We start from the raw sequence: 576,716 nt of genomic DNA, 5'->3' as shown, positions 1-576,716 counted from the left end.
TCCCGGCTGCTCCACTTCCGATCCAGCCTCTGCTATGGCCTGGGAAAGCAGTGGAAGATGGCCCAAGTCCTTGGCCCCCTGCGCCCTCGTGGCAGACCCGGAGGAAGCTCCTGGCTCCTGGCTTCGGATCGGTGCAGTTCTGGCCATTGCTGCCAATTGGGGAGTGAACCATTGGGTGGAAGACCTTTCTCTTCTCTCTGTCTTTCCTCTCTCTATGTAACTCTGACTTTTGAATACATAAATAAATATTTTTTAAAAAAAAGTATAAGACACACACAGGCTCCTGGCAAGTCCAGACAAGTTTGTTGAAAGGACGTTGTTCCCTGAAGGGCAGCCTGAGACTGGAGTCTCATGAAATTACAAAACCAATAGAAATGTTTGAAAATATACTCAGGCTCCTTACTGCTGTGTTGGATGCAGCTGTTTATCACCCCAAATGTGCTGGATTTCAAAGAATCTGAGCCCCACAAGACCAACAGAGGTCTGCTGCCTTATCTCTCAGGGCTCCCCTGTGCATGGAGACGTCTAGATTCCAGACAGACCGGGTGAAAGATGGGAAGAGTGGGCAGGGAAGCATGCTGGCGCCCTGGGGGTGGCTCAGGGAGTCCTCTTGGCCTGAGCAGCCACATGATTCGCCTCCTTTCCTAGGCAGGGACACAGCCTTTTTCTTGTGAAAACTAGCCACGCAGAGAGTCTGACTCAGGAAGTACCTGCCTTGCCTTGAAGAGAAAATGAAATATTCGTGGTCACGGGATGCCCACGGTGAAACGAGGTCTACTTCCAGGCCCCTCTCCCTACTTGGCACACCCCTCCCTTTGGAAAGGTGGTTGCAAATTGTGGGGTGGCGGGAGTCAGCAGGTGTAAGAGGGGGCTGTGCTTCCTGTGTTTCAGTGCTGACTTGGGGCCTTGGGAGTCACGTACTAGGCTAGAACGTTTTAGAAGAGCACCTTCCAAACAGCAAACGCGCACCACTGCCCCCGTCACTGACCTGCTCCTGCAAGGTGGGTCTCCTCGGTTGGTATACAGCAGGGATCCAGGGACTGGCCCATGAGTGTCGGGAGCAGAGCAGTGGTGCCTGCAGGAGTGGGGCTGGGGCAGGAAGAGGGGTGAGGCCCAGGCCAAACCTACGAGATCGGCTTCTTGTTTCCTAGATAGATGACAGCTGTGACATTTGGGGTGGGACAAAGCCTACTCAGTCCTTGATAAGCCTTCTGTCCTCCTCTTCTTGGGTTCACAGCCAAACCCTGTTTCCCAGCCTCCCTGGCACACAGATGTCATCATGTGACCGCCTTCCAGCCAGTGAGACAGGTGCAGAAGTCTCCATGGAGGCTCCTATGCTTGGCCCCTCTCTCTTCTTGTTGATTATCAAGGTCAGTGTTCACTTTCCTGCTGATGCTTATCTGGCAGTACAAGGCTACCCTACCCCACCTCACCTCCTTGTCAAATTGAAGAAGTTGATGGGCAGAGAGGGGAAAGGGGCATCTGGAGGTCACACAGAGGAGAAAGCAGCCAGAGCCCAGTCCCCAGCTCATGCTCTGCTGCCTGACAGCTGGCCTGTGGAGGACTCTTGGCTCTTAGAAACCTCTGACTGTCATAATAATAGCTGCAACTGCAAGGACTGGGGCAGGAGTTAGGACTCTAACTTAGGTCAAACTGCCCAAATCACCCTGAACAACACTTACCTGAACTCCTAAAGCTCTAATACACACACAAGTTACCGTAATAACAGGTGTAGACATTCAACCAGCAGATATTACAGAGAATCTACTGGTGCCAGACAGTTCTCTGGATGCCGGAGAATCCAAGTGAACAAGCTGACGCACACACCTGCTGCTCGGAGGGAACAGAGAGAGGAAGATGATGGACACCAGAGAGTAAGAGATGCTAAAGATAAACAGAGACCAGGGGTTTGCAGGTGACATGGGCTGCTGTGTTATATGGAGGGTTGGGGAGAACAATGTGAAGATGTGACACAGAAGAAATGAAGGGTTATATCACCCTGCTGTGGCAGGACAGCATGACATCTGGTGGGTACTCATTGGTCATCTTTGATGCTGCACATTTGGATTTGTCCTCCACGTTTTCAACCAAGGCATTATCTTAAACAGAAAGAGATTTGGATTAAATCTCGATTGTTCTCCTGTTGGCTTCAGCTTGCTCATGATTTCATGGGTCCACCTTAGGGTAGAATTTTTTGTTTTTCCCCTCCAACCATCGCTATCTGTAAACCCTCTGAGAGCACAAAACTTGAGTGTGTAGGGTTGACAGGCAGGCAGGCAGGCAGGCAGGCACTGGCTCTACCATGTGCTCTTTTTTTTTTTTTAAGATTTATTTGTTTATTTGAGTAACACAGAAGGAGAGGCAGAGTGAGAGACAGAAAGAGTGAGCGAGAGAGGGAGGGAGGGAGGTCTTTTATCTGCTGGTTCACTCCCCAATTGGCTGCAATGGCTGGAGCTGCGCCGATCTGAAGTCAGGAGCTTCTTCCGGTCTCCATGAGAGCGCAGAGGCACAAGGACTTGGGCCATCGTCCCCTGCTTTCCCAGGCCATAGCAGAGAGCTGCATTGGAAGTGGAGCAGCTGGGACTCAAACCCACGCCCATGTGGGATGCTGGCACCCCAGGTGGTGGCTTTACCCACATGCCACAGCTCTGGCCCCTACCATGTGCTCTTGAGTTCCCCCAGACCCTCTCTGGGCAGACCTGAAAGGTGAGCCCCAGGCTGAAGGAAGAGCCAGGGCCAGCCCTCTGGGAAGAGGGGTGCTCGTGCTCCGGGAGATTTTGTGTAAAGGGGTGGTGTTGGTGCTTCCTCCTAGGGCTGCTCTGAGGTTATGACAAGCAGCTGCACCTCCCACTGCACTTGGAGCCACCCCGCCTGTGCCTAGCCACGTTTGGAGGGCACGAAGCCTTGCCGCCCTGCACAAGCCCTTGGGTGGGAGAGTCGTGAGGGGTCCCTGGTCCCAGGGGCTGTGTCACCTCCCAGGCAAGCCCCCCCCACTCTGCTTTAATACCACTGTCACTGGCTTTGCCCATGCTTTTAAAACATACAAGGGGGCTTCAAAACATTCATAGAAGATGGAATTAAAAGACAAATTTATTTTGTTAAAAAATTTTTGAAATACATGCATAGAGGGATTTTCAAAAAGCCCATGGAATTACATATTACAGTAAACTATGCCTGGGTTTCAAAATCTTCTTGCACTAAAATAAACTTATCTTTCAGTGCCATCTTCAGAAGTGGGTAGGCAGATAGTGAGAGACCAGGAGCTAAGGACTGTCAACACCCAAGCCATGTGCACCCTCAAATCCCATCGCCTTCTGGGCTGATTCAACATGGCTGAAGACTCAGCACACTCACTCCCGTCATGCAGCTAAGCCCCACTTTCTGTCAGCTACCAGACACCATGACAGCTTCCTAGAGACCACCACGTGTGCTAAAGCCCTACCCCAAACTCTGCCTGCTTTGAACATTCAATCAGGCCTTGCCCTGAGCGTCACCCCCTGCCTGGTTAGGGGGCCGTGGTCTCTCATGACGTTGCCCACACTCACATCTGAGTATGTACTGTCCTTTGTGGCTCAGTAAATCCTGCTTTTCTGCTTACCTCTGTCTACATCTCCCAGTTGTCTTCCTGTACACGGGAAGACAAGAACCTGGGCTAAGTCCAGCAGAGGGTCTCTCTGAGCCTGTCTGGGGCTCTTGATCCTTGCAACATAATCAACATAATCACAATATTTCCACAAATTTTTGAAGTACTCTTGGACTTAACCTGTATGCTTCATTTTCACAACAGCAAAAGGGAAAGTAAGTCAGCTTTGGACTCATCTTCCACAGACAGCCTTCCTAAGTCTTGGGAATATTCCAGTATCCTGCTTTTTTACTAAATATTTTAACAGTTGAGAAATCATCCTGCATTATCTTTTCCTCTTCCTACCCGTTTGTTTGCTCTCTTGGTTTGCCGTAAGAGGTACAGCATATGTGAAGGAATTTTCCTCTACCCGGGGTTTTGGAAATCATTCAGAATGATTCTTTGGTCTCTGCTGGCTGAGATAGGTGCTTTATTTTATGAGTCTGCTACTTAGAATCAGAAGTCATGAAAATGAACATAGTTCCAGGACAGAGATTGATCCCTGTTACAACAAAAACCTCCTTTTCATGAAGGAAGGCTATAACAGAGACACAAACACACATGTCCAGTACCCAAAATGTCCATAGGAATTGTCCCTGTTGAGGGAGAACCAAATCACCTTGGGCAGAGACTAATTAGTACTGCAGTTGGGAAACCACCGAGTCAAACCACCATGAAAAAATGTTTCAAGGTTTTGCACAATGGTGGCCACAGCTATAGCTTAAATTAGCAAGGGAATGGTGGTCACGTCACTGGCTTGTCAGGAATTGTGATGGGTGCCATCCAGTGGCAAGATGACTTTAAGAAAATGATTGGGTGCGTGGGCATTGCAGAACAGTGGGTTAAGCCCCTGCTTGAGATGCCAGTATCCCATAAGGAGGTGCCAGTTCAAGTCCCTCTGCTTCCAGGCTAGCATTCCTGCTAATGGAAGACAGCAGGTGATGGCTCAAGTGCTTGGGTTCCTGTTAACTCTGTTAGCTTGGCCCACACCTGACTGTTGCAGGCATTTGAGGGGGTGGGGTGAACCAGCAGGTGGATGAACTCTCTCTCTCTCTCTCTCTCTCTCTCTCTCTCTCTCTCTCTGCCTTTCAAATAAATAAATGGATCCTAAAGAAAAGAAAATGGTTTTGTTTTCCATCAGCTAATCTAAGGTTGAACTAGGTGTAAGTATTAGAAGGTGAAGTTCCAAGTCAGTGTGAAGAAAAGTGACTAGGGCTCTGCTTTCATATTTTAAAATTTTATTTCTTTCTTACTACAAAGAAAAGAAAAAGAAAAAAAAAAGGTTGGGAGTTCAACCCTTAGGTCCTTTAAGAGAAGCAAGGGGAGGGGTTACAAATGGTTAACGAAAATGAGTGGATGGCAGTTTGACCCAGTGCAGAGGTCAGCACGAATCTGGGGCATACGTGCTTTTGTGCAGGAAGCCCAGGTCAAAGGTGCCACTGTACACGTGCCGGAAAGCTCGCTCGCCAGTGGCCTCCCAACTCCATCTCAAGTGCCCTGAGCTGATCCTGCCTCATTTTGATTGTCTTCCTTGACACACATCAGTGCCTTTTCTTCCCTTTTGGCTTGTTTGTATCTTTCCAGTCTTTCCATTCTTAGTAGCTCAAAAGCCTTCATTGTGACTTCTGTTTCAAGACCTTAAAAGGGTCTGATGTTCTACAACATTTTTTTCTTGGATCTTCAGTCACATTTTAGAGAGATGGAATCTCCAGCTGCCCTGGTTGCTTCCAGACCCTACTGCAAGAACAGCAAGGGGGCACATTGGTCAGAAAGTAGGCAAAGGTGACCCTTTGCTTCATTTTACTACTAAGATCTCTGCCCCAGGCGGAGCGTAAGCCTTAGTACTATAACACATAGCCTATGTTGGCATATGTGTCTGCGTGGACTTGGACCCACCCTTACATGTGATGACAAGACCTTCCCTCTTACAGGTTACAGAGCTTTTCACATGAGGGCCAGTGTTGTGGTACAGCAGGTTAAATCACCACCTGCAACACTGGCATCCCATATTGAGGACTGATGTGAGTCCTGGCTGCTCCACTTCTGATCTAGGTTCCTACTAATACACCTGCTCGGGTAGTGGAAGGTGGGCCCCTGCCACCCATGTAGGAGACCTAGATGGATGTACAGGCTCCTGGTTTTGGCCTGGACCAGCCCTAGCTGTTGCAGCCAATGAGGAATGAACAAGCAAATGGGTGCACTTGCTTGCTCTCTCTCTGTCTGTCTCTCCCTCTGTGTCTCTCCTCATCCCCACCCCTCTGCCTTTCAAATAACTAGATTTTTTTTAAATGAAGCTACTTCAAAAAGTTCATGAAAGATCTATATTATGAAAATGTAGTGCACCAAAATAAACTTCTCTTTAAATTGCATTTTCCACAGACTTGAAGTGCTGTTGTGTCTTAGTTGGTATTATGATCTTTAGGGAAATGCTATACCGAGACAGCTTATCAACCTTAGCTGATGTCTGAACTCTGAGCTGAGGGGAATCCTTGCAGACTGATCGCTCATCATTGGGACTCATTTTGGAAACCCCTGTTGCAGAGCTCTGACCCTGTGAAGAACTAAGGATATGTTCGAGTCCCATTAGGTCAAGTTCTATTGTGATTGGCATTGTTGATGGAAGCCTTGCTAAGCTGCAACATTTGAGACACATCAGCTCTCCGAGCCAGAGCACTGCTGAGATCTCACTGGCAGATGAAGATGTCCACCCTAAAAGATTTGCAAAGTAGAAAGACTTTCAGGGCCATTTGTTTCCTAGGATCACTGAACTTTTGGTTTGGCAGCCACTGTAGGCCTTGGATAAACAGAAAGAATATCTTAAATTCCAATCATGTAACATGTGTGCAAATCAAACAGTCCAAAGAGACTAGAAGGGATGAAGGAGAGTCAGTATAGCAGACAGGTCAGAGGCTGAGCACATGTACCTGGGCCTGCATAGCAAAGGCTCGACCTCCAACTGCCGAGACCACGCGTTTGCTGAGGCCTTCCTCTGGCCATTGAAGCTAGCAGTGCAGAGGAGTTGGTGCAGAGCAACCTGAAACCAGTGACCGATGGGAGCTGGTGCATAAACATCCAGCTCCCCTGTGCTGTAGAAGAGCTGATCTGAGATGCCTTGTCTCAGAATTCCTCAAAGGGTATATTTCCAGCTGCCTCCTGCGGCGTCCGCTTTGATGCATCCTTGATTGCTTGTCTTCCCTTCTCTGCCTCACTTTCTCTGTGGCGAAGATTTGTCCTATTGGAGTTTCTTTCCTGGCAAGACTGCAGGTATGAAAGTTCACTTTTCTGGCTATCCTTGATTCTCCAAACCAAGATCTGACCACTCTAGGGGGTTCAGAACAGTTCCATCGTCTTCCCGACAGAGGGCAGCATTTCGTTTTCTATCACAGCGAGATGTGTTCCTGGGCTTGCAAATGACTCCAGCTCAAAATAAAGAAAAACAAATTGAAATGAGGATTTTAATCACTGTGAAAGGAATGAAAGGCTGTGTCAGCAGTTCCGTGGTAAGTGCCGTCATTCAGGGATTTATCATCTCAGCTGTAAAAATACGCCTTACGCTAGGACTTGGCATGAGCAAGCCTTCAGTCGCTTAAAATCTATATATTATTGAAGATTCTACTTTCAATCAAGTGGGAAACGTGACTCTGTAAATGCGGCACAGAACACTCCTCTGGCCACTGCAGCTGCCAAGTTCTTCCTGCCACGTTCACTGCCAACCAGCTCAACATGGAGAAGGGACAAAGACATGACAGCTGGATCTTTCCAGAGGCCGCTCTGTGCTCTGGGAATAGCTACACTGAGGAAGTAGGCCCAACTTTATTTTCCAGTGGCAAAGTGGTAGCCCTTGTGGAGTCTTGTGGGTTTGTAGGTAGCACTTCTCTGAACACCAGTTCACTTGTTCCCTCTCCCACTTCCCAGTCCCCAAGGCCACCACGTGGTGGTGGTGGGGTGTGGGGATGCATCAGCACACACAACCACACAGTCCACTTGGTTCTTGGTTCATGATGCTGAGACCACTCCAGACACCTTGGGAGGAAACAACTCAAGGAGCGCTGATGAGAAGCCTTGGTTGTATCCTGACTTTACCTTGCAACCTGATCTCCTGTGGTCTGCGGGGGATCAAGGCAGTTAGACCGCATTATCTGCTAAAAGAGAAAGCAAAACTAGGCCCTTTCTGAGCCTTTTTATCATGTCCTGTCAAAGCCAGTCCTGCTTGGTTTTAAGTAAGACCAAATTTGTGGAAGCTCTACTATGTCCTTTAGTTGAAATAGGGTAGTTGGGGTGGAGGAGGGTTCTTCATGAGAAAAGACAAAAAGCAAGAGCAGAACATCGGCGTTTTATGAGCTGGAGTGAATTGTTAGACTGGGTTTGGAGCATCTGAAAAATCCTGCCCCCAGAGCAAAGTGAAGAGGCTGGTCAGACCTGTAGAAGGAACATTTAGGGAATTGCATGTCCATAGCTGGGAAACTTTGGTGTGTTCTTGACAATCTACAGAGCCAAATGGGTATCCTGTGAGCCTGCTCGGGAGAAAGATGGAGCCCCACCTCTCACCTCTTGCTCACACTGAGCTGAGGCCGGGCAGTGACCTGCTTGACTATTCAAGGCTCACTTCCGCATACACAGAGCCCTTTGGCAAGGGCGGAAAATACGTTGGTTTAAGGAATTTAATGCCCTCTGACCAATCAGGACCTGACACCTACGCAAACTGAGCAGACACTTCAGTGTCCCTGTTCTACAGGAAGTGATCCTGCAAAAGCACTAAGTAAGCAGAGTGACAACAAGCAAGAACACCAACGACCCTGGGGACGGGCTGTTCTTATTCTCACATCTTCTACACTATTATCTAAGATGTCCAATTTTCAACAAAAAGTTAAGAGACATGGAATAAACAGGAAAGTATGACCAACATATGGGGAGAGGGGAGAAGCAATCAATAGAAACTATCCATAAATAAGGCCATACATTGAATTATTAGACTTTAAAATATGTTCAAGTCATTAAAGAAAGCCAGGTCTAAGGAATTGAAGGAAAATACTGCAAATTCCCATTGAATAGATAGTTCCAATAAAAAGACAGAAATTATTTTTAAAAAAGAGTCAAATTGAAATTTTTTAGTTGAAAAGTGTAAGAACTGAAATGAGAAATTCACTAGAGGAGTTCTGTAGCAGATTTGAGAAGAAAGAATGAGCAAACCAGAGCATCAGTCAGTTGAGATTATCCATTCTGATGAAGTGAGAGAAAAATGAAGTGACAGTATCAGAAATCCAGAGGATTCCCCCAAGTGTACCAATATTTGCATAACAGACTCAGAGGAGAGGAAAGACAGAATGGTACAGAAAAAGCATTGGAAGAAGTAGAGGCTGAAAATTCTCAAATTTGATTGAAAAATTTAATCCATACATCCAGGAACCCCAATAAAGTCCAAGTGTGATAAATTCATATGCACCAATACGTGTCCTAGTCAAATTATTGAAGATCAAAGACCCAGAAAACATCTTGGAAACAACAAAAGAAAAATTACTGTCCACAAACAAGAGCTTTTTAATAAGACAAGCAATGGAAATTCTTATCAGAAGTGGCAGACAGAAGGCATTTGGATGACATATTTAAAGTGCTGAAAGAAAAAGGCTATGAATTCAGCAACACTATCCTTCAAAAATAGAAGTAAAATTAAGATATTCTAGATTAACAAAAGCTGAGAGAATTCATCAATAACATATATGCTTATTATTTTTTTACAGGCAGAGTGGACGGTGAGAGAGAGAGAGACAGAGAGAAAGGTCTTCCTTTGCCGTTGGTTCACCCTCCAATGGCCGCTGTGCCCGGTGCACGGCACTGACCTGAAGCCAGGAGCCAGGTGCTTCACCTGGTCTCCCATGCGGGTGCAGGGCCCAAGCACTTGGGCCATCCTCCACTGCACTCCCAGGCCACAGCAGAGAGCTGGCCTGGAAGAGGGGCAACCGGGACAGAATCCGGTGCCCCGACTGGGACTAGAACCCAGTGTGCCGGCGCCACAGGCAGAGGATTAGCCTATTGAGCCGTGGCACTGGCTATGCTTATTTTTTAAAAAAATTAATTTATTTGAAAGGCCAAGTTACAATGGGTGGGGAGGGGGGAGACAGAGAGAGAGAGAGAGAGAGAGAGATCTTCCATCTGTTGGTTCACTTCCCCAAATTACCAGAGCTGGACTGATCCAAAGCCAGGAGCCAGGAGCTTCTTCAGGTTCTCCCACATGGGTACAGTGGCCCAAGGACTTGGCCTGTCTTCCACCGCTTTCCCAGGGACATTAGCAGGGAGCCGGATCTGGGATGCAGTGGCTTTACCTGTTATACCGCAGCACCAGCTCCCACATCTGCTTTATAAGCACCATCAAAGGAAGTTCCTCAGGTTTTTATAGATAGTAGATGCTGATAATCACATCAAGAAATAAAAAACACTAGTAAAATACCTTCTTACGTAAATATTATAGACAGTATAATTTTTTTTTGATAGGCAGAGTGGACAGTGAGAGAGAGAGAGAGAGAGAGAGAGAGAGAAAGGTTTTTCTTTGCTGTTGGTTCACCCTGCAATGGCCGCCGTGGCCGGCGAGCTGCGGCCGGCGCACCGCGCTGATCCGAAGGCAGGAGCCAGGGGCTTCTCCTGGTCTCCCATGGGGTGCAGGGCCCAAGCGCTTGGGCCATCTTCCACTGCACTCCCTGGCCACAGCAGAGAGCTGGCCTGGAAGAGGGGCAACCGGGACAGAATGCGGTGCCCCAACCGGGACTAGAACCCGGGGTGCCGGCGCCGCAAGGCAGAGGATTAGCCTATGGAGCCATGGTGCTGGCCAGACAGTATAATTTTTTGATAACTCTTCTGTAAAAGGCAACCACATAGAGAATATTGATGTATATCATGTATAAAGATAATTTGTGTGTATGTGTAAGCTGTATATTATGTATAAAGATGTAATTTTCATGACAACCATAGCACAAAGGAATTGTGGAAGGTATGGGACTATATATGAGCAAAGTTTCTGTATACTGTTGAAATTTAATTATTATTAATCCAAGTAGATTGCTTTAAATTAATATACTGATAGTAATCCACAAAGAAACCAGTAAGAAAATCAATTTTAAAATACAGTAAAAGGAAATACAAATTTAAAGTACAGTAAAAGAAATCAGGGAACTAAAATGATAACACCAGAAAACGTCTATTTAACAAAAAAGGACAACAATGAAAGAGGAGGAACACAGATACAGGCATATAGAAAACAAGTGATGACTGTAAGAAGTAATAAGATGACTATAATAATAATTACAGCAAATGTAAATGAATCAAACAGTGGAGTTAAAAGTTTGTTGGCATGTAACCCCACCATGAGTAAGGGACATCTGTACATGCATTCGCATCTAAGAAGAGTGAGTCCCCAGGAGGGTGGGCATATCTACACCCAGAGTAGGGTGCATGGGGACACCAAGAAAGCCTACGTGTGAGTGAGGCAGAAGGACAGGAAGGCAGAGGGCTCCCCTCTGTCACAGCGCTCTGAAACCAGACTCAATAGCATCTAAGAATCACTGTTAATTTCCCCAAAGATGAGGAGAGCTGAAGCTGCAATGGAGACGGTGCCCCCAGGGGCTGCTCCTGGCTTTGACTTGCTCACAGCAGTCTCCCTGCCCTCCAGGGGAGCTCTGAATAGGACCTTCTGCCCTTGCTGTGGTGCTGATGCCCCCGGCAGCCCTCCAAGACCCTCATGTTCTGCTCTGTGTAGATCTTTTCAGAGTGGTTTCCTTTTGCTAATACAGACACTTTAGAAACCGCCTGGTTTGGATGCTAGTTCCCCCTTTGCTAGCCAGTCATGGAATCCTCTGCACTTGCTTCCTTTCGCCCCAGCAAGACGTCAAGGAATTGTCAGCCATTGTCACTGTCCTCCCTGTATCTGCCTAGGGCTTCTAGTTGGCACTCCATGTGTTGGCTGCAAACAGCCCTCAGGGAGCAGAGGAAAGGGCCACTGGTGTGCAGGGAGAGGCTAAAGGAATGAGCGAGAGGGTCACTTCTGGAAATGAATCTCCCTTCTTGAGGCACTTACCCACCCCCTGGGTCCCCTAGCCCTCTCTTTGTTCAGCCTCTGGGAGGCATTTCTTGTTGGTTCTACCTGCCTTTCCACCATGGTGGCTACTGAAACCAGAAAGGAAGAGATCCTTAGAGTGACAGCTGCTCCGTCTGTGTGAAGGTCAGCTACTGTTAAGTTCATGCCCTACATCTTTTTGTTGTGGTTTTTAAAAAACTGAATCAAACACAAATAGACTGCTCCAAGCCTTGTGTTGCCCAAGAGTTTTCTTGTTCCTTCTCCAAATGAGTTCTCCTTTTCTCCTCCTCTGCCATCCCATCCGACTTTGCCTCATTCCTCTCTGCCAGAACCTTGCCTCAGTAACCTTTCACAGTGCTGGTTCCTGGCTGACCACCGTGCTGGGGCTGCCTTGGTTCTGGGAGAACACAATTTTCTCTCTTTCTGCCACTGAGTTGGTTTCTTTGAAATAACATTCTTGTTGCTGTTTTTCCCAACACCTCCCAGGTCACAGCACTCCCTGGGCTGCTGGCCTAGGACATTCTAGGGAAAGTCAAGGTCAGCCCTCCCTCTGGGCTAGGCAGAGAGGACTTGGGTCCTGGCACCCAGGGCCTGGCCCGGCACATGGCCATGGTGAGAAATCTTCCTGCCTCCCGGAGCAGATTTTCTGGATATTTCTGATTAATAAGCTATCAAATGGGAAAAGGAGGCTATAAATACCAGCATTTCAGTTGAGGAAGAAGTTAAATTTCTAAAATTTGACCCAGAAGAAAAACCTCACATTTTATCTCCTGTGAGTTCACCCCTGACTGAGCTCAGGAGGAGGAACACACCTCAGAGTGACTCAGTCTGGAGCTGGGGGCAGGGGCTCAGGACCTAGCACCACAATTAAAAGAAGCCCAAAGACACACAGGGATTTTCTTCCAAGTGTCTCTAAGGGCTGTAAAAATAGCAGTGGATCTTCACAGAAGCCTTCAGTGAGGCAAGGAGGAAGGGGGCTTGTTTCTGGGGAGATGGAGACCCCGATTTGGGAGCATGAGAGGACCATGGCCATGAAGCAGAATGCCTTTCACCTGATGGAATCAACACTGCTTTGATGCTGACAAACCACTTATTTGAGACAACACTGAAGAGCTGCGTGTATCAAGCACCTTTTATAGGCTGGGCCCTGGGTAAGATGTTTGACACAGCCCATCTGCGCAGTACTCATTATGTAGGTTCCATCCTTACCCCCAATTTACTGATGGGAAAACTGAGATTCAGACGGGTTTCCTAACTCAGGTTACGCAAGTGGCAAATGAAGAAACTTGGAGATTTTGTAACTCAACTCCCTCCCCACCAAAACTACCGCCTTCCCTGTGTTCTATTCCTTGGCTCAGCAACCAGTGTGTAAATATGTTTCAACAACCCCGACAACAATCCTGCCCTCTGGGCTGGTAACCCCACTTCTGACAACTTCTTTTTATGAAATAATTCCAGATGCAGAGTGAGTGTCATCCAGTTCAGCATGCTAAGGACAAGCTGGAGTTTACCTCTTTTCTTCCCAAATCCCAGTGAAATGACAGAAGAGCAGAAGCAAGAATAGGGTCATAGTGGTTGTGGACAGTCAGGAGGAGGAGGAGGGTTAAAGTCCAGAAGATTAAGGACTTTCTGGGAGAGGAAAGACAAATATAGGAACAGATTAATGGTGAAATAAAACAGAAGCTGCAGCGCTGCAGAGCCAGAGGCACAGTCATCACAGAGTGAAATCTCCCAGCAGAATTCCAGAACAGAGCAGTAAGCACTAGGAGAGAATGAGCTAAGGATGGACTGCAAGGCAGATGGCTGAGCTAGGGCCTTACCGCTGTCCACTAACCGTTGCCCTGGACACACAATCACCTGAGGCATCTTCAGCCAGAGGAGTAGGATTCTTACATGGAGTAGGGAAATGTCATTCAGCTACCAGCACTGTTTAGTCCACGCATACATCTGCAAATATCAACAGCAGCAAGAATTGCTGGTCTTTTCAGAAAAGCCAGAGCCTAAGAGAGGCACCAGGCCGGCACCGCGGCTCACTAGGCTAATCCTCCACCTTGCGACGCCGGCACACCGGGTTCTAGACCCAGTTGCCCCTCTTCCAGGACAGCTCTCTGCTGTGGCCAGGGAGTGCAGTGGAGGATGGCCCAAGTCCTTGGGTCCTGCACCCCATGGGAGACCAGGATAAGCACCTGGCTCCTGCCATCGGATCAGCGCGGTGCGCTGGCTGCAGCACACTGGCCGCGGCGGCCATTGGAGGGTGAACCAACGGCAAAGGAAGACCTTTCTCTCTCTCTCTCTCTCTCTCACTGTCCACTCTGCCTGTCAAAAAAATAAAAATAAAATAAAAAAAAAAAAAACAAAAGCAAGAGAGGCACCACACGGAGATGACACTGACTCCATGAAAGCTACAATGTCCTCCCAAAACAGAAGAAAACTTTAACAACTAAAACGAATGTCCCAGGAGAGTTGAGAGACTCTCTCATGCATTTAAAAGTCAACAGAGCCTCTATAAGAAAGATATCATCAGGGTTATTAGACATTAAAACCATAGTTGCTAAAATTTAAAAAAATAGTCAATAAATGGGCCAAATGGACAAGTGAACACTAAATTAATACACTGGAAGATGAAGCTAAGGAATTCTCTCAAATTGTATTATGAAAAAAAAGATAAATTTTTAAAAAAAATAAGTGAAAATGAAGTATAAAATGAAACATTGATAAATACTTCTCATGGGAGTTACAGAGGTGAGAACACAGAGAATGAGTAGAAAGGAGTTAAAAAGATATAGTAGAAGAAAACACCTTAGTGCTGAAGGCAGATGTTAGCAAAGTACCCACTGAGAGCTATATGAGAATGCAAAGCAAGCATCTAAAACTCAGTATTTTATTTTATTTTTAAAGGTTTATTTATTTACCTGAAAGTCAGAGTTACACAGAAAGAGGAGGAGAGGCAGAGAGAGAGGACTTCTATCCACTGGTTCACTCCCCAATTGGCTGCAATGGTTGGAGCTGCACTGATCTGAAGCCAGCAGCCAGGAGCCAGAAGTTTCTTCTGGGTTTTCCCTGTGGGTGCAGGGGCCCAAGGACTTGGGCCATCTTCTTCTGCTTTCCCAGGCCATAGCAGAGAGCTGGATCGGAAGAGGAGCAGCCAGGATTCAACCCAGCACCCATAGGGGATGCTGGCACTGCAGGCAGCGGCTTTACCCACTACGCCACAGTGCTGGTCCTAAAACTCAGTATTTTAAAAAGGCAGTAAATCTAATAGAAAAGTAATAGATTATAAAGATGGCTAACAAATAGGTGAAAAACTCAGTCTTATACATCACCAGAGAAATTGAAATTATACTTCACACTCATCAAATTAGCATGAATGAAACATACCTTAATACCCAGAGTGGACAGTGTGGTAAATCAGCAATTTCACAAATATCATTGTTACAGATTTCCAGAGGGCATTTTAGCATCAGCTGTGAATAATTTAAATATTTCACCATTAACATTCCTAGAAATGATTCTGCAGAAACATTCACCTATGTCCGCAAGGATGTATGTCCAATGTTCATTGGACCATTAATGTTAACAGTGACTATTACAAATTGTATGAGTGGGGGCCAGTGGCGCAGTGAGCTAAGCTGCCTGTGACGCTGGCATCTCTTATCTCTACTGGTTCAAGTCCAGGCTGCCCTTATTCCAATCCAGCTACCTGCCTGTGTGCCTAGGAAAGCAGTGGAAGATAGGCCAAGAACATTTCTATGTCCCTGCCAGAACATGGGAGAGCCAGGTGGAGTTCTGGGCTTCTGGCTTCATTCTGGAGTAGCCCTGGCCATTGTGGGCCATTTGAGGAGTAAACCAACAAATGGAGAATCGCTGTCTTTCCCTGTCTCTCTGTCTCTGTCTCTCTCTCTCTCTCTCTCTCTCTCTCTGTTCCTTTCAAATAAATGAATATGTCTGAAAAAAAAAAAAAGAAAAAAATCAGTGTTTGTCAACAGAAAAGTGTTTGAATAAATAAGGATGTACTTGTGTGTGTGCGTACCTGCACACGGTATAGACTTCTATGCAACCATCAAGAATAGTGAAGTACATGTTTATATTCTGACAGGAAATGATTTTTGAGATAAAATTAAAAGATCGGTGTCAAGGCGTGGGTTTATTTTTATTTTTCTTCAGTTCAGGGCTGTTTCCTTTTGTTATTTCTTTGATGATTTCCTTCTCTGGAAATCCTATTAGATGAATGTCCAAACTTCTAGAACTGTGTCCCTTAATTTCCTCCTCAGATTCTTTGCATTCTTCATCATTTCTTTTTTTTTTTTAAAAAAAGGTTTATTTTATTTATTTGAAACACAGTTACAGAGAGAGGTAGAGACAGAGGGAGAAGTCTTCCATCTGCTGGTTCATTCCCTAGATGGCCACAATGGCCAGAGCTGCACCAATATGAAGCCAGGAGCCAGGAGCTTCTTCTGGGTCTCCCACACTGGTGCAGGGGCCCAGGGACCTGGACCATTTTCTACTGTTTTCCCAGGCTGTAGCAGAGAGCTGGATCGGAAGAGGAGCAGCCAGGACTAGAACCGGCATCCATATGGGATGCCAGTGCTTCAGGCTAGGGCGTTAACCTGTTGCGCCACAGCGCCGGCCCCGCATTCTTCATCATTTCTATGTTCTTTCTTTTTTTTTTAAATTTTTATTTGACAGGGGCCCAGGCACTTGGGCCATCCTATGCTGCCCTCCCAGGCCACAGCAGAGAGCTGGACTGGAAGAGGAACAACTGGGACTAGAACCCGGCACCCATATGGGATGCCGGCGCCACAGGCGGAGGATTAGCCAAGTGAGCCACGGTGCCGGGCCCCTCTATGTTCTTTCTGATAAAAAAGAAAATCCCAATTAGATTTTTACAAGTAATAACTTGCTCTTCAGTTGTTCCATTCTCAATCTTTGAGGGTTTTGGTTTTGTTTGTTTATAATCTGGATAACTCAAACCTCTAATTCCAGCATTTCTGTCTTTATAAGGGTACTTAAAAAAAAATTCATGGGAGTTGTAATTTCAAAATAAGTTTATTTTGGTGCAAAAAAATTTTTTTTAAATTCATGCATGAAGAAAACCTTCAAAAAGTTCATGAAGGGGCTGGCGCCGAGGCTCACTTGGTTAATCCTCCACCTGCAGTGCCGGCATCCCATATGGGCGCCTGGTTCTAGTCCCAGCTGCCCTTCTTCCAGTCCAGCTCTCTGCTATGGCCCGGGAAGGCAGTGGAGGATGGTCCAAGTGCCTGGGCCCCTGCACCTGCATGGGAGACCAGGAGGAAGCACCTGGCTCCTGGCTTCGGATCGGTGTAGCTCTGGCCGTAGCGGCCATTAGGGGAGTTAACCAACGGAAGCAAGAGGTTTCTCTCTGTCTCTCTCTCACCGTCTATAACTCTACCTGTCAATAAAAAAAATTCCATGAAAAGTGAATTTTGACAACTATGCATGAATTTATACATCATTTTGCACCAAAATAAACTTATCTTTTAATTCCATTTTTCTAAGAACATTTTGAGGTGCCCTCATCCTTCCCTGTCAGCCTCTCCATCCTCTGGGGAGACAAATGGCACCGATGTCATAGTCCTTTCATTTACGCTGTTAATCCTGATTACTCAGATGTTTGACTCCCCTGCCTGCTGGGTGAGGGGCTCTCCTCCTAAGGTGCCCCTCTTAAATATTTTTCTCTCCTGCCTCCTTTCACTCTCATTTCACCAAAGAATTTAAAGCTTAGTGATCCTGAGAGTTGTCCTACCTTGTGGGAAAATGGATTCTCTGGTCACCTGTGATGGGAGTGTAAATAGTGGCATCACGTTGGAGGGCAATTTGGTAATATCTTTAAAATGTAGGGCAGGTATTGTGGTGCAGCAGGTTGATCCACCACTTCGGATGCTGGTGTCTCATATTGGGGTATCTGGTTTGAGTCCCAGCTGCTCTGTATGTCCAGTCCAGTGTCCTATTAATGCACCCTGACAAACAGAAGGTAATGATTCAAGTGCTTGGGTTCCTGCTACCCCCTGGTTCCTAGCTTTGGCCTGGTGGGGAGTGAACCAGCAGATGGAAGATCACTCTCGCTCTCTCACTCTCTTGCTCTCTCTTCGTCTTTTTGTCCCTCCGTTTTCCCAATAAATAATCTTTAAAAATATCTGATATGCATAACCTTTGATTTAACCATTCCCTTTTTTAGTTCCAAATCTACAGATATATTCCTCTGTATGCACAAAGATGTTTACTGCAAATTTGCTTGCTAATTTGAAAATTTTTCAGGTGCATCTTAAGTTATCTGTTGGGAGATGGTCAAATGCACTATGAAGTTCCTCAGCCCAGCTGAAAACAGTGGGATACTGACATGCAGTGATGTGAAAAGGACTGTAAAGTGTGTTATTAAATGAAAACAAATTACAGAAAAATAACATTCAGTAAAAAACAAATAACCACATTAAAAGCTGATTTCCATAGGTACTTACATATGTGAATAAATGCATAGAAATAGTGGGAGTTAAAGATGAGAATGATAATTGTGGTTATCTCTGGGCAGCTAGTGAGAGGAGGGAGACTTTTTTCTTCAATGTTAATAAGAATAGATTAATTTGTAGAGTTTAAAATGAAAAAGTATTCTGATGATGGATAAGTGGCAGGGAGATCTGTGCTCAAGTCTCTAGGACATGCACCAGCTCCAGGTTTTGCTTGGCAGGCAAGTCCCCAGGGTCTGCCTGCACTCCCTGTGTGTGGGCCTCAACTCCCTCAGTCCATCAGTATCTGCCAGGGAATCAGTGGGAGCAGGGAGGGCTGAGTGGGGGAGGTCCCCGCAGGGTACACAGGCACAGAGTACAGAGCTGGGATGGTGTTCGGTGGGTTGAGAACTGTTCCTCAAAGCCCTGCTCTTACCAGTGCCCTCAGGAAGAGAAGCGCTCAACTAGACTTTCAGGGAGAAGTTTATTTATTTATCAGGACGTCTAAAACTATTTCCTGAAATCCTCATCCCTCTTAAGAATGAGCTGCAGAAAAGAGGGGTCCTATGGCCAGATGAGTTGGGGGATGCTGCCTGTTAGATACTCGGACATGTATCGGGCATTAAAGGCATAGAATCCAGAGTCCAGACATCTGCTCAACTTAGCGCTTCCCAAACTTAATGGACTGTGGAACCCCCTCCAGGCCTTTCTGCAGTACAACAACGAGCATCCTTGCAAGCCACTTTGTTTCCTCTTTACATTTCTTTCCCCCTAATAATGTATTTGAATGGGGCACAGCAAGGTGATGGCAGAGGCTTGGCAAGGAGCGGTGTGGGTGGATGGCACACCTCCTGCCTTATGTGCTGCCCCTGCCCCTGGATTCCAGACCAGCGTCATGGCCTTCTGAAGGAGCTGTGTTCCTCTGGGTGTTCAGAGTCCCCACTGCTCTGAGTTGACAGAGTGTGGCAAGGATTCTGGGTGTGTGGCGTCAGCCCCACTGCCTGGGGATCCACAGAGTGGCTGTGATTCATTCAGTGAGCACTACAGCCCTGGCCTCTGGGGCAAGCGGACAGACACAGCTGAGAATGAGGCCTTGGCCTTGGAGCAGGAGATGGTCTGGGGAGGAAGAACATGACACTTGTGTCTGCAAACACCTAAAAGAGCTACAAGGGGCCACAGAGTGTTTATGGCAAGAGAAGTGAGGATGATAAACAGGGGTTCATGTAACTTGGGAGCCACTACATGGTGGGGCTTGAGAAATCAGATTGTTGGCCGGCGCCGCGGCTCACTAGGCTAATCCTCCGCCTAGCGGCGCCGGCACACCGGGTTCTAGTCCCGGTCGGGGCGCCGGATTCTGTCCCGGTTGCCCCTCTTCCAGGCCAGCTCTCTGCTGTGGCCAGGGAGTGCAGTGGAGGATGGCCCAGGTGCTTGGGCCCTGCACCCCATGGGAGACCAGGAAAAGCACCTGGCTCCTGGCTCCTGCCATCGGATCAGCGCGGTGCGCCGGCCGCAGCGCGCCGACCGCAGCGGCCATTGGAGGGTGAACCAACGGCAAAGGAAGACCTTTCTCTCTGTCTCTCTCTCTCACTGTCCACTCTGCCTGTCAAAAAAAAAAAAAATTAAAAAAAAAAAAAAAGAGAAATCAGATTGTTAGGAAACAGCTGGTTGCAGGGCCTTCTGCATGCTGGGCCCATTCCTCCCGACTGCAATAGTTCTAAGTCCTAGAAAGACGGTTCTTCTGATCTCAAGAGTGCTCTAAGTGCAAAATGCACATGGCGTTTAAAGTACCTCATTACATGCCAGCATTAACATGTCTCGTTGGAATTTCATATTGAGTAAATGTTGAAATGGCAATATTTTAGATATGTTGGGTTAAATAGAACTTAGTAAAATGAATCTCACCTGTTCCTTTTCCTTTTTTTTTAAAAAAAAAAAAACATAGCTACTGGCACATGTGAACATTACATGTAAGGTTCATCCCTTGTCTCTGAGTGGATGGTGTTGTGTTGACAGGGTGCAGAGGAGTCAGTTGGAGAGAAAACCGTCCATTGGTTTAAGAGGGCAAGTTCCTGGACAGAGGCTCACAGGAGACTTTGAGGCAAATGGGAATTTAATCACTCTGTTTAAGAAAATGGAAGAAAGGCAGTCACAGAGCTGGACGAGGACAGGCGAGAAGCACGGGACTTGGTTCTGGAGGAGAGAGGAAATGGAGACGGACGGGGAGGGAGGGAAGCCCCAAGAACACAGCAGTGGCGGGAGCCCAGGGAGACCAGATGGCCAAGAAAGGACTCCCTGAGGCAGGGCCGGCAGTGAATTTTGCCAGCACTGAGGTCTGTTGGTAAATTTGAAATGGGTTCCTATTCTGCACGGTCATTCCTCTCTGCTGTCCTCAAACCTCAAGGACAGACACTTCCCGCATGTGTGGGACCGGGGGAGCTGTGTCCTTGCCCCTGCAGAGCAGGGCCGGGTAGGACAGTGATGTGCAAAGCAATGACAAAAGAGCCAGTGACAAGGACGAGAAGCGCCAGGCGAGCATGAAGGGTAAGGGGGCAGGTGGCTGTGAGGACGAGGTGACACCTGCAATTTCTGGGAATTATCCAGAAAAACACTGTACCACTGGTGAGGATGGATAAGGTGTTCCTCTGGTGTCAGAAGGAAGGTTGTCCCAGCAGGCTGGGGACACTCGGACCCAAGGCCATGTAGCACCAGAACAGTGGGTGAGCAGGTGAGGAAGTGGCACATGAAACCCACGCTGGAGAGTGATGTCAGAAAGACCCCCAGGACCCCTTGTCAGGTGATCAAGGGAGCAACACCCCAGCGAGTGTCTCTGTGCACCCCTCCTGCATTGCCCACATGCTTTTCCATAATGTTCTCTGCCTGGGGAGGCTGATTCACAAAGGCTGCACCCACAGGCCTCCTTGTCCCGTGAGTTCTAGTAGGGATCATCCAGCGGGGGGCCCTGCAGGCGATCCAGAGAGTGAGAAGGGAATGAGGGCCGCGTGTCCCTCCTCTGGGTCCCTTCCTGCAGAACTGCAGCAGCTCACGCCTCTCCACACAGTGTTCTCTCTCGTCCACACCAGCTGTGGGGTGCCGCCTCCCCCACACCCTTGCTAACTGTTCTTTTAATAATCTCCCTACTCCCGCCACCCTCCCTGCCCAGTTATCCAGCTCCCTTTGCTTTCTTTCCAGACCCTACCTGATAACAGGGTGTACCATGGGTGAACTTTTGTGTACAGAAGGGGGGGTGTCAGGATGAAAATACATATTTGAATTTGCATAGAAAAATACTGGAAGGATCCATGAGAAACTAATGAAAGTAGCTTACCATAGCTGGGAGACTGTGCGGCCCAGCACAGAAGTGGAATAAGATTTCTCATTGCATCTAATTTTTAAAAAAGATTTTATTTATTTATTTGAGAGGTAAAATTAGAGGAAGAGACGGAGAGAAAAGTCTTCCCCAAATGGTCACAATAGCTGGAGCTGGGCCAACCCAAAGCCAGGAGTCAGGAGCTTCTTCCAGATGTCCCACGTGGGTGCAGAGGCCCAAGCATTTGGGCCATCTGCTGCTTTCACAGGCTATTAACAGGGAGCCGGATTGGAAGTGGAGCAGCTGGGACATGAACTGGCACTCATATGGGATGCCGGTACTCCACAGTGCCAGCCCCTGCATCTAATTTTTTAAGTATGTATTTATTTTCATTTTGTTTGAAAGGCAGAGAGACAGGGAGAGAGACAAAGAGACAGAGTTCTTCCACATGTTGGTTGACTCCCTAAATACTTAGAATATGTGGGGCTGGGCCAGGCTGAAATCAGGAGCCTGAAACTCCATCCTATCTCCCGCATGGGTGGCAGAGCCCCAAGCAGTTGAGCCATCACCTTCTGCCTCTCAGAGTGTGCATTAGCAGGGAGCTGAAATTGGAAATGGAGGTGAGACTTGAACCCAGGCATTCAGATACAGGATGTGGGTGTCCAAGCAGTACTTTAACCACTCCACCAAACATCCACCTCTATATCTAATTTATATCACTTTGATTTTTGAGCCATGTGAATTATTATCTACCTAGAAAGAATCTGCTGTATCCTCTAGGCCTTAATTCTTGGGAGAGTCAGTTTAATGCTGTTCAGCCCTTTTACCAAGGCAGCTTCTGGTTTTCAGCCACAAAAGCCACAGCCCCAAGGGAAGGCACTTCTCCAACTGGCTCCATAGATGGGGCCACAGCCGGTCACCCCATCTGCTTCCCTCCCTCCTCCCTCTCTCCTTGGGCCACAGCCTCAGCCGCCTGTGTCCTAGACGTGGTGCCAGGGGGCTTGTCGACTTGCCAGGAGAGACAAAACTCAGTAACACAACAAAGTCCACCATGGGAAACAAACAGAGCTGAGCCTGAAACGCATTATCTCCAGCAAGACGGTTGCTGGCCTTGGCCATGACAGGTGCTGTTTGCTTTGTGGGGTTTGCTCCTGGAAGATCCCGAGAGGCCCAGTGAGATCCATTCCCTTGGTGACTTCACATAGGAAACACCTTAGCCCTTGACCAGTGCCTGGAGAATGAGACCCTCCTCTGCCGTGTACACAGGTCAGCATTTTGCAAGTGTGTCTCTTTGGGCCTTGGTGACAGCGACACACACCCAGAGCTCAGAACCACACTGAGAGAGGCACCTCCTGCGACCATAGAACCTGAACCTCACACAATGAGAACCTTGACCTTGGCTGTTAGTCATGGGCTTTGTGGAATAATCGGAGGCCCCAGCTTGGGAACAAAGCTGGTATTTACAAAGTTTAGCCTTCATTTCCTCATTAATCCTCCTCCGAGTCACCGTTAAGAGGCAGGGAGAGGCCAAACACACAACCTTTTAGCCAGCACAGTGGAGCAGTGGCCTGCCCTGTGTCATGTGTGAGTCATGGCCAGACTGGGTCTACCCTTGACCTCTGGACCCTGGCATGGCATTATCTTAACAGCCAGGAGAAAGGGAGGAAGAGGGCACGAGCGGCACGTAGCTCGAGAGCCGCCCTGCCTTCCTGCCACTCCTGCCTGCTCTGGGAAGGTACAGACAGTGGATTCACAGATGGGCCAAGCAGTGTGACTTCAAGTCCTAGGCAAAGGTCTTCCTCTGTCAGCCTGCCCACTGCTGCCCAGGTGCCTACCATTAGTTCCCTTTAGGGCTGGGCAAAGTTCATGGCGGCATTGCCAAAAGCGATCTCCTGGTCCAGGACATTTGGGAAATGCTGGCAGAGTGACAGCCAGGGCTGGCTGAAGCCTTGTTCCCTGGCCCTGGTCGAACATCACCACGGTCCACTCATCAGGGTTAGTTCATGGCTGGCCGAATCCTGGGCAGGGACCCAGGACAGGTCAGTCTGACTTAGGTAGGAGGGAGTCACAGATTCCCGCTTGGCTTTGGAGGACAGGGCTGGTCCAGTCTCTTTCATTTGTTGCCTTCTCTCTCATGCCAGGCTCCCAGTTTCCAGGTGAAGATTTGACGTTCAGAAACGGGCATTCCCTGGGAAATGGCTGAGCTGGAATTTTGAACTCATGCCTGGCTGGAGCTTAAATGTTCCTGCTTCCCAAAACCTCACCCACAGATTTACCCACAGACCTGAACCTGGGGGCAGGCGGGGGGACTAGGGCATGATGGGACCCACTCAGAAGCAGAGAGGAAATGGCGAGGTGGAGGCACGGGAAATCCTGCCCATGTACACATTGGCTGTCTGCACATAAACTGAGCTATTTTAAGGTCAAGGCCAGGATGTAGCCCAATAGAATTGCAAAGAGAGAGAGAAAAAAATATGTTTGCTTGTGCTATTGGCTTTTAAAATACATTTGTTTTCATCATTTGGAGCTCTGGTGAACATCTGGATCCTAAATTAAACCTTTGACATAAAAAAAAAAATCGAGTCAGATAACAGCTAATATGCTGCAGGCTTTGTAGCCAGATGCCTCTTGGCCTGTGATCCAGGCCGTTCTGCTCACCTGGTCACTCCTTTTAATAATCTTGCTGGAAGGGACTGCAGACAAGAGGGTGCAGGCCTGATGAAGTGTGGTGGAGAAACTGGAGCAAAGAGGAAGGCAGGTGCAGCACATGCGGGTGATCATAAACCAGCCGTCGTGGCAAAGTCCGGGACAGCCGGCTTCAGCTGACTCCCATGCGCAGTCTGGGAGCTCTCTCTGCAAGGGGCAGTGTGTGCTGCTCCTACTTGATCTGCCTGTGCGGCTTGTGGGATGGAGACTTATTGCATACTTCCTATGGCCAGAGGGTTTCCTAAGAGATCTCCTTTAATGCCTCTTATCATGGCCTGGTGACCAAGAGGTTATCACCAAAGTTTAGAGCTAGGACACCAAGGCTCGGACAGGGTCAACAGTTGTAGCCCAGGTCACAGAGTTTGGAGACAAGGAGTCAGGGTTTGATCTCATATCAGCCTGACTGCAAACATTGTTATCTGAGTCATTCCAGCTTCCTCCCTGAAGCAGGACGGGTGGGGCAGGGGCAGGCTGGTGTTCCTTTGCTTGTGACACCTGCGTAGGTGGTTTGGTGATCAAACCACAGCCCTGAGGCCAGCCCTGGTAAGCTGCATCACACTCAGTGTCGACTCCCCTCAGGCACGTCTTTCTGGTGAGCCTAGTAGGGAGTGGCCATGGATGTGACACTGGGAAAGGGACCCGTGCATTGCACAGCTGGAGGCAGCTGAAGCCCATCAGAGGGAAATAGGTTGCTCCAAGCCACACACTGGAGGGCAAAGCAGTTTTCTCTGACAGCTCCTTTCTTGACGTGAGGACTCTGCTCCAGTAATGGGTCATAGGCAAAGCCACATATTAAGGCTGGTCCTCTCCCCAGGGGCGAGTTCAGATGATCACAGAGAAGGACCAGGAACCCAGGTCTGGGGTTCTAGCTGAGAGAGAGAGAGGACAAGAGAACGTAGGAAACACAGGGATCAGGAAAGTTAAAGGAGAAAAGACATGAGGGGGAGGAGGGAAGCTGGAGATTTGTCCCGTGGATGGACCGACCGTGGGAGCAGGTGAGAGGCAGCTATGATCTGTGGGAAATTCAGTCTAAACTCACTGCCTGATTGCTAAGCAACAGCTCGGGCCTGTTTACCCGGCACCCTTCCTGTTCCTGTTGCTGGTGCTTCCGGAGCTGGGCTGTCTTCCTGGGGAGAAGGCAGTCTTTCTTCTGGCAAAGGCACTGCCTAGCTCCAGCAGCTCTCTGGAACATAAGCAGCCACGGAGAGGCATACACATTTGACACAGGATTCCCCAAGTGTGTTCTTTGTGGTCTCTGGCAACTGGAAGGCAAGCCCACTTGGAATCCCTGAGAAGGTAGAGACAATGAAGCATGCTGGCTTCATGGGAGATGTGTCCGAGGAGGGCGATGGATGAATTCGCGGAGCCCCCAGTTGCATTTCTCTACATGGTGGCCAGGAAGGGCCTCTGACGTCATCTTTGCAATATGGAAACCAGGCAGGATCAAGGAACCAAAGGGTCACTGGCCTGGGCCTTGGGGCTCGTTTTGGGTTTAAAAGAAGGGGAGAGGATTAGCCACGAGTCTTGCCATGAATGTAGGCCTTGGTTTTTCTCACTGGCAGTATAAGTCAGTGGATGTAGAACCACTGAGTTTCCCACAACGGGGGAGGGCTAGCACTGGGATTTCAGAGGAGGTCTATTTCACTCCTAACTTTTCCACCATGTTCTGAGACGCCTTGAGGGAGAAATGAGCCCCTGGGTGTTCTGGAGGGCTGGCTGCATTCCCCAGAAACGGGGAGACCCTCCCTCAGTTTTAGCTATGAGAAACTGAAAACCCTTTCGGTAGCGTCTGTTCCCAGCCCCCAGAACAAACGTCCCTACAACCAGGAGCAAGGCCGTCAGCTCCTTTCAAGGGCTCTGCGTGTTCTGTTTTCTTTGGAGAAGCTTCATGGAAAATATTAACCAGCTATTCAGAGCTGAGATCCAAAGAGGCGCAGGAATTCCAAGAATTGTTGAGAGTGAAAATGGCTCACAAGGGCCCAGGTTCCAGGCACAGATTCGGGGACAGAGTGAACACCACGTCTGTCCTTCAGCCCACAAATAGCTCTGCTGCTCACAGGTCATCTCAGGAAAGCCTGGACAAAGGAAGCAGAGGATCTCTCTCTCTCTCTCTCTCTCTCTCTCTCACTCCCTCTCTCTCTCTCCCTCTCTCCCACCCTCCTCACACAAATTTACTAAGGTGTAATGGATAAATAAGAACTGTGTCTGTTTACAATGTACAAGATGTCTTGGTAAATGCATACATTGTGAAAGAATTAAGTTATCTGTTGCCTCATATACTGTGTGTGTGTGTGTGTGTGTGTGTGTGTGTATAGAACATTTGGGATCTGATCTCTTTGCAGCTTCCAGGTATCTAGTTTATCATTATTAACTGTACTCTCCATGCTGTATGCCAGGCCTCTGGATTTATTCCTGCTATCTAACTGGCACTTTGGGCTCCTAAGCAGTATTTTTCTTTTTTCTTTTTTTCTTTTTATTTTTTTGACAGGCAGAGTGGACAGTGAGAGAGAGAGAGACAGAGAGGAAGGTCTTCCTTTTCCGTTGGTTCACCCCACAATGACCGCTGCAGCCGGCACGCTGCGGCAGGCACACGGCGCTGATCTGAAGCCAGGGGCCAGGTGCCTCTCCTGGTCTCCCACGCAGGTGCAGGGCCCAAGCATGTGGGCCATCCTCCACTGCACTCATGGGCCACAGCAGAGAGCTGGACTGGAAGAGGAGCAACCGGGACAGAATCCGGAGCCCTGACCGGGATTAGCGGAGGATTAGCTGCAGCGCCGGCCCTAAGCAGTATTTTTCCCCACTTTCACTCTGCCTCCCAGCCTCTGGAAATGATCATTCTACTCTCTGCTGCTCTGAGTGCAGTGTTTTCAGATCCCACATGTCAGCGAGCTCATACAGTGTTAGTGTTTATGTGCCTGGTTTATTTCATTACTTAGTGCCCTGCAGGTTCATTCCTGTTGTCATCAATGGGATGATTTCCTTCTTTCTTTCCAATTTTTTTTATTTTCTTCTTTTTTAAGGCTGAATAGTATTCCAGTGTGTGTGTGTGTTTCACATTTTCTGAATCCATTCCTCTGTTAATGGACATTTACTTGGATTCTGTGTCTTGACTTTTATGAGTAATGCTGCCATAAACGTGTGAGTGCAAATATCTTTTCGACATGCTGATTTTATTTCCTTTGGATATGTTTAGTAGGATTGCTGGTTCATTTGGTAGTTTGGCTCTTAATTTTAAAAATGTTTTCATTCCCACCATTAATATATAAGGATTCTCTTTTCTCATTTTTCTACACCCTCACCAAAATTTATTATCTTTTATCCTTTTGACGATGGCTATTCTAACAATTGTGATAACTCATTGTGATTTGAATTTGCATTTCCCTCCTAATTATTGATGTTGAGCATTTTTTCACATACCTATTAGCCACTTGAAGCTATTCTTTTGAGAAATGTGTATTTGAGTCTTTACCTACCCATTTTTAAATTGAGTTATGATTTTATTTCTCTTGAGTTGTGTGAATTTCTTATGCTCTTCAGAAGTTAACCCCTAATCAGGTGTACAGTTTACAAACATCTCGCAATCCATAGGTTGCCTCTTTATTCTGTTGGTTGTTTCCTTCTCTGGGAAGAAGCTCTTTGGTCTGACATAATCCCACTTTTCTATCTTGGCTTTTCTTGCCTGTGCTTTTAGGGTCATATCCAAAAAATCATCCCCACGATACACATCAAGATGTTTTTTCCCTGTCTTCTAACAGTTTATGGCTTCTCTACTTTGGGACGGCAGGGTTGTGCTAGACATTCAGTAGCAACCTTAGTGGGAATTGTGAGTACTGATTTTTTTTTCTGGGTTCATAGTGTGTGCTGTGTTCTCTCTTGTGCTGGGCAGCTCCCAGTCAGCCACTCAGTCAGTGGAGGGCAGGTGCAAAGAGCCACCAGTGCTCTGCCGGGTGTTGCGTTGGTAAGCTGGGGTGTCAGGTAGGTGATGTGGGTTAAATGCATTTTTGACTTATGACATTTTCCACTTACGATAGGTTTCCCAAGATTTAACCCCGTGGGAAGTCAAGGAGAATCTATAGGTCACGACTCCATCTCATCTTACCACCTGTCACATCCTCCTGGTCCCAGGAGCCATGATCTCACACCTGGATTATGCTGACAGCCTCAGAATAAGTCTGCTGCTCCCACCGTTTCCTGTCGGTAGTTCATTCTCAACCCTGAGTCCGTGTGTGACTCCTCTGCTCAGATCCTCCAATGGTTTCCCCTCTCAGTTGGCCGAATCCTCCCCCTTTCTGTCTCTCCCCTGACTCCCTCCCTCCCTCTGACATGCTCTCTTTAAGCCAGACTGATCTCCATGCTGTTCCCAGGACACCCCAGGGGTTTTGCACATGCTGGGAAGCTCTGCCTGCCACTTCCAGGTGCCTCAGCCCATCCTCTCCTTCAGGCCATGGCTTTCAGGCTTTCCCAGCCTAGCCCTTGTTGATCTGCCCAACACTCAGTGCCATCCCTCTGCTGCGATGTTTCCACTGCACCTGTCCCCAGCTGCCACCCTGCTTTTCTTATTCTTTGGTTCCCTGCCTGTCTCCCCCTCCACCCCCCAGTAGACTGTCAGCTAGGCAAGGGCAAGGATTTTTGTTCATCCTCGGTGCTCCACCCTCAGTGCCTGGAAGAGTGCCTAACCCATAAAAAAGCATTCAGTAAATACCTGTTGCATGAGTGAATGGATCTGACAAGTGGGTGGCGGAGATGGTTTCAATTTCGTTTAGGAAAATTAAATGGTGTGACCTACTGGGCACAGAGATGCCAAGGGGGAAGGAATTTCAGACACAGGAAAAAACTCAGACAATGAACGCCACCTTGCTTGATGTCCTGGCTAGCATGGCCCCCTGAGTAGGCATTTCACTGAGCTTTGTGGCTGACAGTATTTTCACATGCTTCTTCTTACTCAATCCTTGAAGTAGTTTTGTGTCTTGGCTGTTATTTTCCTTCTAGGGGAGGCTTTGGAGGGGTACACACTTTGTCCAAGATCTCGCAGCCAGCGGATGCCAGAACTTCTTTCTGCCTGCACTCCTACTGCAGCACCACCTGCCACTATGGTAAATGCTTTTTCAGAAATAGCCAGAGAGTAGCAAGGAGTTCGGTCAGCACCCTTCCCGAAAAGGAGCGGCTCTCGGGACGGGTCAGTCGTTGGGGGAAAAATGTGATGGAGTGATGTAAGGTTTCATCTAGGAAAAAAGGTGCAATGATCTGTTGATTTAGTGGCATAAATGTGCCTCTGAGGGAACTACTTTTGTTTGGGAATAAGGCCTTTTTTTTATTATAAAGGTCTTCCTTCCGTTGGTTCACTCCCCAAATGGCCGCTATGGCTGGAACTACGCCGATCCGAAGCCAGGAGCCAGGTGCCTCCTCCTGGTCTCCCATGAGCATGCAGGGGCCCAAGCATCTGGGCCGTCCTCCACTGCCTTCCCGGACCACAGCAGAGAGCTGGACTGGAAGAGGAGCAGCCGGGACTAGAACCAGCGCCCATATGGGATGCCGACGCCGTAGGTAGAGGATTAACCAAGTGAGCCACAGTGCCGGCCCCGGGAAAAAGGTCTTAAAAAATGGGTGACCTTGAAGTTGAAGCAGCACTGCCATTAAACATGTGAGTGCTATTTTTTCAGTCCTAAGGGCGTTTGGAAGGAAGGGGAAGGACTGGAAGAGAGCAGGATAGAGAGCGGCTGGGAGAATCAGACACTCTCCTGCCAGATTTTGAGGTTGTGTTATTGAGACCCAAACTGTCCTCACCGCCCGCCCTAGCTCTTTTACTCCTGAAACAGTTGATACCTTCTGCTCGGCTCAGAAATGTTTCGTAGGAGAGATTTTTTTCATTAAGTTGACAAAACTTGGCTTGCAAGCATGGAGAATGGGGATCACACTGGTGGCAAACAGGAGCCCCCAGGGGACGCAGGAGACAGAAGGGTCGCAAGCAACTCCAGCCTCCTGAGGATGTGCAGAACCATGGAGAGAGCTTAGCTCTTCCAGAGGTGATGGCTGGCACTTGTGTTACCTGGGTCTGCACCAGGCCTGGGAAACTGTACAACTCCCTGGGGTACAGCCACAAGGAAGCGAATGGGGCCTTCGTTCTGTGGATCTTAATCTTTGTGTCTCTCATCAAGTTCTGCTTGACTCAGAAACCAAGAATTACTCAGGGAGAAGAACAGCAAACTTTTCTTGGGAAAAAATATGGACCTGTTTTTTTTTTTTTCTTTTATGGATATTGTTGCACCACTAGTCATAAGATGAGTATTTTTTTTTTTAGCATCAGGGAAAGATTTTCAGATATCAAAGAACTTGGAGAATGAACTATAGGTATTAAAAGTAGTGTGTGGGTTTAGCAGTCAGTCCCCTGTGACTTTGGTTAGCATAGATCAACTACTACTTTATTTTCTTGCTGTTTGTTCCCACAAACAAACAGGCCAAAGCCTGCCAGCACTGCATATAAGCTGGTATTTTCCACTGTAAACCATTTCTGCTTCCTAATGCTGGTCATGGTCAGGAGGTGACCCTTAGCTTTGACCATAATATGAGAAGGAACACAAGTCCAGCTTTTCTATGGGACATTCCCAGGAGGCAAGACCAGCGGCATCTTCCCTCTCTTTTCTCACTTTAACCTCTTCTCATCCCCCACCAAGTGCCCTGCAAGAAGGGCCTGGGTCCAGGGAAGCTCCATCTGCTTGTTCACTCCTCAGATGCCTCCAGTGGCTGGAGACCCTGCACCTCCATCCAGGTCTCCCATGAGAGTGGCAGGGAAACAACTCCTGGAGCCATCACTGCTGCCTCCGAGTGTGTGTGAGCAGGAAGCTGGACTCCAGAATGGAGCCAGGACGCGAGTCCAGGCACTCCTGTATGGAGCATGGTGTCCCAACTGCTATGCCAGACTCCCACCCCTGAATCCTCACCGTATAGCAGGGAGGCTCACACACATGCGTGCTAACTCACACACACATATTCCCATCCCAAGAGGCAGAGAGCTTGGGCATGACCTGGGCAGATAGGAGAGAAAGTGGCCGAAAGCCACTTGTCCTGCTGCAGGCCTGAAGCCCCTGGGCCTGGATACTTAGAAGCTAGAGACCCTGGGAAAACCGAGCCAGCCCCTGGCCAAGGCCTCCAGCTTGTCTTCTGCCATGGACAGTGCATCTGAGTGGCAGCCCCGCAGCAGGTGCCTCTGAAATGGGGGTGATTCCCAGCAGGAGGAGGGGCCACTCTCTGGCTGATATCCCCCAGCCTGCCCATTCTGTGATCCTACATTTCTGAGAACAAATTCATTCATCACTGAATGGCTCACCAAGTAGGTGCTGGGGCCGGGGGCGGAGCCTGAGAAGCAGAATCAGTCCTGGCTCACCAGGGGTCTGCTGTAGGGGAGGGTGTAGGGCGCCACACCGGGGCCTCTTCAGCAAGCATGGAGATGCCAGGAGGGGCCCTGCCGCTGTATGAGTGTGTCCCTGTGCCGATGCTCCATCCCTACACCCTCCCCCATACGCAACCATATATTGTCTCTTCTCTCTCGCCCTGCCCCCTTCTCTCCCCACATCGCCCTGTCCCTCCAAACCCATGGAAGGTCTTGCTGGGCAGGGCAGAGAGAAAGCTGCTGTGCCCTGCAAAGGAACAGAAGCAGAGAGATACAAGACTCGTGTAGAACATCTCCCCGGGGAGGGGAAAGGCCACGGATGATAATGGAAATGCCGCTTGCTGCCATGACAACTGCAATCATCAGCCACAGTGCCAGGGGTTCGGAGGCAGTGACATCAATTGAATGTTTATTTCTCCAACACGACTCACATCCCAAAGGAAGTGGAAGCCAAGAAGGAGAAGCCTTGGCCCCCACCTCTTACCAGCCAGACACCTTAGAGTGGGTGTCAGGGATTGGCTCTTCTGTTTCCAGCCTGCCATGAGTCGTGACATCAGTGACAGCTACGCTCGGCATCTGATTCCTTGTCTGTATCGCCCTGTTTGGCTACAGCAGTCGTGAATCCATTGGGAACTGGAGAGGTAGGTGGGGCCAGTAGCCTCTGCCTGGAGGCATAGGCAGCACCAGGTTGGCTACAGGGCTTGAGAAGACTCCATGCAAGCGCATGTCCCAGACTGCGCATGAGAAGGTGGGCCACTCGAGCCTGCCTCACAAAACAGCTATCAAAAGTAAAGCCTAAAACCAACAACAGGAAGCTAAGAATGATGAGTGGGGACAGGGTTCTGGGTGTGATTCCCATAGCTCATAGCTAAAGGTTTACCAGAAGGCCAAGCCAAGAAAAGGCACCAAGGGGCTCATTTGTTATTTCTTCTTTTAAAAAGATTTGTTTTATTTATTTGAAAGGTAGAACCACAGAGACAGAGAGAGACAGAGAGACAGAGAGAGAGAGAGAGACAGAGAGAGAGAGACAGAGAGAGATCTTCCATCTGCTGGTTCGCTTGCTAAATGGCCGCAGTGGCTGGGGCTGAGCCCACCTGATGCTAGGAGCCAGGAGCTTCACCTGAGTCTCCCACATGGGTACAGGGGCCCAAGCACTTGGGCCATCCTCTGCTACTTTCCTTGGTGCATCAGCAGGGAGCTGGATCAGAAGTGGAGCAATCTGGACTCTAGCCAGTGCCCATATGGGATGCTGGTGCTGCAGGCGGCTGCTTAACCCACTGTGCCACAGTGTCGGCCCTCCTTTGCCTTTTCTCTAGTCAGAGGTTGCTCAGTGTGGACACGGGTGTGCTAGCATGGATTTCCACAGGCTGCATGCTGAGCTATGTCAGTCAGAGTCTCAGCAGTGCCCACAACCCCCAGCAAAGCTGCCACGGCTCTGAAGCTGTCAGCTGGTGCTGGTAGATCATAAAGACCTCACCAGTTGCCCTTAAACTAAGTATCAGGGGCGTCCTCCAGACTGTCTGAGCTCCTCTCTGTTCCTGTGAGTACGGCAACCGAACTGAAGATGGAATCAGCACTCTTCTCCGTTCTAGATCTGCCCCATCCCACCTGCAGCATGAAGCGGCTTGCAAGGGGCTCTGCCGACTGCCTGACGTTCTCTACTGCAGGAGATGTGGATACACGGATGAAAATATCGCCCAGTGTGTGAGGCTGTCATTAGCAAACTCCTTTAAGAGGATCCCTCTGTGCAGGGGCGTGTTGCGAAGGGGAGGAAGGTGGTGGGACGTGGTTTTTGCCACGTTGTCCATTCTACTGAATACAATGCATGGCTGAGAGCCAGACAGGCATTTGTGAATCCCACTCTGTGGGCTAAAATGGATCTCAGTGCTTGATTTGTGTGTGGATCAAAGAAAAGCTACTGATCCCGACAGGATCTTTCCTTCCAACTTACTGGCGTTGTTCAGCAGGGAAAGGTGAAACTAAGGCTGAATTTATTCACGGACAGAAGCACCAAAGTCAAAACATCAAGGAAACAGATCAAAACATAAAAAAAAAAAAACCTAAGTTCTCCAACACTTCATATTTTCAAAAAAAAATCACAAGAAAAGGATGAATTATCCAAAAAGAATAAATCTGCTTTTATTTCCATGTAAATGCTGCAAAGTAAAAAGTCTTGGGTTCTGACTCATCTCCCAGGGCTGTCAGGAAGACTGAGAGCCCCTCATCGACTCCCTTTCTTACTTTGCCCTCGGGGTAGAAATCCACTTGCCCCACCCCTGGATGGGGGCTGGCCCTGCACTTCTCAGTGTGACAGTTGCTGTGATGTCTGCTTTTGCTTTGCAATATAAGTTTACATTCAAATATCTCACAGATTTCCCATCCCGCCGCATGAACCCAAACACAAAAAAATACTGGCTTTTAAAACAAATGCCCATGGAAAAGTTTGGCAGGTTCTTGAAGAAAAGTTACATGTATACACACGCACCTGCCATATGGTCCAGCCACTACTTTCATAGGTATTTACCCAAAGGAACAAGAAAGCATCTACCCACACATTTTTTTTTTACATGGAAGAACATAGCAGCTTTACATGGAGTGGCCTTCAACTGGAAACAGTCCAATTGTCCATCAGACACACATGTCTACAAATGGGATACACGACTGAACAAACTGTGATGCGTCCATACAAAATGATACTACCAAGCAGTGACAGAGAAGAAATTACTGAGACAAGTAACATTGTGGGTGTATCACAGTGATTACACCGAGTGAAAAAAGCCAGACCAAAAAGAGTAACGTTGGATGAGTTCCTTCATATACACCTTTGAAAAATGCAAACTCTGTTGTGACTAAAGAAGCCAGTCAGTGCTTGTCGTGGGGAGGCAGGGGCCCAGGGTCAGGAGGAAGGATTACAGAGAGGCATGAAGGAGCTTGGGGAGGGCAGTGAATGGAATCTGGTGATGATTTCAGGTGTAGGCACAGATGACAACACTCATTAACTGTATGCTGTATTTTTGTTTGTTATATCAATAATAAATCTGATTTTAAAATTAGCACAAAAAAAGCATGGGAATGGCATGATGCAGTAGTAGGGATTCAGCCGATTCATCTGCGATAAACAGTTAGATAAACAGACAATGTCTATGAAACAGTAATTTCCAACATTGTTTAACAGTCAGGAAAAGATTGGGATCTTAGAAAGGGCAAAAAAGCCGGCACCACGGCTCAATAGGCTAATCCTCCACCTAGCGGCGCCGGCACACCGGGTTCTAGTCCCGGTTGGGGTGCCAGATTCTGTCCCGGTTGCCCCTCTTCCAGGCCAGCTCTCTGCTGTGGCCTGGGAGTGCAGTGGAGGATGGCCCAAGTGCTTGGGCCCTGCACCCCATGGGAGACCAGGAGAAGCACCTGGCTCCTGCCTTCAGATCAGTGCGGTGCGCTGGCTGCAGCAGCCATTGGAGGGTGAACCAACGGTAAAGGAAGACCTTTCTCTCTGTCTCTCCCTCTTTCACTGTCCACTCTGCCTGTCAAAAACAAAAAGAAAAAGGTTAGGCCCTGTAAAGCCACCAGGTCCTTGCCTAGAGAGAAACCCAGGGCCCTCACAGAGTTGAGGAGACGCAGGACAGCATTCTGGGAGGCCACAGAAGCTCAGATGTGCAGGGCAGAGTACCTGAGACATGGGAGTTCCAGGCATAGAAAACTGCAGAGATGGTCAGGTGCAAAGTTGACCTTGAAGAAATTCCTCAAGGCAGGGATGAGATCCACCTGCAAAGAGGAGGCAGGACAATTCCTCGGGGCCTTATGTTAGCAGACATGAGGGGTGTAGTTGCTTGGGGTGTCCCAGAATAATCAGCCTCATGGTGGGGGGTTGCTCAGAGGAAAGTTTTATTTACTTGTGACAAGGAGGCAGTGGTAGGGCGTTCCCTAAAGAAACTGCCTCTCTGAGAAGCAAGGGTTAGGGGGAGCATCAGGGATGTGGAAGACGGGGAGCAGGAGTTCAAGCGACATGCATCTTCACACATTGTGTAAAGATCTGGCTCATACTGGTGTCTTAAGCTTTCCTTGTCCCTGGTGGCCTGGTCCCTTCTGAACACAATGCTATGGGATAATCTTTCCCAGAACATCCTCTGAAAAATAAACTCCAGGGAGTAAATTGTTTCATTCTCTGCCCATGTTCCTGTGCCCCCACCTCCCCGAAATCCTACACTCTTGATTACACTTAGAGGTCCAGAAAGATTTGGTATTCTTACTAGTCCAAATAGAAAGACCTTGAAAAGCTTGTCCATGGTGGCATCTTCAGAAGCCTATTACCTTAATATTAGGGATAAATTGGTCCTAGGCTCAAGAGTTTTTTTCTGAACTTACCATAGCAAAGTTTCAAAGCAAGTCCTGGAAAGAGCAAATGTTTCCAAGTAACAGTGGTTGGAGTAAAATCTAATATTCTTTCAAAGAATAAAACAAAATCCAGCACTCAACATTGTAAAGTTTCCATTATTTGGTATCTGATACAAAATTACCAGGCTTGCAAAACAGCAGGACAATATGACTCATCATCAGGAGAAAGAAACAGAAAAAGACCCAGAAATGGCAGACATGATGGAATTATCCAACAAAGATATTAAAATAGCGATTATAAATCTTTTATATCCAAGGCTGTTCACAGAAAACTTAAGCTCAATTATGAAAGAAACGGAAGACATAAAAGAGAGCCCAAGTAGACCTTGTGCAGGTGGAAAGTTCAATATCTGAGAAAACAAATAAATCAGGAACAAGAATTCCTTATTTTGTTGATAACGGAACCCAACTTTGAGGCTGTCAGGTGGCAGTTGAATCATCACTTGCCTAGAGAAGCCTCACTGGCTGGAACAAATCCAACAGATTCTTTTAAATTTTTATTTATTTATTTGAGAGGTAGAGAGACAGATAGGCATATAAGAGGTTGTCAAAAAGTGCATGGAAATTATATGTTTTGACAAAACCACACATCTATTTTAGAATCTTTTTTGTACCCAAATAAACTTATCACTTAATTCCTTTTTTCCAAAAACATTTTGAAGTACCCTTGTACATTGGTACAGAACTCTCTCTCTCTCTCTCTCCCCTCACTCTTTAATTCCTTTTGCTGTGAAAAAAAAAAAAAACACAAAATCATTGTATAAAGTAAATTTATACAGTGGATATCTTTTCTAAGTTGGGGACCAACTTGGGGGCCTGCAATCCAGACAGCAGTCTCAAGGAATAAAAAGGCCTCTCTTTTTATCTGAACTGAGGAGACCCCATGACACCCCAACTGCACCTTGTTCCCCTTCTTTTCCTTCTTTTTCTCACCAGCCATTTTTCAGTCCAGTTCCAACAATTCCACACCCACGCTGCCACTGACTTCCTTGCCTTGCTCTTCTGAATAAATTTCCCAAGTTACTAAGGTCAGGTTGGGTTTATCATAAGCACCCATAGACACTTAGCAGGTGCCGAACAAATATTATTATTACTATTTAAAGATTTATTTATTTATTTATTTGAAACAGAGTTACAGAGAGAGGTAGAGATAGCAAGAGAGGTTTTCTGTCCGCTGGTTCACTCCCCAGATGGCTGCAATGGCCGGAGCTGCGCCTATCCGAAGCCAGGAGCCAGGAGCCTCTTCCAGGTCTCCCATGTGGATGCAGGGGCCCAAGAACTTGAGCCATCTCTACTGCTATCCCAGGCCACAGCAAAGAGCTGGATTGGAAGAGAAACAGCTGAGACTTGAACCGGCTCCCATATGGGATGCCGGTGCTTCAGGCCAGGACGTTAACCCGCTGTGCCACAGCCCCGGCCCCAAATGAATATTATTTACTGCCTTTGTCTGGGCTCTCCAGCAAGCAGAACCTGAGCAAGGAAGGGGCCTTGTTCCCACGCTGGGGTTTGTTTAGACGGTGCAAGCCCAGGGCGACGGAGATGAGGGGGAAGGAAGGAAGTGAGGCAAAAGACAAAGTCTTGTGAAGCAATACATTGTGTTCCTGTGATGACCTGTTTCACCAGGAGCAGGGGTGGGACAGCCGCGGAGTTGTCCTCTTAGCGCAGGAATGGCTGCAGGAAGGAAGCGTGATCCAGGGTCAGCCAAAGGAAGAAGGAAAGTTGTGGGGGGATTTCTCTGCTCCCCCAGTCTTCTATGTCTCAGGCCAGGGTTCACCCCAAGGGGAGTGAGTCCCCATTTTGTATTATTGTCTCTGATGACTGCTCACCATGGAGAGATGGTTTACCTGAACCCTCCATTGTAGGGTCCCCCACAGCAGATGTGGCACCAGCTGTGGGAGAGAACCGAGTCGCTGAGGGAGCCTGCAAAGGTGTGCTGGTGCATCCACCATACGGTTATCCTCTTGGGCCCTTTTGCAACTTCTCGGACACAAACTTGCCAGCACCACCCTAGAAGGACTGGGTTTGTGTTGTTCTGATTGCGCCTGTGCCTCAAACGTGCAGTGCAGGTGGCAGGGAGAGAGAGGCTGCGTCATTCTGTAGGGTGACCTGGCAGGCTCCACGACAGACAGGCACACTCAAGTGCTGGCATGCAAAATGCCGGGCTCTCTCTCCCTTCGCCTGGCTGGAAGCTACATCAGACCTCTCAGCTCTGGGGGCCCCTGAGACAGTGGCATTTACCCCCAACTCTGGGAGATGCAGTTCCACAGGGTATAACTAATGCTTTGAACAGTCCCTGGACTGGTTTTGAGAAAATGAAAAATCCCCCACACCCTTGTTTACTGCTAGGAAAGGAGCTTTTCCCTCCCAAGAGTCCTTCAAACTTCTGTTTTGGAGAAACCCTGGGAAAACAGTGGTGAGCAGTTGACGGCGATCCCACGAGAACTTCAGACTGCACTGTACTAGGAGGCCCAGCCCCGCTGCCCTGTACCTGTGAGCATGGATGGCTGGACAGTCGCATGGATGAGTGTGGGACTGAGTGGATGAAGTGACTGCTCAGCTTTGGGAATACCCTGGAGACATGGCCCAGGCACCCAATGCCCTGAAACAAAGCATCCCTGTGGGCCTCTACTGTCATGAATCCATCTCTCTGATGTGCATTTTCCCTGTCCCCAGCACAGTCAAACCGCCCCCCCCCCCCAAGCCCCTACCCTTCTGGCTTGTTATCAGCGCCTTGCTGTCTCTTTGCATTAAAGTGACAAGAAGCAGCACCAAGCTGACGACAGGAGACTGGAGCTGTAATTTGCCCTGACAGCCACTGGCGTTATCCACTTACCGCCTGGGAAGCCAAAGAGGAGATTTGTCTGATTTTGATCCCGGGAAGTAAAATGATAACCCTGCTTCACTCTTGCCCTTCAAAACAAGGCCTGGTCCACAGGCCTGATCTGCATGGCGGGGCCCTGCCCTGCCCCGTGTGATGTGGGTTTGTGGTCCCTCCTTCCTTTCCTGTGGCTGGGCTTTTCTTTCAGGCCTGACATCTGGAAAACACTGGCATGGTGGCTTCAGGGTGAGGTCGCATGTCATTTTCTCAGCCAGAGACAGTGCTGTCCACAGGTGCCAAAGGACCTCAAAGGGCTCTTAGGGGAAACCAAGTGCCTCTAAGAAGCCAGACTTCAGTTAAAAAACACCTCACAGCTCTTCAGCCTCGTAACCCCTGTCTTTATACACCCCCAGCTACAGAATTTGCAAAACCCAGTGCAAAAAAAATTTTGTTGTTGAAGAAAAGTTAAAGTTGAAGCTATTAAATAGAAAGCTTGTGCCATTCTTCTGTGATCTCTCTCTGACTTGTAATGGTATTTTTTTTTTAAATTTGTCCTCTAATGCTGTCCTAAGTATAAATAGTTTAAATTATTAGCATGAATTTTGCCATTAATCTTTACATAATGCAATACTGGTTTTAAGTGCACGTGTAAAAGTATTTAGCTCAGATACAGAACCATCTAAGTGTGCAGTGTTCCTTTTGTAGGTCAAATGTTAACCATTTTTTCTCCATCTCTCCTTATGCACACTTTCCTCCAGCTCCCTCTGCCTTCGTCTTTCTGAGAATTAAGGAAGTCCTGAAAGGATCAGAAACTCTTGCTGTCCTTCTTGCCATGCCATACTTTTCAGAATAAGTGGTTGGTTGACACAGAAGTAACGTGAGTAAGAATACGATCAGGTTCCTCGGATGTGCTTAGCACAGCATTGGCTTCTTTCTGAACACGAGTTCTGGTTCAGTGGAAAGCAGGGCTCTTCTGGACTGTCAGCAGCTGCCATTCACAGAGGTAACACACGTCCCTTGTACTCACTTTGGGTCCCACTGAATTCCCTTTGCCTCGTGGGTGCCCTGGAATTCTGGGCTTAGGGGCCATCATGATTTCTTTATGCAAATGGGGCAGCTCTGTTGCTCACTTATCTCTGCTCACGGGTATGCACTCTTGTCTCATTGTCTTCACTTCCAAAACACAAGTGCCTTGATAAGATAATTGATTAATAAGATGGAAGCCACGAAGTATTGAACTGAGTATATGACGCTCTGGGCTTCTGCACCAGCCTCACGTCCGTGAGGTTGCTGGACCTGACAAGGTAACAGGACGAGAGAGCTGACACGGTGCCAGGCTAGGTGCTGGTTCGAGTGCTTCTTGTGTGTTGTTCACTGCATCTTCCTAACCACCCAACACAGCAGGCGAGTTAGTACTGCACCTTCCAGATTTAAAACTTGAGACACCAGGATGTTAAGTGACTTGCCCAGGGTTGCCCAGCAGAGCGGAGAAGCTGGCCCCAGAATTCATGGCCTAACCACCATGCTAAGCTGCCTCTCAGGGTAAATCAAAGTCAGGCTTGTAGGAAAGTCACACGGTTCTCTCCTCCTTGTGCCTGCACTCCACAGCTGGGGTGCCTCTCACTTCCAGTGGGAATCTATAACTTTACTTCCTTAGAATGTTAACTGCTGGAGTCCGGATCCAGCCGCTTAGAGACATGTGTGAGGCAACAAGGAGGGAAGGCTTGCTCACAGGGAGCTGTTGGAGTTGGCTGGGTGCAGAACGGAGGGGTGGAAGCCGGGGTCTAAGGGAGCCCTTCCTCCCAGCTGTTGCTGGACTGAGACTGGGAGAGTTTTGTGCGGGAACCAGCCAGGGACGCCTCGCCTCGTTTTTTCTCTGTGTGGGTGTGTAATGAACAGCATCCACATGTGTGCACACACTTGAAACCCAGCGCTGCATCCAGGCCACAGCCTTAGAAACTGAGGGTCCCCTGAGCAGCCCCACAACCTGGCATTCTCTCCCGGTGTGATTCCCCAGCCTCTGGCCTGGAGTGGAAAAACCCTTCCTGTCCTGGACACTGGCCAGGCCCCTGCCGACGTCAGCAGTGCGGAAGGAAAGCCAGGATGGAGGGAAGTGATAGCTCCACGCCAGCACTTGTGCAGGCAGGACGGGAAGGGCATGCAGGCAGGGGGAGGAGGGCTGAGGAAGGGAACCGGAAGCTTGGGAAGGGTGCAGAGGAGGGACATACAAGAACTGACTCCATGCCCAGTGGCTCTCCGTGGGCTCTAAGTGGTTTATCAGCTGTCACCAAATGATCCAGTCCTACTTGGTCATCTTGAGGGCCCACAGAACCAGTCACCTGCTCCTCTGTAGCAGCTGCCCAAACCCGGGTAACTCCAGCAGAGGCCACATCTTCCCTCCCGTGAAGGTGATGGGCAGACATTCCCGGCTCACTTGCTGCCCTAACTTCTGCTCCACGGTGGATTAAAACAACAGTCTGAGAGCTGGTGTTTATAGTGTTGCTGTTGTCACTGTTGTATGTGTGCCTTCACGCGCACACACAGCTGAGACAGGAAACTTAAATGTGCCATCATTCAGGATTTAAAAATCCTAAAAGGATAACCTAGCTCCAGATCGATTCCTCCAGAATGGATGCCTGGGCTTGATGAAGGAGCATCGGTGAAAGGAGGCAAGGACTTGGGCATTGTTCTCATAGCAGCAGGTGCAGCTTCCCTGCACCGCACCCCACCCCCAGTCATTTTCCATTTCCTCAGGACAGGGAAGGCTCTCTCTGCTTGTTCCCACTCTCTTGGCTGTAAAGTGCCTTTAGGAGAACTTATCGACCAGCAACAGCAGGAGGCAGACTCCTTCTCCTCTCCCGTTTCCTTTTCTGGCTTGTGATGCTCTCTTTCTCTCAGGGCACATTGTCTGGAAACCAGCAGGCACACACAAGTATGTGATGCATAATGCAAATGTCATATGGTGTTGTTAATGTCACACTGTTGACAAAAGGTGACAAGGAAAGAGATCCCTGCCGAGGGGCTGGTTTTACGTTCCTGTGATACACAGTTGACTCCTGACAGCCCAGAGCAAACAGCAGCCACTGCACCCGTGGGACAGTCTCAAGGTTTTATGTCATCTCATGCAAGAATTCCCCAAGTGGATATTTTGGGGATCTTCATCCTCCTTTCCTTGGTTCTCTTCCCTCTGCCAGAATGGTGCTGGCCTCAGGGCTTACAGACAATAAAATTATTGTCCCCTCTCAGCATAAAGCTTGGGCTCCTGTGCTACAGGAGTAGATTTTGTAGCCCAGATAAAGGTCAAAATCTGCTATAGAGCAGTGGAAAAATAAGACATTCCTGGTTGTCACACTGGGCCACTTTGAGCTACAGAAGGGAGTCCATGGGTGTGAGCATATAGAAAACTCAATCGCTATAGTCTCTTGCTTGTCATATATATATATATATATATATATATATATAGTAAACCAGTATATATATATAGTAAACAGTAGATGGAAGATCTCCCTCCCTCCCTCTCTCTGTCATTCTGCCTTTCAAATTTGGTTCACTCCCGCAAATAGCCACAGGAGCTTCCTCTGGATCTCGCACATGTGTGCAGGGACCAAGCACTTGGGCCATCTGCTACTTTCCCAGGCACATTAACAGGGAGCTGGATTGGAAGTAGAGCAGCCAGGACTAAGCTGGAGCTCCGATATGGGATGGCAGCATCACAGTGGCAGCTTAACCCACCACACCACAAGGCCATCATCCTTGCTTGTGTTTCCATAGTCAGGCAAGAGAGATCCCAGTTTATCTGCTTACACTGGGAGAGTTCGACAGCAACAGCAAAAGGCGTTTTTCTTCCTGTGATCATAATTTCTGTTAACGTAATTTTTAAATCTCCAGCAGAAATCTCGGGTTTATGTTGGAGACAGAGGCTTTTGTCGTGGCTTGCTGAATTCCAGGTTTCAGAGCTCAAGGGTTGTGTTGCTGAGTACTGACCCTTAGCTGGCTATTCTAACTCGGGGTTAATTTTCTCCAACCACCAATCAGACAGGAAGCATCCTTCTGCTGGTTGGCCACGGAGGACCACTTCTTTCTAGCTGTTGTGCGTTGCCACGGAGACAAGGACATCTTCATGTTAAGAATAATTTGGTTTGTAATAAAAATGGTCTCTCTCTAAAGGCAAGATAACATGGAGGCCATCGGAGTCTTCCTTAGTTACTGCCCCCTCCCCACTCCCGCCCTGCTTCCTTCTTCTTGCCTAGAGGTCTTAATTTTGATGATCTATGAGGTGTCAGTCAGAAGGTCTTGTGCTCTGTCACCAGGTACTATAAAAAGGCAGATGTATGACTGTGTCATCCACAAATACCCAAGAAAGTTAAGTGTTAAACCCGTGTTAATAATAAATCGTTTCCTCTGAAGTAGGTTATGGCAATATCACCAGGGCCCCTTAAAAATGTCACAAGCCAGTAAAATCTCAGGAGCTCAGGGACACCTGGCCCCGCCTGCATTTGTAGAGTAGAAACAAGTCACTAAATCCATTCCATCTGGTCTGCTGAAACTCTCAGATGGAGAAGGAATGGCCCCTCCAAATCCCTGAACGTGATCTCAACCAGCAGGAAGACATGGGACAGGAAGACCCCAAGAAGGCAGGAACGCATCTTCAAAAGTCTCTTTTCCAGGACACGTGGTCCCTGAGCTTCATCGCCACTGACACACAACCCGACCCACCATTTTGCATCACCTGATCTCACCGAGACAAGGCAAAGAAACAACCTCCTACTGGGGACCCTGCCTCCACCTTTCAGCCACTCCCAGTCTCGACTCCCGGCTCCTGCAGAGATTTTCCAGAAGGTAGCCTTCAGATGCGGAACCCGTGACAAGGGCCACTGGCCTGTGTGCATAAGAATTTGACAAACTTACTTGACAGTAGTAACCCATGGCTCGGTTCCTCCAAAGCAGAATCTGAGAGAAGCTTCTAGGAGGTGTTCTCAGGGCAACCCAAAGTGGATTGGAGAAATGGAGCTGGGAATGGTTGTGCTATCAAGCCAAAGTCAAGTGCCCTGGAGTGCAATGCTGGCCTGGTCCCTCACGGGGCACAGGAGAGGTCACACATGAGTGACCCCATCAGGGACAAGGAAGTTGGAGACTTCATCTCTTCATTCCTCTGGCCGTTAGCTAAACACTGCAGCCGGGGAGGCTCACGGTGTAGGCAAGCAAAGTGGGTCCAGTCACCTGCTGGCCATCCTCTGACAGAGGCACACAGATGTTGGCGGGGTCAGGGCACAGGGGGAGATCAGAAATGGCCACGATTCCATGGACATGTGGACATAGGACAGACAGCACCTGCTACACATCATACCCCCAAATAAACAAAGCAGAGGACTCAGAAATGTTCTTGTGTGTTCATAACTCAGTTACTTTCTTCAGCAAACATTTCCCAAGCACTTGCTATGTTCCAATCACTGTGTTTTCCATGATGGGAATTCTTTTTCTAAGAAGACAATACTGACCTTACCCTTGAAAGGCCGGCAGTCAGCAGAGTAGCGTGGGGAACCGACACCCAAATATCCATCATGTTTGTACCCAAAACGTCCACCTGGTCGGGTGCAGATCCAGCGATTCCTAATTTCTCTCCAGGTCTTTTTGCAACAGATCAGGCTTCCTACCTCAAAAAAAGTCTCTGTACAATTATATAATGCAGGGGTTATAAGGCTATGCTGCTTCATGCTAATAAGTCCCTAGGGATGCCTGCATGAAAAGCACAACATGAGTGCGAGGTATTATTAGTAATAAAAGTGGTGTTTGGTAATGCCATAACAAATAAGCTGACACGGGAGTTCTGCCCTGCATTTAGAAGAGTGTTCCAGGCCTCCTAGGCCCTTTATCTACGAATCAAACGCTCCCAGCAGCTATAAAACATTCCTGCCCCGGTTTGTCTCCCGACCTGAACATTTTTCTGGCAACACGCTTTGGTAAAGTGCCCCGTGGATTCCAAGGAGTGTGACTGCACGGACAGCATTTTAGCGACAGCCTAGGCAGAAGGGTTACTTAAGGTCACATCCATCTGTGGCTGTGACCCACAGCCTGGGACGAGGAGGAAGGGGAAAGGGCCTGCAGTCACTGGGGACAAGCGGCGGCACAGTCCCATTTGTGGGGTGGAGCAGGCTGGGAGAAGAGAAGGGTAAGCAGTCTCCTTGTGCCTCCCTTCCTGGGACCAAAGACTCACAGACCAGAATGAGGCAGGTAAAATGTAGGACACACAGTCAAATCTGACGTTCAAATACGCAACAATTACTTACTCAGTTACAGCAATGTGGGATATTGGTGAAGCAGCCCCTGGATGGGCTGGAGCTGGTCTCTGGCAGGATATGCTCGTACTGAAACATGCGTGGCTTATCTGAAGTTCTAATGGAACAGGGCATCCTATATTTTTATTGACTCACTCTTGCAACCTCACCTCCAGTTCTCTTCCAGAAGGAACTTTTTCCATCCATTGCCTGCCCAGAAATAGGAGGCCAGATGCCTAAGGAGGACTGCAGGCTACATGAGAGTGTCAGATCTCCCCAGTGTAGCCATTAATCTGAAATCAATGAAAAAGGCACTTTAAGATCATTCCCCAGTCATACCTAGGGTGAGGAACGTGCACCCCAAACTGTTCCTTAATTCACAATTTCATTCTCTAATGCCAGGCATGAAGCTCAGCCTGCCTTGGCAGGATAGCAGGCAAGTGTGTTCCTGGGTGGGAAGAAAGAGGCAGAGAAAGAACCAAGGTCAAGGTTCTCTAGCAGGGTCAAATTCCAGAATATTCCTTTTCTTTTTTTTTTTGACAGGCAGAGTGGACAGTGAGAGAGAGAAACAGAGAGAGAAAGGTCTTCCTTTGCCGTTGGTTCACCCTCCAATGGCCGCTGCGGCCGGCGCGCTGCGGCCGGCACACCGCGCTGATCCGATGGCAGGAGCCAGGAGCCAGGTGCTTTTCCTGGTCTCCCATGGGGTGCAGGGCCCAAGCACCTGGGCCATCCTCCACTGCACTCCCTGGCCACAGCAGAGGGCTGGCCTGGAAGAGGGGCAACCGGGACAGACTCCGGCGCCCCAACCGGGACTAGAACCCGGTGTGCCGGCACCGCTAGGCGGAGGATTAGCCTAGTGAGCCGCGGCGCCGGCCTAGAATATTCCTTTTCAAATGTAGCTCCTTACATGTTTAGTCTGTCTGTGATGGGCTTGCCTGGAACTTGCAAAGAAGTTAAACAATGCTTGATTTTTTTCAAATATTTATTTATTTGAAAGAGTTAAACAGAGAGAGAAGGAGATGCAGAGAGAAAGAGGTCTTTCATCCGCTGGTTCACTCCCCAGATGGCTGCAATGGTTGGAGCTGCACTAATCTGAAGCCAGGAGCCAGGAGCTTTTTCCTGGGTCTCCCATGCAGGTGCAGGGACACAAGGAGTTGGGCCATCTTCTGCTTTCCCAGACCATAGCAGAGAGCTGTATGGGAAGTGAAGCAGCCGGGACTCGAAACGACACCCATATGGGATGCAGGCGATGGCTTTACTCACTGTGCCACAGCGCCGGCCCTCAGCGTTTGCTTTCAAAAACCAGAATGGGATGAAGGAAATCACCTAAAACTAAATGCCACGTGCAGATTTTAAAGCCAGAAGACACATCTTTTTCACCTGTTGCCTGGCACAGCAGTTCCCCAGCAATTACTGCCTTTGAGCCCTGATGCTGTCTTGGGGGCAGGTAGCACCTGTGTTCTTTGAGGGAGACAGTCAGGTTCACACGTGCATATCCAGAGTGGCAGGGGAGGCACAGAACTCCCTTCCTGGCTCTTTGAACAAAGCTGTTTGGAAGCAAACCTTGGAGTCTGGTTCTGGGTTTAAAGGCCAAGGTCTGGGATGTGTTGTGTAAAGGTTTCAGACTGCACCTTCCATGGTGTACCTGGAAGAGTCCACAAAAGCCATAAGCATTTATGGAACGTGTGTGAGGTTCCAGGTGCCAGGCACAGCTAGTGAGGCAGACAGGCTGCTGCCTTCAGGGGACTTATATTCTGGAAGGGGTGGGCAGGCGAGAAGTACACAAGTGAACAAATTAGGAGGGGCCAGCATTGTGGTGCACTGGGTTAAGTCACCACTTGCAACAAGGTTATATATACTGTATCCGATTACTGGTTCAAGTCCCAGCTGCTATGTTTCTGACCCAGCTCCCTGATAATGTGCCTGGGAAGGTGGCCTAGGGGCCAGCGTTGTGGTGCAGCATGTTAAAGCCCTGGCCTGCAACGCCGACATCAGATATGGGCATTGGTTTAACACCCGGCTGTTCTACTTTTGATCCAGCTCCCTGCTAATGCACCTGGGAAAACAGCAGTGGATGGCCCAAATCCTCGAGGCCCTGCACCCACATGGGAGAGAGACCCAGCGGAAGCTCCTGGCTCCTGGCTTCAGATTGGCTCAGCTCTGGGCCATCTGAGGAGTGAACCAGCAGACGGAAGACCTCTTTCTCTCTGTCTCTATCTTTGTAATTGTCTTTCAAATAAATAAGATAAATCTTACAACAACAACAACAAAAAAACTGTTTAAAAGGGGCGGGGCAGATGCTTGAGCCCTTGCCACCCCAGTAGGAGACGAGGATGGAATTCTGGGCCCCTGACTTCAGGCTGGCCCAGCCTGGATTGTGGTGTTATTTGGGCAGTGAACCAGCAGATGAAAGATTCTCTTTCCTTCTCTCTCTCTCTCCCCCTCCCTCCATCCCTCCCTCCATCTCCCTCTCTCCCGTCCCTCCCTCTCTCTTTCTGCTTCTCTCTTTGTCTCTGTCACTCTGCCTTTTAAATAAATAAATCTTTAAAAAACAAACCACTACGCACATGTCAGTGGTGACAGGTCCTGGCTGTGCAGGTGGGAGGCAGGGCTGCTTTAGGGAGGCTGATGGGAAACTCTTTTTAGAGGGAGGTCACCTGACCAGCCAGCCGTGCACACCACCTGGGGTCCCGGCTTTCTGGCAGAGCATCTGCAGGCTCCAAGATGGGCAAGAAGCTTGGGGTTTGAGTGTCAGCAGAGGGCCCGGTGCATCCGGAGTGGAGTGGACAAGTTTGGAGAGCATCCTTAGTGTCTGAGAACCTGGCGTCCTCAGGCCACCGTGACGAGTCTGGGTTTTATTTGTAGTGTGGTAGAAAGGAACATGTGTCTACCGCCTGGGGCTTCCCAGGAGATAAAATTCTACTTTCCCTGAGGCTTCTAGAAATCTACCAGACCTCCCGAGAAGGTATCAGACCCTGCAGGAGTGATTTTTAGGCCACCAACACCTAGTCTGCCTTCCTGCCATGAAAGAACTGCCCATCCCTAACATGGAGTTGAACAGGGCAGGGCCTGGGTGCAGCCTCCATATGTTATATACACCAAGCTCCCTGGACTGGGAAGAAGGCCCATCTGGCACCCCGTGTGGGGCCTGATTAAAATATTCAGACCAGAGGTCTCAAACTGTGGCCCAGACCATCTGCGTGGGTTCTGGGTGTGGTCTCAGGTCCCTGCACTCTGAGAAGTCCCCCATAGGATTCTGATTCTCAGGTTTGAGCACCTCTGCCTTAGAAGACAGCTGGGCAGGTGGTTGAAAAAAAGAAAATCAAACCCAGCTTTTGCCGAGATTTGGTTCTCGGTGCAAAGTCAGACCAGAGCACAGAGACCTTCCGGGCATTACGGCGTGTAATGTAACCTCTGCCAGAAACCCAGCCAACCCCAGACTCTCCTGTCTGCGCTGTGACTCCCCCATGCAATAAATCAGATCGATAAAGAATAAACTTTGCCAGTTAGGTTCGGCAGCAGTCGTAGGTGCTTGGTGTATTCTCGGTGCTCCTGGAGCTCCCATGCCTGCGTTCTCATGTTCTTGGCTGCTGAACACACGAAGATAATACAACTCTGTCTCCACCCTCAAGTAGCTTGTATCCAGGAGACCACTGTGGCTTGTGAGAGGCACCTGACAATGCAGGGTCCTCAGTACCCAGGGGAGCTTGGGTTGAGGTGGAGGAGGCACTGGGACAGAGGGAGGAGGTCCCACCTTGCCTGGAGGAACAGAAACACAGGAGGGAGCGGGGCAGGGCTTGATCCAGTCCAACCAGTCTTGCGGCTGAGCCACATCTGGCAAGGTCAAATGAGAAGTCTTGAGCTTGCCTCCCCACCCTCCTCCCCGAGAACAGAACTCTCTGCAGAGCCCAAATATGCTCACTGCCTCCGTGGGCCACTGTGCGAGTTCCAGGTGCTGAGCGCAGACCAGGGATGGCCTCCCAGCTCTTTGCCCTGCGCAGGGTTCTCAGGAACTGAGTGATTGGCAGCTTCGAAGCCCAGCACTCTCACCCCATAGACACTCCTACCCCAGAATTCTGTGCATTGGAAAGTACTCTAAAGTGAGAAAGATGGGACTGGGAACAAATCCCTGCCCACAAAGTCAAGGCTTCAGCCACTCCAGGACCTAGTGACACCACGCATACCCACAGCATGGCCATCTTTGAGAAACTCACTCATGCAAAGCCACTGATTGTGCCAGGTCCTGCCCCGCATGCCCTCTGAGCCATCCTGTGATGGATGGTTACTAATTATGTAGGAATTTTTAGCCTCGCTAGTAATCAAGCAAGGAACAGTGAGCTCCTAGTTTCCACCTGTAAGGTCAGCAACACTTTGTTTTAAAGAGGTGCCCAGTGCCAGTGAGGAGGCTCTGAGGTCGGCACCTTGACATCCTTTCCAGAAAGCAATTCAACAACACGTCTCTCAAACTGTTTAAATGTTAAAATTCATTAATCCAGCAAATTTACCTGGAAGTAAGAACACTGTTGGGGATTTAGGCAGGGATTCTCACTAGTTATCATTTGTTATGTGTATACCATGTACTATGGACTAAATATATGTAAATGATCCCCTGTGTCACAAAGATGTTCACCGAAAAAGCGTTTTATTAGTAAAAATATTAAAAATAAGCTCTATATATACAACAATAGAGAATGCTTAACTTAGTGCATAGAATATAATGGTATACGTTAAAGCCTTTAAATAATTTTAAGTCTTTAAATAATTTTAAGTGCCACAGGAAAAGCTCTTATGTACAAAGGTCCTTCAAAAAGTTGGCAGAAAGATGAAATTAAAAAATTAAAAATAAGTGTACATTGAAAAAATTGCAAAAACAATTATGGAAGAATATGCTCCACCCCAAATTTGAAATCCATGAAGAGTTGTGTTTTTTTGTTGTTGTTTTTTTTTTTACAGGCCTAGTGGACAGTGAGAGAGAGAGAGACAGAGAGAAAGGTCTTCCTTTGCCGCTGGTTCACCCTCCAATGGCCGCCACGGCCGGTGCGCAGCGCTGATCCGAAGGCAGGAGCCAGGTGCTTCTCCTGGTCTCCCATGGGGTGCAGGGCCCAAACACTTGGGCCATCCTTCACTGCACTCCCGGGCCACAGCAGAGAGCTGGCCTGGAAGAGGGGCAACCGGGACAGAATCTGGTGCCCTGACCGGGGCTAGAACCTGGTGTGCTGGCGCCGCAAGGTGGAGGATTAGCCTAGTGAGCCACGGCGCCGGCCAGAGTTGTTTTTGTTTTTTTTTTTTTTTAAATAATGTGCATTTTCTGTGGACATTTTGAAGACCCCTCATATAGGGCATGAGTATAACTTATAACAGATATGCATGCTTGAAAATAATAAGGCAGAATACATAGAATACTACTAGATAGTGTGGCCATGTTTTAAATGATGTCTGCATCTGCTTTTTTTTTTTTTAAGTGATTGATTAGCAAAGTGACAGAGAGGGAGAGACGAGAGCAAGAGATCTTTCACTGGTTCGCTCCCCAAGTATTTGGGCCATCCTCTGCTGCATTGCCAAGCATTTTAGCCCAGAGTTGGATCAAAAGTGGAAGAGCTGGGGGTTGAACCAGCACTCTAATGTGGGACGCTGGTGTGGCAAGCGATGGTTTAACCCACAATACCATCACCTAATTCCTATTTTCCTACAATTGGCAGGTGTCCCTTTTATAATGAAAAAGTTAAAAAAAAAAAAAAGCACACACATAGATGTCACACACACACACACACACACACACACACTGGATGAAAGCAACTCCTTATCTTCATTCTTCCCTCAGACAGCTGCCTCTTGGTCCAGTCCTTGTGAGTCATTCATCTCGTCTGGGCTTTTTATTTTCTGTTTGCAAAATGGGTATAATAATCCTGGCCTCTCTACCTCATATGATAGTTGTATGCCGCCAGCCACCTTCTGCTCATAAAACCCCAGGTGAATGCTAATGACTGTTATTACCGATACACTAATGCTCTCTGGGAGGAGTGAGTCACAGTGGCTGTGACATCACTAGTGAGTCTCACTTAAGGGAAGAATGCTCTCCTGAGACAGGATGTGACATGAAGAGATGGAAGGTGGAGAGGACTACCAGCTATTACTGGGTAGCAAACAGCTCAGCGCCTCAGCAGCCCACCGCTGGTGTTAGTGTCGCACTCACACGTTGCACATCAGCTGGGGTTTGGCTGATCTTGGCTGGGATCAGCAGGGTTGAGCCCAAGCTGCTGTTTGGGTACAGGCCTGTTCCATTTGTTTTTCATCGTCTCAGCACTGGCAAGCTAGCTGGGGCATGTTCTCCTTAGGGCAATGGCAGAGGCAGAGGTCCAACACACCCAGTTGGACAAGCGCATTGTAAGCCCCTTGGTGTTTCGTATCTGCTAACGTCCCATGAGCAAGCCCAGAGTCAAGGGTCAAAGCGAAATCAGTATCCTCTTTCCAAGATCGTGGGAGGATCTACAAAGTCCCACGGCAAGGGGTGTAGAGGGTGCATAAGGAGCAGAAGGAGAAGAATTGAGGCCAGAAATTCAATCAAGCGCACAGAGAACTGGGAAGGTAACGTAAGTCATGGAGCTGTCATCTGACTCTCCCGCCCACGGGAAAAGAGGGTGAAGGGAGGGACAGAAGTGTGGGCTCTGGCCTGTTGGAGGCAACTGGGAAATGCTATCTGCACATTCCTTCACTCATGCAGACAAAAAACACTTACGAGGGTTGGCTTGGAGTTTGGTGGGGCCCTGAGCTGGAACACAGTATAGGTGAGTTTGGAGCCAGGCCCTTATTCCCTTTAGCAGTTTTCCTTAAAAACTTTATTTCCAAAGCTGCCACCCATAGCCATATTTTAAATGCAATTTACTTTGCTGTTTTCCTGCCTCTTGTGTTGCTATGGTTTTAAAAGGTTGTGCGTATTTTTATACGGTGTCTCAAGCATTTCGCCTGTGTGTAAACATCTCTGTGATCTGAGTTCTCTCTGGCAGGAGGAAATGGAGATGTTCTTAGGACAACAAGGAGACACCCAACAGTGTCGACCTACAGCCTGGGAGGGTGGGTTTGGTGGGTGCTTGGGCCCACCTGGCCCAGGAGCACCTGAGGAAGATGAGGTTGGGGTCCTACAACCATGCACCTGCGGGGCTCCCTGAGGAGGTCTCTGCAGGGAAGTTTGCAGAGACAGAGGCAGGGGTCAGGGGCTGGGAGGCAGCCGGCCATGCACGTGACCTGGGCTGTGGCTCTGGCTCATCAGGGCGAAACAAAGGCATGAGGAAGAGAGGACGACACAGCGGCAAACAGAACCGGATGAGAGAAGAGTGGGCAGGGCAGTGTCTTCCAGGGCCAAGGCCCCGCCAGTGCTGCTTTTATGATTCCTTTCTGTGTTGGAGTTCCGGTCTGAGCAGGGATGAGCAAGGCTAGGCTGGAGGGCTCAGGGAGCTGACTGCAGGTCACCTGGGGTATTGTGAAGACTGGCACAGATCAAGGGCCCTTCCCCCATACCAGCTGGAGTCTGTGTCAAGATTATTCCTCTTAATTGGGACCAGATGACCTGGACCAACTACCAAACAGGAGTCTGGTTTTCTTTCAAAAAAGAAACAAATATGTAGTGTGTGTGTGTGTGTGTGTGTGTGTAGTGTGAATTCTGCCAACTCTTGGTAGCATCAATACAGATGTCTCTCTTAGCAAGAGCTCATTGTACCCATCAAAATCAATGATTGAACTTCAATCTAATCATGAGAGAAAAAAAAATCAGACACATCCCCAAATACCTGACTAGCTCCCAAAGCCATCAGGGTCATCTTGAACAAGGGAGAAAGGTCACAGCCAGGAGGACCCTCAATGTAATGTGGTGTCCTGCATGGGATCCTGGAACAGGGGACAAAATGAGTAACAACTAAGGAAACCCACATGAACTTGGGCTTCAGTTAGACATCTCACAGGAACACTGCTTCACAAACTAGCTAATGAACGATGCTAAAGGCAGACGTTTATAGAAGAATTGGGTATGGCATTTGCTGGGACCCTCAGTACTGTCTTAATTTTCTGTAAATCTTTTCTAAAAAAGACAAATCTGTTCTTCAAATCAGTGTCACGAGGGGACAGCACACAGTTGGAAGCCAGGCTGCTGGAGTCTAATCCCAGCTCCTCACAGGTTGCACAGCTTGGAAGGACAGACGTATAACCTCCTGTGCCTCAGTTTCCTCACACTGCACCCAGAAGAACCACACACACTCCCACACACCTTTAGTCCCTGGGGACTAAAATGCATCAGAAATCTCTGGCACGGTGCACATGTAGCTGATTTCATCCATCAATAAAAATAAAGGTGTGAGTTTACCTGAAATATTCTCTAAGACAGGAAAATGCAAACATCAGCTGAGTTTTTTTTTTTTCTCTCTCCGTAAACAAATAAGCAAACAGGAGCAAGCTCAGGACTTGATTTGCTCTCCACTGTCCTATAAGTCCCCTGACTCCACCCCCTGCCTCCAGCTCAGCCTCAGTTTATCTCTTCCTGCACTTCCTGCAGTTCCTCCTTAAGTTTTCCTATTCATCTCCAGAGTCAAAGGGGATGACCCAGGCAGGAAACTCCTCCCCAGAGGCCATATTGGCTCAAGTGGATCCATCGCCTCTGCAGTGTCTTACCTCCTCCTCCTTCCCTGGAGTGGCCCACCAAATCTAGGGTTCAGTAATAATTCCCTCTGCCCCCGGGCACCTCCAACCCCACCTTCAACCTCCAGACCCATGGCCCCAGACTTCACATGGTCCAGCTGCCTCTCTTGCATGTACCAATTCCTTTGCAACTTTGAGCACCCTGGAAAGGAAAGGGATGTCACCACCCAACAGGATGCTGGGGAAATGCGTGTGTCCCTTTGTGCTCAGGAAGTGGTCTCCCTAATGAATTGTCCTGGGCCTTGTCCAAGGGGGCTGAAAGCTTGACCCAGGCCAATTTCCTGTTAGCGTAGCCTCCACAGCAGCATCAGATTCACACACCCGCTGTTGGCTTCAGCTAATATTTTGCCTTCCTGGAGCACGTATTGTCCACATTCATGACACACTCCCTCACGGGGGACTGCCCAAACAAAGCAAAAGCCAAATGCCGCAACTATGTGGCAGTGACTGAGAACCCTAAGCTATAGGGTGAGGCTGAGTCTACCAACCCAATCCGTTCTTTTTTTTTTTTTTTTTTTTTTTTGACAGGCAGACTGGACAGTGAGAGAGACAGAGACAGAGAGAAAGGTCTTCCTTTTTGCCGTTGGTTCACCCTCCAATGGCCGCCGCGGCCGGCGCATCATGCTGATTCGAAGCCAGGAGCCAGGTGCAGGGCCCAAGAACTTGGGCCATCCTCCACTGCACTCCCGGGCCACAGCAGAGAGCTGGCCTGGAAGAGGGGCAACCGGGACAGAATCCGGCGCCCCGACCGGGACTAGAACCCGGTGTGCTGGCGCCGCAAGGTGGAGGATTAGCCTAGTGAGCCGCGGTGCCGGCCTCCTAATCCGTTCTTTAGTAGCACCCCCCCCCCCCCCGGTCCTTTCTTCTGGAAAAGCCTCCTGTTTTCCAAAATCCTGAATGACGAATGAAGGTCATTTCTGGGGTCTTCATTTTGCAAGTGGGAAAACTAAGTCCCTCTGGGAGACTAAGAACAGAGATCCCAGGCAGGCTCCTCATCCTCAGGAGGAGCTGCCAGCCCTCTTCCACGCTCTCTCCAGGGTGAGCACATTTGCTTTTCTTTCCTTTCCTTTTCTTCACGCCAGTATTTGGCAGTGACCTACATAGACCACATGCCTAATAATAATTTGCACTTTATTAGCACCCTACATGCAAGGCCTCAGGGGATTTGGCAAAGAGCAACATTTATGAAATCATTGTCTTGTTGCAAAGAAACCTTCACACCTCTGGGTGGCCTTTGGAGAGAAGAAAATGCAGGCAAGGACTCGAGGCACAGCTGTCACTTGCATGACTCCTCTCCGTTTTCATTGTTTTTTTTTTTTTTTCTTTTTTTTTATGGAAGTCTCCAAGACCAGGGCTGACTTGCTCAGGGTTGATGTTTAAGATTTACGACAACTAGCCCTGCTCAACTGTTGACGAATCAGAAGGGAGTTGGCCAGAGCAACCAATCAGAGCTCAATTCCCACTGCCACTGCAGTTGGTCTGGCATTGCCCCTTTTAATTGCAGGATTAAAAGGTCCAGAGAGTTCCCAGTGATCAGGGTGGTGTGACAATAGCTACACTAAGCAATATGGAAGTAATTCGGTACTTATCTGGCTGACTGTGAACTCAGATTTCATACACCATCTCAGTTTCTAGAAAGTGCTGATCCACAGTAGATGATTGGCTTTTTCCTAGGTATTCATGGTGAGTAATTACAGCAGGCCACAGAGCAGGCACATTTGGATTCAGTTGATTGAAGGACTTCATTTTACTACATTGCTCTTCTGCTCTGATTCACTGGGGTGGAGATGGAACTGGAGGTGGGTCAGGTGCATGGTTACCTGAAATAGACTAATGTAGGTAAAATGAGAGTAGGTACAAGTCTCAAATGACAGCCTGAAATGGACCAAGCTGGGAAAGCCCAAGAGGGTCCCCAAGTTCAAAGGACAAGTGTGGGGTCAGACCCAAGAGACAACAAAAGCAGGGAAGCTGCTGGTGAGACCCTAAGGCGAGAAGGTTGAGAAGATCCTAGTGCAGTGGAACGAGTGGGTCTAAAACCCTTGCATCGAGATCTCTACCATGGCTTTGCTGTGGGAAGCTTGGCTATGAGCCAGCGTGGGGTAAGGGATAGCGCTGCTCTATCCGTGCCAGCTCTTGCAGCCTCCTTGTGAAAAGATTTCTCCACGTGTTTGTAGTGCACATGGCAAGTTCTTTCCAGAAACGACCTGCCGGATGCCAAAGCTAATGCGTCAGAAGGACCTTCATCGTCGGAGGGCTGCTGCTGGCTGTGAAAATGCCTGAGGTGACTGAGTGACCTTTTCCAGCCCAGAGTCCTAATTCTGTAGGACTTTGGCTGTGCTAGGTAGCTTATAAAAGTTTGCCAATGCAGTGGTTCTAAGCAGACCGCTGACGGTACGGGAGGATTCTCCTGATGAACAGAACTCATCTCCAAACATATAAATCCTTTCTCCGCTCTGCTGGATGCCCTAGGTCCTCCCACTGACATCTGCGTGGAGAACTCATTGCCCCTTGCTAGTAACCTATTAAGAGAGTCATGAAGGATGACTGAATTTGGAATTTGTGAACCAAAATTTATGCGTGACCTGAATTTAATGCCATGTGCTACACCCTCTTCCCCCAAATTCTGTCATCCATGCCACACGTAACTACCACACTTCCTGCTGGGCTGCCACACCTGGGGTGGCTGGAATGCCCACACCCAGAAGGAAGCAAGCTTCGCTGTCACTTCCATCAGTTGCCACTGCTGTGTTATCCATGGAGTTCATTGCCTATGATCTCATCACCCTACAACGTTCAGGATTCTGTCTCCACCATAGCGGTATTCAGATCCTATGATTTTTCTAATAACTAGATCGAAAGATATGCATTGAGAGTCAATAGGAGTCAATATCCCTACTGTGAGAGCAAATGTCTTCATAACATCCCCTCCTAAAAGTCCTTCTTGTACCGTGACACTCAGGTCTTACAAAGGAGACTCATCTTTTTTAACCTTCAAAAGTGAGACAGGATAAACTAGATGGAGAACGAGGGCTTTGCTCCACATTAGTAGGTTGACTGTAAAGCAAAATGACAACGATGGAAGGTGATTGCTCTCCGTAGGCAAAGTTTTTCAAATGCCATTTTCTTTTTGTTTGTGTGCATGGTTATTAATACCTATGATTCAAAAGTCAAAATGAGATCAAAAGAAATGAGTGAGACGTTGCAGTCTCATGGCTGCTGCAGTCTGTCTGTGTCCTCCATGCCATCCCCTGGAGGTCATGGTTTCATACTTCAGCATTCCTGTACGTCCTCTAAAATTCCCTCATGCAAATTCTTCTGTTTTCCCTAAAATGGGAGCTTTTGTACTGGTGCAAAAAGCTCCTCTCTGCCCACACTAGAAGATAAAGTCAAACAAGGCAGACAAAACGAGAACTGACCCCAGAAGACTGAGATTGCATTCAGAGTCTGTGTTCCTGTGATTAGCAGCAGCACCAGAAGTTTCCCCTGCACCTGGCTCTTAGGAGAATGGTGAAATAGAGTGTTTGCTTCCTTCTCCCTGGCTCTGCTCACCTGCTTCTTCACGCTCACAAGTATCAAGTCCACAAACTTCTCTGCTTCTTCACGCTCACACGTATCAAGCCCACAAACTTCTCTGACAAAGGTCCGCTTTTCGTTCTACACCTCATCCCCATAACCTGGAAGCATACCTGTCCAGGGTCTCATCACATTAGGGCCTGTGGGTTGGAGAAAGGGATTCTAATGGACATACATTCAAGAAAGAGGTGGCTGACTTATTCAAGCCAGGGTTCCTTCCGATGAGATATAGCCCTCAAAATGGGTCTCACAGGGAAACAATATTGGAAGACATCTCCAAATGTGCAGTGTTCAACATATTTATGGAAGAGGTTAAACCAGGGGATGTGGCAGGTGCCAAGCAGAAGTTCTGCCCTCTTGGACGACCTCATAGCCTCGTGAGGCAGATTACAACACAGTAATAAGAGCTATGGGGAAACACAGAAGAAGGACCCATCACCAGAAGGCTGCATAGCGGAGACCTCATCACAGCTGAGGCCAGTGAGGTACACAGGACTCAGCCAGACAGTAAGATGGGGTCTGCAAAGACACTAGGTTGAGCAAGTCCTAGCTCGTTCCTTCTCTCCTACAACTTCCTTTCCAGTCTGGACCTTCGGGAGATAATTCTGGTAACTAAAGGAGTGACTTTCATGCAGTGCTAGTGGCAGTAGGAGCTGGAGCTTCTTGGAAGTGGTGGAGGAGTGGAATCCTTCACGTCACAATACATGGATAGGGCCAACTCTGTGCAAGGCCAGGTCGGGGTGGCATCAGGAAAGAATCAGGAAATCAAAAGACTTCTCTTCCCACAGCTTGTAAGTTGATAGTAGATACCACTCCATGCAATAGCTTTGGAAACCTCGGAAAACCCAGAAGCTACGGGAGCTTCCAGGGAAAAGGCTTGAAATGTGAATGAGTCAGAGGTGAATCCAATTCCCAACAGAAAACAGATGGCACACTCAAAACAGTGGGTGGAGGCACAACCAATAGTGCAATAGTTGGTGTCTCACCACCCTGAGGCCCACAGGAAGGGGATTAGTGGCAGTAATCAGAGCCTAGCAGGAGGAAGTGACTTATTAGACCCCTGGGTCTTGAGAGGAGCAATGATCTTCAGCAAGATTACCCAGCAGAGAGGGAGTCAGTGGGACCAGTTCCCCAGCCTCCCCCTCCTTCCAGTCCTGCCAGGCCTTCAAAGCAGCCGAACCCAGATATTCAAGAGGGCAGCCTGTGTTGAGGAGGCTCCAGGCACAGAGAAGCTTAAAGCATGGGCCTGAGGGGCTCAGGAAGCCAAATGGCAGAAGGAAACACGTGTCCCCACTGGGGCTCCTGGTGGCCCAAGACCAAACAAGCTTTCTTTTCTTCTTTATGCTTTTCTTTGTTCTTCTGATAGCCTCAGAATGAGTGCATATGACTCCTAGGGTTAAGAAAATGCTATTTTTAAACATAAAAAATGGTGGTGGGGAGGAGCAACAACAATTAAAACAGGAATGTGGCACAAGGAGGCACCCTGGGGAACTACAAAAGCCTTCATTAACTAGTGTGGGAAAAGGAGGCCCCCCCCAGAATTCCTCTTCCAGTCTGAGTAACCAGCCAATGTTTTCCCACAGGATGCAGACCACGAAGAAGGCAAATGTAACTGGTACTGTCAACCCAGTTGAAAAGAGTCCCTGGGCCCTGAAGCAAGTGGTGGCCGGGCCCCTCTCGGCTCTCTGAAGTGAGTCTCCTAGGGAAGGAGGAGGCAGGGAGCAGATGCTCAGCACCCCAGGGCCATGGGCTCTAGGCTCAGGTTAGCCACTTCATCCTGGATCTCCAGCAGGTCACTCAGACTCATGCACCTGTGAGTGTCCATGGGGGTCCATGGCCTTGTAAACTGTTAGCCACCCTACAGATATTCCTTGCAAGTGTCAGAGAGGAAGGCTCAGAGAGTCACAAAGCCTACAGAGCCGAGGAAAAACTCCCAAGATCCCCTGGGCCATGGCCCACAGCGCTGGGAAGGCCTGCAACACAGCTAAGCATTGAGTGGAAAGTGCCTGAGTTAATTTAACAAAACACACGTGGAGGGCCAGAGGCTGGTGTCATGTATTTGTCTAATTTCTAGTCACATGACCTCTCTTCTGTTTCTCTGTCTTTTCCACGCCGCCATGATGCTTTGAGTTTCCTCTGTCTAGGACCTGGCCAGGAGTTTCTTGAGGGGGCCACTCCCTCCCTTCTTAGAAGTGGACGCAGACCCCCCGGTTGAGAACGTAAGCCCCCTGGTGGAGACATAAACGGAGAACAGCATCCCTAACACCCAATTTCTCTTGCTCCTGCACTGCTTTTGGCAGTGTGATTTCAACAAGTACTTGTGCTGAGAGACTCCTGTCCCACGAAGAAGGAGCAAGATAGAGGAAGGCCCATGAGAAAAGTCTCGACAGAAGAGGGCGTGAGAAGAAGGCAAAGTGAGGACACGGGTCAGTCAGTATAAAGGCTGCACAAATCGGGTAATTTAGTATAAAGCCTGCCTACAAATGCGGCCACATTCTTTCAGAGTCATTCTCAATCCTTTTGACATTTGGCACTGTGGGGTCTGATGTACTTTCGGCAGGGCATGATGGTTTTAGGGTCAAAGGGAAACACAGTTGCCAAGGAAGACTCATCAGATTCTGCGCCCTCACCACCCCTTATACCTCTCGCCACCACCTACAGGAGAGAAGAGAAGGAGCACCTGAGACAGAGACACCTGGCCCTTCCATTGGCTTAGCGTGTTGAACTAGTCTTCTTGCCTAGTTTAAAACACCTAGGCTGGCTTGCACCTAGTGGTGTTGGCACTCCACAAAGGCTAAGTGGGGTAGGGTGAGTGATTGGGGTAGGGACCTAGAAATAGAGAAAGGCTATAAAAGTAGAGCATCTGCCCTTCCCATTGAATAGGGTCATGTCTAAGAGTATGAATTCTGGAGTCTGATTGAGAAAGTTCAAACCACAAATCTGCTCCTTGTCTGGAGAGCCCAGTTAACTTACCACTGCTGTTCCCTCCAACCCTCTAGACCCTTGGCTTCTCCAGGAGTAAAAGAGTTCACTGGCAGAACTATTACATTTATCTTAGCATGGTGCCTGGCCAGAAAGAAGGGCTCAATCATTGCTAGCTACTGTTTTCATTATTGTTCCTCTATTTGTTGAGCAACCTCAGATGAAAAGGAGACAAAACTATTTCTAAGTACCTTTGCATGAACTAGAGAAACTTGGCATACAAACATTGGCCTCTGGGCCTTAGAGAGGCAGAGAGCCCAGGACTGGGCAGAGAGCAGGCAAGGAAGAGATGGAATTTCTCTAATGCTGACTTAGGTGAGTATGTAGTAGGAGCAAACCTTGTAGATGGTCAGATGTCACAGGCTCTATGAATTTTCATTCATCTGTATCAGTCAGCTCCTGCCTTATTCATTCTACTTAATGAAGTATCCAAAAGTCAATGGCTTTATCAACTGTGAGCATGTATTCCTGTGCTCATGAGCCAGTACGTTGACTATAGCTTGGCTGATCTAGGCTGGGCTCAAGTAGTGGCTCTGTTTTGTACTGTGGATTGGCTGAGGTTAACTCTCCCCTTCAGGATGGGTTCAAATACAGTACATTTGTGTTTGTTCTGGGACTCAGGAAGAAAGGACAATGGTTATTCAGGCCACGTTTTTCTCATGCTTCATGCAAAAGACACAAAAGTCCAGGCCAGACCACACAGGAATGTGGAAGTCCTCTGCTCACCCCTGCATCCACACACGTTCGATGTCCAAAACGGGTCACATGTTCAAGTCCTACACTGGTGGGGTGGAGCAATGTACTGTGCCCACAGTGGGAGGATACTGCACAGCTAATTGGCAAAGGCATATAACCCTATTATTCATGGGGAGTAGAGAATTGAAGCTGATAATCCAATTTACCACAACCCTCCTCTTCTCAGAGGGTAGCCAAGTGTGTGGTTCATTGGCTTGCAATGCAAATAAGGAGAGTGTACTAGATTGTTACCTGGTGAGTTGTGGCTGGGTCAGAGGAGACCAGTTCATGGCTGGAGGGTACCTGCACAGGATCAAGCATCTAATCATCCCACATACATTTCTGGGCCATCTACTATGTCTGAAGTACTGTGCTAAGAAAAAGGAATACAGAAGGAACTGAAAGACATCAGACAAGACTTAGAGTCTGGGAGGACACATGAGTTAACCAAGTAACCACACAACAAAGGCACCCGAATCAGTTATAGTAGATCCATATATTGATGTAAAGCCAACACTCTGTAATCTGAAATTTGAAATTTGAATTAGAAATGGGATGTGAGGCTGGCGCCACGGCTCAATAGACTAATCCTCTGCCTGCGGCACTGGCACACCAGGTTCTAGTCCCGGTTGGGGCGCTGGATTCTGTCCCGGTTACCCCTCTTCCAGGCAGCTCTCTGCTGTGGCCCGGGAGGGCAGTGGAGGATGGCCCAAGTGCTTGGGCCCTGCACCCCATGGGAGACCAGGATAAGTACCTGGCTCCTGCCATTGGATCAGCGTGGCGGCCATTGGAGGGTGAACTAACGGCAAAGGAAGACCTTTCTCTCTGTCTCTCTCTCACTGTCCACTCTGCCTGTCAAAAAAAAAAAAAAAAAAGAAAGAAAGGGGATGTGAAATTATAGTTTTCCCCTTTAAAAGATACTTATTTGTAGTGCTAGCCACTGAAAAGCCATGGCGGGGCTAAGCTCCTTAGTGCCCAGCTTGTGGTCTCTACATACCATTTCCCTGTATCAGAGACAGAGCACCTTGAGGGAAAGGACTGATTCCAAGAGTGAGGAGCAAATGTGCAAGGTGATGCTGGGATGTCTTGGTCCAGAAGGGGACATGTGGTCCACCTCAGAGGTCAGCCGGAAGTTTCTACTCGAAGGTAGAAAATTTTTAGCAACAACAAAAATAGAACAATGGAGTAAACTGTATAAACATGATTTCCGAATTGTACTTCACAAAAGAAAATAAAGGAAGAGAGAAGATAGCAGTTCTCCAATAGAGGTTGCTGGGATTTCAACTCATTTCTTAAAAAATTAGTAAAGAGAAAAACTTTATTCTACCTTTCCTTTCTGTGTGTGTGGGTAACAAAACTATGGGTGGGGAAATCGCTTTATATAAAATTAATTGCAGAAAGAATGATAATAGCCCTTAATGAATTTAGGATACAATCGTTGTTGGATGCTGTCAGCCTTAAAGGAAAAGATGATGGGGAACCTATGGCAGATGAGTGAGGCTGACCCCACCTAAACCCAGGAATCCATCACTGTAGGTGAGATAAACAGACATACGCTTCCTGCGGTGGCTTCATGCAAAATGCACAGGCACCAACTATGAGACACTCTTGCTTTAGAAAAATTGATCTTGGCTCTAATCAAGCTTCTAGATCTCCTACCAGTTTACAGAAAAGGGACCAAAGAACAATTTAAGCAATATTATAAACAAGCAATCAGCTCCATCTAGAATGGAGAGCATTCTACAAGATAAATGACCTACTTTCTTCAACAAATTAATGGCATGGAAAAGAAGACAAAAGGAAATGAGAACTGTTTTGTTTTTGAAATAAAATTATATATACAAGGGTACTTCAAAGAGGTCATTGAAAATGGAATTAATAGACAAGTTTATTTTGGTGCAAAAAGTTTTGAAACCCATGCATGGTTTTTTCACATTGCAGATCTATGATGAATTTTTTTTGAAAAGCCATGTCTGCAAGGATTTAACAAAAAATGAAATCCCAGCATTTACAAGAAAATGGGTGGAACTGGAGAATATTATGATAAGAGAAATAAGTCAGTCTCGGAAAGACAAAGATCCCATGTTTTCTGCTATTTGTGGAAGTTTGTAGAGTATAAAAGTTTTGTGGATGTCATATCATTTGGTATATAGTTATGAATATTGCTTCATTAAATGATACCATGTAAAAGACAATATACTCTATTTCCCCATGAATTTCTCACTTTATGATATTAATATTTGTTTTCAAGAAAAACAGAAAAAATAAATGAAAAAACATTTTTGCACCAAAAGAAACTTATCTTTTGAGTGTAATGATGTTTTAAGTATTTATTTATTTGAAAGCCAGAATTACAGAGACCGGGAGAGATTGAGAGAGATCTTTGATCTGCTGGTTCACTCCCCAAATGGCTGCAATGGCCAGGGGCTGTGTCAGGCTGAAGCTGGGAGCCAGGAGCTTCATCTGGGTCTCCCACAGTTTGGGCTGTGGGGCCCTAAGTAACCTAAGCCATCTTCCACTGCTTTCCCAGCCACATTAGCAGAGAGCTGGATGAGAAATGGAGCTGTTGGGACTCGAACTAACAACCATATGGAATGCCTGCACTGCAGACAATGGCTTAACCCATTACACCAAGTGCTTGCCCTTGAAATGGTGTTTTAATAGACATATACATTGGAAAGTGTGGCCTATAGTCAAGCTAATTAACATGTTCATCAGTCCCCATGGTTACCAATGTGTGTGTCGTTACAACACTGAAGATCTACTCTGGAGCAAATTTTAAGCATAGAGTAACGTGACACTGTTATTGGCTATAGTCACTATGCTGGGCAATAGATTCTAGAACTTCTCCATCCTTCTACAAGACCATCACCTCCTTATATCATCCCCCAACTCCTCTTCCCTGGTGTTGAAAGATAAACATAGGCACCTTCAATTTTGAAGAGTTTATCTGAGCTGATTCATGAGTCAGGCAGCCCCCCAAATATTTGTTTTGTGCCCTGAAGGGGCACAAAGGGAAGACTTCTATATTGTGAAAGCGCAAGTAAGACAAAGAAAATACTGATTGATTAAGGGGGGGGGGGCACTAAACTTACTTGGATCATTCAAGAAGAAAGCCCCTAATTAGAAGTTAGTTGGCAGGGGCCAGCACTGTGGCGCAGTACGTTAAAGTCCTGGCCTGAAGCACTGGCATCCCATATGGGTGCCAGTTCTAGCCTTCTAGTTCTGGCTTCGATCCAGCTCTCTCCTATGGCCTGGGAAAGCAGTAGAAGATGGCCTAAGTCCTTGGGCCCCTACACCCAGGTGGGAGACCTGGAAGAGGCTCCTGGCTCCTGGCTTTGGATCAGCACCGTTCTGGCCGTTGTGGCCATCTGGGGGATGAACCAGTGGATACAAGACCTCTCCCTGCCTCTACCTTTCTCTGTAACTCTGTCTTTCAGATAAATAAAACAAATAGTTTTTTTTTTTTTTTTTAAAAAGGAAGTTAGTTGGTAGTTTCTGATTGATTAAGCTCAGATTTCCTCCTACCCTTTATGCTGAATTGAGTTTCAGTTTGCTTAGGTAAGAACCCACGACACTGGAGCTGTCTCATCCTAATGGCCTCCCAGCGATAACCACCATTCTACTCTGGTTGTATGAACTCAGAATCTTCAGATTCTACGTGGCATGAGTGAGGTCATGCAATGTTTTTGCATGCATCTGCCTTATTTTACTTAGGCTAATGTTCTGCAGGTGCATCCACGTTGTCATAATTGACACAATTTCCTTCTTTTGAAAGGCTCAATAGTACTCTATTGTGTATGTATTCATTGTATATCCATATTCCTTTTCCATTCATCTGTTCATAGACACTTAAATTAATTCCATATCTTGTCTATTGTAGGTAATCCTTCAGTGAACACAAGGGTTAGCCATCTTTTTGACATACTGCTTTTACTGCCCTCGGATATGTACTCAGAGTGGCGCTGTGGGATTCTATGATAGTTCTATTTTTTTTTTTTTTTTTGAGAAGCTTCTTCACTGTTTTCTGTATTTGCTATACCAATTTGCATTCCCACCATCAATGTACTGGAGTTCTATTATGGGGGCTGGCAGTGTGATATAGTGGGTTAAGCTGCCTTCTGTAACTCTGGCATCCTACATGGGTGCTGGTTCATGTCCTGGATGCACCACTTCTGATCCAGCTCCCTGCTAATGGCTTGGGAAAGCAAAGGAGGCTGCCCTGAGTGCTGGGGCCCCTGCCACATGGGAAACTCAGATTAAACACATGACTTTTTGGCTTGGCTCAGCCCTGGTCTTTGTGGTCATTTCAGGAGTGAACCAGTGGATGGAAGACACCTCTCCGTCTTTCTCTCTTTTTTTTTTTTTATAAGATTTTATTTATTTATTTAAGAAGCATAGTTACAGTGAGAGAAAGAGAGAAAGGTCTTCCTTCTGTCAGTTCACTCCCCAAATGGTCGCAACAGCCGGAGCTGCACCAATCCGAAGCTAGGAGCCAAGAGCCAGGAGCTTCTTCCCCGTCTCCTATGTGGATGCGGTGGCCCAACGATTTGGGCCATCTTCTACTGCTTTCCCAGGCCATAGCAGAGAGCTGGATTGGAAGAGGAGCAGCCAGGACTAGAACCGGCGCCCATAGGATTAACCTACTGTGCCACGGCGCCAGCCCCCACCCTCTTTCTCTCTGTGTGTGTGTGTCCTCTGTCTGTAGCTCTGACTTTCAAATAAATAATTTTTAAAACATTCAAATACAAACATTTTTTAAAAAGTATTTATTTATTTATTTGAAAGTCAGAGTTACAAAGAGAGAGGAGAGACAGAGAGAGAGAGAGATCTTCCATCCACTGGTTCACTGCCCAAATGGCTACAATGGCCAGAGCTGGGCCGATCTGAAGCCAGGAGCCAGGAACAACTTCTGGATCTTCCATGTGTGTTCAGGAACCCAAGGACTTGGGCCATCCTCTGCTGCTTTCCCAGGTGCGGGATCAGAAGCAGGGCAGCTGAGACTTGAACTGTTGCCCACTTTGGATGCTGGCACTGCAGATGGCAGCCTAACCCACTGTAGATATTTTATAAAAAGTGTGGAAAGGGGCTGGTGCTGTGGTGTAGTGGGTAAAGCCATGGCCTGCAGTGCCGGCATCCCATATGGGTGCCAGTTAGAGACCTGGCTGCTCCACTTCCAATCCAGCTCTCTGCTATGGCCTGGAAAACAGTAGAAGATGGCCCAACTCCTTGGGCTCCTGCACCCATGTAGGAGACCCAGAAGAAGCTCCTGGCTCCTGGCTTCGGATCGGCACAGCTCCAGCTGTTGCGGCCAATTGGGGAGTGAACCAGCAGATGGAAGACCTCTCTCTCTCTCTCTCTCTCTCTCTGCCTCTCCTTCTTTCTCTGTGTAACTCTGATTTTCAAGTAAATAAATAAAATCTTTAAAAAAAAAAAAGCACGGCATAGGCATATAAGCAATATTTTTTTTAAAAAAATTCTGTTTTCTTTGCATCTTGCCAATATTTGACATTTTTTGTCTTTGTGATAATAACTATCCTGAGAAATGTGCAGCGATGTCTTCTTGTGGCTTTGCTTTGTATTTCTCTGAAGACTAATGATGTTGAACACTTTTTCATATACCAGCTGATCATTTTTATATTCTTCTTGGAAAAATGTCTATTCAAGTCCCTTGCCCATTTTAAAATCAGGTTATCTGCTTTTTTTGGATATTGAGTTGTCTGAGTTCCTTATATATTTCTGATATAAACCTCATATAAGATATATGGTTTGCAAATATTTTCTCCAAATCTATAGGTTACCTTTTCGTTTTGTTGAATGTTACCTTTGCTGGGCAGAAGCTTTTTTACTTTGACATAGTCAGGAGTGGGAATTATTAAAGAACAAAAGAGACTTAAGAGATATGACAATTTGATAAAATACATGAGCCTGTTTTGGATTTAAAAAAATTTATTTATTTGAAAGAGTTACAGAGAGGCAGAGGCAGAGGCAGAGAGAGAGAGAGGGAGAGAGATCTTCCATCTGCTGATTTGTTCTCCATATGACTTTAATGGCCAGAGCTCAGCTGATCTGAAGCCAGGAGCCAGGAGCTTCTTTTGGGTCACCCACGCAGGTGCAGGGGCCCAAGCACTTTGGCCATCCTCTGCTGCTTTCCCAGGTATATTAGTAGAGAGCTGGATTGGAAGTGGAGCAGCCAGGTCTCTAACTGGCACCCATATGGGATGTTGGCACTGCAGGCAGTGAGCAGGGCAGTGGCTTTACCTACTATGCTGCAGTGCCAATCCCCTTTTTTAGATTCTAACTTTGGCAAAAATATCAACCTGAAAGAGAGATGTTTAAGAGAACTAATCCAGTGTTAGGGAATAATTGTTCATTTTGTTAAGATGGATAATGGTGTGATGGTTACATTTCTCAAAAGTCATTATCAGGCCGGCGCCGCAGTTCAATAGGCTAATCCTCTGCCTTGCGGCGCCGGCACCCCGGGTTCTAGTCCCGGTCAGGGTGCCGGATTCTGTCCCAGTTGCCCTTCTTCCAGGCCAGCTCTCTGCTGTGGCCAGGGAGTGCAGTGGAGGATGGCCCAAGTGCTTGGGCCCTGCACCCCATGGGAGACCAGGAGAAGCACCTGGCTCCTGCCATTGGATCAGCGTGGTGCGCCGGCCGCAGCGGCCATTGGAGGGTGAACCAATGGCAAAGGAAGACCTTTCTCTCTGTCTCTCTCACTGTCCACTCTGCCTGTCAAAAATAAAAAAGTCATTATCAATTACAGATGCACTAGTGGGTGAAATGAGAGGATGTCTGGAATTCACAACAGGGAGTAATATGGACGGAGCTGTTGTTGGAGGTGAGTGATGAATATCTAACTTTTAGTATACTCTTCTGTCTACATTATGTTCTTTTGAAAGTTTTCATAATGAAACATGTAAAAATAGCACAAATATGTGACAACAAATGGTGTGAAGTTCTGAACAAGCCAGCTTTGATGTGACATCAGTTTCTGTGTGACTTACCTGTGCTTGTATCCATGGCTGGGATGGACAGCTCCATGCGGGCTCTAGCCTCATTCCAAGAGTGAGCCACCTGTCTCTCGGACTTGTGGTGTGCGATGCCAACTGCAGATTGCCACCAACACACATGCTTCTGCACAGCAAAGGAAGCAATCAGCAAAATAGAATTTTTTAAACCAGGTATTTGATAAAGGATTAACATAAAAATATGTAAAGAACTCAGACGACTCAAGAGCAAAAAAAAAAATCTGATTTTAAAATGGGCAAAGGACCTGAATAGACATTTTCCCAAAAGAGGACACACAAATGGTCAGCAGGTATTTGAAAAGACATGCTGCCAAGAGAAGCTCACAAGTGTAGCGAAGGTAATGTCCCATGGAAGATAGCACAGGTGCCTTGTCTTAAAGGGACAGAGACTGAGGTTGTGTCAACTACTTGTTGACAGCTTGCAAGTATAGAACTGGGCCAGAGATTGTGTCTGCTGTGGCGATCAGCAGAGGGCTTTGTCCATGGTAGCCCCTTGCAGGGATGCTTTACATGGTTAAATAAATGCTTGAGCAAAAGAATAGAGACCACAACAGTGAACACGATTGGGAATGGAGGCATCTAAAAATAGGTCTAGTTTGTTTCACAAGACTGATTGTAGGAACCCAAAATATCATAAAAGACAAGAGCAGCTGTAAAGGAGGGCAGTCCTTCGTCCCACAGCAGCACCATCCACCTAGGTGTTAAGATGCCAATCTTACTGTCTCTTAACTGTGCCTTCAACACAGGGAACACAGTTTCCAAGCACAGAGACGTGCGTGCAAACAGGTGCGTGCACTCCATATTGTTGCAGATAAAAATAGCTCATGAGCCTGGAGAACAATCTGCTTTAATCCTAAGGAATTTGGAAAAGCATTTGTAGCCAAGAACAGAATCTCAATTTTGAAGATAATTGGCATCCCCCCCCAACCACAAATATTTAAAATATTTAAATCAACTCAATTAGCACACAGAGACAACTCTGCAGGCCCAAGTCCTTGTGACCACAAGAATCCAGGCTGTGTCCTCTTCTCTCTCTTCCCACTCTCTCCAGAGTTTTCAGGTGCTCCGATCGACTCTGCAGGGTTGTCAAGGTTAGAAATGTAAGCTCCTTGGCTTTCAGGGGAAAAGGACATCCACACTTTCTTTTTCGTGTAAAGAGCGAGGTAGGAAATATTTATTAGAAAACTGGCAAGGAGAAAGCTAGTTGAGTGAGGAGGCTTCCAACTGTGTAGGTAACCTGTTTATCCAGGACCAGATGGTTTGGATGGCTGGAAATTAGGAAGTGTTCTCTATCTAGGTCAGCTCTGAACTCAGCCTAGGTCACAGATAACGGAGGATTGTTGGGCAGGATAAGTGTTCAGGGGCTGGCGCAATTGAGAGGATGTTCTGAAACAGATGTATTTGAATTTGATTGTGATTTACCTTCTTTTTTGGGCAGCCTTTGGTCCTGAGTTCTCAGGTGTGGTTGTCGTGGAAGGAAAGATGTATTTTTTTTAAATATTTTTATTAATTTATTTAAAAGTCAGAGTTACAGAGAAAGAAGGAGAGACAGAGAGAAACAGAGAGAGAGAGAGAGAGAGAGAGAGAGAGATTCATCTTCTATCTGCTGGTTCGCTCCCCAGTTGGCTGCAACAGCCAGGGCTGGGCCAACAGCTAAGAGCTTTATCTGGGCCTCCCACATGGGTGTAGGGGTTCAAGCACTTGGAGCATCTTCTGCTGCTTTCCCAGGTTCATTAGCAGGGAGATGGCTCAGAAGTGGAGCAATCCATAAGGGAACCTGGTGTTATAAGTGGAGGCTTTAGCCGCTATGCCAGTGCTGGTCCCAGAACCATTTTTAAACATTTATTTATTTGAAAGGTAGAGTTACAGAGTGAGAGATGTAGAGGCAGAGAAATGAGTCTTCCATCCACTGGTTGAAATGATCTCAAGGGCCAGGGCTGGGCCAGACTGAAGCCAGGAGCCAGGAGCTTCATCCAGGTATCCCACATGGGTACAGGGGCATGTGGACATGGGTCATCTTCCGCTGCTTTCCCAGGAACATTAGCAGGAATCTGTGTCAGAAGTGGAGCAGGCAGGGGCTGGCAGCGTGGCATAACAGGTAAAGCCGCTGCCTGCAGTGCTGATATCTCATATGGGCGCTGGTTTGAGTCCTGGCTGCTGTGGCCTGGAAAAGCAACAGAGAATGGCCCAAGTCTTTGGGTCCCTGCCACCCGCACGGGGAACCTGGAAGAAGTTCCTGCCTCCGCACTTTGGATCAGCCCAGTGCTGGCCTTTGTGTTCATTTGTGTAGTGAACCACTGGATGGAAGATTCTCCCCCCTCTCTTTATCCTCTGCCTTTCAAATAAATAAATAAACTTTTTAAAAAAGGTGAAAGGAACATATATAAGCACCAAGAGAGAAGCAAGCCAATAAAAGGGACCTTCTTAGCGTTCTCAGTTTCAGGTATTTCCTCCTAACATGGTTGTGTCAGTGTTGGGTGGGTAAGTAAGGGATGGGTAATGATGTCTGTGGATAATGTTCCATTTTCTCTTTGGCCTTGTGGGGCTAGTGGTCAGCATCACACAACACACACACACACACTTTAGCACAAGAATGTTCTCCATGAAAGAGGGTATAGCAGGCAACCCTAGGATGAGTAAGTCCCCCCACCCAGAGTGCTCACATCAGCTCCCAGAGCAAGTGAGCCAGCAGCCCAACCGAGGCTTTGGATAAAAGGAGAGAGCACTGGGGTGATGGCTGAGTTGCCATGCAACAGCCTCCTGATTCTTCCATGGCGTGGTCAGGAGTTAAGAAGACACATGAGTATAGAGGTGACCCTGTCTAGACCAACACAGCCATCCCCAGGCCAGACTCTAATGAGCTCCTCCTGGTGCCAGAGAGGAAGGGGATTTGGGACCACACGGGGCTGATTCTGAAGAATGTGGAAGCCAACGGCACAGTTTATAGCATTCCTTTGGATAAGTGACATAAGCTCTTGGGATCTTCGTACTCTTGTTTGCGGCATGGAACTGATAACAAAAACCCAGCAGGAAGCATGAGCATTAAATAAGCCGGAGGGTCTAGAAGAATCTGCTGTCAAAATCTCGTAGTTACCTAGACTGAAAAGGAGCTCCCAGAATTCTTTCTTCCTACCTAAATTCCTAGCACCAATGATTGCTAATCACATATGCCAACTTGGGTTCTCCCCTTTTAGCTCTCTGGAATAAAGACCACATGGCCCAGCTTCTCTTGCAGCTAAGTGTGGCCATGAGGCTGTTGTGGCCACTGGGATGCACTGGGACTGTCAGATGTAGCTTTTGTCCTTGGAAGGAGTAACTTTCTCCACCCACTTCTTTGTCTCCAGGGCCAGAATACAGATTTCATGGCTGATACAGTGAGTCTTCAAAAGGTTTGTGGAAAAGGTATATTATGAAAAAACTGTGCGTGGATTTCAGAAACTTTTGCACCAAAATAAACTTCCCTTAAATTCCACTTTCCATGAACTTTCTTGAAGTACCCTTGTCCTCAGATTGTCACACTGGCTCATGAGTGAGAATGGTAGAGCCACAAGACAGAAGGAGCCTGGGTCCCTGGCACCATCACCGAGTTACTACAGAGAGAAAGATGAACTGCTGTGTAGCTGAAGCCACTGTTGTCTTGGATTTTCACCAACCTCAAATACCACCCAGCTGGAGCACAGGCCACTTTTATTTTTTGTGTCATTGTCTGGAAACAACGATTAGCAGCTTACCATCCTAACAGCCTTTCACGTTTCTATCTCCTAATAAGCCTCCTCCAGCTCATAGCCTCTTCTGTCACACTGCCTCCCTTCTCTCCTACCTGTCTTAGAGAAAGTCACCTCCCACCCTGACGAGTGCCCCGCTGGCACAGTGCTCTTCTGTGGGGCACCCTCCAGAGTAACCAACTCTGAACACCAAAGAAAGATGATTCCTCTAAGAGGGGAAGTAAATGCATACACCTCAAGGACTGGGCAGAGGGGATGGTATTTGGAATTCTTTAAGCTGCAAATCTTCAGAGAAATTGTTAATATCTGCTTATAAGCTTGTAGGAGTGACTTTTTCCCCCTTTAAGCAGAGAGTTTATTTTAGTCTCTCATTTCCTGTTCCTCTCCTTGTTTATTTTATGATGAGTGACCCCGATAGGATAAAATAAGCTTGGTTTGTACTAATTTTATTTTCTAAAGATTTTTTTTCCCGAGAGTGTTTTGTACCAAAAAATAAAAGTTGTTTTATTGGCTATGGCTTCTTTGAGATGGCTAGAAAGAACTTCATGATTTATTTCAGTGATTGCTAATGATACTCACCTGAGTGTGTGTGGTAAAATATAATAAAAATTTTGAAGGTCTTTCAGAAAGTTCCTAGGAAAATAGAATTAAAAGGTAAGTTTGTTTTGATGTAAGACATTTTGAAATCCATGCATAGCTTTCTCATGGATTTTTTCATGAACCTTTTAGAGACACTTTGTGTGGATTTCAAAAATTTCTTGTGCCCAAATAACCTTTATACCCCATTTTCCATGAACTTTTTGAAGCCCCTTTGTATGAGTACAGTGTAAATCTTACTGTCTTAACTCTTTGTAGGGGTATGGCTTGGCGACATTCACACTGATAGTATTGCACAACCATCTCCACCATCCATCTCTTGAACATTTTCATCTTTCCCAACTGAAACTCCTTACCCCCCGAACATGAACTCTCCTTTCCTCCCACCCTATAGCTCCTGGCAACCACCCGTCTACCTTCTGTCTCTGTGAATTTGCCCATTTAGGAACCTCATAGAAGTGAAATCCTCTAAGTATATTTGTTCTTTTGTGCCCGGCTTATTTCATTTAGCAAAATGTCTTCAAGGTTCATCCATGTTGCCACAGGCATCAGAGTTTCCCTCCTTGTTAAGGCTGATTTATCTAGTCATCCATCAGTGGCCACTTGGATTGCTTTTAGCTTTTGGCTATTGTGAATAAGGACACTATGAACATGGATATACACAGCTATCATAAAGGCCCTGGTTTAAATTGTTTTAGGTATATGCCTAGGAGTAGAATTGATGGATCATCTGATAGTTCTGTGTTTAATTCTTTTGTAGAACCCCTTGATACTGTTAAGGATTACTTCGGAGTTAGATTGTAGGGATGCAGTTATTCCAGCGTTGAGTAAAGCAATGTGTGCATCATGTACCAGAACTTCCTGGGAAATCTTAAATACAAATTCTTGAGTGCCTTCCTGCCTAGGATTACTGAATGACAGTACCTAGGGGAGTAGCGGGGAATCTAGAATTTTAACAAGTGTCCTGAGCCACTCATCTGTGGGGTGGCCTTTGAGGTCCTTAGCATGGAGAAGGAGGGATCCAGCTGCCAGTGTGGTGTGTACTACACACACTGAAACAGACCAGCTTTGTTTAGACACTGGGTGTGAGTGGTCACACTCTGCCATGTGTGGTAGAAGCTTTTCATAAGAAAGTGAAGGAGCAAGGAAAGCCGTTGCTAAGGCTTCATGGAGAAGCAAAATAATAGCTCCCATCCTTGCAGGTGCATGGTTGCTTGATGTCCTAACTATCCTTGTTAATCCTCCTGGTGGTCAGAGATGCTTCTCAGAGAGAACCCCTTCCTGACTAGTGCTGCCTGTCACTCACCAATATCAAATAATCCCATTTGATAGTGTGTGGGGGCCCAAGCCTTCCCCACCTATTGGAAGCTATACCCATACCAGGGTTTGCTGGATCAGTGGACTGTGTTCACTATGGCCGCGTCACTTGGTGCCAAGTGTGGCAACCTTGTGCAGGAAGAGCCAGCTGAAAGGATGACAAGTAGCTCCCCATCCCAGTCCCAGAGACTTCCCATTGAACTCAACTCCCTTCTTGTGTTACTCTCTGCATAGTTTTTGGTTTGCTGATTTATCATTACATCAAAAATATCCCCCATGCTACTGTAGATTCATAAACATGTTCCAGGGGGTATTTGGATCTACCATGGTTTGCTTAACTGTTTCCCTACCATTTAACATTTTGTATTGCCTCAAAATTGTCTCTCTTGCAAACAGTACTACAATATACATCTTCAATGGAAAGCTTTCTACCAGTCGTTTTGTTAGGATAGAATCCAGGAAATGGGATTACTAAGTCAAGATCATGAGCGTATTAAGGTCTTTGATATGGGTCCTATCTCATTTATGAAAGTATTGGTACCAAACTGTGTACCTGTTACCAAGATATGAAAATGGACACCATTATCTAAACTGTAATCCAGTGGTTCTCCCTAGGGTGTATTTGGCAGGGTCTGGAACATTTTCAGTCATCATAACTGGGGGGATGCCAGTGGCCTGTGGTGTGCAGAGTTCAGAGATGGTGCTTAGCATCCTGCAATGCATGCTGCAGTTATACTCAACAGAGAATTATCTGGATTAGAAAGTCAACCGCACCAGGGTTAAAAAAATCATCTCTAACCGTCACTTGCCTTGCAGTCCTCTGAGAGAGGAAAATAGAACATCTTAGCTGTCCAATTTTAGGGCCCAATGGTCAGCTCCTGTTTCTTCTCAGTGTCATGTGATGTCAGTGTTGAAATCTGGTCTCACACCAGCCCTATTTGCTCTTGTCCAGATGTTGTGCCCTGTTCCAGAACCTGCTCTCCCACTGTCCAGCCCAGCATACCACTGAAGTATATACCCCTTCTCTGGGGGTCCAGAGAGTACTTAGCAGTCAGTTCTCAATCCATACCACTGCCTCCCATCAGAAATGTTCTAATACAATTGCTTTTTTAGAAAAAGATTTTATTTACTTATTTGAGAGGCAGAGTTACAGACAAAGAGGGAGATAGAGAATAAAAGGTCTTCCATCTGCTGGTTCACTCCCCAAATGGCTGCAACAGCCAGAGCTGGGCTGATCCAAATCCAGGAACCTAGAGCCAGGACCTTCCTCAGGGTCTCCCACGCAGGTGCAGGGGCCCAAGCACCTGGGCCATCTTCCACTGCTTTTGCAGGCCGTAGCAGAGAGCTGGATCAGAAGAGCAGAAGAGGAGTGGCCGGGACATTAAACCAGCACTCATATGGGATGCTGGTGTTGCAGGCAGAGGCTTAGCCTACGTCACTACAGTGCCTACCTCACAATTGCCCTTTAAAAAATGGGATCCTGATGCCCTGATTTTAGGAAGTTTTCTGGGTTCCTAAGTAAATTTGTCCATATCTCCCCCAACCCCAAACCCACAGTAGCCACTGTAGTGAACTCTAAAGCTCCAAGACTGTGAGAATACAACTTAAAAATCGCAAATCTAGTCTAGTAGTGGCAGACTCACTCCTCCTAATATCTGTTCTCTTTCGCTCCTCCATAGTTTCAGAATGAAGGCACTTGGCTGGTAATGGCTTCTCAGAAAATGCATTTCCTGTCCTAGACTCTCTTGCAGCTGTCCAGTAGATTCTAAGTGGAAGTACTAAGTATCACTTCTGGTGGTGGTGCCGTCTCAGTGAAGCAACATGCCCCTTTTAACTCACAGCAGGAAAGCTGACCTGATGGCTTGAGCAGGAGCAGCCATCCTCGAGCCGGAGGTGGAAGTGCTGTTGGAGGATGGCAGAGCAACAAGCTAGCAGGAGCACGGGACGTTGGTGATCGTGAGTTACTGTTCCAGCCCCACACTGTTTACTTCCTGTGCTTGATTGAAGCCATCAGCATTTGCGTGTCTGTTTAAGCTAATCCAAAGCCGAACCCAGACACCACCCAAGCCCCTCATTTGAAAAATAAAAATGGAAACTTGAATGGACTATATCCAGCTCGGTTTGGGATGCCTCCTCTGTCAGCTGAATAAGACAGAGACTATGTAATCATTTCAGGGAAATGCTGTATTTTTGGATACCTTGTGAGACTCATAACACAGAGAAGATAAAGGACTTGAGTTTGGAGACCAGCAAAGGATTCAGAATCTGGGAGGTAAAAATCGGGGTACTGTCAGGACAGGGAAACTAAGACACCAGCTTGCAGCTTTCAGGGCTGGAGCGTCTGAATATGGGCATAGTTACAACGCTAATGACTCCCTGAGTGATGCAATGATCCATTTTTAGCAGTTGGCATGCCTGCGTGCAGCCTGTTTATAGAGCAGTGTAATTAGTGGATACTTCACGGAAGTGATTGTTGCTGGCTCAATTATTCTTTAATAGATTGGCTAGATCAAGGGGCTGCTCTAGGAGGAGAATCAGCCTTTCTTTTCTCCCCGCCGGGGTACATGAACACATAATTTATTGAGATGATCCCCTTGATTTCATTTCACTCACCTTCTTAGAATGGACGGCTCTCTGTCCCCCCTGCAATCTAGAAAGTAAAGACAAAAGATCATGGGCATCCCGTTGAGTTAGAAGAAAGCTATGTCTGCACATCACCGAGGCAACCAGTCACTCAGGGTGGTTCTGCCAAAACACCACTCAATTCTGTGAAAAATTCATCAGCCTGGTTATTTGACGTCCATGGCCTTCTGTTTGCTCCTCCCGATTGAGCCACTGAATTTCTCCTTGTCTGCTGCCTACAGTCTGCTCCAGGAGAGCCTGCTGCAGGTGAAGCTTTGATGTCCCTTGACACATGATTATTGAAATGAGGTCCCACTGCCCCGTGGAGCTGGGAGGGCTGGCTGCACCACGCCCGGTCCCCTTGGTGAGAAGAAACAAGTTGAAAGGCCATCATTAATTGCATTCTCCTTTTCCTTCTTCGCGGTGCCCACAGAAAATGGTTTTTCTTGGCTATGAGACGAAATGGAGTGAACACCTGGTCCAGATTTGCTCGGAGCCTTCTTCTCTAAGCAGCTAATTCTTGATGGAAAATATGCTCACACCATGAAGGCTCGCTCCAGAGGGAAGGAAAAGCCTCCATTTATTTTGACTCTCTGATTTCATTTCCACCTCTGGGAGGCCAAGGCAGCCCAGGCAGGTCTCTCCAGGGCTTCCTGATGGCAGCCAAGTTTGGCCTGGCTGGCAGTGTTATTACCATAGTGCATCAGAGCCTTGGCTGCAGCCTCTGCACCAGATTTCTGTGTTTCAGGCAGCTGTTTGCATGGTCAAAGAGAAACTCAGCAGTGCACCGAGATTCATCCTATGGCATGTGTGGGTGACCAGCCCTGGGCACACTAGACCTTCTGTGCCATGTTAATCTTCTCATCTGTGACAGGTTTACTCTCATTCTGCCTCCTTCTCTCTTACCTCTTATACTAGCCACTACCAACCTGACATGAGCTGCCACTCCCTGGTTCTGTTTTTTGAATACCTCCTTTCAACTAGTTGTGTGCTGGAGCCCGCTCTTACTTCCTCAAGACTGTCAGTTAGGCATATCTCTTCCCAGTGCCGTGTTCTGTAGCATCACTCTGGTAGGCTGAAATCAGGCTGAATAAGGGTTCTTGTACTATAGAAATCAGCAGATCCTTCCGATAAGGCTCTTCTCCTCCAAAGAGCTAGTGGGTAAACATGTACCACTGTGCCAATCCAATTAGGCCTGGTTTCCAATGAACAAATACTTAGCTCTATTTTCAGTTCCTAGGACAACAAAAAGGAAAGCACCAACACCAGGCACAGTTGTTAGTGTGCCCTGTGCACCACTGCAGAGTTTTCTTAGCAACAGGCTCCTCCAGATTGGTCCGCCCCTCCCCTGCACCACCCTGACTTACACCATTCCACCTGGACCCTTGCTCACCAATCCTGCATCAAAATATACCTGACCAAGGTTCCCTTCACCCCAGCCAGGCTGATAGGCTCACTATAACTGGCAGTGGCTCCATATTTTATTTCTATTAGATGAGAACATTTTTAACATAAGGCATTCAATGTACTAGCTCTAAGGAGTAAGACAAGGGAAATTTCAGTCCCATTGGCAAGGTTATCAGATAGTTAGAGAGCACAGGAATCTACTGCTGTCTCTTAAATAGATCTTACATGCTTACTTCCTTAAAGAATTATAACACGGAATGGCTGCGTCGGAATACAGTTTGGTATTTCCTCGAAATGTTAAACATAGACTTCCATATGACAGAAATCTCACTCCTCAGTGTACACTGAAAAAATTGAAAATGTGCATCTATACAAAAACTTGTATATGAATGTTCATAGCAACATTATTCATAAGAGTAAAAAAGTAGAAGCAACTCAAATATCTATACGGTGATAGATTGATGAATAAACAAAAGGTAGTCTATCCAGACAATGAAGTAGTATTTAGCCATAAAAAGGAGTAAAGTATTGCTGCATTCTGCAGAGTAAGGGAACCTTGAAAACATTACACAAAGACCATGGACTGTGTGATTCTACTTGTGTGAATCGCTTAGAGCAGAGAGAGAGTCTAGTAAAATGAGAGTGATCCGTAGAGACAAGAGGTAGACGAGAAGTTGCAGGGACAAATGGAAGAAATGGGGAGTGATTGCTCATAGGTATGGGGTTTGTTTTAAGCGTGGTGAAAATGTTTCCTGCCGGCGCCGCGGCTCACTAGGCTAATCCTCCACCTGCGGCGCCAGCACACCGGGTTCTAGTCCCGGTTGGGGCGCCGGATTCTGTCCTGGTTGCCCCTCTTCCAGGCCAGCTCTCTGCTGTGGCCAGGGAGTGCAGTGGAGGATGGCCCAAGTGCTTGGTCCCTGCACCCCATGGGAGACCAGGAGAAGCACCTGGCTCCTGCCATCGGATCAGTGTGGTGCGCCGGCCACGGCGGCCATTGGAGGGTGAACCAACGGCAAAGGAAGACCTTTCTCTCTGTCTCTCTCTCTCACTGTCCACTCTGCCTGTCAAAAAAAAAAAAAAAAAGAAAGAAAGAAAGAAAGAAAAGAAAGCCAGGATCCAGGAGCTTCTTCCAGGTCTCCTAAGCAGGTTCAGGGGCCCAAGCACTTGGGCCTCTTCCACTGCTGTCCAAGGCCGTAAGCAGAGAGCTGGATCAGAAGGGGAGCAGCTGGGACATAAACTGGCACACGTACAGGATGCTGGCACCACAGGCCCCCAGATAGTATTTTTTTAAATTATTCACTCATTTGAGAGGCAGAAAGACAGAGAAAGAGAGCTCCTAACCACTGGTTCACACCCCAGGTGTCTGCAACTGGGAGCCAGGAACACAATCCAGGTCTCCCAGAAGGTGGCAGGAAGTCAGTTACTTGGGCCATCACTGCTGTCTCCCAGGGTCTGCATTGGCAGGAAGCTGGACTTGGGAGCCAGAGCAGGGAAACAAACCCAGATATTCTGAAGTGGCATGCAGGCATCTTAGCCAGTGTGCTAACCACTATGCTAAATACCCGCCTCAGACGGTACGCTTCTATCAGTCAAATGTGAATGGCTTTACCGTCATAAAGAATAATTTAAAAATCAAGATCTGTAGGCAAACCTGGATTAGATTTTGCTTTGGGAAAAAAAAAAGTCAACTGCAAAGACATTTACTTTCTAGGTGTCTTTTTGACACATTAATTTGACTTTTTTTTTTTTTTTTTTTTTTTTTGACAGGCAGAGTGGACAGTGAGAGAGAGAGAGAGAAAGGTCTTCCTTTTGCCATTGGTTCACCCTCCAATGGCCGCTGCGGCCGGCGTGCTGCGGCCGGCGCACTGCGCTGATCGAATGGCAGGAGCCAGGTACTTATCCTGGTCTCCCATGGGGTGCAGGGCCCAAGCACTTGGGCCATCCTCCACTGCACTCCCTGGCCACAGCAGAGAGCTGGCCTGGAAGAGGGGCAACCGGGACAGAATCTGGCGCCCCGACTGGGACTAGAACCTGGTGTGCCAGCACCGCAAGGTGGAGGATTAGCCTAGTGAGCCGTGGCGCCGGCCTAATTTGACTTCAATTAATCAACTCATTGAATGCTTTTCTTAACACTCCTTAAGCAGCAATGCATATCTCGATGCAGAATTCCAAGACAAATATTGGTTTGAACAAATTTAATGTTAAAAAGACACTAGGAAATTCTGGAAAATTTAATGGGGAAATTCAAAGATAAGGAACAAGACAAGAATGCCCCCTCTCACCCCTCTTTCAACATTAAACTCGAAGTCCTAGCTAATGCAGTAAGACAAGAAAAGGAAATAAAGGGGGACAGATTGGGAAGGAAGAGATAAAATTGTCTTTGTTTGCATATGACGTGATTGTCTTATGTAGAAAATATGAAAAAAATCAACAACTGAGTCCTAAGAGGAGAGCAGCCTGTAAGCTCTGTCACCAGCCCTCCATGTGCTGCCGCATCAGAGGAATGTCCGGGGCACAGCATGACCGCGTGGAGAGCATTTGGCTTCTCTGTGACGTGAATGGTACCCCATGGTCCATATGTGCCCTCTCAGCACATGAAGAAATTGAATTGAGAGGCACTGAACCCAGCAGGGGCCCTTGGTAGGAGACAAGCTGGCAGCAGAACCAAGGAGACTGGGACAGGCACTCAGAAGGGCATGTGCTGCTGACCGAAGCAAGGATGGACCGAGTCAGCCAGGCTGTGAGTTACAGCAGTGACGGCAGCAGACGGCAGACCCACCAGGAGACCAGTGGTCCCTGTGCCTACACCAACCCCAGCTAGCTGCTTTGAAGCAGAGACTGGCCAGGAGCCAGCAGACCTCATATCTATCCAAGAACCTAGCGTCCCTCCCATGTCACAGGATCCTGGGTAACGGAGTCCTCTCCCATACACTTGGATGCCACCCCAGAGGAGCAGCAGGAGTGTAGCATTTCCCCTGTTAGATCTAGAAAGAATGTTTAAATGACTGGACCTAATGAAGCACATTGGCCCAAACTAAATATGCTCCCTTCTGCTCAGACCTCATCCACCCCCAACAGGGTGGGCTCTGGTGAGGAAGGTTAGACCCCTTTTAGAAAAATAAAGAAGTGACATTTGCTATGCTCACCTGAATGTAATGTGAGAAGATCTGATTCATGCTACAGCCTAATGTATTCCACAGAACACCCTTCTCCCAAGAGACTCACAGGGCAAAAGTCCCATGGCCAAACAAGTCTTGCATCTCTGTATGCTGGCTGCTCCTTCTAGAACTGACTGCACTGGGCACCTGGCATAGTAAAGGCTCTGAATGGTCCATTGTGAAAAGCTTGGTGAGGGGCCGGTGCCGTGGCTCACTTGGTTAATCCTCCACCTGCGGCATCAGCATCCCATATGAGCGCCAGGTTCTAGTCCTGATTGCTCCTTTTCCAGTCCAGCTCTCTGCTGTGGCCCGGGAGTGCAGTGGAGGATGGCCCAAGTGCTTGGGCCCTGCACCCCATGGGAGACCAGGAAGAAGCTCCTGGCTCCTGCTATCGGATCAGCGTAGCTCTGGCCATTTGGGGAGTGAACCAATGAAAGGGAGACTTTTCTCTCTGTCTCTCTCTCTCTCTCACTGTCTAACTCTATCTGTCAAATAAATTAAAAAAAAAAAAAAAGAAAACCTTGGTGAATCTTGGTTAGCCAAGCACCATGTGGCCTCCAAGGCCTTCCTTTGGGTATTTCCTCTTAATGTCAGAAGGAGCTCATGCTCTGTAAACATCTTGGGACCGTTCCTCACTGGAGAAGCAGACAGATTTCTGGGCTTTTCTGTGGGAAACTGCATTTTGGTTCCAAGGTCAGGGAAGGTTACTTCCGCCTACCTCTTCCCAGAAGAAATGGAGCAGCCCGCACCAGGGCTCTCCCTTCCTAGGTCACTCAGGAACATGATGGAGACACGTTCCAATGTTTCTTTGCCCCTGCTTTTTTTTTTTTTTTTTTTTTTTTTTTTTTTTTTTGAGAGCTAGAGACAGAGAAATAGAGCTCCTGTCCATTGATTTACTCCCCAGATGCCTACAAGAGCTGGTGCTGGGCCTGGCTGAAGCCATGTTTTAGGAACTCAGTGTAGTTTCCCACGAGTGGCAGCCACCCAAGTATTTGAGACATCACCATCTGTCTCCCAGAGTGCATATTAGCAGGAAGCTGGAGCCGCGACGCACACCCAGGTACTCTGACATGGGACACAGGCATCTTACCCGGCTTCTTCAACCACTAGGCCAAACCCCAACCTCCCCGTACCCTCTCCCCCACCCTGAGTCCCCTTGTGACAGACACAACTTGTGTGACGAGGACCAAGTACATCCTGGAGGTAGGATGTGACTCTAGTTCACTCCTACTTTCACTTCGTTAGCAGAAATGAGTGGCTGCAATGCACACACAATTGTGCTTTTCCTACAGCAACCATTTACTGCGGTAGAAAGAGCACTGGACCAAGAATCCTAGGAAAACTCAGGTTTAAGGATCTCCCTACCCACCAGTGGCCTACTGGCCCCAGTCCAAGTGTCAGCACCCATCAAAAGCAAATAGAAACAGGGTCCTGGAGCCCTCACCAAAATCCTACCCCAGCAGGATACGAGCTCCTCAGACTCTTGAGGATTCCTTGCAGGTCATTCCTGTGGCCTTCCTGCTGTCTCAGCCCCCTCTGCCCAGCCTCATTTTGTTCTTTTTCAGGGGACAGTGAGGCTCATGCAGGCTCCCAGTACCGGAGGGATTGCTGGTCCTTGATTCAGGATCTTGTAGAGGCCAGTGTCTCCATCTCCGATCTTCTTCCCCTCCCTCAGCTACTGATTCAGAGCTGCGTCTCTCTCTCTCTCTCTCTCTCTCTCTCTCTCTCTCTCTCTCTCTCTCTCTCCTCCCGGCTGGTAGGTTAAAGAGCACCACCAAGCTGACCGAGGAGGGCCTGTAGCCTTGGATACCCGGTGACATCTAGTTTCACTTCATTATGAGATTAATAAAAGCTGTCAGCTTTATCCACCTGGCAGGCTGCTATAAGAATCAAAAGAAAAGTCGACCCAAGTATGAGGTTTGCTGTATGAGGTTTGCTGTAAAGCCCAATACAGATGTCCCTTGTTATTATCTATTTTACATAATTTGATTTTAATGTTATGTATATCTTTGGTGACACTTCAGACAACCAGTATTGTTCTTTGTGTTCTCAAAAAAAAAGATTAATGTATTATGTTTCTACCCAAAAAAGTTTTTTTAATAAAGATTTATTTATTTATTTGAAAGTCAGAGTTACACAGAGAGAGGAGAGGCAGAGAGAGAGAGAGAGAGAGAGAGAGAGAGAGGTCTCCATCCAATGGTTCATTCTCCAGATGACCACAACGGCCAGAGCTGCGCCAATCTGAAGCCAGGAGCTTCCTCCAGGTCTCCCACGTGGGCGCAGGCACTCAAGGACTGGGGCCATCCTTTACTGCTTTCCCAGGCCACAGCAGAGAGCTGGATTGGAAGTGGAGCAGCCAGGTCTCAAATCGGTGCTCATGTGGGAAGCCGGCACTTCAGGCCAGGGCATCAACCCGCTGCGCCACAGTGCCGGCCCCAGAAAAGTTTTTTTTTTTAAAGATTTATTTATTTATTTGAAAAGCACAGTTGCAGAGGAAGAGAGAGAGAGAGAGAGAGGTCTTCTATCTACTGGTTCATTCCCCAGATGGCTGCAACGGCTGGAGCTGCACCAGTCAGGAGCCAGGAGCTTCTTCCAGCTCCCACACAGGTACATAGGCTCAAGGACTTGGGCCACTTTTCACTGCTTTTCCAGGCCATAGCAGAGAGCTGGATCAGAAAGCAGAGCAGCTGGGGCTCCAACCAGCACTCATATGGAATACCGGCACTGAAGGCGGCATCTTTACCTGCTACAACACAGTGCCGGCCCCCCAGAAAAGTTTACAGCCCTCTGCTGTGGCCCGGGAGTGCAGTGGAGGATGGCCCAAGTGCTTGGGCCCTGCACCCCATGGGAGACCAGGATGGGTACCTGGCTCCTGCCTTCGGATCAGCGCGGTGCGCCGGCCGTAGCGCGCTGGCCGCAGCGGCCGTTGGAGGGTGAACCAGCGGCAAAGGAAGACCTTTCTCTCTGTCTCTCTCTCTCTCACTGTCCACTCTGCCTGTCAAAAACAAAACAAAACAAAACAAAACAAAAAAAAACAGTGCCGGCCCCCCAGAAAAGTTTTCATGTAGGGTGGCTGGTGATCCGTGTCTTCAGCTACATCCCACGAAATGCTCTTGTAAAGGGAAGCTCAGTGGGCTGGAGGGGTTGGTCTAGGTGCTAAGATGCCCACATCCCACATCAGAATGTCTGGCTATGATTCCTGCCTCTATCCCTGACTGTGGCTCTTGACTCCAGCTTCTTGCTAATGTGGACACCAGACTGAGACAGCAGTGATGGCCCAAGTAGTTGGGTTCTTGCCATCCATGGAGGAGACCTGAATTAGGTTCTTGGCACAAATTTAAAAACACAAAAATAAATAAAAGCAGACACTTGGGTTTGCGCGGCTTTATGGTTCCTAGAACATGTTCTTGTTCTGCTCATTAGCTGCCGATCTGGTTCCTGCTCATTTGGAAACTGCTAAGAGAGTTTTCACTTGCTTTGAGTCTCTGTTGGCCTGCCTGCCTGCCTGCCTGCCTCATCCCTCCCTCCCTCCCTCCCCGACTTCCCAGGCTTTTGTGATGTTCACCTCCTTGGCACGGAGGGCTGCTGACATACCTTTTGCACACCAAGCTGTCATGCTATACTTTTAGAACACACACACACACACACACACACACAATCAAAGTTTGTTTTATAGAGTTTCCAGAAACCTCTTGAGAGTAGGTTTTCTCTAGTTGTATACAAAAGTTGAACAGAAAATTTTCCATTCTTTCTGCTTCCCCATCTACTCATGGCATATCCTCTCCAGATTCAAGGGTCAACAGAACTGTCAGCTGTCAGTGGAAACAAGGCCTTGCATCCCTCACCCAAAACCTGCCTGCAACATAGCATGGGTTCAGATATTCTGCATCAGTAGTATTCCAGTGGCACCACCAAAGCTCTCAATCTGCAGTCTTCTTGGGAGAGCTAAAGTCCCCCCCTCCCTGAGAACTGCTCTCAAAGCCCTAAAGGTGAAGGGGACTTGTTCCAGGCCAAATGCCTCATAGCTGTAGTGGGCTTGCTGCTGAATGCTTCCTCATGTGGCCACCTTGGCCCTCAGGCAGATGTCAGCCAGCAGGGAGGATTCTGGGAATGCAAGCTGAGTTAGCTCTGCTTCATATTGTCTATAAAAAGGCTTTCTGAGTTGACATCGGGGGTGCCTCAGGCCTGGAATTTGTGACAGTCCCTCATATTTGGTCACCTGCTTGTCCCTCGGTTGTCAGAAGATTAAGATTTAACATGTCAAAGCCTGCCATTTCGTCTGCCTTGACATTTCCATTTGTAAAACACTGAAAATCTTGAATCCTGCTCTCCCTCCTTCCAGCAGCTGAGACTTTGAAATCCGTATCTGTTCACATGTGTGGTGAGTGCCCACATGTAACAGTTTCTGTTTTTACATTTATTCCATCACTAAAATCTCACTACAGTGGCACGAGGACAAGGCAAGCATTACCAGTGCTAGTTCACATTTGAAGAAACCGAGGTTCAGAATTTGCGCCCCTCCCCCAGCCATCTCACTGTTGGCTTGTGATAGGGGTACATCTCAGTCCCCATACATCTCAGTCTAGGTCTCACATACTTTTCTTCTCATTCATTCAGAGAGTTTTTAACCTAGAGTCTTCGGGCTGGCTTTAGGGGATTGCCTAGAAAAATTTCTGTATCCGTGTATTTTTCTAGGAGAGTCCACAGCTGTCCTGGGGTTTTCAAAGAGATGCAAGACTAAAACATTGTGCAGAATATGCTGCCTGCTTCATTTGGCATAGAGCAGGCATTCAACATTTGTGTGCCGAATTGGATTGAGGATTACTGGGGGGCATAGAGGTGGGTCTCAGAGGGACAACACGCCTGTCCAGAAGGGCGCCCAGTGGGGAAAGCCTCCCATGCTGCCACAGCCAAGGTTGTGGTCAAGGAGCCTAGGACAGGCTAGGCCAATTTCATGATGAATCTATAGACCAGAACTCAGGACCAACCCAACTCATCTGGAGATGATATGTCTCTGATGAAGCCTATAGCAGGAACCCTGGGGAAAGAGAAAGAAGTCTCCCACCGCTCTCTTGGACTCCGAGTGGGTAGTTGCCAAAAGGATAGACCCTTTAGGACTTACCTAGAAGCCAAGAAACGAAACCTTCTCAAGGTGGTGCCTCCATCTGCTGGCCCATGGCTCATGACAAAGACAGAGGCGAGGCTGAGTTTGCCAGCCTTATACACAGAAGTTAAATGAATATGAAGCTTTGGCATAGGAGCTGAAGCAGATGCATAGATGAAGGTGCATCCTTGTCAAGATGGTTGTTATCTCAGCGGTTGGACTAGCTCTGGGTACACTCAGGGGGGCACTCGGAAGAGCTGGGTATGATCATGGCTTGGCCTCTGCACTCAGAGCCATGGAGTACAATGAGGGCATTTGTATCCTAGGGACAGAATACTGAGCAGGACACATGGTGTCAGAATGTGTAAAATCTGATTAGCTTGGGCAGTGCAAAACGAGTCTAAGAAACTCCAAGTCCGTCTGGCTCCCAGTCTGGGATGTTTTTGGTCTTTGTGTTTGACAGGATGTGTTTGGGGGAGAGACTTCCGTGCTGCTGAAGCACAGAGAAGCCTGGTGCCCGAAGAAGAATGAGTGGAAGCAAAGAGCCTGTGTGTGTCTCCCGGTCAACATCGAGGCCGGAAGTGTCCACCTGGAATGCAGTCAAGAAAAACAACTGCTTGCTCAGATGCTGAGCCGTCAGTCACGCTCCTGAAACAGAGCAGCTCCCTGGGAAAGCTTTTCTGGATAATGGATATGAAAAAATGGGTGTGTGGGAATGGATGGGGAAAAGTTGGGATCAAGTGAGCTTCCCAGCCAAATTGTGGGCATCTGTGTGTGTGTGATAGAGACAGAGGAGGGACAGGAGAGAAGCTGGATTCTGTCACTGGTGTTGTTCTATGTTTAAAATTCAGCCCACACTCCATCTAAGTCCCTTTCAGTACAGTCCTGGCACTAGACTGGGGTCTTGGCAGCTCTGCGGGTGACCCTGAGTATAATAGCATGGGAAGAAATATGTGATGTGTTTTGAGATCCTTGAATGCTTCTTAATCAAGTAATGGTGAGGAGGTTCAAACTGCAGCCCCGGCGTTATTTTCATTCACCTAGCAGAAAGTTATGGAAGCATATTTCTGATAATTAGGGTCAAGAATGGATTTGGCATCATTTAAGGTAAATGCGCTGAACACAAAGCAGATTTGGCTGGCATGATTTCTGGTCTTGAGAACAACGAGTCTGGCAATAATTAATCAGGCAAGAGGAAGCAGTAAAGAGGCCACTGTTTGGCCACTCTCTGCCCAAGCCAGGGCCAGGAAGTGTGCAACTCCAGCAACCAGCAATGAAAAGGGTCCCTCTGGTATACAGCAAGACGCTGTGGGTAATGGCTTGTGTCCGGAACATCTCAGGAAGCCTTATGAATGCTAATTTAATTGTGTGGTAGGCTAGGAAAGTAAGTAGCCCTTGTTTTACAAACACTAGGCATCCTGGGAACTAGACCTTCTTGAGGCTCACCAGGTGTCTTGGAGTGAATTGGCCTAGGGTGAACTCCTGAGAAAAATAAAAGAAATAAACCGACATTATTAGCAACACAGCTGATGAACAGAACCAGGATTTGGAGTGGAGCAGTGATGCTTAACACAGATGCTTCCAATCAGGATTTAAAAAATGTCCGGAGCCTCAAAGCTGTTGAGCTATGTGCAAGACAGGATGGCAAGGCAAGCCCCCAGTCAGCCTCATGGCGTTCTTGGATCATCAGCCTCCAGGGAGATTGGCTTTCAGTGTGAGGTTCAAGTGTGGTAGCAGCTTGCTGGTGGATGCTGTGGAGCAGGGCTGAAAGGCACACATGGAATTGGTTATGGTTGCTCTGCTTTCCCCTTCTGGCCACTCCAGTAGATGGCTTGGATATAAGACCAGCAGACTGGTCTCCAGGCATGTAGCCAGGGGAGTGTTAGTGGGCAAAGCATCACCATCTATTATATAAGACAGAGCAGATGGGTGGACGAATGAAGAGGGGACGCTTCATAGAGACATCATAGTCTAAGAAAATCCCAAATTACAGCAACTCAATAATGGAAGCTGCTTCTCTCCCATGAAGCACACTGGACATTAGTAGTCCAGGAGAGGTAAAATGGCTTTAGGATGGAGGGATCTAGATTTCTTCAATCTTATTTCTCCACTGTCCCCAAGATCTTGTCCTTATCCAAGTAATCCAAGATGACTCATCATCATTCCAGTAGGAAAGGAGAAGGGGAGGGTCCTCCTCCACTCCCAAGAGAACAACCTGGGAGTTCCACATATTACTTCCACCCATTGGTCATAAATAGTCCTGTGTTCACACCTAACTGCCAGGGAGGATGGGAAGTGCAACTTTTTTTTTTTAATTTTTCTGACAGCTATGTGTCCAGCTAAGAGTCACATTTCTATGGAAGCAGGAGAGGGGCAATCTAAAGTAGCAAAGCCATGTCAACCAAGTGTTTGGCTCTCTGTTACAAGTCTTCCACCTCAGACTGTCTATCATCTCCTTCTCCGTACAGCACCACAGACCCTCTTCCAGTCACATTTCATGACCACCGTCCGCACTCTCTTCTTCTCCTTTTTCCACATTCTCTTCTTCCCTAAGATTAGAGAAAATTTAAAGTAAGGAAAGGTTGCACCTTGCACAAACATTTGGGAAGCACTTTTTCCTGCATGCAGCTCCTTGTTATCCTGAGACTTTAAACAATCACTTCCCTCAACAATAGAGGCCTTCTGGGCGCAGGAGGTGCCTCTGATGTTGTCTGTACTCTGCAAAGCAGTAAGTGGCTAACTTCAGACATTCACTTGGGCCTGAGGGTGGTGACACAGAGACACACACTTGCAGAGGGCAGACCAGACCACCTATGACAGCAGAACTCTGCTCCACGTGAGAAGCCCAGGAAGCGGCATCGCAGGCTCTGAAGCAAATGGCCCAGGATGATCAGGATTTGGTTTAAAACTGCCAGCTTCTCTAATGTTTTTGCCTCACCTTTCCAACTTGGGACCAACCAAACGAAGCCAAATATGCTCCCCGAAACAGTCACTGAAGACATCTACCGTTCATTAATCTATCCCAACTTCTCCATACCAACACCCTCCCATCAGGGCACACCTGAAGCCTTCTCGCGTTTCTACTGTAAAATTCTCCCATTGCCCTGCCAGCCTTTGAGTCTCTGCTGAAGGTTAGTGATGAAGCGGATTCCCTCACTGTAATAAATTCTAATACTAATCTCTGCATGCTTTCACACCTGCTAAAAGCTCAGTGAGCTGCTGAATATTTAAGATCAGTGCTTTTTCCACTGATTACTGTATAGGAGGGGACTTCAAAATGTTCTTGGGGGCCGGCGCCGTGGCTCACTTGGCTAATCCTCCGCCTGTGGCGCCGGCACCCTGGGTTCTAGTCCCGGTTGGGGTGCCGGATTCTGTCCCAGTTGCTCCTCTTCCAGTCCAGCTCTCTGCTGTGGCCCGAGAAGGTAGTGGAGGATGGCCCAAGTGCTTGGGCCCTGCACCCGCATGGGAGACCAGCAGGAAGCACCTGGCTCCTGGCTTCAGATTGCCACAGTGCTGGCTATAGCGGCCATTTGGGGGGTGAACCAATGGAAAAAGGAAGGCCTTTCTTTCTGTCTCTCTCTCTCTCTCACTGTCTAACTCTGCCTGTCAAAAAAAAAAAAAAAAAAAGTTCTTGGGAAGTGGAGTTAAAAGATAAGTTGTGGCCAGTGCCGTGGCTCACTAGGCTAATCCTCCGCCTGCGGCGCCGGCACACCAGGTTCTAGTCCCTGTCAGGGCGCTGGATTCTGTCCTGGTTGCCCCTCTTCCAGTCCAGCTCTCTGCTGTGGCCTGGGAGTGCAGTGGAGAATGGCCCAAGTGCTTGGGCCCTGCACCCACATGGCAGACCAGGAGAAGCACCTGGCTCCTGGCTTCAGATCAGCGCGGTGTGCCGGCCACAGAGGCCATTGTGGGGTGAACCAATGGAAAAGGAAGACCTTTCTCTCTGTCTCTCTCTCTCTCACTGTCCACTCTGCCTGTCAAAAAAAAAAAAAAAAAAAGATAAGTTGTTGCTGGGGGGAATACAAAAACTTTCAAAATCATGCATGGTTTTTTTTCATAATATGTATTGTTACATGAACTTTTTGAAGACTACATTTGCATGGATTTCAAAATTTTGGAGGGCCAGCGTTGTGGTGCAGCAAGTTAAGCCCCTGCTGGCAATGCTGGCATCCCATATGAGAACATTATTCAAATTAAACCTAGACAACTGGAGGATAAAGAATTTCCCCAGCACCAGCAAACAAAGTGATATTTATTTTATTTTGCAGAATTTAATTCAGTGTATTTGTAGGAACAGATATAAATTTTTCCATCACTTTGGCTGAGTTTTTGATAGAAGTTTTAAGGCATACGTATTAAAAGAAGTAAAATGTAAAAAGAGAGAGATTTCGCATTGGGATTGGGTGTTGTCTGAGTCAACAGTGCCATTTGCTGCAATGGCGAAGGGCTGTTCATCCAGATTCCAGAGTTAAATTTCAAAATCAGCAATAACCTCTTCGCTTTGTACTCCAGCAGGCACAGGGGAACATGGGCAGAGCATACCAGCACAAAATATCAAGTATCAATGACTTGACACTGAGCAAAGAATGCTTAGGACCCAACAGACTAAACTCAGGGTTCCCACCAGGAACATAAACAGATGATGGATGGAGAGAAGGATACCTACCAACAGACAGCAGGTGCACGAGTCAACGGAATGGTGTTAACTGGTTGCAGCACTGGAAAAAAAAGACATTAAATATGGATACCAGGAACAAACTAATTATACACAAGTCCCGTGAGCAGCACGGGCTTCTCACCTTCCAGGCAGAACCTTCCCTGTTATGTGTTACAGGATCCGTCCCTGCTTTCTGAATTAATCCCCAGGAGCTCTGGAAGCAAGTTCTTTCTAAAAAAAAAAAAAAAAAAAAAAAACAAAAAACAAAAAAAAACTTTTATTTAATAAATATAAATTTCCAAAGTACAACTTTTGAATTATAGCAGCTTTTCCTCCCATAACCTCCCTCCCCCCTGCAGCCATCCCATCTCCCACTCCCTCTCCCACCCTGTTCTGCATCCTGATTCATTTTCAATTATCTTTATATACGGGAGCAAGTTCTAATATTTCCTGCATTTAAAGCTACCTGGAAACATCTTTATCCTGGCAGCACATGTGGTGTCCGCGTTGCTGCAACCATCACCTCTTGACTGGTGACACCTAAGCAAGCTCCTTGCCCAAGCCCCTCACCCTTCCTCGCCATCAACCACGAATTCTGCTCACGCTCACACCTTTTTCTCCCAGTCCTCCTGCCTGCCACTGCTCAGGCCTTTGAGTCGGCTCAGGGGGACTCTCGCTTTGTGCCCCAGCCTCTCTCCTTTCCTGCTGATACAGCTGCTCCCCGTTCCCCTCCAGACTAACCCACACTCCGCAGTCAGACCTTCCAAGCCCTGCCCCTCCCAGCCCTGCCCTCAGTCACTTTCCCGAAGACCCTTCAGGGCACCCTCTTGTCCAGGCTCCTGCTTTCAGACCACTACTGCCTATTTCTCCTTTATTTATTGATTGAGTTTTAAATTGTGAGCTTTAACATGAAAATCCCACTTAGGATATTGAAAGCCACCAAAGAACATGGCTGCCACTCTAGCAATATGAAGAACCAGACAATATTCAAAATCTTAAATTTTCTGGAGCCCCCAGACAGCTAAGGTCACAAGGGAACTAAGTGACATAAATTCCAGAGATGACAAAACACCTGAAGGAGATAGGAGACACAAACCCTGGTTTGCCTTTGGCACAGCATGGAAGGAAGAGGTCAGTGCAAACCACCATTAAATATAGAATTGACTTACAAAGCTTAATGAATTATTGGCGAACAAACACCTGTATAATCATCACCCAGGCCAAGAGGCAGGGTACAATTTTCCTCCCTTTAACAAGGAACTACTCAGCTGGTCTTTGTGGATACCTGGCTTTTCTTTATCCTTTGAAAGACACAGTATGAGTCCCTAATTCACAACAGTTTAGTTTGCCTTTTAAAAAACTTTATGCGGCAGGGGGAGGGGAGCAACCATTTGGTTCAGTAGTTAAAGAAGCTGCTTTGGATGCCTGAAGCCCACATTTGAGTGCCTGGATTTGAGCCCCAGTTCTTCCAATTCCAGCTTCTTTCTAATGCAGACCCTGGGAGGCAGCACTGATGGCTCAAGTAGTTAGGTGCCTGCTACACTTGTGGGGAACTGACTAAGTTCCCAGCTCCTAGCATTGGCCTGGGCCAGCACTGACTATTGCAGGCATTTGGGGAGACCAGCAGATGGGAGATTTCTCTTTCTCTCTCTTTGAAGTGAAGAAAAGCAGTAAATAAAAATTACAAAAAAAAAAGAACTTTATAAAATGAATCATACAATAGAGATAGAGTCTCTGCAGCAATAGTATGTGTGTGAAATCCTACCACGTTGCTGTAGCTGTAAATTTTTGCCCACACATCTTGGCTCCAGACTTCTCCCTCCTAAATGTCTGTCCCTCACTGTGTCAAGATTCTCAAAGAACTTTTCTGCAGTGTGTTACTGCAACAGACATTTCTCAAAATGTGAGCTGTCACGACTCTCAGGTGGGGCTCTAGATCCTGGTACGAGGACAGGCATAGTTAACTTGAACTCCCAGTTATGAACCACTCCTTGTTGCTGGCCTTTCTGTCAGCCGTTCCCCCTTGTATAGTTTACAACGTGTAATCTATGTGTAAATGTCACCCAGTCCCCACCTGCCAAAACATCACCCATCTTTAGAAGTCAATGCAAATGCCCCTTCTCCTCCAGGAAGTCCTCCGTATAACCCCCCAATAGATGCTGTCACACCTGCATGCCACTCCTCTATCACTTTGAACTTCTAGCTCTTTTTACCTATGCCATTCTGCGTGATGGTTACTTGTGCTGTGATTTGAACTTGTTATAGACTGTGTCCTCAAAACCAAACAACTAGACCGTTTTATTTATGTGGGATCCTGCAGAGAGAGAGTGTGTGTGTGTTGAGCACTCTGCCGGGCTCATGGTGAATGTTCATTGAACTCATCAGATACATGCATCTACTGCCTGCACGGAGTAAAAGCACCATGGGCTCCGTTGGGCCATATCCTGGCTGCTGTGGTTTGAATGGGTCCTCAGGAGTTCATGTGATGGAAGCGTAATCCCGAAATTCCTACTTGATTGGTATTTGGCCGTAGAGTGTTAGGTAGAGAATCAGGATCAGATGAGATCATGAGTGTGGAGCCCTCATGATGGCATCAGCGATGTTTTAAGATGAGAGAGACCCAAACCAGCATGTTTGCTCTGTCTTACCGTGTGATGTCCATTGCCGTGTTACAATACAGCAAGCAGAGTCTCGCCAGTGCCAGCCCGATGGGAGTCCCAGGCCCTTGAACTTTCAGCCTCCAGAATCATGAGTCCAATAAACTTCTAGTCTTTATAGAACACCCACTCTTGGGTATTCTGTTATAGCAACAGAAAACAGACTCACACACTGGCAGTTTGTCTTCTTATTAATGTTTCATCATCTCCATGGTCCTGCTGGTGCCGGAGTACCAGGAACTAGAAGCAAGACTGTAGCTTGTGCTGGCAAGTGCTTTGGAGACCAATTTTCCAATTCAAACTATTTCCATAGTACCTGTCTCTTAGAGAAGCGACACACAGAATGTCATCTGGCTCTTTGAATATTATTTGGATTACAGGAAACAGAAGTCTCCTTTCTGGCTCTCTCAGATTAAACAAGCTGGTATGTTATTTCATTTTGAACAGAAACAGAGCAATGATTCTATCATGTGCATGTTGAGAAATGGAACCTGGGGAGCCTAGCTCGGTGGATTTTTCATGACCCATCATAGAGAAAGAGATAGTTGAGAAACATTAGCAGACCTTTCTCTTTGGCCCAAAAGGGGACATGAGGTGGAGAGGGAAACAGAGGAGACACGGAAGCTGATCAGGAGACCAAAGCATCAGGTCCCATGGGAATTGCTGCGAGCACTGAGTCTCTTGCTGCACCCTCCAGGGGCCTTGTTGCCAGGTAGGAACACTTGGCTTGGGGTGTGAGTCCTTTTTCTCTCCTGTTATTTGCATCCTGTGGTGTCTGGAAGTTGAAAACACCTGTAAGTTGGGAGAAGGAGCAATAAGCTATCTATCCCCTTCCAAAGGACAAGCAAAGCAGAACAGTCACTGTTACTGGACTATGAGCTGTGTTATGCCAGTGCACTGACAGCGTAGCAAGGAGTAGAGGAAGGTGTCTTTTTGTGTTGTCTCTGAATTGTTTGAAGCTCATTATAGAAATTGAACTATTTGATAAATAAAGCACAGGAACAAAGTATATCATTGAGTTCTTAGCAAACACAAAGGAAACTTTCACCTTTGGACTTTCCCACCTCCTCGGTCAGGGTCACCTACCCCACCCCAGCCAAGCATCAACGGCCTCCTTCCAGCAACAGCTTCTCCCCATGTTACCTGTCTCCCCCTCACCTCCCCCTTCCCTCCTCTGTCTCTCTGCAGTCCTCTGCAAGGAAGCCTTGGCTAGCTTGCTATGCCTAGGAGATACTGCTCTTATCTTCCCTAAACTTGCCCACACCTTGTTTCATTCCATCAGTTGAGGGGCCTGCCTCGACTAGCCGTTGTGTTTGATTTATTCATGACGAAGTATTAATGCTTGGGCTATGCCTGAATTTTTTGCACATGTTTCCTCTTGAAACATGTTTTAAGAGTTAAATGCATGACCCATCATTCAGTCTAAGAATTCCATTTCTTGGACTACCTCAAAAAGTTCATAGAAAATGGAATTAAAATGTAAGTTTATTTTGGTGCCAATTTTCTTTTGAAATCTAAGCATACAAGGGATCTTCAAAAACTTCATAGAAAATGTGCATTATAAAAAAGTATTCATGGATTTCTAATTATTTTTACACCTCAATAAACTTGTTTTTTAATTCCATTTTCCTACAAATGCTTTAAAGTACCCTCATATGTTCTAAAGAAATCAAGGGTGGACATTTGATGCGGTAGTTAAGACTCTGCTTGGAACACTCACATCCTATACTGGAATGCCTAATTTTGCATCCTGGTCCTGCTTCCGGTTCCAGTTTTTCCAGCTAATGTGCACCTTTGGAGGTGGCAGTGATGGTTCACATACTTGGGTCTTTGCCACCCACATGGGAGACGGAAGACCCAGACTGAAACTGCAGCTCCTGCCTTCGGTGTGGACCAGCCCCAGCTATGGCAGGCATCTGGGGAGTGAACCAGCAGATGGAGATCAATCTCTGCCTTTGTTCCTCTCTGGCTTTGAAATACAGCCCCAGTGACCTTGCTGGAGAAGCCCTGGGCCCTCCTCCAGTGCCCAGGGCAGCCCACAAACCAGGCTGACTGATCCTTAGCCTCCAGCTGGGATCCACTCTGGTGCAGTCAACTCTGGTGCAGTTTATGTCCAGAGTCCCCCATGGGGATGGGCTGAAGCCAGGCCCAGCAACACCCCATCTTTGCTCCTTTCCCCACCCCATCCCACTTCCCATCACAGCTCGGGCTCTACTTCAAGGGAGCCTGATCTAAGACACAAGGCAAAGTTACACTCATGAAAAGGCTCATTTCTGAGTCACAGAAATTATCAGAGAAAAGGTATGTAGATATTGATAAGAGAGATGGCCTTGAGGGGCCAGACCGGGAATAGCAAACTGTTACTTTTCACCCTCAGCTATTTTTTCCCTCAATCCATTACCATGTGCTTGCATAACAGGATTCAGTTACTATAAATTTTAAAATAAAAAACAAACAGCTGCCTCCACCTCAAGATGAAGTGATAACCCTGCGTTTTAATTGTCAGCTGGATTTCATTTGTGGTCCGTCAGTCCAGAAAATGCAAACGTTGTGTCAAGTCTTGAGCGAAAGCTCTATTCCACATGGCTTTATCTCTTTCTGTAGGGAGATGAAAGGTTTCATGTCACTTTCTGTTGGAAATTTCTGAAAGTAAGCAATTCCCAAATCTGTATAGGGTGAAAAAAGGGGGTGGGGGGTGGGGCTCCAACCCTTGGTTACTAAACAAGAGGACTTCAAGATTGCTTTAGACCATGCGAAGTGGGGAGTGCCTGATGTAGTTTTGAATGAAATGATACAGGACAAGATGAGGAGTCCGAGGGGCAGAGCAGAAACTTGAAGGGCGCTCGCTGGAAAGAACCTGGTTCTGCTCTGAATGGGAGGTCAAGTTCGGTTTGGAACAAAGGCAAGGTCCTCCCTGTGCAGGGATGGGGAAGCCGAGGAAGTCGGAGGCCAGCCTTTGCCATGTGCACTGTCGACCTCACTTTTATGTGAGCAAGAGATGCCAGCTGGCGGAAGCTGGAGAAAGGGTTGGGGCCAGCAGTGACCACTTCATTCGACATCCCTACAGCAGCTGCTGCTGGCTCCTCTGTGCCAGGCACTGTGGGGGTGTTGGGGACACACTGGGGAGCATTGGGGTGACATAAAATATGTAAGTCAAGGACTTTTGATTTCAAGCACCAGAAACAGATTTTGACTAACAGCAACAAGACTGAGTTTATGGGAAGACCGACGAGCCGCAGATTGACAAGGAAGTTGCAGAAAGAGTTTAGACTCAGGAAAGAAGGCAGAGCTGGATGGAGGCGATGAAGACTGGAATTACAGGAACAGTAACAGCTGAAGAGAGCAGTCAGTGCTCGTGGGATGAAAGAGCTTCAGCCATTTCTTTCACCATTGCAATGGACAAGCGTCGCCTGCACACCTGCCCTTGGCCTCGTAGGGGTGTTCACAGCCGGGCTCAGGCTCTCTCTTTGTTTGGCCACAGGGCTCTGTTGGAATTACTGTCTCAACAGTTCCACATATTAGGGTGGACTCCACAAGGAAACTGAGGTTCTCCCAAGAGTGTGAGCAGAAAGGCTTCCTGGAAGAGGTGAGATCCAAGCAGCGATATGAGGTGTCAGTATGAACCAGCCCAGCAGGAGGCAATGAACAGGTGAGGAAGGCCCTGGAGAGCACACTGCCAATGGTCGGAGGCTGTAGAGCCTGGAGCTGTTTTGGAAATGATAAGAACCTTCCTTCCCCACTTGACATAGTACCTTATTTTTAAAGGAGTAATTTGGTGGTTGATGCAATCTCAGGAAATGATGCAACCTCAGGTAATGAAGCCTTGGAATGGGGGAATTGGCATCTCCTTGGGCTGGATACAGAGCTGGAGCTGGAAGTGCCAGGGGGAGGAGCTGCAGAGGCCAGCAGGGCCGCTCTTGAAGGATGCTCTGTGTTAAACAGCTCCAGGGAAGACTGAAAGGAGCCTTCCTGTCCTGAACAGGAAGGCTGCAGACCCAGTGGCAGCACAAGAGTCAGCAGTTGCTGCTGTAATGTGGAAGAGACAAAATGAGGCAGAGTGGACAGTGAGAGAGAGAGACAGAGAGAAAGGGCCTCCTTTGCCGTTGGTTCACCCTCCAATGGCCGCCGCGGCCAGCGCACTGTGGCCGGCGCACCACGCTGATCTGATGGCAGGAGCCAGGTACCTATCCTGGTCTCCCATGGGGTGCAGGGCCCAAGCACCTGGGCCATCCTCCACTGCACTCCTTGGCCACAGCAGAGAGCTGGCCTGGAAGAGGGGCAACCGGGACAGAATCCGGCGCCCCAACAGGGACTAGAACCCGGTGTGTGGGCACCGCAAGGTGGAGGATTAGCCTACTGAGCCGCGGTGCCGGCCAGAATGAGTCTTAAGTATCAAGGCCTAAGGTTCAGGTTCACCTCTGCTGCTTTCTTACTGGCTAGCCCTGGAGTCATCACTTCACTTCCAGAGTCTCACTGGGAACAGTGTCCCCACGTACCTGCTGGACATCAGTGGTTTGACTACTCAGTGTCAAACCCGCACACCTGCCCTTGGCCTCATTGGGGTGTTCACAGCAGGGCTCAGGCTCTTTTAACCCCACCTTGTCCAGTAAGACCCCTGGGTTTTGTTTGATGAACTGCCCTGTCTTCATTTTTCAGGAAGCGAGTTCACTCCAGGACAATAGTGATTGGTTTCCAGGCACACAGTCTAAGGCAGTCCAGTCAGAATGGATCTTGGGAATTTCTCTGCAGGCCCTGAGATTTCCACTTTTTCCCATCGAGTTCAGCCATCCAGCCTTCAACAGGGAGAGAGAGAGACATAACATGGATTTCAAGAATGGAGCCACAGAGCAGGGCTAAGAGACTGAGAGAAAACAAGTCTAATGACTCTGATGGCACTCTTTAGCTCTTGGATCAAGGCAGACCTAAAGCCAGAAAGATAGCCCTGGATTTTTTTCCCTATGCAAGTTGTTGGGACCACCCAACAGAATAACAGAAACAGACAAGCTCTCCGGAAGCCAAGCTCCCAAATCATTGCCTTGACCTCAGGGTCAGCGTTTGGTTGGTGATATCTTCCCGATGAACTTGATTCTTGGTAGCAATGACCCCTCGGTAGGCAGTGCATTCACTGGTAAAGGGGTCCTCAGACACATGCGTGCTGGCCCACTGGGACAGGAGGTGAGGACACGAGGCTGACCCAGCCTGCTGCAGCGAGAGGTGCCAGGGAGAATGCACGAGTGGGCGGTGCTTGGCCCGGTGCTGGGAAAGCCCTCAGGTGTGCGTTGTCATCTCTGTGCCAGCACCGTTCACCCTACAACTACCTCTCAAAGAGGTGTTTCTGCATGGGAGATGTGATGGAAGCTTGCGATACAGCCATAAGGACGTGGGAAAGAGTCCCATCGTGGCCACATCAGGCTACGGAGGCAGCAAGATCTCCTTGTTTGGAGTAATAATAAAGGGCCCAGATCTTGGTGTGTGTGCCGGATGCTTGTGCCAGCCTCTCCCCCAAAGGAGCACTCGTTCCGTTCCCAGGATCACTATCAACTCAGTGATCACAGCACTAAGGACAGAAGCAGCTGGTGCTGAACTGGCAGCAGAGGGTTCACAGAGTCTTGTCCATGCGTGTTGTGTGTGTGTCAGTAGCATGCAGTGTGCAGGCACTGGAGCCAGAGGACTAGGATTGAGCCCGATAGCTATGTACGCAGGGGCAAGTGGCTTAACCACCATGCCTCAGTTTCCCCTATGTGAAGTACAGAAAACAGTAGTGCTGGCTTCCTGAGCTGCTGTGAGGATTAAATGAGGAGCTCTGAGGGTTTAGGACAGGACCTGGCTTGCAGTGAGGGCTGTGGGCTGTTGGAGTGTTACCAACAAGCCTGTTTTTAGCTGACTGGTGAGGCTCTGCCTCGAACCAGGTCTTCTGATTCCCGGATCAGCGACTGACTCAGCCAGGAACGCAGAGGTGATGTTCACACACTCCAGTGTGGTTCATGTGGGCACATCCACACCCTCAGAACACAGAGGCCTGAAGTGGAATCTCTGTGGGGCGCTCCCTCTGAGTCAACAGCGCACCGGGCACAGTGTCACTCATTGTGCTCAGAGCAAGGCCGTGGAGACTTTCCCACACCCCGTGTCTGCAACTGCACCCAGCTAGGGGCACTGAGCCGGTGGATGTGCACTGCATGTTTGTCAGTGCTCAGGTGTTAGTCCCACTTTCTTTGCCCCCTAACTTCTGCCCACTTCAGAGTTCAAGGACAGTAGGCAGCAGGAGATTCCAGGGAACATCTGACTCAATTTTCATGGCAGCAAAACTTGCGTCAGCATCCACTTGGTGTGAGTGTGACGGGTCTTGGGCACGTGACTCCTAGAGGTTGGGGGTCCTTGTGAATACACTTTGGGGTTATATCACAGCCTCAGGACCTGCTGGAGAGGACCTGAGACCCATTCTCTCCGGTTGGAGGCTAATTTATGATCTTTTGGAAAACTGTCTCTCCCAAATTGGCATTACAGGGCAGGAGGACTGAGGTGAAACGTGGTCCCCCTGAAGAGTTCTCCAGTCTGCTTAGCATTAGGGCAGGCTCTAGGCCAAGCTTGGCTGTGGCAGAAGCCTCTTGGCTATGTCCTTCCATTAGCCTTCTAACCAGTCTCTTGCCTTCTGCTATGCCCATTTCTGATCCAGCCCCAGGTGGTCTCAGGGGAGTACTCTGTGAGCTACAATACAGATATGGGTATGTCAATCCCTTGCTTAAAATTCTCCTGTAGTCCCGCACAGTCTAGACCAGCACTGTTCAATTGAATTTCTGGCGATGATGGAAATGTTCTATCTTTGTAGTGTAGGAAGACGGTAGACCTTAGCCACATGAGGCTATTGAATTGAATTTTTCATTGAATTTTAAATTTAAATTTAAATTGCCACATATGGCTACTGGGTACCATATTGGACAGCTCAGGTCTTAGAGAATGAAATCGAAAGGCCAGGCATGACCTCGCTCTCATTATCTGAGTAGCCTTAAGGTTGTATTTTTTTTAAATTTTTGCCAGAATTCATTCATTCTGGGAATTCCAGCCATAACAAATGACTTACAACTCCCTAAACAGGGCGCCCACTTCACACTTCCATGCACTTGCATCTGCTGCTCTCTCTGCCTGGAATGTTCTCATATCTTGCCTAAACTCGCCCACGGGCTGCCGACTAGCCAAACAATCCTCCTTCAAGATGTAACTCCAGTTATCTCTACTATCAAGCTTCACCAACCACCCCTAGCCTACCCTTGCAGAATTAACCACTCCTTCCTTTGGGCATACGAATGCAGTCTGCTTTGAGGCTCCTCCAACCCTTTCAGCGCTGATGAGTTTCCCATCTATCCCCTGCAGGGGTAAAAGCAGACTCCTGAATAGAACTTTCTGTGTCTTCTTCTCTTTTTAGGGCCTCCAGTGCCTGGGATGGGGTTTGGATAATGACTAGAGACAGAAACACATGTCATAGGTTGGGCTGTCTTGCATTCAACATCCTCTCATATTCTACCCCCTTCACCCCTTGAGACATCTCTTTCTGTGTGGCCTTGGGAGTTAGGGAAAACCAAGAATGCAGATCCCCCTCTCACTGCCATCAGCCAGTCATTCCAAAGACTGATGAGCCTTGGAGGAGGCAGTAAGGCCAGAGCAGACAAGAGGTCACCTTGACCACAGCAGCAGCACGCAGACCATGCTGTTCATCACCCAACATGCCAGCACCGCTGATACTGGTTCTTTAGGTTATTGCCAAACATGTGAGGCACTGTTGGTCTTTCAAAAATTCTTTGAGCAAGCCAACTGTCTCCAAGTTCCCTCAGCAGCAGCCATGTAGATAAAACCTGCAGGTGGACAGGGCTCTGCAGCACGGAAGGGTGAATCCCTCTGCAAGGAGACTGCATGGTAGGGGAGGGGAGAGTGGGCAGCACGGAGCTGTCACAGGCACAAAGCTGAGATTGAAGCTGGAGCAGGGGAGCTGCTGGGAAGGACCCACCTGGACTAAAGGGAGGGGTCAGTGGCAGTGCCAGGAGGGCAGAGCACCAGCCCTGCCAGCTGCAGGGACTGGGAGAGCTGGACTGTCCTGTGGGCTGAGGGAGAGGTCATAGGTTACTGGGTGGGGGTTTGGGTAGGGGTTGGGAGGCTGAGAGCCATGGTGGGGCTCTGGGGGTTCTTTGGGGGAGTAGCATTATGGAAGGAAAGAAAGGAAGAAGGGAGGGAGGAAGGGATTCCCTCTTGACCCTCTGTGGGACCACTGTATGATACTAGTCCACACTCGTGTTCATAACAAGTGACCTCTGCAGGCCAAGCACTTGGGGCCTCTGCACCCTTGCTGAGCAGGGGACCCCTGCTGCAGCTTCCTGAACCAAACACTTGATCCTCTGTAGGGGGAACTCCCTGGACTCCTTTATGTGGACAACTCAAATTAAATTCCCCATCCTCCCGTACTACAGACTCAAGGGTTGCAGATTCCTGGTACTTTATTCCACCGCTCAAAAACATAAAATGATAAAATAAAAAAACAACTAATATAAGTATAGTATTTTTTAAAATTATTGTCATTATTTTATCATTGAGAGAGAAATTTCCCAACCAGTGGTTCACTCCCCAAACATCTGCCAAGGCCAGGGCTTACCCAGATCAAAGCTGCAAGCCAGGAACAAAATCCAGGTATTTCACATAGGGTGGCAGGAACTCTACCACTAAGGCCGTCACCTGCTGCCTCCTGGGGTCCGCACTGGCAGGAAGCTGGAGTCAGAACTGCACAGGGTTTTTTTTGTTGTTGTTGTTTGTTTTGTTTTGTTTTGACAGGCAGAGTTAGACAGTGAAAGAGAGAGACTTCCTTCCGTTGGTTCACCCCCCAGATGGCCGCCACAGCCAGCACGCTGCGCCGATCTGAAGCCAGGAGCCAGGTACTTCCTCCTGGTCTCCCATGCTGGTCTCCCATGCATGGCCCAAGCACTTGGGCCATCCTCCACTGCCTTCCTGGACCACAGCAGAGAGCTGGACTGGAACAGGAGCAACTGGGGACAGAACCGGCGCCCCAACTGGGACTAGAACCCAGGGTGCCGGCGCTGCAGATGGAGGATTAGCCTAGTGAGCCATGGCATCGGCCACAGGGTTTCAAACCCAAGCACTCTGCGAGGGAACGTGGGCGTTGTCATTGCTGCCCAGTATTTTCTCACCAGTACGTTGTGTATTATGCCTGAGAATAGACACTTAGAAAAACGGAGCACTAAGTCCATCCAGTGTACAGCCGGGATGGAATTCTAAATCAGAAACAGGACTTTAGTTGAAAAACCAGCCAAATCTGGATAGATTTTGTGATTCAGCTAATGGTATGGTATCAGTGTTAATGTCCTCATTTGACAAATGTTCCATAGTTATGTAAGTTGTAACAATGGGGAAGTCGGGCGAAGGTTATACAGGAACTCTCTGTTATCTTTGCAACTTTTGTGTAAATCTAAAAGTATTCCAAAATAAAAGTTTATGTAATAAAACAGTTTATCCAGTTTCTTCTTTAACATACCGCACAATATACATATAAGGCTGGAGAAATGGTGGTGACTTTCACAGTCTTCATTGCACTCTCTATTTTCTGTAATAACTCATATGCCTTTTCAAATTAGGAAGGAAGTGTTTTTATTAAAAATGATTAAACAAGTCGGTTTTAAAAACATTCAAATGTATATGATAAGTTGTGTTTTTAATTGAAGAGACAACGGCACCATGAAGATCAAATTGTAAAAGATGTAATTATCATAACTCATCGTCTTGTTACTGCGACAGAACCAGATTCTCAGTTTCGCATGCAACTGTTCACATGCAAATGTGATTCCACTCAACTGCAGTCGGAGTGGAGCAGGGCTGTCAAGTTTTAATGCAGGTGCCTGCTTGCATTTCCTTCAGATGCAATTAAAACAGATTGTACCATAATCTCCAAATGACAAGGGCTCAAGATGTGCTGCCAAACTAGAACAAGCAGACAGAGGTTTGCAAGAGGTAGAACCATGCGCTGCTATGAGAGAGGAGGGTATGGCCAGACAGGGGTCTTGGGAGGGTCAAGCTCCCCTTGCTGGTGTGTCCCACCCAGAGTGCATGTATTTGACACCCCAAATGAGGTTCATGTTGAACCTCAGCTGCTTCCTGGGCAGAGTAGTAGCAGCTGCCTGGGAGCTCTCTGGAGCTGCAAACGCAAAGTAGGTGTCTGTGTTCCAGAAGTCCTCCTGGACATGAGTATGGGTGTCTGTGGGAGTCTGGTTTTCAGAAGTCATCCTGGACATGAGTATGGGTGTCTGTGGGAGTCTGAGTTCCAGAAGTCATACTGGACATGAGTTTGGGAAGAAAGTGGGTGGCTCCATACCACTGTGAAGTGAAGCAGAGAATCAAACTAACCTTTCAGAATCGAATAACATGCTTGAGAGGTGAGCATGATCCAGCAATGTTTGGGTTTTTGCAATGCTCTGTCCCTTCCTTTCCCCCACCCTGTAGTCTTATCTTGACCTTAATCATCAGCCTTCTCTGGAGAACTTCTCAACAGTTGTTTCAGCAAACTCAAATTCAGTCCAGTGAAAGCTTTCCCCTTCTACCAACTTGGAAAATGTACCATTTCACACAAAGGAAAGTGATACTGGCTCTGTCAGTCTGAAGGCACTTGCCTGGTCACATCCATGTGGGATGCTTTGTCTGCTTATGCAGAACATAAGAGACCCTGGAGCCGCCCTTTAATTAGAGATTACACCCTTGTCCCAGGGAGAGGGACCAGAACAATCCCTGCAGAGAGTGGGAGGGCATGGCTTACCAGGCAGCCTTGACTCTGGATTCAGGCCTAATCCTGGATCACTGGATGCTCCTTGAACACCTGTGCCTGGGGCCATGGCCTTGCCTTCCCCCCCAGCTTCCACCCCATGTTCTTCTTTTCCTCCCCTTGTGACTGGAACTCTAAACCTCCACGGAAAGCCATGATCAGTCGATGATGGACCCCAAGCCTGACATTAAGGTACCCACAAGCTCTCCTGATGCCCACTTCTATCAGGCCAGTCCCCTGGATGTTTGTTGTGGTTTGGAAAATAATTTTGTTGTCCTCCAAAAGCCTGTGTTAAAGTCTTGGTCCTTAGAGTCTTCTGGTAACGGATTAAGGATGGAACTTAATTGAATTACGGTGACTACAAGTGGGGCTTTGGAAAGTGATTAGATTGGAGTAAGTTATTGGGGTGGGTCCCTGTGATTGAATTGTGATTCCCCCCACCCCACTTCTTGGTTTGCCATGAAATTGTCCCTCTACCATCCTCCAGCCTTACAAGATGTCTGAACCAACGAGATTCCTTGACATTTGGACTGGAAACCTCCAAAACTGTAAGATGAAATCACCCTTTTTCCTTCCTGAGTAGCCTCTCTCAGGTATTTTATTTAAAGTCACAAAAAGCTCACTATCACAGCGTCCCTCAGCATAGCTCCCTCACTTCTGCCTCACACACCTGCTCTTTCTCTTCCACAGACCTTCCCACACCCACAAGTCTCTGCTCATTTCAAAGGTGGGTCTCAAGCCAAGCTTCATAGTAGCTGTGGATCGGCAACATCAGCTGGTTAGAGATGCATGGTCCTAGGCCCACCCCTTACCTGCCGCAGCTGAAGGGCACATGTATGTCCCGACAGAGGCAGAAGAAATGAGATGTTCTTAACATGTAGATCCTGGGCCAGCAGCAGTAGAATCTCCTGGCCAAAAATGCAGGTTCCTGGGTTGTAACCAAAACATACAGGAATTAAAATATCTGGAGGTGAGATCCAGGAATCTGCGTGATTAACAGATAGCCCAAAGTAGAACTTTTTTATTTCATATGCAGATTATGAATTGCATAACTAAACATCATAATTTAATAAATTAATGGAGTATTTCATTAATAAATTTTGCTAGGTTGACTCTAAATTGTTATACATTGCTATATAAATATATGCTATTAGGTGTTATAAATGATCAGTTTTATTTTATGTGTGAAATACGTTGTAAAAAAGCAAGTCATTTCCAAGACGACTGACTTCTCATTTGGCCATGCTACTCTGTAGTTGCCTGATACCAGAGTATCTTTGATTTACACACACACACACACACACACACACACACATCCAGAGAAATCATGATGATTTTGTGTTTGGAGTTTTACATAAATGCTACTTTTTGTCTTTCTGCAATTTGCTTTTTTCACTCAACAATATGTTTTGAAAAACTTTCTGTGATAGAAAGCAGAGGGTCACCTTGGCATTTTTAACTGTAGATGTTTCATGATGGAAATAGATTGTTGAAGCCATTCGTGGACCTGTAGGTTACTTACAGTGTTTTGCTTGCTTGGGTGATGCCGTAGGGAACATGCTTCCATATGCCTCCTTGTGCCAAGCTGTGTGGGTTTCTTTAGGGTAGAGACAGTGAGAAGCTGGAAAGCAGAATTGCCAGTTATGTTGGGATGAGTGCTTTGCATGTTAACAGCTACTACTAAAAAAGCTGCAGCCCCACCACCATTTTACCTTCAAGCTTCATCCCTTTGTTTTGGAGTTGATTGCCGCCAAGTGTGGAACTGAACCTTGTGTTTGGCATCAACACCTCCTAGGACTAGCGCACGTGAGAGTTACCTTTCTAGGCATTCCTTGTGACTTCACTCATTTAGTTCTCATTTCAACAACCCTTGACTACAGATGCCAGACTGAGTCCTGGACCAAGACTGGACAGCAGTGAAATAGGGACCCAAGATTCCAAGTCAGCATCTGCTGCACTCTGCGTGCGCTTCAGAGTTCTCAGAACCAAAGGACCTCATCAGCCTGAGGCTTTGTTTTTTTCTTTTTTTCTTTATTTTATTTTTTGACAGGCAGAGTGGACAGTGAGAGAGAGAGACAGAGAGAAAGGTCTTCCCTTTTGCCGTTGGTTCACCCTCCAATGGCCGCCGTGGCCGGCGTGCTGCGGCCGGCGCAGCGCACTGATGCGATGGCAGGAGCCAGGTGCTTCTCCTGGTCTCCCATGGGGTGCAGGGCCAAAGTACTTGGGCCATCCTCCACTGCACTCCCTGGCCACAGCAGAGAGCTGGCCTGGAAGAGGGGCAACCGGGACAGAATCCGGCGCCCCGACAGGGACTAGAACCTGGTGTGCCGGCGCCGCAAGGCAGAGGATTAGCCTAGTGAGTCGCGGCGCTAGCCTGAGGCTTTCTTAAAGGCAGTTTTGAGCCTCCGTGTACGTAATAAACTCATCTCAGGAAATGACGGGCATAGATAAACCCACAGGATTTGCACTGTGCCCGTCCTATCACATGGTTAAAACGTATATCCGAAGCTTTATCCAGGGGCTAGTGAAAGGTTAGCAGAGGTGGTTGTGGCAGAGGCAGAAATTTCTGGAAAGTCATCATCAGCACTATTGAAGAGAAACACAAGCAAGCTTTCCTTTGTGTTCCGTGGGTGAGGACACGCGGAGGTACATGCATTTCAGACTCCTTTGATGTGGAACAAAAGGATAGGGACCTCGCAGACCTACCCCGAGTGGAGCTTTCTCGTGATTCTTTCGAGTTACCACAATAGAGACTGAATTTCAAAACAGTCCCAGTCCCCAGAGCATCCCAAGTGCAAATGCACTTGCCACCCTTCCTGTTAAAGAAATCTTTCCTTGACACTTTTTACAGAGAGAAAATGTGTGACTTTTCTTGATGAGCCAACAGCCAAAGGTGTCTGGGAGAGGTCTGCCATTTTTCTGGTGGCAAAACACCTCGGACTAAATTCATTAGCAGCTCTTCTGTTTGGGATTCTAAAATATTCTGTGACCTACATAAATTCCTTGTTATGTCCTCTACTGACATAAGAACACCAGTGGTCACACACTGGCACAGAGCAAGGAAGTGGCAATGAATAGCAGAAAGGAGCTTGGAGATGGTCATTTCACCATGGAAGACACCGGATCCACACCGTGCCACTTGCTTCTACTTCTCCTGTGAAATGTTCTTTAGGCCTATAATTTTGTGAACGGTGGATACCACTTTTTAGACATTGAGTCAAATTAGTTCTTCAAGTATATGTCATTTAGTCATGTGTTTCCATATCTTCCTGTTTTCTAGAAAATATTAGAGCAACACCAAGATAGAGTCTGGCTGTGTTTTATGAGTAACTAGCTGTCATAATTAGACTTACATACCCAAAGCTGTGCTGGAGACCCCTGTCTCAAGGGCATCTAGGCTTCTCAGCTTTCTTTCCCAAAAAATACGCAATGCGCAAATTTGTGCTACTCATCCGTGTCAGTGTGCATGGCATCAGTTCATGCATGCAACAAATTTCCATGGAGTTCTTACTCTGCACAAGTGCTAGAGCTACAGTGGTGAACAAAATACATGAGGTTCCTGCTGTCATAGAATTTAAATTCTGGTGGATATGAAAGCATTGTGGGGGCAAAAGGCTCTTTACCAGTCAAGAGTGGTGCACATATCTGCTATGGGGATGTTCTGTTTTCCTTCATCTCCCAAACCAAAGCTCTCCCTTGTGTGTACTCTGCATTGGCTCTTGTTCTGTGGCACCTAGCAGCAAGTGAACTATCACCTTCTTGAGGGCAAGACATAGGTTAGAGTTCATGTCCCCAGGGCTTAGGCCTAAGGGGCCTTTTCTACTGACTTCTCAGAAGGACAGGTATGATGGAGGTTGAATAGAATGATGACGATGTAATGGAACTGATATTTTCCTACCAGAACAGACAAACTAGTGCCTCTGTTGAAGCTACATGAAAAATCGTAATGATTTAAACTGTTTAGGCCTGAGTTTACAGACATTGGTGAAAACACACTTTCATGTTTGAACTTCAGTTGTGTTAGTCTAGCGATTTTCCTTCCTAATTTATAACCAAGTTTAGCAACCCTGAAAGCTAGGTTAGGACAATTGGTTGATTTACTTGGTTTTGTTACTTTTTTGGCTCTTCTATCAGTCCAAGCTCCCATTACCTTGAATAACTGAGTGTTTACTGTCTAGGAAGTATGGGACTTATAAATAGCCCACACCTATTCTCCTTTCTGTAGATTGAGATCTTCTAATTAGCATCAGGGGCAGGCAAGGGGCCCTTGTTGGGAGGGGCCTCAGACTCCTATAGGGATCTGATATTGGTCCTCCTCCGTGAGTGAGGTTCCCCAGTAATACAGAGGAGGAAGGGTCAGAAGAGGAAGGCTTGGCTTTTCAGGCAGTCCTTGTTCCTTTAAATGCGGCCCACCGCCCCAGCTGTCCACTAAAAGAGGCAGAAGGGGCTGGGGGAGGAGGACAAGCCAGGCCTCAGGCCCCAGCAGGTAGCTCCTTAGAAAGAAATCTAAGTGTGAGAGAACAATGGGTGCCTGTGGAACTCATCCTGCTTTTACCAAATCTTTCCATCACTTTTGTGTGGGGAGCAATCCGGACTAGACTGAGTTACTGGAATTAAGACTTATTCTATGCATCTGCTCTCCCACAATATGGCGCTGGGAGAGAAGTAAACAGCTTCCTCACAGCTGCCTCCAGTTCAACCAATAAACTGTAGGACTTGCTCCTGATTGGAGGAGAGCAGCGTACTCGGCGTGTGGGTAGCAGAGTTGGGATTGGCGGAGGAGGACTATAAAGGAGGAGAGAGACGGCATGCACGGGAAACATCTAAGGGGAACATCTAGCTGAAGGAACGCCTGTGCAGCCCCCAAAGAGAGCCGGCCGGCGGTGTGCTGCTCCCCTGCGGAAGTGGGGAATGTGGCCAGGGGGAACTGCCCTTCCACGGAGGTGGAAGGGATAGTAGCCAACCCGGGAAGAACCAGCAGCAAACCCGGGGAGGGCCGAGCAGACGAAAGAACAGCGCAGGGTCCTGTGTCGTTCCTCCACGAAGAGGGGGAGCGACATAATGGTGCCGTGACTCGGATATGAAGCCTAGGCAGGGCTTAGTGTCGTTCCTCCACGAAGAGGGGGAGCGACACTTTTGGGAGACTGTTACATTTCCTCCCCTTTCAACATTGTTTGTTTCTTTGTTTTTAAAGGTTTATTTATTTATTTGAAAGCCAGGGTTGGCAGAGGCAGAGAGAGAAAGGTCTTCCATCTGCTGTTTCACTTCCCATTTGGCTGCAACGGCTGGAGCTGCACCCATTGGAAGCCAGGAGCCAGGAGTTTCTTCCAGGTCTCCCACTCGGGTGCAGGGGGCCAGGAACTTGGGCCATCTTCTACTCCTTTCTCAGGCCAAAGCAGAGAGCTGGATTGGAAGTGGAGCAGCCAGAACTTGAACCGATGCCCATATGGGACACTGGCAGTCCAGGCGATGGCTTTACCATTATGCCACAGCGCCAGCCCCTCAACATTGTTCTTGACAGTTAAACCTTAAGGACAATAGTATTTCTTTAACACCTTCACCAAGTGGGATAGTCAAAATTTAGGGCCTGAATATTGGACTTTTGAGTCTTGAAAGTTACTTCTTCAGCTATTTGGTAAATTCACTGAATACAGTGTTTATCGGATAATTACATTGGATAAGGTACTGGGGTTACACTGGTGAGAGATTAGATTCTCTGCCTTGGAGTGGAGCTCATGAACTGGAAAGAAGTAAGGAGACAATGGTAATGGTGCATAGAAGATGACTTAGATGTGTTACGGGAACAGAAGCTGTGAAGATGACTGGCCAATGGCGAAGAGACATCAGTGGGTGTGGCGTCAAAGGGGCACAGGAGAAGTAAGCCACGAGGGTGGAAAATGGATGTCTGGGTTGGCTTTCCATTGCTGTGTTTTGTCACTTTAGCGAGTATCAGAAAAAAGTCTTTCCTGGTGGGCTGGGTGCAGTAGCTGAGAATGCACTCTGGCCAAGAGCTGGCCCCGAGTGACGAGCAAGGCTCAAAGCAAGTGAAGGTTGCTCGCATCATCACGCATTCCACAGTATATGCCAGCTACTTTGGGGCCAAAAGTCAAGAACAAGTAACGCAGGCCAATACCTGGCTTGGCTTGGTTTGGCTTGGCTTGGCTTGGCTTTTCTTTTCTTTTCTTTTTTGGCTCAGCAAGTCAGAAGTTGAAACAGAAATAAAGCATGGTTAGTAGTTCTGAAAGAGTGAGTGCTAAGATTTCATGTGTTATGGTTGAAAACATCAAGACGCTTGTGTTACCAAATTGCTTGTAATCTCCCCTACCTAAAGCGATTTGAGCGATGTCTTCTACGAGAAAGATCCACAGGAATCACGGCCGAGAAAGCTGCGTTTGTTGTGAGAATTAGGGCTGAGGTGGGGAGCACTGAACGCGGCATGTCTGGCGCAGGTAGAGAAACGATCTTCCCAGAAAGAGGAAGATGTCTGGGATTAGAATGAGATTAGGACCCGGAAGTTACACGTTCTGAGGAATGATTCCGATCCTGACAAGTCACTATCTTAGCTCAGAAACGTTACCCTTTGGGATTTCAAGTGCTACAGGTGTGAAAAAAAATACTGAATTGAGTGGACCAGAGCTGTGGCATAGTGGACTAAGCCTCTGCCTGTGGTGCCAGCATTTCACACGAATGCCAGTTCATGTCCTGGCTGCTCCTCTTCCAATCCAGCTCTCTGCTGATAGCCTAGGAAAGGAGTGGAAAATGGCCCCAAGTGCTTGGGCCCCTACACCCATGTAGGAGACCAGAAGAAGCTCCTGGCTCCTGGCTTTGGATTAACCCAGCTCCACTCATTGCGACCATTTGGGGAGTGAACTGGTGAATGGAAGATTTCTCTCTCTTTCTGCCTCTCTCTCTCTGTAATTCTACCTCTTAAATAAATAGAATCTTCTTTTTTAAAGTAGCAAATTAGGATCTATGTATACATTCCTCAAATATTTATTAAGTACCTACTAGGCAACCAATAATAGAAGGAAGAGAATAATAGGGCTTTTTCTTGGTCTTTGATTTGGATAGAGAGGAGGACTTGCAGTCTGGGAGAAGATGGACAAGTCATTAGAAGTGAATAGGGGCCGGCGCCGCGGCTCACTAGGCTAATCCTCTGCCTGTGGCACTGGCACACCGGGTTCTAGTCCCAGTCGAGGCGCCGGATTCTGTCCTGGTTGCCCCTCTTCCAGGCCAGCTCTCTGCTGTGGCCAGGGAGTGCAGTGGAGGATGGCCCAAGTGCTTGGGCCCTGCACCCCATGGGAGACCAGGAGAAGCACCTGGCTCCTGCCTTCGGATAGGCGCGGTGTGCCGGCCGCAGCGCGCCGGCCGCAGTGGCCATTGGAGGGTGAACCAACGGCAAAGGAGGACCTTTCTCTCTGTCTCTCTCTCTCACTGTCCACTCTGCCTGTCAAAAAAATAAAAAATAAAAAAAAGAAGAAGAAGAAGAAGAAGAAGAAGTGAATAGGAAGAGCCTAATGCCCCACAGGCGATAACCGTCTCGGAGAGTCCCACAGATGGACATGAACATGGGCCGTGTGGGGCAGAAGCACTAGTGCTTCTAAAGTAGCCCTACAACCCTGTGCTCTAACGTGCTGGGACGAGAGTCTGCTTTATATCCTAGTCTGTCATGGTAGTGTTTGTTCTAGCTTTTATGAAAATCACACTACGAAAGGAGGAAGTAGAAGGTAGGGACTTTGACAGGCTTTTAAAAGAATTCTTTCTCCTTTTGTTAGCTACTGGCCTCTAGATCACAGGAAGATAAAATGATCACCTCAAAAAGTCTTTTGAAACAAATATGTCTATCCATGGGTAAAACTGGGAGAAAAAATTATAATGAACCCCTTTACATGTCACCTTATTTTGTTTCCGTCATACTTTGCCACACACAGTTTTTTGTTTGTTTGCTGGAATATAATAAAGCAAACTACAGGCACCATTTTATTTTGCGCATAAATATTTGTGTAGATATCTCTCAGGAAATAATTTTTAAAGGCTAAAACTATAATGCCATGATTGCATAATATAGTATTTAGGACATGTTAAATTTGTCCTTATTAGCTCAAATATTTTATGGATTGTTGTTATTGTTCAAACCAAGATCCAAAAGGAATCTACTCACGGTCATTGAAAGGACCCTGAAGTCTCTTTCACTCTACAAAAACTCCTCCTCCTTCCCCCTTTTCACGCCATCCACATGAGAAAGAGGAGAAACAAGTCCCGTATCCTGTAGACTGTCTCACATTGGCCATTTCCTCCTGGTGTCGTTAACTTGTTCTTCCACTTCCTGAGAACTGGATTCTATTGCTGTTAAGGATGTTGTTTTGGCTGGAAAACCTCCCAGGAGATGCTGGGTGCCTTCTGCAGTGGCGCATCAAGAGGGACATACCTTATTGTACCACTTTGAGCGATGCACTCATTGAGCAGTGGGTTCAGATGCTGTCAATCTGACCCATGTCATCTCTGTCATAAAGCTCCCTGTCATGCTTTTGTTACCGGAGAGTGACAATAACAAACAAGACTGGCTATTTCCTCTCTTCTTTAGCTTTCTGTCTCTTGATGTGACCTCTTCCCTTGTCATATGCTCCTGCCACTGTGGGACCATTTGCCCTACACGGCCTTCATTAGAACTCAGCTGATGCTAATGCTGTGCCCCTGAACCTTCAGAACTGTTAGCTAAATTGGCCTCTTTTCTTTATAAAGTCACCCAGCCTCAGGTATTTCATTACAGTAACAGAAAATGAACTAATACCAATTCCTTACCATCTCTTTGGTTACTCTGAAACACAGTTCATACAGGAAAGTCAGGATAAACATTCAATTCTTTCCCTTCATCCATTTTCAAATAATATTAGTCCTTTGTAGCTGTTGTTTGTGGATGCTCAAATATCCCCTCTTGGCCAACAGAAACTCTTTCAAGTCGGCTTCTGTGCCATTTTGACCCGACCCCAGTGGCCTTTGATGGTTTCCCCTGTGTTTGGGAACAAGAAGTAGCCACACCTTCTTTCTGATGTGTTAGGTAGATTTGCAAAATCACCATTGTGCCCCTACTTCTTGCCTATCCATGCCAAGTAATGGTTCCTATTGGTTGTTATCAGTTAGAAATGCGTTCAGTAATAAGTAAGCATAATGAACAGTTTTCCATTGATTCATAGAATGGAAAGTCGAACAGACAGTGGTTAGCATTTGTTCAGCTTGTGAAGCCCAGAGCCAGCATCGCTGTGATTTCTCCTGGCCTCTCCATGGCTTCAGGACAGCAGCTTCTATTCCAGGCATCCTGCCCACAGTGAGGACAGGGGAGGAGACTGCCAGAGCCAACTGCAGCTGTCCCTTTGCAGGAGAAAAACAAAGCTTTCCCCAAGCTGTCTCCCAGGAACCACAGCTGAATTCCTCCTGGATCTACTGGCCAGGATCAGATCATACAGCCTTGCCCACTTACACAGGAGGATGGTTTTACTGGCCTCTGTGGTCCAGGCAGGCAAGAGAGGGACTGAGAGTGAATATGGAGCTACTGTTTCTGGGAGAGCGATCTGGAGACCTAAATCCACTTTCCTTATCCCGTTTTTAGTATCATTTGTTATTTTCATCTGCCTAACACTCCCTGATTTTGAAGCAGAGTTGGGAAATTAAAGAGGATTTTTTAAAAGATTTATTTATTTATTTATTTGAAAGAATTACAGAGAGAGAGAGAGAGAGAGAAACAGAGATCTTCAATCTGCTGGTTCACTCCCCAAATGACCACAATGGCCAGGGCTGGGCCAGGTTGAAGCCAGGAGCCAGGAACTTCATCTGGATATCCCACATGGGTACAGGGGTCTAAGCACTTGAGCCATCTTCCACTGCTCTCCCAGGTGCATTAGCAGGGAGCTGGATCAGAAGTGGGGCAGCCAGGACTCGAATGGCACCCATATAGGATGCTGGCGCTTCAGGTGATGGCTTAACCGCTATGCCACAGCACCAGCCCCGAAGTTAAAGAGCTGGAAATAAGCAGGGCTTGATTTGCAAGACTTCCTTAAGGAAGTCAGATTTAGCTGTTGTGACATCCAGGCCCTGATGGCTCAGCTCAGCTCTGTTCAGTTATCAGATGCCACCTCCATCCACAGGGTGTGTACTACCAAGCATCTGGTCTCTTCCTAGTTACTAGGGGGCAGGCCAGGCTCACCCCCATCAACATGGACTCCTCATGTGAGCTGTAGTGACATCAAACAATGGCAGAATACTTAGTGGCTGCAATTCCACCCCATTTTTTTTTTTTTTTGACAGGCAGAGTGGATAGTGAGAGAGAGAGAGACAGAGAGAAAGGTCTTCCTTTGCCGTTGGTTCACCCTCCAATGGCCGGTGTGGCCAGCACATTGCAGCTGGCGCACCACGCTGATCCGAAGGCAGGAGCCAGGTGCTTTTCCTGGTCTCCCATGGGGTGCGGGGCCCAAGGACTTGGGCCATCCTCCACTGCACTCCCTGGCCACAGCAGAGAGCTGGACTGGAAGAGGAGCAACCGGGACAGAATCTGGCGCCTCGACCGGGACTAGAACCCGGTGTGCTGGCGCCGCTAGGCGGAGGATTAGCCTATTGAGCTGGGACGCCGGCCCCCACCCAAACTTTTATGCTCTGAGGACAAGGAGCAGTGCTGACATTGAGATACACTCAACTGACGTGAGACCTGAGTGCTTTGGCACTGACTGATGAACAGCTGCTGCCTGGATCCCTCAAGTCCTGCTGTCTTGGTTACCTGAGAAACCCCACCAAGGACATCCTGCAATCCAACCACCGAGTGCTCAGGCCTGGCTAGCTGGTGCTCCAGGACTCTAGGTCAGCCAGCACTAGAGACCCCACCACTCTGTGTCCATCCATTTAGTGGTCATGTGGCTCCAGGTTAAAAACGCTTTTGAATATCTCCCCTGGGAAAGAACGTTCCTCACTGTTCTTACCGGTCATGTCTCTTGACTGGAGGGCAAATGGGTTAATGATAATTAACTCAAGGAACGAATATCATTACTGGTAGTCTTGGTTTTCTTTCTTTCTCTCTCTCTCTCTCTCTCTCTCTCTCTCTTAAGGATTCATTTATTTTACTTGAAAGGCAGAGTTACAGAGAGGGAGATGCAGAGGCAGAGAGAGAGAGATCTTCACTCTACTAGTTCATTCCCCAAATGGCCGCAGCAGCTGGAGCTGGGCCAGCCTGAAGCCAGGAGCCAGGAGCTTCTTCCAGGTCACCCATGGAAGTGCAGGGGCCCAAGGGCTTGAGCCATCTTTCACCGCTTTCCCAGCCACATTAACAGGGAGCTGGATCAGAAGTGGAGCAGCCAGGACAGGAACCAGCACCTATATGAGATGTTGGTACTGCAGGCGGCTGCTTAACCCGCTACTCCACAGCGCCAGCCCCAGTCTTGGTTTGCTTACGGCTAATTAATAAATTTCTTGTTAGAAAATTTGGATGAGGGTTGGCGTTGTGGCACAGTGGGTTAAACCCCCACCTGTGACACCTGTGTCCTATGAGTGCCAGTTCAGGTTCTGGCTGCTCCACTTCTGATTCAGCTCCCTGGGAAAGCAGTGGAAGATGGCCCAAGTGCTTATACACCTGTGCCCACGTGGGAGACCCAGGGAGAGTTCCAGGCTCCTGGCTTTGGCCTGATCCAGGCCTGGCCACTGTGGTCATTTAGGGACTAAGTCGAGTACGGACGAGTCTTTTCTCTCTGTAACACGGTCTTTCAATTAAATACATAAATCTTTAAATAAGAGAGAGAAAAAAATTTGGGCCATTTTCATGCTGTGTTTTTTCCTTTAATATTCATGCTGCAGGTGAAAGAAGCCACAAAGAGAACACACTCTGAGGGCTGGCACTGTGGCATATTGGGTTAAGCTACCACCTGCAGTGCCAGCATTCCATAAGGGCACCAGTTCGAGTCCCAGCTGCTCCACTTGTGATCCAGCTGCCTGCTAACGGTCTGGAAAAAGGAGCAGGAAATGGCTCAAGTGCTTGGGCCCTGCCACCCATGCGGGAGACCCAGAGAAAGCTCCTGACTGCTGGCTTTGACATGACCCAGCGCCAGCCAATGCAGCCATTTGGGGAGTGAACCAGTAGATGGACGAAGTGTCTCTCTGTCTCCTCTTATCTTTTTTTTTTTCAGGCAGAGTGGACAGTGAGAGAGAGAGAGAGAGAGAGAGAGGTCTTCCTTTTTGCCGTTGGTTCACCCTCCAATGGCCGCCGCGGCCGGTGCGCTGCGGCTGACGCACCCCGCCTATCCGAAGGCAGGAGCCAGGAGCCAGGTGCTTTTCCTGGTCTCCCATGGGGTGCAGGGCCCAAGGACTTGGGCCATCCTCCACTGCACTCCCTGGCCACAGCAGAGAGCTGGCCTGGAAGAGGGGCAACCGGGACAGAATCCGGCGCCCCGACCAGGACTAGAACCCGGTGTGCTGGCGCTGCTAGGTGGAGGATTAGCCTAGTGAGCTGCGGCGCCGGCTCTGTCTCCTCTTATCTTTATCTCTGTAACTCTGACTTTCAAATAAATAAAATAAACCTTAAAAAAAAAAGAGATCACACTCCATAATTCCCTTTTTGTTAAGGTAAAGAACCAGCACTAATTCTATATGAAGTCACATAGCGGTTTCCCTTGGGTGGGGCTGGGAAAGGGTTGTGGTAGAATGATAGAGAGCTTCTTGGGCACTCTCTTGGTTATTTATTTGTCTATTGATCTATTTTCATAATGTGCACACTCAGAGTACTAGTTGCTTAACCCAGTATCCATTCCCTTCTTTTCTAACAGAATTCTTCTTTACCTTGTTGGGGCTGGGGGTGACAAGTGATCAGCTGAAAACCATTTTACAGCCTCCTTTGGAGCTAGAGCTGATCAGACGATGCACCTTTTGCCAGTGAGATGTGAGGAAGAGTTCTTGATGAGACTCTTAGGAAATGTCCATCAAGTGGACTTGCTTTGTGGGTTCTGCCCTTCACCCCCCACCCCCAACACTGGAGGCTACATTGCCATCTGCTTGGCCATCTGAAATGTCTATTCACATGCGTATGTGTAAAAATCTCCCATGCGGCCTGTTCACTCCTTTCCCAAATACTGAACATGTACTAGCAAGTGGGCATGTGCTAATCAGGTATACCGAGTCAGATGTCCCATTGCCAGGCCTATAATTAAAAATGCAGGTTTGAGATGAAGGACAAAGTGAGGTGAACTGTGGGACTTAAACACTGGCTAGTAAGGAGTCTGGGGGCTACTGCTCAGCTCCAGAAAGTGTTCTCAATTCAAATCTCGACTCGCAAGATCTTCCAATTTTTTAAAAGAAGCCAGAAATCTTGCCTTTTTTTGTTTTGTTTTGTTTTTTTGACAGGCAGAGTGGACAGTGAGAGAGAGAGAGAGACAGAAAGAAAGGTCTTCCTTTGCCATTGGTTCACCCTCCAATGGCCGCTGCGGCTGGCGCGCTGCAGCCAGCGCACCGCGCTGATCCGAAGGCAGGAGCCAGGTGCCCCTCCTGGTCTCCCATGGGGTGCAGGGCCCAAGCACTTGGGCCATCCTCCACTGCACTCCCTGGCCACAGCAGAGAGCTGGCCTGGAAGAGGGGCAACCGGGACAGAATCCATCACCCCGACCGGGACTAGAACCTGGTGTGCCGGCGCCACAGGCGGAGGATTAGCCTAGTGAGCCGCAGCACCGGCCAGAAATCTTGCTTTTATTTTCTAAAATGAACTGCCAGGAGGCAAGACTTCTAGTTACAGCAGAGTGAGATCAGAGACAGTGGTATTCATTTCTTACTGCTGCATAACAAACGCCCACAAACTTAGCAGATTAAACAACACACGAATACCAACTCGCAGTGTTTGTGGCTGAAAGTCCCGGGGGTCACAGCTAGGTTCTCTGCTTAGGGTCTCCTAAGATCTAATCACAGTGTCAATCAGAACGGCCCTTATATGGAGGCTGTGAGAAAGCACCTGTTTCCAAGCTCTTTCCAGATGTTGGAAGAATTCGATTCCTTTCAGCTATAGAACCAATATCCTGTTTCCTGGTTGCGGGCTGGGGGGGCCACACAGCTTCTAGGGGCTTCAGTCTGGTCCTTCCTATGTGGCAACTCCAGCATCCAAGGTAGCACCTGCACACTGAATTCTTCTCATGCTTTGAGTCTCTGCTTTTTAAAGGGTTCTGTGATTAGGTTAGATACACTAGAGAATTTCCCTTTTGCTAGAAAAGGAGTAGCATCTCATCACACATAAAGAGGTTTTACCCTCACTCAAAGGGAAAGGGATTATACAAAGGAAAGAGTTATCAGAGATCATTCTTAGAATTCTGCCTGTTCAAGTTGTGAAAAACAATGATTTCAGAGCACTAGAAATAGACCAAATTCAAATGAACAACAACCAGAGAGACAGAGAGAGAAACATTGATCAAAAACTTTTTTTTTTTTTTTTTGGACAGGCAGAGTTAGACAGTGAGAGAGAGAAAGGTCTTCCTTCCGTTGGTTCACCCCCCAAATGGCTGCCACGGCCGGCGCTGTGCCAATCTGAAACCAGGAGCCAGGTGCTTCTTCATGGTCTCCCATGTGGGTACAGGGCCCAAGCACCTGGGCCATCCTCCACTGCCTTCCCAGGCCACAACAGAGAGCTGGACTGGAAGAGGAGCAACCGGGACAGAACCGGCGCCCTGACCGGGACTAGAACCCGGGGTGCCGGCTGCTCAGGCGGAGGATTAACCTAGTGAGCCATGGTGCCGGCCTCAAAAACTTCTAAAACTTCAGGTCACAGCAGTGGAATTATGCAGGACATTCCCTACTGTGATGATGGCTTAGTTGGAAAAGTAGTGTTTACAGGATATAACTGGCCATGAAAACCAGTAGTGTTGCTTTGAAAGTGAGCTAACGCGATTTGGAGCGGAGGGTAAAAAGTCCATGGCCCGTGGCATTGTCAGTAGAAGTAGTAACCGAAGCAGGAAGCAAAGGGAGAACTAGAAAGCTCGGCTCATCTGAAGCTGTAGTATTTGTTGAGGCATGAAATAGATGAGCCACCGCTTTCAACGTTAGATCCCATTTTGAGTGCCCATACCAAAACCATCTACTCAACTTCTGATCCAGCTCCCTGCTAACGCATCTGGGAAAAGCAGCGAATGATGACCCAAGTTCCTGGGTGCCTGCCACCCCGGCTCCTGGCTTTGCCTTGGCCCAGCCCCAGCCACTGGGAGCCATCTGGGGATGAAAGATCTCTCTTGCTATCTCTCCCTGCCTGTCACTGTGCCTTTCAAGTCAATAAATAATAAATCTTTGAAAAGAAATAGACCAGTAGAAATGTAAAGGGAAGAGCGTAGAGACAGAAGAGAGTCATAGAGGAAACTGATGAGCTTTGTATGCATTCCTGACTGGCTGGGCAGGTAGACACACATGCTGAAGGCTTGCTGGAAAGTGAAAGCTGATATGTAGACTGCAGAAGTACATTGCTTTTCAGTTCATGCACAGATCTGTCGGCAGAGAATGAAAACCTTACAGATTTGAACACAATGTCTGCCCAACCATTGGCTTTGAAAATCTACAGGTACAGGAGCAAACATGAGGAAGCCAGGCTCAAAATTAAAATTAAGGACAAAACAACCGAGCAGAGACAGCTGCTGCATATCCTGGGGAGGCAGATTCTGCAGACTCAATTCTGGCAAGTTGCTAACAAAAGCCAAGGGAAATCCTTCAAAGGGAGAAAAAACCCAGAATCCTGTGTTGCTGTATTATTTTTAAATGTCCAGTTTCCAACAAAAATGTACAAAATGTAGAAAGAAGTAGAAAAGTGTGACTCAAGATTGAGGGAAAAAGAAGTTACTAGAAAGTGACTCTGAGTGTGCTCAGATGTTGGATTCAGCAGAAAGAACTTCGAAGCAGCTGTTATAAATATGTTCAAAGAATTAAAGGAAGGGCTGGCGCTGTGGCGTAGCGGGTAAAGCTGCCGCCTGCAGTGCCGGCATCCCATATGGGTGCTGATTCGAGTCCCAACTGCTACACTTCCGATCCAGCTCTCTGCTATGGCCTGGGAAAGCAGTAGAAGATGGCCCAAGTCCTTGGGCCCCTGCACCTGCATGGGAGACCCAGAAGAAGCTCCTGGCTTCAGATCAGCCCGGCTCCAGCCATTGCGACCATCTGGGGAATGAACTAGTGGATGGAAGACACCTCTCTCTCTCTCTCTCTCTCTCTCTCTCTCTCTCTCTCTGCCTCTCCTTCTCCCTGTGTAACTCTGACTTTCAAACAAAATGAATAAATCTTTAAAAAAAAAAAAAAAAAGAATTGGGCCGGCGCCGTGGCTCACTAGGCTAATCCTCCGCCTGCAGTGCCAGCACCCCAGGTTCTAGTCCCGGTCGGGGCGCTGGATTCTGTTCCGGTTGCTCCTCTTCCAGTCCAGCTCTCTGCTGTGGCCAGGGAGTGCAGTGGAGGATGGCCCAAGTGCTTGGGCCCTGCACCCGCATGGGAGACCAGGAGAAGCACCTGGCTCCTGCCATCGGATCAGCGCGGTGCACTGGCCGTAGCGGCCGCTTGAGGGGTGAACCACTCCCCAAATGCCCTCAACAGCCCCTGGGGCTGAAGCTGGGAACCAGAAACTTAATACATACAGGTCTCCCGTGGGAGTGGCAGGGACCCAACCAGTTGAGCCATCAACATCGCCTCCTAGGGTCTGCATTAGCTGGAAGTTGAAGGCGCTGGAGCTAGGGACCAAAGCCAGATACTCTGCTATGGGACATGGGCTTCTTAGCTGGTGTCTTAGCTGCTAGGCTAAACACTCATCCTAAATGGAAACATTTTCAAAGATCAAAATAGAAATTATAGAATTAGAAATGAATTAAAATTTGCAGTTTGCAATAACCAAAATGAAAAGTGTATTCTTTGGTGTTGAGAGAAGATTTGAAATAGCAGAAGAAATAATCAGTGAATATGATAACGAATAAAAATGATCGAATTTTATAAAAAAGAAAAATAGAGTTTCAGAGACTTGTGAGTCAACATAGAGAGTACCACCATGTTCAAATGTTGAAAGACCAAACCCTCAGTCTTCAAAGCTATCACAAGCAATGGTGAAATAAAAATATTCCAAGATAAAGACAGACTGTTGCTAGCACATATGCCTTAAAGAAATATTTAAGGAAGTCTTTCTGGCTTAAAGGCAATAACATCAGATAAAAACTTGAATCTGTAGAGATAAAGAAAACAACAGAAATATTAATATGTGGGTAAATATAAACAATTATATAAATACAGATTTTTATTATTTTTTAAAAAGTGTATAAAAATTTTATTATTTACAAAATTGTCTTTATTTGCAGGTGATATGATCCTATATCTGCAAAAGCCTGATGAATCTAAAAAAAAAAAACTAGAACCGGGACTGGTGTTGTGGCCCAGTGGGTTAAGCCAACACTCATGAAGCTGGTTCATGTCTCAATTGCTCCACTTCTAATCCAGCTCTGTGCTGATGCACCTGGGAAAGCAGTGGAGATGGCCTAAGTACTTAGGATCCCTTCCACCCTCTCTCTCTCTCTCTCTGTCACTCTGCCTTTCAAACAAATAAAATAAATATTAGACACACACACACACACACACAAACTAGAACTAAGAAATGAGTTAAGCAATGTCACATGATACAAAAATCAACATGTAAAAACTCATTTGTATTTCTATATACTTACAATACACTTACAATGAGTATTCCAAAATGAAATGAAGAAAACAATGTGATTTTCAATAGCAATATAGGCCGGCGCCGCGGCTCACTAGGCTAATCCTCCGCCTAGCGGCGCCGGCACACCGGGTTCTAGTCCCAGTCGGGGCGCCGGATTCTGTCCCGGTTGCCCCTCTTCCAGGCCAGCTCTCTGCTGTGGCCAGGGAGTGCAGTGGAGGATGGCCCAGGTGCTTGGGCCCTGCACCCCATGGGAGACCAGGAAAAGCACCTGGCTCCTGGCTCCTGCCATCGGATCAGCGCGGTGCGCTGGCCGCAGCGCGCCGGCTGCGGCGGCCATTGGAGGGTGAACCAACGGCAAAGGAAGACCTTTATCTCTGTCTCTCTCTTTCACTGTCCACTCTGCCTGTCAAAAAATAAATAAATAAATAAATAAATAAAATAGCAATACAAAGATATTTAGGAAGCAATGTAAGAAAAGATGTATAAAATTTGAAAACAATAAAACATTGCTGATAGCAGTTTTGAAAGATCTAAATAAATGGGAAGATATGCCACATTCATGAATTAAAAGACCCATTGTTCACTTTGCAATTCTCCCCAAATCAGTGTATATGTGCAATACAACTTTGATAAAACTGATCCTAAAGTTTCCTTTGGAAATTAAATGTACCTAGAGTAGTTAAACTATTTTGAAAAAGAACGTGTTTGGATGACTTACTCTACTCATTTTTAAAAAATCACTGGACATTACAATACATGTGTATTTACATATATGTGTATACATATTTATGCTTTGCATGGAAGCCCATAAATATCTAGAGTTTTTGATGTGTCAATTGAAAGGAAAGTAAAACTTAGTATAAAACAATTGTGCCAAGACTATATAATAATGGTGCGTGGATATTCATATAGATCAATGGCAATGAACAGAAAGTCCAGAAAATCCTTACAACATAGTAAATTGATCTTCCTTCCTTCTTTCCTTCCTTCCTTCCCTCCCTCCTTCCTCCCTCCCTCCCTCCCTCCTTCCCCCTCCCTCCCTCCCTCCTTCTCCCGCCCTCCCTCCCTCCCTCCCTTTCTTTCTTTCTTTTCTTTCTTTCAGATACAGACAGAGGGAGAGACAGAGAGAAGGGTCTTCCATCCACTGGTTCACCCCCAAATGGCCCCAATGGCCAGAGCTGAGCCGAACAAAGGAGCCAGGAGCCTCCTCCGATGGGATGCAGGGACCCAAAGACTTGTGCCATCCTCTACTGCTTTCCCAGACTATAGCAGAGAGCAGGATCAGAAGAAGAACAGCTGGGACTAGAACCGGCACCCATATGGGATGCCAGCACTGCAGGCAATTAACCCACTGTGCTGGCCCCTAAATTGATTTTCAACATAGTGCCAAGACAATTCTGTTGGGAAAATGATTTTGGAATAAGTAGATATCCAAATACAAAAATTAAACTAAAAAATAAACAAATCATAAACTCTTATATCATGTATGAAAATGAATTAAATTGGATCCTAAATATATAAGAAATTCTTGTAACTAAGTCAGACAAACAACCCGAGTAAAAATGGGCAAAATGAACAGACATTATGTGCATTGGTTAAGATGCTGTTTGGGAAACAGGCATCCCATGTCAGTGTGTCTGGGTTCAAGTGCCACCTCCACTTTAAATTCCAGTTTCCCCTAATGCTCATGGCGCGAGGCAGAAGTGATGTCTCAAGTATTTGTGTCCCTGCCACCCAGTGGGAAACCAGATTGAGTTCCAGGCTCCCAGCTTTGACTCGGTCCAGCCCTGATTGCTACAGACATTTAGGGAGTAAACCAGCAGATGGAAGATCTCTGTCTATGTCTCTTTCTCTGTTTCCCTGTCTTTCAAAGAAATAAAAATAAATAGAAATAAGTTTTGTAAAGCCTCAATTCTGCCCCCAACTTGTTTAGAAAATAATAGAAATTGGTAAAAGGTTTGAACAGAGATTTAATCATGAATGACATGCAAAGATTATCAACATCCTTATACATTTGGAAATGCAAATTAAAATACCGAGATATCACTACACATTTAATGGAATGGTGAAAAGCTAAATGCCAAGTGTTGGCACGGATGTGGAGAAACTAAAATCCTCATACATTGCTCATGGAAATGCAGATTGGTTTAGTCACTTCAGAAACAACTTGTCAGTTCCTCAAAATGTGACAGTTAAATTATTTAATTCCTCAGCAATTTTACCCAGAAATTTACCCAAGAGAAATGAAACTGTGTCCCCACTAAGAGTTTTTGTAAATATTTATAACTGCATTATTCAAACAGTAAAAATTGGGAAATAAGTGAAATACTTATCACTTGGTGAATGGATAAAGGAAATCTAATACACCTTTTATCGATGTGATGAAATAGTATCCAGCAATAAAAAGGCCTGCCACTGGTGCCACTGATACATGCCACAGCGCGTCACATGGTAAGGGGGAGGAGCCAGACACAGAAGACGACATGTTGCAGAATTCCATTTTCGTGACATTTTTGGAGAAGGAACATCTGTAGAGGTGAAAAGCAGATCAGAGTAGCTGCACGCTCGAGGCTGTAGTGCACATGAGAGAGCTTTTGGGTGCTGATGGCAAAATTGCAGAAGTAGCTTGGCAGGTAGTTGCACAACTACACATTTAATAGAAATAGTTGAATTGTTCACGCATTATTTATGAGTAAATTTGTGGTATGAAAATCATGTGTCAGTAAAAAACGTTAAACAAAAACATTACATTTAATATATTCTTAAATATATTCTCTAGTAATTCAAACTCATAAAACAAACAGACCTTTATGGGGCAGGCATCATGGTTAGCAGGTCAGCCTGCTGCTAGGCAAGTGCTTTTGGGCACCTGCAAGCCTCTGCCACTTTGTCCGCTGTGTCTGGAAGCGCCACGTCACCTGTGACACATCTGTGTCCCATGCTGGAGTGGAGTGCCTGAGATGCAGTCCTTCCTCCGCTTCCCATCCAGCTTCCTGCTAATGCACCAGAGAGGCAGTAGGTGATGGCCCGAGTATGTGGGTTCCTGCCATCCACTCCAGGAACCCAGATGGAGTTCCTGGACCCTGGTTTGGCCTGGCCCCAGCCCTGGCCATTGTGGGCGCTTGGGGAGTGAGCCAGAGGGTGGAAGATTCTCTCTCTGCCCACTCCACCCCTTCTCTATCTCTCTCCCTCTCCTGTCACTCTGTCTTTCAAATAAATACATAAATAATTTTTTTAAACTTCAAAAAGTAAGGAATGTATATGGTAAAAAAAAAAAAAGTCTGAGTGAAAGCTCTTGGACTGGCTGTTTGTGATCTCAGTGCTACATGGCATGAAAAGAAATTTGAAGAAAATAAAATCCTTCTTCCAGGATTTTAAGAACCATAGGGAGGAAAATGAAACAAGAAGCAGTTAAAACCTGTAAGCTGTAAGTGGGATACACAGGGAGGAATGGGGTTCTGGCTGTGATGGGAGCCGGTCTGTGAGGAGCTGAGAAGTTGCATTGCAGGGCTGGCTCACTAGGCTAATCCTCCGCCTAGCGGCGCCGGCGCACCAGGTTCTATTCCCGGTCGGGGCGCCAGATTCTGTCCCGTTTGCCCCTCTTTCAGTCCAGCTCTCTGCTGTGGCCCGTGAGTGCAGTGGAGGATGGCCCAAGTGCTTGGGCCCTGCACCCGCATGGGAGACCAGGAGAAGCCCCTGGCTCTGAAGAGTTAAAATTGTATATGTACAGGTGTCAAAAGTTAAGCTTAAGCTTACAGGTTTAAACCTTCCTAGTGCAGCTGTAAAAATAAAACAGTGAAGTAGCACCTTGACAGTAGGGACTCCATTTTGGAGCACTTGAGACTGCATTCTGGGAAAGCAACCCCCCCACCGTGAGACTCTGGTCCGAAACTATGATCTCAAATAGCCGGACAATAGCAGTGCACTACATCACCCTTGGCAACACACAAAAACCCCCTAGCATGATTGCTCAAGCTTAAAAGTAGAAAGGTTGCACCTGGGTTACCTGGGCTAACAATGAAGATGTGATTTGTCTATGTCTTAAGATCATAATTGCTGATTGTAAGACTTTAGCAACCGCTTAACAACCGTGTATTCTCTTCCCCTTCCCGGTTTTGCGGTTTTTGCCTTTATAAACCCTAACCTTTGGTTATTCGGGGCTGCTCTGCTCATGATGATCAGACAGCCCCAGCATGCTGGATAATCAATAAAGCTTCCCCTTGCTGTTTGCATAAGAGATGTCTCTTGGTGACGTTTTTCGGGCGGTCAACTCTAACAGCTCCTGGCTTCGGATCAGCGCGGTGTGCCAGCCGCAGTGGCCATTGGGGGCTGAACCAACGGAAAAGGAAGATCTTTCTCTCTGTCTCTCTCTCTCTCACTGTCCACTCTTTAAAAAAAAGTATATCTGGGGTGGAGGGTGAGGGAGAGAACAAGGTCCCATCCACTGATTCATTCCCCAGATGTCTGCAATGGCTAGGAGAAGCCAGAAGACTGGAGTTCAGTCTTGTCTTCCATGTTGGGTGTAGGGACTCCAGCTACTTCAGTGGGATGCACATGTAGCAAGAAGGTGGGATCAGGAGTGTAGCAGGGCATTGAACCCAGACATTCCGATATGGGATGTGGGTATCTAAATAGGCATCTTAACTGCAGGCCAAACGCCTGCCCCAGTAGTGGCATTTCCAGTTGTTCTTTGCAACTATCAGGATTAAATACACACACACACACACACACACACACACGGCCTTAGCTGACAGCTGAGGTAGAAGAGTTGGAGATGTTAGCTGATGCCGAGGTGGTGGTGAGGGAGTGTTTATGAGGAACCCTTTAGGTCATTCCAGTGAATGAAGTCAGGATTTGGAAACACTCAAGTATCAATGCACCAAATGACTAATTACATATGTAAAAGAAAATACCATTAAATGTCACAACTCACAATTGAACTGTACATGAACACTCGGTAAGCATCTTGAATGTTTTCAAAATTATGAAAACTAGCAATATCTAGAGAACAAAAACCTGATACCCTTGCTGCTCTGGAGGTCGGGGTCTCTAGATGATAATGGCAATCCTTCCCAGAATCTATGTGGTAGTCACATCTTGACTATCACATCATTCATAGCACCTGCCCTGGCTTCCTTCCAATAAACAACTTCTTTCTTCAATTGGTGACACGATGTTATTTCTGAGAGCTGAGTCCCAGAGACCGTAAGGCAAGCCTGTATGTTACATCTTGTCATTTTGTACAGTGCTGTATATCTAATTAAAGCTTCTTACAGGTCCATAAAAAGACTTAATGTGGAAAAAAAAAAAAAAAAGCAGAGTGTGTCGGAAAAAGTGCCGGGGCAGACTGGAGAAGGGGTCCTTCATTAAAATAAACACATTTGCTTAAATTCAAAGTTAAGTCACAGTTCATTAAATTATACTTGATGATTTTTAAATATTGCCCAAGCATAATCAGATCACCTTATGTATTTATGGTGCACAATCGAAAATGGGTCACATTCTTCCCAGCCATACTCCTGCGTCCCAAGAAATAATTGCAGATGAGTAAATGATTTACCACATGGCTAGGACTGCATCCCCCTTTTCGGAAGAGAATTAGAGTTGAGCTTATTTTTAAATCAGTTTCTTATTTTCCCCCTCCCCTTTCACTTACTATTTTGCTTTTTCTGATGTCTCCGTTTCCCTTTGAGAGTTTATTCAAAACTTGAGTTGCATGGCAGCAATACAAATACTGTTTTTCAAAGGCTTGTAGATTATGGTTACTGCTCTGTGGTTCCTGTTATGTCTGGGGGCTACAGACCAGGTGGTGGTGTCTTCAACCCCTGGGATTCCCTGGGGAACCATTAGAGTGGGATTTTCCCCCTTTGGTTGGCTGCTCCTATCCTGAATAGGGATACCTCCCTCAAGCAAAAATGCATCGTCTTCCTGCTTTCCAACAACTCAGAAATGAGTCCCACAAACCCAAGGTAGGCACTGTTTTCCTGGGGGACTTTTATGGATGGTAGAATTTCCTATGGTCTTTCTGAGTCACAGTGGTGCCAGAGGTGGGACTTGGAGGAGGCTGTCCCTGGTGCCTCTCCCATCACCCCACAGTGCTATGGCATTAGGATAACTGGGAGTCCGCCTTGCAAAGAAAACCTCGTGTCCATTCTAAGAGTCACATGGATACGCGTTGGCTCCCCAATCATTGTGAGATGGATAAGATACCCTAAGAGTCTGCAGGATAGGGCTGGTGCTGTGGCACAGCAGTTTAAAACCCTGACCTGCAGCGCCAGCCTCTCACATGGACGCGGGTTTGAGTCCCAGCTGCTCCACTTCTGATCCAGCTCTCCGATAATACACCTGGAAAAGCGACTGAGGATGGCCCAAGTGCTTGGGCTCTTGCACTGATGTGGGAGACCTTGAAGAAGCTCCTAGCTTCAGATCTCCCGTTGCGGCTATTTGGAGAGTGAACCAGTGGATGGGAGACCTCTACGTCTCTGTGTAATTCTTTGAAACACATAAAATAAATCTCAAAAAAAAAAAAAAAAAAAAAAAAAGGAGTCTGAAGGAAGAGGTTTTCTGCGTTTGCAGGTCAACAGAGGGAGCCATCTGGGGTTCTGCTCTCCATGCCCTCAGTTCAAGCAAATTCACTCCTTCTTTGCTCTGTCCTTTCTTGGGGCAAGGTGGGCAGGAGGGGGGAACAGAAAGGGAAAAAGGGGGTTGGAGACAGCTTCCCGGTATCTGGTTTATTGGCCTGCTGCAGATCCAGGAGAGCTGGTCTGGCTGCACATCAAGCCTCCAAGGTGACAGCCAGGAGTTCTCCCCTAACCCTTCCCAACCCTCACTAACCCACCCCCACTCGCATCCTGGAGCATCCGGGGTCCGGCTAACACCTGGTGCGCTTTGAATCTCTGACTTCAGGGGCTTTGACGCTTCCCACGCTGTTTCCAGCGCTGGCTGGCCAGTGTCTCCCGCTTCTCTTTAATTAGCAACAGCAAATTGGGCCCAGAAAAAGACACTAGAGAGAGAGAAGTATTGTGTGTATGTGGCCTCACACGCGGATGTACCTGCTTCCCTTGCTTAAACCTGGCGGGGGACAGTGACGGTGGTGAGCTTTAAAAGGTCCAGCACCTGCGATTCCTCACCGCACCCCCTCCCGCCCCGCCCCGTCCCTAAGGCCGCCGGATCTGCAGAGACAACTATCGCTGCCCTTCCCGGCCATTGTCCCGCGGCCCCGGGGCTTCCTCCTCCACCGTCCCCCATCCTCCTCGGGCGCCTCGCCCGCTTCCTTCCGCCAGCCACAACGCACACTCGGTGGGGTCAGGACGCCGCCAGGACGCCCTCCAGCCGCCCGCAGGTGCGCCCCGCCCCGCCCCTCGCGGCCCCGCCCCCCAAAGCCCCGCCCCGGCGTCGCGTCACGGTTGACGCGCGGCCCCGCGCAGGCGCAGCTCAGGCCCACCCTCCTACCCGAGGCCGGCCGCCCGCTCGGTATTATGATTAACGCTGGGTGCGGGGTTTCGGCGGCCGGGAGGGAGTTGTCGGCGCCGCGGCCGCTGCGGACGGACGCCCGCCTGCCTGCTGAGGTAGGGGCGAGCGCAGAGCGCGGCAGGGCGCGCGGCCGTGGGTGGGGGTGCGGGCCGGCCTCCGGCGCCTCTGGAGCCTCCGCCGTTGCCCGGGCCGGGGCGCCCGCCGCGGGCGGAAAGTAAGTTGCGCGCTCCGCAGCGCGCGGCCGGCGAGGACGCGGGGCCCGAGTGCGGCGCCGCGGCCTGGCGGGCGATGGCACCCGGGCGGTGGCACCCAGGCGGGAGCCGTCACTGCGGCGGCGGCGGGGCGCGGGCGCCCGGAGGCCCTGCCCTTGCGGCCGCGGCGGGATTGCGGCACCTCGGGAGGCGCCCGCATCCCCGCGCCCCGCCCCGGAGCGGGCCGAGTGCGGCGCCCGCGGGGCCCCGCGCCCGGGCCGGGCTCCCGGGGGCTCAGGTCTCGGGAGTGGGACGTCTGTGCTGGGCTGCGTTTGTTTGCGCTTTGCGGGCGAATCCAGGGGAAATGTGACCGCAGCAGGGGGTTGTACAATGGAGCGGGGGCTGCTGTTGTCCGCGGAGAAGGGGCAGCGGGAGGAGCGGTGCCATCTCGAGGGAGAGCTGGGAAGCCTGCCTTCTTTGCCGTGGCCATCGCCTGTTGAGTTCTCTCTGCACCGGTCGGCAGAGCCCTGCCTGCCTTTTGCTTGGACTTGGGGTCCGGGGAAGTGGCATCCGTTTTATCCTGGGCTGTCCCTCCCAGGAGAGTCAGGTACGGTCCAGAGGCTTCCTGGGCAGTGGGGACCAGGTCCAGGCTTTACGGGGTGGGGGGGAATCTGGCGGTGGACTTCCCGAATCGGTAGACGGGTGGAGGATTTGGGGACCTTGGAGCCTGTCAGGGTGCTTTGCCCTCTCCCCTTTAATGAGCGCGTTCTCCAAGTCTTAGGAGCCGACCTGCTTGTGTTGGAAATTTCATCAGGGTTAAGGTGAAGCCGGCCTGCCAGTGGCCTTGGACCTGCAAGCGTCGGGCACCCTGTTGAATCTCCTCCACATTCCTCTGGGGCTGAAAAGCCGCGTTTGGGATCCACACAGCGGTTGGGTCGCCTTGTCCCACATCAGGCTCTGACTTATCAGAATGTGTATCAGTGTACTTTCCAGCCTGGCTTGTCAAGGCTTATGTAATCAACTTGTTAATTTATAATCTTGTTACATTGCTTTCCAGATTTATAAAATCATTCCCTTAAGGAAATCTGTCTTCAACGTCTGCTTAAATATTTCTCTTGGAATTGGATTCCTGAACTGGAATGTACTGTACAAGTGGTGATTAAAGCACACTAATTAGACACGTTTCTTTCTTTTTTTTTTTTTAAAGAGCACCAAATAACATTTTGATCCGACTTTCTGTGTAATTGTCCCCGTGAGGAAAACAGGTGACATTCCCATGTTACAGAGAAATTCCATGACATTCCCAAGGTCACTTATTGAGGGGTGTAGAAATCAAGTGCGTGCAGCTAACTTTTCTTGATACTCGCATCTTCATGACTTTCCAGGCAGGAAACTTTGAATGCTACCTTTCAGTTTTTAAAATCTGCATAATTAGTTTTTGTTGCCTCATATTTGTGCGCAAAATTACTGTAGCTCTACTCTTTGGTGATTCTGAGTAAAAAATTTTTTTTCTGTTATTGCAGTAAAATCCATAGTTTAAAGCATAGGAGAACTCAGACGTTGTAGTAATTTCTGTTTTCCTAGATCAGAAATGCAGATTGGGCTTTTGTGGTTCAGATTTAATCACACATCCTAAACGGAAGGCTTTTAGTGGCCTTTATTAGAATGGAAGCACATCGGTGTTGTTTGTCCTGGTCCCAGGAAGCACTAAACCGGCCTGCGGGCCTCCTAAGGATCTTGAAATCATTTGGTCTGCCCCGCCAAGGCAGCCCCAGGCAGGACTTGAGATTCGATAACTGTATAGCAGGCTCATTTTTAAGTTGATAATTTTGTATGGCTGGCAAATGGTGTTGTAAATACCCAGATGGCCCTTGGCAGAAACATGTTCCCCACCCCTGCTCTCAGCCTTCACTGTGGGCGCTTCCTCCCTATAGAAAGTGAAACTAAATAGAAAAAAGTTGCTGGGTTTTGGAGATACTGAGCAGCCACAGTTCTAAGCATGAGCATAAATAAGGCCTGCTTCTTCTTGGTGGCAGCTTGTCTGAGCCTAAGAGCTTGTTGTACTGCCCAGGGAGTAAAGGGTACAGACGAGCCTTCCACGTGGCCAGAACTTCAGGAATTAAAAACACAGATGAGGAACTCTTACAAAGTCTTAATTTAACTCTATCCCAACTGGTTCCTGGGAGTTACTGTGTACTCAAAGATTTCATCTGAGATACTTTTGTAAGAAAACTGTTGGCCAGCGCCGCGGCTCACTAGGCTAATCCTCCGCCTGCGGCGCCGGCACTCCAGGTTCTAGTCCCAGTTGCTCCTCTTCCAGTCTAGCTCTCTGTTGTGACTTGGGAAGGCAGTGGAGGATGGCCCAAGTGCTTGGGCCCTGCACCTGCTTGGGAGACCAGGAGGAAGTGCCTGGCTTCTGGCTTTGGATCGGCGCTGTGCGCCGGCCATGGCAGCCATTTGGGGGGTGAACCAACAGAAGGAAGACCTTTCTCTCTGTGTCCCTCTGTCTAACTGCCTGTCAAAAAAACAAACAAACAAAAAAAACAACAAAACAAAAACCGAAAACTGTTACTCAGGGTACAGACACTTGCCAGTGTCTGTGTATGAGCAGGTAAATTAACATGGAAAAGTTGAGTTGATTCTAGCAGCTTGGAAGATAAAGTTAGCCTTTCATGAAACCTTTGTATTTCTGTTTTTGGGCCCTAGGGTAGAGGGTAGCAGTAGACAAGTGAATACGAAGCAGGTGCCGTATTTTGGAGCTAAAAGGCTGTTGGGAAACAGCAAGGTAAACCAGAATAATTGGAGCCGATGGCTGCCGTGGTGAGGCTCAGAGAAAGCCCTGCAGAAGCCCGAGAAGGGCCGGTGGACAGTCTGACTTGGGAGTGATGAGTGAAGTGGTCTTGAAGGACAGGGAGAGAGGGAGGACAGAGGACAAGATCAAGTGTCTGGAGAAGAACCTGGACCCAGGTGGGTGGGCGGGAGCTGAGGAGGGAGACAGGATACAGCTGCAGCTGTTCTTTCTTTAAAGTATTTGAAAAGGTGGGGAGGGGTGGGGCAGGACGGAGGGAGGGTCGGTGATGGAAGAGGAAGGTGTTGGGTATTTTGTTGTGATCTGGGCAGAGCTGGTGTAAAAACCCCCTCAGGCTTAATGGCCCCTGAGCCAGCACTGGCAGTGTGTGTACCTCTTCCGGATGGTGTGGAGCGGTGTTACACTGGTGAGGGTTGTTCCCTCCTCTGCTTTGCTGCACCTGTGCTCTGGGTTGAGCCCTTCTATCCCATGGGACGCACATTTCTTGCCAGGAAGATTCCTGCTGTGCTCTCCCTGGACGTTTTTTTATTTCTCTGCTGTCACTTCCAGAGACCCCCGAGAGCCTGCCTTGGCACTCCCAGCATTCGGCCTCTACTGAGGCAGGCTCTTCCATGACAGATCAGATCTTTTCCCCTTTCTTTGCTTGGACTGGGTCCCCCCATCTTCTGGTGTGTGGCTACTCAGCAGTTATTTAAAAATCAGAGGCGTAAGGTGTCCATGGGCCGTGATCTTTGAAGTTCAGGAGTGTCTCCAGACTCAAAGCAAGATTGGGTCTGAAAGTGCATCTCAGTGCACACGCCCCCCCCCCCCCCCATCATATTTGCCTGGACTGTTTAATGTAGGTTGTGAAATCAGTGCACGAGAAACTCTGATTACCCAATGTAACTGTTCAGATCACAGCCACAGGGTCCCGAGATTCTCCGTTGTTGACATGAGGTTACCGTTCTCCAACCCAGAGGACTCAGCTCCTTGAAGGCAGAAAATGCTGCTCTGATCTGTACATCCCCAGACCGGAGTGATGCCTGATACACAGTCTGTACCCAAGAAGATCCTTACAGACGCCTAATAGTCGTTGTTGATTTTTGTCAGCCTCTTAGTAGGACCATACCTGCTTTCATGTCGCTAGGTTGGACTGAAATTGTTCAGTCATACAGTTTTAGGCCAAGAAGCGAATCTTCCACACTGTGCTAGCACATCATAGATGCTCAGGAGACGCTGGTTCCTGTGCTGTCCTGCAGTCTAAGGACACTGCCAGCTTCCGCTGTCCACCATAGTGGTTCTAGATGTCCCTCTGAGCTTCGCCAGCTGTGCATTGAGTTCTCGGATTCTCCTGAGTCGTGTCTCCATGGCTCCTCGCGGTGGCTGCCCTGGTTTGTAGGTCTTTAATCATTTACCTGGAGACATTATCAGCAGTCTGCTTACCTGTCTCCCAGCTCTGGTCTTGCCTTTGCCGTCTGGTCTGATCTCTGCTGCCAGAGTGATGTGTTAAACTGTCATCTCTGATTGCTGCTCTCCTGCCCAGTGTTCTTTTTGGGCTTCTTACACTGGCCTGCATTTGTTCATTTAATAAGATAGGTATGCTTTGAGTAGGTACTGTGCTGTGCAAGCCCTGGGATACAGCGCTAAAGTAAGCAGTTAGTGGCCTTCAGTGAACTGAACTAATCATTTAGTCTGTTGGGGCACACACTGTTTGCCACATGATCACGCAGGTAATTATGACTCTATGGTTGTGAAGAGCCGTGGTGGCCAAGGACGTGGTGCTGTGAGTGGGAGCTGGTTTGTGTGGGGAGTTGAGGAGGGAAAGTGGGGATTCTGGAGGGTGACTTTAAGCAGGGCTCTGAAGCATGGGTAAGGGCCGACCTCACTGGAGAAATACAGACTGATTATTTGCGTGGGCAACACAACCCTTTGGGTATGTGGCCCTTCCTGCCCGTCTGACCTTGTCTCCTGTGCTCTATGCATTGTATTGTCCTAGTCACACTAGACTGTCTCAGGTCTCTTTCCTGGAAAGCCTCTTCCCACTATTGCCAATTTCAGCTCTTAGCTCAAACACAGAGTAGTTTCTCTGGGATGCCTTCTATGAACTCCCCAAGGCAGATTTGGGAGAAAGAACACCTCTTTTTGCATGTCTGTTCCTGTAACAGATTGTAAACCGCTGGAGTCAGGAGCCTCCTGGTATATCCCAGTGGTGTTTAGGAGCCAGTTTGTTGGGCGGGTTAGGCTGCTGATAACAAAATAAGATTAGGAACTGTATACATGACCCCTTCAAATACTGGGCTCTCAGGGGAGGGAGGCCAGTTCTGAAAAGTTAAGGGGAAAGAATTCTTGCGTGATTTTGATCCCACTCACAGCTTGTTAACCTATATTACCCCATTTAGCTTTCACAATAACTGTCCAGAGTGGTAATTATCCTTGTTTTACAGATAAAGGCATGCCTGTTCATAGAAGTTGAGTAACTTGTGGGGCTCTACATCGTGGCACTCTTTCCACTGAACTGCCATGTTGCTTTGCATATTTGCTGGATAAAGGAATTTTGATCTTTCCTAAAGTGTACCCCCGTGCTGAAGATAAGGAGAAAAGTTGACCATGTGGTACTTGGACATGTGGAGACTCAGGGCTACTGTCCTAGCTTCTCTGATGTTCCTTCTCCCCAGTATGTACACACATACTTCTTGGGTCATTATTTTTCTTTTATTCTGTGTTACATAACTAGGGGAAATATCTGAATAATATTTTGAACTTGCTTTAATATTCAACTCTGGGTTATAAGAAACATTTATTTTTAAAGATTTATTTATTTATTTGAAAGTCAGAGTTATGCAGCGAGAGAAGGAGAGGCAGAGAGAGAGAGAGGCTTCCATCCATTGGTTCACTCCCTGGATGGCTACTATGAACCGAGCTGTGCCAATCCAAAGTCAGGAGCCAGGAGCTTCCTCGGGGTCTCCCACGCAGGTGCAGGGGCCCAGGGACTTCTGCTTTCCCAGGCCATAGCAGAGAGCTGGATGGAAAGTGGAGCAGCCAGGACTTGAACTGGCACCCATATGGGATGCCAGCGCTGCAGGCAGCGGCTTTACCTGCTAAGCCAAAGTGCTGGCCCCAAGAAACATTTTAGGTATTTAATGGAAGTTTTACAGTGTCTAAACAAAATTCTTAGTAACAAATACTCATGGATGTATTATGAAGCTAGAGTATACTATATTCATGGATCTCTTTAAAATAGTCATACTCATGTACAGCCTTTTTATTTACCAGTGGACAAAAGTACTTTTTAAGGTACAGTTCAGTTTCTGTTTTACCTCATATTGTGCAAGTTTCTCTTCATTGTTGTACAGCATTATGAATGGTGCAAAAGAACTGTGGAATGAGAATATTCAGTCTACAGTTTCACGGCTCAATTTTGTCCTTTGCTCTCCTGTCTTACAAGTATTAACTAATCCTCTTATAAAGGAAAATGCTTTTGCAGAAACAAATGGAAAGAATATAAATTGTAAAGTATATTTCAGTTTGGGAAAAATCAAAGTTTTTTAAGCAGAAAATAAAACCTACGCATATTTTACCTGAATTTCTTCCTTGGTTTTGGCTGGGAAGGAATCTTGCCACTTGAAGCTGTGTGCCAGCAATTGTGCCAAGTTATTTTCAAGGTGCTCTTCTGTGTTTAGAGGACCAGTAATTACCTCAGTCTGTCTGAATGGTTATTTGCCTGTAACTTCCTTTCTCAACTTACAAAGCAGTTTCTAAACATTTCACCAAATATTAAAATTATTTGTCATTGTTTATTAGATAAGTGTTTGGTGCCAGGAAATTTGATTGCTGGCAGGTAACTTGTGGGGCATGTCAGAACTGGAGAAGGATCCCAACACCTAGATGTGTCTCAGTGCTTCTGCTTCTCTGGGAATTAGGAAGGCACAGGTCAAAGGGAGGCATTGTGTTGCTGCAGGGGAAAAAAATGTAAGGCTCAGACCGTGAGCCTAGGACCAGCGTGGAGTGAGTTTGCAGTCTCTGGCTGTGCTTTCTCATTTGAAAAGTGGGTATGATACTTGCATTTTGTCACTGGTTGTGAGGAACTGAGTGGTTTAACAAATAAAAAGCCCAGCAGCTATATAGATTTCCAGTCATGAAATTCTGTTTCCTCTTTTTGAGATCTGCATTCAGACAAAGCTGGAATTCTAATGGGGAATTGAGATAATAAAAGATTTTTTTTTTTAATTTAAAATGCGAAGTGAAAGAAAAGTAAGCTGTAGTTTTGCTGTAAAACTAATTTCTATATATACCTATGTAGGTTAGTAGTAGGTCTTTGGGAAGGTAGTATGTGTAATGAGAGGGCGCTAATGAGTCAAAACAAAAATCAGTGTTTTGTCAAACTTTGAAATGAGTGTTGAACTTTTAAGATTCTCTAGTGAACCTTATTTTTATGTTGCTTTCATGTAACACGCAAAGAATTTTTCTTATATCAGCTCTTTGAGAAGAAGCTTTCTCTGTGTGTTCTTAACTCTTTAATGACATTTTAAACTTTAGTATAATTCAGAGATAGATAACGTGGCGAGTTATTAATGCGGCGAACTTTCCATTGGTTGTGAAAGGGCGAATGTTCGGCACAGCTGGTCAAATGGAGAGCCATCAAGAAGTCTTCAGAAATTAGCCTTCTCGATGACCTTTCTAAACCTGCTTGTCTTCTACTCAGAATCATAGCTTCACCCAGATGGGCGCTCTCCTCTCCTAAGTCTGCCAGCTGGGTGCTGTCTCTGCTGCCGCTGTTTCCCCTGCTTTGGGAATGGGGTGCGCCTCTGCTCCCCGTGGAAGTAAGCCCTGGGTCGTGGGCCGCCCCCGACCTTGATGAGCCTGTTCTTCCCGAGGCTGACTTGTGTAATCATCTTGTTATTTGTACATCCCATTTTCTAAGGTTCTAAAGGACAGGGATGGTGGTGTATCCTGAACAGTTAGGGCTCAGCTTATTTGCTAATGCAGGTGCCTTGGTGCTCCCCTTTGCAGCCTGAAGGAACTGCACCCCTGTCCCTCAGAGGAGCTCAGTCTCTCTCACAACAAGTCTTGTTTATTGCAATTATGTAAGCAAGCATTCGATAGTATATTTTCAGGGAAACTGACTTTCTGTTTCATAGACCTTCTAGTAAAAAGTAGATTGAGTAATTATTTCCAGAAAGTAAAAATAGTTAATAACCCTCACCTTTCCTGGATTAAAAAAAAACAATATTCACTGTTAAACATTTAATAGAAGAGAAACATTAAAAGAAGAAAATTCTGTAATTTTACTAACTTAACATTCTGAGTTTTTGAAATATAGAGAATCCACACACATTACATGCTTTTTAAAAAATTGGGATGATGGGGCCGATGCTGTGATGTGCAACGCCTGCGCCTGCGATGCCGGCATCCCATATGAACACTGGTTTGTGTCCAGGCTACTCCTCTTTGATCTAGATCTCTGCTAATGGTCTGGGAAAGCAGAGGAAGATGACACAAGTACTTGAGCCCCTGCACTTGTGTGGGAAACCTGGAAGAAACTCCTGGCTCCTAGCTTTGGCCTGGTTGTTGTGGCCACTTGCAGAGTGAACCAGTGGGTCGAAGACCAACCTCTCTGTCTCTCCCTCTCTGTGTCTGTAACTCTGCCTTTAAAATAAATAAATAAAATCTTAAAAAGTCCTCACAGTTAGTGTTGGGCTTATGAAAAAAAAATTGGGATCATATGCTTTGAAATTTGGAATATGATTTATTTTTTTTTACTTAACATTATGTTGTCAGAATTTCCCACACAGCTTCAAAATACAGCAGCATAGTGTTCATGTTGGATATTTTATGATATATTTAAACATTTTCATATTATATAGGCCTTTAGGTTATTTCTGAGTTTTTGGGCATAAGTAAGTGTGGGATATAAATGGCGACATCTTTATTAAGACATAAATCTAATACAGGTTGTATATTCTTTATCTGAAATACTTGGGACTAGAAATGGTTTGGATTTTTTTTTTTTTTTGAGTTTGGAATATTTGCATGTACATATGAGATATCTTGGGGAAAAAAAACCCAAGACTAAACACAGAATTCATTTATGTTTCAAATAAAGTTTATACACATAGCCTGAAGATATTTTATATAGAATATTTTTAATTTATGCATAAAGCAGAGTGTAATATTCTACTTATGCTATCATGGCACTCAAAAAGTATTGGCTTTGGAGCATTTCAGATTTTCAGATTAGGGATGCTCAACCTGTAGTAAGAGATTTAAGTCAAGGATATTAATTATTTGAGCACAGTTGATACACCTACCGCCAAATTGCTTTTCAAAAAGTTAACTTGCTGTCCCATCAGTGTCAGAATCACTAAATGCTTCTCTTTTGTTAGTTGCTTCTGCCTTGGTTTACTGATTTTTTTTTTCCTGGTCTTGTGTGAGTGTGTGTTTTTTAATCATTTTTTAAAATTGCCATTTTTATCATAATATAAGGAAAAAAAGATGAGAGCAAATTAATTGTGTTTTGATAGTGGAAATAAAAGCTTTGGAGGAGTTGAGATTTAGATTTAAGTTTTCCATAGCTTTTGTTTTCCTGGCAACAGTGAGTAATAGTGGGTTGGCTTTATTTTGGAGTGATTTCTGCACACCAGTTTTGTTTAAATCATTATTTATTGTGTGAACACTTTTTGCCAGGACCACCATACTGATTTTTAAGTCTCACCCACAGGTAGAAATGATGATTTGCCTAGCGTTTTTCATCACTTTAACAAGAGGCAAATTCTGTTTAGGAATTTGAACTTAGCGCTTGCATTGCTAGTCCAAGTTTTGTGACTTGCACTGCTAACCCCTTTCTGTCTATTAATACTCAGTAGTGCTCTATGTTGGTTAATGGTTTGCCTGACTCCTGAATATATCCAAATTCCTTGATATAACCTGGACTTCAGCTTGTTCTATTGAGATGAATTAAAGATGACTTAAGCCGCCCCTTGCAGGATTGATCTGCATTGGCAACCTGGTCATTGCCCTGAGACTGGAGCAGGCTCCTCAGCATGACCCTCCTAGTCTATTAAAATTAAAATGACTTGGAAGAAAACTCGGAACATACTTTAGCAGGCAGTTGCCTTCCCCTGGGAAAATGCTTTCCCAAAGACTTGGAGGCACAGTTTGGTCAGTGATCTACTAACAAATAATGTGCTTAACTTTTTACTTTGTAGTTCCCATCTTGGTTCCATCCAGTGACTGCACCCTGGCTACATGGTCGTCACAACTGATCCAGTGAGAAATTCTATAACTTAGGACCTGTTGGCTTATTGGTGGTTCTTCATCTTGAAGTTGTAGCGTGTATTGGTAACTCTCACGAGGAGTAGACTGTTGTTTATTTTAGATCAAGAGAACAGCAGTGGTGACTGCATGGTAGGGTTGTGTTGATTTTGCTTGACCTGGGGGATATTGGTAATCCTGGAGGATTTAGCTTCTTGTCTTCCTTTCGGCCTGTGCCCTTTTTGTTATATATTTCTTTAAATTTTAGCGGTGAGATCAGGTTGGTAATACCCACTGAGAGAGCGTTAGTTTCCTTACTTAAGTTGGTTTTTCAATAGATAATCTGTACAATTCAGTCCGATATTTCCCATGACTAAGGCTTGCAGTTTTCATTTTTTGGTATTTGTAAAAGATACTGGAGAATTTCCATGTAAGAAGCTTAAATGCAGTGTGAAAGTAGCTTTGCAAAATTAAACTCTTAATTGTAGTAGAGAGTGTCGGCATAGGTGTTTTTACAGTGTTTAACATGTTTCTGAGGTTCTTGTGTCTTGAAATATTGGTGGACTGATTTTGGGGGAAGTTTATAATATTCCAAGCAAATTGTAAAGAGGCTATAGAATTAGCCTAGATTGTGCCTGGCCCCCTTTTTTCCAGCTCTGCTTTTTTCATGCCCTATGTTGGTCCCTGGCATCCAGGCAGAGCCACCTGTGCTCACCACCCTGTTGTGTCCTTTTGTCCGGATCTCTCCTGGGGAAAGCATAAGGGTAGGAGACATTTGTACCGTGCGGCAGTGGTGATGAAGTGAACACCAAGCTGAGAAAGAGTGTTAGCAGAGTGACGGGGTGAGTTCCAAATCCACAGTAGGTTGAATAGAGGCTGGCTCTACGACTGTTGTCAGCAGCTTGCAGACCTGTGTGGGGCCACCCACACTTCCTTCCTCTTCTCCAGCCACACCCACATGCTTCAGTTGCTTCTCTCTCTTTAGCTGGGAGAACATCAGTATATTCTTGCAACACACTCCAGGGCTTGTTTCTCAAACATAAATTTCCATTTTGTAAACATCCTTGGCCAGCTGGTCTGTTTCGCGTAGGTCCAGCCTGGGTCTGTGCACAGGCGACTGGGCTGAGTAAGAAGGCTGCCTTAGGGTGGCCGGGTTTAGTGGTGTTTGCCGTGTAAAGTGTCATTTTCACCATGTGGTCATTAAAAATATGGATTTAAAAGAACTAATTTCATGGGAAATGTTCATCATATAAAGTACAGGAAAATAGTTACCAGACTTCACATTCACCAGCTTAGCTTTGTAAGGAAGCCAAAGTACAAAGAGTTTTACTCAGATCTCGTCAGCCAGCCTAGGTGAGGTAACAGGTGATTTTACTTTGTTGTGCTTTTCAGCATTTTCTAAATTTTCTAGAATGAACTTGAATTTGTCCAACTTGTTTTTTGGAGAGCAACATTTTGAAAATAGTAATAAACCTCTCTCCCTGCTGATGTCTGCACTCCCACCCTTGCCCTGTGTATGGTCCCATTTTATTAAAAATATTGTGTCTTGGGGCCGGCACTGTGGCGCAGCTGGGTAATGCCTTGGCCTGAAGCGCTGGCATCCCATGTGGGTGCCGGTTCGAGACCTGGCTGCCCCACTTCCGATCCAGCTCTCTGCTATGGCCTGGGGAAACAGTAGAAGATGACCCAAGTCCTTGGGCCCCTTCACCCTCATGGAAGACCCAGAAGAAGCTCCTGGCTTCGGATTGGCGCAGCTCCAGCCATTTTGGCCAATTGGGGAGTGAACCATTGGATGGAAGGCTTTCTCTCTCTCTGCCTCTATCTCTGTGTAACTCTGACTTTCAAATACAATAAATAAATCTTTTAAAAAAGTAAAAAAATAAAAATATTGTGTCTGGACATATATTATACATAGAAAGGAATTTGAGGGGCTGTTTTCCAAAATTGTTAGCAGACAGTTGGTTAGAGTCAGGCAGTAGATGCATTTTTAAAAATCTTCCTCTTTTTTGGCCATTTTTGCAAGTTTGTATGATTGACTTGTTTTGTTTTATTTATTTATTTATTTATTTATTTATTTATGTATTTATTTATTTTGACAGGCAGAGTGGACAGTGAGAGAGAAAGAGACAGAGAGAAAGGTCTTCCTGCAATGGCCGCTGCGGCCGGCGCATTGCACTGATCCGATGGCAGGAGCCAGGTACTTATCCTGGTCTCCCATGGGGTGCAGGGCCCAAGCACTTGGGCCATCCTCCACTGCACTCCCTGGCCACAGCAGAGAGCTGGCCTGGAAGAGGGGCAACCGGGACAGAATCCGGCGCCCCAACCAGGACTAGAACCCGGTGTGCCGGCGCCGCAAGGCGGAGGATTAGCCTAGTGAGCCGCGGCGCCGGCCATTGTATGATTGACTTGTAATTTCTTTTTCCCCTAAACAGATACTCCTTTCATAGTTTTAAAACATGTTTATTTACTATTTTGAAAGGCAGTGTAAGAGAGAAAGGGAGAGAAAGAGAAACTCTCTACTCGGTAGTTCACTCTCCAAATGCCCGCAGAAGTCAGCTTGAGCCAGGCTGAAAACGGGATCCCAGAACTGTATCTGGGTCCCAGCACTTGAGCCAGCATCACTTGCTGCCTCCCAGGATGCACTAGCAGGAAGCTGGATAGGAAGCAGAATATCCAGGACTTGAACCCGCCCTCTGATATGGGATGGGAGAGTTTAGGTGGTGCCTAACCTGTTGTACCACAATGCCCACCCCTCCTTTCATAATTGAAACACAGATGCAAAAACAAGGGACAGTGATACGTCACGTGAAAAAAGGAGGATGCAGGGTTGAAATTCATGCATTGAAAGAGCCTACTTCTGTGCAACAAGTAGGGAAGAAGCTGTATATGGTTCGTTAGTTGACTACCAGAATGTTAATAGTGCTGACTTTCAATGCTAGGATTACGGGTGTGAGGCAGAGAGATCTGTCCATTGGTTCACTCCCTGGATGGCCACGACAGCCTGGGCTGGACCAGCTGAAACCAGGAACCCAGAACTCCATCCAGGTCTCCCACATGGGTGTCAGGAGCTTAGGTACTTGGCCATCGTCTGCTGCTTTCTCAGGCGCATTAGCAGAGTGCTAGATCCGAAGTCAAGCAGCTGGGTCTCAAACCGGTACTACGTGGAATGCCGACGTAAGTGGCAGCTTAACCGGCTGCACCATGACACTGGCCAGCGGGTACCTTTTTAATTCTATTCCCCTATTTTGTGCTTTCCAAATTTTCTCTGAGAATATATTACTTTAATGGGGAAAAGAAGGTAAGGGAACATTTAGTCCTTTTTGAAATGGTACATTTGATAGAAAATTATCTTAATATTTTTAAAGCAGATACTTAGATTTTGAGATACTTGAGACTTTGCTGTACCACTAGGGACATTATTTCTTTCATCTCGCAATCTTAACGGCACTCAATTTCAATTTAATAAGTTTTAGTTTTTTTATGAAAACAAAATTTTTTTGAAAAAAAAATTAACGAAAGCAAACAAACCTTCCTTTGCTTGAAATAGTGAGCAGCTAAGAGTTTCTACTTGGGCGGTGGGTGTGCAGCCGTGGTGGTGGCAGCTACTGTTACTGAGTGCTTACTCTGTGCCAGGCCCTGTTTTAAACTCTGCCTATCTTATTAACTCATTTAATTCTTGCACAGCCTGTGAAGTTGTGTCTTATTTAATAACATCTTCCAAAGAGGAAACTGACCACGCGGAGAGGTGAGGTCATTTGCTGAGGTCCTGTGGCTAGTGCTAGGTGAGCTGGGACTCAGCTCCAGCCCCTGGCTTTCCCAAGCAGTGCTGCACCACTGCCTTGCCGCGGAGACTGTGGTTGCGGTAGGGGCTGTTGGAAAGAGAGAGGCAGGGAGGATGATGGGAGGAACTGTCCTGTCGCACTTGGAGCGCTGGAGGGTCAGGCAAGTAGACATCCTGGGGCTTGCCTGTCCCTGTCTGGACCTGAGCCGTGGCTTGGCTGGCTGCTTAGTGCTGCAGTCCTGCCTGTCGTTACCCCCACGTTCCCAGCAGTGTGTGTATCTAGGGGTCACCCTCCTTTCCTCCTCCTTGCAGCTCCTGTGTGCTCTGTGCTCCTTCTCACGTGAGTGCCTGTGAGCTTGGGGGCTTCGTGATCACTGGGACGCTGCTCGCCTTTAGTGTGTAACGGAAGTCGTCCTGGCCCCAGTGGGTGTTCGGACTTTCCATGGTTGCGGTTTCTCATTGTCGTGGAAGGGCTCGGAAGGCTATCTCAGCAGTGCTCTGCTCACATTTTGTTCTTAGTGATAGCTTCTTCACTCTCAAATGGCAAGCCCGCAGTGTGAAGGTACTTTGTGTGTTCTGTGTGCGGGCATCATCAGTGGTGCTTCCTAGAGGCGAGCGTCTTGCAGAGGCTGCCGTCTGTCGTGGTGTTAGTAGGTGTTTCATGAGCCAGTGGGGACTCTGAAGCCAGCCTGGTCTGGGTTAGAGCCAGAGACTGCCGCTTAGCAGCCGGGCCAGGCCTGGTGGGCCTCACTTGCAGCCTGCCTGTGAGGATTCAGTGAAACGTGGTGAGCCTCTCACTCAGGAGGCAGTTAGGAAATGGCACACGTACTCGTATAAGTTTTTCCTTTAGTGGAATTACCTTTCTGACCCAACTACCTGGAAGAATATCTGTACCCATTCACTCTGAAAGTCTGTTCACTAAAGGTTGCTTAAAGGAGTTGGAATTCACAGAGGGCCGGGAGACTTGGTCACTAAAGGCGGGCTTTGCCGTTTTTATACTTTGGTCTAGAACCTGGCCTTAGGGCTTATATTTTGACTTGAAGAAAAGTTAAATAGAACAAAACTGAGATCTTTCTCTATTTTCTTTTAGGAGTAAGAAGCAATTAACAAAGCACAGTGATAACAATGTTCAGTATGCAGTTTGCAGGGTATGTCTGGGGCATGTGGTGCAGATTCCCCTTTATTTCCCGTAAGCCACGTCTTGACATTCGGCATCAATGTTCAGAATGACTTTCAGCCACAAACAGCTCCTCAGAGATCAAAACACGATTTAATAATTTTGTACTAAAATTGCCCTTTGGTAGAATTAGATAGTAGGCTGTTACTTAAAAGCGAAGGTGTTTTTCTTCCCAACCTTTAGTTAATGGTAATGTCCTTTTCTTTATGTATATGAGTGGTAGTTACATGGGCTCTGAGGAAGGGATGCCTGCACCAAAAAGTCTTTGACAGTGAGAGTGATTGTCTCACTAGAAGGTACACTGTCATTGTGAAGGCACTGTTAGGTTCTTTCCATGAGCTCACCAGCGAATTAAAAGTTATTTCATTTTGCCCTTTTTCTGGTGTAGATCTGAGAAAAGAAGCATCAAGGTGTTAAGTGATTGTCTCTGGGTGTCTGAGACCCTGAAAAAAGGCTTTTAAAACATTTATTTGAAATAAAATGGTTTTAATGAAAACCTCAGATTGATTTTTCAAATTTTGTTTGTATACCACTTTCTAGGAACACAAGTAAACTAGAGTGATAGGTGTAGATGAATAAAAATTTTCTAAGTTAGGGTAGCCTGAAGGAATCTGTTTTGGAAGCTTGTGCAGTAGAAAAATAGACACCTTTAGGTAGGATTTTAGGAGTAATTACAGCCCTTAGAATTAATTGCAGTTAGAGATTTAAAGATCTTCCTGTCCCCTGGAGTTAGCCTAAGTTTTTGTTTTCAAAAATTTATGTTTTTTGGGGGGAGCTGCTATCCAAACAAAGGGAGTTCTTTCTATTTGGATTTCCCTGTTAATTAAAATCATTAAATTATTATCATTAAAATTACTAGCCTAGATGACGGGGAAAAAGCACAGTATGGAAGAAATTGGCTTTTTTCCCCTCCAACACCTTTATGGCCTACAGGTTTAATCTTGATAGGAACAGGATTAATTTAGTTTTGAAATGAGTTTGCAGAATCAGCATAGTGTAGGGTTGAGAAGCACAGCCTTGGTGTCAGACTGCCTGGGTTTGACTCCCAGGTCTTTTACATATTGGACCTGTATCATAGGCCATGGTACGGAGGCTTTCTGTGCCTCAAAGTAGGGCTTATCATTGCGGTCTCTGAGGACAGTTGTGAGGTGACATGAGGATGAGGCAAAGCATTCGGTGTGTGACTGGCGTGTGATGTTCACCAGGGAACAGCAGTGCTATTATCAATCATGGCTAACATATAAAAAGCATGTCTGTAAACTTGCTGACATTGACTTGTTGAGTCTGTAATACATCCAGTTTTTGATAGACTGCTAGTTAATGTGATTCAGGTAATTTCTGAGGTGAGAATGACTTCTTGCTTCTTTTTACTCTAAAGATATTGCTGTCATCCTAAATATAGCATTGATTGGAGTGGTCGAATGTTTTATAAACAGTGTGGGCTTCAAAACCTGAATTAGGTTTGGATCTTCAGCTTTTGCACATGATGTAAGTCACGTGTACCTGAGAACAGAATCTGTTTCCTTGGCTATGAAAATGAGACTCAGGCTGCCTTTTCAGGATTGTTGATTCGATGATGCAATCCAGTTTGGTTCGTTTTGTGCAAGTACCTGTTAAAGCTTAGTTTCTCCCTGTTCTGAAGATGAAATATAAAGGAATGCAGTGTTTATGCTTTCTGAAGAAAAAAACTACCTTGTTGTATTTAAAATTTAGTTCCTTGGTGTATTTTCACCAATAGAGGTTAAATACTGTTAGTCCTGGTCTTAGTAATGTGTAGCTGAGACTATGCACCTGCTGCCGGCAGCTCCAGGAGAGGGTTTCCTGGAGCAGGTGGATGTGCACTGCTAGGGTCGCCTTGGGGCTGCCATGGTCCTCATTGGCTTTCTTGGTCCAGTTCTATCAAATTCTAGTTGGAAAAAATGAAAGTGGCAGTTAAGCCTCTGAGATTTATATCTTAATTTGTATCATTTGATGCATTTATTTGTTTCTCTGAGTCAGGATCCACCTACATTAACCTGTGTCTGTTTGTAATTTACATTATGTAAAGGCTGAGAGTTCTGGATACCATATGAATTTTGATCTTTAAAATCAAATGTTCTTTAAGATTTAAGTGGTCCATAAGAATGCCTGCTCGCTGTGGCTCACTAGGCTAATCCTCCGCCTTGCGGCACTGGCACACCAGGTTCTAGTCCCGGTCAGGGCGCCAGATTCTGTCCCGGTTGCCCCTCTTCCAGGCCAGCTCTCTGCTGTGGCCAGGGAGTGCAGTGGAGGATGGCCCAAGTGCTTGGGCCCTGCACCCCATGGGAGACCAGGAGAAGCACCTGGCTCCTGCCATCGGATCAGCGTGGTGTGCCGGCCGCAGTGTGCCGGCCGCGGCGGCCATTGGAGGGTGAACCAACGGCAAAGGAAGACCTTTCTCTCTGTCTCTCTCTCTCACTGTCCACTCTGCCTGTCAAAAAATAAAGAAATAAATAAAAAAGAATGCCTGCTTATTTATCCTTGACATGTAAGCAGGTTGTGGTGGGTTATATAGAGTTGGAAAATGATAATAAAGTACGAAGAGTGAGTTATAGTCAGTATATATTTATTAAGCACCGGCTAGGTGCCAGGCATGTTCCTGGCACTAGTGATACCAAATGAAACAGTTGTCTCATAAACCTTTTAGATGAAAGTTGGCATTCCAAAATGTAAGGAAACAGTTTTGAAGACCTGCTTGCTAGTTGTAAACCCTGTTGTAGTTGCTGGGAGAAGAACAAAATAGAATGGTGGAGTAGAATGCTGTCAGGAACCTGCCATCCTGGAAACAGGTGGTGTGCTTAGATCTCTGAGACTACACGGTGTGCAGGTGTCACCAGGCACTTTGGAGATACAGAGAAGGTAGTTCTAGCTGGGAGGGTTAGAGAAGTCTTGCTAAAGGGTAGTTTTCTTTTCTTTTACTCCACTTGAAATATTGCAAATCTGGCGACAGCAGGTAAAAAATTATTGAGTTTTGTCCAGATGTTCACTCTTTGTGTTTTCTCTTTCTCGTCTACTGTTGCCTTTTTTTTCAAGACATTACTTGAAATTACTTTTGGAAAATACTTGTCTTTAAACATAGCTCATCAAATGCCAGTTTTTTTACTACTGACATCACCAAGGAGTTGCTTCCATAAAATTATTAATTTTTTCAGTTTGTAAAATTTAGTATGGTAGTTAAATTCTCAGTGTAAAATGTAAACTGTAAATATAGCAATTCATTCTTGCAAATTACCTTGACTCATTTTATGGCTCAGTTTATTTACCTCAAGCTTTTATTGAAATGTGAAAAGACAAAGTATGTTATAGAAGGAAAAGTTACAGAAATTGACTTTTCTTTCTTCTCTTATTTTGTAGATGTCCTTGATGAGATTGAAAATGAATTCCATATTTTCATCTGGTATTCTTATATGAGAAGATCTGTTTCAGACACCCTAAATATTTTGCCTTCTGTTGACCAGCATGGCAGGATTCAAGCGAGGATATGATGGAAAGATTGCTGGATTATATGATCTGGATAAAACCTTGGGTCGAGGTCATTTTGCAGTGGTTAAACTTGCCAGGCATGTGTTTACAGGTGAAAAGGTGGCAGTAAAAGTTATTGACAAGACAAAGCTGGACACACTAGCCACTGGCCATCTTTTCCAGGAAGTGAGATGCATGAAATTGGTGCAACATCCTAACATCGTACGCCTTTATGAAGTTATTGACACTCAGACCAAACTGTATCTTATTCTAGAACTTGGGGATGGAGGAGATATGTTTGATTACATAATGAAACACGAGGAAGGTCTTAATGAAGACTTGGCCAAGAAGTACTTTGCTCAGATAGTTCATGCTATATCTTATTGTCATAAACTCCATGTGGTTCATAGAGACTTAAAACCAGAGAATGTAGTCTTCTTTGAAAAACAAGGTCTTGTAAAGTTGACAGACTTTGGTTTCAGCAACAAATTTCAACCAGGGAAGAAGCTCACGACAAGCTGTGGATCTCTTGCATATTCTGCTCCAGAAATTCTGCTTGGGGATGAGTATGATGCACCTGCAGTAGGTAGGTAATCTTCTCTCCACTATTTGCCCACTTGAATTCTACCAGCTATTGTTTTTGTTGGTTAAATTGACTGTTGACCTAAAAAATGACTTCTAAGACAATTTTGATTATGTATATCTTAACGCGTGGAATTTCATGAATGCCCTGTATACCTAAAGCTAAGAGTTGGTTTATTTCAAACTTTAAATGGCAAATTTCTAAAGTAGATTTGTCAGCACAAAGGAAAATGAGTGATGCTGTTTAAGGTCCCCTGTCATCTGCTCCTTGTCATTTTTTTCTGAAGATCTGAGGACTTTTCATGTTTTGGGTATTTCTGGGAACCTAGAACTATCATCTCCTTCCTGTGAATATCCTTTAGCAGTCATTGGAAACCTGTATTAGAGAAGTACTATGAATATTACAGTGCAGCACAAGGATTTGGGTATTGGAATCATTTATTAACTGTGAATTTGAATAGATACTTGACTTCTCTTTGTTCCAGTTCTGCATTCCTAAAATGTAATGAAATCTGATACAGATACAGCATTCTCATATTATCTTGTTTACTTTTCACAGTGACCTGTGTGGAGGTGGTTGTCCATTTCATTGTTTAGAATGGACCTGGCATACATAGTACCTGCAACATGTTGTGTTCTGGAGTAGTTGTAGCCCTTGGTGTTCCCAGATGCCCTGCCCTGTCACTCCCAGAGCTGTGTTCCCTCTCATTTGTCAAGAGTAATCTACTTGTGGGAGAAGTGTTTACTGCTTTCCCCCTTGGGATTAGATATTTCTGGAAGATGGTGAAGGAATTTACTTTAAGGTTTTAAGGATTTATTGATCTGAAGGTACAGTCAACTTCATTTGTAAGTTTCATCTTGGAAAAATACATCCCGGTACTACATGCACATGATGTCAGACTTCATAGATAAAAGTTTTTTTATTTGCATTCTGATCATTTGAATACAAGTTAGAGAAGATTAGTGACAGAGGCTCCGTCAGCTTTGAAGAATGGTGGTGTGTGATGCTCAGTGCTCTGTGCTAAGGCACTGAGTTTAGACTGTTGTTTCTGGAAAAGAAAGGTTGCTGAATGGTTTCTTTGTACTTAGATAACTAGGCTTCACCAAAGACTTTGATTAGGATATTTGAGCCAGAGATTTTTGACTGGTGGGGTCACTCTAATCAGAAAATGAAACCAGGAATTTGCAAAAAACACTAATGTCTCCGCCTCATTAGTACAGGGAAAGGCAAGGTAAAATCACTCTAAGAGACTGTTTCATATTTTCACATTGGGAAAAACTGAAGTCAGGCAAAACGACCACAGAGCCTCAGGAGCTTATAACACCATGTAGAAGAAAATATGACCATCTGCTAAAGAAAGATGCACACTTCTTAGGACCAAGCTGTTCTTTTACTCCTGTTCAAGGGATTTTTAAAGAATGTTTTTAACAACATTGTTGAATGTACATCAATAGGGCATGTTCTATACATTGATGAAAAATGAAACATGCTTGTCAGCATGACTAGGTTTAGCAAGGACAATGTTTAAAGGGAAAAAAAGTAAATTGGGGAAGAATAACTGTACTATTATAGCATTGCTAGAAAAAAAATTAGAAATAGATGAAGGGATGCACGCACATGTAGGAAACGAGGAGAGCAAGATAGATTGCTTCGGAGGGACGGGCATGTCCGCAGGCTTTCAGCTGAACTGGTGGTGGTCTTCACTTTCTAGGTTGGGTGGTGGGGACACAAATGTTCGTTGTAATCGTTTTTTCTCCTTCTGAAGTATTGCATAATAAAACTTAAAAAATTACAATAAAGCAGAAGAAAATTGGGAGGATGTTCACCAATCTGATAAATGGTTACTTTATGTTGGAAATAAGATTGGGTGGAATTCATGGATAAACTTTTCAATTTTGATATTTATATTTATCTTGATTCATTTTGTATAATTATGTGCTTGAAATATAGAATTGCTTGTAAGAAATGGACACGTTTCTGTTGATATACAATGAGTTTATCATACAGAAATAATTAGTGATTTTTTTCCATAGTTTTTTTTTTTAAGAAAATGATGAATACTAAAATTAAAAATCTGTCATTGCATTAATTGCCAGATGCTGCTAAATAAAAAAATGTAGGTTCAGTTTTATAAGCAAATGTTAATACGGATTCTCAGCATTGGGAGTTTAGGAATTATTCTACTACTCTTCAGAGAGTCAGAGTTTGATTTTGCTTATCAACTGCTATGTTGGTTTTTTTTTTACATTTATATTTTTCTAGGATCTTTGAGGTTATTTATTTTTATTCTTTCTCAGTGTCTAGAATCAAACTCTTTTTTTTAAAGATTTATTTATTTATTTTATTGAGAGGCAGAGTCAGAGACAGAGAGAGAGAGAGAGACAGACAGAGAGAGATCTTCATCCATTGGTCACTCCTTAAATAACCACAATGGCTGGAGCTGTCCCGATCTGAAACCAGGAGCCAGGAGCTTCTTCTGAGTCTTCCATGTGGGTAGAGGGGCCCAAGCACTTGGGCCATCTTCTACTTCTATCTCAAGCTATCAGCAGGGAGCTAGATTAGAAGTGGAGCAGCTGGACTTGAACCGGCGCAGGCTTAACCTGCCACAGCACCAGTCCCCAAAATCAAAATCTTATTTCTTTACTGTCTGGATTTCTAACAAATGCATTTGCTGGCTCCCACCATCTCTGATGGTATCCTGAGGACTTCATTTATTGCTGAAGTTTATCTTTATTGTTTGATTCCTTATGTAACCCAAAATTACTTAGGAAGTTTTTTGTTAAATTCAAAATGGATAGATTTACTTATCCTTTAACTGGTTTTTAATTTCTAATTTTAATACATAGAAGTTAATAAATACATTCAATCAATTTCTGCATTGGGAAGTATTTGTAGATTTCCTTTGTAGTCTAACACATAATTTTTACTATGTTGATTATTCCCTGTGTAAATAAGATATTTTTATTCTTGCATACAGAGATTTATGCATAATCAAAATTGTTCATTGTACAGTTTATTCCCCTGTATATTTGTTTTTAACCTAATCTGTCATTTTCTTAGAGAATTATACTAGTCTGTAATTTGTGAATTTTGTAGTTCACTTAATTTTTTGCCTCATATATGTTACAAGTATTTTAACACTATGTTAGGTATATTAAATTTTATAATTTACTTTATATGATAAGCTATAGCTTTCATCAATATAAATTCTTATTGTGTTCTGTTTTGTCATTATTTAAAGTTTATCTCTCTTAAAATATAATATTTATCTTTATACCAATTATAGTGGCTATTTGTTTGTGTAACATTTATTTATTTTGAAAGAGAGAGGGAGAGGGAGATCTTCTATCTGATTTACTCCCCAGATGGCTGCAATGGCCCGTGCTAGGCCAGGCTGAAGTCAGGAGTTTTATCTAGGTCTCCCACATGGGTACAGTTGCCCAAGCACTTGGGCCATTTCTGCTGCTTTTCCCATGCCATTAGCAGGGAGCTGGATCAGAAGTGGAGCAGTGGGGACATGAACTGGCGCTCATATGGGATATCGGTGTCACGGGCAGCAGCTTTACTTGCTAAACCACAAGAGTGGTGCCAGGTTTATCTCTTTTAAACAGAATGTATTCTGGATCTATTCTGAGTCAATCTTTTTTTTTTTTTTTAAGGTTTATTTATTTATTGGAAAGGCAGATGTACAGAGAGGCAGAAGCAGAGAGCGAGAGAGGGGTCATCCATCTGTGGGTTCACTCTCCAGGTGGCCACAACAGCCAGGAGCTTCCCCCAGGTGTCCCACATGGGTACAGGGACCCAAGCGCTTGGACCATCTTCTGCTGTTGTCCTAGACCTTAGCAGAGAGCTGGATCAGAAGTAGAGCAGCTGGGACTCAAACCAGCGCCCAAATGGGATGCCGGCACTGCAGACGACGCCTTTACCTGGTCTGTGCTGTCCTCTGTGTTACCTTATTTTGGTTTTCAATTGCCTTATTATGTATTACCTTTTCCCATATTTCTTAAATTATTTAAGGGTTCTTTACCCTTCCTACCACAGTGGTTACAAGAGGTAGTTTTTTTCTCTTTGTATTGGTATCCACTCTTAATGTCCAGAGTTAATCAGTATCCATATTGTTTCTCCCACCCTACTAATAACCACAGTTTACTTTCACTTCCCTTTAATATTAAAAATGTGCTGTCCTCTTGTTTGCAGTAAATTTTTACTTCATTTTACAATGTTGTCAACCCCCCCTAACCTTCACTTGGGTTATTTTTACTTTGTTTTCTTTGTAATCTTTCAGAGAGGATTTGTGAAAAATTCCCTGGTCTGTCTAAAAGTGTCCTCATATTTGAATGACAATTTGGTAATAGAAATATGTAGTAAAATTCATTTTCCTGTCAACTTTGTGTATACATTTTTTACATATTTTTTGTCATCTTTTTCCTTCCAGCATTGCCAGTGAAAAGTCTTAGACTCTGTGTTTTGGTGGGATTCTGTTTGCTTGATGCTTTGTGGCATGTTTTTTCATTTTTTAACACTTCTGGAGGCAGCTTATGTAATGGGTTTCTTGGGGGTTCATTCTTCTTTCTCTGGTACTCGTTTTTCTAGGCTTTGGCGATGTTACTTGTTTGTTCATCTCTGTTTCTCATATTCCTAGATAGCCTGTCTGTGAACACGGTGTTTGAGAGTTGTAGTCTGTGTCCAGTGGAAATGGGAGAGGACAGGGCGTGGCCGCGTAGGAAAGCCTGGCCTCTGTTCTTGCTTTTGAACAGACCCCTGGGCTCCATCCTGTCTCTGTTCCTAGTGATTCCTCCTGCCTGGACCTGTGTCTTTCGGGCATGTTGGTGCTGTGGTAGAGCTCTGGGCCAGGAGAAGTTCCAGCTTGGTTACCCTCTGACAGTTGTCTTGATGCTGTTCCTTCCTGTTCGCATTCTGGCCTCTAGAAATACCACAGAAGCAGCTGCCCGCTAGGTTTTAGGGCTCTCGTGTCCTCTTTCCATGTGATCAACGTGGTCTACCTTTTCTGTCATGTCTAGGGATGCAGGGAGAAAGAGGGTGTCAGGATCATGGGCAGTGATGGGCTTCTGAGATAGTGTATGAAGTTGACCTGAGTTAGAAAGGAAAGAGGAAAAATGATTTGCATGAAAAACCCTGGAATTTATCCTTGCAGGCTTGGCATTTCTGTGGTAGAGACTGTAGTTCAGCAGTGTACGCGGGAGAGCTCGTTACTGCTGCTTGCTGTAGCGGTTTACCCCGCGAGGTATTGGGCAGGGGAATGAACCTGTGCTGCTGAGCTGATGCCCGCTCCATGCCTTTGCTGAAGCTGATGGGTGCCTTGCTGCTTGCCCTGTGGGTGGCCTGATCGTGTGAGGCTCTGAATCAGTTTCTGGGGAAGTAGGATTCTTTTCAAAGCAGTGTTAGGAAAGACCTTACTCTTTAAAAACTAAACTAGGGGCCGGCACTGTGGCGTAGCAGGTAAAGCCACCGCCTGCAGTGCCAGCATCCCATATGGGCACAGTTTGAGTCCTGGCTGCCTCACTTCCAATCCAGCTCTCTGCTATGGCCTTGGAAAGCAGTAGAGGATGGCCCAGGCGCTTGGGCCCCTGCACCTGCATGAGAGACCCGGAAGAAGCTCCTGGCTCTTGCTTTGGATCGACGCAGCTCCAGCTGTTGCAGCCAGTTGGGGAGTAGACCAACGGATGGAAGACTTCTCTCTCTGCCTCTCCTTCTCTCTCTGTGTTACTCTGACTTTCAAATAAAAAAAAAATAAACTGTGCTTTAAACTTTTCTTTATTATGGAAACTCTAAATTGGGGAAACTGTATATTATAGATCTAAAACTTTTAATAGTTGTAAAACTTTGATATTGTTTATGGCTTTTTTCTACTTCCTATTATAAGTTTATTTTTAAGTTAAAATGAATTAGATTTTGTATTGAGAACTTTGCCATTTCACTTGAGATTGGGCGTCTTCTCAGGATATTACAGTTCCGGACTTGAAAACCCCTGTATTAGATATTTCTTAGTTATTGGGAAAACTCTTTCAGAGATAAATGAAAGGGTCTCTGCTTAAATTTATTATTACTGATTATTTAGTAGATGTCATTGAAAGCCAAAGTACTTAAAACATGACTCCATGTTAATACAGTGAACTTAAATGAAATGTATGTAGCTTTTGGAAAAATCAGCAAAAAAAAATCTTTGCACACTCTTCTACTGTATTTCTCATATTTGTAGTTCAGCATTTAATGGAGGCTATCCAGAGCTGTTGTATGTATTCTCACATGTATTAGCATGCAGAAACCAAGGGTTCTTCATGAGTCTGTATTTGCCCAACATTCACATACTACCCTTTACCTATTTATAGTAAAGCAGGAATAGGAAGGAACAATTTCGATTTAATAAAGAGCATGTGCAAAAACTTGGTTAACCTTGATGAAAGACTGGATGCTCTCCTGAGTGCAGAACAAGGCAAGGATTTACAAGTACTGCTGTCACTTCACATGATACTCAAAGGCATACAGGTTTGGAAAGGAAGAAATACAAATGTTTTAACTTGGAGATGATGTAATTTTCTGCATAGAAAACCTAAAGGAATCTTGAGAAAAATGGCTATCACTAATACTTGAATCACAGTTACAAGATCAACACAGAAAAATCAATTGTATTTCTATAACAATAATCACAAATGTGTGAAGACCAAGATTTAAAAGGATGCTATTGAAAGTCATGGCAAAGAAGATGAAATACTTGAGTATCGATCTCAACACATCTAACAGAAACATTTACTGTGAAAATGACAAAATGCTAATGAAAGATATCAAAGAAGACCAAAATAAATGGGGAGACATACATGTTCCTGAATTGGAAGATAACAAAATGTAGATGTCATTCTGATCTATAGGTTTAATATAGTTCTATCAAAAGGCTGCAAGATTTTTGTAGACAACATTGTTCTTTTTTTTGTTTTGTTTTTCCAAAAATTCATCTAACCGTTTGAAGGCAGAGTTACAGAGAGGCAGAGAGAGAGAGGTCTTCCATCCACTGGTTCACTCCCCAGGTGGCTGCAACTGCCAAAGTTGCGCCAATCCGAAGTCAGCAGCCATGAGCTTCTTCTGGGTCTTCCATGCATGTGCAGGGCCCCAAGAACTTGGGCCATCTTCCACTGCTTTCCCAGGCCATAGCAGAGAGCTGGATCGGTAGTGGAGCAGCCAGGACTCAAACCGGTGCCCATATGGGATGCTGGCACTGCAGGCAGCGGCTTTACCCGCTATGTCACGGCATTGGCCCCAATGATGTTACTCTAAAGTTTGTATGGAAGGGCAAAGAACTTAGAATAGCTAATATAATTTTGACAAAAAAGGAGAGAAATCACTGATAAAACCACTTAAGATAGCTGTTTGTCATTGTCTTATAAAACTAAGTAGTATACTGACCATACAAGTCTCTGGTTGCACTCCTTAGTGTTTATCCCACGTAAATAAATACCTGTGTTCACATAAAACCCTGTACATGGGTGCTTATAGCAATGTTACTTATAAGGAGTATAAACTGAACAACCCAGATGTCCTTCAAAGGGTGAATGGTTAGACTGCAGTATTACCTTACTGTGGACTACTATGTAACAATAAAAATGAACAAACTACTGATAAGACAACTTGGATAGATCTGAAGGAAATTGTGCTGTATGGGGGAAAAAAAAGCCCATCTCAGATTATATGCCATGTAATTTTTTTTTCTTTTAAAGATTATTTATTTGAAAGTCAGAGTTGCACAGAGAGAGAAGGAGAGGCAGAGAGAGGTCCTCCATCCAGTGGTTCACTCCCCAATTGACCGCAATGGTTGGAGCTGTGCCGATCCGAAGTCAGGAGCCAGGAGCTGTTTCCAGGTCTCCTACAGGGGTGCAGAGGCCCAAAGACTTGTGCCAACTTATACTGCTTTCTCAGGACATAGCAGAGAGCTGGATTGGAAGTGGAGCAGCTGGGTCTCGAACCGGCGCCCATATGGGATGCCAGCGCTTCAGGCCAGGGCTTTAACCCGCTGGGCCACAGCGCCAGCCCCCAGTGCATTATATAATTTCATCTATACAGTTACCTTGACATGCCAGAATTTATAAAGATGGAGAACAGAGCGTGGTTGCCAGGGGTTAGAGATCGTGGTGGGTAGCACGGCTACAGAAGGGTAGCATGAAGGAGCCTTGTGATGATGGAACACTTCTGAATCTGGCGGCAGTTACAGGTGTACACGTGATGAAATCACAAACTCTGAACATACAGAGAAGAGCATCTGAAAATGAAAGCTGAGCAAACCCTGTGACATTACCAGTGTCAGTTTTCTGGCTTTGCTATTGTACTCTAGTTAAGGTGTTAGCATCTTAAAGTGAGTGAAGAACTTGTAGGACTTCCTTATCTAAATGTGGGGTTTTTCAGGGGGTGGGAGAGGCATGTTCATCCATGATTATTTCAAAATTTAAAATTTGAAAATACATATATATGTATTCATTGTCCGTGAGGCAGGTGGTGTCAGACTGGATGCTCCTTAGATTGTGTGTAGTGATTTTTCCTTTACTTTTAGTACTAATACCGGATATGGTCTGCGAGGAAGGCCATTGTGGTAGGGATGCACTGTTCAGATGCGTGCTAACAAATGTCCTTCCTGGACTGCATTCTGAGAAAAACAGTTTTAAAACCAGGTAGTCGGCCGGCGCTGCGGCTCACTTGGCTAATCCTCCGCCTGCAGCGCTGGCACCCCGGGTTCTAGTCCTGGTCGGGGCACTGGATTCTGTCCGGGTTGCTCCTCTTCCAGTCCAGCTCTCTGCTGTGGCCTGGGAGGGCAGTGGAGGATGGCCCAAGTGGTTGGGCCCTGCACCCGCATGGGAGACCAGGAGGAAGCACCTGGCTCCTGGCTTCCGATTGGCGCAGCGCGCTGGCCGTGGTGGCCATTTTGGGGGTGAACCAACGGAAAGAAGACCTTTCTCTCTGTCTCTGTCTCTCTCACTGTCTAACTCTGCCTGTCAAAAACAAAAACAAACGGATAGTCACCAAACATACAGTGTCCTCCCAGAGCTGACAGCATTTAGCCTGCACCGTGTTAACATAGCTGGTATTTGTATTTATTTTAGAGTATGACTCTTTTTATTTTTATTTTTTGGAGAGAGACAGAGATAGATACTTCTTCCACTGACTGGACCAGGCCAGAACTGGGAGCTGGGGACTCAATCCAGGTATCTCATTTGGGTGGCAGAACCCAATAACTTAAAAAAAATTATTTATTTGAAAGGCAGAGTTAGAAGGAGTGGGAAGAGACAAAGAGAGATCTTCTATCTGCTGGTTCATTCCCCAAATGGCTGCAATGCTGGAGCTGGGCCAGTCCAAAACCAGGAGCCCAGAACTCCATCCCGGTCTTCCATGTGGCTGGCAAGAGCTCAGGTACTTAAGCCATCATCTGTTCTAGCAAGGAGCTGGATCAGACATGGAGCAGCCAGGAGTGGAACCAGTGCTCATATGGGATGCCAGCATTGCAAGTGGCTGCTTAACCTGCTATGCCACACTGCTGGCCCCAGAACCCAGTAACTCGATCAATCACTGCTGTTCCCCAGGATTCACATTAGCAGGAAGCTGGAGTTGGGAGCTGGGGGTGGACATTGAACCCTGGTACTCCAGGTGGGACATGGGTGTCCCAGTTGATGTCTTAACTGCTAGACCAAACACCTGCCCCATAGTAGTGGTTCTTATTCTCATTCATGAAGCCTTAGGATCTCATAAAGACTATAGAAACTTCTTAGAATTGTGTCCTTAAACAGCTTGATTCTTTAGTTACTGCATATGTGTATCCAAAAATGGCTTTCTGGTTGTCCAAAATGAATTGCATTGCCTTTTGATAAGGTAGATTAGTGAAACATAAATTGGGGTATTCTTGGCTGTTTATATGCTTCTCATTTTTTAAAAAAAGATTTTATTTATTTATTTGAGAGGTAGAGTTACAGATAGTGAGAGGGAGAGACAGAAAGGTCTTTCGTCCGTTGATTCACTCTCCAAATAGCTGCAATGGTCAGAGCTGCGCCGATCTGAAGCCAGGAGCCAGGTGCTGCTTCTGGGTCTCCCAAAACATGGGTGCAGGGGCCCAAGGACTTGAGCCATCTTCTACTGCTTTCCCAGGCCACAGCAGGGAGCTAGACTGGAAGAGGAGTAGCTGGAACTAGAGCTGGAGCCCATATGGGATGCTGGTGCTGTAGGTGGAGGATTAACCTACTGCGCCACAGCACTGCCCCCCCCCCCCATATGCTACTCATAATTTATATAATATATCAGTTTAGAAATCTTGCCATTCCAGGCAAGAGTTGTAGCAGTCCTTTTTTGCCCTCTACTTTCTGTGAGAAAGTATCTCCTCAGTAGGTTCGTTAGTTTCATGTCTTCTAGAGAATTTGGAAAAAGGATGTAGCTGCCAAAAGAAATCGGATTGTCATGTTGTGTATACAGTTGTTAAAATGTTTTCTCAGGGGAAACTTTCGGAAGGGTCTTGGCAGGTAGTGCTCTAAGCTGCTGTGCCTTTGTGATGCAACTTTGAACTATTTCAGAAGGACCTAAGTGAATGAGAAACTTCTCTTTGGTTGATACACATCTGTATTTGGAGTTTATATCATGAATTGGTAACTCCTAGCTGTTTCTTCAGATTTATTTCAGAGAAGCTGTCAGTGTGCTTGCCTTCACAGCCTTTCCCGAGCCACCCCAAATCTGAATGTGCAGTTTCATTTCGCATCTCAAAATCTTGCTAGAGGCAGGTGTTGAGTGATGTTTCAGCGTTTGCAGACTTGGACCTTCTCTTGCCAGAGTCAGAATCTGGTTGACTTGTGTGTTGCTTAACTCGTGTACTACTTGCTGCTTGGATGTATGGGACCTGATGGATCCTGGGTTAGAAGACGTCAGGTTTCTGTCACATACTTGGGGAGTATCCATGTAAAGGAATGCTTTGTACCTCTTCTATGGATAGGGAAAGTTTGGTGCCTTAAAGTAGTACATCCGTAAGTCTTACTAAAAATAAATGTTCCCAGCCATCGTTGCTGGTATAATACTAAATTGTCAAGAAATAAGCAACAGATCCTTGGCAATGAAGTACACACCTTTCACATCCAAGCTGCCAAGTGAACAATTACACACACTCTGAAAGATACCTTAGACAACTGTATCATTGCCACTTGACATAGAAAACCAAAAGGAACAAAATGAAAATCTTTCCTTGAGCTTCCTGAAGTTTCTCCTGTCGGTGAGAAACAACAGGTATTTCTGAAACTTCAGTTGAAGATAAGTTCTGGCATGAACCCATCTACAAATAAAAAGCACGTTCATTTAGAATCAGTTTTTATTCATGGTGTAGAAGCTTTATAATGTCAGTGTTGCATAATTAAGGATTACAACAGCAGGTGGCAGAGATTCTGTGCATCAGGTAAAATCTTTTGAGTTTTACAGATAAACAGTTATTGAATGTAATACTTGTGATAAAGCTTCTTGAACATAAAACATGCTTGGTTGGTGTAATCAGTAGGTACCATAGTAGCTTTTTCATGTTAACTCAGCTGTTGATTTTAAAATGTTTTGAAGGGCCTGAAAAATATAGAAATCGTTTGTGGTTTTTTTTAAATTTTTTGTTACCTTGCATTTTTTGTTACCTTGTTTGTTGTTTGCACTGTGTTACTAGGCTCAGATCAAATGAAGTGTGTTGATTCTATTTTGAAAAATGTTGTTTACTCTAATAGTGGTGTGGTAAGATTTAAATTGGTGGTTCTTGGTGGTCGCCATCCATCATTTTTACCTGGAGGAGATCAAGGAAGGTTAATTAAGGGCATGGACCCTACTCTTAGAAATTGTGATTCCAAAGGTCTCATAAGTGATGTCTTTATCCGGAAGCTGTTTTGGGATTCTGATGTGTATCCAGCTTTGCCTACTGCTGATTCTAATCTAAAGAATCAGATGTTTTTATATATTGTTGGAAAAATGCATAGATCCCCAGTATTTTAATTGTAATACTTTTCAAGGAATAAGTATTTGGAAAAAAATTAATTTGTTTAGTTTCTGGAAGTGAATGATGTTTCTTTCTTTATGACGTCAGTAATTGAAGCTTATTATTTTTTTGCCTTTCCTTGAGTCCCACTGTTGGTCTGTGCTCATTTAGGAATAAGTGGAAGCCTTCTGAATGCTCCCTGGGATCTGTGTCCCCAGAACCAGTGTGCGGAACTTCCAGCCGGATGCCCCTGGGGATCCCTGCTGTGTTGACTGCCTGACCTTTTCTGTATGGGGGGCCCAAGGCCATCCTGCACCCCTGCCTTCCGCTGCAGCTTCTGGCGAGGGTGTCCCCTGGTGTCCTGCAAGGCAGAAAGAAGGTTGGCAGCTCGCCAGCTCAGTCCAGATCACTTTCGTCATTTGGGGGCCATCGTGGCGTGTTCGCAGTTCTCTGGGACTCTGTTTTTCAGAAAGGTGTTTTGTTGGTTTGTTTTGCAGTGGGTCCCTGCTGTATGTCTGAAATCCTGTGTGGAATGACAGAGGTGTGTACAGTTGGCCATTATATTCCTGCTAATATGAATACATGTCAGAAGTTAATATTCATCAGCATATCAAAGCAGAGCCCAGGCTTTGAGCCTGAGTGTGTGACAGGCTGAGTGGCATGAGCAGGTGTATGCTAGAGAGAAGATGCAGGAAAGGAGGTTTGTGGGTTCAGGTTTTCTCTGTTCCAGGCTGCCACAATTCTCAGGGATGGAAAACCCAGCTGAGAAGAGGCCTGGGGCTTTGAGTGAGGGCGAGCAGGAATTTTGATAAGAGCAGCAAGGAGAGGGGAGCTCCTTGAGTGGGTGGTGGGGAACCTGCAGGTAACCACCACACCATTCACTGTTCCTTATAAAGTTGACGTCTGACCTTGTCACTCCTTGCACCTCCTCAAACACTTCCCACCTCATAGAAGCAAACCAGAGTCGCCAAGGTGGCCACAGCAGCCCGCAGGATTGGGCTGCTCGTTTCTCCCCTCACCGCGCCTCCCTCCGCTCGTGCAGCGCTGGCTTCTTGCTCTTAGTCACAGCCCAGGCCCGGCTCTGCCTAGGGACCTCTGGCCCACTTGCACCCCCGTGAGGCCTCTGCTTCTCCAGAGCTGTGGGCCCAGCCCTGCCTGTCTCCCCTGCCCACCTCGCTGGCTCTCTGCTCTTGCCTCCGTTTGTGAATTGAAGCAGTCCTTCCTGACTTTGGATTGTTGAGATTACATGAATGAATACATGTGAAGTTCTTCACGGAACAGCAGACACATCGTCAGCCTTGCGTGCATCAGAGGTCACGCTCAGCGCTTCCCCTTCACAGAGATCCCAGAATGCCTTAGGGTTTCATGCTGCTGCGGCCGCTGTCCTAGAGGGACACTGGACCTTAGAGTGTGGCCTCGTTTCCTTCCCGCCTCTCGCTGGCTCTGTGGGAGATGGGGGGAGAGCATCCAAGGTGCTGGCCCCGGGGGAATTTCTGCAGCGTTGTCATTGTCCGTGGTGGGAAAATGGCAGGGAAGGGCCGGCCCAGGGTCTGTGCTCTGTCTTCTTCACATGTGTTCGGCTGCTTGTATTGAGGGACTAGGTTGACTTCTAAATAGGGAGATTTTCTCTCTGTTTTTTAAATGTTAGATAAAAAACAAATGTCAGTGCTTGAATATATTTGATAACTGTTAGTTTCTTGGAACTGGAGAGAAGTGTTTCAGATCACACAGAAGAGAGCTGGCTTAATACAGAAGCACATTGTATGCCGAATGTGCTCATCTTCACTTGAATAGCCTTAGCCTAGGAGACCTCTGGAGCGTCGACATACTAAATCTGCTTTTGTGTTTCTCAGCTTTTTTTCCTTGAGGCAGGAAGTGTAATCCTTTTGAGGGAGAAAGCTAGTTTTCCAAACTGATAATCAGTAGTAAGAGCCAACCTAACACTGTGAATCCAGCGTCTTGTTATTTACAGTAAATGCTGCTGGATAGAAACTCCAGATGATCAGATGAGAGTAAGTTAGTGCTATTAAAAAGTATGGGCGAATAGGTTTGTCTGGTATGACGCAGACTGCTGTGCCAAGTTACTCTCCTGTGCGTTCTCTGAGGGGATCCTGGCAGGATCCGTTACCTGCAGGTCTCCCTTTCAGGGGAAATCCTGTCCTGTTGCGTCAGGAAGTTACATGTGTGGTCGTTAGGCTGTTGTGACTCCCACAGTGGCTGCTTGAGAAACACGCACAATCACATGTGTACACAGAATGGCGCAGTTCTATCAAGGGCTGTGGCTTCTGTCCAATCCTCACACGTTCTGTTGACTTAGAGAATGGGCAGGGGCTGCCCTATGGGGCTAGTGCTTAGTAAAAGCCATGATTCCAGACATTGGCTTTCCCTGCCTTCATTTCTTATTCCCACCCTTCTATGTAATCCATTTTTGTTGTTGGAAAACATTGATTTACCTAGATTTTAAGGTTTTATTAGGGATATGTTAAAAAAAATGACATATAGTATAGCAAAAAACACCACCTAATTTTTTTTATTTTAAAATTACTTTAAGCCCTGAATTGTAGCATTTGTGGCACAGCATTTGATGAATAGGAACACAGATGGTGTAGACCCTCTTTGTAGATCCAGCTAAATCCTGGCATGTGCTGTAGCCACGCACAGAATAGTCACACTAGTGTGTTGGATGAAAATAAAGGAGGGGCTGTGGATGGCTTTTAAAAAAAGCATGATGAGATTGGGAGGACTCATTCCCTGACTGCCCTTCCTCTTTGGAATTGGATGGGATGGTGCCGGGACTGCTTCCAGATGGCTCACTCAGCTCCCTTGCTCAGTAGTAAGGTCCTTCCGTGAGTGGGCTGTGTCTGTGTTGATGTCTTAACTGGGTCCTTTGCCTGGTAAACATTTCTTGCTCTTAATGTTTGTTTAAATGAGTAAATATTACAGAGCTGAACTAAGGAAATTAAAATTTACGTTCTTCTAAAAACTTCTTTGCGAAGTCTAATTGTGTTCATCCTCTCTAGCTCTTCCTGGTCTAAAGAGACCAAAGGCTCATGTCATAACTCCTTTTCCTTGCCTCCTGTACACTCTTAGAGAAGTGCACACACATGTATATTCTGATTTAGTTTCAGAGGTGTTTACTGACCGCTGTGAAGAACTTCTTTGCTTCTTGGTTTGGGGCAAGTAAAATGTGAGCTTACCACTCTTGGACAGAAAGAATGAGTGCAAGCAATGGTGGAATAAGCATTGGAGTATAAAAGTAAAGGTGTAGAACACTGTCCTTATTTTTGTGCTTTAGGGTACTCCTCTGTAATTCATTGTTGTTGTGTTACCTGTTGGACCTCTGAATTTCATTATGTGTTTTATATTTATTTCCTGGCTGTGACTTGGGAAGGCAATTGTGGAAATTGGAGGCAAGGTTGTAGATGAGGCTGTTTCCAAAAGAGACATCAGGTCATTAGAGTGTACACTATTGTTTTCATTTTTTAAAGTCAAATAGGCTTAAGTTGTAGTCTTTGGTGTTTGATGCATTTTTGTTTATAGATCTGTTTTGTATTATCAACAGAGCTAGTGTGTATCAACTCTTACCTGACATTTGGAGGTCCCTGCTGTAGTTTGAGACTTCGCATGGGGAAGAAGCCCTCAGATGGTACACTCCATCACGTTGTTCCATGGTGTAACTCCTGGCTTTGTACTCGGTGGTACCTAGTTTCTAGAGGACTAAAACTGGCTTAACAAATTTTATTTATTTATTTTGGAGGCAGAGTTGCAGACAGAGGGGGAGACAGAGAAAGGTCTTCCATCTACTATTCACTCCTCAGATGGCTGCAATGGCTGGAGCTGGGCTGACTGGAAGCCAGAGCCAGGGGCTTCTTCCAGGTCTCCCATGCCAGTGCAGGGGCCCAAGCACTTCCACTGCTTTCCCAGGCCACCACCAGGGAGCTGGATTGGAAGTGGAGCAGCCAGGACTGTAACCAGCACCCATATGGGATGCTGGCACTGCAGGCAAGAGGTTTAACCTACTACGCCACAGTGCTGGCCCCTTAACAAGTTCTTAAGGGGCTGATGTACGTGATGAGATGTACCAGTCAACTACAAGCTTATATTCTTGCGTCAGAGTAGCTGTTTTTTCCCCAAAATTTTACCTGTTTTTGGGGGATCGGGGAAGTGGATTTTAATTTGGAAGGACAGCCGTATTATCAGGTTCTTAAAATATAATTTGATAGAAATGTCTTGGATTTACCATCTAGCTTCAGCATCAAAATGAGTTTATTAGTGTGGATGTTCTAGTAGTTAAGGTGCCGATGAGGACGCCTGCATCCCACAGTGGAAGCCTCAGTTCAGCCTCTGGCTCCAGCTCCTGTTTCCAGTTTCCTGCCAGTGCAGACTCTGGGAGGCAGCAGATGGTGGCTGAAGTAGCTGGATGCCCGCTGCCCTGGGAGACATGCATTGAGTTTCTGGCTCCTCGCTCTGGCCTCTTGCTGTTGTGGACATTTAGGAAGTGAACCAGTGGTTGGGAGATCTCTCTGTCTCTCTGTGCTTCTCAAATAAAATATATAAATGAATTTACTAATTCGTGAGGCAAGAGTAGGTTGAGAATTTGAGTGTCCTTGGACTTTCCAAACCTGAATATTAGCTGTTGTCGGGGAAATGGGGGAGCAGGTTTCCATATGATAAGGAAGCTTTTCACAGTTTTTTTTGTTACTTTATCGAAGTTAAATTATCTTCAAAATTCTTAGCTGGTGATCCTTAAAGCAGTTAATTGGTCACCTTCTTTAAAAGGTCAGTTCTTGTGTTGTCCTGAACACAGCATCAGGAAGCAAGGCATAGAGAGACTCCTGGGTATCTGAGATGGTCTGTCCTAAGTCCATGCACAAAGTTCAGAGCTGTCTTTCAGGATCTCTTCCAGACCCTTAGTTAATTTTACATAAAATTCAGAAGGTTTCCAGTGGTCTGCTGACAGGTAGCAAGGTTATTCTAAAGGCAGGCACCCTTATAGCAGGAGATGAAAGAGAATCATGAAATCCTAATGGAAAGCATTAAAACATAGTGTGTGCCTTTCTCTGCCACCTGGAGTCCAGGTTTTTAGCAGTGCTTCTCTTCTGGGCACTTCTTGAGGTAAGGTGAGACGCCTGCTTGCCGTAGACTCAACTCTAAAAGGATGGTTTTCACTGGAGGATGAGGTAAAGCCACCTGCTACAAGTCAGGTGGTGGTTACTTTCTGTGAGTTGAGATGAACTGTGGCCAGGCCCAGGGCACAGAGGGAAGTGGTGCTGTCTCTCCTTGAAATTCTCCCTTCTTTGACACCCTCCGAGGGCTCATTAGGATTGTGTCTGAGATCTTAGCACAGTTCGCACAGTGCCTGGCTCATCGTGGCACCACATGGTTATTGATATTGAAGACACCTGTCAGTGTTTGCCTTGTGGTCCTGTGGTATCGGGACTGATACCCCCGTGGGCAACTCCGTATCCTAGCCTGATTCTTCAGCTGGTCTTTCTGAATGGTGCAGAACAAAGGATAGAACTAATAATTTAAAATTCCTCTATTATCAAAAGGTATCAGAGGAAGAATTATTTAATGGATTGTTTGGAACAATTAAATATTTAGGGAAGAGGCTTAATTTCAAGTGAATTAAGAATTTATAAGTGAAGGATTAAATTAAAAACTGGCTAATCAAATGATCTTGGTCTTTCTAAGCAGGAGTTGTAAGGAAAAAGGTGATAGACTTGATTTTGGTTTATGGCTGATGCATATATATTTGAATCAAAATTGTAATATAGACAAATGGAAAAATAAATATAGGAGATGATACAGAAAAGAATATAGTGTTCTTGGGACCGGCACTGTGTGTCGTAGGGTGAGTCTCAGCCTGTGGCACCAGCATCCCATATGGGCGCTGGTTTGAGTCCCAGCTGCTCTGCTTCCAGTCTAGATTCCTGCTAGTGGCCTGGGAAAGCAGTGAAGATGGCCCAAGTGCTTGGGCCCCTGCCCCCACATAGCAGACCTGGACCAAGCTCCTGGCTTCAGATTGGCCCAGCTCCAACCATTGTGGCCATTTGGGGAGTGAACCAGTGGATGGAAGATTTCCCTCTATGTCTCCTTCTCTATGTCTGTAACTGTACCTCTCAAATAAATCTTTTAAGAAAATAAAATAAAAAATAAAAAGAATATAGTATTCTTAATATAGAAAGAATTCTTGCAAATCAGTGACACATTCTCCTGTAGGCCAAATGAAAGTTCATTTAATATTATAATATACAGTCAATCAAGAAGAAAAAGATTAAAAGTAATTAGAGTATTCAGATCTCAGTATAAGGCACAGTAATCAAAACTGTGTGGTATTGGCAAAAGGGTAGCTGGATAGATCAATGGAGTAGAATGGGAAATTCATAAATAAACCTACATACACTCATATGTGGTCAGTCGATTTTAAAAAAAACATGCTAAAGCATCTCGAGAAAGGACAGTTTATTTTTAGTGTTGTGGAAACAGTTGGACATCTATATGCAAAAAAAAAAAATGAACCTTAATTGGTTTGTCACATCGTTTAAAAAATTTAACATGTGTTGTGCATCTAAATGGAAAATGATAAATTCTAAAAGTTCTGGAAGAAACCATAGGAGGTCCTTGCTACCTTAGCTTAGGCAAAGATATATTAGTTATAATATTAAAAGCCTGATCCATAAAAGAAAAATCAGATAAATTCAGTTTTATCAAAATTAACTCTTGCTCCTTCAAAGATACTGTTAAGCAACAGACTGGGAGAAAATACTTGCAAATCATGTATCTGATTTTTGAAAAATACACAGGATAGTTGCAGGTGTTCAGCATAGCAGCTAAGACGCTGCCTGGGATCCCCACATCCTGCGTTGGAGTGCGTTGGTCCCAGTCCCTATGTTGTCCAGATCCGGCTGCACACCATGTGTGCTCTGGGAGGCAGCCGGTGGTAGCTCGTGCATCTGAGAGATCCAGATGGGATCCCAGGCTCCAGGCTTTGGTCTGGCCCCGCCTGAGCTATTCAGACATTTGAGGAGTGAAACAGCATATGGAAGGTCTCTCTCTCTCTCTCTCTCTCTCTTTCTGACTCTTGTCTCTGTGTTGCTCTGGCTTTCACATTAAAAAAAAAAAAGGCAAAATATTATAAATAATTCACCAGAGAAGGCCTGATTTCGAAATTAAGCACATGTAGATGCTCTACATTATCAAGAGTTAGAGAGATGCAAATTGAAACCATACCCATTAGAATGGCCAACATTTTTTATATTGACAGTTCCAGGAGCTATCAAGGACATGAATGGAGAAATTAATGCATTTCTAGTGGGAATGTAAAAATGTTGCTCCACCTTGGAAGAGGGTGTGGCAGTATTTTACAAAGATAAACCTATACCTACCCAACAAGACCCAGGAAACCCACTCCTAGATATTTACCCAAGACACATGAAAACTTAATGTTTGTACAAAAGCCTATATGCAAACACTTTGAGTTCCATTTGTTTGTAATTCCCCACACTGAAATGGGCTCTGGGACTCCTGGTAATGGAATAGTACTACTCAGCAGTCTAAAGCAGTGCAGAGCTGAGCGTGCCAGTGGTGTGAGGAACCTCAGATGCACCAGTGGGAGAAGCCAGACTGCGCAGAGTGCATACCAGCGGCCTTTGTTTCTGCGTTGGTCTCAGGTCTGGGCTGCAGGGAGGGTTGTCTATAGGGAGGCAAAGGAACTTGCTGGAGGGAAACAGCTGCTCCAAGTCATCATTGTGGTTGTGGTTACATGGCTGCTCTTGTCAGGAGTTGGAGAAACGTACACGAAAATTGGTGAATTTTAGTGTTACATGAATTATACCTTAAAGAAGTTGGTGAAAATAGGGTAGTGTACATTAAGACAACTCGTAATCACTTTTTCTATATGATAGGCTAATACTGTTAACTATGCTGTTGGTCAGTGCAGGGCCTTCCCATAGGCTGCCAGTAGATTCTTACTGACATTAAATAAACAGGCACTACTTTCATAATCTGAAAATAAATGTTAAGTGGTTATATTTAAGACAGCTTTCTAGCAGAAGTTATAAAATGAAGGAATAATATGGAAGTTTTAATCCTATGGGGAACTAACCATGAAGTCTGCTTACTGTTAATTCCTAGAAAAGCATAACCTTTTTTTTTTTTTCAAGTATAGGAAAATAAGTTGTGTACTTTTTTTAATAAGTATCTTTTTTTTAAAGATTTATTTATTTATTTGAAAGAGTTACACAGAGAGAAGAGAAGCAGAGAGAGAGAAAGGTTTTTCATCCGATGGTTCACTTTCCAATTGGCTGCAACGGCTGGAGCTGCGCCAATCCGAAGCCAGGAGCTTCTTCCAGGTCTCCCACATGGGTGCAGGGACCTAAGGACTTGAGCCATCTTCCGCTGCTTTCCCAGGCCATAGCAGAGAGCTGGATTGGAAGTGGAGCAGCTAGGTCTGTAACCAGCATCCGTATGGGATGCCAGAGTTGCAGGCGGCGGTTCAGCCTGCTGTGCCATGACATTGTGCCCTATGTGAACACTCCTGATTTTGTGGCTGATATTAATGTAAAAGTGAGATTTTTTTCCCCCTGATTTGTAAAAGGAGGTGCTGAGGTTCCATGGGGGATTCTTGAAAGGATCTAATTTTGGAAAAGTATGAATTTGTAAGGGGTTCTTTGGTGAGGTGTTTTGAGGCTTTGCTCTGGCTGGGTAGAAGTTTTGAGGCAGCCAGAGCATCCGTACTGACTGGGAAATGTACCTGTGGTGGGTGACGGCGTGGTGACTTTGGCTTGGGCGTCACCTTCAGCTCCACAATGCTCAGATCTGGCCTGAGGGGGGAAATGGAACTGGAGGGTGGTGTGACTGACAGCGCTGTCCTGATCCCCACTCTGGTTTTGTGAGACTAAGACCCATTCCCTGGGCACAGTAGCAGTGTTCGATAGCACCAGTCACCCTGTGCACTCTGTAACCTCCCTCATTGTTCCTTTTATCACAGCCTCTAAGATTATTATAGATTTTAGGGAAACATCAGCAAGTTTAATATTTGATTTTTTCTTCACTCTTGAAGCAGTTCTGTGTGCTAAAAGTTAAAAACATTTCTTCCTGTAACTTTTCATGTTACTCAGGGGTTGGTCTGGGAAGCCCTAAGGGAACCTCGCAGGACCTCCTGTTCCCTGGTCCCACGTTCTAAGCTGCTGTCTCAGCCCCTAGAGAAATGTGTCTGGGCTGTTCCAGTCCAAGCATCCGCCACTGTCTATGTCACACTGTGAAGTGCAGCTCATTCATTTCTTTTTTATTTATAGAGAAAGTGAATGTTCCTGTGTGATAATTCAAAGAACTCAGACATGTACTGAGCAGAAAGTAAGATTCCCTTTGCTTTTCCACCTGTGCTGCTCCCATACCACAGAGGCAGCCGCTCCTGGCAGCCACTGTGGGCTCAGTAGTGATACGTGGAGAGCGCTGTTCTGGCGCCCTCAGAAATGACCAGGGGAGTGGGTGGTCCACATCGTGTGCCAGAGAGAACTCAGACACACACAGGAGAAGCTGGGCGACGGCTGAGCCTGCAGAGCCAAGTGGCCCTTGGAAGTCCTGAACCCTGGTCTCCCAGGTGTGCTCTTTTTCAGTAGGCCACGCAGAGAGAAACCATCCTGCGGTGACGGGCTGGCCTGACTTTGCTTTCCCTCTGCGTTTGTGAGGGTCACTGTGCTCCCACAGTCAGGTCTGTAAGTGGTTTGTGGCAGAGCTCTGAGTGGAAGGGTAGCCGCTGCTTGTCTGTTGGGATTTCTGTGAGCCCGTGCAGTCTCATGGTGTGTGATTGATAACCCGTGGACTTCGTGCACTTTTTCCTGTTTACTTTGCCTTGGAACAAACAAGTTTGTACAAAGCCTTGAACAGCTGAATGAAACAAACTGCTGCTTGTCTTTGCTGAGCTCCCCTCAGTTGACCCCAGGAACTCACTGCCTGGTGGTCCTCAGGTCCCGGGGTCTGTCCCCATCAGACCTCTTCTCCCCATCTTTCTGGCTCGTGGGTTTTTTTTTTTTTTTATATGAAACCCAGTGCTTTCACATGCACTTTGTGTTGGAATTGGAGGTCTTGCGTTTCCACTTTGAAGGACACACTTCCAAAGTTTTGTCTGCTCACCTAGCACATGCACAGATACTCACAGAACACACAGGATGTGGTTAGGAGACAGTTAAATAGGAATTACATGGCTTTGTAACAGTCATCTAATTGGAAAGGTTTTCAAAAAGTTTTGAAGCAGGTTTTTTGTTTTGCTTCATTACATTTCCAATTTTATTTCATTGATATAAATAGTATATGGAATTGTAATTTTGGGGGAATGCTTTGGCAATTTTCTTGAGATTGATGATGATTTCTTGATTGATTATTGATATTTGTGTGTGAAAATACGAATTCTCTGGTTTTTGGTAAAATTTTATCCTACTATGCTTGTCATAACTTGAAAAAAAAAAGTGGAGGTGGACTTGAACCTAGGCACCCCTGTATGGTGGGATATAGCCTTCCCAAGTAGCAGCCTAACTCACTGCATGTAAACCTGCCCCTCCCCCCTTTTCAAGGAAGAAATATTCCCTATTAAGTAAAAAAGCCTTACTTCTAACTAAAGTATTGATGAAGCCAGGATAATAGAGATATTGTAAAGCATGTCTGAAAATCTTGTCCAGATTCTTCACTTTTTTCTGTTACTTTAAATAACCTGACAGTTTCCTGCTTTCAAAATGCTCTGTAGTCATATCCCTTAAAGCTAGCCACTGATCTCATTCAGAGCAAGAGAGATTCCGTGGTCACCAGAGTGCCAGCTGGTTCTCACAGTGTCAGGAGGAGCTGGGACTGGTGACCCTGGACAGTCAGGAGTCTGGGTCTCACACGAGGAGCAGGCGTCTTGGTTTTGACCGTAAAGTGGAGCTTGGGAGTAGGTCTACTGTTGCAGGAAGGCGTCACCTTTCCCCGTGGCAGCCGTGGGTCTTGTCAGTTGCTGGTGACCATGGTTGGACTGAAAAGTTGTTGCCTACATCTGGCAGGTGTGTACGTTGGTGTTACAGGTGCTGTCTGTAGTGACTGTTCACATTCTGGTTCCATTGCTGCTTTCATGACTCATGCTCTGCTGTTAAAGAAAGGAAAACATGGAGGCTTCTGTCTGAAACTTTTCTCCTGGTGTCTCTGGTTTTTTTGTTTGTTTTTTACTTTCTACTTGGCCATTCTTTTTGCTGTGTAGATAAGTTCTTTTAGAAATGTGGTGTGTTTTGGGGTTTTTTTGTTGGAAAATTTCTCGGTAGTCATGACATCCTCCTCCTTGGCAGTGCCTTCGTCTCGGATCAGTGATGAGCATGTTGTCTTGTTCCGTTTGCATCTTCCGTTAGCCTGCCCAAAGTGCACCCCCAGAAGAAGCACCATTCAGTTACGCTCTGGGACTCCCTGGGGTGTAGTAGAGGAGACCTCGGCGCTCGATTGAGGTCTGGATCCAGCGGACAGCGCCTTGGGAGAGGGACCAGGAACTCCAGGACCTACTTCGTCAGCTCACACTCTGTCCACAAAGTTGGATGAGTTGGAAGTTTTTGTTGTTTTATCAAACCAGTTACATTTAGTAAGTAATATTGTTTTTTCATTTTTATTAACCAAGGGCCTATGGCTATATCTGAAATAAAAATACATGCACAAATAAATGCTTTAGATAGTGGTATCAGTGTTAAATTTGATTATTCAAATGGATGGTTGACATTTGGTAACCTGTGTATCAACAATCCCAGTAAATATATATATTTATATATATATATATATATATATATATATATATATATATATATTTAATGGAAACATAAAGCGTCTCTACTCCACGCTCCACTCCCTATTCACAGTTTTGGGATTTTGGGATCTGAAGCTGAGGCTACACCTTGGGAGTTCATAGCAGACTTCTCTTTTTTATTGGGAAAAAAATTAAATATTCACTGAAGTGAATTCTCATTAAAACAAGCACGGTCTCCCTGCCTTCTGCGGGGAAGCATGATAGGTAGTCCTTCCTGATGGTTCCTCGGTCCTGTCACAGCAGCTGTCTCGTCCTGGCGACACGGCATCAGCACCCTTGTTCCTGCATTGCCGAGAAGCCTCCCTGCCTCTCCCTCCTGGCTGCGTTCGCCGCTTCTCCAGCTCTGCTTTGTGCCCCTTGATCTTGCCTGCCATCTGATTCCCGTTGTGAACCGGGAGCTTTGCCAGGGCGAGGGCACCTCTGGTTCCTCTGTCCACTGTGCCTCTAACAGTGCCTGCCACGGGCCATGAGGGCCGGGCAGAGGCAGCCCCATGTGTTCCTCTCTGCTGAGTGCTTAGCAGGGATTCTGCTGTAATCCTTGTAATGGCCACAGCAGTGTTTGTAGGAAGTAGATTACTGTTAGCATCCCCATTTTGAAGATCAAGGGCACATTTTTAAATAGCTTGGTTAGTCATAGAACTGTGTTTAGTGATCTGTTTTTAACCTCTCCTTTGGCCCTTGGGTTGAAAATAAAATGATTAAACACAATAAGAAGAGAGAGAGAAAGTGTTACGGAAAATAAATATGGCCATCTCCTGGTCTCTGCAGGGGATTGGTTCCCCGAGCTCTTGCTGATGCCCAAATCCGGGGATGCTCAGGTGCCATCTGTAAAGTGACCTATTTGCTTATAACCCACACGCATCTTTCCATATCCTTTAAGTCATCTCTGAGTTGCCTAGAGTACCTTACACTATATGAATGCTATGTAAATAATTGCTAGATGTTGTTACTTTGGAATAAGAGCGGGAAAAATCTCTGTTAAGGTTGAGTATAGATGTAACCATATATATATATATGTAGAGAGAGAGAGAGAGAGAGAGAGGTCTACCCTTGATTGAATCTGAGGATTCAGAACTTGTGGCTGTGGAGGGGCTGTCTGCATGTGGAATATGCAGTGGTCCCTGAACAAATGGTGATCTCACTTGCCCACTCTAACACTTTGCTGCCTTAGTTACACTGTTGCTTGTTTCTACCTTATTTAAGATGCATTTATTTGTTTGAAAGGCAGAGTTAAAAGGGTAGGGAGATTGGGGAAGGGGGGGAGGATCTTTAATTCGCTAGCTCACTGTACAAATGCTGCAAGGGCTGGGCTGGGCGTATCCATAGCCAGGAGGTTTTTCCATGTCTGCCATGTGGTTGCAGGAGCCCAAGCACTTGGACCATCTTCACTGCCTTTCCAGGTCCATTAGCAGGGAGGCGGATTGGAAGTGGAGCAATCAGGACCTGAACCAAGGCCCACACAGGAGGGAGATTCCACAGTGCTGGTCCTACTCATTTCTAGTTTAAGTGCGACACTTGATGTCCCCAAGTTTAGTAAATTGTGTCTAAGCCTCTCAGCTTTTAAGCATTTCCATATTTAGAAATTATTTGTGTCGTAACTGGAAACTAAAGAAACAATATACGTTGCTTTATGTTTTTCTTTGCTCTTCTAATCTTGGGTCACTTCATAACCAGCACTGTGTTAGAATCAGCTGAAGCAAGTGATCTTGAAGGGAATAATTTCCAAGTGATTGGACTTCTTAATACTTAACAGGAAAAGAAAGTTTTTGTTAACCAGATAAGGGATTTGGCATGACTTTCAGTTGATATTTATTTTATTGTATTTTTAAAACATCAGCTTTGCATAATTGCAGTCAGTTGTCATTTGCAGTTTAGCAGAAAGAAAAGTTAATTTAAAAAAAAACCAAACTGATTTATCCAGCTATAGTATGAGATGGTAGAGGAAATAATGTAGGTAAGCTCATTTTATAAAAGTTATTTTGTAGGATTTATATAGAAAGATACTAATTTGTTATATTTCAAATCCAGAGGATTAGTGATTAAGTAGGATTGTAGTAGAAACATTAAACATTATTGATTGATCAACAGTAAAGAACAGAAGAGTTTTTATTTTAACTGTCCAGATTTTTAATGTCTGTGTACTTGTATTGTAAGCCATTGAGAATCCCCCCTTTCTTTGGTAGGGGGAAGATAGTAAAGTTCCTTTTATAAAGAAAAAATTCTCCTCATGGTGTAATGACTATCAGTGGAAAGGTGGAATTTACTTAATTTCTAGAACATAAGTATTTGTAAAATGAGGGACACATGCAGTAAAGGGAGAATAATTGTGGTTGCCACTGCTCCACAGTGTTGGCTTGGGAGTTGGGCAGGTGACCAAAAAGGTTCAAGTTGTGCAAAGAAAGTTTAAGTTAAATACCAACTATATAAAATTGCTTTAAAAATAAGGTTCTCCTAGATTTGTGATATCACTGGCTGTTTAGATTAGATGCAGCTGGCCGCTGTTGCTCAGATGAATTTTGAGTGGTGGTGGCCCTCTGGGTTCCAGGGTCAAGGCCAGTGAGTAGAGTGCACTTGTGAACCACTCTCCTGGGCAGTAATTTCGTGCACTGAAAAAAGCATTGCTTGGGGGCTGGCGCTGTGCTGTAGCGGGTAAAGCCGCCGCCTGCAGTGTCGGCATCCCACCACATGGGCATCAGTTTGAGTCCTGGCTGCTCCACTTCCAAGCCAGCTCTCTGCTATGGCCTGGGAAAGCAGTAGGAGATGGCCCAAGTCCTTGGGCCCCCGCACCCTCATGGAAGACCCAGAAGAAGCTCCTGACTTTGGATCTGCCCAGCTCCAGCTGTTGCAGCCATTTGGGGAGTGAACCAGTGGATGGAAGTCAGTCTGTCTGTCTCTCTCTCTCTTGCTCCCTCCCTCCTTCTCTCTCTATAACTCTGCCTTTCAAATAAATTAAAAAAAAAAAAAAAAAAAAAAGGAATTCCAGCTGGACCTCTTAGGGCACTGCAGAATGAAGGGTTTGGACTGAATGATTCCTAGGTCCTTTTCCTCTTCATTGACATGAATGTTTTACTATTAGTAAATATTTCCAGCCGGGCGCGGTGGCGTGCGCCTGTAGTCCCAGCTGCTCGGGAGGTTGAGGGCTGGAGGACTGCTTGAGTCCAGAAGTTCTGGGCTGTCGTGGCTGTGCCTGTTGGGCGTCCACACTAAATTCAACATCAGTATGGTGACTTCCCGGGAGCGGGGGACCACCAGGTTGCCTAAGGAGGGGTGAACTGGCCCAGGTCGGAAACAGAGCAGGTCAAACTCCCGTGCTGATCAGTAGACATTTCCATCTGTTTCACTAATTTTTATTGATACATCCTTAGTCAAATTTGTTGTATATATAGAAAAATTAACATTGTGTGTGACTTCTGGGTTTCTGTTTTTGTTGCCCTCTTTGTTTTAACTGAAGCCAAGGAAAATATATTTCATTAACAAATTTTAACTCTTTTGGAAAATTAACTTGGAACTAATAGTTCTGGCTGTTTTGAAACATCAACTAAGTGTTAAAAGGTGTGATGACAAGCTCCCTGTGTTCTTTAGTCTAGAAACCATCATGATTTGGTTTCCTTTTTTTTTTTTTCAAGACTTCTTTTTTTTTTAAGTCCCCTAAGTCTTCTGTAGTCTTGAAACCATCGTGATTTGGTTTCTTTTTTTTTTTTTAAAGACTTACCTTTTTTTTTTTTTTTTTTTTTTTTTTAAGACTTACTGATTTTAAAGGCAGAGTTACAGAGAGGGCAGAGTTATAGAGGGGCAGAGAGAGAGAGAGGCAGAGAGAGAGAGAGAGGTCTTCCAAGCACTGGTCACTCCTCAAATGGCCACAACGGCAGGAGCTGAGCCTATCCAAAGACAGGAGCCAGGAACTTCTTCCGGTCTCCCACGCAGGTGCAGGGGCCCAAGCATGCGGGCACTGCAGGCAGCAGCTTATCCGCTGTGCCATAGTTGCCAGCTCCTGGTTTCTTTTTATGTGAGTGTTTATGTTATCATGTCTGTACTTTAGTTTCTGGAATGAATGATTTGTAATATCCTTTCGAAATCCTTTTCATCTAAAGAAAAACTTTTTGGAAAAAAGCTTTTTGAAAAAAGTTTTCCAACTGATTGATGGATTCGTGTTTTATGTAGTGACAGAGACAGGAACTTGTTTATTATTGTGCGAGTTGCTAGAGTTGGAATGGTGCTCAGACACCAACAGGTCCAACCCTACAACTGGTGCAAGGAATGCCGTATGCAGAGTACTTAGGTGTTGTTTGATGGGATACTTGTAGTGGTGGGAGACGTAACGATAGTTCCACTGAGCAGCTCCCACTGTTGTAAACTGAACGCTGCTTCCTGGTCACTTATGTAGGGTCAGCATTCCTGATCAGAAAACTTGAAATCCAAAATGCTCCAAAATCTGAAACTTTTTGAGTACCAACACGATACCACAAATGGAAGATTCTGCCTTTGATCACATATGCCATGTTACAGTCAAAACACATGTGTACTAAAAATTAAAAATATTATATAAAATTACCACCAGGCCATGTATGGGGAGAGGTATATGAAATACAGATGAGTTATGTTTAGACTTGGGTCCCATCCCCAAGGTATCTCATTTATATGTATACACACACACACACACACTCAAAAATCTGAAAATATCCAGAATTTGAAGCCCTCGTGGTCCCAGGCGTTGGGGTAGGGTCACTGGGCCTGCGCCTTAGGTCCTGTCCCCATCCTCTGCAGTGCTGTGTAACTGGTTTTTCTCCTCATCAACAGTCTTGCTTTCTCTCTGACCTCTGATTTTCTTTTCTACAAAATGACCGTGCCTTGGATGAGCTGATTACCTTGCCAAGAGAGGTAATGAACAACTGAAGGTGAAATCCCTCAGATTTCAGAGTATTAACATTGTAGCTTTATTTCTGGTCTGTGTTGTAATGGGAAAAACAGTAGCATGTGTGCTGTCTTTGGAACCTCTATAGGTGCTTTCCAGTTGATGTTCTTGACATTAACAAAGGAATTAATTTATCTCTTCATTGAATATTTACTGGTCATTCATTTTGTACTGGCAATACATTGCTTGGATCATGAATGAATATAAAAATTGAACAAGACAGCTATACCCTCCCTGTCCGGTTGGGGCTGAAGTTTTCTTTCTGGGATGTTTTTACTGAAAGATATAAATGCTTTTGACTGCTCAAAATAAAGTAATATTGTTAGGCTGCTCGTATTCTTCTTAAAGCCTTGGTTTTCTGACTAGGCCAATATTAAAAAGTATGTCTTTGATTACAGATATATGGAGTCTCGGAGTGATCCTGTTCATGCTGGTGTGTGGGCAACCGCCCTTTCAAGAGGCCAATGACAGTGAAACATTGACAATGATCATGGATTGCAAATACACAGTACCATCCCATGTGTCTAAAGAGTGTAAAGAGTAAGTAAACACTGAGCAATCCTCAGAACGCATAGGAAAGCCAGAAATCTTCAGTAATTCCATTAGCACATCCAGAGAGTCTGAGGTGATGTCAGCATCCAAGCATCTGAGTTCACTTTTTTTTTTTTTTTTTTGTATATAGCATTTCCACTGTTCATACTATCTGGGGTGGGAGGAATTAGCCCAGAATGTGATTTGAAATTGAGTATTAGAGGAGAGTGCACAGTTTCTCCAGGAGAGGCGGTTCCTGCCCTGCAAGTGAAGATAGTGCTGTGGGAGCCGCCTTTGTCTGCCTCTGCAGAAGGGAGGACCTGGAAGGACTTTAAGTTCTAGACAAGGGCTCAGGCATTGTCTTTGCTGGGTAGATCATCAGTCTGTCATTTAGGATTTACAAGCGTGTCTCAGAGTTGTATTCCCATGTTCCTCCCCGCAGTGGCTCTAGAGTTCCGTTTGCTTTATCTGATTGTGGGAAATAGCTATGAAAAGTACACTCAAGTACGCTGATGAGTGAATGGAGACATACGGTGATGGATTAAGTCTATTGGAAGCTTGGTGTTTCTTTGATAGTGTGAGTGGTAGCTTTAAATGAGCTCAGCTAAGAGTAGAACCACTGCTATCGTAACAAAGGTTGGAGTTTCTCCTCTCAGCTGCTAGGAAGGAAATCTGATAACCAGAGGAATTTTTCTCTGAATGGAGCCCCATTTTTGGTGTATGATTAATAACTTAAACTCTGCATTCACATATTGGCTTCTCCACTTACGAATGATGTGAAAGGGATAGAATCGATTTTACAGGCTTACTGTGAAAATTAAAGAAATTAATATTTGTTTAAAGCTCTTATTTCAGTCCTTAGCATAAAGGACAGAGTCTGTGATCTTGATGATGGTGGTGGTTTTTAAAGTTCTTACTGTTGTCTTCTTCCCTCAAACAGAGCACTGTCTGTGGGTGTACTTCGTGTGTATGTTATATGTTTGTAATTCAAGTGAGGTCTCCACAGCCATACCTAAAAAACTAAAGCAGATTTAACTTATTTTTATATTGACCTATATCATTCAAAAAGTTTACACATAATAAAACAAACACCTTTCTACCCGTTACCCAGCTTAGGAAACGAAACAGTTATCTTCTTAGAGGACGTCTCTTTGAGTCCCTGGCGGAGGGATTAAGTATAGGATCATTAAGTTTTGTTTTTTTCTGTGTCAGTCTTGCTAAGCTGTGTTTTCTGAGAAACCGGTTCATTTGATCTCTAATTCTTCAGATTTGTTGGCCTTAAGTATTTATATTCTCCTTCAGTCTGTTAGATCTGTGAGGACATTGCCCTTCTCCATTCCGGAACTGGTAATTTAATCAGTCTTGAATGGGTTTTTGGGAGGTTTGTTGATTTTATTAATCACTTTCAAAGAGCTAGCTTTTGCTTCTGTTACAGTTTCTTGTGTTTGTCACTGGTTTTGTTTGTAGTGCTCAGGATTCCTTCTGTCTGCTTACATGGGTTTTGTGTTGGGTACTCAGCTCCCAAGACTATCTTTTCTGTTGTAATATTTAAGGCTGTGTAGTACCATATTAGCTGTATCCCTATTAGCAGTTTTAATGTATATCCCTTTTGTTATTTTTCAGTTCTAAGTATTTTCTAGTTTCCACTGATTTATTTGATGTATGAGTTGTTTACAGGTGTTTTAAATTTCCATAGGTATGGTGTTTTTCTGTTTAGATTTTTTGTAACAACTTAATTGTAGTGTAGTCCAAGAAGATAGTCTGCCTGGTACCAGGTTGGTTTGTTTCACATTGTTGAGGCTCATGGCCAAGGGTGAGGTTTTTATAGTATTTTTATCTTGGACAGGAATGTATATTTTTCTAGTTGTTGGGGTTAGAATTCTTTACAGATCCTTAAGATAAAGTTTACTCATTTTGCTGTCCAAAATTATTCACATTCTTTTTGTTTTTTCATTTCATTTGTGTGCTATATAGTTTTCCCTTCTTAATCTTCTATTTATGTACATTTAATTATTAATTAATATTAACTGTTTTGGTTTATTTATTTATTTATTTATTGACAGGCAGAGTGGACAGTGAGAAAGAGAGACAGAGAGAAAGGTCTTCCTTTTCTATTGGTTCACCCCCCAGTGGCCGCTGCGGCCGGCACACTGCGCTGATCCGAAGCCAGGAGCCAGGTGCTTCTCCTGGTCTCGCATGCAGGTGCAGGGCCCAAGCACTTGGGCCATCCTCCACTGCACTCCCGGGTCACAGCAGAGAACTGGACTGGAAGAGGAACAACCGGGACAGAATCCGGTGCCCCGACTGGTACTAGAACCCGGGGTGCTGGTGCTGCAGGTGGAGGATTAGCCTAGTGAGCCGCGGCGCCGGCCAATTTTTTTTTTTTTTGATTTTTAATTACTTGAAAGTTTCATGTTTTTATTTAGCTTTCTGACTCTGTGCTTGTGCCTTCAACACTTTCACAACAATTTTCTGCTCCTCGATAAGGAAAGCATGCTTGATCCTGTCATGGACACATTTAGCACACATGGAACCACCATAAGCCCTGCTGACGTGTTTTTTGGTTTTAGACAATCTCATCAGGACTTTAGGTCTCACAGCACGAACCCCACGAAGTCTGCCTGGGCACACACCACATGCAGATTTTGGTGCCTTCCCAGCCTTCTTAGTATAAAGGTAAACAATTCTGTTACCAGGAGTTCGGGACAGTCTGGTTTTGTCGGAGGCTGTATTGTAGGAGAGCCTCCGGCGGTACGTCAAACGCTGGACCATTGTGGCTGCCTCTAAGCACCGTCCCGGAAGAGCCGGCCAATATTAACTATTTGTAATCACCCAGGTGTTTGACGAGCACTTTGTTCACCTTTCCAATTGGGAACACAAAATTGTATCCCTTAAAATTTCTTTTGATGAGCATCTGTTGGTGATAAACTTTCTCAGTTTGTATTCGACAATGTTTTAGGCTGTGCACACTGTTGAAAGGGCGCTTTATTGAGGGTAGACTCCCCGGTGAGCAGTATTCTCCCCAGGGCGGTGCTGGTCTCCTGTGTTCTGCCGTGTCATTGCGCAGTGTCACGCTAGCCCTACGTAGGTGTTCTGTCTTCCCTCTCGGCTGCTTTGAGGTCTTTTGTTCGTTGCACTTAGGATGTATTAGAGCTTCCTGCTTCAGAGTTCTGTTCTTTGACAAATTTGGGAAATTCTTAGCCATTTATTTTCACATGTTTTTCTCATTTCCTGCTGCGAGCTGATGAGGTGTGTGTTTGATGTTTTCACCCTGTCTTCCTTGTCTTGACTTCTCTCATATTTTCTCACGCCATAGTGTGTGTTACTTTTTCTTCAGATTCGTTAATTCTCTGTATGTCTGACTTTTGAAATTTGCCCTTTGGTTTTCCAGTTATGGTGGTTATTTTTCACTTTAGAAGCACCGTTTACGTCGTGTTGTGATAGTGTGTAGGTCTGTTGTGCCGTGATCATGTGCTGAAGCCGCTTTTCCACGTCTGAAGCACATTTATCACGGTGATACCTGTTTCTGAAGGTCCAGTGTTGGGAGGATGTGCGCGCTGATTTTGCTGTGTTTCTTAGGTCTTGTTCATAGTGTCTTTTTGCCTGCCTTACTCGTGGTAATATTATTGAGGAATCCTTTGAGGCCTGGATTTACACTGCATTCCTTCAAGAAGGATTTGTACGTTTACTTTGTCTGTCTGTCATTATATCTTATTTGCCGAAGCACATTTCCAGATGAAACTGGTTTCGCTCTGTACCACACAGGTGTTGTTCACTTGGACTGTGGATTGGTGTGAGGGCCAGCTGTAGTTCCTTGTTTTCAGATGGAATTCTCCCTCCCCATGGAGGCAGGCGCATTTTGCTGAGCAGATTTTTCCTGCTTTCACTGAGGCTGCCCGGTGGGGCAGTCCGTGGACTCTGTGAGTCACGTGGAGTTGCACGCGCACCCAGGGCATCAGCCCCGGCCAGTGTCGCTGTCTGCCTCCTCACAGCCCAGCTCTCACTCCACTTTGAGTTCTGTATTTTCTGTCAACACAGTGCCCTCTGCACATCCATTTCTCCGTCTGTTACAGGACACGACAGCTGTCTCTCGAGAGGGTCCTCCTCTTTGAAGCAGGAGCTGGTTAGTGCACCCTCTTCGGTGTCACCGATGACTGTTGCACCTGGCTCTTGCACACCCCTAGACCAGCAGTTAGTCAAGAGCACATGTTCGTATGTTGAGTTAGCGCTGGATGATGGGGAGTTGTGCTGGGGTTTGGCCTAGCAGTGCATCTGAAGGTTGTACACTAAACTGCCATTATTTCCAAATACCCCTCCACTCCCTCCCCGCCATACTAGGGAACCTAGGTAAAATAATGCACCATTACTCATCTTAGCCAGCAGTTTGCTTCAACAGTGGACTTCCTTTCCTTCCTTGGCAGCCTGATCACGCGGATGCTGCAGAGAGACCCCAAGAGAAGGGCCTCTTTAGAAGAGATTGAAAACCATCCTTGGCTTCAAGGAGTGGACCCTTCACCAGCCACAAAGTACAACATCCCCCTCGTGTCGTACAAAAACCTCTCGGAAGAGGAGCACAACAGCATCATCCAGCGCATGGTGCTCGGGGACATCGCAGACCGCGACGCCATCGTGGAGTAAGTCCGTGCTTCCCGGGGCCGGGCCTGTGTGCGGCGTGTGTGCGGCTCGGGTGCCCAGTGGCAGGAGCTAGGCCACTGAATTCCAGCATTCTTGACCCAGTGCCTGGCGCATAGCTTTTTTGTTTTTGTTTTTGATTTATTTTATTTATTTGAGTTACAGAGAGAGGTAGAGATAGAGAGAGAGACAGGTCTTCCATTCTCTGGCTTACTCCCCAGATGGCCGCAACGGCCAGAGCTGTGCTGATCCGAAGCCAGGAGCCAGGATCTTCTTCCGGGTCTCCCATGTGGGTGCAAGGTCCAAGGATTTGGGCCATTCTCCACTGCTATCCCAGGCCATAGCAGAGAGCTGGATAGGAAGAGGAGCAGCCGGGACTAGAACGGGTGCCCATATGGGATGCCAACGCTTCAGGCCTCAGCGCCGGCCCCAGTACATAGAGTTTTAAGTGGTGTCCATGAGCGCTGTGGCCTTCCTCTCTTCCTGGAGGAGTGGGTTGTATCCCAGCGCACTCCTCATCTGTGGCAGCACCCTCCTCATTTCTGTGTCTGCTGTGGTCCCCACAAGAGTGCGTAGGGAGAAGACGGCGGCACGGCAGGCTCAGTGAGCCCAGGTACACGGTTCTGTTGGTAAAGGTCTATATTGCCAGTGGCAGCAGAGTGACCACATACCCTACAGAGCCTAGAAATTTATTCTCTGCTGCCTCTGGGTCCTTGCTGCAGAAACCTGTTAATTAAATCCTTTAAAAACCAAAGCCAGTTTTTACTAATCTCTAATGAATTTAGAATAAAGGATAATACGAAGATGCAGTGACTTCCTTCTAATGACAGTGACTCATGCACAGGTTCCGACTATAAGAAGTTAACTGTTTCATTCAGCACAGCAAACAGCTTTTGAGTACAGCGGCATAATGGAAAGTGGGTATATTCTGGAAGGTCAACAGAAGTAGATCCCGTTGGTGGAGCTGCTCTGGCCTGGCTGTGGGATCTGACCCAGATCCCCGGCGTGAAGTACGTGCTGGCTGCAGGCTGAGCCCACAGCCCCTCATCTGCAGCCAGTGGGAGGCTGTGTTCTCTGGGGAGGGTGGTGGATGTGTGTGTAAAAGGGGTCTGTGGGCCGGCACCGCCATAGCTCAATAGGTTAATCCTCCGCCTGCGGCGCTGGCACACTGGGTTCTAGTCCCAATTGGGTTGCCGGATTCTGTCCCGGTTGCTCCTCTTCCAGGATAGCTCTCTGCTATGGCCCTGGAGTGCAGTGGAGGATGGCCCAAGTCCTTGGGTCCTGCACCCCATGGGAGACCAGGAGAAGCACCTGGTTCCTGGCTTCGGATCAGTGTGGTGCGCTGGCCGCAGCGGCCATTGGGGGGTAAACCAACGGAAAAAGGAAGACCTTTCTCTCTGTCTCTCTCTCTCTCACTGTCCACTCTGCCTGTCAAAAAATAAAAAAAAAAAGGAGGGGGGGTCTGTGTGTATGGAAAGGAGAGATGTACGCAGGTGAGCCCAGGTCGTCACGTTGCTTCCAGTTTCCAGGTGCTCATGAGTCGCCACAGGTGGACCCACCCCTACTGTTTCTGCCGCACTTCCTTTAGCAATGTGTAGGAAATGGTTTTCCATTTTTGAGTGGGTACAGTGCAATTTGTATCTCGCTAAATGGGCTTGATTTTCTTAGCTTAAATGCAGGTAATGGTGTCTTATAGAGCTGTTTCATGTAAACCGAATTCTAATTCCAAGGGGAGTACAGTTTGAGAGCTGCTTTCCGAGTGTAGTGGGCACTGGAGAAGCAAATGTGCGGCTGCCTCAGCTGGTGTCTCTTCCTGCTTGCCGCGCAGATGGTGACTCCTGAAAGTGAACACACGTCCTGGTCTCCGAGCATGCCCCCTGCACAAAGGGAGCAGCTTCGGGCTAGGCTGAGGGAGGCTCGCTCAGGCCTTGACCTGCCCTTGCTGATCCCCGTTAGCTGTGGCCCCACTGTGCATTTTCTAAGGTGGGATTTCTGCTGTCGATTCTTTCCTGATGACTACAGAGGCTTTCTGAGGCCAGTAGTTACGCATCCTCGGCCGTGTGGAAGCTCCTAAAGCCCTCTGCTGCTGTGTCCTGTGACACGGGGCTTGCTGGCTTTATGTCCCCACCCTCTGGCCCGTGCAGTGCCCTGGCAACACTAGGTGTTCCAAGGATGTTGTTCTTTAATTTTTCTTTAGTAAAGACTTATTTGAAAGTCTGAGTTTACAGAGAGAGAAAGAGACAGATCTTCCATCTGCTGGTTCATTCCCTAGATGGTGGCAGTGGGCCAGAGCTGGGCTGGTCTGAACCCAGGAGCTTTTTCCGGGTCTCCCACGTGGAGCACTTGGGCCATCTTCTGCTGCTTTCTCAGGAACACTAGCAAGGAGCTGGATCAGAAGTGGAGCAGCCAGGACTCGAACTTGCATCCATATGGGATGTTGCTGTATCAGGCAGCCACTTTACCCGCTATGCCACAATACCAGCCAGTACTTTTTATTTTTAAAAAATGTTTGATTGGGGCCTGTGCTGTGGCTTACTTGGTTCATCCTCCCCTGTGGTGCCGGCATCCCATGAGGGCACTGGGTTCTAGTCCCAGTTGCTCCTCTTCCAGTCCAGCTCTCTGCTGTGGCCAGGGAAGGCAGTGGAGGATGGCCCAAGTGCTTAGGCCCCTGCACCCGCATGGGAGACCAGGGGAAGCACCTGACTCCTGGCTTCAGATCGGCGCAACGCCAGCCCTAGTGGCCATTTGGGGAGTGAACCAACAGAAGGAAGACCTTTCTCTTTGTCTCTGTCTCTCACTGTTTAACTCTGTCAAATAAATTAAAAAAAAAAGTTTGATATAAAAAGAGAGCTCCCATCCACCGGTTCATTCCCAGAATGCCTACAGTGGCCAAGGTCCCCGTTTCCTGTGTGGAAACGAGCCATCACCTGCTTGCTCCCAAGGTCTGCATTAGCAGGAAGCTGGAGTTAAGAGCCAGAGCTGGGAATTGAACCCAGGTATTCCAGTATGGGACAAAGATATCTTAATTGGCCTTTTAACCATTAGGCTAAGTGCCCCCCTCCATTACTTTTTAGATGCATGAATGAATATATTGACTTTATCCAGAGAAGAGTTTAATGGTGATGTACTCGGCCACACGAGTACTCCCCTCATCCCGGCAGCGGAGGTGGGGATACAGAACCCCTCAGTTCCCTGGTCTGGTGTTCCGGGTCAGTTCGTGTACCGCAGGCCTCATCTGGGCTGTGTGCTCCTTCTGAAGCACACGGAGCAGTCAGTTCACACTCAGTCTAGGATGACGTGTGCGCCCTTGGGAGCTTTGTTCCCTTTGCCTAAGCATCCGCCCTGACATCCAGCTCAGATACTGTCAGCATCTTGGACTTTCTCACTAAAGTGAACATGTTGATGCAGTCCTGTGTTTTTTTGAATCTCCAGAGCGACCCAGATAACTGCTAGTTGGGTTGTTTTGTTTTGTTTTTCTGGGTTGTGTGTTGGCCTGCTTTTAAAGATTCCCAGGCATGGGTCTTCCGTGCCACGCTTCATGTGAAAAGCAAACCTACCCGTGTGGCTTAGGCGCGGTCTCCTCTTGTGTGCTTCAGAGCCCTGGAAACCAACAGGTACAACCACATCACAGCCACTTACTTCCTGCTTGCCGAAAGGATCCTGCGAGAAAAGCAAGAGAAAGAAATACAGACGCGGTCGGCCAGCCCTAGCAACATCAAGGCACAGTTCAGGTGAGTAAAAGTCCTCGCTGGTCTAGTGAATGTTTCTGAAAAGCTCTGCTGGCCTCGCTGGGGAGGCTGTGCTGGCTCGTTTCGGCTCAGACGGCAGGGCTGCGTCTGTGGGCCTGGCCAGAAGCGACGTCAGGCCGGTCATCTGCGCCGCACCCTTCCAGTGTGGTCCTAGGCAGCTTTCTTTAGTATTCACTGCGGGAGCAAGGCCATCTTTTCCCTGCGTCATGCGTCATGGCGTTCAGCGATGGGGCAGTCAGGTGAGCGGGGCTGATGGAGTGGCTGTGGTGCAGCTGCTTCCTCTGTGCCTCACGGGGCAGGGCGGGAGGATAGGCGACGGTGAAGTGCCTGCACGGGGGCTGTCCCCGGGAGGAACACTGCACCACCACGGTCATGGTCAGTGTGTGCAGACGGAGCCCCGTCCTGAGAGGCGGGCAGTCCTGTACCCGGCCTGCGGCCAGTAGTCTGGCAGGCTACGTAGCCTCTTTCCAGATGAAGAAATCTAGACACAAAGAGAACTAAACACAAGCACCTGCTTCCTGGGCTCACGCTTCGTCGTGACGGCTGGCCGCTGCTGGGCCCTGTGACGTGCACTTGCAGTTGTCAGCAGTGCTGCTCGTCTTCACCAGGCTGTGTGGTGGCCGTGAGGGTGAGCAGAGGGGTGCTCAGTGAGTCTGAGCTGCCTGCCTGGCTGACGGCGTGACCACGACCCTCGGCGCTCGCCAGCCTCGTCTCAGGAGTGGATTCTTGGGCTGGAGAGGAGAAGACCTGGAGCTCCCTTGCCTACATTGCTGTGAGGGGCCACCGGGCTGCCGGTGCCTGCTCGCCTCCTGCTGAGGGGCTGAGTAGCTGCTCACGTTGAGGACAGTACTGCTGCGTGTTGCCCTCCAGGGCCGTGAGCTCGCTGTTGTGGGCGGAGGACACACGACTTCTGATGCAAAACCACCTTTCATACGCGGGCGGGCAGGCTCGCTCCACCCCGAGAGGTGGGAGAAGGCTCCCGGTTGGAGAAGACGTCTGGTGTCTATTCCTGGAAGCTTTTTAAAGCTATAGATTCAGTTTGGATAACAGTTGGTGGGAAATGAGAACGCCACCGTGGGGAAGGGGCCGTTGTTCGTGTCCTGGCATCAGAGGAGCCGCTGGCCGGTGCTGTCCCCTGGGGTGGTGCGCTCAGAGCAGGCTGCAGGATTCTGGACGGGCCGCTGGAAAGTGTACTTCTGTACATTTAACTTAGTAGTTGAGTTTTCTCATTAGAGAAGCAGAGACGTGTAGATGCCGGTTATACGTTGCCTTTTCTCTCCAGTATTCTCATATTTAAATTCTTTAAGCTGTTCCCCTGTATCTTTATGAACACTGAGCTTTTACACCATCAGGTAAATGAGGCGCACTGGAGATGTCAGGTGAGTGTTGTCAGCCAGTGTCCCTTCGGAGGCTGTGACCTGAGACTCCCAGGAGCAAACCCGTGCTGCCCAGCTTCTGCTTGTGCTTCCATGGCGCTGACCTCGTGCTCAGTTTTCGCCTTGAAGAGCGCGCCCCCTCCCCTCTCTTCCGACACTGACGCAGGGGTCGTCTGGCCGTGTCTCAGGAGCCCGTCGCTCCTCTGGGCTCCTTGCTGACGTGTACAGGTCGGGCAGCGGGTGCGCAAGGCTGCTGCTTCCTGTCCTTGTGAAGTCTGTGGGGGTCGTCTCCGTGGCCCTTGCTGACACCTGCGTGTGACCGGTGGCTGTTTCTTTCTCCCATCTGTTACACAGGCAGTCGTGGCCCACCAAAATCGACGTGCCCCAGGACCTCGAGGACGACCTCACAGCCACTCCCTTGTCCCACGCGACTGTCCCTCAGTCTCCCGCCCGGGCTGCCGACAGCGTCCTCAATGGCCACAGGAGCAAAGGGGGCCTGTGTGACTCGGCTAAGAAAGACGACCTCCCCGAGCTGGCCGGCCCGACACTGTCTGCCGTGCCACCTGCCAGCCTGAAACCCACGGCCGGGGGGCGCAAGTGTCTGTTCCGAGTGGAGGAAGATGAAGAGGAAGACGAGGAGGACAAGAAGCCCATGTCCCTCTCCACGCAGGTGGTTTTGCGCCGGAAGCCGTCCGTCACCAACCGCCTGACGTCTCGGAAGAGCGCTCCTGTGCTCAACCAGATCTTTGAGGAGGGGGAGTCGGACGACGAGTTCGACATGGATGAGAACCTGCCCCCCAAGCTGAGCAGGTTGAAGATGAACATCGCGTCCCCCGGGACGGTTCACAAACGCTATCACCGGCGGAAAAGCCAGGGCCGCGGCTCCAGCTGCAGCAGTTCCGAGACCAGCGACGACGACTCCGAAAGCCGGCGGCGGCTCGATAAAGATAGCGGCTTCACCTACTCCTGGCACCGCCGCGACAGCAGCGAGGGGCCCCCGGGCAGCGAGGGTGACGGCGGGGGCCAGAGCAAGCCGAGCAACGGCAGCGGGGGCGCGGACAAGGCCAGCCCCAGCGAGAACAATGCCGGTGGGGGCAGCCCCGCCGGCGGCTCGGGCGGCAACCCTACCAACAGCTCGGGCACCACGCGCCGCTGCGCCGGCCCGGGCAACTCCATGCAGCTGGCCTCGCGCAGCGCGGGGGAGCTGGTGGAGAGCCTCAAACTCATGAGCCTGTGCCTGGGCTCGCAGCTGCACGGGAGCGCCAGGTACCTCATCGACCCGCAGCACGGCCTGTCCTTCTCCAGCGTGAAGGTGCAGGAGAAGTCCTCGTGGAAGATGTGCATCAGCTCCACGGGCCACGCGGGGCCGGCCCCGGCCGTGGGCGGCATCAAGTTTTTCTCCGACCACATGGCAGACACCACCACCGAGTTGGAACGGATAAAGAGCAAGAACCTGAAAAACAACGTGCTCCAGCTACCTCTGTGCGAAAAGACCATCTCTGTGAACATCCAGCGGAACCCTAAGGAGGGGCTGCTGTGTGCCTCCAGCCAGGCCAGCTGCTGCCACGTCATCTGAGCGCCCTGGGGCCCGGCCCCGGCTCCCTGCACCCGTCTCCACTTCCCGGCGGTACTGCTCGGAGTGGGCGTCAGGAGCATTATTTATTACCTTTCCCTCGGCCCGCCCGCCGACGCCGACGCGACAATGCATGGTCTTTGTGCATGCTGCCAGACACTGCCTTTCTTTTGCAGCCAACACGTCTGTTGTGTAATTTTTACATTCATAATTTTAATGTGGACGATCGGGATTAAATTAAAATGTATATTTGGAACGTAGTATCCATGGAGCACTTAGAAATTTGATGTTCTGCACTTAACCTAGAGAGCAAAAAAAAATGCTTTTGTTTCCTTGTGAAAAATCTAAATGCCTGTCCCGACCTTCTGTGAGACAGAAACCTGTGCTCTGAGGCGCACTCCCAAAGCAATAACGCCGTGGGGCGCGGGCCGGGCCGGGCCGGAGCAGCACAGGCCGCGAGCGCCTGCACGGAGAATGTCCCACGCCTGTTTGTCTTAAGCTACAGTGTGAACAACAGTCGCATCTCTTCAGATGGCACTGAAGAGGACTGTCTCTTTGTAAAAGGTGAGATACAAATCGAGAAGGCAGCTGCCCCTGTCATGCTACAGGACAAGCAGACAATCTGTGTGATGTGTGAAGTGAACTCTGCTCAGTGTGTGTGTGTGTGTGTGTGTGTCTGTCTGTCTGTCTGTCTGTCTAACAGGACGAAGCACTGCCGTATGTCAGTGCCTTCCTGGGCGGCAGACGACAGGGCCCGGGACGGAAGCAGAGGTGCCCGCACAGGCTGGCAACGTCACGACTCCGTGGAGTAGAATGGAACAGACGAAGCTCGGGAGGACTTGCCCTTGAGGAGTCTGGTAATTAGACCGTCTCTCGCTTTTCCATTCTAGTGCATCCTCTGGCTCAGCTAGCTGTGAAAATTGACTCCTCAGAAAACACACAGAAAAGGGTAAAATTCACACATACAGCACACACAAATGCACAAAGCCTGTTTTGTAACCCCTTTTTTTCCCCCCTAGAAGTCTTTTTCCCTTTGCCTTCCTGCCAAAACAGTAATCAAAGAACGCCTGCTTTAACCTGTTCTGTACAAAGACTACTTCTGACCAGGTCGTCAGCTCCTGTGGCATTTTACCTTGTAGGACCCGGTATCTCCGGACTGCTAGCCTTGACAGGCTGCGTGCTCCTCTTCCGTGCTGTGTGCTGGGGGTCTTCAAAGCAGTGCTTCAGGGCACAGGGACAGGACGTGGCCGGGTCCCAGCCCCTTCGCCCCACGCGCAGCTCTGGGTCACGTAATTGGCTGTGGGCAGAGCACCAAAGCCCTGCGTGAGGCGGCTCACGGCTTCTCCAGTACGTGTGCCTGTGCTGCTTTAGGATTGTTACATTTTACTCAGAACTCGCAGTTTCACGGTGTACTTACTGAATAAGTAAAACCATAGATACTTCACTATTTTCGTTTCTAGTCCTAGGCTAGACAATGTTTTAAGCTACAGCTCTAGTTCATTGTGACATTTATAATCGAATGCCATGAGAATGGATGTGTGGGTGAAGCCATAGAACATACTTGCTTGAAATTCTTGAGCAGGGATCTTAAAAAGGGCCAGAATCAGACGTGGGTCCACACGGAGGGTGAGCGTGCCACCTGTATTACACGTAAACCACGGGGAGAGGTGGACAGAGGGCCTTGGCAATAAACTCTTGGTTGCAGCTGTTTTCCAAGCAATGTAAATAGTTTTTCCTGTGATTACGGACAGCCTCGGGATGGCACCTTTTAACTAACCCGTATGTGTTTGGTTCTCAATGGTTTTTTTATACTCCAATGTATATATGGTGCTCACTTTAGGATCAGCAGTGTTGACCATTTATGCTGCATAGCTGTATCATAGCCTTATTAGTTGTGTGTGGTTGACCCTCTGGGTGTACAGATGTCAGTCTGAGTGGTGTCTTAACCATGTGTTCCCAGGTGAATGACTGTGCATGTGTTGTGTGTCATAGTGTGTGTCACGTAAAAGGGAGGGAGCGAGAAACCATGACATTCAGATAATATTGGACCAAACTGCTCACTTGCTCTAAACATTACTTGTACCCCTTGACCTGTCTTCAGGAGTTGCATATAGTTGCAGTAGTGTATAAATTAAATATTGTGGAAAAACAGTCTTGTATTTTTCTGTATGTGTGTATATATATATATGTATATATATATAAAAATTATGTACTTCTGGCAGTTCTATCTGTATTTAAAGATGTGACAATCTCGACACCGATTTTAAGAATAGCCGTGAGACTGAAATGAATTAAAGATATCCCCACTGAGTAAGAATTGATGTGTTAAGAGGGTACAGAATTAGCAACTGATTTGGTCAGTTGCTCCCAATGTTGGTTGATTTTCCTCATTGTGTAAACATCAACAGGTATGTGTCAAATGGGAAAAAATGTCCAAATAATAAAGTGGCATATTGGTGTTCAGCAATATAAGCCGCGTCCCAGGTGCTGTTTGTTCTCCGGGAGTCCCCTGTGTGTGTGACCAGCCACCGGCTGTGGGGAACACCTGAGCTGCTGCTCACTGACGGCCCCCCCTGCACTCTGTGTTTCCATTTCATCTCCTTCCCTCGCCTGGCTGCTCACTGTGCCCCCCAGGTCGTGGATCTGAGCTGCTGCAAGCTCCAGGCTTCCTTCTGCACAGGTACTCACGTGCTCTGCCCTTCGTAGGTCTGATTCCAGGCTCGCCCCCTCCACTCCACTGCCACTCTAGGGGCCGTCGCCCCTGGCGGCTTTGGGGACCTCGCTGCAGGCACCCTCTGCTTTCTCTCGTGTCATCAAACACTGCCTCTCTACTGGATCACACCTGACAGGGAACAAAAACATTTTATTTCTCTGCCTCTATCTGGCGATCCGTGTGTCTATGCCTGCCACCACCTCTGCCCTACCTTGCACGTGCCAAATCCCCTGGTTCAGTTTCCACAAAACAGCTTTCAGGAGGTGTCATTCCCGAGCCGCCCGTCACCAGGTGGGATTGAGGTTCTAGAATATTCTCAAGAGTGCCCATTAGCGCCCTGTCCTCTCGCCTCCCCTCCCCGCCAGCCTTGGACAGCCGCGGTTCCCATGGTCAGCTTTCAGGGCCAGGTCATCCCTCTTCCTTGCGCACGCCCCGCCCTGCATTGCTGTCACTGATACCTGCTCTTCAGTCCACTCATCCCCCCGTCTTCTCCCAACCCCTAAACGGAATTCTCCGAGGTTCAATTCCCCGTGCCTTCTTTGCATGCAAATGTCCCAGTGAGCTTGTTCAGGCTACTGGTCATCTGCGGGAACAACTCCAAAATACACTTAGCCCACGTCTGCCACGAGGAACCAACACAGTTTCAACGACCTGAGCGTGGCTGCCGCAAGTCCGTAACTCGGTCCTCCCGTCCAGTCCTTAGAGTGCTCCCCATCTGGGCAAAGGGCAGCACGGGAGCTTCGTTAGCCTCGTGCAGGCCGGAATCGTGGCGTCCTCCCCCCCGGCCAGGCTCTGCGTCCGTGTCCTCCCCCTCGGCCAGGCTCTGCGTCCGTGTCCTCCCCCCCGGCCAGGCTCTGCGTCCGTGTCCTCCCCCCCGGCCAGGCTCTGCGTCCGTGTCCTCCCCCCCGGCCAGGCTCTGCGTCCGTGTCCTCCCCCCCTGCCAGGCTCTGCGTCCGTGTCCTCCCCCCCGGCCAGGCTCTGCGTCCGTGTCCTCCCCCCCGGCCAGGCTCTGCGTCCGTGTCCTCCCCCCCGGGCAGGCTCTGCGTCCGTGTCCTCCCCCCCGGCCAGGCTCTGCGTCCGTGTCCTCCCCCCCGGCCAGGCTCTGCGTCCGTGTCCTCCCCCCCGGCCAGGCTCTGCGTCCGTGTCCTCCCCCTCTTTGTGCTAGCACACTTTTCACCTATGTACGAGTTTTTGCTTTAAATCGATTTCTTGAGAGATGACAGGTTGAGTGTTTGTCACGGATTAGTTCCTGCAGTCTCCATCTCTTGGTGTAGGTCCACATTTTTCTGCCAGCGGGACACTTGTCTCTGCTTGTCTGAAAGGGTACTTCCGCCTATGAAGAACACCTTCACTGGGTATGAAATTCCAGGCTGACTTCATTGTCGCGGACACTGCACGTTGTCCGGAGCTGGATTCTGTTGTATTCTTCAATGTGTTCGATTTCCCTTTGCCAGCCGGTTACTCGGGATCCCTGAGATCCCCCTGGGCTCGCTTTGCTAGGCGGGGTGTCCAGAGCGGTCTCCTGTCGCTGGCCAGCACTTGCCGGGGCCCAGGAAAGCTCCGATAATCGCTCAGCCTTCTGCCTTCCGGTGGGCCCTTCTCCAGTCCCGGGTCGCTTTCCTGCACAGAAGTGCTGATCGTTACTTACCCAGAGACCGCAGGTGTTTGGAGCTCGCTCACTGGGTAGCTCTGTTTTGGGCTACTCTGTCCTGAGAACTTTGTCCGCATTGGTCCCCCTGAACCCACCCGCTGTGGGCTTCCCCTCCGGCCCGCGAGCCGGCATTCGCAGGACTCACCCGACGTGGTTCCTGTGCGCTCTGCTGCCCGTGTCTGGAAGTTGCTGCTCCACGTGTTGTCTGCTTTTCTAACTGATGAAAGCAAATGGGCCGATCACGTTCCTCTTCCTCCATCTGAACCAGCACTTAGCTCCACTGGAGCTCCCCCGGCCATGGCTTCCCATCTCAGACCGCAAAGCCTGGTCCTGCAGCAGCGGCCCACGGGGCCCCAGTCTGCCTCCTGTCCCCATTACTCCCGTGCCCGCATCTCCTTCTCAAACCACTGCCCTGGCCACAGTGGCTGGGTCAGCCCTTCAGCAACACTTAGCCTGGGGCCCGGGGCCTACAGGACCAGGGAAAGCATCCTCTGCCTGAAGAGGCTGTGGCCCCCCTTGTGGCCCCCTGGCAGAGGGGCCAAGCCCTTCCATTAGGGCCCTGGAGGTTCGGAGGCTGCAGCTCCGTCAAGTCCCCTTGGCTTCATGCCATCGTGGAGCCTGAAGCCCCCGGCACGGAGCTGCTGACAGGGGCACCACACCAGGCCCTGTTCTTATCGGGCCCTGCGGTTCTTCAGATTGGCGAAGGACCGGTCTGGACTCTGCAGCCCTCGTCCTGCAGCCTTGGCCTTCCTTCTCGCCCAAGGTTCCGGCGGGAAGAGCAGGAGGCAGTGCGGGGCTGCAGCGTGGGGCTCAGGTGCAGGTGCTGTGAGAATGAAAGCCAGTGTTGGGGACACTTTGCTCACCTGGCCAGTGTGGAGTCCTAAGGAGGACCCCGGGCTCTGGCCTCCCCAGCTCTGCTGCAGGGCTGGGCAGCGCGAACCACTGGCTGCTGTTGCTTCCTGAATGCCGCGACAATGTTTATTCTTGGTTCTCAGCTTTTGAGCTCCTGGTGGTGACAGTGACAAAGTCCCTGCCTGCCTGCAGTCCCGGGAGACACTGGGGGTCTCCCGTGCGGGGTGTGACAGCGCCCAGCCCTGGAGGTTCCAGGGTCCGCGGCACAGAACCCGCCGTGCAGTGGCTCCGAGGAGAGAGCCGGGCTGTGAAGCGCATCTCGGTGACAACCTAAATCCCATGGTCTGAGGCAGGCGAGTTAGGGGCACGTGTGACACTGGCCCCCTTCCGCCTGAGGCAGAGTTTGAGGCGTGGCCGCTGCAGGGGCCTGGGGACAGGGCCTGTCGGGGCACACGGCCCAGAGCCCAGGTGGAGCCTGGGACCTCCCGGCCCTCAGGAGCCTCGGGCGTGCAGAGCGTGCGGCGCCCGGGCGAAGGGGCCGTTCCCCCGAGGTCTCCTGCTGGCCAGCTCTGGTCCGCTCCTGCCCTGCTGGCTGCTGCGTGAGAACCGGGCCCAGCATGCAGCTCCCCTGGCCAGGGTTCTTTCCCCATGACCTGTCCCTGCCCCCTGTCGCGGGCTCAGTGGCGGCGCCCAGGGCTTGCAGGCCCCACCCCACCGTGAGCCGCGCGGTTCCTCGTCTGGAAAGGGCAGGGCAGGGCAGGGACTCCGGCACCCACGCCCTCAGCAGCTGTCCCTGCCCGGTCTGCAGGCAGGTGTTACAGGCCAGGGCTGGGATCTCTGGGGTCCGAGTCTGTGAGTGGCGGGCAGGGGCCTCCCAGCCCTCGATGACAGCGGAGCGGGTGGGCTATGGACAACCTGCAGCCTTCAGGGTGTTGGGGAGAACCGGGTGGGCAGGGCGGGGAGTGATCTCGTAGTGACCATGGGGAGTGGAAGGCGGCACAGCCAGGGTCCCCAGAGCGACTAGCTGGTGGCCGGAAGTACAGGGAGCGGAGGGCGGGGGCAGTGCTTGAGGCTCAGGGAAGGGGCTGTGCTGGCCTTTGTGTGGGCGCAGGGTGGGCCGCCTGGGCCTGGCTGTCTTCCTCCATGTGGTTACAAAGATGACAGCCGTGCAGCTGAGACAGCCTGGTTCCACCACCTCCACCCTGTGAATCCTGCCACGAGTCCCGGGCACTGGCCACAGGTTGAGCGCCAGCCACTGGCCCCCTCGGTGCACTGGGCCGCCCTCGGGGAGTGCAGCAGCGGGGCCAGGCCATGCCCCTGCCCGCCAGCCTCCCTCGTCCCCAGCCGGGGGTCCTGGCTGGGCTCTTGCTGCAGAGGAGGGGCGGCGGGAGGCCTGGGCAATGCCCCAGTCACCAGGGCAGGGAGGCCGGGCCTGGCTGGTGCAGCCGCTGCAGGTGGGCCCCAGGCCTGCTGCTTCACAAGGGACCAGACGCACGTGACTGCCCCTCACCCCCAAAGAAAACCAGTGCCGGGTGGGGCAAGGCGACCCAGAGCTAGGGTCAAGGCCGGCACTTGCACTCCGTGCTTCCCCAGCAAGCACGGGAGCCCAGGCTGCGAGGGGGGCTGGGGGCTGGGGGCTGGGGGCTGGGGGCTGGGGGCCGGGGGCCTGGCCTGTTTGGAGGCTGCCGCTCGCCTCCACTCGCCGATGCTCTGGAACGCGAGCCTGTTCTGGAACGTGCCGGCTCGGAGCCGCTGCCGCCCGAGGAAGGCAGGGGCAACGCTGACTCCCCCAGGGCCGTCCGGGGCGCAATGGCATCCAAGAGGCGGCAGGCGGGGAGCCGCGGCTTCCAGGAGCAGGGATGAGGGGAGGGTGGCCTCCAGGCGCCCGAGGAATAGCAGGGGCCCTCACAGCTGCCCCCAGCCGGCCAGCCGGGTGCTCTGCAGCCTGGCCTCTGTGCTCTGGGTCGGGGTGGCCTCTGGGGTCTGCTAAGCCCATGAATAAGGGGCAGCCCCCCCAGAGAGCTCAGAGGGGCCCCCTCCTGTGCAGGCTCCAGTCCTCACCAGGGTGTTGCAGCAGCTGGTCCTTGGCCTGGTGCCGTGGGCTCAGTCCTCGTGTGACCCCAGCCCAGTGCCCCATGGGCTCCCTTGGCAGGCACCAGCTGCAGCTCCCGGACAGCCCGGGTTTCAGCTGCCAGCCTCAGGCTGCGCCCTGCCTCTGCGCTACCCCCCCCCAGCCCCCATCTCACGGCTCAACCTTTAACTACCAGATCCAGGGCTCCACGCGGGAAGGGAGGCAGTGATCAGAGAGGCACAGGCTTTAATGGCTCAGCCACCAGCGTTTGTGCTGGTGAGGAGTCTGTTACATCGCAGGACAGACGCGCCGAGGCCGAGCTGCAGGGGACACCTCGGTCACTCGGCGCAGGGTCGGCAGGTCCTCCGCCCCCATGGCTCCTGTGATGGGCATGGCACACAGGCACCACCTTGCCACAATCCCTGGGCTGTGGTGGGGTCGGGAGCAGCCATCGCCTTCTGTGAGGACAACGTGGAGAGCTGGTGACCCTGACCCAGCAGTGGCTTTGGACAAAGTGACGCGGCAGGAGAGGGGTGTGCAGGGTGGGGGTGTGGGGGAGGGGGGAATGACTGCCCTCTTCTACCCGCCCTGAGCCAGGACGGGGCAGAGTGCGGAGGGCGCCAGCCATGTGGCGGCCACACCTGGCCTCCACGCTGTCCTGGGGACCACCCCTGCCCTCACAGGCACCGGCTGACCCCAGGCAGAGGCCTGGGGCGGACGGGGCGGCCTGCGCTCAGCTCGGCTTCTCCTTCCCAGATTCCCGGGGTTCCTCCTTCAGGTTCTCGGCCACGAGCTTCATTTGCTGTTGAGAGAACACAGGACCGCAGGTGAGCCAGACTGATGCCTCTGCCCCTCGGGCCGGCGCTGCCCATGGCCTCCTGCACAGCCCGGGGTCTCATGTCGGGGGACAGCCCGGTGGGGGGTGGGGCGCAGCAGACATTTCCTTTTTATAAGACTTATTTATTTGAAGGAGCGTGACAGCGAGTGAGTGACAGAGGCAGATCTCGTAGAGCTGAGTCAGGCCTAGCACTCCATCCCCCTCGGGCCATCTTCCACTGCCTTCCCAGGCGCATTAGCAGGAAGCTGGATCAGGAGTGGAGCACCAGGGCTCGAACCAGTTCAGTGGTGGCTGAACCTGTAGCGCCACAACGCTGGCGCACACAGCAGAGACCGAAGACACTGACATGACACGTGGCTGGCACCTCCGCTGCCCTGGACCTCCAGGAAGAGGGGAGTGGGAGACAGGCCTGGGAGAGGACAGGGTACGGGCTTGGGGCCGGGCCCTGACTCTGCCCAAGTGGAATGACCTTGGCAGTGAGACCTGGCCAAATTTCTGCTTCCGCTGTACAGGGAGAGCAGCCTAACCCGGCCTGGTCAGTCAGGCCAGGTCCACCCTCACCGCTCCCTCCGGGGCTCCCACCAGCCCTGCTGGAGTTCGGTGGTCCCCACGTGGGGCCAGCCTGGTGGCCTCTGCGGTGTCGTGACGGGCCCACGTGCAGAACTCTCAGGAGCAGGCCGAGAGGCCAGGGCTGCAGGGGACCTGGAGCTCAGCTTGGGCTCCCGGGCCTGCCGGTGTCCACACTGCGTTGCTGGGAGACACCTGCAGCTGCGGCCCAAATACAAGCCAAGCAGAGCGGAGCAACGAGCTGCCAGCCCGGCGCGAGGTTAGAGTTCAAGGGGTGCAGGCCAGGGAGGGGGAGGGGCGCCCGCAGCTCTCCTGCATGAGCCTAGGCCTCGTCTGCAAGGCCGAGAGGGAAGCACAGGCTTTCTTGGTGCGGGTCTGGCCTTCAGACGCTGTCTCTTGGGTAAACCAACTGCTTTCCACTGCCCGTGGGTCTCTCTCCTCTCTGGAAGGGACCATGCATCCTGCAAGAGGAGCAGCCTGTGCATGCCCAGCAGAGCGGCTGCGACACGAACCTGCCCTCCTGGTGCAGAGGGGCAGAGCCAGCAGCTGTCCCTCCCTGGGGCCTCCACTGCCCACCCCCTAAACCCCCGCAACGGACAGAATTAACCTCAGCGTCACAGAATCTCTGATGGGGAGGAACCTCGAGGCTCACTCAGTCCTATGGCCACTTACGGGTCCTGGGACCTGGTCAAACAGACCCCCGCCCTCCGTGAGAGGCTGACTCCCTGGCCTGCAGGCACGCCCACGACCTTCAGTTTGGCCACTGACCATCCGCCCTTTCAGACAAGCAAGCTGGGAGCCCACGGGTCCCTCCCAGGCTGCCTCCTGTGGCTCACCTCATGGTCTCTCCTCCTTGGCAGCCCTGGCTGAGGGGTGAGTGGGGTGGGAGCCAGCAACGTGACTCCCTCTTTAAAAACCTGGCTACTTTGGGGCTCCTTAATTAAAACCTTCCTAAGAATAGGAGCAGGTTGACAACACAGCTTTTCCAACTACAGAAAGCTGTCAAGAGGAGGAGAGCAGAGTCTCCCCCAGCTCCCGGTCCACTGCGACAGCCACGCTCCCAGTTGTTCTCCACACAGCGCAGACTGAGGTCGTGCGTCATCGGCAGTGAGTGCAGCAGGCGCGTGACCAGCAGGTGTGTGGCCACACCTGGGGAAGGCCGCGTGTCCAATCCCTCTTCCCCGAGGATGACAAAAAACTTTCCTTCTTTAAAGACTGATTGATTTATTTTATTTGAAAGGCAGAGTGACAAGGAGACAGGGAAAGGGGGAGAGAGAGAATGAGAGATCTTCCACCTACTGGTTCACTCCCTAAATGGCCACAGCAGTCGAAGTCTGGGCCAGGCTGCAGCCAAGAGCCAGGAGCCCAGTCCAGGTCTCCCACATGCGTGACAGGGACCCAGGTACTGCGGCCATCATCAGCTGCCTTCCCAGCATTATTGGGAAGCTGGACTGGAAGTGGAGCAACCAGAACTTGAACTCGCACTGCAATATGGGATGCAAGTATCAGTGAGCAGTGGCCTAGCCTGCTGCACCACAACGTGGGTCCCAAGCTTTTCTTTCTTTTTTTTTTTTTCTTTTTTTTGACAGGCAGAGTTAAAGAGAGGGAGGGAGGGAGGGGAGCGGAGGAGAGGGGAGGAGAGGGCAGGGGAGGGGAGGGGAGGGGAGGGAAGGAGAGGGAGGTCTTCCTTCTGTTGGTTCACCCCCCAAATGGCTGCCACGGCCAGCGTGCAGCACTGATCTGAAGCCAGGAGCCAGGTGCTTCTCCTGGTCTCCCATGCGGGTGCAGGGCCCAAGCACTTGGGCCATCCTCCACTGCACTCCTGGGCCACAGCAGAGAGCTGAACTGGAAGAGGAGCAACCGGGACAGAATCCGGCGCCCCGACCAGGACTAGAACACGGGGTGCTGGCGCCGCAGGCAGAGGATTAACCTAGTGAGCCGCAGCGCCGGCCCCAAGCTTTTCTTTTTAAATGATTTTTACTTATTTATTATCCTTTTATTTGAAAGGGGGAGGCAGGGAGGGAGGGGAGGTTGGGGGAGAGAGACACAGAGAGAGAGAGAGAGAGAAATCTTTATCTTTCATCTGCTGGTCTACACCCCAAATGCCCACAACAGCTGGAGCTGGGTCAGGCTGAAGCCAAGAGCCTAGAACTCAATCCATTCTCCTTAGTGGGTGCAGGGACCCAAGTACCTGGGCCATCACCAGCTGCCTCCCAGGGTCTTCGTTAAACAGAGAGCTCGAATCAGAAGCACAACCAAGACTTGAAACCAGGCACTAAAATATGGCCCGTGGGCATCCCCAGCGCCGTCGTAACCACTCTGTCAAACCCCTGCCTCCAGAAAAGCCGTTTTCTGAGACTTGCAATGTTTTTCCCAAGACCTAGGTTGGCCATGCTGGGCTCCACAGCCTGTCCCAGGCTGAGCCCCGAATCAACCGTAGGATCCTTCCACTCACAACACTCAGAAAATCACTGACTGGTTACAGCCACTGTCCAGCCTGGCATCTACTCGCCTTTCTCCATTACCCCTGCCTCCCCCAAACCACCGCCCTCAGAAGCCATCAGTGGCAGCTCTTGGCTGCAGGAGGGGAAGAGCCCTGCGCTCCTCACTTCTCTCGTTCCGTGCTGGCCTCACAGGCCCCCGGACCCCAGGTGCCGAGCAAGGGGCCAGGCGTCCCGGAGCAGCAGCTGGTCCAGGAGCGGGGTCTCCGCCCAGGAAGGTCCAGCCACAGCAGCTCCCAGCCTCGGCGATGCAGCGATGCAGGCCCCAGAGCACTGCGCTCACTGCTCCCTGCGCCCCCACACCCTGTGCTGATTTCATTGGCCTGGGTGTGGCCTGGGCACTGAGACTTCTGTGAGCTCCTCAGGGGACCTGCACACAGAGCAGCTGAGGCCAGAACCACACCTGAGAGGAAGTGGCTGCGGCAGGCCTCCCGGGAGTGTGGCCGGGTGGGCAGCGAAGCACAAAGCACCCGCAGTACATGCCCCTCGGCCACCCCGAGACCCCGGGAAGGGCTGCTCCACGCAGGGCTGTGGGGACCTGGCACGGCTAAGCGGACTGTCCAGCCAGGCTCGGGGCAGACTGTTCTTGTCCCACAGCAGAGGTGGCTTCATTGGAATATCTGACAACATAGGAAAGCGTAGTAAGACTTGCTGGCAACCAGCGTGCCGGGTTCCCCAGCCCAGGCAGCCCCGCGCCCCAGCGTCCCGTCCCAGACAGGGCACCACCTCCAGCCACAGCTCAGTCTCCACGAGGCCCGCTCCTCCTGCTGAGCACACGCACCCCTCCGACCAACAGTGAGGCCACTCCTGGGCAAGGGCGTTTCACCCCGAGGACTACAACCCGCTGCTGCAGGGGTTCCCCCCTCCCCGCTCAGGACTGAAGTTCAAGCCCCCAATTTCCCCTGGACCCGTCCCCGGCGGCCCCCACTCCAGCAGGGGGTCACCCCAAGGCAGACTCCCTCCACCTCTGCTTCTCACTAGCTCTGCTGAGCTTTGCCCGCAAGCTCCTCTGCCCATGGATCCCTTGCCCGTCTCCTCCCCAGAGCCACCTGTCACTGGCACACCCTTGTTTCGATGCCTGCCCGCCGCTTACACCCCCTGGCTTCTCATTCTGGGTTCACTTCCTTCTGTTTTCATTGCTCCATCCCACTGACTATGGGGTCTCTGGGGAGCAGGGCTGCGGAACCTGTGTGTGTTGGGGGGGGACCAGCACAGCTTCCGGCCTGCAGGAGCCGGCAGACGGGCAGCTCAGCCAGGACTCCCGGCACAGTGAAGTCCAACGGGGGCGGGCCCCTTCTCATGGGAGCCTGAATGGCACGTACTCGGTCTCTGGACCCCAGGTTTGTCAGCCATGGGTACGGGTGACAGGACTGGACGTCGGAAGTGCCAGGACTTCAGTCCCTGCCCGTCACCTGCCCGGGGGGACGCTGCGAATCTGGGGCTCAGTCCCTGCGATCCAGACTCAGCGGGAGCAGGGATCTAGGCCCACAGAGCCGCCGTGGGGCTGCGCTCAGGGCAGAGTGGCCCACAGTCACAGCTCAGGCAGGAGCGAGGTGGCCAGATGCTCAGCCTGGTCCCAGCTGGAAACAGACTCCTCCGGGAACGCCAAGTTCTGCTTCGAGAAGCACCCTGCCCAGCGGTGGTGAGGACCGGACTTCCGGGCCCCGCGTCACTGCGAGGGAGCCGGCCCGCGGGAGGGCACAAAAAAGCTCTGTTTGGGGGACGTGTCTGTTTCTCAGTCTTCTGAGCTCTGCCTTCTCTGCGCACCGGGGTTCAGAGATCCGCTACAGCAGACGTCCCGGGTGCGTCACGAGACCTCACTGCAACTCTGGCTTCAAATCCCTTCCCGAGGCTCGCTCTCAGCCGCCGCTCGGGCCGCCCTTGTTCTCACGGCCCTGGAACAGGAACCGGTTGGGTCTGGTCTGCCGCAGCCTGGCCCGATGCTACTGGCCATGACGTTCTGGGGGTGGGGGGGGGAGGTAAAAGGAGTTAGATGATACTGCAAACCAACAAGCCAGCACCACAGCAGGGACCCACGTCTGCTGTGGGTCTGCGAGACAGGAAGAGGGGCGACAAGAACCCCCAGACCCCAGCAGCAGGCGATGGCATTCTCTCCAAGTGAGGGGTACCCGAAATTTGATCTTGTCCGCTTAACCAAAACACACATGAAACCAGCGAGCCATCCATCAACGGGCCCTTCCCCGGGAACCCAGGGCTCTCTCTGGGGTGGCTGCCCCACCTCCAGATGGTTCCTGCAGGCTGCGAGGCTTAGGACCAGGGGTGGACCCCAGCCCCAGGCTGGGCAGGAGCCCACTGTGCTCCCAGCTTCATGCCAATAGCGGCTCCTTAGCACACCATGGCCTGCGTCTCTATTTGTACATAAAACCCCCTTTTACCTGGCTGCTCTGTGGATGGGGCATTTACTGTCTGCTACATTTTCCGCCGTGCACTGCTGGAATGTACAGTGGCCAGTACCTCCACCACAACCAGGCTGGCCACTGCTCTCAGCACTGGACCCGCACGAATCCCCCACTCCTCACAACCTCCCCAGGAGAGACAGACTGACGGCATCATTTCACAGGGAGACGGAGGTGCAGGGAGGTGGGGAAACTGCCCCGGGTCACAGGGCGCACAGGAGGGTTGCCCGCAGGCCGGCTGCCCCGCAGCCAGGGCTCCTGACCTGCCATGGCCCTGCCCTGCCCTGCGCTACTCTGTCGCCGCCCAGCTGTCCACTGGGGCCACCCGCGCCTCAGCTTCAGACTCAGCTGCGCACGCATCCAACGGGAGAGTTGGGGGCGTCTTCTTGGATCCTGGGAGAGGCTTACGTCTTGTCCTGTCACACACACCTGGCTGGGATGTTCTGCTAAATCCCTGAGCCAAGGCAGCGTCAGCAACCCTCAGCCGTAAGCAAGCATCTGAGCAAAGCATTATAAGGGGCTGAAAACACTGGACAGGGAGTTTAAGAATCAGTTTTTTTTTTTTTTTAAATCCAGAAGACTTTGCCGCAACAAGCACAAGCCACTGCGAATGGTAGTGGGAAGTTAGCTGGCGACACGGCAAACACGTGAGCCGCAGACTCCTGCTGAGGGCTGGTGACGGAGAGCTGGCGGGATGGCACCTCACGAGGAACAGGAGACCGGAGACCTACACAGGCTGCAGAGACGAGGTGGGGTGGCGGAGGCCTGCTTCAGGCAGCGAGGATGCTGGTAGTCGCTGTTCAAGAGGCTGCAGAACCGGGTGCTCGAGCTTTGCAGACACCTGAGTGAGGAGCATCATGGGCTCCGGCGTGCGCTGGGGACGTCCACGAAAGCCATGCTGCGCAGAGGCCCAAGGCCTGGCCTGGGCACAGTACTTCCCCCCATCTGCTCAGGGGCCCCGCAGTGCAGGCTGGGGTCTGAACACAATCGGGATCAGGACAGTAGCGGTGCAGTGGGAAATAAAAGGCAGCCAAGTCCCCACCCAAGATCCAAGCAAGCTGTGCCTCACCATAAGGAGATAGAACAATCCCAATCAGAGTGCAGAGAGCGACTCCTGGCTGGCCTGTGGCCATGGGACCTGTGACAGCTGGGACGGAGGGGACACGGCCAGGGCCACGGAGGCATGAGAGTGACACCCTCACATGGGAGCAGAGAAAAGACGGCTGCAGGTGACGCCACTTCTGTGTGAAAGAGATGAAGAGGTTCATATTTTGGCCATAATAACGTAAAAATAGTGTGGTGGGGCCAGCGCTAAGGCCTAGCAGACTAAGCCTCCACCTGTGAGGCGGGCATCCGTTCAAGGGCCAGCTGCTCCACTTCTGACCCAGCTCCCTGCTAACCTGGGAAAGCAGAAGATGGGCCAAGTGCTCAGACCCTGCATGCACTCGGGAGACCCGGATGACATTCCTGTCCTGCCTCTGGCCTGGTCCAGCCCTAGCCATTGCAGCCTCTTTTGGTGAGTGAACCAGCAAATGGAAGAACTTGTTCTACTTCTCCCTCTCTAACTCTGCCTTTCAAATTAACAAAGTAAATCTTAAAAAAAATTAAGGCAGTGACTAGTTTGCCCCACATTAGCAGTGAAAGGACCAGGTTCCAGTGACTTTCTGTGGCACCCACCACAGACGTGCCTGGATTCTCCAGGTGTGATGTCATTTTGCAAACTGAAATGCAGAAGGGATACTTGCTGTCTGGCCGCACTACGGCCCTGGGCCGAGCCAGGCCTGCCGTCGAGGTGATGTTCCCAGGACAGGAGCCTCAGTGCTCAGCCCCTGCAGGTGGCCAGTGGTACCGGGCTGGAGGGACGCTGCGTGGACCAGTACAGCATCGTGTACTAGGGAAGCAGCTCCTGCCCCTCGCACAGGTGGCCAGCTGTCCCTCGTCCCGGGCCACTAGGCAGGCTGTGCTGGCCCTCTGGACAGAACTCCCTCCCTCTCTGGGAGCCCTGGGAGCTGAAGAGGAGGCTGCAGAGCCCAGTGAGGCCCCAGCGCAGCCCCGTGGTGGTGGTGGTGGTGGTGGGGGGGTCACGAGTGTCCCTTGGGAGTCAAGACCAAGGCTGGGATGACCACCTGCTCCAGCCTCATCTTTGACACATGCGTGTTCCAAGATGGCAGATGGGGACAGCCCGGGGCTCAGGGTTCAGCCCGCAGGGCAGGCCGGGATAGGCCTGGGGATGACAAGGAAACCCCGCACATCCCTCCAGCTCAAGCCACACTGGATGATGGAGCCGAAGTTCCAGCAATGTGGTCAGGGCAAGGGGTGACACGAGGGCTTCCAAGGCCCAGGGAACAGAAAGACACAACTGCCAAACCACAGAACTGCAGAGGTCTCCAAATGCAGCCGAGAGGGGTGACGGCGTCGTGACGCCGGGGGTGGGGTGGGGTGGTGGTGCCTGACGTGGTATCTGGCCTCCCATGGCCCACTTCACTTCTCTTAGGTCTGAAGGGGACTCTCCTGGGAAGACGCTGCCAGGGCCGCCGGGACAGGGAAGGCGGGAGGAGCGAGACGCACCGTCTCAGGGGACCTTACTCCGCCCCCTCTCAGCTCCAAGGGTGATGGGGACACTGCACTGTGACACACACGGCACACAGCAAAGGCCCCAGGTCACCACAGAGAGGCTGGCTGCCCCCTTCGGAAACACCACGGCCGACAGTGCAGCGGGTGCAGAGCCCTCCAGAGCGCAGGCCCAGGGGCACGGGCACGGGCACAGCCAGCGCCTTCTGTGTGCTCGCTCAATGCCCTCCGGCATTTCAGAGTCAGGATGATGGCGAGGACAAACGGACAGCAGTAACGCGGCTTGCCAAGCTCTGCATCACCCTCACTTCTCCAGAGAACACCTCCTACCTTCTCCCTCCAGGGCCAGGCCCTGCCCCCTGGCCAGGCGAAAGTGGCCGCCTGGGTGCTAATGGCTGCCAGTCACCCAAATGGCTGGTGCTGGGCGCCCCTTTTGAAGAGCCTGGGCAAAGCCAGGGCCAGAAATGGTCATACCTGGTTCTGCTCGATTTTTCTCCCTAGAAACACCCAGTGCTGGGCATGGCCTTGGCCTTGGCTCACCTCCGAACCCTCCTGTCCCTTCCGAGCAGCCCATTCTCACTCAACCCCAGGGACGTGCCCCAGTAGGCGAGACGGATCACTGCTTCTCCCCTGTACCTTTCCAGTACCTGTGTCCCCTTCTGGAGTGAGTGCCAGCCTTGGTGACAAACACTGGTGGCTCCATATGGGCTGATAAAAATGTCAGTGATCACTCACAGGGTCCTGAGTGCACACGGCTACCAGCTTGGGTTTCCTGGAATCCAGAACTGACGGGACACAGTGCTGTCCCACTGGGTGGCAACAGGCCACGGAAACCCACCTGTAGCACATGAGCCACCGAGGGCCTCTCCGTCCATGCTCGTTCCTGTAGGCCACAGCTATGGATGGCCACAGTCAGTGACAAGCAAGGTGGACTTCCAAGCACGTGCCTGGCTTTTACTGATTAAAAACAATACCCAGGCGACAAAGTCCTCCCTCAAGGAGTTTCGACCTCACCTTGGCGACGCCTTCTCCCCCAGGCCCCAGCTTGCTGTGGACAAGGCAGGAGCACCCCTCTCCTGCTGCTGCCCTGACTCAGGGGCCCCAAGGGGTCCCTGCTGCCTGGGAGAGCCGGCGTTTCAAGGATCCACCTGCTCCTCTGAGCCGGGAGAGCAGGAGCCCCGCGCTTCTGGCTGATGCTCAGCTTTCTTCCCGAGAGCCATCTCAGATAAACTACTGTACAAGGAAAGCAGGAGCGGGGGAGGGGGGGGAGGGGAGGAGTACGCACGGAGGGTAGAAAGGAAGCAAGCAAGGACGTACAAGAGAAGGCAGGAAGCAAGGAAGGGAAGCAGACGCCTTGCCAAGCTGGGGCGTCTCCTGGGCTCCAGCCAGGGTGCCCGGCACCTGCTCTAACAAGCAAACGTATGTGAAGACTCTTCCAGGTTCTGATCAAGTGTAGTGACAGCTAAGTTACTATCCCACGTGTAATACTTTCAGCACAGGTTTCCACTCTGTCCACATCTTAAAAAAAAAAAAAAAAAAAAAAAGCTCTGATTCTTCTCAAATGCATGCAGGTACTCTTGGTTCTTACGGTGAAGCCAGTTGTACCGAATTTGAGTGTGTTGCTTTGGAAAAAAATATACACTGTGAATTGAGAAAGAGAATAAAAGCCAGGACTAAAATGGCAGGGCTGTGTCTACACAGCACGGTCAGAAGCAGCCAGGGTTTGGACAGGGTTCGAGGGCCCCCAAGGTGTCATGTGTTAAAGTTTAATCCCCTTTGTGGGGGTGTGAGAGTACGGAAAATTAATCCAACTGCAGTATTTACAGGAGGGGCTGCTGGCGGTGACCAGGATTAAGTAAGGCCAGTGGGATGCAGCCTCCATGACTGATCCCGGGGGATTTACTTTCTAAGATGAGACGAGAAGACAACGGACACACATGCTGCCTGTCACCAGATGATGCCCCGCGCCTTGCAGCTCTGCTAGCAAGACCATCATCCAACGTAGGCCCTCGGCCCTGAGCCTCTAGAAGAGGTCAAACCTCTTTGCAGAGCAGCAAGCCCTGGGTATCTCGTTCTAGTAACAACAACAACAAAAACAGGGGCCGGCGCTGCGGCGGCGCAGTTAAGGCAACTGCCTGCAGTGCCACCATCCCATATGGGTGCCGGTTCTAGTCCCAGCTGCTCCACTTCTGATCCAGCTCCCTGCTGTGGCCTGGGAAAGCAATAGAGGATGACCCAAGTCCTTAGGCCCCTGCACCCATGTGGGAGACCAGGAAGAAGCTCCTGGCTCCTGGCTCCTGGCTCTGGATTGGCTCAGCTCCAGCCGATGAGGTCATTTGGGAGGTGAAGCAATGGATAGAGGACTGCTCTCTCTCTCTCTGTCTCTCCCTCTCCCTGCATCTGCATCTCTGTAACCCTGCCTTTCAAATAAATAAATAAATTTTTTTTAAAGAAAAAAAAAAAACTGGACCAAGACAGAAGCATACGCTAAACAGGAAGAGAAGTGGTGAAATGCACTCCACGGGGCTTCTGGAGTTCTAGGGAGAGAAGCCAGGCCCAGACCCGGCTTTCGGTGCCACTCCACCTGTTCCTGCTCACTTCCCCTCGGGCCACAGACGTGCTGTGCCGTGTGGCTTCCGTCTCTGTCCCCATCACACACAGACTTTCCAGAAACGGGCGAGAAAGATGGGGTCTCGCAAACGTGATCAGCACTCTCCCTAGTGCGACCTCTGGAGCAGAGCGCGCAGTCACCGCTGAGGTTACGCTGCCGGCCACTGCAATCCTGCCCACGCGCTGAGACCTGCAGACAACACGTCACTACCCGAAGTCACAACACCTGGGCGTCAGAACGCTACCTGCTCGCTTTGCTTTTTAGAGACCTGAGCTGATCCACATAGTAGCTGCTGTGTTAAGTACGGCTTTAGCTCTTCAGTCCGTCCTCTAACGCTACTGCTGCTTTCTCGTGTGGAGCCACGACAGCACAGAGACACGCTGTTTGCCAGTGGGATCCCCAGAAGCAGTCACCCTGAATGACCTGCTGGCCGGTGTGTCAGGACACGGGAGGAATGTTTGAGGAGCACGTGGCCGGGTTTGGGTGGCGTGATTCTGCGTCACCTAGCAGAGCTCGGAGCTGATTCGGTGTTACCTATGTACCTCCAGGAGGGGGAAGCCAACCGGTACTTCCGTAAGTCATTTTGGACAAGTCAATCAACCAACTCTGCCCCAAATTAATAAGCATGCAACTGTCCCGGGCTTTGGGTATCTGTCCTACTGCCCTTTGATGCACCCCAGTAAAAGTTCTTCCCCACAGGGGCTGGAAGCCATTGTGAGTGAGAGCTGAACATCCATCATGAGTGATCAGCCGGGCTCGGGGGTCAGCTCTACCACACCCACATTCACGGAGGCAGCGCCGTCAGGTGTGGGACGTCCTCAGGGTCCTCAGAGGTGCAGTGCTGTCAGTCAGTCCCCGCATGTGCACAGCCCAGTGGCCAGATGGCCTGGGCTTGGAGGAGGTGACCGCTGGCCACTGAGGAGAACACACACGAGACGGAAATGGAACAAAACGGAACAGCGGCGGGGTGCGGCAGGTGTGGGGAGGCCTCCATGCAACACGAGGACAGCCACCTCCCAAAAAAACCCTCGGTAGGGACAAGTGCTCACCCGGCACTGACACGCTGGGGAAAGGAATTCTGCCAGCCAGTCCTCTGCAGAAGGCTTCTCCATCAGGCAGCAGAGCCCCGGGCCCCCAGCACTGGGCTGCGATGCCGCCTCCTGGGGTCCCCAGGCTGACACATGGTGTGGAACCTGAGCACCCTCTGGGGTCTCCTCTCCCAGTCCTTCCCCAGGGCAGGGCCCTGTGCAGGGCACTCAGGGGCAACCACAGCCCCCACTCCCAGCCTGGGGCACTGAAGTAGCAGCAGGGCTCTCATTTTGGGTGGGTGGGTGGGGTCTCCCTTTTCTGAGTCTCATGGCTTCGCAGAAACCCATCAAGGCAGAGGGGCCTGTGCAGCAGGTTAGTCACAGCCCTGGCCTGGGCCGATCTGAAGTCAGCATCCCATATGGCTGCTCCACTTCCAATCCAGCCCCCTGCTAATGCACCCGGGAAGGCAGCAGAACATGAGGCAAGTCGTCTTGGGCCTGGTCCAACCCAGTCATGGTGGCCATTTGGGGAGTGATCCAGTGGATGGAAGATCTCTGTCTCTAACTTCCAAATAAATAAATAAATCGTTTTGAAAAATAAAAGGCACAATGCAAGGGTGACATCTCCCATGACCCTCCTCAGCCTGCGGGCCTCACATTGTGCTCCCACTGGGCTGTGCCCTCTACACACAGGCCTGGTGAAGGGGCTGACGTGGGCCTTGTCCACGGGTCTTGCTGTCTCGGAGACCTGGCGGAGCCCTGGACTGAGCGGAAAGGAGTTGAGGGAGGAGGACGCAGGCACAGCTCCACTGAAGCTGCTGCCTCTACCTTTTAACTCTCACACATACACACGCTGCCGGGAGGGCTCCTTTCCCCCCTCAGCTGCCCCGTGGGGCTCCTGGCTGCGATAAAGACCCCAGGCCCTCAGAGAGGCCAGCTGCGCGGCCGGAGAAGAGCCCGGCACTGTATCGGGGGATAACCTCTGCTACCCAGAGAAGTTCAGCTGGCAATGGCTGGCGCTCCGTGCAGACACAGCTGGGAGAGCGGAATGAGGCAGAGAGGTCTTCAAAGAGCTCATGGCAGATGCACACAACCTTTGCATTCCACTTCCCCCGGAAGCTTGAATGCCCCACCCGCGTGCTCACGTGGTGCTGAGTGGCATTCAGAATGCACCAGAGGTGCTTTCATAAAACCAGTCTCCCAGGCCCCACCCGCAAGCCCCCCTTAGTACAAGTCTAGGAATTTTTTCTCAACATTTTAGCTTTGATGCAAGCATGGTGCGTAGGAGTCGCGGATACCAAGTCAGGTTTACCAGCGGCTCCCATGTCTCCCCAACGGCTTCATCCTTCTCCACAAATCACATTTTCAGGACCATCTGAGAGCAAGCTGCAGGCATCACGTTCTTTAGCCTCAGACATGAAAGTACTTCACAAACTTCAGGGTAGGGACCGGCGCTGCAGTGTAGCGGGTCAAGCTGCCATCGGCAGTGCTGGCATCCCACAGGGGCACTGGTTTGAGTCCTGGCTGCTCCACTTCTGATCCAGCTCTCTGCTATGGCCTGAAAAAGCAGGCCCAAAAAGAAGATGGCCCAAGTCCTTGGGCCCCTGCACCCACGTGGGAGACCCAGAGGAAGCTCCTGGCTTTGGATCAGCACAGCTCCAGCCATTGAGGCCATCTGGGGAATGAATCAGCAGATGGAAGACCTCTCTCTCTCTCTCTCTCTCTGCCTCTGCCTCTGCCTTTCTTTAACTCTGCCTTTCAAATAAATAAGCACATCTTTAAAAACAAACAAAACAACCAAAGAACAACTTCAGGGTAAATGCATCTGTTGAAAACTGTGTGCATCTCAAAACAATTTTTTGCACCAAAATAAACATCTTCTAATTCCATTTTCCATAAGCTTTTCAAAGTACGCCAATGTCTGTCTCCTAAAAGCAAGGCCTTTCTCTCCTGTAACTGTGGGACAGACTCCCTTAAATGATTCTGAAGGGTGAAGAGACATCAGTGTCCCATTTACCAAACTTCCCAAATGTGATCAAGTTGATAAAACTTTAAAGTACCAGAAACAGATGGGAGAATACAAAAGCAGCAATTCATTTGCTTTTTCTGGGGGAAAAAAAAAAACATCAAAAGATGAATGCATGAATTCCTTTTTGTTCATGAAACAAAAATTCTTTCAATGAACTGGAATAGCACACAGCCGCAGAAAGGAGGGCCCGGCTCAGCTGGGTTCTGGCCTGTGGGGCGGGTGGCCCCGGCCTCCCGACCCCGCGGCACGGGCTGCATCCGGTGCCTCCCGCTAACCCACAGCATGCAGCAGGAGGCATGGGCTGTCACTTCTGAGATCAGGTGCTGAGGCTCCCCTGCTGGCTCTGACGGGAGCGCTGTTGTGAGCCACCCTATGGGGAGGCCCCGCCACCTCGAGCCCACAGCAGACTGAGTGGGGCCTGGAAGTGGCCGTGAGAGACCCTAAGTCACAGGCACCCAGCGAAGCCACGTGCAGATCTACAGGAACAGTGAGACAGCAAATGTCCACTGCTTCACACTGCTGGGGCTGGGGGTCATTTGTTACTCAGCAAGGGCTACAGTGGGGACTGGCGCTGTGGCACAGCGGGCTAAGTCCCTGCCTGTGGCACCAGCATCCCATATAGGCACCGGTTCTAGTCCTGGCTGCTCCTTTTCTGATCCAGCTCTCTGCTATAGCTCGGGAAAGCAGTGGAATATGGTCCAAGTGCTTGGGCTCCTGCACCCGCATGGGAGACCTGGAAGAAGCTCCTGGCTCCTGGCTCCGGATCAGCTCAGCTCTGGCCGTTGTGGCCATCTGGGGACTAAACCAGCAGATGGAAGACCTCTCTCTCTAACTCTGCCTCTCAAATAAACAAATATATAAATCTAAAAAAAAAGAGCTATGATTGGAGTCACAAGGACTAACCATCAGGAAAAACAGGCCTGGCTGCAGGCAGCTTTCGGCCACTGCGGTAACAAGGGGCCAAGGGGTCTTTGCGAGACAGGCAGGAGGTGGGTCCTTCTCGCCCCTTTTCCTGACTAATCTCTCTCTCCACAGAATCCAGCCCATTCACTTTAGAAAAAAAAAATACTCTCAAAACAAAGCAGTACACGTGCATGGCTTAAAAACCAAGCAGTACCAAACTGCCGCGGAAGAAAACGACTCGGCCCACTCTGCCCTCTACCTCTCCACGCTGGAGTGACTTCCGTAACCACTGGGTCACCGCTTTGCGGTTCTTTTTTTTTTTGGGGGGGGGGGAAGCAATGGGTCACCTCTAGAACATCCCCCCTCCTGCTTTCAACATGAAGACTGGTGCACCCTGCTGTGTACCTTGTAAAACCACCTGATAAATTGTGGAGATGGCCCTGGGTTCTAGAACGGGTTTTCAGCTGGGTGGCTGTAAGAATTCTACTGCATGAGCAGGGTCATCCATTTCGCCAGTCCCCTGAACCTGGCCATCTAGGCTGTTTGTAACCTGGGCCATTTGTGTGTGTGTGTGCACACACACACACAGACTCCTTAAATACATGTGAGTGTATCTGGAATAAACTCCCACAGTCCTCCATGGCTTTGAAACATGCCCACTCCTCTCCAGGAACAAAGCCTCCTCCACGCCCCTTGCTTTCCTGTCCCCGTCCCGTGGACATGCCTGTTTCTCTCCTCTCTTTCCCAAACGTTGTTCATAGAGTCGTCCATTCTGTTTTCTGACCCCTCGCTCTGCAAGCCACTCCCACCTGGCTCCTGACCCAGCCGATGCCTTGAAGCAGGTCCCTCTGAGGTCGCCCACCCTCGGCTGCCATGTTGGGATGTTTCCTGGCCCTGGTCTAACGATGTCACAGAGGCTCCTTCTTGACCACTCTGCCACGGGGCCCCCGCCCCACGACCACTCTCTGCCTGCTGGCACTGGCACCACTCACCATGGAGGTGATGGCAGTCCCCTTGTCATGGAGGCATCCTGGGATCCATGCCTGGCAAAGCACTGGCATTTCGTTACAACCACAGAAAGTGTGCCTGGGACCACTGCCCACAAGGGGCGCTGGGTGTGGGGAGCGGTTCCGAGGCGGCACGTACCTCTCACTCAGAGGGGCCAAGTCGCATCATTCTCGGCTCTGCTGACTTTTCCGGGTAGCAGTACCACAGCACCCCGACCGCTCCTGGGTTCTTCCACGCCCAGGGAGGTCCCTGCCACACCTGGGGAGGTCAAAGGTCACCTCAGGGCCTGGCACCAGGCAGAGTCTGGAACTCATGAGAACGTGTGTCGAGCATGAGCAGCGGGGACCCTGGGACACAGTCATGTCAGAAACACCACTCTCCACGTGCCCAGTCCACCACAGTGCAGCTGGGACATCCCCTGGCTAACCCTTTAAGTGAAGAGACATCCACTAAACCCCTGCCACTCATACCAAGCAGCCAGCAGCGTCCGAGCCCCCCCCCGGCCGCCGCCCCCAGTGCAGAGGCGAGGAGGCCCGAGGGCCTGGGGCAGCCGTGCAGGCCACCTGGGGCTGCGTATGGGGAGGAAGGCCCCCAGCCAAGGGGAAATGGAGGGGTTTTCTGAGCAGTGATGGGGGCGGGGCAGAGAACTTTGGACAAGGAGAGGGGCTGGGGTCTGCCCCTTTGTTCTGGACAGCGCCCTGTGACTGCAGCCCGAGTTACGTAAGCCACCCAGGCAGCCTCGCTTCTGGCCCATTTGAACTTGCAGCCAAGGGGCCAGGCCTGCTCTTCTCACATGAACTTGGCTTCCTCGCTCTTTTGCCTGTACTTTTGTGACTGATTTTTTTTTTTTTTTAATAAAATGCAAGCCCTTCCTCCGACGCAGACTTCATTTGCACTTTCCGTTTCTGACCTTCATAGTGTAGCCTGCCCAGATCTTGCTGAACCGCTCCATCCTGGGCACCCTGCTGCCTCTGTCTCACTTCCACGCGTTTCCTGCCGCCCAGCATGGCTGGCAGCTTCTTCTATCAGAAAATGGAAGAGAAGATGTGCAAACCATGCAACTGATACAGGATCACTAACCAGAATTTATAACAGGCTAAAGGAACTCCACAACAAAACAAACAGTCCAGTTCAGAAATGGGCAAAGGACTTGAACAGGCAGTTTTCCCAAGAGGAAATCCAAATGGCCAACAGACACCTGAAAAAATGCTCAGGATCACTAGCTGTCTGGGAAATGCAAATCAAAGCCACAATGAGGTTTCACGTCACCCCTGTTAGAATGACTTTCATACAGAAATCAACAAACCACAAATGCTGGCGAGGATGTAGGGAGAAAGGTTCCCTAATCCACTGTTGCTGGGAATTGGTATAGCCACTGTGGAAGATAATATGGAGATACCTCAGAAATTTGAATACAGACCTACCATAATACCCAGCCATCTACCTCCTGGAAATTTACCCAAGGGAAATGAAATCAGTATTTGAAAGAGTTATCTGCACCCACATGTTTATTGCAGCTCAATTCACAAGCACTAAGATATGGAGTCAACTCAGATGTGCAGCAACTGAAGACTGGATAAAAAATTATGGTATATGTACACCACGGAATACTACACAGTGGTTAAAAAACAAAACAAAACAAAACAAACCTGTCTTTTGTAACAAAATGGATGCAATTAGAAACCATTCTATTTATTGAAATAGCCAGTTCCTGAAAGACAAATACCCTATGTTTTCCCTGAGCTGTGGTAACTAATAGAGCGTCTAGAATGTAATGTATATGAGTGAAATTGACATTCTGAAGTCCGATGAGTGTTTGCAGCCTTGTCTCTACTGTTGAGGAAGTGGTGTTTTCTTCATACTATTTGTTGAACTCTTTACTAAGTGTAGGGTTAACCTTATGAGCATAAAGTAAACTGAAACTAAATCTTTGTAAAAATTAAGAGCGGGAATGGGAGAGGGAGGAGGAAGAAGGATGGGAGCATGCGTGGGAAGCATCACTGTGTTCCTGAGTCTGTATATATGAAATACACAAAATCTGTACACCTTGAACTAAAAAAAAACACCCATCATCCACTCCCCTACCCCAAACAGCTCTGTGCAGGACTTCCTTGTCCACACTCGTTTCCACCCTTGTACCAAGAGTGCACACCGCTTAGTATGCTCCTTTTGTTTTCATTAACAACATAGCGAAAGCAGTTCTCCCCTCATGTTTCTAGAGTGCATGAGCGACAGCTACCAACCTGCAGCATGAGGCTGGCATCACTGCACAGTCCAGTGCCCAAGGGCGAAGCCAAAGTGCTTCCTACCCTCCTTGCGGCGCCCACGGCGTTGGCCACGGGAGACCCTCAGCCCGTCTCCGTGGGAAGTCTCGAGTCTGATCAGTCATCACAGTATGGTGACGTCATCACACATGCTGCCTTCGTGGGCCTCTGAGAGCCCCTGCCCCACCCCACTGCTGCCCCTGCTGCCGGGGATGTCACCTCCCTCAGGCTGCCTTCCCCGAGGCCCAGAGCCCCAGCGCCCCCACAGCCCCTCAGACGCCAGCCTGAAAGCAGCAGAGCCCAGGGACAGTGCTGGCCACTGCAGGGCCAGGGACACTTCCAGGGCTGCAGCACCTGCACAGCCAGTGGCCGCAGCAGTGTCTGGGCTTGTGGTGTTGTGCGGCTGTGGCCTGAAGCGCTTGGCTCCTGGTCATTTTCCACACTTGGCGCTGCAGCCATCAGGCACGTCCAAGAGCTCCTCCGTATGCTGTCAATGAACCTCTTTTCTATGTCAAACAACAGCAACAAGGCACATTCCCTCAGTGCTAGTCCTGCACCTTCCCTCCTCACTGGGAGTCCAATTTCGCACAGGAGACCTAAAAAGTGCCAGGTGCATCCTCGGATCTCCCCGTCAGTCAGAGTGTGAACTCAGTCCTAGCCAGCAGTACTTGAGGCTGGCTGCTGGGGACCTCTGGGCAAGATTCTCCTCCCTGATACAAAGCTGCCCCTTCCTCCTTTGCTCTGAGCACACACGTGAGGATATGGTGCTGGAGCCATGGCAGCCACCTTGTGACCATGTGGAAAGCCAACATACCACACATGGCTGGATGGGAAAACAGAAAAATGCCACCAAGATCCTCAATGACATCACCGGGTGGGCTATTCCCCCAGCCCTGGGGCGGGCCCACAGATGGACTTGTTCCCCCTCAAGTTCATTTAACAGCTGTGAATCTTATGGGAACAACCCAGAGGTGTCCCAGGCTATGAAAGTCCCTAAATCTCATCATTCTTAGGCTCCCCTGTGAATTACTGGGCACCTTTTTCAGCTAACTATGTCATGCCTGCTGTTTATAACTCTACCTAGTCTGAAGCCCTCGTCTGGACAAATGTTTTTCTGGCTTAAATTATAATTTAAAGTTCTCTTCCCGACACTGGCCAGTTTCCTGAGACACAGTTTGAGATACTTCCTGTTGGCGGGTACATTCCGGTATTTTCAGCTTTGTTCAGAAACCCAAATCACGTTCCTCGACATTCCATGAGACTATTTATTTCCTTTCCTTGCTGGCAATGAAGTCTGGACCTGTACCGGGAGACGGCACTGCCGCTGCCTCCCGTGGCTGAGCTGTCCTGTGGGCCAGGGGGCAGCTGGCCTCTGGCATTCCGTCCCCTCCCCAAGCACCCCCAGGTACCCACAGACCCTGGTCTCTCCCACCGCCTGTAGATCCCGGCGAGGGCCAGGAAGCTAGCCCGATGCCTCAGCCCCTCCCCCCCGCCCCTGTGCCCTCTGCACCCCTGCCCAGCCCGGGAATGCAGCAGGCAGAGCGCATACTCCGGGGGCAGGGCAGGCTGCAAGCATGCACCGGCTACAGGAACCACTTTGTTCTTCCATACTTCACTTGCCTGGGAGGTCAGGGTCACAGGTGGGCGTGGGTGGGGCTGGCAGAAACCACGGCTCTGCCTGCCTGGTTTCCTCCGGTCCTCACAGGCTCTCGCGGCCGGCACAGGTGTTTTCTGACCTGGCTGTGACCTTTTTTCTTCCACGAAGGCTTCCCCTCTATGGGAACGACCTTCCTGCCATAAACACGCCGCCCGCAGCCTGCATTTCTCCTGTTCCCTTGCGTCAGATTCTTCCCTCACCTCCTGTCTTAGCCTCATCAGGGCATTTGTTTTCCTGGCTCCCTTCTGGGATTTTTTCCATTTTGCGCAGGGATGTGTACTCCCTCTAAACACTTAGAGCCCAGGCCTGCGCTCCTAGCAAGGAGACTGGCTGGGAATGACAGGAGAAACAAAGCCCGATGTCCTGGCACTTGGGCTTCGTTGTCACATTTTATGGAATCCTTCCCCAAGCAGCATCACGTACTTGCAGTGACAGTGACCGGAGGCCACCAGGTTTCTAGGTCTGTGGGGGCCCCTGCACCCTTTAGCTCCAGGGCTGACAACGCCTCCCATTGCACAGATGCAGCAGCTGATACACGAGAAGCTCAGGGCACGGGCCTGAGGCTCTGCTACGGCAAAGTCTGGTCTGAACCCTGCGAGGGCTGCTTCGCTCCCAATCACTGTCCCGCGCACTTCCCACAGTTTACGTCTTTTCTGGCATTCCCGGGAAGCACCTCCTCTGGACTTCTGGAGCCAGCGTGTGGATCCAGGACACCGTGAGTCTGCTGGCTCTGGCTGCCGCCCAGCTTTTGTCCCCACATGGCAGAGAAGGCACGAGGTGGGGCCGGGGCTCTCAGCGCGGAGGGGGCGCCATCAGAGTGGCAGAGGCCCCCAGGGCCGGCTTTCCTCCAGCTCGCTCATTCTGCAGAGGGCGGGGCCTTCAAAGGGCACACGTGTCCACCTGCAATGACGACTCAGCGGCGAGCTGCTCTCTTACGGAGGAGTCACAGCTGAGGAGTTTCTTACCTAACACGGGCTCGCACACATCTGATCTTCCACCCACTTTCCCTGCCGGGAAACACACTGCTTTCGGTTTTACATTTCGGTCTACGATGCATGCTGGGAAGACGTGGGGGGCCCTCTCCAGGGTCTTGCATTTGTTCCGAGACCAGCCTTTCTCTACTGTCCCCGGAGCCTTTGTCACAAGTCAGTGGCACGAGAGATCCGTGAGGGGCTCTCTCTGGACGCTCTAGCCTGCCCCTAGCGTTGTGATCATGGCGGCTTGACAACAAGCTGGGAAGTCAGGAAGCGTTCATCCTCCAATTTTTCTCTTCTCTTTCAAAGTTTTGGCTAGTCTGGGCCCTTTGCATTCCCACACGAATTTCAGGACCACACCCGTCAACTTCCACAGGATAACTGCTCGGATTTTTTTTTTTTTTTTTTTTTTTTGGTGTTATGCTGAACACGTAGAACAGTAGTTGCTAAGACTTTTGTTGAATGGCCGGATGGTCAATATTTTAGGTCTGTGGACCACACAGTCAGTGTCCCAACAGCACAGCTCAAGCCGTGGTGCAAAACACGCCCTCTGAAGACGAGTGGGCATGACGACATCTCTTTCAAATAAATAAATCTTTTTATTGTGCCATGCCAAAACCAGGAGTCAGGAGCTTCTTCTGGGTCTCCCACACGGGTGCAGGGGCCCAAAAACTTGGGCCATCTTCCATTGCTTTCTCAGGCCATAGCAGAGAGCTGGATCGGAAGTGGAGCAGCCGGGACCTGAACCGGCGCCCATATGGCATGCCGGCGCTTCAGGCCAGAGCTTTAACCCGCTGCACCACAGCGCCAGCCCCTAAATAAATCTTTTTTTTAAAAAAGAAAATTAAATGTATACTCATCATTGCCTAATTTTTGAGAAACTTATCTGATCTTGCTAGGTTTTTATCACTTTCGCCTTCTTTGGGCACAGCCCTCCGCTCCAGGCTCAATGTCTGCCCAGAAGCACAGTGTGCAATGGCGTGAAGTGTCAAAGGTCATGACAAGAGCCAAGAGTCACCGTGGTACTCTGATAAGGGATTAGCCCAGGGGAAACCACCTCCAATTCATATTTGAGACCTAACAGGACCAGCTAAGAAGGACACTGAAGGGGCTCCCATGATGCATCACACCACTTGTCGTGCAATGTATGACAGTCTCACAGCAGACAGGAGTATCGGAGGCCTCGCTCAAAGCCAATGTATCCTCAGCAGCCCTCAGGGCCTAGCTGTCCCTTTGCAGAGTTAAAAGCAGATCACAACTCTACCGCAAAGATGACACGCGCACTGAATTCTGTTCACACCAGTCCCAGTGCCTTCCTCATCTTTGGGAGCACAGGTGCCTTATACCCAGGTGCAGTGGCTCATGTGACTGTCACTTGAACCCCGGGGGAGCAGCCCCCCGGTTACCCCACAACCCCACAAGCACAAGCTGAGTCTCCTTGGAAAAGACTGCCCTGGAGCAGGAGAGGTGGGATGGGGGGGGGGCGGTGCCTGCTCCAGTTCCTTAGCTGAGTCACGAAGATGCCAAAACCAAGAGTGGAAAGACTTGCCTGAGCCTGTGTGGCTTTTCCACGCCCAGGGTCAGCTGGAATCTGGGCCTCAGGTTCACAAGCTCCTAGAACCCCTGCTAAGGTCCCAGGATCTGAGGAGAGCGCCAGCTGACTGCAGGTGTTCTAACCCCAACTAGAACGCTTCTCTCTCTCACCTGCACTTCCCTTCTCTGCTGCAGGAAGGGCCTGTCTCTAGCAATCTCTCATCAGGGGAACAGCACGGCCCCAAGCAGCAGGGCATGTTCCACCATTTTGGGGAGCACAGGTGCAAGCCTGGGACCACCAGGTCAAGGGGTAAGATGTCACTGCTTAGTGCAGGCCCACCAGGAGCAGCTATCAAGGGAACACGGCCAGTCACTCCCCGGGATCACAATGCAGCACCAGTGCCCACAACGGAGGGCATCACTGTGGTGCTGATCCATGAAACGAGTCTTTAAAAAGAAGGGGAGAGTAGTTAGGAAGGTAAGAGGAGAAGAGGCAGCTTATAGGATGAGGACATGTGCAGAGGCAAAGAACGTGGAATGTTCTAGGGTGCAGCTCCACGTAGCTGGAGGGGGCCTGGGCAGGGAGGCGAGGCTGGAACACAGCCTGTGGAGGGCAGAGGTTTCTCGCGAAGAATGGAGCACTGAGGATGGATGCTGGGCAGGCCCGCTCCAGGGTGATATTTATATCTGGGAAGCTGGACAGAGGAGACGAGGGATGGAGGCAGGGAGAGCAGCCAGAGGCTGAGAGCCCATTAACAACTCCTAACAGGCAGGCTCCCTTCAAAAAATACCAGCAAAGGCTCGGTACCATGAAAACCCACAAGCCAGACGTCCAGAACCACAGTGTGTGGGGCAGGCACTGGGGCACTGCCTAGGACACCTGCATCCCTCGGCCGAGTGCCTGGGATGGAGTCCCGCCTCTGCTTCCAATCCAGCCTCCTGCTCATGCGCTCTGGGAGGCAGCCCTTGAGGCTCAGCTACTGGAGTCTCCGCCACTCCCAAGGGAGACGCGGATGGAATTCTCAGCTCCTGGCTGTGGCCTGGCCCAGCCCTGGCTGCTGCGTGCATTTGGTGAGTGAACCAGCAGACGGGTGATCTCTTTTTCCCTCTGTCTGCCTTTCAAATAAAAACAACTGGACAAATAAGCAAATTCATTAACTGGGCTTTGAAGAGGCATTCTTTAGAAAACAAAACCACCTCCACTCCAAACCCATCGCTTGTTACTATAATTAGTGGTTGTTGGTCACAGAGACATCCCAAGTGTTATAAAAGAATCTCAGTTCTTCTCAAGCAGATCCACTGAAACAGGATACTAATTAATCTTAAAAGTTTAAGTTACATTATTGTCGTCCTTAGGATGATTTCTGTACTTTTAAAATAACCAAGTGACAGTAGAGCTACAAAGGTGACCCAGCGGTGTATTTTCTAATTTTGCAAATGAGCTTGACTTTCAACTCGATGCTGTTCTTTGGAGGAACTAAAGCCGGGAATCTCAGAGTCTGGCTACTGGAGAACTGTAATTAATACTTGCAATTTCACCCAAAATGCCTCACTTCCCAATCTGCTCCTCCCATGGTTGCCCAGTTTACAACACTCACACGGTACGTAAAGACTACCTGATGAACGAATCGGAGCCACAGTGGGAACGTTCCAAGGACTCAGGGCCCCCCCCACCTCCCGAGGGTCCTGGGTGCCTGTGCTGAGCGCAGGACGGACCCCCCGCCACCAGCTTGTCCCTTTTGCTGAGGACTCCTCGTAGGAGGCCACAGCACATAGAGCCGCAGCTCTAGCTATTTCCCGACTAGTCACGCTGTCTGTCCAGCACCAATCATTTCTTGCGATCAAGCTGCCTCCTCCATGAACCACCGCAAAGTTCCTAAACTCACATCACCATCACCATCACCATCACCGCCACCACTACCCAAGCAAACAGCCCGTATTCCGGCAATGAGAATGAAAATGGAGAGTGTGAAGCCATGCCAGGGGGTGAGGGGTGCACGAGTCTCATTCTCTTGTAGCCAAGGGTACAGGTCTTCTAGAATCGTGTTTCTCCAGAAACAAAGTGCAGTCCATGCTACTGATAACAATCGCTACCCAGAACTGGAATAAACTCTACCTGCTGATTTTAAGACACAATGAAGAACAATTAGAATCGGTGATGAAATAAAATTATAGCAGAGTCTACAAAGCGTCTGCATATTACATGACCAAAGAGTAAGATAAAACCCTACCAACCCATCTGACTGATAACTTGGGGTTAACATCGTGTTAACAAAACCCTGCATTAAGAAAAGCACTACCGGGGCCGGCACTGTGACAAAGTGGGTTAATGCCCTGGCCTGAAGCACCGTCATCCCATATGGGCACCGGTTCGAGACCCGGCTGCTCCACTTCATGTCCACCTCTCTGCTATGGCCCGGGAAAGCAGTAGAAGATGCCCCAAGTGCTTGGGCCCCTGCACCCACATGGGAGACCCATCCTGGCTCCTGGCTTTGGATCGGCACAGCTCTGGCTGTTGCAGCCATCTAGAGAGTGAACCATCGGATAGCAGATCTCTCTCTCCCTCTCTCTGCCTCTCTTCTCTCTGTGTAACTCTTTCAAATAAATAAATAAATCTTAAAAAAAAAAAAAAAACACTACCAAGGCTAAGAGTAAAGAGCCAGGAAGGGGGTTGACCTTTCCCACTTTTCACATCGCACTGGAACACTGTGCCTTCTTTTCTCAGCGCTACGATTCCTGGAGAGCCGTCCTGTAAGGAGGAGGCTGACAGGAGGCAGAGGGATCTCATCTTCTACCGAAACAGGGCACCCTGCACTAGACAACCAAGCGTTTCACACTGTGTGAGGCTAACCATTCCCTGCCCCACAACGCCCGCCCCAGTTAATGTAACAGGACAGAAAGGCAAAACAAAGGGGGAAAGCACGCTGCATAAATTTCATTTTTCAACTGTATTTTACTACAAAATTGTTGTATGAAGATTCTTCATCAAGGGGTGTAGAGTTGGGGGAAGCTGCCGCCTACCATGTTGCCGTCCCGTATGGGTACCTGTCCAAGACGCAGCTGTTGTGGTACACCAGGTCAAGCTGCCACTTGCAACATCTGCATCCCATATGGAGTGCTGGTTCAAGTCCTGGCTGCTCCACTTCCAATCCAGCTCCCTGCTAATGCACCCAGGAAAGCAGCAGAGGATGGCCAAAGTGCTGGGGCCCCTGCACTCACATGGGAGATGCAGAAGAAGCTCCTGGCTCCTGACTTGCCCTGGCCAAGCCCCAGGCCATTGCAGGCATTCGGGGAGTGAACCAGGAGATGAAGATGCCTGTCTCTGCATCCCTATCACTGCCCTTCAAAAAAAAAAAAATCTTCAAAGAAGAGGAAAATCCATGTACACTTGATTGCATTTAATTGCTTGAGAAAGCACAGCCTGAGCACAACAGGGCTCTGTGGATAAGATGCTTCCAAGTGGCGAGCATGCCTTGCAGAGGTGGGCCGTGTGACATCCACCTGATGACTCCTGTCTGATGGGTGTGGTCCTGGGAGTCTGGCAAGCAGGGGCTAGCTGCCTCCTCCCTGGGTTAGCTCTGCAGAAGTGCCACAGCACGGCAGGAAGCAGCCCTCAGCAACTTGCGGCCACGTGCACGGCATTTTTCTCCCACCGCAAAGCACATCATTTCTGCAACGGTGACGCCTGCAGCCTTAGGTGGGAGCCGATTTCAAAGCGCTGATGCTGTCAGGGCTGGTGAGGGAACACTGGGCATGCGTGAACACACATGACTGAGATGCTCACCTAGAATCCACTGGTGACTGCAGGAAGGACCACAGGGACCCCCAGGCCTGCTCTGATGCCACGCTTCACTTCTCTGCTTGGCCAGGGATCTTCCCATAGTGGAAACTTGCTTCTCCTTTTATTTGGAGCCCTTCAAAAGCAGGCCACGCTGATTTCTGATGATGGTCGAATGCAAATGGGCATCACACGGAGTGAGATTTAACCTGGGGGAAGCCCAGGAGAGCATGGGGGGAGCGGAGCTCTATATTGAGACACTGTATCTTCCTTGGGTGTTTTGTGCAATGATCTTTAAATCCAGAGGAAGGAGCCTGCGGTTCCTCTCTGGGCAGGGCTGGCAGAGCCTGGCTTCATGCTGCTTCTCCGCGTGGTGACACCACCATACGGGTGTTTGCAACAGAGCAACCATGTTCCTGGGCTGCACACAAGGACCTGGTTTCAGGTCTAACAGAGGAGCACTGACCCGCACCCCAGGCCACGTGCACGTTAGGGCTCAGAGGCAAGTGCATTTCCCAGTTCCTGTCTGGCATGTAAACGAGTTTCCCCGGGGATCAGCCATGTGCCAATCAGCCATCTCCTCCTGGGGAGGCCGCGGTGTCAAGCTGCAATTCCCTCACGAGACTTGGTGCTCGTCTTTGTCCAGTTAGGCTAGAGGAAGTGCAAGCTCCCTGAGTCAGCAGCCAGGACAAGGCGAAAGCACCGCAGAGATAAAGGGTTATTTTAATGTGCGTATATACATGTGTACACAAAGTATTATTTTTTTGAGCTAAGCGAGATTTATTTAGGTCACAAATCTGCCCACCAGCCAGGAAAGGGGGCTCCAAGAGAGGAGGACCCACGCAATGCATTTTCTAGCTAAGGGGTCAGTTACAAGTCTCCCTGGACTGTCACAAACTGACACTTGGTGTCTCCAACAGGACTCCTAAAACGCGGGATGGAAAAATACCCGCGTATGCAAGAAGATGTGAATGGCACGCAAACTGGCTCCGCCCCCAGCCACAGTACTAGCTCTGGACGCCCACCCACCCACCCACCTGCCACCAAACGTACGGCACCAGGAGAGCCGAGGGAGGTGAGGGTGCAGGGTGAGAGAAAGCTTTAGAGTGGGCAGCAGGTCACAACCTGCGGTGCGAACGGGAAGGGGGCGCCTGGAGCACACTCTGGATCCCACCGCTCTGCCCACCGCGCAGTGGTCCTCCCCGGCCCACCCCTTGCCCCCTCTCCTCCCGGCCCTAGAGGGCGCACTGCGGCACTTCCCCGTCACAGCCGCAGCGCCCCAAGCGTTCTCATGCCCTGCTACTCTTTCTGGAGCAAAGAAAGAAAGAAATGACAAACAACTGTGTGCAGCCTAGCAGGCCGGTGAGAGGTCTGTGTGCTCCGGCCCGCGGAAGCGCAGGAGAGCCCGAGCACACAGCGGACAGGTTCACGGAGGCAGCCGCAGACTGGCCCCTTGCAGGCGGACCTTCGGGTTATTTTAATAATATTACCATGGTTGCCACACCCACCCCATCCTGCACCTGAGATGTCCAAAGCACGCGGCAAGGAGCGGCACTCAAGCCCCGCCCAGTAGGAGAGGACAGCTCCGCCTCCGGCAGCCCGCACCCCCACCCCCACCCCGCCTAGACCTCGTTTTCTCTCTCACTTCATCCGTGTTACTTGCTTGAATTCTTCCTGGAGTGGAGACAAGTGCCCAGGCCAAGGCTAGTCGGGGGCTCGCACCCGTCCCCGCGGACCGCCTGTTTTTTCTCTCCCTACTTACTTTCCTCGGCCTGTCTCTGGGCGAGGCCTCAGGAGATCATGGGCAGAAGCGCCCTCTCCCCGCCTGCAATCAGTTTTGAGTACTATCTCCATGTAGGCTGCATAGCTACTGCCGGCCACGCAGTGCGGCAACACCGAGAAGTGACCTGGTGCATGGTCAGGGGCGGCCTGAAACCGGCTGTAGGGCAGAACCGAGGAAGCGGGATCTGAATGCAGCCTACACTGGGAGGGCCCCGCACACCCTACCCCACCCCATCCGGAGAGAAGTCACTTTCCACATAGAGAATCCCACGTGGGAAGCAGAAACCAAGAGCTTGGAAGACCAGAAGGCTGGACCATCCGAATAGAAAAGGGATGTGCCAGCACCGGGCTAACAGGAGAGAAAGCAGGATAATCTGTTAGAATGAAACTCCACCGCCCCTCCCCCCAAGACAAACAGTCACACTAGCACAAGAGGAGATTAAAGGAAGGGGTTCGGATAACATCAAATTCAAAGTACAGCCAACTGTTTGTACCCAGCATTTTCACTTTCTTGAAAAACAGAAAGAAATGAAAATGGAGAAGAAAGAAGAAGAAAAGGAATGGTGATAGCTCGACAGAATACTAAATTCTCTATACCAGGTCCAATGCTGCCGTGCTCAGCTGGCATCATTATTCTTATTACAAACTCTGTGATCAAATTCAGTTCCATTCCACTGCTCAGTGCATTCTACCACCATAACAGATGGGCCTTTTCAAGTCTGAGCCCGAGAGGAGCTGTCCAGGGATGCAGTATCAAAATCATCTACCCCTAGGGGCGAGCACTCTGAGGCAGTGGGCTCAGCTGTTGCGTCCCACATCGGAACGCCTGGGATCGAATCCCACCTCCGCTTCTGATCCAGCTTCCTGTTTATGTGCACCCTGGGCGGCAGCAGGTGACGGATCCCTGTCGTCCACATGGGGACCCAGATGGAGTTACAGGCTCTTGACTTAAGCTTGATCCAGTCCCAGCTATTTCTGGTATTTGGGAATGAACCAGCAGATAGATGATCCACTGACTGCTTGCTTCTTCTCAATCTCTCTGTGTCTTAGATACAAAATAACTAGCCGGAGCTTTAGCATAATGGGTTAAGCATCCCATATGGGTGCCAGTTTGAATCCTGGCTGCTCCACTTCCGATACAGCTCCCTGCTAATGTGCCTGGGAAAGCAGCGGAAGATGGCCCAAATATTTTGGCCTCTGAACCCAGGTGGGAGACTTAGAAGCTCCTAACTCCTGGCTTCAGCCTGGCCCAGCCCTGGCTGTTGCAGCCATCTGGGGAGTGAATCAGTGGATGGAAGGTCTTGATCTCTCTCTCTCTCTAACTCTAACTCTGCCTTTCGAATAAACAAATAAATCTTTTTCAAAAAAATTAACTTCAAAAAAGTGTCTCCAAGGATGTAATTAGTTTATTCTCTAACAGTCAAGAAGTCCACGATATGTATACTCATTCACTCTACTCATTCTGCATGTTCTGGTGGGGATGCAGGTAGGAAAGCCACAGACCCGAGTCGCCGACCTGGGCCTGACTCCACTTGCTCACTCTGTGTGGTTGTTCCAATCATCGCGTCCACTTCCAGTGGAAGAAACGGAGGCCCGGTCCGGCTTGGTAGCTTGCCCAGAGATACTGTGTAGTGGTGAAAGCCAGCCTTCCCTGGATATGTGCACTGTACACCAACAGCCATCGAAGCACACAGAGCGCATGCCCTGCCCCTCCTGATTACCTACTCAACCAAAATGCTTCACTGAAGGCCAACGTTTCAGTGCAGACTGTAAATAAACATGACAGTTCCCACTGAGCTGTTCTGATTAGAATGGCAAACTCACACATCATTTTCACGGAGATGATCTGTGGACAGCTATCCTGGACAAAGCTAAATGAAGCCAGACCGATGTTTTTTTGGAAAAGGTTTTCCCCAACACACATCTGAAGAAGTGAGCCGATTAGTCCAAGACATCACACAAAGGCAGCCGGGATTCACTGTCTCCAATCAACGTAATGCACATCACACGGCAAGGCAGAGCTGGCTTCCCAGCAAGCGGCATGTGCTTGCGCTTGAGCCTGTGGCTGAGACCAGACATGCAAATTAAAGAGCTGCCTCGCGTGAATCCCCAGGACCGTTCACGCCGAGCTTCTGCAGACCCACTCACCCAGACCACCCCCTTTTCGACTTTTACTTTCCAAGCAGCAAATGAAAAGAGATTTTTTTTTTTTGTCCCCAATTGGTTGGGGGGGAAGAGATTAAGAAATGAAAGCCGCAGCCCTGATAGCATAGCTCCCTGGTACACGAGGGCAAGCGACTCTAAAAGGATAACCACCCAAAACAAAAACAAATAAAAAGCAAACCTGACAAACGCACAGGGCAGGGCGTGGGGATCCATCTGCTCCAAACCACATTTTCAGAACAGGAAGACATAGACAACAAACATTTTTCAAGGGGAAAAGGAGCTAAAGGCCCTGGGAACTGAATTTCCCAAGCTGGTGGCAGGCCAGGTCCCCTATCTGCTTTGGGCCCCCCCATCACGTTCTTGGGATGCCTTGTTCAAACAAGTTTATCTCTTCTATAAATGGCATCACCAAGAACTTCTGGTTAAATGTCCAGAAGCCATAACACAGTCAAAAGCCAGGATTAAATCCTATTATTTCATGGCTAACCTGGAAAAACCACAGGATCTGAATAATCTGGACCCATCCTGTTAATGGGAGACGACTGAGAAATTTCAAGAAGCAATCACTCTGGGGCGGTAAGCAGGGAGTACAGGCTAACGATGTACTGGACAGGAAAACAAGTCATTTCCAACACACGTTCCGCGTACCTAACAATCAGTGCATTAACTTATTTATGAAGCCATATAAAACACTTTTAGGCTCATCTCCAGTTTCAAGAGGAGTTTGAAGGGAAGGTAAAAATCACTGTTTTAGAACTTACTGCAATGTACCAAACATTGTGCTAGGAACTTTCACCGAGTGATTTTATTTTAAATCAAATACAGAACGCTGAGAGGCCTATCCTTATGTACTGTGTGCGAATGATTCGCTGCTGCGTGGTCAAGGGCCAAGTTCAATAAAAATGGACATTTTCAGCATGGCTACACGACGGCCCACTTTGGCTAGGACTCCCGAGATGCCTCAACAAGGCTGGTTCTCTCAGCTCTCACTCTATAGTCTGCAGTCTCAACAGGGAGGAACTAGCTCTCCAAGACCGTTCCACAAGAGCAGCGCCGTCCAAGTCCAGAGAACTATCGTGGGTGTACTGAGCTGCAGGTGCTAAGGGGCTAGAGAATCTTGTGGGGAGGGGAGCTTAGCCAAACAGCTAACTCTTTACTCAGGGCTCCTGACCCTGGGAGGAGGAGGCTAGGGAACGCAGGACTTCAGAGCCAGAGACCTGGAGGTGTGATACAGGCTTTGCAATTTACTGACACTCTAATTTTATATAAATCACTTATCCTTCCTGGGTACCGGTTTCTTTTTCTTTTTCAGCTTAGTACTGCATGAAAGCAGAGGGGAATAGTGAAGTCTGTGTCCAGTCACCTACCGTCAACAATCACCAGCTCACAGTTAAGCCTGGCTCACTTGTCACCCGGCCTCCTTGCCTGGATTGTTGGTGCCTTAGTTGTCTATTATTGCCAAAACAGAGTACTCCAAAATTTAGTGGCTTAAAAAGACAAGCATTTACTATGTCCCACTCTGTGCGTGTCAGGAATCTGGAGGCAGCTGGGAGGCTGGGGCCCAGAGCCACAGGCAGAAACGGCAGCCAGTTGAGGGCTTGCGTGAGGCTAAGGCAGGGGTGACAATCTGCGGTCCTAAGGCCTCATTGGGCACCTGGCCTGTTCGTATCAAACTTTAGTGGAACTCAGCCATTCTTCTTCATTGGCACATTGTCTATGGCTGCCTTTGCAACGCAATGGGGAGAACTGAGTGGCTGTGATGGAGACTGTGTGGCCCTAGCCTGCATACCTAAAATATTTACCATCTTGTCCTTGACAGAAAAAGCTTGCCAACTCCTGGGTCCAACATGGCTTGCTCACATGGCTGTAGGCAGTAGGCCATATTCCCAGTCGTGCAGGCCTCTCCACTGACTGCTTCCGTGTGCTCACAACCTGGCCAGCTTCCCAAGAGCAAGTGATGCAAGAGGAAGAAGGCAGAAGCCATCATGCATTCCAATAACCACAGGAAAGACAGCATCATTTCTGCAGTATTCCACTGCCTACGCACAACAATCGGGATACCAAGTGGGAGGGGAGGGGAGGATCACTGGTGGCCATCTTGAAGCTAACAACCATGGTCAGAGACCGTATTCCTTAATCAGTGAAAACAGGGATTGGGACAGGGTCATTTCTGTAGTTTCAGTTCTAACATCTGACAAGGACATGTTGCAGGGAATTCATGAGTCATTGTATTTTTGGGCTTTCATCACAGAATGCACCATGATCTCGTGGGATCCACAGGGGAATGGTTCCAAGACCTGCTGAGGTACCAGATTCTGTGGATGCTCAAGTTCCATGCATAAACAGGCAGAGCATTTGCATACAGTCTGCCCATATCCCCCTGCGTATCCTGATTTGTAGATGACGTATGATACCTAAAACAACTCAATGCTATGTAGTTACTATTACTCAATGTTGAGAATATTGAAAAGAAAAATAAAACCTGTGTATAGGTTCAGTGTGGCTGCAACTTTATTATTCTTTCAATAATTCTGATCCTTCACTGATTAAGTCTAAGGATCTGAAACCCAAAAATATAGACAGAATACTACTTAATATTTGTTGAATTCCAGTATCTGTGTTTTTAAATATTTATTTATTTATTTATTTGAGATGCAGAGTTACAGAGAGAGGGAGAAACAGAGAGAGAGATCTTCCATCCGCTGGTTCACTCCTTAGATGGCCACAAGTGCTGGAGCTGGAGTGATCTGAAGCCAGGAACCAGGAGCTTCTTCGGAGTCTCCCATGTGAGTGCAGGGGCCCAAACACTTGGGCCATCGTCCACTGCTTTCCCAGGCCATCAGCAGGGAGGTGGATTGGAAGTGGAGCAGCAGGGGCATGAACCAGCTCCCATATGGGATGGCAGCACCACAGGCAGAGGCTTAACCTGCTGTGCCACAGCGCCCGTGCTAGTACCTGTTTTCATTTTGACTTAGGTATGTGTTCTTGGTAATATTACTGTTTACATCCCCAGAACTGTTACTAGTGTGAAGTGATTACTTTCCTTTAATTAGATAGTATTTCAACGAGTTCTTAAATCCAATCATTGCTTGTTTTCTGCATTCTGTTCTTAGGAGAAATAGAGAAATGACCAAATAGGCAGTTCTTAAGGATTTCCTTCACGAGTCTATATTCCCTGGTTTATCAATCACTCTATTTTCAGCCCAATCTCTTCAGCCTTCATTCATCGCATGACACAATATTCAGTCATATGGGACACTGCTGAAAACCAATGGAAAAATACTACTGCTTATTGTATTAAATAAAAGGTTTCCAAGTTGAGCAATTGGGGCCAGTATTGTGGTGCAGAAGTAACCCAGTGCCTGCAGCACCAGCATCCTATGTGAGCACAGGTTTGAGCCCAACTGCTCCCCTTCTGTTCTAGCTCCCTGCTAAAGCATCTGGGAAAGCAGCGGAGGGCGGACCAAGTGCTTGGGCCCCTGCACCCATTCAGGAGACCTGGATGGAGCTCCTGGATTTAGCCCGGCCCAACCCTGGCCACTGCAGCCATCTGGGGAGTGAACCAGAGAATGGAAGACCTCTGTGTCTCTTTCTCTGTAACTCTGAGTTTCAAATAAGTAATTAAACACTGACCACTAAAATCAAGCATGATATCCTATATACATATGGTAAATAGCTAATAATGGTTTCCTACATTTAATCTGCAAATATGCAGCACAGAGGCTAAGTACAAGGCCAAAGGACAGGAATGTAGTAAAAGGAAAAAAGCAGAGAGACTGGGTTTTCACCTAATGATGTTCATTTAATTAATGACTCATTCAACAAACAAATTCGATGTCTGGGGGCCGATGGTTAAGCCACCACCTGCAGTGCCAGCATCCCATATGGGTGCCAGTTCTAGTCCCAGCTGCTCCTCTTCCCATCCGGCTCTCTATGGCCTGGGAAAACAGTAAAAGATGGCCCAAGTGCTTGGGCCCCTGCACCCACGTGAGAGACCTGGAAGAGGCTCCTGGCTCCTGATCAGCCCAGCTCCAGCCACTGAGGCCATCTGGGGAGTGAACCATCAGATAGAAGACCTCTCTCTCTCTCGCTGTCTATTCCTCTGTCTGTAACTCTGCCTCTGAAATAAATAAATAAATAAATAAATATAAAAAATTCTATGTCCAGCGTAATCCTGCCCAAGAGCTTCTTGTCTGATAGTCACAGATGAATTATCTTCGACCTTGCTAAAGCTAACAGCATAATCTTTTAAAAAATAATGTATTACTTTTCCTATTGTGGTAAATGCAAATAACATAACATTTGCCACCGCAGTATACAGTTCTGTTGTATTAAATAGGAGGGTGCTTCAAAAAGATCACGGAAAATGCTTATTATAAAAACCATGCAGCAGGCGCTGCGGCTCACTAGGCTAATCCTCCGCCTTGCGGCGCCGGCGCACCGGGTTCTAGTCCCGGTCGGGGTGTCGGATTCTGTCCTGGTTGCCCCTCTTCCAGGCCAGCTCTCTGCTGTGGCCAGGGAGTGCAGTGGAGGATGGCCCAAGTACTTGGGCCCTGCACCCCATGGGAGACCAGGATAAGTACCTGGCTCCTGCCATCGGATCAAGCGCGGTGCGCCGGCAGTGCGCCGGCCGCGGCGGCCATTGGAGGGTGAACCAACGGCAAAGGAAGACCTTTCTCTGTCTCTCTCTCTCATTGTCCACTCTGCCCGTCAAAAAATAAAATAAAATAAAATAAAAAAAACCATGCAGAGATTCCATTTTTTATACCAAAATACATTTGTCTTTTAAATTCTGTTTTCCATGAACTTTCTGAAGTATCTTCATGTATATATAATAAGCATTCTGAAGTCTGAAGCCTTTAGAAAAACTCATTAAGGGATTTATTTTTTCTTTACACATACAGGTTTATCTTAATTAATGACGTATATGACCAGGCTCCAAAGCCCTTGCCACCACGCTGAGAGCGGGGACCTGAGGTCTCAGTCCACGGACCGGCCCCTCCCACTCACCGTAGGACCTGTTGGTAGAGCAGCCAGTAAAATGCTGAATGTCACTCCATCTCAGAGTCTACCCAATAGTTTCCAGAAGTAAAAATAAACCTGGCTCTCATTCAGCCATGTCTCTTTCATCAGGGGGAAAAGTGATGCAACAAATCTTACATTCTGCTTGTAAGACAATCAATGAGATAAACTGCAATGTATGCAGATTGTTGACTGGGGCACACAAAAACGATGGGAGGGCTGTCAAGGGCAGCAGTCTTCCTGTGACCTCGGGATTCTTGTCCCGTGAGAACACTAAGCCCAGAGGGCAAGGCTACCCACCAGTGGTGAGCGAGGATCAGGATCGCTTCACGGCCTGCAGCGTGCACTGTCACCTGGCTTTCTGGCCCACAAGCACGGGCCGTCTCAGGATTCCACCTGGCCTGACGTGGGGTCATTTTACAGTCTCAGGGAGGTACCCTTGTTAGTGACATCACTCTCAGGCTTTTTCAGAAGAAATTAGGATCTGGGCTTCATCAAGGCCCATGCACGGCACTCACACCTAATTGCTCAGAACGCAGTCTCTTCCCTGGAGACCCCAGAAAGGCACATGACCTGTTTCCATTTTTACCAGGGACTCTACTTTAGGACTTTTCTCTTTTTTTGGCCAAGGACGTCATTTGTCATTTATTTACTATACTGGCTTCTGAACTATGCATTGAGTCAACATACTCAGTTTGATTAAACAGATTTATCCCCAGTCTCCTGGGTACCAGGCCCTGTGCTGGGTGAGGCACCGCCTGCCCCTGGGGAGCTCTCCCAGGACGGGCAGAAGCAGCACCAAGCAAAAGGGTCCAATGCACAGAAACGGGCACTGGCCTCCGTGTCCCAGTGTGGGGAAGGCTGTCCCCAGCTGGTAGGGTCAATGAGACTGGCTGCAGAGCACAGGTCCCTGGGTAGCCAGAGCTGCAAATAAGCAGGAGGGCTGGGAATCCTGCTAGGATCAAAGGCGAGAGGAAGAATGCTGCCTGAGGACAATGACACGCACAGGAGTCCACATCTGTTAGCACATCAATCGTATTTAAAGAAGGCTGTCATTTATCAATTGGGAAGAAATCTACACGAAATGCCCTGCGAACAGCCAGCAGACCCCACCGGGAAAACTGTTCTGAAGACTCCCTGGCACAGGCACAGGATGAGAACAATGCCTGCCGCATGCTCCCTCTACTGCACTGCCCATGGCTACTCTCCTCACTGCCATTACTGTGGTCTGGCTGGGTTAGGATCATGCAAACAGGTGGGCCTGCTGCAGAGGTGTGATCCTGACTCACCCATCAAGGGACCACTGTCTCCCGGGGGGCCCCACTCCAACGGCACCACCCAGTTCCAGCTGTGGGTCATGCAGTGTCTCATCTCAGCTGCACTCGGACCTTCCGAGGTGGGCCCCACTGTCGGCAGGCCCACGGGAGTGTGTGGGAGACTGTAACACAGCCAAGTCGTTACCTACCTGCACGGGGCTGAGAAAAACCACCCGACACAGGAAGAAAGGGAGAGGTCAGCTCAGACCTAAATCCTGCAAACATTACAAACTTTGGGTCACCTTTCCTCGGATGGAGACTGGCCCTGGACCTGCAGTGGGGCCCTAGCAGATGGACCATCCCTTGCCCAAGGGCTCGGGCTCTCACACTGCTCCCCACTGATTTTCTTACAAGTCAGTTCTCGGGGCCAGTGTTATGGCATAATGGGTTGAGCAACTGCCTACAGGGCCAGCATACAGCTGTGAGTCTAATTGGAGATCCTCTGCAAGTAATTTGGCCTTTCTATCCGGCACGTTTTACTGCGCAAAGTTTGACATCAATGTGTCCTGGTGAAGATATTTTCTGGTCAAGTCTATCAGGAGTTCTATGTGCTTCCTGTACTTGGATGTCCCTTTCTTTCTACAAATTAGGTAAATTTTCTGTTATTATTTCACTAAAAAGGTCTTCTAATCCTTTCTCTCTTTCCACGCCTTCAGGAACTCCTAGAACCTGTATGTTGAGTTGTTTGACAGTATCCTGTAGATTCCCAACAGTGTTTTTTAGTTTTCTAATTTCTTCTTCTTGTGTTTGGTCTGACTGTATAATTTCCTGTGCTTTGTCTTCTACATGAGATATTCTTTGTTTAGCTACACTGATTCTGTTGTGAAGGCTTTCCACTGCATTTCTTATATGTCCTACTGAATTCTTCATTTCATTTTGATTTCTCTTTAAGATTTCAAATTCATGGGAGAAATCTTCTTTCATGTCAAGTATAGATTTCATTAGTTCGTGCATTTGCTTCTGATTACTTCTAAGTAATCCTATGATCAATTTTTTTGAATTCCATTTCTGCAATCTTATTATCTTCACAATCTAGTACTGAAGTGTTGCGTTCTTTTGAGGGTGTCATGTTTTCCTTATTGTTGTTTCCTGAATTGGTGCATTTGTTATTCAGTATTTGTGGAGATACTCATTGGTTTGTTTTTTCGCTGTGGTAGCTTTTATCTTTGGATTGCGTATGTGTGGATTAGTGGAGTGTCTGCTCTCAGGGAATACCTAGAGCTGTGTGCTGTGTGTGGCCAGGGAGCTCTGGTCAGTGCTCCAGGGTGAAGGGCATGTCTGAAGTGACACACCCAGGTTTGGTGTGGTAAATCTCTCTCTCTCTCTTTTTTTAATCAGAGGGGAGGTTTGTTCTTGTCTGTTGTAGACTCAGCTGAGCTCCTCTCCTCACAGAAGACCAGTGCCTGGGGGCTAGCCCCAGTGGGAGCTCTGCCACAAGGCCCACACTAAGGATCTGTGCAGTGCCCAGTGTAAGCCCAGATTCCCCAGCCATGTCTCTCACCAGGTAACCAGGGAGCCCTGAGCACATGGAGCCTCCCACAGTGACAGCCCAATGTCCCAGCCACACCCCTGAGTCCTCTCACACAGCCTGTGTGTTTTCACAGTCTTGGCACACAAGCCTCCCACAGTCACGAGCACCCAACCCCCAGTCTGCTCTTTCCACCAGACTCAGGAGTCTCCACTCTGCTGGTTGCCTGGCGTGGACGTGAGCTGGTGTAGCTGTAATGTATGTCCAAAATGGTGCCTGCTCTCTATCAGCTTGTTACAGGATGCTATTGCAGGGTGATCGGGCAGAGAGAAATAGGCCCCTTCTTTGTTTTTCTCCTCTGGTTTGGCAGGTCCACCATCCCCCATGGGGCTCCAAGCCAGATTCCTTCTACATTCTCCCTGCAGCTTTTGTGCCAGTGGCTTGGGCTGCTGCAGATGGTCTCACCTCATTTTCTAGTGCTGGTGGGGAGGCTCTCGGCTGCTGGAGTCCTGAGTTGTGGGTGTCCACACCCTTCATGCAGATCCACTGGGTCCTCTAATTTGCACAGAGTTTCCTCTGCTGTTTTCTCCCTAACTCTTCCCTGAGACTGAACTCTTTCCACTTTTTTTTTTTAAACTGTCTTCTCCTGAACTAGAGCAGCAAGCTCCCTCCCGACTCCACCATCTTAATCCCCTCCCCCTTAATTGGCTCTTAACATGCCTGAGCGTTGAATAAATCAATTTAAGAAAGAAAGGGCATCGCTGGGTTGATATTTACTGTCTAGACTTCTTCCTAAAGGTCTCAGCCACCAAAGCCGGCTCATCTGAAAATGCCCTTTGCAGAGCAAACTTTGACTCCCCAGCTTGCCTCTCACCTTCACGTCTGATTTGCCTACGTATTCGGAAACACCACATAGTTTCCGTACAGATACCCCAACAAACTCCATTTCTGGTACATTTCCTTTCCACATTTGTCCTAGAATCTCCCCTCTCCCCCACCACCACACACGCTGCCCACCACCAGCTGAGCCCCAGGACTCCTGCATTATAACCATTGGCACTGCTGGTTCCACAGTCCACTGAATTCAGCCTTACAATTTGTAGAACTAAATAGGGAGGTGCAAAAAGCCTCAGGCAGCAGAAATCGGTCTAGAACATGTGCATTCTTGGCACTCAGCTGCCTGGCCTGGCCAGCCTGGGTTCCGACTTTGTTTGGGGAGGGCAGGGCTTGGGGAAACGGGGGCTGGAGCAGCAGGAGGAGGGGTTGGGGCCCCCACCTTGGAATCAGGAAATCAGAATGTTCAGGAGCTGGATCTAAGAACCTGCACTTCCTGATGTTTTAGATTTGAAAGGCACCATCCTATGGAAGAAATGTGTGATGACTTCAATTTCTCCATCCTACTTTGTCCATAGAATGGGAGCTGAGTTAAAAGCAGCGACAGAAATGTAAACACTACGTGGCGATTACTCCTCAGTATTACAAGCTTCTACTGAGGGCAACAACTTCTTGATGGCAAGTGTCGACCTCCGGCCACTCACCAGAAGGTGCCCCGTGACAGGCCGGGTATCAGCGGGATTTATTTCTAGATGTGTTTTTATTAAGTGCTCTGTGATCCGGGCCCACACGCCGGCCAGGGTAGTTAGCAGAAGCTCTCTGCTTCTGGATGTGGGAGGAACCCGGGACCCAAGGCCACACTGAGTTATGAAGCAGGCAAGTGTCAGGTATGAGAAAAAGGAGGAAAAATTCTGTGTCCTAAAACGGCACCAGCTCAGCAAGTGGACCCCAAATGTCACTGGTTAGTGGAAGTTTTCGCAAAGTCCTAGACTGCCCAGGACCTCCTGGGCCACCAGGGAGATGAGAATTCATGTGTGTGGCTGGGGGCAGCACAGACTGCAGCAGCCTGTATCGGTGCTGGCCGCGCAGGGACCGGGGACCGCACTGGGGGCCAGCCGCTGCGCCTTCTGCCCAGCTGTTACCTGGGACTTTTATCCTGAGCTGGAGGATTTAAAGAAACAGAAAAGACGCACAGACAGGGAGGGAGCAATGCTCCTCCTGGGTTTGCAGGGCCCTAGGGGATCCTGACGCCGGCACGCACCGTGGCTCCCGCCAAGCCCATGGCCAGACACAACCAAGCGGCACACGCAGGGCAGGGTGACATGCCTGTCCAGCAAGCCCAAGGAGATGAGTTTAAATACGTCTTACACTCACAGGCAGAGTGTGCCTGAAGACGGGGGGAGGGGTCTCCGAGCTGAGATGAACTGAGCGGCTGTGCAGCCACATCTATGACAAACACAGCAGCCCACGGCGCCCCCAGTGGCACAGCCAGCAGAACTGTAGCAAGCATTTCACATCAATGTGAAATGGGGACATGTTGATAATATCCACTGTCAATTTTAAAAACCTGTTTTTATAGACGAACATGCAGTAACTAAAAATCCTGACAGGAAAGCTTAACTGACATGTGCAGGGTATCACCTTGAGCTGGAGTTCAGATCTGCACACAGTAGCCAGGAAGTTGCTGCCCCATCTACAAAATATCCCCAGAGGGGGGCCAGTTTTGTGGTACAGCCAATTAAGTGGTCACCTGCAGTGCCATATGACTGCATCCCATATGAGCGCTGGTTCAAGTCCCGGCTGCGCCACTTCCAATCCCGCTCCCTTCTAAAGCGCCCGGGACAACAGCAGATGGCGCAAGTACTTGGGCCCCTGCCACCCATGTGGCAAACACAGCTGGACTTCAGGTTCCTGGGTTTGGCCTGACCCAGCTCTGGCTGTTGCAGTCATTTGAGGAGTGAACCAGTAGATGGAAGATCTCTATCTCCCCTCCACCCCCACTCCCTGCTCTGTTTCTCTGCCTTTCAACTATAAATAAATATTTTTTTCTAAAACAAAAATTACCAGAGATAAAGCCTGATGAACTGAAAGTCTTGCAAGGACAATAATGCACAATTATTTTTCTGCTTACTTAGGCCCTAAAAAGTTTCAGATGCCATGTGCACAGAATTTTAAATAGGCATCCAGAATTTTTCATCATAAATTAAACAGCTGCAAAAATGTATTTCCTAGCATCTGGCAAATATTGACACTTCAACTATGAAGCCTTTTTTTTTTTTTTTTTTTTTTTTGACAGGCAGTGAGAGAGAGGGAGAGAGAGGGAGAGAGGGAGGGAGGTCCCCCCCCCCCCCCGCTGCCGCCAAGTGGCCATCGGTATGCTGCACCGATCCGGAGCCAGGAGCCAGGAGCCAGGAGCCAGGAGCCAGGAGCCAGGAGCCAGGAGCCAGGTGTGAAGCCATTCTTTTAAAGATACTGAGGCATTTTAAATATCATGGTGATGCTCACGCTATCATCACCTATTTAAAACTTACATGACCACACTCTTGTTAGTAAAATTTTTGTTTTTCCCCTTTCCTGCTTTGAAATTATATTTTCTTTCTATTTCTCCCACGCATGTGTGTGTATCTGTCCCTCACATGCCTGTGAAGCACTCTCACTTTGCTGTGGTAAAATACTCATAAACTGGAGCTTCAAATCCTTTCAAAATTTCCCAGGATACAAAGGCTCCCAATTGAGTATTTAAAAGGACTGATTGGTTATTTGAAGCATTGCTGGTGCAAAAATGACTTAAAAACCCACCCCCCCACACACACACATTTTGACGAGCCATTATGAAGCAGAGTTCTGGATACACTTGAGAAATGCGTCTCTTCAGGGGACAGATTTGGTCTGGGTGGGCAGGAGACCGGGCGCCTGTGTCAGAGGCAGCTCAGCCCATGGCACCCCCCTTTTGAAGAGGTTCTCTGCCACCCTGGCAGGTTTCATCCCGGGAACGGGGCACAAGGCAGGCAGGCCTAAGACAGGAAAGAGGTGCGCCTTTCTTCTGCCAGGTGGGAGGGAGGAACGGGACAAGGAGAGGCTGCACAGACAGGAGAACCGGGGTTCAGGAAAGCGCTGGGACGAGCGGCAGCTGGACATCTGAAAACTGAGCTCGTTCACCCCTGCACAGTCTGAGGGGCCTGGCCGTACCCAGGGCTGTGATCCGCCCACCCCTCTGGTTCATCCCTCCTCTCTGCCCCTCACCCAGGGCCTCTCAGCCCCTCCCCGACACGAAAGCTGAGCCAATACTTTCGAATACTGACTGGGTGTCAAAGGAGCACCGTGTGGGTTTGTCCTGCATTGCTGGGGGTCTCTGCCCCTCCCTGAGGAAATCACACGGCTCACTTGGCCTGGCCTGACAACTTGGCCTCCACGCCTGGTCCACGGCCTCATGCTCCAAGACCCCTGAAGTGGAAACAAGCATTTCTCCAGCAACTTCACCTGCTGCTGACATTTTTTGGTCTTTTCTTTAAACACAAATGCACGGGGATATTTGCAGAAAAGGAGGCCGAAGGAGGAGGGGGCGGGCACGGAAGAGGCACCTGCAAATGCCTGGAAAGGGTCTAAGGGAATTCAAGGAGTTATCTGACGATCAATGTGATGGTGGGCTACACACACACACACACACACACACACACACACACCCAGCAGCGAGAGATCTTTCTCTAAAACGCACATTCACAGAATTTTATTATACAGATACACCGTAATTTACTTAACCACTCTCCTACTGAGAAATTTCATCATCTCAGATGTTTGCTTTTAAAATGTTTTAAAGGCTGTATTTTGGTATACTTTGCAGATACAACCGAAACAAGAGTTACTTAATGTTCCGGAATAATCTCAACTTCGATTCGACTGTACTCTAGAAAGGCTGACCTCACTTTCACCTCTCTCTAGCATATACCAAAAAAAAGTCCATTTCCCTACATGCAAAGAGGATGGGGTTCTCAGCAGGTCTCTGCTAGAAGAGGTGCAGGGCAGCATCTCACTGCGGCTGGAAGCTACCTTTCCTTCATTCTCAGCGGGACTGAACATCTCTTTTGACGAACCGTGGAAACGTTTTTTGAGTTCAAGGCTAACTCTTCGCCCCATATGAAATTTCTTCCCCAGCCTGTCCCATTTATCTCTTGACTTGTGTTCTGCCAAGTGGAAGTTTTAAATCATGCTGATCGGCATCTGACTATGGCTTCTGTCCTCACGTGGAAGGCATTTCTGGCAGGAAGGTCTACACAGGCTTTTCATACACTGCTTTTTGGTTCAAGTTTTTAACAGTTAAATCTCTCAACGATGTGAATTTGGTGATGGGGGTTTATAAAGAAGGAGGTGTAACAAAGCACAGTAATCTCCCCAAATAGCTGTTCATCACCAAATCGTGGAACAAATAATCCTTCTTTCCACTGACACAAACTGTCACTTTCATCATCTACTTAACCCCAGTGTGAACTCTGCTCTGTCCGACTCCCCGTCTGCTCCTCTAACTCTAAACGCACCGCCGTAAGGGGTGTGCTGCTCAGAGTGCATTTTCACATCTGGCAGAGACATTATCTCCAGGTTTTTTTTCTTTTCCAAAACTTTCCTTGCTATTCTCAGATGTTTATTTCTACATACTTGGCACTGAGATTGAACATTCTGATTCTAGGAGAGTTCTTAAAAAGTGTTTTTCATAGCAAAAATCCATATTGTTTTCAGAAGCTACCATCTGAAGGCTTTATATTTGGGTTTTCTCCCTGAAAACGGTTGTTTTTACTTCACTCATCTTTTCTAATTGGTTACTCCTTATGAAAGGCAATAAATGATTTTAGGTAAGCATAGTAACTTGCCTCTCTACCTGGGGTCTGACCATGGGGAAAGACCCCGACCCCCGGGCTGGCCCACATGTGGCTCACAGGGGCCCGCCAGCCTCCAGCCTCCACCACATGCCCTGCTCTGATGGAAGGCCAGCTTTTCCTTTCCTGACTCTGATTACGAGTGCTCTTCTGGGGTCGCCCCACCCACTCGGCAGTGGGGACTATTCCAGTGTGGGGCTCTTTATCTGGGACACTGCCCTCGGAGTCCTGGCTTCTGTCAGAGGGTCAGCTCAGGTAGCCTCCTCCTCCCAGATCCCCACACACCAGGATATTCCTGAGTGAAGTGGCTTGCAGGTCAGAGACTGTGTGAATCTACCAGGTCCTGGACCCAAACAGGGGCCTCTTAGGTGCCACGCCTTCCCGATCTCCTCCTGCCTGCAGTTCCCACGTCCTTGGAGATAAGCAGCTCAGGCCAACTAGCAACCTCTGCCTCTCTGTTCTCGCTCTCCTACAAGCAGACAATCACCAAGTGGTGAATTCAGCCAGACTCGTCCCCCGCCCCCTTCACTGTGTTGGTCCCTGGTAGAACATGGAAGTCACTGACGAAGTATTTCCTTTCACGGCCATGTGGGTGCGTTTACCACATGTTCTCATTTCTCCTTCTCTGCAGGGTACTTCTCGGGGTTTCTTTTATTTCCTTCTCCTCCCTTAATGCTTCTTTACAAGACAGCATTTTATAAACTGTGGGGAGCCGTGCTGGGGTGATGCTTACATATCTCTGCTTGTTCTCTGGCTGAGTGCTAGCTTGGCCGTGCTAACAGTGACTCCTGGAACTGTTTCCTGTCACTTGCTGAAATGCACCCAGCTGACAAGACAGCTGCTCTTACCTGCTGCTTGAGCGCCTCCAGCGACTCGAATTCCAGCCTGGCCAGTTTCATCTGGATATGCCGGGGCTTATCAGGTATGGCAAACGCGAGTATGAACTTCAAAGCCAGGAGGGCATGCTGAAACAAGGAAGAAGATACACTGATGTGCTGCGGCAGACCGGCTGTGCAAGGAAGCAAACTGGCACCCAACAACCCGGGTCCTTCGCAATTTTCTTTTGTTTTGCTTTGCTTTTTTTTTTATAGAAAGCTTTTCTTTAATAAATATAAATTTATTAAGTACAACTTTTGGATTCTAGTGGTTCTTCCCCCATACCCGCTCTCCCACCCCCAAACCATCCCACCTCCTACTCCCTCTTCCATCCTGTTCTTCATTAAGATTCATTTTAATTATCTTTCTATACAGAAGACCAACTCTATACTGAGTACAGATTTCAACAGTTCGTACCCACACAGACACACAAAGTATAAAGTACTGTTTGAAGACTAGTTTTACCGTTAATTCTCATAGTACAACTCATTAAGGACAGAGGTCCTACATGGGGAGCAAGTGCACAGTGACTCCTGTTGTTGATTTAACAATTGACACTCTTATTTATGATGCCAGTGATCACTCGAGGCTCTTCCCATGAGCTGCCAAGGCTATGGAAGCCTCCTCATTTCACAAACTCTGACGTTATTTAGACAAGGCCATAAGCAAATCAGGCATTTTGTAATTAGTTATCATTGGCCTGAAGAGCATCAAAGGTTAGCAGGCCAGTGAGTTACATGTAGACTACCTCACTGTGGCCTGTTCAATAACTGTTGACCCATTTGTTTTATTCTCACCCATCAACAGCAAGTGTTTTATCAAAATATGTTTTATCAAAAAATCAAGTTTATTTCCAAAGAAAACATTTTTCTACATGTGCCTTAATTCAGAGAGTGCAAAACCGCTCTGGGCTTTGGGCTTCAGGCTGACTTGGACGGAACACACATGGTCTTCAGCCTAAGGTCCCCGGAGTTCTCGATGTCCCCAGTAGTGCCTGGCTCAGTTTCTTTGGTGCTGTGATAATCAATGTGAATACTGATTGGCTGACTGACTGTGGTTGATCATGACCTTACACTGCAAACTCCATGCCCCATAGGGCAGGTTCACAGAACGCAGAGTCTATCAGTATGATCTGGGAAACACCAAACCTGGCCATTCTGTTTCCCATCTGCACCAGCTCCCTGCGCAGGCGCTCTGTTACAGAATGATGAGACTTGTAACTGAGCCAACGGCACTGACCCACAGGTATTCCTGCCCCTCCGATGTGCAGCCTCCACCTACTGAAGCTTCCCCAAATCTAGCACCTTCTTTGGGATCCAGGATTACCTTCTCCCCCCACCCCCCACACCTCAACAGTCTTAAGAGTCCAGCTGCTTCTGGGATGCTGCCATGGATGGCTAAGTATTAAAAGCTGTGAATTTTTTAAGCTAAGAAATAATTAAAAAGGTATTAAGAAAAATGGATGAAGGAGAGGGAACAGCATTTAAGAAATGTCATGCTGAATTACTGACAACGGAGATGGCTGAAAAATGCGAATCCTTTACTGTGGTATTTTCCAAAGGACGACGAGGGAGACATGACAAGTGCTATTCTCAGGAGAGAAGCATGGACCAGTGAGGCAATCGGCACCAGGCCAAGCCAGCCACCATTCCATCAGAGAACTGGAAAACCAGGGCCGGCCACGCACGGCCGGGTATTCACAAGAAACCTGGAGAGGACCGGGGACAGGCAGCCTTCACTGCAACGTCACGGCCATGGCCAAAGACGACACTGCAAGGGACTCGCTAGAGATCTGCAGCAGGACAAACAGGGAGGCGAGACAGCACAGACCAAGCGACACCCACTGGAATCCTGAGCCGGAGGAACTGAGCTGACAGGGACCCGGATATAACCAACGAGGAGAAATGAATTATTCAGAAAACGCTCAACTTCACCAGCCTTTCTTAATATTAAAATACTGAGATATAATTTTTTTATTTGACAGTAGCGTTACAGACAGTGAGAGAGAGAGAGAGAGAGAGAGGTCTTCCCTCCGTTGGTTCACTCTCCAAATGGCCGCTATGCTGATCCGAAGCCAGGAGCCAGGTGTTTCTTCCTGGTCTCCCATGTGGGTGCAGGGCTCGAGCACTTAGGCCATCCTCCACTGCTTTCCCAGGCCATAGCAGAGAACTGAACTGGAAGAGGAGCAGCAGCCGGGACTAGAACCTGGCGCCCAGGTGGATGCCGGTGCCACAGGTGGAGGATTAACCTAGTGCGCCACGGCGCTGAGATATAATTTTATACCTTCTGTGGAAATATTAGGTCACGACTGTACTCAAATTAGTGGCTGGAAATAAATTTCAGGTGTTCTTCAGAAACTGTGAGGCCTTAAGTGGCCAGACCCCCACGGTGAGCAGGTCAGCAGCCCCCTCCATTCTCCTAACAAATCTGTCCCTATGACATCTTCCCCAGTGCCCTGGTGGGAAACTGGGAAACCACCCTGCGAAGGAAGGCTCGGCATGTTGGCGGCAAGGCACCTGGGAAGCATGGCAGCTGTTCCTCGGGAGCAGGACAAGGCCACGAGGATGTGGAGGGTGTGGTTTCCACGTGGGATGTTCATGAATCTCCCCTGCGGGGCGGGGGTCTGGTGCAGCAGCTTCTGTCTCCGCCTGCGATGCCTGCTTTACGTCCTCACTCCTCTGCCTCAGATCCTGCTTCCTCCTAGTGCACATCCCAGCAGGCAGCAGGCGGTGGCTCACGCTGCTTCCCTGCCACCCAGACTGAAACCACGCCACCTGCAGTTCAGAGAATTGGGCGTTCTGATTGGAGTCTGAGTGTGAAAGAAGTGGAGGGAACTGGTCACTTGGCATCCATTCATTCTGCCGAAAGGTGGGGCCAGCCTGCTCACCTGGAGCCGCCATCCACCGCTCCCTAACCACCCCTCATGTGCCCGACTATTTCCTCTCACTGTTTCTCAAACATTTATTTATCTGAGAGGTACAGCCACAGACAGAGAGAGGGAGAGACAGAAAGGTCTTCCATCCACTGCTTCACTCCCCAAATGGCTGCAATGGACGGAGCTGGGCCGATCTGAAGCCAGGAGCCAGGAGCTTCTTCTAGGTCTCCCATGTGGGTGCAGGGGCCCAAGCACTTGGTCCATCCTCTACTGCCCTCCCAGGCCATTAGCTGAGAGCTGGATCAGAGGAGAAGCAGCCAGGACTCAAACCAGTGCCCATATGAGATGCTGGCGATGCCGGCACTGCAGGCAGCGGCTTTACTCGCTGCACCAAGCGTCGCCAGCCCCTGGCTGATTAATCAGCTGGTGTTCGCAAATTCCTTCTCCCCGTCCACACTCCCCTGCCCTCATCAGGTCTCGGCAAACAGCCGTGAATACTTGGGAGTGGGGTGGGAAGACAGCACAGCGGAGACACAAACAGCTGCAGCAGCGGACGAGCTTCCGGGAAGCGGGAGAAGCACAGACACCGCGGTCACCTCTGCGCGGCCAGGAAGGGATGAATGAGACCCGCCCCCCCCACACCCCTTCTTATTCCTGGTTTCTTTTACACAGGACCCAGAACTTACGTTGTCACAATGGATGAAGGAAATCATGTGCTCCATCCAAGAAACCTAAGTAACATTTACAACACTGTGTCTCAAAAAGATCAATTCTTAAAATAGTTTAGATTTCCCACACAACCACCCTGATCCCCGGTTGGGAACTGCTTTATGTTAACTGATCTGGGAAAAAAGATTTCATGGGCCAGCGCTGTGGCGTAGTGGGCTAAGCTTCCGCCTGCAGTGCCGGCATCCCACACGGGCACTGGTTTGTGTCCTGGCTGCTCCTCTTCAATCCAGCTCTCTGCTTATGGCCTGGGAAAGGAGCAGATTGTGGCCCAGAAGAAGCTCCTGGCTCCTGCCTTCGGATCAGATCAGCTCTGGTCAGTGCAGGCATCCAGGGAGAGAACCAGCAGATGGAAGACCTTTCTCTGTCTCTCCCTCTCTCTGTCTGTAACCCTAACTCTCAAATAAATAAATAAATAAGTAAAATTCCTTTAAAAAAGTATTTCAGCTATCTTGGCTTGTTTAGGTCTATAAAAAAACCGGAGATCAAACAGGAATTTACTCACATTTGGAGAAAGATACACCTGGAAAGAACAGGTGGGCGGAAAAGCCTGTCTATGAAAATATATCACATACGGGCCAAGTCTGTGATCCTCCACCACCGGTCTTCTGAGGTCAAACTGGCAAAATGATCTCCCGAGCAGAGTAAAGGAGAAATGCAACCGTGGGCTAGGGTGCGGAGAGGGGCAGAATCTTCACACCAATACACACAGAGGCGCCGGCGCCGCGGCTCACCCATGGCCACCGCAGGGCTGGGAGGCGCTGGGAGGCTTGTGCCAGGTGCAGAGACGGAGCAGAACCAATTTATGTTGTAAAACCAAAAAGAAACCTTCGTGATGTGATCGGCTATTGCACCTGTGCTCTGTGGCAGTGTGTCCCCAACCTTGTCTCTTCTGAAACGGAAAAATGCAAATTGAGAGTCAGCTCCTCAGAAATCTCAGAGGCTAACCTGATGCCTACAGTGGTGGTGTCTGTGGCATCGGTGCTTCCCATTCAGAGCTCAGCCACATGGGCACAAAAGAGCCTTCTTAAAAAAATGCCAACTGCCAATTTTCAAAAATTATTAATAGAGCAGAGAATTTCTAAAAATTATGAAATTATGCTCTCTAGAAAGCCACCTTCGGTGGGGCTGGCATTGTGGCACAGTGGGTAAAGCCACAGCCTGCGACCCCGGCATCTAACATGGGCCCAGTTCATGTTCCAGCTGCTCCACTTCGAAACCAGCTTCTTGCTAATAGCCTGGGAACAGCAGTGGAAGATAACCCAAGTCTTTGGGTCCCCAACACCCAGGTGGGAAACCTGAATGAAGCTCCTGGCTTCAGCCAGGCTCAGCCCTGGGGATGGAAGATCGCTTTGTCTTTCTCTCCCTCTCTTCCTCCCTAACTCTTCAAATAAATAATAAATCTTGAAAAGAAAAGAAAGCCATCCTAGGGTTTTCCTTTTAAGACGGTGGCCCGAGCAAGTACATCTATGTTCCCACCTCCCAAGGGTTCCCAGAAATGGCACTTGTATCTAATGAATGAGGTTGGAAATTAAGAGAAACTGCCACCACTTCTGAGGATTGGACTGATGAAGGGGAAAGGGGCAGATCAAGCCCCCTGAGACAAAGGCAGGTCCTCCCAAGGTCTCCCCTGAGAAGCGCCAGTGACAGATTTGATGCCATGAAAGAAACAGATAGGACCAAGGAGTCAGCAACAAAGTGAATGCATTCAAGGGCAGCCTTCAGGAAAGCTGAGGCTGTGGTGCCAATGGGCCTGGAGGTCCTACTCCTGCACTAGAGCCTGAGATCCTTCTTACAACAAGAGATCTGCTGGGAGATTTCCTGGCGCACAGCTGCTGGGCTCAACAGAGCAGCCAAGCGGGGCCCAAGGTTATGCCAGACTCACACTTAAGACTCGGAGGTAGGAGCCGGTGCTGTGGCATAGTGTCTGGACTGATTTGAGAGTCATGGGCAACCAGCACACTTTATATGCCTAGGGATTACTAAGAACAAATGAGAGCTCAGTAATTCCAACAGCTCCAGAGAACCTGCAGTACTGTGGACAGGCAGCAAAGGCAGTAAGAGATGAACCGGCAAACGTTTCTACTTGGAAAATTACACACCCAAGCCCAGAGAACACACACCCATCAGAAATGGCTTGGGAGGCTCTCTGTAGCTGAGCTGATTGTTAAAGATCTTCTGGTACAAAGCCAGTCTGAAATCAACTGGCAGAGATAGCTGCTTTTCAAATGGCCAAATCACAGTAAAATAGGGATATGAAGAAACAGGGAAACATGACCCTATCAAAAGCACACACATCTCCAGGAGCCGAGTCTACAGAAATGAATTTTTTTAAAAGATTTTTTATTTATTTATTTGACAGGTAGAGTTACAGACAGTGAGAGAGAGAGACAGAGAGAAAGGTCTTCCTTCCACTGGTTCATCCCCCAAATGGCCGCTACAGCTGGAGCTATGCCAATCCGAAGCCAGGAGCCAGGTGCCTCTTCCTGGTCTCCCATGTGGGTGCAGGTGCCCAAGCACTTGGGCCATCCTCCACTGCCTTCCTGGGCCACAGCAGAGAGCTGGACTGGAAGAGGAGCAACCCGGACTAGAACCCGGCACACATATGGGATTCCGGCGCCACAGGTGGAGGATTAGCCAAATGAGCCACGGTGCCAGCCCTGAAGATGAATTTATCACCACTTGTCCAGCCTTACAAAAGATCCTTCAGGATGTGCTATATACAGAAACACAGAGATATAGTCATCATTATAAAGAATGTGAAGGCAGAAAATCTCCCAGTAAAAGCACAAAGGAAATCCAAAGCAAACAATAGGAAATGGCAGAGCCAAGTTAGTTATCAACAGTAATCTCAAATGCAAATGGCTTAAATTCTCCAATTAGAAGATACAGACTGGCTACATGGATAAGAAATCAAGACCTATCTATTGGCTGCTTACAAGAAACACACCCCACCAACACAGATACACACAGACTGCAAGTGAAGGGATGGAAAAAGATATTCCATACTAATGGAGAGCAAAAGCCAGCAGGTACTGCCATTCTAATATCTGACAAAACAGACTTTTAACACCAGAACTGCTAAAATAGACAAAGAAGGGCACTATGTAATGATTAAGGGATCAATTCAATAGGAAGATGCAACTATAATACACACACACACAATTACAGGGCACCTGGTTATCTAAAACAAATGTTAATGGATCATAAGGGAGACATAGACTCCAATACAATAGCAACAGGGGACTTCAACACCCCACTTTCATCAATGGACAGATGAACTAGACAGAAAATCAACAAAGAAACAACAGTTATACACAGTGTTGACACTATGGACCAAATGGACCTAACTGATACCTACAGAGGCTTTTATCCCACAGCTGCAGAGTATGCATTCTTCTCATCAGTGCATGGAACTTTCTCTAGGATAGACTATATGCTAGTCCATAAAGCATGTTTTAGCAAATTCAAAAAACTGAAATCATACCATGCATCTTTTCTGACCACAATGGAATGAAGCTAGAAATTAACTCAAGCATCTCTAGAAAATATGGAGACTGAACAACGCACTCCTAAATGAACAGTGACTCATAGAAGAAATCAAGAGAAATCTATACATTTCTGGAAAGGAATGATTATGACAATAGAACATTTCAAAACTTACAGGATACACCAAAAGCAGTGTTAAGAGAGAATTTTATAGTAATCACAATAAATGAGCTATCAATGCATCTTAAGGACCTAGAAAAACAACAACAAACCAAACCTAAAATTAGTTGGAGGAAAGAAATAATTAAAATTAAATAAACAAAATTGAAACAAAAATACAAAAGATCAGTGAAATGAAGAGCTAGTGTTTTGAGAAATAAAAAAAAAATTTGATACACCATTGGCTCAACTAACAAAAAAAAAAAAAAAGAGAGAGAGAGAGAAGACCCAAATTAGTAAAACCAGGGATGAAAAGGGTGATGTAACAAAGGATGCCACAGAAATAAAAGCAAACATCAGAAATCACTACAAACAACTACATACCAGCAAATAATCGGAAAACCTAGAAGAAATGGATAGATTCCTGACACATACAATCTACCAAAATTAAGTCATGAAGGCATAGAAAATCTTACCAGACCAATAACCAAGACAGAGATTGATTCAGTAGTAAAGACCCTCCCAAGAAAGAACAGCCCAGGACTGGAAGGCTTCACTGCTGAATCCTACCAGACTTTTCAAGAACTAACTGCAACTCTTCTCAAGCTATTCAAAGCAACTGAAGGGAGGAAATCCTCCCAAACTCCTTCTATGAGGCCAGCATAACCTTAATTACAAAACCAGAAAAAGATGCAACACGGAAAGAGAACTACAGATCAATATCCCTGATAAACATAGATGTAAAAATCCTCAATTAATTACTAGCTAATAGAATTCAACAACACATCAGAAAAATCATTCACCTGGACCAAATGGGATTTATCCCTGGTACACAGGGATGGTTCAACATTCACAAATCAATAAATGTGACATATCACACTAACAAGCCAAATAACAAAAACCATATGATTATCTCAATAGATGCAGGCAAAGCATCTGATAAAATACAACATCCTTCCATGATAAAAAACCTTAAGCAAATTGGGTATAGAAGGAACATTTCTCAACACAATCAAGGCAATTCATGACCAACTCACAGCCAGCATCTTATCGAATAGGAAAAGTTGGAAGCAACTTGAAAGGATGCCCACTTTCACCCCTGCTATTCAATATAGTTGGGGCCAGTGCTGTGGTGTAGCAGGTAAAGCCACTGTCTGCAGTGCAGTCATCCCATACGGGCACCAGTTTGAGTCCCAGCTGTTCCACTTCTGATCCAGCTCTCTGTTATGGCCTGGGAAAGCAGAGGAGGACAGCCCAAGTCCTTGGGCCCCTGCACTCACATGAGAGACCCAGAAGAAGCTCCTGGTTTCAGATCAGCCCAGGGCTGGCTGTTACAGCCATTTGGGCAGTGAACCAGTGGGTGTAAGACCTCTCTTTCTCTTTGCCACTGCCTATTTTTTTTTTTTTTTTTTTGACAGGCAGAGTGGACAGTGAGAGAGAGAGACAGAGAGAAAGGTCTTCCTTTTGCCGTTGGTTCACCCTCCAATGGCTGCTGCGGCCGGCGTGCTGCAGCCGGCGTACCGCGCTTATCCGAAGGCAGGAGCCTGGTCTCCCATGGGGTGCAGGGCCCAAGCACTTGGGCCATCCTCCACTGCACTCCCGGGCCATAGCAGAGAGCTGGCCTGGAAGAGGGGCAACTGGGACAGAATCCGGTGACCCGACCGGGACTAGAACCCGGTGTGCTGGCGCCGCAAGGCGGAGGATTAGTCTACTGAGCCACGGTGCCGGCTACACTGCCTCTCTTTAACTCTTTCAAGTAGAAAAAAAAAAAAAACTTAAAAAAATATAGTTCTACAAGTTTTAGCCAGAGCCATTATGCAAGAAAAAGAAATCAAATGGATACAAATTGGAAAGGAGGAAGTCAAATTATCCCTATTTGCAGATGACATGATTCTATATTTAGGGGAACCAAAAGACTCCATTAAGAGACTACTGGAACTCATAGAAGAGTTTGGTAAAGTGGCAGTATATAAAATTAACACACAAAAAATCAATGGCCTTTGTATACAGACAATGCCGTGGCTGACAAAGAACTTGTAAGATCAGTACAATTCACAATAGCTACAAAAAACTTTAAATTCCTTGGAATAAATTTAACCAAGGAGGTGAAAGATCTCCATGATGAAAATTACAAAACATGAAAGAAACAGAAGACAACATAAAAAAATGGAAAAATCTTCCATGTTTGTGAGTTGAAAGAATTAACAGCATCAAAATGTCTATACTACCAAAAGCAATTTACAGATTCAATGTGATCCCAGTCAAAATACCAACGTTCTTCTCAGATCTAGAAAAAATGATGCTAGGATTCATATGGAAACACAAGAGATCCCAATAGCTAAAGCAATCCTATACAACAAAAACAAAGCTGCAGGCATCACAATACCAGATATCAAGACATATTACAGGGCAGTTACAATCAAAGCAGCCTGGTACTGGCACAAAAATCGACATGTAGATCAATCGAACAGAATAGAAACTCCAGAAACCAAACCACACATCTATATCCAACTAATCTTTGACAAAGGAGCTAAAATCAATCCCTGGATAAAGGACAGCTTCCTCAAAAATGGTGCTCCATTTCTGGATCTCCAGTGTTTAACTGTGAAACAAGACTCCTACCTTACACCTTATACAAAAATCAAATCAAAATGGATCAAGGATCTAAACCTATGACGTGATACCATCAAATTATTAGAAGAGAACACTGGAGAAATTCTGTAAGACATTGGCATAGGCAAAGACTTCTTGGAAAAGACCCCAGAAGCACAGGCAATCTAAGCCAAAACATACAAACTGGATTATATCAACCCGAGAAGCTTCTGTGCTGCAAAAGAAACATTCAGCAAAGTAAATAGTCAACTGACAGAATGGGAAAAAATATTTGCAAATTATGCAACTGATAAAGGATTAATATCCAGAACCTATAAAGAGCTCAAGAAACTCAACAACAACAAAACAAATAACCCAGTTCAGAAATGGGCAAAGGACTTGAACAGGCAGTTTTCAAAAGAAATGAAAAAAATGTTCAGGATCATTAGCCGGCGGGGAAATGCAAATCAAAACCTCACTGAGCTTTTACTTTACCCAGTTAGAATGGCTCTCATACAGAAATCAACAAACAATAAATGCTAGTGGGAATGCAGGGGAAAAGATAACCTAATCCCGGTGTTTGGAAGGAATGTGAACTAGTACAGCTATTGTGGAAGACAGTATGGAGATACCTGAGAAAGTTCAAAATAGCTCAATCTTATGTTCCATCAAGTCTACTCCTGGGAATTTACCTAAATGAAATGAAATCAGCACATGAAAGAGTTTTCTGTACCTCCATGTTCATCGAAGCTCAATTCACAATAACCAATACATGGAATCAAACCCAGATGTCCATCTACTGATGACTGGATAAAGAAACTGGTGTATATACAGCATGGAATACTACTCAGCTGTAAAAAAAAAAAATGAAATCCTGTCTTTCACAATAAAATGGATGCAAGTGGAAACCATTATCCTTAGGGAAATAAGCCAGTTTCCAATAGTCAAATACCATATATTTTCTCTGATCTGTAGTAACTAACTGCATACCAAAAATATAATGTATAGAAGTAAAATTGACATTTTTGAGATCTGTGATGGTTTATTGCCCCTGTCTCTACTGTTGAGGAACAGTGTTTTTTCTTCTTACCATTTGTTGAACCTTTTACTTGGTGTAGGGTTAATCTTATGAGTATAAAGTAAACTGAAAGTAGATCATTGCAAAAATTAAAAGAGGGAATAAAAGGGGAAGGAGGAGGTAGGATGGGAGTGTGGGTGGGTGGGAGGATAGGGTAGGAAGTATCACTATGTCCTTAAATCTCTATATTTGAAATACACAAAATTTATTTACCTTAAATAAAAAATTGTTTAAAAAAGAAATGAAAGTCTATTAATTATCTGTCAAAGAATTCAAGTCTAAAAGAAGCTCAATCAGCTACAAGCAAACACAAGCAACCAAATGAAATCATGAAAATAAGAACCAAACAGAAATTCTGGAACTGAATATAATAACTGAATTGAAAAAAAATCCCCTGAGGGGTTCAATAGCAAATAATAAGTAAGCTTAAGCACAGGATACTTGAAGTTATTATTTTTTAATATTTATTTATTTGAAAGGCAGAGTTTCAGAGAGAGGTCTTCCATCTACTGGTTCACTCCCCAAATGGTCACAAGGGTCAGGGTTGGGCCAGGCTGAAGCCAGGAGCTTCTTCCAGGTCTCCCAAATGGGTGGCAGGGCCCAGGTATGCAGGCCATCTTTCACTGCTTTCCCAGGCCATGAGCAGGGAGCTGGATCAGAAATGGAACAGCCAGGGCATGAACTGGTACCCATATGGGATTCAGGAGTTGCAGCTGGCAGCTTAATCTGTTATGCCATGAAATTATTGAGTTATAGGAATAAAACCAAAAAAAAGAACAAAGAAACGTGAAGTAATCTTGATGGCACAAGTGAAGAAAATATGAGAGTTTCAGAAGGAGAAGAGAGAAAAGGGGGAACAAAGTTTAACTCAATGCCTCCAACCCTGCTTCTTGCTAATGACATCTGGGGTACAGCAGATAGTGGCTCAAGAGCTTGGGTTCCTGCCACCCACGTGGGAAGCTCAGACTGAGTTTGTGGACTCCTGGCATCAGCCTGGTCAAACTGTGGCTGCTGAAGTCAATTGAGGGGTGAACCAGCAGCTGGAAGCAAACTTGCTTGCTCTCGCTCACTTGCTCTCTCCCCACCCTTCCTTACTCTATCTTTCGAATAAATAAATAAGTTTTCAGCTGAAAACTTTCCAAAAGCAAAGGAAAGGAGTGGATATGCAAATTCAAGAAGCTGAAAGGCCTCCAACTAGAATGAACCCAAAAAGCCCATACACATGATAACCAAACTGAAAAGCTGTCAAAAGTCCAAGACAAAAAGAATTCCAAACACAGCAAGTGACAAGCAGCTTGTCAGGTTTACACAGCTCTCAGAAAATTATCAGCCAATTTCTCAGCAGAAACATTATAGGCCAAAGGGAATGTGATTATGTATTCAAAGGGCTGAAAGACAAAAATTGCCAACCAGGACTACAGTAACTAGAAAAACTGCTCTTCAAAAACGCAGGAGAAATAAAGATCTTCCAGAATAAACAAAAGCCGACCTGAGTCACAAGAAATGTTAAAGAGAATTTTTCAAGTTGAAACTCAAGGACACAAGGCAGCAGCACAAACACATTAAAAAAAAAAAAAAAAACCTTCTCTGGTAAAGGAAATGATATATAGACACAGAGCCCTGTAACAATGTATAGGTGGCACACAAATCACTTTGAATTGTGGCACAGAATTTAAAAGATAAAAGCATAAATCAGTAGTAACAGAAACAAAATACGTGATTTCTGACATTCATAATACAAAGTGACAAGGGGGATAGAGAGGTTAAAGAGTTTTTGTATGCTACTGAAGTTACTGTCACTTTAAAATAGAAGTAGCTAGAGATGTTTTGTGTAATCCCCAGGGTAATTACATAGAAAATACTTATGAAGATACAAACATGAACATGAGAAAAGAATCAAGAAATAAATAATAAATCAACAAAAACACAAAGAAAGGCAGTAGGAGAGGAAAATATAGATAAAATAACAACAAGGCATATGGCAAACAACAAAATAGCTATGGTAGCCTGCCCTATCAAGAATTACTTTAAATATAAATGGATTAAACTTCCCAATCAAAAGACAGAGAATAGTTGAACAGATGAAAAGAAATGAGGCCCAATTATATGCTACAAGAGAGTCACTTCAGGTATAAAGACACTAAGAACCAAAGTGAAAGAACAGAAAAAGATATTTTATATAAATAGTAACCACAGGAGAGCAAAGGTAGTCACAGTTATATCAAACAAAACAGATTCCCAGTCAACCACTGCCACAAGAGATGGGGAAGGACATTGCCCAAGGGTAAAAGGATCACCAGGAAGATGTAACAATGATAAATACACATGCACCTGATACACCAACCCAACCCTGACAAAACTGAAGGCAGAAACAGAGTAACAATGGCCTTCAATATCCCACTTGCAGTCATGGACAGCATAACCAGACAAAAGATGAAAAAGGAAATTGAAGACATCATAAACAATGCCAAGTTGAGAACTTGACCCAAGAGACTGACACAAAACACTTCGCCCAATAACAGCAGAATAAACACTCTTCTCAAGTGTAAACCGAACGTTTCCCAGGACAGATAACAAGACTAACATGTCATAACAAATGTAGCATGACTGAAAACACATCAAGGATTCTTTCTGGGCACAGCGGAACGAAACTAGCAATCAAAAGCAAAAGGAAAACTGAAAAATTGACAAATTGTAGAAATTAACACACTCTTGGATAACCAACGGGTCAAAGAAGAAATCACATGGGAAATTGGAAAAAATCTTGAAGCAAATGAGAACAAAAACACAACACTGGGAAACTCATGGGATGCAGGGAAAGCAGTGCTATTTGGGAAGCTTAGTGGTATGCCTGTATTATGAAAGAAGAAAGATCAATTCAGTAATCTAACTTGACACCTCAAGGAACTACAAAGAAAAACTAAATCCAAGGTTAGCAGAAGAAATGATATAATAAAGTCTGGCGAAAAATAGATAATAAGAAAAACTGAAAAAAATTCTTGAAAAGATGAAAAAACCTGCCAAATGTTTAGTTAGCCTAATGAAGAAAAAGATTTACAGACTAAAATTTACAGATGACAGAACATTGCTGTCACAGATATGAAAAGGACTGTTCATACCATCAAATTGGATAACCTCAGAGAAAGTGATAAATTCCTAAGAACACACAAGCCTAACTCTGAATCATGAAGAAAAAATCATGTGAACAGGACCACACTAGAAAGGAGATTGAACTGGTAGCCAATAATTTACCAACAGGAGTCAGTGTTGTGGTGTAGCAGGTAAAGGGATGACCTGTGTCGCTGGGATCCCATACGGGTATAGGCATGTGTCCTGGCTGCTCCACTTCTGATCCAGCTCCCTGCTAATGTACCTGGGAAAGCAGTGAAAGATGACCCAAGTGCCCCTGCACCCACACAGAAGTCCTGGATGAGGCTCCTGCCTTTGGACTGGAGCAGTCCTGGATTTTGCAGACATTTGGGGAGTGAACCAGCAGATACAAGATTGATTGATTGATTCTCTCTCTAACTCCACCTTTCAAATAAAATAAATAATCATTTTTTCTTTTAAAAAAGAATTTACCCACAAAATCCCAGGACCAGATGACTCCACTAGCTAAATCTACCAAACATATAAAGAAGAATTAACACCAACACCTTTCAAAAATCTTCCAAAAAACTGGAGGACAGAACACTCCAAAGTCATTTTATGAGGTAAACATTACTGTGATATCAAAATTAGACCAAAACGCAGGAAGACTATGAACCAACATCCCTCATGAATATTGCAACATGCTCACAAAGCAAATTCAACAACACATTAAAAAGGTTACACACCATGACGCCCCAGCATGATTTACTCCTGGAAGGCAAGAATGGAATGACAAATGGTAATCAGCCACATAATATATCATATTAACAAAATGAATGACAAAAGCCACAGGATCTTTTCAACTGATGCAGAAAAAGTCTAAGAGGTCTTTAAACAGGTCTTGAAAAACAGGCATCATAAAAAAAAAATGCATTGATCTAAAAAATTTTTACATCCAAACAAACAACTTTTAATTCAATTTTCTATGAACTTTTTGAAGTACTCATGTATCTGACAAAATTCAACCCCCTTTTAGGGTAAAAACCCTCAACAAACTAGGAGGAGAAAGAAAATACCTCCACAGACTAAAGGCCACGTATGAAAAGCCAACAGCTAACATGAGACTAACTGGTAAAGAAATCAATTTTTGCCTCAAAATCAAGAATAAGGCAAGGGTACTCTTTCTTGATCCTTTTTTTTTTTTTTTCTTTTGACAGGCAGAGTGGATAGTGAGAGAGAGAAACAGAGAGAAAGGTCTTCCTTTTGCCGTTGGTTCACCCTCCAATGGCCACCACGGCTGGCGCGCTGCGGCCGGCGCACCGCGCTGATCCGATGGCAGGAGCCAGGTGCTTCTCCTGGTCTCCCATGGGGTGCAGGGCCCAAGCACTTGGGCCATCCTCCACTGCACTCCCGGGCCACAGCAGAGAGCTGGCCTGGAAGAGGGGCAACCGGGACAGAATCCGGTGCCCCGACCGGGACTAGAACCTGGTGTGCCAGCGCCGCTAGGTAGAGGATTAGCCTATTGAGCCACAGCGCTGGCCTCTTGATCCTTCTATCCAACATAGTATTAAAGTCCTAGCCAGAGAAATTAGGCAAGAAAATAAAAAGTCATCCAAATTGGAAAGGAAGTTGAGAAATTATCTCTGTTCACAGATGATGTGATCATAAACTTAGAAAATCCCAACACTGTGCACACAAAAATCTTTAGAATAAATGAATTCAGTAGAAGCTGCAAGAAACAAAGTTAATAAACAAAGAGCAATCTAAAAATGAAATCAAGATAACAACCCCATTTATAATAGTGTCAAAAAGGATAAAATGCTTTGGAATTAATTTAACCAAGGAGGTGAAAGATATGTACCCTGAAAACTACAAAATCATGTGTTACAAAAAATTAGACACAAATGGAAAGCCACCATGGACTCGCACACTGTTCACATAGCCTACACCACCCAGAGACCACTGATGCAATGTGATACCTGTCACAAAACAGCCCTTAGTCTAGAGCAGGGTCAGCACACTTGATAAACAGCCACACGGTCAACATTTTAGGCTTTGAAGCTGTACGTGTCTGTCTCTGTGTCTTTTTCTGTCTCTGTCTCTCCCCCACCTACTCAACTCTGTTCCTCCCTGCGGCATTAAGAGCAGCCAGAAGCAATATACAAGCAGGTGGTGCAGCTGTGAGCCCACACAGCTTCACCACGAGGCAGCAGGAGGATGTGGCTCCCGGGCTGGAGTTCAACATCCCCAGTGCAAAGTGTGCAGCAGGACTGAAAACCTCAGTATTTCATCACTCAGCTGACTCACATGGATACGAGACGACACCTGGGGTCCCCGCCGTCCCTTCCCTTCCTGTCGTTGCTTCAGGGCAGCCGCAGAGCCTCCCCAGGTGCCACCGTGGGGACACCAGGGCATCTGGCAGGCACACGGCAGGACGCAAGCTCCTGGGCTGTGGGCTGGTGAGGTTCCCCCAGTACTGCCTGCTGCCATAAGCTTCTAGCCAGGCCCTGTGTGTCCAGGCTCACTCCCTGTGGTGACAGTGGCAAGGGGACTGGCAGGAAACTGCTATCAACCCCGCCAGCCTGGGCCTCTGGGCAGCCTGCAGGGCCAGATCCCAAGTTCTGTCCATGCAATGCTAAGTTGGGCTTAAAGGCCAAGGGGAAGATGAAGTCTACAGATAATGGGCAGGGGAAAAAGGGCACTGGCTAACACTAGGAGAGGTGACACATGAGAGATAAGAGAAGTGATCATTGCAAAAACATAGGCTTTTTTTGACAGTCAGAGTTAGACAGTGAGAGAGAGAGAGAGAAAGGTCTTCCTTCCATTGGTTCACTCCCCAAATGGCTGCTACGGCCGGTGCACTGTGCCGATCTGAAGCCAGGAGCCAGGTGCTTCCTCCTGGTCTCCCATGTGGGTGCAGGGCCCAAGAGCTTGGGCCATCCTCCACTGCACTACGGGGCCGCAGCAGAGAGCTGGACTGGAAGAGGAGCAATCGAGACAGAACCTGGAGCCCCGACCGGGACTGGAACCCGGAGTGCCGGCGCCGCAGGCCAAGGATAGCCAAGTGAGCTGTGGCACTGGCCAAAAACATAGACAGTTTATGACCTCCTCCTCCTCTGGCTTGCCACTTAAGAGAACCATGGTTTGGAAAAGCAAATGCCAATGAGACTGGAAGGACAGAAAGAAAAATGTCAAAGATTAACAAACACATTTAGCTGTGTGCCTCGGAGGGACGAGGACGGGTCAGGGACGTGCTGACCATCACAGGGGAAGGGCACTGGGGGTGGGGGGGAGGTTGCCATCTATCTCTGGTGTCAGACAGCTGGCTCTCAAGGCTCTGTCAATCCTGCTGCCACAGAACACATGCCCGCAATTCACACCTGGAGGCCTCCTTCCCTCCCACTCAGAGCCACGTTTCAGGCAGGAAGCAGTTCCGAGGCCAGACATGACAACGGGAAAACCAAGTGAAACCTGTGGGAGGGCTGTTTTCTGACCTTGCGACCTTGCTTTGTTTTTCATCAGCAATTATTTTGATCACTTGACAAGGTAAAAGAAAAAAACCAAGTAACGCTTAGTAACCGTGTGCCCAGAAATGCTAAGGCCCGGGAGGAGACCACAGCTTTGTTTTACTGTGTACTGACTGCATCCACTTTAATTGGGCCAGTCACACTGGACACACACACATGTGGAATGGGGTGCCCAGGCCCTGGTGAGGGTGGGGCCTCTAGAACAGCTGGGGGGACACACGTTCAGCCTGGCACAGCCTGGGCCTCAAGGCTCGGGTCCTGGAGACTCCAGGTTCTGAACTGCAGGACGTGCAATTGCTGCTGCTTTTGATTTACATCCAGGCCACGGCCCAGTGAACTCTATTGGCGTCCCTGCGACCCATGTGGGAGACCCAGATGGTGTGTGGCTCCTGGTTTCAACCTGGCCTGGCTCAGCCCAGGCTGTTGCTGCCATTTGAGGAGTGAACCAGCAGATCAAAGATTTTTCTGTCTCTCCCTCCTCTCTGTCATTGATTTTCAAATAAATAAATAAATCTTTTTAAAAAAAATTAAAAGGGGGGAAGGGAAATGATGTATGGGGAAAATAGAAACTATTTTACATTTTATCCTATGTATTTCCTGAAAATTTTCAGGTGAAAACACAAAGAATTCAACTAGGGTTCCAAACAAACCATCTGAAAAAGAAGCCACCTGCAAACAACTTAGCAGACTCTTTCCAACTAACTTCCCAGGTAACAATAAAAACCCTGAAGATGACCTGTGTCTTCCAAACTGGACGATGTTTGTTTGCCTGCAGCAGAGGCAAGAGGCTTCATGCCCCTGTTTGGACTCCCAGGAGCTGTCCAAATGCTGACGCGAGGGAGGGCCTGACGCCTGGCTGAGGGAGAAACGCGGCGTGTGGGGTTCCCACGAGGGGTGACAGCAAGGCGGGACATCCTCGGCCACCTGCTTGTGCGGCGGGGGTTCACAGCAGCACAGGCGGCTTCTGCAAGGAACACTTGCCCCGCCCGCCCCGCTCCCCGGGCTCCATCAGGACACAACCTTTAGGCCTACTCCCAGCAGAACCGATCAACAATATCCCATGTTTGTGCCCTGAGGAATATTTTACATCTTTGTCAGCACAAAGCAGCACGAGAAATATGGGGTACAGGCAGCAGATGCACAAGCGCGGGGAGGCATCAAGTACAGCCAGCTCACAAAACCTAACTTCACAACCGAGAGCCAGTGTCGCAGGGAACAGAGAACCTTTTTTTATAACCACACATTTGTTAAAAGATCATGGATGAAATTTTCTGTTCTCCACTGGTACACCTTCTTAAAGAAAATATGGTAAACAGCTTCTGGCTTTTCATGGAATCAACTAGATGTGCTCACACACACTACTGTCAACAACACAGACGAATTCTGAACCACTCAGACAAGGTCATGTTTGCACCAGGGCTGCAAGACAATCATGCCTATGAAACAGTAACAACCAAGGTCAACAGCTCAGACCTCACCACACTGGAAACACCCAAAGCAGGACAGCTATCCATGGGTCGGTAAGAATAATTTCCAAGGCCTGACAACAGCAAAAAGCTTCTTTTCTGGAGAAGATGGAAAAAAATTGTAAAATGTGTCAAGAGTCAGTCCCCCAATCCATGGGGGATTGGCTGCAGCAACCCCACAGATACCCAAATCCATGGATGCTCAGGTCCTTGACATAAAATGGCGTAGCAGCTGCATATATCCTGTGTGCATCTCGGTATACTTTAACTGACTTGTAATTCCTAACACAAAGCACGTGCTATGTAAACAGTTGTATTCTTTAGGAAATAATGACACATGTGAAAAGTCTGTCCATCTTCAGCACACACACATTTTTCCTGAATACTTTCAAACCACAGTTGATTGAATCTGTGGATACAGAGGGCCCACTGTACTTTTTTTGAAACATACATTTGAAGGTAATATAGCCACATGGTCAGAGAAAAAAAGGTATATGGTAAAGAAGCCCATTGCTGTCCGAGCCCCTGTCTGCTCAATGCTGTGTCACTTGCCCATAAGTAAAACAGGAATATACCAATATTTTCTCCATTTTTACATCAAAGGACTATACATCAAAACTGCTCTGCATTTTGCTTTTTAGTCCTTACTATTGTTAGTGCTGTCTCCACATTGGTATATAGGCAGCATCAGTAATTTGTTAGTGCAACACTGCCAGTATTTAGTTAAGGATGCTACAATACATATCCTCAAACATTTATCATTTTTTGCACACCCAAGTCTGTCTATGGGATAAATTTCTGAAGGCAGAGCTGCTGGGTTGAAGGGCACAGGTGGTTGTGATTTAAATAGGTTCTTGTCAAACTGTTCCACACATGGTGTTGAGCCAACACGCAATCCCAGCCGCTGAGTCTGAGTGTGCCTGCGCCCACCTCTGCAGCCTGGGTGACCCAAGTCCATATTCCTCTCATGGATTTCTGTTCATCTGATCAGTGGCCATGGGTGTTTAGTTCAGTTTCAATTTACCTTTCTTTCCCTAAACGGTGTTGAGCACCTATCCCCACGTTTAATAGCCATCTGCATTTTGCTTTCTGATGAAAAGCATCTGGGAAGGTTCAGAGACCATCCAAGGAAGGAAAAAGCAAACAGAGGAAGCAAAGAGCACACAGATTCAGTTCTATGTTAAGTACAAAGGACTCATTTTTTAGCTTACATTTAATCTAATTTATACTGGAACTTGTTAAATATTAATGATGTCTTTTTTTTTTTTTTTTTGACAGGCAGAGTGGACAGTGAGAGAGAGAGAGACAGAGAGAAAGGTCTTCCTTTGCTGTTGGTTCACCCTCCAATGGCTGCTGCGGCCAGCGCACCGCACTGATCCGAAGGCAGGAGCCAGGTACTTATCCTGGTCTCCCATGGGGTGCAGGGCCCAATAACTTGGGCCATCCTCCACTGCACTCCCTGGCCACAGCAGAGAGCTGCCCTGGAAGAGGGGCAACCGGGACAGAATCCGGCGCCCCAACCGGGACTAGAACCCGGTGTACCGGCACTGCAAGGCGGAGGATTAGCCTAGTGAGCCGCAGCGCTGGCCCAATGATGTCCTTTTTTAATTAAGGGACTTTATTTTGCAGAGTGGAAAATCTGCACAAAAAGTAAACACGGTTCCCATATACCTCCCATTTCCTGTTTTCCCTATTATTCACATCTTGCACTAGTTGTCCATTTGTTATGACTGATGCACCCATACTGATATATTATTTAACTAGGGTTCACAGTTTATATCAGGGTTCATTCTTCTGGTTCTGACCAATGTTGAATGTTTATGCCCTGTCAAAGTTTGTACCACGAAGTCCTGACCCCAAAGAGACGGTTTTAGGAAGGATGGACAGCCCTTGGAAGTTAACAGGTTTAGCTGAGGTCCTAAGGGTGCAGCACCAATGATGCATTCATGCCTTTTCAGAAGAGAAAGAGATGCAACAGTGCCCTCCCTGCACCATGTGAGAAAACAACCAGCACACAGTTGCCTGCAACTGCACAGCTGCCAGGAAGAGGGCCCTCACCAGAAACCAGATCGACTGGCACCTTCATCTTCCAACTCCCAGCCTCTAACAGGGCTGGGCAATGTTTCTTCTGTATATTTGTAAGATCATCTGCTTAAAAATGAGCGTGCAGTAGATTTAAGGAGTTCTGAGTTCCACCTGCAGCAGCCTTGGCAGGGCCAGACCAAAAGATTTTGTGGGCCTTATTCAGCCTGCAGGCTGGCTGTTCCCCACCCCTGCTCGAACTGTGGTATTTTGTTATAGCAGCCTGAGCTAAATAAGATGCACATCATACTTGCATCTTCACAGTAGCCCATGCCATAGTTTAGGCACCCTAAAAATCCAGGGGCTCACCTCCTCATGTGGCCTTTCCTCCTTTGCTCCCCTCCCCTAACTCCTGGCTGTGACTGGTTTTCTTTTGTAGTTGGGATCATACACTAGGTAGCATTTTCAGACTGACTTCTTTAACTTGAAGCTTCTTCCATGTCTTCACTGCTTCATAGCTCATTTCTTTGAGACATTAAAGAGCACTCTACTGTCTCAATGTACCATGGAATTTTATCTAGCTGTCTGCTGGAGGCCGTCTTGGTTGCTGCCGATTAATAAAGCTGCTGTCAGTGTTCAATGTAAAGGCTTTTGTGTGGCTGTGACTTTTTTTCCACTCATCTAGGTAAATCCCAAGGATCAAAACTGATGGATCCTAGGGAAGGAGGATTTTTAGTTGTCTAAGAAACCACCAACCTGTGCTAAAAAGTGGCTTGGCCCACTCTGCATCCCCACGGGCAGTGAACGAGCTGCAGGACTGTTTGTTTATGGGTTGTTTCTTTCTTGTTGAGTGTCAAAGAGTTCTTTGTGCATTTTTGACCCAAAGTCTTTACTACATGTTTTGCAAATATTTCCCTCCAGTCTGTGGGTTTTCTTTTTATTTTCTCAACAGTATCGCTTTGCAGAGCAGAAGTTTTTGATTTTAAAGGAGTCCAACTTAGTTTTTCTCTTGCGCTTTTGGAATTGCATCTATAAAGTCATTGCCAAACCCAGGTCACCAAGGTTTATTCCTCGGTTTTCTTCTAGAAAGTTTATAGTTTTGTGATTCACACTGAGATCTCTGATCAATCCTGGGTAGTCTGTGAAAGACCTACTGGCTGTGGCGAGATTCATCTTCGGCATATGATGTCCAGTTGTGCCAGCATCCTTTGTTAGAAAGGCTACCCTTTCTCCATTGAATTCTCTTTGCTCTTAATTTGAGAACATCTAAGTCTGGCTCAGTGTTCTACACCTTTGATTTATTTCCCTATTCTTTCACCATTACCACATTGTCTTTATGACTGTAATTTTGTGCTGTCTTGAAGTTGGGTTGTGTCGGTGTCCTAACTTCACTCTTCTTCATGAATACACTGGTTCCTTCAGTTCTTTCAGAATCAGCTCTTTGATAGTCACAAAATAACTTATGAAGCTGTTTCTGGGAATGCATTTGATCCATACAACAAGTTTGGAAGAGCTGATGTCTTAAAAAGAGTCTTCCTCTTCCTGAGTATGAAGTCTCTCTCCAATTATTTAAATTTTCCTTTATCTCTTTCACTATGGCTTTATAGTTTTTGTTATCTAGCTCTTCTACTTATGCAAGCCTAAAGGCTTATATCTAAGTGTCTTTTGGTACTAATGTATATAAATGATGATGTTTTTGATGTCAATTCCAGTTTTTCCTTGCTGGTATATAGGGAAGCAGTTGACTTTTGCTCTACTAATTTTATCATTGTGTTTAGAATCAAGTAGGTCTACAAATAAAAGGAAAAGCATGGGAAATCCGATCCCTGAGGTCTGTGCAAAGTATGTATCTGGCTTAGAGAAATTGCTGGTTGTAAAAAGGAAATGTTATATTAATAATTTTGGGATTTGTGACAGATTTTTAAAAATCAAGTGATAGCTTACAATACGAGTCCTGAACAGAATATTCAAGACCACATGAACCAAAGCCACCGTAAGGATACTCTGAACTCTAGAAAACACTGATGAGAAAATTGGTGTCATCTTTACTGATGACACCACAGAGCAGTCAGTTAAAAAGTACTGCATTTGGGCCATACATTCCTAAGGCTTCTAATCCACTCACAGATGAACTCCTACACACAGATGAGCGATCTGCCGAGTCCAGACATTCTTTCCTACAGCGGAGACTTTATAGTACAACGCTGCGATCCTTAAAGTCTCACACTGAGTGCCCATCTGTAAGAAGACACCTTCCCTGCTTTCAAAGTACAGCACAGCACTCCTGTAACGTCCAGATCTCTCTGAGCCATGGCCCTGGAGCACATTCTCACAGAAGCACCTGCAGTATCAGGGATGTGTAGAGACGACTGGATATGCCGCCAGCTGCCCCATCAAAATCCAAGGCACCACTGCCCGCTGCAGGCAGGCTGCTGGCAGGCACACCTCAGCTGAGGCCATCCTGCCCATGGCTCACCCTCTCCTGTAGCACGTGTGTCCTGTAAGGGGGAGAACCACGGCCCCGCCATCCTCATGTCAGGGCTGCCCTAGAATCAGCCGAGGCCTCTTCTGGGACTCATCTGCTGCTCGGTCTGGCTGCTTCTGTGGGTCGTGATGCCCTCCAGATTTCCCCAGAAGTCCTGCACTCCAGGCTCCGGCCCAGCGTGTGCTTCCTGGGAACCTGGCCTGTGACAGTGACCACGTCGTGAGGATTCCAAAGCCGCTTCTTACAGCTTTGTCTGGGTGTGGTGGTTAGGGATGGTGGGACAGAGCAGAGGTGAAGGAGAATGCAAAAGAAATACAAAACTTTTGTACCTAAAGACCCTGCAATCTAGCAGGCGAGTCCACATACACTTACGTGAGACCATAAAGTAATGCAGACAAATTCTAAACAAGTGCACGAGAACTCGCATGTTCAAGTATCTGTGGCTCTTGGGGCAATGTCTGGGAAGCTCTATGAATATTATGGAGAACTAGAACTGACAATCAGAAAAGCTCTGTGGCTTTCTAGTGTTGCTTTTTCTGCTTTTGACTCTTGGAGGCATCTAGCCACTTGAGGACTCCTAGGATTTGGTATTAAACTATTTTGGTTATTCTACAAGTCAAAACCAGTGGGAAGCGTTCGGCCCGGCGGTGAAGATGCTGCTTGGGAGGCCTGCATCTCATAGCGAGAGTGCCAGGGGCTGAGTCCCTGCCCTAGTCCCAATTCCAGCTTCCTAGGAAGGCACACGCTGGGAGGCCACAGCTGAAGGCTCAAGTACGTGAGTCCCTGCCCACCCAAGTGGGAGATCTGGACTGAGTTCCAGACTCCCGACTCTGGCCTGCCCCAAGCCCAGCAGTTGCGGGAACTTGAGGCACGAATCAGCAGATTCTCTTTCTGTCATTTTACCTTTCAAATAATTTTTTAAAAATTTAAAAGTCCAATCCATCCTTAAATACTAAAGATACGTTACTAATAACATAGGCCATAGAGCAATTCTAAAGTAAGTTTCCCAAATACTCTCTAGACTTCAAAATACTATTTTTTAAAGTAGATTTATTGAGACATAATTCACATTCCAAAGAATCCTCCCGTTTAAGGTGTATGACTCAAAACCTGTTAGCATATTTAGAGGGCTGTGCCGCCATCACCTCAATCAGCTTTAGAACATTTGCCTTCCACTCCCTCAAGAACCTGCGCCGCTTAGCCACCACATCCCCAAACCCTCTCTAGTAGACGTAAGCAATCACTAGGCTACTCTCCGTATCTATGAATTAGTCTGTTCTGGGTATTTTGCATAAATGGAATCTAACAATACGTGGTCCTTGGCGACTTCCTTCTTTCACTTAGCATCACGTCTTCAAACTTCATCCCTGTCGTAGCATGTATTAGTACTTTGCTCCTTTTTATGACTGAGTGATATTTCATCCTAAGGATATGCCACACACTACTTATCCATCTGTCAGCTCATGGACATTTGGATCATTTCTGCGTTGGAGCTATTAGGAAGAACATTCACGGTAAGTTCCTGTGTCGACGCACGTTGTTACTTCTCTTGGGCACCAACCTCGGAGTGGGATGGGTGGATCATATGGTGGCTGTATGCAAGCGCCACGCTGTTCCCAGAGGCCTCATTCACATCCAAGCAGCAACGGACAAGGCTTCCAATTCCTCTGCACCCTCAGCAACACCCCTTACTTTCTGTCCTATAGAGGAGAGCCAACCTAAGTGAGCACCAAGTGATACTTCGCTGTGATTTTCAGTTCTCTACATCAATGGCTAATGATGTGAAACCTGTCCATGTGCTTACTGGCTATTTTAAAATCCTCTTTGGGGAAATGTCTATTTAGATCTCTTGTTCATTTTCAATTCTGAGCTGTGGTAGTTCTTTATATATTCTAGAAATGAGTCTCCAGACAGATCTATGATTTGCAAAATGCTCTCCCTTTCTAGGACTGTCTTCTCATTTCCTTCATGGTGTCTTTTGAAGTACAAAAGTGGTCATTTTGGGGCCAGTGTTATAGTACAGGGGGTTAAGTCGCCACCTGCAACACCAGCATCTAATGTGAGCACCAATTCTGACCCCAGCTGCTCCACTTCCAATCCAGCTCCCTGATAATGAGCCTTGGAAAGCAGTGGAAGATGGCCTGAAAGCTTAAGTCCCTGCACTCACATGAGAGACTCCAATGGAATTCCAGGTTCCTGCTTCAGCCTGGCCCAGCCCTGGCTGTTGCGGTCATTTGGTGAGTGAACCAGCAGGTGGAAGATCTCTCTGTCTCTGTCTTTCCCTCTAACTCCACCTTACGAATAAATAAAATCTTAAAAGTTATAATTTTGATGATGTGTAGTTAATCTACTTGTGTTTTTTGTTGCTTGTGCTTTTGATGTCCTATCTAAAAAACCATTGCCAAGTTCAAAGCCACAAAGCTTTACATCTGTGTTCCTTCTAAGCTTCCCAGTCTTAGCTCTTACAGTTGGGTCTTTGATCCATTTGAGTTAGCTCCGTACATGGTGTTGGTAAGGACCGAGGTTCCTTCTACTGCGTGTGGCATCTGGTACGCCCAGCACCATCAGTTGAGAAGACTATTTTCTTCCATTAAACTGTCCTGACACCCCTGCCTGTGTGAGGGTTTATTTCTTAACCCTCAGTTCTATTCCACTGGTCTCTAAGTCTATGCTTATGCCCATATCATACAGTGTATCCTTTGGAAAGAGAAGAATTTGGATACATCCCAAATTTAGTTATAGGACCAGAGGATGAAGGAGAAAAAGACAAGAGGAGGCCGGCGCCGCGGCTCACTAGGCTAATCCTCCGCCTAGTGGCGCCGGCACACCGGGTTCTGGTCCCGGTCGGGGTGCCGGATTCTGTCCCGGTTGCCCCTCTTCCAGGCCAGCTCTCTGCTGTGGCCAGGGAGTGCAGTGGAGGATGGCCCAGGTGCTTGGGCCCTGCACCCCATGGGAGACCAGGAAAAGCACCTGGCTCCTGGCTCCTGCCATCGGATCAGCGCGGTGCGCTGGCCGCAGCGCGCCGGCCGCGGCGGCCATTGGAGGGTGAACCAACGGCAAAAGGAAGACCTTTCTCTCTGTCTCTCTCTCTCACTGTCCACTCTGCCTGTAAAAAAAAAAAAAAAAAAAAAAGACAAGAGGAGTTTATCTGTATTAACAGCTTGTGGCTAAGGCAAAAAAAGGGAAAAAAAAAACCAGTTCCACACTGCTTCCCTTGTGGAGATTTGCCACTCAGGGGACACACTGCGTTCTGCTTCTCACACCCACCAAGCAGCAGCAGCGACACTTCTGTAGACCACCCTCCAACCCCAGGACTTCCTCCACTTCACGCTATCCTGCCTTCTTATCTACAACCAGCGCAGGCGTAGCTGCAGGCAATTTATGTCTTCCTCTTCCTAGGTTTTCATTATAAAGCAGCCTGGTTCCTTGGATCTAGTGGACAGTTCCCACTGCTGTCTAGCCCGTGCCGCTGGGGCCTTTGGGAACTTGTCCCAGGATTGGTCCTTTAATTTCTGGTTAGCACCTATAATAGCACAATAAAAACCTTTTATTTCCAAGATCTCTTAAAGTTTTGATTTAACACCTTTCTTAAGGAGATTACTCAAATGCATTCGTTCACCAAACACTCCCCAGGTACTGAGCACACACCAGGTACTGTTCTGGGTGCTGCAGCATTAGAACTGGACTGAAGCCCACAATCCAACTAAGTAAGGAACATATGTAGTATGTCAGAGTGGCATCACTTATGACACAAAGAAGGGAACAGAAAGTGCTGGGAGAAGGTGGCAGCGAGGGAGGCTGCGGGACTGTGGGCTTGAGAGAGGTGAGGACAGGTCAAACCTATGGGCACGGAAGCAGTAGGAGGTGTGGCTGATGGGAGTGTTCACCCGATGCTTCTGTTGTCTCAGTGAAGCAGAGAGCAAGGTCAACTCCAGAGTGGGGGAAGGGAAGGACACCCTGGAGGTCTGAGAAGGCACAAAGCAGTCATCTGGGAGCACAGGAAAGACGCATGCACAGCCAAGGGACACAGATGCCTATGGAGGTCAGGGACTAAGAATTAAACTGAGGCCAGCCACGGGTGAGCAGGATGACTGCAGGGGTGGGGTGGCGTCAGGAGGAAGACAGAGGTCAAGGCGGTCTGCAGCCAGGGCAGGGATGTGGGTTAGAGAGGCTGTGTGACAGGATGGTGAGCCAGGTTCCGAAGCTCAGGAACCGGGGACGATGGCTGGGGGTGAGCCAGGCTGCACACCGGAAACGGGCTGGTCAGCACGGCAAGAGGGCCGCTCCCTGGGGGCATCTTCCAGGATCCTTCTGAGCGTCATCTCCTATTTTTTTTTTAAACTTTTATTTAATGAATATAATTTCCAAAGTACAGTTTATGGATTACAATGGCTCCCCTCCCATAACTTCCCTCCCACCCCCCACTCTCTCTCCCCTTTCATTCACATCAAGACTCATTTTCAATTCTCTTTATATACAGAAGATCAGTTTAGTATATATTAAGTAAAGATTTCAACAGTTTGTACCCACACAGAAACACAAAGTGAAAAATACTAGCGTCATCTCCTTTAACTGACCTGACTGGCTGGTTATTCCTCTGCCTTTGACCGCCCTGAGGCCCCTCCCACAGCTGCACTGAGGCTTCCTGTTGGGACTTTTTCTAGGTCTCTGAATAAGCTACACTTACAACCTTTCCAAACAGAACCAGCCCACAAACACTGGCTCACATCTTTTTAATTCTTTCCCCCTTTTACAATCAGCAGATACTGAGTCTAGGTCTTAGAGAAAAGATTGAGATGACATTAAAAATGTCATGTGGCCAGTGCTGTGGCATAGTGGATAAAGCCACTGTCGGTGGTGCCGGCATCTCATATGGGAGCCAGTTCCTGTCCAGGCTGCTCCACTTCTGATCCAGCTCCCTGCTTATGCACCTGGGAAAGCAACAGAGGTTGGCCCATGTGCTTGGGCCCCTGCATCCACGTGGGAGACCTGAAAGAAGCTCCTGGCTCCTGGTTTTGGATCAGCCCAGCTCTGGTGAATGGAGCTATCTGAGGAATGAACCAGCAATAGAAGATCGATTGATCTCCCTCTGTCCCTCCCTCCCTCTGTCCCTCCCTCCCTCTGTCCCTCCCTCTCAAATGAATACATAAATCTTTATATATACATATATTATATACATATATTATAGTGGGTAAAGCTGCTACCTGTAACAGCAACATACCATATGGATGCCAGTTTGTGTCCCAGCTGCTCCACTTCCAATCCAGCTCCCTGTTAACGGGCTGAGGAAAGCCATGGAAGATGCCCCAAGTGCTTGGGCCCCTGCACCCTCATTGGAGACCTGGAAGAAGCTCCTGGCTTCAGTGTGGCCCAGCTCTGGCTGTTGCAGCCATCTGGAGAGTGAAACAGCCAAAGGAAGATTCCTGCCCCCCACCTCCCCGTGTAACTCTTCCTTTCAAAAAAATGAACAAAAATCTTTACAAGAAAATTCTTGTATCTTGTGCATGCGGTGGTACTGGCTCAAGAGTAACATGTCGCAGGTGCTAGTATTCTGGAGCAAGTTCAGAACGTGACAGGAACAAGGCATGGACGCTTATGACCCATGGAGACAAAGAAAAACAAATACTTAAGGCTGAAAAAAAATCCACCTCAGTAGCTGCTACAGGATGCAATAATTAATTTCTTTAAATAGAAAATGAGGAGCTACTTGTGCCTGCTCCTCGGGGACTCGCGTTGGCTCCATCCCTGGGAAGCCCGCACTCAGCAGGTGCGGCACAGTCACCGACACCTGCAGAAGTGCCAGGAGCAAAGGGAAAGGCCACCACAGAAACACCACCTCCAGACAGTGCGGTCTGTAATTAATGCTAATCTCAGCTGTACTTCTGAACGCCACCTTTTCTATAAAGCAGGTGCATTTTAAAGCGCCACAGTGATAACACTGACTTTTACCTTCAAGGTACAGAAAATAGTTGTGCTAGACCTAGGCATTCTCTTCCCTTGCACTCCAACACAGGGTCTCGCACACATCTGCAGGGAAGCAAATTCATGGCTGTGTTTCTGCACGTGGCACTGGCCTTAAGGGCCAGGAGCTGTGCATCACGGGGAGTGAGGATGAGTCACTCTTGCTATACCCAGAAGATGGAAATCTATGCTGCGGTCAGAGGCAATGAACCAGGTTTAAAATGGCAACATAGACAAGAAACCTAATACTGAGTGAAGAAGAAATAGAGATCTACAGCCCAAAAAACCCTGTTCACTGATGAAAACAGACACTATATAGCACAATTCAAACACATGAGTGGAAGGTAGATGGTGAAGACGTAAATTAAAAATACCGTTAAGGGTGACCAGACCTGGGGCCGGGCATCAGAGGGGGGAATTAAGGAGACACAAGCAAGGACACCTGTGCCGCGAAGCAAGGAGTAGGAGCAGCAGCACTGTGTGTCGGAGGTGACGTACGGCACAGCGGAAGTGGACAGCAGTGTTCTGGGGAATGCAGCGTGGTTAGTAGCTATGTGGTCTTCACACTGAGAGCTCACCGGCACTCGTGACTTGTGAGTCTTGCTCCAGAGCCATCTCTAATGCCCCATGACGACGCACCCAAGAGTAAATTATCATTCTATCCACTTGATGTGTTTTGGCACCGTCACTGTTTCAATTTATGGATGGTGTTTAATAAGAACTGGGGTAACAGTTGCCAAAAGCGAAATTAGCTCACCCTCAATCTAATGAAGAGTAAAAGCCTTGATTATGTTCTGAAATAAATTCAGAGGGAAAAGCAGATAAAAAGACTCCTATGGAATTGAACTTGACACTGTGACTAATAACTTAGCACAGGAAATACCCCCCCCCCCCGCAGTCTGCTAACCATACTTATCTGAATTAACCCTGGTGGGAAGAATTTACTGCAAAAATCTGCTCATGTTTCACTTTGAAATCAAACTATGCTTCCTGCAAGATCCTAGTTCATCGTGGGCTTTTTGTTCCCCACCTCTTTGTCATCCCACAAATGACATTCTAAAATAAACGTGGCTCTGAGCTGGAGAGCAGCACCGGCAGCTCCGAGCTCGGGGAGAGCTTGGCCGTGGTGAACATGGGGCCTTGGGTTTTGATAGGATCGAGCTTTCCTGCTCCTGTGGGAGCTTTTTGAGATCTGCCAACAATCACCTATGTTTCTCTGCCCCCTTCTGTCCAGTTACACCGAGCTCCTAGCTACTGAGAAGAGTGAATGAGCAAACAAGAAAAGAAGGGTCCCAGCTTGTGAGCTCAGAATGCACAGAGGACACGCTCCTCCTGTGCTAGTAGCATCTTTGTAATTTGCAAAACAAAAAATATGAGAATCCTGGAGACCTTTTACAAACGCTGACCCAGAGGGTCCTTGCCAAGGAAGAAGATCCCTATGGCACTCACTGAAGAATCTCCCTGAAGATCAGAGGCAGGCACCCGCATCAAAGCCTACTCCAGGGAGAAGCTGAACAAAGATTCCAGGATACCTGTGTTCCCTTCCCCTCAGGTATGTTCTTAGCACAAGACAGTGTAGTCTGGCCAAGGCTTCCAAGGGAGGCTGAAATGATTTGATTCGTTTGACAGAATTCTTTCATACCCCTTCTCTCTTTATTTTCTACTGCAACAAAATATTCTGCAAGTATTTCTACATATAAATACCTGTATAGGAGTCCTCTTATGAATTATGAATTACAAATTCCTAGCAACCAACAAGATACCAGGGTACCCAATCTCCCATTAGGGTTTAGCCAGTCTCACAGCTTTAGCTTGGCCCAGCACTGGCCACTGTGGCAGTTTGGGGAGTGAATTAGTAGATGGAAGATCTTTTTCTCTAACTGCCTTTCAAATAAACAAATCTTAAAAAAAAAAAAAAAAAGGACAGTTCAAGATGGTGGCATAGAGAGGGAGCTTACTGCTCTAGTCTAGGGGAGGATAGTTTAATAAAAAGTGGAGAGAGTGCAGTCTCAGGGAAAAGTTAGGGAGAAAACAGCAGAGGAAACTCCATGCAAACTGGGGGGACACTGGAGACCTATGTGGAGGGTGTGGACGTGCACAGCTCAGGACCCAAGCAGCCAAGCGCCTCAGCACCTGCTCTGTAGTGAGGTGAGACCAGAATGCAACAGCTCAAGCCACTGGCAATAAAGCTCTGGGAAGAGCCTGGTGTGGGCATGGTTTGGAGCCCTGTGGGGGACAGTGTACCTGCCAACCTAGCAGGAGGAAAAGGGGCACGTTTCTCTCTCCCCAGTCACCCAGCACCAGAATTCTATAACTGATCCAGAGAGGGTGGGTGCCATTATGGACAGACCTAACAGCTGAGCCAGGTCGTGTCCACATACCCAGCAACCAGCTGGGAAGAGACAGCTGAGTATGGCTGGGAGAACTGATGGGGCCGGAAGCTCATGACTGGGGGTGCACTGTGTGCTGTGTGGGAGGGCTCAGGGCGTGTGTGATTTCGGGCAGTCACTGTGGCAGCTTCACATGCTTGGGGTTCCCCGATTCCTTCACGTGGGTCATTGCTGCAGGATCCAAGCTCACACCAAGGACTGCACAGATCCTTTGTACTGTTCCTGTGGCAGCACAGATGAAAACTGTACCCACTGGGACTAGTGCCCAGGCACTGGTCTCCTCTAAGGAGAGGAGGTGAGCGTGAGAATACGCCAACAGAGCAGAACAAGCCTTTACTCTGCTTGGAAAAAAAAGATTTCCCACACCCAACTTGGGTGTCACCTTGGACACTCTTTTCACCCTGGAGCATGCAGCAGAGCTTGCTGACCACACCCAGCACCCACCTCTGTGTGTTCACTCAAAGAGAGGCACTCCACTAAGCCACAGAGGAATAGTTCAAAGACAAAATCTATCACGGGGCGGGGGGGGGGGGGCAAATATCACCACAAATGCCTTATAATAAACACAGCAGCATTCAAGAAACAAGAATAAGGAAGAAAACATGATGTTCCCAAAAGAACACAACACTTCAATACTAGAATGTAAAGACGAAGAGATTGACAAAATGCCAGAATGGAATGCAAAAAAATGGATCACAGGATTACTTAAGAAATAATCAGGAGCAAATTCATGAACAAAGAAATCTGTACATCACATGCATGAAAATTTTCCCCACAAAATTGAGATTTTAAAGAGAAATCAAAACAAAATATTGGGTCGGTGCTGTGGCTCAATAGGCTAATCCTCCACCTGCGGCACCAGCACACTGGGTTCTGGTCCTGGTCAGGGCGCCCGATTCTGTCCTGGTTGCCCCTCTTCCAGGCCAGCTCTCTGCTATGGCCCGGGAGTGCAGTGGAGGATGGCCCAAGTACTTAGGCCCTGCACCCGCATGGGAGACCAGGAGAAGCACCTGGCTCCTGGCTTTGGATCAGTGCGATGCACCGGCCGCAGCGCGCCGGCCACGGTGGCCATTGGAAGGTGGACCAATGGCAAAAGAAGACCTTTCTCTCTGTCTCTCTCTCACTGTCCACTCTGTCAAAAAATATATTGGAAATGAAGAATATAATAGAACAAATAAAAATATGGTGGAAAGCCTTAAGAGTAGACAATGAAACAGAAGAAAGAATATTTGAGTTAGAAGACAAATCTCTGGAAATTTTACAGTCAGACCAAAAAAAAAAAAAAAAGGAGAAATTAGAAAACTAAAAAACAGTATGGGATACTATCAAATGATCCAACACAGGGTCTTAAGAGTTCCTGAAGACATGGAAAGAGAAAATGGATTAGAAGGGCTTTTTAGTGAAATAATGACAGAAAACTTCCCTAATTTAGAGAAAGGGATGTCCAAGTACAAGAAGTACACAGAACTCCTACTAGACATGACCAGAAAAGATCTTTACCACGACACATTGTAGTCAAACTCTCCACAGTAAAATATACAGAAAAGACTCTAAAATGTGCATGAGAGAAATGCTTTATTATGTTCATAGGATCCCCAATTAGACTCACAGCTGACTTCTCATCAAAAACCATACAGGCTAGGAGAGAATGTTGAGATATATTCAAAGTCTAAAGAGACAAAAAAACTGTCAACCTAGAATACTGTACCTTGCAAAGCTCTCACTTATGAGTGAAGATGAAATAAAGACCTTCCATAATAAACAGAAAGATTTTGTCACCACCCATCTAGCCTTACAAAAGATGCTTAAGAATGTGCTGCACACAGAAACACAGAAACATGGTCATCACTACAAAAGAAGGTGAAGGCAGAAAATCTACCAGTAAAAGTACAAAGGAAATCAAAGTAAACAATAGGAATATTTATGGGATAATGGCAAGGCCAAATTGTTACTTATCAATAGTCAGCTTGAGTTTAAATGGCCTCAACTCTCCAGTTAAAAGACACAGACTGCTGAATGTATTAAAAAAAAAAAAACCTCATCTATTTGCTGCCTACAAGAAACACATCTTACTAACAAAGATACAGACTGAAAGTAAAAGGGAGGAAAAAAATATTCCATGCTAACAGAAATCAAAAAAGAGCTGATGTAGCCATCCTCATATCAGACACAATAGACTGTAACACAAAAATTCTTAAAAGAGAAAAAGAAGGACACTATGTAATGATTAAGGTATCAATTCAACAGGAAGATGTGACTCTTACAAAGGTATATGCACCTAATTATAGGGCATCTGGATATGTAAAAGAAATGTTAATGGGTCTAAAGGGAGACATAGATTCCCACACAATAGTAATGGGGGACCTCAATTCCCCACTTTCAGCAATGAACATATCAACCAGACAGAAAATCAGCAAGGAAACAACAGTTAATCAACACTATAGACCAAATGGATCTAATGGATATCTACAGGACTCTTCATCCTACAGATGCAGAATAAACATTTTTCTCACCAGTGCATGGAACTTTATCTAGGATAGACCACATGCTAAGCCATAAAACAAGTCTCAGAAAATTCAAAAAAATCAAAATCATACCAGGCATCTTCTCTGACCACAATGGAATGAAGATGGACATCAACAACTCAAGAATCTATAGAACATATGTAAATGCATGAAGACTGAACAACATGCTCCTGAATGAACAGTAGGCCACTGAAGAAATGAGAGAAATAAAATTCTAGAAATGAATGAGGATGACAATATAACATATCAACACTTATGGGATATAGTGTTAAGAGGAAAGTTGACAGTAGTTGGTGCCTACATCAAGAAATTGGAAAGGCACCAAATAAATGAGCTACTAGTGTATCTCAAGGACCTAGGAAAACAACAGCAAACCAAATCCAAAACTAGTAGGAGAAAAGAAATAATTAGAGAATAAACAAAATTGAAACAAAAAAAAAAAAAACACAAAAGATCAGCACAACAAAAAGCTGTTTTATTTTAAAAAGTAAATAAAATTGACGCACCATTGACCCAACTAACCAAAAATAAAAAGAGGGAGAAGACCCTAATCAATAAAATTAGAGATGAAAAAGGAAATGTAACAACAGACACACCACAGAAATAAAAAGAATCATCAGAAGGTACTACAAAGAGCTGTATGCTAGCAAGTCTGGAAACCTGGAAGAAATGGACAGATTCCTGACACATACAATCTACCAAAATTAAGTCATGAAGACATGGAAAACCTAAGCAGACCAATAACCAAGACGGAGGTTGAATCAGTGATAGAGACCTTCCTGGGAAGCAAAGAAAGGCCCAGGACTGGATGGCTTCACTACTGAATTCTACCAGACATTTAAAGAAGAATGAACTTCAATTCTTCTCAAACTATTCAAAACAACTGAAAGGGAGGGAATCCTCCCAAACTACATCTATGAAGCCAGCATCACCTTAATTTCTAAACATGAAAAAGATGCAACAAAGAAAGAGAACTACAGAACAATATCCCTATGAACATAGACACAGAAACCTTAAACTAAATACTAGCCAATCAAATACAATAACACATCAGAAAGCTCATTCTCCTGGATCAAGTGGGATTTATCCCAGGTATGCAGGAATGGTTCAACATTCTCAAATCAACCAATGTGATACATAACATTATCAAATTGAAGAACAAAAATCATATGATTATCTCATAGATGCAGAGAAAGGCTCTGATAAAACATAACACCCTTTCATAATGAAAACTTTGAGTAAATTGGGTATGGAAGGAACATTCCTCAACACAATCTGGCAATTTATGACAAACCCACGAGCAGCATCCTATTAAATGGGGAAAACTTGGAAGCATTCACACTAAGATCCAGAACCAGACAAGGATGCCCATTCTAAGCACTGCTATTCAATATGGTCCTGGAGGTTTTATCAGAGCCATTAGGCAAGAAAAGGAAATCAAAGGAATACAAATTGGGAAGGAGGAAGTCAAACTATCCATATCTGCAGATGACATGATTCTATATTTAGTAAATGCAAAAAGATTCCACTAAGAGAATACTGGCACTCATGGTAGAGTTGGGTAGAGTGCCAGGATATGAAATCAATGTATAAAAACATAGCCTTTGCATACACAATGTCACAGCTGAAATTCAAAATAACAATAAAAAAATCAAATACCCTGGAATAAATTTAGCCAAGAATGTCAAAGATCTCTATGATGAGAATTATAAATCATTAAAAAAAAAAAAAGAAATAGAATATACAAAAAATGGAAGGATCTTCCATGTTCATGGATTGGAAGCATCAATATCAGCAAAATGTCCATAATATTGAAGGCAATTTATAGATTCAATGTGATACCAATCAAAATACCAGGGACATTCTTCTCAGATATAGAAAAAATGATGCTAAGATCCATATGGAAACACAGGAGATCCCCAATAGCTAAAGCAATCTTAACAAAAACAAAGCTGGAGGCATCATAATACCAGACTTCAAGACATGATGTGGGGCAGCTGTGATCCAAACCACCTGGTACTGGTACAAAAACAGACGGATAGACCAATGGAACAGAACAGAAACACCAGAAATCAATCCAAGCATCTACAACCAACTTATCTTTTTTTTATTTTTTATTTAGTAAATATAAATTTTCAAAGTACAGTTAATGGATTACAATGGCTTCCCTCCCCATAATTTCCCTCCCACTCACATCCCTCCCATCTCCCGCTCCCTCTCCCATTCCATTCACATCAAGATTCATTTTCAATTATCTTTATATACAGAAGATCAATTCAGTATATATTAAGTAAAGATTTCATCAATTTGCACCCACACAGAAACACAAAGTGTAAAATACTGTTTCAGTACTAGTTATAGCATTACTTCACATTGGACAACACATTAGGACAGATCCCACATGAGAAGTAAGTACACAGTGACTCCTGTTGTTGACTTAACAATTTGACACTCTTATTTATGGCGTCAGTAATCTCCCTAGGCTCTAGTCATGAGTTGCCAAGGCTATGGAGGCCTTTTGAGTTCGCCGACTTCAATCTTATTCCAACAGGGTCATAGTCAAAGTGGAAGTTCTCTCCTCCCTTCAGAGAAAGGTACCTCCTTCTTTGATGGCCCCGTTCTTTCCACTGGGATCTCACTCACAGAGATCTTCCATTTAGGTCTTCTTTTTTTTTTTTTTTTTTTTTCCAGGGTGTCTTGGCTTTCCATGCTTAAAATACTCTCATGGTCTCTTCAGCCATATCTAAATGCCTTAAGGGCTGATTGTGAGGCCAGAGTGCTATTTAGGACATCTACCATTCTATGAGTCTACTGTGTATCCCGCTTCCCGTGATGGATAGTTCTCTCCCTTTTTGGTTCTATCAGTTAGTATTATCAGACACTAGTCTTGCTTGTGTGATCCCTTTGACTCTTAGACCAATCAGTGTGATCAATTGTGAACTGAAATTGATCACTTGGACTAGTGAGATGGCATTGGTACATGCCACCTTGATGGGATTGTACAACCAACTTATCTTTAACAAAGGAGTTAAAACCAATCCCTGGTGCAAGGAGAGTCTTTTCAACAAGTGGTGCTGGGAAAACTGGATTTCCACATGCAGAAGTATGAAGCAGGACCCCCACCTTACAACTTACACAAAAATCCATTAAAAATCGATTAAAAACCTAAATCTATGACCTGATACCATCAAATAATAGAGAACATTAGGAAAACTGTGCAAGATTCTGGTGTAGAGAGTTATTGGAAAAGATCCCAGATGCACAATCAAAGCCAAAATTAACAAATGGAATTACATCAAATTGAGATGCTTCTGCACTGCAAAGGAAACACTCAGCCAAGTGAAGAAGCAACTGACAGAATGGGAGAAATTATTTGCAAACTATACAACTGATAATGATTTAATAACCAGAATATATAAAAGATAAAGAAACTCAACAACAAAACAAACATGCCAGTTAAGAAACGAACAAAGGACTTCAACAGGAGTTTTTCAAAAGAGGAAATTCAAATAGCAAACAGACACATGAAAAGATGCTCAGGATCACTAGCTGTCAGGGAAATGCAAATCAAAACCACAATGAGACTTCACCTCACGCCTTAGGTGCCAACTGCTGTAACGGATGCATGCAGACTTCAAAGCAGGCGAGCTCAGAAGGTCAGGCTGTGGAGGTGATAAGCAAATCTCTCCTCTAAACCTCTAGGTGGTTTTCAAGCCTACCTCCAACAACTGCTTTTCGTGGTTTGTTCCCTTCCCACCCCCAACCAACTCCAATGATTCTTTCAGTTTTACACTGATTTCATTTCCCACTGATTGAACCAAATCAATAGGACCTGAAAACTAGAACTTTGACTATCCTCTTTAACAGTACTACACATCCTGTTAACAGCACTGTTTTGTTACTTGGACTGCTAGGAGTGAAAGTGGAAGCATCCAGAGCTATGACTTCTATGTTCAGAAATTATACCACTCTAAATAAGAAACTCATTACAGTCATCAAAGTCAAAGACGTCTTCTCCAGGACCCGTCCGAAGGAAGCTCATGACTTTAAGTCTGCAGGTGCTCCCTAAAGCTGCCTCTGTGCTCAGTGTTTAACTTCTAATGACTGAAGTACTTCAGAGTTCTTATGGGGGTTCACTTATGTCTCTGTGTGTATATCTATGCATGTGTGTATGCATGTGTGTATCTATATATGTGTGTATGTATGTATATGTATATATACACACAGAGAGACACACGTATACCTTATACTTTTTTCAAACAAAACACAGCTGTTATATAGACGGCTTGCAAGCATCAGTAGGGAAGGAGCTTTTGTGATGCCTGATGTCACGAGGAAACATGGACACTCTGGAGTCAATCAGTCAAAGTAATGGCCTAACAAATGCAGACACTGCTTAAGAGAAACATGAACAACTGTATTTTTGAAAGTTCATTGTAATTTATAGCAGCTTCATTCATACTTGCCCCAACTGTACGCAAGCAAGATATCTTTCAGGATGGGAATGGGTAAACAAAGTGCGGTTCACCAGTACAACGGCACGCTGTTGCTCAGCCAAGTGAAGGAAGGAGCCGTGTGGCTGTGAAGAAGAGGCACGCAGAAACCTGACAGAGATGCGGCTAAGTCAGAGGAGCAAATCTGAAACTTGATTCCAAAATGCTGGGAAAGGCCACAGTAGAGAAAGGGCAAAAAGATGGATCATGGCCAGGGATGGGGTTAGGAGGGGAGCACAGGGCCAATGGGAACTTTGAAGATGGTAAAATCTTCACAATGGTAGGATACCGTAATGGTGTATATGTGACACCATTTGTTTGTCAGAACCCACAGAGTATCCAATAAAAGCCTGAACCCTAATGTCATGTGGGTTTTAGTCAACACCTCTGTTGGGTCCTCAGCTGCACCGAGTGTACCCCGCTAGCACAAGCACAGAGCAGGGTGCCCAGGGGACTGTGAAGACTCTGCACTTCTTGTGCCATCTTTCTGTAAAAGTAAAAAATAAATAAAGTGTATTATTTTAAAATTTTCACTGTAATTTCAGATTGCGGAGTTTTTAATGGGACTTCTTTATGTGGATATATTCTGACTGTAAAAGTAATCTTTGTCCATTAAAACGTTTTCCAAGGGATGCTACAATCAGCTCTTCTCTTACATAACACTGGTGTGATGACCCAGAAATACTGAGAATACTGTTTCCCCAATTGGAAATCTATTTACAGAAACATCATGTACTCAATCCCAGGCTTAACTAACAGTAAAAGTGTATCCAATTTAAAAAGCATTTAAGAAATCAAGCACAAATAAGACAAGTTTTTGTCATATTTGAGGGAGGACAATGATTTAAAATTGTTAAATTCTATGTTTAGGAAATGGAATACTCCGTCAAAGTCTAGACTTTTTGCTCTCAATCTAGAATTACATCAGGTCCCCCAACTACAGAGACAGGATGGTTTACAGTCTTTAGGTAAAAAAAAAAAACCCTGGGTAAACGGTGTGGGAGTTAAATTCTATACTGTACCCAGTTCTCATGATGGTTTTCCTATAAATGATGCATACTTCCGTATGCTGGCAAAATCCCTGAAAGCAAAGTCTTATGATTAAATTCATGTCATAACACTGACACGTCTACAACAACTACAGACAACTGTGGGCGACCCCACTTTAAATTCATGTTCTCCAGGGGGCTTTCAGGGCGGGGCACGTGCTGTCTTTCCCTGGTCCCCGCGTGCCCCGCTCTCCTAGCCTCTCTCCCCCACTTCCTCCTCCTCAGCGCTGCCCTTGATGTAACTGCACAGAGGAACAGTAGCTTTCCCAAGAAGCCATCTGTACCCCTCCTCTCCTCTTTGCATTTGGATCGGCATCTGGTACCTATTCCCTCTGCTCGAGGTCCAACCCACCTACCTTTGCCTAGACATCAGCCAGCCCTCCAGAGACACCATTCTCCATGGACACCCTTCTCGTCCTTAAGGAAGCTGCAACATACATTAGCAGCCTCATCCAAAATGGCCTCCAGTCAGCTCCAATGCATTTTCTAACAAAATCACTCACATTTGTATCATCAATGAAATGTTCCTGCCCAGAATGTTTAAACTGGATCTAATCAAGTTTTTAGACACAACTTCCAATGTAATATGGGGGAGGCAGAGGAACTAGAAAAAAGAAATGAAAACGAAAACAAAGCAAAACACGAAAGGAAACCATCAGAGCCCACTGTGGAAACACCTACAGGAAAACAGATCTAGTCTCAAAGACATGCAGGTCACAAAGACAAGGTGCTCAACATCATTAGGCATTGGGGAAATAAAGTGTGGATACCACAGCTCACCTATCAGGAAGCTAAAATTAATAACCTGGCAGTACCAAGTGCTGACAGACAAGGCTGCAGACCAACTGAAACTCTTACACACTGCTGGTGCGAACAAAAAACCTTACAGCCATTATGGAAAACAACGCCAGCTTCTTAAATGTCAAATATTCCCTTACCATGTGACTGAACAATTCTACTCCTACAGGAAAATGTTTATAGCAGCCCCATCCAAAATCACAAGGACCATTATCAATGAAAGCATCCCTCTTTAAAGAATGGATAAACAGGTCAGCGCTGTGGCTCATTTGGCTAATCCTCCACCTGCAGCGCTGGCATGCCATATGGGTGCCGGGTTCTAGTCCTGGTTGCTCCTCTTCCAGTCCAGCTCTCTGCTGTGGCCCAGGAGGGCAGTGGAGGATGGCCCAAGTGCTTGGGCCCCTGCACCCGCGTGGGAGACCAGGAAGAAGCACCTGGCTCCTGGCTTCAGACTGGCACAGCATGGGCTGTAGCGGCCATTTAGGGGGGTGAACCAATGGAAGGAAGACCTTTCTCTCTGTCTCTCTCTCACTAACTCTGCCAAAAAAAAAAAAAAAAAAAAAAAAGAAGAAGAAGAATGGATAAACAAACTGTAGTACATCCACACAATGGTATGCTGCTCACCAACGAAAGAGAACAAACCACTGCTTAAGGCAGTGGCACGGCTAAATCTCAAGTGTATTAGCCCAATGAAAGACTCAACAGGCCACACGCTCCATGATTCCAATGCTAGCAAAGTCCAGCAAAGGCAGAACTGCAGGGAAGGAGAAAAGGTAAGTGGTGTTAAAGGGAGGAGGGCTTGACTATCAAGGGGCAGCTGAGGGCATTCCTTAAATGTGATGGTCGTCACGTGCATTTAGGTATCTGAATATCAGAAGTGTGAATTTTCCTGTATGTAAGCTAAAAAACATTTAAAAATCTGAAAAATGAAACAGAATTACTGACATGTTTGGCCATGGTGTGTGATGCGACTGTTCAAATCTGGAAAAGATCAGGAGGCTGGTACTGTGCTGCAGTGAGCTCAGCTGTTGCCCGGGACACCAGCATCCCATATAGGGAGCCCAGTTCAAGTCCTGTTGCTCCGCTTCCAGTCCGGCTCCCTGCCAATATGCCTAGGAAAACAGTGGAAGACAGCCCAAGTACCTGGACCCCTGCTTTACATGTGGGAGACCCTGACGGCATTCCAGGCTCCTGGCTCCGGCCTGACCCAGCTCCAGCTGTTGTGGCCATCTGGGGAGTGAACCAGCAGACAGAAGATATATCTCTCTGTTGCACTGCTTTTCAAATAAATTAATCAATTAACTGAAATCAGAGATCAGGAGCTGGGACGTAGCATGGTGGGCACACCCCCATCAGAGGGCCGGGTGTGATTTCCCGCTCCAGCTCCTGGCTCTAGCTCCCTCCCAGTGCAGACTCCCGGAGGAAGCAGTGAAGGCTCAACAGTAGCTGGGTCCTTGCCGCCCACGTGCGAGACCTGGATTCGGTTGCAGACTCTGGCTTCTGACTTCCGTTGTCTGCCAATGCAGACACTGGGAGGCAGCAGTGGCCGCGCAAGTGACTGAGTTCCTGCCATGAGAGACTGGATTGTGTTCCTGGCTCCTGACTCCGGCCACCATCCGGCCCCAGCTACTGCAGTCATCTGAGAAGTGAACCAGCAGATGAGAGTGTGTTCTCTCCTCCCTCTCCTCTCTCTCTCTCTGCCTCTCAAAAGAAATTCTGTAAGTCTAAAAAAAAGCAATGATTTACAGAAGATCAAAGATGCACGCCAACCAAATGCATGAACTGTGACTGGCACCTGGGGGGCGGCAAGAGAGCTGTGAAGTGACATTTTGGGGCCAATGGGGAAACGTGCGCATTGATCAGGTGGTGAAAGACACTAGAAAGCTTCATTTCCATGTTGTGAACAAGGCAATGTGATTAAATAGAATATCTTTATTCTTACAGAGCTGTGTGATGAAATCGATAGTGTAAATTGGCTTGATTTCTGCAACTTCATGAGTTCATTTTAAAAAGGTATCTTGTAGGTTTGCATGTGTAAGTAAGCAGAGAGAACAAATGTGGCAAAATGACCAACGTGTATGACAATCATTGAGTATTGGTGAAAAGTAAACAACCTTTCAATACTATTCTTTTGAAATTCTGTATGTTTGAAAATTTCAAATAAAAACTTGGGGAAAAAATCATAACAAAACCAATCTTGGTAATTCAATGTGTTGTGAAATCCTCTCTGTGAGGGCTTTGTCCCAACAATGTCTTTTTTAAAGTTCTTTTCCTATCGGACAGGATCCAGTCAAATTCACGCACAGCGGGTGGTTGGTGTGGCTCTGTGGTCTGCTTTAAGCTTGGTCTTTTCCATACCACATCCCTCTGGTCTGTTTTAGCGTAGATGCTCTGGGCTTGGCCAGCCTGCTCTCTGTGGTTCCCCCTGGATGCTGTGGCCATGCCCTTCCTCATCCTGCTACCGCTCTAGCTGCCCCACCCCCACCCTCGCCCGTCTGTGGAGCACGGAGTTCCACGGGCACAGTCAGGGCCTGACCACTGCTCACACCACTGTAGTCATTTGTGGATTTTTCTGATGTGCCGAATGTCCCAGAATGGCAGAAGGAAAAATCCCATTCATTCTTCTCTTAGTACCCAATACAATTCCTGCACAGACTGAGGAAAATTCATTGGACCCAGGGTTTCTTAACCTCAGTCCTACTGACATTTCAGACTGAAAACTTCCTCACTGTGGGAGGCTACTCTAGGCATTTATTAAATACTGTTTGGATGAATGATCCCGAGTGATTCCTTTACAAACGGCAACTACACGGGAGAGGGGAGAGGAGGCTTTATAAGGAAAATTCCATCCTCCGAAGATGGAGAGCTCTGTCGTCGGTGACAGAGCCCTGGTGATGACGCTGAGAGCAGCAGCCCAGATGACCCGGGTATCGCCACAACACAGCTGGGCTGAGAAGAGGCCAAAGCAAACACATGCAAATCCTTCCTTCCTTCCTGCCCGCTTGCGTGGTCGGTTTTGGAACAACGGCTGGAAGAGTATTTTTAGACTGTGTGTGACTCAAAGTGTGTAAAACAGAGACCTTTTGGTTTTAGTACGAAACATTTCAAGCAAAGGCAAAAGGATGGGCCCTGACTCCCTTCCACCTGGGGTATAAAGGGCTCCACGAGGCTGAATGGTAAGTGGATGTGCCACTTGCTCCAGGCGGAGCTCTCCTTTCCCACACTGGAACAATGTCAACTCCCAAGAGCACAGTGATAGATTCAGGGAGTCTATTTGACTTGTTTATCCAAAGCCTGTATGTTGTTCCTCTCATCAGGTAGGGGACATTAGGCCCAAGGGCCATGTGAGGCCTGTAAAATCATTTGGTCTGGCAATGCCAAGGCAACCAGAGATAGGTCTTGAAATTCAGTAACTGTACATACAAGGCTAATCATTAAGTTGATTAAATGATGTTATAAATATCCAAATAGCCCCTGGCAGGAAAAAGGTTCCCCACCCCTGCTAAGGCAGTAAAACACAGGCGGGCTCAAAGCAGGAGGGACAACACTTCCCCAGAAAATGAGGGCTTTTCATGTCACCAGCTAAAGGCTTCTTGGTAGACAATAAGCTAAAACAATCTGTCCTTGATTACACTTTGACTTGTAAACACTTTTAATTGGCTAAACCAAAACTTTCCTTAGGAGACATTTTCACTAACTGTGGTTCTCCATGGTAAATGTGCATGTTAAAAACAGCTCTTTGATGCTTAATTCAGAGAAATGAAGCAAGCAAGGCTGGTTAAAAAGAACACACGTATACGTAAATTCAACGTCAAATATAATCAAATATTTTTGAAAACACGATCTCAGAGTTGTTTTAATACATACATGTGTTTCTTGTATTTAAAGAAATTCGCATTTATGGTCAGGATAGATCCAAGCTTCCATATAAACACATGTCACTATCATGACATAAAGCAGATGTCTGGCACCAAAAAGTTCTTCTAAGAAATTAATGCTATCTACTCAAGAGAGTGGCTGAGGATACAGTTTTTTCTCCAATCCTATTATCACCAATTATTTTGTTGAACGTCTTTCTGCCCTTTTTTTTTTATTTGGACATGATTATTCAACATACAATCACTACAAGAGGGTAGGGGGTGCAGAAAAATTATATAAATCTTGGCTAGAGTAAACCACCACTGTAAACATTTGGATTGCATCCTTCTAGGCCATTTCCTATAAAAAGCATATGTCCAAACATTTACAAAATTTTCACATAGCTGTCATGGCTGTCTTCCCAATGATACTTCTGTACAATTTCACTTTTATAATGGCAGGCTCTTCCATAATAAGGATAGGCCAACAGCTAATCAATTACCTGATGCTGGACACATAGCTCCTTCTCAGCCTTGAACCTTACATGCCTTCTACACAGTCTTGAATCTGTCAATTTTTCCTCTTAGAGTTTCCTCCTTTGGTGTCATTCTTATAGTCAAAGCTTCCCCCATCCAAAAATTACTATCTAGAATTCTTTCTAGGATTATGTGATTATATGATTTCAGTTTTCACATTTTATATATTTAGTCAAACTGAATTTAATCACTGTCCCCAAACAGCTTGCCCCGTGTCTCCACACTATTTAATAATCAATTCTCCATTTTCCATTGACAGAAAATGTTGATCAAAAACCTACTGGATACCAACATAGCTCTACTTTCGACGGCTTGTGAACTTTGAGTTCTGCTCCATTCATCTGCCCACTCTGGGGCCAGTACCATCCTTCCTCAGCGTAGCTTTAAAACACATGACAGGAAACACCTCTATCCTCTCATGTTTGTTCTACTTGATTTACTTTAGAATCCCATATTTTGATATACTATTTACTCATTATTATCTTATAATGTTGGTAGCTGGTTTTATCTGGGTATTAGATTTGAGTGATGTTCTTTTAGCTTTCCTACTTTTCCTCTATAATTAGCATGCGCTTAAATCACATCTAATTAAAAACCAGTGAGAAACAAAACTATCCCATAAAGGAACTACTGTCTCGCAGGCTGCGTTTACTGTCGGGACCTCCCGTCCCCAGTCTCTAAACATTACTGAATCGCAGCACAGGAAGGGCCCCAGCTTCTCCCACACCTGATGTTGCTCTCAACTGTCAAGGTGTGCAGCGGTCTCCCAGCATCACTGAAGTTGGTTCCCAACTTTCTCAGGAAGCGAAGTCATGGGCTGATAGTATTTTCTCCTTACTTTTCTTTTCTTTCTGTAATTTTCACTGATTTATCCTCTAAGTTTACATCTTCCTTAGCTCTTCCACCAACTCAGGAAACCCTGAGTCAGATCACTTTGTGGAATTTTGAATGAGCACATTGTACCATTATTAAGCATTAAAATAATGAGATAATTAAAGAGTACTGAGATAATTTAATAATTAATACTTACTATTAATAAATTAAATAAATAAATAATAAAGAGCAAATTAGTTAAATAAGATAACTAAAGAGTGACTTAAAACAGAATCAATAAGCCTAGCTCTGAATTCATGGATGACCATACTAAGGATTTTGGAAGAAAAAACCATTGTAAGCCTTCTTACTAATCAATCAATAATACAGTGATCAACAATCAATATGCCAATCAATTAAGTAATTTCACCAATCTCTGATTTCCCTACTGACAGCAAATGTCTACCAAGCATCTACCAGATAGGTGCATACCTCTGGAGGCAGATGATCATGGTAGACAGATTGCCAGATCTTTCCCAAAGAGAAGTCAAGGGATCCACTTACAATATCCAATTCACAGAACAATCTACAAAGTCTCTTTGGAAAGATCTCCTATTTCCAGCATTACTGGATTTACCTTCGAAGGTTAGCTACCATAGTTGCCCAACTACTTATGTAAACAGCACCATAATTATCATATCACATGTGCCCTTCAAAGTGGGCAACTTTTCTCTTTACCATGGCTCAATTTTGTTCCTTTGGGAAAGTGAGGGACACGCATGGTTTCTAACAAGACACAGCGTACGCTGAAAAGTAGATCTTCCCTCCATCCTTACCCTGTGGCCCACATCAATTGTACATTGTTCTTCCTAGAGAAAACCCCTATTATTTACCTGTTGGCTTGCAAAAGAGAAATCCGTCCTCATCCCTCAAACTAAAACTGATCAGTACATTACATGATGTTGAAAAGATGCAGTATTGCACACTATTAAGAAAACTAGCACAGTGTCAAAAGCACTGTACTGGTTATGTTTTCCCTGTATCATATATGAATATGAAAATTATTTACAAATTATTTGCTCAATGAGCATTTATTTATTTATCTGGAAGAGACAAGACAGAGCTCTCGTCCAGTTGGGCAGGTTTTTGGAGCAGTGGTTAAGTCACTGTTGGGGATGCCCACATACTGCCTGAGAGGGCCTTCTTCAAACCCCAACAACTCTGCTTCTGACCAGGTTCCTGATAATGCACACCTTGGGAAGCAGTAGATGATGGCTAAGGTATGTGGGTCCCTAACAATCATGTGGGACACCTGAATGAGTTCCTAGCTCCTGGCTCCATCCTGGCCTACTCTCTGGTTATTGCAGGCATTTGGAGAGTGAACCAGTAGATGGAAGATTTCTCTGTTTATTCTGCAAGTAAAAAATGAAGATGAATAATTTTTTAAGTTTAATAAAAGAAAATAAAGGGAACTCAATCTGGGTATCCCACGTGGGTGTCAGGGATCTGATCAGAATCAGGAGCAAAGCCTGGATGTGAATCAAGGAGCTCGCATGTGTGACAGGGGCACCCCAAGCAGCCACACCAAACACTCCCCCACAGATACTGACTGAACAGCTTCCACTGCCCTCGTGGTAGAAACAGAAAATAAAACAAGTCACAACCTGTTCACCTCTACTCCCCACTTCGTCTTATTGAGACAGCACTTGCAAAGAGCTGACGGTTGCTCTCTAAGCGTCAAATCACTACATCTCCACATGAGCGTCATCTGTGAATCACATGGAACCATCTCAAGGCAAGTGCAACTCGAGTTATCTCCTCTGATCCCAGGCCGAGATACCATGCTTGCAGTAACCTCAGAGCAGGAGGCAATGGCCGGATGACAAACGACCCCTTATCTTCACACTGTGCGCTGTCAGAGGACCTGGGGGCAGGATCATGCGCCACAGCACACAGGAAGACAAGCCTTCCTGTTTGGACAAAGCATCGCCTTAACACGGAAGGGGCTTGTTCCTAGATACGGGCAGCAAATGGAGCAAGTATCCCTGGACAGGACTTTGTTTCCTTGGACAGAACTCTCTGACTTTCGCAGGGGGCAGTAAACCTACACGCCTAGCATGCACAGGAGGTAAGAGTGGATCATCTGGAAGCCATGGGGCCTTGGCCAGGTCTCTGGGGAAGCAGTCACTGGATTTTAAGTCCACGCGTCACAAAGAGCTTTCCAAGTGCTGGTTCCTCCTCTCATCACTTTCCATGCTTCTATCCACTGAATGCACTCAACCACACGATGAGGTAGTACCTATGTGTACTCAGTAGTCAGATGAGGAAAGTGAGGGGCAGAGAGGTTCCACACCCTGGGCAAGGTTACAGGGACACTGAGTCGGCTGCAGGAGCCACCCTGAAGCTCTGGGGATGGAAGCAGGGTTACTCAGCAAACAGTGACTTAAAATGTCCTCCTTCAAGCACCCTCTTGCATGCACTTGGGCAATACTGAAACCAGCTACTGAGCCCTAACCATGGAGCCATGTGTTTCATAAAGGGCCCAAGTCTAACCACACCCCTTTATATTACATCCCCATTTTATAGACTAGGACCCTGAGTTCTGAAAAACTAACCCGCCCCAGCTGGTGAGATCTGAGGCCAGGATCTTACTGGTCAGATTCCAGAATCTCTCCCTTCTTCATGACACCATAGTTCTCTCTCTACACGTGGATGAGGAATTCCACCATCCTCACAGTCAGAGAAATCGGGGCTCGATGCACGCTGAGGCCTGGCCAGCACAGGCTGCCTTCTTAAGGGGAGATGTTTTCGAGCACAGTCATATTTTATATAAAGGCTTAACTTTTACCCCTTGCCAGGTTCTTATTTGATACAACTTGCTCACTTTCAAATATGGACCATTCACGCCATGCATATATAGCAGGCTGCCTTAAGAATAACTTGGCTGTGGCCTACCACTTGGCAGAAGCTTGAGAAGTCAAGCAGTTAGGCCTGCTGTATTCGTGGGGTCCTCATCTGTGGAATCAACCAACCAGGGGTCGAGAACACTGGAGAGAAACTGTGTCTGTTTTGAACCTGTAGAGACGTTTTTGTTGTCACTGTTCCCTAAATTATCCATTACAGCAACTACTTACATAAGTAATCTAGAGATGATTTAAAATATCCAGGAGGATGGGTGTGGGTTACACGCAAAGGCTATGTCATTTACAGGGGCAGCATCAAAGAATCTTGGCAGAGGGTCCTGGGACTAACTCCCTGTGGTTCCTAAGACACAACTGTAGTTGGGGGTGGTGGTGGTGGAAATCTTAGGGATCACTAGACTTCCACATTCTATCTCTATTTTTAGGTTAGAGTATGGAAAAGCAAAGCCAGGTGCTTGGGGGTGGGGGGGACACAACAAATGGTTAAGTCCAGAAAATGGCACAGAGATCCAGAAACACAGAAAGAGGATGGAGGACAAATACTTCTCCAAGACATAATCAAGAAATTTCACAGACCTAAAGAACAGGTGTTGCAAGTGTGAGGCCCCTTGACTGGGACCACAGAGAGCCCACAGAGGCTGTGGGCAGCAGCCTGCGAACGCTTCCAGAGAGACAGGGCAGCCCCGGTGAAGGAGCCGGGAGCGGCCTGCAACAGCCTCTCAATGCAGTGCCAAGTGGGCACACAGGTGTGTGCAGGTACCTGGGGATCCCTGCCTGCCATTCACCTGCAAATCAAGGGCGGGGGATTCACATTGGGGGCAGGGGAGCAAAGCAGAGAAAACGCTCAAGAAACTGGGGAGAGAGTGTGGGACCCGGGCAGCAGGTCCGGAGAGCAGCACCCTGCACACACTGGAGCGGAAACTCAGATAATCACACGCACTGGCTGCTCCCCAGCGTGAGCCCGGAGACTTCCACTGTGAACGACTTCACCCGCGCAGGAACTTCTGCCAACACAGCGAGACCTCCAGAAGGACAGAGCGACTGCATCCGGCTCCGGGCGGGGCCTGTTTCTGAGTTGGACTCCTCTTTAAGCCTCTCTGCTGCCCCAGGGGCCCTCTGCTTCCTGGCCTGTGCGACCCTAAGGGCCACAGCCAGTGGCTCCCGACTTCTCCAGGGCAGTGGGCGAACCAAGCCGGACTCCTCTGCTTGACAATTTCAGACTGTGCAGGCAGGGGTTGCTTGGCTGGTGCTTCTGTACTCACCACTGCGGGGAACCCGGGCAAGGGGAGTGGGAGCCATGGGGGTGCCTGGCGGCACTGGTCACTGGAGGGCGGGGGGCGAGAGAGGGCAGTCGGTTTCCAGAAGAAACAGGTAATGGGCAAGCAATCCAATAAGTAGGACATGGATGCAAAGAGAGAGAGCGCTTATTAAATTTGGCTCGTTGGAGATTCAATTTCTGGTCCTGTTGAAAAATTATTTCATTATATCTTCTCTTAGGAACTAACAATTTTATGTGCTCTGGGATGCGGATGGGTGATGAGCATCAAAGCCACGAAGCAGGAAGTCCCTAAGATAACCACTTCCTTTGTAAACAACAACAACAACAAATCACCACCCTGTTTCTTCTCTCTGTACACTGGTTGTGGGATGTCCTCTGTGGTCCTTACCCCAGGTGAAGATCGCCTTCTAGGACGTCAGCCTTTGTTCTACCGAGTTCAGTAACTACATTTGGTAGTGTCTGGGGGATCATTCCATTTTTCCATCAGTGGTGTGTTTTGCCCCTTGCATCTGCATTGTAAAATGGTATTTCACCCCAGGACCTGACCTGAGCTTCCAGTTAGATCCTCACATGATCTCTCATGCTGCTGTGTCCTGGGGCCATCTACGACACTTGGCCAGCTTCCTAAACTTGCAAAGTACACATAAAACTAAAATCTACTGCCTCAAGCACTTGACGCTGCTACTGCCTCAAGCACTTGACGCTACTCAGGGGATTCGCAAGCCACCAGCGCCCACAGAACTGCTCACACGCATGACCTGCTTGTAGCTTCTCGCACTGTGGAGTAGGGCTCGGTGAGAGGTGAAGGCACACCTCGCAGAGGGACCGCGGCAGACAAGGGCACAGGAAGAGGCAGCAAGTTCTCAAAGCAAGATGGCAGCGGTCACAGCTTGACAGAATGAACTCCTCGACAACTCTCACTGGAGGTGCTGAGCAGGTGTGGTCTAATGAGCTGGTATGGAGAGGGCAGGCCAGAGAAAATTACTTTCATTTCCTCTCCTTTGAGCTAGAGGAGTATTTTGCTACAAAATGACCTCCTTTCCAGCTGACAAAATAAAGCACATAGCAGGTCCTTCTCTCTTCCTCATAAGACAAAGGACAAAAAGAGTAGTGACGCCCACAACAGAAGTGAATTAGTGTTTAGTTCTCTTGCTTTAACACAGATTTATTTATTTATTTGAAAGACACAGAGCGCTCCCATCCATTGGTTCATTCTCCAAATGACTACAATGGCCAGGGCTAGACTGGGGGCTAAGCAGGGAGCCAGGAACTCAAACCAGGTGTCTATGTGGAAGGCAAGACCCCAGCTACATGAACCCTCACTGCTGCCTCCTGGGGTCTGCATGAGCAGGAAGTTGGAATCAGCAGGCAGAGCTGGGAACCGAACCCAGGCACTCTGATGTGGAATGCAGCCATCTTAACCATTAGGCTAACCATCTACTCCTGTTCTAATATGAACTTTCTACTATAAGGCACCAGGATACTAAAGTGTTACAGATCTTTAAAATCTAAAATCTGCTGTTATTCTCCAATGTCATTAATGGCCTTGATCAAATAAGACTGTGATAATAAATGATCATCTAGCTAAGTGTTCATGAATAAAAATCTCCTTTTACTGAAGAGCTCTTCTGCTGTAACGAATCGTCGAGGAAGAATGCACCTGTGCAAGCTTACCACAAAAATGTGACTCTGTCCAAACTTCACATGTACATTCAATACAATTTCAACCAGAACATGGTAAATTCTATTGAAACTCAACTAGATAATTACAAAGTTTACACAGAAAAACAATTTCAAACAACCTTTTAGGGGAAAACTGGAGGAAGAAAATTTAGGGGGGAAATATGTCCTATCAGATACTAAAACCTACTATTACAATTCCAGTAAAAGATAGGGATGCTCAAAACAGACAAAAAGATCAGTGACATCGAGACTCAAAATGTTTGTGGTACTGGTGGGACGCTAGGGTACTGGAAATGATGGTTTATTGAGTGGTATGAGCATAAATGGCTATTCTTTGGAAAATATGAAGTTGGATTGCTACTTCAAAAACTGAAATTTCCAAATGAATTGACATCCAGACATAAATAAGACATCAAACAAGACAACAAAACAAAATTACAAGAAATTACAAGGATTATTTCAAGTCTTGAAGACAGGAAGTCAGAAGAAACCAGGAAAAATAAAGAAAAAAAATAAGTAAACATGGACTCTACCCGGGGGTGGGGGAGACGCACCTCTGTAATATATGCCAGGGACGAAATTAGGAGATAAACAATAGGCAGAAAGTACTTGTAATGGGACTGTCAAAGAGTTAACATATGAAGTCCTTGAACCACTGAAAAGAAAATTCAGGAAATCCAAGTAGCCGTGAAACACAACAGGAAAAGCGTTCATTGCCACCGCTGGGCAGGAAATGCAGCCCAACGCACTGCGGACACTCTGTGTCTGAGCCATGTAAGAGCAATTCTGCCCTTTGTTCATTTCGCAGGTCCTGCCTGTAGCTGCCTTTCTTCCCTCCAGCTCTCCCTCCTGTCTCTTCCCTGAACATCCCCTGTGCTCCTCCGCTCAAAATCACAGCACCCAAGGAAACCAAGTCCATGCCGAAACTCAAACCCTATTCTGAGGTCTGCTGTCTTGCCTGTTCCCTCTCTCTTCCTGGAGACGGACAGTGATTTAGCCTTTTGAGTCCAGGCCTACCCTACCCCATCTCTGGAATACTCCACACGCTCTGACCATCTTGACCTCTGGCATCCTTGGAGTCAAAGAACAACCCTGCTTCCAACAGCGGGTGCAGGACTTGTGGAAGAATTCCCCTTGGCAGATGAGAAAGGCGGGGACGTGGGCAAGCTTTCTTTATCTGGTGATTTCTGCCCAGTGCGTGGTAAGCGTATATTTCCCATGGCCACCCCCAGAGCAGGAGGATGCACCCTCTCATCTATGGGCACATACGTGAGCAAGCATGTATCAGGACACCCTCATATTCTTTACCTGCATGCAGTACATAATTCTTTTGCAATTAGAAACATCAAGCTGGAAAACATTAATAATATACAAAATGAAGAAAAGCCTGCCCTAGCCGCACAGCTCTGGATCATGTGAGGCTGCCTCCTAAGACAGAAATCCCCCAAGAAGCCCAAGTCCCTGGAGTTAGAAGGAGAGACGACCCCACCACTCCCTGGGCGCTCTCAGCCCATGCTTCATATTCTTCATTGTCTTGTTGGGGAGGGAGCTGGGGGGCTGCTCCCTGCAGCAAGGGCACAGGAAATTCACCACAAATGTGTCTTTATAATACTCTGTTTTATTAACACACACACACACACACACACACACACAGCTAACCCAGCATGAGTAGCAAAGCCTGTCTGTGCTGTGAAGTACGTGCGCAGCAGGACGAGGCCCTCAGGACTGGCCCAGCCGTCACTGGGCTGGCGGCAGGTGCAGCAGGGAGACGGGGGGAGCTGGATTCCTTCTCACTTCTTGGGAAGCCCCTGGGTGTTCGGGCCTTGGGGGCTTGTGATGCCTGTGCACAAGATGGGACACAAACAGCAGCAGGCAGAACCCTCCCCAGAATGCAGCTGATGACACCAAACTGCAGAGAGGGCAGCGTGACCTCACTGGGGAGCACTCCCACTTGGTGGTGGCACAGACCTGGCCTCTCGCATGTGCTGCGAAGCAAGAGAAACTCGGATGGGATGGCACATGATGGTTAGGTGGGAAGTAAACACCAGTGGCTGTGGGGTTCAGAAGCTCTGAGGTGTGAGGCTTGGCACAGAGGAACCAGCCACTTCCTTCCCTGTGTCCTGCAGTCAGGACTACTCAGCTCACGGCAGCCGAGACTCCCTGGTGCTACAACCCTCCCCCTTATTCTACTCCTTCATCACATGTGATCCAAAGGGGAAGAAAATTCAGGAAAATGGGATGCTTTAACATTTCCTGTCCTCAAGGCTCCAAATGACTAGATCCGTGCTGTATGTATACAATATACACACACATCCTCTCACCATCAAATGGTTCTGCAGTGCGGCAGTGTTGAGGTGGCAGTGTCTGGAGCTTGCGGTGATGGGTGCAAAACCAAGGGTCACTAATGGCTTTCACTGGAGTTCCTAGGGCTCCCTTGGAGAAGCCCCTGGACAGAGGGCTTGTCCTTGCTTTTCACATAAGACAGCTTCACGTTTCTGATACATGGCACAGGCAATGCTAGGAAAATCTGGAGTGGAGCTACACTCAGCAAGATTCTACCTAGTGAGTATACAGCAATTCTACATATGTTGGCAAAAACTTAAGAGCCTGGAAGACACAGACCCTGCTGCAAAGCGCTGACCATCTATTACAGCTGGAGAAGTCAGTTATCAACAAATACAACACATTTCCACAGCAACACATATGCAAAACAGATAAATACATGGAAGCGCATCTACAGCAACACATGTGCAAGTGCAGTTCAAATGGCATACTCCCACCTGAGGCCACTGACTGTCAACAAAAGCTCTAGACAGGGCAGCGCGGACCGGACAAGGCTGAGCTGAGCAGTGTTAGCCCCAAAGGACGCACAGCACTTCAGTAGGCAGTCTTGAACTCGACAGCTCAATCAGCAGCAGTGCAAAAACCGGGTGCCGGAGAGGAACAAAGTTAGAAACCGGAGGCAGAGCACACTCCCCACTAAGTCCGTCCTTGATCTAATCAAAGGGCCAGCCACTGACATACACTGTGCTCTGAAGGACCACTAAGAAAGATAAATGCTGCCCATTATGCCGTTGTATTCTCATGTGGAGAAGGAGCTCTCTTACACATCTTTAAACATGCCTTTTTCAGTCATCATTCTGTGTGTGTGTGTGTGTGTGTGTGTGTATCCATAGGCATAATACACTGGCTAATAGATTCCTAAGGTTTTTTGTTTTTGTTTTTGAGTTCAAACACCTCTAAAGCAAGTTTCATCTCAGAGTGGACAATGCCCAAGCTTTGCAAGGCAGTATCATTTCGTGTGGCCTCGGCTCGGCGCTGGTGGTAGGTAAGAGTGTTTCTTAAAGCAGTATTTCCTCACTGCATCCAGGATTTCTGTCCAAGCACTCGATGCCAGCTGAAATCTCAACACTTTCATGTGCTCTCCTGGTCTCATCAAAAGCAGACACTGAAAGGTTTGCAGCACCATGCAAGACTCATGCAACCGCCAGATCACGCCACAGGAACGCCCATGTGTGATCATTCAAGCTTGCCCACCTACTGACAACGGTAGCCACATCACAGCAGGCACTGGCCTCACAGCCACTGTAAAACACATTCCACTCCAGAGGTATTAAAACGCGAGGTGGACATTCAACAGAGCAGTTAACATGCCACCTGGGAGGGAGGCGCATCCCAAGTCAGAGTGCCTGCTTGGGTTACAGTCCCAGTCCCAGTCCCCATTCCACTCTGCTGATAAAGCACATCCTGCGGCAGCTGAGGCCTCAGCTGGCTGGGTCTCTGCCACCCACATGAGAGGACCCGACTGGGTTCAAGACTCCCGACTTCAGCCTGGCACAACCTTGGCTGCTGTGGGTACCTGGGAGTGAACGAGCAGATCAGTGCACTCCCTCTGCATTTTTCTGTCTCTCTGCCTTTCAGATAATTATATAATTTTTTAATCTGCCCTTATAATCAGTGGAATGTGGCAGTCTAATCTCTTAAGCTTCTGTTGTAAACCATAACTCTACAGATATTTACAGTAAAAACCACACTTGAATGTAATCAACTGAAAACAGGATTTGCCTTTTAAACACTGAATATATGCATTAGTACACACACACACACACAAACAGCCATTATAGAAACTCTCCCAGTGAATACACTCTGAATTGAGCTGCAATAATCTAGAAAGGTTTGGAAAGGACATGTAAGCTTCCAGAACTATACAACTTCTTAGAGCTCCAACTTGAATAATGTTCAGAAACACAACCAAAAGGTGAAGCTTCTTACAAAAGGTCTAGAAGAGGGCTGGGAGATTGGGGTACTGTGTGCAGCACTGACCCAACTCACATCTCTCGCTGAATACATCAGCTGTTCTCTGGAATAGGAGAAGTGAAACTGTATCAACACCAACGATGTCAAGAGATGGGATACCACGACTCCACTAAGGGAAGAGTGAGAAAACCTCGGCACACTGAAGAAGCGTGGGGGATCCGAGAAACCAGGGGGCAAAGCTCGCCAGGCAGAGGCAGGGCAGGGCAAAGGAAGAACACGCTGGACGAGGCCAATACACACCCCCCGGCGCACGGATGGTGAAGGCTGTGACCCGGACAGGAAGGACCGCTGGTTAGTCACCTTCCAACCTGCCACAGAGCCCAGCTCAGCAGTGTCCACACGTGACAGATATTCTGCTAAACAGGACACATCTGTTCAAGGACTAGGGGATAGGAAAGGCGTGGAAGATTATCTTGAGTGTTACAAAAGGGGAGGGGGAGAGCCATGGGCCCCGGCGACAGGCCGTCAAAATGTCCTGTCCCCAGCTACTTCACCCACATCACATTCCGTGACGTGGACTACAGGAGCACTGTGTGTATAAGCAATTGTCCTCATCTGGTCATCTTCCATTTTTCTTCTTAAAATAAACCTAAAGACCACTTCACACCCATTACAATGGTTACTATTTTAAAAAAGAAAATAATATATGTGGATGAGGATATGCAGAAACTGGAACCCTCACGCACCATTCATGGGAACGTAAAATGGTATGGCTGCTTTGGAAAACAGTATGGCGCTCTTTAACAATTAAAAATAGAATTACCATACAATCCAGCAACTCTACTTCTAGGTATATATTCAAAATAACTGAAAGCAGAGTCTCAAAAAGTATTTGTACAGCCATGTTCATAAAACATCATTCACAGCTAAAACACAGAAGCAACTCAAGTATCAACATATATGTAAGCAAAACATTTTAAGTACATGTGTTCTGGTTTGGATAATAATTTCGGCCTCAGATATTATGTTCATGGGACTAGAACTTAACCCAGTTATGGTGTCTGAAGAGGAGGAGGGCTTGGAAAATGATATCATCATATTAACTTCCGGAGGTGGAGCCTGGGAGTGAATCCCGGTGACTGGTGACTTCATAACCAGAGACCATACGGAGTCTCTGCCTCCTGGCTCACCACTTCTCTTGCCTATCCTCACTCTGCCACTCACTGCCTTCATCAGATGCCAGATTACTGGGACTGCCCAACTGTGAACCTCCAAAACCAAAACTTACCAGCAGAAATAAACTTCCTAGCCGGCACCGTGGCTCACTAGGCTAATCCTCCGCCTTGCAGCGCCGGCACACTGGGTTCTAGTCCCGGTCAGGGCGCCGGATTCTGTCCTGGTTGCCCCTCTTCCAGGCCAGCTCTCTGCTGTGGCCAGGGAGTGCAGTGGAGGAAGGCCCAGGTGCTTGGGCCCTGCACCCCATGGGAGACCAGGAAAAGCACCTGGCTCCTGGCTTCTGCCATCGGATCAGCGCGGTGCGCCGGCCGCAGCGCAACAGCCGCAGCAGCCATTGGAGGGTGAACCAATGGCAAAGGAAGACCTTTCTCTCTGTCTCTCTCACTGTCCACTCTGCCTGTCAAAAAATAAAAATAAAAAAATAAAAAAAGAAATAAACTTCCTGCCTTCCTAAGTAGTTTCTCTCAGGTATGTGTTAGGGTGACAAAAAGCTAATACAACATGCCATGGAATAGTATTCAGCCTGAAGAAGGAAGAAGTGTTGCCATATGCTACAACATGGGTGAACCATGAGGAAGTTATGTGAAGTGAAATAAGCCAGTCATAAGAAGACAAATACTTCATGATTCAACTTATGCAAGTATGAGGTACTCTGTGAGGTCAAGTCATAGAAGGAGAAAGAATGGTTGCTGGCATGATCTGGGGGAGGGGAGATATTGCTTAATGGGTAGAGTTTCTGTTTCACAAGGTAAGCAGAGTTATGGAAGCAGATGGTGGTGATGGCTGCAGAACATTATGACTTAGGACTACAGTTAAAGATGGCCAAGATGGGAGCCAGTATTGGGGTATAGCAGGGTAAGCCACCACTCACGACACAGGCATCCCATATGAACACCAGTTTGAGTCCCAGCTGTTCCACTTCTGATCCAGCTCCCTGCTAAAGGGCTGGGAAAAGCAGCTGACGATGGCCCAAGCGGATGGCCCCTGCTACTTATATTAGAGACCTAGATGAAGGTTCTGGCTCTGGCCATTATAGCTACCTGGAGAATGAACCAGCAGATGGAAGATCGACCTCTCTCTGTCTCTCTCCCTCTCTCTTTCTCCAAAACTGTTTCAAATAAAATAAATAAATCTTAGGGGAAAAAATGGCCAAGATGGTCAATTTTGTGTTACGTGTATTTTATCACAATTTTAAAAGTTATGGGTGTGTAAACCATTGGCTGAGGGTATCCTTTCTATAGCCAAAAAAAAAAAAAAAAAAAACAAACAAAAAAACACACACACACACACACACATCAAGCTGTCAAAACATTACAGGATTTGGAAATCAGAACAATATGGGCTCCCTCTAGTGGTTTAACACACCTTTAAAACTGGTCAGAACTGAAATAAACTTTCTTATATATTTTGATTTTTTTTTTTGAGGGGAGGGTAATAGTTCTTTTCCTTAGGGGGAAATAAAACATTAGAAACATACCAGTACCAATGCGCATCCCAGCAGAAGGACGAGGGAAGCAAGCCCAAAGATCACATGTGATGGCTACAAAGTCACACAGCAACTTTCCTGCTCCCTGCAGATGAATCAGAAGCTAAGCAGCAATGAATGAATGGAGAGACGGGGACCAGGGAGACCACAGGAAGAGAACAACAGTATGAAAAGGAAGACTGGGGCACAGTCCTAACAGAAAAATGACCCATTTTCTCAAGCGGCTAGATTATTTCTGAACCAATCAGAGAGAGAGAGAGACAGACAGACAGACAGAGACAGACAGACAGACAGACAAGTTTCCAATCGGTTTCAGGCCAACCCCAGCCAAAGCTTCCGGGCTGCTGTGGCTGCTCTGCCAGCCCAGATGGGTCTGACTTTCTCAATGAATTTCTCGTCAAGAAAGGACTCATCACTTCACAGCTACGCGTCCTGCTGCAGTGGCCCTGCAGGCAGGGACTGCCCGGCGGGGGCAGGACTGCACAGTTCAGCAAACCCAAGGAAGGCTGCCACTTGCACGGAGGCTTTCAGGCTTGTTGGATAAACAACGCGATATGAGTAAAGTGCTGGGGAAATGCAGATGGGAAAAAAAAAAAAAATCCAATACAAGCAGGCAAGCCAAGGCAGAGGATCCGAAGGAGAAGCATGAACCATCTCTACTGAGACAGACGGATCTGCCCGCGGGACTGGTACCCAGCTGACTGCGGTGTGGCTGTGAATGTGTGATTTTCTGACACTGCTAATAGAGCTGTTGGTTTTAAAAATCAGGGTAGTTCACCTACTCTAGAGGGCAAAGTCTCTTCAACGAACCATCAAGATGAGAAATGACAGAAAATCATTTCTGAATTCGTTTCTCGAAAAGGTTAAAAATTAGTTCAATGTACCTTTCAAAGTGGCTGGGAAAAATCTGAAGGGAGCTCTGAATTCCACGCCTCAGTGAAACGCAGGGAGAAAGCACGAAGCACAGCAGGCCCTCCGCGGAGAGAGGGGGCAGCATACACCCAACGCCAGAGCGCCTGCTGGTCTGTTCCTACCACGCAAGCTTGATGGCAAATGCACTTAGATTTGACAATAAATATAGTTTAATCCATATTTTACAGCAATCTTTTCAAAACACTGAGCAGCGTTTTCTGGCTCTCTGGCCAGAATCAATATGCTCTGTTACAGCACTTCTATGGGAAAATCAAATTCAAATGCAAATGGCTTTGTTGCAGCATTTTTCCTGCTAAGCCTGAGGGCTGGTTGCAGGCTGGACTCCCTTGACAGTACTTCCGCAGCGAGCTGACAGAGGAGCACACGTTTTTCTCAAGATGTCACCCTCTCCAGGGGTTGACTCGGGGACCAGCGAAACCCCAAACTCTACCCCGCTCCAGCCCTTTACTCGAGGTGCGCTGCAGGACTGCCGCCGGCTCCTGCACGTGACGGGAACGATGCAGCGCAACTGCTTCGCAGGCTCCGTTCAGGAAGCCATCTTTCAGATCACAGAACCCAAACACTGTCATTCCGTGACAGCTGTCCCAGAGGAGAGGGTGACACACACGCACTTGCCAAGTCAAGAATTCAAAAAGCAGCCATCAGCAGGATTCCCTGAATCTGGTATTACACGGCAGCTCTCGCCCCCATTCATTTATGTTCAGCTAGCGTGGCCCAAGGACAGAGGTTGTACTTTTTGTATTCTCTCTGCAGGGCCGGGAAAATATGCGTACATGTAATAGGGATAAAAGGTATCTAGCAGGGTAGGAGCTTGGCCCAATGGTCAAGAAGCCAGTTAAGATGTCCACATCCTGGGGATGGCGCTGTGGCGTAGCAGGTAAAGCCATCACCACCTGCAGCACCAGCATCCCATATGGGCAGCGGTTCGAGTCCTGGCTGCTTCACTTCCGATTCAGCTTCCTGCTGATGTGCCTGGGAGGGCAGCAGAGGATGGCCCAAACACTTGAGCCCCCACATCCATGTGAGAGACCAGGAGGAAGCTCCCAGCTCCTGGTTTCGGATGGGTCCGGCACTGCCATGGTGGTCATTTGGGGAGTGAAGCAGCAGATGGAAGACAGATCCCTCTCTCTAACTCTGCCTTTCAAATCAATCAATCCTTCTTTAAAAGGAAACAGAGATGGTCACGTCCCATATTAGAATACCTGGGTAATCTCGATTACCAGTTCAGGCTTCTGATTCTGGCTTCCTGCTCTGGGAGGTAGCCCAGTTCCAGCAGCGGGGCCCCTGACCCCCACAGGAGGAAGCTGGAATTAGTTCCCAGCTCCCAGCACTGGTTCCCCAGCCACCATGGCATTCGGGGAGTGAACCAGCAGATGAGAGCGCATTCTCTTTCCCTCCCTCCCTCCCTCCCCTCCTCTTCTTCTTTTAATAAATATAAAAGCTTACTCATGGAATAAATGAATTTTTGTTATATCTTGCTTCCTAAAATGCTAAAAATAATAAGGCATTTAAGCTATAAATAGGAGAAAAAATATTCGCTCCTCCCCCAAATTTCAAGGATGAACAGAGTATATGGCAGACATAGTGTTCCCACAAGGCTGTAATTTAAAATTATTGCACTTTAGGTTCATCCTCAAGTTCAACACTAAAGACATGACGCTGTTACAGTATCACCTACTTCTTACGTAACACCAATCATTTATGATGCTGTCCCTGTCCCAGACATGGTCATTCCATTCGCTACGCCGCATAGGTCAAAGCTGGGGGTCATTCCTTGGGGCTTCGTCCCTTTTCTCACATCCCACTCTCAACCCCTCATCAAATCCTTCTGATCTTGCCCTGACAGTCTGCCCAGAATCCAGCCTCTTCAACCGCATCCCCATCTGCTCCGTGTGTGCAGGCCGCCACCACCTCTGTCTCATGTCACTGCCAAGGCCTCCTACCTGGACTGTCTCTGCTGACACACACACAGAAGCCAGAGGGACCTAATTACTCATTACCACGAGCGAGTGAGACCATCGACCATCAGGCGGGTCCCAGGCCACCCGGTGACCTGGGAAGCCGACCTGCTGAGTTTCTGGCCCCATCGCCCTCTGCTCTGCACCTTGCTCGCGGCGGTGCAGCCTGCCAGGTGTCGTCTCCTTGCTGTGCGTGCGTGCACCAGGCCCGCCTGCATCTCTAGCCTGGACGACACTGTTCCCCGTGCCTGCTCTGCTCCTCCTCCAGGCATCAGCCCGACTCCCTTGTCACTCTCCAGGCCTTGACACACATCAGTGTCTCTGGGAAGGCTCCTCGGGTCACACCCACCACACTGCCCATCGCCCTTCCCCACTTTTTCTTCCGCTTAACAGTGATTGACATACCATATATTTTATTGGGCTTTTGGTGATGCGTCTTCGCCCTGAGATATGTGGCCCATGAGTGAGAGTAGAGGTGTTTTTCTTCCTTTTGTTCACTGTTGTACTTCCGCTGCCAAGCGAAGTGTCCCAGCACTGAGTAAGTGCCATTATGTCCTCACTAAATTAACTGAGTGAATGTGAGTTCCCATTCACGGGAACACTCTAGAGGCCATTTCTGTCTCTGAACTGACAAGCTTCCATGCTATTTTCGTTATAGCAGACTTGGTACCATTACCCAGGAGGTAAAAAAAAAAAAAAAGGCCATTTCTCTCTGCAGAATCAGCAGGTAGCTCTCTCACCAGAGTCCACATAAGGCAGGAAAGGAGCGGAGAGATTTTTTTTCTAAAATGCTCTTGGAGAGAGGCAGGGTGGGGTGTTACCCTCCCCCTGCTCCTTCCTCACAGGACAGAGGAGGCAAGCGTTCAGGACTGCTCAGGGACCTACTGTGGTGCAGTGCCCCTGGGGAGCTGCACACACTGCTCACCCAGCGCTGGCTCCTCCAGTGGGCATGACACTCGGGCACACACACCCACACACAGACACAACGCCTGCTACCACCGCCCTGGGAGTACAGCACTCCAAGAGCAGCACTGCCCAAGTGCTCTCACGGCAGAGGCCACGCTCTTCACACAACAGAAGGAAAGAAACGTGGCCACCCTCTGACGGCGGATGGACAGCAGAGGCGGCTACTAGGCCCAGTGGCCAAGGACATTCGGGAAAGGCTGTCTCTGAATCCAATGGGGGGGCCGATGCACAAACTCAGGGGTCTCCTCTATGGACCATAGGGGCCATTCTGTCACTTCTTAAAAATACTTTTGATTTATTTCTTTTCTTTTTTTTTTTTAAAGATTTATTTTATTTATTTGAAAGAGTTAGAGAGGTAGAGACAGAGAGAGAGGTCCTCCATCTGCTCATTCACTCCCCAGATGGCCCAATGGCCGGAGCTTCACCAATCTGAAGTTAGGAGTCAGGAGCCAGGAGCCAGGAGCTTCTTCCGGGTCTCCCACTTGGGTGCAGGGGCCCAAGGACCTGGGCCATCCTCTGCTGCTTTCCCAGGCCATAGTAGAGAGCTGGATCAGAAGAGGAGCAGCCAGGTCTTGAACTGATGCCCACATGGGATGCCAGCGCTTCAGGCCAGGGCCCTAACCCGCTGTGTCACAGCGCCGGCCCTTTTTTTTTTTTTTTTAAAGATTTATTTATTTTCACTGTATTTGAAAAGCAGAGAGAGCACGTGCAAGCAAGGTAGCTCCATCTTCACGCAGCTGGTTCAGTCCTCAAATGCTTCCAATAGCCATGGCTGGGCTAGACCCAAGTCAATAACTCAGCACTCAATCCAGGCCTCCCAAAGGGCGACAGGGTCCCATGCACTGGGGCCAACTGCTGTGGTACAGCAGGTGAAGTGGCTGCCTGCAACACCAGCATCCCATGTTCAAGTCCCCACTAGTTCATTTCTGATCTAGCTTCCTACTAATGGACCTAGGAAGGCAGCAGAAGATGGCCCGAGTGCTTTGGCCCTTGACACCCATGTGGGAGACTTAGAAGAGCTCTTGTCTCCTGGCTTTGGTGTGGCCCAGCCCTGGCCGCTGCTGCCATTTGGGGTGAGAACTAGCAGATGGAAGATCTGCCTGTCTCTTTCTCTCCCCCTCTCTCTGTCACTCTACCTTCAAAATAAATAAATGATTTTTAAGAGTGTGGGGAGCAATCCAGACTAGACTGAGTTACTGGAATTAAGACTTATTCTATGCATCTGCTCTCCCACAATATGGCGCTGGGAGAGAAGTAAACAGCTTCCGCACAGCTGCCTCCAGTTCAACCAATAAACTGTAGGACTTGCTCCTGATTGGAGAGCAGCGTACTCGGCGTGTGGGCAGCCGAGTTAGGATTGGCGGAGGAGGACTATAAAGGAGGAGAGAGACGGCATGCACCAGGAACATCTAAGGGGAACATCTAGCTGAAGGAACACCCGTGCAGCCCCCGAGAAAGCCGGCCGGCGGTGTGCCGCTCCCCTGCGGAAGTGGGGAATGCGGCTAGGGGGAACTGCCCTTCCACGGAGGTGGAAGGGATAGTAGCCAACCCGGGAAGAACCAGCAGCAAACCCGGGGAGGGCCGAGCAGACGAAGGAACAGCGCAGGGTCCTGTGTCGTTCCTCCACGAAGAGGGGGAGCGACAAAGAGAACATTTAGAACACTAGAAATAAAGTATACATTGAATAATGTACAATATTATTCACAGCCAAGAAAAATGTTTATGTTGCTAAAGAGAGGGAAGAGAAGGAAGAGAATAAAGAGAGTCCAAGTAGAATAACACTCTAAGTCCATGGAAGATAGAGCTGTACTTTTCAACTAAGACCAAACAGCAAAAATTCATGAAAAGGACCCAACCAAAATGGAAATATTTTAAACACTTATGTGAAGCGGTAGAAAATAACAAAGGACTACCACTTGAGACAGTTAAAAGAGTATTAGAAACACAATGGTTGAAAAAGCATCCAGTTGGAAAACAGGAAAGATATAAACAGATGAAAAATTTACAGATGAAAAATAAACCCTTGAGAAGATGTACAGTATCAGCAGCCACGAGGGAAAATGCAAACCACCATGGTTTCCCACTCTCTACCCATCATAAAAGCTAAGATGAAAATGAGTGATTACCGCCAAACTGTGGCAAGGACAGGGAGAGAGCGGACGATCTGTGCACTGCTGGTGGGGACGTAATGGAGTGTCACTCTGGAGAGCAGCCGAGCACTTTCCTAGGAAACTAAACATGTGACCGCAGGGAACCCAGCAACGCTGCTCCTGGACACATGTCCCAGAGAAGTGAAACGTGTGTTCACACAAAACCGTGCATAGCAGTTTTATCTGTAGTAGCAAATACTGAACTCAGCCCAAATGGCTTCCACTTGGTAGATACACTGGGGAGATACGTATACCACACACACCACAGAGCACTCAGCAATCAAAATGAATAAACTATGGATACACACAACAACTTCAATCCACCTCCACCGAAGAGTGCCAATGCCAAAGCAGTTTCATTTACGTAACATCTCACCAGACAGAACATTTTGGAAATGAAGAACAGGTTGTGACTGCGAGAGATAAGGTAGTAGGTGGTGAGGTTAGAACAGGCAGGTTCTCAGAGGAGACAGCGTAGTTCTGTACCGTAACTGCCGGAGTGGGTACATGAACCCAGCCGGGTGGAAACACCATACACAATGAAATACCCACAGCGACAAGCAAAACTGAGGCAATGTGACCAGGACTAAAGGAGTGCATCACTGTCCGCATCTTGGCTGTGACACTGCTTTCAGATCTGCAGAAATGTTTCCACTGGAGAAAACTGGATAAAGGATCCACGCGATCTCTGTGCACTACTTCTTACAAATGCAAGTCAATTTCCAAGTATCTTGCTCGAAGTTCAATTTTTAACAAAATAAAGGGGCCGGCGCTGTGACATAGTAGGTAAGGCTACTGCCTGCAGTGGGGGCATCCTATGTGGGCACCGGTTCGAGTCCCAGCTGCTCCACTTTCGATCCAGCTCTCTGCTGTGGCCTGGGAAAATAGCAGAAAATGGTCCCAAGTGCTTGGGTCCCTGCACCCACGTGGGAGAGCTAGTTAAGAAGCTCCTGGCTCTTGATCGACACAGCTCTGGCCACTGCAGCCATCTGGGGAGTGAACCAGCAGAGGGAAGACACCCCCCTCCTCTTTCTCTCTCTCTGCCTGTAACTCCTTTCAATTAATAAATGAATCTTTTAAAAAAATGAAGACTTTTCCTTGGCAGCATGATTGGATTAGGCACTTCTCATTACTGTGGGCCTTAACTGAATGTGCCACTCACTGTGTATAAGGGAACCCATGAGCTTCCAGACCTGAAAAAAACAATACGCATTCTATTCAACTGATGTGCAGTTAAAACCCAACAGACTTCTGGAAAAACTCTACAGCTATCCCCTAAGTTGGCCATAGTTTATATTCTGTACGCTAGGTGAAAAAAGCATTGTTTTTATGTAGGACACAGTCATACTTAGTCTTAGTGTAATCGTACCATCCTCAAGGTGGCAAAAAGTAATGACCTAGGGGCCAGCGTCGTGGCAAAGCGGGTAAAGCTGCCTCCTGCGGTGCTGACATCCCATACTGGCTCCAGTGTGTGCCCTGGCTGCTCCACTTCCGATCCAGCTCCCTGCTAAGGGCCTGGGGAAGCAGAGGAAGATGACCCAAGTGCCTAGGCCCCTGCACCCATGGTGGAGACCCAGATGAAGCTCCTGGCTTTGGCCTGGCTCAGCCCTGGCCATCATGGTGATTTGGAGAGTGACTAGTGGATGCAAGTTTCCTCTCTCTGTCTCTGTGTAACTCTGCCTTTCAAACAAATAAATCTTAACAAAATTAACTATTTAATGCTTATCTCATTTCATAGTTTCATTAAAATTATTAATAAGCAAGATGGTATAGTTTAATGTATATAACTAATGAAAATCTCCTGATTTCTTTAATGCTTTCCTTTTTAAGGGCTTTAAGACACACAGTAGATAGTTGAACAAAAAAGACTTAATGACGACAAGATAATGGAGTGCAGCAGGCTCAACATAGAAAGTGAACATCGTTGTGTTTCCAGCAAAGCTGATTTATACATTGTGGCTGGTGAGCTTTTTCACTGCTGCTCTAGTTTCACAAATTAGGTTTGTTGCTTTTTTTTTTTTTTTTTTTGTAACAAATTTACAAAGACCATCTATCAAGGTATTCATGGACTTGACAGTATCTGCAAAGTCTCACAAGTGCCTTAGGAGTATCCTAGCTCTGGACTGACATTTCCACGTCTCTCTCTGCATGCAGTGGAGGCTACATAAAGTCTTCTCAATTACATTAATGTCTGCCCGAGTCCAATTGCGTTCTCTGCCTGAAGATCATCTTTTACGAACGTGAGCATTCTTCTTCCCATGTAAACCCTGACCACAGATCCGCAGGGGCAGGCAGAGGACATTCACTTGCTTTCTGCACACACCCGTTAGGGTCCCAGCTTCGTCACAGTACTTGGTACCTTGGTGTCCACTTTTATTTCTAGCACCCGCAGCCTGAACTGGCCATGTGCCAGGCTGAGAAACCCAGCTCACGGGTCACCAGAGGGAACGCCCTGCATGGCCATGCCTCAGTACTGGGAAGGAGGAGAAAAATGGGGTGGGGGGACCCACTGCCCGGTTCTTCTCGGTACAAGAAGTGGTGTCAGACCTTCTGTGGTAAAACACAAGCATATACCACACACCTAATCACTGAACTAACACGCACAGCCAGGAACTCAGAAGAGCAAATGTTATACAAAGAGCAATATGGTGGGCCGAAATCTAATCATGGCAACAACAAAATAATAACTAAATCAAATCATACCAATAACTAAATTACACTGAAATTCTATAACACCCTAATTAAAAGACTGAGATTGTTCAACTGGACAAAAATGTAAGACATAATCATGTATCACCAAAAAGAAACACACCCAAAATAAAAAAAACAGATTCAAAGTATAAGGATACAAAAAGTTAAACCACACTAGCATGAGATCACTTACTATAATATCAGACAAAGTAGATTTCAAAGCAAAGAAGACTCCCCCAGCAATAAACAGGTTATAGCACAAATATAAAGAGATAAATTCTTCAAGAAGACATAACATTAAGTATCAAATAACTGAACTACACCTTTTTAGAAAATGACAAAATTACAAGGTGAAACAGACAAACACTCAGTTAAAATGGGAATTAGAATGGCTAGGAATTTGCCACCTCTCTAAAACCACAAGCTTTGAGCACACTAGCCCAGGGTAAAGACTCCCTCTGCCTATGGAACACCCGACTGCACTCCCCCAGGACATGGGGTGAACACCCTGACTGCACTCCCACAGGACGTGGGGTGAACACCCTGACTGCACTCCCCCAGGACGTGGGGTGAACACCCTGACTGCACTCCCCCAGGACGTGGGGTGAACACCCTGACTGCACTCCCCCAGGATGTGGAGTGAACACCCTGACTGCACTCCCCCAGGACGTGGGGTGAACACCCTGACTGCACTCCCCCAGGAGGTGGGGTGAACACCCTGACTGCACTCCCCCAGGAAGTAGAATGAATACTTTGACTGCACCCCTCCCAGGAAGGGGAGTGAATCATCGGGATCCATATTGCCCTCTGAGCAGAGGCTGGGGCACATGCCAAGCTGCTTCTGTGGCTGTCCTGGTCCTTAGATGACATGTAGGAAAAAGCACTGCTGTTCTCCGCCATCTAATCTTCTTATCAGCAGCAGTCCCAGCTGAGCACCTTCCCTGTGCCTAGCACTGGGACCTGGGATACGGGCAAGGTCAAGGCTGCACACACTACAGCTCCTGCTCTAACGGGATTCCTCAGCTGGAGGAAAGAGAGCACATGGTAAAACAGGGGCTGGTACTCAGCACATCCTGGGAGAACATTCGTTAAAAATTACTCCTAACTGGGGAGACCAAGGCAAAGTGGGGGAAGGAATGATGTCTGAGGAGGGGTTCTTCTCACAAGCAGAAATTGGGTGAGAAAAGACCCAGGAAAAGAGAAACGCTGGGCAAAGACACAGAAGCAGGGAAACCCCAGACGCAGCTGCACCCAGGGCACGGCGTGCACCCTGAAGCCAGAGGGTGATGGGAGAGCAGGCAGGACAGACGGCTGGAGGAGAGGTAGATGACAGAGGACCCGAAGCCCCTCGCTGCAGAGGCTCGACTTCACGGTGCAAGAACGGGAAGGCAGCACAGGCTTTTTCCGCTTGCAGCTGATGTGCTCAGAACCATGTCGCCCACAGCACGAGACCAGGGGAATGAAGCGACGCCAGGGAGAGTGGTGAGGTGCCTGCTGCAGGACGCAGGACAAGACAGGACAACTGTGGCCTGAGGCCCTGTGGACAGCACCTGACAAACGAGGGATTCTGGAGGGAGGACCAGCAGGCAGAGGCAGACGTCCGCACTGGCAGGACAGCTAGGCTCAAAGAGCAGCTTCCAGGCCGGCGCCGCGGCTCACTAGGCTAATCCTCCGCCTGCGGCGCTGGCACACCGGGTTCTAGTCCCGGTCGGGCGCCGGATTCTGTCCCGGTTGCCCCTCTTCCAGGCCAGCTCTCTGCTGTGGCCTGGGAAGGCAGTGGAGGATGGCCCAAGTGCTTGGGCCCTGCACCCCGTGGGAGACCAGGAGAAGCACCTGGCTCCTGCCTTCGGATCGGCGCAGCATGCTGGCTGTAGCAGCCATCTGGGGAGTGAACCAACGGAAGGAAGACCTTTCTCTTTGTCTCTCTCTCTCTCTAACTCTGCCCATCAAAAAAAAAAAAAAAAAAAAAAGAGCAGCTTCCGGTGCTGCAGTGACACCAGGCCCACGGCCAGGCCTCTGGAGCAATTAACGACGCAGTCCATCTTCTTCAGCATCAGTCCAGTGGTGACAATCGAATCTCTTCTGAAGAGTCAACATTTTATGTAAACCAAGTTTCGGACATGTCAGGACTGCTTGAACTTGATAAATTCTCATACATTCACCAAGGCAGGCCATTTCCTGCCCTTGTGTTAGTAAGACTCAATCGTATTTCAGACACTTGGGCCTATGCTGGAGCTTCTCTAATGACTTTTTTTTTTTTTTTTTGACAGAGTGGACAGTGAGAGAGAGACAGAGACAGAGAGAAAGGTCTTCCTTTGCCGTTGGTTCATCCTCCAATGGCCGCCGCGGCCGGCGCACTGCAGCCGGCGCACCGAGCTGATCTGAAGGCAGGAGCCAGGTGCTTATCCTGGTCTCCCATGGGGTGCAGGGCCCAAGTACTTGGGCCATCCTCCACTGCACTCCCGGGCCACAGCAGAGAGCTGGCCTGGAAGAGGGGCAACCGGGACAGAATCCAGCGCCCCGACCGGGACTAGAACCCGGTGTGCCGGCGCCGCAAGGCGGAGGATTAGCCTAGTGAGCCGCGGCGCCGGCCCCAAATGATTTCTGATGAAGAACCACTTTTTATAATTCCTGATCCACGAGAGCTACTGTGCTGCAGACTGGAACAGGTTCTCTCCAGAAGTCATTCGCTGAACGGCTAACAACCCCCAGTGATTATCTTTGGGAGAAGACCCCCCCAAGGAGCTAAGGAAAAGGGAGTCTTGGGGGGTGACCCAACATGATCAGACTGGCATCCTTACGAGAATAAACATTGGCTGGCTCCCACGCAGCACAGGTGGGCTTCTGTTCTCTTGCTCGTTCACTCTCCCCCCTCCTCCCTCTCACATACCAAGAGAAAAGGTCCTGTGAGCACATGGTAGGATGGGGGTCAGCCACAAGCCAGGAGAAGGCCTCAGGGGGAGACCACCTTGATGCTGGATGCCGCAGACTCCAGAACCACAAGAAGATAACTTGCTACGTGAGCCACCAGCTGGTGGTGTTCTGCACACCAATGCACACTGCAGGTGACCAAAATCAGCTGGCACTGTGTACCACCCACCATGTAGCTGTACACCACCCTAACCATGGGTCTACGCCTCGTTCAACAAGACGAGCCTACGATGCTGACATGCTCTAGCAAGGTTAAACTGCCAAAGAGTCCTCTAAAAGCCCACGTCCTGATGAACCAGCGACAACACCTTGTGGGCCAACAGCAGGCTGCAGACCACACTTCGACCAGCAATTCTTCAAGGTCTCTCTGTGATCGTTTTTGTGGGGGGGGGGGGGGGGGGTCGGGACACAACATTTTGAAATACAGAACTGGAATGGGATGCACGGACAGGGTGAGGAGAGTAACAGAGATGCTCAGGATTCTATCACATCATGTCTGGGCAGGATGTCTCAGGATGCTGCAGGATGCAGGGTCTTAAATTACCAGCACTGGGCTTTGTCTGCAGCGTCCCTTGTATTCTGTTTTTCTTCAGCTCCTCCATCTGTCTCTGTAATCATACCCACAGAGCAGAGCACAATCAGATTAGACTCACAGCTGGAGCAATGCTTCTCCTTCAACTGAGAATATACATCAAACTCCCTCACGGGACCTGGACGGAGCCAGACGAGCACATGGACTCTCCGGATCTTGGCCCCTGAGTTGGGAGGGGGTCCTCTGGCCCTGATGCAGAGCTGTCCAAATCTCTGATGGTCATTCCACATGGCCTTTGATGTACTCTAATTCAGACATTTTTGTTTTATTCCTAAAAGTTCACTTATTTATTTGAAAAGCAGAGAGACAGAGAGAACAAGCTCCCACCTGGTGCAGGTTCAGTCCCCAAACGCCCAGGACAGCCAGCCAGGCTGTGCTAGATTAAAGCTGGGAGCCCAGAGCTCAGGCCAGCCCTCCCATGGGGGCGGCAGGGGATCAGTTGCTTGAGCCATCACCTGCTGGCCCCAGGGTGTGCACTCACAGGAAGTTGGGAATGAAACTGATCCTTGAACCTAGGCACTCTGATTATGGGATGTGGGAATCCCAAGCAGTCTCTTAACCAGTAATGCCCACCCCGGAGTTAGGTTTTTTAGAGCAATCTGAAGAGTATTATTGTCTTAATATTCTCTATTTTATCCTTTTTTATACTATAGTAGATGGTCCTGCGTTAGTGGTTTTGTTTTTGATCTCCTCATTGTCACTGTTTAGAAATGCAATTCATTTCTGCACATTATCTTCTAATTCTGTAACCTCGCTGAACGCTTTTATTCATGCATCCTAACTGTTTGAGTGGATTCCTCAGGATTTTCTACATATGGTACAAGAGCACGCCACCTGCAGAGATGGTTTCTTCTTTCTCTGCAGCCTAGATGGCCCTGGTGGTATTTTCTTGCCTTGGCTAACCTTTCAGTTCAATGCTGAACACAACCGTCCAGGGGTGAGGGTGGGCATCCACCCCCTGTCCCTGATCGGGCCTCATGGTTCAGGATGTCGGGGTGCGGCCTGTGTAGACGCCCATTCTCAGGTCGAGGGAGAGAGGTGAGTTTTGACATGTTGTCGACTGGGAAGCCTATACTGGTATTCACAGAGAGCTGGGCCTGGCCAAAAAATGCAAAGTAGTAGGGAACCTCTGACTGCTACTTCTAGGAAAAATGCCCATTACCGAAATGGAACTTCATCTAACTAACAGGAAGCTCCTGAGATAGACGACAGGCAAGAAGCTCCACACAGGGAACTCTGCTCAACTTCGGGACTCACGAGGGAGAGGCACGTTACAACCATGAGACACAGCCACAGACCTGCTAGGATGGCTCTAATACAAAAGTGCGATAAAGTGTTGATGGGAACACGGAGAAACCGGACCCTCGAACCTCACCGATGGGAATGTAACAGGGTGCGGCTCCTGCAGACATCAGCCTGGGGGACCCCGGGCAAGGTAAACATGAAATTATCACAGAACCCAGCTAGGGCCCTGTGTCTCTGCCCTCCAAAAAGGGAGGCTGGGAGAGAGTACCTGCTTTGTCAGTTCTGGCTCCTAAGGTCGGACTTTCTCTGGCCACGAGCAGGGGGTGGCAGTTCTTGGGGATCAAAGAGAATGATTCATGGGCACTGCACTGTGTCTTCAGGCAGAGCGACACCCAAGACAGCAATGTATGCTAGCCCTGCGGAGCTCGGAGCCCCACCTCCGACAGCCAGCAGTTGGAGCTTGGGGCTCGGCACACACACAGGAGCCAAGCACTGCTGAGGCATGGCGGGGAGGGCAGCAGGGACGGGCTGCAGGGCTTCACTTCACCACGCCATGGGGAAGAGCCAGCAGAGGCTTTTACTGACAGGGCAAAACCTGATCTGTGTTTCCGGGATAATCACCTTCAGAAGCAGAACGGCATGGAGCGCCCCACACCCCAGTCAGAAACACGCTGTGACAATTAGGGCAAGAAACATCGAGGGCCTGCTCTAAAGCTATGCACCAGGCGCTGAGTGCAGAGAAACTGGGTCCAGGTGAAACCACTGCCCAGACACGGGCTGGCCGAGTGTGCGGCGCAAGGCACTGAACCCCAAGTTCTGGCAATGATGACAGGTGAACTGAGCCTCGGATTGCTGGGTCGGAGATAAGCCGCTGGCATTAGGGGGCTGGCCACCCGGGTAAATGGAGGCACAAGTGGATGTCCCCCAGGAGGCAGGAGGAGGAGAGCCGCAGCCAGCTATGGAGGACAGAGCCCACCCAGGAGGGGATGACGGAGTGAAGAGGAGGACTGGAAAGACACCCACAAGACCAGGCCAGGCTGTAGCTCAAGATCAAGGTCGGAGAAGGAAGAGCCAAAGAAGCAGGAAGAAAGCCACAAAGCCCATCTCTGAGAGCAGCCGAAGAATGAATGAATTCTGGAATGGACCGACTCGCTGAGCTGTAGCAGCACTGGGCACGGGCCAGGTCTGCTCAGCTGCCCCTGCTTGTGTTCTGGCAGTCCTCACCCAGATAACTCAACACTGCAGTGTCTGTGCCTTTCTTACTGAGAGCACATTTTCTGCCCAGTTCTGAAGAGCTGGGTTCTTCAGGGAGAACCCCACGGAAAACCACAGAAAGCGGTTTGATCAGTACTTCCTCGTGGAGGCTCTCAGCCCCACCCTTTCCCTGGAAATGCGGAGACCGGACTGTGCAGTGGTGAATGCAGCAACAGCCCCTGCAACACTCACCTGGCCTGGCCCTGGAGAGCAGGGCCGCCCTCCTTCCCCAAGTGCCCTGCGCGATGACCACGTGTGGCGCCGCTGGGCAGAGGCAGAGACGGGGAGGAAGAGGGAGCACGGATCCCCCAGCAACCCTTAAGCAGACCTGGGTTCCTACTCATTCAAGTGCCCAGCAGGCTCCTCCTCCTACCTCACGGGCGCCTTAGACTCAGCAGGACCTCAGCAAGTTCCAGCTCTTCTGCTGCAGCTCAGCCCTGATCCCGTGCCCGCATCCCAACGGCCGGCCCTCCTCTACGCTCGGGCCGGAAAACGAAGCTCACTCAGGATACGCCCTCTCCTCGGCCCCCTGAACGCTGCTTCCGCCACGGTATCTCCACTCAGCCCTCACCTGTGCTCGCCTGGACCGCTGCAGGGACATCTAACTCACCCCCGGCCCCCCGACACACCTGAGGTGAGCATGAGTGAGAACGGGACAGAAAAGAGCATACGAGATCAAGTCAGCAGCACAGTCACACTCCCTCCCCTCGCCCTGCCCTGACCAGGGACGGCCTGGGGCTCTTAGGTCAGAGGTGTCCTCAAGGTGGCCCGAGAAGCGAGGAGATCCAGGCTCTCTGTCCACTGCAGCCTCCCTGCACCCTCATAGCCATGGAGACCCCACAGGCCCTGGTGGGACTCAGCCTGTCTGCCTCGAGCATCCCCTTGCAGCCCCACATGCCCGGTTCTCACTTCAAGCCTGCTCGGGGTCATTCCTCCTCACAAACACCTTCTCCCCAATTCTTGCGGAGGTCAAGCTCCCCACTCCTCACCCCAGCCACGTCCAAGCTTTCCACCTGTCTATTCCGTACTTTGTGTCCACGCCAGCGGATGTTGCAAGGCCAAAGACCAAGTCTGCCTCTGCTCAGCGCCCAGCCCCAGGTATACTGAATACCCAAGCACCTGCTGGGCGGGCACCCCCAGGAAGCACATTCAAGTCCGGCCAGAGGCCAGTGAACTTCCTGGCCCACCACCACAGAACACCTCAGCCACACTTCAGGCGAGGGAGGCAGGGGAAGCAGAATTATTAAGTAGGGAAGGACGCTTTGTGCCGTCTTCTTTCTGCTCTCCAGGATCCTAAAATAAACTTGGCGGTGGCGGTGGCAGGGGAGGGGAGGGAGCTGCTGCGTTTAGGGGGAGCAGGGGCCTGGTTTCACATCCGCTTTGCTGTCACAAGCCCTTCCTCTTCTGTCATCGCCATCAGAACGGCAACAGCTCACGAGACATCTGACGGCGGTTTTTCACCTTGAGCTCTGGGTTTTCTGGAAATCATGCCTTCCACGTCCAAGGAGCTGCTGCCATGGTACGTGCCAACATCATCTCGCCGCTTTGGAGTCACTCATTTTGTTTGTTGTGTAACATAGTTATCACGTCTGTCTTCAGATGACAACATTAAATACACTCCAGCATATTCGCACAACATACTTAGAAAGTATTAAGTCATTAAAATCAGCACACTTGGAGCAATAAAACCAATGGAATGATTAAAATGATCAAGCTTTGGAAAGACAGCCAACTTATCTCTTAAGCTGGGGATATGATGAACATATGGACGGTAAAAATTATCTTTCCCGTTTCAGAGTCCCTTTTAAAATTAGCCACATACTAATTGTCCTGTTCACTCACCAAATCTTTAAATATCTTCATATTTTATTGATCTCTCTAATTAACCATCATTTTTGACGATTTCTTCGCTGAGTTGAGAGATGTAATGTTGATGGTTCTCTCCGTGTTTCGGGAGAGCCACAGCTCACTGCCAGCCATGCAGAGGAGGCGTCAGCAGCCACATCAACACGGTGACACACAGTGACGTGTTAACGAGTCAGGGACAACAACTGCCAAAAAGCACCAGCGTCGGAAAACAAGTCCAGTGTCCTTGGATGATTGAAAGAAAATGTCCTGAGAGGCCGTGTGGTACAGTTTACCTGTGATCGAAGTGGCAGCAACAGGCAGGATGGTGGCTGCTCCCATTGGGGAGTGACCAGGAAGGGACTTCTGGTCAAATGTTCCATATCTTACACATGTGTTCACTCCTTGGACCTGCCTGAGTCTGATACTCCCAAGCAGTACCCACCCACGCATGCGTCAGGCGTGTATGCGAAGTGCCTCTAAAATACTTCCAATGCTGCAACTATGACAGACTACAGCATCAATGGTCTCAGTTCCACCCTACTTGAAGCAGTAAAAGTAGTTTTATTAAGTGCTCCCAGGGTCTAAAATACTTTCTAATGTACTGCTTAACTGCAAAAACAATTAAAAAAATCGTATGTGCCTGTAAAATACACACATACGTATGTACGTGCATTTATATCAAGGTACTTTAAAACATTCGTGGTAATGGAATTCAAAGCTAAGTTTAGGTGCCCAGTGTTGAAAGCTGGCAATGCCAACATCCCATATGTGAGAGCCAGTGACGGCCCCGGCTACTCCGCTTTTTTTTTTTTTTTTTATTTATTTTTTGACAGGCAGAGTGGACAGTGAGAGAGAGAGAGACAGAGAGAAAGGTCTTCCTTTGCCGTTGGTTCACCCTCCAATGGCCGCCGCGGCCGGCGCGCTGCGGCCGGCGCACCGCGCTGATCCGATGGCATGAGCCAGGAGCCAGGTGCTTTTCCTGGTCTCCCATGGGGTGCAGGGCCCAAGCACCTGGGCCATCCTCCACTGCACTCCCTGGCCACAGCAGAGGGCTGGCCTGGAAGAGGGGCAACCGGGACAGAATCCGGCGCCCCGACCGGGACTAGAACCCAGTGTGCCGGCGCCGCTAGGCGGAGGATTAGCCTAGTGAGCCGCGGCGCCGGCCTACTCCGCTTCTGAACACTGCAGTACCTGGGAAGCAGCAGATCGGGGCCCAAGAACTTGGGCCTCTGCCACCGCTATGGGGGACCCGGATAGAGCTGCTGACTTGTGGCTTTGGCCTGCTCCACACCTGGCTGCTACATTCACTGGAGGAGTGAATAAATCTTTCTCTCTTTCTGTCTCTCCCTCTCTCGCTGTCACTCTGCCTTTCAAATAAATAAATCAAACATTTTTTAAAACAAAAATTTTTGGTGCAAAAATTTTGAAATCCACACACAGTTTTTACCCAAGTGCATTTCCACAGATTTTCCACGGCTCTCTCTTAGCACATACAACCAATACACACCCCACAGAGCCCAAGCCACTCTTTAGTGTCTTGGGACAAATCTACTCAGGACTTAAATCACAGATTTATGGACTCATTTGTGTAATGGATTGAGGGTAAGGCTTTCACATTTTGTTCCATGCTGTATATTTATAAAAATTCAATTTCAAAATGTCCCTTATCCAATTAAACTATAACACCATGTCCAGTCTGCCCCCTTATGGATGACATATTAGTGGTCTACTTTTATGTTAACCATAGATTTTGTAATAAACCACACATAAATTATGATAAATACAATTCAAAAATAATAAAATAAAATATGCTGTAAGCCAAACAGGAGATAAAGTACTCTTCTTCAGTTCAAAAATGGACATATTGAAATTATCTGAAAACATCAAAATAAATTCAACTTTTTCCAGATATAAAAAATATTACCCCAGAGCTCTGGGGTTCCATAGGATAACAGACTCATATACACCCCAATCTCTGTTCTTCCTCCTTTTTTTTTTTTTTTTTTTTTTTGACAGGCAGAGTTAGTGAGAGAGAGAGAGAGACAGAGACAGAGAGAAAGGTCTTCTTTTTCTGTTGGTTCACCCCCCAGATGGCGGCTATGGCTGGTGCAGCGCGCTGCACCGATCTGAAGCCAGGAGCCAGGTGCTGCTTCCTCCTTGTCTCCCATGTGGGTGTCGGGCCCAAGCACTTGGGCCATCCTCCACTGCCTTCCTGGGCCACAGCAGAGAGCTGGAAGAGACTGGAAGGGGAGCAACCGGGACAGAATCCGGTGCCCCAACTGGGACTAGAACCCGGTGTGCCGGCGCCACAGGCGGAGGATTAGCCTAGTGAGCCGTGTTGCCAGCCTCTGTTCTTCCTCTTAACCAGAAAAACAAACAAATTTAAAAAGTCAATATGGAGAGAATTATTTCTATCCATTCTTCATGCCTATAACACAACTGGCAGATAAGGAAAACCATGAACTTCATGTTTCATGAAGAAGGAAATAAACACCAACAACTAGGAAGATCAGCTCCAGAGACCACAGCACAGCGGGAAGTCCAGTCAGACACCAGGCAAACAACAGAGGTAGACAGGTGTTGGAACACAGACGAATCACCCCTGGAGAACAGAACTCCCACCTGGAGCGAGGAGCCCCTGAGTACAGCTGGGTCAGGGTCTCCAGAAGACCGTATGGGGCGTGGATCTATCTACAGGGCCTCACCTGAGTGTTCACACTAATTAAAATCAATGTGCAGTATTATTAATAAACTCTAGGCAAAAAGAACATGAATGAGTCTGTGGTTACCAGTAAAGGAACCACACTGTCGGCACCCACATGCTGCTTAACCAATCGTTCAGCTTTGCTGGAGACAGAAACAAAGTGACAGGTTTTCAAGAACCAACCTGCATTCCTAAAGGAAACTCTATTTCTACTTTGGAGAAATATCTTTAACATTCTTTACAGGGCGAGTCTTGGCTTATTCTTTGCTCAAGGAGTTCACCAAGATCGATGTCATTTCAATATTGGTTTATGTGTTACTCCAGCTTTTCCAGTTTCATAAGATTGAACATGAAATAAGGAATTCTCATGACACAGATGCACTTCTCTATCTTTCGATGTCCATGGTGGTTTTGTCTAATATTAATGTTTTAAAAGACATAGGCAGACATGTGGTCAGTGGTTAAGACGCCTCTTGCGACACCCTATGAGAGGGCCTGGGTTCGAGTTCTAGCTCTACTTCTGATTCTGGCTTCCTGCTCATGTGCACCTTGGGAAGTGAGGGTGTGCCTTCTAGATGGGAAATTCGGACTGAGTTCCCGTCTCCTGTTTCAGCCTGGCTTACCCCTGGTTGCTATGGGCATTTGGGGAGTAAACCAGCAGATGGGAGATTTCTTTCAAATTAAAAAAAATACTTTTTCAAATATTTTAATACATGAAATGAAAAGGTACTGGAATACATATGTGCATGTATATATATATGTGTGTGTGTGTGTGTGTGCATACATCTATGCTAAGTCTCAAAAATAAAAATACAACATGTAACCTTACAATTCTGTTTACATAATTAAAAATATGATAATGAAAGAGCTGCAAGCATTGTCCCGCGTCCAGTGATGTGTCACCCGATAACCAGAAACTCTCATCACAGAGAGTCACCGGGGGCACGTCCCCAGTCAGTGCCCTGCTGATTCATCCGCCAGCCCCCTGGGCGACAGGGACTGGGTCTTGCCACCAAGAACAGAGCAGAACCACAAGCAGCCAAGATTAAAACCTCAAACATTCCCACAAAATTATTAAAATGCAAAAGGGATAAAGGTGTAATAGTCAAAGGAACAGGAGACTCAGACTATTCCAAGTATTTTGCCTTTGCTTATAAACCTTCAATATTTAATGGCTCAAGATTCTTCCAAGGATTTAGGAGGAAAAAAAAAGCCAAACACCACCGACTTGCCATCCTCTCTCAGTTCAGTTTAGAACTGATTTTATACTCAACAGGGAAACCTGATATGTATGGAGGAACAGTAAATAGACAAAGTCTGAGGCTGTCCTTGAAAATCTTCATTTTTATAAAGCCGTCCATATAACAGTTCATCAAGGATGATGGTGAATCCTTAGCTAATGACTCCCACACAAAGATCCGCATTTGCAGGGATATACAAAATTCAAGACAAAATCATTCTAAGTTTCATTTTCTATCATACAACGAAGCTGACTTTTTTGGTGCACATCTTAATACATTTTAACAGGTGCCAAGATTCAGAACAGCTTCATCATCCTCCCAAATCCCTCGCACTGTACCTTTACAGTCGCACAAAACAACAAATTAGCTCACATGATTTTAATGCTTTTTTTTCCCATGCAAAAGAAAAGCAAACCAACAACAACGATCCTTCTAGAACAGGTAGGAGCAACAAGCCAGAGATTCCGGCTTCCGGGTGCTCAGTGGTTTCCTGGATGGCAGTGAGGCAGGAATTCACATAAAGTCCTCAAGGTGCTCTTCGTCATTTACCTGTCCCTGTGTAGCATGGTCCTCTAGGTTGTGTGGCCTCTGTGACACAGCCAGGGCCTGAATCCAGGAAGAATTCTCAGATCAAGTACTCAGCCCAAGATGCCATCGGAAGAAGCCAAGAATGGAATTGGAAAGCAGCCTAAAGCAGGGGGCCCCCAGCTCAGTCTACAACGTGAAGGAGACGCACGCAGGTAGGGGAACCAAACCAGAAAGCTAAGCAGGGGCTGAGAGCTGGAAGATTTAAACAAGTTCACTGGCAAAACTGTCACCGAGACTGAGCCACGCCCCACCTTCGCTGATCCTGAAAGATAAATGATCAGAATAGAATCATAGGTCAAAGAGTAGACCTACTTCCCATTTCTTAAACTTTTTTGAGTGCTATTTCTTTAAAAAAAAATATTATTTATTTATTTGAGAGGCAGAGTTACAGAGAGAGGGAGGGACAGAGAGAGAAGTCTTCCATCCGCTGGTTCACTCCCCAGATGGCCACAATGGCCAGAGCTGCACTGATCTGAAGCCAGGAGCTTCCTCTGGATTCCCCACGTGGATGCAGGGCCCAAGCACTTGGGCTATCTTCTGCTGCTCTCCCAAGCCATAGCAGGGAGCTGGATCGAAAGAGGAGAAGCCAGGACATCAACCAGTGCCTGTATGGGATTCTGGTGCCACAGATGCTGAGCCTACTGTGCCAGAGTGCCAGGCCCGAGTCATGTTATTTTTTTTTTTAAAGCCTCAAAGCTCCCTAATCCAACGTGTTTTTGTCAAATTCTACTGTTGACAAAAACTAATTCTTATTCCTAGGTGTAAATCTTCTGTTTAAGCAGGCTTTGGCCTTAGCAGCAGTTTTTAGAGAAAGAAGTTCTTATTAAAAAAAATACATATATGATAAATCCACAAACAGCTCCTCTGCTTTGAGCTCAGTCCAGCCCCGGGACTATCCTTGGCAAAAAGTAAGACCAAATATTTGTTATCCATAAGCAGCTTTTACTCTTACTGAACTGGAGGGTGAAACTGATTCAAGCTCGAGACAACAAGCTTACAAATCCCTTCTCCTCAGCCCGTCATTTATTCATAAAGGGAGAATTTCTCCTGCTCTGAAAAGGTCAAAACCGCTTTGCAAAATAGCGTTCAAGAACACAGCGGGCCTCTTACGATTGCATTCCTTGGCCTTAAAAATGAGCTTTTTAAAATTGCCAATAGCATTCTTATTTGATCTGAACAAGGAGGCATACAACAAATTCACCGAAGTCCTGCTCCTAAGTAAGAGTTCATCACTGACTGCTGTGCAGGTACGCATGCAATATCCCTGGAAGCACACGCCGCACTTCATCACGCTGGCTGCCTCCATGGGAAGGCAATGGTGACCAAGAGACAGAAGCAGAGACTTCTCCCTGTGTTTTGAGCCTCCTGAATTATGCAAACCTATTACAGCTCAAAGGACAAACAAAGTTTAAATAATGAACGTTATTATTCCTATCAGGGAATAGCTTCCTAGTTTTCACATGCTCTTAGCTAGGATCAAAAATGAAACCGCGGGGCCAACGCCATGGCTCACTTGGTTAATCCTCTGCCTGCGGTGCTGATATCCCATATGGGTGCCAGTTCTAGTCCCGGTTGCTCCTCTTCCAGTCCAGCTCTCTGTGGCCCGGGAGGGCAGTGGAGGATGGCCCAAGTGCTTGGGCCCCTGCACCTGCATGGGAGACCGGGAAGAAGCACCTGGTTCCTGGCTTCGGATCAGTGTAGCTCCAGCCGTAGCGGCCATCTGGAGAGTGAACCAATGGAAGGAAGATCTTTCTCTCTCTCACTGTCTAACTCTGTCAAATAAATAAAATTTTTAAAAAAAATGAAATCACATCAAAAGACACAATGAGATATCAAGCAACATGGAAGGCAAAGCAGTCTACCGTACCCACACAAAAGGTATATGTGCGAGAAAACATCGCTAAAAACTTGATTAAGTGCTATATGTATGTACAAAACAAACGAGAGAACAGCTTCAGCAGGAAGGCTTGCGAATGGTGCTTTCTCCCAGGGCTGAAATAGTTAACTGCACACTCTATTTACAGAACTCTATTCTACTGTGTGTGTGCATGTGGGGATGTGTGTGCATCTGTATGTGTGTGTGCATGTGGGGGGGTGTGCATCTGTACATGAGTGTATGCATGTGGGGGTGTTTTTATGTGTTCTGCATGTGTGTGTATACTTGTATGTGCATTGGGTATGGGTGTATGTATACATGGGAATGGTTGTGTGTGTGTGCATTTGTATGTGTGTGTATGCCTGTGGGGGTGTGTGTACACTTGGATGTGTGTGCATGCATGTGTGTGGGGTGCATTTGTATGTGTGTGCATGCACGTGGGGGTGTGCATTCATGCATGTGTGTATGCCTATGGGGGTGTGTGTGCACTTGTATATGCCTGCATGTGGGTGTGTGCTTGCATGTGTGTGCATTTGTATGTGTGTGTATGCCTGTGGGGGTGGGTATACACTTGTATGTGTGTGCATGCATGTGTGTGGGGTGCATTTGTATGTGTGTGCATGCATGTGGAGGTGTGCATTCATGCATGTGTGTATGCCTATGGGGGTGTGTGTGCACTTGTATATGTGTGCATGGGGATGTGTGTGCACGTGTGTGTGTGCATTTGTATGTGTATGCCTGTGGGGGTGTGTGTACACTTGGATGTGTGTGTATGCCTGTGGGGGTGGGTGTACACTTGTATGTGTGTGCATGCACGTGGGGGTGTGCATTCATGCATGTGTGTATGCCTATGGGGGTGTGTGTGCACTTGTATATGCCTGCATGTGGGTGTGTGCTTGCATGTGTGTGCATGGGGATGTGTGTGCACGTGTGTGCATTTGTATGTGTGTGTATGCCTGTGGGTGTGTGCACACTTGTATGTCTGTGCATGCATGTTGGGGGGGTGTGTATTTGTGTGTGTGTGCATATGGGGGTGTGGGTTTGTTTTTATGTGTTCTGCATGTGTGTATGCACTTGTATGTGCATGCATGTGGGTGTGCGCCTGCATGGGTGTGCGCCTGCATGTGTGTGCATGGGGGTGTGTGCATTTGTTTGTGGGTGTGCACGTGTATGTGTGTACGTGAGATGAGCAGCACAGACCCTGTGGGATAATTCACTGACGTGGCCAATACTCCTGATACCACCAATGCACACAACCCAAGGGCGGAGGCGACCCCTCCCCAGTGACCTCCTGGAAACACAAGGAGCGGGACAGCTTCAGGGTCAGAAGTGGGCACTGCTCCCATTCAGCAGCACGGATGTTATCCAAACCCAACAGCCTTCTCCCCGTGTCGAGGACGGCATACCAACTGCCAAGCCACAGCCCAGGGCAGGCCACAGCGCTGCTCACCATCGTCTCCACTTCTAACTCTGCCTTTCAAACAAAGAAACCATTAACACGTAAGTAACAGAAAACCGCCAAATGCAAACGTGACGGCTGTCTGTCCTCGACCCCTCACTCATTACAACGCAGGGATTCCGGAGCGTGCCCCCGGCACTGCTTCTGCTGGCCCTCTGCAAATCCTGCTCATTCTACAGGCACACGACACCTTCTGCCTTCAGAAGTCCAGCACAGAGGCACCTGCTTGCCACACGTTGTCTGCATTCTTTTGTGCATGACCCACACGCTGAAAACAAAGCTTAAGCCAGCTGGTCATCTTTGTTCTTAGGTAGGAGCAGAGAATTCTCCGATGGCTGAGATTTACGCCTCCCCTCATTAATTTCCTCGCAGCAGCTAAACAACACTCACGATGAGAAGCTCCTTTTATGGTGAAGCCGGGTTCTGAAGGCTCAAAGAACAGCGAAAGCAGCTCACTCTTCCCCTAAATAGGCTCCTTTCAGCCGTATTTCTAAGAATTCTTATCTGGAGTTGGAAAAGAGCTGTTCGCTTTCTAAAATCAGGTTTTAGATGAATTTAAGGTGTGTCATCCTTGATTTTGAAAAAGAAAAAAAGCACTTCTTCCCTCTTATAAACGTATCCTGAATCACAGACACAAGACTTTCTAAAATATCTTTCCATATATTTTTATACATTTAAATTTTTTAAAGATGTATTTTATTTTATTTGAAAGGCAAAGTCATAGAGAGGGAGAAAGAGAGAGAGAGATTCCCCATCCAGTGGCTCACTCCCCAGACAACCACATCAGCCAGGGCTGGGCCAGGCTCCAGTCAGGAGCTTCATTCAGGTCTCCCATGTGGATGCAGGGGTGCAAGGGCTTCTGGCCATCTTCCACAGCTTTCCCAGGCGCATTAGCAGGGAGCTGGATCGGAAGTGGAGCAGCCGGGACTCGAAACAGCGCACACGTGGGATGCCGGCATTGTAGGCAATGCCTTACCCTGTTATACCCCAAACACCAAGCCCCCATTATTAAATTTACCCAGAGTAAAAATCACTCATGTTGGTATGCAGCTCTTTGAGTTTTAGCAAATGCACTGAGATATGAAAACATTGCCATTTAACCCCTTCCTCACTGCAGGCCCCCAGCAACCATGATCAGTAATTTAAATGTCCAAATTAATCTGGCGATCTCTAGGACAAATCTAACAGCAAACACAAGACAACACGAGAGCTCCGCCTACACCCTTGCTGGTACTCAGTGGGCAAGCGGCTCACAGGCTGCAGAACATCACTGATGTACCAGAGAGCTGTTCTTTCTCTTTGTGTTTCCTTTTCTACAACCTATTAGCATAAAAGAATATTAACAAACTGTATTCTCTGCTCCTATCCCCCTGCGTTCTTGCTGTGAAATGCGGCTTCACCCCAAGTTCCCCGTGCACCAGTGACCGTATCACAGACTTAATTACTAGCACAGATGGTGCCAATTGGCTTCTGTGTGCAGTGCCAAAAAGGGAAGGCCAATGGAAGTCCTTTGTGCGTGAAGAAGTGGTCGCAGCTGGGGCCCACGGAGGACAGCTTGGGGACAACTGCATCTTTATATCCTGCGGCTCTTTTTCCACCTTGGATACAAACTGCCCGAGGATAGCCCTGACCTTCAGGTTCAAAACAGACATATCTTTTTAAAAATGTACATGGATGCACACACGTGCATACGTGGCATTGGGGCGGGGTGGGGGGAGTCACGGCACAGCAGGTTAAACCACTGCTTGGGACGCAGCCATCCCATATTTTAGTGCCTAGGTTCAAGACCTGCCTTTGCTGCCAACGCAATTTCCTGCAAATGCACCTGGGAGGCAGGAGATGATGGCCCACGTTCTTGGATTCCTGCCTCCAGATGGGAGACCTCCATGGAGTTCCTGGCTCCTGGCTCCTGGCTCCGGTCTGGCCCAGCCCATGCTTCTGCAGGCATTTGGAGAGTGAATCAGTAGATGGAAGATCTCTGTCTCCTTCACTCTTTCTATGTCTTTCAAATAAATTTTAAAAATATTTAAAAAGCATTGTATTTTGATTTCTTTAGCAGGAAGATAAAGGTTTTTAATTTACATTAACAAATTTTTGGGGCCAGCACTGTGGCATAATGGGTGAAGTCGCCACCTGTAGTGCTGGCATTCTGTACGGGTGCCAGTTCAAGTCCCGGCTGCTCCACTTCCAATCTCTGCTTGTAGCTTGGGAAAGCAGCAGGAGATGGCCCAAGCCCTTGGGCCCCTGCACCCATGTGGAGACCCGGAAGAGGATCTTGGCTGCTGGCTTTGGATCTGCCCAGCTGCAGCCATGGCTGCCATGTGGGGAGTTAACTAGGGGATAAAAGATCTTTCTCTCCCTGCTCCCCACCACCCTGGCCTTAGCTTCTCTGTAGCTATGCCTGTCAAATAAATAAATAAATATTTTATATCTATAACAAAATTTTCTTAGGAATCAACAAAGATTTTTTTCTCCTTCATGGGTCTTAATATCTTTGGAAACAGCCCATTTTTTAGTAACACATACAATATAATGGGGTTGAGAGCACATCTTATTGATTGAGAAGAAAATACAGTGGTACTATTAATGTCTGAGATTTATACTTATCTTGGGGTCCACCTAACACCTCAGTGCAAGGTCTAATTTAATTCAGCCTTTGCACCCTGACACCGTGGGGAACTACAAAAAGAAACTAATGCCCATCTGGGGAGAAGGGCAGGAACAGAAGCAACGACAGAACACCACCACCGGTATCTCAAAATAAGGAGAAACAGAGCAAACTGGTCAAATCAGTACCACTTTGCAGACACAATTAAAATGCAAATGGATATGCTGCTGATAAAGGACTGTCGAGCCTGAACCAATTTTTAATCTGAAGCTCCAGTGCAAAAAAAAAAAAAAAAAAAACAACAAACTAGGTAAAGGTTTCTTGAGTTGAGATTTGACTTAAAGCACTCACAACATATTAGGTTTGGGATACTGGTTTTATTTATTTATTTGTTTTTTTTTATTTGCATTTTATTTGAAAGACAGAGACACAGAGAAAGGGAGATTTTTCCATTCACTGATTCACTTCCCGAATGCCAGCAACACCCTGGGCTGGGCCCGGCCAAAACCAGAAGCTAGGAACTCCACCTGCACTCCACCTGCGTCTCCTAGGAGGGAGGTGGGGACCCAAGCACTTGAGCCATCACCTGCTGCCTCCCAGAGTGTGCATTAGCAGGGAGCTGGAAGGGGGAACGGAGCCGGGACTTGACCCAGGCACTCTGAAATGAGGTTCAGGCTTCCCAGGCATCACCTTGACCACTAGGCAAACAGCCATCCCAGGGGTTTAATGTGAGAAAACTCTTAAGAAAACGGATGATGGACAGCGTCTAGACATGGATCAACAGGACCTCCAGGCTATTACTTTTAACTGCGGGAAAGAGCAAGAAGAGAGGCATCCAAAGGGGGCCCGGCAGTGACCTGCCTGTGGGTCCACTTCTCCAGCAACAAGTATGGCTTCCCTTCTTCTTCGCGTCTCCAGCCAGAGAGTCACCAGCTGCAAGAAGTCAGGCGCCAGCATGGCAGGCTGCCTGGAGGAAGGGGTTCCTTCAGAACACCTGCTGGGGAGCTCGGTGATCCTGGTAGGAGACAGCCCCTGGCAGGGTGGCAGCCATGGGGATGTTGGGACCGGCCGATGGCACCGCAGGAGCGGAGAGGACGGCGGCGGCAGACCAATGGAGAGGGGGAGCTGGTGGGCCTGGACTGGTCCAGTGGACAGACGCAGCACGGGCAGGGGAGCCCTGAGGGCTGTGGGGCCTCTGAGGCAGGGAGGAGGAGCTGAGGTGCACGCGGCGGAGCCCCCAGTTCAGTAACACCAAGGATGGAAGCCACCCAACTAGTGGCTCTGGTGGGACCAGCTAAATCCGTTGGTTAATCGAGAAAGTTAGCAAAGATAAAGAGCCAGAAAAATGTTCTTCGTCACAGCAGACTTCAGGAAACATTTGCCAATCTTGCGCGGCAGGGCCAAGGCCATTCCTGAGAGTGGGGTCCAGGGAGGGAGAGCCTCCCCATCCATGCCCCGAGAACGCCCAGCAGACAGTATGCTCGTGAAGCCAAAGCTGTCCCCAGCCCACGACCCTCCCCGGTCCTCTGTAGTTGCCTCGTCTTTACCCCATCCGATAGCAACTCACCTCCGTGGACTCCCTCCAAAGGTTTTCATGGAAACGACGGCTCTGCTCTGCAGAGCACCCACTCTCCAGCAGTTTTCATGCCGTCTCCTGAAATCATGCCCACGGCAGCAGCGAGAATCCCCGCAGAGGCAGATTTGGGTTCGAAATCCCCCTTCAAGAGCGCTCAGTCAGCCGGCGCCGCGGCTCACTAGGCTAATCCTCCGCCTAGCGGTGCCGGCACACCGGGTTCTAGTCCCGGTCGGGGCGCCGGATTCTGTCCCGGTTGCCCCTCTTCCAGGCCAGCTCTCTGCTGTGGCCAGGGAGTGCAGTGGAGGATGGCCCAGGTGCTTGGGCCCTGCACCCCATGGGAGACCAGGATAAGTACCTGGCTCCTGCCATCGGATCAGCGTGGTGCGCCGGCCGCGGCGGCCATTGGAGGGTGAACCAACGGCAAAGGAAGACCTTTCTCTCTGTCTCTCTCTCTCTCACTGTCCACTCTGCCTGTCAAAAAAAAAAAAAAAAAGAAAGAAAGAAAAAGAGCGCTCAGTCAGGGGACGCCCTCCCCTGCCCCTCGCCCGGCAGCCGGAGAAGCCGTCCCTTCGGGCACCGCAGGCAGCGACGGGGAGAGCTCACGCTCCTGCGAAGGAGCTTCGCCTCTGCAGGCTCTGCCTCCGAGCATTCCCAAAGCTGGGGCTGTATCTTCGCAAAGCCTGGCACACGCTAAGCACACAATCAATCTGTGTCTAATCAAAGAATTCACCTTGGCTGGCTTTACTTATTCCCATACCATCAGGAGAATGCAGAGCTATGTTGCGTTTGGATAAAAATTAAAGAGGGGAATGGCTGATATAAAGAGCAGGAACTTAACCCAGATTACCACGGGAATAAGCCAAACAAAAGGAGGAAGAAAAAGCATACACAAGTATCCTAACTCAGGAGTTAGCACTGTGGTGCACTGGGTGAAGTCGTTGCCTGCAGCACTGGCATCCCATTCCAGGCTCTGGTTCGAGTCCCGGCTGCTCCACTTCCAATCCAGCTCCCTGCTACTGCGCCTGGGGAAGCAACAGAAGATGGCTCAAGACCCTGGGCCCCTGCACCCATGTGGGAAACCTGGAAGAAGCTCCTGACTCCTGGCTTCAGCCTGGCAAAGCCCTAGTTGTTGTGGCCATTTGGGGAGTGAACCAGCAGATGGAAGGTGTTTCTCTCTTTATCTCTTTCAAGTAAATAATTTTCTTTAAATAAAAAAAGGGGGGGTACCCTAATTCAAAAGTCAAAACCCAGAAACCTGACCACATGAATCACTTGGTTAGTTGTAGATTTGCTCGTAGGCTAAGCATTAAAAACTTAACCTAAGCATTTAATTAAAATTTTCAAAAAGGTGAGAAGACCTCTATGAGAACATACTTTTTTTTCTGGAAAAAAAAAAAAAAAGACATAGCAGTTACCAAACACTGAATTGTTAATCTCACTATGTACTGCAGTAAGTATTTTACAAGTGTTTATTACTTTGATTCATCACACAATGTGTAGGAAGCAGAAACTGAATTCACTCCAAGACACACTGCTGGTCAGCGGTGTAGCCAGCAATGGAACCCGGAGCCCATGTTCTTAACCTCTGTGCCACACTGTCTAACAGGGTTCATCTTATAAATCCTGTAATTTTTACACTCCTGCTCAGGGTTTTCTGAATTCACTTTCCCAAAGGCGCATCACCAAGGTCCTTAGTTACACATTGAGAATTAATCCTTAAATAACTCCCACTCTCTGTATGTCCAGTAGAGACAAAACCTCACCATGTGTGACCCATTACTAACCAACATGTAACAAGTACGGCTCAATCACGTGCAAACACACAAGATGAAAGCATGCAGGGATACTACTGCTGTGCGGCGACCTCGCCAAGGCTCGCAGGCAGCACAGAGCCTGGAGCAGACCTACCAGCGGGACACAGGGTCACTAAATTCTCACCGGGGTGGGGGTGGGGGGCAGCATGCCCAAGCCCGGAACGGGAACCACTGCAGGCGCAGGGACATGGGAGACTACGGGGAAGCTGGAACCCAAGGGCAGCCCCAGCCTGAGTGCCATGGAGATGCGCACGTGACCACAGCACAGGGCATGCAGGGCAGGTGAGAAGCTTGGTGGTGCCACTGTCAACTGCCACCCATCTCAGCTTCCTCCGCTGGGTCACACTTGGTGCCCAGCACTCCCAGTGTCCCCACGGTGCATCTGGTGAAACCAAGGCACAGAGATTCAGAGGAAAAGTTAGGATTCTCAGTCAGCTACCTCCTGACTCCGACAGCCCAAGTCACTTCCGCGCCGTGCCACTGCCTGCCTAGCAAATGGCAATGACACTGGCGATAGAATGAAAGCTGCATTGTCGCTGCCAAGGCCATGGGCAGCGCAGCTCTTGTCCTGCATGGCTCAGCCCAGGGCTCGGCTCCGGAAGTGGCATTCCATGTACACAGCCTGCATCCCCAGAGAAGAGCGGTCACAAGACCCGCAGCTTACTCAACACCTGCCCAGGGCAGACACTCGTGTCTGGGGCCACGAACACCTCATTCCTGCTCTTCAGAGCATCCATGCAACAGAGGCTGTGCTGGCCTCAAGCTGCAGCCATGCTGACACACTGGGAGGCAGTGCAGGGACAGAATCCACAGCTGTGGAGGTCCCAGTGTCTGCACGTGAGTATCAATCTTACTCTCCAGAGAGACAGGAGTGGGGTCAGCACACGTGCGTGAGAGCATGTTCACAATTAGAGAGTCGTGGCACAGGGTGCACCAGAATTATCTGTTTATGCTTGCACGTGCTCTTTAAGTGTAAAACTAGGAAAACAGGCACTGAGAGGGCATCAGAGAACTACGACGGCTCAGTCATGCTTGGAAGACAGCTTTACCCATTGCCAACAGCTAAGAACCAACTCCGTTTCCAACCAGCTCTCAGGAGACAACGAAAAATCACATGATAACTTCCTGTTTTTCAAAGAAAATGCAATTAAATGGAATGATCTGATGTTTCTCAAACTACCAACTGAACGTCCATGGTGTAGACAGGCTCACAGGCCACCAGGACCTAAACATAACAAATGCAGAATGGGGCCGGCACGGTGGTGTAGTGAGCTAAGCCTCCGCCTGTGGCATTGGCATCCCACGTGGGCGCTGATTCGTGTCCTGGCTGCTGCACTTCCGATCCAGCTCTCTGCTATGGCCTGGGAAAGCAGCAGACGATGGCCCAAGTGCTTGAGCCCCTGCACCTGCATGGCAGACCTGGAAGAAGCTCCTGGCTTTGGATTGACCCAGCTTCAGCCCTTGTGGCCATTTGGGGAGTGAACCAGCAGATCTAAGATTTCTCTCTGTCTCTCCCTCTGTCTGTAACTCTGCCTTTCAATTAAAAAAAAAAAAATCTTAAAAAAAAAGAAGAAATGTAGTGTAACTACTGGGGTTTAGAACATTTGTCTTCACCTCTCTAGAAAAAAGCAGATTCAGTAGGAAAGTTGCTAGCATTCACTGTCTTACTGGTACAACCTGTCAAGTACAGAATATAAAACTGTTTATTCATTTAATACTCAAAATATCTAACATTTCATTTGTGGAGGATTTTTAGGTCATTTCTATTTTTTAGGAATTGGAGGTTTTTTTGTAATTCTGAATTTAAAGCACTGATTATTGACTTGAAATTGCATCAAAAAATAAAATAAATTTATCCCACAAGTAAAGATGATGCTTACTTAAGAGAAATTGGATACTGATTTAATCTTATGAGATGAATTTTACGATAATGCCATTATTTTATTTTATTTAAAGCACAAAAAATGTCATTGTCATTGTTTCACCTCCTACCTGTGGGTAAACTAGTCTCTTACTCAGGCTAGAGAACTGCAGAGAAAAGTGGCAGTCGAGTGTCAATTTTCAAATGCAACAATAGATGGCAGTACACACACAGCAATTGCAATGCCGCACTTCTCAGACTACAGCAATGATCATTTTTGCACTTACTCAATTTCACACTGCACTAAATCAAGCTTAAAAAAAACATTAGAATCAAAAGTTAAAGCTGCCTGACTTTGAAAATGTGAGCTAGAGAAGTTACTGTAACTATCAACTCATCAATTTTAAATTACGAGAATACTCAACATGAACTGCCTAAATTGTCACATTTTCTAAGTCCTCATTGTTTCATCAAGATATTCTAACCACATAAACATATTTAGATGTCAATTAACTTGGAAAAATTAACAACATAATTTGTTTTTTCTATCAAGATGCTATTAATTTATACCAGAATTTATATATATTTATGGCTTATTTCCTTTATATTTTACTTTTCTAAAAAATTTTTATTATAAAAAATGCCTTTTTTGAATTGGTGAAATTTCTACTCATTTAGGGACCATGAACGAATAATAGCATGCTGTTAATTTAATATGCTACCAGCAAAACATTTTTTAAAACTCAATAAGTAATAATACCATCTAGGCTCCAGGAAAAAAATAGATGAAAGTATAATTTTATTTTTAAATTATCTTAAAATTTTACTTCCTTATCTGAAGCCATTTCCAGAGTTAAAAGAAAAATCTTAGAAACATGTTAATTGGAGCCATTAATAGTTTGATGAACCCTTGTAACATTCTTTTTTCCAGCTTTATTGAGGTATAAGTGACAAATAAAAACTATATATATTTAAAGTACACAATGTAATGATTTGCTATGTCTACACTAGGAAATAACATAATTAAGCTAATTAACATAATCCATCACTGCACAGTTAATCTTTAAGATTCTTTCTTGGAAATTTTTAGCTTTTATTTATTAGAAAAGGCAGAGCGACAAAGATCTCCCATGCACTGGTTTGGCTTCAGAAGCCTTCAGGACAGGACAAAGCCAGGAGCTGGGACCTCGGCCCGGGTCTGTCTTGTGGGCAGCAGGAGTGCAACTACTGGAGCGCTCGCCTCCTGTCTCCCAGGGTGTGCGGGAGCAGCGAGCAGGGGTGAAGCTGAGCTGAGACTGGATTCCTGGCACCAAATGCTGCTGTGAACGCCACCCCCCGTAACACGCTCACCTGCCATTTCAGCTGGATTGAAAGCTCATACTGTAGCAAACCAAAAATTTATATTTACTCACTTATTTATAAATGTTCCACTTTTTGGATTCTTTGTTAAGAACAGATGGCATACAACGGAGGTCTTAGCAACACCAGAATAAAATTAGTTAACTCACTGATCTTCTGGCTGTTTCTAATACTTTATCAGAATATAACCAAAGTCAGAGAAACAAAATTCTCAAGTTAGAAACAAAAGCCAGGGTCCCCTCAAATGTATCAAAGTCAATAAAACAAAAGCAAGCAAATCTTCAAATATGCTTATTACTGTGGCAAAAGGAGCAAGCTATTCTCTGCCAGTATAACCCAACTTCTGATCAATAGTAGTTAACACTAAAAAAAAAAAAAAAAAAATCATCAAACAAGTAGCTATGGCTTACTGCAAGAACACTGAAACAAATACACTCCCAAATACCCCCAACAATCTCGGAAAAAATCCAAGCCGGTGGTTTCATGCTTTCAAAACTTTCAAGAAAAAATACACAAGTTGGACTTCATCAATATTACAAATCTTTGTGCATGCAAAGATACTATCAGAGTGACAAGCAACCCATGGAATGAGAGAAAACATTTGGAAATCAGATTAAAAAAACTGATATCTAGAATAAGATAAAGAACTCCTGCAACCCAACATCTGATTAAAATGAGGACTTAAGGGGCGGGCGCTGTGGCATAGAAGGTTAAACCTCCACCTGCAGTGCCGGCATCCCATAGGGACGCTGGTTCAAGTCCCAGTGACTCCACTTCTGATCCAGTTCCCTGCTAATGCACCGGAGAAAGCAGCAGAGGATGGCCCAAGTGCTTGGGCCCCTGCACCCACGTGGGAGACTTGCATGGAGTTCCTGGCTCCTGGCTTTGGTCTGGCCAGTTGGAAGTGAACCAGTGGATGGAGGATGTGTGTGTGTGTGTGTCTTCCTCTGTGTAACTGACTTTTGAATATCTAATAAATTTTTTCAAGAAAAAAAAAAAAGCTCTTGACTAGACATTTTCCAAAGGAGGCCAACAGTCACATAAAATGCTCAGCATCACCTGTCACTGGGGAAAAGCACATAAAAGCTGCAGATCCCACTGCATGTCCATTAGAGTGCTAGTGTTCCCACACACACACATACAGAAATCATAACTGCTGACAAGGATGTGGATCAACTGGAACCCGCATGTCATACTGGCAGGGAATATGAAATGGTACAGCGGCTGAGGGGGACGGTAAGTTGATTACCACGCGATTCAGCAATTCCACTTCTGGGTGTGCACTCCAAAGCAACAGAAGCAGAGACTTGAACACATAGGCCTACACCTGGGGTCACAACAGCACTCTTCCCCTCAGCAATTCAAGTGTCCACGGACAGATGAATGGGTACAGACAATGTGGTATACACATAGCATGTACTATCTCTCGGTCACAACAGGAAGGGAAAAGGGGCAGGTGTCGGCCAGAGAGAGGGAAGCCGCTGCTTGGGACACCAGGGTCTCACACTGGAGCACTTCCAATCCAGCACCCTGCTCATGCGCACCCTGGGAGGCAGCACATGACGACTCAAGTACTCGAGTCTCTGTCACCCACGTGGGATTCCCCGATGGAGTTCCTGGATTGTGGCTTCCACGTGACCTAGTTCTAACTGTTGCAGGCATTTGGGGAGTAAATTAGTAGACGGAAGATTTCTGTCTCTGTCTCTCCCTCCCTCCTTCCTCTGCCTCTCTGTGTGCTTTTCAAATAATAATTATAAAAAGGAAGGCAACGCTGACATATACTCCAAAACAGATGAGCCTTGGGGTATTATGGTCAACAAAATAATCCAGGCATGAAGAGGCCGAGTAAGGATTCTGCATAGATGGGGCACGGAGAAGGGCTGAATTTGGAGACACTGACAGTGGCCAGTGGGAAAGAGGTGGTGGGGAGTCAGTGTTTAGGGCACGGGGTTTCAGGCTGACAGTAGAAAGACGTTCTGGAGGCGGATGGGCCTGACAGCTGCACAGGCCGTACTCCATACCTCCAAACCCTGCACAGACTGTACTCCATACCACCGAACCCTGCACAGACTGTACTCCATACCACCGAACCCTGCACAGACTGTACTCCATACCACCGAACCCTGCACAGACTGTACTCCATACCACTGAACCCTGCACAGACTGTACTCCACACCACCGAACCCTGCACAAGCTGTACCCTATACCACCGAACCCTCACTTAAAAATCACAGACTGTACTCGATACCACTGAACCCTGCACTTAGAAGTGACTAACAATAAAGTTTATGTAACGTGTACTGTATCAAAACATCTTGAAAATGCAACTGACAGCGTATTTCCAATTCAGTTACAATCTCCTCCTCAACCCTTTGATTTGTTCTGGGCCATCTCCATCTTAGAAAACATGGATAATATCCCAGTTACCTGCATTTGTCAAGAAAAACACACACACCAAAATAATCCCCCTTTCTAGGCCCTAGTCTTGGTAACCAAGGCAAATACTTCTTATTTAACAGAGGTATAAATCCAGGAGGTAATAAGTTCGTGCAAAGCCTTGCTGGTTGTGTGCCAGCGGATTCACTCTGGGCTGCACATGCCATTCTTCTACGTCGCGATCGAGTCCACATCAGCCCCTGGTGGTGCCTTTCTCTCCCACCCTTCAGCCCGGCAGCCACCTCTGCCTGGCACAGCAGGGTGAGCATTCAGATGCGAAGCTTGCGCTCTCTAGCCCAAGGACAAGGAGAGGAGCGCCTAAGAAGCCAGACAAGTTGACACAACGTGACTCCATTCCTGCCAGACACTGCGAGAAAGCCAGCCAAGAAACGGACCTTCCAAATGCTCTAGAGATCAGGATGAAGCCACACCTCACCCTTCCCGACAGACCTACACAGAGCCAGCAGAGTCTCCCCCAGCTTACCGCCGACCACTTACTTGGCATACTGCTTATACTGCCTAGTTACAGCTCGAGGAGATGCACTTAACCAGATACATATGTGGGCGTGTGCGTGTGTGTGTATGTATAAAATATGCACATCTTCTCAACCTCATTACGAAGCAGAATTCTTGAGGACAAAACTTAAAAGACAAATGTGTCTTTTCTTTGCACCAGATTCAGCACCGAACACACAGAGCTCTCAGTATTGATTGGGTGCAATTTAGTTAAGAAATGTAACGGATGAGCACTGGCCACTTCACGCCCTACGAGCAGCACTCAGAAATGCTGGAAGCCAACAAATACAATCTTAGCATTAAGCTAAACATGAACATCTATCAGGAAAAAGGGGAGACGTGCACTTTTCCTCTTTAAATAAGCAAAACTGAGATGCTCATGAATTCATTGATTCAACGTCCATCTAAACACGAGGCTTCACTATTTTAAGGAGCATTCTTGTCTATGAGGACACAGACACCGCCTTACCCTCACAAAGCTGAAAGTGCACAGAGAGAGGTTAAATAAACCCACAAGTGCAAGGTTCCTGCGTGGGACAAATGCCTTGAAGGAGAAGCAAGCAGGTCTCACGAGAGGCTAACATGAGAGCCCTGGCTGAGCTGGAAGGATCAGGTGGGCCAGGCAATTAGGTGACATCTGAGCCGGCATCTGCAGGACTGTGTGTGTGCAATGGTCCTGAGCTGAATAGGAACGTTAACAAACAAGATAACAAGAGCTCCCACTTCGGGAAAGATGGAACGGGAGTACGTCTCACCATTCCCCCAAAGTGCAACTCAAAACTCTGGACACTACACGAGAAATAAGCCCAAGACGACTAAGCAAGGAGGCAGAAGGCAGACTGGCCGGGCTACCTGGGCCACGAGATCAACAGGCAGCGAGTTCCCTCGATTCTGCTTTGCCTTGTGTATCCCAACTGAGCGCCACCGAGGCTGGCAACCCAGAAATGCAACTGGACATGGAGTGGGGAGGGGAGTCCCAAGAAAAATCTGCTCTAACCCGAGGACCAGGAGAGGGGCGCCTACCAAGATACACATTCTTATACAGCATCACTCTGTTCCTGGCATACAGCACACACAAAACACTGCAGCCCTGCCGCCATCCACGTCAGCACTTTCCCGGGGAGCAGCCTACAGAAGGAAGAGCAGGGCCCCCAGCTGCTGCTCCCCACTGAATGCTAACCTTCACAGTGCAACAAACAGGGAGCCCCGTACACCTTTTCTCTTTAGAAGTTACTGCCGCAGGTACTTCATCGGAATAATGCGAGGCTGCCGAATGCAACTGGGATAAAAGGACGAAGAGCGCCACACACAGTGCACTGCTGTCAGCGTGCTTCGGTGACGCAAGACATGGCCCCTCGGCAGACTGGGTTAATGACACACGCATCTCACGCTAGCTTGCCCACTTGGGAGAAGTGCGATTATTCCAACATAACAAGTCCACATGAAAATGAAATATTTACAGACCAACAATTGCAATTGTCTATACTGAAACCAAAGTTTGTTTTTTTTTTTTCCTTATGAGGATTTTTTTCATGGAGATTTCTCTCCTCTAAGGAACCAGTTTAGACAATGAGGATAAAACAACTGCTGTAATTCCGTGTGGACACAAACAATAAAAAACATGAACGGAGGGATAACAGAACTGAGAGGGCAACAGTGAACACCCCCAGACTTTGCGCAAAGTAAATCCCTAAGTATCAGAAAGGCAAAATCAGCCAGTAACACAAGCGGGTAGCCATATGCAGAGCCACAGGCCAGCGTATCTCCCAAATTCAACAAGAGCCAGGCCCTGAGCACCCAAGGTATCCCCTAACACAAGGGAGGGCAGCAGCCTCATCAGTCGCACTCACAGGAGGTCAGCACTAGAACAAGCCAAGACAGAATCTAGAAGCAGGTGGCACCGAACTCCTCCCACCTCGCCCAGAAGTGGCCGATGGACACCAAGATCCGACTCATGGCACAGCTCTGCTCTAAGTGTACGGAGCAGTGCTTTTCAAGTCTTCTGTGTCTCTCCAATCGATTTAACTCTCATTGCTCTTGTTCTAAGTTTACCAGGAAATCGCCTAATAACCAATTCCACCTTTAACACCAACGTTATGGTCACTGTAAAAGGATCTCCTTGCCAACTGCCTACCTGACATGCTGGTCAGTTTCTTGTGAGCCTTACTCATTTTCAATCAGTCCCAAAAGCTTTACCAACTCTGAATGTTTTGGTAAAAACAAGTTTCTAGATCTACAAATTTAAGGTCCTATCCTAAATTGAGAAGGAACGTACTGAGCCCCGCCAGCTGGCTGCTTCCCGCCTTGTTTCTCGCACGTCCTCAGCTAATAAGGCAGCCTTGCGCATAGCACCTCAAAATCCTTTTCAACTCACAAAATTCAAAACAGATCTACTTTAATCAGGCAGGGCCACCCGTCTTTCTCCTCCTACTCACTGCTGTCAAAATCATTCTCCAAGATCCATATCCTGCACACAGCATCGAACACGACCACAGATTGCGATCAACCAGGACAGAAGTGCAAATGCAACGAAGCGTGATACACTGCTTCAGCCCAAACTGGAAATGTGCAAGGTCATGACTTCATTTCTGCCGGTTGGCCCTGAGCCCAACGCCTCCGGTATGGGTATGAGACACCAGTGTACCATCCCATGACATTTTGCCTTAGTAAGTTTCTGCAAACATTCTATTCTTTATCTAAAAATGAAAGGTCACAATATTCCTATGACAATGACAGTCACCAGCAACGACAACAACAAAAATCCACGCAGATTCTTTCATTTACATTCGGGGACTGCTTCATTTTCAAGATGCTACAGGATTCCATGTTGCCACACAGGATAACCAAAAGGCAAACTTGCTAAGTTCCCAGCTTTCCTACTGGTACTTGGTGTATGAAACTGGGCGTCACCCTCCAAGTACACGCTGGAGTTTCAGACTGTTTCACATTGAACTTCATATCCGTCGTCAATCAGACTTACATTAGCCAAAGGCATTTCTTGGGATTTATTTGCCCAAAAAAACAGAAGTGACACTTCCTTAGAACAGACTAAGAATACATGGTAAATTCATAGAATATATTTTAAATAGGCTGCATCTACTTAGGCAGGACAGGTGGGCTCGACGGCTTGGTAAAGCCACTTTCTGGTTTCCTCACAGCGTCCTGGGCACTTACCAGGCAGGCACAGCCTGAATCCTCGCGTCTTCCATTACCTGAACTGCTTTGCCCTCTTAGCAGTTCTGCACATTGCTAAGCCTGGGGCACCTGAACAGGTGTCAGCTTTCACTCACCTCCACTGCCACCACAATCAAGATGAGGTCCGTCTTTGACTCTGGGAAGAGGGCGTTCACTTGCGGCGACATTCCAATCAGAGCACAGTTAGTGACCACAGAGATAACACTCATGGTCTCAAAAGCCAACTAAAAGGGGGAAAAAAAAAACCCAGCGTAAAATTAACAGACGCAGTGACCCTTCCGTATTTCCTCACCCTTTTTCCTATGACCCAGCGTTGAGCAAAGAGTCTTTCCCTCGTGCTGAACTTCCCAAGCACATTTTGAGCTTCTGTCTCGTGTGCTGTGACCCTCCTGGGCTTACAAAAGCCATCTTGCTCTAAGGCATCTTACTCATCGCTGGCCTGAATAACCCAGCGTGGGAGGTTCTACCCTTCCAGCTGGAGGCAGCCAGGGACCGAATGGGGACTATGCCCAGTACGTTGTCCGTTTCTCTGACTCACAGGTAAGGGGGAACCGCCGGAGTTTCACATGCAAAACCAGGTAAGACCGCGGGCAGCACTTCCCGTGCGAACTTTCCCAGACCACCCTTCACAGCCGGTGACTCGCTCTAGGCAGTCTTGAAGCGAGGCACCACTTAGAAACAGCGGTGTCTTCCTGGCGCAGGAAGAGCAGGAACAGGTGCCAAGCCCCCACCGAGACAGCCTAGCCTCTCAAATAAATCTCAAAATAATAATAATAATAATAAAGCACTGATGATCACTACTTGATAATTTAGCCACTAATTTCAAGAAATACATATTTTCTTCCATGATATCTGGTGGTTACCTGTATTATAGTTACTTGTTCTATATGTTAATTTTGAGAGTTACCACATCCTCTTACTATTTGTAGTAATCTTCAGTTGATTCTCCGAGTTTTCCCAAAATCCAAAGTCATATCATCTCCGAGCGCAGTCGGAGCTCTTCCTTTCTGCTTTTTATACTGGAAATTCTTTTGTCTTCCTGGGTGGAGCAGTGATCCTCTTGACTATATCATCTCCTGTTTCAGTCTTGCCACATTCGTCAGTCAGACCAATGTTTTCAAAGAACTGGCTCCTGGTTTCCTGGATCTTCCAACCTTGTTTTCTGTTTTCAATTTCACTGATTTATACTCTATTATTTCCTTCCTCCTGCTTGCCGTGGGTTTTTTATCTTTTCTTCTAGTATCTTGAGTAAATAATCTCGGATTGAGCTTGTTCCCTTTTTTCCAGTGGGCGTTATTTAGTGCTGCGAACTTCGCTGTCAACGCAGCTTTAGCTGTGTCTCGTACATTTTGATAAGATCTATTTTCATTTAGTTCAGTGTAAGCTCTGATCTCACTGGAGACTCTCTCTTTGATTCAGCAGATATTCTGAACTGTGTTTAATTTTCAAATGATTGGAGATTCTGCCATCCCCTTTCTAGTAACCATTTCTCATTTGAATCCAATGTGGTCAGAGAACATAGCATGTATGATTTCAATTCTTTAACTCTTTCAAGTTCGTTTTATATCCCAAGAGACAATCCATCTTGTTGAATATTCTATAGGCACTGGAAACACAGTGCACACTCTACTGATGTTTCATTCACATATCTTGGAACTTTGTTGCTTCTGCACACACACTCAAGATACTATGTCTTCTGCTAATTCACCCTTTTTATAACATGGTACATTCCACTCTAGTAATAATTTTATCAGAAAGCTAAGATATCAGCATAGCCTCTCTTTTTTTAAAGATTTATTTATTTATTTGAAAGGCAGCATTAGAGAGAGGCAGAGGCAGAGAAGAGGAAGAGAGACAAAGTTCGTCCATCCCCTGGTTCACTCCCCAGATGGCTGCAACAGCCAGAGCTGCAATGATCCGAAGCCAGGAGCTTCTTCCAGGTCTCCCACGCCAGTGCAGGTGCCCAAGGATTTGGCCATCTTCTAATGCTTTCCCAGGCAACAGAAGAGAGTTGGGTCAGAAATGGAGCAGCCAGGACTTGAACTGGCACCCATATGGGATACCGCCACTGCAGACAGCAGCTTCACCCACTGTGCCACAGCGCCAGCCCCAACATGGTATATTCCACTCTGGTAATAATTTTTTTGCTCACAAAGCTGGTTTCTGAGACATCAGTGTAACCACTCTTTCTTTCTTCTGGTTAACATTTTCACACATATCTTTTTCTATCTTTTACTTTGAAATTTGCCTTATATTTGACCTGTTTCTTACAGATAGCAGAGACCTGGGTCTCTGGTTTCAGTCCTCTCTATCCATCTATCTTTACACTGTTCACAGTTCATTGCTGATGTGTTAGGAGTTGAATCTTCTGTTTCTTGGCATTCTCTCTGCTCTGTTTTTAATTTCTGCTTCCTTTTTTCTGCCATATCAAGGTTCTACTTGACAGTTTTTAGAATTCCACTTTGATTTACCTATGCTTTGGAGTCCCTCTTTTGAATGACTTCCAGGAGTCACTCTGGGTAGTACATTATACATACATGCCTTATCATTCTATTTGTATCTGATTTATCAGTTCAGGTGAAGCACAGCAACATCACCTCCCTTTACCATCTCCTATTGATCATATAGTTGTCTTAATAATTTCTCTACATGTCTAACATTGTTAGTGTTACTGTTTTTGGTGCAATCATCAAACATAACTAAGGAAACCATAGAGCGTAAGGACCGTCTGTTGTGTTTACTAGTACTTCTGGTGACCTGGGCTGTCTTCCTAAAGTCCCCACATCCCTTCTTTTACCATTTTCCTTAGAGAACTTCCATGAGGCACTCCATTAAGGGGGTCTGTGGGCAACAGATCATCTCAGCTCTTCACCTGAGGGTCTCTTGAATTCTACTTCACTTCTGAAAGGTATCTTCTCTGGATATAGGACTCAGTATCCATAACACATTTCTTTCAGGACTTGATAAATAGTCTGCCACTGTTTGCCTCCATGGTTTCAGATCAGAAATCAGCTATCATTCCAACTGCTCTCCCAGAGCAGTTTAATCATGATATGTCATGGACTGCATTTCTTTGGGTTTATCTTGTTTGGGGTTTGCATCTCGAATCTACAACTTTACATCTCCTGCCAACTTTGAAAATTACTTGGCCACTGTTTCAGCTACTTTTTGGTTGTTCCCTTTCTCCTCTTCTTCCGGAATTCCAGTGACACAAACATTCGCTCCTGTTGTTATACTCCCACGGCTCCCTGAGGCCACACTCACATTCACGATCTATTTCCCGCCTGCTGCTCAGAGAGCGGATTTACCTGGTTTCCAGTTCCCAATTCTTTCCTCCATCCCTTCCAATCTACTGCTGCACCCACGCACCAGGCTCATTTCTCTTACTGTGTGCATCTCTTCTAATGCCAGCCGGATTCTCCTGTGTCTCCTGTTCCTTCACTCACACCTTCTAACCTTTTTCTTCACTTGCTTTGCATGTGTTCACCATAACTTGTTAAAGAATTTTTATCCCAACTGCTTTAAAATCGTTGTCCAACACTTCCACAACGTGTGTCATCTTGATGGTGGCACCTGTCGACTCTTTTTTTCATTCCCTTTACTATCTTCCTGGTTCTTTGTATAAGTACTTTGTTTTGACAGAAACATGGTATCTGGGGTGTTCTAAGACTCTGGATCTCATTTAAACCTTGTATTTCAGTCGGTTCCTCTGGGATAGCTCCAGCAAGGGAAGAGGGGGTGACATCTTGTAACTACCGGGTGGCAAGAGAAGTCCAAGCTCCCCACTTAAATATCCCCGGCACCTGGAGAGGGACGATGCTTACAGCTGCCACACAGGCTGGGTGCTCTGGCTGTCTGCTATGCCACCACTGCTACTGTCCTTGCTGGGAGAAGCACAGGGCCTCACCGTGTGTTCCCATGCGCCCTCTACTGTGCAGGGTTGGGGGGTGACAGTCCTCACCCTCCACCAGGCTTCCTCAGAGACCACCAGCAGGGGGAAACCTCCAGACCCTGCAGCAAGGACAACCTCACGACTACTCAGTCAGATAGAGTCCCAGCTGGCACTACATTCCTAGAAGATCATCATAGTTTTGCATCTGAGAAGGGTTTCATGGATTATATTTTACCTCCCCTGCACCCCGTTCCTAAACCTAAAAAGCAGACAAGTGAAGCTGCTCACAGCAAGAGTTTGTTGCAAAGCAAGGACTCAGCTCCAGTTTTCCTCAATCTGTGTAGAGTTTTATTGTTCGTGCTTGTTTTGTCTTGTTGTTCACAATGCCTCCTTTTGTAAACATGGAATAACCTTTTTAAAAATAATTACCTGCCATACGCCGATATTGGCCGAAGGTTCTGCGAATGGACGTTTGAAGACCCTGCACATCTTTAAGGCATCTGAATTGACTTCCGTGAAGTTATTTAACACAGCAAAGGCAGCTGCTAGTGGGTAGACGCAGGAGAAAAGGCTCACGTAGCCAAACTGCAGAAACAGCTCCAAGTAATCGTCGAAGGTGCCCTGGAAACGTAAACAACAGGAAAGCAGACGTGGCTGTGATGTCACATTCGCTTCTAAACAGGTAAAACACACACACACACACACACACACACACACACAGAGAACTTAGAGTTTCCTCCAATTCTTTCTTCTCAACAGAATTTACTTTAAATACTAATTTCACATTAAGTCCCTGAAATAAAGAATAAGAACTGATTTAGCAGGTCATTTCTCTATGTCTATGCAATTTTTTTTTTTTTTTTTTTTTGAACAGGCGGAGTTAGACAGTGAGAGAGAGAGAGAGAGAGAAAGGTCTTCCTTTTCTGTTGGTTCAGCCCCCAATGGCTGCTATGGCCGGCGAGGCATGCCGCGCCGATCCGAAGGCCGGAGCCAGGTGCTTCCTCCTGGTCTCCCATGCGGGTGCAGGGCCCAACCACTTGGGCCATCCTCCACTGCCTTCCCAGGCCACAGCAGAGAGTTGGCCTGGAAGAGGAGCAACCGGGACAGACCTCGGCGTCCCAACCGGGACTAGAACCCGGGGTGCCAGTGCCGCAGGCGGAGGATTAGCCTAGTGAGCCACAGTGCCGGCCTTCTATGCCACATTATTAAGTCATTACATTTCTTTCCTAAACAACAGCAAAATTGGTTTGCTCTTGAAAAACTTAAAAACATGACCCAGAGTCATCGTTAAGAGAACTTTTATGACAGCCCCCTCATATCACTTCCTGATCCTCCACTAGAAAACTAATGGTCGGTGCTGTGGCATAGTAGTTTAAGCTTCCACCTCTGGTGCCTACATCCCATATGAGTGCTGGTTTGAGTAGCAGCTACTTCACTTCCAATCCAGCTCCCCGCTAATGGCATGGAAAAGCAGTGGAAGACGGCCCAAACGCTTGAGTCCCTGCATCCATGTGGGAGGCCATGAGGAAGCTCCTGGCTCCTGGCTTCAGATGAGCCCAGCTCTGGCCATTGTGGCCATTTAGGGGGTGAACCAGAGGATGGGAGACCTCTTTCTCTCTCTCTCTGCCTCTGCCTCTGTGTAACTCTACCTTTCAAATAAATAAATCTTAAAAACAAACAAACTAAAGCTAATGATAACGATGTCAGTAAGAATGGGGGATCAACAACTGCCAAAACTTCACCCCTCCACAAAAACAACAGTAACAACAAGCAAACTGCAAAATTTCTCAGAATCAACTCTTATAGTACTCTGAAGACCAAACAAAGACTTGGCCACAACTTACTCTAGTCTAATTCCCTGCTCCTCAGCTCTGTAGAAGCCTGGAAAATCAACAGCATACATTCCATGTACCAGAGGGAACAGAGTGGGGTAGAGATTTTTGAAAGCCTCATTCTCAAAGGATAGTTGGTATCCAACCTGGCTGTAGTGCCCTAGAAGACCCCACTCAAAAGCCTACCTCTATTCAACCTCATAGAGTTTCTCCCCGATGGTGTTAGTCAAGTGCTCTAAGATCAGGTCTGCCTGGAGTGATGGGTACCAGCTGGAGCAAACGAGGAGCAGCCAGGGAGCTCCAAGGACCCACGAGGAGTAGGAGGTCTGCAGGTGATCTGAAAAGCTCCAACCTTCTCCTGCAATGTATGAGACCTGGCATGTGCAGAAGATGGTGCACATACTCAGGATAGACCTGAGAAGCATTCAGGAAGTGAATGCTAAGGCAGAGCTGCAAGCTTCTAGTCTTAGTGTTGTGTTGGTGCGCCCTAACACAAAAACCTAACACAAACCTACAGAATACTCAGCCCAGCTGCAGAACGCACATGCTCATCAAACGTACATGGTATGTTCTCCAGGAGATAAGGTGGACCATAAAGGAACACTCGGTAAATTGAAAAGGCCTGAAAAAAAATCACACAAAATATCCTGTCTACAATGTAACGAACTTGGAAATCACTAACAAGGAAATCCACAAACATAGGGAAATTGAGCAAAGTATTCAAAAGAAGAAAACAACAAATGAGTCAAAGAATAAATCACAAAAGACATTAGAAAACATTGTAAGACAAATATAAAGACTCAACAACCAAGACTTATGAGATGCTACGGAAGCAGAGCTTGACGGGAAATTTATAGCTGTAAATCCCATCTGTTAAAAAAGAAGATCTCAGGCCCCCTTTATGGGACAAAGGAAACTTCCCTAGAGTAGGATGGCCGTGCCAGTGACCGACTTGTCCCCTCTGTCACCAGCACCTCAACAGGACCCTGTCATTCTGCTCGAATGCCTCACTGAGCCCTGTGGTTTCAACAAGCTCCTGTTTCCTAACTTGAGAGGAACTGAGCCGGGTGCTCTCAGTCACACAGGGACTGAATGTCAGAGCCAGTCCGCCTGGAGCCCGAGCCCTCGCACACACCATCAATGTCCAGCGTCCGCAGGCCTCGTTGAGCTGCTGCCCGTGTCACCCACATCCCCTGTCACAGTGCCAGTTCACACCAATCCAGCTTCCTGACAACGCACCTGGGATGACAGCGGAAGACAACCACGTGGGAGGCCGTGATGGAGTTCCTGGCTTTGGCCTGGCTGCTGCAGTCATTTGAGGGAGTGAACCAGCAAATTAAAGATTTCTCTCCCTCTCTCTTTCAAATAAATAAATAAAAAAAAAACTTAAAAAACATACCCAATAGTATAAAAAGTCAGGAACACAATCTATTCCTATTAAAACTATTTCTATTCAGATTGCACTAAATTTAATAGTGCACCTACTAGGTAACAAGAGGATAAAAACTGAAGGAAGGAAGAAAATGTTATTGCTGGAATAACTGTCCATGTAGAAAATCCAACAAAATCTACAGAAGAAATATTAGAAATAACAGCAGAATTTGGCAAAGTTGCTGGGGAAAAGACACAAAAGCCAAGAGAATTCCCACAGGCCAGCAACCAACACTTAGAAGCTGTATCTGTTACCTTTAAAAAGACACCATTTATAGGGATGGGGAAGTTTCAAAGTATCTACCCACAAGTAACTCCTTCATTACAAAGTGAGAAAGAGCCTCTGCAATGTCACCCAGTCACCCGAGTGACCAAGCACCATGGCCCCCCCAGAGAGACACATCCGTGACCTCGCACCTCCTCACAGGGACCTTACATCTTAAGAGGAAGCAATCAGACCGTGAATTCACAAATGCCAAAGCTTTGAAAAAACAAAAAAGGCGGAATGCATTATTCTAGATTTGCAGTTCTCAATCTTTCCGGTCTCAAGAGCCCTAAATTTCAAAAAACAAAAAGCAATACAAAAAAATAATTACTGAGGACATTAAAAATCTTTTTTTTTCTGTGGGTTCCATCTAGTGATGTTTATGATACCAGAAAATCAAAACTAATAAAAACTCATTGAAATAAAATCCTCATCTAAATGAAAGAGGTCCTGAGAAATGGTAATATTTTCGAGAGCAAAAGCTGTTCAGTACCAAGATGGCACCGCCTGGCATTTCTGGCCAAGCTCCGTAAGGTGGGGGCTCCCAGCACGCACCCTGCTAGGCAGACGCATCACGAGAACCCAGCCTTTCCAGGCCACATGCCTGGCTGTGAGCGGACAGTCCCAAGAAGGAAAGGACAGCGACCCTCTCAGAAGCCACACAACCTGAGCCCAGCGTTGCTGAGTTGGAGGCAGAAGACTCCAGGGAGTGACCCCAGTGAATGGGGGGTGGGGCTGGACTACAGAGGGTGCCTTTTACCGACTACTCCGTCCTGCATGTTCCAAGTTTTCTACAGTGAGTGAGCAAGTATTACCTTTATGATCAGGTTTATTAAGTTTCAGCCAAATTGCTTTCTCCCCAAGCTTGGCAACCTTATTTTAGACTCATGCATGGCAGTCAGGCTGGAAGAACAGAAAATATAATTCTATATTCACTGACATCGGTGAAGAAAAAACACATCCCAGGGAAGGAGTAGTACACAGGACACAATCATCTGGATCCAACGTGACCCCAGAGCATCTCCCCTCTGCACATACGGAGAGAGCTGAAAAAGCCAATACCCAACGTCACTCCAGTGGAGAGAGAGGTGGGGGGTGTTTGCTTTGCGGGCGATGAGGGGGGGACCTGGGCCAGGTCACGCAGGGGTTCTGTGGACCCCTGAGTTCAGGCACAGACATGGGTGTCGTTTGTTTCACTTCAGATCAGACAGCCTGCACTGGACAACACCAAAATTCTGAATTGGGAAAGCCACATCCTGAACCCTGCTCCTGATCCACTCACCACAAGATTAACGACTTAGAGCGCCAGTGGCCTGTTGTAACCCAGGAAAAGCCACACTTCCCATGAGTTGCCTGCAGAAAGGTACTGTCAGATGCTAGGAGAGCCAGGAAAGGTAAGATCTAATATTTTTGGCACTGTCGTCCCCTTCTTGGCACCAGTTCTGAGATTAATCAGACCTTCTGAGAAGGTGGCAATGTTGTTTGAATGCTTGTGCTCCATTCACTGAGCCAGGAGAAACCACCTGATTAGGACACTGGGAATTTGCTTTAGGGCACTTTAGGGGAGGTTGCTGTTCACCCAAACCACTCCAGGGAAGAAAGAGAGCTGGAAGCAGATTCTAACTGCCCAGAGGAGAAGTAGCAGACTTAGGGATGAACAATACGGCAAATTACTGCGAGAAATGGCGAGGGGCAGGCGTGAGACGGGACACGACCAGCAGAAGAACTGAAGACTGTGCCTTACTCCGCCAGAGGCAAGCTGCTGTCAGTTTGGAGTAGGTACAAAGATGACGCGCAGGCACTGGGTGCAGGCTGGGGACATGAGCCCTTCCCATGAAGGGGGGCCAGAAGGCAGAGCACGGCAGGGCGGACCGCTGCTTCAGAACCTGGTCCAAAATGCCACTTCTGATACAAGCTGAGCCACACTGAGCTTTCAACTCATGCTAAACTTGCACACAAGCAGTCCAGGATGGACAGCTGTACACTGTTCCCACGAGCTGCTTTCTGCGTGTGTGTATGTGCACGTGTGTGTGTTCTCAGTCCTCCACATATAAACAGAAACAGTGCTGCGGTTCAAGATGTGCTGTGAGCTCACATTCAATCACCTTTGCTTCCTGACACAGCATATATGTGTATTTGGATCCAAAGATACATCACCACTCACAAACAAGACAGAGAGCTGCGCGGGTCCTGAGACATGCTTCAAATATGCACTGAGCTTCCTCCAGAGCCAATAACATGAACCTTAAGGTGGCTAAGCATCACATCCACTGGTCCGCCAAGGTGGCCAGGGGCTGTCCCCAGAGGCACAGGAGAACCAAGGACAGCCACTTGCTCCCATGGGTACAACTGGAATCAGGTTAACTGAGCAAAGCCAAGGGCTGGGTCAGTGGCCTCTGCCCTTGAAAGTGGGCTGAAGAAAGCCCCATGTGCAGTCTGGGAACTACAGCTGATGTGGACGGCATGCTATCTGCTGGCCTTGTCCGAATCCCCACGGTCACCACGAGGTGTGCGCTCTGGGCTACAGATACCTGGCTCTAGACCAGGGACTTGGAAGCCCTGGGAGAGCAACCGCATAAAATAAAATAAAGTTTGGCTATGAGGAGTGAGCAGGGGGAGAAGGACAACAATCTCTTGCCCAAGATGAAAATACACACTAAAATTCTTCCCCATTTGGGAAAAAGCTCTAAAAATCAGCAATGAAGTCAGGAGAATTCATTCAGAGTGAAAAACCAGACTGTGGGAGTTTAACAACTGACCATCACTGCATGAAGCACCCAAGGCCTAGCATGCCAAAACCAAGACTCCCAAACCAGGAAAGAAGCTGCAGGATACAGGACACAACCATCTGGTGCCAACGTGATCTCAGCAGGCCTCCAGGCCCCAGACGGAGAGCCGGTGAATGCAATCAGAGCTCCCAAGTGTGGGTTGGATACCCAGCTTTTATGAGTGAGGTTTTTGAACACTCTAAGTGTCCAAACCTCTAATAATCTGCTTACAGTCCCTAAAAATAACTCAGAAATGCCTCTGTCTTAAAAGAACTGCTTTCTATTTCTACACTGGCACTGATTTTAGGTAAAAAATCATCTTCAGGATTTGCACTCTGCTCTGTGGCAGCGGGCCTCCATCGTTTGGCTTCAAGGATTGCTTTCTATCTGGTGAAGCATCGTGAGCGAGCAAGACCATTCCCTCTCCAACCCCCTTGCTCTGTCATCTTGGAGGCAACTCTTCCCACCCCGTCTCTGAAGAGCAGCTGCATGGCTGTCCACACTCGCTCTCCGGCACTGTCAGCAGAAACCAGGTTCACGACACCGCATTCCAATGCACGGTGCTGTCATGGTAACTCTGGGGTGGTTCACGGTACGGAAACCTTCTGGAAAGCACTGATCAGGTAGTCACGGCCGAGCTGCTCAGTGTTGCTTTAACATCTGTTGAACTCAGCGCATGGCCGTTAACCACTGCTAGTGAACACTGCACTCTGCAGTATTCCAACTTACCAAGTAAGTTCCCATTTCTTTTTCCAGGATGACTTGTTCATAGAGGGTGGTATCGACGTCTGCCTTGAGAGCCTGCACCTTCCTCCTCACCCGCACGCCGTGCTTCCTTTGCAGCCAATAAGGGAGAAGCGATTCCACAATCTGGTTAAGGATCTGAGAGGTGATCAGGAGAGTGGCCAAACTCTAGAGGGAAGCACAGTAAATTGTATGTGGCAAAGCAGCTTCCGAAAATCACAACACATGTACGGCTACGCAACATTTAGGACGCAGCCGTCAGCAGGTAATACACTACTGCAGCACTGGACAAGTGAGTACGAAGAGTGCTTCAAATTTCCGGTTTTTTACAGGGAAGACTCGAATTAAAACACAAATAAATTTATAATAATAAGTAAAAGTCAAAAGTTGGCAGGAAAATGAAATCACTTGAAATTGTATCCTTGTCATCTTATCCTGCTTACAACATACGAATCTCAAGGATGCTGCCAACTTGGAAACAAAAAACAGTCTGGTTAAAATTTCAAAAAACTAAATTATCGAACAAATCCATCTTCCTCCTTGTACAAAATAAGGGATGGAAAAAAGCTACCCACAGTTCCACAACTAGGACAGGAGTCATTATTAACATCTTGTAGTATTTCTTTCCAATCATACATTAAAAACAAAACTCTAATTACCCTACACGCATACAGTTCTATATTGCTTTCTCACTCAATACATTTTGAGCATTAGCCCACGTAAACAACAACTATTTTTAACTGGGCCTCTTGAATCTAAGTATATTTCCGACTTTAACTATTAGAAGAGCTGTTGCTTGGATACCCATGTGCAGGAATCTTTGATGATTTCCTGGGGATGAGTGAAGGCTCCTGGCAAAGCTACCCAAGTGGCTTCCACAGACGTCAATTTCCACTTTCCCATATAAATACAAACGCTCCCATCACATACTACCTTTGCTGGTATCACAGTTCTCTCTCTTAAAGGATATTCTATTCCCCTGGCCTCTATTAAATAAAGATGACCCTCCCAACCCTAAGAGATGGAGAAGCTAAGGTGGCTGTTTGGTTTCAGACACTGCTTGGGACATCTGCACTCCACATCAAAGTGCCTGGGTTTGGGTCCTGGCTCCACTCCAGATCCCAGCTTCCTAGCAGACAACGGCTCTGCCACCCACATGGAGACCTGAACCGAGCCCCTGCTATTGTGGACATCTGAGGAGTGAACCAGCAGATGGGAGATCTCAGGCTTTCTCTCTCTCTGGCTCTTTCAAACAAAATTTTCAAAGAAAGAAAGAAAGAAGCCGTGCTCTACTAGTATTCTCATGTGTGCTTTATTTACAGCTTTCTGCCTTCAAAAATACTTTTTTAGAGAGCAGCAACATAACTAGCACAGTTGTCAAGAGCACAACACTTAATCTTACTTTTATGCAAGCTGTTAGGACAACTACAAAGTCTTTTAATCTTCCCTGATTACACCAATGTTTTCATTTCCTGAAAACTTGGCACAAGCTCTCATATAAATACTAAAAAGCCTAGGCTTTGAGAGCCTGCTCACCAACAACCCCAGAATATTAAAATCAGCAAGGAACAGTTCTTTATTGATACCTGGCTCAAGGATAAAAAAAGAATTTCAAAATCCGGTAGTTATTCTCAATGCATTATTCACTGGCGTTACGGGATTCAGAAATCACAGTACACTAAAATAAATACCAGACTTTAAACATTTCATAAAAGATGTAACGCTGCATAGGATGCCCTGGTCTCTGAAGTTCAACAACCTACTCATTTAAAAATGAAATTTCCTAGACACATTTAAGGTATACTGATCACCTCCCCATTCCCAAGACACACACCAAAGGTCAAGTCACTGAATGTATTTTTCCAACTGTTTTGGACAAGTTTCAGGGCAGCCACGTAACTGATTTTCACTGCCCTAAATGACTCATTCTGCAAGTTGGTTAGGCCCCACCCGTTTCTCTTCCCCTGAGTATGACACACGATGTGATGGATTATTTTATGTAGAGTTGGGTTTAGAGATCTATACAATTTAAAAGATTACACTTGTAAAAACAGTAATTGTATGACAATTAGACTCTGGATCTAGGCAGCCACCTGCAAGATGTACAAGAATGGATACGTCTCTGCCGGCCACACTCACCTGACGCAAAAGCTTCATATCCTTCAGGACAAAGGCAATGTAGAAGAGCGAAGCGAAGCAATTGAGAAAGTTGAACTGCCAAAAAAGACAACAAGGTAACACAGTGCTTCCCGGCACACCTGGCCCGGACCACGTGCCGAGGGACGCCCTGGCTGCGCGTGTCACCCACCCAAACAACGCTCCTGCATGCACAGCCATGTGTGCAATTCAACCCAGAGGGAGCCAAAGCAAAGCTCTGACAGCCGTGGAGAGGAAGCCCGAGTGGGCTGGGACCCCACAGTGGAAGGTACATGTAGCCCAGTACATCTTCAGCTCCCCCAGCCCAACACACGAGCGCAACCAAGACCTCGCCAGGGGGCCCAGGCAGGCTCACTCCTCCCCATTCAACTAGCAAGGGGTCATCGGTCAGGACCCCCACTGACAATAAGCCACAGGGGAAACGCCCCCTTCCCCGCCAGGCCTGTGACTCCCCTGCAGCCAGCCAGGTGGCCCTGGAAAGAGGGGACCACCGCCACCAGCAGCCCAGCCCTGGAAGTCTCTCTGTGCCCACAGGCTTAAGTCTCTTCCCCATGCACTCACCGAGAGGCAGCTGGGCAGCACAGGCAGGGAGGATCCCACCACAAGCAGCGGTCTACACTCTCTCTGGCATTTGTACAACAGTCTTACAAATAACCAAAGGCTTTAAGACAACGGAGTGTTTTTCTCTTGAAAGGCCAGAGCTCTAGAGTGTCATCTTTTTTTTAAGATTTTTATTTATTTATTTGAGAGGTAGACTTACAGAGAGAGACAGGGAAAGGCAGAGAGAGAGATTTTCCTTCCACTGATTCTCTCCCCAAATGACCGCAATGGCTGGAGCTGAACCAATCCGGAGCTAGGAGCCAGGATCATCTTCTGAGTCTCCTACACAGGTGCAGGGAACCAAGCACTTGGGCTACCTTCTGCTGCTTTTCCAGGCCATAAGCAGAGCGCTGGATCAGAAGAGGAGCAGCCCGAAAGTGTCATCTTTTCGAATGACCTTGTGCACACACTGCTTTCTTCCACAGAGAACAGAGAAGGTGACCTTGGCGCCACGTGAGCAGCCACGTGTTCACCAACAAGTCCTCACAGTGTGAATGAGGCCCTGAGCACCTGACCTTCTAAGGTGCCCAAATTGCTGACTTCTGATCTGTTTGCAGCACATTTTCCATTTCACTCCTGCTCTGCAAGTTCCCCTACTCCCAGCTCCGACTGCGGCTTCTGATATTTCGGGCACAGAAAAGCCAGACAGATAAACTTCTCAGCACCGTGTCGACAGCTGGAACAGAGACTGTTTCTAGATGAGGACCTGGAGCCCGTGCTCCGGAGCGGAGAAGGTGCACTGTGTAGATCAACGCTGCTGGAAGCTCAGTGGATCCCACGCACCCCTCCCTACTCTCAGACACGCTCCCCAAGGCTGAGCCAGGCCCCGGATAAACGAGGCGCTTTCCAGCGAGATACTGGTTTACTGTTTGTCACAACGGTGGGAAGGGTGCGGGAGCTTTGACACAAACAGCGAACACGTGACCCAGTGCTTTCTCTCTGCCTTCTTCCTCCTAGCCTGCAAACCTTTAGAACTTTGGAAATTTAACAGGCATTTTTTTTTTAAGGAATTTAATGTTTTGTCATTAAACAGACTGTGGGTACACAGAAGAATTCTCAAGTAGTGAGACAAAAATAATGGAAATATGTCTAAAAAAGGGTTAGTACTTTCAATAGCTGGAGGTGTGGGCACTTAGAGTGGTTCAGATGCCACCCAGACACCTGCCTTCCACATCGACTGTCCGGGAGTCCTCTGCATAGTGGACTATACGGGGTCCTGGCTCTGATTCCAGTTGTAGCTTCCTGCTAATGCACACCCTGGGGGGCAGCGGAGGATGGCTCAAGTATGTGGGTCCCTGCTGCCCATGCAGGAGATCCAGATGGAATTCTAGGCCCGTGGCTTCAGCCTGGCATAGTACCAGCTGTTGCAGGTTATTTGGGGAATGAACCAGTAGATGGAAGACCTCTATCTGTCTTTGTCTCTCTCTCTCTCTCTCACTCTTTGCCTTTCAAATAATTTAAAAATATTTAATTACAAAAATTAAAAAAATGGAAATTGGCTCTGATTTTACTTTCTGTATTTTCAAGTCTTACACCAAGTGTACATCTGAGATAAGACAAATGACAACAGATGTGCATATATTAATTAATCCTTATCTGTTTGACAAAAATGCCTATCTATTATTGGCACTGTGGGTTACAGCCCTCACCTGCAGTGCCAGCATCCCATATGCATGCTGGTTCAAGTCCCAGATGCTCTACTTCCCATCCAGCTCCCTGCCAGTGCACCTGGGATGGCCCAAATGCTTGGGCCCCTGCACCCACCACATGGGCGATCTGGAAGAAGCTCCCAGTTCCTGGCTCCGGATCCACTCAGTTGCAGCCATCTGGGGAATAAACCAGCAGATGGAAGACCTCTCTCTGCAACCCTTTCAAGTAAGTAAATCTTGGGGCCGGCACCATGGTGCAGTAGACACAGTAGGTAAATCCTCCGCCTGCAGCGCCGGCACCCCATATGGGTGCCGGTTCTAGTCCCAGCTGCTCCTCTTCCAATCCAGCTCTCTGCTGTGGCCTGGGAAAGCAGTGGAAGATGGCCCAAGTGCTTGTGCCCTTGCACCCACATGGGAGACCAGGAAGAAGCATCTGGCTCCTGGCTTTGGATCAGCATAGCTCCGGCCACTGCGGCCATTTGGGGAGTGAGCTGGCGGAAGGAAGACCTTTCTCTCTGTCTCTCCCTCTCACTGTCTGTAACTCTATCTCTCAAATAAAATAAATAAAATCTTAAAAAAAAAGTAAATCTTTAAAAAAATTTAGCATCAACTCTTCCTCTTTATATCTCTAAATATCCCAGCTGTAGCTTCTGGAGGCGCCACTGCTACAACCAAAATGGATTTGTACATAAAGAGTCTACTTACCACCAAGACTTTCAGAACCAGATGATTCTGGTAGGCAGACTCCAATCTGTGATTCTCTAAAATAGTAAAGGAAGACATCATTTCTCTCAGGTACACAAACAACAGGGATGCACTGCCACGAAGCAAAGTAGGAACCGGGCTGAGAGCTGACGTGCACAACGCCAGAGCCACGGCTGCTCAAAGTGCTGGCCTGTCCATCAGCAGTGTTTGTCACCACTGAGATCACCATCAAGCGAGAACACAGTTGTCATGGCCCTGCAACAGGGCTGTGGTCTGAAATTACTGTTGAAGTATTCATGCTACAAGGGAATTTGAGAAGTGTTGGCCAATGATCTGGGTCCTATAGACAGTCACCCCTATGAGACTCAGGATAAGGGGTAATGGTGAAAATCGAGCATGATCTCAAAAGAAAAAGCAATTCTCTGTCCATGTCACTTACACGGGCAAATTTTGTTTGTACTGTCATAGAGAAAAGGTGGCGCAGTATAGATCCCAAGGCAGCAGGACAGGAAGATGCTGAAGGGAGGCGTCCCTTCCACAGAGAGGCAGTGTCACGCTGATCCGAAGGCCAGCTCAGCTACTCAGCCCCTGCCTGACCTTGGGTGAGTTAGGCAGCCTGCTGACACCCAGCACCCTCACCTACAAAATGGGGCTGATCCCATTCCTTGCCCAGGATCAGAAATAATATCAAACTTTATCCCAGTATTGCAATAACAATTACTTAACAATTGGTAACTGTTGTATTGCTAATCAAAATAATCTAGAACATTGTTAGGGTCCACAATGTCATCCCTATGGAATGACCCAGAATATTTATCATATTATGCAAATTCAAGACAGAATGGCTTAGGAGCCAGCATTGTGGGGCAGTGAGCTAAGATACCACCTGTAATGCCGGCATCCCATATCAGGGAGTGTCAGTTCAGTGTCAGTGGCTGCTCAGCTTCTGATCTAGCTCCCTTCTCATACACCTGGAAAAGTCGAAGTCCTGGGCCCCCTGCTATGAATGAGGGAGACCCAGACGGAGGAGCTCTGGGCTCCTGCCTTTGGCTTGGGCTGGCCCAGAACTTTGCAGCCATTTGGGGAGTGAGTCAGGGGATGGAAGCAATCTCTCAGTCTCTCTCTGTCACTCTCCCTTTCAAATAAACAGATATCAAGATCATTTTAAAATATGAACAGTTTTTTGATTTTGGAACCACAGATCCATCCACAGACACCTGCTTTTCCTGAGTTCAATGGCAGCCCTCAGGGCCCCACACCAGCTGGACAAGGGGTTCTAGGGTGTTAGCCACAGTTCCCTCGGCAGAGTACCCTGAAGATGATTTCCATCTATGTCACGCTCAGCATGAAACACAATGTTAGAGTACTAGAAGCCGAGCTGGCCAGCGCCGCAGCTCACTAGGCTAATCCTCCGCCTGCAGCACCGGCATCCCGGGTTCTAGTCCCAGTCGGGCACCAGATTCTGTCCCGGCTGCTCCTCTTCCAGTCCAGCTCTCTGCTGTGGCCCAGGAAGGCAGTGGAGGATGGCCCAAGTCTTTGGGCCCTGTACCCACATGGGAGACCAGGAGGAAGCAACTGGCTCCTGACCAGCGCAGCACACTGGTCGTGCTGGCCATTTAGGGGGTGAACCAATAGAAAAAGACCTTTCTCTCTCTCTGTCAACACTCTGCCTGTCAAAAAAAAAAAAAAAAAAAAAGCCGAGCTGTTAGACAGATAGGTCTGCTTTAGCTCTGTTCTACAATTTGCTGTCTGAACCTTGTGAACTGTCAGTACCTTTACCCACAAGAATGGTGAAACAACTTGATTTTCACAGTGCCCTGGGGAGGAGACATGAGATGTTATGGCTGAAATGCTTAGCAGGGCACCGAGAACAGGCAGTCAGAACGGCACCTGCCTCAGACACAGTGAGAACTGAGGTGACCTAGATACAGGGACATCAGCGCTCACCAAGCCCAGGCACTGCAAGCTGTCTGCCCCGCAAGGTAGCAGCTACATGCACCCTGGGCTCTCAGCGACACTTCCCATGGGACAACAAGACACGCGCACAGAGCGCCAGGACTCACCCCAGGAAGTCAAGAACTCAGCGGCGTAGCGGTAGAGGCGGTTCATGATCTCGATCACGATGGCATAGATGATGCTGGGCACGTACAGCAAGATGCTGGTCCATTCCGACTCGCTGCTGTCATGCAGAGCCAAGGCCCAGGTCTCCATGTCGAAGTAAATCATCATGACGTACAGGGAGAAATAGAGACAGATGCAGACGAACGGCAGGGAGACCAGGTAAATGCGCAACTGTCTCTTGTAGCTGGAGTAGAGGGGCTCCTCCCTGCCCGTGACAGAGTTGACACCCAGGACCCCGTGAAATCCCGGCCGGGGCTCCTCAAACTGCCTCTTCATGACCAGAGTGCCCCACCTGTAGGTCATGCTGGCGCAGCCACGCTTCCACACCTCCAGGATCACCGTGGACCAGATCAGGTTGAAGGAGGCGAAGATGACGTATTTGTCATAGTCTTCCCACACAAACAGGTAGTAAGGCAACCCGATGACCGCCATGGGGATCAAGGCGAAAGTGAAATATTCCAAAAACCCAAAGTAAAGTGCGATTGTTTCTCCAAAGTAGCCACGGATGCTGTCTGTGGTGGAAGGAGGGACGCACGTGAGAACAGATTGCCCAAGGCTTCGGAATCATCTCAAGTGAGCGTATTCATTTTTAAGTGAAGGGAGGCTCCTAAGTGAACTAGACGACCTTCCCATTTGGATCTTGGGCAAGCTCAAGATTTGCCTGTGCCCCCACTGCCATCACCTGTCCCAGCATGCCCCGGAGGCCAGCCGAGGACCACCACACACTCTGTGCCCCTGCTGCCATCACCTGTCCCAGCACGGCCCAGGGGCCAGCCCAGGACTACCACACACCCAGCCTCCACCAGCAGCTCACTTCCTCCCTGATTCTCTGGGAAGCAGCTGAGAATTTCTGTCACCTTATGGGTCTTGGAGGCACTATTCAAACCTCCTGCACATCAATGCCAAAGCCAAAGGAGAAGCTGTTGTAACTTTATCTTAACAGGACTTCTATCACTGGAATTACTGAAAACCAAATTTGTCAGAGAATAAAAGTAAAAACTCAAAATGCAATTTCAAAGTTGGATATTTTTAAAAACTGTGTTTATTGCTCTAACATTGTAATAGTTTTTTCCAGAAACAGAAATTGAAAAGAAAAGGATTTCTTTAAAGACTATCAAAAGAGAACTGTCATTTGAAGAAAAATAACAGTCACGATGTTCCTGAGGAAATTAGCTTTAATCTAATTCTTAAACTTAAAAAGTACAATCAAAACCAAAGATCTGAACAGCCAGGTTGACAGAAGTCCACATAATGTTTATACATAACAAATAACTTAATATTCTTATAACTGTGTTAAGAGGCCGGTGTCGTGGCTCACTAGGCTAATCCTCCGCCTTGCAGCGCCGGCACACTGGGTTCTAGTCCCGGTCAGGGCGCCGGATTCTGTCCCGGTTGCCCCTCTTCCAGGCCAGCGCTCTGCTGTGGCCCGGGAGTGCAGTGGAGGATGGCCCAAGTGCTTGGGCCCTGCACCCCATGGGAGACCAGGAGAAGTACCTGGCTCCTGCCATCGGATCAGCACAGTGCGCCAGCCGCGGCAGCCATTGGAGGGTGAACCAACGGCAAAGGAAGACCTTTCTCTCTGTCTCTCTGTCCACTCTGTCAAAAAAAACTGTGTTAAGAGAAAATGCACAGACCCAGACATGTCCACCAAGATACTTGTGAACTGCCTCACAACATGCTCACACCTACTGCTCACCTGCCCTAAACAGGAGCACAGCCCAGTGCACTCTAATAATTAGCTCTATAGAAACACAACTTTTTTTTTTTTTTTTTTATATAACAACTCTCATAAAACCCATCTCACTCTGACACAGCGTTCATGAAGGCCACAGTGAACCACCTGTGTTATTGGTGGAATTCGGGGAAAGCCTGAGATTTAATCTATCTAGGATACTATTAGAAAATTAAAAAAAAAGAAACAAACAAAGTGCGGGGAGGGGGGTAGAATCCAACCCATCTTGTTAACCCCCTGGACCCGGTTTTCCCCCAGGGGGCTGGTGAGACTACTCCCCTGCTGGGTGGTACTTTCCCACTGGAGCCTTGCCCTTACTCCGCGGTAACCCAGCAGCCGCAGACACACACCTATGGGCTGATACTTCAGAGCCAAGCGGGTGTACCAGGCATCCTCGAGCTTCTTCAGGGCTTCGCTGTCGTGCAGCGGGAACACTTGCACCACGATGCCAGACGTGAGCAGTCTTCTCACTGCGGAGAGAAAATGGTCCCAATCACGTGAAAACTGGGGAGCCTCAGCTCCGGCGCTCCAGGAACAGAGGTACCCGACACGCAGGTCTGGCGGCACTGCCTGCTCCGAGCGTGGATACGCTTTTGCTTTGCAGAACTCACAGAAATTCACCGTTTTCTTGGACCAACAGAGTAAGAGGATGTAAAATTTCAAACCATGCCAGAGGGTACAAATTAGAATGAGGCCTCCCTCCCCCATTCCATCATCAATAGCAACTTAATTTGTAACCAGACTTCCAAGCGTGCATTAGTAAACACGTACTTTAAAAGCAAAATGGCAATCACCACACTGTTTGTCAACTCTTCTCATGTAACAGCATCTAATATTTTCTTAACGCTTAAATAAACAGAATCTGCAACGTCCATGTTAGAGTCCTAATACTCCTTTGTATGAAGTGCCGCAGCCTAACTAATCCTCTGTTGGAAAATGTGTCCCTGTTTTGCTCTGATCAATAACACGAATGTGCAAGCCCCTTTTGTCACTTGTCCTATCCCCTTACTTAATGGACTTAGAAGTGGAATTGCTAAGGGCAAGGCCAAGGGTGTGTGTGTATTACAATTGGACACAGATTACAAAATTGTCCCTGGAAAGATTTTTTTTTTTTTTTGACAGGCAGAGTAGACAGTGAGAGAGAGAGAGAGACAAAGGTCTTCCTTTGCCGTTGGTTCACCCCCGCAATGGCCAGCGCACCACGCTGATCTGAAGCCTGGAGCCAGGTGCTTCTCCTGGTCTCCCTTGTAGGTGCAGGGCCCAAGGACCTGGGCCATCCTCCACTGCACTCTCAGGCCACAGCAGAGAGCTGGACTGGAAGAGGGGCAACCGGGACAGAATCCGGCACCCCTACCAGGACTTAAAACCTGGGGTGCCGGCACTGCAGGCAGATTAGCCTATTGAGCCATGGCGCTGGCCAGTCCCTGGAAACATGTTTAACAATTTGTCCTCCCACCACCATGAAGGTAAGAAAATGGTCTCTCCATCCTTTTGGATGCTATGTTCAACTTGTTCAATTTGAAAACAAGGATACAAAAGCAGAAAGTATCAAAATCAAACCATGATTTCCCACTTTCAACAGTCACTTGACTAGGTTTTTTTTTTTTTGGACAGGCAGAGTTAGAGAGAGATAGGGAGAAAGGTCTTCCTCCTCCTTTGGTTCACCCCCCAAATGGCCGCTACGGCCGGCACGCTGCACCAATTCAAAGCCAGGGGCCAGGGGCCAGGTGCCTCCTTCTTTGTCTCCCATGCAGGTGCAGGGCCCAAGTACTCGGGCCATCCTCCACTGCCTTCCCGGGCCACAGCAGAGAGCTGGACTGGAAGAGGAGCAACCGGGACAGAATACAGCGCCCTGACCAGGACTAGAACCCGGGGTGCCGGCGCCACAGGTGGAGGATTAGCCTAGTGAGCCGCGGCACCGGCTGTTGACTAGGATTTTAACGTGCACGCACATGGCTGCAAGAGACCAGAGAACAAACCCCGTGGCACCATGAAGTGAAATCAGGACCTTCTCCTACCCACAGTGCTTACTGCAGACTCACTCGTCTCCAAGTCATCAGGAGGCCGTGTGCTCACCGGAACAGAGTCCTCAAATGCGATGCCTTAAGCCCCATCTGGGATGACCCAGTATTTTCCATTAGTTCCTCAGTCTCCTACCAAAGACCAGGCTCCTTGTAAGATGGAGTGTGCATCAAGAAAGGATGCTTTGCCTTTGTGAGTTGTTTAACTTTGCTATTGTCATCCACTGGTAAGCTTTGAGCTTCTTGAGGTCAGCCCAACCCTTACCTCCTAGCTCCCTGTCACCTAAGCCAGTGATAGGAAAATCACACCTGAGACCCCTCCACGAGCACTAGCAGGTAAACATCAGGAACGGAGGGGAAACACCACGTCAGCTTCCAGTGCGGAAAGGCTACACTTAGCACAGAGAAATGGGCGCACTCCGGTCGGGACCCCATCGTCAGATCTTCAGAATAACCGAAAGGCAGACCTAACCTCTCAGAAATGAAAACACAAGACGGGGAGGAGATATCCGACACTACCTATGCAAACAGTCTGGGTCTGAAACTTAATTCTTAGCATCTGGCTCTTAGGATCAAGCCTCGTTGAGTGAGTGATGGTGAGGAAGGCAGTGTCTGGAGGCGAGGACTGAAGGGAAACCTTCCTTCTTAACCTCTGTTAAAGCTTTGCGCTCCAAGTATCAGGAGTTAGGGTAAAAAAGACATACGGTTGGGGTTACATCAGCCTCAGCGCTATCCAACACACTATTCGTGTCTTTCTTGCCCAGGGTTTCCGTGGCCTGTTCTGCAGCTAACTGGAGTTCAAGTGCATTCCCCATCACTGCCCAGATTCTCACGGCTCACTGGGGGCCGCTCAGGCAGGCTCGCTCTTCCCTCCTCCTAAGTCCTATCCTTCTCACTGACTGCACCACGGTTCGAATTTTGAACTGACTTACGGCATCCCAATTATTATTTTACTTTTGCTGAGTTCTTTTGACAAAGGTGACTCTGCTCCATGATTCTGTTTTCAAGCAAAGCCTAAAAATAAGCCCATGAACCAAGGACTCGGAGCAAACACAAAGCTTGCAGGCCCTAAATGACTGGCTGCTCTCACCGTCCATGCCAAAAGCAGGGTTCTGGTTTCAGCTTCTTTCTAAAAATAGAGGTCTTTTTTTTTTTTTTAATCCTTCAAGCTTCTCTCGTCAGCTAAGACCGTAATTACTCGGAAGGAGAGCAGGATGCTGTGGGGGCCTATTTAAAGAAAGAAGCAACGTACACCGGGTTCCTTTCTTCAGGAGTACTTGAACCACGTCTCGTCAAGTACTGGGGTCAGCACCCTTACGGCCACTGAGCAGTCACAGGCGAGTGCTAAGGGAGTGCACGGGGCTCAATGCTGTCACTCGGGGCTGTGTTTCTGGTCTGCCTATTGTTTTTGTCCTTTCTTTCTCTTTTTCCTCCTTTTACTATTTCTGGCTCTCTTTGTAGCAGGTTTGCAGAGCTCTACGCCAGTTTCTTCGGGAGCATCACTTTTTTTTTTTAAGAATTTTTTTTTTTTTTTTTTTTTTTTTTTTTTTTGACAGGCAGAGTGGACAGTGAGAGAGAGACAGAGAGAGAAAGGTCTTCCTTTGCCGCTGGTTCACCCTCCAATGGCCGCCGCTGCAGCCGGCGCACCGCGCTGATCCTGGCAGGAGCCAGGAGCCAGGTGCTTTTCCTGGTCTCCCATGGGGTGCAGGGCCCAAGCACCTGGGCCATCCTCCACTGCACTCCCTGGCCATAGCAGAGAGCTGGCCTGGAAGAGGGGCAACCGGGACAGAATCCGGCACCCCAACCGGGACTAGAACCCGGTGTGCCGGCGCCGCAAGGTGGAGGATTAGCCTATTGAGCCACGGCGCCGGCTCAAGAATTATTTATTTTGAAAGACAGAGGAGTTATAGAAAAAAGTAGAGCCAGAGATAGAGAAAGAAAGCGAGGTCTTCCATTCTGCTGGTTCACTCCCCAGATGGCCACAATGGCCAGAGCTGAGCTGATTCAAAGCCAGGAGACAGGAGCTTCTTCCAGGTCTCCCACGTGGGTGCAGGGGCCCAAGGACTTGGGCCATCTTCTACTGCTTTCCCAGGCCATAGCAGAAAGCTGGATCAGAAGAGGAGCAGCCAGGACTAGAACTGGCACCCTCATGGGATGCGGGTGCTGCAGGCTGGGGCTTTAACCTGCTGTGCCACAGCACCAGCCCCAAGTGTCACTTATTTTTTAATGAACCTCAATTCTTTCCAGGGTGAGAAAGTTTCTGGGGGCCTTTGGCAGGAAAAGTGGTGGCACACAGCTCAGATCCTGCCTAGCTTCCAGTACAAATCCTGGATACTCCACTTCCAATCCAGCTCCTTGCTAATGGCCTGGGAAAACAGCAGAAGGTGGCCCAAGTGCTTCGGCCCCTGCATCCACAAGGGAGACCTGGAAGAAGCTCCTGGCTCCTAACTTCGGATCAGCCCAGCCCTAGATACTGCGGCCATTTGGGCAGTATACCAGTGCATAGCAGATCTCTGGCTCTGGCTCTAACTGCCTTTCAAATAAATAAATAAATAAATAAATAAATAAATAAGGAAGGAAGGAAGGAAGGAAGGAAAGAAGGAGGGAAGGAAGGAGGGAGGGAGGGAGGGAGGAAGGGAGGAAGGGAGGAAGCGAAGGGAAGGGAAGGGAAGGGAAGGGAAGGGAAGGGAAGGGAAGGGAAGGGAAGGGAAGGGAAGGGAAGGGAAGAAGGAAGGAAGGAAGGGAGAGAAAGGTCTTGCTTATCAATGAGCTTGTACCGAGTGGCCCTACGCACCACATAGAGCTTCAGGGAGCCCTGCTCTTGCAGAAGTTTATGTTGGGGTGGCCATCCACACCTGCCTTTGGACAACTAACCAGGAAACACAGAGCCACAGCTAGTTCCGGTCAGCTTCAGCTTCCCACACAGCAGCCCCGCCCTTGCGGCCTCCGGCCTTGGTGGCTGTGGTGCCAGGCAGGGGGAAGAAGAGACCCAGGGGCCCACACACATCCTGTTTGGGGCAGGACAGTAGATTCCCACTCCTCACTGTTCAGGAGCATCCTGCCTCCTGCTCCAGATTTGCAGGGCAAGCAGGCCTGAGTAGCCTGGGCAGATTTTCAAGGCCTACTTTCAGAGTATGTGACTTGGGCATTTACTTTGTTTTCTTACTTTCCCCAGGGACAGAGGTTTCTTCTTAAGTGTCTTGCTTGCTTTGCTTAAAATTCAGTGTCATGAATAAGAACAGGCTGGAGGAATCTTTCTGCCATCATTTGTAACTAAAATTTCCACACTCTATGTTTAAGCAGTTGCTTGGTGCCATTCCCAGAGTTAGGGAAAGAGAGAAGGAGAGACAGACTGAGAGGTCTTCCATCCACTGGTTCATTCCTCAAATGGCCCCAATGGCCAGAGATCAGCCAATCTGAAGCCAGGAGCTTCTTCCCAGTCTCCCATGCAGGTGCAGGGGCCCAAGCATTTGGGCCATCTTCCACTGTTTTCCCAGGCCATAGCAGAGAGCTGGATTGGAAGTCGAGCAGCTGAGACTCAAACCAGCACCCATATGGGATGCCAGCACTGCAGGCGGAGGCTTAGCTACCATGCCACAGCACCGGCCCCTCCAAAATTTTTAAATTTGTTAGCAAGAAAGCATGTTTTCAGACAGCAAGGCATGACATATAAAACGTATGTCAGACTGGGGCACTGTCCTGGTTGCTAAAGTCACCACCCCATTTCTTCCTGTTTCTCTGCACCGATCAGATCAGGTGAAGGCCCAGCTACAGCCTCTTGGGTGTGGCGAGGGCACAGGAAAGAGTGAGTGTGCACCTTCATCAGGGGAGACCATCAAGCAGTTTTCCAACTGACACCACTGCTTCAGAGAGAAATTTTCCACCGCATGAAAACGCAGAAGCAAGACGTTAATGGATTTCTCTTGGGTGTACAGGTAGGCAGGCTCCTGTCCTGAGGCCGTAACAGAAGTAGCTTTGCTGCTGGTAGGACAAGGTTTCTGTCAACAAGGACTATCCCTCACTGCACCCCTCCTTTGTTTGCTCTTTAAACAAAATGAAGAATACTTCATAATGATACAAAGATACAATCTATAATTAAAATCAACCCAAAGTCTTTATGCAGTCAATAACATAGCTGTAAAATCCAAAAAACAAGGGCCAGCACTGTGGCAGAGTAGGTTAAGCTACTGCTTGCAGCACAGGCATTGCATATGGGCATTAGTTTGAGCCAGGCTGCTCCACTTCTAATCCAGCTCCCTGCTAATGCACCTGGGAAAGCAGCAGATGGCCCAAGTGATTCGGCCCCTGCAGAGGCAGCTCCTGGCTTTGGCCTGGCACAACCCTGGCCATTGCAGTCATCTGGGGAGTGAACTAGCAGATCCAAGATTACTTTCTCTCCCTGTTTAACTTTGCCTTTCAAGTAAATAAGTAAATCTTTAAGAAAATTCATAAAAAGATAGCACAAGACAAAGAGCAAATTGGCAGAAACATAATGAAATACTCACAGGTTTGGTAAACTGCTAGGGCTATTAAAGATTAAGAAAACAGTAGAAAGGATACAAGAACTATATGCAATAACATACAAGTAATAGAAATAAATTGTCAAATACTACAAATCTAAATATTCACATCACATCAATTTTGATGCAAAAAATAAGAGTATAAATGGAATTTAGCTGGAAAGTAAAACTCTAAGATTAAAGAAGAATGCTCATGGAAAACTGTACTATGAAAAAAACTATGCAGGAGTTCACAATGTTTGCACCAAAAATAAACATACTTTTCAGTTTCACTTTTCCATGAACTTTTTGAAGTACCCTCAAATTAACATTGCTTTCTATATTGGTAATATCAAAACATAACCTTCATGGATGCTACTAGAAAAGTATTTGATAAAATTTACAGGCACACAAAAATATTCTTCATAAAGTAGAGGAAACAGACACTTTCTAAATATGATAAAAGCCAACATCAGACTCAGTGCTCCAACACAGCAAGACTTCCCTTGATAAACTGAAGGAGTCCCTGCAGGGGAGAATCTGGAAATACCTGCACCTAATGAAATGTCCGCTAAGCCACTCGGACTTCTCAGAGCTCCCCTACTTTGTTTGTAATTTTCAAAAATTTTAAGAGGAAAAAAAGTAAATGTTCATAAGTAGGATGACACCCATATAACCAAGATAAAAAGGGTTAAATCTAACATGGTCATCTAAAATGATGACCAAAACATACCCACTAAGTTAAAAAAGCAAGGTCCAAAATGCTATGTTCTGCCTATGACTATCTGTTTGGACATGTGTTCTCTTGGACAGTATTTCTCCCAGGGTATAAAAGAATGGTAGGGGCTGCCACTGTGGAGTAGTGGGTAAAGCCTCTGGCTGCGGTGCTGGCATTGCATTCCATACGGGCGCCAGTTCGAGTCCTGGCTGCTCCACTTCGATCCAGCTTTCTGCTATGGGCTGGGAAGGCAGTAGAAGATGGTCCAAGTCCTTGGGCCCCTGCACCCACGTGGGAGACCTGGAAGAAGCTCCTGGCTCCTGGCTTCGGATCGGGGCATAGCTCCAGCCGTTGTGGCCAACTGGGGAGTGAACCAGTGTATGGAAGGCCTCTTTCTCTCTCTCTGCCTCTGCCTCTCCTTCTCTCTGTGTGTAACTCTTCCAAATAAATAAATAAATCTTTCAAAAAATAAAAAGAACAGTAAGGGGGACTTGGAGATGTGGGTTAAGACTTGGTATTATCTCAATTTTTCTATGTTTGATTTTTTATCATAGACATCTATTAGCTTTTCAGTTGACAAAAATAGAAAACAGATGTGAAAGATGCATGGGGGAAGCATCTTCCTGCCAAAGGTCCTATCAACTGGAAAGAGGACTTTCAACGCCTAAGGAACAGACTATGAGCCCTGCTCTCGCCAGCATCCTGAGTATAGTTCAGAATGGGCGAGAATCAATGCTGCAGGTTGCTTTAGAAAAAAAGAAAGGAGCTCCTATTAAAAAGTGAAAATAAACAACTTATCTAAAAAATAAAATCTTTAAAAAAAAAATACTTAAGAAAATACTCCAAAAAACACAAAGGCAGAAAAGGGAAGATTCAAATTTGGGAAAATCCCATCAAAGGAAGTCCCAATACTCACCACAGGACAGGAAGTTAGAAGACTTTCAAGACAAAGAAAAGAACATCTCAGAAGTCCTCCTGCTACCCCTCAGGGCTGAGGACCTCAGACAGCCAGAGAAGACACAGCATCAGCTGTGATGCATGCTTGGCCAAAACATCCCGGAGACGGGAAAGGCAAGGAACAGAGGGACAAGCAGGTAGCACTCTGAAAACCCAGGCTCTGAAGCAACCTATGGGGCAGACAGCCTGGTCTCTTCAGGCAAGGCCATGTCATGTTGGGGGGAGGGGAATGCCAAAGAGAAATGGTTTTATATTAAGAGATTTAGAGATAATAAGCAAACAAGACGCATGATTGTTGATTGGATCTTGCTCTGAGCAAACTCCAAAGTTTGATGGGGGGGGGTTGGGGGGGGGGAGTGAATGTGCACTGGTTCTTGGAAAGCTGCCCTGGGGGCGGTCAGAGGAGTGCATTCCACTGACATTAGAGCAAACCAGACTGAGGACGCAGAAGCATATTCAGCTGCTCCAAGGCCTTGTTACTTAGCCGGGTTTGATGTAAACTGGATCAAAAGAGTACACAGCACACTCTTTCATTCTGCAAACTAGCCTTCTCATTAAAACAGAATTACAGGAAATCAGAAAAATGCAAATAGCTCATCTGCATTCAGGTACTTTGTCACTTTGTAAATCCGGAGCTTTTTCTTGTTTGCATGTGTTCCTACTCAGTGAGATCACAGAGAACGGACAGAGGGTCCAGGCAAGGGTCACTGCTAATGCTCACGCCCCTCCTCCACCGAGGTTTCATTACAGCACACGTTCAGGCACAACCTAACCGCTCCTACTGGAACTGCGTGCATGTTCACACTGAGCTTTAAGCTCACTGAATGCTGCGAGGCCTTGATAATTAGGAAGCAGAGAACCACACAAAGCAAACGCATTGATTTACAGGTGCAATGTAAGGAGGCTGAAAGAGCAAAAGACACGCTCCTGTCATAAAAAAATAAGCTACTGCCAAATTGTGTAAGCTTTCTAGAAGTCTCCATAATTTGCTATTTATGTCTGTTAAGAAAACAATAGTTGCATGAACGTGCGTCTTAATGAAACCGATTGATAGAATGACTTACATAGTGATTTTCCTGGGTACAACTTTGCCTGGGGATAACCAGGGATCATGTTTTCATCTTTAGCTCTCAGATTTTCAAGTTCGTGCTTGATAATGAACTGACATTCTGCCATTGTGAGGAAATCATCATTGTTTTCTAAAATAAGACAAAAACTTCCAGTTATTTTCTCAGTAATAATTATAGCAAAATTAAGAAATATTCTCATCACTGAAGATCATGCACATGATATAGCCAATAAATGCAAGTAATCATAAAACTGGTAAATTAAATACAACATAAAACTCTTTACATATTTTATAAGGATTAAAAAAACATCAGGCCATCCCATCACACAAATCTTCAGTCTTCTTCACAGTTAGGACACAGCACGGTACAAACACTCAACCAACGTACCCCTGCTTGACCTCGTGTACCACCAGTGAAGTGGCAGTATGACACCACAGCGGCCCTGCCTTCCTCGGTTCTTGCTAAAAAAAATAAAAAGAAAAAGCAAAGCTTCTCTTCTGGAACTCGCTCGGAGCCTGAACGGAATTCACGGCACTGCCACATCCAGCGGAGCAGAGCAGGCAGGCACTGAGGTTTCTAGAGGACCCCTCTAGCGTGTTTCCTCCTATCCTCCTATAAGCCAATGAGTACTCATCATGGTCAGAATCAGACTGCAGTAATTCATCTAAGCCACATGCATCCTTCTAATGTGTGTTCTGCTACTCCAGCAGTGGCAAGAAGAGCCCGTGGGCCAAATGTGGCCTGCCATGTGCTGTTTTGCTTGTTTGGGATTTTGTGTGTGTGTGGCATACGAAACTTATTACTAAAGTGTTTTTCCCATAATGTATGATATTGTCATCCTAGCTTGACCTGTGTTGGTGGCCAGAGCTGCCTGATGCCTAGGGCACATAATAACAACAACAACAACAATAACTTAAGATGTTGGTCTCTCCTTCCTGCCTTTTCACAAGGCCAAAACAGACACACTGGCTCCTGTGACAACCTTCAAGTGGACCCCACCAAGTCACCAACACTTTGCCCTTTTCACCCAAATCCAGTAACAAAGGCTGTGACTCTTCTGCCATCCTTGATGGGCGGGCCCCTGATACACTTCCTAATGACTTTAATCCTTCCTTTTTCCAGCACAATTCCCTTTGCATAAAAGCTGCTGGCCGTCAGGGCTGCTCCCAGATGGGCTGTCTCCTACTGCTCATCATGGCCACTTCTGGCCCATCATTAACTGCGAGCTTCCTGGCGGGATGCAGACTGTGACACGCGACCATCCTGCTGGCCCACGGGCCCGAGCTGCATCACGGAAACACAACCTCACCCACTAACTGATGCACTAGGACTGCTCCTTACTGACAGTACTGAGCCAATGCAACGGAGACCACATGGTCCCCAGAGCCCATTTACTACTGGGTCCTTTGTTCAAACTGTGTGCTGACCCCCGACGTATTTCACATAGACTTTCTGTATCAACAGGAAGTCTGATAGAAACAGAAACCCGCGGGCCTTACCATGGAAACCTTTGAAGTTCTGCCGCGTTCCGTACGTGAAGGCTCGCATGGCGTCATCATTGCACTCTTTCACCAGCCCCACGGCTTCTGCCCCCAGCAACAGCCTAATCCTGGAGGCACCCACAAGATACAAGTTCTGGTTTTCCAGCGTTTCTTTCTCATACTTATTTAACAAGGGCCTAAACAACAGCTGAGCACCTACAAAAACACAAAGAGGAGCACCAGCTTAGAGGCCAAAGTTTCCACAATGAGTACCTTCCAAACAGATTTAAGGTTCTGGATCCAAGCAAAAAGGAAGTATACATTGGGGATGGCGGTTTTTAAATAAATGCAACAACTGGAAAATGCAGCAGTAACAGGCTTGCCATTTGCTCAAATGAGAAATGGATGCACAAATCTAACATTTATTAGCTCGGGGCATCAAACTGCGAAAGGATTCAGTTAGCTAACATAAACATAACAGATCGAAATTTAACCAAATTAATTAAAATATTTCTGCAAGAAAAGCCACACGTGTAATATCATTACATGGACTGCATCAAATGCTGTGAATGTTAACTATCAAAGAGGAAAGTGCAACAGAACTTTCCAATGACTTATCCCATAATCTCCCACATTAAAATAGGTTTTCCTTTTTTTTAAGATTTATTTATTTATTTGGAAGTCAGAGTTACACACACACACACACAGAGAGAGAGAGAGAGAGAGAGAGAGAGACAGACAGACAGACAGACAGACAGAGACAAAGGTCTTCTATCTGATGGTTCACTCCCCAGTTGGCAGCAAAAGCTGGAGCTGTGCCAATCTGAAGCCAGGAGCCAGGAGCTTCCTCCAGGTGTCCCACATGAGTGCAGGGGTTCAAGGACTTGGGCCATCTTCTACTGCTTTCCCAGACCATAGCAAAGAGCTGGATCGGGGGTAGAGCAGCTAGGTCTCAAACTGGTGCCCATACAGGACGCCGGCGCTTCAGGCCAGGGTGTTAACTCACTGCGCCACAGCGCAGGCCCCAAGGTTTTGTTTGTTTGTTTGCTTGTTTATGAGACAGGGAGTGAGCTCCCATCTGCTGGTACACTTAGTGCCCAAAATAGCTGGAGCTAGCCCAACATGAAACCAGGACATAAGAACTAAATCTGGGTCTCCCACGAAGGTGGCAAGGACACAATTACTTGAGCCATCACCATTGCCTCCCCCTGTGGGCCATCAGCAGGAAGCTGGAGTCGGGAGCTGGAAGTGGAACCCAGGTACTCCAATATGGGATGCTGGTCTTAACCACCAGGCCAAATGCTGCCTTTTTTAGCTAAGTTTAATGGTATTTTTCTAAAATAAGTTCCCAAGTCATTCAAAGTAGATGCCATGGTTTGATATCGTATATGCAATTACTACTTAAAAGATTACAAAAAAAGATTTGCATATAATTTATTTTGAGCTATATCAAATATGTAAATTTATTTTACTATTTACCCTCCAGAAATGACAGACAGGAATTACACTCATCACATGGCGCTGTTACTGAAATATGGCTTGAATGCACCCTGAAAGGGTTCACGTACTGGAAGCTTGGTCCCCAGTGTGGGAGTGTTATGGTGGTGGAAAGTGGAAGAGGTGGGGCCTAGGTGGGAGCTACCCCTGCAAAGCATTAATTTAGGTCTTGCAGAACCCCAATTAGCCCCTGAGCAGGTTGAGTATCCTAAGAAGAGTCTGGCCTCTCACGTCTCTCTGGCCTCCAGTCTCAATACATGAACTCTCCCTCTCACACACACTGCCACCAGGATGCCATCCCCATGTGGGTTAAAACTAGCCACACCACGGTAGGCTAATCCTCTGCCAGCAGTGCCGGCATCTCACGTGGGCGCCGGTCTGTGTCCCAGATGCTCCACCTGTGATGCAGCTCTCAGCTATGGCCTGGGAAAGCACTAGAAGATGGCCCAAGTCCTTGAGTCCCTGCATCATGTGGGAGACCAGGAAGCAGCTTCCGGCTCCTGGTTTCGGATAGGCCCAGCTCTAGCCATTGTGGCCTTTTGGGGAGTGAATCAGCAGACAGAAGCCCTCTCTGTCTCCCCTTCTGTCTGTAACTCTGCCTCTCAAATAAATAAATAAATCTGAAAAAAAAAAAAAAAGTAGCCACAGGCCCTCACCACAGCTAGACAGATGCTGGAAGCATGCTCATGGATCTCCTCAACTGTGAGTACATAAATCTCTTTCCTTTATAAAGTACACAACTCAGGTATTTTGTAAAAGAACAGAAAATGGAGTAAGACAGATGGTAACAGCATAATGAGCAGAGTTAATATTTCACTTACCTAATGGATCAATGTATTAAGCTTAATGTATTACGATACCTTTGGCAGGGTAATTCACATTTGAGGTACTAAAGGTTTTAATAACAAGTGTATTCAATTTACAGAAAATAAAACTACACCAACATGCTATTTTTCATTCTTCCTACTGTGCAGATGAAAAATTCGATCAACAAATAGGGTGGTGAGTCAGTGACCAAGAAGGTGCCCTGCTCTGCTCAGCTCTCCTTTCAAAATCTCTGAGGAGCAAGGTTGGCTACAGGCGCCTCCTGCCATGCCGCTGGGTGCCAACCCTCAAACCCAGGCCAAGCTTCTGGCATTGGCTGAGCATGGATGGAGGTTCCCCCGGAACAAGGCCATTGCCATGCAACATGGGTGTCCTTCACAGGACAACAGTGATCCCGACCTTCTAAGCAAGCCGGAAGGCACTCTGTGCCTAACTCACCATGATCTCATGACAAAGGTTCCCCTGTGTACCTCCTGGGCATCAAATTCTATCTTGGCATCTCTTGCTTGTTAGACTCAAACAGACAGTGAATGTGAGCACAAAGATGCCAGCATCCTATCTGGGCACTGGTTCGAGTCCAGGCTGCCCCATTTCTGATTCAGCTCCCTGCTAATGTGCCTGGGAACGCAGTACAAGATGGCCCAAATGCTTGGGCCTCTGCACCCACATGGGAGACCTGAAAGAAGCTCCTGGCTTCAGACTGGCGCAGCTCCGGCCGTTGTGGCCATCTGGGGAGTGAACCAGTGATGGAAGACCTTTCTCTTTTCTGTCTCTCTGCCTATCTCTGCCTGTCAAAAAAATAAATCTTTAAAACAAACACAACACTTTCAGTATCTTCTCACTCACCTGAAGATACTTTAATAAGGGGCTATGACTTCCCAATTTGTTCATGTGATTCCTCTGGTATTTCACGTCCCCAGGCAACACGCTGACAGAGCCATGAGCATTTTTTTCATCCTTAAGCCGTAAGCCTTGGGAGAGGAAGACCTACATGGCCCCCTTCACCATTTCTGGCCGCCATTCCCATCACCCCATTCTTACAGCAAGTTAAATCAGCCTTTCTGTGTCAGCAAGGATCAGAACTTGCATTATGACTGCAAATACTGCTTCTGGCTAAGCTATGAATTTTTTGCTTCATTTTCCATTTTCCCAGAAGTTGCTAACTGCCTTGCTTTATCACTTGTAGCAACTCCCTGAGCTCTTGGCCAGCTGTCTGTGGCCCTCGATACAGACATGAAAGGTGCCCCCACCAGCATCACCTCCTTAGAGAACTCCTTCACTCTGCCCTCATACCTGTTGACAGCTGGGGGAGTGGGGGGGCGCAGAGAACTCCAGATCTGAAATCTTTGCGCCAGAAACAAAGCTATGCCATTGCTTTCCAGCTTCCAATGTTTCTGTTAGGAAAGTTTGTTCCTTTATAACTGACCTCTTTTCTTTGTCCTGTTAGTTGATTCAAGCTCTTCTGTCCCCAGGGTTCTGTCAACAAGGAGCCACATGCATTCACTGAGCTGGATCCTGCTCAATCTGCAAACCCCAGGCACCATTCTCAGGTGTTCTCTGCAGTGCTCTGTTCCCCTCTCTTCTGTTCCCCTCCACACCTCCTTCATCCAGCTGTGTACCTTCCGGACCAGTCCTTTGTTTTTCCTGCTCTTGTTTCTCAATTCTTGACCTTTCTGCTCTTCTTTCTTCTGTCTTGGAGGGTTTTGTAAACAGTACTTATTATTACTTATTTGAAAGAGAGAAAGAGAGGGAGAAATTTTTGATCCACTAGTTCACTCCCCAAATGCCTGCAACAGGCAGAGCTGGGCCAAGCCAAAGCCAGGAGCCAGGAACTCCGCCCAGGTCTCCCACATGGGTGGCAGGGACCCAAGCACTTGACCCATCAGCTCCTGCCTCCAATGGTGCACATTAGCAGGAAGCGGGAAAGGACAGCAGAGCCAGGACTCAAACCCAGGCATTCTCATGTGGGATGTCGGCATCAGGCACCCGCCCCCAATAATATCCTATTCTTGATTTATAGATGTCATAGCTTTCCATAACTCAGAAAACCAAGACGTATACTCTTTGGTTTTCTTCTTTCGCTTCATCTGTTGCTTTAGTCTTAGCTTTCTGATTCATGTTAGGGATTTTTCTCCGACAGCTGGTGGCCTTTGGTTGTATGCTCATGTCTAAGAACGATGCTCTAAAAGGGAAGTCCCAGGGCTTAGATGGAAATCATTAGTGACACCTTTAATGCAAGATAAAGTCTGATCAAGTAGTTTTCCATTGGCAACCTCTGATGTCTGCAGCTTTGGTTATTTTGTTTTAAGCTGGTCATATTCTCCAGAGAAATACTGTTCCACATGCTTCCTACATGATTTGAATCTGCCTACTAATATTTTGGAAACTGATTTAGGTATGGGACTGGTGGGCTGGAGGAAAATGGAATGGAATTCAGTTCGTACCTTGTTTTCAGTACACACTCTCTGGCCCCAAGTGTGCAAAGAGCCCCCAGGCCAAAACACACACCTGCCCTGCGCTAGAGAATCTCCCTCAGTGCTGGCAGAATATGAAAGAATCCAAAGATCTAATGATTTCTTAAACAGACCTTAGTCCACCCTCTCTTCTTCTTGGGATTATTTTTATCTCCATCTCCAAACTCCCCCCACCCCCCACCTCCATGTCCCTGGTTCCCCAGTTTTCTGGATTATTCTGCAGTGTAAACCAGATTAGACCTTAAATTTTGCCCTTGCCAGCCAAAGTTAGGGCTTTCTGAAATCTGAGAAGTTAATTACTACTCACCCACCTGCTTTCTAGCCTACCAATTTTTGTTGATATTATAATTTTTCTTCTTTGCCAGTGTGGACTTACATTTTTTATCTATTTCTTTAAGTTATTTTTATTATCATTTGAATAATAGTCTGGAAGAAAACACGAGTACTAAATCTACCACCTTTACCTGGAAAACCAAGAACACCTTTTTGCAAAGTTGTTTTCTACTCATCTAAGCCATGGAGAAAGATGCTCCTTCCCCACACCTTTTCATTCTCCTATGTCTATAAATGCAAAAAAGAAGGCTAGGAATATAATGGAGTCTCTTGTGCTAAAATACTACACATTTCAGAAACATTCTAGAAAACATTCTAGAGAAGAGACCCAGTCCAGTAAAATGCCTCAAATTTCAGCAAGCAAAATCTCCTATTTTTAAGTTTCCTTTTGGTTCCATTGATTGAAAAAAAGTAAAAATTCCACTTTGATTCACTACCAACCGACACCACAGCTCACTTGGCTAATCCTCCGCCTGTGGCGCTGGCACCCCGGGTTCTAGTACGGCTGGGGCTCTGGATTCTGTCCCGGTTGCCCCTCTTCCAGTCCAGCTCTCTGCTGTGGCCTGGGAAGGCAGTGGAGGATGGCCCAAGTCCTTGGGCCCTGCATCCGCATGGGAGACCAAGAAGAGGCACCTAGCTCCTGGCTTTGGATCGGCACAGCATGCCAGCCGCAGCACGCCAGCCACAGCACGCCGGCCGTAGAGGCCATCTAGGGGGTGAACCAACGGAAAAGGAAGACCTTTCTCTCTGTCTCTCTCTCTGTCTAAATCTGCCTGTCCAAAAAAAAAAAAAAAAAAGAAAGAAAAAGAAAAAGCAAGCAAGCAAGAAAGCAAGCACTACCATCTACAATCACCCTTTTTTTTTTTTTTAAGACCTAGCCCCCTGAGGTCAGCGCCATGGTACAGTAGGTTAATCCTCCACCTGCGGCGCCAGCATCCCATATGGGCGCTGGTTCTAGTCACGGCTGCTCCTCTTCCAATCCAGCTCTCTGCTGTGGCCCAGGAGGGCAGTGGAGGATGGCCCAGGTGCTTGGGCCCCTGCACCCGCATGGGAGACCAGGAGGAAGCACCTGGCTCCTGGCTTCGGATTGGCACAGCTCCTGCCGTTGCGGCCATTTGGGGAGTGAACCAGCAGAAGGAAGACCTTTCTCTCCGTCTCTCCCTCTCTCTCTCTATAACTCTACCTGTCAAATCAATAAATAATAAAATCCTAAAAAAAAAAAAAAGATCAACAGAAAGAATATAGATTAAAAAAAAAAAAAAGATTTAGCCTCTTCAAGAGAGGGCTGAGCTTTGGCATAGACCCTTGCCACTCCAAAAATCCCTGCCAATGTGTCACCCTGCCCTTCCACTTACTATTACACTAAGTATGTAAGTGATTCCCTTGTGTGCACTGGGTATTGCTTTGTGACAGCTCTCTCACTAACACTTGCTTCTAGCCTGAATTCCTCCAACCTGGCATCAGTGTCTCCATCCCGACCACGAAATCTTTGCAGGCAGAGACCACCGGCATCTACCTCTTCCTCGGACCATAAACTTGACACATGAAGCACGATCAATAGATACTTGCTCGTTCATGTGACAGATATTTATTAGGCCCCTACTGTGCACCCAGCACTGTGCTGGGCCGTGCGTTGAAAGCTGTGAAAAAAACCACTCACGCTGCCACTCGAGTCTGATAGAGGTTTACAATCTAATGTTGAGTTAAGATCTAGTTCTGAGGCCAAGGAAGATAATAAAGGGCAGAGCAAAGAACGTTACTAAAAATATATAGATACATAATAAGAATTGTAAATCGTATTTGAAATAGTTGGTGCTCTACATCCATGCATGTAACCAACCTTGGATGGGAAAATGTAGTTGGGCCTCTAATGACTGCACGTGCAGTGAACATGTACCAGCTTTCTCCTTTTCATTATTCCCTACACGACATGCAGGACAACCATCTGCACAGCTTTCATAGTGTATCCAATAATCTAAGTAAGATGATTGAGAGTATATGGGAGAATGCTCAGAGGTTACTCGAAGATAGGAAGCCGTCTTAGACACAGAGCATGAGCATCTGAGTACCCACAGACTGAGGGACAGCGACACACGGTCACCCACTGGGTACCACCGATTTCACTCACCTCCATCCTTCTTTTTAGAAATGATTCTGTTCTTCAGCCATTCTTTGGTTTCTTCTTTGACATCCTGAGCAAGTTCTATGACTACCAAAGGTGTAAAAGAACTCTCCGAGGTATCCAGGGCTGATAAGGTCACTTTCATCGTGGACAAACTTGCTAAAAAATTAGAACAAAAACCATGGTTACGATAGCAAAGAGAAATACACTATGGACAGTTGACATTTTCTCTTGATCACACCTCACGCTGGCTTCCCAGACCACGGCCAAGTTCTCAGGACCCAAAGGGGTCATGTGACAGCCTCAACCAAGAGGTACAAGCCAGACTTTAGAAAGAACAAATCCTTGCTGTAAGCAGCTCAGAACCTAGCACCAGCAACATCCAAGCAAACGAAGGGCAGCAGCGTACAACGTCCTCTTACATGAAAGGAACAGGAAAGCATTCACAAAGCGTGTGGCCTTTTGACAATGGACGGTGCTCTAAGTAGAGAAAACAGTACTTCCCTACAAAATGTTGATGAACAAACAGCCAGCAAGTCCAGAGAAATACAAGGGGTCAGGTGTGGCTGGAGCATTACCTCCGTGTAAGAAGCATGAGCTGGTATCTAACTTGGACCCCTGGTTACCAAGGAAATGGGCTTTGTCTAATCAATAATGGGAGTCACTAATTCATCATATGCAAAGCACAGATACATTCAGTATGGAACTATTACAGATCCTAGAGGGGTTAGCCTAGAGTACGGGGCCGTTAGAATCATCTAGAAAGAGCTGATACTGGCCTGAACTGTAACAGGGGAGAAGTAAGGACATACTAGATGCAAAATCGACAGAAGCTGACAGCTGGACTGAGTGGACTAGGCGAAATACAAAGAGGTTAGTGGGGAGCACATTGTCAGACTGTAATTAGGTGGAACTTTCTATGGCACCCATCTCAGCCAGAAGAGCTGCTATCATCTCCCCCAAAACCACAGTCTGACCCCAGGACACTTTAACTAAAAAGCAGAAGCCAAGACTCCCACTTCCAAGACAGCAGATGAGCAGGTGGGACAAAGCCTTCTGCTGACAACACCTGGACAACGCAGAGACACCAGACACCAACTCTGTCGTTAGCACACAGCACACCAAGGAAAAGGGTCAGATAAAACCCCCGCTTAAAGAATACTCCCTAAAGACAACAGTGCGCCAGGAGCCCTGAGTGGAGCTGAAGCCGAGGATCAGGAGACAAGCTAACGTGCATGAGAATGAAGAGAAACCACAGGTAACAGAAACATGCACAAGATCCAAACAACAAAGGTCACTGAACAAGACTTTTTTTTTTTTTTTTTTTTGACAAGCATAATGGACAGTGAGAGGGAGAGAGACAGAGAGAAAGGTCTTCCTTTCGTTGGTTCACCCTCCAATGGCCACCGCGACCAGCGCACTGTGCTGATCTGAAGCCAGGAGCCAGGTGCTTCTCCTGGTTTCCCATGCGGGTGCAGGGCCCAAGCACTTGGGCCATCCTCCACTGCCTTCCTGGGCCACAGCAGAGAGCTGGACTGGAAGAGGAGCAACCAGGACAGAATCCGGCGCCCCGACTGGGACTAGAACCGGGAGTGCCGGTGCCACAGGCGGAGGATTAGCCTAGTGAGCCGCAGCGCCCGCCTGGACAAGACTTTATCATGGTAAAGGAACCAAAAGATTGAGAAGTATAGCTAAGAACTTAAAACTATTTTAATAGAATTCTAGAGTTTAAAAATATTAAGTCAAAATGAAGAACCTAAGGGAGGCTTTATGAAAAGTAACATAAGCTAAACAGAAAAATAAATGAACTACGGTGTGCAGCAAACACTAGGACGAAGCCCTAACAGCAAAGAAAATACACAAAATAAAAAGAAAATGCGGAGAATCTTGGGAAAAAAGGATCTATTAGGGCAAAAGCACTCTCTGAAGAGAAAATGACCAAGAATTTCCCCCTCCTCTTTAATTCTCCCTTATTCAGCGCTCACTACATACAAGATACCGCACCAGGTACCTATACACACATGTTCTTTCAAGCCTCCTAATGGTCCTAAGACTTGCACTTTAAAAATTAAGAAAATCAAATGAAATTACTTTGGTAAGCACACAGGAAGCACAAAAGTTAATTTGCCATCTCATAGAGCTTAGAACTAGAGAAAAAAGGAGCTGGCGCCACAACTCACTAGACTAATCCTCTGCCTGTGGTGCCAGCACCCCAGGTTTTAGTCCTGGTCATGGCGCCGGATTCTGTCCCGGTTGCTCCTCTTCCAGTCCAGCTCTCTGATGTGGCCCGGGAGTGCAATGGAGGATGGCCCAAGTGCTTGGGCCCTGCACCCACATGGGAGACCAGGAGGAAGCACCTGGCTCCTGGCTTTGGATCGATGCAGCGCAATGGCCATAGCGGCCATTTGGGGGGTAAACCAACAGAAGGAAGACCTTTCTCTCTGTCTCTCTAACTCTGCCTGTCAAAAAAAAAAAAAAAAAAAAAAAAAAAAAAAAAAAAACACTAGAGAAAAAGGAATCTTTAGAAATACCCAAATTCTGTTTTTCCTATTAAATACAAACTTAATTTTGTTGCTGTTTTTCCTACTAAATACAAACTTAATTTTGTTGGTTGTTAAACACTTTTATTCTATTCATTCATTCATTTATTATTTGGAAGGCAGAGAGACACAGAGAAAAAGAGAGATCTCCCATCTGTTGATTCACTCCGTGAAGGCTGGCAACAGCCAGGCCTGGGCCAGGCCAAACCAGGGACTGGGAATTCAATCCAGACTGCCAATATCAGTGGCAAGGACCCAAGTACTTGAGCCATTACCTGCTATCTCCCAGGGTGTGCATTAGCGGGAGGCTGCAATCAGGAATGGAACTAGAACTTGAACCGAGGCACTCTGATATGGGATAAGTAGCATTGCAGGTGTCATCTTAATGGCTGTGCCAAATGCCTGCCCCAACCTTAATTTTGAACTGCCTGCCATACAATTCTTACTGAAGATAAACTAAGAAAATTCAAGATAACTAGGGCCAGCGCTGTGGTACGGCAAATTAAGCCACCAGCAGCAATGCCAGCACCCCATTTGGGGTTTCATGGTTTCCCCACTTTCGATCAAGCTCCCTGCTACTGCACCTGAGAAGGCAGCAGCAGATGACCCCTGTACCCACGGGGAGACCCGGATGGAGTTCCAACCCTGGCTGTGGCAGCCATTGGAGGAGTGAAACAGCAAATGGCTAATCCTGCCTTTCCAATAAATAACCTTTAAAAAAATAGAAAATTCAAGATAAAATGATGTATCACAGATTCTTCTGGCCTAAGGCAAAATTACATGTATCAAAAACAAGTAAAACAGCACCCAAATATTATTAATATAAACAAACAACAAATACTCGGCAGCCAGAATCGGGACCAGCTGAAGAAACACCGACAACGAGCTTTCCACCAAGGAGCCTTGCTGACATTCAGGAGAATTCCAGTCCTCCACATGCAGGAGCCTCAAGATGCATCTCTAGCGCCACCAGCCCGACTGCTAGCGACGCCTTAGCCGATGGCTCAACGAGAGCCTTCAGTGACGGGAATCCTACTTTCACTGATGAATACTAAGTATCAGGAATTCCCAATCATCATCTAGCGAGCTATTAGTAAGCAGTCCTCACCACTCTCCCCCAGAGAAGCCGCAGTGTGGGGATCAACTGGAGGAAACATCACAAGAATCCTGAGGCCTCGACTAGGGCTTTCACTTCCAATCCTCTACCTAATCCTTTTTCTCCTCAGTTCTGTCCCAGCCACCCTCCCCTTCTTCGCCTGAGCCCAAGGGCAGGACTGGCTCGCCCGGCCTGCTGGAGCTGGGGGCACATCAGACTACATCCTAGCCAACAGAACGGGAATGGCAGCAGTGAATGCCCACTCCAGAGCAAGGCCTTGAAGGCGATGGTCATGCCTCCTATCACGTTCTCTTCCCTCTTCCAGGAGGCTCTGGGATGGTGAGACACAGGACAAGAAGCCTGGCTCCCCAGATCACAGAGGGGAGTCGAGCTGCCCCCAGTCCAGAATGCCTGCCTTGAGCTCTTAGGCCAATGAGAAATGTATTACAATGAAGCCTATTAAACGTGTGGGATCTAAACAGTAATGCAGTTTAGCTTCTTCTGATTAATACAGCTTCACTGTCTTGTTTTGTTTCAGTGTTAAGATTGTGCCTTTTAGTACAAGCTAAGTACTATCAGAATGTAATGGTTAGGAAGAGCTTCACCTCTGCCTATAGGCAGCCCTAAATTCACATTCACAATCTCTTAGTTAAGTGTCCCTAGGAAATTTATTCATTCCTGCCCTCTTTTTTTTTTTTTTTTTAAGATTTATTTATTTATTTGAAAGACAGAGTTACACAGAGAGGGAAAGAGAGAGAGAGGTCTTCCATCTGCTGGTTCGCTCCCCAAATGGCCACACTGGCCACAGCTGGGCTAATCCAAAGCCAGGCACTTCCCCCGGGCCTCCCACATGGACCATTCTCTGTTGCTTTCCCAGGCCATAGGCAGGAGGCTGGATCAGAAGTGGAGCAGCCAGGACTTGAACATGCACCCATATGGGATGCCAGCACCACGGGCGGAAGTTTAACCTACTACACTACATCACCAGCCCCTACTCACCCTCTTCTGTAAGGTGGAAATAATAAAAACACAAACCACAATGGTTTGGAGTCAAAGAAAAGAACAAAACACATGAACAGCATGCATTCCTACAGAGCAGGTATTCAACAAATGGTAACATTTTTATGTCCCTGGCTACTATTATCAGAGAAACGCTAATCAAGTCTGATCAAGTTTCCAGCTCAAAGCAACAAGTATGATAAAAGTTGACAGCACAGTAACCGGCCATAGGCTGGACGAACTCTCTCTAGTGACCCATGACATACTCCAGACGCTCTGGCTGGGGCTGGTGTTCTGACACAGCAGGTTAAGTCCACATTCACGACTCCAGCCTATGTGATCCAGTTCCTTGATAACACACCTAGGAAAGCAGAAGATGGGCCAAGAACTTGGGCCCCCGCCACCCATTTGGGAGACCCTGATGGTGCTCTGGGCACCTGGCTTCAGCCTGGCCCAGCCATTTGTGAAGTGAACCTGCAGAGGAAGATCTCTGCCTGCCCCTTGCTCTCTCTTTTCTCTTTGCCTTTCACTTGCTAACACTTTTAAGAACCACAGAAAATAAAACACCGATTTAAGTTCAAGGTAACCACAGACTCTCCTGGGCTGCAAGGATGCTGGACCCATGATGTCCCCGCAGCTCTGTAAGCTCCTTTCCCTTCTGGTGTCTCCTAGCACTTGCTGCAAAGTGTGTCCCTGACTTCTACCTTCTCTACAATCTCCTGCCTTCAACTTCTAGCCTCCCTGCTCCTGTCCTGGAGATCTGTGTCTCCTCTTGCGTCTTCTAAATGCAGCTGCATCAGGCAATCCCACCGCTGCTGGAAACTGTCTCAGACCCCAGGATGAACCTGACCCAACACCAAATACACAGACTTCTCCCCAGCCCCCATCAGCCCTCTTCCAGTTTCCCTTTCTCACTTATACAGGGATGCTTTTTTTTTTTTTTTTTTTTTTTGAGTTTGAATTCCTTTGCACTTAAAAAAAATATTTTTCCAAGTTCTTGGGCATCTCCAAAAATGCCTCAAGGCAAGAGGGGAGGGGAGGGGAGGGAAAGGAGCAGGAGTGAGAAATCAGAGGCAGAGATGAAGGGGGGAGATCAGGGAGACCATTTCTTAGCTGTGTTGCCAAGCTTGAGAAACACAGGCATCAACCTGGAGAGCCACAAACCCAGTCCGTGGCTAAGGCCTAACAGCTTACTTCCTCTAACATGTTTTTATTTTTTTTCCCTGTGACTCTCACCCAGTGATCCTCAGCCAGGGGCAACTTTCAGACTTCAGGCTCCCTTGTCCTAACGTGGTCCTTCCAACTAAGTTTGAAAAAAACTCCAAAGTACAACCGCAAATCAATTCATGCGCGTAATCACAAAGGAAGTGGCCAGCGCCCAGTGGCATGCAACACTTTTCCTTCCTGGGGCAGAAGTCAGTCTTGCAGCAATCCCCAAGTGGTCTGACTTGGACCGGTCACCTCCTTTTTTTTTTTTTTTTTTTTTGCCTCTAACAAGAGTGCAGATTTAGTTTGGGGCAATACAGATCTCCTAAATAAATGCTGGATTCATGGTATGCTCCAAATGCATCAGGAGCCACTACTTAAAAGCATGGGCCAAAGCAAACACGCTGGGGTTCTGCAACGGCCATTAGATCATGCAGGATGTGCTACTCAACCACAATTAGCTAACAATCCAGCCAGTACAGTTCACGCACAAAGGGGTTGGATCATGAAAAGGGAAAAACGCGTTCTACAGAGAACATAAGGAAAACCAATGATGGCGTGAGGACAAGACTGCCTTGACCACAGCTGGAGGCTGTGTTTCATAAGCTGGAGCCACTGAAAGCCAACAACTGCTAGAGTCTTCACCTGACCCGGGGTCAGTAAGGGCTCCCTGCAGGTTTGCAAGGGGAGGACTCTGTGTCAGAGTAACATCAATCTCAACAGACAAATTAAAGGTCCACAAATACAGACGTTCTTGATAGTACTCCTTGAATTCTCTCAAACAATTACAACACTAATCTACCAGTACAATGTAGAGGTGCAGCTTTATCACCTTCCAAAATAGGAATATCAAACACAACCAACCTTGATCATGCACTTATTAATAATGAGCCAGGCAGGGACAGAGTCTGAGGGGATGGGCAGAAAAGCATCCGTCTTCCCCCAGGGGAGCCCCCAGTCCAGGAACAGGTGTACATCAAGTCATCCTGGGATGGGATGTGCTGGGCCAGGTGTGCTGATGGGGGCAGGGCAGCATCAGCAGGAGCCATCAGTTGGGTGGGAAGGGACACTAAGAAGCTGAAAGCCTTCACCTTGCCATACGCGACTCCAAGGCTTCGTGCCTGGGACATGGCAAGAGCTGTGAACGGAGAAACTGCAAAGCGGGAAAGAACGGTTAAGTGGAAGGAGACAGAGTCTTCAGCAGACTATTTGTGGATTCGCATCGAAGGTCAAACTTTCCAGATATTTCTGCATTGCCTGATATCAACTGCAAGATGCCCCGCTTGTTAATCATTACTGGGTCACAAAACCATTTTGCTGAGAAATGGAAAACAAGTTCCTAATCTAAAGATACGGGGGCAGGTGTTTGGCCTACACAGTGAAGGCACTGGTTAAGACACTCATGTCCCACGGAGGTACCTGGTACGCTCCAGGTCCCAGCTGCTGACTGCAGACCCTGGGAGACGGTGGTGACGGCTCAGCTAATTGCCCACCTACATGGGAGGCCCAGATTGAGTTCCCAGCTCCCAACTTCAGGCCTGCTCCAGGCCTGGCCATTGTGGGCATTTGGGGAGTGAACCAAGAGATGGGAGCATGCTCTTTGTCTTTCTCTCAATTCCTGCATGGCAAATAAATTTTTTTTTTAAAAATTAAGTTTCTAAAAATTTTTCTGGGGCCAGGGTCATAGCATAGTGTGTAAAAGCCACCACCTGCATTGCCAGCATCCCATATGGGCACCAGTTTAAGTCCTGGCTGCTCCACTTCCGATCCAGCTCTCTGCTATGGCCTGGGAAAGCAGTGGAAGATGGCCCAAGTCCTGGGGCCCCTGCACCCACGTGGGAGACACGAAGGAAGCTCCTGGCACCTGGCTTCAGATCAGCTCAGCTTTGGCTTTTGCAGCCATTTGGGGAGCAAACTAGCGGATGGAAGACCTCTCCCTCCCTCTCTCACTCACTCTAACTCTGCCTTTCAAATAAATACATAAATCTAAATCTTTAAAAAAAATTATGAACACTAAAAACTCACAATAAATACTCACTGATTTAATGTCATTTGAGATACCATGTGAAATTAATTATGCAAGCCACACCTTAATAATATTTGCAATGTGTGAAGGACAAAAGCTACTAACCCCGATATACAGCATTCTTACAAATCAGCAACAAAAAATACAAAACCATGAAAACACAACTCACCCAAGAAACATGTTAACATGCATTTGAAAAGATATCCAAAGTTAAGAATAAAAGAGATGTAAACTAACAAGATTTTTTTTTTTTTTTCCTTTTTAAATTGACAAAGCTAGGGAGGCACTGGACCTCAGCAGCTTAAACCACTGCTTGGGATGCCTGCATCCCATATTGGAGTGCCAGTTGGATCCCCAGACATTCTGGTTTTTTTTTTTTTTTTTCTGAAAGGCAGAGTTATGGGGCTGGGGCCGGGGGGAGAGGAGGCAGCCTTCCACCTGCTGGTTCACTTCCCGGATGCCTCCCACACCCAGGGCTGGGCCAGGCTGAAGCCAGGAACTAGGAACTTCTTCCATGTCTCCCACAAGGTTGCAGGGACCAAAGCACTTGGGCTATCTTCTGCTGCTTTCCCAGGCACACTAGCAGGCAGCTGGATCAGAAGTGGTGCAGCCAGGACTCGAACCACTGCCCATACGGACGCTGGCACTCAGGCAGTGGCTTAATCCACTCAGCCATGGCACCAGCCCCTATTCTGTACTTCTGATCCAGCTTCCTGCTAACGTGCACCGTGGGAGGCAGCAGATGATGGTCACGTACTTGGGTTCCCTCATGGGAGACCTGGATGGAGCTCCTCACTCCTGCTTCAGTCTGACCCAGCCCTGGTTCTGTGGCAATCCGGAGAATGAATCAGCAGATCAAAGATCTTTCTCTTTCTCTCCCTCATCCTGTCTCTCCATCACTTTGTCTTTTATGTAAATGAATTTATCAGATATATATATTTATTTGCTAAAGTTAAAAAATGCAGGAAGAAAGAATTTGGTCTTAAGTGTAGAGAATTGGGGTATTTTTACACATTGCTGATAGAAGTTTTAATTTAATACCCCCTTTCCAGAAAGCAAAGTGGAAATATGAAATATTATATAGTCATACTCTTTAACATAACAATTTAACTTCTGGGAATCTATTCCAGGAAGAAAAATTTTTAAATATATCTGTATCTATATATCCATAATAGCTGGATTTACTTACTTGGGAAATTTACCTCAAGAAGGTAACTGGAATTAGTGTTATGGCACAACAAGTTAAACCACTGCTCACTATGCCAGCTTCCCTTATCAAAGCAACAGTTCGAATCCCGGCTGCTCCACTTCCAGTGCAGCCCCTGTTAATATGCCTGGGAAAGCAGGAGATGATGGCCCAAGGACTCCAATCCCTGACACTCATGTAGGAGACCTGCACACAATTCCAGGATCTTGGCATTAGCTGGCCCAGCCCCAGTCATTGCGGCCATTTGGGGAGTGAACAAGCAGAAAGAAAATCTTTCTCCTTCTCACTCTGCCTTTCAAATGATAGATAAACCTTTTTTAAAAAATGAGACAATTAAACAAATATGTATTAGAAGTTCTTTATATATTTCAATTATTGTTTTTATGTATTCACGGCAAAAAAAATTATTATAAAATATCTCATTAGATAGTCCTGAACTCCATCAAGAGATTAGCTAAATACGGCAAAACAAGCTGCTAGAAACCATAGGATATAAATCCAACTATATTAACATGAAAAGTACTTCCATTTTAAGGCAAAAATGTGAACTATGACCCCACATAAATTATACAATAAACACAGCTATTATTTGCTGAGAATTTACTGCATGTGAGGTCCTGAGCTACCCATTTTTATGTGAAATAACCCATTTAATTCTCACATAGAAATAGCTTGTCCAGTATCTCACAGTAGCAGACAGGGCAGCTGGGACTTGGACAGGCAGGCTGACACCAGGGCCCAGGTCCTTCACCACGTGTGTACACACCTGTGTGTGTGCACGCGCGCACATAAGAAAGGCATGAGGGACAAGTCTGATTCATTTATCCCAATTGCTTTCTCTAGGAAGCAGGATTTAGAATGATTTTAATTTCCTTCTTTACATTTTCAATCTTACTGAGCTGGTCTTTTTTTAAAGATTTTATTTATTTGAGAGAGAGAATTACAGACAGTGAGAAGGACAGACAGAAAGGTCTTCCATCTGATGGTTCACTCCCCAAAAGGCACCAAAGGCCAGAGCTGCACTGATCTGAAGCCAGGAACCAGGAGCTTCTTCTGGGTCTCCCACGTGGGTGCAGGGGCCCAAGCACTTAGGCCATCTTTTACTGCTTTCCCAGGCCATAGCAGAGAACTGGATTGGAATAGGAGAAGCCAGGATTCAAACCAGTGCCAATATGGGATGCCAGTGCTGCAGGTGGAGGATTAACCTGCTGCGCCACAGTGCAGGCCCCGAGCTGGTAGTTGACCACAGAGACAGGGGTCTGTATTTCTAAAATAATATAGAATTCCTATATTTTCAATAGTATATACAAAATACACATTTTAGTTAACTGAGGTCCAATGATATAAAAAAAAAATAAAACCAAAAGGGGCTGGCTCTATAGTGTAGCAGGTAAAGCCACTGCCCACAGTACCGGCATCACATACGGGTGCCGGTTAAAGTCCCGGCTGCTCCACTTCCGATCCAGCTCTCAGGTGTGGCCTGGGAAAGCAGTGTAACATGGCCAGGTCCTTGGGCCCCTGCACCCAAGTGGGAGACCCAGAAGAGGCTCCAGGCTCCTGGCTTGGGATTGGTGCAGCTCTGGACATTGCAGCTAATTGGGGAGTGAACCAGCGGACTGAAGATCCCTCCCTCGCTGCCTCTCCTTCTCTCTGTGTGTAACTCTGACTTACAAATAAATAAATCTTTAAAATAAGAAAAAAAAAACTATATAAGATACTTTGCTTTATTTATCAGATTAAAGCCATGTCAATCTTATATAAAAGCCACATGGCTTTAAAAATGGTTTTAAGTAAAAGTTAACAATGAAATGCCTTCTGCTTAACAACAAGAAATAATGGGACTCAGGATGTAAGCACATTTCCTCACTCTTATCCAGAAAACTGCCTCATCTTCAGAAAGTAACACTGGCCTTGCTATAGCCTTGCAGCGTGTTTCAGCCCAATAAAAATCTCACGTCTGGAGCTGGCACTATGGCATCGTAGGCTAAGGCACCGGTTCTTGTCCAAGCTGCTCCTCTTCCAGTCCAGCTCTCTGCTGATGAGCTGGGAAGGCAGTGGAGGATGGCCCAAGTGCTTGGGTCCCTGCACCCGTGTGGGAGACCAGGAATAAGCCCTTGGCTTTGGATCAGTGCCGCTCCAGCCATTGTGGCCATATAGGGAGCGAACCAGCAGATGGAAGACCTCGCTCTCTGTGTATACCACAAGTGTCAACTGCTTGAATTCTGCCCCAGCAGTGTGAACCGGGAAGGCTGCCTGCTGCTCCTCTGGAGCGGAGCTTGCCCCCCACAGGCTCAGAGACCTCAGATGATCTTGAAGGTGTCGAGACTGCTGGTGACACAGTGTCCATAAGGATCAACTCAGCTCCCTCTTGCCTGTTTTCAGCTGCTCTGTGCTTGTGCCGCCTACTGGACCACAGTATCCTTAAAGGCCAGAGCACTAAGAGGCCACAGCACCCTACACCAGCATACTCACAGGCCACATCACCCAAAAAGCAGGCTCCCTCTCCCACCACCTACACTCTTCTCCTCCTGTCCCTTAACCTCACCCAGGGGTGCCCTCTGCCCAGGAAATCCCTGGCCCCATATGGTAATCCCACCTCAGTATGGGGTCTCCTCCAGGGATCCCTGTCACTGCCTTCCTGGGGGATTCCTGCCCTCTGCTCTGCTAACAGCAGGCAGTGGACGAGGCAGGCTTTCACCTTGCAAGTGACACCCAGGCGTGATCCAGTCTCCCTTCTCCTACTAGCTGCCCCAACGGTGCAAAAATGGAGAGGAGGAGGAAATTTGTGGAAAAAAGAAGCCTCATGGCAACCTCGGCCAGCACTGAGCTGCAAGTGTAGCTGGAACCTTATTATTCTAGTTGGAGCCAATGTCAAAGCAAAGAATCATTCAGCAGACTTCCTGGGCACACTGGAAGGTAGACTGTTGGCCCGGACAGCAACTCCAAGGTCTAGAACACTGGGGTCCCTCCTAGACCCTGGGTACAGGATCAAGAATTAACCATGCCAGCCAGCGCCACAGCTCAATAGGCTAATCCTCCACCTAGCAGCGCTGACACACCGGGTTCTAGTCCCAGTCGGGGCGCCAGATTCTGTCCCGGTTGCCCCCCACCCAGGCCAGCTCTCTGCTGTGGCCAGGGAGTGCAGTGGAGGATGGCCCAGGTGCTTGGGCCCTGCACCCCATGGGAGACCAGGAGAAGCACCTGGCTCCTGGCTTCGGATCAGCGCGGTGCGCCGGCCACAGTGCGCCGGCCGCGGCAGCCATTGGAGGATGAACCAACGACAAAGGAAGACCTTTCTCTCTCTCTCTCTCACTGTCCACTCTGCCTGTCAAAATAAATAAATAATTAATTAAAGAAAGAATTAACCATGCCAAGGCAGCATGGAATTTTTAACAAGAGATAGCTATCCTAAATTTTGTTCTTCTTCATGGGTTCCATCACACACAGGGCCAAAGAGACATTAAGAGAGGAAGTAGAGTCTTGTGGCTTTTACATTGGCCACTGGATCGCTGGTCTACAAGAGGCAACTCCAGACCATGGTGCTCAAGATGCAAAGAAATACACTTAGAGGGTGAGAGCAGTGTGATGTTTTATCTAAGCACAAGAATGATGCTTTCTTGATTTGGGAGATCATCCTCTTGCAGAGTTTGGGTTAAAAAAGAAGTCAATGGGATTATCAAGAATCCGAAGACTAAGAAGGAAAAGCGCCAGGAGAAACATGAAAGAGAACAGCAAACAATTCAGTAAGAGACAAATTTAGGGTTGCAGGGATGAAGCTGGTAGACAAGAGAGAGTTCCTTGGAGAAAACTTAGAATTACAAAGGCCAGAGTTCACAGGGGGCCAGGATGCCCCAGAGGGTCTGAGTGAGAGCTGACCCCACTTCCAGGCCTCTGTGTAGACCCTGCAGGCAGGCAGTTAACCACGGCCACAGGTGTGGGAGCCTCCATCCTGGAGACTCCTATAACAGAACAGAGTGGAAAACCCCCCAGCACTGCACACACCACCCTCACCCGAGATCCTCGGTGACAAAGACAAAAACGCAGAGGCTCATTTCCCGAAAGAAGGCCACTAGGGACTTGGGTCACCTCAACGCTGTTGGATGACACACAGTACACCAAAGACAACCTTGCCACGAAAGCGAGGGACTAGGCCAGAGCGGCTGCACAGGACCAGATATGCCCAGGGTCACACAGCTGAGTCTCCCCACGGCAACCCCAGGGAGGCCATACAGGGTGTGTGTGTGTGTGTGTGTTTTTTTTTTAATATTTTTTTGAAAGTCAGAGTTACACAGAGAGAGGAGAGGCCGAGAGAGAGAGGTGAGAGGTTTTCCATCTGATGGTTCACTCCTCAATTGGCCGCAACAGCCGGAGCTGCACCAATCCGAAGCCAGGAGCCAGGAGCTTCCTCTGGGTCTCCCACGTGGGTGCAAGGGCCCAAGGACCTGAGCCATCTTCTACTGCTATCCCAGGCCATAGCAGAGAACTGGATCGGAAGTGGAGCAGAAGGGACTAGAACCGGCGCCCATAGGGGATGCCGGAGCTTCAGGCCAAGGCATCAACCCACTGTGCCTCTGCACCACAGAGCCAGCCCCCACACAGGGTGTTTGTTGCTACCATGCATTAGCCCAGATCCTGCCAAGGCGCTGCTGGTTTTGGCTGAGATAACAGGCAGTCGCTCTAGGGGCTGAGAAGCTGCTCCAGTTGGAGGTGTTTTCTGGGACACAGATTTTCATGTTTAAAACCAGGACCACACCTCAACACAGAGCAAGGGCATCACCCTTTCCTCAAAGATATCCCGAGATGGGACTTAGCAGTCGGCACGCTGCTTTCCAGAGGTTTCCAGTGCCGATCCGTAGCCCCGCGAGACAGACAAGTGTAGGTCACTCGGATCACTCCTATTCTGTAAATCTGGACGATTTCCAAGTAGTACATACAAGAGATTAAAGGTAACTGACGGATTCCACAGCTGCATCCCAGAGAAGCCTACCTACACAGGAATCGAAGGCAGGTGGCATTAGATCTGCGTTTAGGGCTGATGCAGGCTTTCTAACAGGTCAGTTTAAGAGGATGGGGATTCAACACAGCTGTGGAGACAGGACGCCTGAACCCAACACAGGATGCTGCGCCGGAGCCCAGGTGTCCGCGATGCAGGTGAAACCGGAGTCAGGCTGCAGAAGTCTCAGCAGAAGTGTATCGGCACACATTCCCCGGTTCCCGTGGCTGTCCCACGGTTATGTAAGGAATCGCCATTCGGGAAAGTAGGTGAAGAGCATATGGAAGTCTTTGTATTATTTTGGCAACTTTTTATAAATTAACTGTATCAAAACTTTTAAAATTTGAAGATTTACTTCAAAAAGATTCTCTGTTTTCCTCCGTATAATGCATACACACAGAAACCCACACATGATAAAAATAACAGCTTTTGATTCACATACAACACTAGATGGATTCTACGGAGAACGAAGGTTTTATTGTTTGTAAAAGCAAAAAACTAAAGATAACTCAGAGACTGTGAACTAAGAACGCATAGCACAGCTATCATTTAGGCTCGGGACAAAGCAACCTATCTTCAGCAACACTGAATCTTCACCTCCAAGCACAGTACGAGGTACACGGCTGATATTGGATTCTCTGACCACAGAATTAACCCGTGAGATGAGCAGTTAGACAACCACTTACAAAGTTGTTTAAGGGCTGGGAGTTGTGGCACAGTGGGTCAAGGTGCTTGGGATGCCTGCGCTCCTCATCTCCCACATCCGAGTGCCAGTTCCAGCCCCGACAGCCTAGCTTCAGATCCAGCTCCCTGCTCACCCACCTGGGAGGCAGTAGATGATGGCCCCAGTGGGGACACCTGGATGGAGGTCTTGGCTTTGGCGTGGCCCAGCACCAGCTGTTGCAGTTATCTGGGGAATGAACCAGCAAATGATAGGTCTTTTTCTCTCTTGAACTTTCAAATAAATAATCTTTTCTTTGGGGAAAAAAAAAAAGGATGTTTGGGGTCAGCATTGTGGCATAGTGGGTAAAGCCGCCCATATGGGCACTGGTTTGTGTCTAGGCTGCTCCCACTTCTAATCCAGCTCCCTGCTAATGACCTGGGAAAAGCAGCAGAGGATGGTCCAAGTGCTTGGGCCCCTGCACCCATGTGAGAGACCCGGATGAAGCTCCCGTCTCTTGTGGCCATCTGGGGCGTGAACCAGAATGGAAGATCTCTCTCTCCATAACTCCTTCAAATAAATTTTTTAAATCTTAAAAAAAACAACGGTTAAGAAGAATTTTTAGTGATCCCGGTAAATGCTAAGTTGAGAAAGTTTTTAAGCGGGAGAAAAACACAAGATACAAAGTAACACAATACTTTCCAAATTACGTAATATGTTCGTTTACAAAAAAAAAAAAACACCAAAAGACTAAAAGTTAAGACGGGGGGGGGGGTGGGGGGCGGTGAAGTCACAGGCAGAGGGGTCGACCTGCCCCACTCTTTCTCTACCTTCCAAGTGTTCTTCAATGAAACAGGGCGTCCCCCAGTTTTGACGGAAGCACAACACACACTGCAAGTTACCAGGCCCTTTCCATCTCCTTTTACCTCACATCTCTCCAATTTCATTCCTCCGCGGTGCTGGACTCCCAACACCAGCAGGTCGCAGACGCGCTACCTCCCATCACTTACAACTTCTTATCCTGCTCACCGTCGGCAAACACCCAGTCCCGGCGCACACCCGGGAGCAGATTTGTATTAAAAACCCGCAGGGTTGGATTTAAACTCCTCGGGCCAGGCTCTTCCAGGACCCCGCGCCACGCGCGCCCCTCAGGTGCGCCGGGCGCTGCCCCGCACGTGCGCCGCCATCAGACGCCCCCGGGTGGGAGCGCGAGCAGCCCCCCGCGCGCCCGCCAACGCCGCCCCGCGCGCGGCCTCGCCCGCCCGCGCCCCTCACCGCTCACCCCTGCACTCCCGCCAGGCCTCTCCCGGCCCCCACCCGCGACCTCCCCTCAACCGCCCCCAGACCCCCGACACCGCTACCGCCGCGCCCGTCCCGCTCCCCCTTCCCCGCGACCGCCAGCCCCGGCGCGTCCCGGGAAGGAAGGGCGGCGGCTGACAGCGGCGCCGGTAGCCGGGCCTTAGCCACCCACCCACACGCGCGCACACACACGCACACACTCACTCGCGGGCAGAGGCCGAGGGTCCCCCGCCCCCTCCCCCACTCACCGGCCGCCGCGCCGCTCCACGTCTTCGGGGGCGGACCCGGGGAGCCGGCAGCGCCGCCGAGCCGGGCGAGCGCACGCTCGGGCCAGGGGGGGACCAGGGGGCGGGACGGGCCTGCCCGGTGGGCGCTGCAGGGCGCTGGGCGTGGCGCGCGTGGCCGGGCCTGGACGCTGCAACGCACAGGCGGGGGAGGCGGGGCCTCGGCGGGGGAGGCGGGGCCTCTGGACAGGGCGGGGCTTCTCCGAGCTGCCCGGTCGAGGGGGCGTAGCCGGAAGGGGAGAGGCGGGCCTAGCTGAGCTTGTCACTCCCGGAGGGGGCGGGACCTAGCTGGGCTCGCGCTCACCGATAGTGGTAGTAACTGGGGAGTGGCATGGTCACTCGTATTTCTGTCTTGTCACTGTCAGGTCTAAGATCAGGTCCCTTGTTAGCTGTAATTCACTTTCAGGAGGTATAAACCCCAGTGCTCAGGTCTTTGGTTTTCTCCTGCTCACCTAGGCTCATTCTGCACATCTGTCTAACACCTGCTCTCCACTGCTTCCTCCCACAGCACCCATCAACCCCTCCTGCTCTGTATCAGATTCGTGGCCAGTCTCCCTAGACTGTAAGCTTCACAAGGGTAGGTTTGTTTGTTGTTGTTAGTTTGGGCCACAGACATGCCCTGCGCTCCTCACAGCCTTAGGTCCAGAGCAGGCAAGCAGTAGGTGTAAACAAGGGGGTGGGGTGGACGCAGGCTTTCTCCCTGCACCCACCCAGCTCAGGCCAGAGCCGTGCGCCCCAACCCTGCAGTGGGGAGAGGCTGCCCTGCCTTCCCGCTCCACCCCTTCTCTGGGTCCTGGGTTGCAGGCAGGAGAAAAGAGCAGCGCAATGCCGGCACTCGGAGGGGCTGATCGTCCCTTCGAGACCCCTGGTGCGGTCATGAGCTCACTGCCTTGTTGACCCGGTTCTGCTGAGGCTGGCTTCTCCAGGGCCTGCAAGGGCATGACCAGAGGTTCTCTCTCTTCTGAGGATCGGGCAAAGTGTTCAGGGATGCCAATAGGATACAGAACATGCACTAGACTTTTGTACCTGCACACTTCCTGTCTGCTCATCCCTGCATATAATTTCTTTTTAAAAAATTTTTTTTGACAGGCAGAGTTAGATAGTGAGAGAGACAGAGAGAGAGGTCTTCTATCCGCTGATTCACTCCCCAGATGGCCACAACGGCCAGAGCTGTGCCGATCCGAAGCCAGGAGCCAGGTGCTTCCTCCTGGTGTCCCATGTGGGTGTAGGGCCCAAGGACCTGGGCCATCCTCCACTGCACTCCCGGGCCACAGCAGAGAGCTGGACTGAAAGAGGAGCAACCAGGACAGAATCCGGCGCCCCGACTGGAACTAGAACCCGGGGTGCCGGCGCTGCAGGTGGAGGATTAGCCTATTGAGGCGCGGTGCCGGCCTGCATATAATTTCAATATCTGATATTTATTTGGCTGGAAGGACTAGGAAAAAAATAACCCTTGAATAGAAATATTGCAAGTCCCTTTTACGTGACCAATCTTATCTTCTATCCACAATTAACAAGTGAAAGGTTTCTGATAAGCACAAGTTGCTGGGCGTAGTCGATGGCAGACGTCAGTTAATGACGTGAATCCCCAGGTTGCACGTTACCTTTTGCTGCACAACAAACCATAGCTCAGACCCTGGACAGAGATTTCCCCGACCCAGCTCCTCGCTTTTAGGCATTTCCTTCTGGTCCCCAGGGACATGCTTTCCCTCAAGGTCTTGAGAATTCCACCACTGGGGCTGGCCTCAAGGCAGGAAAGAGAGGAGGAAAAACAAGGAGGCGTGTCCACCACCTTCTTCCTGGTCCTGTCCTGTCCCCTGTCAGGCTTCTCTTCCACTGTTTGCTGATAACGTCGGGTTCACAATTCAGTCTGTCCTCAGATCAAAGTCAGGAGCTAGAGAGGGGAAAAGAAGTGCCATAGCCTAAGTGGTCAAGACACCTGCATCCCACATGGGAGCACCTGGGTTCCACTCCTGGCTCTGGCCCCTGATTTTAGCTTGCTGCTGATATGGACCTTGGGAGTCAGCAGTGATGGCTCAAGTCGTTGCGTGCCAGCCTCCCCCCTGGAAGACCTGAGTAGGGTCACCAGCTCCCAGCTCCAGCTCTAGCCTGACCCCAGCCGCCGTCGCCGTTTGGGGAGTGAATTAGCAGATATGAGTGCCCTCTGTCTCTATCTCCCTCTCTCTCAAATAAATAAAATGATGATAGAGATTGTATAAAAAGAAAAAGAATCAGGAATCACACCACCCCTGTATTGATCTTTCTTCAGATTTTTAATTCCCTCTTCAACCCATCTGCTCTTAGTGTTTTTTTCCGAATCCGGATGCTTTTTATTTATTTATTTTTTTTTTTCCCAGAGGGTATGGTAGTAATCCATGAAAATTTGGGCTGGCGCTGTGGCGTAGTGGGTTAAAGCCCTGGCCTGTAGTGCTGGCACCCCATGTGGGCGCTGGTTCTAGTCCCAGCTGTTCTTCTTCTGCAGGGGCCCCTGCACCCATATGGGAGACCTGGAAAAAGCTCCTGGCTCCTGGCTTCAGATCAGCACAGCTCCGGCCATTGAGGCCATCTGGGAAGTGAACCAGTGGATCAAACCCCTCTCTCTGTGTAACTCTGTCTTTCAAATAAAATAAATCTTAAGAAAAAAAAGAAAGATTTGGGCTATGGTGGACTTACCGTATTCTTCTCAGAAATAGAACTTAATCAATCTGATAAATGCAAAAAAACACCACATTAATTTGCAGTTGCATTTCTCCTATACCTAGTGAAATTGAGAGTAACTTCCCATACTTCTTTTCTCAGAATTATCTATTCATATATTTTGTCCAATTTTCTATTGAACATAGAAACTCCTAAAATAACAGGGAAAAAACTACTTTTTCTTAGATGTGAATGTCACAAACTTCTCTGCTTGCCATGCCGCCTGACATCTCCTACGTCATTTTGTCCTGTGCTTGTTTGGGATCATTTTTGTTTCTTAGTCATACAGACATCTTCCATTTCTATTCTGTCGATCTTAGCAGACTTCTGTTTTTCCACTTACTGCTCCTGGGTTGTATCAGACTCAGAAAGGCCTGCATTTTTCCTAGATTACTTTTTTTTTTTTTTTTACAAAGAGGGAGAGAGAGAGAGAGAGAGAAGTCTTCTATCCGCTGGTTCACTCTCCAGGTGGTCACAATGGCTAGAGCTGAGCCGACCCAAAACCAGGAGCCAGGAGCTTCTTCTGGGTCTCCCACATGGGTGCAGGGGCCCAAGGGCTTGGACCATCTTCTACTGCTTTCCCAGGCCTTAGCAGACAGCTGGATTGGAAGTGGAGCAGCCGGACTTAAACATGGGATGCCGGCCCTGCAGCTGGTGGCTTTACCCGCTACACCACAGCACAAGCCCCCTTAGATTACTTTTAAAATCCCTCCAAGGTTTCTTTATATTTCATGGCTTCACTGATTTCCTTTAAAAACATGATCCATCAGGAATTCATCTGGACATGAGGGAACTGGAACAAATCCAACTTTATATCTTGGTAGCTACACATTAGTGCAAACCCATTTAATTAATAATCTATCTTCCCCTACTGATTTTTAAATGCCACCACTACCAAACATTAAATTTCCTTCTGTGTTGTTTACCTTTCTCTTCTGCTGTTTTCATCTGTTGGTTCATCTAGATTTATAATACAGCATTTTTTTTCTTTAATCTCTTCAGTACAGTCAGAAAATTCCAATACAATACAATACAATTCTTGTATTTCTCGTTCTGTCCTAAGTACCTACTGTGGCAAGCGCTGAAGACTGGCCTTTAGTAAATCTTTCATTCCAGGTGATAACTTAGGTAATCCTTGCCACTGCATGTCTAGGTTCATAATGTCCCACATTGCACTGGCATCAAGGCCCAATCCTAGCCAGGTCACTCCCACTCCTCAATTCCTGCAATCACTTCCAATACCGAGTATGTCAGCGACGCTTCGGTGCAGAAATCTGTGGCCGTGTAGGCAATCAGCTTGACACGACTACAGCTTGTTGGGCATAACCAACATCTTGCCCTTCAGGCAACCATTATGGTCATCTCAAGCCCTAGGAAAGGGAAAGCAAGGCCATTAACATGACCTACTGGGGTCCCCTGGCCAGGACCACTCTCTGCAATGACCTTTATCTAATGCCTGGAATGTTAATGTTTCCCTAGAGAAAATCCAGGTACACACTGATAAGCCAGAGGCCGCCTCTGCCTACGAACCTTTCCTGTCTTGCCTCACAGCAGGTCACAGGTGCCCAAAACCACACTTCTGTCTGTAAATGCCCACCATAGTGGGCCAGCGCGGTGGCGCAGCAGGTAAAGCTGCCAGCTGCAGTGCCAGCATCCCATATGGGCACTGGTTCAAGTCCTGGCTGCTCCACTTCTGGTCCAACTCTCTGCTATAGCCTGGGAAAGCAGTATAAGGTGGCCTAAGTCCTTGGGCCCCTGCACCCACGTGGGGGACCTGGAAGAACATCCTGGATCCTGGATTTGGATTGGCACACCTCCGGCTGTTGCAGCCATCTGGGGAATGAACCAGTGGATGGAAGACATCTCTCTCTCTCTGCCTCTGCCTCACTGTAACTCTGCCTTTCAAATAAATAAATATTTAAACAACAACAACAAAAAATGCCCACCATAAATCACACTTTCTGTGATCTTGACTTTGCCTTCTTCTTTCAGTCTCTCAGCCCTCCACATCTTTGGGGGCTCTTTCCATAGATAAGGTTTTTCTGAAACAGTACTTTAGACAGGAAGAGACTTAATGAAGGGAGTTTGATCCTTACCAAATCACTGCAAGATGCCTCTGGAGAGTCAGTTTGAGGCTGGAAATCTTGGGAGTGAACAAGATTGCTGGACTTATCCACCCCACAGGACCTGCTGCTTCTGAGGTCTGGAGCCACAGCTGCCGTCTGTCTGAATGCAGAGAACAGATACCTTAATGAGTGGCCTAGGGATTCCAGCATTGGCTCAAGAAGTTGCTACAGAGGTGCACAGGTAGCCCAGTGGTTAAACTGCCCCATCCCACATCAGAGCACCTGAGTTCAGTACCCTGCCCCAGCCTCAGACTCCAGCTTCCTGCTAACACAGACCCTGGGAAGCAGTGCTGATGGCTCAAGGGAGTGAGTTCCTGCCCTCCACATGGGAGACCTCAACTGAGCTTTCAGCTCCCAGCTTTGGCCTGGCCCGGTCCCGACAGTTATGGGCATTTGGGGAGTCAGCCAGAGGATACGAAGGCTATGTGAGTGTGTGGGTGTGTGGGTGTGGCTGTGCCTCTTAAATAAATTAATTTTTCAAAAGAAGAATAAAGTGCCGTAACTACTACTGCTAAAGAAGCCACACCTCTGTACCCAAGGGAAGGGCTAGGAGCTAAAGAGGATGGTTTCCTAACCTCCACCTACCTGCTGTCAGGTGAGTGCATCCAACCAGTGAGGCTGGTGTTGCGTTAAGCACGTAACCTCTGCACTTTGCACATCTTCACATAAATCTGGCCCTTGTATTATAATTTGGATAATTTATCTTTCTCATTCTGGTGTAAAAGAGATCATTGCTTCCATTACATCTTCTAACTGGTTTGTCTCTATAACAACATCAGTTTCTGTATAAATTTTATAACCAGAAAAATCTCTCTTACAGTTTAACATAGTTGATTCTCCTAGGATTTTCATGTTTACAGTCACATAATGAGAAAATAATTATAATTTTCTTTCCTTTTTCTTGTCTTGTCTCTGACATTTACTCAGCAACTAAGAAGTCTACTAGGCTTGAGACAAATATATTTTATCACCAAGTAAGATTCTAGCAATTTTCATTTCATTAAAAGTGTTTTACTTATCAAGGATGATTGCAGAATTTTATTATATGACTTTTTATCGTCTATGAAGACATTCATGTGATTTTTTTTCCTCAGCAATAGTGAATTTTGTTAATAGGTTTCCTGATTTAGCCTTTATTCTGAGAGAATTAGGAAATTATTGGGGAATTCTGAATAGATGAGTGACATTATCCGTCTTACAGCTTAACAAGACCCCTGCAGGTTCTGTGTTGGGAATACACAGTGGAGACACAAGGAAGGAAGCTGGCTATTGCAATACTTGAGACAAGAGGCGGGTTGGGCCAGGTGGTGGCAGTGGAAGTGATAGGAAGCAGCTGGATTTGAGAAATAGTTTGCAGGTAGAGTTCTCCTGAACTGATGATGCATTGGGTGTGAAATATGATCCAGCTGGTTGCTGAGGCAGGGAAGACCATGAGCGTAGCAGGCTTGGGAGAGGGGCAGGAGTCCTGGGCTGGATACTCTAGAGCTTGAGATGCCTATCGGAGCTGTTAGTTGCTATAGAGGCCTCCAGCGTGCAGGAGAGCAGTCAAAGTGGAGAGAGGAATTCACATGGTATCAGCACAAAGATGATATTCAAAACTGAGCCTGGATGAGCTCACCAGACCAGAATCGTGAGTGCAGCTAAAGAAGAGAAGGAGAGCGGGCGCCGCGACTCAATAGGCTAATCCTCCGCCTTGCGGCACTGACACACCGGGTTATAGTCCCGGTCGGGGCGCCGGATTCTGTCCCGGTTGCCCCCCACCCAGGCCAGCTCTCTGCTATGGCCCGGGAGTGCAGTGGAGGATGGCCCAAGTGCTTGGACCCTGCACCCCATGGGAGACCAGGAGAAGCACCTGGCTCCTGGCTTCAGATCAGCGTGGTGCGCAGGCTGCAGCGCGCCGGCCGCGGCGGCCATTGGAGGATGAACCAATGGCAAAAAGGAAGACCTTTCTCTCTGTCTCTCTCTCTCACTGTCCACTCTGCCTGTCAAAAAAAAAAAAAAAAAAAAGAGAGAGAGAGAGAGAGAGAGAAGGAGACAGGACTGAGCCTTGGTCCTGAATTCTGACAGCAAGAAGTTGGGAGAGGAATTCCGGAAGAATCAACCACTGAGGTGGGATGTAAACCAAGAGACTGGAAAGTGGACCATCTCAGAGGCAAGTGGAGAGTACGAGTGATGGAGGGACAGGGCCCCATGTTGATGCCAGTTCACATAAAGTAAAATCTAAGAACAAGGCTGGCGCTGTGGCTTAGCAGATAAAACTGCCGCCTGCAATGCCGGTATCCCATATGGGCAGCGGTTCAAGTCCCAGCTGCTCCACTTCATCCAGCTCTCTGCTATGGCCTGGGAAAGCAGTAGAAGATGGCCCAAGTCCTTGGGCCTCTGAAACCTTGTGGGAGACCTGGAAGAAGCTCCCGGCTCCTGGCTTCGGATTGGCACAGCTCCGGGCATTGCAGCCAACTGGAGAGTGGAAGACAGCAGCGGGTGGAAGATCTCTCTCTCTCTCTTTCTGCCTTTCAAATAAATAATCTTTTTTTTTTTTTCAAAAAAATCTTAAGAACAAAACTAGATGAATCTGCCCAGTCAATTACTGTGCATGAACTGAGATCACTTGTGAATATACAAGGAGGCTCAAGTTGGATGAATTAAAACTCAGCTCCATACTCCATATAAGAGACATGCCTAAAATAAAATAACTCTGAAAGTTTGCCAAATAGGTAAAGACACACAGACACACCTGGCAAATATAAATACATATAAAGCCAAGATCATGATCTTAATAGATTTTAATTCACAGCAAGGAAAAAAAAAACACTGGACAAGACAAAGGAGAGTTTTGAATGCCAATAGAGAGAAGTCATAATGAGAAAATACCTGTATTATTCAGCTTTTCATCACTATAACCAAACAACTGACACAAGTTACTTACGAAGTAAAGAGGTTTATTTAATTCATAGTTCTGGAAGTTCAAAGTCCAAATGGCATAGTGCAGGTTCTGGCCAGAGAGTGATGACAGAGTACATGTAGGAGGACGCGTCAGATCTTGAACCAGGAGCTGAGAGAGACTGGTGGGCCTCAATCGCTTTTGCTGCCGACCCCAGTTGAACCATTGGAACTCCCACTAGACTGCACCTCTTCAAGAGTGTTTACCACCTCCCCAAAGAGCCACCTGGGACCAACCCTTTAATGCAAAAACCTTTGCAGGTACACAAATCATGCTGAAAGCCTTATGAATATACATGCACCAAGTAATATTCTTGTTCCTCAAGCGCCCAGGAATAACCGTTCCCCCAGGGCCATCGCGCTGGCTGCTCCCTCTGCCTGAGATGCTCTTTCCAAGCACAGCTGATGTCTGCATTTCTTCTAAGGCTTTGTTCCAACTGTCAGGTTCTCAGCAAGTCTTACTGGGACCTCTTTAAACTCAACTTTACACGCTGTTTCCATTCCTCCTCTCCACGATCCTGAGTTCACTGTCTGTTCTTTCATGTACCACTGCCAGTTTTTCCTCCATTTCTCTGATGCCTCTTTTCTTCTTCCTTCCACTTGCTTTTTAAGTGCTATCTGCTCCTGTTTGATCTCTTCTTATCTCATCCTCTCTCTCTGGTGACCTAGTAGCAAGAGGTATGTTGATAGTGTGGGAGTTGGAGTCCCCAGCTTGCTAAATGCTGGTTTCGCTTCTGTACTCTGGCTTGCTTGCTTGCCTGCTGTAGTGCCATGACAAGCCTCATCCTGGACCAGGAAGGAGGCAGGCCGGGTCCTTGAGATCAAAGAAAGTAAGTTCTCCTGGAATTTATGACCTTTTGCTCTCCGCCAGCTCCCCTGGAATTTATGGCCCAAAACTTCCGCCAGTTCCTCCCACACCAAACGCCACACAAGTATAGCCTTTACGTTTAAATGAGTCAACAAACGTGCTAGGTCCTAATACCTTGCCAAATAGAGAAAAAGAAGGTAACCTACGTATGAGATGACGTGCATCCTTGTTAATGTAAGGCTATAAAAATCTCTCTTATACAAACGAGGGGGCCTTTTGCCTGTGCACTGCTAAATGGCTGTGTGCGGGTAGGAGGTCCCAGCCGGCTGGTAACAAATAAACCTCTGCTTTGGCATCAGTGACTGTGCCTTGTGCATTGATTGGGAAATTTGGACTCAACAATAGGATCCAGGTTTCTGGCTAGAAGGAATTTATCTTACGGCTCAGGGTTGAGTGGGTGAATTGTTTTGATTTAGGCTTTGCTTCTCTCATGCCCAAAACTATGGAGGCTGTTACTTCTCTCCCCACTCACTGGCAACCTGCCTCTTGCAAAGAGATGGCTCATCTGTGCCTTCATTCAGGTCTGCTCCCTTTGCTTCTGCGCTCACACTGCCCTTCTGGTTAGGATGTGGCTTTGTGCGTGCTCTCTCCCTAGCCCTTACTTGGAATATCCAGTAGCCCGATCTGACATCTGCAACTGTGTGTTTGCTCTACTCCCGCAAGCATGCCCACCCACGCTTGCTGCCCTGGGCACCACTCCTGTGTAGTCTGTGGTTTTGACTTTTGGGTATTTTCTTGCTTTGTCAAAGGTGGTGTTTGCTTTTCTGTTTCTTGGTGTCCAAGAGAAAAGAAAAATGCGTATCGTACCTGCCCTTCTCAAACCAGAGTTGCCAACTGATTTTCTATTAATTTGTATTTTCTCGTTAGCCAAAGCTGAGGCAGGGATTCCAGTAATTACAAGGTTTTCAGCCTGAAACAGTGATGCGACTTTTTTCTGACTTGTTTGTAAATATTCTTGTTGTATGAGACAGACTCACTAGAAAACCTCTAGTCTCCTTTAGCTTGGAAATGGCATGATTATACATGAAACTCCCAACTTAGTTCCATTAAGGTAGAGAGCCCATTATTTCCTATGCCAAAAGAAAGTGCTAAGAAAAAAACCAAAGTTAGGAAATTGTAATGACCTCCTTCAGAATATACAATGGGGGGCTGACGTTGTGGTATAGTGAGTAAAGCCACTGTCTGTGTCACTGGCATCCCATATGGTCACAAGTTCACATCCCGGCTGCTCCACTTCCGATCCAGCTCCCTGCTAATGGCATGAGAAAGTAGTGGAAGATGGCCCAAGTGTTTGGGCCTCTGCACCCATGTAGGAGTCCCAGATGAAGCTCCTGGCTCCTGGCTTCAACTAGACCCAGCTCTGCCCATTGTGGCCTCTTGAGAATGAACCAGTGGATGGAAAAACGCGCGCACACACACACACACACACACACTCCCTCTCTCTCTCTCTCTAACTCAACCTTTCAAATAAATAAAACTTTTTAAAACGATTGTATTTATTTATTTGAGAGGTAGAGTTACAGACAGTGAGAGGAACAGACAGAGAGAAAGGTTTTCCTTCCATTGGTTCACTCCCCAGATGGCTGCAACGGCCAGAGCTGCATGGATCTGAAGCCAGGAGCCAGGAACTTTTTCCCAGTCTCCTATGTGGGTACAGGGGCCCAAGCACTTGGTCCATCTTCTACTGATTTCCCAGATCATAGCAGAGAGCTTGATCGGAAGAGGAGCAGCCTGGTACAGAACCGGCTCCCATCTGGGATGCTGGTGCCACAGGCAGAAGATTAACCTACCACACCACGGCACCGGCCCCAATAAAACTTGATTTAAAAAAAGAATATAATAGAGTTCCATGCTTAAGAAACAGGTTTTTTTTTTTTTTTAAGAAGATTTACTTAAAATTAAGAGGTACAACCAGAGAGGGAGAAACAGAGGGAGAAAGATCATCCATCTACTGGTTCACTCCCCCAGATGACTCCAACGCTGGGTCAGGCTGAAGCCAGGAGCCAGGAGCTTCATCCAGGACTCCCACATGGGTGGCAGGGTCCCAAGCACTTGGGCCATCTTCCACCACTTTTCCCAGGTGCACTAGCAGGGAGCTGGATTAAAAGTGGAGCAACGAATACAAACCAGCACCTATATAGGATGCCAGTATCAGAGGCAGCAGCTTTACCCACTATCCCACAATGTTGGCCCTAAGAAACAGGTTTTTCATCCAACTGACTATACTGGTTATTTTCTGTTTGTCCACATCCACCGTCCACCTTCTCCATTGTGTGTAGCCCAGGAGGTTAACCTCTAGGAACTGCCAACAATGGGTGTCCTTGTCCTCTGATACCTAGTTGGGTTCAGTTAATGGGTGCATTGGCAAGAGACTGGAGGGAGGGAGGGAGGAGAGAGAGGTCAGTTCAGAGGTCAGAGTGAGTGGCCGTCTCTGTGCTGAGTCATGGCGAGTTGGCCGTAGCCATCTAGGGAAGGCCACAGCTCCAGGCAGGCAGCCCTCCTCCCATGGTTGAGTAACTCTCCCTCTGTTTGCCCTGCAGGCCTGGAATGGTGGTGACTCCACACTTGCTAGCTTCAAGGTGTTGCACCATCCCCTGCCCATGCCTTTTTTTTTTTTTTTTTTTTTGACAGGCAGAGTGGACAGTGAGAGAGAGAGACAGAGAGAAAGGTCTTCCTTTGCCATTGGTTCACCCTCTAATGGCCGCCGTGGCCGGCACGCTACGCTGATCCGAAGCCAGGAGCTTCTCCTAGTCTCCCATGGGGTGCAGGGCCCAAGAACTTGGCCATCCTCCACTGCACTCCCTGGCCACAGCAGAGAGCTGGCCTGGAAGAGGGGCAACTGGGACAGAATCCGGCGCCCCGACCAGGACTAGAACCTGGTGTGCCGGTGCCACAAGGCGGAGGATTAGCCTAGTGAGCCGTGGCGCCGGCCGTCTGCCCACGCCTTTAAAACTCTGATCAAATAATCAAGCTGCAGTGTGCCATCTGCTGCCTGCCAGAACTGTCATGGATGCACTGGCCAGGGTTTGCTGCCTCAATATTCTCCAGCATCTCCAAGCACCACCACGTGTTGTTGTTTTTTTCTCTGAAGATTTTATTTATTTATCTGAGATCAGAGCCACAGACACAGAGGAGTTACAGAGGAACAGAGAGAGAGAGAGAGAGAGAGAAGAGAGAGGAGGGAGAGAGAGAGAGAGAGAGAGTCTTCCATCCGCTGGTTCACTCCCCAAATGACTGCAACAGCCGGAGCCAGGCTGACATGAGGCCAGGAGTCAGGAGCCTCCCAGGGTCTTCCACACGGGTGCAGGAGCCCCAGAACCCAGGCCATCAGCAGAAGGCTGGATCAGAAGACAAACAGCCGGGACACGAACTGGTGCCCACCTGGGATGCCAGCGCTGCAGGCAGAGGCTTAGCCTACTATGCCACAGTGCCAGTCCCCACCTCATGGTGTTTTTTTTTTTTTAAATAACTGTATCCATTTTTTAAAAGATTTTATTTATTTTTTGACAGAGTTACAGACGGTGAGAGGGAGAGACAGAGAGAAAGGTCTTCCCTCCTCTGGTTCACTCCCCAAATGACTGAAACAGCAGGAGCCAGGCGCTTCTTCCCGGTCTCCCACGTGGATGCAGGAGCCCAAGCACTTGGGCCATCCTCCACTGCCTTCCCGGGCCACAGCAGAGAGCTGGACTGGAAGAGGAGCAATCGGGACTAGCCCATATGGGATGCCGGTGCCGCAGGCAGAGGATTAACCCACTGTGCCATGGTGCCGGCCCCCATCACATGGCTTTTTTAACAGGCTATCCTAAACCCTTTCCAACATGACTTAGAAAGGCAATGATCTGAAATCTGACTATTCATGTCTGGACAGCCTGGACAGCCTTGGAAAGGCATCTACAATGTAACAAAAATAATTTAGAATTGAAAATTTAGCTTCTGGGGCCAGGGCTGTGGGTGCTGTGGTGCTACAGGTAAAGCCACTGCTCTCTGCTAAGACCTGGGAAAGTCCTTGGGTCCCTGCACCCACATGGGAGACCTGGAAGAAGTTCCTGTCTCCTGGCTTCGGATCTGCACAGCTCCAGCCATTGTGTCTAATTGGCGAGTGAATTAGTGGATGGAAGCCCTCTTTCTCTCTCTCTCTCTCTCTCTCTGCCTCTCCTCTCTTTGTGTAACTCTGACTTTCAAATAAATAAATCTTAAAAAAAGAAAAGAAAAGAAAATTTAGCTTCTGGAACATGAAGAAAAAGCCTATGTAAAGAGTAGTGGTGGTGAAGAGAATTAATATTCTAATTATATAAATTTGTATTTAACATATAGCATCTATCAGCAACTTTTAGGTCATATCAATTATAGGCAAATATGTCACATCAAGTTTAAAATGTCTCAATAAATCAAATAGGAATAAAACAACAAGAAAATCACCTCTAAGTTTCTGCTAAGAGATTTTTGATGGTTTCCATTTTGAAATTTAGGAATGCAGAAACAGAGATTTATTTTCTGTCTTGTTTATTAAAAGACATAGCCCATCCTCCTGCAAAGAAATACGCAAACTATTTCCATCCTCCATGTAGTGCTAAATGCTGACAACTATTTGTTAGAGTAGATGAAATATAGGTGTTTTTAAAAAAGGATTTATCCCTGGTTTGCAGGGATGGTTCAATGTGCGCAAAACAATCAATGCGATACACCACATTAACAGACTGCAGAAGAAAAACCATATGATTGTCTCAATAGACGCCGAGAAAGCATTTGATAAAATACAACACACTTTCATGATGAAAACTCTAAGCAAACTGGGTATAGAAGGAACATTCCTCAATACAATCAAAGCAATCTATGAAAAACCCACGGCCAACATCCTATTGAATGGGGAAATGTTGGAAGCATTTCCACTGAGACCTGGCACCAGACAGGGATGCCCACTCTCACCACTGCTATTTAACATAGTTCTGGAAGTTCTAGCCAGAGCTATTAGGCAAGAAAAAGAAATTAAAGGGATACAAATTGGGAAGGAAGAACTCAAACTATCCCTCTTTGCAGATGATATGATTCTTTATTTAGGGGACCCAAAGAACTCTACTAAGAGACCATTGGAACTCATAGAAGATTTTGGCAAAGTAGCAGGGTATAAAATCAATGCACAAAAATCAACAGCCTTTGTATACACAGGCAATGCCACAGCTGAGGAAGAACTTCTAAGATCAATCCCATTCACAATAGCTACAAAAACAATCAAATACCTTGGAATAAACTTAACCAAGGACGTTAAGGATCTCTACGATGAAAATTACAAAACCTTAAAGAAAGAAATAGAAGAAGATACCAAGAAATGGAAAAATCTTCATGCTCATGGATTGGAAGAATCAATATCATCAAAATGTCCATTCTCCCAAAAGCAATTTATAGATTCAATGCAATACCAACCAAGATACCGAAGACCTTCTTCTCAGATCTGGAAAAAAATGATGCTGAAATTCATATGGAGACACAGGAGACCTCGAATAGCTAAAGCAATCTTGTACAACAAAAACAAAGCTGGAGGCATCACAATACCAGATTTCAGGACATACTACAGGGCAGTTGTAATTAAAACAGCATGGTACTGGTACAGAAACAGATGGATAGACCAATGGAACAGAATTGAAACACCAGAAATCAATCCAAACATCTACAGCCAACTCATATTTGATCAAGGGTCCAAAACCAATCCCTGGAGTAAGGACAGTCTATTCAATAAATGGTACTGAGAAAATTGGATTTCCACGTGCAGAATCATGAAGCAAGACCCCTACCTTTCACCTTACACAAAAATTCACTCAACATGGATTAAAGACTTAAATCTATGACCCGACACCATCAAATTATTAGAGAGCATTGGAAAAACCCTGCAAGATATAGGTACTGGGAATGACTTCTTGGAAAACAACCCAGAAGCACAGGCAGTCAAAGCCAAAATTAACATTTGGGATTGCATCAAATTGAGAAGTTTCTGTACTGCAAAAGAAACAGTCAGGAAAGTGAAGAGGCAACCGACAGAATGGGAAAAATATTTGCAAACTATGCAACTGATAAAGGGTTGATAACCAGAATCTACAAAGAAATCAAGAAACTCCACAACATCCAAACAAACAACCCACTTAAGAGATGGGCCAAGGACCTCAATAGACATTTTTCAAAAGAGGAAATCCAAATGGCCAATAGACACATGAAAAAATGTTCAAGATCACTAGCAATCAGGGAAATGCAAATCAAAACCACAATGAGGTTTCACCTCACCCCGGTTAGAATGGCTCACATTGAGAAATCTACCAACAATAGATGCTGGAGAGGATGTGGGGAAAAAGGGACACTAACCCACTGTTGGTGGGAATGCAAACTGGTTAAGCCACTATGGAAGTCAGTCTGGAGATTCCTCAGAAACCTGAATATAACCCTACCATTCATCCCAGCCATCCCACTCCTTGGAATTTACCCAAAGGAAATTAAATTGGCAAACAAACAAGCAGTCTGCACATTAATGTTTATTGCAGCTCAATTCACAATAGCTAAGACCTGGAACCAACCCAAATGCCCATCAACAGTAGACTGGATAAAGAAATTATGGGACATGTACTCTATAGAATACTATAGAGCAGTCAAAAACAGTGAAACCCGGTCATTTGCAACAAGATGGAGGAATTTGGAAAACATCTTGCTGAGTGAATTAAGCCAGTCCCAAAGGGACAAATATCATATGTTCTCCCTGATCGGCGACAACTAACTGAGCACCAAAGGGGAAACTTGTTGAAGTGAAATGGACACTATGAGAAACAGTGACTTGATCAGCTCTTGTCCTGACTGTTGATGTACAATGTAATACTTTATCCATTTTAGTATTTTTTTTTTGTTCTAGTACCATTGGTTGAACTCTGTAATTAACACACAATTATTCTTAGGTGTTTAAATTTTAACTGAAAAGTGATCCCTGTTAGAAATTTGGAAAACGTTATGCTGAGTGAAATAAGCCACTCCCAAAGGGACAAATACCACATGTTCTCCCTGATAGGTGACAACTAACTGAGCACCAAAAAGGAAACCTGTTAAAGTGAAATGAACACTATGAGAAACGGTGACTTGATCAGCCCTCGCCCTGACTGTTGATGAACAACTTGATATGTTATCCCTCTTAGTATTTTTTTTGTTTGTTCTACTTAATACTTTTGGTTGAATACTGTAATAAATACACAGTTATTCGTAAGTGCTGAAACTTAACTGAAAAGTGATTGCTGTTAAATCTAAGAGTGGGAATAAGAGAAGGAAGAGATGTGCAATTTGGGACATGCTCAAGCTGACTTACCTCAAAAGGTAGAGTTAGAAACATACCAGGGGATTCCAATTCAATCCCATCAAGGTGGCATGTACCAATGCCATCTCACTAGTCCCAGTGATCAATTTCTGTTCACAATTGATCATAATGATAGGACTAAGAACCAAAGGGATCACATAAACAAGAATAGTGTCTGCAAATACTAGCTGATAGAATCAAAAAGGGAGAGAATGATCCAACATGGGAAGTGAGATACACAGCAGACCCATAGAATGGCAGATGTCCTAAACAGCACTCTGGCCTCAGAATCAGCCCTTAAGGCATGTGGATCCGGCTGAAAAGCCCATGAGAGTATTTCAGGCATGGAAAACCAAGACACTCTGGGGGAAAAAAAAAAAAAACTAAATGAAAGATCTCCACGAGTGAGATCCCAGTGGAAAGAACGGGTCATCAAAGAAGGAGGTACCTTTCTCTGAAGGGAGGAGAGAACTTCCACTTTGACCATGGCCTTGTCTAAATGTGATCAGAGTCAGTGAACTCAGGGGGCTTCCATAGCCTTGGCAGCTCATGACAAGAGCCTAGGGTGATTACTGATGCCATAAACAAGAGTGTCAATTTGTTAAGTCAACAACAGGAGTCACTGTGCACTTACTCTTCATGTAGGATCTCTGTCCTTAGTGTGCTGTACATTGAGATTTAATGCTATAACTAGTACTCAAACAGTATTTTTCACTTTATGTTTCTGTGTGGGAGCAAACTGTTGAAATCTTTACTTAATGTATGCTAAACTAATCTTCTGTATATAAAGAGAATCAAAAATGAATCATGATGTGAATGGAAGGGGAGAGGGAGTGGGAAAGGGGAGGGTTGCGGGTGGGAGGGACGTTATGGGGGGGAAGCCATTGTAATCCATAAGCTGTACTTTGGAAATTTATATTCATTAAATAAAAGTTAAAAAAAAAAAAAACACGGAAAAAAAATAAAAAATAAAAATAAAAAAGGATTGCGGCCGGCGCCGCGGCTCCACATTGCGGCGCCGGCACACCGGGTTCTAGTCCCGGTCGGTACTAGAACACCGGTTGCCCCTCTTCCAGGCCAGCTCTCTTCTGTGGCCCGGGTGTGCAGTGGAGGATGGCCCAAAGTGCTTGGGCCCTGCACCTCATGGGAGATCAGGAGAAGCACCTGGCTCCTGCCTTCAGATCAGCACGGTGCGCCGGCCGTGGCGGCCATTGGAGGGTGAACCAACGGCAAAAGGAAGACCTTTCTCTCTGTCTCTCTCACTGTCCACTCTGCCTGTCAAAAAAAAAAAAAAAAAGGCTTGCTTGCTTATTTATTTATTGATTTGAAAGGCAGAGTTACAGAGAGCCAGAGGGAGGGAAGAGCGAGGTCTTCCATCCACTGGTTCACTCCCCAAATATTTCACTCCCCAAATACCCACAATGGCCAGAGCTGTGCCAATCTGAAGCCAGGAGCCAGGAGCTTCTTCCAGGTTTTCCACGTGGTTGCAGGGGCCCAAGCACTTGGGCCATCTTCTACTGCTTTCCCAGGCCATAGCAGAGAGCTGGATCGGAAGTTCAACCAGCATCATATGGAATGCTGGCCTTGCAGGAGGCAGCTTTATCCACTAGGCCTAAGCCGACTCCTGGTTGTTTTTAAGATCCTGGGAAAAGTGTTGTTTTAGTTCCGCTATGTCTTTACTGCAAACCTGTGATGCAGAGTAACGATTATTTGACATCTGCCAAAGCACCCAGGACACAATTCAGCTCACAGTGCTATTTCAATTTCTGGTGTGAGTGGGGAACAAGTGCAATGCACAGTGGATCCTTTCGGTGTCTTCTGTGTGTCTAATACGTACGTCCTTGGAACAAAGCCATTGAAGTAATAGACTTCCTCTATGAAATTGCTCACCTGAGGAGAACTGCTCATTCTAAATATTAGATTTGGAGTCATATGGGTATCTTCACTATCAAAATCTCTGTCATTAGTGTCAAGAACTACACAGGGTTGGGAATTTAACCCCACTGCCAGTTAACCAGTTAGCCTGTTGCTGTTTTCTGGATGCTGACAGAAGACACTAGACTCCAGCTGGCCCTGCGGCTCACTTGGCTAATCCTCCGCCTGCGGCGCCGGCACACCGGGTTCTAGTCCCAGTCGGGGCGCCGGATTCTGTCCCAGTTGCCCCTCTTCCAGGCCAGCTCTCTGCTGTGGCCAGGGAGTGCAGTGGAGGATGGCCCAAGTGCTTGGGCTCTGCACCCACATGGGAGACCAGGAAGAAGCACCTGGCTTCTGGCTTTGGATCAGCGCAGTGCACCAGCAGTAGCGGCCATTTGGGGAGTGAACCAACGGAAGGAAGACCTTTCTCTCTCTCTCTCTCTGTCTAACTCTGCCTGTCAAAAAAAAAAAAAAAAAAAAAAAAAAGACACGAGTCTCCTGAATCAGAGCAAAGGGCGTTATGACTCATTTTGCAGCAGTGACCTTGGGTTTCATGTTTGTGTCAGTTTTCCTTACCCCCAACGTCCCATGGGAACAACATGGAGCTGCCCGGGCAGATTCTGCACCCTCAGTGCATAGGCATCATAGCTAGGAAACTCTGAGCTTAAATAACCCTGGTCTTTCATTAGCACTATTGTTTCATTTATTTGAGAGGCAGGGAGTTGGGGTGGGGGGAGAGGAGGGGAATTTCCATCAGCTGATTTACTCCCCTAATGCTCCCAATGGCTGGGGGTAGGGGAGACCAGTGCCTGGAGCCTGGAATTCAATCCAGGTCTCCTACGTGGGTGCGAGGAACCCAATTGCTTGAAGCACCACTGCTGCCTCCCAGAGTCTGGGTTGGCAAGAAGCTAGAGTCAGGACCCAGAGCTGGGAATTGGACCCCAATACTCTGATGTGAGATGTGTTACCTCGTATCTTAACTGGTAGGCCAATGATCTCCAAAACCGGTCTTTTGAATGGCAACCTGCTCAGCCTAAGGCAGATACTACCTTTACTATCTGGGACAGCAAAAAAACCTGCCCCCTGCTTCCCAGCGAGAAACAGCTCTATTTTCAGGGCTGTTTACCATAAAACATCCTTCAAAAGACAGTCGGAACAAAGAATGTCTGTGCCTTTACAGAAACGGCCCACGTAGAATTCTCTCCCATCCATTAGGAGAAGCCCTGGCTCCCACCCAACTCATCACTTTTCCCAACAGAAATAGGGTCTCCTTCTTACAGAGTTTGCCAGCCTTCAGGGTCCCATAGACTTTGTTTTTTTGCTGCTGTTGTTTGTTTTTTGGGTTTTTAAGTATTTTTTAAATTAATTTATTTATTTGAGAGGTGGAGTTACAGAGAGAGAGAGACAGTGAGAAAGGTCTTCCATCCATCCACTGGTTCACTCCCCAAATGGCCACAATGGCTGGAGCTGTGCCGATCCGAAGCCAGGAGCCAGGAGCTTCCTCCGGGTCTCCTACACGGGTGCAGGGGCCCAAGGACTTGGGCCATCTTCCACTGCTTTCCCAGGCCAGAGCAGAGAGCTGGATGGGAAGAGGAGCAGCTGGATCTCGAACTGGTGCCCACATGGGATGCTGGCACCACAGGTGGAGGATTTAACCCACTGCACCACAGCACCAGCCCTGTCACATAGACTGTCCACCTGACCTGCCCCCAACTGCCAGCATTTGCATCACATTGCCTCAACGCTCCTCTGGTTGCAGGAGCCCTGCCATATATACATGGTGTGTGTGTGTGTGTGTGTGTGTGTGCCCATGTGTGTGTATGTGTGTATGTGTGCATACTCATCTTCCCCCTACCTGGAATTCTTGTCCACTCTGTCTACCCCCACCTACCAGATGCAATCAAAAACAGACTTGAGAAATCTAAAACCCAAAACACTTCTGTTTCATCCCGGGGCTTTCGGATTTCCTGTATCCATTCATTCTCCACTGGTAACTCCAAAAAGACTCAAGAATAGGTATGAATATGATACAATCCATGGTCTCCTCAAGCTCACCCACATGTGTGTAGGGGAGTGAACCATCCACGTGCATCATAATAAGATAAAGTGTGATATCAATGGGCTCTTGGGACAAATCATGCTTTTCCTTAGTATTTGTGAAAAATTACATGCTTACCAGAATTGAATTGTGTATTTAAAAGGTAAAAATGCTTAACTCACATGAATCCAGAGAGCAGCTGGATAATTTGTGCAGCAGTGGCCACGGCCCTGATGTCCCTCTTCCTCTTAGTGAGACTTTGTGTGGGTGTGCAGCTGCACAGCAGCGCCACCAAGTGGAGGGGTGGGAGAGGTGATTTCCAGCAAGGCGAACTTCAGGGAGGTGTATATAGGACGTATTGCTGTTTAACAAATTTCTCCTAGATGTAGCAGCTTCAAATCACAAGCATCACAAATCACGAAACACACCATTTCTGAGAGTCAGGAAGGTGGCAGTTGCTTAGCTGGGTGGTTCTGGCTCAGAATGTGTCCTGGGGTTGCAGTCATGTGAAGAGGCCTCCTAGGTGGCTTGCACACAGGACTGAGAGAGGAGGCATCAGCTCCTGGCCTTGCAGATCTGTCATGACACAGCAGCTCACCACGTCTCCAAAGTGACACACCATCCCTTCTTTGTTCCATGTGTGTTCGAGGTGAGTCGCACAGCCCAGCCCACACTCAAGGGCAGGAGAATAGGGCTCCATCCTCTCCAGGGAGGGTCCAAGAATTTGAGATTTTAAATCATTGTGGCGTTGCCAGCCCGAAGAGCAGAGGACTCTGCTAGCTTGTCCTCACAGCTGCACACCCTCGCTCAGTGTTTACAAGTGCATTCCCAGTGCCCGTGTTGAAGTCACGGCTCCCGCTGCTGCACATAGAAGCTGAGCACGCAAAGTTTCAGTTGGTGATGGAAATACAGACATTTTCCAGAATGTAGAATCAGACATGTTAGCTCCTTAGCACAGATGGGTCTGTTTGGACGGCACCTTGGGAGAAGTTCTCCAGCATTGCTTTGTCACACTGACACTCACAGGGGTGTCCCTGGTCTAAGCGAGCCTAGCCCTGAGACTCAGGGTGAAAGAAGTGCGCTTTGGAGAAAAAGGAGGGAGGAAGAAGAGAAGATACAGAGGGGACCTGAAAACAGTGCTTCTGGCCAGCTGTTCCGGGATGAACCACTTGGCAAAGCTCGGCTGGGAGAACTGATATTTAAGCATTAGAAGCATGTATGTCCAACCGGTTCACATCTCACACCGCCACTCACTGTTGGTTGTATACTTACAAGGGCAGAGGAAGAAATGGCTGAAAAGTCTGCTTCCAGGGGTGGGCATTTGCCACAGCGGTTAAGATGCCACCTGGGAAGCCCCTACCCCATACTTCTGCTGGGTTCAAGTCCCAACTCCACTTCCAGTCCAGTTTTCTGCTAATGTACACTGGACAGCAGCAGGTAATGGCTCAAGTACCTGGGTCCCCATCTCCCATGTGGGAGACCTGGATTGAGTCCTCACCTCCTGGCTTGGGTCTGGCCTATCCGTTGGTGATGAAGGGCTTTTGAGGAGAGATCCATTGGATAGATCTTCATGTCTGTCTACTTTGTAAATAAATACAAAGTTTTAAAAAGAAAAAACACACCTCCAGGTTTTACTGTAGAAAGTTTACTTGAAGCTGCTCCATACCTGCACAGAGCATGGTAGAGAGAAGGCACCTGGCCAATGTTGGCTGAAATGGAAAAAAAAAAAAAAAAAACTGGCTAGGAGGCCAAGAGAACCTTCTACCTCTTCCTGCCACCAGTTCAGCTCCCACTCCCCCTCTCCAGCCCCCACCCCAGTTAGCAGCCGCTCTCTGCTTCACTCCAGGCCTCTACATGGGAACGTTTGCAGACTGGAACTTATGCCAGGCTCCAAAAAGACTCTGGAAGGTTTACTTGCAATATCCCACTTTCTCATCATGCAGCAAAAATGGTGGCTTTACACACACTCCGATAAAATGGTGAATTCTTTTATTAGCAGTAGTCCACTAAACAGAAATCTTCTGAAATACATCTTCCATGGACACATTACAGTGATAATTAATGTTCATAATAATGACCTTGAAGGTCGATCAGACTCCAAGGCATCCGATGAATAATTAAGAGAATGAAATGGTTTTCAATGGGATTTCATGCTCGGTGCATTTTGTATTCTAACACTTTTGATAGATGGACACGGGTGATTGTCTAATTGGCCAGTCATGCGAGTAAGCAGGGGATTTACTGGGTTGCAGTGCTACTGATAGGGCAAGTTATTTAGGAGCAGCTTAAAATAGACTCGCAGGTGTATTACAAACACTCAGGCCACCCTAACAGAGCCGCAGCCGCAGCCGCAGCCGCAGCCACAGGGAGATGTGCATGGCTGCACCCCTGAGAACCCACATTTTCCTTCTAGATTAAAAAAATTATACCTGAAATTAAGGATAATTAAAAATAAAATTATAGACCAAACTATCGTTCTTATAATTGAGGATTATTCCTCCTCATTTTAACATGTTTCAACAAGTTGACCCAGGATTCATTCCAAAAACAATTATCTGGACTGTGTGTGTATATTGGGGTGAGGGCTTCCTCTGCTATTCCACGTGTCACCCCCATCCTCCAGTAAAATCTTGTTCTTTTTTTTTTTAAGATTTATTTTATGGCCGGTGCCATGGCTCACTAGGCTAATCTTCTGCCTGTGGCACCAGCACTCCGGGTTCTAGTCCTGGTTGAGGTGCTGGATTCTGTCCCGGTTGCTCCTCTTCCAGGCCAGCTCTCTGATGTGGCCCAGGAGGGCAGTGGAGGGTGGCCCAAGTCCTTGGGCCCTGCACCCGCATGGGAGACCAGGAGGAAGCACCTGGCTCCTGGCATCGGATTGGTGTGGTGTGCCAGCCGCAGCGCGTCAGCCACTGCGGCCATTGTGGGATGAACCAACGGAAAAAGGAAAACCTTTCTCTCTGTCTCTCTCTCACTGTCCACTCTGCCTGTCAAAAATAATTTTATGTTACTTATTTGAAAAGCAGAGCTACAGAGAGGGAGACAGAGAGAGACAGAGAGAGAGATGTGCTATCCACTTGTTCACTCCCCAATTGGCCACAACGGCTAGAGCTATGCCCCGATCCGAAGCCAGGAGCCAGGAGCTTCTTCTGGGTCTCCCACATGGGTGCAGGGGCCCAAGGACTTGGGCCATCTTCTCCTGCTTTCCCAGGCCATAGCAGAGAGCTGGATTGGAAGTGGAGCAGCCAGAACTCGAACTGGGATGCTGAAGTCTCAGGTGGCGGCTTTACCTGTCACACCACAACACCGACCCCTAACATTTTATTCTTGTCTTTCTCTTGCTGCACCTGTTATTGGCAGACATTATCACCCTACTTGGTGAAAATTCCAAATCATCATTTACGGGGGAGAAAATCAAGTCTAACAACTACATTTGGCAACTGAAAAACTAAGGTGCTGCAAGGCGATTCGACTTGCCCAAAGCTATGGTAGAAAGCAACAGAGCCCCAGTGAGAATCTGCATGACCCAACTCCCAAACAAAGCCCCTGTGCAACAATGTCCTTGGCCACCCCAAAGCCATGGAAACTCCACCTGCCACAGTCAGAGAAACCAAAATAGCTGGGAAATGGGGTTGCAGTAAGTGCATTTGACAAATAAGGGTCAAGTGCCACATGTTCCCATGAAAATATCTGGGTTGGGGTCATGTTGTGGCTCAGTGGGTTAAGTCATTGTTTGCAGTGCCAGCATCCCATATGACATTGTATGTTCCAGTCCTGGGTGCTTTGCTTCCAGTCCAGCTCCCAGCTAATGTGCCTGGGAAGGGAGCTGATGATGGCTCAGGTACTTGGGTCCCTACCACCCATGTGGGAGACCCAGATGGAGTTCCTGGCTCCTGGATTCAACCTGGCCCAACTTTAACTATTGTAGGCATTTGGAGAGTAAACCAGTAGATGTAACATCTCTCTCTCTCTCTGTCTCTCTCTCTCTCTCTCTGTGTGTGTGTGTGTGTCTCTCTCTCTCTGTTGCTCTGCCCTTCAAATAAATAAATATCTTTTTAAAAAGAAAAGAAAATATTTGAATTGAAAGGATTTCAATAGTGTTAAGCAGAAGATTGGGACATATGCAGCAAGCACTGCCTTTTTTTTTTTTTTTTTTTCCCTTAAGCACTGCCTATTTTTAGGACGGCTATGAGCACAGGCAGTCTAGTAATTTAGATCTTTTTGGGAGGGTTCCTCCAGGTTTGGTTCACTTCCAGGTTGAAGGCCATGTCCACAGCCTCATTATTCAAGATACGTCAGGTGCAGAAAAAAGATTGCTTGGCACGATAATGAAATACTTACATTAAATAACTATATACAGACACCCACATCCACACAGCTAAACCACTGGAAAGTAAACCGTGACCTCGTGCCAGCCTATTCATAAATATTTCAACAAGCATCTCCTAAGAATTGTGATATTTAGAACAAGACCTGGGGTACAGCGTACTCATTGATATTGGGAGCTCATTGGTTCTAGGCCTGTGGGGAGCAACTCGGACTAGACTAAGTTACTGGAATTAAGACTTATTCTATGCATCTGCTCTCCCACAATATGGTGCTGAGAAGGGAGAAACAACTTCCACGCAGCTGCCTCTCGCAAATTTGATTGACTGAGCTGCAGGAGCTGATCTTGCTCCTGATTGGAGGAGAGCAGCGTACTCGGCGTGTGGGTAGCAGAGTTGGGATTGGTGGAAGAGGACTATAAAGGAGGAGAGAGACACCATGCACCAGGAACATCTAAGGGGAACATCTATCTGAAGGAACACCTGTGCAGCCCCCGAGAGAGCCGGCCGGCGGTGTGCCGCTCCCCCGCGGAAGTGGGGAATGTGGCAGGGGGAACCGCCCTTCCACGGAGGTGGAAGGGACGGTAGCCAGCCCGGGAAGAACCAGCAGCAAACCCGGGGAGGGCCGAGCAGACGAAAGAACAGCGCAGGGTTTAGTGTCGTTCCTCCACGAAGAGGGGGAGCGACATAATGGTGCCGTGACTCGGATATGAAGCCTAGGCAGGGTTTAGTGTCGTTCTCCCATGAAGAGGGGGAGCGACAAGGCCCTTTAAGTGGACAGATCTAGGAAAGACAAATGGCTTCTTTTTAAGTAGATTTTTTTCTTTCTTTCTTTGTTTTATTTATTTATTTATTTTTGACAGGCAGAGTGGACAGTGAGAGAGACAGACAGAAAGGTCTTCCTTTTTCCGTTGGTTCACAGCCCCCCCCACCACCAATGGCCACTGCAGCTGGCACACTGTGCTGATCTGAAGCCAGGAGCCAGGTGCTTCTCCTGGTCTCCCATGCGGGTGCAGGGCCCAAGGACCTCCGCTGCACTCCTGGGCCACAGCAGAGAGCTGCACTGGAAGAGGAGCAACTGGGACAGAATCCAGCGCCCCGACCAGGACTGGAACCTGGAGTGGTGGTGCCGCAGGCGGAGGACTAGCCTATTGAGCCTCAGCGCTGGCCTGGCCTCTTTTTTATTTATTAATTTGAAGGGCAGAGGGAGACAGAGAGAGCTCCCATCTACTGGCTCACTCCCCAAATTCCCACAACAGCCAGATCTGGCCATGCCAAAGGCCAGAGCTCACGTGAGTGGTGGGAACCCAAATACTTGAGCCATCACCTGCTGCCTCCCAGGTGCATATGAGCAGGAAACTGGAATCAGGAGTAGAGCAAGGACTTCGACCCAACTCAGGCACTCCAAAATGGTATGCGGGCATCCCTTGTGGTGTCTTGACCACTTCACCAAATGACCACCCCTAAATATACTTTTAAAAGAGTTTTGGGGTCAGTGCTGTGGTTCAGTAGGTTAATCCTCTGCCTGCAATGCCAGCATCCCGTATGGGCGCCGGTTCTAGTCCTGGCTGCTCCTCTTCTGATCTAGCTTACTGCTATGGCCTGGGAAAGCAGTAGAAGGTGGCCCAGATGCTTGGGACCCTGAACCCACATGGGAGACCCAGAGGAAGCTCCTAGCTGTTGTGGCCCATTTGGGAAGTGAACCAGTAGTTGGAAGACCTCTCTCTCTGTCTCTCCCTCTCACCATCTGTAACTCTATCTCTCAAATAAATAAATAAAATCTTAAAAAAAGAAGAAGATGCAGCCGGCGCCGCGGCTCACTAGGCTAATCCTCCGCCTTGCGGCACCGGCACACCGGGTTCTAGTCCCGGTCGGGGCGCCGGATTGTGTCCCAGTTGCCCCTCTTCCAGGCCAGCTCTCTGCTGTGACCAGGGAGTGCAGTGAAGAATGGCCCAAGTACTTGGGCTCTGCACCCCATGGGAGACCAGGATAAGTACCTGGCTCCTGCCATCGGATCAGCGCGGTGTGCCGGTTGCAGCGTGCTGGCCGTGGCGGCCATTGGAGGGTGAACCAACGGCAAAGGAAGACCTTCCTCTCTGTCTCTCTCTCTCACTGTCCACTCTGCCTGTCAAAAAATAAGAAGAAAGAAGAAAGAAGAAAGAAGAAGAAGAAGAAGAAGAAGAAGAAAGAAGGTTTCGTGGGGCCAGCACTGTGGCGTAGCAGGTAAAGCCTCCACCTGTAACACTGGCATCCTGTATGGGCACCAATTTGAGACCCAGCTGCTCTAATTGTGATCCAGCTGTCTGCTAATGCACCTGGGAAAGCAACAGAGGATGGCCCAAGTGTTGGGCCTCTGTACCCACGTAGAAGACCTGGATGAAGCTCCTGGCTCCAGGCTTCTGCCAGGCCCAGCCTTAGTGGATCTGGGGAGTGAACCAGAGGATGAAAGATGTCTCTCTCTCCCCCTCTCTCTCTTGCTCTCTTTCTCTCCTCCCCCCTTTCCTTCTGTAACTCTGCCTTTCAAATAAGTAAATAGAGGTTTAAAAAATAGATGGTTTCATGTGAATCTTCTCAACTCAAATTTAATCTTTTTGACATCTTTGCTTTAATTTTTTTTTGACAGGCAGAGTTAGACAGTGAGAGAGAGAGACAGAGAAAAAGGTAATATTTTTGTATCTCTTACACCAAAAAAATCTTGGTTTGTAAAATTTGTATTTGAGAGGCAGAGAGACAGGCAGATAGACACACACACACACACACACACACACAGCGAGCGAGCGAGCCCCTCGGCTGATTCAAATGGCTGCAGTGGGAGAAGCACCTGGCTCCAGGTTTTGGATCAGTGCGGTGCGCCGGCCGCAGTGGCCATTGGGGGGTGAACCAACGGAAAAAGGAAGACCTTTCTCTCTCTCTCTCTCTCTCTCTCTCTCTCTCTCACTGTCCACTCTGCCTGTCAAAAAATAAAAAAAGGGCAAATGGCTGCAGTGGCCACAGCTGGTCCATGGCTGAAGGTGAAAACCGAGAACTCAGTGTGGATCTTCCACGTGAGTGGCAGGAACTCAGTCACAGCCATCACTGCTGCCTCCCAAGGTCTGCATTAGCAGGAAGCTGGAGACTGGAGCCACAGTCTGTAATTGAACCCAGATGGTCTGATGTGGGACTCGGGAGTCCTAATACTAGGCTACACCCCATCTGATAACATTGATTGCTCCCAAGTTGGAATCACATCTCAGTTTCCTGTCCACGTAACACTATATGGACAATACGGTACTGAGTGCAGTTTAAGTTTCTTTCTATTCATTTATCCTTAGATCATATCCCACTAGGGGTGCATAATGAGAACACTGAAAATAATTCTGTTCTCTGTGTAGCTGTTGTTGCCACATTTGAAATAAAGTTAGGCTCATTTGTCCCAATTTGTTTTCCATTTTAGGATTTTATTTTTGGTCTTTTTTATTTTAATGTTTTTGGAGATGTAAAACATTTATGTGGTCCCAAAGTTAAAAAGTGTGTGAAAGGTAGCCAAACTCCCAAAACTGTCACTTCCAACTCTCTCCATTTCATTCCCTCTAACTCCATAGGTAACTATTTTTATTTCTACTCTTTGCAAATATAAGCAAATACCTAAATATATTCTTACCCCTTCTTTTTGTTGGTGGTGCTAAACCCAAATATTACACATTCTATGTACTGCTGTGTACTAGTTCCTTACAACTAAAAACATATTCTGGAGATCATTTCAATCCACTTAGAGTTGCCTCTGTCTCTTTATGGTTGCCTGGTCTCCAGTTTGTGTCTATGTTACCATTTGTGGACCGTCACCCCCCCCCCCCCCCCCCCCCCCCCGCTAGCAGGCATTCAAATGGTTTCTCATCTTTTGCTACTACAGAGTCATGCTGCATAACCTCCTGCAAATGTTATCATCTGTGGAGGAGCTTTCTCGGGACAGTTCCTAGAAGTGAGACTGCTGGTTAATGCAGAGGTACTCCTGTTACATTTTTGCCAAGTGCCTTTCCAAGGTGTCGGTCCTGTATGCACTTGCACTGTCTACCAGAGAAGCTCATCAAACTCCTGGCGTGGAGGAGAACTGCGATTTCCACTTCTCTCCCTGTGGGGGAAACTGAGCATCATTTCATGGGTAGAACAGGGGACTTCCACACTTCTTTTCCTCTCCGTCCTCACGTGGCTCTCTGTTCGCGTCTCCTGTCTGTGTTTCTCTCCATTGGGGTTTTCTCCATTTTTAACAGCTGGGTGTGTACTTGCCCTCATGTGTGAGATAACCTGCCCATGTTCTTTCGTAGTCACTACCTGTCTGTTTTGTTCCTTTGTTGTTAGGGAGTAAAGTGGCACCACTCGTTCCCAGTTCGTCGCTTTCTCGGAAGCAGGTCAAACAGTCCATCACCGACGTGACGCTTCTCTGCTTTCATGCTTCATGCTGGGCTCTCTGGTCCACTGCAGCTGATTTCAGTGTGAGGATTGCATTCTCTCCATCCTTCTGCAGACAGCTCTCTGTTTGTCCCAACAGCACTTTTTTTTTTTTTTTTTGAAAAACCCATCTTTTCCTCAGACAGGAATAACTTGATTTATTTTTAGACATTAACTTGAAAGAATGCAGCCCAGAGACTGAGGAACACACACCTGGAGAGAAATGAAAGCAACGGATAGACATGTTTATTCACTCCCCTGGGGGTTAGATCTGCTCCCTCCCTGCCTGCTTGGACCAGAGAGGAACCATGCACTTGGCTATGTGTGGGTGGGTGTGTCTGTGTGTGTGTGTCTGAGTGTCTGTGTGTGTGTCTGTGTGCGCTGTCTTCCAGGGCCTCTCCAGTCCCAAGTTCTGCCCTGGAAGCTGACCTCTGTGCCTAGCATCACTCAGTAGCCTTGCCCTTGGCCTCTGCCTGGGTTCACCTGGCGGGGTAGGGGTCAAGGCTAGGAGACAGGAGTCCTGTGAAACAGAAACCGAACACTGCTGTGACAGGGGCTGTGTTAATGCTTTCCAGGGTCACTTCTTCAGTGGGTCAGCCGCTGTCCTGCCTGGGATTGCCTGTGCGTTCTGAAAGGTCCTTCCCCTCCTTACCCTTTCATGCCCGGAGGGTAACAACTCCCCCTTGGTGCTGGCCCCAGGCTGCTTCACTGCCCCCATTGGTTCTTCTGTAGAGAGGGCCCATGCACCCTTTCTGGTTAGGCCTTCTTGCTCTTTGAACTTGCCATCTATGCCTGCCGGAGCACAACGGCTAGCAACAGCATCACCAGTACATGCCAATCTATCACTCGCAAAGCTGGGCTCTGTGGCTTTTCTCCACCATCCCCGAATTAGAAAACATACAGAGCAAAGCCAAACAAAGTCAATGAAACTACACTCAGAATTCCACACGCATTCATCTTGTTGATTCATTATTCATCTTGATTATCCTCCTGATGCAGCGTGCGCGGCTCTGTTCTAATCTGTGGTTGTTTTCAGAAACCAAACCCACCTTCAAAGGTTTAAGGTTAAACTCCTCCAAGGACATCGAGGAGAATTCCGCTAAAAGCATCCACAGGCTGCTCTGAGCAGGCATTTTCCGTGGACTGATTGCTCTGCAGTGAGACACACAGACCTGTGCTGGGTCGGGTATGTTTCTGTAGGAAGCAAACAGAGCCAAATATTCCCCTTGCAGTTATGTCACTGGGGCTACTTCCCGGGTATGTTTGTTTTCTCTCATGTTTCCATATGCAGCTTTGAAATGACTGTAGCAGGGATCAGCATTTGGCCTCGCTGTTGGAAGGCCCATGTCCCAGGTGAGAGTGCCTTGGGTTGCAGTCCCAGCTCCACTCCCACTTCCAGCTTCCTGCTAATGCATCCCCAAAGACGCAGCAGGTGATGGCTCAAATGGTTGGCTCCCTGCCACCCACATGGGAGACTTGGATAGAGTTCCCATTTTTCGGCTTCCACCTGCCAACTCCAGTCATTGCAGGCATTCGGGAAGTGATCCGGTGGATAGAGCTCTTTCCTACCGCTCCGCCTTGTAAATAAACACAGGTGTTTTTTAAAGGACTCTAGCAAAGCGTCTCTGCTTGGTTCAAGTTGCTCAGTTGTCAGCAGGCAACTTTTGTAGAAAGGGTATTATTCTTCTGCTGAGTCATGTTCAAAGTTCTAACTTAGCTTTGTTTTAGTGAATATTGACCTTTGGAGTGGATTGGACTTGGACATAACATGAAAGCAAAAGGTTTCAGGAGTATTATTTTCCATGTTTCTAAGAGAGGACAGGAGCAAGAAAACAGAGAATACTGCTGCCTGGGATCAGCCTGCTCCTTGTAGCTCTCGTTCTAAAGCAGGTGCCATTTGTCCCTTGGGTTCTTAATTTCTCTTTCAGGTGAAGGATTAAGATAATGTTGTGGGGACCGAGGCTGTGGTGTAGTAGGCTAAGCCTCTGCCTGTGGTGCTGGCACCCCTTGTGGCACTGGTTTGTGTCCCAACTGCCCCTCTTCTGGTCCAGCTCTCTGATAATGGCCTGAAAAAGTAGTAGAAAATGACCCAAGTGCTTGGGCCCCTGTACCCACATGGGAGACCCAGAAGAAGCTACTGGCTCCTGGCTCTGACCATTGCAGCCATTTGGGGAGTGAATCAGTGGATGGAAGACCTCTCTCTGTCTGTAACTCTGCCTCTCAAAAAATAAATACATCTTAAAGAAAAAGAAAAAAGATACTGCTGTGGTGGGGAGGGCCTTGGAAGTCAGGTAATCCAACTTGTATTTTCTATGGGTCCCCAAAGAATGTTGTGTGTGGAGCCCAAGTCACACCAGGTCATTTGTCTCCACTGTCTTGACACGCATCAGTATGGGTTCTTTCTCCCAGTTCAGTTCTGAGAAAAGAAATCTGTGTTGGTTTCACAGAGCCCTTCCTTTTGAGTACTGCAGGACCACCGCTAGAGTTACAGCAGCTGGAACCTATCGACTGGCTTGTTGTCAAAGGAGAAAATTCTCACACACCTTCCTCTGTGGATGCCTGGCATTCTGCCGTTAAAGCATTGTTTCTTTGACCAACGAGCCCAGTCTAGGAGATTTGGATGTATTCTGCTTTCCAGAAAACCAGAAACAACAGGACGTATATATAGATAAATGAGAGGGCATTTATTATGGGAACGGTCTCTTGTGATGATGGGGGCCGAGAAGGGACACAGCCTAACGCCTGCAAGCTGGAGAACCAGGAAGGCTGTGGTACGTGCTGGGGAGGGGAGGGGCGTGCTGACGCAAGCTCCAGGAGCAAGAACCCAGAGCGCTGATGTCCAGGGGCAGAAGACGGGTGTCCCAGCTCCAGCAAAGGGAGAGAATTTGCCCTTTCTCTGCCTTTTTGTTCCAGCTGGGCCCTCAATGGACACCCAAAAAGGCAAAGGACTGATTTTCTGCGCCCAGTTTACTGATTGGAATGTTAATCTTTTCTGGAAACACCCTGCTTCCCTGTACACACACACACACACACAAACATACCCTCAAATAATGCTTTACCAACTTACCTTAACCCAGGAAGTTGCCACATGCGATTAATCACCACGTTGGACTACTTAGTGTACAAATCCCTCTCCTGTCTAATCCAGTTACTTTTAGCCATATCCCCTTGGGATCTGGATAGAGCTGGATTGCTGGGTTTAGGATTCTTGTGCCATCTGTCATCAGCAGTGTGATACTTTCTGAGTCTGTGTCTTAAACAGGAATAATAATAGTTCAGAATTCACAGGCTTGTGTAGAGATTACGCAAGTTTAATACATAGTGGTGGCCTATTCTACTCTTATTCCAATTACAGGTTGTACCCCTGTTGTTGTCACATCCTCCCTTCCCTTTGCCCTGGGAGCCAGCTCTATCTATCTTCCAGGGCCAAGCTGAAACCTAGCTCCACCAAGAGGCCTCTCCTCACCCATCCGAGACCTCAGGATCTTGCCTTCCTCGGGGCTCCTGCTCAGTGCAGTTGTACGCTTTATTGACCAAGGTAAAAAATTAGCCTGAACAACATTAAACAATGTATGCTTATCGTAGCTGCATTTTGTCTTTCCCACGAGATTCCATGTAATTTGGGGGGGGGGGAGTCATATGTTTCCCTAAGGTGAAGGTCAACACCAGGCTGACCCTTGCAGCTCCCAACGTACCCGCTGAATGAATGTTGTCAATTCACTGGACACTTACCTAGGTGGAAAACTGCCTTTCTCTCCCTGGGGCACCTAACAGAAACCAGTGAAGTGGAAGGAGGTGAAAGGAGACCACAGCACTGTCGAGATCTGAGCAAAATGAAAGAGAACGAATTATTCCAAAGTCACAAAGCTCGTGGGTGTCAGGGGAAGGGTCTGTTCCCTGATCCGAGGCCCAGAGTCCAAGACCTTAGCTATGGTGCTAATCAGGAGCCAGCTGTGCCCACCATTGCTTTATTCCACGTGTATTTATTTAGTGCCTCCTCTGAGTCAAGTGGATTATACCAGGCCTCTGTCCTACAGGGAATTAACTTACTTCACCCTCCCAGGAAGTAGCCTGTGAGGTCAACAAAGCCATCCCCATTCTTCTGGAAGAAGAAGAGTAAGTGGACAGCATTATTCATATGATGTCATCAGCTAGGAGCCAAGATGGGACCTTTTATGGCTCCTGCCTCCTTGTCCTGAGGCAGAAAATGAAGTCTGCCACCTCCCCACGTTCGTCTGCGCTGGGTTTAAGAGAGTCTGACCCACCTCAAAGTGAGATATTCAGGCTGAAACCTCAGTATGGAGGACGCACTGTACGATCTGGCCCTAGGAAAGGTGGAGTGATCGTCTCTGGAAAGTCATGATCTCTCCCACAACAAAACACAGGCAGGAACTCTCAAAACCCAGAGGCAAGCGAAAGGTTTAGAATGGTCTAAAGAGTGTTCACGCTAGGGAAACAGACAAATAAGGATAAGAATAAGTAAAATTCGTGGCATTTTAACATGCCCTAATCCCCTTCTCCTTTGCCTAGCTCTATGACAGTCCTGAAAACCAACAAGCTTGCATACATAAGAGCCATAGAAACCAGGAACCCAGCAGCCACCCGAGAGGACAGAACAGAACTGGAGCTGCTCCTTCTAAGCACATCGTTGTTCGTGACCTGTCGGCAGCTCCCTCCCCGACCAGGACTAGAACCCCGTGTGCCGGTGCCGCAGGCAGAGGATTAGCCTGTTGAGCCTGTCAGGGTTTGTCTCTAACTCACCTGACTCAGAGATTGTTGTGTTTCATTTTGCATGCAGTCTCGCCCACGGGTGTTTGTCAGAATCAGTCAACACTGTCTGGATTGTTGGCTCATTTGGGACTAACAAGAGGCTGGCCAAAACAACAACAACAACATAGGAAAAGCTGAAGAATTAGATGCCCATCTGAAGTTTATAAAGCTCCTCCGTGTGGGGGCTGGTGCCGTGGCTCACTTGGTTAATCCTCCACCGGCGGCGCCGGCATTCCTTATGGGCGCCAGGTTCTAGTCCTGGTTGCTCCTCTTCCAGTCCAGCTCTTTGCTGTGCCCTGGGAAGGCAGTGGAGGATGGCCCAAGTGCTTGGGCCCCTGCATACCCACATGGGAGACCAGGAGGAAGCACCTGGCTTCAGATCGGCGCAGTTCCAGCCATAGCAGCCATTTGGGGAGTGAACCAATGGAAGGAGGACCTTTCTCTCTGTCTCTCTATCTCGATGTTTGTAACTCTACCTGTCAAAAAAAAAAATAATAATAAAGAAGAAGAAGAAGCAGTTCCTACGTGTTTCTGGGAATGCAGAATTCTACATGCTCACACAGCACAGTGTGAGTTTCGTATCTGAGCGTAAGGTTCTGTGCAAGCAGGAAGTAAGGGCCAAGGCCAACGTGTGAAGTGCCTGCCCCAACACACACACGATGTCCCTCAGAAAAGGCTGGGAGGCTTATTTGGTCCAGGAATATACAGAAATCACTGTGTAATTATTAACATACCACCGAGCTAGCCACGCAGGTGCTTTAGTGGACACACATGACAAAGAAGGCACTTTACAGAATCAGATGTTTAAAAAGTTAAGAAACAGTTATAGCAGCAAGAACATCTGCAGTGGATGTCAAGAACTAGAGCAAACTCTGGGGAGAAACAGGAGAATCTGCTGTTCAAAAGTAGCAACATTATACTATTTAAAATGTCCAATATTCAGCAAAAAAAAAATTGCTGCCTCCAGCAAAGTATGGTTCATACACAGAAATTTTTGCAAAGCATTAAAGGGGCCAGCATTGTGGCATAGCAGGTAAAGCTGCCACCTGTAATGCCGGCATCCCACATGGGTGCCAGGTTGAGTCCTGTTTGCTTGACTTCCAATCCAGCTCCCTGCTAATGTGTCTGGGAAAGCAGTGGAAGGTGGCCCAAGTGCTCGGGTCCTTGCACCCACATCGGAGACCCAGAGGAGGCTTTTGGCTCCTAACTTCAGCCTGGTCCAGCTCAGCTCACTGTGGCCCTCTGGAAGTGAATCGGCCATTGGAGGATCTCTCTCTCTCTCTCCCCATCTCCCTCTCTCTGTGTAACTCTGATTTTCAAATAAATAAACAATTTTTTAAAAAAAGAATATTCATAATAATGGTTGCAGACTTCAGAAGTCTACTTTCAGTAGAGGCTAGGGCACGTAGACAGAAGAGCCATAAGGAAATAGAAGACCTGAGTAGCATTCTTAACCAAAGAGACCTAATGAACATCTAATGACCATTGCAACTAACTGACAAGGAATTTAAAGCATGCAAGAAATATTCTCTTGACAACCATGCAACGAAAGTAGTAATAAGGGGGCCGGTGCTGTGGCGTAGCAGGTAAAGCTGCTGCCTGCAGTGCCAGCAACCTATGTGGGCACTAGTTCAAGTCCCGGCAACTCCATTTCTGATCTAACTCTCTGCTATGGCCTGGGAAAGAAGTAGAAGATGAGCCAAGTCCTTGGGCCCCTGTCCTGCATGGGAGACCCGGAAGAAGCTCTGGGCTTCGGATAGCCCCCGCTACAGCCATTGCAGCCATTTGGGGAGTAAATCAGCAGACGGAAGACTCTCTCTCCTTCTCTTTCTCTTTCTCTCTCTCTCTCTCTCTCTCTCTGCCTCTGTGTAACTCTGCCTTTCAAATAAATAAACATATCTTTTAAAAGAAAAGAAAGCAGAAATCAGTAATAGAAGACAACCTGGTAATTATCAAATGTATAGAAGTTTAGCAATGGGCAAAAGAAAAAAAAATCATAAGGGAGATTAGAAAATAACTCGACATGAATGAAACAAAACATGAGACAGAAAAAAACTGTGGGATGAAACTAATGCTCAGATTAAAATTCTTAGCTATAAATGCTGACATTTAAAAAGGAGCTTCTCTTATCAGTAACCTAACTTTCCACCTGTAGGAATCAGACAAGGGGAGAGGGGACTTGGTGCAATGCTTAAAATACACTTGGGACACCAGAGTGATACCCAGAGTGCCCAGGTCCACTCTCAGATCAGCTTCCTGCTAATGTGCACCTTGCGAGGCAGCAGGTGATGGCTCAAGGACTTAGTTCCCTGCTACCCACATTGAAGACCCAGAACATGTTCCAGCCCCAGCTGTTGCAGGTATCTGGGTAGTAAAACAGCAGATAGGAGGTTTCTCTTGCTCTCTCTCAGCCTTTCAAATAAATACATTAAAAACATTTTTTAAAAGAAAACAGAAAAAGAAGAGTAACCCAAATAAAAAACACACAGAAGGAAGGATATTTTAACTATTTGCATGAAAAGAAATGAAATATGGAGGGGCCAGTGCTGTGGTATAGCAGGTAAAGCTGCTGCTTGCAGAGCTGGCATCCCATATGGGCGCCGGTTCGAGACTCAGCTGTTCTACTTCCGATCCAGCTCTCTGCTATGGCCTGGGAAAGCAGTAGAAGATGGCCCAAGTCCTTGGGCCCCTGCACCCATGTGGGAGACCCAGAAGAAGCTCCTGGCTCCTGGATTTGGACTGGCACAGCTCCAGCCGTTGCGGTAAATTGGGGAGTGAACCAGCAGATGGAAGACCTCTCTCTCTCTCTCTCTCTCTCTCTCTCTCTCTCTCCTTTTCTCTGTGTAACTCTGACTTTCAAAATACAACAAAAGAAACCTTTAAAAAAAAGAAATGAAATATGGGATGGAAAAATAATAGAGACTTATTAGAGAAAGCAAAAGCTAGTTCTTTGAAAATATCAATATTGATCCATCCTAGCCAGGCTGTCCAAGAGAAAAAGGGAGAAGACTCAAATTATTAATACCAAAAAATGAAAGAGGGGATCCTCACTGCCAACCTTTCTGAAATAAGAGACTGACTGAATATTATGAACAACTGGATGACCAGAAGTCTGATAACTCAAGTGAGATGGACAAATTACTGGAAGGAAAAACTAACTCAAGACGATATTAAGAATCTGATTTGAGGCCGGCGCCATGGATCACTAGGCTAATCCTCTGCCTTGCGGTGCCAGCACACTGGGTTCTAGTCCCGGTTGGGGCGCCGGATTCTGTCCCGGTTGCCCCTCTTCCAGGCCAGCTCTCTGCTGTGGCCAGGGAGTGCAGTGGAGGATGGCCCAAGTGCTTGGGCCCTGCACCCCATGGGAGACCAGGAGAAGCACCTGGCTCCTGCCATTGGATCAGCGCGGTGCGCCGGCTGCAGCACACCAGCTGCAGTGGCCATTGGAGGGTGAACCAACGGCAAAAGGAAGACCTTTCTCTCTGTCTCTCTCTCTCTCACTGTCCACTCTGCCTGTTCAAAAAAAAAAAAAAAAAAGAATCTGATTTGACCCATAACACATAAAGAGATGGAATGAGAATTTTACAACTTCCCTCACGGGCCCAGGGCTGTATAACTTAAATGATGAATTTTATCAAATCTATAAAAAAGAATCAGTGTCAATGCTTCACAAACTCTTCCCCCCCAGAATGCTGGGCCTGTTTCAGCAAATGTTGTTTTGCTCTTCAGAATGTGCAACACAGAGCAATTCCACGTCTAGGTATGTATTCAGAACTGGAAGCCTATGTCCACCCAAAAACTTGTACATAAACGTTCATGGTAGCATTACGCATGATAGCCAAAACCAGAAATGACCGAGGCAACCACTGAGTAACTCACAATGGAAACATCAAAGGTGGCATGGCTGCATGATGGAATATTATTTGGCCATGAAAAAGGAATCAAGTACAGATATATAATACAGTATAGATAAATGCTAAGTGAAAGAAGCCAGACACAAATGGCCATTTGTATGGAGTGTCCAGAATAGTCAACACTCTGCCAAGCTCCTCTTAACCCACACAGGTCATTATCATCCTCTAACTGATGCACCACACCCACATAAGGTTAGAGAAGCTACAAGAGTTGCGGAGTTGAAAGGTGACAGGATGTGCAGGTAGAATTCATGGAGAACAGTACAGAACCTGGGCAGGAGGCAGAAAGTTGTTAGCAATATCTTAAGTCCGTGCAAGTTCCTGTGGGTGCAAGAAAAATAGCAGGTGGTCGAAGAGAGACTGCTCTGAAAACTCGGGGAGACCGTGGAGCTAATGAGCAAAATCAGTGAGGATTTCACATCAGGTGTCCTTGTGGGGTGGCTGGGAGAAGAAACAACAGGACAGCAATCTTTCAGGAACAACATGCAGTCATTTGGTTTTCTTTCCTTTTTTTTTGGAAATCATAAAGAACTGCAGGAAAAATGCAATCAAAGATTATTTTGCAGAAGTTGAAAAAACAACTTCAATGACAGACTGTCATGAAAGCACTTCTGGGTAGGGATTAGAGCAGGGCTTAAGGAAAGTACGTATGTCAGAACTAAAGCCCGGAATCATTATCTTCCAGGGTTAGATGCTTTGCAACTTTCCTCGGAGTTCTCAACAATTATCTGAAGCCAGCTGCTGCGCTCTGACGGTTTGTGTTAATTCAGCCTTTTTTTATTTCCTGTCTGTTAAGTCATGTGTTGTATTAACATTAATGTAATAAATGAGTGATTTACTATCTCTGAAAGAAGCCAACAGCCTCAAGCGTAGATATTTATAATAACAAACACCTGTGTTAATTTCCTTTTGTAAACAGCACAATGGTGGCCTCCTTGAGGCAGCACCTTTTTAAAAAAAGACTAACAAAGTGCTCATCACACATCGCTTATTTCTCGTCCCAGCACAAGCTCCTTGCAAATCATATTCTGTCTTTGTATAAAAGCCGCTTTCAGTAAGTGCATGTGGCGGAGGGGGAGGGCAGTAAAATCAGGTGATGGATAAGACATCTGAAGGATACTCAGAAACACAGTTCATCGTTGTTTTCAACAAAGATTTTTATTCGGTTCTGTCCAATCTAAACCTACAGAAAATAGCTATCTACTAAGTGCCCTGTACCACCTCACTATTACAGAGTTTGTAATCCTGCTCAGAAGAAAACTCTACATGAATGATTAAAAGAACAAGACAAAAAGATCTATAAGCTTACGCCAGAACAACATGCCTTAGAACTTGACAAAATCCCTCCCCTAAGAACAGCTGTGGTGTTTAATTGTGCGGTGCAAGTGCAGTGTCCACCATACGGAAAGGGACGCCATTTGTGTGGTGTGTGTGGTAGACTGGTAATTTCTTACAGGAATTTTTTGAAAGGTAGAAGTAAAGGGGCTTAATTTAAGGGAAGAAGGTTTTGTTTTGTTTTTAGCTAGCAGAGAAATACTTTAGGGATTGGTGGCAGCCTTGGTAAAGTTGGGTGCAAGCGAGATGACAGATTCCCTGAAAGCAAAGCTTTCCTCTTATCCAGCTCTGTGCAAACAGGTTTACTGGAGTCTTAACTCACTGAGTTGTAAACATGAAAAATGCTCACCTTTTTTTTTTTTGCAATTCTGCCTTCAACCATCCTATGTCAAATCTTCTTTGCCCGGCCCTTGGTAACCTCATGTCAGATTCTACCCTGTACGCTGGTGCCTTTCCGTGATTAATGCTTAGTCCATGCTCACAAGTTCATGTCATTCTTTCCACAGTGCAGCTCAGAGATGACTGATGCCTGACCACTTCCCATCCTTCTCCTGGCTCTACTCCTTGGGGATTCACAGGGGGCTGAGAGTAACAAGGACGGTAGCATTTCTTGGGGGTTTCTTTTAAAGGAGATGTAAATGAATGGGCAGACACCCATGTCTTGGGTCAGAAGACTTAATATTGGCAACTTGGCAATACCCCCAAATTGATCTATAGACTCAGTGCAAGCTCTTTCAGAATCTCAACTAAACTTTTTTGGTAAACTGATAAGCTCATCCAAAATTCATATGGAAGTGCAATATATATTTTACAATTGACATTTAAAAGTGTTATTGGGGCTGGCGCTGCGGCACAGCAGGTTAAAGCCCTGGCCTGCAGCACCAGCATCCCATATGGGTGCCAGTTCAAGATCCGGCTGCTGGGCTTCCAATCCAGAAGTGCTATGGTCTGGGAAAGCAGTAGAAGATGGCCCAAGTCCTTGGGCCCCTGCACCTGCGTGGGAGACCCAGAAGAAGCTCCTGGTTCCTGCCTTCAGATCGACGCAGCTCCGGCTGTTGCAGCCAGTTGGGCAGTGAACCAATGGATGGAAGACCTCTCTCTCTCTCTCTCTCTCTCTCTCTCTCTTTCCCTCTTCCTCTCCCTCTCTCTCTGCCTCTCCTCTCTCTGTGTAACTATGACTTTCAAATAAATAAATAAATCTTTAAAAAAAATAAAAGAAAAATGATCCTTCTGACCCAGTCCCATGACAAATGAAATGACAACAAGAATGGATTCATCATCATACACATAAATGGCCCAACTATACAACTGATTCACATGTTTGTTTATAGCTGAGGTCTCAGTTCCAATATACCAGATACAGCATTGCTCTGATGGCTGATTGGCACTGGGGACCGAGACTCTGGCTGGTAACACTTGCATTACAGCTCAAAAGTAGAGCAGTGGCTGGTAGCTTCACAGTACAGGGCAGACAAAATTGATCTCATCAGGTTCATAGACAGCTACGATGCTCATTTCAACTGGCTCACAACAGATGCAAATCCATTACCACTGCTAGAAACACAATCTTAGAATGTACTTTAGCAACAGGGGTTGTGATGGGATAGTCTTTATCAGTGCAGTAGCACCTTATGAGCCAGTCACAGCCATGGTGTGATATACTCAATCAAAGAAATAGAAAAGGTCCCCTTAGCTCTTGCTATCACCTGTCTGTTGGTAACTAATAGGATCTCTCTATTCCCTGATTTCCCATGATGGAAATAATCCTAACCCTTAAGCATCAAGTACAGGTAAATGCACTTAACTAGGTGGTGCTTTCCATTCTTTGCAGCTATTACTGAAACCCACGCTTTAATTCAGTCACTAAAAATGACTTACTCCATCTCCATAGTGTGGGAACTTTAACATAGTTCTAAGTACTTCTAGGAATTAAAAAGGAAGTAGAGGACACATCACTACTTATCAAGAAATGATCGTGCTTGATCCAAAGGAGGATGAATCCCAGTGAAAGCTGTTGAGGGGCTGGTGTTGTGGCATACTGGGCGCCAGTTCGAGTCCCAGCTGCTCCACTTCTGATCCAGCTCCCTGCTAATGTGCCTGGGAAAGCAGCAGAGGATGGCCCAAGTCCTTGGGTCCCTGTATCCACATGGGAGACCCAGATATAGCTCCTGGCTCCAGGCTTCAGCCTGGCCCAGCCCTAGCTGTTGTAGCTATTTGGGGAGTGAACCAATGGATGGAAGATTCATTCTCTCTCTCTCTCTCTCTCTCTCTCTCTCTCTCATCCCCCTTCTCTGTATCTGTGCGTTTCGTGTAAATGTTTTAAAAAAACAGACACTTGGCAAGCACACGAATTGCAGTTGAAATTTCTCCAATGTTCCGTGCCCAGGTTCAGGTATAGTGATTGACAGGAAGCTCTGGGGGATTCAACGTAGAAAAAATCTGGGCTTAAAGGGTGGGTTCACTGCCGAGGGCTTCACTGTTTTGGGAAATCACTTTGGCATAATCTCATGCTACCATGTCATTTTTGTTTAAAGGTCGTGTACCTGAAGAAAATTAATTTTTACAATAAAAATGATGCAATCTGGTATAACTCTATGTACTATCACCATAGTTATCACTGTTGTTTACATATGCCTCTCTCCCCATTACAGAAGACACATGTGCACACGAAAGATGGTTTCAATGTCTAGTGTCAGGAGTCCGAGGAGTTAATCATGCAAAAGTAACAGAGAGCAATACGCATATCATATCTATGTATTCAACCTCACAGAAAGATGTCTCACAATAGCCCACTTCCCCCACCCTCAGAGTCTACACTAGGAAAAGCAGAGTGTGGCTGAGCAATATTTAAAGATCTCAAAGGAGAGGTGTTTTCAAGAGTTCTAAATTGCGCTAATAAATGTCTGTTCATTCAGCTAAAGTCTTCATAAGCTGATTTGCAGTGTATCATACAATAACATCAAAATCCAGAGACGGTGTATTGGATAGCTGAAATTATTGAAGTTCAAAGATGACAGGACTTCAAAAAGTTCATGGAAACTGCATATTATGGAAAAGCTATGTGCAGATTTCATTTTTTTTGCACCAAAATAAACTTATCGTTTAACTCCACTTTTCTACACACTGTTTGAAGTCCCTTCAGGTCTGTTCTGCAAGTCATCAGCCTTGTCACAGGCCTGCCTGGACTGCCCACTCTGTTTATCACCAAGGTTTCTCTTTCTCTCTTTCAAGTTTTGCTAAATAACCTGGGTGGTGCTTATGTGGGTGTGTTCACCATGTGATCATCATTATGATTTGTACTGTGTATTTCCACAAAAAAGTCAACTTAGAGACTCACTCTCATACATTATCACCTCATTTCTCTGGTCTAATAATCAGGTCTCTATACTTCAAAAGCTTAAGTCTACTTATTCACATTGTGCACCTTTACAGAAAGTTGCTCTACTGTTGTCATTCATTTCTGTGGGGAGCAACTCGGACTAGACTAAGTTACTGGAATTAAGACTTATTCTATGCATCTGCTCTCCCACAATATGGCGCTGGGAGAGGAGTAAACAGCTTCTACACAGCTGCCTCCAGTTCAACCAATAAACTGCAGGACCTGCTCCTGATTGGAGGAGAGCAGCGTGCTCGGCGTGTGGGTAGCAGAGTTGGGATTGGTGAAAGAGGACTATAAAGGAGGAGAGAGACAACATGCACCAGGAACATCTATCTGAGGCAACACCTGAGCAGCCCCCGAGAGAGCCGGCCGGTGGTGTGCCGCTCCCCCGTGGAAGTGGGGAAAGTGGCAGGGGGGCCCGCCCCTCCACGGAGGTGGAGGGACGGCAGCCAACCCGGGAAGAACCAGCAGCAAACCCAGGGAGGGCCGAGCAGATAAAAGAACAGCGCAGGGTCCTGTGTCGTTCCTCCATGAAGAGGGGGAGCGACAATTTCTTTGTGAATTTTTAGTTTACACGTGTTGTCTGCTTTTCCCCCAGAAACCTGAAGTTCTTTGCTATCCATCTCCTGCATTGATGTAGAGTAGGCAATGTCATGTTCACAAATCAGCTCTTAAGAAAAACAAAACAGAGGCCAGCAATGTGGCGTAGCAGGTTAAGCCTCCGCTTGCAACGCTGGCATCCTATATGGGTGCAGTTTCAAGACCTGGCTGCTCCATTTCCAATCCAGCTCCCTGCTAATGGCCTGGGAAAACAGGGGAAGATGGCTCAGGTGCTTGGGCCCCTGCACCCACATGGGGTACTGGGAAGAAGCACCTGGCTCCTGACTTCATATGGGTGCAGCTCTGGCCATTGCAGCCATTTGGGGAGTAACCTAGTGGATGGAGGAGCTCTCCGCCTCTCTCTCTCTCTCTCTCTCTCTCTCTCTCTCTCTCTCTCTTCTCCTCTCTCTGTAATACTGTCTTTCAAATGAAGAAAGAAAAATAAAATAAAACAGAAAGAGTTCTGATTTACAATGATCAACAAGTTCTGTGGTACAAATGCTAACAATCTCACATTGGCAAGGTTTAACATCCAGCTCACAAAATTCCTGAAGATGTTAACAATCAGTTCTTGTGGACAGACACAAGCCAGTTCCAGCTACGTAGATACACAAGATCACTGCTAGTTTTGCACTGACTTGGAACAGCCTCTTCCTCACAGCTCATTCACTCACTCCACCACAAAGTTCTGGCTGCAGGCAAAATCACAGCATATCTCAGTGCGGAATCAGTGATGGGTGGAAATTGTTCCTTCTGTGCATTCGGGCAGAACTAAAGCTAAATAAGCCAATTCGCTGAATGACTCAGAACCAAGTATTTATGGCATCACAAACAGATCATTCTCCACTTGTCAGGAAATGTGATAGAGCCAAGACACCAACTAGACACCAATTGCTGTTTGTTTTCTGCCAGAAGTGCAGCCTAATCGGAATGAGTATTCAATAAGCTGTATTAAACTTAAGGCTGCATTTTCAAAACGATGAGAGGGTGAATAAACAGGCAACGTTAATGTCAGAGGGAATTATGGGTACGAACATTTTCTTTCCACGACTGTAGAAACCTGCCCCTGCTGCAAATGTTCTGGAGCATACAAAAGACTACAATAGATGGGTTTTGTTCTCATAAATACAAACCCAGAAAGGCAACAGACGTTTTCAGTATCAACATTTTGGAGAACAACTTTCCTGGTTGATGAGGCTGCCTATTATTTAAGCATGGACTTATCGGAAACAGAAGAAAAGTAAAAGTTAAAAGATCTGAAATATGATAGATAGGAACCTTTTTTTAAAAAAAAACATTAATTTTACTGGAAATTAAAATCTAGGCTCTTTTATTGTATCAAATGTAATGGAAGGCATAGGGAAGGAGCATTGTTAAGATTCTCTCCCCTGGTCACCGTGATTTTAAATTCCCTGAAGCCTGGGGACAAGACAGAAGTTCAATGCTTGCCTCTGACCTCTTCGTTTCTTCTCTCTTCCCTGTTCCTACCTCCAATGGCACCGAAACTTGAAATTGGGCAATCACTCTTATAGACTCTTTCTCGGTTTAAGGCAGGGTTTCCTAATGTATAACAAGAGTATGAGGAAGCCTGTCCCTGGGTAACCAGGCAAAAGAGTAGCATTTCAGCACAAGTTATCTTTCAGACCCAGAAGGAGGAAACAGGTGGCCGTAAGTAACCCGAGAACCTAGCTTGGATAGCTGTGGTCACAACCAGGACAATCGGACAGATGCCAATGCCCACGGGGCAACCTTTCAAATGTTCATGCCAAGACCTCTGCCCCAGGAAGAGCTTCTGCCTTATTGCCATGACATGCAAAGTATGTCAGGGCATGTTTCTAAAACTGCACCTTAGTCAGTGTGTGCCCCCTGTCATGTGCGATGACAAGTACTTCTCTCTGCATACTCTTTGCTCCCAAGATAAGAGACTTCCCTTGGCCCCAGCAGCTATGACTCTGGAAAACGATTCCCTGTGCTCTCCTCCTTTGCTGCAGATAAATTACTTTGTGTGACAGCTACTTCTGGTGGAGGTCTGGATTCCTACTCACTGGGGAGTGATTCCACAACTCAGATAGCTAAGACTAAGCAGTCATGACAAATATCCAAAGGACATGAGAAGAGGAGCTGGTGGAAGCTTGGGAATCGTTTAAGAATCATGACCGAGTTTTTGATTGCAAGTCAATGGCAAGAGTTGACCCTGTCTGACTTCTGGATAACCACCCACACATCTGCCTTCTTGGAACTGGAACCCACGTAGGAAGAGGAGTAGCTAACAAGGAGGAGCTGAGATGGCCAGCACCTGTGCTGCAGCCCTGTCCGCAATGCAGCCCCACATGTGCTACCCAAACCCCACCCATGCCCTGCAGACTGTCGCTGCTGGGATTTTGCCACTGAAGAACTTACGCTGGGGGCCAGTGTTGTGGCGTAGCGGGTTAAGCTACCACCTCTGTCACTGGCATCTTACATGGGTGTCAGTTTTCATCCTAGCTGCTCCACTTCTGATCCCAGCTGCCTGCTAATGGCCTGGGAAAAGCAGTGGAAGATGGCCCAAGTATTTGGGCCCCTGCTGTCCATGTGGGAGACCCTCAAGAAGTTCCTGGTTCCTGGCTTCTGCCTGGCCTAGTCTTGGCTGTTGTGGCCACTGGGGGAGTGAATCAGCAAATAGAAGATCTCTCTCTCTCTCTCTCTCTCTCTCTCTCATCTCCAACTCTGACTTTTAAATTAAAAAAAAAATACAACTACATATTATTCAATACCATTAGTTGCTGTCAGTGGCCCCGGGAAAATCTTCAGCCCATTATAAAGTCACTGTAATGTGCCAGCACCGTGGCTCAGTAGGCTAATCCTCCGCCTTGCGGCGCTGGCACACCGGGTTCTAGTCCTGGTCAGGGCGCCGGATTCTGTCCCGGTTGCCCCTCTTCCAGGCCAGCTCTCTGCTGTGGCGAGGGAGTGCAGTGGAGGATGGCCCAAGTGCTTGGGCCCTGCACCCCATGGGAGACCAGGATAAGTACCTGGCTCCTGCCTTCGGATAGGCGCGGTGGCCATTGGAGGGTGAACCAACGGCAAAAGGAAGACCTTTCTCTCTGTCTCTCTCTCTCACTGTCCACTCTGCCTGTCAAAAAATAAATAAATAAAAGAAAAAAATAAAGTCACTGTAATGAAATCACCATGTCCAACATTGCTACTCCTATTGTGTACCTGATGTTCACATCACACACACACACACACACACACACAAAGAGCAAGAAAAGGGGCCACACTTGGGCCCTGCCACAAACTCTACCTCTTTGAATATTCAATTAAACCTCACCCCAGACACCATACCCTATGCCCCCCAGATCCTAGGAAAGGATCGTCTCAATCCCAGCTAATCCCAGCTGTCTTCTCGGGAGCTTGCCCACACTTATCCCCTCCGTCTACACTTTCATTTTAAATAAATAAATCTTGCTTTCCTGCTCAGCTTTCTCTATGCCTCTTCCTGGAATTCCTTCTCATGTTGACACAAGAATCTGTGCCAAGCCTGGCCACACCCACAGCAAGGACAGCAACAGAGGAGACGGCACCTGGCAACTCTGTCACCTGCGATGGCCTTTCTCTTTCTCTTGCGTGCACACTTGTGCTAATGCTACCACCCACATCTGCCCATTCCCTACTTTGCAGGTTGCTCTCCTCTTTGGTGCTGCTGTGTGTGAGGGGAGACTTTCTGAACAAAGTTCTCCCGAGGTGACTGGTTCCTTCATGGTACCTGACAACCATCAAGTCATAACTTCCTCGTCATTCTGAAGGCTGAAGCCGAATGGCAGGCTTAGTGTGAAATGAAAATAAGTGCCATAGGTTGGCCTCTCCAGGAAGCTGCCTTTGAGTTTACTACTCGGGAATGTTCTAGAGAGCAGCCCTTGTAGGGAGAAGGGGAGGAAGTGGGGTTAGGGTAGATGGAGATGTGGAGCTGTAATATGGGCTCAGGAAACTCAGCCCCTGAGGGCTCTGAAGCAGAAATGACTACAGAACCGGCTCACTTTGGGTCAAGGTGCTGGATCCTCTGCACCCGACTCAGCCTATCATTAGCTATGTGAGCGTCCCCCCAGAAAGGCAGTGGCTGTCTCTGCAGCTAATGTGATGCCCGAAGACACTAAAGGTGGAAGCTGCCCCACTGAAGCACTCTCTGTAGCTAGGGCCACACATTCTTCATTCAAGGGGGTTTTGAGAACCACATCTCGATGTGCACCAGTCTCCGTTCCCCGACACGTATCACCTTTTACCAATCTTACATCTTTATGGGTTTTTTTTTTTTTTTGTATGTTTATTTACTTTCATCTACTTGAAAGGCAGAGCAAGAGAGAGAGAGAGAGAGAGAGAGAGATCTTCTGTCCATTAGTCTACTCCCCAAATGCCTTCCACCACCAGGGCTATGTCAGGCCCAAAGCCAGATGCCAGAACTCTATCTTGGTCCCGTAAGTGGATGGCAGATACCCAGGCACTTGGGGCATCCTCTTCTGCCTTCCAAAATGCTTTAGTAGGAGACCAGATTGGAGGTGGAGTAACCAGGACTTGAACGGGCATTTTAATATGGGATGTGGGCATACCAAGAGGCATGTGTCACCTGCTGTGCCACAATGCTCACGTTTCATGTAAGAGCATAAGAGGTTACTTAGCAACACATGAAAAAGCATTATAAAATACCTATTTTAATTTCAATAGATGTTGCTGAAGCTTAATAATCCCGCATACATAAGAAATTTTAAAAAAGCCCTTCAGCCAAACATATCACCTTACATAAAAATTATCTCAAAATAGATCATGAACTTAAACGCAACCCATAAATCTATAAAACTTTCAGAAAAAAAGCACCTAGGGGGCTGGCGCTGTGGCACAGTGGGTAAAGCCACCACCTGCAGTGCCGGCATCCCACATGGGCACCGGATCGAGACCTGGCTCTCCACTTCTGGTCCAGCTCTCTGTTATGCCCTGGGAAAGCAGTAGAAGATGGCCCAAGTTCTTGGGTCCCTGCACCCATGTGGGAGACCCAGAGGAAACTCCTGGCTCCTGGCTTCAGATTGGCGCAGCTCTGGCCATTGTGGCCATTTGGGGAGTGAACCAGCGGATGGAAGACCTCTCTCTCTCTCTCTCTCTCTCTCTCTCTCTGCCTCTGCCTCTCTGTAACTCTGCCTTTCAAATAAATATAGAACTCTTAAAAAAAAAAAAAGAAAAGAAGGGGCTGGTGCCATGGTGCACTAGGTTAATCCTCCGCCTGCAGCACCAGCATCCCATATGAGCGCTGGTTCAAGTCCCGGCTGCTCCTCTTCCAATCCAGCTCTCTGCTATGGCCTGAGAAGGCAGTGAAGGATGGCCCAAGTCCTTGACCCCTGCACCCACGTGGGAGACCAGGAGGCACCTGGCTCCTGGCTTCGGATCGGCATAGCTCCAGTCGTTGCGGCCTTTTGGGGAGTGAACCAATGAAAGGAAGACCTTTCTCTCTGTCTCTCTCACTGTCTGTAACTCTACCTGTCCAATAAAGAAATAAAAATCATTTAAAAAAGAAAAGAGAAAAGCACAGGGGGAAATCTTCAGGACTTCAAAAGCATAATCCGTAAAAATTAACTAGCTGGATGTTATCAAATTAAAGAGTTGTCTCAAAAGTCCATGTGAATAGGCATGCTACAGGTGACAGATATTTGCAAACCATATATCTGACAAAAGACTGCTATTTACAGAATATATAGACTCCTCACAGCTCAGCAGAGAGCAGGCAAGATACTCGAACATACACATCACTGAAAAGGATATTCAGGCGGCAAAAAAAAAAAAAAAAAAAAAAAAAAAACAACACGTGAAAAGATTTCACCATCCCCAGCCACCAAGAAAATGCAAATCAAGATCACAATGGACAGCGCTACACACCTAAAGGATGGCTGAAATAAAAACAGAGATAACTCCAAAGGCTAGCAAGGATGGGAAGCAATTGCATCAATCACACTTGGCTGGTGAGACTATTAAACGGTACAGCCACTCTGGAAAATAGTTTGACAGGTTGTGTCTTTTTTTTTTTTTTTTAATCAAAAACCATTCAACTATCATGTAACCCAGCAATTACTATAGAGAAATTAAAACTCTAGGCATTTACTCCAAAGAAATTGAAACTCAGCCTCACACAAAAACCTGTCCACAAGTGATTGTAGCAGTTTTACTTGTGATGTCTGAAAGACAGAAACAACCCAGGTGTCCTTCCACAGAGGAACAAACCAACTGTGGTGCATCTACCCGGGGAATACTAATGAGCAATGAAAAGGAACGGGCTATGGGTACAACAACAACTTCAATGAATCTCCCAAAGAGTCGCATACTACATGATCGCATTTCTAGAGCTTTCTTAAAGTAAAAGGATAGAACAGCTTAGTGCTGCCAGAGGTGAAGGATGGGCAGGGTGTAAGCACAGAAGGGGAGTGGCTGTGGCTATCAAGGGGCCACATGCGGGATTCTGGTGGTGGTGGGAATGCTCCATTTTTTTACCATTTCAAAGTCAATGTCCTGGTTGTGACATTGTAGTGTGGTTTTGCAAGATGCTATTAGGGCTGGAGCCGAGGCTCAATAGGCTAATCCTGGCTTTGGATTAGCGCGGTGTGCCGGCCGCAGCGGCCACTGGGTGGTGAACCAACGGAAAAGGAAGACTTTTCTGTCTGTCTGTCTCTCTCTCTCTCACTGTCCACTCTGCCTGTCAAAAAAAAAAAAAAAAAAAAAAAAAAGATGCTATTAGAAGGAGACCCTGGTAAAGGGAACACAGGTTCTCTCTGTACTGTTTTTACAACTCAATGCATATCTGTAATTATCTCAAACTATTTTTGAAGACAACTTGAACTCAATTAACTAACTACATAATTCAGTACCTAAACTAGCAGCATTATACATATGTGGGAAATAGCATCTTCGTCTATCTTACACTGTGATTAAGAATACCACAGACTGGGGAATTTACAAGGAATAGAGTTGTTTTTTTTTGTTTTTTTGTTTTTTTTTTTGGCTCATGTTTCTGTGGCTGGTGAGTCCACGAAAAAGGCATGGCTTCTGGCTGCAGCGGGACATGGCAGAAGGCAGGACACGTGTGAAAGAGCAAGCAAGTGAGGGCAAGAAGGTGCAGAATTTGTTTTTATGACAAACCTGCTCCTGAGATAATGCATCTGTCCCCACAATAACAACACTGTTTCTTCTCTCAACACTGCTGTATCAATTAAGTTTCCAACCCATGAGCTTTTGGGGACACATTCAAAGCAAAGCATTGGATAAGGGGCTATCCATGTCTGATGGTCTATTATGTAGCAATCTATGCAACAAACTAACTCAGAATACAGTGGTTTAAAACCACCACTGCTTTACTTTCTTAAACAATCTTGGTCAGGAATTCACATTCAGCTACCCAGATATTTAAACCCATGGGGGTGGATTTGGTTGTGGCCATGCACTCAATTGCATTTGGGTGATGGGTGGTTTGACTGGAAATTCAAGAAGGCCTCACTCACAAGTCACACTTTTCTTATGGTGACTGAATTTCAAGAAGAAGCAGACGAACTGGTGAACACTGAAGATGAGGTCTCCTAAGTCCCAGCCTTGTAAGTTACACTGCCTCACTCTGTCACAAATCATAAGTTCAGCTTCATGGGAAGGAGAAACAGATGCCAGCTGATGTGAGAAGTGACTAAGAACTTGTGGCTGTCTTATTCCACCATAATTGACAGTTAATTAACTATTTGGAAAAAATATTCCTCTTCGTAGGAAGTTTTATTTTACATTATATATTCAATTATATATTATATAATTTTACTTTATATATTCAATTTAAAAACATTGAGCTATTCAGATTTCCTCTTTCATTTTGTCAGTTTTGGTAAGTTATATTTTCCAAACGTTTTGGCTATTTCATCTAAGTTGTTGAATTTATTGGCAAAGAGTTATTTGTAATACTGTCTCACCATCTTTTTCATGTTGGTAAGATCTATAGTGATATCTTTTTCTCCATTCCTAATATTGTCAGCTTTTTCTTTCTTTCCTCCTTTCCATTTTTTTCTTGATCATTTATCTGGAAGTCAATTAATTTTATTAATCTCTAACAAATTTGTATCACAATTTTTGCTTTTTCTATATATCAACCTGCTTATGGTTACTTCTTGTGGGTATTAGTACATATAGATCTATCATTTTTCTTTTTTAAAAAACATACTATTTGAGGGGCTGGCACTGTGGTGCAGTGGGTTAACATCCTGGCCTGAAGCACTGGCATCCCATGTGGGCACTGGTTTGAGACCTGGCTATTCCACTTCTGGTCCAGCTCTCTGCTATGGCCTGGGAGAGCAATAGAGGATGGCCTAAGTCCTTGGCCCCTGCTCCCACGTGGGAGACCCAGAGGAGGCTCCTGGCTCCTGGCTTCAGATTGGCACAGCTCCGGCCATTGCAAACAATTGGGAAGTGAACCATCAGATGGAAGACCTCTCTCTCTCTCTCTCTTTCTCTTTGTCTGTGTAACTCTGCCTTTCAAATAAATAAATAAATCTTTAAAAAATTTATTTGAAAGGGAGAGTTACAGAGAGGAGGAAAGACAGAGATCTTCCATCTGCTGGTTCACTCCCTAAATGGCTGCAAATGGCCAGGGCTGGGCCAGGCTGAAGCCAGGAGCTAGGAGCCAAGAGCTTCTTCCAGGTCTTCCACATGGGTGCAAGGGTTCAAGCACTTGGGCCATCTTCCACTGCTTTCCCAGGCACATTAGCAGGGAGCTGGATTGGAAGAGGGGCAGCGAGGACTTAAATCGGCATCCATACAAGATGCTGGTATTGCAGGTGGAGGCTTAACCTGCTATGCCACAATGCCAGCCCTCTACCATCTTTCTTAATTACTGCCATTATATTCCATACTATAGAGGTTCCAGGATTTATTTAATCATGGGCATTTTATGAATTTTTTTTAATACCATCAGAATACTAAAGCAAACATCCTTTATGTTTCTAGGTACGCACAACAAAGACCAGAGCCTCAGACATTAAATTGTTTTATGTTAATTTTACTTGCTTTTATTGTTATTGGGTGGGGGCACTGACTGGCAGCAGGAACATAGGCAGGACTGGGTGCTGGCTAGAAAGAGAGAATCTTAGGGCCCATCCCAGACCTACAGTCAGAATCTGCAATGTAAGGAGATCCACAAGAAGTTTGCATGCATAATAGCTTGAGCAGACCTAACCACGTGATTAGTTTTTCCAAGTTCATCCAGCTGGTGGGTGTCTAGCCTCTTCCCTTGACCCAGCCACATGTCCCCTTACCATCTGTGCCCTTCCTATTATCTCCCTGAGACACGCCCCTTCTCACCCTGCTTACTTACAGCACTCCCTTAATAAGGCAGCCAGGCTGAGGTCCTCAGAAAACTTGCCCTTCTTCACTCCAGTTTGCAAGTGTTTGTGATAAAGGTCCAGGCCCCTGTGGTGGCCTGGCATTTTGCCTGGAGGGGCTGGAAATGAAAACCAACCATGAAAGAAATGGAGCAGGAGTCATCAACCTGTATGGTGTATACTTGGTCTGGGTGGTGCAAAGGGTGTGTTCAGTTCGTTAGGCCACAGCCCCTGTAGAGCATGCATACTTGCCTTGGTCAGTGTCACATCTGGCCCTCTGATTGAAGAGTTCTAAGTAGCCGTTGATAATCTCCCAGAGTGAGCACTGCTCAGCCAGGTCATTGGTGAGGGGTCACCAAGAAGAAATGGATTTGGAGATGAGGACCAAGTTGCCCTTAAGCTCTAGAAGATGTGCTCTGAGAACATGACCAAAGTGTAGGGAAGCAGTGACACAGAAGGCCTGGCCCGAACAGTGGTTGGAGTGGGTGTAAGTGGAGCCCTTGAGATAAAGGTGGCAGTGACGGATAATAGGCTCATTGTCTCGCAAGGAAAACACACTTTATAATCTCCCAAGTCAACACCCAGGACCTGGTGGGTAGCTGAGTCCAGCTTGGACTTCTAGCCACAGCTCCTCCGTCCACAGCAAGATGAAGTCTGGGCCAGAACTAGCTCCAGAGATGGAGAAGACCATGAAGTCTCATGGCCTTTTGCACTGCTCTGTCAGCTTCTGGAAAAACTTGAGCACTGGATCCATTCTCTCTCTCTCTCTCTCTCTCTCTCTCTCTCTCTCTCTCTCTCCTGCTTCTTTTACCATGCAGTAGCCACAGACATCTATGAAAGCAGGCTCCAGGTCCACCAACACTTTCAAGAGCGCATCTTTGACACCCCAACATTTTTTTTAGACAGGTAGAGTTATAGACAATGAGAAAGGTATTCCTTTCGTTGGTTCACTCCCCTAATGGCCCCCACTTTCTACAAGTGCTGCAGGAATTGCTTCCACATCCTGGGGTTCTGTTACTAGACTGAGCATCGCTAGGCTTAGAATTTGTTCCAGGCAATAGAACCCCCAACAGCTGGGCTGACTAGCACAGCTGGAGTTCCCCTAGCCCAGACATGCTCCGAGAGGAAGAGAGAGTGGAGCACCAGTTTCTGCAGACACATCACAATCTCTGGCCACACCATGAATTCCTGCCAAAGTATTGTTTACGTGTTCTGCTCTTCCCTGGAACATTCTATGAACTGCAACAAATACAATACAAATATGAAATAGTACTATGCCATGGGGCCAGTGCTGTGGCTCAGCAGGTTCATACCCTGGCCTGAAGCGCTGGCATCCCATATGGGCGCCAGTTCAAGTCCTGGCTGCTCCTCTTCCAATCCAGCTCTCTGCTGTGGCCTGGGAAAGCAGTAGAAGATGGCCCAAGTCCTTGGGCCCCTGCACCCACGTGGGAGACCCAGAAGAAGCTCCTGGCTCCAAATTGGCATAGCTCCAGCTGTTGTGGCCAACTGGGGAGTAAACCATCGGATGGAAGACCTCTCTCTCTCTGTAACTCTGACTTTCAAATAAATAAATAAATAAATCTTAAAAAAAAAAAAGAAAAAGAAATCTTACTATGCCCAAGAGAACATGAGTAAATCACAGAGGAGAGTATCCCTATCTTTGAGGAACTTTCAGTGTTGGCTGGAAGGAGGCTCAATAGTGTCCCTTAAAAAGCTACAGCCATTGTACAAGGCTGAGGCTCTGAGTGCGAGAGGGATGACAGAGACAGGTTTGCAGAGAGAGGCTGCCCTGAGAGAAGACGATCAGAGAAGGAGAATGCTACTCTGTTGCAGCCATGTTGGGAAGAGAGGCCTTTGGGTCACAGGGACCCCCCCCCCACACACACACACAAAGCGCTTAATGTCGCATCTTGAGAACAGGCTCCTCATTTCGTTAGAGGGATCCCTAGGAAAGGACAAGCAGGCTCGCTTGCTCGCTTACTCTCTTGCTCTTCTGTCATGGGATGCTGGTAGATGCTGGATTTCCCAGCCTCCAAACCGTGAGGAACGAACTTCTGTTCCCTCTGTTACCGCGTCCTAGGCAGCACCCAACAGACGGAGACAGAGAGAGCTCTACTGCATCTAAAGGAAAAGGGGACATGTTAGCGTGGGCTCCCTACAGGCAGCAGGCCTATCTAATCGCCGCTTCCCCAGCGCCTAGAAAACAGTGGGCACGAAGTCAGGCAAACTGGAGGAGTGGATGGATGGTGGCAAGCGCTGTCATTACACAAGCAGGCTGTCTCCGATGGCTAAGAGGCTACAGATGCTGACAGTGACATCAGAGATACCCTATCAGGAACCTGACACCTCCGGACTCGGACCTCAGCTCTCCTAAGAAGGGTGTGGGGAGGTGGTTATTAATGGGGGTGTCTCCCCTGCATTACAGCAGAGAATACTGATTGGCTGGAGACTCCTGCGAGTCGCCCTATCGCCTTGGCCACCCACCCGCGCAAAGTAGCATTTCCATTGCCCAGCGGAGAAAATCTATGTAGGTTCTCCCAGGGACTAGGTCGCTCCTTGGCTCTCAGCGTCCAGCACCTGACAGGCAAGGCCAGAGGGGTGATGCATCAACACAGTCATTATACGAAGTTACCTTACTAGCTAATTCGGCAGAGCCAGTATCAACAGGTCCACTAGCCTGCCTGCCTCGCCCGGCGGCCGTACAGCAGCGCTCCCGGCGCGAGGACGCATGCGCAGCTGGCGGAGCGGCCCCGGCTCGCGCAAGCGCGCTGTGGCACCGCCCGCAGCTGCCGGTGGACAGCCGACGCATGCGCAGTCGGCGCAGCATTAAGGGCGGCGGCGGCGGCCCTGGGCGGCCCAGTCGGCTTGTCAGCCGGCTTGGAGACGCTGTCCGGCGCTTGCGCAGCGGCGGCCATGGCGTCGGAGGAGGAGGAGGTGGACTCGGCGGACACCGGCGAGAGGTGAATGCGGCTGGGGAACGGAGGGTGTGGAGTGTGGGGCTGCGTGGGTCCCCAGCGCGCGTCCTCCGCACGGGCAGGGGCCCGGCCCAGTGGGCAGCACCGAGAAGCGCTTGGCGACGTCTGGCCGCTGCCCGACGCGAGCCCGCGAGCCGGGAGGAGAAGCCCCGCGCGGGCACCTTCAAGCGCCGGGCTTGTCTGCGGCCGCCTGGGCCGCCCACACCGGGGGGCTGCCCTCGTGCGGTTGGGTAAAGCCGCCCCGAGGGGCTGGCGGCGAGGTGACCGCGACGTCCACACCCGCGCTGGCCCTCCGCCCCGGGGAACCCCGGGTGTGCCCCGGTGACCCCGCACCTGACTGGGTGGCCCGGAAATGGCCGAGGCGCTTGGCCCGCCTCGGAGGAGCTGGGGGCGTTAGTGGGCGCTGTCTCTGTCCAGCCTCCGAAAGTGCCCTGGGGCCGGGGTGGAGGGCTAGGGGCTCGGTGGGGAGTGGGCGCCTGGCTCGGCGTACGGGCGGCGCGGACTGATAGAAAGTTGACACTTGGGAGCGGATAACCAGCTCAGAAGGGATCATTGATCTTTCAGAAGTAGATCAGCCTCCCAGCTCCGCCTTGCCTTTCTTAAAATTTTATTTATTTAATTAATTAACTTATTTTGTGCCCCTGTTGTGGTTCTGTCTGGAGAGGACGACGGGTACGTGAAACTGTGAAAGTTGAGGGTAGGTCCTGAGTTGGGATTAACTCCAAGCACTTGTTAGCAGGAAGCGTTAGTGGAAAAGTTAAATGGCTGTGAAGGTCCTTGCCTTGTTTGCCAAGGCTGCTCGTGTATATTAGGGGAGGGGGGAAGTGTGGACCCCCCCCCCCCCGCCCCCGTGCGTGTTTCATATGTAGACAGCACTTCGGCTTCAGATGTTTGAAGAAGCAGCTTGCATAGGCAGCCTGACCTGATAGGATGCATGGTAGGAACAGCGAAGACAGGGATATTTGGAAAGACGTGGGGAGGCTTATGAATGGTCAGTCGCCAGGGTCTTCCTCTGAGTTTTGTTTTATGGTGAATGGGTCCGTTGTTTTGGTTTGTGGGTCACTGCCTTGTTCACTGCGGGTGGGATGCTGAGTGTGGCCTAGATGCGAGCAGGAGCCTTCGTGGTAACTTGTGTTCCCATCTGGTTTGTCAAAGACGGCGTTGGCTCTTTCCAGAAGAGTGCTTCGAGGGGAACTCTTTGGTCTCCATGTTGTTGTGAGTGTTGGGCGTCCAGGATATCACTGGGAACGGGGTTTATGGCTTTGGGTGACGGTTGCAGGTCACTGGAGGCAGATTGTGCAAAATCATTAGCATGTAACCAGCTGTCCCTAGACAGAGGTGGGCCTCCCCGGTGGTGGTGGCTGTGCACTTGAGCAGGGTCCGGTGTCCATACTGGTTATGGCCTCCTGAACTGTCCCACAGGCAGACAGGGAAGACTAAGCTCCAGCCCCTGCTGGATGCTGCCCAGACATTTCCATGTTGAACCTAAGGGGCAGCTTGTGCCCCGGATACTCTGTTCCCATTTTGCAGTTGGAACTGCTTCCCAAGTCGTGGCGCTGGCTGGATTGGAGTCCTATGGCTGTCTGAATTCAGGCCGAGGCATTTCCCCCATATTTCTGCAGCCTCTCATTTGGATTAGAACACAGATGTTCGGCTCTTGTTTTGAATCAAGTTCCCCGTCCTTAAGACATTTTGGGTTTAGATGGGGATGTGATGTTAGCAAAGGGAACAACTGTAAAACAGTTATTTGCAGCATATAATTCTGGTGTATTCCCTTGTGGCTCATAGTGAAGATGGGCATTCCAGGGAGCGTTTGACTTTCAACATCCAAGTTCCTAGAGTTGCTAAATGTAACCAGAATAGTTTAGACTTCTGTGAATTGTTGTAAGCTTATCCTAGAAAATGGTGAAGACATTTTTGTCATCCAGAGTCACAACTGTGCTGTCACCTTTTCACAACCCTCACAATTTTATTGCCCAGAATACCAGATGTGTTACTAAGTTCAGCAGACTCTGAGGACTCCTTTCCAGTTGAGTTTAAAGGGAAATTGTCACAGAATTGCTCATTTGCAGGGTAGACAAAAGAAGAGGTAGTGAGCTGGAGTTGATTTGTACCAGAAAGCCATTGTTAAAATTTTCAGTAATTTTTTTCAACCTTTGGCAGCTTGAAATTGGCCATGGTATTTATACCAAAGAAACCATCAGGTGCTACAAATAAGGTATAAAGGATTCTCTCTCTCTCTTTTTTTTTAAATCAAGATCTTTATCTTCCTTCCTCCTCCCCTTCTGAAACCCTTGCCTTCTTAAAACCTGACTTGTTAAACAAAATTTTTACAAAATTTCAGTGCTGTACCCCACTGGCCTTTTGTTTTTCTCAGTACTTAACTTTCCTGGGTCCTGTTCAGTGTTAGATACTGTAATGATAGCGGCTTCCTTTTTGAAACTTTTATTGGACATTCCAGCCCTTCAGTTTTCCTTCTTACCTTAGACAAAGAGTCACTTTTATTAGATTCTCTTCTTTTCCTGTTTCTGAGTATAGCACTTCGTCCTTGGTTTTGTTGTGTTGTTATTCACACTCCTTGAACTGCTTGTCTGTGAACGGGACTGAGATCTCGTTTGCTTTCCGAATCTCTTCTGTACACGGTGATGCTTCTGTTTGTCAGGTGTGTTTGCACCTGATTCCTCAAACTTCACGCGTCTAGCAGCTGCCTTGGGCCTTCCCTCCAGCAAAGTAAACAGCACAAAAAGCTCAGCTCTTCCGCTGGATTTTTCTGTTTTTATCAGGGCAGTTAACCTTTTTGTCATCCAGAGTCACAACTGTGCGGTCACCTTTTCACAACCCTCACAATTTTATTGCCCCGAATACCAGATGTGTTACTAAGTTCAGCAGACTCTAAGCCGAGGACTCCTTTCCATGCCCACTTTGAGCTGGGAGCCACCCTGGTTCCCCTTCCATAGTTCCACCCCTGGGTTCTGGCAACATGGATAACACGCCTTCAGCCATAGCTCAGTTCATCAGTTGTTTGACATTTCCAGGAGGCACAGCCTGGTTTACAGCACAGCTACACGCAGTGTCCTCACACACAGTGGCCTTATGGTATGTCAGTAGTCTGACTTCAAAGCCCTTTGTAGCAGTGTGACTCCCATTAGGCTTTGGAGTCTTTTTGACAGGTAGAGTTATAAACAGAATGAAAGGTCTTCCTTCCTCCGTTGGTTCATTCCCCAAATGGCCACTACGGCCGGCGCTGCGTCAATCCGAAGCCAGGAGTCAGGTACTTATCCTGGTCTCCCATGCGGGTGCAGGGCCCAGACACTTGGGCCATCCTCCACTGCCTTCCCAGGCCACAGCACAGAGCTGGACTGGAAGAGGAGCAACTGGGACTAGAGCCCGGCGCCCATATGGGATGCCGGTGCCGCAGGCGGAGGATTAACCAAGTGAGCCATGGCGCCGACCCCAGGCTTTGGAGTCTTAATTCATCCCTGAGCACTCTAACCTGAGCCAAGCTGTATCTCGCTTGGTTCCTCAACAAGTTCCTTGCTCACCTCTGGTATGACTTGGCTTATGTTGTTTTCTCTAACTTAAGACAGATGGTGATCTCCCTTCTCTAAAGGTGCATAGTAGTTCTCTAAACTTTCTCTGTGGTGCGTACATCAGTATTTCACCATATAGTTCTATATTGGCTTGGTCGGCTCAGTGTGGACAAGGCTTTTGTCTTATTCAGATGTCTGTATAAATTTATGCTGATGCAAAACATAAGGATCAAAAATCCAGTAGTTGATTATATGAGAGTACTATGGAAAATTTGTGAAATTGAAAGGTTATTTTGATGAAAAAAATTTTGAAACCAGTGCATAGTTTTTTCATAATCCATGTTTCTGTGAGCTTTGACGACACTGGGTACATTTTGCAGCTGTGTTGAAAAGGACACCAGTTAGGATCATGAACTACATTGTACTGCAGAGATTGGGAATAGGATTGTTTTTCTTGACCCTGGATGAACTCACTGTTTTTGCCTGCTGTCCAAAATGCCAATCACAGGCCAGCAGACGCAGAATTCAGTCCTGTGACAAAGAACTTAACAAAAGATTCCAAAGTCCCAGGACTGGTCCACTTAATTAAAAAAAAAAAAACCTGAATTATACATTTTAGGGTGATAGATGTCTCTAAATGAGGCTTTAAAGATTTGACCTATATTACTTAAAATCTTTTCTGAAATATTATATTCGTTTAAAAATAGCTTTGACTAATTGGTACAGTTTTTAGTCTAATATCATTGTTCTGTAATTCCCCACCCTTGATTGTGTTTTATAAAAAAATGTGATTTTATTAAAAATATTTCATTTGAGACCATGTGTTTTTAGTTTTATTGTCTTCATCAGCTAGTGGTGGAATTTGTTTTACAACTGACACAAAGAAAAACACAAAGAAATGTGGGTCTGCGTAACAAAGCAAGGGCAGCCTAAAGGTACACATGTACTTCAAGTATGTTTCCAGAGTGTTTGTTTACAGTGCAGTAGGAAATAATTGGGGGAAATATTGCCAGCACCATGGCTTGTCTTAAAGCAATGATTTTCCTTTTCTGAGTCTTTAAAGTTATAGGTTAGAAGTGGGGGGAGGCGGGGTTAAAAGACTGTTAATTAACATTTTAAAATGTATTAGTGGGCCTGTGTTGTCATAGATCTCATGGTCAGTGATAACTTGTCATAAAAGTATGATTTATCCAAAAGAAATGGCATGTTAGCTATTTAAATTGTAATTATTTGAGATATAGTCTTTTTTTTTTAAAGATTTATTGGCCGGCGCCGTAGCTCAATAGGCTAATCCTCAACCTGTGGCGCCAGCACCCGGGGTTCTAGTCCCGGTCGGGGAGCCAGATTCTGTCCCAGTTGCCCCTCTTCCAGGCCAGCTCTCTGCTGTGGCCCTGGAGTGCAGTGGAGGATGGCCCAAGTGCTTGGGCCCTGCACCCGCATGGGAGACTAGGAGAAGCACCTGGCTCCTGGCTTTGGATCAGTGCAGCGCGCCGGCCACAGCGGCCATTTGGGGAATGAACCAATGGAGGAAGGAAGACCTTTCTCTCTGTCTCTCTCTATCACTGTCTGCTCTGCCTGTATTTGTTTGAAAAGCTGAGTTACACAGAGAGAGGAGAGGCAGAGAGAGAGAGAGAGAGAGAGAGAGAGAGGGGTCTTCCATCCCCCTGGTTCACTCCCCAATTGGCTGCAATGGCCGGAGCTCCACCAATCCGAAGCCAGGAGCCAGGAGCTTCTTCCAAGTCTCCCACAGGTGTGCAGCGGTCAAGCACTTGGGCCATCTTCTACTGCTTTCCCAGGCCACAGCAGAGAGCAGGATCTGAAGTGGAGCAGCCGGGTCTCGAACCGGCGCCCATATGGGATGCTGGCGCTTCAGGCCAGGGTGTTAACCCAGTGGGCAACAGTGCCAACCCCAAGACATAGTCTTGTTTTCTCAAGAACAGGATTTAGGAAGTCAGTTCCCAAAAAAGCCTTTAGTTGCCCAGATTTTACAATTTCCAACTGGGAATTTTCAGTCATTCACTTGTTGAGGAATTACTTCAGAGGCACATGCATGCATTCATACCTCTAATTAATGTGTATATTATAATAAGAATCAAAACCTCATAATTTCTCTAAATGAGAACACTTTGTCTACATTAGTTTATAGAGTACAGTAAAACATGATTTTTCTTTTAACCGTATCAGTATGTGGATGAGTCCATTTTAAACAAAATTGTAATATAATCAAATCCTCTTTACTTATAACCTAATTAGAAATGTTATTTTAAGTAGCCAAAAGTGTGTGGAAATTGTCCGGACTTCTGTACATTTTCTTCAGAATACTATGAAACTTGTTTCCCGGTTTCACAATATTTATAGATTGTGCAATTCTGGTTTAGTAATACTATAGAACAAAACAAGGACTCCCAGGAAATTTAAATGTTGCTGGCATGGGTTATAAGTAAATGTTGATGATGGCCTTTAAAAGAAAAAAGATTAGGTATACAGTCTAGGGGGGAAATACCCAAACTCAAGATACTTAAAATCAGATTCTTATGGGCCTGCATTGTGGTATAGTGGGTTAAGCTGTTGCCTGCAACACTGGCATCCCAAATGGCCAGCAGTTTGAGTCCTGGCTGCTCTACTTCCCATCCAGCTTCCTGTTTACGTGCCTGGGAAATCAGCCAAGAATGGCCCAAGTCCGTGGGCCCTTGCACCCCTGTGGAAAACCAGGAAGAAGCTCCTGGCTCCAGCCTTTGGCCTAGCCCAGCTCTAGCCCTTGTGGCCATTTGGGGAGTGAACCAGTGGGTGGAAGATCCCTCCCCCTTCAACTCTGCCTTTCAAATAAATAAAATTAATCGTTAAAAAAAATCAGATTCTTAAGTAAATAGACTATTAATATTACAATGCTAAGCACATGTTACTTGGGTTTCCTTTATGCCACCTGCCACCTCTGGTGTGCTCTTTTTTTTTTTTTTTAATTTAAAGATTTATTTATTTGAAAGAAGTAGAGAGAGAGAGTGATTGATCTTCCATCCTCTGGTTGACTCCCTAGATGGCACCAAGGGCTAGGCTGAAGCCAGAAGCTTCATCCGAGTCTCCCATGTAGGTGGTAGGGGCCCAAGTACTTGGGCCATCTTCCGCTGATTTCCTAGGTGGGTTAATGGGGAGCTGGATCAGAAGTGGAGCAGCTGGGAATAGAACAAGCACCCATATGGGATGCTACTGTTGCACATGACAGCTTTGCTCTCTAAGCCACAGTGCCGGCCCCTAGTGCGGTCTTTTAAGGTTTCTCTTATTCAGAGGTCTGTTCACTAAAATGATTTAAGTTTTCGTGTACAGTAGTTATAAAGCAAGAGATCTGTTTGTTTTTGTTTTGGTACACATTGCTAAAGTTTCCTGGGGTTAGAATTGTAGACTTTTGGGGGCCGGCACTGTGGTGCAGTAGGTTAACGCCCTGACCTGAAGTGCCGGCATCCCATATGGGCACTGGTTCGATACCCGGCTGCTCCACTTCCGATCCAGCTCTCTGCTATGGCCTGGGAAGGCAGTGGAAGATGGCCCAAGCCCGTGGGCCCCTGCACCCACGTGGGAGACCCAGAGGAAGCTCCTGGCTCCTGGCTTTGGATCGGCACAGCTCTGGCCATTGCGGCCAGTTGGGGAGAGAACCATCGGATGGAAGATCTCTCTTTCTCTCTGCCTCTCCTCTCTCTATGTAACTCTCTTTCAAATAAATAAATAAATCTTTTTTTAAAAAATGTAGACTTTTGGAAAGTTAGGGTCATGGTAAATGGCATTAGTCTCTTCTGCAGTTAGGGCCTCAGCAATGAATGATAGTGTTTATTGCTAATCTGCTCAAATAAAATAGAGAAGTTAAATTTTGCTTTTCCCTTTATTTTCTGAAGCTATGAGGAGGCAGTCCTGTATGTAGTTTATCAAATTATGACTGGGTCATGTAAGTTTAGTTTTTACCTTGAATTTTGTGACTTGAGAATGGCTGAGTATCTGACAAGCATTATTTTTGTGTCTTTAATTCTGCTCTCAATGTCTGTAGTTCCAGTGTTCCGTATACTAAGCCTAGGAATACCAGGAAAGACTGGATAGCATAGGCAATCTATGGGAAGGGGCAGAATGTCTCTTTGAAGGTGAGTTTGGTTCACCCCAAAGACAGGGTTAGATGGGAGCGTTTTAAAGAGTTGAAGGAGTACAGGTGGCAAGATAAGATATGGGGATTGTTGAACAAAAGGCAGCCAACTTAAGGATGGAAAAAATAGACCTTTGCTTTTCACTCTTTGGAAATATTCCTTTGACCCTATTATATGTGTAGTACCCAATTCTGTAGGGAATCTCTAGGAAAGTAGAAGATAGTTACTGTAAAACACTTTATCATCTGGTTAAAGTGAAACTAGACAAAACCATTATTGGTGCTTAGGGGAAAACTGTCCTTTATAGTTTAATTAAATTGCTATGTTTTGATGACTACAGATTTCAGTATAAAGATACTTTAGAAAAAAACCATTTTAAAATATTAGGTTTTATGTTTTGATGAAAAAGCTGGTATGAAAATCTGAAGAGAGTTGATATCTCTTACTGTGGTTGAGTAGCCCCAGTTTTTAATGTAATGTGGTAGACTTTGCTAACTTTGAGTTGAATTTGTCAGCAGGAGGCAAAATCCATGGATAGACAATCCTAGCTTTTGAATGTTGTTTTTATGTTGAGTAGTAAATTGGTAGAGGTAAATGTAATTCCTGTGTTATAGGCTGATATGTAACTTTTTAAACTACCTTGCATATCCTAGTTATTTGAAGTATAAATTAATTTTTGAATATAGTATATTTTTAAAGAGCAAAAAAAAGAAAGATTGCATTTGCATTTTCCTTGCTCCAGCTTGGCTCTGAAGTCAGTGGAGCAATAGTAGTTTATAGTTCAGTTTCTTTCTTTCTTTCTTTTTTTTTTTTTTTAACTGACCTCTGCTTCTGTCTGGCAAGGAATTGTGCTATGATTTGAGGGATTTTATCTAAGAAAATTGATGATACTGAGTCGTAATAAATTCCTGCTGGTATTCACGTTTTTATGTTTAGACATTTGATGAAGTACAGAAGAGCTTTAGCTTAATGATAGTTTTTTTAAACTCTTAAGATCTTGAGGTGTTTTTTTTTTTTTTTTTTTTGACAGGCAGAGTGGATAGTGAGAGAGAAAGACAGAGAGAAAGGTCTTCCTTTGCTGTTGGTTCACCCTCCAATGGCTGCCGAGGCCAGCGTGCTGCGGCTGGCGCACTGCGCTGATCTGAAGGCAGGAGCCAGGTGCTTCTCCTGGTCTCCCATGTGGGTGCAGGGCCCAATAACTTGGGCCATCCTCCACTGCACTCCCAGGCCATAGCAGAGAGCTGGCCTGGAAGAGGAGCAACCGGGACAGAATCCGGCGCCCTGACTGGAACTAGAACCCTGTGTACCGGCGCCTCTAGGTGGAGGATTAGCCTATTGAGCCGCGGCGCCGGCCTTGAGATTCTTTTATTTCAATAGATTGCTAATCATTTTTTTAAAAAAGTGAAAAATCATTAAATGAATTGAAAACTTTACTGCCGAAGCCTTGAGTCATTTGTAAATAAGTTTATATACAGATAATACTAATATGAGTAATATTTTGTTGTGTTTTTAACTTGATAATAAGATACCTGAGAGGTCATCAGAAAGTTCATGGAAAATGTGTATTATAAAAAGCTCTGTGTGCACCTCAGCGATTTTTTGTACTATTTGAAAATAAACTCCTATTAACTTGTTATAACATGTCAAAACAGGATTCCAGTTTCAGGTACTAAGAAGGATAAGTGTTCAGTTTGAAAAGAACCCCTGTGAAAGCAACATGAATTGAAGCAAGAACAAATGTGAAATTGATGGTGAAGCTTGGGTTGATGCTTCACAAACGATTGATGGGGTCAGTACCCCAAAGAAATCAGCAGTTCACAAACTTTAGGACAACTCACTTTAGGAAAGGACAAGATGATGTTGAAAATGAAGCCCACAGTAGCAGACCATCTGCATCAGTTTGTGAGGAAAAAGAAATTAGTCTTGTTTGTGTTCTGCTTGAAGAGGACAAAAGATTAACAGCAGAAACTTTTTTTTTTGCTTTTAATTTTTAGTTAAGTTTTAACAGATTCAGTGTGCTTTGTAGATACAGTTCTAAGAACATAGTGATACTCCCTTCCTCCCTGCCTCCTTCCCTCCCACTCTCAGTCCTTCTCCCTTTCTAGTAGCCAACACCAGAGATATCTCAGCTTGTTCAGATTATACAGTTCTCACTGAGAAATTAAAGCAGATTTTATGCTCAATGTGTGCCAAAACCATTGCACCTAGGTCAGCTGCCAAGAACAGAGCTTTCAATGGAAATTTTAAAACAGTGAGAGCAACATCCTGAGCATTTCTTTGTAGAATTGCAGCAAGACGTGGCTTTGCCAGTACAATCTTGAAGACAAACAACAAGCAAAGCAATGGCTATCAAGAGGTCAAAGTGGCTGAGTCAAAGCAAAGTGAACTGGTCAAGAGCAAAGGTCATGGCTGCAGTTCTTTGGGATGCTGAAAACATTTTGCTTGTTGACTTTCTGGAGAGCCAAAGAATAATAATATCTGCATATTATGAGAGCGTTTTGAGAAAATTAGCCAGAGCTTAGCAGAAAAATGCCCAGGATACTTTGCTTGACAGTGCTGCTGCTCATTCCTCTTAGGAAGCATGGGGAATTTTGAGTTTCCATGGGCAGTCGTCAGGTGTCCACCTTACAGCCCTGATGCGGCTCCTTCTGACTTCTTTCTTTTCCCTAATCCTGTTCATAATGTTTAAAGGGCTGAATTAATGTGAAGAAATTCTCAGGACTCTCAGTTCTTTAAGGATGGTCTTAAGTGACTGGTATGATCGCTTACTTGTGTATCTTGAACTGGAGCTAGTATGTGTTAAGAAATAGTCTTGTTTTTTATCTTTTAGTTGCATTTTTCCATGAAGGTTATGAAGTCCCCTCATATTTGTGAGGAATGCCTAGAAGTCTTTCTTTAAAATTTATTTTATTTATCTGAAAGGCAGAATTGGAAGGAGGGAGGGAGGGGGTGAGAGAGAGAGAAAGATAGAAATTGAGAACTTCTGCTGGTTCACTAGTTCACTCCCCAAATGGCTACATTGGGGACTAGGTGAGGTCCAACCCAAGAGCCTGAAACCCCATTCACAAGGAGCTGAATTGGAAGTGAAGTAGCTGGGACTCAGATTGGCACTCGTATGGAATGCTGGTGGCAGCTTTACCCACTGCACCACAATACCGTCCCCAGGGTCTTTTCATCTTGGGAATGTACAAGGTTTGAAACTAGCAGCAGAGAACCTGAGAGTAGAACCTCAGTATAATGCAGGCTATTAGGTGTCTTCAGATATTCCTTCACACAGTAGCTCAACAATATAGCTGTGTGCTGTGAAAACCTTACCAAATGCATCTGATTACAGGGGCCTATCTTTTATCTAATGCATACACATGTTAGGCTACTAAACTTACAGTCCTGATTCGGCTCCTTCTGACTTCTGTTTCCTAATCCTGTTCATAATGTTTAAAGGGCTGAATTAATGTGATGAAATTCTCAGGACTCTCAGTTCTTTAAGGATGGTCTTAAGTGGCTGGTATGATCATTTACTTGTGTATCTTGAACTCTTATGTTTAAAGACAAAGGGACGAGAACATTGACTATTAAAGAAGGAATGACTTCTTTATATGAATAAAAGTTAGGCATTAGGTAATTATTTCTGATCATTTTACTATATGAGTGGTGTTCAAAAATTATGGAAAATGTATGTTATGAAAGAACTATGTATTATAAATTTTTTTTGCCCCAAAATAAACTTTTTAATTTTTATTTTTTTCCACAGATTTTGTTCATACTATTCATTACTTCTTTCTTAATTCTCCTCTTTGCATTGATATTTTCATGTTTGTTTTGGCTTGGCTCAGGCCCTTGCCCTGTGCTATGTTCTGTTAAAGAACCTGCGACTGTAAGTGCCCTCTGTCTGTAGGGGGAAGCCCGTCTGGTTTCTTGTTGCTCTGGAGTTTCTGTAACCAAGGTCTTCAGTTCACAGTTGTCAGGCCCTCACATGATCACCAGCCAGTCAGTGTGTTTGGCACTGGGGATAGAAGGATGACTTATAGCGTGAGTTTAGCTTTCAGCTTGCTTACAGTAGGGGAGATAAATATGTAAGCAAGTTATCACATCAGTAGTAACCGTATCTGTGGATGAGTCAGACCTCTGCGATAGCCATCAGGGTCAGGGAGGCTAGCTCAGAAAAGATGAGGCAAGGCCGTAGACGCATTAATAGGTTGGAGTTTTGAGAACTGTGAGGTAGTAGACAAGTATGGCGTGTGAAAGGAAAGATAGGGTGAGGCTGTCTGTGCATGGATTGGGTGCAGCTCTAAGGAATACTTAATTTTGTTTTAAATATTTTATTTGCGAGGTATAGTTATAGGCAGAGAGAGGGAGATAGAGAAAGGTCTTCCATCCATTGGTTCACTCCCTAAACAACCGCAACAGTTGGAGCTAGGCTGATCTGAAGCCAGGAGCCAGGAGCTTCTTCCAGGTCTCCAACACTGGTGCAGGGGCCCAAGCACTTGGGCCATCCTCCACTGCTTTCCAGTCTATAACAGAGAGCTGGGTCAGAAGAAGAGCAGCCGAGACATGAACTAGCACCCCATGGGCCCACTATACCACAGCACTGGCCCCAGTAATGCTTAGTGTTTTTTTTTTTTTTTTTTTTTTTTTTTTTTGACAGGCAGAGTGGACAGTGAGAGAGAGACAGAGAGAAAGGTCTTCCTTTGCCGTTGGTTCACTCTCCAATTGCCGCCGCGGCCAGCGCGCTGCGGCCGGCGCACCGTGCTGATCCGATGGCAGGAGCCAGGAGCCAGGTGCTTTTCCTGGTCTCCCATGGGGTGCAGGGCCCAAGCACCTGGGCCATCCTCCACTGCACTCCCTGGCCACAGCAGAGAGCTGGCCTGGAAGAGGGGCAACCGGGACAGAATCCGGCGCCCCGACCGGGACTAGAACCTGGTGTGCCGGCGCCGCTAGGCGGAGGATTAGCCTAGTGAGCCGCGGCGCCGGCAGTAGTGCTTAGTTTTAAGGAAGATAGTTACCTGAGAAACGGGACTTTGAAGTTACCCAGAATTCAAATCTCTGCTTGTGTCACTTGCTTGCTTCCTGACTACTTAACATTGGTCTTGGTGTTTAATGTTTCTGATTTTCGGTATTGCACATCTGTGAAGTGGAGGTAACTCGGACTAGGAGTGCCCGGGACTGTGAGTGACTTAATCATTCAGCAACCATTTTTTAATGAGCACCTATTACACAGAATAGCTGGAGAATATCTATGGAGAGCAAATGTTGTCTGCTGAGCCTACAAAGCTTAGAAAAAGCTGGATATTGGATCAGCCCTTCTAGAACTTAGCCTTTTCCACTCACACCCATTGTTACTCATGTGTTCAGACAGAAGCCGGGGAATCCTTACTACACTATACTTCCTTTACATGCTACCAGTTGCCAAATGCACATGTTTGGCATTTAAGTGTGTTTTGTGTGTCTCCCTATTGCCAGTTCTTTGCTTCAGTCCCATAGCTCTCATCTGGAATCTGTAGTTGTTGGTCACTTTTGCTCTCCTCATTCATTGTTCTTCTGTCAGAAAGTCCTCACTATAAAGAATAGCACAGGTGCCGAGCCCTGGCTGATTTGTCATCATCTCAGGCTATCATAGTAAGCTTCTGGTCTGCGGCTGCCAGGCCAGGTCTCACGCTGTCCTTGACCGGCTACTTACAAAGCCTATCAGTCCCAAACTCCACGTACCTTTCCTCACGTGCTGCCACAGACCTACTTCCTTGTTCTCCTTGTTTGGCTGTATTGTAACAGATGCCTGGGTCATTTCTTTCATCCCCGTTGGCTGGAACCCACAGCTTTTTGTTTTCCTATTATCAGTTAGCCAGTTCAGCCTATACAGATAGTACACAGGCCAGCTCCTTGTGCTGATACTCGTGGGCTGTTACTACCCCTCATGGAATTTATCTCCTCTCAGCCCCTGCTGCAGGTAACTTTTTTGACTCATTGTGAACCTACCATTCAAATGAACCTCATTGATTTGAAAAGCAGAGTGACAGAGAGAGACAGACACACATGCACACACAAAGAGAAACCTTTCGTCTACTGGTTCACTCCCCAAACAGCTACAACAGCCAGGCCTGGGTGAAGCTGAAGCCAGAAGCCAGGAACTCCATCTGAGTTTCCTGCCTGGGTGCAGGGGCCCAAGTGTGTGGGCCATCTTCTTTTCCAGGCACATTAGCAGGAAGCTGGATTGGAAGCGGAGCAGCGAGGACTTGAACTGGCGCTTAGATACAGGATGCTGACATCCTGTGCACAGGCTTTACTTGCTGCGCCACAACACCGGCCCCATATTCATGATCTTTAACTTTTTTGCATTTCTGCCCTGCAAGAAGCTATCTTGAAATGGGAGGAATGCCCTTTTTGTCTGTTCTTGTTCTGCCAGTTTTATCCTCTGCTTGGTTATTTGGAATCTGACTATCTGTGAGGGTAAAATGGGCTTAGAAATCTACTTGTAGGTACACAGACTAAAGTTGAATATCTCTAGTCCAGTACTTAATCCTCTGCACCAGTGTGACTTTTGCTTCCTGTAGATTCACCCACATAGACTGCCTTCCCTGCGTGCAGTAGTTGGGAGCTAAGAACTCACTTATTTGCATTCTGTTTTTGGTGTTCTAGGTCAGGATGGCTAACTGGTTGGCTTCCCACCTGGTGCCCTACATCTACATCACACCTTAAAGAAGCTGAAGAGAAAATGCTAAAATGTAAGATTTTCTTATAACTGAGCTGTTTACTGAAATAGGTCTAATATATCACATTGCCTTGAAACTAGAGATAAGATTCTGTGATGTTAGTTGTTGGCAGAAGAATTTGGCCTTTTCTTTGGCAATTTGGCAAGTGCCAAATTGGTGGTAGGGTAGAGATGTAGGGGGAAGAGTTCTCAAACTCTGTGGCCATGGGTCCCTGTTATACTCTTAATATGGATGATAATTGTGCTGATAACAATTGATAGGACTGGATTAAGTGGCATGGGTCATAGATGTGATTACTTTGTGTGTGTGTGTGCAGATGTTTGTCCATTTCTAGTTCTCATCCTCTACAAATTCAGTTTCTTGTTTGTTCATTTGAATGATTCAAGAGTGACTATTGTGTTATATATTCTTAGGAAGGGGTAGTTAACCATCTTACATGAATTATTAACATGAAAATGAATTTCTACTTACTTCATATACTTGAGTAATATTTGTCTCCTCAGAATTGGCAGAGTTGTCATTGTGGTTTACCAAAACAAAAAAGGTCTTGGTGCCAGTGTTGTGGTGCAGAAGGTTGAGCTCCCATCCACGATGCTGGCATCCATATGGCACTGCCCTGAGTCCTGGCTGCTCTACTTCTCATTCAGCGTGCCGCTGATGTGCCTAGGGAGGCAGGGGAAGATGGCCTGAGTGCTTGGATCACAGGAACCGGGGTGGAAGTCTAGGCTCCTGGCTTTGTCTTGGTCCAGTCTGGCTGTTGTGGCCATTTGGGATGTGGACCAGCAGATGGAAGATCTTTTCCTCTCTCTCTCGTCCCTCTCTCTTGCTCTGCCTTCCAAACAAATAGATAAATCTTTAAAAAAAAGAATATTTGTTAGGAGTTAAATAAAAAGCCAGATGCTCAGTTTGTGCATTGAACAGACCCAACCCTAACCCTGCTGATTCCCTACTGCTAGGGTCTAGGTATGCAAACAGGAATAAGAATCGGTCCCTGTTCCATTATCAGACGTGAATGCAGTGATGATTGGTGGGGTGAGCGCTGTAGTAGGCATTCCAGGTGGGCTTTAGGGGGTCATGCAGACAGCATTGCTCAGAATGCTTGGCACTAAAGCTCATCACCACTTTTCTAAACTGGTAGACGTTGCCCTCCCCTGGGAGGCGTGGGATCTATTCACATTCTCAATGACTGTTGGGTTTTCTCTTTGCTATCCCTATGTGGATTACAAAATTTGAGATTTTCTTTTTTGGCTAACGGGCAGAAATTCCTGATTGTGTCCTGTATTTTGTTCATTGCAAATGAACATGCAGAGGTAATTAAGGAGTATATCTAAAGTGTAGCTGTTCAGTTGATAGCGTGATGTAAATCAGTGTCAGATTTCATTTCACCTTTAGTCAGTTTGGGGTAGTATTTAAAGTATTTAGTTTCAGAACATTAAAGGCAAGTAAGAGTTTTGGTCTGTAAAGTTATAATTATTTGCATTTTCTAGGACTTGGACTCAGGTTACCTGGTACCTCATGCTGAGTCGTTCCTACCATACCCTGTCACTGGGTTTCTACAAAACTTTGAAGTGACTGAGAATTTCAGTTGTATGTTTAATACAGATTCCATGAGTCCTCCTCAAATTCATGATTGCTTTTTAGATAAAAGTGGTTCCTCCAAGTCCAGGTTCAGTCTTCAGTGCTTAAGCCGTCTAATGTTCTCACATTCAGGGTGGTTTTCTTTTGTTACTATCTGCAAAGCTTAGAACCCTTAAAATCATGGATTCAGAGGCCACTAAGTTCCTTTCCAGTTCTGGGAGTGTAAGTAATGCCCGCATTGACAGATGTGAAAAGAAGGCAGGAGGTGAGATGACTTCCCACAATCTTGGCCACAAGTACTTGAGTCTTCTCTGAGGTAAGTCTTCCCACTTAGATGTAAAACCTAGTGATTTAGAATCACCTGCTGCAAGAAAATATGTTTGTTAAGGGCTGACCTAAGAAGGGCTAAGATCCTATGACTGGACGCCATATGGTCTCTAGCTTGTTAGTGTTCAATGTCCCTGAGAATACCCCCTTCTCAGAAGTATCATGAAGCTGAGCAGAATTTCTCTCTTATGTTTCCATAGGTGTCCCCTGCATATACAAAAAAGAACCTGTTCGTATATCTAATGGGAATAAAATATGGACACTGAAGTTCTCGCATAATATTTCAAATAAGACTCCGCTTGTCCTTCTCCATGGTTTTGGAGGAGGTCTTGGACTCTGGGTACTGAATTTTGGAGATCTTTGCACTGATAGGCCTGTCTACGCTTTTGACCTGTTGGGCTTTGGACGAAGCAGTAGACCCAGGTTTGACAGTGATGCAGAAGAAGTGGAGAATCAGTTTGTGGAATCCATTGAAGAGTGGAGATGTGCCCTAGGATTGGACAAAATGATCTTGCTTGGGCACAACCTGGGTGGATTCTTGGCTGCTGCTTACTCACTGAAGTATCCCTCAAGGTAAGCCATGGTGACCACAGAGACGCATTGTAACTGAGGTGTCTAAGTGTACACTCGACTTCACCTTTGGGACGACATTCTCTGAAAGGGCTGTTCAGGCCAAATCGCCACAACCAAGCCAATTAAGTAGCTCAAATAAATGTCAGATTTTCCAGTTAATACATAGCACACATTGGTAGACTTGAAAAAGGACTTTGAGGTTGCTAACCTTAGAATTGGTTAAAATTTAATGCAAAATTTTAAGCCACATTTAAAAATTATTGTGTTATTGTTAACTTTTACTATTATCATTAAACCTATGAATTTAGCAGGCTTTTCCTTAACCTTTTTAAATTACAGTAATGGGAAGCAGTAAGGTTAGAAGTCAGAAGACCCCGGTGCTAGTGCAAGCTTTGCAAGTTAGAGCAAATCACTTAACCTCTAAACTTAGTTTTCTTATCTCTAAACTTCAGAAAATATATCTTCATAGTGTGTTTTCCAGGGTTTTGATTATACTGTGTTCTAACCTTTCTCATTGTAGAACAGCTTTTTGGAGTCATTAAATTAATGCGTATTTGCTTCAAAATCTTTCAGCATCATCTCTTTTTTTTAACTTCCATCTTTAATACTATACCCTAATATTCATGTTGCTTCCTCTAGGGGGAGGTCACATGTAAGTGCTTGAAAAAAAAAAAAAAGAAGAAGAAGAAAAAAACTTCTTTGTTAATGTTTTAGAAAGAAACTAAAAAATGAATATAAGCATTTTTGGGTCACCAATGTATTTTTCCACTGGAATAATTTTTATCCAGAATTGTAACTGATTTTGATATTGGGATCTGTGAATGAGGTATAGGATAAGGATCATTTCCAGAGTGCCTCTTTGTATAACTACCATTACATGATTCTGTGTGAGTGTGAGAGAGAGACGGGCAGGCAGGCAGGATTTCACATGTGGAACAGGAGCTCGGTGTACTGATGTTTTCTTCTTCTGGAGTGGCCCCTTTTCCTCTGAAGATTCTTTATCTGAAACTTAAGCACTTAAGCATGTATGCCTGATTTTTCTGGAGGGGTCATGGTCCTCCTATATGTGCTCAACAGTAGACTTATTTTTTCAAAAGGAATCCTAAATTTTCTTTTACTTGGCATTTTGGGGTCTTTCTCTTTTTCTTGTGACCTGCTGTTGGTGACAAACAAGGCAGCTGTGTCTGTGTGGAAAGGACACGGAGAGTTTTCTGGGAAATGACAGTCGGGCTGTCGGTGGGGACTGGCCTGGGCTCTGTTTGTCTTTTGTGAGTCAGGTGCTTATTATGCCTGACTGTTGTTTAGTCTCTGGAGAGGTGACGTGGGACTCTGTGACTAGACCTTAAGCCTTGGAATCCTGACCCTTCATAACTATCCACAGATTAGGTCAGTTGGTTAGATTTTCATTTGCAGTTGTGAAACTCGGATAGGAGGGCTTTAGGGATTCCGAAGTGTCTAAGATAGAGCCAGTGATCCCTGCGTGGGACTGACTACATTTTAGAAAATGCTAGAAATAAAACTATAGAGCACTGTGTCAGGACCAAGAACCATTAAGTTGTAGCAGTAGATGGTTATAAGAATGCTTGAAATAATTAGCATGTATAAATTCAGCTGGTTGCCACCAAAATATTGAACTCTTCTCATGCCTATATTCTTAATTGAAAAAAAAAAAACAAATTATTAAACACAAGTAAATTTCAACATTGTGACTTTCTCTAGATTTTCAGATATCCCAATCATGAATGCAGTCCATTAGTTCAGAACACTGTGATATCCAGTATCTATTTATTTTCTTTGTTGTTATGATTTATTTATTTAGGGGCCAGCGCTGTAGCTCACTTGGTTAATCCTCTGCCTGCGATGCTGGCATCCCGTATGGGCTCCGGGTTCTAGTCCTGGTTGCTCCTCTTCCAGTCCAGCTCTGTGCTGTGGCCTGGGAAGGCAGTGGAAGATGGCCCAAGTCCTTGGGCCCCTGCACCCATGTGGGGGACCTGGAAAAAGCTCCTGGCTCTTGGCTTTGGATTGGCACAGCTCCGGCCATTGCAGCCAATTGGGGAGTGAACCAGCAGATGGAAGACCTCTCTCTCTCTGTGTAACTCTTTCAAATAAATAAATAAATCTTTAAAAAAAAAAAAGATTTATTTATTTATTTGAAAGGTGGAGCAACAGAGAAAGAAGGAGAGACCCAGAGAGATCTTCCATCTGCTGGTTCACTTCCCAGATGGCTGCAGCAGCCAGGTCTGGGCCAAGAACTCCATCTGAATCTCCCACATGGGTGGCAGGGACTCAGTTACTTTGGTCATCTTCTGCTGCCTTCATAGGTGCATTAGCATGAAGCTGGATCAGAAGTGGAGCACCCAGGACTTGAATAAGCACTCCAGTAGGGATGCCTTCATCATAAGCTGTAGCTTAACCTGCTGCACTGCATTGTAGGCCACAGTGTCCATTTCTTGAATAGATAAACTGGAAAAGGAATTTGTAAGCTAAGTTCACCTTACGGCTTACAATTTCTCTTTCTTTTTTTTTTTTTTTTTTTTGACAGGCAGAGTTAGAGAGAGAGAGACAGAGAGAAAGGTCTTCCTTTTTCCATTGGTTCACCCCCTAAATGGCCGCTATGGCTGGTGCGCTGCGACTGGCACGCTACGCCAATCTGAAGCCAGGAGCCAGATGCTTCCTCCTGGTCTCCCATGCTGGTGCAGGGCCCAAGCACTTGGGCCATCCTCCACTGCCTTCCCGGGCCACAGCAGAGAGCTGGACTGGAAGAGGAGCAACCGGGACAGAATCCGGTGCCCCAACCGGGACTAGAACCCAGGGTGCTGGCGCCGCAGGAGGAGGATTAGCCAAGTGAGCTGTGGCGCTGGCCAAATGGCTTACAATTTTATCAATTGTCTATATATATTATATAAAATTATCAAGAGATTAGAGATGATTATGTTATATCTTTCTAATTTGTTTATGGGAGAAAAATGGGTTTCAGATGTAAACAAGAAAAGATTTTAGTTTTCTGTCTTTGGCCAGTTAACTTACATCTTAAGTTGTGTGTCTCATAAAAACAAGGTGGAAATAAAGAGATCTGTTTGTGTGTTAGGGGAGGGAGAGAATGTTCTAACATTTATGCTTGTTTTGCATAATTAAATAAATTAACCAGCTATTTGAATCAATAAGTTTAGTTAATTTAGAAGAATGTTAAAGCTACAAAATAAAAGTGAGATTTTAAAGTTTGGTTTTTTTCTTCCTGTGCTTACTGACCAGGTATACTCCAGTGTAGCACGTAGCGTGGAAAGGCAGGAGTTCACAATGTCCTGGGCCTTCTCTTACCCCCAGCTGTTTTCCTCCCTTGCTTTCCAGCATGGCTGCTCTTGAAGCCCTTCTCTTATGGACAGGAGAAGGGAAAGTGAGTAAGAGTGTCTCTTGTTTGCTGTAAGGTGAACCATCTGCTCTGTGCGCATGCTTCTCAACTGCCCACGGGTACTCAGGTTACCACTAGTATTCCTCATTTCTGTCAATTTCTTACCCAAAAGGAATCTCTTCTACTTGATCCTGATTGAGCAAATTCGTAGAAGTTTACACAGATGGTCTGATGTTACGGTCAGCAGAACAGTTCTGTAGACTCATAGGTCTAAAGAGAAAGCAGATCGCTGCAAGGGTGAGCAAGCCTTATGTTAGTAAGGTTTAGTGTGTGGTATTTGTTCATGGCTGCAGTCCTGCCCAGCAGACAGGACGGATGTTGGGGGTGCCCTCTGTGCAATCTAGAAAGTTCTGTCCAAGCCAGAGAAACTTCTCTGTGGTGCACACACGTGTTTTCTAGGCCATGTTCTCAGAGCAGTCTGGAGGACCAACTAAGCAAATGTGGAGCAACCACTCTGTCTCCCCAAGTTTCCTTTTGAGCCAAGCAGTATTTGTGCTATGCTATCATAGATTAAAATAAATCTTTCAATTTCAGGGGAAAGAAGGTGGGGAGGGCGGTGAGGAAGGGAAAAAGCTACTTGGAGGCCACATGAAATTCAGCTTGCTGCCTTCCCTTCTGTGCCTGCCTTCTGTGTGACTCTCTCTTTGCTGGAAGGATTTGAAAGTGGGTTGTCTCTAGGAGCAGCAAATTGCCCTGTCCATGAAAGGTATTTCATAGCTTAACTTGTGACAGTGAGCCCATGTTTTCCTCGGATTCTGTTACTGAGTAATGACAGAGTAATAATCAGTGTGACCCTTTATGTAAAAGACTGAGTCTCCCCTTGACATATGCCTGACGAATGAAATACTCTAATATCATGTCCCAGTCAGTTGGTTGTGTTTAAGTAATGTTGTGACCTTGTGTTTTTGGCCATTTTGTTTTCATTTTTTTTCATTAAGAAGAAAATGTCCAAAGAGGCAGCTGAGCACCACCCACACTACAGATTTTTGCGGTTAAGACGCATCTGTCTTTCTAAAATAGATATTATCAATCATATCTTACGGAATGGCCCTGGGTTTCATCATACCCTGCATTCACTGATCCATCAGGTGTGGGCCAGGTATTAACATGGTGTGTAGGACTCAGTGGTGAGCAGAGTCCCTGTGTGTAAGTGTTCCTGCAGAGAAAAGAGTGGATTGTGGTGGGGAGGTGGGCCATGCTGGGAGAACTTTGATGAGAACCCAGCCTGGTGTAAGGTGCCCTTAAGAACTGCAGCTTGAGAAGAGGTCCCAGAGGGAAGAGCGTGTAGCAGGCGGGTAGTCTAGGCAGCTGGACAGAAATTGCAGTGGCTCTGTGCTGGCTGGGAAGGCCAGTGTGGCTGGTGGGCAGAGCAGTTGGGAACAACTACTTAGTTGTTGCATGGCCCGCCTGCCCCTTCCCTTAAAGCAGCCTTAGTTCATCTGAGTTCTCTTACCACAGTGTCTGATAATTAGAGATGACGTCTCTCATTGCATAGTAGACTAACGTGCGGGCCCCTCACCACAGGAGGCGGCCTGGGCTGCCATTTTGTCAAGCTGACTTCCTACGGGAGAGCAAACCGGCTATCATGGCTGCAGTGCCATTGTCCTTCTTCATTTGGTGCTTAGTTTTTAAATTTTCCTTTCTTTCTGGCTCCTACCGCTCAGCATCCCATACAAAGACATCTGTTTTATGGATATTTTTGGTAAACTAGGGAAAAGGAGATTATAGAAATCTTTAACATAGGAAGTATCCAGCGGTGGTAAGTTGCAGCAGTGAGTCCTTGAGCTGAGCGGCTGCTGGAGATGTGAGACCCCTCGGCCCCAGGAGCAGTCAGTGACACAATGGAGCAAGCAAGGGAACGCTTACATCCAACATGGACTAAAGAACAGCACATGGGGCCAGCTCCGTGGCGTAGCAGGTAAAGCCGCCACCTGCAGTGCTGGCATCCCATATGGGTGCCGGTTTTAGTCCTGGCTGCTCCACTTCCCATCCAGCTCTCTGCTATGGCCTGGGAAAGCAGTTAGGCCCCTGTACCCGGTGGGAACCCTGGGGAAGCTCCTGGCTCCTGGCTTCGGATTGGCGCACTCTGGCCGTTGTGGCCATCTGGGGGAGTGAACCAGCAGGTAGAAGAGCTCTCTCTTTCTGCCTCTGCCTCTCTGTAGCTCTGCCTTTCAAATCAGTCAGTCAATCTTTAAAAATAAAAAAAAAAAAAGAAAAACACATGCTGGAAGTAGAAGTCTAAGTCAGATGTAGGAAGACAGCCTCACTGGGCAGTCAAGAGTTTCTTATTACCCAATACCTGCTTGGCAGCAGCAGGTACCTGTACAGGATTTCCAGGTGGAAATGCCTGAGACAGGCATTCTTAGTTGAGACACCAAGAGATGGTTAAAGAACTGGGAATCTCAAGGTAGCTGATGTCCAGGCAAATACCAGGCTCCATCTGCTGTTTGTGAGGCTCCTGCCCAGCGTGCATTGTTTGTAGGAGACCTTGCCGCCACCCCTTGATAGCCTTCCCTTAGTTCTGAAGGGTCCTGAGCTTGTTCTCTGCGCACTGGATCTGGTGGAACAGCATCGTGACTGGGCACGAGTCACAAGGTGCTGCGGCACATTGACTGTAGAACAAGTGCCTCCTGCAGGATGTGAAACAACCAGAGCATGAGGAAAAGCAGGTTTTGGGTGTGGTCTTGCTGCCTGGGGAGAACTTGGTGTCCGTGACTGTTGAGGGGCCATCTCACAATACTGGCATTGCTTAGGTACCACTTGCTGGAGCTCTAGGAGGCCCTGGGGTGGTGGGGCTGCTGGCAGAGGAGACCCACTGGGGTCCCCATTCCTCAGGCTTCTGCTGGATTAGCAGACCCTGTCCATGGAGTTGGGGGCCATCACAGCAGGTAATGACTCCACAGGAAACAGGCACTATAGCAGCTGTCGCTGTTGCTGCTACTGCCAGCATTGCTGGAGCCACCCCTGCGTGCTGGCAGAGCAACCCCACCTGCAGGAGTTATGGCTCCTCCACCTGATAGGAGACTACCCATGGTCCCGCCAGTTGTACTCCCCCTGCTCATGTCTCTTCCAAGAATGAGACCTCCTTCACCAGGAATTAGAGGCCCACCTCGCCCAGGACCCTAGGAAACTGTTGATAGATCTCCATCACTCCTTTCCCCCGTAGTGCATCTTGTGAAATTGTGCAGTGTTTATTAGGTTTTTGTTCTCTCTTTCTGCATTAATAATAGCTAATGATAAATGTATAGAGCAGTTTAAGTTTAGCCAAGAGATCTCTTCCAAGTTATAATACAAGAGGTTGCAGCTGCTTTTTACTTCTCTAGTGACATGTTTTAAGATGATTTTACCTTGAATACTTTCTTCTTAACCTTGCCCAGCCCTGTCTCCTGATTATACAGACCGGGACTGAGCGATTCTTACTGGCCCCTATTGAGAAGAAAAGCTGTTCTCTGTGACCTGAAGTTGGAGGTGTTTAATTCATTGTTCCCTGGGCCTTTTCTGTTCTCCCTGCAGTGGCTTGGAGCCGATAAGAAATCCCGGGGGTGATCTTGACAGCACCTGTTTTGGGCTCTGACTCTTGCGTTCTTTCTGATCTTTTTTTTTTTTTGCTCCTTCCCTTAATCCATATGTAGGTCCTGCAGACTCTATTGAACATGATGGTTCTGAGTATGTTTGTTTTCTTACTTCTGGTTGGTTTGGCATTTAGACCAAATGAAATCTAGTCCCAGTGAGTTGGTGCAAGTTCCCTGCTTTACCCTTAAGGCTATAATCTGCTCTCCATCTTCAAATTCAAGGCCAACTCTTATGACTAGCATAGCTTTTTGTGATTCAAAGCTGCTGGGCTGTTCTCTTGTTCCTGCTCTACTGGTTCTGTTTTTCCTGTTTAAATCAGTCTCTGATTCTTAACAAAGGTGCGTAGTCGGATGATTCACGTACTCTGGTTCCTTACCCTGTATGTGGACTAACAGCCCCATCAGGATGTCCTCCATGGAATATTAGAGAGTGGGGTTTCGATAATTATAATACTTACATATGCATGAAAACCAAGTAACTTCTATCAAGTGAAGAGATAATGTTTTCTCTAGATGAGGAGGTGAGATGATAGCCTGGGAACTCAGTCTGGTTCAAGGTTATAGTAAGCTGTGAGCCATACCTGTGATTGGGCTTTCCCGCAGAGTAAATGTTCAGTTACCCTCTGCTCTCCTGTTCTAGCTGTCTTTTTGGGCTCTCTGGAGTAAATTCTGCTTTAGCAGTCTTCCTGTTTTCCCTGTTACAACCACCTTGAATTTACTATATAGCAACCAACCATGGTGCTTTGCATGGTCTTTCTTATTTAAAAACTACCACCAGTAATTTTTTTAAAAAGACTTATTTATTTGAAAGTCAGAGTTACACAGAGAGAGAAGGAGATGCAGAGAGAGAGAGAGAGGTCTTCCATCCACTGGTTCACTCTCCAGATGGCTGCAACAGCCGGAGCTGCTCTGATCTGAAGCCAGGAGCCAGGAGTTTCTTCCAGGTCTCCCACGTGGGTGCAGGGACCCAAAGACTTGGGCCATCTTCTACTGCTTCCCCAGACCATAGCAGAGAGCTGGATTGGAAGTGGAGCAGCCGGGACTTGAACCGGTGCCTATATGGGATGCCGGCACTACAGGAAGTAGCTTTACCTGCTACGCCACAGCATTGGCCCAGCCTCTGAATTTGATACATGTGTGAGGTTATCTAAAACAAAATTTCTGTGGGAGTTCATGGAGAATGCATATTAACTAAAAAATGCATATTAACTAAAAAACTATGCATGGATTTCAAATATTTTTGTACCAAATTAAACTTGGATTTTTATTCCATTTTTCTGCAAACATTTTGAAATACCATCAGATGAGAAATTCCATTAATGCTCTAATGTCATCTGGGGACCAGAAGATTCCAAGCCGGGCCAGCTCCTGTGCTTACTGCTCTGTGGCCGTGCTATGAGATGTGTGTGTCCCTGCAGATGAGGACACACGGAAACGTGGGAGAGCATAATATTGAGCATCTGCCGTGGGCAGGCCCCATGCCAGGTTCTGAGGACACAGGATCCACTGATTGCAGGGGCCTTTGCAATGAAACAAACCAGGCATCTGCCCTAGTAAGTATATTTTGCGTAATTTGTTCACGTGACATTTTTACCTAGATCAGAGGCAGAAACAGTTACTTTTCCAGAGACAGATGAGACGTTCCTCCTTGGTTTTGCTTTGTTCTCTCCTCTTTGGGTCAGCAGATCAGAAAGAGCCTTGAGGAGACTGGGAAAGATGCCTTAACAAATTTGTCCCAAAATTTTAGCAATCTTTTAGGATAGAATGTATTTTATTGAAGAGTGCATTTTTCTCTTTAGGAGGTAAATCAGTAGTGAATGACCCTAGCTGTTTCCTACCATGAGTCTTTTGACTGGATGGAGATCTCATTAACTGCCCTCATCCCTCTGGCTCACCTCTCATTTCTCCCACCACATAGACCATCGCTAGCAAGTTAGGAAGTGGCTGAATAGGAGAGATAGTCTTTGCCATCAAAAAAAAAAAACAAAAACAAAAACAATAACAATAACAAAAAAAACAACTCATGTCCAGCCCTTTCCTGTACACTATAAGACAGTATTCGCATATAGACCTTTTATGCTGTGGAGACCTAAGAGCACTTAGCATATGGAATTGGCATATGTCACATGACTCCACACAGATTTGTCGTTCTGCTCTGTAGCTCTCATCAGTACTGTGGAGTCTATAGAGTATAGTGTCAGGGCTGGCCTGGAGTTCATCTCTGTAAGCTTGGCCTTTGCTATTACAGTTGTCATGTTACTGAGGACATTTTTAGGAGAGAGAGCCTGTTCCCAATGGCCTGTTGTCGTGTGTTAGTGTGTTGAGGTGGAGAAAAGTGGGTTTGAGTCCTACTTCTACATGAACTGGTGTTAGATCATGGAGTGGGTCACATGATGCATCTCCACCTCCTTCTTACCTGAATCAAAAGGGGGAACTAAGGGTTCTCCAAGGGCCCATGCAGCTCTATTTTCTGTCTCTGTGCTCTAAAACTGTGTTTGAAGAAAATGGAATCAGGGTAAAATGACTTATTACTTACTCATCTTTATACACGCTAACAAAAAAACAATAAAATGAATTTTGTATTAAGGTGCTCATGTTTTAGTTTCTGTTTTGTTTATGACTTAGGAAGAGGACTTTGGAATTGTTGTTGGCTGTCTCAGATTTGGCTGGCGTTTGCTGGCTGTCTTAGTTGCAGTTGGACATGGCATTGTGTCTGGGGATGTCTGAGCTTTGCTTAGAAGTTTATGATGAAAACGTGACTCAGCCATGTGCAGCAGCTACAGAGTTCTCATTTTTTGACATCAGGAAGAGGTCTCATAAGGTGGAAAACTGAAACTATCAAAGATACAAAACAATTTTATATGAAGTTAAAGTGAAGATATTCTATTTCTTTGGTTGATAAAGAAGAAAACTGGGAAAAGATTAGGAATACAATGTGTTGCCAGTGTATTATGACATCATGGGTAGGCTGGATAGACAATTTCCCTTTAACCAAATTCCAAAATTCCAAAGGAGGCTGGCATTGTGGCATAGCCACCTCCTGCGATGCTAGCATCCAGTATGGGTGCCAGTTTGTGTTCTGGCTGCTCCACTTGCCATCCAACTCTCTGCTCAGGGCCTGGGAAAAGCCCTGGAGGATGGCCTAAGAATTTGGGCCCCTGCTACCAGTTTGGAAGACCTGGATTAAGCTAATGTAGCCATCTGAAGAGTGAACTAGTGGATGGAAGATCTTTGTCTCTCCCCTCCTATCTAACTTTGACTTTCAAATAATAAATCTTCAAAAAACCCACAAAATCTCAGAGGGATTTATTTTTAGCTAACATTGTCCTCATGTTTGTGTAAAGTTCATTTGAAGTCTTTTTGAACTACTCTTTAAGTCCTGACTTGTCTCAGATGTTCAGAATGATTGATTGCTAGGTGACAGCTATACACTCTGTCTTATGAGGCAGTGAAGGATGGCCATATGGCATCCCTGGGGACACCTGCATCCCTTGTCGGGGTCCCTGAGTTTGAGTCCCAGCCTTGCTCTCGATTCCAGAGTTAATGCACACCTGAGAGGGAACCAGGTGATGGCTGGAGAAGTTGGGTCCCTGCCACCCACATGGGAGAACCAGAGAATGGGAGTGCGTGCTCATACCTGCATGCTCTGTCTCTTATTTCCTCTCAAATAAAAAAATTTTAAAGATTTATTTATTTATTTATTTTAAAACTTTTATTTAATGAATATAAATTTCCTAAGTACAGCTTATGGATTACAATGGCTTCCCCCCCATAACGTCCCTCCCACCTGCAACCCTCCCCTTTCCCGCTCCCTCTCCCCTTCCATTCACATAAGGATTCATTTTCGTTTCTCTTTATATACAGAAGATCAGTTTAGCATACATTAAGTAAAGATTTCAACAGTTTGCTCCCACACAGAAACATAAAGTGAAAAATACTGTTTGAGTACTAGTTATAGCATTAAATCTCAATGTACAGCACACTAAGGACAAAGATCCTACATGAGGAGTAAGTGCACAGTGACTCCTGTTGTCGACTTAACAAATTGACACTCTTGTTTATGGCATTAGTAATCAACCTAGGCTCTTGTCATGAGCTGCCAAGGCTATGGAAGCCCCCTGAGTTCACTGACTCTGATCATATTTAGACAAGGCCATGGTCAAAGTGGAAGTTCTCTCCTCCCTTCAGAGAAAGGTACCTCCTTCTTTGATGACCCGTTCTTTCCACTGGGATCTCACTCGCAGAGATCTTTCATTTAGGTTTGTGGTTTTTTTTTTTTTTTTTTCTTTCCCAGAGTGTCTTGGCTTTCCATGCCTGAAATACTCTCATGGGCTTTTCAGCCGGATCCGCATGCCTTAAGGGCTGATTCTGAGGCCAGAGTGCTGTTTAGGACATCTGCCATTCTATGGGTCTGCTGTGTATCTCACTTCCCATGTTGGATCGTTATTTTTAAAATTTATTTGAAAGGCAGTTAGAGAGAGAGATACAGACTGACAGAGTGAGAGAAATCTTCCATCTCCTGGTTTACTCCCCAAATGGCTGCAATGGCTGGGTTTGTACTAGGCTGAAGCTAGGAGCCCAGAGCTTCTTCCAGGTCTCCCACATGGGTGCAGGGACTCAAGTACTGGGCCATCTTCCACTGCTTTCCCAGGCACATTAGCAGGGAGCTGGATTGGAAGTAGAGGAGCCAGGTTTCACACTGGCATCCATGTGGGATACCAGTGTTGCTGGCAGCAGTTAACCTGCCACAACACTGGCTCCAAAGTTAAAATTTTTTTTAGTGTGATATTGATCTTTAGTGATTTCTGGAGTGTCAGCCTGAAGTGCACGGAACCCTGGGATTGTTTTCTGCTTAGGCAGTGGTCTGTATCGTTTGCCAGGGTATAGCTGAAACAACAACACATGTGCTCTTTCCTTGTTTTTCAAGAAACGTAAATACTCAGCTTTCACACATCTTTGATTATCCACATTTTGAAATGAAAATAAAGCTTTCTTTGTACAGTATACCTCTCAAATCCTACAGAGTTACAGAAAGAGATCTTCCATTCACTGCTTCACTCCCCAAATGGCTGCAACAGCTGGGGCTGGGCCAGGCTGAAGCCAGGAGCCTAGAACTCTATCCAGGTCTCCTACATGGGTCGCAGGGGCCCAAGCACTTGGGCCATCTTCTGCTGCTTTCCCAGGTGAATTAGCAGAGAGCTGGATCGGAAACGGAGCATCTGGAACTCAAACTGGCACTCACATGGGATGCCAACTAGTGCATGAATATCAAAAATTTATGCATAATAGCAACATGATATAACTTGTTTACCCATCAGTATTCTCTTCAATGTGATGGTGTTTGAAGGTAATTAATTATGCCTTTACTTTATAGACCATGTTTTTTAAGGTGTTAGGAAGAATTTACCAAGTGCATTTGAATCTGTTCTCTCCCCAACAGGGTTAATCATCTCATTTTAGTGGAGCCATGGGGTTTTCCTGAGCGACCAGACCTTGCTGATCAAGACAGACCCATTCCAGTGTGGATCAGAGCCCTGGGAGCAGCGCTGACTCCCTTTAACCCTCTAGCTGGCCTGAGAATTGCAGGACCCTTTGGTGAGTCCCAAGCAAGCCAAGTTTATAGATGAGCAGTAGAAGAGCAGTATTCACCAACCACCATTTTTCATCAGAATCTTAAAGCTAAGCAAACAAAAACACTTAAACCCACACTTTGCCCTCCTCCTCTGAGGAGTACTAGGCCATGCATAAAGAGGAAGGAAGCCAGATTCTTCTTGGAAAGTAGTCTTTGTGTTGTCAACACTACCAGTTACCAGCAAAGCAGAAAAGGAGGGAGATGCAGAGGATGATGTTAGTCACTTTTTCACCTTCTGGAAAAAGCCAGGCAAGCAAGCAAGCAAGCAAGGTGTCTTTGGGAACTGTGTGTGCCAGCACAGGGCACTGGGGGAGGTGCGGCACACTGAGCTGTGATGACGGGCTGTGGGTCACAAAGCCTGGTTTGATGGGGTGGCTGACAGGTACCACCACACTCAGGGGTTCCTTCCCTTCTCCGTGATGTCAGAGTGTTGGGAACGTGAAGTCATTCTTTTCCTCACACATTCTGGGGACTCACATTTTTCTGGTCCTATTATGAGGTGCCAGTGTTTAGTCTCTGGTTTAGGATATTTCTCAGCCCCACAGCCATGGTAATTTCCTTCCCTCACTGTCACAAATGATGGTGATCTAACAGCTAAAATGTGCCATCAACCCAGAAGTCCATCATCTGATGACTGGATAAAGAAACTGTGGAATATATGCATTATGGAATACTACTCAGCCATAAAAAAGAATGAAATCTTGTCTTTCACAACAAAATGGAAGCAGTTGGAGACCATTATGCTTAGTGATGTAAGCTAGTCCCCGAAAGACAAATATATGTTTTCTCCTGATTTCTGGTGACTAATGTGCAGAGGTACAAAAAATACAATGTATGTGAATGAACTTGCCATTTTTTGATTATTGTATACAGCCCTTGTCTGTATTCCTGAGGAACAGAGGTTTTTCTGCTTACTGCTTGTTGAATTCTGTGTTAAGTGGAGGGTTGAGCTTGTTTTTATAAAGTAAGTTGAAAGTGTGTCATTGCAAAAATTAAAAATGAGGAGGAGGAGGAAGAGTGAGGCAAGGGAAGGAGGATTGGGTGGGATGTATCATGATGCTTTTAAAACTGTATGTGTGAGGCCAGCGCCGCGGCTCAATAGGCTAATCCTCCACCTAGCGGCGCCGGCACACCGGGTTCTAGTCCCGGTCGGGGCGCCGGATTCTGTCCCGGTTGCCCCTCTTCCAGGCCAGCTCTCTGCTATGGCCTGGGAGTGCAGTGGAGGATGGCCCAAGTGCTTGGGCCCTGCACCCCGTGGAAGACCAGGATAAGTACCTGGCTCCTGCCTTTGGATCAGCGTGGTGTGCTGGCCACAGCACACCAGCCGTGGTGGCCATTGGAGGGTGAACCAACAGCAAAGGAAGACCTTTCTCTCTGTCTCTGTCTCTCTCCCTGTCCACTCTGCCTGTAAAAACAAAACAAAACAAAACAAAACAAAAACAAAAACTGTATATGTGAAATAAATGAGATATTTTCCCTTTATAGAAGTAAATTTAAAAACCAAACCAACAAATTATGGTATTCTGCACCTCTGCCTGTGCCTTCTCTGCTCCTGTCAGTCAGGAGTGCTTTTGGCTGAAGTGACTCAGTGGTGTAAGCCGTGAGTCTGTAGGCGTGGTGCCGGCACTTGTTCTAGCGGCCATTGCTTGGGCTTAGGGTTTGAGTGTGGGTTTGTGATTCTCTTGACCTTCTTCCTCATGGTCTTCGGTGTTCCCGGGGGTTGGAGGAAGGGTCAGCTTTCTTCAGTGTTGATGCTATAGAAAATTTGACTTCTTTTAGCAAGGTAGAAACCGAAGCTCGAGAGGATGGATGAAGGTGTCGAAATAACTGCCACCATGCTCCCCGTAGATTCTGCTCCCCTCTGCCCAGCCCTGGTCCCTCTTTGCCCCCATCCCTTTGGGTGAGCAGAGCAGTGAGAGTATGGACTCAGAAGAGGGCCGGCGGCTGACCTGGTGACCTGACCAGGCTTCCCCAGGGCTTTTCCCTGCCCCAGGGATGTTCCCCTTCCCTCACAGAGCCAGCCCTCCTCCGGTGAACTACACACGTGCTTCACGTAGTCTCTGTCATCCTGAAGTACACGTGGATGTTCCTGGGTCACGGGCACACAGCTGGCAGTGTGAGAAATGTAAAGTCTGAGAAGAACTTAGGAGACCGTGCCGGGGAAGGGAGCATCCCAGGAGCAGAGCCGTCTGTCTCATTGTTGCTGCCCTTGGGGTGGAGGCGTAATTCCTTCAAAGATAGGGAGAGAGTGCCCATGTCCAAGTGAGACCTTGCTAGAATAAAGACACACAAGTGCAAGTCTTAGAAAACTGCCTTATTAACTTAAGCACATCTGTAAGTCAATATACTGCACTCCTGAATTATTTTAATCTTTGGGGAACTCGAGAGCAGCTTGGAGGGTATGTGCTTTGTTTCCAGTTAAAATACTTATTTGAATACATGGATGCATGTATGCACGTAGCACTCGTTATGCCAGCCAGCACCAAAACTTTGTCTAGTGTTCAGTTAATTATAGTTTAAAACGTGCATGTTTGTGTTTCTTATTCAACAGGTTTAAGTCTAGTGCAGCGTTTGAGACCCGATTTCAAACGGAAGTACTCGTCGATGTTTGAGGACGATACTGTGACAGAGTACATCTATCACTGTAACGTGCAGACGCCCAGGTAAGGCCCTGGCTCTCCGTGTGCCCTGTCTGTGTCGTAGACTTCTGAGAAGCTCTGAGCAGTCTGGAAGCCTTTTTTGCAGTCGTTAACTAGACTTGAAAGGACAGGCATCTAATATTCCTTAGTGGACTCATCTATTCGGAGTCGGTGCTGGGCTCTGCTGGGGATTAAAAGCTAAAACATATTTTCTTCCCCTACAGTGCTCAGGGGAAAGTTGCGGAGTTCTTGGTCTTGGGCATGGTGGGATGTAAAGAAGAATTTCATAGAAACCAGTGTTTCCCAGACTGAGTATGAATGTTCCACAAAATATAATACCCCACATATATCCTGACAGTGATTTTAAGGCGAGGAGGGGGAGGTCATGAAAGCACAGTAGCCAAAGGAAGCAAGAGGACCGAACATTTTTTTTTTTTTCTAAATATTGATGTATTCATTTGAATGTCAGGGTCACAGACAGGAAGAGACAGAAAGAAGTCTTTCTGTCTATTGATTCACTTCCCAAATGGGCACAATGGCCAGAGCTGGGCCAATTTGAAGCTGGGAGTCAGGAGCTTCTTCCAGGTCTCCTTTGTGGGTACAGGGGCCCAAGGACTTGGGCCATTGTCTACCACCTTCCCAGGCGCATTAGCAAGGAGCTGGATTGGAAGTGGAGCAGCCAGGATTTGAACCAGGATTCCAGCAACGTAAGGAGTGGCTTTACCCACTGCACTACAGTGTTGGCTCCCCAAACATGGTTTTTAAAAATATTGCTATGTTGGCCGGTGCCGTGGCTCACTAGGCTAATCCTCCGCCTTGCGGCACCAGCACACCAGGTTCTAGTCCCGGTTGGGGCGCCGGATTCTGTCCCGGTTGCCCCTCTTCCAGGGCAGCTCTCTGCTGTGGCCAGGGAGTGCAGTGGAAGATGGCCCAAGTTATTGGGCCCTGCACCCCATGGGAGACCAGGAGAAGTACCTGGCTCCTGCCATCGGATCAGCGCGGTGCGCCAGCCGCGGCGGCCATTGGAGGGTGAACCAACGGCAAAGGAAGACCTTTCTCTCTGTCTCTCTCTCTCACTGTCCACTCTGCCTGTCAAATAAATAAATAAATAAATAAAAATATTGCTGTGAATGTTGAGTGCAAGGTGCCAGTGGAGTGAACAGTCTGAAGACGGCAGGGAGTTAGGACAGGGGCCCTAGTTTTGAGAATGGAGTATAAAGATGAGAGCTGCACTTGAGTGCCTTGTCGTGTACCAGACTTATTGAGGGAGCTTGTGAAAACCGTGAGCCCTGTTTCTAATGCCCTGGTTCAGCAGTTCTGGGCTGCAGCTCTAACTGATATGCAGGTAGTTTCTGTTGAGGTGGGCTGTAGACATGACTCTTCTCCTTTCTAGGACTGAGGGTCAAAGGGAAGGCTGAGAGGCTAGATGCAAGAGTCTCCCTTTGGGCAGAAGACATGTCCAGCTGCTTTAATAAGAAACACTGAGGCCATCGAGGCTGTTCTTAGGTGTAGCTGGAGGCTCCGCATTTAAATGGAGCAGGCTGGAGATTCTCTGCCAAGAGTGAGGGGGCCAGAGGATGGGGGTCTCAGGAGACTGAGTTTTTGTGACTTGCTGAGCACTTGGATGAGGTGGATCTGCACACTCTGGTGACTTGTTCCAGGAGGTTTAGGCATTTGTTCCAGGGACATTGTCGTTCACTCTTTACTTTCTCTCATTTCATGATCACATGTGCTGATATAGTCTGACTTTGTTGCCTTTCTCATGGCGAAACTCAAATTCTTCATAAAGGGCCTAGCTCTGCAAAAGTGGCGGAAACTGTAGGAAAGTGGACCTCTTTGTGGAGTTTGCAGGAATATGCAGTCTGAGTTTCTTTTTTTTCTTTTCTCTCTCTTTTTTTTTTTTTTTTTAAAGATTTTATTTATTTGAGAGGTAGAGTTTTAGATAGTGAGAGGGAGAGACAGAGAGAAAGGTCTTCCCTCCGTTGGTTCACTCCCCAGATGGCTACAACAGCCGGAGCTGCACTGATCTGAAGCCAGAAGCCAGGAACTTCTTCCTGGTCTCCTGTGTGGGTGCAGGGGCCCAAGTACTTGGGCCATCTTCTACTGCTTTCCCAGGCCACAGCAGAGAGCTGGATTGGAAGAAGGGCAGCCGGCACTAGAACCAGTGCCCATATAGGATGCCGGCACTGCAGGCAGAGGATTAACCTACTACACCATGGCACTGGCCCCTAGTCTGAGTTTCTTAACCTGGCCATGGTTTTGCCGTTGTGAGGAAGAAGCTGGTGCTGTGAACCCCTGGGAAATCCAACATCCACATCCGAGTGAAAAGTATATTTTCACTGTCACCGCAGTAAGGCATTTCCTGATTAGAGAATTAGGATTACATGTTTTGGCTTAGAAGGAGATAACTAATTTTTAATCTGCTAGAACATATAGTCCCTCTTCAGTATTCCTGTTTTATTTTCTATGAAACAGAGGTTTTTCTTAGATTTGGAGAAGCTTAATGCAATACCTACCCACCTCCAGAAAGTCCTACAGTATGACTTTCTTCTTCCCTTTAAAGTGGCGAGACAGCTTTCAAGAATATGACAATCCCTTACGGGTGGGCGAAAAGACCCATGCTCCAGCGAATTGGTAAAATGCATCCTGACATTCCAGTGTCTGTGATCTTCGGCGCCCGGTCCTGCATAGATGGCAACTCTGGCACCAGCATCCAGTCATTGCGACCACACTCATACGTGAAGACAATAGTGAGTTGACCTTGGGTTTGGTGTTCAGGTGCAGATGTGGTCTGTTGCCGTCTCCCTTTGCTGTCACACCTGGGCTGGACCTGCCGCCTCAGTCAGACCTGATGGGGCCAGCGTTTGACTCACATGAGTCTTCATGTCCATAGAGCAAGGCACCTTTCTGAGGGGCCCTTCCTGACCCTAGAGCCACAGCAGCGGTATTAACAGAGCCTGAAAGAGGGACTGACCCTGTGTGTGTCTCTCAGCTAACTCCCACCTCCACCTCCCAAGGCAGCACACCCACATTGTGTTCAGTCTGTCTGTTGGCCCTTTCACTGACAGTCAACTTAGCGGGTATTTTTGTTTTCACATACGAAAATTTTATGAAGAGTCAGTAGGTTTCCCTAGTCTTAGATCCTTTTGGTGGAAATAATAATTACTGTAGATCAGTGTTGCTTATTCTTTTATGTGTCATTTAAATGGAGCGGCTCTCAGTCTGATTTTCCAAGTGCCTTTGCTTATATATCATAGTGTTGGTTAAATGCCGTCTGCCTGCCTTTCCTCGTCCAGGCTATTCTTGGAGCTGGGCATTACGTGTATGCAGATCAACCGGAAGAGTTCAACCAGAAAGTAAAGGAGATCTGCGACTCTGTGGACTGAGCGCGGCGAGGCTTTGCTGGAGCTGCAGGCCCATGCCAGCTCCTCCGCAGTGACCGCCAGCCTGCCGTGAACAGTGACAAACACAAGATACACGTGAAGCAGTTGTCCGACTGCACCTCGCACGTTTAAACCAACCAGTGCCTTCTAGATCGGCTTGCCTCTCTCCTCTGCAGAGGTGACGTTCACCAGAGTCTCCAAAGTTAATAGCTTTAATAAAGGGTTATTTGTCCCTCTGATGTACTGAAAAATTGTAATTTTTCAACTGAAAGTTTTTCATTTTTATCTAACTTTGCTAGTTAAGTACATTTTTATATTGCAGTTTATAATTGCCAATTTAAAGAAGTGATTTCTGGGTCTATTGTGTTATATATTATAAAGGTGCACTTTATTGTCCTTGTCTGTGTATTTGCTTTGTCTAGTGACTTATATAGGTAATCCAGATTTAATGTGTAAACATTTGTCTTTTTTTTTTTTTTTTTTTTTTTAGAATACTTCATTTTTGAGATGGAGTGTCAACATAGGTTTTTGGCTAAAAGGATGGGAATTAATCACTAACATTAGTTTTTCTAGTTTTTCTCTGCTTTATATTTAAGGCTGTAAAGCCACGTTCAGCATTTTAAATGTAATTCATCCTGCCATGCAGTCCACAACTAACCTTTGGAAACTTGCGTGTGTGCTTCAGTTCTATACTTCCAAGGAAACATGACGTTAACGCTGAAGCGATTCAAGGACTGAAAAGCCTTAACTGGAAAGTCTGCCCCTTTTTTCACTCTCCATTGAGTCTGTGCTTTTCTTTAACCAAGATGCAGCCACTGGAACAGCTTTCCTCAGGGAAGGGGGTTTTAATACTGTTCCATTCCAGAAGCCAAGTCATGTCATGTCTCCCTTAACAACTAAATCTTCTAGATGGCTGCTAAAACTGGATTATGTTTTTACCACTAAAATATGAAAATGAGTGGTGCTGTTATGTCCCACAGCACCAGAAATGAGCAAGCACTTTTTTTTTTAATTATTAATAGTATCAGGCCAGCGCCGCGGCTTACTAGGCTAATCCTCTGCCTGCGGCGCCAGCTCCCCAGGTTCTAGTCCTGGTTGCTCCTCTTCCAGTCCAGCTCTCCGCTGTGGCCCAGCAAGGCAGTGGAGGATGGCCCAAGTGCTTGGGCCCTGCACCCACATGGGAGACCAGGAGGAAGCACCTGGCTCCTGGCTTCAGATCGGTGCAGCGCCGGCCGTAGTGGCCATTTGGGGGGGTGAACCAATGGAAGGAAGACCTTTCTGTCTCTCTCTCTCTCTCACTGTCTAACTCTGCCTGTCTGCTGTTAAAAAAAAAAAAAGTATCATCATGTTGGCTGAATCATTTAAATACTTGAAGTTACAGTATCAGAATTCTCTAGTGTTGATTGAACTATTTGACCACAACTACTATCAAGTGTAGCATTTTCTAACAGTTTTTAAATGAGGAAAACTTCTTTGAAACTGTGAAAAAGCTCCATGTGGCAACTGGCTGCTGAGAAAAACTCTTCACAAAAGAAAAGTGAATGGAATGGTTGGCAACCAGGCATCTTGGCCTTGGTTTTGCTGTCTGCCTCTCTAGGGGAAAGGCGGTTATGTAAACAAACAGTGAACTAGAGCACATAATAGGTTAATGGTTTGGGTTATTGCATTTTTAAAATGGGTAATTAGGAAATTTGTGGTTGTTAAGAAATGTAAGGTTGTTACCACTATTGATTAACTGCCAGGAAGACTGAATGTCCTATTTTCAGCATTATCTCCCCAACAAAAGGATAGGCAAATGATGTCGAAACGTGGCCAACAGCCTCCCAGTGAGCAGTTTGTCTCCTTTGTCACATTAACTAGGTTAGTACAGGCAGGCAACGTGGGAACCAAGATGGCTGTCTAATAGTTGTACCTTCAGAACACAGATAGTTTATAGTTAGTAGGGTAGCCAGATTCGTACCTGTCAGTGATACAGATAATTTGGCAGAGATATTTTTATTGGACCCACTCTGCAGCCTTTCTTAACGACCCTTTGCTGGGTAGCCGTTTTCATCTGTACAAGAAAGCTTCTGCGTGGGGGAACTTGGCCCTGGAAGGCAAGTTACTGGTTTCGCTTAGTAAATGGGGTTTCTGACCAGAGACATGCCAAGTGATTCAGGAAAAGGATGTGCCTAAATACCAGTGAAACGCACTTCCCTACTAACTGAATTTACTTCATTTGGAAAATGTTGTCATAATTCTTTTAACAGTTGCATTTTACCTTGGGGTATCTGTAATGTGAATATCGAAGTAGCAGATATTCACAATCCCAGAATTCCTGAAAATACAGAGGGTGCTAAATGTTTTCTTAAAAGAAAATTCGATTGCAGTATTGGGTCTTTGCTAAGTTATGCACAATGTATTTTAACAAATAAATTTTGCTGTGGTAGTCACTTTCTGAGTCTTTGGTGTTGGTTGGTGTCTGTTGGTGGCGTTATCACAGGGCCGTGGAGCCGCTGAGTGTCCAGTAACCTCCTCCGTCGTCTGTGGGAAGGCTGCTGTGCAGGTGTCGGGGCCGCCCCACTGCTTGACCTGTGCCCACACATCCCCTGTGGCTTTCTGTCTTCTTTCTCCTATTTCTAAAACTAAAATTTTCAAAAAACAATTGCCTCAGGTTAAAGTGTAATTTATAGAGTACTTTTGACATGTCTCCATTCGTATACATGTGTTATATTTAAAAGACTGTACCAGAGTCCAAGAAAACAAAAGGGTTTTTTCCTGTACCAGAGTATTAGAAACAAACAAACAAACAAACAAAAAACACAAGAATAGGCAGAAGAACCCTAGAAATCGTCCGAGGGGAAGGAAGAATAACCCTACTAGACATGTTAACAGAATGCAGCCACCCAGCACTCAATGTCAGTGATAATATTCAGAAAATTGCTTTAATAGACGTTTTGGTTGTTGCATAATCATCGCAGTGTTGCTACCATGTCATTCAGCAGTATAATCTTACAAGGCCGCCGTCGTATAGGTGGTCTGTCATTGACTGAACATCATTACATAGCACGTGGCTGTGATCAGTACAGTGAGAGAACATGAATTTAGTATATGGTACAGGAATGGAGGCAAAGACTTGAAGATGGTGTTGAGACAAGTATGGTAACCATATAGAAAAAAATAAAATTGAATCCACTTCTCACATTGTGTACAGGATAGGATCTGAATGGACCGAAGACCCAGTTGTGAAGTTGAAACCATTCAGTGATTAGAAGCACACATGTGAATTCCTGTAGACGCTGAAGGTGGGAAAAACTTTCCTAGCACTCAAAATTCCGAAACAATACGAAAGTTTCTATCTTTAACTAAAAGGAATAATTTTAAATGTCTTCCTCCCCCAAAAGCAAGGTTCAAAAATGAATAAGAAACTGGCAAAAATATTTGCAGCCTTTATCTATCACCAAGGCTAATTATAGTGCTAATACACGAAGAATTTCTTAGCTTTGACATGAACCTGGAAGAAGAATGGATAAAAAGTTGTGAACAAACAATTCACAAAAATAAAATAAAATGCAAGTAACTAAAATAAATGAAGATGTGCATAATCAGAGACATTCCGATTAAAATTACTGCGACACCATTTCTTACCTGTCAGATTAGGGAAAACTCTAAGTTAACACGATGCAGTGGGGGAGAACGTGTACTCGACGTCCCTTGGATGGAATCTGTTAATAACTAGCAGCATAATACATGAGTTTATTCTTCAACCTGGCAGCTCTAAGAATACACTAAGATAGACTGACAAGAACATGAAGTAATATATCAGAGGTCTCCATTACAGTGTTATTTATAACAGCCAAAGATCAGACACCACTCGGGTCTTCTTGATAGGGAACTGAAGGAAGAAGTGATGGTATGTCCACGCAGTGAAATACTGCGCAGCTTTGAAAGGGAAGGAGGGCTATTTCTGAATATTGTTAAGTTGTCTCCAGAACATAGGAAGTGAACAGGATCTTTGATGACTGCCTGTGCTACAAGGAAGAAAGAGACAAATCAAAAGTATATATGTACTTCTATTTTGTAAGATTTATTTTATTTGAAAGGCAGAGAGAACAGAGGTCTATTCCTCACGTGGCTGAGGCCAGACTAGGCCGAGTCCAGGAGCCCAGAACTCCTATCTGGGTCTGCCATGTGGCTGCTTTCCCAGGCACATTAGCAGGGAGCTGGATGGGAGGCGGAGCAGCCTGGACTCAAATAGGTGCTCCCATATGGGATGTCCATGTTGTAAGTGGTGGCTTAATCCATTATACCACCAGGGCAGTCCCACTTCTCTTTTTTTTTTTTTTTTTTTTTTTTAAGGACTGGAAGGATTAGTTAGAGCGAATAAGTAATGAACTGGTTCTCTTGGTCTGTTGGTGTAGTGGTCAGGAGCTGGACAATTTCCATTACTATCTGTAATGGAAATTAAAGAGAAAGCAACTCTTAAACTATGTATCAGGTTGGGCAATTGTGTTGCCACACACGGAAAAATCAAATGACTTGAAACCGCAAAGAAAACTACATTCGGCAGTTTTATTTTTAGCAGTGATCTTACTGTCATTTTGAGACTGTGTGGGTATTTGTATATGATAAAGCAAATATTTACGCAGGTGGAACTAAGAGCCAAGATTTTTAGAAGAGAAAAGAACACAAATGCAACCAAGTAAGAACCCTGTAATTTTGTATTTGAATTGGAAAGACCAGTAAAATTCTGCGATTTATTTTCTTTCTGAAAAATATATATGGCACAGCTTTGTCCACTAAAATGCCCTGGAAATAACCACAACCTAGCAATAAGGTCCACCGTAGCACCCAGGCTCACCTACTCACTAGACGGGGTAGGGAAAAGATAAGATGAGTGTGGAACCCCTCGTGTCAGGAAGGTCACGGGCAAAGGATGAAGATGCTGACTTGAAAGGGCTTCCATTGGCCAAAGGTGGGATACTTTGAGCACTGCACAGAATACGGGTGACGTGTGCTACATAGAAAGTCCATAAGGCCATGATGCTGCTGAACCAACTTGGCCACTTTTGGAGGTGGCTGGAGCACCAATTCAATACTGTGAAAATTGCTGACACGAGAAATGAAGTGTTTATCCTGTTGTCATCCCGCTGGAGGAGTGACAGGGTCAGGACACCACCATTTTGCTACCTCTGACTGCAGCTGTGCAACGCGCTCACTGAGAAGCTGCTGGGAACGTTTTGCTGGGTGGCTCGCAGTGGCAACATCCAGAGCCAGTGATGCCAGCATTCCTGACACAGGAGCAGCCAGACGGGTCCCGCGTGCTGGAGTGGCTGGTGGTTTACGGCCCTGAGCACAGTGGCACCTGAGTCTGATCACGCCTGGAACAATGTCAACACAGGAGCTCGAGGGACAGGTTAAACAGCACACTACAAACCCAGAATGCAGGAAACTGTATGAACCGTCAGATTTCTTCAGCACAATCAAGGTGCAACGAGAAACTGCTAGTGGGACTTAAAGGTCAGAGAAAGTTGAAGGACTTTGGATCTTCAATTGGATGAAACTCAACTGGGCATCAGATGACTTTAGGAATTATCAGTTTGTTGGGTAAGATAATGGGATAGTAACTTTTTTTTTTTTTAATCTCTGACCTGTTAACAGATATATACTGAAGTGTTTGTGGTTGAAGTTATGACTGGAATTTACCTGCAAACACTCCCCAGGATTGGAGACCATGGGCAGGACAAAGGCAGAGTGTTCTGTTGCTGCTGAGTGACAGACACACAGGAGTGGGCTCATGGGCGCTGAAAGGCTCGTTCCTGTCGCTCCCCCTCTTCGTGGAGGAACGACACAGGACCCTGCGCTGTTCTTTTGTCTGCTCGGCCCTCCCCGGGTTTGCTGCTGGTTCTTCCCGGGTTGGCTGCCGACCCTTCCACCTCCGTGGAAGGGCGGTTCCCCCTGCTACTTTCCCCACTTCCGCGGGGGAGCGGCACACCGCCGGCCGGCTCTCTCAGGGGCTGCTCAGGTGTTCCTCAGGTGTTCCTTCAGATAGATGTTCCTGGTGCATGTTGTCTCTCTCCTCCTTTATAGTCCTCTTCCACCAATCCCAACTCTGCTACCCACACGCCGAATACACTGCTCTCCTCCAATCAGGAGCAGCTCCTGCTGTTTATTGGTTGAACTGGAGGCAGCTGTGTAGAAGCTGTTACTCCCTTCTCAGCGCCATATTGTGGGAGAGCAGATGCATAGAATAAGTCTTAATTCCAGTAACTTAGTCTAGTCCGAGTTGCTCCCAGTTGCTCCCCACACGTTCCTCTACTGTTGTGTACGGACAATGCCAGGAGAGACACCTTTTCCTAGATGTGAAGACTGAGCAGAGTGGATTATAGGTGGAGGAGGAATGGAATAGCCCAGCAGAGAGAATGTGATAGTGCAGGACAGCAGGTCGGCCAAGGGTAGCGGTCGTTCCCGGGGACTGCTGGCGGGGCTGGAGTAGCTGCCGTGCTGTGGCAAAGACTAGGGGTCTTTGAAAAATTGCGCATTAAGAAAAAACTAAGCGTGGGTTTCAAAAGTGATTCACACAAAAATGAACTTACTTTCAAAAATGTTATTGGAGAGGTAGACAGCTCTCATCTGTGGAGTCACTCCCCCAAGTGCCCATAATGGCCAAGCCTGGGCCAGGCTGAAGTCAGGAGGTGGGAAATCCATCCAGCTCTCCCAGGAGGTGAGGTTCCAACTGCCCTGGCCCCCACTTGCTTCCTCCCAGCAATTAGCAGGAATCTGCACTTGATCTTTGCTAAAAGGCTGAGTAGTGATTATTAGCAGGAATCCAGATGTGAGAGCAGAACTGGGATTTGAACCCGGGTACTCTGAATGCGATGCAGGTGTCCCAATGGATGTCTTAACCCCTGGCCAAACACCTCCCCCTAAGCTTCTCTTTGACTTCCGTTTTCCTATGAACTTTTTTTTAATTTTAAGATTTATGTATTTATATGAAAGAGTTACACAGAGAGAGGAGAGGCAGAGAGAGAGAGAGAGTGAGTTTCGATCTGCTAGTTCACTGCCTAGCTGGCTGCAATGGCCAGAGCTGTGCTGATCCAAAGCCAGGAGCCAGGAGCTTCTTCTGGGTCTCCCACATGGGTACAGGTGCCGAAGCACTTGGGCCACCTTCTACTGCTTCCTCAGGCCATAGCAGAGAGCTGGATTGGAAGTAGAGCAACTGGGACTAGAACCGGTGCCCATATGGGTTGCTGGCACTGCAGGCAGCGGCTTTACTCGCTACACCACAACACCCGGCCTCTATGAACATTTTAAAGTGCCTATAGCAAAATTCTAAGTGCTCCATGCCACTTGACTCGGCAGGTTTTTTTTTTTCCCAAGGTCATGTGCTCCAAATCCACCAGCGCCAGTCGACAAAGGCATTCACAAAAAATGTCCATGGCAACGTTGAAATATTAAAAAGTCTGGAACCAAACACCACTGATTACATTATCATATATCATACATGGGAATATTTTTCAGCCTCAAAAATGACGTAGATCTATAGGAGGCAATATAGGAAATTTCTAAAATATCTTTAAAAACTAACATGCAGACTAATTCACATGTATTTTTATAGACATATATGCACACGTAAGTGTGTCCCTGTGTACGGACTAGTGTGTGTGTGAAGTTATGTGAAGATGTACTCACACACATGCTCCGACATGTATAGACATCTGGGGGAGTTTATTGACAGTGGTTGGATTTGGACAACGACAGCTGTTTCTGTTGTGTTATCTCTTTGTAACTTTGGATCCTTGAGCATTCGTTATGTTTTAGCAAAAACTCTTGGTTAGTAGGAGCAAGAAAACACACAACTGAAGGGTCTTCCTGGCAATGCTGTCATCTGTGGGGGTGTGCAGGTTCAGATTAGGGGGTACAGACAAGTGTTCAAGATATACAAGGAGGTAAGACTCAGAACTTAATTACTGAGAAGTGAGCTGTTAAGTTATAACCGGGCCATCCCTGTTCTTAGTCTGGAAGCACAGTCCCAACCCAAAACCAGCCTCTTTGTGTATCTTTTTTTTTTGCTTAAACTTATAAGGGGTGCCTGAGTTAGGATATATACGTTTCTCTGTATCTCTGTATCTGTTAAGCTCCTCCATCTTATATCCTCCACCATATCTGCTGTTTTCTCTAAAAACTCTCCTATATTTTTTAATGTCTTATTAAGTTAGAAATGTTTAGAATTTATTTGGTTGTTGTCAGGCAGTAACCTGGCTATAGCATCACTTAATTGCATTAGCTCCCAGATTTAAAATTTAAAAACATTCTTATCAAGTAGCTTTCTGAATGACATGGTCAGGAATTTATTCCATTATATAACAGTTTAATTCTTGCCTTTTTTTTTTTACATTTCCGTTTGAGACTTGAGAGGTTTCCAGGAAGTGCCTATTAATTTATTTGAGAATTCAGAATTAACCAAGCCTACTTTTTTTTTTTTACTAAAGTATTGTATTGTATTGTATTGTATTGTATTGTATTGATTTCAAGAGGTGGGTCACTTGACAGGTGTGAAGTGTCAGCATTTTTTGAAAAAAGATCTATTTATTTGAGAGGCAGAATTATAGACAGAGGGAAAGACGGAGAGAGGTGTACTCCCCAAATGGAGCTTCTTCCAGGTCTCCCACATGGGTACAGGGGCCCAAGCACTTGGACCATCTTCCACTGCTTTTCCCAGGCCATTAGCAGGGAGGTGGAATGGAAGTGGAGCAGCCAGGACTTGAACTGGCACCCACATGGGATGTGGAACCTGCAGGTAGAGGCTTAACCTACTGTGCCACAGCGCCGGCCCTGAAGGCTCAGTTCTTACCCTGGTTTGCCACATTGTGTGTTCCTGGACTCTTGTCGTGGCGACAGGTGTGAAAAGGTAAGTCTCCGGCCTAGTTCCTCCTTGGGAGAATGGGAAAGATGCAGCAGTCACAATGAGCGGAGTAGGGGAAGGAGTACGTTATAAACATCCCTGCTGTACTGTGTTCATTGTGAGCTGCTCCCTAGCTTGCAGCTCTGCAAGTTTCTATAATTGGAAGGTAGAGCAATGGGAACAATTCAACGTGGGGACCAAGGTGCCAGACAGGAACGACTGGGATTCCATCAACCTGTGCCAAGCAGCCTACCCTCCTTCTGCTGTTACCAAAGCCCTCACAGATCCTCAACATTCGTCTCTTCAGGGCCTGAAGATACGGTTTACACAGGATGGAAGGGACGCTGAGGCCAGGGCCCGGGACAGTCAGAGATGAACAAGAATGTAGCAGATGCTGAGGACGACACAAAAGGCCCGGTTCTCGTTCCGGCCTGCAGGACAAGGGACAGCGCCTCTGTCTGTTGGCCCTCTTTCATAATAGCAAGTTCCCAGGGGTGACCTAAAGGCATGGAGCGTCTCCTCTGTGCCGTGAAATGACCCCTCGGCTTCACGTGGCCAGCACCAGAGATGCTGGAGCTGACGCATCTTCCTTGGCAGCCGGAGATAACACCACGCCCTTGAGCGCAGGCTGTTTGAGCAAACATTGGCGTATCAGATGTGGACTGTGCCAGCTCCCAGAGCAGCAAAGCCCAAACTCTGTGTGCATGAGTCATCAAGGCTGCTCATCACAGGTGCAAAGTGAGGGCTCCCCCACAGAGATTCCGACTCTGCAAATGTATACTTGGGGCCTAGGAACCTACATTTTTTTTTTTCTCATTTGAAAGAGAGACAGGGAAAGAGAGATCTTCCTCCGCTGATTCATTACCCCCAGTATCCACAACAGCTGGGCTGGGCCATGCCCAGAACTGAAGCTGAATCTCCCATGTGGGTGGCAGGGACCCACATACTTGAGTCAGCACCTGCTGCCTCCCAGGATGCACATTAGTAAGAAACTCAAATTAGTAAGAGCCAGGACTCAAACCTGAGCACTCTGATAAGGAATGCAGGGGTCCCGGTCGGTGGCTTAACCACCACATCAAAAGCCCTCCCCAGGCACCGCCCTGAAGACATCTGACGTAAGGAATGTTTGATTTTTTTTGTTTTGGTTTTTGTTTGTTTTGACTAGACTCAAGCCAGAAACACTGGCTCCTGGCTGCAGCTGAAGTCTCAGTTTAATTCTTTTACCCTTAGCTCCAGTCTGCCCCGTGCAGACAGGCGGAAGTCTGGGCAGAGGTTGTATCCGGACTTCACTTCCTCTCCGGCTCTCTCCCTTCCAGGCCTCCCCTTCCTTCTGCAGTGGCTGTGGCTACTCTGAGCCCCGTCCTGTTCTTGAAGTCAGAAGGACTGCCGGCTTTCTAACGAGAGTTTCGGCTCGGTTCTCCACCTCCCAGCCTTGCGCTGTGCCATCTCTAGGACAAAAGCTGTCGTAACTCTTCTCTGTTCCCAGGGTCAACCTGTGCTGCTGTCCTTTCTGGATACTGTAATAGTTCATGAGTAGCCGGCTTGACCCCCAGGTAGAGCTTACTCTGCTGTACTGGAAGTGGAACTCCTGGATCGAACTGGTTTTAAAGATTTAATTTACTTATTTGAAAAGTAGAGTGAGAGAGAGAGAGAGAGTGTGCACCCTCTTCTGTCCACTGATTTCCCTCCCCAAATGGCCACAACCGTGCAATCTGGACCAGGCCAATGCCAAGCGTCAGGAAGCCCAGCAGGGTCTCCCGCGTGCGTGACAGGTGCGTGGCAGGTGTGTAAGCGTCTTCCGCTGCCTTCCCTCTGGATCAGAGTTTGAGGATCACTGTTTTCTAGTGTTCCTCCAGATGTGGCTACAGTGGAACTCACCTCGCTGGAAGCTACACTTGCCTGTTAACTCCTGTACTTCCTTCACTTAACCACCCGCTGACTGTGACCACCTCTGTAGCTGTTTCTCCTGACGCTAGAAATGTTAAATGAGGAAGGAGAGTGGTGGGATCCCCACACGGCTTTTAGAGAACAGGATCCTGAACTAAGCCGCCATTCAACTGTGTAGACATTGTGGTCGGCACCGAGTCTGGAAGCCGCTTCTGTCTCGTCTCTAAAGCCCTGCTGTCACTGGCATTTGCCGACCTCACAGGCCTTCTTCACCCTGCCCACCCGTGGCTCCCGAACCCTGCAGTGTTTCATTGGCCCATTGTTCCCGAGACCCAGGCCTCAGACTCAAAGACTCTTCATGGTTAGAGCCACGCTGGGTCACGTGATCGAAAAGCCCGAGGGCTCCAGACTGTCCATGCCCACAAAAGCCAGGTGGTGCAGTTCTTGAGAAGTGCCGACTTCTCTTCCACTGGGAAGATCAGCAGGGTTCTCTGACAGCTCCAGGCAGTGAAGCAGTGTTCTGCGTCACTCAGAATCCCAGGGCACCAACTGCAGGTTAAGAGTGAGGAACAGGGCCGGCGTTGTGGCACAACAGGTTCAAGGCCCGGCCTGCAGCACCGGCATCCCTTACAGACACTGATTCAAGTCCTTGCCAACGCGCCTGGAAAAGCAGCAGAGGATGGCCCAAGTGTTTGGACCCTGCTGTCCACATGAGAGGTCTGGATGAAGCTCCTGGCTCCTGGCTGCTGCCTGGCCCAGCCCTGACATCGTAACCATCTGGGGAGTTAACCAGTGGATGGAAGATCTCTCCCTCCCTCTCTGTAATTCTGTCAAATAAATAAATAAATAAATCTTTAAAAAAAAAAGTTGCTCTACCTTTCAAATAAATGCATATACTTATAAAATTTTTTAAATACATGAATACATTGTGATTCCTTTTTACTGGATCATAAACTATTTGGGAACCTATGTCTGCCTGTGGTTCCTTTGTGTGCTTTTATCAACTATACTGCAAGGGAAACATGTCATATTGTTGCAAGGGGAGAGAGATCGCATCTGGCCTGGGAGATCAGAGAAGCTGGAGCAGGAGGTGGCATTTGAACTGACATATTAAGAAGCTGGTGATTACATTCCATTTGTCTTTCATAAGACATAACATTCATTGTATGCTTTCAGCTTTGCCACATTATTCGTTTAATCTTTAGAACAACCCACTGGGGAAGGTGCACTTATTTCACACAAGCTGGGAGAGTCGAATTGTTGGAGCACGTGCTGTTGGGACCTTGCCCGGTTGGCCTTTGCAGGGGTAGCTCCTGCTGGCATAGATGCCAACCTGGTTCCATGAGGATGGCTCGGGGCTGCCGGGAACAGCCTTGCCTGCAGATGTAACATCAAGGAAGCCTCCTGGCTGACCAAGAGATAGAAAACAGGAAGCAGCTGCCGAAAGACTTGAGTATTAGGTTCCCTGCGTCTGTCTTCCATCTAGTAGACATTCCAGAAAGATAGACTTTTTAAATCATTTTTTTTTTTTTTTTTGAAGCAGGCACTTAGCCTCAAAGTCCAGAGGCCCAGGTCCCACGTCGGAGAGGCTGGGCTCAATACCCTGCCCCAGCTCCCAAGTCCAGCTTCCTGCCCGTGGTTGACCCAGCCCAGACCTGGCTGTTGTAGGCAACTGGGGAGTGAACTGGCAGATGAAACTGATCCTCCCTCTCTCTTCTCCCTCTCCCTCTCTCTCCCTCTCAAATAATAATAAAAACTCCACTTTTTAATTGTACATTTTTGTGAGGTACAATATATTGCATTACATGTATACAACACATAGTAATCAAACCCGAGTGGTTGGCATTTCCATTTCTATGAGTATTGTTTCCAAAGTCTTGATTCACGCATAATAATAGCCTGTCCCTCTGGGGTACAATGGAACACTCCATTGCATGTCTGAGGAGACACTATGTACTGATCAACCCAGGGCCATAGCAGCTCCTTTAAAAAAAGAATCCATTTTTAAGCGTGAATTCCTGGAGGCACCCACAGGTGGTGAGCAGCCATGTTGGGAAGAAGCTCACACATAGGCATTGCCTATTGAAACTCCAACTTCTTGAGGTCAAGAAAGAGAAATGTTTGGCCAAAGCTAAAGAGAAACTTCCATAAATTCACAGAGGGAAATACACACACAGTCTCAGCAGCCAGACTGGCACCTAATTGCTCTTCTTCAGAATAGTATCCACAGGTTTCTGAGGGAAATGATTTTGAACCTAGCATTTGATATCCAGTGTAACTATCATTGTTACTGGAAATAACAATGTTCTTGGACACGAAGACACCCAGGCAAAGCTGCATACTGGTGCAAAATAATATTATTCAAAAATCAGAAAGAATTCAAGATGGCAACTGTGGTGCCTAAAAATACAGGTGGGCCTCTCTGGAAAAGGACCCCATGCAGCTGCACAGGTCACATGCCCCCGGGAAGCTGATCCCGGACCCAGAGGGCTCACCACCCTGGAACTCATTCTAGAAAAAAAAGAACATGAGTTCCAAAAAGAGGTGGGCGTCACCTCTCCCAGCCTTCCAAATATAATGACAATAAATAATTTTTTTTAAAAAAGAGATGTGCAAAACTCAAACAGCAAAACAAAAAACTATCCTAATAAACATAAAATTATTGTCTTGACTATAATATTCTTTTTTTTTATTTATTTCGACAGGCAGAGTTAGACAGTGAGAGAGAGAGAGACAGAGAGAAAGGTCTTCCTTCCGTTGGTTCACCCACCAAATGGCTGCGCCGATCCGAAGCCAGGAGCCAGGTGCTTCCTCCTGGTCTCCTACTTGGGCCATCCTCCACTGCCCTCCCAGGCCACAGCAGAGAGTTGGACTGGAAGAGGAGCAACCAGGACTAGAACCTGGTGCCCATCTGGGATGCCGGCACCACAGGCAGAAGATTAACCGAGCGAGCTAAGGTGCCGGCCATTGACTATAATATTCTTTATGGAGCTTAAAGTCACAATTGGTTTAACACCATTGAGAAAGACTAGCAGGGAAATTATTTTTTTAAATCATACATTAGGCCAGCGCCACGGCTCACTAGGCTAACCCTCCGCCTACGGCACCAGTACCCCAGGTTCTAGTCCCTCGGGCGGGGCGCCAGATTCTGTCCCGGTTGTTCCTCTTCCAGTCCAGCTCTTTGCCGTGGCCCCGGAAGGCAGTGGAGGATGGCCCAAGTGCTTGGGTCCTGCACCCACGTGGGAGACCAGGAGGAAGCACCTGGCTCCTGGCTTTGGATCAGCACAGCATGCCGGCTGTAGCGGCCATTTGAGGGGTGAACCAACGGAAGGAAGACCGGTCTCTCTGTCTCTCTTTCTCACTGTCTAACTCTGCCTGTCAAAAATATTATACATTAAAAGCCCGTACATTAAAATTGGATTTCAACATAGAAGAGAGGGGATGAGGGGAAGAGAGAAGTACAAAGCAGCCTTAATGACTTGTTAGAACAGGACAAGGGATGGTTTAGATACTAATAAATTAGAACTAACTATATATTGACGAATGGATTTTACAGATTTCCAAGTAAGTGGAATATTTAAAGGTAACCACAAAAATGGGTGACTTAAAGTAACCCACACATCTGTCAGCTCACAGTGTCTGAGGGTCAAGGTTTCAGGCGCAGCTTGCAGATCTTTGCACTGCTGCAGTGCGGGAGATGGCCAGGGCCAGGGTCTCCTCTGGACACGTGGTGCAGGAAGGGCCGGGTGTGGAGGAGAGAGAGCCTCAGTTCCCGGCTGGCTGGGGGGCTGAAGGCCACCTGCTCTGTATCAGGCCTCATCAAACCTCATTCACTCTCCCCACAAAACAGAGTCTTGACCGTGGGTAAGTTGAACGAATATATATATCAATGGCAGCTAAGGAAAGCAGTTTTGAAAAGACAGAGTTTGGCACCCTAAACAGGTTGTTCTGTTGTTTGCATTATAAAATGGATTTGGCAGTTTTGCAAGTGAAAAGGTCAACCCATGTCCAGCTGGAAAGACAAAACAAGAGCTTAAACATGGCAGAACAGAATTTTCCAGAGGACCCCCTTGTGTTCGCCTTTGCATCCGGTCTGCTGTCACAGCCTGCCACTGGCAGCCATTTGCATTTGAATCACGTTTCTCTCTAAAGAAACTCAAGCAAATATAGTACTTCCTTTTACATGTCCTTTCTCCAGGAAAAGAACGTATTTGGGTGTGTGTGTGTGCATCTTTCCACAAGCGCACGGGCATCAATTTTTAAATCCTAGTGAAAAGGGGCAGTGACTGCACCGTGTCAACCCCCTGCATTGCTGCTTTGAGGTGAATTATGGGGGATGGATTCACGACGATGACTTTTTTTCTTGGCGTGACAATCAGGCCGACGCTCATTCTGCAAGGCCCTGAGAGCCAGGAAGTCCGGACTCTGAGCCCAGTTCTCCCACAGATGAGCTGGGCAGCCTGGGCAAGTCCCCTCCCCACCTGCACTGTCAGTTTTCTTCTCTGTGGCACGAGCGGTCAGCACGGGTCGCCACCCAGGGAGCTGCCTTCTGGTGACCATGACCGGGTGCTGCGGTAGATGTCCTGCTGCTCTTCACCCGGCTGGTGCCATACTCCAGGCTGTTGGGACAGTGACCACAGTGGTCTCCCCTGGAGAATTGCCCTTGGCCAAATAGGAGCTTCCTGACCTTCAAGGTCACTTGCCCTGGCACCCAGGGACTGACTCCTATCGCCTGCCTCTATGGGGGACCCAGTCTGTGCACTGCAGGCTTCCAAGCACCTGTGAGATGGGCTAAGGTCAGGTTCCAGGTGAAACTGAGATAACATATGGCAAGCCCCACCTCCACCCACCAGGAAACGAGCCGGAAAAACCAGATACAGGAGAAAGAACCGGTTCGCATCAGCTAAATCTGAGACAGCACCTACCCTAACTTCAAGGAGACGCAAACTGTCAATACACCCTCTCTATAAATACATTAGCACAGCAAAAAATCATTCCTCTCCCGCACCATGATGGTTTACAGTTGCCATGACAACCCACAGCCGCTATGACCTTACAAAGTGAGAAAAGAGGCGGATCCCTTAATTCTGGGAAGTCCCCGCCCCTCTCCCAGAAATAAGGTGAATATTCCATCCAGGCATTAGCCCACATTTCCCGAACCCCATCTGGGTAGAAGCCCAGCCACACACAGGGGTGCTGGTTGCGGAATACCCTGGTCTCTGCCTTTTCCTTGAATAAAATCCTCTTGCTTTCTTCCTCTTTGCTGGATCCTCTCTGATTTTGTCACGGAAGCCCAGGGTCCTCTTGCAGGTCCCCACAGGGGATCCCCACTGTTGGGTATCAAAGCCACAGCCTGGCTGTCCTCTCTCCCCACCCCTTCAACCCAGAGCTCAAGAATTCTCATCAGGCTCTATTTCCCGGGGAGAAAGGTACCTTACAGGGGGAAGGCTCATGGGTATAGGGCTCCCTGAATCTTCTGCACAGTGTAAGGCTCATGGAAATGGGCCACTGTGGAGTGTGCCAGCAGAGCGGGAGCCTTGGAATGAAGCATTTAAGTAAATGCTCAATCAGGACAGAAAACCGGGTTTGCGTTAGAGCTCGCGGTGGGGCCTGGAAGTAGAACGCTTTGTCCACGCCTGGCTCAGCTTGGGCGGTGAGCTCCTAACTACTGGACTAGATTCAAGTGTGTTTAATCTGATCCCAGGCCTGGAGTGCTTGTGAGAGGCTTGATGTTAGAAGGGAGGAGGGGAGAGGGGGGTGGGGGGAGGGGGTACAAAGAGGAGCGGGGAGAGTCTGAGGGAAGAGTTTGGTGTCCCCTGGGGGGAGGCCTGGCTCTGGGCCAGCTCCTCCAGGCAGCAGGTGGAGATCAGGACCAGGGAAGGCAGTGCCCTGTGGGTTCATCTCAACAGGTGCTGTGGTTTCAACAGGATTTGGCTCCTGAGCCCATAAACCCCAAGTCAAAAGTTAATGTCCTGGGAGAGTGAAAACAACCCAATTATGGGGGCTCCAGGTGAGGCCTTTGGGAAGTGATTGGATTGGGGTGGGTTGCCGGGGTGGAGACCCCTCTGCCAGTGAACCCTGGTGCTTTGTAAAAGGCTACGTAGACCTAGATGCACGCACGCCATCTCTTGCTGCATGGTGCTGTCCTCTGGGCTTCTGCCAGCCGGAACACCAGTACCACCACCAGAGGCCAAACCCAGGGGGCCTGCCTGGTCTTGGACTGGGAACCTTCCAAACTGTGAGCTCAAAGAAATCCCTCTTTCCTGCTCAAGTAGTTTGTTTCAGGTGTCCCACGGCAATGATGAGAGGCTGACTCACCTAAGAGTTGTATCTGGACTACATATACCAGGCTGGGGCTGGGGGAGGGCTGGGAATCCCTTGCTGTACCCAGCTGCCTCCCACCAGGCTGCAAAGTCCAACTCCCTGGGCTCAGGCCGCGTGAGGGAACAAGACAGGAGCCAATCTCCTTGGGCCCACAGGGGCAGGGCAGCCCTTTGTTAATGTGGGTCCTTGTGCTGGGAGTTAGGGTTCTACACCCTGACCCCTGCCCCCCACCTCTTTGACAGCACCCAGCCTTCTCCGGTGGTTGTCTGGCACCTGACTTGGAGTTGGCTTTTGTCTTCTCATCTCCCCACTGCTGAGTGGGTAGAGAAAGCTGGGAGAGGGGCTGGGGCAGGGGCAGGCCACAGTGGGGAGCTGAGATGACTGAGCCAAGAGTAGAAGTCCCAGCCCCTCCCACTATCTCTGGACTTGAGGTTCGCTGTGGCCAGGAAGGGGCACATGTCCACTGCTGTGCAGGAGGCATCTCTGGGTCACTTTGCCATAAGGGGCCCTGGGGATGGAGGCCCATGCTTTGAGTAGAGGGACGGGCTGTGGGAGGCAGGGCCTAGAGTGGCAGGATGTGACCATTCCCTCCCCCCCCCGCCACTGGTCACTCCTTCAGAGGCTCCGCCATTCTAGAGTGACATGTGACATTCCTAATGACAACCTCTGGGAAGGCTGCCATGATCCCACCCATGTGTCGGGAGCCCCCTGCTCACTTCCTTAGCCTATGAGGGCCCCCTGGCCGTGTCCTCGTGCTGGGTGGGTCTTTGTTGAGGGGTGTGCAGGGTGGCGGGGTGGGAAGCTGGGGGTGGGGAAGGAGGGGGGAGACAGGCGAGCAGGCTGAGAGAAGTTGAGAGCAGGGGTCAGCACGGTAAATATGTGGGTGATTGATGGAACCACTCAACCCTGCTGTTTCAGTGCGGAGGCAACCTGATGGGAGCTGATGGGACAGGCGTGGCTGTGTGCCCAGAAAACATTGCTGACACAGGCAGTGAGCCTGTGGGCCGTCGTCAGCCAGCATGACTCGGGGAGCCCCGGGCAGGGGAGATGCAGGGTGAGACCAGAGGAAGCGAGAAATGGTTAGGGTTAGTAGGGCATTGCATCACTCACAGCAGTCTGTGTGAATGGAGCCCCTGGAATTGGGTAGTGCACAGACTGCACAACCTACGTGAGCCCTGAGGGTAAGAAAAAAAGAAACCAAGCCTTGGGGCGGTGGTTAAGACACCACTTAGAGTACCCGCTTCCCACATCAGAGAGCCAGGTTCAAGTCCGGCCTCTGCTTCCGATCCAGCTACCCACTAGTGCCCGTCCTGGGAGGCAGCACTGATGGCTCAAGCACTTGGATCTGGCCATCCATGTGGGAGACCCAGATTAAGTGCTGGGCTCCTGGCTTTGGCCTGGCCCAGCCCTGGCTATTGTAGGCATTGGGGAATGAACCAACGAATGGAAGATCTGTCTCCCTACCTTTCAAATAAAATGAAAAAAAAATTTTTTTTTCATGATAGAAAGGAAAGAAAGAGGCAAAGAAAGAAGCTGTACAATCTAGACCATTCCAGAATGGCAGAGTGCTGGGGCCTAGATGGCGTCCTGACCTTTGGTGGATAACAGACTCAAAAAAGAAAGGGGGGGGTCGCTCACCTGCGACCCAGGGGAGTGGGGTTCTTGGTGGCTGTCAGAGGGTGCAGGGCCAGTGATGTCCTCCTGCCCAGGGTGTGAGGAAGGCCGACCCACCTGCTGACCCGGCCCCCTTTATGGGACTTGGTGGGAGCAGGGCATGGCTGGGCCAAGTGTCATATGATGGTGACCCTTGTGGAGGGGAGCCACACGTCCAAAGGTGAACCAGGCCGGCCACAGGGCTCACTTCCTGGAACTCCATCCCTGGGTGGCTGGAGCGGTAGGGGACACAGCCCCAGGATAAGACTGCGGGGACCTTTGGCTGCTCTCGGTGCCAGCTGCCTGGACCTTCAAGTGCAGGACAAAATGCAGGAGAGAGCCGGAAGCAGGTGCTTCTTTCAAGACACTTGCCCAGAATTGGGTAAGGATGATAGAAACCTCACTTCCCTGGCAAACTCCGGGCTGTGGGCAAAAGCTTGCATCAGAAGTCCTCCTCTGGAGAGGGAGCTGGCCAGTGAGTGCTGAGACAGGAAGGGCCACGCTCAGGAGTGGAGACAAGGCTGGGGAAATAAACGTGCAGCCACACAGGAGGTACTCGGTGGGAGGCTCAGGAAAGCCACTGGGCTGGGTCGTGAGTGTCGCCTTTCAGAGGGACACCCAGGCCTGGCTCCAGTGGAAAGAGCAAGTGTGTGGGCAGTTGTCTGGGACAGCAACTGAGGTCTCCTGCATCCCATATCGGGGCGTCTGCTTTGAGTCCCAGCTCTTCTGCTTCTGACCCACCTTCCTGCCAATGCACTCCATGGGACACAGCAGGGGATGGCCCAAGGGCTGGGGTCCCAGCCGCCCACTTGGAAGATCTGGATGGAGCTTCTGGCTTCTAGCTTGAACCTGGCCCAGCCCTAGCTGTTCAGGGAGTAAACCAGCAGATGGAAGGGCTCTCTCTCTCTGTTTTTCAAAAACATACATACATTCATTCATACATACATAAATCAGTATCCCCACCTGCTGCCTTTACATTCCCTATCTTGGCCATCGAACTAGGGACCCATTATACTGCAGGGCACTGACACTGCTCATCCAGGAAGCAGGTGTCTTTATTTAGGAGCCAAGCTATATGCTTAGGAGTTGGATGAAACACTGAGGCAAATTTTTGAATTGAATACCACCATGGAAAGGCAGCCAGAACCTATTTTCTTAAAAAAACAAAAACAAAAACAAAAAACAAAACAAAAAAAAACACCAAAACTCCTGGGGGCAGGCATTGTGGCTTAGCAGGTTAAGCTAAGCACCCATGGGATGCTGTGCTGGCATCCCGTATGGGGGCCGGTTCGAGTTCCGGCTGTTCCACTTCTGATCCAGCTCTGCTGTCTGGGAAAGCAGTAAAGGACGGCCCAAGTCTTTGGGCCGCTGCACCCGCATGGGAGACCTGGAAGACGCTTCTGGTTCCTGGCTTCAGATTGGCTCAGCTCCGGCCCTTGCAGCCATCTGGGGAGTGAACCAGCAAATGGAAGACCTCTCTCTCTCTCTCTGCCTCTGCCTCTCTGTAACTCCACCTTTCAAATAAATAAATAAAGCTTAAAAAAAAACCTCCCGAGTCGGCATTGTGGTGCCCTGGGTTAAGTCCCTGCTTGCTACACCAGCATCCAGTATGCAGCACCTGTTCGAGTCTCAGCTGCTCGGCTTCTGGTCCAGCTCCCTGCTTTGGAGGAGCGCGGGTTGTATGTGAGGCTCGGATGGCAGCAGCAAAAGGGTGATAGGTCACTTGCAGCAGGCCGGAGGGTCACTGCATGATAAGTGGCTCTCTCATCATTTGGTTAAGGATGGAGGACAGGTGAGGCCCAGGCTAGGGCCGGGAGCTCAGTAATCAAGCAGCCAGTGCTGGAAATGCTGGAGTGATGGAGCTGGAGAAGTTTCATTGTGAGAGGTAGGAGGAAAACTAGGAGAGAGCAGCAGCGCCTTTGAATCCACAGAAAGCGAGGAGTTCAAGTACGCAGGCACTTGCTGGTGGCTTCGGCAGACACAGGTGCATAACCCATGGCAGACGGCACCACAGATCCATGTGGACAGAGAGCCTTGCGGCACTGTTTGAGAAAAAAAAATCAACAAAGTCCCCCCACCCCCACCCTCCAGTCTGCTGCCCTACAACCAAATATATTTCAAACAGGTTGCCTGTCTTCCCTGGGAGTTTTTGGGTACTGCACGTTTTTAAATTGAAGTTTTGGGTTTTCTCTGCACCCTGCGGTGGGGCTCATTTCCGTGGAGAGGAAGAGATCTGTAGATAGAACTGCGTGAACTACTGTCCACGTGTCCAGAACATACATGCAGAATTACGGGGCAAGTGGCGGGCTGGGGCCAATGCTTTTCAAAGAGACCGCAGTCAAAGGGCTGCCTGTTTAGTAGGCCAAGGGCTGTGCCTGTGGACAGCACCAGACACAATGTGGCCAAGGGCTATGAAGAGGCAGCAGCAGGCACCAGGTGTGCAAAACAGTTCAGAAAAAGAATCAAGTTCACTAGTGATCAGAGGAGACTGGTGAGAGAGGCTTCCTGAGTTCTTGCCCCCCTGCCTGGGAAGCAGGCCCTCCCTGCAGGCCACGTGACGCTGTCCCACCCTTTCCAGGAGGCCATTTGGTGACCGGTGACAAGGAACTTAGAGTGCATATGCCCTTTCACCCAGTCACCTCAGTTCTAAGAAAACATTTCCTGAGAAAGTAAACAGAAATTCACAAAGGTGTTTGTCTTAGTGATGCGGTTAAAGTGACGGGAGAGAACACGTGAGAGCTGGCCACAGGGGCCGTCTGGGTGGTCCACGGTCCACGTACTGACGTGAATGCTGGCTGTGCATTAAAATAATCTGGAGAAAGGTTTCGGTGGTAGGACAAAATGCTTCTGATTCACTGTTAAAAGCGAAAAAATCAGATAAATCATGTGTTTTCACTTGTGCTTTAAACAAGCAATCAGAAAGAAATATACCAAATATTAAGAGTTTGTATCTAGGTTAGATGATTAGAAAATGCAGATAAATCATTTTACAACTAGAATTTCAATAAGAGACATGTGTTTTTATACTGTTGACTTCTGAAAATCTCTTCTTGCTGCACTTAAAAAGCCTCTTTTTTTGACTCTAAGACAACTCAATGAAAGTTAATTAACTTGAACAATAAGTTGAAATAATTAAATTGATAAGAAAACTCATTGAATTTTTACAAAGCACTAAGACCACTGCGATAATATAAATTCTGTCTACAGAGAAAATTATTTGAGTGACGGGAGCAAAGGGAGACAGGCAGGCATCGCGTGCCTGTGTAGAAAGTAGCGCATGGCTGTGTGTGTGTGTGTGTGTGTGTGTGTGTGGAGAGAGAGAGAAAATATTAGTGTGACTCCTTTATTAATATACATCAAGAGCAGTCCTCTCTCCATCTTTCTCATGTTTTGCAAATAAACAGAACAATCAAGGGACTCATACAACCCATTCCTAGGTTCCATAAATGTTATATTTGCCCATATTCAGATATATCTGATGTCCCTCTTTAACCTCTGCCCCCTTCCCAACCAGTTCCTCGTCTCCATCATCCAGCCACCGCCACACTCACACCTGCTTCTTGGTCCCTGTCCTCCGGACGCAGGAGAAGACAGCTACAGGAGCTTCCTTCGGTCATATGCCCAGGAGCGCTGCCCTCTGGACAGGCCTGTCCACGCAGACTCAGCATGGCCAAGTCTCTCAGCTCTAAGACAAGATGGGTCCTGGGGCTGCGCACTTCAGAAGGCCCCGGCACCCCATCAGAGACCGGGAAGCTCTCCCTGCTCTGCCCTGCATGGCTGTGTGAACTGGAAAAGCTTGACCAGAAGCCAGAAGCACTGGGCGGGCAGTCACAGGCCCATCGGGCTTGAGCTTAGCCAGGTAGGTGGTCTCACGTCGAGCTGCCCAGTACTGCACCTGCCCTGCACTGCTCTGCCTCTCAAACCTTCCTCCTTCTGTCTTTCACCAGCCAACTCTGAGAAGTGGTTTCCACACGTCTTCCTTTTGGCAATTGGCACTGTTGAAGAAATATGCCCAGGAGGGGCGCGGATAGGGAGATAGCTGGTCCAGTCCGATGCCAGACCGGGACTGGCGGGGAGTTAATTCCCTTGTCACCTGCCAGGTTTGTTTGTTCATTCATTCATCATAGACACTCGCCAAGCCCCCACTAAGTAGGAAGAACTCTCGTGGGCTTGGGTGATAGAATGTTGAGAAAGACACAGGCTCAGCTCCCTGCATGCCTTTTCTATCACCACTATTGCAACACATTGCAACACATTTCCTGGCTTCTGACAATGCAAAGTTATTGCCTTAGAGTTCTGCAGGTTAGAATTCCAAAGCCAAGGCGGCAGCAGGGCTGCTCCTCCCGGAGGCTTCCGGGACGAATCTGTGTCCTTACCTTTTCCAGCTTCACTGGCCACCTGCTTTCCTTGGCTTGTGACCACTTCCTGTCTGTCTAAAGCATATCACTCCCGCCCCTTGGTTCTGTCATTGCGTTGCTTTTTTTTTTCTGATTTCTGACTTATTTGCCTTCCTTGTACAAAGACCCATCCTTGGGCCCCCCTGAGATAAACTGGGATAATTTTCCCATCTCAAGATCCCTAACTGAATCCCGTCTGCAGAGTGCTTTGAGCCATGGAAAGTAACATAAGCCGAGGTTCTGGGATCTGGACATGGGCATCTTTAGGCGGCCGTCATTCTCTCTTACTTTCATGAGTGTGACAAGTTGTTCCACAAATCGGAGAGGCAGATGGCGTCACCAGGGAGGTCAGAGTCTTGGGCTAAGACGCAGAGGGAAGGGAAATTCACACGCAGGGAACAGCCCGTGGGGAGGCCTGGGCTGGGAAGTCCAGCTACGGTGTGAAGTTCTTGGGGTCATAGGAAAGAAAGGAAGGGAGAATGGCCTCAGGCCCCTGAGGAGGCGGAGGGGGCCAAGCTGTCCAGGCCTGGAGGATTTGGTTAAGGAATTCCGCCCCCTAATATCTAAGGAAGAGTGGAACCAGGGAGAATAGACTGGCCTGTGTTTTGAAGCTTCTCTCTGGCTGCACCACTTGGAGGGGGGCCCTGGGAGGAAATTCTACCCGTGGACTCTGGAATGGATGGTGTAACAACCCCACAGGGGTGCCTGAGTCCTAATCGCAGGTCCCATGACATGGCAAGGTAGCCCACGGGATGGTGATCGCTAACAGTGAAGTTAAAAAAGACATGGTGCCCAGGACTAACCAGGGGGGCCCAGGGTGATCACCGGTCTTAGGTGCAGTCGACGGAGCCAGGAGAGTCAAGGTCGCATCGAGGTGACACAAGGAAGGTTTGACCACCACCAGGTGCTGGCACTGAAGATGAGACCAGCAGCCGCGGGAGGTGGCCAGCCCCTACAAGCTGGAAAACCCGGCCAGGAATCAGAACCTCCAGCAGGGAGTGCAGCCCTGGGGACAGCACTTGAGTGAGTGACACTCAGTTTGCACTTCTGACCCCAGAAGTATAGGATAATGAATTGTTGGGGTTTGAAGCCAGAAACTTTGTGGGCCTCTGTTACAATAGCCACAGAAAGTTAATAGGGCTTGGAAGTGTAAGAAGACATTGGGGATTTAAATGGGGGGCAGGACAGAGTTAGAGGGGACTTGGCCCATTGCTCTTTTATTTCTTGACAGATTTTTGTTTTTGAAAGGCAGAGTTACAGAGAGAGAGAGATCTTCCATCCGCATGTTCACTGCCCAAATGGCCGCTATAGACAGAGCTGGGTGGATCTGAAGCCAGGAGCCAGGAACTTCTTCCAGGTCATCCAGGTGAGTGGCAAGGGCTCAAGGACTTGGACCATCCTCCACTGCCTTCCCAGGCACATTAGCAGGGAACTGGACCGCAAGTGGAGAAGCTGGGACTCACACTGGTGCCCGTGTGGGATGCCAGCACCACCACAATGCTAGTCCCACTCTGATTTTCCATTATGTATATATGGATATTACATACATAATATGTAATACATATAAATATTTTATGTAATATATGCTTTGTCATTGGAGAGGCAGAGGTCTCTCATCCTCTGGTTCATTCCTCAGATTCCTGCAACAGCTGGGGCAGGGCGGAGTGGAAGCTGGGAGCCAGGGACTCAAGCCGGGTCTTCGACACAGATGGCAGGGATCCAACCAGTTGAACCATCACCTCTGCCTCACAGGGTCCACATCATCAGGATGCTGGAATCAGGAGTTGGAGCTGGGAATTTTTTTTTTTTTAAAAAGACTTATTTATTTGGGGCCAGTGCTGTGGCACCGTAGGTTAATCCTCCACCTGCAGCGCCGGCATCCAATGTGGGCACTGCAAGTCTTGGTTGCTCCTCTTACAATCCAGCTCTCTGCTGTGGCCTGGGAAAGTGGTGGAAGATGGCCCAGGTGCTTGGGCCCCTGCACCCAGGTGGGAGACCAGGCAGAGGCACCTGGCTTCTGGCTTTGGATAGGCACAGCTCCAGCCGTCGTGGCCATTTGGGGAGCGAACCAGCAGAAGGAAGACCTTTCTCTGTCTCTCCCTCTCACTGTCTGTAACTCTACCTCTCAAATAAATAAATAATCTTTTAAAAAATATTTATTTGTTTGAAATGCAAGTTATGGGGAGTGGGGAACAATTGGTCTTCCGTTCACTGATTCACTTCCCAAACGGCCACAACGACCAGGGCTGGGCCAGGTTGAAGTCAGAAGCCTGGAGCTCCATTTGGTTATCCCACGTGGGTGGGTGCAGTAGCCCAAGCACTTGAGCCATCATCTGCTGCTTCCCCAGGTGCATTAGTAGGGAGCTGGATTAGACGTGGAGCAGCTGGGACTCGAACCAATGCCCATGTGGAATGCGCCACACGCAGACTCCCTCCCACCTGTTCCTTCATTCAGGGAAGTCAGGATGAGGGGAGATGAGAGATGGGGCAGACAGAAAGGAGAGCGTGCCTTCTCCAGCCCAAGGCAACCTGTGGTCCTAGAAACCAGCTCCTTAAGCACAGGTAGCCAGGAAGTGATTCCAAGCTCTGGGGTGTGGTCCTCGCTGATGTCTGTGTTGTCAACACTCCCCCTACAACCAGCACTCAGCTTCTTACGTGCCATGGCTGAACGCGGAGTTGGGAGCAGGTGGGGAGCCGTGCAGCTCTGGGAGTCAGAGCGGGAGGGGAGGGTGGCCATGACCTTGTGCTCAGGTTGGGTTGCATGCTGGGAAAACCCAGGTGTGTCCCAGAGTGTTGATGGCATCACATCCCTGAGCTCGTCAATCATAGGAAAACAGGGATCTCAGAGCTACAGAGGACGGAAAAGCAACAAACACTTTCGCCGCCGTGCGATTAATTTGAAAGTGCAGACAGTGTGCTAAGTGCTTTCTCACTTCCCTTTTAACCCGTGCCGTCCCTTCTCGCAGGTGTTATTATTTCTCTTAGGAAATTGAGGCTCAGAGAAATGCTGAGTGATTGACCCAGAACAGGATTCAAAGCAGGATGGCCCGTGAACAAACCCGTGCTGTCTTCAACCCGAGGGCTCCAGGGGCCACGTGGAATTCAGGTCAGGTGAGCTCATCGGTGATGAGGCAGGGAGGGAGGAACAGGGCTGGGGAGGCCTGTGCTGCCCATTTCCCCATACCCCCTAGCCTCTCAAAAGAAGCCAGAAAGCTGGATTTTGAGTGAAGCTTCCCTCTCTTTAACATATTGTGACTTAAAACCCGACGCTGGCTCAAAAGACCCCTTTGCGGGTCAGCCCCCAGCTGGAGCGGCACTTTGCCGGGTGGGCGTGCTGATTGGAAGCCTGTTCAGCTGTGTGCTGGGAGGCGAGGGTTTCTTTCCTCGCATAGCAAGAGTCCAGGGCTTGGGCGCCTTCCCGCTGCTGTCAGAGGCCTGGGCTGGGTGTATCTTTGTGCTCCACTCTCTCGAGGAAGCAGCGAACAAAGTCCTCAGTGTGTGCAAGCAAGGCACCTTCTGGGATGTGGTGGGTGGAAGCTGGCTTGTGTTGTTCTTGGGGCAACCCCTCCGTGGTAACTGCTAAGGATGGACGCCATTGTCCCCTTTGAAAGCGTTTGCTTCCGAGCCGCTCTGAGCCAAGAGGAATCTGGATGCTGGCTTCGGCTCCGCAGAGGTGAAGCACCTCTCCAGGTAAAATGAGGAATGTTCTAAGCTCTTCTCTGGCCTTGGCTGTTCCCAGACGTCCTCTTCCCTCCCCTGATGCCAAGACCTTCTGACGTAGTGGTGACTCCCAGATCCCGGGCGTGGACAGGGGCGAGGCTGGCCTGGGAGAGGGCACTGGGGGCAGTCAGTGTGGAGTGACAGCTCTTCTGGGGTTTGTGGACTTCTGGGGACATGGGGGCAGGTGGAGTTTCCATTGTACCTTACAGTGTGTCTCTTCCCTTCTTCACGCAGCTCTATGTTAACACGGACTCTTTGCTTTTTACTATTCTAGGCTAAGTTCCCCAAAATAGTGCGACAGGGAGAAAAGCTCTCCTCCCCACCTCCTCCCTCCCCCATGCAGCTCCAGGTCTTTTGTTTCAGCTGCAAGTTCCATGAAAGGTATCTTCTTGCTTTCTCCCAGTGAGTGGGAGGAGCTGCGGAAGATGTTAATTCACACACATCAAAGAGGCACACTTTCATTTGGTTGCATGAAAGAGCTTTAGTCTGATCAATTAGCATTCTTCAGAGAGAGGTTGAAAAGAAAAGAAATTGCCAGGCTAAGGAACAGCTTCCTAGCTTTCAGAATGTGAATGACTTTCTCCACCATCTTGAGGCTGGTGGACCCACTAGAACTCATGGGCAGGTTTATCACAGCCCCAGGCGGGTGGCAGGTGGAGCTGTCACAGCTGGGCAATGCTTGGGTCTGCGTATTCTCTGTTCTGTCGTTGTCATTGCCGCCTCGGCGAGCGTTGCTCAGTTGAACCCAGGTTGGAACTCAGTCTCTGGCGCATACAGCTGGGTGATGTCCCAGAAACACCTGGTCAGAAGCAGTCCTCCCGGTGAGCTTTGACGTGGTGGAAGAGTTTTGTTAGGAAATGCTCCCTGGAGGAGCCAGTAGGGGGCTAGGAGAGTGGGGCCAGGCCTGGGGCACGACATGCAGCTTTGCGCAGAGTGGCCTGGGGGCGGGAGTAAAGGCTCCTGCATAGCTCACTGAACTGGAGATTTGGGGGTCAGAGTGTCTGCCAGTGCTAAGTGACCTGGGACATTTATAAACCCCTCCATGCAACAGTCTTGGGCCAAGCATTGCCCCAGCAGAACTAAATTCCCTGGCACCCAGGCCCTCCTGTGGGTAGATAAAGTGGACTCCTTTAGTCCAAGGGCAACTATTCCAAAAATGACATGGGGGCTGGCTGTTGGGAGTGAAGGCACTAGAAAGGCCCTGGCCATGGCTCCTACTAGCAGCCTCAAGCAGTTGACTTAGGTCTGTGTGATCCATGTGGAATATGGAGATTGGCAGATGATGAAATAAGATGATAGACACCTGTGAGGCACCCAGACCCTTAGGGCTCTCATTGGATCGTGAGCGTGCTGAACAGTGGCCTGTTAGGTCAACCCCGGGTTGGGGGTGGCACAGAGGACCTACCCCCTTCCGCCTGCCTCCGTGGAAGCCATGACTAATCAATCATGGCATTCTTGCCCCTAAAGGATCCTTGTCCTTGTCCTCCTCCTCATCGGGGCTGAAATCCTGGCAGGCGTCATCAGTCTATACCTGAACTGGATGAGAAATGAAGCCATTTGAAGTAATGGGAAAAACGGCCCATGCAGGTGGCCACTTTGGCTCCCTGAGCCTCCCAGCATGGCCCCTTCAGCGTGCTCTCTGCTCATTTTAAGGATGTGGACACTACGATGTTTCTGCCGTGGCCTTCTGGGGCTGTCTAGCTCAGAGAATTGCAACATGGATCACTGTTCAATGAACGTGTACTGTATGCCACACACCACGCTGTAGCCCTGATGGGTGTGTGTTTCCCATGCTCCCAGTATTTTGGGAGGCAGGAACCGTTTGCCTCATTTTGGGATTTGCCCCCCAGGGATACTGAATTTACAGGGTGCATTTGTCTGTTTTCTGTTACTATAACAAAATATCTCAGGCTGGGTAACTTAATAAAGAAAAGAAGGTTGTTTCGTTCATGGTTCTAGAGGTTCAAGGGCGGAGTGCCCTTGTCAGCCAGGTTCCAGTGAGGGCCACATGGCAGATGGCATCGAGTTGCCAGGTGCGTGTGACAGGGAGAGGTTACATGGTGACCTAGGAAGCCCAGTGTGGCCAGGGAGTGGTCAGGCTCGCTCCCATTATGGCAATCCTCTCGGAAGAACTAACCTGTGGTCCCATGAGCATCGCCCTAATTCCTTCTAAGGGCTGTGCACCCAGTGACCCCCCTCCACCCTGAAGATCATACCACCTCAATACCACCACAGCAAGGACCAAGCCACCAGCACAGGAATCCCTGGGCACACGAACCCCATCCAAGCCCTAGCAGAGGCATAAGCAGCGTGTCTGTCCACCTCCCTGCCCCATATTCTGAATCACATGTGACCCCCCATTCATTCTTACACGGAACCTATGTGTATCCTTGGTGCATGTCAGACTTTATACTAATCATTTGCTTACCTGTCTGCAAGACGTCGTAAAAGTTAAACCTTCCAGGTGAGCTCTTCTTGCTTTTCCTCCACAAAAGGGTTTTAAAACAGCAATTTCCAGAGCCATTGCCTTTGATTTGCTTCTTTTACCACCTGCCCTCCGCCCTCATGGCTTGTGCTTGACCGTGGGTCCAGCTCTTTATGTCCAGAGGCTGCAGAACAGAATCCTGCAGGTCTCACACCGTGGACCCTCTCTGCAATGACTCTCCTGTCAGAGTCCTAATCCCAGGTCACAGGGTTTTTGAACTCCCTCCTCTCTCAGAGCTCTTCCGCAAATGATCCTTGATGTGTATTCAGCCACCAGTGCAAGGACGGGGGACAAGAGCTCACTGCTGCTGCCTCATTGGTCCCTGGAGAGTGCAGAATAACCGCGGGTAGAGCAGCAGCTCTGCCGTCCACAGTAGCCCCTTTCCTGCAGACTCATTGGTGCAAGCATCTGCTCATCAGGTAGCAGCAGCAGCCAGCTCACGCATCTTATTTTTCTCTTCCCTTGGACACCAACTACTGAGATTCCTGCACTTTCTCAATCTTTTGCCAAAGATATTTCCATAGTGCACCAAAGTGCATTGCAGATTGGGCTATTTTTAGTAAACATCCTACGGAATACGATGACTAAGACAAGGTACCTGACCACTTGGAAGCCAGGTTTGCAACCAAACAACTGGCTCTTGTGCCATGGAGGTGAGTTCACAAGTAGTGATGTCCCTGGACATGTCTGGCCCCATCACATTCCTCGTTATTGGCACAAGTCTTCCCTGTCTGGGGCAGCCTGGGAAGGGTGCCCATGGCACTGTGTGACGTCGCATGAGACTATGAAATTCACTTGGATTAAGGTGCTCCCTGGGAGGCTTACCTGCCTCACCCCCTCTCCAAATGGGAAGTGTTTTTGAACTTGCTTGCTTGTGGACCATCATTGCATCTGGGATGTGTTAGCAAGGACTAGGCAAAAGACTGCCCTAACCCTTTGGTTGCAAACTCATGAGGTGGCAACACCAGGCTTGACTGGTAGACAGCTAGAGGAGAAAGAGGTGGCGCACATAGAGAAATGGCTTGCAGATTATTCCTGGTGCAGTCATATGCTCTCCCCCTGGCAAGAGGTGAGCATATAATCACTGAAGCGTTTGCATGTCTGTGCTTTTAGATACTGATACATGGCAGAAGCTTTGGAAGTGTTGTGTTGGAAGAAGGCTGTGTGTGCCTGGAAGGTAAAGAGCTGGTGTGGAGTGGGCAGCGTCCCTGACCTCGCTTGTCTCAACCACTTCCAAACAAGCCACCACCTTGCTCACTGAGCAAAAACAGATCCGTCTGCTTTTCTCTCAGGACTTTGAACCAGGGATTCAGACTTGGTCATCTGTGGCTGGTAAAGCCAAGGATCTTGTTTCAGGGACCTGGACAAGGCCAGCCAGCAGAGAAGGGGATAAGGCTAGGAGGAAGCAAACGAGAGGCTGGCAGGCTCCCTGAGTGCCTTGTTGGCCCTGGTCCTGCACGGTGGCCTTTCTCCTCCTGCTGCTGTTCCCTCTGGTGGCCCCTTCCTTCCCTTAAACTCCCATCCCTCATGGGTGAGAAGCCTGACTCTTGTAATACTGACTAGGGCGAATGCCAGGGCATTTGGATAATAGCTTCCCTGGCCCCCAAAGGCCTATGTATTAAAGGGTTGGTCCCTAAGGTCTTATGTTAATGGTTGATGGATTAAGGGTGGGTATTTAACCCAATCACTGTATGTGAAAGTGGGGGGTTTTGGCAAGTGATTAGATTAGATTAGCTCATTAGTGTGGTGCCCCATGTTGCAACTGCTATGGCTTTATGAGGAGAGACCACAGAGACAGAAATGACCAGTTGGTTCCCTTTGTCTCTTTCCTGGCTCGCCAGTGATCCTTTCTCTGTGCCTGCTCTGCCATTGTCGTCATCCAGCCTCACTAGACAACTGAACCAGTGGAGCCACCCAATCTTGGCCTGTGAACCTCCAAAACCATGAGCCAAACTGAACCCCTTTCCTTCCTAAGTAGCTTGTCTTAGGCAGTTTGTTGCAGGGGGGAAAAATGAACACAAACACACTTCCAGCTTCCGAGTGCGGGACTGTGGTGCCTTTACTCTCTTCCTCACCTTCCGTTCTGACCATGCAGGAACTGGCTGGCTCCCAGTGGCTGGTTCAACAAACTGTGTGCCTCTCTCCAGCCACATCATTCTTCCTGTGAATCGACTGTCACATAACAGGGGCCCATAGTAGTCAAACCATGTTGTCCTGAGCACTCTCATACTCGATCAGGCACAGAGGTACAGAAGTACAGCTATTTAGTGTGTCGAATTCTGACCTCTGTTGACCTACAGTGAAAAACACCATCCTCAAAACCTTGTAGAGACCTCAGTCATCCACATTACAAATGCAGGCGTTACGATTACCATATGAAACAAGACAAACCCATGTGGGTTATGATAACGTTTCTTGATCCTTGGAGCCTGAACTCCATGGTGAGGGCTTGAGGCCCAGTGATCTGGGAGCATTCTGCAGACTGCTGTGGGGACTAAGTGACAACGTATATACTCACCAAGCTGGGGACTGGGTTCTTAGCACATGTGAGCTACTAGGATTTTGCACCATCAGAATAGCGGTTGGTTGTTGACTGTGTATCACTTACGGTGTTCAGCACTCAAACCAAAGAAGGATTGTCTTCTTCCCACGAGGGAGACTGAGGGTCAGAACGGGTTCCTTGAGAAACCCTTCGCAGCTGCACGCTCGTGATACACTCTGGTGTTTCCTGATTTTATTTTTCTCATTTGAGTCTTGTCTTAAACCGTTCGATGCCCAGCCTAATCCTACTCCACCCTTCGCCACAGTTTGAAACGTATTTGCTGCGTGCTCTTCCATGCCAGTGGCTTTCCAAGCATTCATGGAAAATGGAATCAAAACGTGAGTTTATTGGAACTTTTCTGGAATCTGTGCCCACAGAGGGTCTTCAAAATGGCACCAAACTGCATCTTATTTAAAAAATGATGGCTTTCAAAGTTTTTACTAAGTTAAAATAAGCTTACCTTTTTTTTTTTTTTATTTTTTGACAGGCAGAGTGGACAGTGAGAGAGAGAGAGAGAAAGGTCTTCCTTTGCCATTGGTTCACCCTCCAATGGCCACCGCGGCCGGCGTGCTGCAGCCAGCGCACCGCGCTGATCCGATGGCAAGAGCCAGGTACATATCCTGGTCTCCCATGGGGTGCAGGGCCCAAGGACTTGGGCCATCCTCCACTGCACTCCCTGGCCACAGCAGAGAGCTGGCCTGGAAGAGGGGCAACCAGGACAGAATCCGGCACCCCGACCGGGACTAGAACCTGGTGTGCTGATGCTGCAAGGCGGAGGATTAGCCTAGTGAGCCACGGCGCCGGCCATAAGCTTATCTTTTGATTGCATTTTCCAAGAACATTTTGAAGAAATAATTTGCATCCACAGTTTGTGGAAGACGGCATGAAAAGGTAATATGCATTTCCCTGAACTTTGGGCTGCGCCTTTTTACAGACTTCTGTCTTGTGTCTGTTTTTAATTTACGTGGTAGTGTTTCGCTATTAGCCTCATTTTAGTTCCTGCTTGCGCCTCTCTGCACGTTGGGTTATAGGTTCTACTGTATTTTTGAGTTGCTCCAAAGCGCGTTGCCACAGCTTATGTGTGCATTTCCCAGACTGCCTCCAACTCTCCAGCACAAAAACACCACAAGCAACCACCTGGTGCTCTGTGAACATTGCCATGGGGTTGACGGACCGGGCTAGGAGTGCTGGGAGACGAAGCCAGTGGGTTCTGGATTTTGCAAAATTCTAGAAAATCTCGGGAGGTGATTCCAGCTCATCGCTCCTAGCAGGGTGGGGTCCCCACCTCCCCTCATTGATAACTTTCCCTCTTCTGCTGGGTGTAACAGGACATCTCGTTTGCAGTGAATTCCTCTGGTCACCTCTGATCTGGCATGTTCCTTCAGAGACATGCTGGCCATTTGGCTTTTTCCTGTGCATCCCTTCTTTGCCACTTTCTGAGTATTTATTCCGCGGGAAGGTGTTTGCTGCTGTTGGTTTGTCATTGATGTGGTGTACTTGACATCCTGGGAAGTCACACCTGGATTCTCAGTGTTGCAGACGGCATCTCACGCTTGGTTGTTGGGCTAGAAATTCTCCCTCGTGCCGTTCACCAGTTGGATGTGTCATTTCTTTTTTTTTTTTTTTTTGACAGTCATATGTATTAGCAAGCACATGTTCTGTGCTTGTCTTCATTTGTTTCCCCCTGAAGCTGACCCTGAGACAAGGAAATTGGTGTACGTGGTTTATCTGAGCAAGAAAGGCAATTCAGGAAAGTAAGCCAAGGGAGCTGTGGAAGGGGCATCAGCCAAGATCCAGCATGTCAGCAAGCAAGTGGCCACTCTGGGTGACTATAGCTTGATCGTGCTGGAGGATTCTGGGAGCCAGGGTGGACCTGAGAGGTCCTACCGGGAGGCAGAGGAGCTGGGGTATTCGTCCATTGACCCTGTCAGTCCTTAGTTGCAGGCATCTGAGGACGTTGAACACCCAGCACTTCAGGCTTAGCAAAGCACTCTGGGTGCTTGTTGTCCCCAACTGTCCCCACCCCTACGCCCAGACAGGTCCTGAACTAATGAGGGTGAGGGGGTGGGGGATACAGGCAGGTGCTGCGAGGACCTGTTACTGTGCTTCTAGCACATTCTCCATGCCCAAAGGTAAAGCAGAACAAGCAAGACGCATAGCAGGAACTCTCATACGCAGGCCTGACTACTCCCATCTTTCAGGTGTGGAATGAAGGGTTAGAGGCACAGTTGAGGTGATTCAAGGAGAAACGTGCGGCAGAGCTGCCGGGGGGCTGATAAGAGGCAGAGTGCAGCACAGGGCTCCAGAGTCCTACCCAGGAACCTGCATGCATTCTTGTGTCTCTGTTGCAACTTCAGTCAACACTTCGCAACTTGAAACACAACACTGGCGTCTCACACAGCTTCTGTGAGCCTGGAAACCCAGGGGGCTTGGCCGGCTGCCTGGTTCTGGTTCAGGGTCTCTGAAAAGGTTCCAGCTGGGGCCAGCGCTGTGGTATAGCAGGTAAAGCCACCGCCTTGAGTACCACATCCCATATGGACGCCGGTTCGAGTCCTGGCTGCTCTACTTCTGATCCAGTTCTCTGCTGTGGCCTGGGAAAGCAGTGGAAGGTGGCCCAAGTTTTTGGGGTCCCTGTACCCATGTGGGAGACCTGGAAGTAGCTCCTAGTTTCAGATAGGCCCAGCTCTGGCCATTGTGGCCATTTGGGGAATGAACCAGCAGATGGAAGACCTCTTTGTCTGCCTCTCTGTAACTCTGCCTTTCAAATAAATAAATAAATCTTAAAAAAAAAAAAAATCCCAGCCAGGAAGGCAGTCAATCCACTTTCAAGCTCACTCCTATGGGAGAGTTTAAAAGTCCCATGGAAAAGTGGAATTAAAAAATGTTTATGTTGGTACAAATTTTTTTTGACAATTGATGCATAGTTTCTTCATAATACACATTTCCCATAAACCTTTCAGACTCCTCTTATGCATGGATTTCAAACCTTTTTTTTTGCATCAAAATACCTTAAATTAGAAAGTGGAGGAAGTAAGGGGGGAAGAAGGGTTGGGTGGGAAGTATCATTATGTTCTCAATACTATGTGTGCACTGGGTAGCATGACGGCAGCACAGTTAAGCTGCTTCCTGCAGTGCCAACATCCCATGTGGGCACTGGTTCAAGTCCTGGCTGCTCCACTTTTGATCCAGCTCCCTGCTAATGTGCCTGGGAAAGCAGCAGAAGATGGCCCAAGTGCTGGGGCCTCTGCACCCATGTGGGAGACCCAGAAGGTTCTCCTGGTTTTAGCCTGGCCCATTCCTGATCGTTGTAGCTGTTTGGGGAATAAACCAGCAGCTAGAAGACCTCTCTCTCTGTCTCTCTCTATCTTTGTAGCCTTGCCTTTCAAATAAATAAACAAATCTTTAAGAAAAATCATATGTGCATATGAAATTTGTTGCCTTTATATAAATAAAAAATTAAAAAGAAAATGAAAAGAATTTTTAAAATTTACTTACCTGAAAGGCAGAGAGAAAAACAGACACAGAGCTCCCAGCTATTAGTTTGGTCCCTAGATGTCTGCAACAGCCAGGGTCAAATCCTGGTGCTAGAAACGTGTCCTAGGTCTCTGATGTAGGTGGAAGGAAGGTCCCAGGATCTGCATTACCAGGAAGCTGGAGTTAGGAGCCAGAGTTGGAATTTGAACCCATGCACTCTGATGTAGGATGCAGGGGACCCCAGTGGCACCTTAACCACCAGGCCAAATGCCCCCCTCCTGATGTTCTTGATCACCTTGGAGCTCATACTGAAGGTCAAGCCTTCAGCAGCATCATTGAAAACAGACCCGATCATGTAGCAACAAAGGATTTTCCTGGTGACACCCAGCATGGCCCTTTGCCCGTGGATGGCGTTCCCCCACAGGGAGCACTTGTGAAATCGTAGCACTTTGCCTCTCACTGAAAGCCAGGGCAGGCCTGTGGTCGGGGATGTGCTGTTAATTGCTAAACAGTGTAATTAAGCAGGTTTTAACCACCAGCATTGTAGTTGACCATGGAAGTGTGAAAAGGACCATGATTAATGATCTTGCTAATAGTCTTCTCTAGTTAATGACATTCTTTTATGTTTCAGCGGGAGCGCATGTGGTGATGCAGCAGCAAGGCGGCTGCTTTAACTGATCTCAGTTCCCAGCCCTGCCCGTCCCATTCTGTACAGAAACCTGATTTCCCAGCCTGTTCTCTTCCTCCTTGTCCCTGGGCAAAGTGAGTGCAGGGCCCAGTCCTGGGTCGTGGTGGTGGTGGTGATGGTGGTGATGGGGTTATCTTGTTCCTGATTGGCATCTGTCCACTCTGCTGTGTGCCAGGATGGTCCTCTCCTCATGGGACTGTGTCCCTCAGCGGTCTGCCCCCAGTGGTGACTCATCTCTCCGGACAGTTCTGTGTCCTCCTGTGCTGGCCACCGGTTCTTGTCATTTCCTCCAGCGTCTTCCCAGGGGAAATGAGGGATGCTTGGTGACAGCGGCTGCACTGCCTGGGCTCGGCACCCCGCCCAGTCACTTTGTTGTGGCCCAGCTGCATGGGGCACAGAAGCTCAGAGCTCACAGCTGCCCTCCTCCCAAACTACCCTGGACCATTTAGGGGCTCCTCACCTGGGAGTCTCCTTCCCCACGGTGGCCACAGCCAATGATGTGCGCTGATGAGAGCCTACAAGAGGCTGTCCCTTTGGCTGTACGGTAAGATCAACTCCGTGGGACAGCTTGTGCTCCAGGGCTGCCATGGGGTCCGGCTCAGCTGCGGGCTCTGGCTGGGACCCACCTTTGCTTGGCTCCCAGGTCTCTCCCACTTCCCTCCCTGGGAGATGGAGGAGGGAAATTCTTGTAGGGTGCATCTTGAACAAGCCACCTCCACAGAAGTCCCCGTCTTAGCCTCTGCTTCTTGGGCACCGCCCTAAAAAGCTGCCTCACCCATGCAGGGGACAGTAGATGCACGCAGCCCTCCGAGGCTGAGTTCTCACTCTGCAGATGCCCCCAGCCATTTCTCTCCCCCTGTCTCCCACCAGGATGGTGCACGTGCGTGCGCGCAAGCGTGCTGCTGGGGTGGGGGTGTGGGGCTTTCGCCTAGACTCGGCACCTTCCAACTTCTACTTGGAAGTTAGGTGCCGAAGAGCTCACTGCTCTAATACCCAAGCTCGCAAAGGGGTTCTGTCAGTGAGGAGGCTTTGATTTGCAGGTAAGAAGATCTAAGGCAAACCGCCCTAGCTCCCTTCTGATGGCTCAGCAGGAGCCCGCGTGTTGCAAGGGCTCCAGAGTTAACAGGGTCGGGTATCGGAGCCCAGCTTCCTCCCTGGTTCTTTCTGCGTTTCCCTCTTCCGTGTATCAGCACCATCTCCAGTGCAAGCAGATGTACGGCTCAGAATGCTACAGTTCACGTTCAAGGGGAGACAGATGGACCCGATTCTAGGGGCTCTTCTGGCAGAATGAAGAAAACTCACCCAAAAAGCTTCTGTCAAGACGAGCCTTGAATCCCCATTTTTTTTTTTAAGATTTACTTATTTATTTGGAAGGCAGAATTACAGGAAGACAGTGGCAGAAAGAGAGAGGTCTTCCATTTGCTGGTTCACTCCCCAGGTAGCCACAGTGGACGGAGCTGTGCTGATCTGGAGCCAGAAGCCTCCCCTGGGTCTCCCATGTGGATGCAAGGGCCTAAGCACCTGGACCATCCTCCACTGCTTCCCCAGGTCACAGCAGAGAGCTGGATCAGAAGCAGTGGAACCCGAACAATGCCCATAGGAGATGCTGGCACTGCAGGTGGCACCCCCATCTGCCACACCACAGCACCAGCCCCATCTGTGATTATTTTTGAATCAACTGGTCTGGCCCTAGGGCTTGGGTGGGACCTGCTGCTTTCCCCAGGAAGAAGGGCTGCTTTGCAAAAGGGAAAAATATCTGAACACCATCAGAGTCCCCCTAGAGACGAGAGAGAGGATGAGTTCTGTGCAGAGTGGATGGTCAACAGGGTTCACGCCAAGCTCTGTGCCTAGCTGGCTAGGCTGACAAGCATGGCACAGGGGGGTTTTCCGGGGACTCCTCAGGTTCAATGTCAGCAATTTCACGAGCTCAGCCACACACTGCCAACCTCCAGAAGGGTTGGACCCATTTCCACTGTAGCTGATGGCTTCACAGTTCCTTTTTGAATTTGTATCTTCACAAGCACTTGATAGCGATACCTTCTCGGTAGTGACAGATGTGATGAGTTTTCTAAGAATTTCAATCTTGTTTTAATTTGCACTCCTCTGAATTCTGGCAGGCTTACTCAGTGGTCAAGTGTCCGTTACTCATTGCATGTCCTGTTTGGTGAGTTTGCCAATTTCTCTGGCGTGTTTCCCTCATCTAGATCAGGGGTCTGTATCCCCCCCCCCCCCGTAAGCGTCTAGGTCAGGGCTGGGGAACATTTTTTGCTGCCAAGGGCCATTTGGTTATTTATAACATCACTCATGGGCCATACAAAATGATCAACTTGAAAAAGTTAGCGTCGCGGCTGCATTGGCAGGGCCAGTCCACGTGATTTCAGGGGACTGACACGACCCCGGGGCCAGATGCTCCCCACCCCCGGGCTAGATGTTAAACATATCTAGATATGAAGACTTTGCGAGCTGTGCAGTCTCTGCCCCAACTGCTCACCTCTGCTGACAGGCACAGAGGCAGCCCCAAACATAAATAAACGGACATGACTGTGTGCCAATAAAACTTTATTTACAAAAACAGGCACCCAACCGCACCAACCGCATCGGGCTCTGTGGACTGTGGCTGGCCACCCCTTATTCTAAATGTTAATCCCTGTTGGGCTTCGCACAACGCATCATCTTTCCCAAGGCTTCATCTAGCAGGGAGCTTGTCCCAAGTATTCTTTTTGAGAACCAAATCCTTCATTTTAGTGTTGTCCAATTCATCACGCTCTCCCAGGAAGGCTGAGCCGCTGAACTTAGTGTGAAGAAGCTCTTCTCGTCCTGACAGCACAGAGACAGCCCACCCTGCCCCCGCCCACAGCCAATCCGTGCTGTGAATTCTTGCAGCTGCTGAAACCTGGGGCAGGAGAACCCTGGGCTGAGCTGGGGGGCTGCACTTCGACAGTGCACGGCCGCCCCCCCCCCCGTGCTCGCTGCCCCCCGTGGCCCAGCCCCTTGGTGTGCCTGGGGGGCGATTCTCTTCCCCCACAGACACTGGCTGTTGCCTGTTTACCTGGGAGGCCCTGCTTCCTGTGTCCGGTCTCACCTCCGTCCCTGCAGGTGCCCCGCCTGAACGTGCGGTGGGTCGCTCTATTACTCAGCGCCCATTGGGAATTGCTGCTCTTGCTTCTTTATCTGTTCATTGCCCACCTCTGACTGTTAAAATGTGGGTTCCATGGGAGGCAGGGGACAGAGAGCCAAACGGTGTCACAGGCCAGTCACTGCCTCCTCCTGGGTGCTTGGCGCACAACAGAACCATGCTGAAGAGTTCCAGGCGAAACAGGACAAATGAACCAGTGCAATTGATTTTCTGGAGGCTGTGGGTCTGTAGATCACGGTGCCGCTGTCCAGTGAGCCCCCTGCCCCCTTCTGCGGCACCCAGAGCGAGAACCCCAGCCTGCTCTCCACTCCATCATTTGATGAAGCTGTTCAGTCGCTTGAGTGTGTTTATCACACCTGCATTTCTTCCCAGTTTGATCTGAGAGCCCTTGTTAACTCCCTTAAAATATCTGATTGAATTTCATGGGCAAGCCAATGCCACAGATTAAATATATGTTGTGTTAAGAAGCTTCCCGTTTTATCCCAGCCTGTGCACTGCCAGAAAAGCATTCTGCATGTTAATTAAGGTAGCTGGGGATGTGAGCAAGACTTCGGTTTCTCCCTTTAACTTGGGAACGCATGTGAAGGAAGGGGACTTTGCAAAGCTGTAAAAATGCGTGTCAAGGAGGACGGCGTGTCGGGGTCCCAGGGGGCTTCCGTGCGGGGCCAGGGCACGGTCCATGTGTCTGCAGCCCGGCAACCCAGGAGCTGGAGGCTGCAGGGAGCAAGTTACGACTTCTGGCTGCGGTGGGAACAGCGCCCTCTTGGCTGAGACTGGACATTCGCCCAGAGAGCAGTTAAGCAAGAACAGAGACAGGAAGTGATTAAGTCCAATAATAAAGTGGACCAGACGAGCTGGGATACCGGCAATGTGGAACTCGCCGACCTCCCTCTCACTTGCCATGTCAGCGTAGCCAGGATGGTGCAGGGGCTGCTGTGGCTATGAGGGAGGCACCAGCGTCTTGGCCCCCAATGGGCCCTAGCTTGGAGGTGACATGAAGGAGCCACAGATTTTGAGGGGCTCAATCCTGGCTCAGGCACATGCTTAGGCAGGCCACGTACTGGGGGCCTCAGTGTGCCTCTCTGTGGAATGGGCACAGGGTCATTGCTGGTTTCAGAGACCCTGGGTGTGGCTGGCATGTGGCAGGCTGTGGCACCCGGCTCTGGCTGCTGCCGACTGAGAACCTGTGCCAACCTCTTGTCAGAGACACAGGGCCCTGCAGGTGCTCCGTTCCTCCCTCACCTCCTGCCCCTCTGCTCCAGCCTGGGCTCGCCCTTTAAGCATGGGTAGGCTCCTCTCGGTACAGAAGGAGCCTGTGTGACTTGGGGAGAAGTCCCGGCCATTTGCAGAAATCCCAGGGAGCCTTGCTCAGGAAGACCCCTTGCACATGCGGTTGCAAACAACGCTCCCTGATGCGTGATTCAGGAGCCGTGCGTGATCAGAACAGTGTCGCAGCTGGGATGAGGCAGAAAAGCAGCAAGCCAACGCCTGCCTGCAACCACTGCGGTTTCTCCTGTCCTGGACCCCTTTTATTGCGGTGCCATTCCCACCTGTGACCAGCAGGGGGAGGCACCTCTCTCTCCTGTCCATTTCTACAATCCAGGCAGGGTGCACGCCCTCCCCAGCCCTGCGGGGCCTCCTCCCACTGTGAGCCTCTCGTGCTCCCCCACTCGCAGCCCTGGCTCCTTCCTCTTTCCAGTGGCTGAAGCTTTCAGAGCTGCAGGAGCGGCTGTGGCTGAGGGCGAGGCTCGATCCTCCAGGCTGGGGAGTAGATGCCCGGCGTCATGGGTGCTGACCAGCCACTCGCTCTGTTTCCCGGCTCCTGTCTAAGCTTGACAGGCCAGGAGAGAGAGCCAGGCTGTCTCGTCTGCCAGCACAGAAAGGCATGCAGGGACCCTCGACTGTGAGACGTGCCTCGGGGTCTGTGTCACGTTCCAGGGGTGACATCCGCCCTGAAGACCCAATATACTCGGAGCAGGGGTGACAGAAGTGATGTGCTGTGAGAGATGACGCCACCCACAGAGGGGCAGGACCCACGGTGGTGACATAGTCCACTCAGGGGGCGTGGCCCGCAGAGATGACATAGCCTGCAAAGGTGACCTTCACAGAGGTGCCACAGGCTGCAGAAAGGTCAGGGCCACACAGAGGGGGCGTGGCAGTTGACACTCGGCATCACAGCCATGTTCGAGGCACAGCTGGCCCTGCAGATGTGACTGCTCAGTCCCCAGATCCTACAGCCAGGAAAGCCACCCGCAGTCTTGAGCCCTGTCACCCCAGGGAACGTGTTACTGCTGTGACGTGTCACCTTTGCAGGACACGCCCCCTTCTGTCGCTCAACATAATTGCTTAAGCCCGGCCCAGCTCCTGTGTCCCAGCCTGAAGCTGGCAGCCCCGACCTGGGGTCTCCAGAGTGGCGCTTCCCCCCGCCCAAGGGGGATGGTCACTCTTTCAAGTCCAGGAGACAGAGACAGGAATCCGTGAGAGGGAGTCATTTATGATTTATGAATAATGAACTAATTTAATCCCGGGTTTCTCTTGGGCCTCCCATTTAGTAATTTGTTCCATTTCTTAATGGCTCGATTCTTTATCAGGCTGTGACAGAGGGGCACGGTGAGTCACCAAGCTGAGGAAGTGGAGGGGTGACCTATATATCATGTCCCTAGAGGGGGGGACATCAGCTCCTCCCTCTACGCCCTCCCCTTCGGGGGCAGCTCCCATTGCCGCGCGGAAGCGACAGGAAGGGCGCCGGCTGGAGTGGCGGGGCTGAAGCTCTCTGCGTGCATCCCAAGCCCTCTGCCTGTGCTTAGATTGGATGTGGGGGCAGACGGGGAGGACTGGGGTCCAGTCCCCAGAGAAAAATCACCCTTCAGCTGCACGGAGGAGGAGGAGACAGGACTCGAGAACTGGGTTCAAATCCTCGCCGCTGTGTTCTGTGTGACCATCGGTGCCTGGCTTCGGTGCTCAGAGCCAGGACAAGGCCCCCAGCAGAGAAGACGCCCCCCGCTGTCTGGATTCTTGACTCTACTGTTTATTCTTCTCTCTCTGTTTATGCACAAGTTTCCCGAGGCGTGGGTGTTTACACACCTCAATGAAGAGGGAAATCGGTGGTCCCTGGATGGAGAAGGGGAAGAATGGAGCCTGGGACGGCCTGGAATTGGGAACAGTTGGAGGGACCCCCCCCCCCCAGGGAGGGCTCTGCTTTGCTGCCTCCATGTCATCCCGCTGGGCCTCTGGCCTCAAGGGTGCCCTTGCTACACAATGAGCCAGCAGGGGACACGTGGGGGGCCGGGCAGCCCACAGCAGCCACGAACCAAAGCCGAGGCCTCTGGTCATTTGGCCAGGAAGTTGGGGGGGAGGGGCATGGGCAGTCGTGGGAGGCAGGTGTCTGGTTTTTGCACAGTCACCGTTTATGACACAGGTAGCCTGGTTAGCGGCACGTGGCTGGCATTTACCGTGTGAAGCAAAGGCCATCATGCCTGCGTTACAGGTGGATAAACATGGGAACGGGGAAGTTAAGCCATTGCTAAGCCACGCTGCCAGGGGCGGTGTGGAACCTGCCTTCTCCCAGCCTCCCCCCTGAATGGTCACAGCCCCAGTTTTGCCAGGTGTGGCCATGGCCAAGTGCATCAGCCCCTTGGAGTCTGAGAGGACTCCCTGGCAGCCAGGTCTGAGCAAGGCGGATGATGGACAGATAATGGAGATGAGTATTTCCAAATGTTTCTGGGAGGAAAAAAAAAGGAATTAAACAGTAAGTTTTTTTTTTTTTTTGGTACAAAAAATGTTGAAGTCCATACATATGAGTACTTTTTCCATGATACGTATTTTCTATTTTTTTCTTCTCTTTTTAAAATGCTCTTGGGATTTTGATAGGATTGTACTGGATCTATAGATCATTTGGATTTTTATTGCCTTTTTTTAAAAAGATTTTCTTCTATTTTCTTCTATTCATCTGAAAGGCAGAGTCACAGAGAGAGAGAGAGGGAGAGACAGACAGAGCTCCCCCATTCCCCCATCTACTGATTCACTACCCAAATGGCCACAATGTCAGGCTGGGCCAGACCAAAGCCAGGAGCCAGAAGCTCCCATGTGGGTGGCAGGGACCCAAGGACTTGGGCCGTCTTCTGCTGCCTTCCCAGGTGTGTTAGCAGGAAGCTAGACTGGAAGTGGAGCAGCCGAGACTTGAATCAATGCCCGTAAGGGATGTTACCAACACAGGCAGCAGCTTTACCTGCTACACCACGGTGCTGTCTCCTCTCTTAACTTTTTCAGTATCCCTTATATACATAAACCTCAACAGATATGTTTGCTTCAAAATAAACTGTTTAATTCCATTTTCCCAACATCATGTGGAAGTACATTAATGGATAGATTGAAAACTAATTACTACTAGTTCACCGATTACTGACTACTGCTAGTTCACTCCCCAAATGGCTTACAATGGCTGGGTCTGGACCAGGCTGAAGCCAAGAGCCTGGAACTCCACCTGGGTTTCCCACATGGGGTCCAAGCACTTGGGCCATCTTCCGCTGCCTTCCCCAAGTGCATTAGCAGGGAGCTGGATCTGAAGTGGAGCAGCTGGGACTTGAACCAGCTCCCATATGGGATGCCAGCACTGCAGGTTGTGGCTTTAACCTGCTGAGCCAGAGCGCCAGCCCCTGCCTACATCTCTTAATCCATGTTTTAAAATGTTTTTTTGTATTTAAAGCTTTGATTTTTATTTCTTTGGAGAGCAACACAATTTAATGGAACATGTGAATGCTTTTCTCTTATTTTCTCTATTACCACCCATGGCTACAGGAGAGGGAAAGTGGATGTCTAAGTGACCCACTCCTCTGTATTTGAACTCCTTGCTTCCGGGGGGCGGGAATATGAGTTCTGCCCAGGTGTGTTAAGTGGAATTGTCTAAAAACCAGCAGGGTCAGCTCCAATTCAAAGCCAAAACTTTGCAGCTTCAGAAAGCCTAGAGGCAGAAGCAGTGCACCTATCATGTGGCATGGGGCCGCCGTGATTGACACGGGCACTTTGTGGGCATTTGGGAAAATCAACAAAGCTTCATAAGCAACGGCCTGATCCTCTGTTTGCAAGTCTGGTTTTGCGCTGTGAGATGGCTTTTTTAAATCCCGCGTTTCAGAGAGAGGCAGTCGTGTCTGGCAGTGAAGTGAGTGCCGAGGGAAAGGCTCCCGGATGCTGTCGTGCACAGGGGCAGAGACCCCTCCTCTTAGGATGCTCTGCCTGCCTCTTGCGGGGGAGGGGGAGCGGGAGCGGGAGCACACTCCCCCAAGCCTGGTGGATTCCTGCTTCTCCGTAAGCTTCCACAGGGCCCCTGAATGAATGCGCGGTGGGGGTGTGGGTGTTTCACAAAGCTCCTTCCAGGTCCATGAGAGCTCCGCTGAGGACCATTGAAAATCCTCCCACCTTAGTCGTTTTTCTCCTTCAGAGAGGTGTCTGAGGACTCCGCTGATTGGCTTTGGAGCAGGGGCAACAAAACCCAATCAATTAGCCAATATCCATAGACCCAGACAGACGGTGTTTCCGGCTGAGAATTGCTGGGGGAAGCAGAGCTAGGAAAGCAAGCCCAGCCTGGTGGGGAGGGAAGATGCTACCCTAGGACCGGGAGGGCTGCACCCCACAGCCCTGCAACCCTCCGCCCCCAGAGCACAAGTGGTTTGGCAGCCTGGGCATGGCGGAGGCAGCTGGCAGCGGCGGCGAGAGGGCCCGTTCTGCTCCAGCCAGGCGGGAGACTCCTCCTCCAGCAAAACCTGCAAGTCATCTTGCAGCCGCTGGCCTGCAGAGGCACGGCCGTCCCCTGGCTAGGAGCAGGGTGGGAGGAGGGAGCCTCTCCCGGCTTTGCTTCAGCCCAGAACTTGCCAGTGGGTTTGAGACCCCCTGTTCCACTCCCCAAGGGCCCCCTCCACCCTATGCTGGCCTCCCCAGCCCCTGCGTTCTCTTCCCTGTGGCATCGGGGCTGCTGGAGTGGTCCCTTCCTCCCTGGATTCCCGAGCCCCAGGCCCTGCTGCTGCAGCCACGGGCGTGTGGAGGGAGTTGGGTTTGGTCTGGGAAGGGCTGGCTGGATGATTTTGGTGTTTTAATGGAACTAGTGGTGAACCTCTAAAAATTGGGAAATTTCACAAATCAACCCAGATGTCCAGCTTCTTTTGGAAGCCAGAAACTGGTGGCAACTGGGCCTGAGTCCTCTGTGGCCATGGATGGATGTGTCGTCTCTAGTGGCCACAGGCCCTGCCCACCCTGCCCTCTTCCATAGTGTCCGGGCTGTCATAGCCCTGCCCACCCTGTACTGATGCGGTCCATTTATCACACAGGGGTGCAGCCACTGAAATGCGTCGGTTCAAATCTCCTTCCTCTTGTTCTAGGGTCCAAGGATCGAGTAGCCCTCGCAGGTGACTTTTTAAACATTTATTTGACAGATAGAGTTGGACACTGAGAGAGAGAGACAGAGAGAAAGGTCTTCATTCTGTTGGTTCACCCCCCAAATGGCTGCTACTGCCGGTGCTGTCCCGATCCAAAGCCAGGAGCCAAGTGCTTCTTCCTGGTCTCCCACGCGGGTGCAGGGCCCAAGCACTTGGGCCATCTTCCACTGCACTCCTGGGCCACAGCAGAGAGCTGGACTGGAAGAGGAGCAACCGGGACTAGAACCCAGTGCCCAAATGGGATGCCGGCCCAGCAGGTGGAGGATTAACCCTGTGAGCCATGGTGCCAGCCCCCGCAGGTGACTTTTAAGGTGTAACTGTCTACATTCACGACCCAAGGAAGGCTGGGTGAGTCTGGTGACTTTGGTCTCAGTGGCTTCCCAGTGTTGCCTGGCTGACCTGTGCAAGGGGGGAACCTTTGTTGCATGACCTCCTGCTCTGTGGCACTGCCTACCCCACGACGGGTGACCCCCCAAAAGGCATTCTGCATCCCTGGGGTGCTGTTCCTTGAGGATCCCCGTGGAGGTTGCTGCCTGGCACCCTGGGGGTCTGCAGTCCAGCAGGTCAGCTGTGGCCCTGCTGGGCCATCCGTATTGAGAGCCTCTCACCATTCCCATGGACTCTGCTGGAGAGCTGAGCCCACCAGGCTCGTGGCCATCAGTGAAGCGACTCAGTTTATGTTGGTGATACATTTCTGGTCGTTATTTCCTTTTGGTCTGCGTAATTGCTCAGACATGGGGGTCCTTTAAGGTGTTCCTTCCCTTGCAAGAAATGAGATCCACAGTGAGAGAAATATTCCCCTAGCCAGAACGGAAGCCAGCATTTCTTGTTACTCGGCTGGGAAACGGTGACCCGGAGAAGTCAAGAGCATTGCCCTGCGTTGCTCATGGATTAGAGCTGATGTTGAACATGACGGAGTCACAGATCCTGGCAGCAGATGGGTCTCAGGGTGTGCCCCAGAAAGACAGGCCCTGGGTACATCCTCCCTGAACTCTCTGTGGGAGCCCTGCACCGACAGGAACAGCAATGACCCCGTCCTCACTGCTTGGAGGTGACTTGTATCCCGGGATCCTGCAGAATAGCAAGACTTCACATCAGGTCGTAGGTCTTGTTCAAGAATCATACCAGCTGCACAGCTGGGCGCTGGCCTGGTCTTTCCTCCCCGAGTAGACCTCAGGGTGGAATCCTTAGCAGAGAAGAGCAAGGGTTTCCAAGCAGAAGCAGCTGTGAAGGCTCCTGGTGGATACGCCCTGAGAAGTTACCAAATCCACAGCCAGGACAGCCTGGAGGTGACAGGGACAGATGGGGTCCGGGCGCCTCCCCTTGGCCCTGCAGCCCAAGGTCAGCCCCAAGGAAGTGCTGGATGTTGGACCAGCTCGTCTCAAACTTCAGCATGTGTGCATGTCATGGTGGTCTGTTTTCTGTGGCTATAACAAAATGCCTGAGGCTGGGTGTCTTATAGAAAAGAGGTTCATTTTTTTGTTTGTTTGTTTGACAGGCAGAGTGGACAGTGAGAGAGAGAGACAGAGAGAAAGGTCTTCCTTTGCCGTTGGTTCACCCTCCAATGGCCGCTGCGGCCGGCGCGCTGCGGCCGGCGCACCGCGCCTATCCGATGGCAGGAGCCAGGTACATATCCTGGTCTCCCATGGGGTGCAGGGCCCAAGTACTTGGGCCATCTTCCACTGCACTCCCTGGCCACAGCAGAGAGCTGGCCTGGAAGAGGGGCAACTGGTACAGAACCGGCGCCCCGACCGGGACTAGAACCCGGTGTGCTGGCGCCGCAAGGCGGAGGATTAGCCTAGTGAGCCGCGGCGCCGGCCAAAAAGAGGTTCATTTAGCTCCCAGTTTTAGAGGCTGAAAGTCCAATTTCTGGCAGCCCGTTGATTGAGCCTCTGGCCAGGGCCTCCTTGGCCGTGTCACATGTGATGCATGGCATCACAGCAGGAGTGTATGTGACAGGGAGAAAGCAGTTGTGTGATGAGACAGAATACAAGAAAAAAAAAATTCAGGACTGTATTTGTGCTTTTTAAAGAACCCTACTCTAACAAATCCCATGAGAACATCTCTGAGCACGGTGCCCCAAGTACCTCCTCACCTTCTCCTGGGGTCCACGCCCCACCTCGGAAAGTTTCCACCACCTCCCAACACTGCCACACTAGGGACCGAGCTTTTAGCATGCGGACATTTGGGGACACTCAAACCACAGGGTGGTGGTGTTCAAAGGCAGGGGCAGATGCAATGGGGGGTGAGTTAAGATTGAGTTCTGTCTTTCTCAGAAGTTCCCAGATGATGCCCACACAGTTTGTACAGTAAGGGGTTAGACCACACCATCCCATTTATATGTTCCCAAGGGGAAGATGGTACCTTCTAGACACTCCTAGCCTGCAGCAATGTCTCCGTTTCAGACCTCTCTGATAGAAACCATCTCCATCGAGTGCCCATTTTGGACCAGGCCCTATGCCAGCTCCTAGAAACCCAGAGGTGCCAGGAGCAGCCTCTGTTTTGTGAGATTTTTGCAATGGGGTGTGTGTGGGAAGGGTGGGGCAGGGGCTGAGTCAGGCGAACAGGCCACCTAGTGGAGAGCATTGGAGGACTCCCTGCTGGGGAGAACTGAATCCCTGATGCTGGCGTCATCTTCATAGAGGGGGGAGGGCCCTGGGACTGGCCTTGTGCTTTTTCCAGCCTGGTCCACAGCTCCCTGATGGGACAGAACACAGCCATGGAAACAGATTTGGAGGCATAATACCTCTTGCTCCAGATCTCGGTGTCAACATTTTGTCATGGCTGGCCATCGTTAGCTGTGTATCTGGCTTTCTGGCTGCCGGATATGGCCACGTGAGTATGGCCCAACCAACAGGAAACAGTCGGAACTCACACACATCCTGGGACACGCCCCCTTCTTGTCCTCCTTACCCTTGTATGATGAGGCAACACCTGGGAAGGGCAAGGCACAGGCTTTCATGGCTTTGCAGATCCCAGCTTCTGTACAGCCAGGGCTGTCACGTGTTTGAGAAATATGCCTCAGTTTCACCTGGGCCCTTTCTGCTTTGGATCCCTGTTATGTGCACCTTCATTCTACGCTGCCACAAATAAGGGTAACAGAAGGAGTTATTGTCAGAGATGAGTACCTCCGTGTGAGTTGTGTCTTAACAATTTTTTTTTTAACCAGGCAATGAGTTAATGAATTAAGCATAGACATAGCCCTTTTCATGCGTATCACAGTCCTGGAGTGGAAGGATGATGGGGCAGTGAGGTGCCGTTCCTTCTATGTTCAGGAAAATCTGATACCCAACGGACATGTTGCACATGCAAGAAATGACTGGGTTTTCAGTCAATTGAGATTGGGGGATTGTTACTGGGGTATAATTGAGTTTACCCTAACACAGGGGCCTTTACAAAAACTCAAGTGAAAGATGATGGTCAGAATTAAAGAGGCCAAAGAAAGGATGGAGCCCTGCAGGAAAATAAGGTAGTACACTTTAGGAGGCGGCATCACCAGGACTTGGGGAGAATTAGGTGGCCATGAGGAACGGAGAGGTAGAAGATGTTTAGACAGCCTGCTGGGTGTGTGGTGGTGCTACCCACTGAGATAGGTACTACTGGCATATGCCCACGCCCAAGGTATGGGCTGATGAAGGTGTTGGTGAAGCCAGGGAGAGGTTGGCCCAGAAGCTGCTCGCCTGGGTGGCGGGGGCAGGGAAGGCTCAGCATTATGAGTTCTCCCGGACGGCACCTCCGGGCTAATCCTCTACCTGCGGCACCGGCACCCCGGGTTCTAGTCCCGGTCGGGGCACCGGATTCTGTCCCAGTTGCCCCTCTTCCAGGCCAGCTCTCTGCTGTGGCCAGGGAGTGCAGTGGAGGATGGCCCAAGTCCTTGGGCCCTGCACCCGCATGGGAGACCAGGAGAAGCACCTGGCTCCTGGCTTTGGATCAGCGCGGTGCGCAGGCCGCAGCTGCCATTGTGGGGTAAAACAACAGCAAAGGAAGACCTTTCTCTCTGTATCTCTCTCACTGTCCACTCTGCCTGTCAAAAAAAAAAAAAAAAAAAAAAAAAAAAAAAAAAAGAAGAAGAGTTCTCCCAGTGGAAGGCTGGACTCCTGAGGAGACACCTGCTCCAGGCTTCTGTGTTACCTGATGGGCCCTCCTGCCAGGTGCCCATGACAAAGCCCAGGCCTGGCCCCCCTCTACCTTGAAATAAAGCCCTCCAGTGGCTCAGCAGAGCTCGCAGGATGTGTCCAGACTCCCTGACATGACTACAAGGTTCTGTGTTCCTGCGTGTCACTCCAGGCAGCCCCCATGCCTCTCTGCTGGGGTTACCCCTAGCTTATCCCCCAAGATGTATCACCTCCCAGAGATGGCCTGGGGTCATCAGGGTTGGATGCCCCTCTAGGAAGTTCCATGCCCCCCCCAACACACACACCCATAGGAGGGTCTGCTTGCATAGTCTTTCCTGTAACAGACTGTGGACTTTGCCTTGAGAAACATCGTGCATGGCACCATGCCTGCCCCCCTTCCTGCCCCTCACACTGAATGCATGAATGAGCAAATTAGCGAATCTTGAAGAAAGGGCTGTGTGAGGCCGGAGACACCTGGAAACGAGGGGTAAGGGCCTGTTCATGCCACACCTGGTGATGAGCCCCTGGCCAGCTCTTGGGGACAGCGCTGACTTAGGGTCAGTGGCAGGAGGAGGAGATTGCAAAGTGCGGAGGGAGGGCGCACTCTGCTGGGATCCTGATGAGGTGGAGTAGCCTGAGCATGGCGTCCCTCTCTTGGGCTCTCCCCGACCCGGCTCCAAGCCTGTCTTTGAGCTCGTCTCAACGGCTTCTCCAAACATACTTAAAAGAGGGTGGGGAGTTAGGCAGGGTGGTGTGGATGCCATACCCTCAAGGGCAAAGCTGCCAGGACCCTGGACAGCGACCTGAGGCCCTGGCCCCAAGTCTTTGGGCTTCACAAAATCTCACCTTAAAGCAGTGAGAGGTTCAGGTTTGGACTTGGTGGTTCTGCTCTGAGTGGTAAACAGGTGGCCCCACTGGCGACCCCCATTCTTCTGTGCTTCAAGGCATCGGCCTCGTTCCCTGGAGGGCCAGGTTTCCGCTTCTGCGGAGTGCTTCCTGGTTGGGCCTGGGAGAGTGTGGCAGCCCCTGGCCAACTCTTGGAGACAGTGCTGACTTAGGGTCAGTGGCAGGAGGAGGAGATTGCAAAGTGTGGAGGGAGGGCCCAGGGAGGAGGGAGGGGTCACCTCCCCTATGGCCTGGTGGCAGTAGCCGATCTGAGAAGCCATGTGACAGGAGCCCTGCCTGGGCTGGCTGGCTGCCCTTGGGGAGATTGTCCCATGCTCACTTGGAGGGGCCCGAGAGGGAGAGGATGTAGACCCTCCATTGGGAGGCCCATAGTGGCTTTTGTCTCTGGGCCAGCCTCACCAGTGGCCAGGGATCCACCTCTCTACACAACAGGTGAGCTGGAGAAGCTTGGGCTACACAGTTTGGGGGAGGATGGCTATGGTGGGGAGGGAAGATGGAGGCAGGGTGCACAGCATCCTGGCCTCCTGTGGCCTCACTGTAGCTGCAGAAGATGGTTTTGTCAGGATTCATTGCTGGCTGGATGAGCGAATGGAACTGAGTTGAGTGAGAGGGAGGAGGTGAGAGGGGTAGAGAGGAGACCACAGGCTTTGCCATCCGGTCACCCTGTCTCCCCCTTCTGTAGGCTCTGGCCCACTCTGCTGGGATCCCTGTGTCGTGAGCTGTGCTACAGCAGCCTCCTGTGCTCAGGGCTCACCCTGCTGCTTCTCACCAACTCTCTGGGCTGCGGCTGGAAGCTGATGACTGAGAGCTGGTTCTTCCCATAGGCGGTGGGACGCAAGAGCCCCTCCTCTAGCAACCCTTCTTCTCATCCTCACTCATTTTCCCAGGCTGTCAGCAAGAGCCTTAATGGCAGCTCAAGTGATAATGGATCAAAAAATGAAGTCCCATGTGTTCCTGTCAATCAACTCATCAAAGTCTTGGCAAATGCCTGCTGTATTCCCAGAACCTCTGACTGCTTGGGCAGAGCAGTGAATGAAGCAGAGGCACTGCTCGGAGCCATGGCATGAGATGTGGGATCAGACTCTTAGCAAATATCCACACAAGTAAAGGCATTGTGACCACTTGAGAGCCATGCTACTCCAGGGAAGGCAGAGAGGGCATCGAGCAAGGGAGGACGCCAGGTGGTGAGCATCAGCCTGGACAGCTAGGACCTCCCTGAGGATGGAACTCTTTCGTTGAGACCTGGAGAAGGAGTTGACCAGAGGGAAGGCGGAGGCTGTTGGGGCACAGGACGTGCTGTCTATGCAGGTCCAAGGCGAGGGTAGCCTGTGGCACTGTGGGAAGCCCCACAAGGCAGGTGTGGCGGGGTTGGGACCAACTGCGGTGGTGGAAGTGGTGAGGCAGCGTGAGAGTGTCCCATCGTGTCCCTACACCTGCCGTCTTCATCTAGGCCAGGTCTAAACCTGGGTATAGGCCATCGAAACACATGCCAGAGGTGCTCCAGAGACACTGGCCCAGTCAAGGGGCTTCAACCTGAGGCTGGCACCAGGCAGGAGGAGGAGAGGTCTGTGTGCCTTTTCCACTGTCCCCCAGAGCAGCAGACAGGTGGTCCAGTTCTGCACGGAGCCCACTGACCTTCTTTGAGGGAGCTGGGAGTGGGGCTCTGGAGGGCCCTGGGCCTTTGTCGCTCACGTGTGGCTTTGTGGTCTCAGGTCTCAGCCTGGGGCACCCTGGGGCACCCTGGGAAGGCCCAGGGAGCAGGAGTGCTGATGGGACTGGCCTGCGGGTGGGGGTTGAACCCTGCCTGCCTTGCAGTTTCTCAGAGCTTAGAGATGGGTGCCTCCCACCTGTATTTCAGTAAAGAGGAATAACTGTTGAGGGGCGAGTGTGTGGCCTAGGGGTTCACATGCCCATATCGCACATCAGAAGACCTGGGTTTGATTCCTGGCTCTGGCTCCTGACTCCGGCTTCCTGCTAATACAGACCCTGGGAGGCAGTATTGGTGGTTCAAGCAGATGGGTTCCTGACCTGGAGTAAGTTCTTGAACCCTGGCTTTGGTTCAGTCCAGTCTTGGCAGTTGTGGATATTTGGGGAGAAAACCAGTGGGTGGGAGTTCCCTTTGTCTCTATTTCTCTGCCATGCAAATTAATTACTAATTAATTTTAAAAAAGAATAACTGTTGAGCTGTGAGCCAGGCTGGGTCTCTCGGGGCAGACTGGGCCAAGCTGGGGCGGCTCCTCCCCTGGGTCTCTCTAGGAGTGGAAGTGGCGCTGGCATACAGAAGTGAATGAATGAAGTGGGGACATTTTTCCCTCTCTCCCTCCCTCACTCCCTTCCTTCTTTTAAAGATTTATTACTTATTTGAAACTGAGTTACAGAGATGGAGAGACAGGGAGAAAGAGATCGTCCATCAGCTGGCTCACTCCCCACATGACTAGAATGGCCAGGGATGTGCCAAGCCAAAGCCGGGAACCAGGAGCTTCATCCAGGTTTCCCATGTAGGTACAGGGGCCCAAGCACTTGGGCCATCTTCCTCTACTTTCTCAGGACCTTAGCAGGGAGCTGGATTGGAAGCAGAGCAGCAGGGACTCGAATTAGCATCCATGTGGGGTGCTGCTGTCACATACAGTGGCTTTACCTGCTATGCTGCAATGCTGGCCCCAGTATGGACTTTTCTTACACATTCTCTGTGTGCCAAGTGCTTGTTAAAATCATGTTCCTCCCAGGGCACACCTGCTGGCCCCCAGCCATGGGCACTTCCCTCCCCCAAGCATCTGATCTTGGCCATGTTACTTGCTTTGGCCCATGGGATGTTCTCAGCTGGGATGCAGGCAGAGGCTGGTTCTCCAGGACTCCCACAGCCGGGTGAAGCATTTTGACCAAGGTGCCCAGCCAAAAGCAGGGCAAGTGCAAAAGATGTGAGGGAGGCTGCCTTGGACTACCCAGGCCCAGGGGCCAGCTCAGATGACTCAGCCCTCGGGGTCTCCACGGGCAAGATCAGTAGAAGCACCAATGGGGACCACCCAAGCAGCAGCGTGGGAGCCTACAAGCGGAGGTGGTTTTAAACGATGGAGTTTGGGGGTGGTTTATTCCACAGTGGTAGTTAACTGACACAGGGCTGGGCAGGCGGCCGTTATTTCATTTCCAGGGTACAGCAGTAAGATCACACAGTGAGTGAGTGGTGTCTCAGCCAGGTCCGTCTCTCTGCAGCCTCCCTGCTGGCTCTGGCCATCACCTTGAAAATGAGGTGGCTGCATCAATCACGAACCGGCAGAAGAGTAGGGTGCAGCTGGCTCGCCCTGTACCTCTCCTTCGTGGGAAACTCCAGTGTCGGCCGAGGTGGCCCAGCTCCGTCTCCACCCCGCGGGACTGGTTCAAGATTTTGGGGAAGTCTTGTTCCTCTCTGTGGCTCCTGTGTTACCCTCACCTTTAGTTTTTCATTGTAATCCGTCACCACACAGCTCTTTCTTGCTTCTATTCCCACAGCAGCCATAAGCACGAGGCAACTACTTCTAACCATTCCTTTCCTAACCATCTGTGGATCCTGAAGTCTCGCTGATTGGTGCTTCCAACAACTTAGAATCAGGTTAGGGACCTCATCTCTAACCTGCAGTTTCTCCCCAGCTGTTGTATTCCTCTGGGCACCTGGGGTGTGTCATCACCCCATGCCCCAGCTAGTTCCACCTCCTCCTGCGAGCACCCAAGTCCTCTCCCTCCCTGTCACCCCTCTCCTGACTCCCAAGCCAACTGCCACCCACATCACCCAGCGGTCTTTTGTTCAACCCGAGGAGTCCCTCCTGGGAAGACATTTGTGGTATCAAGTAGCAAAATCTCTTCCCTCCCCCCACGCCCTCCCCAGACAAAGGTGCATGCTCAGAATTCAGCAAAGGGGCGGCAAAGAGCATCTCCCTAGCTCTCTGTTTTGACGGCTGGTGCCTGGAGCCAGGCCCAGAGAGGTGGCGACTTCTCCAGTCTTCCAGCTATGGCTGGTCCTTTCCAGGTGGCCAGCGTGACTGTGTCTGAGATGGAGTGACCTGGGGCTCTCTCTTGGCGGGGACCCCGAAGCGAGCCCTGCAAACATGCTGACCTGTGCCATTATGCCCCGCCGCCCACCCCAGCCTCCGTCCCCGCGGTAATGCACGCATGCCCAGCCCATAAATATCTTATTTTGTGTTCCTGCCAGTCCCCACTAATAGGGCTAATGCTTCCTGAGGAGCAGCCCAAAGCTGCATTAGTCGCAGATGTTTGATTGATTTAGAACAAAGAGCCTGACCACCACCTTCTCGCTATGGTTTCTCTTCCTGCCACTTTGCTTGCAGGGTTATCTCTGAAATGCAATTAAGGCGGCTTAAAAGTACATTTTCAGGAAGATGCAGAATTGATGAGGGGAGCTGGCCCCCGTGGGTGCCTCCAGATGACTCCAGTTTCAGGGCAGGGAGCCGGAACCTGTCCCAAGCTGAGTCTACACACCCCGAAGTTTTGGGTCTTGCAGGCAAACTCTGGCTCCAGGAGCCCTGTGGGGGCTGGGAGCGAGGGCCACCTGCTGGTGGAGCTGCTGCCTTGTCCTTGGTCCCTAGCTTTGCAAAATGCAGAGACCTTGGTGAGGGATGCAGGCTGGGAGCTGCCCGGCGAAATCTAGGACTCAGCCTGGTGAGCTTGGGGCTTCTGCTCTCTAAGTAAGGGGACAAGGTGGTGCCACTGACAGGTTCCACCTCGGGCAGGGTCCTTTTCCAGACTGTCAGAATGAGCCACACGTGAGTGAGCCAACCATTGCGGACAGCTCAGTTGGCTTCTGTAGATGTTTTGTAAGCTCAACTGAGTTCTAGGTACTGTGCAAGGGGCCTGGGGCTGAAAAGGTGGGTCAGCAGTATCCCAGCCAAGCAGGAGGAGTAGGCAGCCCCAAAGCACCGCACGTAGGGGTAGGTGGCTCCCCAAGCACCAAGAGCTGCTGACCTATTAGAGCCCATGGGGAACGTAAGGGGAGGAGAAGGCTGGGTGCACCTGCGTCGTTTTATGAAAAGGCTCCCCCAGGTGGAAGAGCCTGAGATGGTGGCTGTGTGGGCTGCAGAACACCCAAGGGCCAGTGCAGGTCTCAGGAGAGCGTGGCTGAAAGGTGTGTGCTTGGCTCACTACTGGTGCAGCTGGTGGCCAATGTTGCCTTGCTGAGGCTGCCGGGTACAAGCTGCCTGCATCCTGTGTGCCCTCAATCCCGGACAGTTTGAAAATGCCAGGTTTAAGGGCACCCACATTTTTGAGCCCAGGTGGACCTCAATCTTATCTCAATCCTCTGTGGGCAACACCGAGGGTCAGCCAGCCTTCTGGTGAGATCACTGCAGAAAGGTTTCTTGGGCACTTATTGGTCCAGCTGGGCCTGAAGGAAGGGACCAGGTGTGGACATTGGCCATGGAAAGAGTCTCTTGGATAGGGGCACCGAGGCAGCAGTGGGACCCGGAGGCCTGGGTGCAGGGTCACCCAATGCTGGGTTTATTGAAGTATAACGCTGATTTGGAAGAGCAGGTTGGAGGAGGACAGTGATGGATTTCAGGGACATGGCAACTACTCCTGGGCAACGGTGAGCCATCAATGGCCCTAGGGCTGGGGCAGAGGCAACCAGGAGCAGGCTTCTGAACAATTAACCTGGTTGGGAATGGGGAGAGAACACAGACCAGTTTCTTTGGGTTCCTGAGGCAGGAAATGATCCCAGCCTCTCCAGAGCACGCAGCTTTGACCTCAGGGGACAAATCTGTGAGTCACCAGGCCCGGGGCTCACCTGCCTCAAACACATGCTTTGCTCCTCTGTCCCTTGCCCCTCTGGGACCTTCCAGAAGGTGGCTTCTCTCTGTGGTGACTGACCCTGCTCCTTTGAGGAGCTCAGAGTTTTCAGACACCCATCTCTGCCATCATCTGCTGAACTTGGAAACCCTCCCGCCACTCATCCAGGGCACCTGGATGCCAGATTCCACTCTTTGTCCTGGGAGATGTCCACTCCCCCTTGGGCACTGGCCCCAGGCCTCCCAGCATCTTGTCCTCCTTGTCCTTAACTCCTGTCAGTCACCTCCAGGCTCCCCGGCGACCTTGACCTCACTATTGTCAAAGTCGCTGCCACCTAAAGCCCTCTTTCATGACTTCACCTGGGGTCCACTCACAAGGTCCACGTTCTGAGTGTTCTGTGAGTGAAGTTGAACTGGGATGTGGCCCTGCCCATCCATGTCCTGTCCAAGGCTGCCTTCTTGCTACAATGTAGTTGCTGGTAGTTACAGGGCAGACTGCAGGGCCCACACAGCCTCCAGCACCACCCAGCACTTTCACTGGAGCCAGCTCCCTCCCACTCCCAATTATTTCAGCCAATTATCTTACCAAACACAGAGCTGGCCCCTCCTCCTCCCCAGGGAGCTTCCCCACAACTTGGTTTGGGCTCCCTCTAGAGGGGGCCCCGAGACAGACATACACCTGCATGAGTGTATTTGATGACCTCCTGGAAGCCCAGGGAAAGGATAGGAAGAGGAGAGGTGTCACCACCAGAGGCAAGGGGAGCCAGTGTTCCAGTCTCATCTGCTCCACTTCTGATCCAGCTCCCTGCCGCTGCGCCTGGGAAAGCAGCAGAAGGTGACCAGGATGGAGCTCATTTCCTGGCTTTGGCCAAGAAAATCTTGCATGGAAAAATTTTGCGTGAAAAATCTCTCTCTTCTCACCTCCCTTCCCTTCTCCCCACCCCCAGCCTCCGTAACTCTGCCTTTCACATAAATAATCTTAAAAGCAAAAAAGGAATAGAGGCAAGGGGGGCTCAGGCCCTCTGGGGGCTCTCTGGGAGATGGCGTGGAGCCTGGCTCCGAGTCAGTTGACCCAGGACAGGCAGGTGGAGGCAGTCAGCTGCTCACACCCACCCTGCACCTTTCAGCTGCCCCCTGCAGTTCCTGCTCTCACAATACAAGCCAGCAAGCTCCCCAGGGGTCAGCTCCCAAGACAAGCTGCCACACTCCGGGTCCAGGCTGCAGACTTGCACCTCTACGCTACTCGGCCTGTGATGGAGTGTTCTCTCTCCTGTTCAAATGTCATCACAGGTCTCCCACTTACACTCCTCCCACCCTCCATATTTCTCTTCCCCCTTCTCCTCTCCCTTCATAATCCAGCCAGTCAGAGGTGAGCCCTGTGTTAGTGTCCGCATTTGCTCCTCCCCCGGGAAACTTGGCCCCTTTTATTCTGGTTCTTCCTCTTATCCAGCTGACCCCACTTCCCTGAGCACCATGGTGCTCAGTGCACTGGACACCGGTCAGCTTCTGGTGGGCCTGACCATTCAATAGGATTGGATGCTATTGACCTACTGGACACTTGTTCCTCTTGGAACACACAGGCCCCCTCCTACCTCTCCAATGGTGTCTTTTTGTGACAGTTTAGGGACTTTCGGGTGGGTACCAAGTGTCCTGCAAAGCTCTCTTTGGCTTCCAGGACCCACCCAGACCCTGACCAAAGTTCTACCTCTTAGAAATCTCAAAGGCAGGCCAGCACCACGGCTCAATAGGCTAATCCTCTGCCTGTGGCGCTGGCACAATGGGTTCTAGTCACGGTCGGGGCACCAGATTCTGTCCCGGTTGCTCCTCTTCCAGTCCAGCTCTCTGCTGTGGCCCAGGAGTGCAGTGGAGGATGGCCCAAGTGCTTGGGCCCTGCACCCACATGGGAGACCAGGAAAAGCACCTGGCTCCTGGCTTTGGATCAGTGCAGTGTGCAGGCCGCGGCGGCCATCGTGGGGTAAACCAATGGAAAAGGAAGACCTTTCTGTCTGTCTGTCTCTCTCTCTCACTGTCCACTCTGCCTGTAAAAAAAAAAAATCTCAAAGGCATTTCAGAGTCCAGACTGGACACAGGATTCGCCAGTCTCCACTCAGACCATAAGGGCACCCTTTCCCTGTCTTAGTTGCATTTATCTGCCTGGTGCAAATTCCAGAGGTACTTGATACCTCCTCCTTCCCCTAAACCTGTCCTTGTTCAAGCTGTCCCTGAGACTGGACGGCATCATTGCCTCGGTCTCCACCCTTCTCCTGAGCCCAAGCTGCCGTTCTCTCGCCCTAGATCCTGGTGGTTGCTCCTGGGCTGGCAAGCTTGCGTCTGGGACAGCTCCCTTCCAGTCCCTTTTGCCATAGTTTTCACGTTGTAATCAGAGGAAATCTTTTCACGCTGCAAACTGAATTATGTCCCACCTCTTCCCATGGCTCTCCTAAACAGGGACTTCCAGACTCCCAGGGCCGGCCTCTCTTCCTGTCCCTTACCACCTGTGGCATGAGCAGCTCTGCCTTCTGCAGCCACCAGGATCTGCACTCAGCTCCCAGGGCTGGAACTTTGCCCCTCCTGGGTCCTCTGCTTAGGGTACTCTGTCTTCTCTTCCCTGTGAGTTCCTACTTTGCTTGGTGATCAGGATTCAGCCATTGCTTCCTGAGGGTCTCATTGCCAGGGATGCACCCTGGCGCCACACAGAGGTGACTTTATATTTGATTCAGGCTTCTCCCTGCAGAAACTGTGGGCAAGAACTTGTCTGGTTTGGATCCTCACTGGGGCTGTGGTGTCCAGCACAGTGTTTGTCCCCCAGGGGAGCTAAATCAATCTCCATTGCATTTGCAACTCCATGTGAATCCTCTAAGCCAAAAGCAGTTGACATTGGGTTGGCTTATTGATCAGCCATTCAGTAGATCTTAAAGAAAGGATGAAGGGAGATGTCAGACTCTCCTGGTGGGGATTGGCCAAGTGGGCATGCCAGTTGCTTTGTCTGTATCCTCAGGATGCCTTTTTGGGGGGAACAGGGAGATGTGTGAATATTTTGGTCCTTTCTCTGTCAGGAAGGTGGGATTTGATTTCCTAAGTATGAACTTTGAGGTTATAGGATTGGTAGCAAAGAGTTCTTGAAAGACCAAGAGTTTGAACCCTTGCTATGCTGTCCGCCAGGATTCTTTGAACCTCATTTTCCACGGTGCTAAGGAGGGATCAGAAGCTTGAGTCCCTGGGACTGGTAGGAGGGAAAGGCTGGCCATGTGCCCGTATTTGATGGGAGTCGAGCGGAGCTGCCCTTCTCGTCCTGACTCCGAGTGAGCACGGAGAGAGTCGCTTGTTGGCCACGCCCTTGCTTTTAGCTCTTCATTCTCTGCATTACTCCTTGGGTGAGGTTGTTGGAGACCAAGAAAGCTCCATTCTCCCACTCTGTCTTCCTGGGTTTTACCTTGGTGCCTCCACCGTTCTGTAAGGGATTCCAGAGATGGTTGAAAAGAGGGGGCTCTTTTACCACCAGAGCTTTTTGCTAAGTGTACAATTATGTTTTCAGCAGAGTGATTCATGGACATGCATTTACAGCTGAAGTTGTAGATCTGTTTTTAGAAATTATTAGCAGGCGTTAAACAAAAACAGGCTTTATTAATAATTCACCAGAAAAAAAAAAGATATGGCGCAATATCCCGCAATAGTAATCTTTACTGCCGGAATAAGTATTTCATTTGTTTGATTTTTTTTTTCTTTCAACCTGAGAAAGACCCACGTTCTCTGTAAGTGGAAAGGGAAGCATCTCTGCAAGGACTTAGTACCAGCTGAGCAGGGTGTGGTTCTGCCCCGAGAGTCCCCAGCAATACAGGACAAATTCCGGGGGCCAACATCTAGAAATAAAGTGGAAGCATCTGAAGTGAGAATAAGGCGTGGGGTTCCATGTGGCTGTGACGGTCAGTCTCTGCTCTTCAGGTTCCACTTGGCTTTGGCTTCTAGACCTCCTAACTCATGCATGAGATGGATCCCACGGGAACCCTACCTACACCCCTGAAGCCCATGCCGGGGGTCATAGCAGATGCTTCCTGCTCTCCAACTCTCCCTAGTCAAGGCTTCCTCCAGCAAAGAAGGGTTCTTGGTGCACCAGCTTCCTCCTGAGAAAACTCTCAACCCACAGGAAGGGTTCCCTCCCCAGCTTCCCTGCCTCTCTAGAGTACGGTACTGAGGTGTACTCGGTATGCAAGGAGACTGCACAAAGCTCATGGAAAAGCAGAATTAAGATGCGTTTATGGCCGGCGCCACGGCTCACTAGGCTAATCCTTCATCTGTGGTGCCGGCACACTGGGTTCTAGTCCTGGTCGGGGCACCAGATTTTGTCCTGGTCACTCCTCTTCCTGCCCAGTTCTCTGCTGTGGCCTGGGAGTGCAGTGGAGGATGACCCAAGTACTTGGGCCCTGCACCTACATGGGAGACCAAGAGGAAGCACCTGGCTCCTGGCTTTGGATCAGCACAGTGCGCCAGCCGCAGCAGCCATTGGAGGGTGAACCAACGGAAAAGGAAGACTTTTCTCTCTGTTTCTCTCTCACTCTCCACTCTGCCTGCCAAAAAAAAAAAAAAAAAAAAAAAAGATGCATTTACTGTAGCTGCCCCAAACATTGATATTCATGCAATTTTTTTTCATAATATACATTTTCCATGAACTTTTCAAAGACTCCTCTGATAAATGGATTCCAAATTATTGTTGCACCAAAATGAACTTTAAATCTGTTTTCAATGAACTTTTTGAATCACCCTGTGGTCTGCCCAAGGTCTCCTTGGAAGTCCCTTGCTCGATCGTGGCCTTTCTTCTCTTCCTCCCCTTGCTTTCCCCCAAGTAAGCTGCCTGCACCCAAGTCCTTATCTCAGGGTTTGCTGGAACAAGGAGGAAATAGGAAGAAGGGAGGAGAGCTGCTAAGAGCAGTTTCCCTTGACAAACACGGTGGGCTGACTGAGGGCTGCATCCCACTGGGGACCCTATGCCATCTTTAGGGCACTGGCTTCAGAATTCCGCCCCTTGCTGGAGTCCTTATGGACCACTTCCGCTCTGTAACTTGTTCAGGGTGGGCCTTGTAGCCATCAAGCCTTCCCCACATCCTGACATCACCCCTCCACAGCTCCACCACCATGGTGTCCCTAGGCAGTGGAGGAAGACATGATGCTAGAGCTAGGAATGTATCGCCGTGCTGGAAATGATGTGCTGGGAATCCAGGTGGCTGAACAAAGGAGGTGGGGCAGCAACAGCACCTGCTCCAGGTGCCCTCGCCTGGTTCAATACATGTGACCAGATGGTGGAGCGGACAGAAATGGGAAGCAGGGTGGCAGTGTGTGTGGAATGTGGCCCCCAGTCAGTGGGTCAGGAACTGGTAGGGCTGTATCCTCCGCACGAACCTGCGTGGGCATAGCTGGATCTTGCCTGCTAACCCTGATACAAACTGGATTCTTCAGGACATGGATGATGAGGCCGAAGCATAGAGCAGTCAGCAGCAACCTGGGCAGAGGCACAGACTTGACTTGAGCTAGCTTTCGGTGGCCCAGGCCTTCCTACGCACTTGTAAACCAGGAAGCTCTCAAGAGCACCCTCCTGCACCCCTCTCCCTGGCTGCCACAACCCCTCCTCCACCAGCCTCCTCCCAGCGTCCGCTGCACAGCCTCTGGCTGCCCAGAGCACTGCGGTGTCCCCATTGCACGATTAATTGTTCTCTGTGTGGACATTTCTCAGACTCCCCTTCTCTGGATCCAATGTCCAGAAAATGGCCAATGGCTGCAGGAGGTGATCCCAGTCATTAATTCACACTGAACTGTGAGGAGTTGGCCACTCAGAGCTCTCAGAAGGGGCGCGCATGCACCCAAAGGAAGAGGGGTTGTTTGCAACAGATGTTATGATAAAATACATGGACCTAAACAAGCAAAAAGAGTCCTTATAAAATAGAGGACAGCTGCATATCCTTGCAGGGGAGACTGTGCATTCTGGAAGAGACACCTTGGATTCAAAATTTTAGTAGCACCTGTTCCCTAGAACACATGCTGCATATGGACATGAAGCTGAGCAAGTTAGAGACCTCTCTATGCCTCAGTTTGTCCTCTGTAGGAGGAGATGATAAGACTCACCTCCTGGGCTTGTGGTGAGGGTTCCATAAGCTAATACAGCCAAGGGCTTAAGGCAGTGCCTCGGCCACTGCTGAAAGTCCATAACTGTCCACCATGCTATGCTGTGGTCTCCCAAGCCACTCAGGAGTAGATCTCTCTGACTTTGGGCTGGGTCACAACCAATTTCATGATAAAAGCCATGTAGTTGGCACCAAGGAATCTCCTCAGCCTCAAGGGCCTCTGGGCAGTCAGGTTGGCTGAGAGACCTGAGACCTGAGACGTGCTTTTGGGCCTCAGATTCCGTGGGGTCTCCGAGTGGCCGCAGTGAGTCTTGGAGGATCCACCTTCACAAACATGGCAGAGGTGGTCGGTTTCTTCCTGCTTGTGATGTAGGCAGCTGGAGAGGGACTCAGCCTAGCTTCCAGCTGATGTTCCACAAGTTCATCCAGGGCTCACATTTGGGACTCTGAGAAATTGCTAAGTCAGTCTGACCCAATGGGCTCCAGTGTGGCGGGAAGCCCCATGTTGGACCTGTTGGTGTGCACCTGTAAATACCTCTCTGTACATATGTGGTGGTGGATAGCAACGTCTTGAAGGCAGTTTTGCTGTTCCTTGCTTTCCTCCTCTCCATTCTGTTCCCTACGTAGCACTCCCTCGATATGGACTCTCAAGTCTTCAAGAAAGTGACAGGCCAGGGCAGAGGTTAATTGGTCACCCTAATCGCACATTCAAGCCCCTTGTTTCGCAATCATACCTCAAGCTTCCAAGTATTTCAAAGATGAGTTACAATGTAAGGTACAGTTTTCTTTTTGAGGGGGTTAAGGAAAGGGGTACTTGGGCTCCTGCTCAAATAATTATCTTGGAATTTTAAGATTTTTGCTATGTGCTTAACCATATAGTATGTGCCATGAGTTTATAGACTTGGGTTTCACTTCTAAAGCAATGATCCACAGAGACAAATATGAGAATGGGCTGCCACAGGGTTGCTAGAGTGTTGAAAGGGCAGAGCCACTTTCTTTATTTTTAAATTGTTTCTTTTTAAAGATTTATTCATTTATTTTAAAATAGTTACAGAGAGAGGGGGAGAGACAGATCTTCCATCCACTGGTTCACTCCCCAGATGGGTTCCAGGAGTTAAGAGCTTCATCTGGGTCTCCCACATGGGTGACAAGGGGCCAAGCACTTGGGCCATCCTCTGCTGCTTTTCCCAGGCCATTAACATGGAGCTGAATTGGAAGTGGAGAAGCCAGGACATGAATTGGTGCCCATGGAGGGTGCTGGCAATGCAGGCAGCTGCTTAACCCACTACTCCATTCCTGGGGTACCTGGGACAGCTCCAGGGCTCAGACGTGGAACTGGCTACAGTCTCTGTTGCAGCTTCATTGCAGCCCAACTCCTCCCAGTGCACACAACTGCTTGTCTCCCCTTTCCTTCTGTAGTGGATGAACCTACTAAACTCCCACTACACTTCCTTGCTAGCCTCTGTGTCAGAGTCTGACTCCTGGGAACCTGACCTAGGACTAAAAAATAAATTTTAGATGTATTGAAGACTTGCATGCAAAAATTTAAATGGCGGAACTTCCATATCCAATCAAGATAACGAAGCCCCACCCCTTCAAGATCCTCCCTCTTACAACTAAGCAATCCTTGGCCGTAACAGCAAGCATAGGAAGACTGTGAAAGCACAGACCAGGGAAGGACCCTGTGCTTGGGTTCCCCTGTGCTGTCTCCCAGTGGTGGCAGTGGGCAGGGCCAACAGGTAACTCAATTCTCATCCTCTAGTGGGTGGAAGCTGGAGGTAGGCACTCTACTTCCCCTGCCAGCAACGGTGCAACCTTCTGTTCCCTGCCCAGAGGAAGTAGGCAGCACACTCCTCTGCTGTGGAAGCATTGCAGGAGTTGGGAGAGAGTGTGTCTTGCAACTTCCCCTCAGCACAGGTAGGCAGAGCCCTGATTTTCCTGCCAAGATGATGTTAAAAGGGTCCGATGGTGAGCTGACCCTCTATTCCCATGCACCTTAATGAGGTTCTGCCAGGCAAGGCTTGCAACCGCCACATTTCATCCTCTGTCTTTGAGGATGAACAGAGAGCTGAGCCATCCATCTGGCCTCATGGGGTGGACCAAGTGGTGGGAGGTGGGGTTAGTGAGCACTCTCTTTCCCCCTTCTCCTCTCCCCCTGTGGCTGCAGGGTCCAGTGGGGGCATCACACTTCTGCACCCACTGGGAGGCAATGACGTGGTGCAAGTCAGTAGCATGCTTTGATCATAAATCTTTCAGGGAGGCCAGAGGGGAAGCTGAGCTTCCATTCCACATTTTTGCAATGCGGCCATGAGGATTGGTGTCAGTGAAGCCCAAGGAAGAACTCTGTTTGCTACACCTCAAGGAGAGGGTGGCCTGTTACTGAACAAGACTGAACAGAGGACAGAGCCTCATAATGTAATTTGCAAGATGCCTGGAGTGCTGGCTCAAAAATGACTCATCACATCAGTAGCCAAGAAAACCACAATTTGGATGAGAAAAAAACAACCAGCAGACACCAATAGTGAGATTAATTAGATATTGTGATTGTCTGGTAAGAATTTTAAAGGTGAGTCTGGAGCCAGTTGAGCCATGGCGGGCAGTGCCAGCATCCCATACGGGTGTCGGTTCGAGACCCGGCTGCTCCACTTCTGATCAAGCTCCCTGCTAATGTACCTGGGAAAGCAGCGGAGGATTGTTCAAGTGCTTGGACAACCACATGGGAGACCCAGAAGAAGCTTTGGGCTCCTGACTTTGGCCTGGCTCAGCCCTGGTCGATTCAGCCATTTGGGAGTGAACCAGTGAATGGAAGATCTCTCTGTCTCTCTCTCTCTCCTTCTCTCTCTTTGTAACTCTTTCAAATAAATTAATTAATTTAAAAAATTTTTAAAGTTGCCTCTATGAAAATACATAAAAATGGGTGAATTCTCATGAAGAAATAGAAAATCTCAGCAAAGAAAATAGAAGTTATAAAAAAGAATCATAAAATCATATAACTAAAAATAAATGTAAATACAATAAGATGATAAAAAATTGACAACTTAAGTGTATATATGTTTAACTTTGAGGAATTATTTTTTATTACTTTAAAAAGTTTTTAAAATTTATTTGCAAGACACAGAGAGAGACAGATGGACATTAACCCTCCACCTCCTGGTTCCCTCCCCAAATGGCTGCAGTAGCTGAGGCTGTGTCAGCCAAAGCCAGGAACCCAGAGCATCTTCTGGGTCCCTCATGTGGGTGTGGGGGCCCAAGCACTTGGGCCATCTTCTACTGTTTTCCCAGGCCACAGCAGAGAGCTGGATTGGAAGTAGAGCAGCGCCATATGAATTGGCACCCATTTGGGATGCCAGCATTGCAAATGGTGGCTTAACCCACTACACCACAACGCCAGCCCTGAGGAATCTGTTTTCGCTAGACAGAAAGCTTGGAAACTTAAAGCCGTTTTGTGAAGTTTGTATGGCACCCACAGGTAGCATCACACTTTATAGTGAATGACTGAAAGTTTTTTTCCTGAAATCAGGAATAAGACAAGGGTATTTGTTCTCACTTTTATTCTCAATGTGGATGGAGGGGCTACCTAGGGCAATTAAGCAAGGAAGAGAATTAAAAGGTGTTCAAGTTGAAAGGAAGAATAAAACTCTCTCTATTCACAGGTGATATGATTTTTTATGTAGAAAATCTTAAAAAAGTTAGAATGCGTTCAACAAAGTTGAAACAGACAAGATCAGTATACATAAGTGAATTGTATTTCTATACTCCAGCAATGAGCCATCTGAAGATGACATTAAGTAAACAACTCAATTTACACTTGTATAAAAAATAAATACTTAGGAATAGATTCAGCGAAAGAGCTAGAAGACTTATATACTAAAAACTGCAAAAGATTGTTGACAGAAATTAAAGTAAATCTATGTTCATCCTATATTCATGGATCAGAAGTCATATTGCTAAGAGAGCAATACTGCCCAAACTAATGTATAGATCTGATGCAGTTCTTATCAAAGTTCATGCTGCCTTATTTGTAAAAATTGACAAAGTTATCTTAAAATTCACATGGAAGGACAAAAGACCTCAGACAGCCACAATCTTGAAAAAGAGCACAAGCCCTAATTTCCAAACATACTACATTGTTAGGTAAGAAAGAAAGTATAGAACTGGTGTAAGATAGGCTCATATAGATCAATGAGATGAATTGAGTATCAAGAAATACATCCTTACATCTCTGGTCAATTTTTTTTTGTTTAAAGATTTATTTATTTAATTGAAAGGCAGAGTTACAGAGAGGCAGAGAGAGTGAGAGAGAGGGAGAGGGAGAGGGAGAGGGAGGGAGGGAGGGGGGAGGGAGGGAGGAGTGAGTGAGAGGAGTGAGAGGAGTGAGAGATCTCTGAAGCCAGGAGACAGGAGCTTCTTCCAGGTCTCCTAAGCAAGTGCAAGGGCCCAAAGATCTGGGCCATCTTCTACTGCTTTCCCAGGCCATAGCAGAGAGCTGGATTGGAAGTGGAGCAGCTGGGACTTGAACTGGTGCCCTATGTGATGTTGGCCCTGCAGGCAGTGACTTTACCAGCTACGCCACAGCATCGGCCCTGGTCAGTTGATTTTTTATGTAACTACCCTTCATCCTCTCCTTTCTTCTCTCACCCCCTCCCCTGTCCAGTATGGAACTTAGTCTCTACTCCTACTTGATATCAAAAGACAAAAATACAAAGTGGTTCAATTGCAAAAGCATAGTCCTTTCAACAAAGAAGACTAGGACAACTGGCTATCCACATACAAAAAAATAAATGTGAACCCCTATCTCAACTCATATTCAAAATTTAGCCTAAAATGACCAATATACTTAAAATCATAAGTAAAGCTATAAAATTCTTAGAAGAAAACATAGGAATTTATCTCCATGGCCTTGCATTAGTCAATGATTTCATAGATATGACACTAAAAACCCAGCGACAAATGAAAAATGGAACCCATTTGGTTTCATCGAAATAAAAACATTTAGATTTCAAGGAGAAGCATCAAGGAAATGAAAAGATAATCCACAAAATGAGAGAAAATTTTTACAAAGCACTTCCCTGGTAAGAGACCTGTATCCAGAAGAACTCTTGCAACTCAACACCAAAAAGACAACTCAGGTTTTAAATCAGCACAGGATTTGAGTAGATATTTCTCCAAAGAAAATAATGGTCAGTAAGCACATGGAAACATGATCTACATCATTAGCCAGTAGGGAAATGCAAAGCAAAGCTACAATGAGATACCACTTCACAGTAGGATGGCTAGAATCAGTAAGACGATAATAACAAGTGATGGAGAAGAATGGGAAATTCACTCCTCATGTGAAACTGTGCAGTTGCTTTGGAAAGTAGTCTGACAGGTTTTTTTTTTTTTATTAAAGATTTTATTTATTTGAAAGGCAGTTACAGAGAGAGACATCTTCCATCCATTGTTTGACTCCACAAATGGCTGCAACAGCTGGGGCTGGGCCAGGCTGGAGCCAGGAGCCAGGAGTTTCATCCAGGTCACCCATGTGGGTACAGGGGCCCAGACATGTGGGCCATCTTCTGCTGCTTTCCCAACCGCATTAGCAGGGAGCTGGATGGGAAGTGGAGCAGCCGGGACTTGAACTGGTGCCCACATGGGATACTGGCACTGCAAGCCCCATCTGTCAGTTTCTCAACCTGCTAACAAGGAGTTAGCATATGGCCTAACAATTCTACTCCTAGGGAAATGCCTTAGAGAAATGTACACAGAGGTTGTATATGAATATTCATAGCAGCATAATTTATAGTAGCCAAAAAGTGGAAATAACTCCAATATTTATCAACAGAAGATTGAATAAACCAAATGTGCTCTATCTATTCAGCAGATTATTCCTCAGCCAAAAAAAGGAAAACTTACTCATACATGCTGCAACATGCATGGGTCTTGAAGACATGATGATAAAGAAGCTAGCTGTAAAAGGCCACATGTTATGTGATTCTATTTGTATGAAATGCCTAGATTGGATACACCTATAGAAATGGAAATTACATTATCGATTGTCAAGGGCAGGGGCAACAGAGGAGTGAGGAGAGTAACGCTCGTGCTAATGTGTAGAGTTTCTTTTCATCATGATAAGAATATTCTAGATTTAGATATTGGTGATGGTATCACAACTACTAAACTACTCTCAGTTTTAAACTTCAGAACGTGGGTTGGAGCTAGAGTTGTGGCACAGTGGGTTAAACCACTGCTTGGGATGCCAGCATCTCATACTGGTACGCTAGTTCAAGTTCCAGATGTTACACTTCTGATCCTGTTTCCTGCTAATCAGCCTGGCGAGGCAGCAGAAGATGACCAAGGTGCTTGGGCTCCTGCTACCCGTGTGTGGGAGACCAGGATAGAGTTCCTGGCTCTGTGTTTCAGGCTGATCCATATCTGGCAGTTGTGGCCCTTTGGGGAATGACCCAGGGGATGGGAGATTTTCTCTCTCTGACACTCTGCATTTCAAACAAATAAATATATCTTTAAAAATTTAAATGTCTATAAAACTATAAAAATTTATATGATGAAAGAAGCTCTCGAAAATGTATATACTACATATAATTGATAAAAGGTAACATCTACAGGATACAAAGAACTCCAGTAAAATATTGACAGATAGTTGTTGCCATATATGAAGAAGCAACATCAACAAGAACAAACTCAAGTCTTTAATAATTAAACGCATGAAAAGATGCCAAGCTTGGTGATTCCCAGGGAAATGCCATTGGGCTCTGTTTATTCTCATTCATTTAACTGGTGGGGACTTGGAGTCAAGGATACCCTCTATTCTCTGGTTAAGGGGAACTATGGCACTCATTCTGGAAGTTATTTATTCCTCATGATTTTGTGAATCTTTATTATAACACAGTTTGACCCACCACACCTTCCAGGGACTCTATCCCATTAAAACACAAGCACCAGCTTCTACAGGGACATTTGTATACTTCCACATTTGTGCATAGTCAAAATACAAATCAGTGCTCATCAATAGGAAAATGGTACTTTCTAATTTTGTAATATTAGAATGATTCGGCTAGATTATGGAATAAGGCACAACCATTACAAAGAATGACACCTCAAATGATCAATTTCAGTTCACAATTGATCAAAATGATAGGATTAAGAGTCAAAGGGATCACATAAACAAGACTAGTGTCTGCTAATACTAACTGATAGAATTAAAAAAGAGAGAACGATCCAACATGGGAAGCGGGATACACAGCAGACTCATAGAATGGCAGATGTCCTAAACAGCACTCTGGCCTCAGAATCAGCCCTTAAGGCATTCAGATCTGGCTGAAGAGCCCATGAGAGTATTTTAGGCATGGAACGCCAAGAAACTCTGGCAAAAAAACAACAAACAAACACACACACCTAAATGAAAGATCTCTGTGCGTGAGATCCCAGCGGAAAGAACGGGCCATCAAAGAAGGAGGTACCTTTCTCTGAAGGGAGGAGAGAACTTCCACTTTGACTATGACCTTATCTAAATAAGATCAAAGTTAACGAACTCAAGAGGCTTCCATAGCCTTGGCAACTCACGAAAAGAGCCTAGGGTGATTACTGCTGCCATAAACAAGAGTGTCAATTGTTAAATCAACAACAGGAGTCACTGTGCACTTACTCCTCATGTAGGATTTCTGTCCTTAATGTGTTGTTCAATGTGAAGTAATGCTATAACTAGTAGTCAAACAGTACTTTACACTTTATGTTCTGTGTGGATGCAAACTGTTGAAATCTTTCCTTAATATATACTAAATTGATCTTCTGTATATAATGATAATTGAAAATGAATCTTGATGTGAATGGAATGGGAGAGGGAGCGGGAGATGGGAGGGTTGTGGGTGGGAGGGAAGTTATGGGGGGAAAAAGCCACTGTGATCGTAAGCTGTACTTTGGACATTTATATTTGTTAAATAAAAGTTAAAAAAAAAAAACAAAGACACCTATTTACCTGAGAAATTTCCATGCTGTATTAGATCATAAGGCAAAATAATGTAAAAAACTGTGTACATTTAACAATGTTTCCATAAAACCAGTTATGATCTCTTTGTTCTCACACGGGACCAATGTTTTACAAGAGTCGTGCACAGAAGTGGAATTGGTGGTTCATGCATTCTGGCCTTTGCAATGGGTGACCATGCCACACCTGCCAGCCCTGGCTCCGGGGATGCTACATTCCTCCTCTTATATCTGTCGGCTTCTCAGCTTACCTCTGCTGTGAGATGATAGCTTGTATCTTTGGTCCATGACATTGGGCTGGGGAGTGGTTTGACTATTTCTGTTTACTTCATGCTGTTTTGAGGATGGAACCTCAGGTCAGGCAAGGAGAGGCCTCGTGAGGATGCTGGTTCATTTCCCCAACCAAGTTGCATTTGCCTTTCATGCTGGGTGCTCCATCCTCGTTCATACTCAGTCTCACTGGGGCCAGCATCGTAGCACAGCAAGTGAAGCCACCACTTGGGATGCCAGCATCTCCTATCGAAGTGCTGGTTTGAGTCCCGGCTGCACCACTTCAGTTTCCTGATAATTTGGAAGAGCAGTAGAAGATGGCCCAAGTACTTGGGCCAATGTCACCCACATGGGAGACAGCATGGAGTTCTTGGCTCCTGGAACCATACTTGGCTCTTCCAACCTTTCTCTCTGTTGTTCTGTCTTTCAAATAAGCAAATAATTTTTTTAAATAAAAAATTCAGCCTCATGATATGCACAATAATGTATTTATCTCCCTGTGATTGGGCATTCGTGTTAGTACCATTTGTTTTATTAGTAAACAATGATTTGTTTTCATTAACCAACTTAACAGGGAACATCTTTGTGCATATGGCCTTTTGTAGAATTTCCAAAGATGTCTGAAGGATGAATTCCCAGCAGTGGGTTTAATTGGTCAAAATATCTTGGTTGATATTGCAAAACTGATATGGGGAAACTAGGCAGGGAGTTAGAATGACATGAGCTAGCATTTTTGCCAGCCCTGTATTGTAACTGTATCCCCTCACCTGTCATCTTGACATGGCTACCTTCTCATGGTACACCTGTGTCTCATGTGGGACCAGGAGGGAGGAGACACCATGATGACTACATGGGAGTTAAACTCCATGTGGAGGCGCCATAAAAATCCCAGAAAGTGTCATGCATGCTAAAATCCCACCCCATTTGTTTTTTCTATTAAATCATCACCCCTTACCTCATAAAAGAGATGCATAATGTTGGAAGCGTCCTCTTTTGCCCTTCACCATGTGTAGGGACTTTTCTCTGGCTTGCACTTGCTCGTGCTCTCTCTTTTCCCACCACCCCAGGCAACTCAGGCCCACTCAGGACAGGAATCTCTCTCTGTGGGGTGGCCTTGTGAATGCAGGTTTCACATCTGTGCTGTACGATGCTTCTACTTCGAATTCTTATCTCTGTGGGACAAGAGGTTGGAGCAAAGACTAAGATGCCTAGGCCCACATAAAAACTGCTTTCTTAGAGTTTCTCTGTGTCCACAGCCACCAGATGTGGCTGCTGGGTGGTTCCGTGGGAGGAAGTCTCGGTGGTCAGATGAGCACATCTGCCTTGGGGCTGCAGTGAGGTGGGACAAGGAAAAGAGTGCTCTGCGGGGCTGGTGCTGTGGTGTAGTAGGTAAAGCCGAGGCCTGCAGTGCTGGCATCCCATATGGGTGCTGGCTGGGTCAAGTCCTGGCTGCTCCACTTCCAGTCCAGAGCCGTGCTATGGCCTCGGAAAGCAGTAGAAGATGGCCCAAGTCCTTGGGCCCCTGCATCCACATGAGAGACCTGGAAAAAGCTCCTGGCTCCTGGCTTCGGATCAGTGCAGCTCCAGCCATTGTGGCCATATGGGGAGTGAACCAGAGGATGGAAGACCTTTCTCTCCCTGCCTCTCCTCCTCTCTCTATAACTCCGACTTCCATATAAATAAATAAATCTTTTTATAAAAGTGAGCATCGTTCAAACCACAGAATGACGCAGCATCCTACTGTCCTGAATGGAGGGGAGTGACAGCTGCTTCCGTCTGACTGTACCCAGAGCCTCGCCCTCATCAGCCAGTCTGCAGGGAGGATTAATTAATTCAGAGACCCAGTCCCAGGCTTGCCCTCCCTCCCTGACAGCATGCAATCCAGGGCAAAGTCCGGTTTCCCTAACCCAAGTCCAGATCCCATCACTGAGTCCTTCCTAACAGATACGTCCTGGGGCTCCAGGCTGGGAGCTCTCCCTCCCTGGAATGAGCGGGAGGTGATGCTGGGAGGCCTTTGGCTGGAAGAGATTGACCAAGCTTTTTCCCTGCCCTAGGCCTCCCACTGTGCCTCCCCTCAAGGGTCATGTGCTGGAGCTAAACTTCTATTCCATCTGTGACAGACTCAGCCTAGGCTTTCCAGCTCAGCTTCTGTAAGAGAAACATCATTTTGCTTTCTACATGACATTTAACTTGATTTCAAGCCTGCCTCCCATTGGGCCAGAAGAAAACAGATCTCTCCTGGGACTCAATCCCAAGCCACCCTGCCATGGTTGGGTCATGGTTCTGCTGATTCATCGAGCAAGGGCGTCTGGTCCTCGATCATTACTGCACACAGGTTTCTTGAACTCCTTGGATGTGCCTGCGAGGGCCCTGCAGGTGTGAGACTCTCGGCGGCTGCTTGTGCTCAGTTCTTGTGTGGAGGAATTGTCTGGAAGGCTGCTTGTGGATTCGGCTGGGGCCATGCTACATAGTCATTACCTCCTGGGGCCCCCGGATCTCCTGGGTAGAGCTGCGAGGGTGAGAAGGCGAACAAAGCCTCCATTAGCTTGTCACTCCCCCCAGATGTTCCATTTCACCTGGAGATTCTTCATACCAGCTGTGTAATGCTAACTCTATTGCCACAAACTTAGCAACTTAAAACACACATTTGTTATGTCATGCGGGTCAGGAATCTGGGCACAGCTTAGGGGCAACCTTTGTGTGGAGTCTCACCAGGCTGTACCGAGAACATACATCTATGCTGTGTGGTTCTCGGTGTTCCCCTGTCCAGGTTAAATCAGGAATGTGTGTGTGGGGGGGCAGGGCAGTTGGAGAGACCCCTAAGTCCTGCAGTGGAGAGACTGGGTGTGCAGGATTGCATACCATGGGTACCAATGTGCCAGCAGGCTGAGGGTCTCAACCCTGCCACCTCCTACCAGATCCCCTGTCAAGGTCTTTGGGGCCATCATATGAGTCTGCAATAAAAAGCAAAGGAAACCCCCAGATTTTCTGGGTAGAAAAGGTCACTTGCTGGGTATATGGAGCTGATTCAGTCCCCAAACATGCTGAGCAAGGATCAGGTTGGCAGCAGCCACAGATGGCAGCAGACTGTGGCTGTGTGGCAGGCGGGAAGGGCAGCCATGGAATGAGTTTGTTATTCTTGCCCAAGCTTGCCGCTGCAAAACGATGTGAGCTCCGGCTTGTCCCATGCAGCTCCTCCAGTGGCAGAAGCCAGAGCTACAGGGCTTTGACTGACAGCTTTCAGTTTTGCTGATGTTCCCTGGGATCCCAGGGTACACTGGCAAGAACGGGTCCTCGGTGCAGGATGCACATGCAGGTGGACTCTGGTCAGCTCCCCTGGGGGCTCAACCCACTGGGGCATTGCCTGCTCCAGGTGTTGCCTCTGCCGCTGCCTGTTGATGCCAGTCAGGGCTGGGTCCCCTCTGGGACCCCCTTGTCTCTCTCCCTTCCTGCTTTCCCTCTGCCTCATGCTGTGCTTTTCTGAGGATGTCTTCTGAATTCCAGGGACAGCAAAGCTTGCTAGTTGTCCTCCTGTGCTTCTCACCTCTGTCCATTTCAACCTAAAAACCACCATAGGCCAGTTAACCCCTCAGTGGCTAATAAAATGCACACGTCCAGCCTGTAGGCAGCCACTGAGACTTCTGGAATTCCAGGTGCCAGTCACGCCAGGCTGGGACCCTCAGAGGCACTCCTCGAGATGGTCTCGTGGTGAAATTCTCCCAGGAATATTGGTAGGACAGGGGGCAGGTGGGACTAGGAAGAGTAGGAGGCCAAGCGAGGGTGCTGTGGTGAGCAGAGTCCTGCAGAGAGGAAAATGCTGTAATACTGCCAGGGCTCAGAGGCAGGACAGGTTGTTAAGGTACCTTGGTTGGAGGCAAAGGATCGGTGGTGTTTTACCTCTTACTCATGGAGCGTTGGCTAAGGGCCCTTTCTGGCCACTTTCTACTCCCTGTGTACTCGGGCAAAGTAGTTAGCCTTCCAAAAAAGAATGGCAGGTGCAAGTTGCTGGCCCGTGGGGAGCATCTACCAGGATCTCTGCAAACGAGGGCAGGAGTCATTGGAAGAAACTGGTCTTGCATGGAATGAGCTCGAGGCATTGCCTTTCCCTAACTCAGGTATAGAAAGATGTCATGGGGCGGGATCCATGGACAGCCAATAACGAGTTTCCTCATGGCCCATCTGCGCAGTGAGAAGTACGGTCCACCTGGAGAAGGACGAGGGAACTTCGACAAGTTCATGGAAAATGTATATGATGAAAAAGAATGTGTGGATCTAAAAAAGCTTTGCACGCAAATCAATTCGCCTTCAAATTCCATTGTTCCCTGAACTTTCAGAACTATCCACATACTAATGATTTCTGCCAATGGACCCCATGGCAAACATACTACTGAAGCCCAGGATAAATGAGGCTGCCTGGAAACCCAAGTCAGAAGACATCAGGGCTATGGCAGGCCAGTGGAGATCAAAGATAGGGCACAAAGGGTGTGAAATGCCCGAGGCACACCTTCTCTTACAAATGTGAGTCCAAACTCCAGGGCAGTGTTTTTATAACAGAGAGGGAGACAGAGTGAGAATTTCCCAACAAACTCCATACTCTACAGGGTATAGAACAAAAATCATGGGTATCTTTTTTCTGTATTTCTTTTTTTATGATTTATTTTATTTGTTTGAAATAGTTACAGAGAGAGGTAGAGCCAGAGTGGGAGATGGTCTCCCATCTGCTAGTTCACTCCCCAAATGGCTGCAGTGGCCAGAGCTGAGCTGATAGGAAGACAGGAACCAGGAGCTTATTCTGGGTCTCCCATGCAGGTGCAGGGGCCATCTTCTACTGCTTTCCCAGGCCATAGAAGAGAGCTGGATCAGAAGTGGAACAGTTAGGGGCCGGCGCCGCGGCTCACTAGGCTAATCCTCCGCCTAGCGGCGCCAGCACACCGGGTTCTAGTCCCGGTTGGGGTGCCGGATTCTGTCCCAGTTGCCCCTCTTCCAGGCCAGCTCTCTGCTGTGGCCCGGGAGTGCAGTGGAGGATGGCCCAAGTGCTTGGGCCCTGCACCCCATGGGAGACCAGGAAAAGCACCTGGCTCCTGGCTCCTGCCATCGGATCAGCGCGGTGCGCCGGCCGCAGCGCGCAGGCCGTGGCGGCCATTGGAGGGTGAACCAACGGCAAAGGAAGACCTTTCTCTCTGTCTCTCTCTCTCACTGTCCACTCTGCCTGTCAAAAAAAAAAAAAAAAAAAAAAAAAAAAAAGAAGTGGAACAGTTAGGACTCGATCCGGCACCCATAATGGGATGTTGGCGCTTCAGGCTGGGGTTTTCACCCACTACGCCACAGTGCTGGTTCCTCCTCTCCATTTCTATTTAGAGCTTGTAGAGATCTTCTGCCATCTGGAGACCAGAGCATTTTGGATTTCCAGTTAGACACTGTAACGGCCTTCTTGGCAGTCAAACAAACAGGATTGCTCCCTCCTTGGTTTCATGGTTTTGGGGGGAGTTTGATCATTCTGGTTGACTCATGGGTTCTGAATGCCCAGAGACCTGGAGTTAGTCATCAACGGATGTTCTCAGCTTTAGGGTTGACCCATTAGTGAATTTAGCACTCTTCTGTTCAATTCCACAAACATTTATTGAGTACCTACTGTGTGCCTGATACTGCCATGTCTTGGTGGAGGTGTATAACACTATTAAGATTTGGATGCTAACTTTAGAAATGCCTTGTTTTAGAAGATCAGGCAAACGAAACTTACTGCTCTGAGTGGGAATGACATGTACTTGACCAAGGCTGAGTTAGAAGGGAGTCAGAGGTTTTTATGTCTTTGTTAAGGAAAGGCTGATGAGACACATCTCAGTGAGAACATGGAACCTTTGCAAAGCTGTAAAACCAGGCTTTAAGTGAAGGCCCTTAGGCCAGAGAGAAGGCAAGGAGAATTTTATTGAGTTGAAAGAACAAGAAATAATCTTGAAAACCTTGTGTGCCTGAGCTCAGAAGCAGTTTGAGAAATTAACTGACAGATACCTACCACAGTGTTATTAGTGGTTTTCTCCAGGGGATGGGATTCTGGTTGAGTTTAATTTTCTTTTTTTTTCCCTCTTTTCCATTCTTCCTCTCTTAGCCCCTTCTTTAGTTTTCTTCCCATCTTTCATTTTGTTTATTGATTTTTAAAAAATTCTTATTCATTTTATTTAATTTTTTCCCCAACTGGACTGAGGTATAACTAGCAACAGTTGTGTATATCCACGGTGTCCAGCGTGGTGACTGGATAGCCGAGTACACTATGTGGTCATTGCTGCATCGTTTAATTACCACTTCGGTCACCACCCATAGTTAACACTTCATTCCTCTTTCTTTTGTCTGATGCATTGCTACTATTTAATATGCTTTCTACAGCGTGCCTTTGTTTACTTTTTTTTTTTTTTTTGACAGGCAGAGTGGACAGTGAGAGAGACAGACAGAGAGAAAGGTCTTCCTTTGCCGTTGGTTCACCCTCCAGTGGCCGCCGCGGCCGCCGCGCTACAGCCGGCGCACTGTGCTGATCCAAAGGCAGGAGCCAGGTGCTTCTCCTGGTCTCCCATGGGGTGCAGGGCCCAAGCACTTGGGCCATCCTCCACTGCCTTCCCGGGCCATAGCAGAGAGCTGGCCTGGAAGAGGGGCAACCGGGACAGAATCCGGCGCCCCGACTGGGACTAGAACCCGGTGTGCCGGCGCCGCAAGGTAGAGGATTAGCCTAGTAAGCCGTGGTGCCGACCTGCCTTTGTTTACTTTCAAAACAAAGAGATCCAATGTATAAAATAAAGTCAGGAGAATCCAAGGCCCCCTGTATTTGGGGTTGGAGGCCAGGTCAGGTTGGGTGGGATTTGGCCCTGTGGATAAGATGCTACTTGGAATGCCTGTGCTCCACGTTGGAGAGTTGGGGTTTGATTTCTGGCTCTGCTTCGGATTCTATCTCCCTGCTAATGTGCAACCCAGGAGCCAGCAGGTGATGGATCGAGGACTTAGGTCCCTGCTCCCCATGTGGAGACCTGTATTGAGTTCCAGGCTCCTGGCTTCAGCGTGGTCCAGCCCTGGCTGTGTGGGCCTTAGAGAGATGAGTCCATGATGGAGGATCGATCTCTCCCCCTCTCCCTCTCCCTCTCCCTCTCCCTCTCCCTCTCCCTCTCCCTCTCCCTCTCCCTCTCCCTCTCCCTCTCCCTCTCCCTTTCAAATAAATAAAAATATCTTTAAGAGATAAGCGCCCTCTGCCCTAGGCTCCTTGTTTCTCTCTACTTATCTCTCATTTTCTCAGCATCTGGACCACATTTCCTTTAGTGGAGTCAGTTCAGCAGGACTAGTATCAGATTAAACAGTTGCAATTTCAAAATGTCTGCTTACGAAAATCGTTCCTGGACCCAGATGCCTATTTTACCAGTTTTGCCTCCTTGGAGAATCAGAGAGCTCTTTTCTTCAGATCACCGCTTCTCACTGGGAGTGAAGAACTTAAGAAACCTAGAGGACAGCCTGGCCAGTTATTGACACGACGATATTGTGATTACCTTGAGATCATTTCCCTTCAGTAATGTTCCAATGGCTCACCTACAGCAACCACAGCCATGGTGTTCTATTGCATTCTTTTTTAAAACAATATTTATTTAGTTATTTGAAATGCAGAGTTATAGAGGCAGAGAGAGAGAGAGAGAGAAAGAGAAAGTCTTCCATCTACTGATTCACTCCCACATGGCCGCAATGGTCAGAGCTGCACCAATCCAAAGCCAGGATCCAGGAGCTTCTTCTGGGTCTCCCACATGGTGCAGGGGCCCAAGCACTTGGGCCATATTCTACTGCTTGCCCAGGCTACAGCAGAGGGCTGGATATGAAGTGGAGCAGCCGGCTCTTGAACCGGCGCCCACATGGAATGCCAGCGCTTCAGGCGGGAGCTTTACCTGCTATGCCACAGTGCTGGCCCCTCTATTGCATTCTTTATCTCAAAGAGTAGCCTCCAAGGTAGAGTAAGAAGAGCATTAACATCTTTCCTATGTAGTGGTAACATTCTGCCCTCCCACCATGGCCAAAAAACAGAGGTAAAAATACAATTATTTATGTGTGCTTAAAACCAAGAAGGAACTAGGAACCTGGCTGCTCCCAGGGAGCCAGGTCAGAGAGCAAGTGACGGCGCATGGAGCGGTGCTGTTCGCCGTCTGCTTGGCTGCTGAGATGAGGAGTTTGTGCAGTGAGGAGTGCTTCTCACAACCCATTGGTGGCCTGTGAAGTCCACTGAGTGGATTGAGAGCATCAACTTTCACAGTGAAACAGTAAAAATAACAGTGTGCAATACGCATGGTAAGAGTGGGACTTGTGTGTATGTGTGTGTAGATGATATGTAAATGTGTTTTTCATTGTGGATTGTGATTAAAAAACTCGAGTGTGGGGCCAGCGCTATGATGCAGTGGGTTAAGCCATGGCCTGCAGCACTGACCCATTATGGGCGCTGGTTCGAGTCCCAGCTGCTCCACTTCCAATCCAGCTCCTTGCTAACATGCCTAGGAAAGCAGTAGAGGATGGCCTAAGTCCTTGGGCCCCTACGCCCACGTGGGAGACTTGAAAGAACCTCCTGGCTCCTACCTTAGGTCTGGTCCAGCCCCGGTCATTGTGGCCATTTGAGGAGTAAACCAGAGGATGGAAGATCTTGTTCTGTGTCTCCTCATCTCTCTCTGCAACACTGCCTTTCAAATAAAGAAGTAAATCTTTTATTTAAAAAAAAGTTTGAGTGCCTGGGTTCATGTCCTGGCTCTGTCTCTGATTCCAGTTTCCTACTTGTGCACACCCTGCGTGGTAGCAGGAGATGGCTCACGTGGTTGGCTCTCTGCTACCTGTATGGGAGACCTAGATTGAGTTTTTAGCTCCTGGTTTTGGCCTGGCCCAGCCCTGGCCGTTGCAGGCAGTTGGGAAGTAAATCAGTGAATAGGAGACCTCCCCCCTCTCTCTGCACTTTCCAAATTCAAATAAATAAAATAAAGAAGTAAGTTTGGAAATCACTGCTCTGGACAGTCTTTGATACCACACTGGGTCCCGCTGCCCTGACACAGGTGTGAGAAACTTGGGGAGGCCTGGTTAAGATGCCGTCTCGGGGTGGGGGGAATGCTCTGAGGGATGCTTTGGTGGTGGGAAGACAGTTGGAGAGGGTGGCCCTGAGGCTCCTTCCAACTTAGGAATCCTGATTGTAGGATCCAGCAGAGTTTATAATAGGTGGCAAATAGGACACGGCTGCCCAAGTTTTAAAAGCAGGCTATGCACATGAGTGATCAGAATCATGTCCCACAGCCAGTGTGGCAGTGACTCTGGACTTCTCCCCCATGAGTCTTGAGGTCACCACAGGGGACATGAGTGTACTTTTCTAAGACTCCGTCGCATTGAGCTGCTCCTTTCACATGAGTGGTCTGTGGGCTGTTACGTTGACAAGATGGGAAGCCCTGGCAGGGGCGGGTGTGGAAACCTGGAGCTGCTGGGAGGTCCATGTACCCAGATGGCAGATGTGGGTCTCTCAGCCCCTGAGGGGAGACTATGTGGTTTCCTCTCTTCCTCAGTCCTCATCTGGGTCACAATAAGCCCTTGGGGGTCTAGGAGTGAGCCCCTTGTGTCCTTCCTGCCTCTGGGCCAGTCTGTCCCCAAGTCCTGCCTGCTCCACCTGCAGCTAGAACCGTTGTCCACCCGCTGTTTCCTTCTCCACCTTGGACAAAGCCACCGCCACTTCCTGTCTGGATGACCAAAGCCACGACCCACTAGGTCTCTCCACTTCTTCTCCAACCCAGTGTGCGCTAGGAGGTCTCAGGGGTCCTTTTCTAAGGCAAATCAATCATGCCACTGCCCTGCCAAACCCCATCACAGAGAACCCTAGCCTGAAGCAAATGCTGGAACAGTGGACAGTTAGGTCACCTGTATTCAAGAGCACAGCTCACCTTGTCTGACAGTGCGCGTTGTGTGCTTTTAGGGTTTTTCTAGTTCATTGTGGATTTACAGGTTTTTTTCCTTGCTGCCTTCCTCTCGTGTTTCTGTCTTGTCTTCTCTCTCTCCACACATTCCTTCATTCACTGCTTCCATTATTCTGTTTTGTTTTCCTGAGTATAGTCCTCCTTTTCCTGTCTTTTGTTATAAAAGACTTATTTATGTATTTGAATGGTAGACTAGAGAGAGGGAGAGGGCGAGAGGGCAGAGAGAGAGAGAGAGAGACTCTTTCATCCACTGGTTCATTCTCCAAATGACCACAATGGCTGAGGCTGGGCCAAGTGGAAGCCAGGAGCTCCATCTCCCATATGGGTGATGGGGTCCCAAGCACTTGGACCATCTTCCTCTGCTTCCCCAGGTCCATCAGCAGGATTGGAAGGGGAACGGCGGGGCTCCAACTGTTGCCCATATGGAATGTCTGCTTTGCAGGCAGTGGCTTAACCCATTAGCCACAACTCCGGCCCCTCAATTCCTCTCTGAGAGCTGAACTAGGACTAGAGGGGAGCATGACACATAGTTGGAATGAGACAATTCCTCCCAGTGGCTTCAAGTCTCCCAGCAGCTGCAGTGAACAGGTTGCAGATGGGCCCCTCTGCCTCCTTGGGGACTCGGTCCCATTTCACAGTCGGTGCTCCATGGAGCAAGGAGAGCCAGGGAACTGAGACCCCAGCCTCTAAGGGGGCTCCCGGCAGTTTCATCAAAGCGGAGGAGCGGAGCTCCGTGGTCACTGAAGTGTGAAATGCTGCTACTTGCTCTGCAGCTCCATTTAGCACCCAGCCCCGGGTTTCAGCAAAGAGAAAATCTCCCGGAATCGATGCTGCTATCATTTCACAAAATTACAGTATTGTGCACTGAAAATGAGCCATGAATCAACTTCAGGCTCCACTTGCCACAGCAAACAGCTTTCCTGTGGGCGTGACTGCACGCCGGGAGTCAGAGGGGCTGGGCTTCCCCTGCCACGGGGTGCCCACCTGGAAAGAGACAGGTGATCCGGGGCGAGAATCCTCCTGGCGATGCGAGGAGCAGAGGTGCATGGGGCCGGAGGAATGTGTGTGTGTCTGTGTGTGTGTGTCTGGTGCTCTAGAGGAACCGAGCGATGGAAACGCAAGGACATTTCTGAGACTCCAAACCCTGGCCTCTCAGGGCCCCCTTCTGGGTCTAGCCTGATGCCTGGTCTGTGATTTCTACCCCTGGATCCTGGCTGGGAAAGCCTCACGCTGTGGGACTCCCGAGCCTGCCCCTCGTGGGGTTGCTTTAATGACTCTCCTCTCTTTTTGGTTCTGATTTGTATTTGCAGAAGGCCAGAGAGCTGGGCACCGCTGTCCTGGGCTGGCTTAGCCCAGCACTTTCACGTCAGGAAGTCCAGAGACATAGCAGATGTGAAGGTCAGGGTTAGCAGAAGCACAGTCTGAGTCTGCGGGGATGAACTTGGCTGCCCAGTCCGGGGATGTCCCAATTTGGCACCCACTCACTGGGTCTTTGGCCACCATTTGGCCACACCTGTATTTATTGTATTTAGTTGAAAGAGAGAGAAGGACAGAAAGACACACACACACACACACACACACACACACACAGAGACAGACAGACAGACAGACATCTCTCATTGGCTGATTCACTCCCTGAATAGGTGCAGAACCAGAGCCTGGAACTCAATGTAAGTCTCCCATGTAAGTGGCAGGGACCTAACCACTTGCTACCTCCCAGGATTCCCACTTTCAGGAAGCTGGAATCTGAGGATGAGCTGGGACTTGAACCCAGTGAGACACAGGCATTCCAAGCAGTGTCAGCCACTATGCCAAATGCCCCACCATGTCAACCAATGATGTCCCGTTTTCTTTTTTCTTTTCTTTCTTTCTTTCTTCCTTTCTTTCTTTTTTTTGACAGGCAGGGTTAGACAGTGAGAGAGAGAGAGACAGAGAGAAAGGTCTTCCCCCCATTGGTTCACCCCCCAAGTGGCCGCTATGGCCGGTGCTGCGCCGATCCGAAGCCAGGAGCCAGGTGCTTCTCCTGGTCTCCTATGCAGGTGCAGGGCCCAAGCACTTGGGCCATCCTCCACTGCACTCCCAGGCCATAGCAGAGAGCTGGCCTGGAAGAGGGGCAACTGGGACAGAATCCAGCGCCCCAACCGGGACTAGAACCTGGGATGCCAGTGCCGCAGGCAGAGGATTAGCCAAGTGAGCCACGGTGCTGGGCCCGTCTCTCTTTTCTTATACTTGTCCCTGGTCCTAGCATGGTGGAACACACAGCCACCAATATGGACCGCTAAATACACCCCATAGTTACCTGACTGCAAAGATGGAAAGGGAAAATAAACCCAATTTATAGAATTCTAATGATCTGGATTTTTAATAGCTACAAAATTTTAAATGGAATTTAAGTTGAAAGGTAGTTATGTAAGAACAATGGAAATATAATGAAAATATCTTCAACATGGTTTTTATGAAAGAGTAAGGAATATTATTGATAAACTAGATCCCTTACCCTCTGGGGGCCTATTTCCTCACCAGGAGGTAGGAACAATAGTAAGAGCAAATTTACTATTATCACTGAGCTATCCAAGCATTGTTGTAAATTATAAAGAGTGAATATAGATGGATATCCTTTGACAAATTATTTATTATGTATTCATTGTTTTTATTTGAAAGGGAAAAAGAGAAAGCACTTTCACCCACTGGTTTGCTCCCCAAATACCCACAACAGCCAAGGCTATGCAAGGCTGAAGCTGGGAGCTGGGAATTCAATTTGGGTCTTCCCCATGGATGACAAGAGACCCAAGTACTTTAGCCATCACTGCTGCCTCCCAGGATCTGCACTGGCAGGAAGCTGGAGTTGGAAGCAGAGAAGCTGGGATTAAAACCCAGGCACTCCGATATGGGATGCGGGCATAACAAGTGGCATTGTAACCACTGTGCCAAAAGCCTACCCCTCTCATTAACATCTTTGATCTTCAAGTCTCTCCTCTGTGTATAAAGTTAAACCAGAATGGTCATATTCAGGGGCCAGAGTTATGGCACAGCAGGTAAAGCTGCTCCCTACAATGCCAGCATCCCTCATGGGAGTCTGTTCAAGTCCCAGCTGCTCCACTTCTGATCCAGCTGCCCGCTAATGTGCCCGGGAAAAGCAGTGGAAGATGACCCAAGTGCTTGGGCCCCTGCTACCCACGTGGGAGACCTGGAAGAAGCTCCTGATTCCTGGCTTCAGCCTTGCCTAGTCTTGGCCATTTCGGCCATCTGGGGAGTGAACCAGAGGATGGAAGATCTCTCTGTCTACCTCTGATTTTCAAATAAACAAATAGATTTTTTATAATAAAAAGAGTGGTCATATTCAAATGCTTCTTTTCCCCCCAATTGAACCTTTTATTCCTAATCACATTCTGTTTGTTTTGTATGAAAGAGACAAGAGAGGACTGCTGTATCTCTTGAGGTCTAGTCTAGAAAATAGGAGTCGCTCCAGGAATTCCAAGCAGAGGGGATTTAGCCTAGGAAGCAGGGGACAGTAAGTGCATCAACCCAGAGGTTAACCATACAGGAAGCTGCAATGCTGGTGGAGGGGAAGCTGGGACCACAGAAAGCTGGAGCCCTGGACTCACTGAGGTTTCAACTGGAGATGCTGTTGGGACAGAGTACCTCTTGCCTCCTGCCTTCCTGGCAAGTCCTCCCATTGGCTGAGGCTCCCAGAAAACATGAGAAGTGGGGATGCAGAACAGATCAGGGGTAGGCAAGGAATGCTGTGTGGGCCAACGGGCACATGGCAGGTGCAGACGGCCTGACTGCCATGTCTATTCATTCCGGGGCAGCCCCTGAGGCACCTTGGCTCAACCCAGGCTGTGTTGGAGCACAGTTTCATGGCACTAGAAGCTGTTTGTGATCCTTGTCTTTGCAGGATTTACTTGCCTTTTGGGAACTGAAGAGCATCACATTAATGCCTAGTGATGCTTTTCTTTGTCCAAAACCAAATCCAATGCCCATGGGAGGATGGGTAAGGTGTGAGTCTGGTGTCTTTTCATTTTTAATCATTGCCTCTCTTTTTGTCTCTTCTCCTCCCATTTCTGCCTGTACCTCCTTCTTAGCCTAGGGCCCTTCCCTAAGTGTCTACCAACCATGCCAACGTGATCTCATTCTTTCCTCTCCCCACCAACTTAAAACTCCATTTGCCCAGCAAGGGGTCTTCTCGAGCAGCATGGAGCAGAGACCGTAGCTTGAGCATCAAGACCAGTCCCCCTGCATGCCTACCCGATGGCTGCCAGCTCATCTCCCTCTCCATTCCGGGGCCTTGGCTTCCAGGATGCCCGAGGAGGGACTGTTTGAGATGTGACCCAGTCACTCTGGGGACCCACCATTAAGTCAGCCTCTCTGTGTGTCACATGCTCTGACTTCTCGCACCTCTCGAGCCTGGTGTTCTGCCTCTCTCCAATGAGTCAGCCTCCACTTGGTGCTTCCAGGAAATGAAGAGTTGAAAACAGTTCCCGAGCCCTTGTGTTGGCTGCTGGAAGCAGTTCTTTTTTTTTTTTTCTTAAAGATTTATTTATTTAATTGAAAATCAGAGTTACACAAAGAGAGAGAAAGGGGTCTTCCACCCACTGGTTCACTCCCCAGATGGGGTTCACTCCCCAGATGACCGCAACCGCCAGAGCTGCGCCGATCCGAAGCCAGGAGCCAGGAGCTTCTTCCAGGTCTCCCTCATGGGTTCAGGGGCCCAAGGACTTGGGCCATCCTCTACTGCTTTCCCAGGCCATAGCAGAGAACTAGATTGGAAGAGGAGCAGCTGAGGCTAGAACCAGCGCCCATATAGGGATGCCAGCACTTCAGGCCAGGGCGTTAACCCACTATGCCACAGCACCAGCCCCGAACCAGTTCTTACCTTGTTGCACTGCCTTGTACTGTGCACTGTGTCTGCTGTGCTTCCTTCTTCCCGCCTGTAGAACATCTTTGAATGGCACTCAGAGTCCTACAATGGAAAGAAGCTTGCTTGGAACCCTTGGCTGTTGCTGCTTCAAGACATGAAGGCTGCACCACAGTTTCTCTGCATTCTTATTCCCTAATTTGGCAACACTGAGCCCTTCAAAGTCTGTCTATGACTGTGAATTTCATTCTTTTGCCTTCCTGTCCATGCTTCTAGTCTCCACTTGTGTCTATCAGTCCAGGGAAGCCTTTCCTGACCTCTCCAGGCTGGGATTGGTCCCTGCTGTCTTCTCCCTTGGTCCCCGACATGCAAATCTGGCAGAGTCTTAGCATCCCAGCTGGAGCTGCGTTTGTTTAAAGGATGGGTGATTCCTGCTCTGTCTCTATGTGCCCTGCCCTCAGCATCTCATCTTCCCTTTCATAAAAGCTGAAACATAATTAGGGCACATGATCAGAGTGGAGCTTCAGGAAACGTTGGAGCTTTGGATTCAGCTTTCTGTGACTCCTCCTCCTCTGTGTAGCTCCCCATGTCTCTCCATCTCCCTGGGTTGGAACACTGAAGTAGAGCTAGAAATAGGACTCTCTCTTGTCTGGGTGTTAGGAAGTCAGTAACTTTTTAATTTGGTTTAGAAATTAGCTTGCATGTTGAATGTCCTACCCCCAAAGCTACATGTGCTATAGGCTTGATCCCAGGATGGCACTACTGGGAGATGCTGGCACTTTTAGGAGGCGGGGCCTATTGAGTGGTCCTCAGGTCATTGGGAATGTGTCCTTGGAAGGTAGTTCTTGAGAGAAATGGTTGTTATAAAGCCCCAGTTAGGCCAAGCCTGCCTGCCTCCCTCCCTCCCTCTCTCTCTCTCTCTCTCTCTCTCTCTCTCTTTCTCTGCTTCTTGGCTCGCCACATCATCCTTTCTCTGAATGTACCGCACCATTGCCATCCACTCCTTTCACCAGCAAGCCAGCCAATGGGGCCACTTGGTTTTGGACTTGAACCCTCCAAACCATGAGCTAAATAAACCTTTTCTCTCTATTAAAGTGAGTTGACCCCAGGACTTCACTGTAAAAGGAAAAACTGACTGATACACATGGCCTATTCCATGAATTTCCATTACAGGACCTAGAACAGCCATCTGCAAGGATTTAAATATGGAGACAAGGGACAGAACATATAGAGAAGCCTAAAAGTATTCAGCCTGTGTGTTGTGGACCCACAGTCTGTCATTTCTCCTCTCCTTGCTAAAGACAGGGCTCCTGTCTGCAGGCCTGGTGGGACATTGCATCACAGATGCTGGCCATGTTTCTCTCTCTCCGCCCTGTTCCCCAAGGCCATCCTGGAGTGTGCCAGCAGAGAAGCAGCACAGAAGTCACAGAGGTACAGACCTTCCATGCGCACCCCACCTCCGAATGCAGCTGGAGGAAAGCCATGGAGGGTGGGAGTTTGCGTATCTTCCAGCTTGAACTATGCTTTGTTATGCTAAAAGGGTAGACAAGTCTTAGGCTGTTTTGAAAACTGAAATAATAGGTATTATTTCAAAGCCTGAAGGTTACTGGCTTCTTCTTCTATGCTCTTGTTCTTGCAGATCCCTTGGCCTCCAAAATTAATGGAGAGAGCAGGCAGCCTTGGCAACACACAAGCATATTTCATAGATTGTCCCGAAGGGGTGAGGGCCCTACAGGAAGGTTGGCTTCCTGCACCCACAGTCTGCTCCTTGGGCCGCCCTGCAGGGCTGCCTTGCCTCTTTTCCCATGCCCAGCTGCCCTACCTACATCCATGGGTTTGGTCTGCTGCTTGCCTCATAAGTCTGGCCGTGTGCAGCCCATGGGAATCAACAGATGGCTTTGGGATGCAGATGAGCTGCTCCTCTACTTCTGGTACTCAAGGGAATGCTAATAAATGTTCCCTTCCAGTCGCTCTCAGTCCCTGGTCTCTGAGGCTGGGGACAAGGCTTTGCGCCTCCAGAGCCTCGTTCTTCCCCATCTTTACAAGGGGTCTCCTAGGAGTGCTCAGCACAAAGGGCTTCTAGGAGGATTCAGGATTTTTTTTTTTTTACAGAATACTTTGTCACCCATCAATCGCAAAATCTCAAGCCATCTTCTGTGGCACCCGGGGATCTCTGAGACCCTTTGGAAGGGGCTGAGATAATACCATTTTTAAAAATAGTAACTCTAAGACTTCCTGCCTTCTTTCTACTCAGTTGCTATTTGCACTGATGCCACAGAAGTAATGGTGGGTGAAAATGCTGCTGACTTAGCAGGAACCAAGGCAGTGGCACCAAACTGGGCAAGTGGTCGCTGCACATTTACCTTGCTAGACCTTGCAGCCAAAGAATGCCAGTTCAAATTAAGAATGTCTTTGAGGAACCAGTAAGTAGATATCTTTTGGTAAACTCGAGTATATGTGTTATAAATAAGTGCTTTGTGTGCTGAGACAGGAAGTCCACATAAAGCATTCATGCTGCTTCGAAAGTGCAATATTCATCTCGAGGCAAAGTAGCTGCAATTATTTGAGTGGAGACAAGCCAGCCATTTTTTCCCCTCCACAAGAACCATTTTTACTTAAATGAACTAGTTACAGACTTGGGTACTTGGGAGTCATGTTTAGAATATAGTGAATTGGGGACCTGGCGCTATGGCATAATAGATTAAGCCATAACCTGCAATGTCAGCATCCCATATGGGCACTGGTTCAAGTCCTGGCTGCTCCACTTCCAGTCTAGCTCCCTGTAAATGAGCTCGGGATAGCAGTAGAATATGGCCTATACCCTGGGGCCCCTGCACCCTATGGGAGACCTGGAAGAAGCTCCTGGCTCCTGGGTTTGGCCTGGTCCAGCCCAGGTTGTAATGGCCATTTGGAGAGTGAACCAGTGAATGGAAGACTGATCTCTCTCTGTCTCTCCTCCCTCTCTCCCTCCCTCCCTCCTCCTCCTCCTCCTCCTCCTCCTTCTTCTCTCTCTCTCTCTCTCTCTCTCTGTCTCACTCACTCTGCTTTCATATCAATAAATATTTATTAAGCAAAAAATGAAAATAGTGAAATGAGCATGTCAGCTCAAAGAAAAGGACTAATAATGTTTGCTACCAGTGATAACATGTGGGCTTTCAAGCAGGAATTGGAATTTTGGGAGACTGACCTTTGTCTCTCTGAGCCTAGTGGTGTCTCAATGGGGAAACGCTTTCCCTATGATGCTGGTGCTGATGCCAACTCCTGCAACTTTCTGATTTTAGCAGAATGAAATGTTTCCATGGGGTTGGCCTTGGCCCTGTGGTTTAGATACCTGTTAGAATGTTCGTGTCCATATCAGGATGCCTGGGTTTGCATCCTGGTTCCACTCCTGATTCCAGTTTCCTGCTAATGCAGACGTGGGGAAGCAGCTGTAATGGCTGGGTCCCTGTCACCTATGTGGGAAATGTGGATTGAATTTCCAGCATCCAGCTTTGGCCTGGCCCAGATCCAGTCATTGCAGATACTTGGGAGTGCTCACACGTACTCTCTCTCTCTCCCTCTCCCTCCCTCTCTCTTTCTCTCTCTCTCTCCTTGTGTTGGTCTGTTTCTCTACCTTTCAAATAAATAAAAGCTTACAAAGAAATGTCTCAACATTAGAAGATCTGCATAACAAAGCCAGTTTTTTCCAAGGAACCAATGTGTGATGCTTCAAAATCAAGCCTGGGGACAAGATCCACTCAGGTTCCAAGACAGCAGTCTGTGATTTGGATGTCAGATTAATGCAAGATTTTAATTTGGCCATATATGAAAAACTTATTCATATGGGCTTTGATCCCCATTGCAGTTAATCTTTAATAAACTAGTGCTACCCATTGAGTTTTAATCTAAAATCAAAGAAATTCTCAATTTTCTCAAAAGGCTACTTTAATATGGCATCCTTTCCCAATGACATTACTATATTAGACAAAACAACATATCCCAATAGATTAGATGAGGAAATAGTCACAAGAATCCAGCTACTACTAATGTTTAATGATTTCTTTATTTATTTGAAAGGCATTTGCAGAGAGAGGGAAAGAGGGAAAGAGGGAGAGAGGGATGGAGGGAGTGAGAGAGAGAGAGAAAGAGCAAGAAAGAATTATCTTGTATCTGCTGGTAGCCTGGAACTCCATCTGGGTCTCCCATCTGGGTGGCAGGTACCCAAGTACTTGGGTCAGCTTCTGCGTCCCTCAGCACATTAGCAGGAAGCCGGATTGAAAGCAGAGTAACCAGGACTTGAACCAACACTGATACAGGATGCCAGCACTGCAAGCAGTGGCTTACTCCACCATGCCTCCACACCGGCCCCCAGCTGCCTGCTATTAAGCTAGACATTAAACAGCCTTGCAGAAGTGTAAAACAATGCCACTTTTCTATATATTTTTTTAATTTAAAAAAGTCTTTTAATAAAAATATTAACATGGAATGGCTTTCTTTTTTGTATTTTAAAAAAAGATTTATTTACTTATTTGAGAGGAAGAGACACACACACAGAGAAGAGATAGGCAGATCTTCTATCTGCTGGTTCACACCCTAAATGGCCACAATGGCAAGGCCTGGGTGAGGCCAAAGCCTGGAGCCGGGAGCTTCTTCCGGATCTCACACATGAGTGGCAGGGGCCCAAGCATCCGGACCATCTTCCACTGCTTTCCCAGGCACATTAGCAGAGAGCTAGATCAGAAGTGGAGCAGCCAGGGCTCAAACCAGTGCCCATATGGGATGCTGGCACTGCAGGCAATGGCTTAACCTTCTCCATCATAGAACCGGCCCCATATTTTTGGTATTTTTAATAAATTAGTAAAATAAGTTTCTAAAATTTTTTTCTCGCCTTCAATCTATCTTTCTTTCTTCTTCTTCTTCTTTTTTTTTTTTTTTTTTGACAGGCAGACTGGACAGTGAGAGAGAGAGACAGAGAGAAAGGTCTTCCTTTGCCATTGGTTCACCCTCCAATGGCCGCCGCGGCCGGTGCACTGTGCAGGAGCCAGGTACTTATCCTGGTCTCCCATGGGGTGCAGGGCCCAAGTACTTGGGCCATCCTCCACTGCACTCCCGGGCCACAGCAGAGAGCTGGCCTGGAAGAGGGGCAACTGGGACAGAATCTGGCGCCCCGACCGGGACTAGAACCTGGTGTGCCGGTGCCGCAAGGCGGAAGATTAGCCTAGTGAGCCGCGGTGCCGGCCCAACCTTCAATTTCTAATATGGTAAATATCTGTAGCTATAACTTATTTAAAAATGCTGAAGACTTGTTAACAGTGTATTGCTCCTGAGACTAAATGTATGGTAACCACTACTCTGGAGCACAGTGTGAATCTCAGACTTAAAACAAACAAACAAACCACTGTTTCTCCTCCAGTTCCCAAACCGTGTTTCTAATGGGAGTCCTCAGCCTGTGGATTCTGCTCTGCAAGTGTCACTGCCCAGCTTTCTTTTTCTAGAGATTTGAGGGTTCCAGTAAAGCTCTCCAAATAGTCTCTACAAAAATATGTAGTCTTAAAGATAGATTTCTTATCTAAGCCAGAAAATAGATCCTTAAAGCTATATTCCTTAGAGTCACTTAGAAATTGTTCTCAATGTCATGGGATTATCCCAAGGCCCCTCGCGAGCACAGGACACATTGGGTTTTGCAGCAGGTGGGTTGCCACAGCTGCTGTCACAAGCTCAGGGTACATACTCTCCAAAAGGAGTGCGAGTGTGAGTGGGGCTGTGCCGTCCACATCGTCATTATGTTTACGCTGGGTACATGGCTTGGCCTGCCCAAAGGGTGAGCAATGACTGTGCAGAGAAAAGCCACCTTGGGAGATGGAAAGAGTGGAGTACTGCAACCTAGGGTAGGATCTCAATTTTTTCCCTGAGGTCTTCCCATACCCCCACATTGCCTATAGTTTCATTGTCTTAGACTTCCTGGTTTATATGAGTGCCCACTGCCCACAACCTCACTTCCCTAACCTGGTTTACGTTGTTGTTTGCTTCCTGAAGGAAGTCTTGGTTGCTACCCAGTACCCAACACTTGGGGTAGCTTCACCATTGCACGTCACCGGCATATACAGCAATTTCCTGTGATAGCTGGAACACAGCCAACTGCATTTGATGTGACAGTGAATCCGTTGTCCTTAGTCTCCAGTAGAACATGCTGGTGTGTATGTGTCAGTGTGTGTGTGTGTGTGCGTGTGCACACATGGGCTGATACTACCTGATCCCATGTGATGAAGCCCCTGGCGGCTGGACGATGGAAACATCTTAGGACTTTCACGGTAGTCACGAGTCTCCCCTGTGCTGGTGAGATGCAGGCTAATGAGTGGTTGGACACTGACTGGCCATCCTGCCAGCTTCCATCACCCCTTTCTGTATGCAGAGAGATTATTTTCAGGCTCTGAATCTTTATCAAGAAACGCCAAGCCCGTCAATGGCCGTACAACTGGGTAGTTCTGCGTTCTCAACCCGAGATATGAGACAGGAAATCAGGCG

General features: G+C 47.9%; 4 protein-coding genes, 2 long non-coding RNA genes, 1 other non-coding gene and 1 pseudogene across 32 annotated transcripts; 4 read left to right on the top strand and 4 right to left on the bottom strand.

The window, feature by feature from the left end:
- Positions 1-67,539: 67,539 nt before the first annotated feature.
- LOC103349144 (uncharacterized) lies at positions 67,540-93,510 on the bottom strand. 2 transcript variants are annotated; one of them, XR_016214883.1, is made up of 6 exons: positions 93,272-93,510; positions 90,766-90,854; positions 90,633-90,684; positions 85,988-88,518; positions 76,292-76,328; positions 74,784-75,023 (listed from the first exon to the last, which is right to left on the bottom strand). It is a non-coding gene; the product is annotated as an uncharacterized LOC103349144 (long non-coding RNA). The 2 variants fall into 2 exon arrangements; XR_016214884.1 differs by lacking the exons at positions 74,784-75,023; positions 76,292-76,328 and adding an exon at positions 67,540-68,145.
- Positions 93,511-129,167: 35,657 nt separating this feature from the next.
- SNRK (SNF related kinase) lies at positions 129,168-191,537 on the top strand. 3 transcript variants are annotated; one of them, XM_008260225.5, is made up of 6 exons: positions 129,168-129,338; positions 147,804-148,497; positions 177,603-177,744; positions 182,157-182,369; positions 185,964-186,098; positions 187,847-191,537. In XM_008260225.5, the coding sequence occupies exons 2-6, from the start codon at positions 147,909-147,911 to the stop codon at positions 189,066-189,068; spliced, it is 2,301 nt and encodes a 766-aa protein (XP_008258447.1). In that variant the 5' UTR covers positions 129,168-129,338; positions 147,804-147,908; the 3' UTR covers positions 189,069-191,537. The 3 variants fall into 3 exon arrangements, with proteins under 3 accessions (XP_008258447.1, XP_051707820.1, XP_089162586.1); XM_051851860.3 differs by lacking the exon at positions 147,804-148,497 and having other exon boundaries at positions 129,209-129,338; XM_089306460.1 differs by lacking the exons at positions 129,168-129,338; positions 147,804-148,497 and adding an exon at positions 170,507-172,073.
- On the top strand, positions 175,381-175,674 carry LOC149124392 (signal recognition particle RNA). The gene has a single exon (XR_016215187.1).
- On the bottom strand, positions 180,110-180,574 carry LOC138844116 (large ribosomal subunit protein eL34 pseudogene; annotated as a pseudogene). The gene has a single exon (XR_016214882.1). The product of XR_016214882.1 is annotated as a large ribosomal subunit protein eL34 pseudogene (transcript).
- A 1,343-nt stretch (positions 191,538-192,880) lies between the features above and the next one.
- On the bottom strand, positions 192,881-196,542 carry LOC149124391 (uncharacterized). The gene is made up of 2 exons (XM_089306459.1): positions 193,575-196,542; positions 192,881-193,398 (listed from the first exon to the last, which is right to left on the bottom strand). Exon 1 carries the CDS (start codon positions 196,275-196,277, stop codon positions 195,186-195,188), a length of 1,092 nt encoding a protein of 363 aa, XP_089162585.1. The 5' UTR covers positions 196,278-196,542; the 3' UTR covers positions 192,881-193,398; positions 193,575-195,185.
- A 39-nt stretch (positions 196,543-196,581) lies between these two features.
- Positions 196,582-394,318, bottom strand: ANO10 (anoctamin 10). Of its 19 annotated transcripts, none has more exons than XM_089306447.1 (15): positions 394,127-394,318; positions 392,741-392,828; positions 377,858-378,010; positions 370,619-370,816; positions 369,114-369,248; positions 360,205-360,324; positions 358,065-358,634; positions 356,002-356,057; positions 353,030-353,104; positions 350,876-351,058; positions 344,280-344,471; positions 340,054-340,182; positions 241,336-241,452; positions 203,745-203,916; positions 196,582-197,154 (listed from the first exon to the last, which is right to left on the bottom strand). In XM_089306447.1, exons 3-15 carry the CDS (start codon positions 377,994-377,996, stop codon positions 197,030-197,032), a joined length of 2,211 nt encoding a protein of 736 aa, XP_089162573.1. In that variant the 5' UTR covers positions 377,997-378,010; positions 392,741-392,828; positions 394,127-394,318; the 3' UTR covers positions 196,582-197,029. The 19 variants fall into 19 exon arrangements, with proteins under 19 accessions (XP_089162573.1, XP_089162570.1, XP_051707812.2 ...); XM_089306444.1 differs by lacking the exon at positions 394,127-394,318 and adding an exon at positions 393,506-393,763; XM_051851852.3 differs by lacking the exons at positions 203,745-203,916; positions 394,127-394,318 and adding exons at positions 212,964-213,083; positions 393,506-393,761.
- A 54,750-nt stretch (positions 394,319-449,068) lies between these two features.
- On the top strand, positions 449,069-487,054 carry ABHD5 (abhydrolase domain containing 5, lysophosphatidic acid acyltransferase). Of its 3 annotated transcripts, XM_089306442.1 has the most exons (8): positions 449,069-449,133; positions 450,304-450,363; positions 463,436-463,521; positions 465,615-465,987; positions 478,409-478,563; positions 481,152-481,263; positions 483,803-483,989; positions 484,536-487,054. In XM_089306442.1, the coding sequence occupies exons 1-8, from the start codon at positions 449,087-449,089 to the stop codon at positions 484,623-484,625; spliced, it is 1,110 nt and encodes a 369-aa protein (XP_089162568.1). In that variant the 5' UTR covers positions 449,069-449,086; the 3' UTR covers positions 484,626-487,054. The 3 variants fall into 3 exon arrangements, with proteins under 3 accessions (XP_089162568.1, XP_008258446.1, XP_089162569.1); XM_008260224.5 differs by lacking the exon at positions 450,304-450,363; XM_089306443.1 differs by lacking the exons at positions 450,304-450,363; positions 463,436-463,521.
- Positions 487,055-510,758: 23,704 nt separating this feature from the next.
- On the top strand, positions 510,759-515,938 carry LOC149124390 (uncharacterized). 2 transcript variants are annotated; one of them, XR_016214880.1, is made up of 4 exons: positions 510,759-510,878; positions 511,379-511,457; positions 515,086-515,149; positions 515,814-515,914. It is a non-coding gene; the product is annotated as an uncharacterized LOC149124390 (long non-coding RNA). The 2 variants fall into 2 exon arrangements; XR_016214881.1 differs by lacking the exon at positions 515,086-515,149 and having other exon boundaries at positions 515,814-515,938.
- The last annotated feature ends 60,778 nt before the right edge of the window (positions 515,939-576,716 follow it).

Source organism: Oryctolagus cuniculus, chromosome 10 (genome assembly GCF_051225735.1).
Source record: "Oryctolagus cuniculus isolate XC-2025 breed Fujian yellow rabbit chromosome 10, ASM5122573v1, whole genome shotgun sequence".
Taxonomy (NCBI): Eukaryota; Metazoa; Chordata; class Mammalia; order Lagomorpha; family Leporidae; genus Oryctolagus; species Oryctolagus cuniculus.
This window is presented reverse-complemented; position numbering and strand designations above follow the sequence as displayed.

What these genes read in the sequence shown, in the direction of transcription:
- SNRK (XM_008260225.5), top strand. Translation starts at nt 147,909, where the DNA reads ATGGCAGGATTCAAGCGAGGATATGATGGAAAGATTGCTGGATTATAT. An exon ending in GTATGATGCACCTGCAGTAG is followed by an intron (nt 148,498 to 177,602) that starts GTAGGTAATCTT and finishes CTTTGATTACAG; the next exon opens with ATATATGGAGTCTCGGAGTG. An exon ending in AACATCAAGGCACAGTTCAG is followed by an intron (nt 186,099 to 187,846) that starts GTGAGTAAAAGT and finishes TCTGTTACACAG; the next exon opens with GCAGTCGTGGCCCACCAAAA.
- LOC149124391 (XM_089306459.1), bottom strand. Translation starts at nt 196,277, where the DNA reads ATGGGCTTAGCAGACCCCAGAGGCCACCCCGACCCAGAGCACAGAGGC.
- ANO10 (XM_089306444.1), bottom strand. Translation starts at nt 393,526, where the DNA reads ATGAAATTGGAGAGATGTGAG. An exon ending in GTACCCAGGAAAATCACTAT is followed by an intron (nt 360,325 to 369,113) that starts GTAAGTCATTCT and finishes TTCTCTCCGCAG; the next exon opens with TGAGAAGACTGCTCACGTCT. An exon ending in ATATGAAGCTTTTGCGTCAG is followed by an intron (nt 351,059 to 353,029) that starts GTGAGTGTGGCC and finishes GCTTCCCTCTAG; the next exon opens with AGTTTGGCCACTCTCCTGAT.
- ABHD5 (XM_089306442.1), top strand. Translation starts at nt 449,087, where the DNA reads ATGGCGTCGGAGGAGGAGGAGGTGGACTCGGCGGACACCGGCGAGAG. An exon ending in GAGAATTGCAGGACCCTTTG is followed by an intron (nt 478,564 to 481,151) that starts GTGAGTCCCAAG and finishes CTTATTCAACAG; the next exon opens with GTTTAAGTCTAGTGCAGCGT. An exon ending in TGTAACGTGCAGACGCCCAG is followed by an intron (nt 481,264 to 483,802) that starts GTAAGGCCCTGG and finishes TTCCCTTTAAAG; the next exon opens with TGGCGAGACAGCTTTCAAGA.